A 511820-nucleotide genomic window follows, 5' to 3' on the forward strand; every position below is an offset into this window, starting at 1 on the left:
TAAAAAAGAGAGTGGGGAAAGAAGCAGAAATCACAGGCTTCCGAAGTCACTATCACTTGCTATTTGCAGACTGATTGAGTTTCTCTCTCTCTCTCCAGCCATGAAAATGCTGCGACAATCCTAAGCAAGAGCCCCCTAGATTTTGGGCAAAGAACAAACAAGGTGTTAATTGCAGCCTCGCGGAAGAAATTGCTATTGTTCCCAACAGTGGAAGGCGGCACTTTGAGAGCTGCGATGTTTTCCCTCCGAGCGCCAGATCATTTAAATCTGCATCGCGGTGGCGAACTGACAGCTCTTGGGGCTGCGACAGAGGGCTTTACGCTTTAGGAGCAAAGGGCGAAAGGAGGGAGGCGGCGGGTGGTGGAGGGGGGGGGTGAGAGGAGAGAGAGAGAGAGAGAGAGAGAGAGAGAGAGAGATCAAAGGCTGCGCTCTCGCTCTTCTCTCCCGCGCGCGCCCCCTTCTCTTCCCCAGCCTCCGAGTTTCGCTCGCAGCCAGCCACAGCCGTGTGGGAACTGAAGCTGGAAAAACCTCCCAGACGCAGAAAAAGACCGGCTTGTTGTGGGGAGGGGAGGGGGGGAGAGACGTGCTTGGGGTTGAGTAGCTGTGACGTGCGAAATCACACCGCCGCGCCGGGCCCACTTGCCGGAGCCGAGAGGGAAGCCTGCCTCGCGCACGCGCACACGGCGGAGAAAGGCGCGGAGAGGACGTCGAGCGGAGCGCGCGGTGCTTGCGCTCCCAGAGCCTGAGCTGTCGGTCGGCGGAGGGAAAGGAAGGGTGGGAGGGAGCGAGGGAAAGGAGCGAGGTGGTGGAGCCACAAACGCGCGCGGACAGCCGAGCGCGGGGCGCACTCGCCACGGGAGACAGCGCGAGGGAGTAGCGCGCGCGCGCTCATTTCCTCACACACACACACACGGGTGAGGGGGGAAAGCGCACACGCGCACACTGGAGCTCACACACATCTCCATTCTCTTTCCTTCACACAGAGAGGGGCGCGCGCGCACACACACAGACCCACACTCACCGTGGCTCGCTCTTCCCGCGCTCCCGCCGAGCTTCGCCGCCTTCCCTTCGCTCTCTCGCGGATTCCTTCCTCTCCCCTCCGCGCTCGAAGAAGCTCTTCGACATCCTCGGCCGAGGCTATAGCTTGCGAGGGAGAGATTGTACAGCCATCCCCCTCCACCTCTCCACCTCAGCCGCTGTCCTTCCCTCAGGTACTTGAGAGCCGGAGGGAGGGAGAGGAGGAGGAAGAAGAAGAAGAGGAAGGCGGCGAAAAGAGAACGAGACCAAGCCGACTGACAACAACCGCCAAGAGCCAAAGCCCGCCAACAAATCTGCAATAGGGCAGCCGGATCTCTTTGAGTTTGCTTTCTGGGCTCATCTCCTTCGCCGGGTCTGTCTCCGCTGTTGGGTTGAGACACTTTATTCCCAAGTGAAACAACACAAGAAAACCTCTGCTTTCCAGCCAAGTCCATTGCAACCCGCCCCCCGCCCTTCTTTCCTGCAGTCTCTGGTCGGGGGCTTTGGCTGCCCCCCCTTTTTATATGTGGTTGGATTTGGTGGATCTGAGGGAAGCCATCCTTTGGCCGTGCTGAGCCTCCCTCCCCCTCTCTCTGCTGCGGGTTTTTTTTTTCTCTCCCTCCCTTCCCTTCCCCTTCTCTCCCTCCCCCTCAGCAGCCCTCTTCTTCTTCTTCTTCTTCTTCGGCTTTTGGTTTTTTGAATGCGCGCTGAGGAAAATGGGCAACGGCGCTTCCGCCCGAAGGGGAACCTCTCCATGCCTGCTTTTGGGACGTGTGCCTGTGGCGGTGGGGTCTTCTTAGAGAAATAGCCTGCCTGCTTTCGGAGTGGAAGGTAAGGCTGGGGCGGGAGAGGGGAGGAGAGGGAGCTCGGGGCTGGAGGAGAGACAGGAGCCGTGGGAGGTGGGTGGGTGGGGGTGGGAGAGAGACGCGACGCACCACCTGGCGGGACCCCTCCGCGCAAGTGCTCCCTCCTCGCCCCTGGAAAAAAAGTTGGCGAAGTCTCCTCGGCGACTGGGCAAGGCATTGGCTGCCCTCCCGCTCGACCCAGGGAGGTCTAGCGCACGATCGGGGTGATTTTCTCGCAAGGAAGAGGGAAGCGGGGGATCCTGAGGTTAATAGGAAGTTTAAGGGAAGTCTCTGTGTGGGTCTTCCGTGGCGGAGCAGATCCGTGGAGTGATGGCGCCGTCTAGGTTCGATTAAACTACAGTGTCACCGAGGAGGGTGGGAAAAGACGAGGATGCTTTTCGGTGGGAAAGATTTCGACGAGCAGTCTTAGATCTTTTGGGGACAGTTTTGTTTCCCCCCTCCCCTAAAGTAGATATCACCCTTCACCTCCAAAAAACCTCCATCGGAGCCTTCTGCTTAGAAAATGAACTTCTCGTCGTTGGCATTTGCTGCATCGTCACCCAAAATCCTCTCCAGTGTACCCAAAAGAGAGCCCTGTGTAGTTGACAGAGGATCGCCTCTTTCCTGTTTCAGAAGAAAAGGAAGGAGGGCGAAAGCCAAAATGCTGTCTTTTCTTTATAGGAAGCAGCCTAGCACTGCAGACCATAGTATTTAAAAAATCTTACCTGGCTGTTCCCCCCCCGCGCGCCCCCCCCCCACACCCGTGCCCTCCTCAGACATTTATTATCTTAAACCAAATACATTCCCTTCAGATTTTGAGGCAGCTCTTCTCACACTGATGGAATTCCTAATTTAGTGCTCTACTGCTAAATTGTCTTTCAGTGCCTAGACCCTCCTGAACAATGCTGCGCACAACTGCAATGCCTGTAAAGTGCTCCAGCAACATTTGTAAAGAGTAGATGATTATTTGCAGTGTTTACCCATAGCAAGTTCACTTCGCAGCCTTGAAATGGCCTATCAAGTCTGTGGTTGTGGTTGTGTGTGTGTTTTGCAAAGAAGCCATTTGCTTGTGATGTACAGCAAAGAGAAAAAATCTAATGGTTTGGGTAATGGGGGGGGGGGGATTTCCACAACTATACCTCTACCCCTCCCGAAAGCTCTCTCTCTTTAAAACTACACATTTAAAGAGAGTCACTGCTGTCTTTCTCTTCTCAGTGTTCAGAGCCTGCAATTTATAATCTGGGAAGCACAAAATCTCTTTGAGGGAACTGAATCCTCCGATTTGTTCAGCATTACGCAATTGGGGGTGGGAGATGCCTTGTCATTCGGAGAGAAGATGAAAAAGCTAGAGAGCGGGGAGACTGTGTCAAAAACTCAGTAACTCTTTATGTTTGCCTCCAGACAAACAATGGAAGAGGTTAGTGTTGCCAACTAAAAACATTACCTCAATGTCACTTTTATCAGCTACCACTTACAAAGAGAACTAGAATTGTTAAGGGCTAAACAACTTCATAAATATTAATGCTGAAAATGGGCTATATGGCATTTATTCCGTAGGTAGTTAAATGTACCCAAGACTCACTTCCTTTAGTTACACCTGTATTAGAGAAGAGCAAGTAAAGATTGCAGGTAGAGGACTAATATAACTACTATATTTGGAAAGGGTGCTGATAAGGAGAAATGGTGACAGTAGATTTCATTAACCAACACATTTTGAAAACACAACTGTTAGCAACAGAGGGCAGGGAACAACCAGGACATATAATCCAGGTCTGCTTCAGAGGGAAGTTCTAGCACAGAAATGCCTAGCTCCATCTTGGGTGAAATATTATAGATCGACTTTGTGTATCCTAAGAGGGTATATCACACAGATATTGTAGCAGTCAGATTTCTAAATTTTAGTTCTGCTGATAGCTAGCAAAAAGTTATTGCTGTCTAACCTGCTATATTCCCTTTGAAGATAACACTTCCAATATTTCAGTGTTTCTCAATCTTGATATGTCCTCCCGAGTTTCCTTTTTAAATGAAATCTTAATATAACCAGGCATGCAGCCATATGGGAGATAGTACCCCATCTGTAGCAAATAATAATTTGTGCATTTTAAAAATCATGACTCTACTTCACCACAATTATTTCTAAAACATAATAGAAAATACATTGTGTAACAACAGCTGCTCCCAATCCCCCTCCTCTGGCAGTATATGAAAATGTTATATAGAAAGGCTCCTTAGCTTAAAACTCAATTACTGTTCCTCTTGTGATCTATCAGACAAAGACCATTGAACCCTAATTTGGGGTTGAGAGTCATGTGCTGCCAAACTGTCTATGTTTTAAGCAGGAGGAGGCATTCCAATTAATAATGTAGCAAATGTTATTTTTGAAAATTTGGATATGGAGAATTTGACAGCTAAACTGGCCACATGGTGGCACTGTTCACACAGCATCCAAAATCTCCTTGTATTATAATTCTCTTTTTAAAAGAAAAATAAAAAAGAAGGCGAAGAAGTCCTCCTTTAGAGGAAAAATATACGCACATTCTAACCGAAATATTGAAAACAGCTGGCTGAAATTTTGGAAGGACTTTAATTTTCATTGCATGAAGCATCCGACCTGCATTTTTCTTTCCTCTCCTTTCCTACAGGCCAAATGACATAGGATGAAGGCTGTTCGTAATTTGCTGATTTATATATTTTCCACCTATCTACTGGTTATGTTTGGATTTAATGCTGCCCAAGACTTCTGGTGTTCAACGCTGGTGAAGGGGGTCATTTATGGATCGTATTCTGTAAGCGAAATGTTTCCCAAAAACTTTACAAACTGCACTTGGACGCTGGAAAACCCAGATCCAACCAAATATAGTATTTACCTGAAATTTTCCAAAAAGGACTTCAGCTGCTCTAACTTTTCACTGTTGGCTTATCAGTTCGATCATTTTTCCCATGAGAAAATTAAGGATCTCTTAAAGAATAACCATTCTATAATGCAACTCTGTGATTCCAAGAATGCTTTTGTATTTCTGCAGTACGATAAGAATTTCATTCAGATTCGCCGGGTCTACCCCTTCGATTTCATAGGATTATACAAAAAGGAAGATGATCAAAAGTCTTTCTTTGAATTTTTGGTGTTGAACAAGGTGAGCCCAAGCCAGTTTGGTTGTCACGTATTATGCACTTGGCTGGAGAGCTGCTTGAAATCTGAGAATGGGAGAACAGAGTCCTGTGGGATCATGTATACAAAATGCACCTGCCCTCAGCACTTGGGAGAATGGGGGGGAGATGACCACTCCCTGGTGTTGCTCAATAATGTAGTGCTGCCCCTTAATGAGCAGACGGAAGGCTGCCTCACACAGGAGCTGCAAACCACCCAGGTCTGCAATCTCACCAGGGAAGCCAAGCGACCACCGAAGGAAGGTAGGTGCTCTTCAAGAAGGCTCAGCTGTCCTACAGCCCTTTCTTGTTTTTGATTCAACTGATATATATATATATATGTCTGTCAGAGTTGCACTCCACACCAGCTGCCTGCATGAAAGGATATCTGAAGGTCCACAGACAGTCATCCTCTGGATTCCTTCCAAGAGGGAGGATTTAATTTTTCTTATTTAATCTGATAGAAAAGTGCAGGGTTTTTTATTATTATTTCCATTAAAGAGTGCTCATATTTTATTGAGGACTTCTGGTTTTGTTTTCAGACCTGCTAAGAATAATTGTGACAGGTTGGGAAGCCAAGTTATTATCTTTCTTCTCACTGCAACCACCCAGCTACCATATGCTTATTCACCTGTGATCCTGTTGCTTTGGCTTTGCAAGGAAGATATTTCCAAAGGCATATGGGTAACCTGAACAAAGTTCCAAAGATCCAGGTTGGCCAGAATCCCAGAGGCCAAGGGTGGGGGATAATCATAAGGCACCTTGTGAGATCTGTTTCAAGGTATTCTGAAATAAGGGAGCATCCATTATGGAGCTTCAATAAGGATTTGTAAGATCAGACTTTAGGAAGCACACAAACTGGAGACATCCACATCTCTTCATGGTATTTAGAGAAGTCCACAAGGAGGCCAGCTGCTACTTTTTTAAAAAAAAATCTCTAGGCAAGAGACATTCCAGAAGAAGCCATAGTCTCAAAAAGAAATATGAATGATTTGGAGATTGCATTTTAATTAAATAACTAAGCAGCAAGCTATGTTAAGAAGCAATTCTTTAAAGAAATAGCTGGCTGACCTATGAAAGATCTTGAGACTATTATCAATACATTTCTAAGAGCCACTTAGAAATTCATTCAGGCTACAATTGTAGTTCAATGGGGCTTACACAGGAGTAAGCCCCATTGAACTCAATGGGACTTAACTTTTGAGTATAGGATTGTGCTGTCAATAACTTCTTTCTGCATGCCTGATCATGGACAGGTGCAAAAAAAGGAGAAAATGTGGATGTAGTAAAATCTTAAGGAAACAAGCACCAGGGTCAGAAAGCTACAGAGAATGATGTGAATGGAGGCAACCAAATGTAGAAACGTCATTGAACTAAGCTACAAATACAGAAAACACTTGATGTGTGTGATTAAAATTCAAAATGGTCTAGTTAGATAGGCTGACATTCCCTAACGTAGTCCCTGTGCTGGAGAAGGTTGCATTTTAATGCAGGAAATGTTTTCTCTCTCCCTGGTTCCTACATGGTCACAAAGCTCTCTGTCTATGGGGAGGCAGAGCCAAGCTCCCAGTCTCCCTAATAGAAGTTGCCTTTGTGAAGGAATGCAAAATTGACACGTTGTTCTGTGAGGATTTTCTTTAAGGGCAGCCAAGGCTGAGTGGTGTGGGAGAAGAAAAGCTGAAGCTGCTCAAACTGCTGAGCTGCCAAGGATACTCCTAAGGGATGGGGGCAGGGGGAGAGCAGCTCAACTCCCTTTAAGCTAAAGGAGGATGAAGGTTGCAGGGAGGAGATCGGGGGAAGGGGTGGCAGGGTAAAGTAGTAAGCGAGCAAGCAAGGCTTGCCGTTGATTTCCTTCAGGTCAGTGTTTCTCCATATTCAGTCTGCAGCTGGGGATAAAGACGACAAAGTGATTTTAAATTACTCAACTGCTTGTTCCTTGTAAAGATCCCATAGAAGCCCTTGTAACGGCAGGGATGGTATTTAACATCATTTAAAACTAATTAATGTCCCTTAGAAGAAGAAATCCCCCCCCCCCAAATAGTGATGCTTGAAGCTGACTATTAAGACAATTAAACCGAAGAAAGTGTCTGAGAGACATGGGAACCCATTAGCATTTGAAGACTGTAATTGTTATTGGGAGCTGTTGTGGGCTTTAACCCATTCCTGCTGGCAAGGGGGTGGGGGGTGGGGCAAGCATTTCTTCCCTCCACCCGCCCAAGTCCCCAATGACCAGCTTTGTAGAAGAGCAGCAGCTGTGGGGCAGTTTGCTGTTAACACAATTGAAGGAGGGTAGGTGGATGGATTTACAGAGCTTGCTGGTTGTGTTTGTGATGGATGCTTCAAGATAGTCCTGGGATTGATGGGAGAATATGACTAATGCCAGTGCCCAGATCCTTTGCTGGCACACAATAGAAGTTCCCACAAATGCTGGTCTTAGTGGTTTCCCCAGAAAAAGGCACAAACACTGGGGTGCAGTACTGTTTGGAATTCCATAGTGTAGAAGAGGCTGCTAAGTATAGATTATTGCTTTCTCACCTCCTTGTGTTTTATTGCTAAGAATTCCACAGAGTTAAACGTGATGTTTCTGACACCTATCCTATGGGACACAGTATGTTCACCCATGATAATCTATCAAGCTGTCATATTTAGGAGCAAGGCAAAGGGGAGCTTCCTTCAAAGTGGAGCATCTGGCAACCTAGATGCTCATACACCAGAGGAAGTCAGACCTGAATGTTCTAGGCTAGTCTGACAGCTAGCACACTTTGGCAAATTGGGGCTTATGATTCCCACAGAGCTTTGGATGGAGCAGTTATTCACTGAATGCAGAGGCCATGCAGCAAGAGCATTTATAGTGTCGTTTCTCAGCTGCTGTATTTGGGGAGCAATTAAATTTTAATTGCAAAAGAGATGCCATTCCTCTTGTTGTACGTGCTTCTCTCAACATCCATTCCAGTTAAGCCACGGGATACTTAGGAAATGAAGACATGTGTGGGTGATAATTATATTTGCCAAATACATGTTTCTACCAAAAATTTTTTTAAAAATGTAGGCGGAAATTATGACTCAGTGCTTGTGGTAATGTACCAAGCAGAATAGACAGGGACAGTAAGTGAAAACTGAATTTTATTAGCGTGTTTTAAAACATGAAAGTCATGGACCATGCAGAGAATGTATTTCACTTTAAATTTCACTTATATTTTATTTGCACTGACTCCTATTTGTCATTAATAATATTCTCATGACATTAGCAAACATATAATATTAACATAAAAATAAAGATTTCATGTTCTTTTCTAGAACATAAAATATTATTTCTATCTCTTTCACTGTAGGGAATAGGTTTTCTTTTATATGGTGTTAGATCTTGATGCAAAATACATTTTCATACTGTATTTTATCAACTATCAAATTCAACTTCTTGTGAAAAAGGTGTCTAGCTCCGTACTCTGTTTTTAAGAGTTCAAAGGAATTTGAGAACTCTACAATAAAAAATAAACATTTCAAAGAAGTAAAATCATTGCCTTAAGGTTAAGTCTACGTGTGTGTGTGTGTGTGTCGTTAATTTAGTTTATTTTCCAAAATTATGTCACATCTGTTCAACAAGATTAAAAGCAGGTAAGAAACAGCAATAAAAGCAGAAATAAACAAACATAGCTCTCATTTGCATGTAATGTTAAGTCAAACAATGGCTTAGCATGAACAAGCAAATGTGTGAGCTCCCAGATCAGAGGTTGTGGTCATTTTTGTCCTCCATGGTTGTTTTCCTGCTGCACTACACTAAACTGGGGTTTGGCCTAGTGTGTTGTGCAAAGGCGAAACCATGGTTGCAGCTTGTGATTTGTCCGAAGAGAGATAAACCTTGAATCTGGGTTCAGACAACATGCTAAGCCAAAGCACAGTTTGGTGCAGCTCAGCAGCAAAATGACTAGGGAGGGGCAGTGGTGAACATCTACTGTACTCTCCAGGAGCCCAAACACTCTAAACTATGGTTTGGTTCAGTTGATATGCTAACTGAGGCCATACTTAATCTCTTTTTTTAAAAAAAATCCACTTTACATTTCAGATTAGTAAATCAACAATATGTTTAACAAATTCATGCAGCATGTAAATACCATATATTAGTAAAACTCTGACTCTCTAGTATATGGTCCCCCCCAAAATTAGTTTGAAAGCTGCAAATCTTTCTGTGTAATAACAGGTTTCAGGTTTGTTTCTATTATGTGCTTATGATAAGAATCCAGATTGCAATTCAGCACGTTGAACACAGAGACGGATTTAGGGGAGCGAGACCAGTTTGGTTACACAGGGCGTGGAACCTCAGGACACTGCAACTATGCGATAGATGGGAAACGAGGCATAGGGGTGCCAAATTTTGCTGTTACACAGGGTGCTGCTGAAATTTGAGACCCCATTGTTGAACAGACATGCCTTACCAATGCAATATACTAGTTATTTCTATTGAAGATAGTAGAAATGGTTATTCATGGCTGGTCGAAATAGAAGCTGAATAGACCCAATATACTTCAGGTCTGGTGCTTGAAGCCATACTATGTTATTTCCCGGATTTGTAAATGGTATATACCATATTCCCCCCCTATTTTTGGGGACCACAACTAAATTTTGGGGGAAATTGCCCAGAGTTATTGAGCTTTCTTGGTGGGGTCACCACCGCCAATCGCTCTACAGCCTGCCCGCCAGTGAAAATTGCATGCATCACCGTTGCCACTAATTGTCTGCACGTTCGCTGCCCAAGCCCACCTGCACACTTGACACAACCACAGCCGATTGCACGCATGCCTTGCCACTGCCATAAATCAAAGTCCAATTGCCGCAGCCAATCGTCAGCAGGCCTTGCCGTAGCAACCAATCACACGGCCAATCACTGCTTCCAATCTCCTGCTGCCTGCTGCCACCAGTCGCCCGTCCCACCTCTACTATCCATGTATAAGACAACCCGGAATTTTTGCCTATTATTTCTAAGGAAAAAATATCATCTTATACATGGAAAAATATGGTAGGTTTTGCAAAGGCCAGGAAACTTTTTCAGTGTGGCGACTGCTGGGCAGTGACTCTTAGGCACCCTATAGGACTAATTTTATATTAATAATAATAATAATAATATTTTTTATTTATACCCCACCCTCCCCAGCCAAGGCCGGGCTCAGAGCGGCTTACAAGCAATAATAAAAAAAGATGAATGATTACAACTTAAAAACAAAAATAAAATACAACATTAAAATAATGGAACATTAAAATATTAAAATGTAGCCTCATCGCAGGAGGAGAAGGAAAAGAAAAAAGAAAGAGAGGGAGGGAGGGAATCAAATTGGCTCCAAGCCAAAGGCCAGGTGGAACAACTCTGTCTTACAGGCCCTGCGGAAAGAAATCAGATCCTGCAGGGCCCTGGTCTCATGAGGCAGAGCGTTCCACCAGGCCGGAGTCAGAGTTGAAAAGGCCCTGGCTCTGGTTGAAGCCAATCTAACTTCCTTAGGGCCTGGGACCACTAGGGTGTTGTTATTTATGGACCTTGAGGCTCTCCGTGGGGCATACCAGGAGAGGTGGTCCCGTAGGTACGAGAGTCCTAGGCTGTGAAGGGCTTTAAAGGTCAAAAGCAGCACCTTAAATCTGATCCTGTACTCCACCGGGAGCCAGTGCAGCTTGAAAAGCACTGGGTGAATATGCTCCCATGGCAGAGACCCCGTGAGGAGCCTCGCTGCAGCATTCTGTACCCGCTGGAGTTTCTGGGACAGCTTCAAGGGCAGCCCCGCGTAGAGGGCTTCTATTAAAATTTGATGCTGACTACAGCATCATTATGTAAACAAATCCAATTCTAGCTTTATTCTGTTAAAGTTGTTTAATATCACCAACATAAAAGGAGCTCTGTATTTGAAATGGTAGCTGCTTTGAACACATTTCAATTGACTTAGGGTACACAGCAAATGGATACTTGTTCAAACAAAGAGATCTGTTTGCTACTATGAAAAACTAGTTTAAAGGATAGTTACAATTTTTTTTATTTTCAGCTTTCATGACTACATTCCAACTGGAAGGCCTGTTGATGGCAAAATTTAAGAGTATTATGCTGAATGATGCACTATTGTAATTTATGTTCTGTATTTGTTATTATTTGGTTGATAATGACATTGTAGTTTATCTGTTCATTATTTGTTGAATTTGTTTCCTGCTTTTGCAACAAATGTTCTCAGGTCAACAAATGCAATAAAAATATAGTAAAGTACAATAAAACAGAAACAATAGTAACAAATATAAAAACCACACATGACAGCATCACTAAAGCATCAGTAAAAACAATAAATTAATAGCAGTTTCAACTTTTTTATTTACTTCACAAAATTTATATACTTATATTGATTGTAAAAGCAAACAAACCTCAAATTGGTTTCCAAAATATATTGCACCAGACAATACAGCTAAGCAAGTTGATGCCAAAAGTTCTCCCATTCCTCTTGCAATTGTGTAGCATGTTGTGTATTCCAGGACATAACTAATAACCCCGAGGGTTTGATAACTTTGAAGCCCTTGGGCATGCATGTAGATTCAACTATCTGGCATTAATTGTGAGATAGTTTCCCTCTTAAGGATTGGGTTAAAAAGCATGACTGAAACAAACATAGTTAATTCTATGTAAACAGCTGGATACTCTTCACTGAAGAGTAACTCCATATTGTAACTCTATATTGGAAAGAAAATGTCAATTTATTTGTGCTTTAATGCAAATTATGGTGGGAGATCGCATGGTGGAGTTAGCACTACAAGCCATGCCACAGAGCTATGACTATGGCAGAAAGTTGTGGGGGTCACTTTCTTCTTCCTTTATACATTCCTCCCCACCTCTCCCACTGACTCCAATGGGAGGAAAATTAATATTCCATCCCCAGGGATCTCATAGCTTGTGGTACTTTTCGGGAGAGGGCTTGAGGGAACAAAGTTTTGAATGCTGCTACCTGGATATGCCCTGTTTTGGCTCATGCTACTGGCTGAACATGGGACGCGGGTGGCACTGTGGGTTAAACCACAGAGCCTAGGACTTGCTGATCAGAAGGTCGGCGGTTCGAATCCTCGTGACGGGGTGAGCTCCCGTTGCTCAGTCCCTGCTCCTGCCAACCTAGCAGTTTGAAAGCACATCAAAGTGCAAGTAGATAAATAGGTACCACTCTGGCGGGAAGGTAAACGGCGTTTCCATGCGCTGCTCTGGTTCGCCAGAAGCGGCTTAGTCATGCTGGCCACATGACCCGGAAGCTGTCTGCGGACAAACGCTGGCTCCCTCGGCCAATAAAGCAAGATGAGCGCCGCAACCCCAGAGTCGGTCACGACTGGACCTAATGGTTAGGGGTCCCTTTACCTTTACCTTTACTGGCTGAACACGATCATAGTTTTGCTAGATTGGAGCTGCATTGTATTACCCTAAGAGTCAATGTTCTTAGGTATGCCAGTACATTAACTTTAATAGTTGACACACAGTAACTGAGGCACATTCACTGAGTCTTTTTTTCATGGTTAGCATCAGGGTCAGAACAAAACTGTAGATATTGTAAGATAAACGTCACGTTCAGGGTGTGTGCAAACCAACCCTCCAAAAGCAAATTTTCTTGGGTCATGAATAAGGTCTAGCTCTATGCCATGTGTTTCGTTTATTCAACGAAATCCTCTAATCCCCTTCAGTACTTCACTTTTACAGAGCATCCAAGCGAATCTAGAGAAGTGGACTTTAGCTCACAAAGGCTTATGCCACAATAAACTTGTTAAGGCATCATTCAGTCTGTGTTTTGTGCATATGTTCACAGGCCTACTCTGAGCACAGCTCTCCGTAAGTAAGAGAAGGGCAGTCATGGGGAAGGAGTTGGCAGTAGGGGAATCTTGCATATGAAACAGCACATGCAGAAGTGGGAAATGAAAGACTAGCTCATTCTCTGAGGACTTATCCACACTTACCCATTGCTCTGCTCTTTCCAGGCACCAGCCTGCACTTAGAAGCTCTCTGTTCCCCAAGCTTTTTGCAGGAAAAGCTCTGTTGGACTCCAACTCCCATCAGCCCCAGCTAGTAAAGTCAATGTTCGGGGATTATGGGAGCTGCAGTCCAAGAACAACAAGTTCCCCATGCCTCCTTCAAAGTGTGTTAGGGCTCTGTTTTCATCACTGCATATGGTTGTACTTTGAAGCTGAACTGGATGTGTTTTTTTCTCCATGTGTTGAGTGTTGTTTCTGCTGCGTTTACATAAGCAACAGATGTACTTGACTCTGAATCAAATGCTTGTTTAGCATTCATCACCCCCTTCCTCCAAAGCTTCAGATGGGATATCTCTTGTATTGTTTAAAATGTCATTTATATCCTTATCAATTTCAAAGTTAATTTAGTGGAAAGAAAGAAAGAAAGAAAGAAAGAAAGAAAGAAAGAAAGAAAGAAAGATTCCATTGGCAGTGTTCTGCTGCCAGAAGACATATATAATTAGAAGGTGAGGGGCAATATTAGGCACTTCCTTCTTTCCTGCAGCTCCCAGGAAATCTCCCAGCTGCTCTATAGGGTTTCCAAGGCTGTGGAGTAACAGAGTGACACCAATTAGGTTCCACCCACTGTTTTTACAGCAAAAAACAAATACTGTACAGTGGTACCTTGGTTTAAGAAAAGCTTAGTTTATGAACAACTTGGATTAAGAATGCTGCAAACCCAGAAGTAGGTGTTTTGGTTTGTGAACTTTACCTTGGAAGCAGAACATGTTTTGCTTCCTGTTGAGTGTGTTCCTTTTGTAAACTGAGTCCCCCGCTGCTATGGGAAAGCACGCCTTGGTTTAAGAACGCTTTGGTTTAAGAATGGATTTCCGGAATGGATTAAGTTCGTAAACCAAGGTACCACTGTAAGTAATCTGTGACATCACAGAAGCAAGTCAATCAGTATTATGTAGAGCCAGCTTCTGTTGCATCCTAGGAGAACAGGTTTCCCTCAGTTCAGAAGAGAATGTTGTGTCTGACTGTGTTCCACAGCAGCCTCACTACTGAAATTACATACATTTGTACACAGCCTAACATGGCTAGCCCACTGGTATTCACTAAAATACCATTAGTTGTTTTCACAGTTGCTATGAGGAGCAATTCTCTGTTTTGCAAGTTTGATTTTAATATGATAGTTTTTCACTGTGCAGGTTACAACAAGAGCTGAGCCAAAGATATTCCAATTCTCTTTACCACTTAAAAGTAGCAATTCCAGCCAGGCTCACAGTCCACTCTGGATAACTCCTTAATCTATCAGTCATTTTGCAGCTTTGCAGCCACTGCCCTTCCCATGCTGTTTCAGTGACATTTTCCCTGCCCCTCTGTTTCATCCTAACTTGAGTAATCTTTGTCAACCGTAGATCCTAGTCAGTGTGTCTCTTTTTCAGGATATGTAAGGAGTGAAAAGCTCCTTCTAAAGCACTGGAATATTTGCAACTGCCTACTGTTGTCAATATTATTTCAACAGTACAGTGTCAAAATTTGAATGAGCATTTCTTTGTGTTGACCAGACAAATACAGATGATATACGGAATAAGTTTAATTGTCATTACTGTAGTCCTACATTATCTTACTGAGAATAAAAAAGAGAATGAATGTTCAGTTTAATTTGCCATAAACATAAATGTTGGAATGGAACTGTTAAAATGTAGACAGCAGTATGCTGAAAAATATTACATAAATTTACTAATATGCTGCCAAGAATGCAACTGTTGAATATTTGTAATTGCATTTTTGTATCCATTCGGAAAGGATTGTCAGATTTAATAACATGGTTGTACTGTTTTTATTCTGTCTATTGCACAGATGAAAGCATGCTTTGGATCATGTGCTGGAAACCTTGCATTACAGCTAGAGATAGTAATTAGATATTTAGGAAGAAGTAATGTACTCATGCTATCTAATATCAGTCACTTTGCTATCTTTAGTTGTGTTGTTCCTTTGACTTGAGCATGTTAACAGTTGCTGCATGACTCCTTTGGGTTAGTAGTGACATCAACTGTAGAGTGTGCTTGGTTGCATTGTATTTAGGTAGGCTGGGGGAGCTTGCAGTTGACTCCTTTGAGAGAACGCAAAAGCCTTGGGAAGACTAAACAAAAAAATGGTGGTTTCATTCCGTTCCCAGTTCACACACCAGAGTTTTATAACGCACACAGAACTGCCACTAAATTCCTGGACAATTGCACATATTGAATGACAGCACAGTAATCTATAAAAAAGTATTTTTCCTTTTGTATTAAGTTTTTGAATTACTTTTCTATTCTCCCAAGTTATTTTTAATATTATCATCTAGAAATATCAGCAATGCAGTGTTCAGTGTTCAGTTTTAATTTGTACTAGAATGATCTGTTTAACATTTCAATATAGAGAAAGTAATTTATTCAGAGAAGAGTTCTTTCTTCCAAGGGAATTAATCTTTATTAAGCTTATTCAGTCATACTCCATGGGCTCTATCAAAGCATCCACATTCAAAGTTGTTGTGGCTCTTTATATCTCAAATTGAAGTTTAGCTGTTCCTCTGTAAATCTACATTACTTACAATAAACTAAAGGCCAAATTAGTATTCCACTGGGCATTATTTGTATTTACTGCTAACAGGAAATATAAAACAAGGTGGAGAAAGTCTTTGTACAAAAGAGAAAGTGCAACTGTACAAATGATGTATCTGTGACTTATGAATATACTACCAATTAAAGTTTTTGGTTATGCTTTTTTGTTCTCAATGAAAGATTTTGATGTGAAATATAATCATATTTGCATGGTGTATAAATACATTTTTCAGTTTATTCTTTTTGTTGAAGAGAGCAAAATGGAGAATAAACTTTGGCACACACAAAAAGTGCAAGCAGACAGAATGCTAAAAAAGAATTTGAGGGGAAACATTGCTAAAAATTGTAAGACAAACAAAAAGTTATTTGAGCACATTAGTAGCAGGAAACTATCTAGGGAAGTGGCTGGACCCTTGGATGACAAGGAAGTCAAAGGTGTGCTAAAGGAAAAGAAACAGGTTGTGGAGAAGCTGAATGAATTATTTGCATCTTGTCTTCACAGTGGAAGATATAATGCAGATCTCAGTGCCTGAACAAATGTTTGCGGAAAGGAGGAACTGAGGGAGAGAGTCAGTTGACAAATCTCCAGGCTCAGATGGCATCCACCTAACAATTTGCAAACAGCTCAAATGTGGGATTGCTGATTTTCTAACAAAAATATGTAACTTGTCCCAAATCAGCCTGTCCTGCATACATGAGGACATTAAAGTAGCCAATGAAACACCTATTTTTTTTTTAAAAAAAAGTGGTTCTGGGTGTGATCCTTGAAATTACAGGCAATTTAGCTTCACATCTGTTCTGGGGAAACTGATGGGAAAGTACTGTTAAAGATAAAGTAACCAAGCAGAACAAGGCTTCCTGAAGCAGAGCCAATATGGCTTCTGCAAAGGCAAGTCCTGTCTCGCAAACCTATTGGGGTGTTGTTGTTTTTTAGAGTGTCAGCAAGCATATAGACAGAGGTGATCTGGTTGACATACTGTACTTTATTTTCCAAACACTTTTGACAAGTTACCTCACCAAAGACTCCTGAGTAAGTTTAGTAGTCATGGAGTAAGAGGAGAGGTCATCTTGTGGACCAGGAATTGGTTAAGTAGCAAGAAGCAGAGAGTAAGAATAAATGGGCAGTTCTCTGAATGGAGAGATATATACAGTGGAGGCCATGCTAGGGATCATTATGAAAGGAACTGAAAATAAAACTACCAACATCATAATCAAAAATGATCCAGGAGTGACTCCCTGATGAGGAAACGTAATGCTTGGGAACGTTTAGTTTAGAGAAAAGGCAAACAAGAAGTGGTATGATAGAATTTCATAAAATTATGCATGCCATGGAGAAAGTTCTGAATACTGGAACTTTAAGTATAGATAAAAGAAAGTACTTGTTCACACAGTGCATAGTTAAACTATGGAATTTGCTCGCACAGGAGGCAGTGATGGCCACCTATTTGAATGGCTTTCAAAGAGGATTAAACGTATTCATGGAGCAAAAGGCTATTGATCTCTACAAGCCATGATGGCTATGTACTACCTCCAGTGCTGGACACAGCTTGCCTCTAAATACCAGTTGCTGGGAATCACAGGTGGGCAGAGTGCCATTGTGCTCATGCAGGCTTCTCACAGGAACCTGGACAGTCAATGTGAGATGGAAGAGATGGACCATTGGTCTGATCCAGCAGGCTTATCTTACAGTTCTTACATACATGTCACAGAACCACAACTGCTTATAGGCTTTGGGAAGCAACCCCTATGCCCACCTATCTGGGAGTAAACCCCATTGAACATAATTGGATTTATTTCTGAGTTGGAAAGTATGGGATTGCAGTGTAAAGATTCTGTTGCTTCCTTCAGTTTTCAAAGATTCTATAACAGATTTGTGTGCCCACACCCTTAGGTATACAGTAGGAAGCTTTCGCAGAATGCCCCTTGTTGCAAGTATCCCTTCTTGCATTTTATTATGACTCAGTTGGGGGCTCATATATTACCAGATATTATTGGGATAAAATTGGAAAGTTTTCTGCATATTCTGTAATTAGCCCAGGTAACCACTGCAAGGGTGGTAGAGCATCTGCTCTGTATGCAAAAGGTCATTGATTCAACCCCCAGCATTAAGCAGTAGGGCTTGGAGAAACTACTGCTTGAAACCCTGGAGAGCCACTTCCAATCAGTGCAGGTAGTACTGAGCAAGATAGACCATAGGCCTGACTTGGTACAAGGCAGCTTTCAATTTAAGGGAAAATATTTGTAGCTGTTCAACTGGCGTGCAGTTGATTTCATTCTAAATTATTTATAGATTTCTCATTGTATTGTGTGATCAATGCACAGAGTGTTTTACAATAGTGCTTAAACAACAAAGAGATGTGTGGCACCATAAAATCAACCAATTTATTGCGGCGTAAGGTTTCATAACCCAGAGCTCACCAAGAGAATAAAAAATATGTGTAGAGGCTGTTAGAATTAGAGTAATGGAGACAGCCTCAGGACCCTTATGAGGGACAAAAAATAAATAACTAAAAGACAGTGGAAGTCTATGATTAGATCACCTGTTTCTACACCATGTGTCAAAATATCTTGGGCCTGCCCTGAATTTAAGAGCCTGCTTCAGAAAAATCTAGAGTTGTGGGGTATTTATCCTTTAAAAAAAAGTTCTCCTTTCCCTAAATAATAATAAGGTTGTATAGAAGAACCCCCTAGTGGATGTTGGCATTGTTCAGTGGTGACCATATAGGTAATTAGGTTTGTTTACATCCTAACACCCATGTGTTTTGCTTTTGTGTAAAGTGAATGCTAGAAAACTTTAGGCAGTTTTATATTACAAATTTATGCTATTCTAAACATTCTTTCTATGAAACCTAGTCAGAGGAAATAAACGTGATCCTTTTTACATAAAATCATCTGCCGTAAGCCAAAATGAAGCAAAAGTCATGCTGCATGCCTGATTCTTACTGTGGAATCTCACCCTGGCTTTTCCATGCCTCCCAATAGCTTCTGGCATTGAGAGACATGATAAGAAATCACTGCTGAATCCTGCTCTGGAAATTCAAAGCAGACAAACAAAAATATTCAGAATCAGTTAAAGCTTGCAGGAAAAAGATAAGGCAGTGAAAGAGTAGGGAGGGTTTTATGCTAGCCCAAGGGGTTAAGATAATAATAAAGGCTTTCATATTAAAATATGGAGCAGAGAGGAACAACTGTGTGAGAGGAAAATAGATGAATTAATTGTGGTTTAAAAGAGAGGCTAAAGAAAAATTTAGAGCAATGGCAAAGGGGAGAAAACGGGGGGGGGACTGAAAAATGGCAGATCACCATATGGCAGTCAGCATCATAAAGTACTCAGTGATCACATGACTAAAAAATCATGTGTGTCAAGGTATAAATTGACAGGAACTCTGACAGTTGTCTGATAAGATGTTGCTGGGCCATTGGTGGAAATATCTGTATATACTTTGACAGAAAAGTTATCTTTACAGGAAATAAGATTTGCCAAAGCACACTGCAATCTGTTATTGAAAGTGTTTTCTTTTGCTAAAAATGATCAAGATATAACATGTAAAGATAAAATGTCATCTTAAATGAAACAACAGATGAAGATGTGATCAGTTTTAAGAGAAGAGTGGGTGGAATCCAGTTAGTGCCCTTCTATTCACAGAAGGCTTATTGATTCAATGAAGCATCAATCATGGAAGACAAAAGGAGGTAAGTTTTCCTCTCTCTCTCTTGCATCCCCCCCCCACCTATGAGCTCCAGAGAGTTGGGAGATGCTACAAAAGAGGGTGGAAGCAGCAGGGTGGGCTGCATGGTGAGGGGAAATTGGCAAACCCCATTTGTTGTCTTCTTCTGTTAGCAGACACAACTGCTGTATCAAAAGTCATCCTGTGAGTGCAAGGGCATCCATTGGGATTCCGCCCAATGCTCCATTTTATAAAAGATACTGCACATGAATAATCGCTGTTCTACATGTTTTCCCCCTTAATTTTGCAAGGCTGTGTAGGGAAGGCCTATGCAGGAACAGCTGTACTGAAGAAGAAAACTCTGAACTCTTGTCTGTGTTGATTTAAAAAAAAAAAGGATCATGAAAAGACTAATGACCCAGAAGAGTATTGTTGAAAGGTTTAGATGTTGCTGCTGTTCTTCAGATTTTTTGCTTGTTATGTTAGGGGAGGTAAATCCCGATTGTTTCAGCTGGTGAGCAGAAACATTTTTCATAGCAAATCTTAATTTGACTGGTTTCGTGGAGTAGCAGAAGCCACCTATGTATTGCTGATCGTTATAGAGCAGGGGTAGGGAACCTTTGGCATGCCAGGTGTTGCTGAACATTTATTTATTTATTTATTTATTTATTTATTTAATTTTGTGCACCACTTGATTTTTAAAAAAAAACAGTAAAAGACAAAACAGTAAAATCCAGGAAAAAAATCACAATGATGCTTTAAAACATGCAAAAGTTAAAATACTAGAACAGATTAGAATTGCTACAAATATCTAAGCATCTGATTAAGTTTGTTGAAATTAGTGGTGCCAACAAAAGTACAGTGCTAACTTAACTTCAACCTTGGGTGAGCTGAACCCTGCCCATTTTAAGGGAAGTAACAAGGCATAGTCCCAACGCCTAGGCCCTACCTTAAGGTGAGTAGAGAGGCCTTCCTGCCCCTCCCAGGCTTCCCCCTGGGGCAGGTGTGGCAGGTGAGCTTCCAGAACACTCCATATTCAGTCTAAGTGCCTCATGGCCCAAATGTCTCTGTCTAGTATCTGTTTCCTCCTGCTTCTTATTTGATATTTGGTCCCCTACCATCCCTTAGCTTTATCCAAATAATTACTGGTCCAGTTTTTGTAAATGGCCCTTCTGTTTTACTCTTAAGCTCTGCCTAACTGCTTGCTTGTTAATTCCCCATGATTTGTTCCATGACATACCGTGGGTTGAATCCAACTAAGAGATCTTCAGAGTAGACTCACTGAAATCAATGGCCTTGTTAGTTAAGAGACCAAGTAATTGGATTCACCCTCATGAATCTTGGCTAAAAAACCCAAACATGTTGGTCAGGTGCATGTATACATTTGTGTGCATGTATTTGTGTGCATTTGTGTAATATGTCTCATGCCTTCTGCAATATTTAGATATTTTATTAAGGAAAATGGTGTTTGCTCTTGGAATCGTTCAGATTAGAGCACATTAGACCTGAAATTATGGAGATGCAGTGTATGCAGATGCAGTCAATCATGAAACTACATTTTGCTATGATAAGCGTTTGTAAGTTGCTGCTTTTGCTGGCGTTTCCCAACTCCTCCTTCCAGTTTTCTTTATCCATGAAGCATGCTTGAAGAACTGATAAATTCGTCTGTAGAGGATTAGTAAAGAGGTGCTTATTTCTACATGATTAAAAGACGGGCATAATATGTCACCTGAAAAATTGATTAATTTGGCAATCATGCACAAGATTAATCTCACTGTACATTTACTACTACCAAAGTTTTTCAGTTCACTCTAATTTTAGAGGTACACTGTTGTATGTAACAGAAATAATTGTGGAATAGCAATGTGGGAAGAAGTTGGGAAGTGAAGCATAAAGGTATACAGAAAAACGTGTTGCCCATCATTCAATGCAATGCTACTTCCAAAGAGGAATGTATATTGATCATAACTTGGCAAGCAAAAAAAGTAGCTTTGACATGAAACATGATTGATTTAATGACCATGTATAAAATTGTAATGGTGCTACATTGTAGTATGCAGAACTCAATAATAATTTATTGTTTAAGCATAGGTTATAAAGGGGCTAAAATATGTAAAGCAAAAGCCTTAATGTCTTATCGTAAAACAATGTCTGCAATACAAGTTGTTTATATGATCCAATAAAGTACACATTTTGCAGCAAGGGAAACAAGTAATTGCATAAATAATAAATTATACAAATTGAATCAATATTTACCTTGCATAGTTCTGCCTCCAAGGTTTTCAATGAATTTGCCTTTTTGTGTTTTTTTCCTGGATTGTGGCATCAGAGAGCAGCTAGCTAGAGCCAGTAGGGGATGAAGTAGCTAGGTCAGATAAGTAGGAATATCCTTAACCAGTCTGTTCAGAAGCTTCACTAACCTATTTTCAGATTATGCATTTTAATAGAACAGTGTATTTTTTCACTAAAAAAGGCAAATCATTCAAGAAAACAGCTTGGTCAAGTAATATGATACAGCTTTGAATGCTTCAGGGGCATAACAATATAATAAATGCAATAAAATATCAGCCATCACTTAATTTTATTTAGCAGCAACCAGTGGTTCTCTAAAATTTCACCCTTGTATCCTTCCAAACTACCAAAAAATACCCTCAGACAAATTTGTAACACCCAAAGCACTAAACTTATGCGGGAGAGGCCCTTTGTATACCCTAAACAACCCCATAGAACATGAACAACTATTTCCTCCACCCAACAAACCTCACAACATTCAGAATTGATCGTCTCATCTCTGAAGAGCACAACGCTCCATCAGAACTCTGAACAGATTAATTTGTCTCTGTTACTCTTCAGTTTGAAAATACAAAAACAAAAAACCAATGGTGGGCCAAAGTACAATACTATTCTACTCATAGAACCCACCTCTCACTGCTTTTCACTTAATGGAGACTGTTTAAACCCCCTTTTAACTTCCGGAAAGGGCGGTGGCACCACAAGATCAATGTCCTTCTGTCCCAAAGGCTTACTAGCCATCTGATCAGGCATCTCATTCCCCAAAATGCCCCTCTTTCAATTTAGTTTCGTATCCAGTGACATTCCTTCTTACAGGAGATGAAAAATTATTACGTGAAGCAGAAATATGAAGTGCAAATATTAAAAGTATAAATAAATTATGTATGCATATTTATATGTAATAACATGGCAACATTATATTAGACTATATTGGCAGAAAGTCAGAAGGCATAAGACATGCATACTGGGAAATTCTCATTATGGCCTCTCTGATTGGTACTGGCAGGTGAGCTTTAGACTTAAAAAAAACACACACAAAACAAAATGATTGCAAAATTGCAGTGCATGATAATTTAATAAGTTTTCTGAGTTTGCATCTTATGCCCCACATACCCTATATTGCTGCCAGTGGAGCTTTGGCATATCTCAGTTTAGACATCAAGCAGTGCTGCCCTTACACTTTTGTCCCACTCAGGAACTTGGGATGATGCTATGCTGCATCTGGTGTGCAGTGCACAGACCCTTATTACCGCGCCAATGCAGCATTTTCAGACCACCCATTGTATTGCTCCAATAGGCATGGTTGAACCCATTGATTTCTCAGTCTGGATGTTGTGGCAGAGCAATAATTGTGCCTCATTTCTAAATTATTTTCTAGTTCATAGCATTGTGCTTCTAGGTTTTCATCAGTCAAAACTGTTTTGAACACCATGCTGTGAAGATTTTGCCAGAGGTCTTACTTCAAAATAATGATGTACCAATCTGCCCTAAATGAAAACATCCTCTTCCTTTCTTGGGGATGCAACATTGTGTGTAAGAAAGAAAGGAGCTGTTTCTTGTTTCGTTTTATTGTTGTTGTTTTTTAAAAAATATGGCCAGAAATTATTTCCTACTGCCCTTGATGTCTCTACAAATGTTACTTGTATTAAACAAACATCAGAGAAGTCTTCCACATTTGCTGATGGGTGCTGCTCATTTCTTCGGGAGCCAAATGTGCGTGTCAGAAGGCAGGGCTATGTCCCAGAGATATGATTACAGATCATGCATTTTAGAATTGCTCCTTTAGGCACATGGAGCTAGCTGTTATGTACAAGAAATGATATTTCTCTCTCTCTTCTCAATCTTTTTATAATGTGTTTTAGAAATCTATTAATTCTGTGTATGTGATGAGAACTAAAAAGGAAAAGAAAAGAAATAGCAGATAAAATAGTATTCCAATAATCTTTATAAATTATAGACTAGTCAGAATGAAAACTGCATGGCAGAGAGGCTTCAGTGCACTTTAATTTCCTCTAAAAGCATGCAAGTCAATAGCAAAATCACAGAGTCAATGAATTTTGCACACACACACACACACACACACACGAAAATCCTTTCAGCAGATAAAAGGATTATACATGACCCAGGTAAAAATAATGGAAGATTTTTGTATGTATGAATTTTAGCCATGTGCACTGATTTATGTACACCAAGAGCACAGCAGGGGGTGGGGGTTGGAATCAAGATCATCAAAGTTGGTTCTTAATTTGTGGTCTTCTGGTTTTTATTTTTGTTTTTGTTTTATTTTTTTTAAAAGTATCGTCATTTTTCCATCAGCTGAGGCCTAGTTTTTCTCAGACATGGTAATCCTGTGTCTGTGCTGTACTACTTCAGACTGGAATTCTCTGGAGTAGATTCCTCAGTACAAGTATCCCTGCCCTTAAATCTGTTCTAGAACTATGGCATTCTATGTGTTGTTGTTTAGTCGTCTTAGTCGTGTTTGACTCCCTGTGACGCCATGAACCAGTGAATGCCTTGGAAACTCTCACTTTCTTTTCAAAGCTTCTCCTTTTTTATGTCCATGGAGTTTTCTTGGCAACATACTGGAGTGGTTTGCCAGTTCCTTCTCCAGGTGGACCACATTTAGTCTAAACTCCTGTCCGTCTTGGGTGGCCCTGCACGGCATAGCTCAGAGCATCTTGGAGTTATTCAAGCCCCTTTGCCACGACAAGGCAGTGATCCATGAAGGGGATTCTATGTGTACAGACTATATATCTCAGAACCCTTCATCATATGAGCCCCTACATATAGTATTAAATGGTACAGCACAGATACAGGATTACCCCTCAGTGAGAACTAGATCTAAGGACACTTAGTTTTTCAGTCATGTGTCTCAGATACGTATATCACTGTTCATATCTATATGTACAATTTAACAACATCAGGGGTGATATTCTGCATCGTGCAATATCGTCTTCATTGACAATATCCAACTTCTCTGTCCCCTATGCTTCCTCAGATTTGCTCTACAGGGTCCTCTATTGTGCCAGTAGAGGTCCTGTTGTCCAGTAATCCCTGGATGTCATAGAATCATATAACTGTAGAGTTGGAAAGGACCCCAAGGGTCATCTAGTCCAGCCCCCTGCAATGCAGGAATCTTTCAGCCAATGTGGGGCTCAAATCCATGACCCTAAGAGTCTCACGCTCTACTGATTGAGCTATCTCCCTCATTACTCTGCATCTCTTGAATATTGTTGTTCCTTAGTGGAATGTGCTAAGTCACTATAAATCAATTCCTATGCTTTTTAAAGTACGTGAACGACTTCTTATATTTTCTACACCATTTTAAACCAGGGTATTTTTTAAAAGCAGAAGCATGATTTCACTGATATGTAATCTATATAATTTAAAATGTAAACATTTTAATAATTCTTATAAAAGCTGTTGGCAATAACCATTTTTGCTAAAAGCAGATCTAAACATCATATTCCTATCATTAACAACTTAGTTAACAGTGAGTTGTTGCTTCTTTTAAAATTCTACTGCACTCTTTCTGTTAGACACCCTAGCCACTCTTTCATACCAGCAATCAGGACTATTAAATAATGCATAAAAATAAAAATCCATAATGGGGGTTAAACACTTGCATGCATTGAGGCACTTGGTGGATTTCTAGGTTTCCCACAAAAAATATCATACACAAAACATGCCTCAGGTTTCAGAAAAAGTAAACATGGTTAAATTGTCACCTTTCTTGCACCCTCCATTCCTATACCAAGTAGTATTCAGTGGAATAGAATGCTTTGGGCTCAATAGAAATCTCAAATAAAACCGGGCAGGTGGTACATGTTCCTCTAGTCATTATGTCTCTAGGGAATGTGGCCAAATTAAAATCCAGCAACTATTGCAATTGCACCTGCATGATTAGGCACCCCAGGCAACCACTTGTGCAGCCTTATTTTAGGCCCTGCCCTACCTCAACCTGCTAACTGAATTGTGGAGAGCATAGGAAACAGAGAAAGGTATCCATCACCCCCAAATTTTTGATCCTTGGTTCACTTGCCTCAAAGCTTCTTCACAGATTCACATCTCAGTAATGGTGTGTGCAAACTCATGTTCATAGCAAGAGTGTTGAAGGGTGGGCCGATTGAATGCTGATATATAAAGAGTCCAGGGCTGAATCAGCTTTAGCTTCCTATTACATTTGCCCTTGCTCTCATTAGACAGCCACTAAGACTTCTTCAGGAAAATCCCCAGAGCTTCATACTACAGCTCTCTGCTTCCTCTTTGTCAGATTATCAGTGTTGTCGTTAATTGGGAAGCTCTGTTTAATTGGGACACCTTTTGTCCTCGTAATAGGAATTGTAGATTAACATAAGATAATGTGTTATTACTCAGTAATGCTGTACAAAGAATGGCATAGTATTCAGGTTTCCTGATCTTGGAGAAGTTACTAGGATCTTAGAGCTGCTTCAAACATTACCTGTTTGAGCTGCTTCAAACATTATGTAGGAATAAGCATGAAAGTCATTACCTTAGAGCTGCTTCAAACATTATGTAGGAATAAGCATGAAAGTCAAGAATAGATAATCACATGTCTGTTATATGTAGTATCTACATGCTGGAAAGACACAGACCTCTGAGCACATTTACATGCAGTGAAATCGATATAAACGGAATGACCTGTGACAATTTGCATAATTTTGGTATGTTTTTTTCCTACAAGCACAACATCTACGGTCCTTAATCATTCTTATTTTTGGGGGGGAGGAGTTGTATTGGAGTGGATAGTTTTTGCATTTGTGTAAATGTGTTTGGCATGTAGATGGAGGTGCCTGAAGTGGGACTGCTGTAAGCTTTCTCACATTGCAGCTGTTCATTTGGTAAAAGCAAACTGACCCATACAGACAAGAGTTGAAATAATTAATTCTGCTTCCTGCTCATTCTGCAGCATTGGAAGCTGTTCACTGAGAAGCAAAATAACAAAATTAGCATAAAGAAAACCTAAGCAACATTGAGGATGTAATCCTGTGCACAATCACTTGAACATATGCACCCCCTGAACATGGGGGAGTTATTTTTGATGCATAGGATTGGTCTGTAAATCACTTAAAAGGTGTCTCCATTAAATAGATTATGATCCTTATTAATCACACTTGTATCACTGGGTTGAAATAATTACAGGATATATCATCTTGCTTATAAAAGGACAACGTTCTATGCTATCAAGCACATTTTAATATTTCCAGTCCAAATTTAATTATTTGACACTTGCAAGAGAGGCTGTCACAATTCTGACACTTGTTTAATTGGCAGGAAGAACTGAATCCAATACATGAGATTCCCGGTGAAAAGACTGCTAGGAACCTAACTGGGTAGTGTTTGTTAAACTATTCGCTGGCTGTGCAGGTCAGTTAATTTCATGTGTAGAAATTATAGGCTAGTATATTCAACTAGAAAACCCAAGGCTGGCTGGCTGGTTGTTTGCTTTGTCAGTCCACAAGGGGACGAAATAACAGATTGCCTAAGGTACTGTAGGTTGGTATTGTTTATTTAAAATATTTATATGCTGCTCTTTACCATTTTTGATTTGACGGTGGTTTACAGAATTGAAGTTCACCTGGGAGGAATTCCCACTGAGTTCAATATGCCTTACATGTGTAATTTTACACTGCTAGCCTTGAACGCCCATTTTAACTCTCCTGTCAAACATTTCTCTCTGATCATGAGGAAGGAACTGTAAAACTGAAGTGAAGCTGGGACCTTATTTGTATATTTACTTTTCTTTAATGCAAGTGTAGACTGCCTCACCACACCAATAACAAGTATATGGTGGTCATCTATACACAATGTATACATCAGATCTCTTGCAGTGAAATCTTGTGAGCTCTACCAATTTGTCTTGAGTATATGATCAACGTTTCCTATTCCTGATGCAGATTGAGCTGTATTTATGTTTTAGGCAATCTCAAACCAATTATTATTTTTTTCTGCACTACTGTGCTACAGGGTTCTGAACTGATAGGGTGTAAATGGCTAAGTAAAATCCTTTGGTGCTAAACAAAACCGGTTGTCATTCACCGGTTATAGTCCAGCAAAGGCTATTGCATAAACTTACTGTGAAAGCTCATTTTGTTATGACCATGAGGACTCGACATTATTTTTATTTTTGAACAAAGTAGCATATTCATTTTATACTGCTTATAATTATGAGACACCAAAACTATTAAATGAGGAAAAGTTAAATTGATTTTAACTTGTCAGATGATCTTCATGAAGCTTCCCAGCATATGTGAAGTTTGTGTTTTATGGAGGGGGCTGGAAATCCCATGAATGCTTTTAAAACTAAGTGTTTTCTGTTTGATAGACTAGGGAGTATGGTTAAGCACTGGTGCAAGAGGAGAAAATGTGTTCACCCTTTAAGTTCACCCTTAAAGGGGCGTGGGTTCCTTTTCCTGAGTTGGTTAGTCTTAATTTTAAAGCATACTACTTTTTGGAGTGGAGTTCAAGTACATTACAAAATCATGATTTCTGTAACTGGATCAACACAGCTCAGAGTACAGCAATCCAAGTTGGTTTAGTGCAGAGAAAAGAAAAGAAAATGATATGTGAGGCTGTGTGTGATAAAATGGCAATTGTTTTGAAGCATTTAAAATAAAGCCATAAAATACAGTATTCCAAAAGTACCTTTAAGGGAAAGCCAAGAATAAAGGCATTCAAAAATTACCAAATAAAAAACACACACTGCAGGATAGCTGGAAATGCTTTCTAACACACACACACACACACACACACACACACACACACACATTTTGGAGAAATACATTTCACTAAAATATAGCTTGCTGGATAGCTTGCTGGATAGCTGGAGTGATAGCTTGCTGGATAGCTGGAGTGACACCCCAGAGGACAGGATCACACTTCAAAATGACCTTGACAGATTAGAGAACTGGGCCAAAACAAACAAGATGAATTTTAACAGGGAGAAATGTAAAGTATTGCACTTGGGCAAAAAAAAAATGAAAGGCACAAATACAAGATGGGTGACACCTGGCTTGAGAGCACTACATGTGAAAAGGATCTAGGAGTCTTGGTTGACCACAAACTTGACATGAGCCAACAGTGTGACGCGGCAGCTAAAAAAGCCAATGCAATTCTGGGCTGCATCAATAGGAGTATAGCATCTAGATCAAGGGAAGTAATAGTGCCACTGTATTCTGCTCTGGTCAGACCTCACCTGGAGTACTGTGTCCAGTTCCGGGCACCACAGTTCAAGAAGGACACTGACAAACTGGAACGTGTCCAGAGGAGGGCAACCAAAACGGTCAAAGGCCTGGAAACGATGCCTTATGAGGAACGGCTAAGGGAGCTGGGCATGTTTAGCCTGGAGAAAAGGAGGTTAACGGGTGATATGATAGCCATGTTCAAATATATAAAAGGATGTCACATAGAGGAGGGAGAAAGGTTGTTTTCTGCTGCTCCAGAGAAGCGGACACGGAGCAATGGATCCAAACTACAAGAAAGAAGATTCCACCTAAACATTAGGAAGAACTTCCTGACAGTAAGAGCTGTTCGACAGTGGAATTTGCTGCCAAGGAGTGTGGTGGAGTCTCCTCCTTTGGAGGTCTTTAAGCAGAGGCTTGACAACCATATGTCAGGAGTGCTCTGATGGTGTTTCCTGCTTGGCAGGGGGTTGGACTCGATGGCCCTTGTGGTCTCTTCCAACTCTATGATTCTATAATAGCTTGCTGGATAGCTGGAGTGATACTGAAACTTCTTTCCTGGAACCAGCCCTGGATACATGATGCCATAGTGTCAGGCCTGACCCAGGTCTTTGTGCTGCACCAGCAAACAGGCATAGTGAGCTGTCATTTCTTTTCCTTCTCCTCCATACCTTCTGCCCTGGGCAGTGTTGAGTTGTGGGGCTGTGGACATGGTGTTGGCTCCACCACTGTGTTAAACCGCACTACTGCCAATCAGAGGTATGGATCGTGCAGCACAGAAGATTATTCTCATGGGAAGCAAGCAGGGCAAAGTGAAGCTTTTTATATAAGATAGGGAAAGAAATAAAGCAAAGAGAAAGGGCATTCTGAGACAGAATGATGGGGAAGGGAGAAGGTTGCCAGGGAATGTAATGGAGCTTGAATGACAAAGAAGATGAGAAATGTGTGTTTCTGTGACAAGAAGAAAATGCAAAGGGATGAGAAGTTGGAGATCATGTCTTATCTTGCTGCTTCCTCTCTCTGAAGAAGACTATGAGGTTAATGCTGGTAGCAGGAAAGACGGTCCAAGGAGCAAATTATTTCAAATCAAAGAAGGCAGCTGAGGGCTGGGAGTTGCATTACACTGCATACATTTTCTGCAGATAAATTCAAGTTTAATTTTCAGCGAGATACCCTTGGATGTTTATAAGAAGATGTGAAAGCTCATTTATGTTTCATGAAATTTGTGTGTATGGGCAAAATCACATTTTTTTACATTATGATAAAATCAGGGGATGATGAAATGCATGAGGGGAATGCATAGGGGTCCATGATTATCAGGCTTTCCTAAATGTAAAACTTTTGCTATCTGTATTTCAGCTGTTGCATTTTTGGGAATAAAGTTAAAATCAGCTAAAATGTAGTATGTGTCACAGTAGCTCACTGATGAGCTCTCTGGTTCTCAGAAAAGTCATATTTCACTTATATTCTTTGAGAACAATAGAGATAAGATACAAACACTGAATCAGTACTGCCATCTGCTTCTTTAGCAGGATCTGTTGAGTTACTGGCAGTTTTCCTAAAAGACAGTTTCATTATACCTATTCATGAAGACAGTCAACATGCAAATGGTGCCCCCCCCCGAAAAACATCATTGTTATACTTGCAACATAAAAAATAATTATCTGATAGATATTTTGTGCTATGTAATCTTTAGAAATATGTGTTCTCTGAGGCCTTTCTAATTGCACATCACAGATTTTTCAACTTGCTGTTCAGTCTTCTTTCAGCTTGTGAACATCAACTGATCAAGTATCAACACACACACACACACACACACACACACACACACACACTTTGGAGAAATACATTTCACTAAAATATTTTGGGTCAGAAAAATGAAATTCTCCTGTTGTGTTATACTGTGATACACACGTGGAGTTCTAGGATAGTTAAGAGCAGATCCATAGGTGCTTTCCTTCTACCTGAAAGTGTCATTTCTTTGAAAGGGATCACTTCCATTGAAGAAAATGAGGGAATAATTATAGGCACATAAACTGCATAGGAGCCACACATTTGAACTGCTGTGTCCAGAAGTGATTGCTGTTATTTTTGTTATCATTCACTGGTTGTATACAGTGGTGCCTTTGAGGTAACAGAGAGCATTTCCACTTGATTGCACAAGTCCAGACACCCAATTTTAACCAATCTCTGCTGCCCAATGAAGCCACTCATTCCATATACCATTGTATTTCATAGAGTCTTCTAACCCTCAAGATCAGATTCCAGAAGGGACAGAGGCCTTAAGTGGATGGTGGGGAATAAATGAAAATTGGGTAGCCCACCTCATGGAAGGTAACACTCTTATTTAGAAATAGCCCCCCCCCCCCTTCTAACTAAGCTTCGTAAAAATAAGCTTTGTTTCAAATATTTCCTTTAAAAATTTTAAACTAAAACTAGGTTACTGTTACTGTTTAGGTTATAAAAGCTGCAAGAATCAATAATATTTCGCAGCAATGGGCATTATTACAATTACTAGGCTGTTCCATTCCATTAGATTCAAGCAGTGTATTTCATTTAAAAATGTAAATAAAATTGATTTTTAAGCTTTAGCTTTAGGCTTATTTTTAATTAACCGTACTACCTGCTTAAAGGAGCTGTGGCTTGAATTGTGATCAATGGCAGCTTGCTCGGTGTTTAATAAATACTTAGATGAATTTGTCTTCATTACCCTGTTGTGGAATTCTTTGAACACTAACACTAATTCTTTTAAACTGCTTACCCATTACATAAATGATCTGTCTAGATCTTCTGACCAAGAAAACATGGCTGACTGATCTTCTGGCTAAAACTTTATTTTAACCAGGGTCTTGAGTCTTCTCCCTATTTTCAAGAGATAAGAGTAAAAAAGGTGAGCTAACATGAATGAATTCAGTGTGTCAGTACACTAAAGGATGCTGTGATATCCTGCTTCACCACAACATACACCACAACTTGAAAGCAAGATACAGGCGCAAAATAAATGTTTTGATCCATAGACATGCCCACAACCGTGGGTAGGTAATGCCACAAGGAGAAGGGAGGATAATTGTCCCAAAGGCTGAGGCAAAGCAAAGCAAGGGAGGATCAGTACCTTGGAGAGGGACATTAGTGACCCTGAAGCTGGAACAGAATGTACAAGCACTGTTGTGGAGCAACTGACAGGTTTTTATAGGCCAGGCTAAGTATTTGATAAAAGGGACGTGGGTGGTGCTGTGGGTTAAACCACAGAGCCTAGGGCTTGCCGATCAGAAGGTCGGCAGTTCGAATCCCCACAACGGGGTGAGCTCCCGTTGCTTGGTCCCTGCTCCTGCCAACCTAGCAGTTCGAAAGCACATTAAAGTGCAAGTAGATAAATAAGTACCACTTCGGTGGGAAGGTAAATGGTGTTTCCGTGTGCTGCTATGGTTTGCCAGAAGCGGCTTAGTTATGCTGGCCACATGACCCGGAAGCGGTATGCCGGCTCCCTCGGCCAGTAAAGCAAGATGAGTGCTGCAACCCCGGAGTCGTCTGTGACTGGACCTAATGGTCAGGGGTCCCTTTACCTTAAGTATTTGATGGCTAGAAGTTTCACTGGCTATGTCTAGGCCCTGAGGTTTGAAGCTGTGGGGATTTCTTCTCACTGGTCTCTTGAGCCTCCAGGGAATCTGTGAACCGATCAGCAGAGCTTGGCTGCAGAGGAGTCTCTTTTGGATTCAGGGATGGAGATGCTGGCTCCAGTGACTGTGGCTCAACATGAGAGGGACAAGGCAGTACCTCAACCTCCTCCTTGGAACTGCCATCATTATGGAATTCTGCCTCTGGGGATTCCTGGTCTGCAGTCATGGCAAAAATGGCTCAAAAAGTGAATGAGTGATACTGCTTATAATTTCATAGCAACAAAGAATGCTATAACAACTCAGATATCAAGAGGCTCGTTATTTCATGAGCTTTTGATGCAATAGTCTACCCCACATAGCCAAATGCATGAACTCCTAGAGAAGTTTTAGTTCAAATAATATTTTGGATAAATTGGTTTTATGAAACTCATAGAACCAAATTAGATATGATGTGATCTTGCTGCCTGTCTGTGTCTCTGCTTTGGTTAAAAGAAGCTTGGGGAGGAGTGTGATTTGGATTGGGGCCATGTTGCTGTGGCAAAGGGAGCTAATTATATGCTTTGCATGTAAATAGTCCCATCTTCAATCCCCGGTATCTCCAGCTAAATGACACAGTAAATAAATAATGCTTTAAAATTGCTGTAATTGGGTTACAGTTTTTTGTTGTTGTTATATATTTTGTTGATTTATTATCCTTTCTATATTGGAAGTTCAGAGGTGAGTGTGGATGTTTAAGTATGCCAAAGAGTCACTATCCATTCACAAGATGGAGGTATCAGCGGACTTTGGGGGACCCTACAATTTGGAAACTGAACAGGAACATTCCATGCTGCAATATTTTGCTGCAAGCCCCAATTATGATTAGTGTTTTTAATTTACGTTTGCTGTAAGCTGCTCTGATATGGCTGAGGACCCCAGTATCTCTTGGTGCACCTCTGCAATACGAACTTACCTAGACAATTTGCTCTTCATCTGAAGCCCTTTGTTGTAAGTAATAATAATAATAATAATAATAAATAATAAATAAATAAATAAAAGTCATGATCAGGCAACATATAAATATTTTGAAGAAATAAATAAGTGATGGAAGACCATATCTGAAAACCCCAGAAAGCCACTGACAAAGTAGACAATACTGAGCCAGATGGCGCAAGTTTGATTCAAGGAGCTTGAAGTGGCCTACATAGCCCCCTCCTCCATTTTATATTCACAACAACCCTGTGAGGTAGGTTGGGCTGGAAGGTCACCCAATGATGTTCATGATAGTGAGGATTTTAACCTAATCCAACATTATCACCGCTTGCTCTTTGTAAGGTAGTATAAAGCCGATTCATAGGTCATATGCCCCCCATAATAATAATAATATTATAATAATTTAATATTTATTCCCCAGCCACTCTCGGCGACTCCCAAAAGAATATTAAAAATGCAACAAAACATCAAACATTAGAAACTTCCCTAAACAGGGCTGCCTTCAGATGTCTTCTAAAAGTCAGATTGTTGTTTATTTCCTTGACATCTGATATGAGGGTGTTCCACAGGGCGGGCTGTTTCCCCATTGTTTCCCCAACTTAAATCCCTTTTCCATGAAGCTGTGGAAGTTGTACCAATAGCTAAAAACAGCTTTGGAATTGATAATTATACTAGGGGTGAGGAAAAAGGGTTACTTCCCCTGGTCCCTCTGGCACTATGATTTCAATTGACATCATGTCCATAGGGTTATTTTTAACCAAAGAAGAAAGTGTTGGATCTCCCATAACATGTTCAGCTTGACTTTTCCTAATACTGTAATATATACCAACACACAAACACAATTTTGTTCCTTGTATCTCTGTCATTTTAAGGCAAATCTTATATAAGCAGTGTCTTCTCTAGCCAGCGGTGGCTCTCCAAGGTGCTGAGGTTCCTCCTGACCCTGCTTTCACAGAGCCTTTAATGGGAGATGCTGGGGACTGGATGAGTGACCTTCCACATTCAAAGTATGTGGTCTACCACAGAAACCTTTTTTTTTTTAATAATAAAAAAGGCGTATTTTTCTGCCGAGCCAGTAGAGAACTATTTTTTTCTTTATGAAGTTCTGTTAACTTTGCCTTTAAGTTGACCTGTTTTTATGGTCTGCAAACAAGCAAAGTTGGCTTTCATCCATAAATGAAATTTAAACTGGAATTAATATTTTAAAAGGAACTGGTTTGGAATTTAGCAAAGCTATTTATGGAAGACAAAAGGGCTGGCTGGCTTCCAGCTCACAATAAGCTCTTAGTGATTGAATGGAGAAGCCTCATAAGGAGTGTAACAAAGGCTGTTTGTTTTAAACTACGTTGTTGTAACAGCATTTCACCATTTATCTTCTAGCCTTTCCAAAGGTAGATCCTTGAATGTGTGGTAGATGACTAAATCCACACTACCATCATTTTGGAGAAAATATTGTTGCCTCTGCAAAGGTTCTTGGTGCCTTTATTACTCACTGCAGGCTGAGCCATAAGCAGGTTAGCAGGTCATTCCTTTTTTTATTATTTCAAGCTTATATGCCATGCTGTCTGCCAAATAGATGGTGCTCAAAGCAGTGTACAGTCACATTAAAACAAATACAAACAATAAAGCACAACACAACACCATTTTAAACCAGAAATTGCTTTTTAAAAAGGCAAACCATGTCAGTAAAAAATTCAGCAGAAAGAAACCATCTCCAACTACCATTAGCCTTCAAAAATACTATCTGAAAAAGGCATGGCAAGACATTAGACAGTAATACTGGGTTCAAACAACCTCATATTCAAGTATAAACTTAAGAAGACGAAGCTTACTTAATCCTTTAATCTTTTCTCTTGTCTGGCTGTAAATCTTAATTTTTATTTGAATTCACTTCCTCCGTTAAAATATATATATATATAGTAGAAGGGAAAGTTAAAATAGATGTATAATTTTCTCTCTGCCTGTCCATTTTCTTTTCTCGGTGTTTCTCATTATTCCCCCCCCCCCAACTTGAGTTTTAGGTGGACGTTATGCAAAATCAATGTTTATGTTGAGTTAACTTTGCTGAGAGAATCTATGTATAAAAACTGTATATGCCAACTTCACATACAATGAATTAAAAAGAAAAAGAAAATACAGGAATATGAGAAGTGGCACTATGTGGCTCAAGAGTCAAAGCAGAATTCACCGTAGAGTAGATGTGACTTCATGCCTTTACATGAAGCAGTGCCTCTCCCAGTGGTCTGAGGGAGTACAATGTATGCATGGGAGGAGGCCCTCTAGGCACCAGTCGATGTACATAAACATTTGGAACTGAGCCCAGTACTGAAAAAACCAAATCAGTATAGTAGAACCTGTATAGTTGCCACGTTTGACCTGTGGTTTGTCTCTGCAAAGGGTGGAGCTGTGTGTGCATTAGCTGAGGTTTCCAAACTATTTCCAAGACATTCCCATATACAGTGGTACCTCGGGTTACATACGCTTCAGGTTACATACGCTTCAGGTTACAGACTCCACTAACCCAGAAATAGTGCTTCAGGTTAAGAACTTTGCTTCAGGATGAGAACAGAAATCATGCTCCGGCGGCACGGCAGCAGCAGGAGGCCCCATTAGCTAAAGTGGTGCTTCAGGTTAAGAACAGTTTCAGGTTAAGAACGGACCTCTGGAACGAATTAAGTACTTAACCTGAGGTACCACTGTAGCTGATACGACAGTAGTTGATATGAAGGAGAAAGCATGGATGACTGAGCCCCAAAAGTAACATCTAACTCATGGCCATTTCTGCCACCTCATCACCCAGAGACATGGGGGGTTGAGGAGTGGCCCCAAGCTACAAACCTTGTGCCTAAGAGGGAATATAATCCTACCCAAAATAGGTAAAAACAAACAACCTTCTAGCCCTAGGTTGGTCCACCACCATAACTTCTGACTTGTCTGGTTGATATTTTGATTTGTTAATACTCATCCAGCCTGCAACCATAACCAAGAAAAATGCCACAATTCCTGGATTTGAAGAAAATGAAAATTAGAGGTTAGTGCCATCAGCAGATGGGTGACATCACTCCAGATTCATAAATGATCTCTTCCAGTGGTTACAAATACATCAGGGGTGGCCCCAGGGCCCCTGTGGAGGCCCCTAGGCAGTCTAAACTCCCTCCTGCCTAAGAAAGCTTGATGGTAATTTTCTTTCAAGATCAAATCAATATTATTTTGATCTGTTGTCATGGGGCCCTATTTAGTAATCTGGCCCTCGGGGTGGTTTGCATTTTGGGGGGGACCGGGGCCATATTGACCTATCTTGGGGCCAAGGGTCAAATTAGTCATGGCCAAAATGTAAAAGTAAGTATAGGCAATTCTTTCTTTCTTTTTTTGTCAGTCAGTAGTCAGTCAGTGAGTTTTATTGCACATAGCCAAAGGCTGCCGCAATGTACACAGAATTATTTGACAATTAAACGAAAAGTCTTTCTTTTTTAAAGGATACACATGGGGGAGGGGGTATTTAAAAAATGGCAGCAGAGAATCATGGCAGGTGACCTGGGAGTGGGGTAAAATATTTATTTATTCATTCAATTTATGTCTGCCTTTCTTCCGAGGGAGCCTACTTGTAGCAGACAGCAAAAAACAAAACCATTTGAACTGCAGGAAGTGTGTTCAGAAATAAACTGAGTTTGTTGAAAACTAATAGACCAACTTATAGGAGATATACCCCATTTAAAACTACTTCTGCTTGCTACCTATAAGATGTGTGGAAATGCCAGACATTTAACTCACCGGTTCATTAAAAAAAAAAAATTCAACGAAGAGTAAAACTGTTACTTAAGCATGCTCTCATTTACTTTGGTGCAAGCTTATCTAGGTTGCAAATGAGTGATAGTTTCACTGTGTGACTTAAAAACCGTTTAACTGATACCCCCAGGATATTTTATTCATTATGATATTAATAAAACTCACAGAAAAGATTTGCCAGTATAATGTGTATAAGGTTTTCTCTTCCCCTGGAGTTTTTCTCTACAAAGAAATTAGGTTTCTGATGGGCCATGATATGATTCATTAATCCAATAAATTTTTGCTTTTGCTTGAAAAGTTGCTAATGTAAAGGGCATAATTTTATTTAACCAGTAAGCTTCTACTATTGTGTTACAGCAATGTAATTGATGCAAATATTAATTAAAAAGCCGCTTCTTAAGCCAGGTATTGTTAATCAGATGCAAACTCTGCTGGACAAAAAATATGGTAGTTGAAGATTTGTAAATGGTTTTTTTTAACCAATTAAAATGTAACAAAAGCCCTAATATATTCCACATATAGCTCACTGATAAAGTTCATTTGTTGGATATACTAATTATATGTGAAATATTTCAGCTTGCTTATACTGTATGTCTCATTCACAGTGTTTTATTGCTATGAAGTTTGTAAGGAAGACACTGTGGTTTATTAGGGCTTGTGTCCTTGGTCAGGATTGTGGTTGTTGCTTTTTTAATCTGGAGTTGTTTTGAACCACCAGCATTGGGGTACTGTAGTTTTTAATCCTGAACTTTTCTGAATCAAATTCAGGGATTTGAGGTTTTGAACATGGAATATGTTATTCAAAGGCCTCACATTTTCAGAGAAATAGTCATGCGTTACTTTCAAAACATTTCTCCAGTTATTTCAGCGTCCTACCATATGTACCCAATTCACTGCCTAGGCAAAGTCCCACCATCTCATCAGATAAAATATAGGTCTTCAACCAGTGGGCCAGGACTCACAGGTAGGTCATAAGGTCTGTAGCTAAGGCTAACCAGACCAAAGGAGCATTATATGTCTTGTCTGCCCTAGGATGCATTCTTCTGGTGAGACACTCCTTTTATCAATTTCCATGAGTACTGCAGTGCGGCAGGAGAAAAGCACAAGCCTTCTTCAATAAGATACATATTTCTGATATCTCATATGCCCCACTTTCCAAAAGCTATGTCTGTAGTGAGCCAGCTCTCTATGGAGCAGGGGCATTCTGTTCGCTTTCTAGTCTATTTCAACAGCTTCCTAGACTTCTTCCAAAATGGTATATTTTTGGGGGGACTAGCTGGGTTGCCATCATGGGCACAATAAGTCATATCAGGAGTCTGGTGACTGCAGGAGGTGAGAATGACTGGAGGGAGCAGGGATGCCAAATTATCTTCATCCCACTCCTTGCAGCTTGAAATAGGGCTGGATAAGGGGAATAGTTCATTGCTGCACAGAGCACGGAATCCATTTACGGGTTGCTATGTAAAATTGGATCCCATGTTGCAAATTGGGAGTCGGATGTGAGTCTTGGACTTGGACCAGTTCAAGACCACTGAAATAAAACATATTTTATTCCCAAACTCCAAGGACAAATTTCCCTTTTGTCCTTGGGACTAGCTATGCAAGCATGTGCCTATCTGGGCCAATGTTTCTAAGCGCACTTGTGTCCTTACAACAGAAGCAATGCAGCACCCATACCTCAATATCTCTTTCAGGTAGGAAACTTCATTAGTAAAGTGGTAGCAAGGTCATTCCAAGATGTAATGCTGTCAGTCATTAGAGGATAACATCATTTCAAAATGTGAACAGAGACATCTACTGTATATTTCAGAGATGCACACTGCATAGGCAACAAAAATATAATAATGATTAACATTTTGCAGGATTAGAAGCAGGGCACATTTTCATTAAGCTTTTTCCAGAAGAGTATCATAGTTAGCCTGTTTTTTAAAAAAGGAAGAACCTCCAGCAACTTAAAGATATAACACATTTGTTTCGGCATGAAGTTTTGTAGGCAAGAACCCTGTTTTACCTATTGCATGATGTTTTTTATGTTTTCTATTTTCTATAGTTTTGGAAGCCAAAAACCCTTAAGAAGGGTTTGTGATGTTGACGATGACTCATGTAGGTACTTGAAGCTGTAGTTGTCTGGTATAAGTCTGCCTGTCATTGACTGAGTTGCTTACTTGAGTTGTTTCACTTCAGATTAAGCCAGATTCGGTGTGGCCTGTGGTCCATTGCCAACCTTATAAGTACGTAAACTAAAGTATATAATTAGTTGTCAATGAAGCCAGTATCGCTAAGAAGATTTTACATCCTTTAGAAGAAAGTAGAATGGTATCCCATTCCCACCCGCACTTCAAGCACTCACTATGTTGTAATGGTTTGTTTGCAGGCAATAGCCAGGAAGAAAGTACCAACAATTGCTAACTAGCCCCGACCATGCTTCACTTCCAAGATCAAACTGGGTGTGTTCAAGGAGTCATGGCCACGGCTGAATGTCAGATATCTTCTAATCGGGGGAGGGGAATATTAATCATCCAGATCTTGGCACAAAATGTTGACTAGCAAAACAAAATGACAAAGCAAATCGTGACATTGTCATGTGCAGAGAAGGAAGCTACTTGCAGGTGAATTTTATTTACAGAATAAGCGACTATCTTGTGGAATTCTGTCAGTGATTTATTGTTGCCAAGGTGATAACAGAGCTATTCAGCCTGTCTGCACTCCTTCATAAAGGACCAAATTTAGGAATGATGATTAATTTACATGTGCATATATGAGTGGAGCAGGTTTTACCAATTCCATTCCAGTCAATTTACCTCATGTCATTTACAAACAAGACCCTGATACACTCTAGAATGGGTGACCTGTGCATGGATAAAGGGTTACTTTCGCTGAAGAGGAGCAGGTGGCGCTGTGGTCTAAACCACTGAGCCTCTTGGGCTTGCCGATCCGAAGGTCAGCAGTTTGAATCCATGCAACGGAGTGAGCTCCCGTTGCTCTGTCCCAGCTTCTGACAACCTAGCAGTTCGAAAGCACGTCAGTGCAAGCAGATAAATAGGTACCACTCTGGCGGGAAGGTAAGCGGTGTTTCCGTGCACTTGGCTTCTGTCACGGTGTTGCATTGTGCCGGAAGTGGTTTAGTCATGCTGGCCACATGACCTGGAAAGCTGTCTGCAAACAAACGCTGGCTCCCTCAGCCTGAAGCAAGATGAACGCTGCACCCCATAATCGCCCTTAACTGGACTTAACCATCCAGGGGTCCTTTACCTTTTACCTTTTACCTTTACCTACTTTCATTGATTTTTCCTTTCCTGATTCTTGCTTTTGTCTAGCATCTGCTTCCCATTTCTCCTGCAGTTGATCTTATTGTCAGTGGCCATCCATTACACTGCAAATAATCAAGTTATGGGGTATATGTTTGTTTGTTTATTTTACTAATTTCCCCCATGTATATCAGTATATTGTTAATTCAGTCTTTGGAGAGCTGCCAAACTAATGTTTTGCTCTTTAAAATGACACATGTAAATAGCCACTATTAAGTTTTTGTGCTTTTTAAAAGGAAAGGTGGAAAAGAGGCTAGCTTCCACCATAACATTTATTATTTTTAACATAATCCTTTCTAATTTATCAAAATCTTGATGCTTTGATCAACATGTTGCAATCCCTGCACACTTATTCTCCCAAGAACCAGTATTATTATCTACTCAAAGTGATAATATGCAAAATCTGAGTGTGCGTGCGCGCGTGTGCGTGTGATGTTCAGTGCTAATGCCTCCCTTGTTCTCTTACAATGGCAATGGTGCCCATGTGAGAGGCACCAGAACTGCATTCTGGCGAGTCCTGGATGCAGAAAAAAAAAGCCCCAATGATGTTCTATAAATAAATTCAGGCATTCATGGAAAAAAACTTAATCATTCAAACTGGGGGGAAATTGGTATGCAAATACAACTATCATGTAAGAATTCATGTCATGTTTAGCCCTGAAGTAATTGCATCATGGCACTAATTCACACAGAGATTTTAAAATGTTGTTGTTAAAAATGTATCCGTTTAATACTTCAATTTCATAAATAAATATAAACAATACCTCTGGAATCAGAACTAAGAAATAGCAGGCCATAAATCTCCTTCCTGTCACTTCATCTGGGAACAGAACTACTGCTTTGAGGTGATGGCCTAATGTGAGTGAAAGAGGCCCTAATTAATTATACACGTATTAGACATGCTAATCTAAAGTAAAAGACTTGAAGAAATATCTCTGACAGCAGAGCTGGAAGGGTAAACAATTTTGGGATTAATTCAGAGGCTCATGATGCCTCTGTGACATCAGGGGCTGGAGAACTGAAGCAGAGAAGATCCAATCCAGAGGTCAGACTAAGGAAAATGATTGTTGCAACTGAAGTGTTCCCAAACTGAACAACAACAAAAATTTGCTGAGGCCCAAGTGTTTCAGAATGCAGGGTTTTCAAAGCTCTGTGTCTGTGGTGTGCTGTAGAAAATCAGAAAGCGAGGAATGTGATAATGTTCAAGGCTACGATACTGTACAGGCATCTTAAATCCCATCAAATTTCAACAGGACTTCAGTAATGTAGCTGTATGTGCAGGATTGCAGATTTAGTGTCTAATATAAAATGCATAAATAGTAACCCATATCACTGCTCATTGCTTACTCTTTCCTTGCAGAATGCCCTGGCCAGATAGGTCAGATGCACCCCCCAAATTACACAGTAATTGCTCCAACCACACACCCTCTTAACCTTTACAACCCCTAAGGAGTGTAAAGTCTGGTAAGTTGAAGCAATTGCTTCCAAAGGGGCCTTGAGACAGTATACCCTGCACTTCTCAGCTCGATCCCTCTCAGTTTCTTAGGGGAGTAAAGCCTGCACCCAGCTCCCTATCTCTACCTAATTTTCTCTGTCAACCCTAATCCTATATCTTTATAGCATGGGCCAACTGGTTTAGGCTTGTGGGGGATTTTCACCCATTCTGCAAACTGGCAGCCATGCAGCAAGATGCAACATGTCAAATTATATAACATTTATTAGAACTGACAAGGGAGAACACAAAGGGACAAAAGCAGAATACTGAAAAATAAAGGGAGCAATGTTAGCTCAAGCCTAATAAACAGGCGCCTGGTCTCCTCATGAGTAATGCAATGTAGCTAGTCAGTTGCTGGTTTCCTAATGGCCGATGATGGACAATGGGCCCTTGTGTGGTGGACAAAGGGACTGTTTTGACAGTACCTTTTTAAAGGGGTTCCAACCCATGTTGGGTTGAGTGATAGCTGGTACTCTTTCAGCCAATCACAGTTGCCAAGTGATCTGTGTGACACTTTTCCAAGAGTTGCAGAGATGGCAGACAGTCCTTGTGGGCAGGGGAAGAGGGATACTACTGATGGAAATCACCACCAGCATTTTCAGGTCTATTTACCAGACAAAACCTAACCTGTCATTGGGTGATGTACATGCCTGCTTTGCTTAGGCTAAATGGAAGTCAAGGGAGCAGGGCTTCTCTCAACAAACTGACCTGTTCCTTGCAGAAATGGTTTTAGTAGAACATGTATTTCACTCATATATCAAGGCATACCACAGAAAACTATGTCACTCATATATGCATAGAGGAATGAGCATGCAAGTGAGAACTCAGTGATACAGAATTTTGATTTAAACTGCCCATTGTACAAGGGGAATACTTTGCATGAACAAAGCAAACACACTAAGACTTACAGCAATGTTCCTGCAAAAGTTAGTTCAGGCACAAAGATCAGCCCAACGTCTTTCAATGTGGAAACAGATGTAAATAACTCATTTAGTTTCTATGCAGTCTCCTTTTTCTCCTTTAGCATTCCTTTGGCTCCCTTATCATCCAAGTGTCAAATTGGGCCCATAGCTGGTCTCCTGCTACTAATGCATTTATTATTTTTTGTTGATCTTTATGTTTTTAGCAATGTGAGCCTCAACTCACTTTTGAGAGTGAACATTCTGCTTATTTCACTTAGAGCCCACCTTTTCCTTGGAGCATCTCATGGTTCTCTATCTACCTCCCACTTTATCCTTACAACAACTCGGACATGACTGGCCCAAATTCACTCTGCATGACTGAGTATGGATTTGAACCTGGGTCTCCTATTCCACCACTCTAACTGCTCTAATGCATTTATTTATTAGTTACACAGGTCCATAAGTTATAGTTGCTTAATGTAGCTAATGAAATTAAGAAACACCCTTTCATTTGAGGTGATGAAATGCAGTACAGGATAGCACTCAGGTACCTTTAACAGTTGTATAGAAAAAGGCTTTTGGCAGATGCTGGGTTTTCGCCCTTTCTGCCCTGGCAGCCGTGTAACATGACAAGCCGCATCTACATTTTTCTTCTCCTTTTTGTGTTAGAGATCAGTTGTTGATCTAGCCAGGAGCTTCATCTCATTTGCAAAACAGCTGTTTCTCTTGATATAAACTCCTGTATGGTAACTCATGTGTGCTTAAACCCTGTCTGTTAGGCACATGACTGTCAGCATTCTGAAAATCATGTTTCATTACTGGCACAATTGCTTTCCTGCAGGAAATTAGGTTCTGGGGGTGTTTTGGTTTTTTTGCTTGCTCATCTTGAAGAACAGCATGGATGGTAGAAATATTCCATTTTAAATGGTACTCAGCCAAAAAGCAACAGATTTAATCAGTGGGTAGTGAACAGAAACTGTTTGAATTAATTGGGAAATAGGTCTCGTCTAATGGTGTTGCCACCCTTTTTTCCTGCTGAAGTCTATTACCTCTATGCTATCTGCTGCTGGTATCCCTCAGGTGAGAAGGAAAGGGGCATGCAACGGATGATCACATGCCAAGATGAGGATAATTAATCTAAACCTCACCAGAAGTAAAGCTTATGTTAGGAAACGGCAGGATGTGTAACCTCGGCACATTGGAAGATGAAACGTCTGAAACCAGACATTACAGAAAATGGATTATATGCCTTCTCAATGCTGTGCTGAGAGTGTAGTTGGATGCAAGGCTCAGAGAGGGCTAGGTATTTTCTTAATGCACCTAAAACATGCATATTGAGGGGGGAAATTGACATGAATGCAGAATGCTGAAGGTTTTTTCCCCTTCAGCTTTACATTGCTGAAATTGCTCAAGAACATTTCATCTGTGTACTAATATGACCCCCATAAAGCTGCCAAGGTCAACAAGACCCAGAATGATCTGCTGTGTAAGAACCAATCACGCAAGCTAAAACTGCCTGTAGGCTTGCTATATCTTATAATACACACATCCTTTTTTTACTTTTTACTTTTAGAAAGTGCATTCAAATGCATTTTAAAACTGCTGATTGGAAAATATCTACATTATGATGTAAGGAATTTTCCCACCTCAATTTGGACTCATTTACAATTCATACTGCCCCTCGTCTCTTCTCTTCTTAAACCCGCGATGACGCTCATACATTTTGTAAGTTTTCATGCTAACGTGTAGAAATTTAAAGCTGTAATGCATGAAATACTACCCATTTGCACAACAGGACTGACTTCCCCTTCCCTGACTTTCCTTGTAGCCCCTCCAAGTGCTCTCAACATCTTCTTTGGAAAGCTGGGGGAACTTCCAGAGCAGAGTTTTGGGGCATGTGGGGTGTGCTGGGGGTAGGAGGAGGTGATAGTCCATTGCACAAGTGGAAGTACTGTATGCTTGTGCAACATTGGATTCTGCCCACACACTCTAATATAATTCAACCTTAAGGCTAATACCAAAGTTCTCCAACCAGCATTGTTGAAGAAGTTGATTTGTAATTTATGTTGCATTTATTTCTGCTGGAAACATAACTACAGATACCACTAGAAAAAGAATACCACAAATCTACGTAGGAATGTTTTTTTTTAGAATTTGGGGCACTATCATTATGTGAAAACTAATCAACCATAAGGGAAAAAGAGGATTTGTGGTCAGGTATCATAAGTATGCTAATGATACTCAGTTCAATTTCTCTGTAACATCTGAATCTGGAGCAGCCGTGCAAACTCCGGACAGTGCCTAAGCTTGGTGGTTGACTGGATGAGGACCTACCAACTAGCTCTGAATCCTGTGGTTGAGCAGTTCCTGAGTCTGGATAATTGGTCAATTGCCTGCTTTGGACAGGGTCACAATCCCACTGAAAGCGTAGGTCCACAGTCTGGAGGAGGCCTTGGATCCATCACTGTCACTAGAAGCCCAGCTGACCACAGTGGCTAGGAGATCCTTTTAACAGTTGCAACTGGTAAGACAGCTACAGCCATTTCTAGACTATGAGAGCCTAAACACGGTCATGCATGTGTTGGTAATCATCCACTTGGATTGCTGCAATTTGGGCTGCCCACGATGTTTACCCAGAAGCTGCAGCTAGTACAAAACACAATTCCTTAGGGCAGAATTTTGCCATTTTATTATGTCACTGCTGAAAGTGTTGTATTAGCCACCTGGCTACGTTCAAGGTGTTCATACTGGTGTACAAAGTCATATACAGCTTGGGATTAGGATACCTAAAACATTGTCTCCTCCATTATATTGCTAACTTATCACAGCAAGAAAGGGCATTCTGCCGCTACCATCAAATCACATATGTCATCTCACTGTTCTGTATGATACTGGGACCTTATTTTAATTGTCTTTTTGAATGCATGCAATTGATTTTGTATATATAAAGATATATTAATGCATGCTTTTATTGTATTATGAAATCATTTTGAGATGCCTCAAGTGAAATTATTTTTATTCATGAAATAAATAAATAATAGTATTGACAGCTGATACTGAAAATGTATAATGAATAGTGGACTTCCATTTTTGTTTAGGATAATATAAGCTGTGAAGGAATAGGGCATTCAGTCGTTTTATGTTCTTTTTGGTTGCCATAAAATGGTTGTTTTTGGGTTTATAGGTTCTTCTGCAAAAGTTCATATGAAGGTTAAAGATACCCAGCAGGAAGTTCTGAACTAGAAGGTCGAAAGTTTACAAGGCAATGTTTTGCTCTTAGCAATTAAGGAGAAACTGAAACTTAACCAACGCTCTACTCTGTTCAGATTGGCTAAAAGTTTAGGAGAAGAAGTGAAAATATTGTTTGGAATGGTTAGTTGAATAGAAGAAAACTTCTAGAGATAGACACTTTAGGAGATAAAGACTTGAAGAGCTGCATGCAAGAGGAAGGTGTGAAACTCTAAGATAGTTGCAGCTCTAAAAAGAGTTAAAGAGCTTAGGGAAGTCCTCCTGCAGCAATAAGCCAGGAGAGGACCACAAAGGGGTACAGAAGCTGAATTTAGGGATCAAAATTGCTAAGTATTGGATTGGTAGGGAAACAGATTAGAATAGGTACAGCTGTATAAATTAACCTCTCGTTGTTGTTGGGTTTTTTTTAATTTTCTCTTATGGGTAGCTACTAAAACTGTGTAAGTAGTGACTGGTTGCCTTAATAAAACTGTAAGTTAAAGCTCAGGCAGCTGTTTGTTTCTTGGAAAAAGTTGGCCTGAGGTCTTGTTATTCATCTAATGCCTCAATGCCATACTATTCTGCAGGCTGGACAGCTTCACTCTAAAAGGTTAAAGCATGGACAGGCAAACTAAGGCACGGGGGCCGGATCAGGCCCAATCGCCTTCTAAATCCGGCTGGCGGACGGTCCGGGAATCAGTGTGTTTTTACATAAGTAGAATGTGTCCTTTTATTTAAAATGCATCTCTGGGTTATTTGTGGGGCATAGGAATTCATTTATTTATTTTTTCAAAAATATAGTCCAGCCCCTCCACAAGGTCTGAGAGACAGTGGACCGGCCCCCTGCTGAAAAAGTTTGCTGACCCCCTGGGTTAAAGCGTTGTTTAGTGGAGGCAACCAGGAAGCCATGGTGGTGGCAGCAAGAAGAAGCTGTAAGGTTTGGATTGGCTGGTGCGCTTGCATCCCTTTCCTCTCATGTTGCAAGCATCATGCTTTCACATAAGCTTTCACACTCACAATTAAGGTAGTTCGGAGTAAGTAGCGCAAACTAAGTAGTGCTTATCGATGCATCAATGATCAGTTCTTTCCATCCATTGTGGTGTCCAATCCATGCTTGTTTTAGGACAAATGCACACATATGTATGCAATCATAAAGTCAGGGCAAGCATTTCAGCTTGCCAGATGAAATGATCCCCTTTCCCCAATGCATTGTTTTGGGGGCTCTTCCACCACCCCCAGCCCAGTTTGAGGGGACATGGGGCAGGGTTGCAGGATCAGGGGAACACCCCATTGCACAAGTGGACATCCTTACACATTGACAGAACTAATTGGTTGAACCCTGCCTTAAAAGTTTAAGTTGCTCAAAGTGCTGCATATTATAATAGTGCAGCCTTGAGGTTTCAAAGGTTAAAAAATACGATTGCTAGATACAAGCATACCATAAAAACTTGCTGTCTTCATGCTGTACAGGATTGGGAATGAGGGACGACACATCTTATTACTACAGAAACCATAACTGGAAGTGAACTGAACCTGGAACCATTAAACTTGAAACACTTAATAGTTACAGATACGGGAGATCAAGCAAAATAATTCATGTTTCATTGGTATGAGAGAAAATGAGGGAAGATGCACCCCAATTGCAGTTCCAACTTTTCATAAGAATTTCTGAGCCTCAGTACTTCCAGCTTTAACTAGATTTAGCTCACCTGAATCCATTTCCTCAGCCACAGCCAGCCATCAGCAAAGCACCTATAAATATGTATATGTGGAACGATTATTATGTTTATTTTTCTGACATCTGACTTAAGCATTTTTTACCCAGCTGCTCTCATTTTCCTACTACCTATTGAATAAATTGAATGAATTAGGGCAAAATTCAGACTTGGCCAGAAAGAAATAAAATGTTCTTGGAGATTTTCCCTTCAGGCGAAGTGAAGGCTTGGTCAAGAGAGGAGGAAAGAAACAGAAAACGAAGTGGTAGAGAAATGGGGCAGAGCCTACAGGGAAATTACATCAAGAGAGGCAGAGAGAGAGAAAATTAGGACCTTTGCTGCCTCCAGTGGTGTGTGTGTGTGGCATGCACACATCACATGTAAGCACACATTCGTGGTTGGACACCATTGCAGTGCAGAAAATTTTACCATTTATGTGCAGAGCAAGTGAACATTTCCACATATTTGTAAGGAGAAGTGCTCCTGTCACTATATTCAGATTCAGGCTTATGCTATCTTTTGAGAGTAAGGTGGCCTCCTTTAATAATAACCTATGTATAGTGTTTGCAGATAAAGATAAAAAATATATTGAGTCCATATAGCCAACTGGTGTGTTGTTGTTGTTTAGTCATTTAGTCGTGTCCGACTCTTTGTGACCCCATGGACCAGAGCACGCCAGGCTTCCACTGTCTCCCGCAGTTTGGTCAAACTCATGCTGGTAGCTTCGAGAACACTATCCAACCATCTCGTCCTCTGTCATCCCCTTCTCCTTGTGCCCTCCATCTTTCCCAACATCAGGGTCTTTTCCAGGGAGTCTTCTCTTCTCATGAGGTGGCCAAAGTATTGGAGTCTCAGCTTCAGGATCTGTCCTTCCAGTGAGCACTCAGGGCTAATTTCCTTAAGAATGGATAGGTTTGATCTTCTTGCAGTCCATGGGACTCTCAAGAGTCTCCTCCAGCACCACAATCAAAAACATCAATTATTCAGCGATCAGCCTTCTTTATGGTCCAGCTCTCACTTCCATACATCACTACTGGGAAAACCATAGCTTTAACTATATGGACCTTTGTTGGCAAGGTGATGTCTCTGCTTTTTAAGACGCTGTCTAGGTTTGTCTAGCCATCTGGTGTATAGGGCCATAAATAGTAAATGGCCCGTGATATTACTGCTGCCCCACTAGGGGAAAAAACAGTAAGGACAGAAATGTCTTGGCTTTTTTTCCAGCCAGGTTTCATGAGGATGAGATTAAGCTTACCATTAATGCCTCTACTCCTGAATGTGCATAACAGGTTTCAGGCTTGAAGCAGGGGAAAGGATAAAGAGTGGATGCATCCCAGCCTAGATGAGTTTGTTTGGAAGATGAAGGTAGGGACAAGCACATTGCAGCTGGGTATGATCTGATCCCATACATTTGGTCAGAGACATTTGGGCATGCCAGGCTTTGGAAACTGGGTATGCCCAAATTGGGGGGGGGGGACACAACCCAAAATTGTGGGTAAAGCACAAAGTTGAGTGTATATATTGGACATGCTACGATAACATAAAATGATACTAGAGACAAATTTATGCAGCCAAATAGCAAAGTGTTACCTTTCATGACTTGGATGGATGCATCTCAGAAGGGGAGTCTTGTTTCTGTCACATACTCTTTTTCTGTGGAGGTCGCACAGTTACCTTTACTTGTTTTCCAGCCAAGCAATTTCATGCATGCATGAATGTTTAAACTTTCATACCTGGATGTGTGGCCTGTTTTCAGCCTTCCAATTTTCTTGCATATGCATACATCAATATTGTCATTGTGCAGTTTTAGACTAGGCTGCTGTGTAATGCCAAGATGGTAAAAGTGGTGCATGTTGTTAGTTGTTGTTTTAAAAAAAGTAAATTTGAGTGCATAAATCCTTAGGCAGCAGAACCTCCATGCGGGAGGAGGGGACAGAAAAGAGAATGTGAACAAGTGAGGCAAGGTCATGCTCTACAAAAGGCTTCAGGGTGTTTTGTCTTGGGAATCACTGAATTAGGCAAAACGATTTTTCTTGAAATGTCAGAAAAATCATAGGCTCGTTTTGGGAGATTTGGTTTTGCTATTGCTGCTCTGATGCCACACAAGAAACAGTGCGTGTCATTCTGAGGGCAGAATAGTCTTGCCTTCCCTGATTAGACCTCTGTGGTTTTACATGCACTGGAGAAAGGGACAGCTTTGGTTTTGGTAACTGTCCTTATGACTGGACACTTATCTTCATTACCTTGCATCCAGTGTGATTAGTTTGGATCATGTCTCTATTCGTTGGCCTCCTGGGAAAAAGGCTTTCTGTTGCCTTCAGAAAGAATAGAAATGAGAGGCAAATGTGCTCATATGTGAATCTCATTTGTTTTGGTGGCCATGTAGAAGCAGATTGTGCCCAAAGCAAGTAAAATCATAGCTTGCGATGAATACATGTGTGCTTGTTTCAAATTCTAATATCTCATCCTTCTTCAAATTAGAATGTTTTCTGATGCACTCAAAAGCATCAATAACCACAGGTTTAAAAATAAGGAAGCAAATTAAATTCCACATCTGTTAAAATAGGAATATGAGTATTTTAGTCAACCCTGACTAGCTCCTGCTTACTGAGAGGAATAAGGTTGCAGGGAGGGTGTTGTCATGCTGGCAGGAGTGCCAGATTGGCTCAGCCAATGCATTAGCACTGTACCACCCTCCCTCCCAACCTCCTGGGCAGCAGCAAAAAAACCTCAGGAGTGAGTATTGATAAGCTTCACTAGGAATCACTGAATTACCCAAAGAAAAAGGACCTTGTCAGCAACAATAAGGCCTTGCTCCTTCACCGCATTTGGTGCCCTCCTAATTAGGGCCCCTCCTAATTATGTTAAAAAGGCTCATATGGGGCCTTAAGCTTCAATAATCCTCCCGCTTCTCCTTTAACTATGTTGTCCTAAGACCTTAGTGCATAAGTGCTAATTCAACTGATGAAAAGTGCATTCGAACTTGGCAGCATTACTTGCTGTTTTTGTTATGATAGGTTCATGAATTAAATATATCACAAGCATCTTTTAAAAATGCAATTATTATTTTTCTTCTTGTTGATATTTACCAGGCATAGGCAAACTCGGCCCTCCAGATGTTTTGGGGCTACAACTCCCATCATCCCTGACCACTGGTCCTGTTAGCTAGGGATGGTGGGAGTTGTAGTCCCAAAACATCTGGAGGGCCGAGTTTGCCTATGCCTGATAGATGCCTTCCTTGGTTAGTTTTTCAGATGACCCAGGGAAATGCTTACACCTCATTATATAAACCTGCCCTGTTACTATTATGCATGGCATTAGGGAGGTGGGGTGGAGGTGCTTACCAGACCTCCCAACAGGTGAGCCACTGCTCCTTACTGGAAGGCCAATCCAACCTGATGCTCCTGCAGGTGCATTTGCAACATGCCAACTTTCCCTGCCACCTCCCAGTAAGCAGCAACAACACAACTGCCAGAAGGTCAAGTAGGCACCTCTGCCCCACCACTCTGATTTATTTATTTTAAATGTGTTTTCATTCTCTTGACTTCTAAAGACTGGTTCATAGAGTCACCTGTGATTTAAATCCAGATCTGCAGCACAGAAGAAGGAAAACCTATTGCAAACTAACACAGTTTTAGTGAGCTTCACAAACTGGATTTGAATTAATAATTTTATTATTTAGATACCAAAAAAATATATAAAAAACCAGTGTAGTTTTTAAATAAATAAATAAAACATCTCATGAACACAGCCAGTACAAAAACACCCACAGCCTTTCTATGCAGACATGAGATTTTGGGCTTATTAAACGAAGTGGAAAAACAAAGGCAAAAGCAGCGCTGTGAGGGGGAGTCTTGGAAGCATCCGGAAGAGAACTCAGGCAAATCAATTGCTTCCCACGCTCAGTCTGTTGTGTTCTGCCTTCTTACCCTATCAGAGAGAAGCAGCCCATCAGAGTTAACGAAGTAAAGAAAGCCATAAGCAGGGAAGGGAATGTTGGTGACAGTTTGGGGAGAAGGCCTAACTCATTAAAGAACCAAATGAGGAAGAATTATGTAAAGCTCTATGTTAAACTTTAAAATAACGAACAAGGAAGACTGCTTGTTCTTAAACTCTACCTAACTTAATGTTTTTGACTCATTTTTGTTACAAAACGCCGGGTCCCTATGAGTTACCACTTTGAATTGCTTGGAGTGAGATGCAGAGTACTTGCAGATGGGTGGGTTTTTACTGTGGGACTGGTGCATACTCCCCCCTTCTTTTGCAGTGTCCACACATTGTCATCAAAATGTCTCTCCAAACTCCCCACAAATTTAACAGGGATTTGCCTTTTCTGGGGTAATCAGACAAGGTGTTGTTGTTGTTGTTGTTGTTGTTGTTGTTTTTAAAGCCTGATTCTTGCATCCTGCTTGCAACATCTTAATGACCCCTTTACAGTATGAATTCCCCAACTGGAAGCCCCCATTTGGAAGCACTCCAATTACACTGTAATAGTTTTTATACCATTTTTTTCGAATTTGTTTTTTTTAACATATAAATCAGGGGTCAGCAAACTTTTTCAGCAGGGGGCTGGGCTATATTGCGGGGGGGGGGGAGAGAACAAATTCCTATGCCCCACAAACATCCCAGAGATGCGTTTTAAATAAAAGCACACATTCTACTCATGTAAAAACACCAGGCAGGCCCCACAAATAACCCAGAGATGCATTTTAAATAAAAGGACACATTCTACTCATGTAAAAACACGCTGATTCCCCGACTGTCCACAGGCCGGATTTAGAAGGTGATTGGGCCAGATCCGGCCCCCGGGCCTTAGTTTGCCTACCCATGCTTTAAATCGTGTATACATGTGTGTGTGTATACATGTACAAGTGTGTGAGTTGTTTTAGTAGAAAAGCAGTTAATAAGTGAAATCAATCAATATACCTTTCTCCTGCTGTCACTTGTGTTCTACTTCCAGCATCAGAATGACAACTTTTCCAGCCCAATCCCTATCTTTAACCCAAACATGCATCTTGAGTCCAACTTCATCATAGCTATAGATATAGATATATTACCATATATCCATATGGTACTAGTTCTGCTGCTGCCATCCACTTCAGATAGGGCTGCAAGTCAGTAATGGGTCCCAACCCACTAGTGAAAGACCAGTAGTCCAGACTGGTAAATCCACCTTGGCAAGTCTAAAGTAGGAGACTAGGGCTATGCCCAATGTTTCCAGGAACTCTTCTCATTCTGAGATTTTTCTGGTGAGCTGAGAGTTTGTTTGGACACTGGGTGAGATCCCAGTGGCTAAGAGTGAGGGAGTGTCAGAAGGAAAATAAACTGATGTTGATTTTTATATATTAGCAACTTTGTATTAATGTTACAATTTTATATGTAACTGTGTGTTTTTGTAACATTTTGTTTAAGTTGCCTGTTGTTGCTTCAGTTTTCTGTATACCACTTAGATACATATTTTAATAGATTAAACAGTATAGAAATTAAGTAATCAAATGCTTTGTTATTGTTGGCATCCTTCTGTCTCCATAGACAATGGAAGAGTATGTCATCGGTTTTAAAGTAAAACAGTTGGAGAGTTCTGGGCATACAGAGAAGACAGGAATATATGAATCCAAGCATAAAATTGGCATCTGTTCACAGAAGGAGGTGCTTTGGAGAGTTTCATCACCTGCTGTGGCTGTAGAGACCAATATGGGAGAGATATGTTTTATTGCAGGTGGGGCAGATGGAGGCAGATGCACCACGGCATTTCTTCTCTCTGTGCTCCTCCCAGTAGTCAAATAAATGTATACACATGTATATTCATGTTCCATTAAACATACAACCTGCCATCACGTTAATGTTAAATTAGTGATGTTACAAGTACATCTATTGGACTGTACTAGATGGTCTTTCAAGATGGTCTTTCTGGATGCAAACAGAGAGAAAAACATTGTTTGAAATCAGAGTTCTTCTATATAAAATGCATCAAAGATGTGCCTACTCAGGAGTAGATTAAAGGACATATAAATCTCACATTGAATGAAATTAGGATATCAATACTGGTTATACCTCTGACATACAACTCACACTATTATTCTCCTGTGATAACTCCTTTATGGAGGGCAACATTCTTCACTGTTGTTCACCATATCCTAATCCACCATTAAAAAATCCCATCCCTGCAGTACCATGGATATTATCCTAATTCAGGTGTACTACTGTTTCATGTTATATAATTAGAAAATCAGCCTTGTGGTGGTCATGTTCTTATGTTCAGAAATCATAAAGCAGCCCCCAATCTCTTGAGAAATCATATTGATGTGGCGAGATGCACTCAAGCTGGAGGTTACTTTGTAATGTAATTAGCATACTTGCTAATCCATCCCTCAGGTGTTTTTAAGGGCCAATTAGAAAAGAGAAGATTAAAAAATCAGACTAACACTTCTACTGATATAGAAGAGATCTGAAGCTTTTGAAATGGTATATAGGCATTTAAACTGTCCAACAAACATGGATCCCTCCCCCCTCCCCAATTTCTGGTTTGATTCAACCTGAAATAAAAAGCAGAAAGGAAACCTTTGATCTGAAACTTTTGATCTGCATTAGTTGCTCCCTATATAAACTTGTGATGTCCAGAAACGATTATAAATCATTTGGGCACTGAGTGCCTGTTGGCAGAATGAAAATTCATTTAGCTCACAGTGTGGCTCATTTAAAATATAGTTGTTCAACTTTTAAAGCTAAGTGCCCTGGACATTTTCAACCTTTTGCCTCATTAACTGCATGTATATTAAAATACCTCTTGATTTAACTGAGACAATAGTTATAATACCCAGGAGCAGATGAGATGTTATTCCTGCGATTGTCTCCAAAGTGATATGCAGATAGTTTAGAACTGCTGCCATATCCATTAAAGGTAGAGGGACCCCTGACCATTAGGTCCAGTCGTGGACGACTCTGGGGTTGTGGCGCTCATCTCGCTTTATTGGCCGAGGGAGCCAGCATACAGCTTCCGGGTCATGTGGCCAGCATGACTAAACCGCTTCTGGCGAACCAGATCAGCGCACGGAAACGCCGTTCACCTTACCGCCGGAGCGGTACCTATTTATCTACTTGCACTTTGACATGCTTTTGAACTGTTAGGTTGGCAGGAGCAGGGACCAAGCAACGGCAGCTCACCCCGTCGCAGAGATTTGAACTGCTGACCTTCTGATCGGCAAGTCCTGGGCTCTGTGGTTTAACCCACAGCACCACCTGCATCCCTGCCATATCCATTAGTTAATAACTAATACTGTTACTTTTGGTCACTTTGATTCCCCCCCCCCACACACCTGAATTACAATACTGCATACTGGTGATAACCTAATTTATGCTACATTATAAATGTTTATAGAGAATACAGAGTAAGAATTTTTTTACTCCTGAATATGCTGTGTTTCCAGGGACGCGGGTGGCGCTGTGGGTTAAAGCCTCAGCGCCTAGGACTTGCCGATCGAAAGGTCGGCGGTTCGAATCCCCACGGCGGGGTGCGCTCCCGTTGCTCGGTCCCAGCGCCTGCCAACCTAGCAGTTCGAAAGCACCCCCGGGTGCAAGTAGATAAATAGGGACCGCTTACTAGCGGGAAGGTAAACGGCGTTCCGTGTGCTGCGCTGGCTCGCCAGATGCAGCTTGTCACGCTGGCCACGTGACCCGGAAGTGTCTGCGGACAGCGCTGGCCCCCCGGCCTATAGAGTGAGATGGGCGCACAACCCTAGAGTCTGGCAAGACTGGCCCGTACGGGCAGGGGTACCTTTACCTTTACCTTTATGCTGTGTTTCCACCTATATAGGGTGTACTCCATCTCCTTTCATAGTGGTGTTTATTGCAAATCTTTGGAAGTAAATGTCTTATCACACTGCACTGACCTCCCTGCCACCTTTTCCATTCTCCTCTTTCCCAGTAAGTGGCAGTAACACCACTGCCAGGCTGTCCACCTGGAGTCCCAGGTGAGTGGATAATGGGGCTGTACCCCACCCAGCAAGCTGCTTCTGTTAGCAGGCTACAAACTTTCCTTGTGCACCAAATTTTCCTTGATGCTCAAAGTGTCTTTTGAACAATCGTGCACGCTGATGCTTTTCCTTTGGCAATTTCGTGTCAACCATTTGTGACATTTTGTATTACCAGACATTAATAACTGTTGCAACATTTTATATTATTAGATGTCAAATTACATCACCATGCTAACTTAGGGGGACATTCACACATTCCTAAGTTTAAACTTTTTTAAAAAAATAAATCTTAACACTGGTTTAAAGCTGAACATGCAACATTTTGGTGCACAGGGCTAAAACTGCAGGTGATTTGCCCTTCCTGATGCTGGACAGAATTTGGCTTAGCATTATAACTGTACCTGGACTCATGATAGGCTCCTCTCCAACAAACCATGAGTGGTAAGACCAGAACAAAACTTTGTTACAGCTTATGGTTTGTTTGGAGATAAACAAACTAAGAGTCATGCTTTGGATGCAGTGCTAAGCCAGCCCAAGACATAGCTTACATCCGGAGCAAATGTCGCATTCACCTTCAAATCATAGCTATAACTATGATCAAAAGGATATGTTATTAAATATGTTATTAAAATATACAGTCATACCTCATGTTACGTTTGCTTCAGGTTGAACGTTTTCAGGTTGCGTCCTGCGGCAACCAAGAAGTACCGGAAAGGGTTACTTCCAGGTTTCGCCGCTCGCGCATGCGCAGACGCGCAAAATGACATCACGTGCATACGCAGAAGCGGCGAATCGTGACCCGCAGATGCACAGATGCAGGTTGCGTTCTGCTCATGTTGTGAATGGGCCTCCAGAACGGATCCCATTCGCAACCAGAGGTACCACTGTACTTCTGTCCCCTAGCAACAATAGGAAACAGTAACATCTAAAAAAGGCACAGGTGTGTGGCTTGGGGCATTGTTTGTTGCTTAATGCAATGAACAATCCAGTCCATTTCAAGCACCAGCAGTCTCGTGGCTTTCAGTTGGGATAGAATGCAAACTGAAATTAATGGAACTTAAAAGTGCTTACCTTTAACTGAATCATCCCATGTTTTCCACTTGGTAAAAGGCTATTACTTTAATATCATGCATTTTCCTCAAAGGTAGCCTCTCATAGTCAATGTTTACAAAATGTGATAAATTATTTCACAGCTAGGGTTACAATTGCAGAAGTGCAGGTGGTGCATTAGCCACATACAGCGCAATTTATACTGTTTTGACTAATAGGCAATCTGGAAGCCATAGGTAGAGCACAATTTGTCAGAGTTCTCTAGGAGTACAATGCAAATGGCCAGGCTAAACTCGGTTTAGGTCCAGAATCTAGTTAAGTGTGTGTGTGTGTGTGTGTGTGTGTGTGTGTGTGTTTTGTCATTCAGCACTTTTGCTAAAAAAAAAGGAAGAAAGAATGACAAATGACTTTCTATTTAATTCTCATTATTGAGCAGTTTGAAAAACAACACACATGGCAGGGAGAAGGCAACGGGAAAAATATGTGAAATATTGTCTTATAATGATTAAAATTGTTTGGAAAATTCATTCAAGCTTTACACAACTCATTCGACACCATTAAGATGCCTGGATCTTAGTTGTGATTGCACACTAAGAAAGATTTCAGAGAAACACCAAGGGAATGCAGACGGTTCTGCTGGTTATTATAATGTTGGAGTTGATTTTGTGACAGAGTCCTTCAATTCCTTCAGAGAGAATAAAACATAGCACAAATTTACAAATTCTGGTACCAAATAAGTAGCATAGTGTAGATAATGCCCCATTTTTGCATATTTAGTATCTGGTATATAATTGGTAGACACTGCTATGTGTCTAATTCTAATTTTGAATGGGCCACAAAACAGGTTTTTCTAGCGGCAAGGCACGTTGATTTCAATGGAACTTACACCTGAGTAAGCATACATCAGAAGCCTGAATGTCTTGTGAGGTTTTTAGTAGTGTTAAAGAGAAGAAAGAGGTAAGAGAAAGAAAATAGTCACTGCAAACCAGTCATTTATTGGATTTTCAAGATAGGTCACTTAAAGCCTGCTTCCTAATCCATTACTGCATTAGGCTGATATTTTAGCTTTGAACCAAAGTAAATTATAAACCTTTAGAAAAGTTGTTCAGCTTCAAATAGGCTAACAGATGAAAATTGATTACAAAATGAGAACTGGATGTTAGTCCAAATCCAGGTCAGCTGAAGGTCATTTCTGCACCTAGTTGCTGCTTACTACTACATAAAATTACGTACTTTTATTGACTAAGGCTTCCTGAATTAAATACAGGCATTTATGAATCTGCTTTTTCTTGAAATTGTTTGGGTATTGTTGCTTGGGTATTCTAAGAAATGACAACAAAATCTGTGCAGTTTTGAAAGGTTCAAGCCACTGTCTCAGTTGTGTTCAATTGCATCCAAATATTGACGAAGAGTTGCTCCTCGATCTCAGGAGCAAAATTTGGTTACAATATCATAAGAGGCGTCCCAATGCATAGCGAGCAAGCAACTTTCCAAAATATATAGTAGATGCTATGGCACACTTCTCCAAGTGACTTTGTCAAGCAAAAGCATTTATTTAATTTAAATATTTATAAACCACGCTTTCATAGATAATTTAACAAGACAGTTGTTAAAGTTGTTAAAGTTAAATTAAGACGGCATGAAAACAATAATAAAATTACATTTATAAAAACATCAGTAAAAAATAGCTGGCCAAAAAAAATATATGTTTCTGAGCCTGTCTAAACAATACAGTGTTTAAAAGATGTCTAAAACAAAGCAGGAATAACTTCTGCTGAACTTCTGTTGGCAAAGTACTCTATATCCAGAGTTGTGTGAATGGCACTAACTGGGCTTTCCCACACCTGCCTTCCTACGACAATTCCTTACACATCCTGTCAGGATTATCCAGAACAATATCACTCAGGGGCATTGCAGCGGGGAGAGGAATCAGTAAAAATCAGGTGGCAGCACCTAATCTAAGGTTTAGTGAATCTGACTATAGGAATATTATGAGACTGATGGAGCCTTTGCAGGACTTAGAAGCAACTGGACTTAAGACTTGGCTGTGGACTTTAACACAGTAAGGACTTTGAAGCAAAGAATCCTTTCTGATCTCAAAGAAAGAAGCCTTCATGGAACGTGTATATAGTGTGTAACTATAGAGTGTGTGTTTTGTGTGTGCCAAGTAAAACTACTCTGCTAAAATCTGTTTTATGTTGGTGAGCTTAATTGCTTCCCTGAAGCATCTGTGAAGCATACACTGAGAACAAGATATATGGGAGGAAGAGAAACACTCTCTCAATGACAACAACTTAGGTGTCTCATCTGCCTCAGTATCTTATAAAATTCTCAGATAGACCTCTCAGTTAGGGAATGCAGCATTAATCATAAAGCAAAATACAAAAACAAACATTTTATACTCTTTTACAAACACAATAGCTTGGGTATGTTCATTAAGGGAATTGTTTATATAATGATTTAAATTGTTGTTTTTTAAGATAGTAGAATAAGACTGTGTAACTGTATAGTTGTAAGTTACACGTGGTTAAATATACTTAATTATGATTTGTAACATTCAGGAGAGTCTACCCCAGCTAAATAAGCTCTCAATAGCTTTTCCCTCTGGCCATAGTTGCCTAACCTTCACCCTAGCAAAACCACTCACAACCAGGAACAGATGCTACACTGATAATCTTCTGCCTCGGGCTCTTCCTGCTGCTTCTGGCTTCTAGGATGTTTCAGATATTTAAGGGACTACTTAATGAAATTTTGCCTCTGGTCAGACCTCTGTTTATAGGTTTGTGGTGCTGGGCTCTGCTTCACTACCACCTCACAGAACAGTTCTTTGCTCTCCCTGATGCTAATAGGAAATCAATTCATTGGTTGGTGCATCAGGAAATATAGACACCACAAAAGATAGTAGATCCTTTGTAATTAGTTTTGACTTTGGCCCAAGACAACATGAAAATGCTTCACAAGAATAATTCCCTTCCCACACTTTTTGAGACCAAATGTGGGATAGTATATAGGAATAACGCAGAAATACATTGATAATTTCAATATGGGCTTACTAAAATATACCTTGCATGCAGCTTCCCTTGCAGTTTGTCTGGAAGCTATAGTTTGTGAAGCATTTTACTGCACAATTACCAAGAGGTGTGAGATCCCACCAACCAGCAACATATCTGTTCTAATGTGTGAACTGGCATAACAATTTGATTCTATCATAATTATTGAAGACATGAAGCAAATGCAAAAATAATCTAAGTCATCGTTAAATCTTTCAATTTGAGTTGCCCGGTATGAACTCCTACTTAAATCCTGTCAGGCTTAGCAGAATGGGAGTTTAAATAAATTCCCATCAGCCCCCTCCTCTATGGCCAGTGGTCAAGGACGGTGGAAATTGTAGCCCAAAATATCTGGAAGCTGAGGAAGGCTACTTTATAGGGTTAGTAAACACATTTTAAACAGAGGACTACTAAACTCTAAATAAATAGACCCATTAACATACAAAACATCAGGAAAAACTTCCTGTATGACAGTGGAACAGACTCCCGTGAGAGGTCTGAAGGTGTCCACACCTTTCCACAGCTGCCTCTGTCCCCTCCTCTCCCAAGTCTTTCACAAGCAATCTTAGACATGTCCATCTTTGCTCCTCCTGCTTCATGCCACTCATGGTCCTGAGAGACCAGTAGGAAAGGGAGCTTGCTACAGCTCGAGGGGGAGAAACCCATGCTTCTTCACCAATTGGACTCATCTCTGCCTCTTGGCCTCCCTCGTCCCACTCTCCTGCTCCTGTTTCTGATTTTGGACTTCCCTCTGCCGCAAACTCTCCTTTCTCACCAACCCTTACTCTCTCTTCAGCTTCCAACACCTCCTCCTCCTATTCTTTTCCCTCTTCTCCTTCTGACCACTCATTGTCACCCTACCACCAATCTGCAGGCTCTGAGCCTTCTTCCCCTGGGGGTTCCCCAGCTAGTTTCTCCCACAACTCCTCTGCACCCAACCAAACACTCAACCATGAAACACCCTGAGTGGCCTTGGCTCAGCCACCGTATCTTAGCCTAACCTACCTCACAGAGTTGTTGTGAGGATGAAATGGGGAGGAGGAGAACCATGTGGACCACCTTGAGATCCTTGGAAGATAAAGGTGGTATATAAATGTAATAAATAAATAAATATTTCCTTACTATGGTAAGCAAAGGGACGCGGGTGGCGCTGTGGGTTAAACCACAGAGCTTGGACTTGCCGATCAGAAGGTTGGCGGTTCGAATCCCTGCGACGGGGTGAGCTCCCATTGTTCAGTCCCTGTTCCTGCCAACCTAGCAGTTCGAAAGCACGTCAAAGTGCAAGTAGATAAATAGGTACCTCTCCGGCGGGAGGGTAAACGGTGTTTCCTGTGTGCTGCTCTGGTTCGCCAGAAGTGGCTTAGTCATGCTGGTCACATGACCCGGAAGCTGTACACCGGCTCCCTTGGCCAATAAAGCGAGATGAGCGCCGCAACCCCAGAGTCGGTCACAGCTGGACCTAATGGTCAGGGGTCCCTTTACCTTTACCTTTATGGTAAGCAAGACACTTGTTTTGGTTATAACTCAGGGTATTTGTCTCTTAAAAGATATGTGGATCATGATCTAGACACCACTATGTACAGCTCACCTATGTTGGCGCATTCACACTGAAACAGTAAGAAACTGGCATAACACAGTAGTTAACAGGATGACTCATGAACTTGCCTCATGCTAACCACCATTGTCTCAGCTTCTGCTCTGAAACGTAAGGACAAAAATATTGACCTGATTTACAGGGCTTCTGTAATAAATATTGAAATAACTTATGTGAAACATTTGGAGGATGGTGATGATATAGCAGTAGCAGTAACAACTATCTGAGGGCTGTTCAGTCCACAGCTCAGTTACACTTAGTAAATTAACCTTAAATCTGCATAGTTACACTGGAATTATGGCTTTATAACCTGCATCATTGATATCAAAATGTTTAAAACCATTTTAGTACAATTACTAAGGTTTCATTAGGCTGTGGATCAGGCGGCAAATAACCTCACCCCTGACTCCTGAGAAGACAGATAGACAGATATATAGATAGATACCACTGTTTTATATAGTTAACAGGATATCATACAAATAAAATTTAAAATAGGCTGGAGAGTAGGTCATGAATAATTCCATTTTCTCTAAATGTAAAGTTGCTAACAAAGGAAGGAGTCTCTCCTTAGCTGAAGAAATATCAGTTAACTGAGTAAGAATTTTAAATAAGCTCTGTTCTGCTTGGTTGACAGTTCTGTTTAGTCCTGAATATCAACTAAAAGTATTCTGAAATCCCTAATTGGAGTGGGAGTCCATAGTGAAGTTATGAGCTTGGTAGGCTGAATATTTTGACAGTGGAATTCCTTAGAAAGAACAGACTGCAGCCAAATCTTCATGCAAGCAGAAGTATCTGTTTCCCCCCTCCCCATTACAGCCACCACCCCACCTCTAATGAGGTTCAGAGGACCCTTCATTAAGTACCAGGATATGAGGCAGGAAGTGCAGGGGGAAAGGTGGTTGGAGGTGGTGTGAGCAAGCAGAGCTGCTGTGGTGGGGAGCATGTGACAGGTCCTTCCCCTTACAGGGATATCCTTGTAAGAACACAATGTTACATACAACTCAAGCAACTTCTAATTCTGTTTATTTGATTGGAGTGGTTTGTCAAGAAGCTATTGTAGCATTCCAGGGATTATGTCTCCAAATGATTGATGTGTTGCAGATCATGATGTTGGTTCAGTTACAGTAGTGTCTTTCCATTGGCTATAAAATTACACCAGTGTATGGGCTCATCCAGACTTCCTTTTGTACTGTGTTTCTAGGCACAGGTCTGTGCTTTAAAGCACCATGTCTGAGCAGCTTTATTTATTTATTTGCCCTGGCACTTTCCCCAGGGAAAACTGCTCTTTACTGGCGAATTGGAGCAAACAACTATCTGTGGAAAACCCAAATTGTCATTTGTTCTAATTCAGCATTAAAGAGCAGGTATTCACAGGGAAGGTGCCAGGGCAAAAGAAAAAAGTGCTCAGATATGATGCACAGACCTGTGCTTAGAAAGCATAGAGCAAAAGCTAAGTGTGGATGAGCCCTTAATTAAGGGCATGATCTAATTAGACTGTACTTTCATGAGAGTTTCTAGTTTCCTGCTAGAAAGGAGCTACAACTCTTTGTAGCAGCAGGAAGTCTGTTTCTATCCTCCATCCCTGACGTAGTTTGCTAGGTCAGAGTTGGCAAGGTATCGTCACTTGGTTCCAGCACTTCCGTTAACCTCCCTCTCCCCCATTCCTACATTGTAGCCTTTTGGTTGCCTGAACTGACACCACCAGTAGAAGTCAATCTAGCAACTACAATCGGCATTCACTGTTGCTGTTGTGTTCAGTCCGCAAACTATACATGATTAATGACCTTTTCCTAGCACCAGGGAAGTGCACCATGCAACTGCTGAGGAGATTGTAATTCCTGATTATGTGAGTAGCCTGCAGCCACTAGGAATGCTTGGAGAATCTGGATTTGTGTGTGTGTGCGTGTTGCTTTCTCTAAATTAAATCAGCCATGGAATAGACAGACTTACGAGTGAACACATGATAAAACGAGAAACAGACTAGAAACAGACTGATTTGTACATCTTTAGTGCCCATGCCAGGATAACCATTGAGTAAGCAACAGTACACAGCACCGTGCTGGCTGTATCGCTCTCTCCCATCAATCATTGCTGAGCTTCAAAACATAAGAGTGGGAATGCTCCTCTCAATTCTATCACCAGACAGTTTTGCCCTGCTAAATGCTTCACCAGCTACCATTGGAAATAACCACTCTGAGCACATCAGTGGACAATGTCTTGCACAGTGCATGATAAGTACCCCTTTTGCAAATAGTTTAAACAACGGATATGTGGGATTTGCATTTTAAATACCGGTAATTTATAGTGAGCATCTAAAAAGTAAAAATAAAAAGATGGATAAATGGCATGACATTTTAGACTCTTTCCCCAGCCCCCACAAAACAACTAATTCATCAATAGACCCATTAATGTGTGGTCACCATTCATTATTGCTGCAATATTTTAAAATCAACTGCTAAGTTTACTCTGCAGTCTAAAAACAGATTTTTAATTAGTAAAGTTTCTTTAAACTGAAATTGTAGTAAATGTATATACATTTAAGGTTAGAACTGAATAGCCCCATAAAGTGTAAAATGGATTTTAAAAATCTGAAAAGGGTTGTAGCCAGTGAAGGTATCTGCTGGCATCATACTATGTTCAGGCATTGTTCTATCACTTGGCAAAATGCAACAGTTCTCAGTATTTAAATTTTATTGGCACTGTTATATCCATATTAGTGAAATGCTTTAGTGCTGAATGAAAGTGGTTTAAAATGGCTGCATCATGATATGGTTTTGTAAATGTGAATTTGGCCAATATAGCTACAACAGTCAGAAGGAAATAGTGCAGTTAAAAAGTATAATAAATCATTGCATTTTAATCACCACAGTACGTTAGCATAATCTTTTGCAGAAATAATGATTTCACTGCTGCTGCAAGCTTGGGGAAAAATAGGGTAGTTAAGATTCTACAGTGGTGTCTATGGAGGATTGTGCAAGAATATTAAAAATGTATTAAAACTTACATATAGAACTATGGGTTATGAGTAATAAAAAATAATCATGTTGGATATAATATCAAACCAAACAGTAATTCAACACATTTTGCCTCAATAAAAGAGCTTTCTGACTGCAGAATTACAGAGTTCATAGACTTATTTCAGATATCACTTAATGGCTGGTAGCTCAACTATGCACAATGCCTTCTTCTAATGAGCAGTGACACGTGCAAATGTCCCCATGGCACTACTAGCAGGAGAAAGTGCTCACCATGGGGAATCTAAGTTGTGCTTCTAGCATCTTAATTGCACTGGTATAGTAATTATACATCTTGTTAAAGCACAATTATTCTTGCTCTTCCTTTTCTTTGTTGACAATTTATTTCAGTGTATACTTTTGAAAAGTGATGATGATAAGATTAATAACACAGCTTCCTGCATCTTTTCTCATCAGCAGATTCCTAGAAAACAAATGTAAAACAATATTCAGGTTAGACTATTATCGGGAGGCTACATTATAGACAGAGATAAGTAAAAACTAATGAATGGGGCCTGAGGGACACTGCTCCTTTGGGGGTTTTTTAGTGTGATGAGAGCTAAAGTATGTATTTCCCTGAGGTGGAAGAGCTTTAACACGTTAGTTTAATATATGACAAGAACAGGATATGTTGTAAAGCTCAAATGGACCCCCCTCCTTCCCAAATGCTCTGCAAAATTTCCTTCAAATTCTGATGCTGAATAGTTTCCAAATGTCAACAAGTGTGTGAATATTTGGCATATGTTTGATCTTCAGCATCAGTATTTGACATTAAAAGGTTGGCAATACCAGTCAGTATCTGATATATAGCAGTCTGTATTTAACAATATTTTAAAGCTGACATTCCAGAGCAATCAACATTTAACTTTTCTCAGCATGAGTAGTGCATTCCCTTCTGGGAAATCTTCAAGGATCTACATACCAGTGATTGGTGGGACAAGAAGCAAAAATGTACAGTAAGCTATACACACCTCTCTGGCTTCCATCCAGGCAAGCAGGGATACATTCCAGTCACACAAAAACACTCAAGGAGGTTGTGAAGCAACGGTTGTGGCTGGAGAAGCAGATGACCTGGGGACAATCTCAAGAAATGGAGGGCAGGCTTGGAGGGCTGCATTTGGTCCCCAGTTTGGAGATTCCTCACTCTGCCATATAGCACGAACACCTTCCTTTGTTATTGCTGACTACAGTTCGCTTCCCCTTGACTGTCTGAACCTGACAGGGGTTGGGTTATCAAATTTTGCTCGTTCCACATGCTTTGAAATCACCCACTCTTAGTCGTCCTTGCTTCTATCAATCTGGAAGGCAAATTTCCTATGGGTAAAGCTCAAGTGCCAATATCAAGTAGCATTAGAACAGGCTCTCATAAGTATGGAAGCTACCTATTGCTTCACCATAAATGCTGGATGTTCTCTATTTCAGGTGTAATGTGGAAGTGGGGTTTAAAGGATAGCTGAAGTTCGCTTGGACTGCATGAGGCCAAATTATTCCTGGCTTCCTAACCTATTGTTTAGCATGTAAGGGCATCACATCCAAACTAGGCCTACATCCGCACACAATCAACCTTTGGGCCTTCTTTTTTCATATCAGATCTCAAATTTAATGAATTTTGGCAGAAAGCCTGGTTACAAAAAGTGTACTATTTTGTTTTATAGTATTACTTTTTAGAATGATCCACATACTTCCTTAAATTTATCAAAGGTAGGCTATACATTTAAGTAAGTAAGTAGCTGGAGTCTTGCCTTTCATTTAATCAATTTATGTCTGCAAGTGGCTGTAAAGACTCTGAGCCATACATACAGCAAAGCAGTAGACTGTAATGAAGTGCCATCTTTAAATTTAACTAAGGTTGTGCTCTTAAGAGGTTTGCGAGAAAGTAAATTCCAGGAAAATCAAAGGACTTTACAAGTGAATTTATCTAGGATGGTGAAGTCACACATGCAGAATTTTGCAAAATGAGTCTGCTCAGCATTCAGTCGGTGGCACTTGCTAGGCTATATAAGCCCACACCAAGCAGCCCCTGAAGCTGGTTGGCAAAAGCTGGTGATTAACAGAATGTCCTTCACCCAACGTGTGTCAGGGTGCTGGCCGCCATCTAAACCTCTTTACCTGCCCACACTAGATGTCAAATAATCCAAACAGCCCAATTAACAGCCTATCACAAGAAAAGGAGTGTGCAATCTGATAGGTCTACAATCACGAAGTCAATCTACGCAGCATATAATAAGAGACCGAGTAGAGTGCAAGAACCCTGATGACTGAGCCATTTTGAGGGCAAAGACCTCTGCAGCAATCCCAGGAAATTTCCATCATCACCCCACTTCACCATTCAGCTGTGCTACTAGACTGCTCATCTAAAGTTAAACAGATCACCTACCTTTGGTAACTATATTTTCACAGGGTATGTGTAAATGTGCTCTATGATTGAGAGTGCTTCCCCCCTCAAATCCTGGGTTACATACATGACAAAGATGTAACAGAAACTGATTAACAACTCATTATCAACATTAAAAACTGTTAAAAGGATTGAATTAGTAAAGGCTTTATGGTTCAAAATTTGGATATGTCCATAACTGACTCCAATCACTTTTTATACATTTTAATGATATTTTTAAAAAAATAACATTGTAATAATAATTTAATAATTTATTATTTTTACCCCGCCCATCTGGCTGGGTTTCCCCAGCCACCCTGGGCGGCTTCCATAGAAACCTATACATAGAAAATTCTAAATATTCAGTGGTTTCTTTACATAGGAAAATAATTCCCCTTTTCTCAGAAACTTTATGTGGCCTACAATCCAGCATAAGCTAAATAAAGCCTTCCTCAATTGTGAGTTTGATACTTTTCATGGTCTTCAGTTGTTGCTCTCTGTAACTCCACACCCCCCCCCCTGCTGCCAGTCACTATGATGCCAACATCATTTTGCTTTGTTTGAAGTGTTTCCAGGGTTCCAAATTCTTGCCAGTATTATGTGAATTTCTTGTGGCTTATCAGGAATCACAAAGGCCATGAGAAAGGTCGTTGCTATTATTAACTGCACACTCCAGGAAATTCCAGCAGATGGAATGTGTCATAACCTCAAATGCTTCTGAAACGCCTGAAGAATGTGGTCCACGGGACACTGGTTTTCAATGTTGGAGCATATGGATAGGAATGATAGTAACACACTGCATTTGAGACTTTCAAAAAGCTTTTGAGGAAGTCACCTCTCCAAAGGTTGTAACATGGTTCTGGATGCCACATGTTTGGGAACAACAGCCATAGCTGGTCCTGCTTGTATGCTTCCTATTGACATCTTGTTGGTCACTTTAGGAAACAGGATGTTAGACTAGAGAAATCTTTGGTGTGGTCTTTGGTAAAAACCACTCCTTAAGAAACCCTCCTTGGATTTAGAAAATCTAAGTAATTATCGGCCAATATTTACCAATCAACCCTTCCTGGGCAAGGTTCTTGAGCAGGTGGCCGCAGATCAGATCCAGGTGCTCTTAGAGGAAACCAATTTTCTAGATCCATTTCAGTTGGGGTTTAGGCCTGGTTTTCTCACAGAAACTGATTTGGTCAGTCTCTATTCCTACCTTGTTAATTCTCCTCAACTTCTTGGCAACTTTTGATAACATCAAACATCATATCCTTCTGAAGCAGCTGTTTGAGTTAGGGGTGGGCAAAGCTGCTTTGTGGTGGTTCTGATCCTACTTGGATGGTCATTTCCAGAGGGTGATGCTTGGGGAGTTCTGTTTGGCCCCCTGGAGCCTTTAATGCGGGGCTTCTGAAGGTTCAGTTTTATGCCCCATGGTATTTAAGATCTACATGATCTACATGAAAACACTGAGTGGGGTCACCTGGAGTTTTGAAGTATGTTGTCTACAATATGCTGGTGACACACAGCTCTACTTCTCCTTTACATCTACAGGTGTGGCAGTGCATGTGCTGGACCAATGGCTTGCTTCAGTAATCGACTGGATGAGAGCCAATAAACTGAAGCTCAATCCTAATGAGGCACTGTTAGTGGGCAGTTCCCGAGGCCAGATGGGTGGGAGGTTGCCTGTTCTTGAGTGCTAATTTAGTGCTGTGCAGAGGGAGTACTTGCAGAGAGAGCTCCCCCTACACCCCATTGGTTGCAATTTATTTCCATGCGTAAACATGTTAATTTCAAAGTGGTTGCAAAAGGTGATGTCTTAGATTTGGGGTGGTCAGGGAAGAACAGTGGTGCTCAGTGTTTGGTTCCTTTTTTTAGCAAACAGAGAATTGCAAAGTTTTAAGGTAAGTGAGGGATGTTTTCTCTTACTGCAACTATAATGGATAAAAAGAGAATCGTTTAAAGGACTTCTTGTGCACATTGGCAATGTGTTTGTTATCTATAGATTTAATAACATACAAGGTATTTGTGTTTAGTGGTACATAATGAAGCAATGGAAATGGCATTTAACTTCTGGATTATGAAGAGATTCCTTAACTGAGCAGTATTGTGTAATGGGGGGCAGCCTGGGAGCAAGTTGCCCTAGAGCCAAATTAGTACATTTAGCTTGCTTTAGAAGTGTTTGCATCTGGTAAAATATACATAGCACAGTATTAAACATGCAGGTAAGTTAATTGTGCACATTCTAATTAAGATAATAATCAGAGACATCTCAAAAAGGTGACAGTATGTTATTTACATATTTTAGAGCATGTTGTGATCATGGCAGGGAGACAGCTAAGATGAGTCAGTTAAGCCTATAGAATTTCCCAATTAAGGTGTCATTCCTTTTACCCCAAAACTGTCCTGTGAAGGCTGTTTGGCATGTTTTATGCATAACTGCTTCAACCCAGAGGCATTCAAAGTTTCCTTGAAAGCAACGGAGAAAGTTAATAGCAACTAACTCAAGTCCCATTCATTTCACTAGGACTAAATGCTAGCCATAAATTGATTGGGAACTGGATCTCACTGTGTGCTTCCTCTGTCTGTATATGTAATGATAAACATGCACTTAACACTATACCTGGCTTTTTAAAACTTGTTAGCACTGTTACAGCTAAAGTAAGACATGACTAAATTTTACTAAAATGTAGGGAACAAGCCCGTTGTGAATAACAAGTCTTATTGCTTTCAATGGGACTAATTTTGGACAGATTCGGAGCTTCTGTTCTGACAGCATATGAATATCACCTTTTGCATTATTGTACTGAAGATGAGGTAGTACATTTTCATTATTAGCTATGTGTATATATAGTTCAGAACTCATACAATCAAAGCTGATGGGAAAAGCATAGGTGCATTTTCATTTGTTTGAGTTATTTTATAATACTGCCAGTTTAACATGAAAAGTTCAAGGACATGCATCCCCAAGGGTGATTGTCTTATGCTTCAGTAATGGAGATTAAATTTGTGGTAGTTAGCTAGCTTTTTTTTTTCCCTTACAAAGGAACCAAAATTCATTAAAAACTAATTAGGAATGTATAGGAGGTTAATACTCCATGTTAAGCCTTATTAATGGGAGATAAGTAATTCATAAAGTATCAAAGGAGTGCAAATGTACAGATTTAAGGAGAATTATACTATGGAAAACTACCTTTAAGTGACATTAAGCATCTAGCTTACATCCATCAATAGAGTTAAAGTAAAATACTTGGCTTTAACTTATTCAACTGCTGATTCTGGATGTTTCAGGTGAGCACTTCCTTATGAAAAGAAAGGAAGAGTGGCAAAAAAGTGATATTCATTATGATTAATTGTCAGTATTCATTAAAAGAAAAAGATATAAATTATGTAAATATTGTCATGTTGTAAGATGCCTTGAGCATTGTTTTAAATATGGAAAGGCAGTATACAAATAAAATGATGGATGAATGAATGAATGAATGAAAAATAAAAAACAGCCACTGAGAGAACCTCTATTATTGACCTAATGAATGATATTGTCTATGTAAAAACACCACCATTCTCCTTTTTTCTTTTTTAAAACACATAATTGACTTCTGGTACGCTGATCCATAATGACTGCAAGCCTTCATCTTTTGATAAACTGGGGTTGCGACATTGATAACAACCAAACATTTGGGAGGGCTTGTAGCCTTCACCAACAAACCATGTTATACCCCTTGCTTTTCAGCAACAGGGACTTGGGTTTCTAATGATCAAATAAATAACATGGCTAAATTATTCCTCCTGATTTTTATGAAACATTAAACCTAAAATGAGAAGAAAAACACCCTCATAAGGCAAAGCCTCATTCATTTTTCATCTGCCTTGAATTCACAAGGAACTGCATTTTTTAATTTTATGCTCTTTAAATGACTCCTAGGTTAGCGTTTCGCTGAATGGATCCTTTGTATATTGTTAGTGATTGCCAGCTTTGGCATGGAAGTTATAACTCAAACTAAAATCTGTTTCTTTCCTAATTCCCAAATGGTGGGTCTTAATCCATAAAAAGGTCACATAAGTGCCATTTATGCTAGTCCCCAACATGCTAAAAATGAGTACTGGGATTATTACTTTTGGATCAGCCAGGTACAAAAGAGATACAGCTTAAATTAAAGAACATGGTGGCCCTGAGCACATTTTTAGCTTGGGAATTTGCTTTTAACACCAGAACTGAACTGTTTTCGAATATTTCCACACAGAAAACTCAGTCCAGGGTCACTTTCCTCATTTCATCAGCCTGATTTAATTGGAAGAAGTCATTTTGTTGTTGCTATCAATAACTGAAAATCATAAATCCATGGCAGAAGGCTACCAATGGCTTCTAGTCATGATAGCTCTATGCTCCCTCTAGGTTTGCAGACAGTATGTCTCTGAATAAGAGTTTCTGGAGATCAACAGAGACTCTCATGTCCTGCTTCTGGGCTTCTCGGGGGCATCTAGTTGGTCACTGTGGGAAATAGGATGCTGTGCTAGATAGGTATTTGGTCTGCTCTGTTGCGGCTTGCATGTTTTCAAAGAATCTTAGAGCTGGAAGGGAGCCTGCAGATCATCCTGTCCAACCCTCTGCAATGCAGGACTATGCAGCTGTCCATTATGGGGATCAAACCTGCAACCTTGGCATTATCAGCACCATGTTCTAACCAACTAAGCTATATATATATATATATATATATATATATATATATATATATATATATAATACCTCATCAGAACACGGGGAACTGTTCATGCATCTCACATATCTCATGCAGTCTGGCCCCCAGTTACAGCCTCCTCTGGTAGCAGAATGAAACATCCCCTCTCTTTCTGACTGCACATTCATTCAGATAAATTAAAATGAAACTAAAAATCCTTTCGAAGGTCAGAATTTTACTAGGTGTAGATTGCTTTGGGGCTTCTTTATTTACATGAATCTCCCCTGCACATTTTAGATGGGTTTGTGAGGAGGGAGCAGGAAACTAGTTTGGTGGTGAGGGGAATATTTCCATTCAAAGGAATTAACAGTCATGGGCTTTACTGAAGAAATTATTTTAAGGGAGTTATTCGAATCCAGAGAAAGTGAAATGGCTTGACAAGTTAAACACATAAGAAATAACAATGTCTTACATTTTAAAGTGCTTTCTATCCCAAAGGAGCTCTAAGTGCTTTACAAACTGCAGTGATGGATTATTTCATGCACCACTGAAACTCAGCTACCTTTCTAGTTAGAACACAGTCTCTGTTTAACAGAGCACAGCAACATGACACAATCACATTGAAGGAGAATTCTAAATGGTACCTGGATGCCTCTCCTTTTAGACTCTCCTGCAGTTCAACTCTGGGCATGCAGAAGAACCAGCTATGTGTACGTTACTCAGCCAGAAGCTTTTCTACCCGTTTTGTGAACCATTTGGTGGGGAACAGAAATAACTGGAGTTATACAGTTTTGATTTTGCCTCTTTATTCGGTCAACATCATCAGGGTTGAGAGTATTTCCTATGTTATTTGATAAGAAAAGGTTTGGTCAATTGACAGGTCAGTATTAGTCAAATATTGATCAGGTATCTTTGAAGCATTAGTATAGATAGAATTTTTTATTACTGCTCAGAGCAGCATTCCATTACTGCTCATCAGTTTTTGTTATTAGAACCAAATTAACTTTAACCACCAATAGGCTTGATACTTTTGCTAATGACAGAAGCAAATTAGTTAATAATTGTGAAAACATTAACTGGTTTCTTAGCACATTTAATATTGTGAATGTAAATGTGAATGATTCATTGAACAGGTCTTCTCTTTGGCTTCTATCTGAGAGCACCAGAGTCACTGAGCAAGTATGAAAAAAAAAGTACCAGTTGGAAGCATTTCTGCTATATAGGCAGTAGACTAATTGAGCCCAGCATGGTGGGCTGGATAATGGGACTAAAGGGCTCTGGAGGGCTCACAAGGGCTGACTCTGACATCCATTTTTTAAAAAAATAGTTTTGTTGTTTGCCTTCTCAGTGGTCAGCAGAGAAGCGCTAAGCAATACAACTGCAGCAGCTGCCATCCTTGTTACCCCAGATGTAATGATATTTATTTAGGCTTCTCTGCTCTGCTCTTGTCTTTTCTGTGTCCCTTAAGTATTTATTTATGCATCTACTTTGTATAGCTCCATAGCAATGAAGGATTGACCTTTGACTTTGTTTTATGTTATATATATATATATATATATATATATATATATATATATACACACACACACATTTGCAGGATGAATCAGATAATGAACCATGAATCAGATAATGCCATTGTCACTCCAATAAATAAAATTTTAAAAAATACAGTATGGTTAAAGTGAAACAATGAAAGCTGTAAAGTGTGGGGGGGTGCATTCCATTTGTGAATCACTTCCTATCTAATATCTTGAAATGGTTTCACAATAAAAGCAACAACAATAAAGACAATGACACTTCCGGGGTGGCGCCACCGGCAATGGCGGACTCCCTCTGAACTGGAGGGACTGGCTCCGCGGGAAACGGGTCTTCTCCGCTACGGCGAAGTGGGGACCCTCTCAAAATCACAGGCGGATGAAGTCTGTGACCATGGGACTTGGCAGGCACCTTTAGCGCCCCCCCAACCCGCTAAGGAACCCACTAACGGGCTCCGAAGTGAAGAGGGGGAAGTGGCGCGGTGCTGTGAGTCAATTGCTATTTCCGTGGAGCGAAGCCACATAGCTGTTGCTGGAGAGCGCTGCCTTTTTCCTGGGACAATTTGGACTCTAAAATAAGCACCCGTGAGTACTTAGAATTTGAACAATTGGATATCAAACAAAGATTCGCGAGTAGGAAAGAACCGGACTTTAAAAAATTCATTTGGATTTGGTACGGAGCAGGAAGGGCTAAACAGGAAGTCACCCTTCCGTTCTTTTGTAAACAGAATAAAGCAAAGGCAATTTAAACTAGAGCTCAGAAAATCGTCTTTAAAAGATTGGATTTCAACATTTAAAATTGTGAATTTTCTCTTTTGGGACTGTTTGAAGTGATTTTAAAGGGAAATAACTTTCCTCCGTCCTGATCCTGGAGCGGGATGTCAGGACTGACATGGGAAGTTCATTGACCAAAGACAAGTGCTTTTTGACAGATAGCTAAAAGAAGAGAAGCTTAGCGATTCCACTGCTCCCTTTCGCATTTTAAAGGAATATATAAGGACAAAGTATCTCAAAAAAGGAAATTCTGTAGCAAGAATAAATATAAGTCCTCCCCCTAGGTGGAGTTTGTGAAACTGTAACTAACTCCAGGGAATCGACAGCTGTTACAGATTAACCGTGGGAACAAGTATTTGACCTTGCAGGACAATGTACTCAGAAGCCTTGTTGTGTGTTTTTTACAAAACAAATGCTCTACTGGAAGAATTACATGAAAAGGTGAACTGGATGGTGACTTCGACTAGAAATTTTGAACAGGCAGTGGGATATTTTGACCAGACAGTGGGAAAATATGTGGAGCCCACTCAGGATTTAAACCAGAAGTGTGTTTTGATAGAACAGGAGTTTGTGACATTAAATCAGGAATGTGTTTTGACAGGACAGACCCAACAGGAGTATGATCTTTCGGATTTGACAAATGAACTTGGAAAGAGCCAGATTTGGAAAGGAAAAGTTTGGTGTGGTTTGGAAATGGGGGACTGGATTGACCCCCCTATGTTGGGATGTCTGGACTTTTCAAATATGGCAATGGGCTGCGAGATGCTTGGGACTGTGGGGGCTCTCAATTTTGGAGGGCCCTTGAAACATGCTTTTAAATACTACATGGAATGCAGTGATGAATACGGAAAAGGGTCTGATCTGTTGAGAAGGGTTAAAAACATTGTCAAGCTGGAGTTATCATGAGCAAGAGACATTGTCAAGCTGGAGTTATCACGAGCAGGAGATAAGGGAAATCACAGCTACAAATATGAAGAAGAGCCGCGGAAGGGCCATGGAAGTGACTTGAGGGCCTCGGACATAAGGTTACCAGGTTAATGGGCTAGATTGATGGGAATAAGGACTGACAAAACCCGGAACCAGGAGGAAGGGACGCTGGATAAAGATTGGATTTGTTTATATCTTTCTTTCTTTCTTTTTCATTATTAGAATGTTTTATAAAGTTGATGAATGATAGAAAAATGTTGGAAGAAATTACTCGGCTTTAGCAAAGATGCTTAAAGAATTATGAAAGAATATTATGATTATACTGAGGGACGCGGATGGCGCTGTGGGTAAAAGCCTCAGCGCCTAGGGCTTGCCGATCGAAAGGTCGGCGGTTCGAATCCCCGCGGCGCAGTGCGCTCCCGTTGTTCGGTCCCAGCGCCTGCCAACCTAGCACTTCGAAAGCACTCCCGGGTGCAAGTAGATAAATAGGGACCGCTTACTAGCGGGAAGGTAAACGGCGTTTCCGTGTACGGCTCTGGCTCACTAGAGCAGCGATGTCACGCTGGCCACGTGACCCGGAAGTGTCTCCGGACAGCGCTGGCCCCTGGCCTCTTGAGTGAGATGGGCGCACAACCCTAGAGTCTGTCAAGACTGGCCCGTACGGGCAGGGGTACCTTTACCTTTACCTTATTATGATTATAAGAAGCTGGTAAAGATAAGACTTAAGTTTTAAGTTTTAAGGTTTATTCTATTATAGAAAGATAAGATTAAAATAGTCTAGGGTAATGTAATGATAGAATTTTATAAAACATGGAAAGGAAAGGATTTGCTGGGATAATTAATAACTAGGATACAAAGAAAGGGAGGAGGAGGAGGTCTAAGAAAGAAGGTAATGACAGTTAAAGATCTGAAAATAATGAATTTGTTTTTAAATGCTTTTAAAGGTTTGGGATTTTTGTCACTTTTTTGTTTTCTTATTTTGAATTTTTTTTTCTTTTTACACGGTGGGAAGGGGTTTTCTTTTCTTTTCTTACTTTGTTAACTATTTTTACTCTTTGTATTTTCTTCTGTCCCTATTTTGTTTTGTTTTTTTCTTTTTGTAATATTTTGAAAATTTTAATAAATATCTTATTTAAAAAACAACAACAATAAAGACAATGACATTAGAAAGTTGGAAAGGACCCCGAGTGTCATCTAGTCCAACCCCCTGCAATTCAGGAATCTCAACTAGGTCATACATGACAGATGGCTACCCAGCTTTTGCTTAAAAACCTCCAAGGAAGGAGAGTTCACCAACACTCCTAATCTCATATCTAAAAAGAATTATAACATTTCAAAAACAGTTCAAAATGCTATCATGCAGCACTTTCTTCTGGGGGGGGGATGCAGGGGTACACATACCTCTAAACATTTTGTGAATCTAGGTTTGGCCTCACTGAAGGGCAGTATTTCAATATATGAGTAGGAAAATGAGAGTACCTCTAAACACTTTTTAAGAAGGGGGGGGAGCACTGCTATTATGTATAAAAAACAATTAAAATTCCATAGGTAAAAATAATTCCAGGTCTAATAGAGACGCAGATTGGTATAAATGTCTCTGCTTGAAAAAACAAGGTCTTCAGTAGGGACTGAAGAGACAATACAGAAGCTACCTATCTGATATGAACTAGGAAGGAATTCTAGGGGACAGGTGCTACCATGCTCAAGAACCAATTTTCATATCATATGGAATGGACATTTTGCAGGAGGCCCTATCCTTCAGGTGCCGTGATCAGTTGGGTATATGAGTCTTTAGTAAAAATAATAATTCTACAAACGCTCTGTGCAGCATATAAAACAAGCATTTTCAGCAAAATGATGTAGTGTAATATTTGATACGAGCTGAACACCATATTAGCACATCTGCATAGTTTATAAATGTTTTCAAAAATGCATGATAATATCCATAATGCATTAGCTATGCTCTTTTGCACTCTAGGCAGAACTATATGTAATTTTAATAAGCATATACTTGATGTGTATAGTTATACTGGTAAAGCTATTCATTATTTACTGCTATTAAATAATCGGGCTTTGTTTTACAAGGATGTTCATGATTTTGAGAAGACGTTAGTTAAGAAAAGGGAACATCATGTCACAATCTCACCCCGAGTTCTGTGATATTTGATAACTTGTTACCAATTACATTTTCATGTTTACTTGCACATTTTCCCAAAGGTTAGGGGCAAAATTGTGCATTGTCTGAACATCTTGCAAGTCCCTTTGGTGTGACTGCTTGAACGGAAGTGCTCATTTGGGTGGGCCAAGATTTATGCTTAGTTTGCATGCTATTGTCAACTTGCATTGGGGCCACGATAGATCTGATAAATTGCACATAAAAAAGAAACCTGTATGCTCGTTATAAATGAAATCAAAGTCAAGGCTCCATAGATGGTGCCCTGGTAAAGTGACTGACCCCTACCATCTGCCAAGAAATGGCAAGCAACTGGTCTGTATTCAGAGTTGAACCTGATTGATATCTGGGGACCTCAGGGATGTCTAGGGCCACAAAGTACTGGTGATGCACCTCCAGGCGTACTTCAGATTAAGCTTCTCCACCCCTGCTGAAAAGTAATTGTGGGGTTCCTGGTCTGGACTGGGACTCCATCATCCAGGGAGGGGAGGTTTGATCCCTCCTTCCTCAGATGTACCCCCCCTCCCACGCACAAAAAACTTCACACACCCCATCCAGATCAGCCTTGCACTCACACAAAAGTGTGTGTCTGCAGACTACAAATTAAATGCAGTGTGTAGTTTGACCCTGAGTTTATCTCAAGAAGTGTCTGCTGACATGCCCTGTGACAAGTTCAGAAATATGATTGATTGTGCATGGATGCTAGAACCTTGTTGGGAGAGTTTCTACTGATGTCAGAGTATAGGCCTGCACGTTTTGCCATAGGTTGCTACTGGTTCATTGTAACTACCATTACTTTTCTCCATCTTCATTGACAAGATTTCACAGTTATTTACACCGGCCGGTTTGAACTGCTGTCTGCTATCATTTATTGATTGCTGCTGCTGACAACCGGTCACAGTCTGTGGCACAGTAAATAAACACTCTGTTACATTAATAAGATTACAGTTTACGAGCTTGATGAAATTAATCAGCTAAGGGAGATTTGGTGTAAGTCCATGGGAATCAACTTTATTGTGATTTAAGCTGGCTTTTAAATATTAAAAAGTGACACTTTGCCTTCGACTTAGGAGAAATGTACGTCATCACTCTCAGGTTTCACAGTGAATGCGCCAAGCGAGTGGTCACAGGCAACCAGCAGTGGCAGTAGTACAGTCTCTTCCTTTTCCCTCAAAGGTCCCACCTCTATGACCATTGCAGTCTGCTGCAGCAGCAACTGTATTGGGCACCTAGCCATCATTATGCATCCTCCAAAACGCTGCAGACTTAATGTTATTATAGAGCATTAAAAGAGCAGGGGTGGGACAGATGGCTGCCACCCACAAAAAACAAAATCCTTGAGGGACAGATTTCCCAGCTCACTGTGCAGCACCCAGGTTCATGTGCTGTCTCTACCAAAGCCTGGTGAATAGCTGAAATGTGTTGAAGATAAGCAAGTGGTGGGGTGGGTGGGGGTCAAAGACATGTGTGTGTGCAAGTAAGGAAGATGTGATAAAATTCTGCAGCAGCCTTCTTTTTCTAGGGGTGGAGAGCTGAGGAAGAAAAACTCAGAAGGTTTCTTTGGGGCAGGGGGGGAGAGGCCTTCTGTTAAATTTTGGCTTAGCTCTAGGCAAATATTTAGATGTTTATAATTAGGGCAATATTGATTTTTCTTACTCGTGTAGAGAAGGGAGGGAGGGAGAGCTACACTCCAGCAGGCCATTTCTGTCTTCCTTAAGAATGTCACTCCCATTTCAAAGCTAGCACATTGTCATCTCATTTTAGAAGTGCCAAAACAGCCTGAACATCAGTTCTCTAATTTCTGTTGTGCAGAGTGACATGTTTGGACAACAGCTCAACAATACTTGAAGGGAAAGGGATCTGGACTTGAGGTGCCAGTGCTAAATTGCAGGAGACATCAGCAAGAACTTTCTATAAACAAACTTATGTGACCTTCACTATCAGCAGTTTGAAGGATCAGTTCATGAAAAGACATGATTACGCACCATATATATATATATAGTTTATATGACTATATTCTCCTGGCTATATACTTTCTCTTACATAAAATACTTCCCCTGATTCCTGAAGCATAAGCTATAATCTTGTTATGTAATGACTGTGTAAGGTTTTTTCTCATGCATTTTGATCTTCCCTCTGTGTGGAGCACTAATCCCATAGTTTTGCACTTATTTATTTATTATTTTATTTATTTCTACCTGCTAAAGTATCAATTTGCACTTGGGAATGATAAATGCCTTCATTTGCAAAAATTCACACTGTGGACTGTGAAATTTTCCCAATGGAGGGAATGCTATAAAAACATGTTAGTATACAGATCTATGTATCAGCATGTAGCTAATTAGAAAAAGCATATGCTTCTAGCAGTTTATAACAAATAGCAGATTTTTCTAAAGATGTACAAAAACAATTGATTAAGGATGCAAATCTGATTATGGATGAGGAAGAGTGTGCATTGTTAACTCTTTAGTGCTACTGTATCATTCTAGTATATATTAAGTTTAGTTTTCCTCCTGTGCAACATCAGTCATTTTAAAATTCAGTATATAGCTGACATTGCTCATTTCCTATTGCAGCCTTATTCCTAAAGCACTAAAATCCATGTGTGCATATTCTCTAGGATTAGGAAACTGTTCTTTCAGTGTTAATCCAAGTAAGTACAGTATGCTTTCAGGCACATTCTATATCAGTATGAATCTGGGTTATTTCTCCCCTCCCCCTTTATGTTGTCCCACTTAAACTTACTTTTGTGCAAATATATGAGAAAATGTACCTGTGAAACTTTCTCAGTAATAGGAACTCTGTGGTTTGATTCAGTTGTGGGAATTCTACTCATTCATTGTACTGTGAAATTATTTGCGTGACCTAATATCAAATGGTGTGAGCTGAGATCTTGCAGAGGCAATTGAGATGACAATGTGGGCACAAGGAGCTGGCAGGAAAAGCTTTATTAAATACCACGGGTGTAAGGCATTCCACTCCAGTTTGAAAAATAATCCAGTTTACCAAAGTTTAAGCCTCTAATTTCCAAACCCAGGCTCTTCAGGTGTAGTCTTCTGGCAAGGACAAGGCCACCATACAATCCCGCTTTCAGGCTGGCTTTCAAACTACATCCCTGGTTCATCACAGGGGGTAGAGAGGCCTGAACCTTTGCGATCACTAGTGAGACTTATTAGCTATCTACAGGCCTCACAGCCAGAAAAGACAGCATTCATGCCAGTTTAAATCCAGAGGGGGAACATAAACATCAGCATCATTGGAACTACAAACCCAAGAACTGTGCTAATTAAATACAGGACTGAAATGATGCACAAGCCATTCTCTCCAGACAAATGCTTATCACCTGAAGCCTTCCCTTCTGTGATGAATCTGTGGCAGCAGCTAGTCCCAAAGCATGCACTGGATGGCTGTCAAGTGGCTAATGCTCATGTAGCTCCTAAGACCACTGGATAATGACTTCCTGAAAGCCAGAGCATCAAATTGAATGCAGATCCACACCTTTAGCTGGCCATGCTTGCAAACATATAACATACTGAAATGGTTTGTGCACATTTGAGAGATTCCCTACTTATACAAAAGTACATTTGTTTTTAACTGATTTTTTTAAAAAAATCTGAATAAAGCACCAGACTCAAACATAAGAACTAGTCCCTGCTTGTTTACATCTCCTAGAATCCTCACAGATCATGTTCTCCTAGCTGAGATTGGATACACCTCAGACTGCTTTATCATTGAGCTATCATTCGTTTTCATCAAACTTCCTGGCTGCTGCTTCTGTTGCAGTATGTGTCTTAAAAGAGTGCGTTCCAAAAGAGGGTGTTACCATGGCCAATCACCTCTTCTCAAATGAGAACAATGGCAAGTCACTCTGGGGGATCACCCTGCTGGTCTATATACCAGATGCATTTATACAGAGCTAAAACTGGGCAAAGATTAACAGGTCATAACAATGCAGGGGGATCACTTATTGTACCAGCAAGGATTCAATTTTAATATCACCACTTGCAAAGCTTTATGTGGATCATCTCCATGACCATGCCTCTGCAATCAGCATAGAGATGCCAAGGAGTTCCACCACCATCCTGCCACATTATATACAACATGAGCCTTATTCATTACTTACAGGTGGTGAGGGTGGTGGAGGAGATAGGTTTTATGAGGTGGGAAAAGAAAAGGAATGGTAATAGAGGTTTTAATGCCCATTGCATGCATTCCCCTTCCCCATTCTTATTCTCCTCTACTATAGTATATGCTATTAGAGGTCCAGCCCACTAATTTCACACACCCCACCATTTTCCTCACCCCTGCTAGAGATACACTCAACATTATGTGGCTCAGCTTTCAACATTCCATAACAACAATAAGTCACTGAGCATATGTCCATGTTGCACTGTTTGGATGCTTTGTTGTTGGTTATTAATTGTTTTTACTTAAAAACAAATTTACTGTAATCTCACATCTCACATGTGTAATCACACATAGCTGAGTAATCTCACAAATGTGCAGAAACTACTACCTCATTTTTTAACTTTCCTATTTCATTTCCAAACTGATGGTCACGGGACCACAGTATTTAAGGGAGCAATCATTGTGACTGATAGTAGGAACCAAATAGTACTATGATTGGTTGCATGTTTCTGGAGAACAATAAACTAGAAAGGAAGAGCAGCCACCACATAGTGATCATTGTAAGAGTGATATGGTTCAAGTAAATGTCCTTCATTACATTTGCATAATGTGTGAGGTTTACTGCAACAAATAGTATAATTGTTTTTACTGTGAAGTTTCCCAGTTGATCAGATTGACATTAATCCATTGACCTAAGGGAATGCTTTTCATTGATTTCAGAGAGTGTTAAATTGGTCCTCTAATGACAGTATTAACTAAACCACCTTGGTTGAATTAGCAAAAGTAATTGAAAGGAATGGGAAAAGAACAAAACTGCGAAAACATTATCCACAATGACAATGAAAAATCTCACCTACAAAACAAATCCCGCTCCTACTAAGAACATTGAACATTCAGCATACTGCATGATCTGCTAGAGTATATTGGTGTGCATGTGTGTGTGTGTGTCAAAAATTACAAGCTTCTAATCAGAGATAAATTCTTTGTGGCTAATACATATATGTGAGATTAAAGAACTATGTACAGAGATCAAATTAAGTCAAACTTTGAAAAGGCCCTTGGGCTAGCAAGCTAATAGAATATAGTAACCCATTTAAACTTATTAAAGGAATTCGCCCAGAAAGTCAGTAGAACCTAATTTCTTTGTAGGAAAATGTAGCTCTGGAGTTGTTTGGTCTCGTTCCTCCCCCCCCCCTCCCCACACTGTACACACTTAACTGCTACGCTTAGCTAAATGAGGTTTGGCAATATTTACAAGTAAGCTTCTACCTCCTGGATTAATATGATGAAAGATTCTCATTTGACATTAGAAATTAATTTAACCAATTTAGATTTCATTATTTAGCATGCTTCGTTTTGTAGCCTAAGGCAAGAAAGCAGCTCAATATTATTTGCAATATACGTTGTAGGAAATAATCTCCATCAGCGGCACAAAACTTTTAAGAATAGAGAAGTGTAATATTTTGCTGCCTGCATTTGTCTGCCTGCCTGCCTAATCTCTTCACATATTCCACTGTTTCCAGCAAATGCAGTCAACAGGATCAGGATTAGGACTGTTGCAAGGCTGTGGCAGTGCCCTCCAAGTCTCACCTCCTCCTCATTAGCACTGGATCTTGGGCAGTTTGAAAGAGGAGTTAACTTTGCTAGCTTTGCATTAGCAAACAATATTTTTGACTGAGGTTCCAATAGGTGAGCTACTCTCACATTGGCTGTTGCACAACTCTTCACAGTGGCCCAAGTTCATGCAACATGTAAAATATCCACTATATGTGGAACGGCTAAGCGTCCATGTAAAACATTGGTGCAGAAATATAGGTGCCTCTGCTGGAAAGGAAATTCTTGGTTTATTGTGTGCTGAAAATGCCCCATCATTTTTCAGATGTGACAATTCTAGTGCCAGTAGGAGTGAAGTAAAAGTACCGTTAATTACTGTTTCAATTGTGTTGTTGCTTTTTATTTTATTGCAGCTAGTTTAGTTATTTAGAAAGGATAGGTGTATTACCTCCAGAAGACAGGTAGGGAAGGAAAGGAGGAGGAAATGGAAGAGAATGCTAAAATAAAATGTGAAAATCCTGAATAAATTATTAATAACAAGCAAGAAACGTGCTGTTAAATATCAGAAGTGCAACCGTATTGGGAATTGCTTCTGAATTGCAGGAATATATGGTATTTAAAAAGTAACCAGCTTGTTTGCATCTTTTTTTCTGTTACTGTTTCCTTGCTTTCCTTTCTTGCTGCTGTGGTTCTTTGTCACTTTTGCAACTTGCATTGTATTCCTCTGCACTGGGAGCCTCCAAACTAAATGAGGCTTGAAGCTTTCAAAGGTAGTTTGAAACTGGGTAGTTTTATTGTCAGTGTATCCAATTCTACAAGGGCCCAGTGAAAAACAGCTGCTGTCTCTCCTTCCCAAGATGCCTTTTGCTCTACCAATCTCTTATGTCACCTGGGATAGAATTAGGTTCCTCTGCAGTTCTGGCTAGCCTACAAGACAGCCTGAGAAAAACAAAATACTCTACGGGTGGTATTCAACTGAATAAATGCACAGCAGAAAAACTTCCACTTCTGCAATGGGACATTCACACATACAAACCCCCACATGCACTGTACACCATCTCCAAATCTGCTCTGGAGAGTTGGGGATGGTGACCCAGAACAGATTTAGTGGGCATGAGTAGGGATGGGAGGGGGGAAGTCCTGTTGCACAAATAGAATTCATTGCACAAACAGAAGTCATTCCACTCACACAAATTTCTGCTTAGTGCTGCACTGAATACAACCCTATCTCTCTTAATATTTCGCTGCTTGCATCAGTCACGTGTCTAAAGAGTGGCAAAACGTTGCCAGACTCCGTTGCAGTTTCCAAGTGTTGTTGCCAACACCATCTCAAACTTAGTTTATTAATGCAACTTTAATTATAAAGCAGTGCTTTATGTTTTATAACATCTCCACATCCCGAAGTTCTCCTTCATTTCAGAGCTATATCTGGAATATGAAGTGCCACTGGGAATCACATTTCAAACTTCGAGCTCAGATTCTCAAAAGGCATTGATCTCGCTCGGGTCTGTGAGTCTAGTAGAACTGTTTAAGAAACCTCTAGCCTGGTGTTTAAATATAGATTAAAGTACCTAACTTTAGACTCTCACCTTTTATAAAATGTCACTTGAATCACAAAGGATTTTCCATGAAATGGGGAACACTGCAAGAATTGTGAATATATTATTTTGTACAAGATATTAATAATTTATGGTTTATGCAAGTTTGAAGTGGGTAATGGGGTGACTTATAGCAAGGTGCCATTCCAATTCTTAAGGAGAAACCTGACAAGCTGACTTTTGGGATCCTATCTACTAGAAATGTAATCCACTATTTCTCACATAGAAATGGTCAGGAATAGTATGTGAGAGTGTGATTCTGTGGTCTCTGGGAGGGCATCCCATGAGTCATAGGATATTGAGGGCCACTCCCCAGGCAGAGAAGGATGTCCAGCCATAGAGAGAAAGGTCTGCTGCAGAGGGCCTCCATTGTCTAGTGGTGAATAAGTTCTGTTATCTATTTTTTGAGTCATTCAGCAGTTTCACGCTTAAATCTTAGTGATAATGTAGACCACTTACACAAGATGACTCTTCACATGTCAGGTGGGCAATGATTGAACAACTCTATTATTTATATATATTGAATTCAATACAATTTGTTTCTCTCCCTTGAGCCCAGGAGAGGGTTTGGTCTTCTTGTTCCAAATACACAACTCTTTCGTAGCAATGCACAAACCGTTAGTCCATAGCTTGCCTGTCTTCATAAACTCTTCTGGAGTCTGCTTGAAGTCTTCACACTCCCATGTTCTCAGTCAACCAGCCAACTCCCACCCTCGTTCTTAGACACACACACATACACTTACACTTTTAAAGGCAGTTAACAAGTTAACGAGGCAATGGTTCAGCGTTTCTGTGACCTTGATTGGAGTCACCAGCTTTGCAGCTGTTACATTACATATGTTTTCTTTTCCCCAGTACAATTTATTCTTTGTAAAATACATTTTCTGACAAGTACGGTAACAGGTTCTGCTACTGTGGCTGCCCCACCAGCAGTCCTCCGTAGGTGTTGGAAGCAAAAGGGGATTTGGGGAGCAGTTCAGCAGAAGATCCAAGTCCATTCATCTCCTAGAGAAGCCCTAGAATGGGAAGGAAATATATCTATAAAGACAGAAGAAGCTATATAAAGTAATGTTCCATCACTACCTTGATATGATTGTTAGTATTTCACTTCTCCCATTGCAAGGATCATCTGATCCTATTGTTTACTTTCTGTTCCGTGAGAAAGGAAGCCTGTCTATGTGACTTCCGTCTCTGGTACTATTGTACTTTTTATTTCTACTCTGTCTTGCAATGAGATAGGATGTCTGTATGAGGGCTGCTTCTCTCATACATGTTTGTTATGTTCTTTAATCTGTAATTAGTAGAAATAAAGTAGGTATGCCCAGATACCTCATCTCCTCATCTCCGTCTGCGCTGCCTTTACTCTGTAAAGACCGGGTGCTCACAAGAGAGCAGCTGTGAGTCCCAGAACACCAGTAACCCTTCCTGGGAATGCTACGTAGCTGTGTTCCAGTTGCCAGAGGAGGCCATGGGGCCTGCAGGAGCATTCCATTATCGATATGAATGCAGCTGACCTCAGGATGTGGCAATACCTCTGCAATAGACTCTCCCCACCCCACCCCAACACCCATAGGATTGTTCTGTTAATTCATCAGTGTCTAATTAATCATAGATTGGCATGGATTCAAAATATAACATGAGAAATGGTCTTATTTTATATTCAAACGTATTAAAATATGGTTTGGTTATCAGGCACCCTGAACCAGTGGCGGGTGGCATGGTGGCACTCACTTTACTTCCAGGCAATTGCATTGCTGCTGCTGACCAGGAGGTAGTGATTGGGCCAAGGTCACCTAGTGAGCTTCATGGCTGAGCCTGTTATGAGTGCAGTTATTGAAGTGTTTTCTGATTATTAGGTTGTGGGGGGGACATTAAAGTAAAGGAGGAAGTAGCTTTATTATTATTATTATTATTATTATTATTATTATTATTATTATTATTGAAAACCACATTTCCCTTTGGCCAGTGTATTGGATTTACAGGTAGGTAGACAGACAGGCCGGCCCAAGCCCTTTGGCTGGTATAAACTTAATTCAGGGTGGTACAAACATAATATTAAGTTTGGGGGCGGAGAGGAGTTCCTTCTCAAAGAACAGTTATTGACACAGCTCATGGTTTGGAAATAAGGCTAAGGCAGACCGTGTCTTAGGCCTGGGTAGCATGGCAACAGCAAAATCAGTGGGGGAGTGCTGCTTCTGTGATCTTGGGTTGGCATTGCATGTGAACTGGGTCACTGTCAACCTAACCGCTTACAGCCTGGCATCCACATGACTGATGCTTATGATTCAGGCTGAGCAGTTTTTAAAACAGGGGTCCCTTTATGGTTCCACTATAATGCATTTATTAACTTCTAGTTTTGTTTTGCTGTTGGGTTGTTTTTTTAACAACTTTTGTTTCCTGAAAAGATTATTATAAATGTGCTGTATTTAATAATGCATTAAAAATTGAAATGCAAAGTAAGTTTTAGGTATAATTATTGTAGTTCTGCAGCAACCTCTGGAGCATATTAAAACTTAATATATGATGTACAAAGGGACAAGATTAGCATACAGATTTTGTTCACACTAATGCTGACTAGGTTTAATCAGGTGCATAATGACTGCTCAGATGGGCTATGATCAAAAACTTCCTGTTAACTTTAATGATCTCTGAATCAGCCCTTCTGAAAAGTTAAGAGTGTTAACAGTAAGACAGATTTATATTTTTTTAAAAAAAACATCCATTCTGATATATTCACTACAGAACAAAATACCTTGTGGTTAGAAAATTATCTGGAATAATAACACTGTGATTTGTTTTGAATCTTTAATCATAATCAATCTTCGACACACATTCAGTAATTCTGGTTGTCACATATCCTATATTTTTAAAGTTCAATTTTTATAGGTTTTTGAAGATCATTTTAACAGATTCAGATTTCTCCCTTCCTCTTGAGACTGTTCATTTCCTCTTAGAGCAAGAATGGGAATTTCCCCCCTAGCCACATGGGAGGAGCAATTTTCATCCTGATCAGTGCTAGGGAGGTAAGAGTCTTCTCACACCCCATACCTATAATGTAATTAGCAGAAATTGAAGACATTGCTACGCACTACACAGGAAGCAGAAGATGTCATTTGTCCTTGAGTGTGCCCTTTGCAAGATTCAGTGAGAAAGACGCAGAGAGATGCAGGCAGACAAGGAGCTTGCAGGCTGAGATGCAAACTTCTAAAGAACATGGACTTGTTAAGAGAATGACATCCTCTTAAGAGATTGAGGGATTTAAAACACAGTTTCAGCCTGAACAGAGTATATACACCCTGTACAGGTTTATTTCTATATTACATGGTCGGGCTGACTTCCTGTCAGTCATGCATGATTTACACTTAAAAAAACCCCAACAGCTAGAATTCCATGGCCCATGTAGCTCCGATAGCTCAGTCAGTACAGCATGAAACTCTTAATCTAAGGGGTTGTGGGTTCGAGATCCATGATGGGCAAAAGATTCCTGCATTGCTGGTGATTGGACTGGATGACCCTTGTGGGTCAACTCTATGATTCTGTGATAGTCTATGTGTCTCATGTTTGTCCCATACTTGGCTATCTTAACAAATTGGGTGTAACTGCCCTTTGTGGACATAATATTAAAGGAGAGCTCACAGAGCTACCTTGCAAGCCTTCCTTCATAACCAAACTGTTAAGACACTTAACCTCAGGGTTGTGGGTTCAAGTCTCATGTTGGACAAAAGATTCCTGCATTGCAGGGGGTTGGACTAGATGAACCATACAGTTCTATGAATCTATGCATACAAGCAAACTTAATATTATACCGAGCCATTTGCTCCTTCATTTCCCCACTGCAGCCTCCTGCTCCACTGCGAGCTGAGAAATCTAGCCCTTTCTGCTGGATTCTTGAAATGGTAGGCATCGGTGCCACTTCCACCTCATGTAGAATTGTAGAGTTAGAAGGGACCACGAGGGTCATCTAGTCCAACCCCCTGCAATGCAGGAATCTTTTGCCCAACATGGGGCTCGAACACACAACCCTGAAACTAAGAATCTCATGCTCCAGCAACTGATCTATCCCAGCTATTAGATACCACTTAGCAGTCACATTTGTATATGTAGCAACAGTAACATACAAACAAAGCCAACGAAAATGAGGGTGATGCTTCCTTGATTCCTTGAGCCTAGGACTTGCCAATCAGAAGGTCGGTGGTTTGAATCCCCGCAACAGGGTGAGATCCCATTGCTCGGTCCCTGCTCCTGCCAACCTAGCAGTTCGAAAGCATGTCAATGTGCAAGTAGATAAATAGGTACCACTCCGGTGGGAAGGTAAACAGTGTTTCCATGCGCTGCTCTGGTTCGCCAGAAGCGGCTTAGTCATGCTGGCCACATGACCCGGAAGCTGTACACCGGCTCCCTCGGCCAATAAAGCGAGATGAGCACCGCAACCCTAGAGTCGGTCACAACTGGACCTAATGGTCAGGGGTCCCTTTACTATATACATAGGCTCTGCACAGAAGTTCTGATTAATGTTCCGAGGTGGGGAAAACAAGAGCATTTGTGCCCTTCCTCCTTCACACATTCATTTTACATGGATATGACAAGTAAATGGGCTAATTCAGTCTTGGTTCTGAAGTTTTCCCTGGAGAACAAGAGTATCTGAAAATCCCTTGGATGTAAGCAGAGCTATAGAATGTGGAATTGCATTACAGAAATTCCTCCAGCAGAAGTAAGAAAATATAACAAAAACACAGGAGAGCTGCTAATATTATGTTACAGACCAACATATCTGCAGGGGGATGATAAAACCAGCCTGGAAAAAAAAAATCAAGTTTCGAAGTATGCATTGGCAATGCTGGTATTAATATTTATACAGAATGCAGGATCAACACAATGCCTTGGGCAAAATTTTTGCTTATTTTAATAATGTTGTAAAGTGCTTCCTTCAAGCAAGGACAGGCACCAACCAAAAGAGACTAAATTACTTCCAAGTGTAATGTGTGTGAAAATACAGGAATGGAGCAGTTATAATGTGCTCTCAGTGCTACCTTTTTAGAAGTACTGTGGGAGTTATTAAAATGTGTGTGTAAAACTGCTTGATTTCACATGCTAAGCTTTACTACAGTATTTAAAAAATACAGAGTGGTAGGCAACTGAGTCCATCCACCAATGGAAGAAATCCACTGGTGGAACAGAGAAAGGGTGGCAGTTTTTGGTGATTTCCCACTCCTTCCCATATCCTCCCAAACCCTCATTCATAACTCTGCTCTGGAACATCCTTCAGCCTTCCAAAGCAGATTGTGATTGGGGGCAGGGGGGAATTCTGTGTAGAATAACTGGGAATGACAAAAATTGCATCACTTCCCTCTTCTGATGACAGGTTAAGTTTGCGTCCCGAGGCCCCCAAGCCCTTCCCCAGTAAATGAATTCAAACGGACACATAATTTAAATTTTTGGACAAAATTTTGGCCACAACTTTATTGATTACAAAACAAATTGTGCAGTATTGGCTTAGGCAATGGTTAGGGACTATAACTGACTCCAGCCCTCTGACTGGCAGTCTGAAAGGGTAAACACCAAATGAGCGAGCAACAACGGTGAAGATCTTTTGAAGCTCACCCCGGGGTTTCTGTTGTCCTGGAATGGCCCTAGCCCCTCAAGCGGACTTTGGATGAGATCCAGGACCCCTAGATTCCCTTACTGGAATACCCTAATTATGGAGGGGCAGGTGATGGCCACACCTCCCCTCCTGCACATTTCTATAAACTAATGCCTAACCACCAAACCTTACAAAGTTGTGACGATTGCTAAGGCGGTAGGTGAAAACCAAGTGGCCCAAGCCAATCTGCCAAATGGAAAAATTCTTACCCAGCCCCTGCTCCAAAGCAGGGGACCCAATCCAAAGCAAGGCCAATGCAGCAGCACCAAATTGGGGGGGGGGGTGTTCGGCAGCGTGAAGCAAGTGCCCCACCCACGTTGCGCTGCCACATTTATAGGACCCAGGATCACACCACCTGCCCCAATCGGCCCAAACAGCCAGGCATGATCCCAGGGCCCAACTGACAAGGCTTGGGCCACACCTAGTAACACCCATGGGGGTGGCTCAAGGGGCCCTAGCGCAACCAGGACCCTCAATTTAGGAGGATCCCATTTGTCAGCAAACACACAGCATTAAATGCTACCCATCCTATTTTACACATTTGTAGAGGTTACATGTGACAAACAATGAATTTTCATATTCAGTTGAATTTTCATATTCAGATCATGAAGAACTTAGATCAGCTACCTGGTAATAATATATTCTGTCACGTAGACAAAGCTTATTGAACCAACAGTGTTGTTCCTTTACTAGATCAGAATAATTTATATCACTGTAGGTTACAAGAATAAAATTTGGTGGGCTATGGGAGTAGTAATAGAATTAGTTGCCTAGTTCAACTGGCTACTTTTGAATGAGAGGTGTCATGACTGACAACACAATCATCTATAATCCAGTTAATCTGTAAAATTGTAATGTCTGATTGTAAACTGAATTAGTCCCTTGTATGTGTTTTGGGAGGGTGGGGATTGTTAACACATTTAAATCTGAAGGCTTCATGTTACACTTTGAATTTTGCACAGGAATCCATTAGCTGCATACACACCATACATTAAAAGCATATGACTTGCTCCAAATTATCCTGGGAACTGTATTTTGTTAAGGGTGCTGGGAATTGTAGCCCTGTGATGGACAGAACTTACTATCTGTGGTTACCTCTCATGCAAGCAGCTTCAGGCATCAACTGCACGTTGGCAGGGTGGTGGGGTTTCAAGAAGAACAAAGACTGCATCACACCTGTCATCTGATTGGCAAGTGGTCTTTTCCAGCCAACCAATACTCATGGCACATTTGTCAGGAAGTTAGTTTGACACCTTTTTGGCAGTTGAGACACCACCTGGAGGGCTCATAAATTACTTTCCACTGGACTCCCCTTATCCCAGTGTGGTGTAGTGGTTAAGTAGACTCGTAATCTGGGGAACCGGGTTCGCGTCTCTGCTCCTCCACATGCAGCTGCTTTATAAAACTTTTCCTAGTTGGTTTCCTGGATATAATTCTTACTTGTCACAGATAACAAAATTGAGTGGCTGTTTTGAAAAAATTGCTGCATATCATGCACTTGTAGCCTTCAAATAGCACATCCTGCATATGCACTGTGGAACATACACTGATACTTGATTCCTAGTTTTGATCTTGTATTGTTTTTATTGGGGGCAGGAAATGAGGAGAGGAAGTTTTTTATACTTTTGTACTGCTGAAATAAAGAAAGACACAGATGGTGAGTAACTGACCTGTTGAATTCTTGACACCCCCCCCCCCCAAAATAACAAGATTTACTTGCTTGATGCAAGTGCCAAATAGCACAAAGGGAAACATCCCTGGTTTTATATTTTATGGCTGAATCCTTGTGGTCTGTATGCCACTTTATTATGTAGCATACGTTGTGTTTGAAACTATACAACCCTGAGCAGATTCTATGCATAGTTTGTTTTTCTAAAAAGTCATGCTGTCATCAGTAATATTTCTGGGAATTAGTTTCCCATCCAATTCATTTCAGTAAAGGGGTTGCGGTGCTCATCCTGTATCATATTAATACATACATAGGTGTAAATTCAGATGGTGAAACAGTAGATTTTGGAATGAAAAATGATTTCAATCATTTCATTTTCTGTAAGGTTCAAAACAGTCCATGTTCATTAAAACCAAAAATACTTTGGGGGCAGTTAATAAAGTTCAGTCAATCATTTCTTACTAATGTTCGGTTACATTTAAGTAAAGATTCTTAGGGGTACTTCAAGACAACAAAGGGCTTCCAGTGTCTGATCCACAGTGTATAAAAGTCTCTGAGCAACACCACTGTTGAGTATTGTTAGGAACTGCAAATGCTTCAGCAAACATTAATATCTAATTAAACTAAACTAGTCCATAATGAATCTGGAGGAGTGCAAGAATAGGACCTACAAAATTAATGACAAAATTAAAGAGGTGCTTTCTCTACCCCACCTCCAGTCCAGCCTTCTTTTTATTTGTTCCTATTCTAAACACACACACACACACACAGCCCTCATCCTGGGTTCTAAAACAATACTAGCTATTACTTGCAGTCATTTTTTACAATTCCAAATAGAAATTACTATGATTATTGTGCAGGATTTACCTTTCTTTTTTTAATTACCAGTTCTCAGAGACCTTTAGTAAATTTCCTCTTTGTATGATAAAGACTACTTTGGACCATTGAAAGCTTAATGAGCTGTGTGACTTATTTTACTGGTCTAGAGGCAAATGGAAATTGCCTTAATTTGCATAAAGTAGATAGCTTTGTCGTTATCAACCCATATTTTTCACTTTTCATGCCATTTTGAATTGGTGGCTATTGTTGATTTTCATAAGATAGTTAAGGGTTCTAGCCCATGAATGATACTTAAGCATCCTCCCCCTCTCTGGGCCTCCCCCCCCATGTAATCTTTCTTTGCCATCTGTTTGTGCCTCCTGCTCAATGCTACTCCTCCATCTCACCATTCTCCCCAACCCAGCCTACAATCCTTTAAGCAAAATTTGCTCTGCTTCTCCCAAGCATTCTCATTAAGAGCATCAATCTATTTTCATGAACGATCGCTTTCTTCAATATACCCATTTGTACTTCCCAGAAACTGCATGTTTCCTAAGCCACACACTTTTCAGAATCTCCCATTCATTCTTCACCAAATCCATCTGTCTTTCCTTCCTTCCTTAATCCAGACAAAGTAAACTCCTCGTTACTCTGAATCCAATGCACTTCCACCAGTACAGGGAGCCAGGTAGAAGGCCTTTTTGGCAGTGGTGCCCTCCATGTGGAACGCCCTCCCATCGGATGTTGGGGAGATAAATAATTAAACAACTTTTATATGAAATCTGAAGGCAGCCCTGCATCAGGAAGTTTTTAATGTTTGATGTTTTACTATATATGCTGGAAGCCTCCCAAAGTGGCTGGGGAAACCCAGCCAGATGGGCAGGGTATAAACAATAAAATTAGTGAGTTAGTTAGTTAGTTAGTTAGTTAGTTACCTATTTTTCGCTCTATAAGACTACAAGACACACCTAGTTTTTGGAGGAGGAAAACAAGAAAAAAAATATTCTGAATCTCAGAAGCCAGAACAGCAAGAGGGATCGTTGCGCAGTGAAAGCAGCAATCCCTCTTGCTGTTCTGGCTTCTGTGATAGCTGTGCAGCCTGCATTCACTCCATAAGACGCACACACATTTCCACTTACTTTTTAGGAGGGAGAAAGTGAGTCTTATAGAGCAAAAAATATGGTAGTTAGTTAGTTAGTTAGTTAGTTAGTTAGTTAGTTAGTGGAAGTGTTCATGCTGTTAGCCACAACCCACATCTATCTTGTATCCATCCTGCTGTTTCTTTGGAAAAACTGTGTTTTGATGCACTTTTTCCCAAAGCAGCTTTGGTCTGTACTGAGAAAAAGAATGACCTAGCTTTTTAAGCCAGCAATGTAGTAATAATAATAACAATAACAATAATGATAATGATAATAATGATGATTATTATTATTATTTTATTTATACCCTGCCCTGAGTTTCCCCAGCCACTCTGGGCAGTTTACAGCATATATAAAAACACAGCAAAACATCAAACATTAAAAACTTCCTAATGCAAGGCTGCCTTCAGATGTCTTCTATAATCATAATAATTTTATTATTTATACCTAAGCTGCTGTAGCTAACCCCATCTTCCCCATCTTCAACATAGCACTGTGGCAATTGTTCTATTAGCACAAGTATTTTGACTAGCCAGAAGGAGCAATATCCCTCTTCTGCCTCCAAGCCCTGTTCTGGAGGTTCTCCCCACACCCACTGAGGCCAGATTGGGGGTGGGGGGATAGGATAAAGTGCTGTTGCACTAGCAGAAGTCCTTGCAGTGGCTTCTGTTGGTGGGACTCATTAGTTGAATCCAGCCCTAAAGATTTATCATGAGTGCTCTCTAATTGCACTGCAGTTTAGGGTATCTTTTGGGAACTCAAGGAGACCATCTGAATGGTCTACATTCAACAAAGTCAGCATCTTGTCTAGGGAATATGCATATTTATTGACTAACTTTTTGCTTTCTACATGCAATATTTAGCTTGATTTTCATTCTTTGGTCAGCAGTATAGTGGTCTAAATTGGGTAGGGGAACTCTTTCAGCCTGAGAGCCATATTTCCTATGGGCAACTTCAAGGGCTGTGTGCCATGGTGGGTGGGCCCAGTTGCAAAAGCAGGTGAAGCCCCCATGCCACACCAAGTCATTGTTGTGGCACCCAATGCGGGTGAATAGAACATGCTCCCCTAAATCTTCACCTGGCCTGACAAAGTGCCCAGATCTGAGCTTTCCTACCTCTGGTATAAATGAATATACACTGAAGCATTTTTTCTTAAATAATGTAAACAATAGAAAAGAACACAGCAAAAGAAGTGTCAAGTGAAGACCTCTGGGCTGAAGGATCAGCAATGATGTTAAGAATATATCCAAGTTAACTATGCAGCAGTGATTTTTAAAATTTTATTATTGTTTTGAGGAGAGTCTTAGAAATATGAACAGTATAAATGATATTCCTTTTGTTCCTTAAAAAAAAAAATCTACATACAGTGGTACCTCAGGTTACATACGCTTCGGGTTACAGACTCCGCTAACCCAGAAATAGTGCTTCAGGTTAAGAACTTTGCTGCAGGATGAGAACAGAAATCGTGCTTCAGCGGTGCAGCGGCAGCAGGAGGCCCCATTAGCTAAAGTGGTGCTTCAGGTTAAGAACAGTTTCAGGTTAAGAACGGACGTCCGGAACGAATTAAGTACTTAACCCGAGGTACCACTGTACTTTCAAAAGACCAGGAATCCGTAAGAAGTTAGGAAGATCCATAAATGTGTTCTAGTGTGAAGTAGTAATTAGTATAATGGAGAAATGCATGGCACAGACATTTGTCTGCTTTGAATGTTAGACAGGAACAAGTTATGCACGTTATAATTTGTTTCAAATAAGAGCCAATGTAGTAAAATTCTGGACTTGAACCAACAAAGTCATTCATTTCACTTCTCAGCCATGAAAACCTCACTGCCTGGCCTCTCTCAGTGGTTTGTGGTGAGGGTGAAGTAGGATAACCACATGAAGTTCTTGTGGCAAACAGTTGTGATAAACAATTGAAAGCTTTAAATATAAATTCATTAGTTGTTTCAAGCACACAGTGGAAAGAATTCTACCTATGGAACATGGCCTGTTCTGTAGGTGAAGACCTACAGAACAACCCTTTTCCATGAATATTCTTCCCTTTCCCATCATAATTATACAACTATTGGGAAGGTATATGCTGATGGAATTAAGTTATGTCTCCCCCAACTGTTAAATTTCATTGACAGATGGCCATTACAATACCTCTCTAAACAGTTCTGTTCATTCTTGCAATCCAATAATACATTCAGTATAAAGGCTTCCTTGTTTTCTGGTCTGGAGGAGAGAGAAAATTTTCAGAAGACTGCCTGGAGAGGCTTGCTAGAAGATTGATTTTTCTATCTAAAGATCATTTGAGTTAAATGGTGCAATCCACTAGGTTGGTATTTATGTAGTTTTCACCTTTTTAGAACTGTCATTTATTGCAGCAAAGAACTCTAAATGTTTCTGGGTTTAGCTCATCAATCATTTTACTTGCAGGTAGAGAGTGTAATGCGATTTTCCTAAGACTTTGTTTAGGAGATTATGCCAAATTGTTCCCTCTGGCTAAAATAATAAATAATTAGACATTGCATTGAAGGTTTATTTGACTTCCCTTTCTTCCACAAGGATTGGCTTTCAGAGTAGGTTTGATGAGATGCAATAAACTCATATTATACCCTTGTTGTTAGGAATATGAAAATATTGCCATTTTGTGAGTTCATGGCATATAGAAATAAATCTGTAGCTACAGGTACTGTATGTTGTCATGTGTTAAGATTGCAAATTAAGCATATTTAACCTTGAAGTTCTACGGAAATTAGCGGAGCTTTCTGCCAATTAATGAAGTACTCCATGGTGACGTGCCTGCCTCCTTTTATGTGTCTTTTGAGGGGCAAAAGAGACCTGATGTGGAAGGATGAGGAGAAGCAAGAAGCATCTGCTGGTGATTTTGATTATCACAACAGGAATGCAGAGGGAATTTAACCCCTTTCTCCCCTGCTGCAGACCTTTTGAGAAGCTGCTATTTGCATTGGAAGGAAATCCTGCATTGGTATCTCAAATTTAGAATACAGTGGCACCTCGGGTTACTGACGCTTCAGGTTACAGACACTTCAGGTTACAGACTCCGCTAACCCATAAATAGTACCTCGGGTTAAGAACTTTGCTTCAGGATGAGAACAGAAATTGCACGGCGGCAGTGGGAGGCCCCATTAGCTAAAGTGGTACCTCAGGTTAAGAATAGTTTCAGGTTAAGAATGGACTAAGTTAAGAATAGTTTCAGGTTAAGAATGAATTAAGTTCTTAACCTGAGGTACTACTGTATGTGGTGAAACAGATACAGGAAAGTGACTCACGTGGAAATCCCATTGGTATTGAATCATGCAATATGAAGGGAATTGTATAAAGTTCAGTTGAAAGCTGCAGTCATTTTCTTTTTTTAATTACACACCTTCCACTCACTATGCATCCAGATCCCCCTTTCCCAGTGTCTTGTGGTCATTTGAGTCAAATATCAGACATTGAAAGGTTGGTGTGTAACCATCACACAACCTGTCAATAAGAAAACAAGCTATATTTTAAGAAGAAAGGAAACTATGTTTGACCAAATATTTAAACAAAAAGTACATTCCTACATCAGTCTATCTTCACTGTATACTTTGTTGCAAAGATTGCAGTGTTAATAAACCTATTTAAGAGACATTAGAAATGTTAAAGGGAGAGTCAAACACCTTTCCCGTGTTCAGTTTCCATGGATGTTAAATTCCTGAAAGGGGTTTATACCATGTTGTGATACATATTTAGAAAGACATTGTTACTGCTTACACCACAGTTCTAAAACTCCCTCCCCTCAAAAGCCTACTTTAAAATATTTCATTTTCCAGTGCTTATAATTCAGCTGTTGCAGCAAGATGCTGACCACAGATGCAAAAATGAGGTACTTTATATCTGGATCACTGTTAGTATCATTACTGTTTGTTTTTCAGGATAATTAAAATAAGATTTAAAATGTACAAAATAAATACACAGTTTTAGAAAAGCATTGACATTGTCCTCTGGATTACTTTAAATATGCAAACAGAATATGATTTATACACATTGAACATTCATAATTGATAATATTATTATAGGATTACTGCTGTGATGTGGAAAAGTCTGGGTTTGAACAGAAAATAATTAATGGAGGCTAGAACAATTAGTGAAAGAGGTGGCCAGGTGTGCCAGAAAGATTCTTTGTCAGGAAAAACTCATTTAAATGTCCTGGATTATCCACAAAATAAGTAGGTCATCCTTGAAAGTTTGAACAAAGATGTTGTAATTTACATCTGTGTGTGCTGTTAGTAGTAGACTCAAGTCTTTTGGCTGCTTAAGGCAAATGGTCCCACCCCAAAAAAGAGAAATCATGGGAACTGTAGTTCACAACAACATAAACAAACTACAGTTATCAGAAGTCTTTGTGAGAAAACAATGTGCTTTAAATGTATGGTGGTCCAGTGATTTTCATAAATTTGAGGAACAAAAACAGCAAGAAAATCCTCCAGAGGGTTAAGCTTTGGGGACAGAGAGATTCCTAAGAACTTTCAGGGGGTAATCTTACCTTTTAAAATGAAGTGGTTAATTTGCCAAAAGAAAATAAAAAGTGACCTGCCACTGCTTCAAGCAGTAGCCTAGCTGTATTCCTGTGGCCGAATGCCTGATTGGAATAACACTGTGTCGTGATGTAATGTCATTCCCAGGGGCACCCTGAGGCTGGAGGTGGCTGCCCCCAGTCAGAAATTCTCCCTTCACTTAACCAATGAACACAAGGCAATCAAATGATTGATTATTTAATTTCTATACTGCTTAATATAGTAAACATATCTCTAAGCAGTATACAGGAAACTGAAGCAATAGCAGACAAAAACAAACAAAATATTACAAAAAATACAGTTCCATATAAAAATGTTAACATATAAAAATCAATATTATAGAGGCACCCGCCCTGTGGAACGCCCTCCCACCACCACTACCAAACTTTTAGAAGACATCTGAAGGCAGCCCTGTTTAGGGAAGCTTTTAAAGTTTAATAGGTTATTGTATTTTAGTGTTCTGTTGGAAGCTGCCCAGAGTGGCTTAATGTTTTTGTCTGCTATTGCTTCAGTTTCCTGTATACTGCTTAGAGATATGTTTACTATATTAAGCAGAGATTATTATTATTATTATTATTATTATTATTATTATTATTTTATTATATCAGTTCATTTTCCTTCTCACACACCCTCAGCCTCCAATGTTTTCACCCAAGTTCCAAACAAACTCTCAGCTCAGCCACAAAAGTCTCACAGTGACGAGAGTTCCTGGAAACAGCGGACATCACCCTAATCTGTCATGCTGCTCACAGCTGTAACCCAATCAGTTGCACTCTCCACCTGCATACCTGTACCAAATATAGAAGCTTTGTTATGTTTCCCTGGGTGTCCTAAGGATGGAAAAATCTCTTTCTTCACCCTCTGTCTTCTTCTCCTCCTCCCACAACTGCACACCAGTAATAATGCTTAGCCTTTTTATATAGCACACTTCATGCATTCCAAGCGCTTTGCATAAATCAGATCAGAAATTCTTATAGTGGCCCATGAGGAGTATTATTATTATCATTTCCAAATTGCAGATGGGGGACTGAGGGACTTGCCAGCTCGCAGCTCACACAGCTTGCCAGCCTGCTGCACCAGGTTGAATCTCTTTCCGCTTCCTCTGTAGCTATGTGTACAAGATGCATGGGCACCACTTGCAGTGAAAAAAGATAACATTGAAGTGCCATATTAAGGAAAAGAACAAAAGGGGGAGATGCCAAGCTGTTGTTCAATTCAGGAAGATACAGAATACCAAGCTAGGGGAGGGCACTAGTTCAGCTGAATAAAACAGGCGCTCGCGGGGGGAGAACCGCTTATCTCACTCAGTCGCTTTCTGCTGCTCTTGCAACTTCTTTAGTTAGAATCAGACAAATCCTAAAACCTTATGTCCAAAAGCCTTTGTGATGGGGGGTGAGGGGTGGAGAAAAGAATTTACTAAAGAACAAACAAAATGGGTCAAGCTGTTCCCTTTGATGTAAGATTTCTGGACACTACTGGGCTACTCCTGAATGGTTTTGCCTAAGAAGTTCCTTTAAATCTCTTTCTGGCTTGAGACAGAGTAGTGTGCAGATCTTTCTTTCTGTTCCCCCCCACTATCTAAATATTTTCAACAAACCTCTTACAGCTTCTTCATTTAAGATGCTTAACTCAGTAATAAGTACATTTCTAAGCTTTTAAAACTTAGGGCAATATTTGCAGGGTTGCTATTTCTAACATTACACTTTCTTTTCATGGAAAGCACTTCCTTATTTAGGTGGGGAGGAAACCTACGAAAATGATTTTGTTTTGGGGGGCATACAGTGGGAAGTCACCACTAGACATGGCTTGGTATATATATGCTAAGTGTGTTTTCACCCTGTGTGTATGCAGTGCTAAAATAAGGGAGGGTTATGGGCTTCTCAAGAGGTATCAAGCTAGCCCATCTTGGAAGCAAAATGTGAGGCTAGATGGATCTTTTGCCTGCTCAAAAAGGGTTCTAAGTATCCTCCTCTATTTTAATAAAACGTGTGTTTGGACTCATGGACTGCAAGAAGATCAAACGTATCCATTCTTAAGGAAATCAGCCCTGAGTGCTCACTGGAAGGACAGATCGTGAAGCTGAGGCTCCAATACTTTGGCCACCTCATGAGAAGAGAAGACTCCCTGGAAAAGACCCTGATGTTGGGAAATATGGAGGGCGCAAGGAGAAGGGGACGACAGAGGACGAGATGGTTGGATAGTGTTCTCGAAGCTACCAGCATGAGTCTGACCAAACTGCGGGAGGCAGTGGAAGACAGAAGTGCCTGGCGTGCTCTGGTCCATGGGGTCACGAAGAGTCGAACATGACTAAACGACTAAACAACAACAACATGTTTGGACAGTCATAGGATCATCTACCTGAAGTTTTCACATTTCACAGAAGCACTTTCAACATAGAGAAAGAAAACATAAGCAGTTCTTACTTGGGTGTCTGGCAATGTCACTATTTTGTTTTGATTTTGATCTTGTATTTTCCTTTTCTTGCAGAAAGCAACATACACTGCTGTCTAAATGCATCAACACACACTGCTATCTAAATGAGAAAGCTACCCCATAATTCTCCAGAGCAGAAACTGCAATATTTTACTTTTATAACTCGCGAGCCATGAACATTTCCTGGTATGGCTTTCCCAATATTACACTCTTGTGTAGTTGTGAAACCATCCAAGAGAACCTATCAGTTTAAAAGTGAATATGAATTTGACATGACAGCTTATAGACATAAAAGCAAATATCATTTTTGGAATTTATTTTAGCAAGGCAGCAGCTAGATCTTATTTTTAAAAAAATATATAGTAAATGATATTTGAGCATACATATAGATTTTATATATATATTGTAGATGAATGAATGGTAACTAAATTACAATCTGCCATTGTCTTTATACTAAAAGAAAACCCCACTCTTTCTACTGACAGTGCCAAATTTTGTTGGAAAATTCTACATTTAAAAATAATTGCAATCTGTTCCATCTTATCATAGAACCAGCACTTTTTTTCTGGGGGGACGCAGGGGTACGCATACCCCTAAACATTTTGTGAATCTAAGTTTGGACTCATTGAGGGGCAGTATTTCAACATGAGTAGGAAAATGAGAGTACCCCTAAACATTTTTTTGGGGGAAGCACTGCATAGGACGAGTTTTATGGTCAGTTCTTAAGTTACCACCTAAATCTGATTCCATCTCAAATATAACAGTGACATTAACAGTGAAGCTTTAATTGGCTCTGGTAGCCTGGTGTGGAGAACAATTCATCCTGGGGACACCAGAGGCTGGCAGAGCAGAGTGGAGCACCACTGCTTCCTTGGCATCCCAACATGGAGGCTACGGCTAGTAACGGAGAGGGAGAGGGAGCAGGGAGGTTAGCATAGTAAGAGCACAAATGTTCCAAATTAAAGGTCTGGAAACCCAGCCTTATGAGGGAGTTGGGTATGTTTAGCCTGGTAAAGAGGAGACAGAGAGGAGATATGCTAGTCACCTTCAAATATGTCAAGGGATGTCACATGGAAGAGGGAACAAGCTTGTTTTCTCCTGCTCTGGAGGGTAGGACCAGAACCAATGGATTCAAGTCCAATAAAGGATATTCCAACTACACATCAAGAAGAACTTTCTGACTGCAAGAACTGTTTGACAATGGAACAGACTCCCTCAGAAGGTGAAGGACTCTCCTTCATTGGAGGTTTTTAAGCAGAGGTTGGTGACCATCTGTCATGGATGCTTTAGTTGAGATTCCTGCATTGCAGGGGGTTGGAATGGTCCAAATGACCAGTTGTGGTGGTCAAAAATTAATAAATGATAAAACAACTTTTTTTGCTAGAAAATAACAAGCAATTCAATATTAAATCCCCCTTTTTTGTGTGAGAGGTAGTGCTATATATTTGACTAGCTCTATATGAGTGTGGTTTTCCTTGTGCTTTGTTGGTGGTTTAGTTAGTGGAACAGAACATTACAACAATGTAATCCCTTAGATGTAAGCTGTAAAGGCAGCTGTGTTTAAATAACTTAAACTTCATTTTTCAAAACAATAGTGGCAGATGAGATGCTTATTAAAATCAAGCTTTTATTTTACTATGAATCACAATCCGCAGTAGTTGCCTTTATCCAGTAAGAAACATTGCTTTTGACATTTCCATGGCTAGCTTTTTATATTCCTGAGCACTGCAGACTTTGTTCTTCACCATCATCTTACCACAGTGAAGTTCAGAAATCTGAAAAAAGCATGAAGAAAAAAATGTATTAATTTAATAGAAATGTGCTTCTGAGATTGGTACATCCCTGCATATATCATGTGAAACCTCCAGTTTTTGTTGTTGTTGTATGTGACATTTGAGATGTGCAGCAGGGAAAAAGAAGTGTCATCTCCCAAACAGTTGCTAGGAAACCACAATTAATAATTCTGATAACAAAATAACCTGGTAGGTTTTTACTGCTTGATGAACATTTGGAGGAGGTTTAAATGTATTTTTTTAATATTAAAAATATGTAATTTTATTATATCCACAAAAGGGAAGATTACGATATAATATTACCTTTGCATTACTAAGTAATAAATGATGGAGATAGAATCAGAGAAGACTAAAGACATGAACAAGTAGGTGGTTGGATTGTGATTCATAGAGGACTGGGTCTAAAGTTTCCATGAGCAGCAAGTGCTCTGCTTAAAGAAGGGGGGAGGCAATTTTAGCCAATTCTTCCTTCACCACACATTGTCAGAGAATGGGGGGGGGGGGACACTCTCCTGAACAGCATGGGAGCTGGTCTCAGACCTGCAGGGGGAACAGGCAAAAATCACCTTGGGCAGGAGCCTTGACTGGACTGGAGTTATTATGGCTCCTTAATAGGAATACCTGTGTTGTTGTTTTTTTATTGCATTTATATTTCAAATTCTAGATATAGTGTTTGGGGGAAAATCCTAGGAGTACACATAAAAAAACCATGCAGCATAAAGGAGCAGCTATGTAGTTGGTTCAGAACAGAATGCAAAACAGTAAATAGTCAAATAGGCCTCTCTGTTACTGGATATCTTCTATATTTTCAAACTATATTACAGACATACTTGAAGTCTCATTATAGGAGGCAGTAACAGCTACCAACTTGGATTGCTTTAAAAGAGAATTAGACAAATTCATGAAGGCTAAGGCCATCAATGGCTGCTCACTCTTCCACCACAGTCAAGAGGCATTAATGCTTCTGGATACCAGTTGCTTGAAACCACGTGAGGCAGGGGCGCCATCTTGTCCTCAGGATTGTGGGTGCCCATTACCACAACGCAGACATGCAGGTGTGTGCATGTGACGTCGCAGATCTGCATTGCAGCGGCCAGTGGTGACTCCTCTTCCTCCTGCTATCCGCAGCCCGCAATGCACTTTTTCCATGGGGAGGGGCTCATGCCTCCACATCTGAGCCCCACCCCCTGGGAAAGGGAGCCTTGCTCACAGAGCTGAACTGCTTCTCTCTCGGAAGCAGCACCACTGCCACCTGTCAGCTTTTCTCATTGACGTTGTGAGTGCCCGGCCCCCACAATTATATTCTTATGGGTGCTCAAGCACCCATTCTCCCCTGGAGTTGGCTCCTATGGCACGAGGACAGAGTGCTCTTCTGCTTGGGTTTTGTTTGTGGGTTTATGACAGGTATGGCCACTGAGAACAAGATCCTGCAACCCTGCATTTTGCCCACCCATACTTTATAGCATAGAATTTTCTGATATCTGGCTTCTCTCACTTGTAGAAGGAAGTGGAATATTCAACATTACTATTTGTTTACTTTGAGCCTGTGGTTTAGAACACTGGAAATCCAGTTATGCATACCCAAGAGAAGGTACACAAGATTGTGACTTCTTTTGTTTCAGGTTTTTTCCTCAGAGAAACATGCATATTTTATTCTCCTCTCTCCCTCCCCCCCATCTCTTCCTGTTCTCCCTAAACATACGTTTTGGAATAAGGATGTACATATGCCCCAGATTTATCTTCCACAGCCACTGGTTCCTCTGTTTCTCTTTCTTCTAGTTAGATATCAGTGACTCTTCAAGGTGAGCAGATGCTTACTTTTCTCTATATGAACAGAGGCTCCATTTGGTAATCTGGAAGAAATTTCAATAAAGGAACAACATGCAAAGTCTTCATTCAATATTAAGTTGCAAATCAGCAACAAAAACACAGGGAGCTCCAAGGCTTTTGCTATATTTGCTGGATTCAAGTGCGTGCTGGAAAACTTAGTTGCACAAACAAAATCAGTCTGGTGTTGGTGTGCAACAGACTTGACCCGCTCCCCAAAATGGACCCAAAAACTATGAGGAAAGGCACTGAACATTGTGAGATCAGAGTATCATAAAATTGTAGAATTGGAAGGGATTCCTTGGGTCATATAATCCAACCCCCACTGCAATGCAGGAATCTCAACTAAATCAACAGATCTGTTCCAGTTTTTTCCTGTGTAGATTTGGTTTTCAATGACTAAATGCTCCTGCTTTTTGCTTTTTCAAAAACTTACCATGTTGTCCATAGATAACTGAAACCTGGGAAAGTCAAAGCATTTCTGAATTATATGACAGTGGCATTTATATTAAAGCCTGTTGGGCTTCCTTCTGCATTTTGAGCAAGCTCTATGTGAGCAGACTATTTATATATATAAAGGCAGAAACTGAAAAAGAAAGAAAGAAAGCAGTGACAGTTTTGTAAAGATCCAGCCCAGAATGGAAAGGTCAGATGACTCTTATCCTGGATGTGCACAAGAAGGTTCCAGGCCTGCCTATATATATATATATATATATATATATATATATATATAAAATCTCCATCCATCCATCCATTTGCTGCTAGGTTAGCAAGCATTGTGGCCCTGCATCCTCTGAAGAATCTTTAATCTTGTTGTGATTGTGTGTCAGATTAAAGGGTTAAGAAGGTAAATCTCTTCCTGTCAGATTGCATTCTTCCCATTCACTGAAATAATTTTTCCCCCATATATTGCCTCCCCCCCTTTTTCTGGCAGACATAATGCCAAGAAACCAGACAGCGATTTGCAGTTTCATTTCGTTTTTGAAGTATGATAATTAATCCATACAAAGAATAGGAGGCATGTCTTGTTGAAATCAGCAAGATGCAAGTTAGTTGCAGTTTAAATTCTCCCATTGACTTCAATGGGACCTAAATGAAACCAGCTTTCTCTGGGTTTGGGGGCCCATTATATTTTAAGAATATAATGATCAAATAATTATGTGTAATTACATTCACTGGCATAATCTTGCTGCAGTTTTAAGATATGGTAATAAATGTGTGTATGTATAATGGATGAGAATAAATACAGTTAGGGCATCATCAGCATGGCTCTCTGCATCCTCAGATATTAGCATAAAGGATACATTTGTCCATTCGGTTGCCTAAAAATAATCACATAAATCGTAGAAATCTTTTAGTGAAACAGCTCTGTGAAGAAAAGGGCAGGGGACAGGAGTATGCATTGAAATGGAGCGTTTCAAAACTAACCAACGGGAGGCTGGTCCAAAGAGGCCGCTTTATTTTTATTTTGCTACCAGGCTTCATTTTATCACATTTAAAACTGAAGGACAGTGTCAAGTAATGTGGGAGAAGTATGAATAAGCCCTTGCCGGGGTGGGGGAGGTTATTTTAGCCAGTCAGTGTCTCCGTAATATTTGATTTCTTCTCTAAAAAGTAAATAGATATACCACCGCATCTCAGGCATGGAGTACTTCGTTTGTCTCCCTTTTTTGTAAAGCAAGGGATATAAATGTGAGGGTCCCTCCCCCTTCCTTTTACTTTCCTCACATCAGTGGATCTGTCTTGCTCTCATCACATACACACACATCCAGCCCACTTCCAATCTGCTCAAAGACTCAGCTTTCCATCTTTCCCCTTCTCCATTCTTTGTCTATTTCCTTCTTTCTTATGTACTTTCCTGCTGAATCTCCCTCTCCTAGCACCGTTGTCTCCCACTCTCTCCCATTTAGGGAATGCCAGAACGTTTACGTGAACAAAATTATACCTTCAAACTTCTAGATGCCTGCAAAGTAGGTTGGCTGGTTGTTGTTTTTTGGTAGGGGCGACAAAGTGAAATACGGAGGACTGGAATTTAAACAGCAACTTTATTAAATGAGTATGGTTTGCAGTTGGGTAATAAATCAATTGGGAAGGGGAGTCAATCATCCAACCTCAGGTAAGCTGGTGTGGATAACCAGCTCCTATCCCAATATTACTCACAAAACCACCCAGAGGGTGGTGTAACTAGGTTCACCCAACCTCTAAATACTCCTGCAAAGTTGCATAAGACCAACCACCACTCCCCCAGTATTGTATCTGGTGTCATTACCTTCCCTTCTGCTCTTCTGTCTGCTTTTAGTCACTGTGGAATAAAATACACATGATCCACCCATCCCTTAGCAGAGTAGGGCTACAGCTCAGCAAAGAGTCTGTCTCAAAATCATTTCCCCGTTTGGCCATAGCATCACATCAAAACGTTGGTGTTTGTGAGTGCAGTTTTGTTTATCAAATTGCCTTCTAGGGAAGGCCACTTGAAATGCGTAGCTGTGAAAAAAACCAGAGAGAACCCTTTGAGATTCCTTTGGCCACATAATGGCACACTTCTGTCTTCCCCCTGCTGTTTATGATCTCACGGAGCCTGATGCAAACATTTTGATCCTCTGCTGCCCACTGAAGGCCACTTCAGAAGTTACACTTCACTAATTATGTAATTGCTTAAATGTGTGCTTTACACAGCTTCGCCAGCATTGCCGTGGTATTATTATTGCCTAGGTGCTACTCTCATGTCGCAGGCAGATATATCATTACACATTACATTACATAGAATGAGTTGAACTCTAGCGGGTGTGGATTCTGTCCCACACTGCCCAGCAGAGCTGCTGATCAACAATATCAGAATAAGCTGAAAAGTTAATTCTGGTCTGATGAAATGAGGAAATTGCTTCTACATTTGGGGCCAAGCTACACTTTCTGAGTAATTCCATGTCTGTGTCCCTCCCCCCAACCCTTATTCTTTCTTTAATGCAAAGCAGCTTTCTGTGATTTTGAGGTTGAGTAGAAAACAGGGTAGGGGGCATTCAACCTTTTTCTATTAAACATTTGTATTCTCCAAATATCCCATAACCTAAGCTGCTTTTCTCCTTGTGGGGAAGAAATATATTTCATCCCTTCATTGGAGTAAGCTGGGTGAAATTTTGGGCAAGTGGCTAACAGAAAAGCGATTAATCAGACTGAATGTCTGATGCTTTGCTTAATCCCACAGCCATCGATGGCTATGTTTGGACCTTAAGAATACATTTTGTGTTTAATGGAGGTCTTCCAATCTAATTCATTGTATCAAGGGAGTGGCCAAAACCACTCGTCAGGTTTGCCCAGGTAGGGAATTAAATAAGAAAATGCAACTAATATTCAAACAAGACTATACCCTTTTATTAACTTTATTGCAGAAAAGGACAGTCACATAAGTGATGGGTACTGTGATGATCACAGGTTTCACACAGCCTTTATACCTTCCAAATACTTCATTAATTATACGTTGTCAATTCCACGTTATCTTTGACAGGACATCTTCACGGTCTGGTCAGAGTAACTGTACAAGTTAGTACAATAAACTAACCTTCGATCAGGACAATAGCAGTAAATAAAGGAAGATTACACAAAAGGTTGATCTTTAAACTAATTAAACAGACAGATCATTCATACCTGTCTCTGATATGTGTAGAAAGTACATACTTCTGCTATCAGTGAAGGCCTCTGTACTTCTCCTATAACCACATTCAAGCTAAGGACTCAGCTACATTAGTAAAAATACAGCGTTATAAATGCGTTATAACACTGTGGCACCAGATGGCACTGTGGAGCTCAAATCACAACTCAATGATATTTTCAATTATGAGCTTTACAACAGGTTTTTTTACAGATGGTTTTCAGAGCATTTCTATAGTTGTGTAGATCTAGCCTAATACTTAGCAAATTTGAATAATTTCAAAGCAACAAGCATATATGTACATGCACTGAATTATCTGAAATATTAACATCATCCAATGACCTTTATTGCTATGCATATACCTTATCTTATTGGTTCATTTGCTACCATTTGCGTGCGTGCGCACACACACACACACATATCATGCCTCTACAGTATACATGGTGCTAAATCAACAACTTTTTGCCCATTGCAGCATCAGAGCAAACATCCTCAGACCCTGTCCTGAGAAGTAGGGTTTCCCTATTCAGAATCAATACTTTTCATTGCTACTATTTCACGTGTATATGTACACATATGTATATGTACACGTATGTATACTTGGGGAACAAAAATAGGGAGTAAAGCATTTTATTCTTCACAATTGCATTGTCATGAGACTCTTTGTTGAATTATACCAGTTTTAGTATCTCTATTACCCCTGTAATACCACCGAATGGACAAAATGGCTGGATTCTACAGGATGGAATGCATCTGCACAGCTAGAAACTTGCCTGCTATTTTTATGGCAATCCTGCCCACTGTGTGAGAGACAAACATCCGTTTAAAACGTGGTTTTGCTCAGCAATGGGAATTCCTGCAGAGAGAACAGCAAACAAATCTCTTGTAGTTCTATATCATATTTGTAGTTTGTAGTTCTATATCAATTCTATATCCTCATTTGCATTTTGGCTCCAATAAATATATTTTACAATGAAATACAAATTGTGCTTGGTGAGATACTTGTCCATTTAAATTTAGCCTTGCAATATATTTTGGGGCATCTTATCTAGGCATCTAATCTTTTGATGTCCTAAAGACTATTGCAAATCTGCTTGGATTTGTTAAGATGTATTTATAGCTAACAGTGAATAAGTGTTTTTATTCAAAAGTACTATAGTGCTAGGTCATACCAAACTGTTAGGTACACGTATTTGTTCTTTTTGACCACCCTTATCCATCTGATTCTAACATCCATGTTCCTAGCTAATAGCATATAGATATTTTATTCTGTGAACTGCCCTGGGACCTCTGGGTCTAGGACGGTATAATAATAATAATAATAATAATAATAATAATAATAATAATAATAATAATATAGTTCTATATTTTATAAATATCTTGACATACTTATGCTGTAATAAGCTTTTGATGCAAAATGTAGCACAGATTTCTTTAAATAAAAGGAAGTACAGTGGTACCTCAGGTTAAGTACTTAATTCGTTCCAGAGGTCCGTACTTAACCTGAAACTGTTCTTAACCTGAACCACCACTTTAGCTAATGGGGCCTCCTGCTGCTGCCGCGCCACCGGAGCACGATTTCTGTTCTCATCCTGAAGCAAAGTTCTTAACCTGAAGCACTATTTCTGGCTTAGCGGAGTCTGTAACCTGAAGCGTATGTAACCTGAAGCGTATGTAACCCGAGGTACCACTGTATCTGCCTCTCAAAATTCAGTTGGCTCTACAAACTGAAAGCTGCTGTGATTTATTTCAACTAAGCCAAGTCACTCCACTTTATTGACATAAGCTAAATCTTTCTTTTTTCTGGTTACATCGTCTGCAGTGCAGATGAAGTGCAAGCACATTCTTCAACATTTATAGCTCACTTAATAAGAGGCCATTGTAAGCATCAGCAGACAGATCTTTGATTTGTCTCCACAGTAAAGGAAGAGGTCGTCATTGAGATCTGTTGGAGATCCAATGAGAAAATACAGCAGATTGCCATCTACCATGATTGATAAAAGTTAAATGTCTGTTCAGCACCATAATCAAGCACAGGAGGCTAGAAAGGAATTTGTGAGAGGATTGTTTAAGCAGAAGTCAGGTGATTCAGGAGTCTGCAGTTCTAAGTCTGACTACTGTGGTCTGCAGGCTGTGAAAGCTGAGGTTTATCTTTTCATAAGAACAAACAAAACTGAAAATAGCAGCAGACCTCAACCGACTCATACTTAGTTAATGGTTTTATCTCCCCAGTGAACATTCTGATCCTACGTCTAATAATGTGTTTTTTAGGGTCTGCATCTAGATAATTGGGAAATGTATGAATAGCCCAAATACTGATGAAGAGTCTGAGGTGGAACTGCCAGCAATACATGCCACAATTTGCCATGATGACTGTGTTAAAAAAATTCTGTTCTGACAAGAAGTTTGTTTCAGAGGGGGCAGAGGAAGAATTACTAGGACTTTGCTAAGTACTGTTTCAACTTGGTATATGTCCAGATTTCTCCACACTTGTGAAATGAGTTCCAGGAAGTACTTATTTCTAAAGGTTTGTTTGCAAGAGGAGGATGTGAATCCCTTGGTGTGTTATGCTTTGGTTCCTTGAGAAATTAGAGGCCCACTGAGAAATATCGCCCACAACAATTATTTCTGGCTAATCCCAAGATTGGTTACACATATCATCTTCAATCATCTTCAAAGTCTCTTCAATATAAACTTTTTGCAGTATTTTACTTTTTCTGGGTAACAGTTCTATGATTCTGCACAAGATTATACACATCATTTAGAAATTAAAGCACCGTAATGGTAAAGGTAAAGTATCCCTGACCATTAGGACCAATTGTGGACGGCTCTGGGGTTGCGGTGCTCATCTCACTTTACTGGCCGAGGGAGCCGCATACAGCTTCCAGGTCATGTGGCCAGCATGACTAAGCCACTTCTGGCGAACCAGAGCTGCACACGGAAACGCCGTTTATCTTCCTGCCGGAGCGGTACCTATTTAGTTACTTGCACTGCATGCTTTCAAACTGCTAAGTTGGCAGGAGCAGGGACCGAGCAACGGGAGATCACCCTGTCACGGGGATTCGAACTGCCAACCTTCTGATCGGCAAGCCCTATGCTCTGTGGTTTGACCCACAGCGCTACCCGCGTCCCTCCATAAAGCACCATAGAAATTGCTTATTTGAAAGTAACTTTTTCAACAGGTTCATAACATGGATCTTCCTTATTTACATTGGGTGTTGAAGCAGGGAGCCTGTATACCATTTTCAGACAATAAATTTTACTTGTTTGGTCATGAAGCATAACAATAATAAAATAATACAATATCAATACAGACTAAAGTCTACAGTATCTCTATATGCACACACAGAAAGAGTTGGTGACCTCTTTGGAATTAAACCAGTGCTTATAATCTTTTTGCTTTTCAAGATTTGTAGGATGTTCAGAGAGCCCATCTCTTTTTAATATACTGTGACTTGCTCTGAACCCGAAGGAACCCAGCTCTCGTCTGTCTTTTGTTTTATAACTGTGGCAGATCTAGATTGGTATCAAAAATCTTTTTTTAGATGCGAATGCAGGGCTTGTATTGATTCAGCACCATGTGTTGCCCTATTAATAATGTATACTCTCCCAATCTCAGCACAGTCTAAAGGAATCACAGCTTACACACCTTTCCCCCTTAGCTTATTCTTATTGTTGTTTATTGCATAGACTCAGCAATATGCCAGGCACTTTAAAGTATAGCCGAGCAAAAAGTTCCAGCTTTGATCTGTATGTGTGTCAGCCCATCCTTTGTTGTAATTTGTTCACACAAAAGTATATAACATCCTTCTTTTGAAGAAATGACAGTACTGTCGGGTTGCTGGTGTTTCAGAAAACTCAATCAATGACTCCTTCCCACAATATGGAATATGCAAGTGCACCAATTTGTGCTAAGGAGAAACGGCATTTTTCATTCAAATCTGCACAGGTAGTTGCTATTGAAACAGTATTCTTGATTCAGTCGCTGGACAATTGCTGTTCAGTTAAAGGTAAAGGGACCCCTGAGCATTAGGTCCAGTTGTAACCGATTCTGGGGTTGCGGCGCTCATCTCGCTTTATTGGCCGAGGGAGCCGGCGTACAGCTTCTGGGTCATGTGGCCAGCATGACTAAGCCACTTCTGGCGAACCAGAGCAGTGCACGGAAATGCCATTTACCTTCCCGCCGGAGTGGTACCTATTTATCTACTTGCACTTTGATGTACTTTCAAACTGCTAGGTTGGCAGGAGCAGGGACTGAGCAACAGGAGCTCACCCTGTCACAGGGATTCGAACCACCGACCTTCTGATTGGCAAGTCCTAGGCTCTGTGGTTTAACCCACAGCGCCACCCATGTCCCGCTGTTCAGTTAGGGCCTTGCAAAAAAGGTAAAGGTTCACCATGTTTCAACCAACAATCTAAAATAATGTATGCTTTAAATATATATTTATGTTGAGTTGAGATATTGTGCGAATGTCACTTATCCACCCACTGCTGCATTGGTTTCTTTCACAGAATTTGGGCATGTATCAGTTGTGATTTTCATAGCAGCTTTCTAAGCAGATCTCTGCAACCACGAGGACTAGGAATTGCCCTTTTTGTTATAAATGAAATATGTCTGCCATGTTTTGCATGAATAGTGGGTTCTATAGGCATGTGGGGGAAAGGTAAATGTGAAAGTATTGACATTTATGCATGCATATACAGCAATTCTACAGGTTTTTGGTGTGTGTTTTTAAAAAAGCATATAATAGCTCGGATATATAAATGCTCATAAACAGGTGTCACGTTACAAGTTTCGAAATGAAATAGCAAAGATAAGGTGCCAGGTGAGCCTTTATGTGTGGGATTTTGCGCCTCTGCTTTTAGGGTATCGAGAATAATATTCAGAGATTTAGCTATGTAAGTGTTCGGTCACGGAAAATTTAACACACACAAAAATCTGTGGCTATTTACATTGTAAACTATTTAAGGCTGGGAAAGCAATATAAAGCATTTGTTTCTCATTCCATCGAACTGCATGGGTGCTGATGGTGGATAATTTGCTTTCGTAATGCAAAGTTATGTTTTGGAAATGATTTCCAACTTTGGCTAGGTGTTGCTCATCTAATCCTTTAAATGCGGTGTAAAATGTTGCCGAGTTACTATTATAGATTATAGAAATACAGGCATAGTGATATCTTTTATATGAGCATGTAAGCCCTTGGGTTTCCTTACGTTAGTATTCACTTAAGAGCTGTTTCGCATTCCTTAATCCTTAACCTTACTTTCTCTCTCTCTAAAATTCTGCTGGGAACAGATATCTATCTATGCATTTTATGTTGGGTTTCATCTGCCCTCTATTGCTACATCACAACATTTATTTTTAGGAAGGAAGGAATGCATTATTCAGTGGAAACGACTGGAGAAAATTAAAAGAAAGTTGTTTTTGAACTATAGCTCAGTGATACTTTGGTTAATCTCTGCAAAAAGTAACAGTGTTATGCGTTGATGGAAGTTTATGTTTGAAGGAGAGAGGTCTCCTAAGACCTCACATGTTGCTGTGGTGTGGTTTACTTATCTCACCACTGCCCACTAGATTGTGGAGTACCCATCTCTGCACAAGGTGTGGTCTCTCACTGCTGAACCACCATGCTGCCCTTTTATTTTTCAATTGTTTTACATTTCTCTAGGTCTAAGATTCCAACTTTATATTATCATATGCAGAATCTCTTCCACATACAGTATAGCAGAGCTTTCCGAACTTTTCATGTTGGTGACACACTTCTTAGGCATGCATCATTTCGCAACACAGTATTTCAGTTTTACTGGCAAACCAGAGATTTAGCTAACCTCTTTCCAGCCCCGGGAGGAGAGTGGGGATCGTTCATGGGACATATGTACACACTGCAGCCGACATGCTAATGTGATATGTCACAACGTGCAGTTTGGAAAGCTCTGCACTATAAATTAAGAGTACCCACCGTTACTTCCAGCTGTCAACATGGAAAACCTTGCAAGACAGACACACCTTTTAAATATTTGTAGCAGCCTAGCTGCTTATATCAGCGAAGCAGATTGTCAGTTGAAGCTCAGTACAATGTATCTCTCTGGTTTCAGTTTAGAATAAAATACTGTACCAGTTTTCACCTGTTAAACAATTAATGATTTACAATCCAAATGGTGTTCACAATGTAACACAGGAGCCAACTCCTAAGGGCTGTGGGGGGCCCCCAATGTTTAAGAGCATTTCCATTAAAATGGTGTGTGCACTGCATCATGGCGTCAATTATGTGGGGCAGGGCTTACCTGGGCCCCCACAATATTTTATTCAACTTGGCAACCCTGCAATGTAATAACATTCTTACATTTGTTTTTTCCTTTGTAAAAAGTTCCTTCACAACATCCCATTTGAATTCTGCTGTCTCATAACACAAGCTACACTTTCAAATATCTAAGAAGAATGGCAAAAGTTTTGTATGCAAATTCCCCTCTGTTGAGTTTTAGTGGGGTTTTGTTTTCTTCTATTTTTAGGCAGTTAATGAATCCTAAGGATATAAGATTAAATGCAGTAACTACCTGATTCTGATTATGTTCACATAGATTCCAGCGAAACTTCTTCCCAAAGAAATGTGCATAGGACAGAAACTTAGGAGATTTGGGATAGTGTAGAGTTCTGTATATTCAAGTGTCTTACTTCAAAGCTCCTTTACAGCTTTTGAGACTACACGGAGAAATCTGTATGAAGACCATGTTGTTGTTGTTTAACCCCCTTGGCCTTAAATCAGCGACACTGTATTAAGGCATGATCATTTGAATCATGGTGTAAGCCAAAAAGCAGTTAAAACAGAACAAAATGGCCGAAATGGTTCAAATGCAATCCAGTGCTTGACTGATCTTTGCAGTACTGTCAGTGCTATGACATAGTAGAGAGAGAAAAGACACATATGCACTTTGCGGCATAGAAATAGCAAGGAAGTGGTGGAAGGTCAATATATTTCAAATTGTCCTGTGTGTGTAGTAGTAGTAGTAGTAGTAGTAATAATAATAATAATAATAATAATAATAATAATTTATTATTTGTACCCTGCCCATCTGGCTGGGTTTCCCCAGCCACTCTGGACGGCTTCCACAAAGACCAAAAATAAACTAAGATGTCACACATTAAAAACTTCCCTGAACAGGGCTGCCTTAAGATGTCTTCTGAATGTCAGGTAGTTGTTTATCTCTTTGACATCTGATGGGAGGGCGTTCCACAGGGCGGGCCACTACCGAGAAGGCCCTCTGCCTGTATAATTCTGTGTATAATTCTGTGCAAGCAGAAATTATCTTTTGTAGTGGGATGGCAACTAATATCCTGAGGGGGAAAATATCAGTTAACAAGTGCATGCCCCTTCTTTGCTCTCTCACTGAGAATGATTTTAGACATGTGCATATGAACTAATTAATTGAGACCAAGTTCTCCTTCCCTCCTCCCTCCCTTTCACCGTGCCAAGATAGCCCAGTTGGGCCCTCCGAACCAGTAGTACTTCCACTTGCACAGCCGAGACTCCACCACCTTGCTGTCACAGCTAAAAATTGACCGCTGTTTCTTTAATGCTAAAATAACTAAAGTCAGCATGAGTCAGCTGCCTACAATGACTCATCCAGCCTTTCACCAAATTGTATATATATACCTGTATATATAGAGTGGTCAATGTTAGTGTTGGGTGTGGGTTGGTTGGATGGTAGAAAGCTGGTTGCATTTGGTGTGTGTAAAAAGCTGTCAGTCGTGGTTGGAGAAGACAACTTTTTAAGAATAAAAGCAGCAATACTCTGCAAGATTACTCTTTCTCAAATACTCTTTTGTGCCAACTAAGATCTGAGGACTAGGCAAAGGAGTAAAAAGGAGGTCAGAACCTTTTCTTTTTCAAACACTGACACTTGCATGTTGGGCACTGCTGAGGGAAGGAAGTTCCTTCAGAAGAAGTGCTGCAGCTTGGTCTGGCTGGCCCTGACTGCCTTGGACATCATTGACTACACCATACTGGCCAATGCAGGGAATAATAGTGCTTGTCCGCATTTCTTTGTATTTTGATGCATAAGGCTTCACATATTAACATAATGTTATACTCAGATTGAAATTGTATACACTTACCTGTGTCCTGGCGCTGTGGGTTAAACCACAGAGCCTAGGACTTGCCGATCAGAAGGTTGGCGCTTTGAATCCCCGCAACGGGGTGAGCTACCGTTGCTCGGTCCCTGCTCCTGCCAACCTAGCAGTTCGAAAGCACATCAAAGTGCAAGTAGATAAATAGGTACCCCTCTGGTGGGAAGGTAAACGGCGTTTCCGTGTGCTGCTCTGCTTCGCCAGAAGTGGCTTAGTCATGCTGGCCACATGACCCGGAAGCTGTACGCTGGCTCCCTCAGCCAATAAAGTGAGATGAGCACCGTAACCCCAGAGTCGGCCATGACTGGACCTAATGGTCAGGGGCCCCTCTACCTTTACCTGTGTCTTGACCCAGGGTATGATCTCAAAGCACATGCAGCCACCACTAAGATGAAGCTAAGCAGGCCTGGGCCTGGTCAGTGGTTACCACACATGTGCAGGTTGTGGCTTCATGGTAAAATAAAGGTGGGATATATAATGTATGTAAGAATGCAAGGAAATTGTCGGAAACCAATGGAACTTACTTTGGACTACATCTGCCTAGGATTGGACTGTTAACTGCCCCCTCTCTCCCACATGGGTTGACATGATGTTGTGATTTAGTCATCAGGGGAAAAGGTTGCTTTTAGAGTTTCACATAAATGTTTCATTTCTGTTCTGGCTCACTGTTTGTTATTTTTTGCTGCCGATTTATATATCACATAATATTTCAGATAAAACAGCCTCTTAAAGAGGTTTTTCTTCAGGAAAGATGGTGTGTGTTCCTTTGCCCGTGCCCTGCCTTCATTTGTTGAAATCTGCAGTTGGATCATTCAATTCCCAACACTCTGGTATTTTTAGTACTGGAGGATGCAATAAAAAGGACATATATCCCAATGACTAAAGTCATTTAGTAAAAAGGGCTACAAATCCTTGAGGTCTGTGCAGTGGATAAAGATGACAACATTTCAGGCAATAGAGGCAGAATGTTAATCATGTCCTAATTGGGGAAATAGTGCTAATGTCACCTGTAACTTTTTTTTTTAGCACGGCTGATTTATTTTTTAGAAAGAAACTATCAAATGCTTGCCAGAAGCAGCCCACAGCCTCTACCAATAATTTCATTTAATTGATATGAAATAAATTCATTGAAACTGAATAGCACAATTTTTATATTAAAAAATTAATGCAATTTGAAACCTCAATAAAATCTACTTGTTCTAGGACTGGTTCCAAAAAATCAGCTTTGGCATCCTTTTAAAATACCATTGTAACACTATGCTGCTGCTTATACATATTATAATTGTGAAAATATCTCATCTCCCTCACTTCTTTTAAAAACTTTATTGCCTGCAGCATTATGTGATAGAACAATGCAAGCTATCAAAGGCAAGATAACCAACTTACTGAGGAAGTGAATTAATGCCTTCCTTCATCTGACAATAATTTTGTTGGAATTTTGTCTCAAGTGAAACCCATTGGCTTTCAGCATGTAGAATAATAAAACTCGCTTCTTTAGCCTTGAAATGACAGCAGTGGGGGTTTTATCCAGTGTTGGCTACTGCTGCTTTGGGGGTCTTCACTAGAGATGATTGTGCAACAAAAATATGACTGCAATGGACATGATTAGTCCACAAATACCAGTATTTTATTGCTTATTTCGAAGAGACTAGCAAAAACCAATAAATGTCAGCATTATCTTGCTTAGTTAGGGGAAGAAGCAAGAATCAATGTTAAAACTAATGTTGAAACATTTATTTGCACAAAATTGCTGAAGCTTTCCAGCTCGAAGCACTAGTATGTGGTGGTACAGAATTGTAAAGGTGGTTAATTCAGTCCAAGGCAAAACACAGACTGCCCCAATCCAGGGCATATACAAAGGTCCAGTTGAAATATGCTTCTTGGTAACCCGAGGATCTGTGAAATTTGGGTGGTCCATCTCACACAAGCAGATGTGCTTTCCAGTAAAGAAACACCACCATTGAACACAAACCTATGTCACCAGTGTGATTGGTGGCAAATATTAACTACGGTGACAAACAATTTAACAGAATTTGATGAAACAGAGAATGTATATATTATCTGCACTTGATCTAATTTGAATTAAAACAACTTTGCTTAAAAATTATTATTGTCTTCTGCCTCCTTCTCTCTCATCACTATCATGATTGTTACTCTGTTCTCTTTCTCTGTTGCATTTAAAATATGATAATTTTTGCATTTATGTTTTAAAATATGTACTTTGAGAGCCTATTAACAAAAAAAGAAAATACGGCAAATGGATTAGAAAAAGAATGTGTTCAGGCAGGCAACAGCATTTCTATTTGGAAAGATATGCAACATTTCATCTATTCCACAACATTCCGTGATTCTTGAATAAATGAATTCTGACTGAAGGGTCTAATAGGCATAGCTGTCAACGTTTCCCTTTTTTAAAGGGAAATTGCCTTACTCCGAATAGGATTCCTTGCAAGAAAAGGGAAAAGTTGACAGCTATGCTAATAGGGTCCAAGGCTAAGCCCATGTCTCACCCTACTTTCTCTTTAACATTGCCCTCTCTCTCTCTCTCTCTCTCTCTCTCTCTCTCTCTCTCTCTCCCCCCCCCGTGTGTGTGTGTGTGTGTGTGTGTGTGAGAGAGAGAGAGAGAGAGAGAGAGAGAGAGAGTGGAAAGTGATTCAGTTTCCTTGGTTCCTGCTTGGGAAGCCATTGTTACCAGACCACCAACTGAGTCATTGCTATCTCTAGAGCGTATAATTAAAGCATTTATGTAATTCATAAATTTTCAGGTGAGAACTTTACTCCCTCACCTCTGTTTTACATCATGTAGAACATGTTCTGCAGTAGAAAATGTATTTGGTTCAAATCCACCTCTCTTCATTCATTTCTCATAACTAGAAGTAAAACCTAAATGATATGAGGACATAGGACAAAGACAGGGAACTGCAGACCTGAGATGTTGTTGCACTCCTACTCCCATCCAGGGGTGGAGGAAGGAGTGTGTGGTAGGGGCGAGCTGCCCCAGGTGTCACCACTGAGGGGGGTGGGTTTGACAAAATGCTGGATGGCACTCACTGTGAGGCCTGCAGCGTGCCCGAGCTATGCGTTTCTCCTGGGAGAGACACGGTGGCTTGGGCACGTGCAGCCCAAACAGTCCGCCCACTGCCTCCCCCTCCACCTGTAGGGTGACTGAGTGGGGGGAGGCAGGCTGACTCCAGAGGCCCCGCGGTGCACCCCACACCTATGGGCGGCTCGCCATGCCCCTATGGGTGGCTTGCCACACCCCTGGGCGCATCTTCCCAGGCACCTGAGCAGCTTCTGCCGCTGCTGCTCCCATCGGCCCTAACGAGTGTGGCGAGTAAGTCAGGAATGATGGGAGCTGTAGTCCAGCAACATATGGAATGCTATATCCCTTAGAGCCAAACTGGATGTGATGCTAAATGCATGGTTAGCGAACACATCACTGTTTTGTTTGTATTTTATCTCCCATTAACCTCAGCCTGCACTGTCAATGGCCAGGGATTACCATTATTTTAATCCAACCACATCTGGAGAGAACCATATAGGGTTATTTTTGCTCTAGATGAGAAGAGAGTGGCTTATGAAAGTGAATTAACCAGTTTACATTTGAAATGCCACATGTAAGGTAGTATGTTTAGTCAGAATGGCAACGACATCATGTTGTCGTAAAAATTAAAGTTCCTTTTCTGTCAGCATTTTCTTTAAAAGCTCCCTTTGCCTATGATGGCCTGGGACAACTCAATAAAATGGCACATTTTCTGCTCATGAGTTGTTGTTGTTGTTTAGTCGTTTAGTCGTGTCCGACTGTTTGTGACCCCATGGACCAGAGCACGCCAGGCACTCCTGTCTCCCACTGCCTCCCGCAGTTTGTTCAAACTCATGCTGGTAGCTTCGAGAACATTATCCAACCATCTCGTCCTCTGTTGTCCCCTTCTCCTTGTGCCCTCCATCTTTCCCAACATCGGGGTCTTTTCCAGGGAGTCTTCTCTTCTCATGAGGTGGCCAAAGTATTGGAGCCTCAGCTTCACGATCTGTCCTTCCAGTGAGCACTCAGGGCTGATTTCATGAGTAAAGGAAGCAATTAGAGCAGAGGTTGCCAACCTCCTTGAGCCAGTGAGCAAAGTTGGAATTTTGAGAGAGCGTTGCCAGTCATGAAATGGCTGCTGTGTGCCTAAGGCATGACACAAAATGGCTGTTACCAGGGCTTTGTATAATGGTTCCCACATCTAAAAGAGGAGAAATTGACAGAATCACAAAAAAATTGACAAAACTATCAATAGGGGGAAAGGTGCTTGCACCAGCTTTTTGCACCTTTCCTTTCTTTAGAGCAATGCAAGGTAAGGGACCATTCCTAGCATCTAATGAAATGTGGGCATGTTTAAGCATATGTGTTCAATGCAGGAGAGGCTGAGCCAATGCAAACAGGAACTGAGCACGAAAAGCAAATACTCCTTCATGCAGTGTAGATTTCTGAGGGGATATTTACTGAGTCCTTTTGTGAGTACCCTAGGAAATAATGGGGGGTTATCGCATTGGGGACCCCTAAGTTAGGGGAACTGGGGAGGAAACTGGCCTTAGCATTAATATTAGCATTAGGCCTGTAAACAAATATTTTAATGAACCAAAGTAAGGAAGATCAAGCTCACAGTGAAGTGTTCCATCATACTAACATTTCTCTCCCTCTCCAAGCAACAAGTCTTTTCTTTCCCTGTTGCTGGAGTTTAGTCTGTAAGATTTGAAGTGGCTAATTATGATGCTTGAGGTAAAAAATATATATCTAATATTGCAGTCATGTAATATACTGATTGTGATATTGAAGGTGTAAACATCCCAAAGGCTCTGTCCTGAATAGTCCTTTCTTTTTTGCTCCTTGGAAGCTGAAAATGTGATCATGTTATTACCTTAAAGTACAGTCCGTGTTGTACAGTGTTTCACTATTCAAAATCAATGATTTCTTAGTGATAATTCCATGTTGCTTCTTTTTGCTGAAAGCTGTCCTGAACTCCTTCAGGAGGAAGGGAAGGAGGGGTGGGGGTGTAAAAAATATGCAAGATGTGAATGTACAAAGGTGGAAACATGCACACAGAGGGAAGAGGCTTTGTATATGCTTAACTGATACCTGAAACTGAGGAGGGGCTAGGTCTGGCTTGCATGGTTATGGTTTAGGAGGTGTGCCATTTATGCTAGGAGCAAAGAATAGAGAGATGGTCCAAGTGAGTCAAACTCAATTATGGGAACTCAGCTAGAGCTGGTGTGACAGGTGGTGTCATTGTGGAGGGATCCATCCGAGAGGAACTCCTTGGAAATAACAAGGGGCAGGATGACGACAAAGCCAAAAGGTATTAAAGCAGATGCAAGAAGACAAGGAGCTGTGGGATGGGAGGAGTTTATACAAGGCAAAAGTGGCAGCAGTTCTGAAGGAACAGGCCAAGTCACCTGTGGCTCGTACAAGCTGCATTTGAGGGGAGTTGAAGCAGCTCTGAGCAAACCATAGTTGCATACCACCCATGAAGATCAGAACCCTCTGCTGGGATGGGCCTGTAGCCTAGGGAGAACTCACAAAGGTCCCTATTGAATTTTTGTACACTGAACTCCCCCCGCTCCCATACACTTGCACCCCTCACAACTGTAAAAAACAGCTTCTGATCTAGTTGTGCTAGCTGCTCTTCCAAGGATAAAGCAACATACTAAGAATGCAAGTAATCCTACATGCTTCTCCACATTAGCATCACAACTCATTGCAAAACGGTGCAAGTTTTCATAAAGTTTCCTGCTGATTTGTCTCTGTAACTTGATTTTCTCTTTTGAACCTGTTTGTGGTTTTTTCAGAAAGTGAGCAATGCTGTTGGGCTTTTGCGATTTGCTTTTGCAGTTTCATTTGGAAGCCCAAAGCTTTTCCACTTCAGAAGAGATTTAGATCCTAATGCAGTAGGTATGTTTTTTTCTTTCCAAACCATGCCAATATGGTTTACAACTCAACAAAACATTTTACTTAATTGAGTCCTTCTGCTTTTATATTTCTGACCTTAGCCAGACTTAAATTCACCACTTAAACTTATAAGATTACAAGTTGCTTGAGCCATTCAATCAGCTGTAATTCTTGTTTCCAAGTAAAACACTTCAATACCATTTTACCTTGCATTTCTGTTCCTTGTCATGTGCTTGAAAAGTTAACAGGTAAGCTGCTTTTAGATGCTTTGACCTGAAAGCAAAAGAGCCTCAAATGGCAAAAGAACCTCTTTCTTGCACAGATAGGTGGGCTGAGGGGAAGCAGTTGGTCTTTGATTCCTGTTAGAAGACGGGAGAGAGTCTTTGTCCTAGTACTGTGTTTCAAGTGTACACTGGTACTTTCTTGGTGGCCATTCTTGTGTGTGCGTGTTTGTAGAATCAGTGTGTATGATCCTAACACATTTGGAATTTGGCAGATAAAATACTGCAAAGTAAATGTAATTTTTTGTTATGTAATGTTATCGCTGCCTACCTTGTAGATGGAGCTCCTATTAATGCCAAATCAGTAATGGGGGTAGAGAAGGTCAGCAAACTGCATTGTGGTGAAATGTGCATTTTAAAATATTAATGGATTAATATACTCTATTTTTACTTTTATTTTTTTAAAGATGAAACAATGCAGCCAGTTTTTATATACATTAAGGGCTACCTGATCATTGCCTCTGCAGGTGGGAGAGATTACAAAACCAGCTGTCCTACTGTAGAGAAACAACTCTCTATTTGAAGGACTGTCAGAGGACAAATGAAGAGGAGTGAGGGGCCTTGAAGTTGTCCATCAAGTTTAGATACAACAGATCATCTGGTCACAGCATATGGCTTGTTGTTGTTGTTTTCTATTTAAATTAGTCATTTCTAACTTTGCATATAATTAAATTATATTTATAAATTATAATTTAATTATATACAAATGTATAAGTTGCCATATGCACATTTTATATAAATCTGTTACCCCATCAGCTGAAATGGAAGCAGAATGAATCTAGTTTCTCAGCTATTTGACCCTATGGCAAACTCCCCAAGCACCCTCAGAGCATTCCCAGTCACCTCTTATATCAGAGGCTTAGAACCATTCTTGGTCCTAGATATTGGACTCAAGTCACAGCTCATCATAGGGAAAGACAAGGGAACAAGTTATCCCTTCCTATAATCCTTTAATGATGCTCCAAATCCTCTACAAGGACCCTGCTCTCCTGCTGTTTCTATGTGGCTTATCAAGCACAAGGAACTTCTTACTTTGGTTCTCCCAGCCCCACTCATCAGCAGCACAGGTGGGCTCAATCCCCAACAGCTGGTGTGAATGGGAAGGAAAGCAGCCTCAGTAGCTTCTCTAGCCTCCTCACATACCCAATGAAGCTTTCTCCTGTAGCCTAAGGCTTTTAGACTAGCTTTTACCTCAAATAGTTGATGGAAGCAGTTTACCTGCATGATGTGGTTCTCTTACTTCCTCCAAACTCCCCTTCAGAATCTACCTTTTCCAGGTAAGTTTTGGCATAATCTTCAAGTCTTCATGCCCAACTACAACTAAACCTACATATGTCTACAATTATGTGTACAGTGGTACCTCGGGTTACATACGCTTCACGTTACATACACTTCAGGTTACAGACTCCGCTAACCCAGAAATAGTGCTCCAGGTTAAGAACTTTGCTTCAGAATAAGAACAGAAATCATGCTCCGGTGGTGCAGCAGCAGCAGGAGGCCCCATTAGCTAAAGTGGTGCTTCAGGTTAAGAACAGTTTCAGGTTAAGTACGGACCTCTGGAACGAATTAAGTACTTAACCTGAGGTACCACTGTGTTTTCTTCCCCTGCGTAAACCAGCCCCCCTCCCCCCCTCCAGTTTCTTCTGTTTGCTTCCTTATGCTGAACTATAGGTTGTAAGCTCTCTGTACAGGACATGTCCTCTTGTGCAAAGTCCCATGCAGATTGATAGTGCTGCATACATATACAACCAATGTGTAATAAAGCATCTTCTGTCTTTCAGAGTCTTTCAATATACTACATGGCTATAATTCTGCATGGTCCTTTAATATACTACATGGCTATAATTATGCATAAAGTTCACTCTTCGGTCTTCACTATTCCATTTTTAGTAAAGGTTTGCACATTTAAGAATTGCCTGGAACAGCCATTGCAATACCATAGCTTCAGCTTGGTCTTAATTACCGTATTTTGTGAGTGTGTGCTCACAAACTTGTAAAACAGTTTTTATTAAAGATTTTCTTGTGTTACAAAATAAACAAAGGAACAAGGAGAAGTACGTATGGAATCTCCATTTTTGATTCATAGTCCTTTTCACAGTTCATTTGCATTCTGTATGAGACACTATTGTCATAGATATTATGCAGTTGTGGGGAAAGATAAGGGAGAAAAGGAGAGATAAGAGATGGGGGCAACCTTTTTTGTTCTTTTGCATAGCGTTTGTGTAGTGTATTGTGTCAGCATCACGTGAGTAGGTCCTTTATTTGTGCATTTGTTTTTATTGGCATTGCGAGAGATGAGAGGGCCCAGAGCCTGGTTGGTTGCATTAAGTTGGTTGCAGTGTGGTTTGTTTGTTTGTGTGAGAGGTGGGTTGTTGGGTCAGATTAGCCATATTGTTTCATATACTGTTTTGGGAAGATAGGCCATTTTCTTGCCAAATATCTTTTAAGAGATGCTGGTACCTCTATTGCATATGCTACCTGTTACAGTGAGTACACAGACTTAGAATAGAGATCAAAGGTCGTCTAATCCAACTTCCTGTGAATGCCAGAATACTACTACTAGAACACTGATTTAGGATTGGATGCTAGTTCCTGGGGCACACCAATGGAGAGAGTGCTGCTGCCCACATGTCTTGCTTGCAAGCTTCTCGTAGGCTTTTGAGCTTCTCAAAGGCAGCTTCCAAGAGACCACTATGAGTACAGGATGTCAGACCAGATTAGCCTTTGGTCTGATCCACATTCTTGCATTCTTTTCTTAAAAAACCTCCAGTGCAGGTGTGACTAACATGCAATCTTCCCAATGTTGTTGGGCTCCAAATTCCATCAGCCCCAACCAGCGTGACCAGTGGTCAAAGATGATGGGAGCTGCAGTCCCAAGAACATCAGAAAAGGCACAGGTTTCCCAGCCCTGCTGCAATGCAACCACATGCCTTCAAATAGAGGTTTGCCTGATTTAAAGATGGCATTTGATGCAGTGCAGATATGGAATCAAGTTACAAGAAAGGAGATTCCAACTAAATATCAGGAAGAACTTTTGGATTGTAAGAGGCGTTAGACAGTTGAACTGGCTCCCTTGGAATGTGGTGGACTCTCCTTTCATGGAGGTTTTATAGGAGAGGTTGGATAGCCAGCTGTTATGGATGCTTTAGTTGAGATTCCTTCAGGGGGTTAGACTAAATTACTCCTAGGGTCCCTCCCAACTCTACCATTTATGATTCTGTGATTCTATGATAGTAGCAAACTGTCTTCTATCACTCACCTCTTTCTATATCCTTTTATTGGTCAATGTTATTTACAAATTATTAATTTATTTGGCAGCTTGCCAAATTTTAGGTAGAGCTGCTAATCCTTTTGCTCAATCCTTTTAAAGCACAAAGTTAACATTATGAGTGATCAACAGCTCACTAGCTTTGCATGAATACTAATCACACTAGTTACAAATTATTAGATACAGACTTTTTGGGAAAGCTTACATTGATGTGCTCAGCTGTGATTTGGGTCCACAATGGTGGAATGGTCTCCTTTGACCTAGTCACCATGAGGGAACTGCAATCTAGATTTAATTAGCCATGGATATTACTTTTGAAGAAAGGGGTGGTTTGAAAAGCAGAAAGGAACCATATTCAATAAGCTGCATTGTAATTAGGTGGCAGCCTAAGAACCACTTGCAATGGTGATGTCGCCTCATCTTAATATAATTCATTCCTTTAATAAGTTGCTGTGGTCTTTAATGGTAGTGCAAATAGCCATTGATTCTCTGGCTTATATTAATAAAGTAAAGCAAAATGACTTACCTAAGGTGAATGTGTAGTGCACTGAGCAATTAAGATTCAATGACACAGCTTATTTATTTAGTAAAATATTGCTTTCTTCACTTTATGAATCAGCCTGAGCACCTGGTTGTACTACAGCAAGCTATATATGTTGTAATGTTTCCTCAATGGCCCTTTTAAGCCTCCCAGCTTCTGAGGCTTTCTGGGTTGGACTTTGCAAAGCTAGTATATGCCTGCAAGTAATCATTTGAGGAGTGGATACACCTTCTCCCCCCTCTCGATTATTCATTTTTAACTGCAAGGAATGCATGAATGCAAAACAATGACTGGGGGAAATTCTTCAGATCGAATTCGTATATTCTAAAAAGACAGCTTGCTTCTTCTGGCATATTTGATTGTAAATGTTTCTAGAAGGCACTGATAGAAAAGATTTTCAAAGTCACAAAAGTCAGAAACGCTACAATCTATTGCAAGTCATTTGCCATTAGTGTCAGCCAACCATTAAAAAAATGACCTGGACATTATACTATTATTTATTTTGAATTATCTGCCAAATGAGAAAAGCATAAGTCATTTACTTTCCAGCTTTTGATCACTGCTTTCGCTATACATGTTAACGCTTCCAGTTTTTGCACTCTACTCTCCCTGACTATTCACAAACCCATTGAGCTTTTCCTTGCCCCACTCAAAATCAATTTGAGTTTTGCCCATGTCCTACCCAGATGCAAGAGTTTTGTTTTTAAGAGTTGGAAGCCCTTTTAATGGTTGGTTTACAGTTCACATATTTGGCAATTTTCCCTATTTTAAAAATGTAGTCAGGACTGATTTTTTTAGATTTAGTTTCTTCATCTCTACTGCTTTTTGTATAAGCAGACATGTTGCGATGTCTCCTTCCAGAAGTGAAAATGGCTTCTTATAGTGCCAGTCACTATAGTGAATAGCTTGATTTTATTGGGAAATGACCAATTGCTATGATTCATGTACCTCATATAAATCTGTTAAAAGATAACAGTAAAACTTGTGTCTAAATATACATGGGGAAATCATATGAGAATTACAATATGTCTGACACTTCACTTGCTACTTCACTATTGGAAGAAGCAGCGAAAAGCAACAAGACACTTTCCAGCTTCTTGAAAAGGAATGGTTTAAAGGGGGGGGGGAACTATGTGCAGTTCCCAGTCCTTCCTTCCTACCCCAATGCATTCAGTGTGATCAAGGAACTTACTGAGTTTCCTCTGGCCATGATGCTGTATGGCATTTCTAAGGCAACTGCAAAATCAGTAGGAAATCATATTATTCCTTACACCATTAAAAAAATCCTTACACCATTAAGAGGATGTCCCTACGAATGAAGTCCATGGATGGCAAGATTCTGGAGACATGTATCAAATACAGATAGTGCCTGTAAATGTGCCACAGTGCCTTTTGAAAGCAATGTGAGAAACAGACTGGAGACATGTGTCAATATGAGATATACAATGAAAGGGTGCATCACTGACTCTTCGGAATATATTTACAGCTGTATTTTTGCAAGTTGAGGTCTTCTGGTCTGCATTTCCCCCCTCTTATAGGCTGTATAATTTCTCCAAAATGGAATCAGTCAAAGTTAAACAGCGATCAGCAAAATTGCATCCTACTGAAGCTCAAAATCAAAGAAATCCAATTTCATAATGACCATGATTCATTGCACAAAGATGTCTTGCCCATCTTCCTTTGCTTTTTTTGTTACAATGTTTGGTTTAGCCTCTGAGCTGAAAAGTGCACCTTTAACATATAAATCCTGGTTCTCATGCTGATATTGATCAAGAGGAATCAATCATTCCTGTAAGTGGGACTTGTAAAAAAATGAAAGTTTGGAATACCTGTCATAACAAAATGCTAGATATGTCAAGCTGTTCAGCTGAGTATCCTCACAGCTACTTTGTATTGCCTATTTCGTGGGTCAATTCATTCATGCTAGATTAAACTCCTCCAAATAGAGGAACCCATTGTTGTTGCCAACTGGAAGAAGTAACACGAAATGTCACCAACATCTTAAAAAGTGTTGCTTTCTGGTAGCAATTTGAACACATTTTCCGGCCACCCTGCTCTTGCAGTTCACTGCCAGAAAGCCACGTCTGCCATTATGCCCTTGCTTCCACCCAGCGGTGCCAAGCAGAAGATTTTAAAATGTTCCTGGGAACAGAGCTGTTCCTGGGAACAGAGTGCAGTCCAGAAAACATCAAGCATTAGACCCATTCAGGTGTTCAAAAAGTAATACCTGGTAGGACACTGAATTTACACTGATTTCAAGAGGATTCACGCGCAGTTGATTGCACCCATTCTAAGGCCTCTTCACAAAGCTCCGGGGCTTGAATGTTGGCAGTTCATACCTCTGTGTTAGCAGCGGCTTGCTGTTTGTTCACTTCTGTGTTAGGGCAGCTCCATGTGTGCACTACAGAACCACATACAGAGCTTTTCTAAATGTTGAAGAAGCAGGACAGACTTATGTGTTAGGGTGAGACGACTCCCTCAGGTAGCTGATTATGGGTGCCATGTAAGGACAGCAAATTTTTGATAATTTGCAGTGTTAGCCTAACCGTGTATACTCGCAAGGTTGTCATGTTGAATGAAATGGGGCTTATTCCCAGATAAGTGAGGTTAGGATTGAAGCCTTAGCTTATTATTGATGTATGTGCAGTGACCCAATTTGTCAATCCATAGGAACTATGCCCTTTAGTGGAAGGGGTGGGTGGGCATCATTTGCTGCTACACCTCAGGCAGCAAAGTTATTGGGCCAGCCCTGTGTGTAAGGTAAGGAGAGATACCTCTTTGCATACGGAACTCTTCTTGATCAACGCTAAGTCAGCTGCATTGTGAGAAGCACTGCACACGCTGACCAGTTCCCAAGCCCTGTGACGGCCAGTTGTGCATATAGATTTCTGCATGGAGTAGATTTTTGTTCATGCTGAAACAGCACAAAAACACCACTTCTCTGGCATGCCCAATGTGATCTTGAATTATACAGCGTTCTTCATGCATGGTCTTCAGCCAGTCACACCTTAAGTGTGGGCACACACACTGACATTTTACTCAAAGCTCACAGTGGAGCCTTTGCCATAAATATAATGGATACATGCAACTGCTCGCACACAAAGTTTAATGGTAGCCTAATCATTTTATTTTCTGAAAGGTTTAAGCTCCAGAATCTTCCGTGCTTGGTGTAAGAATGTTAACATTTGCTGCAGTACATAAAAAGCAAATCTAGAAAGCATGGCATTTTATTGTCCTTTCATTTTATTATTTGATTGTGCAGGTTGTATCCTGACCCATATTTAATATATCATTACCAGAGTAATCCTCCTGCAAAGGTTCCTCCCTTGTTTTCTGTTATAATAACCATATTTGTAACATGGCTGATAATAAGTAGCTGCAATCACACAGAAGGCTGCTAAATTGAATTTACTTGATAGATAGTTGGTTTTCTTTGTATAATCAAGTGCTTGATCAAAGATGCAGAAAGATAATATATATTACAGTTTTGATGTTTGATTCACAGAGAGGACTTTCAACCGCACTTCAAAAAACTCACATTAGCAACAAAGAAATTAGCAGCCAGGAGTGTTGGGGTTTCTAGCATGGATAACATGGTTAGCATTTGTTCAAAAGCTTCAAAGTCTAATTTTTAAAATTTAGTGTGTGGTGATACAGAAAACTACAGAGCAGGAAAGACAAAAAGTAAACAATATTTGCATAGCAAAAGCAAATTGACAGCTCGGTTCATAAATATTGCAAATGAGGTGAAACGTCTGCTTTAGATTCACAGCAAAATAAATAAATAAATCCTGTTTGTTTTATCTCAGTTCTTCCTTCTGATTGGGTGAACAGTGCACTTTTTACACATGAACCTTGTAAATTCTAAGAGCAAGCTAATCGGAAGTATTATAGCATACAGGCACTTCATATCTGCTGGATTATGCACTTTGGAGATGGTTAAGGATGCTCAAATGCACACTGGGTTTTTGGTTGTTGTTTTTTACATGTTCTCACATCTGGTGATTTCAGTGGAAATTTAATAGAAAATCCACACACCCTGGGTTACGGATTGTTGAATCTGATATTTTCTTATTTTGTCAACATCTCACATGATATTAAGAAGTGATATGATGCATGTACAAAGGGTGTTTCTTAAGGACTTGTAAGAATGAGAAAGGTGTTTCTCAGGCACCATGGTAGCAGCTAGGAGGCTGGGGAGCTCATTTTTTTACCCTTCTGTTTTCTTAGACATAGAAAATGTCAAACTAGTATTCCTACTTAGCTGTAGGCAAGCAAGGGCACTTTCATAGCGGGTTTGTGAGAATAAAAAAGGAGGTGAACCGTATAGTTGGCTGTGAATTCATTAAAGGAAGGTCAGGATAAAATTAAAGAAGTAACATTATTAGTTCAGTTTCCAGTTTTCAAAAATATTTTCAGTAATGCTTAAGATCTTTGTTTATGAACAAATAATGGTTTGGTTTAGTTTTCAGTTTTGTTTCAGTCTGATTCCTGAACAAAGGAACCCACATTTACAGTAATAGTGATTCTGGATCATTCAAACGTTACAGTGTAATGTTTTTGCCGTTTCTGAGTCCTAGTGCATACATTTGGAAATCCTCTAAGAAATACAGTAGGAATTTAAGGTTACACTTCCTGACCATGCCTTCAGCTTAGCTGGCACTGTTTGAATCAGTTTTGACTGAAATGAGTTTGCCTCCACAAAGCTCTGGCATTCACCTATCAAGAGAGGATCTTAGAGACAGATTTGACAACAACTTCACAGATGACTGTATTTTAAAAGGAAGAAAAAGAAAGGTTGCCTTTGTGCTCAGCTGTGATTTACAGGTATGAACAATGTCATGGCACCCACAGCAGCAATTATCCGAACTGTCAATCTGTGGCTGAGGTTAATCCATAGGGTCTAATCCAGTTCAGTTCATGATGTGTCTGTAATTATCTGTTGCACAAAATGAAAGGAAGTATTGATACCCGTAAAACAGGCATTTTCCTTGTCTTTGTGCACTTGGAGACTATTCCAGATTGCAGGCCTTTTCCTAGAGGCCTTGGGAGTTTTTGCAGTACAGTGTAAGCACTACTCTTGATCTTAAATTCATATTGATTTACTTTTCTATTACTCATTATCACTCCTGTTCCCATTCCTTGCAATAGGGCCTGTCTCCCCAGAAGATACCTTTTGACACAGCCAGAAGGATTCTGTGAATCACTAAGACATCTGCTTCACATCAAGCTGTTATTTGGGCAAACTCAATTACTTGAAAAATACTGGGTTTTGGAAAAATAAGATAACAGTCAGCAGGAGAAGTATTTCAAAGACATGTTGGGTTCTGTTCAGTGGTGGTTTTACTTCACATTTAACACTTCTGCAGATCAGGGCACCCAATTTTTGTCAATCCCTCTTATCTCATTCTCTTCCAGGGCATCCCCCAACACTTTTCCATTAATCAAAACTACCATTGAATACAACTGATAGTTATAAACTTCGAAATATATAACTAATATATTCTTTTTTTCTGGTGGGGGGCTGATGTCTCAGAAGGCGATAAAAACTTTTATTTTAGTGGTATACCCTTGATGCTAAATGTCTGGAAAACACTGGCTCATGCACTGTGGTTGCAATGAAACTTTTTTGAATAGTGGATATACATAAAGATTTGCAGCTAGGTTTATATATACAGTGGTACCTCGGGTTAAGAACTTAATTCGTTCTGGAGGTTTGTTCTTAACCTGAAACTGTTCTTAACCTGAGGTACCTGCCGCGCCGCCGCTACACGATTTCTGTTCTCATCCTGAAGCAAAGTTCTTAACCTGAAGCACTATTTCTGGGTTAGCAGAGTCTGTAACCTGAAGCGTATGTAACCTGAGGTACCACTGTATATATAGTTACCATGTTGATGTCAACTTGGTTAGATAATGGGCAGATACATTCATGGAGCATAAGCATATTTGCAGAGGAGAGTGACCAATGGTCTGGAAATATCAGGAAGCAATTTCTGACAGCAAGAGCTGTTTGACAGTGGAATGGACTCCTTCAGGAGGTGGTGGACTCTCTTTAATTGGACAGCTCTTACTGCCAGAAAGTTCTTCTAGATTTCCTTTCGTTTTTTAAAATTTTAGCTTGCCCACTCCAAACCATTTCTCTTAAGGCTCTGAACTTTAAAGAGAAGCACTGGGTTGAGTTGTTTGTTGCAGCCATCATGATCTTCATTTCCTGGGGCCCAGAGCTGTTCTGAGGGAATAAAGGTGGCAGTAACTGACTGGTTCGGGCCCTGAAAGAGATGGAAGTCATCTGCAGCTGAGCTGTGAGCAATTGGAACATATACAATGGTTCTTAAAAGCAGCTAGGAAATATTGTCAGCAGTTGGCAGCTAGGAATTGTCTACGGAGCACCAAAATATTCCCATGCAGTACTACTACACAGGGTTGCCATTTCCCTGATGCCATTTTGCCATGGGCCTGCCTAAGAAGTACACACTACAGGGCCCATCCAGACTTCGTTTTGCACTGCACTTGGTCCTATCTTTCGGGTCTGTGTCCAAGCAGTTTGGTTTTTGTCCTGCTGCTTTGCCTAGGAAAACGAGCTGTTTCCTGCTAAATCAGTACAAATGGTAAAATCAGGCTTTCTGGGATTGTTTGGTTAAGTTAAGAGATTCAGAGGCTTAAAGCTCTAATAATAAGGTTCTGCTTTATCTGTGAGCTAGACAGAATTTATCAGAACTATCAGTAGCTGTTTTTCTCTTGGAGGCCACAGATTAAGTTAAATTCCGGTTGTAAAGTAACAGTTCTAAAAAACCACACCACCCTTCACTTTTTCTTTTCTTTTCTTCTGCCTTATCCACCACGTTTCCCCATCTAAACTCATCATTTGGTGGCATATAAGCAGTCACCTTTCATTCTGTGTAACAGGTACCCTAGGGGAAGGGTCTGATAAACATGTAAGCTAGTTCATCTCATCATTGATGAGATGAATATGCAGTTAGACAGCAGACACCACCTATGTGCATCAGTTTTCAGTGTTCAGGACAGGAATTCTACCCTTAAATCTGTGAACCGGAGCATGACTTAAAGGATGCTTTAAAAAAAAGTGATAGCTCATTTTTGATAATTTTTATTTATTTATTTAATAATTAAATAAGCGGGTTCATGTTTAAAATAAACAAAGGCTGGGATTGGATCTCAAGCAAGTAATATTTACTGCTAAACACAGTGGAAGTATTATCTACAAGAGGTTTACAATGTATATTTGCATTTCATTAGTTTTAACTTCATTAGCTATTGATGTTGCAGTTGTTGAGTTATGCCCTCTTAAGCCCTTTAGTGGCAAAAAGACTGAGCACATACGAGTGGCTCTGACTTGTAGCCAAAAGTTGTAAAAAACAAATCTATTTGCTTTAAAAGCAGATATATCTGCTTTGACATGTATTATCTATTAGTTTTGTAATAATGAATGTGGTAAGGAAAGCATGAAGGAAAGGATTAAGAGAGGGGTCAAATGAAAATATATTTACACAGTTATGGATTTCTTTCCTACAGAAAGTTATTTGCATGTAGAAGAAAATGTGTTTTCTATAATGTGTGAGGCAATGTATAAGGCAAAGATTTATTTCTCCCACCTTACCCCGATTATGTAAACTGAGTGGCCTGAATTAAAAGAGAAATCAGGAGAGATGGAGGAGAGCACACCCAGGTGGTTGCAAATACGCTATTTAGCATTCATTGACATTATGCTCTGTGTCCTGAGTGCTTTCTATTATTCTGTTTTCTCAGTTGTTGGCATGCTTAAGGTGCGAGTCAAACAAGAACTTGTATTATATGCTTGCTATTGAAAACAATCATTTCCTTTTTCACCATACTGAAGTTGGGTTTTGAGGTGAGTGCGTGTGGCAACTGTACCACAACTGTGGTATTTTTTATTTTGTATAATTTTTAAATTTGATTTTAAAAAGTATAAACATACAACAAAAAACCATTCAAAATCCAAACATCGATATTACTCTGAATCTCCCAGCTTCCCCCCATACCTTCCATGACTCCCAATGATAATATTTACAATTTGCATATCAATACTTATCCACATTTTTATCCTTCTAAATTATCCATACTTTACAAGTGTGGTTAAAATCCTGCTAATGTTTTAACCTGCTTACAGTGGTCTGTATATAAATTATAAACTTTTCCCATTCTTTTTTGAAGTTCTTGATTTCTGAGCTTCCCAGTTAATTTTGCCGTTTCGGCATAATCCATCAACTTGGTTTGCCATTCTTCTCTGGTCGGGGTTATCTCTTCCTTCCGTCTCTGGGCTAAAGTATCCACGCAGCTGTTGTCACATACATAAACAGTCTTTTCTGATCCTTTGGTATCTCAGTACCTATAATTCCTAATAGAAAAGCTTCTGGTTTTTTAACAAAAGTTATTTTAAACATTTTTTTCCATTTCATTATAGGTAAGTTCCACCCTCTATTGTGTGGGTAAGGAAGTCCCACCCCTGGCCAACTCCCCTGGCAACGCCTCCCCGACTGGGATTGGTTGACTGCCCGAGGTTGGGCGGGAACCTCCAGGTATCCAGCCTGGGGTGGGGGGCGATGCCAGGCAATACTGATTGGAGCCATGTAGGATCAGGGTGCTGTGCACATCCACACAAAGTATGCCCCCCATTTGATGTGGGGAGCAGTCATTTCATTATATATCATCTACCATAAATTTTTAGTTGCTTTACACGTCCACCACATATGGTAAAAGATAACTTCTTTTTCCTTACATTTCCAGCAAGTATTTATACTTGTTCTATACATTTTTGCTAACTTAATAGGAGTCAAATACCACCGGTACATCATTTTCATATAATTTTCTTTCAGTGAGCAATATGCCATAAATTTCAAATCTGTTTTCCATAGCCTCTCCCATTCTACTATTTGCATATTATGTCCCAAATCTTTTGCCCAATGTATCATCACCGATTTGACCTGTTCGTCTTTTGTTTCCCATTCCAGGAGCAGATTATACATTTTCGACAATAATTATATATTGTTTTCTAAAACCTCTTTTTGAAGTCTTGGTAACTCATAACTAAAATCTTTCTTTTTATCTATCTTAAAAATATCATTTAATTGGCAACTGTGGTATTTTTAGGTCTTCTCCAGAAAAATGGTTAATGATGCTCTAGTAAGCCATAGATTTTCACATATTTATCATGTCCGGGAACACTTACTTTATTTATTTATTTATTTATTTATTTATTTAATGAAATTTATATCCTGCTTGATGGTAGGGGGGGAAACCCCCCAAAGCTAAAGCACAATAATCACTTAAAAAAACCAAAAACATAATTTAAAGCATATGGAAATTAAAGCTACAGTAGAATACACTAAAACAAACTAAAAGTCATTCAAACTTTCTAAACACCCAAATAGGCTTGTCTAAATAATATTGTCGCTGTATTTTTTTCCCCCAGCAAAAAAATAAAAATACAGCAAAGGCGGCTGTTAACAATTGGCCGGGAGATCCAAAGTTTTGGGGCTGCCATAGTAAAGGATCAGTTCTAACATTTTGCTGTGCTTGTAGTGGCGAATCCTTCACAAAAATAGGATATGCATGACCAGGACTTGCTGTCACCCCACTAATTGCCTCCTTCATCTGGGGATGGGATGAACTGGGGTCACCTGGGATGCCTGAGCAAGGGAGAATTTCCTCCCTTCCAGATACCCCTTGACTGAATGAAAAATAATGATATCTCCATCATTTTCCCATCTGTTGGAGGCAGGCACACAGTGAAGGGCCTCGGGTGAAGATTGCAGAGTCCAGATTGGTTCATGCGAGGAGAGGCAGTCCATGAATTATTGGGTTCCTGAGACACATAAGTCTTTGTAGGTCCAAACCAGCACTTTGAATTTGTTCTGGAAACTAATTTGTAGCCAGTGGAGCTTTGCCAGAATTTGCGTTACGTTATCAGTTTGTCCTACCCCAATTCACAATCTGACCATTGAATTTTGCAACTGCTGCAGTCTTTGAACTGTCTTCAGAGGGAACCCCACCTTTAACACATCACCTTTTCACATCACCTGAAGAGAGCTATTGCCATCCACAGTCAAAACGACTGTCTTCTAAGCACTAACATGGGTTTTATATTTATTTTTATTATTGTGTATCACTACAGGTGCTACCACATTTTATAAACTTTCCTACGAATTAAAAAATAAAACCGCTAATTTCATTTACTTGTTCGTGCAATAGTATTATAATAATGAAGCAATAAATAAATCACTTGTACTTATTTAAACATATATTTATTTAGGGTGTGTGTGTGTGTGTGTGTGTGTGTATATATGTATGTATGTATGTATGTATAACTATTTTGTAGTATTCTCTGTAAATGGTAAAAGTAATCAAAATTAATGTGATGCCTAAAAAATAGCAGCCAAAATATATTTAGTGACTAATAATCGCTGTAGATCTTCATGACATCCCTTCTTGCTGCTAGTTTTGATCTCTGCTTTTGACATCTCTGGGTGGTACTCTAGATTAGCCATGAGGTGGCAGCATTTGAGAAGAGTTGCACACATCTGAGTTTTCTACCGCCAACTGGAAAAACACTGTGGTCAAGAACAACAAACTACAGGAACCCATTTCCCCGTGATTTTATATTTGAAAAATCAGGATAGCTGGAAGAAAGGACCTCACTGAAGCCAGTTTCCTTTATGAAATGTGTTTGTTTGTTTTTTTAAAAAAAGATAAACCTTTTACAGATGTATTAGCATCCCAACATAGGGAAGTGCTTGCGATTTTTCTTCAATTTCATGCTTCTTGGGTCAGTAGGGGAGGCTCCTTTGCCTTGTCACATTTAGTTGTGACGGAGAGTGTTGCAGCAAGGTATCTATGGTCATGGCATAACATGCAGCTTCCAAATCTTTTAATATTATCATAGTTCCAGTGTTGGAATGTAGCTGTGGCGGCACTGGGAGTTTCTTTAAAAAATATACATATGCAAGAAGAAACCTGTAAATATATAAATTCCAGCTTGGAGCATAAACATAAGTAACAAAATAGGGTTTGGCCCAATTTAGCCCTCAGCTCTAAATCCACTGAAGTCGGTGTAGGACAGAATTGGGTCATAAATATCTAAATTGCATTACAACTTGGCTTAATTTATTATTTATGATGAATTGATTTTACCGCCTTAAGCAATCCAACTCTGTACTTGAAAGTAAAAAGATGTAGATAAGTTAACATGCACAGACTTATGAAGGTTAGTGTTTGTGTGTGTTGGGTGAGTGTCTCTGACAGCACTTCTCTCTCCCTTCCCCCCACCCTTCCCCTCTCTCCAAAAAAAGTCTACAGGAGAGAGCTGAGCATGCATCGCTTTCATATTGGCTGTTTCCAGTAATTGCCTATTTCACAGTAATTGCTTAGAATGTACCCATCTCAGTCGGCACATTTATACACAAAGCATATGAGAGCGCATAAATTACACTTTTTTCATAGCATGATGTGCCTGTGTTTGCTGGTTTCATCATCCTGGAGGACTGGGAGAGTGGCCAAGATGATCAAAGGTCTGGAAACTAAGCCTTATGAGGAACAGTTGAGGGAACTGGGTATGTTCAGCCTGGAAAAGAAGAGATGTGATAGTCATTGTGGCGTTTGCCTCCTAGGTGGGTCATAAGGAAAGGGTTAAATGAGTGTGATGTGATTGGCCAGTAGGAACCCAAGGGGAGGAGTTAGAGTTAGAGTGGGAGTTGGTTGGAGTCAGTTGAGAGTTGGGAGTTGGAGAAGGAAGAGGGAGGATAAGTCTGTGGGTTGGTCGAGTTGTGTTGTGAGAGAGTGAGAAGAACTGTTAGGTGGAGTCAGATAGATAGTTGGGGTAATCAGTTTGAAGTTGTTAGGAACGAATAGGTCAGTAAAGAAACTAAGATTAAGAAACTGACAAGAAAAATTAACTGAAACCTTAAACTTGTTCATGCTTATAAAAATAAACTTGATTATTAGCTAATGTTAACACCTGTCTGGACTCTGTGTGTACCCAAGAGAAACGGGTTGGTGGCAGCGGGAAAGCAATCACAGTGGTGGCACAGGGATCAATAGACCGTCAAACGTCCGGGGACCCTGTGTGATCACCACAGTCATCTTCAAACATCTAAAGGGTTGTCACATGGAAGACACAGCAAGCTTGTTTTTTCCTACTCTGGAGGCTAGGACTCAAACCAATGGATTCAAATTACAAGAAAAGAAATTATGGCTAAATGTTAGGAAGAACTTTCTGACAGTAAGAGCTGTTCAACAGTGAAATGGACTCACTTGGAAGGTGGTGGACTTTCCTCCCTTGGAGGTTTTTAAGCAGAGGTTGGATAGCCATCTGTCACTGATGCTTTAGTTGAGATTCCTGCATTGCAGGGGTTGGACTAGATGACCCTTGGGTCCCTTCCAACTCTACAATTCTATAATTCCATTACTAGTCTACGAAAGGCACAGATGGTGTGCACTGCATGAGTCACTCAAGACGGGTGTCATAAAGTTCACATATAACAGAAAGCCAAGCCATATGTTAATGTGAACGGACAAAGCTGCAGACTCTAAGAGAGGAAATCATGGTCCCTTTGCCTCTCTCTGGTCATTTTGCCTCTGTACCACACTGAGCTAAGCCATGGTTAGGCTTAGCATGTCAGCCAAACATAGACTTGGGGTTTAGCTTTCTCCCATGAGCTGTAACCAAGATTTGTACTTTGTCTGGGACAGCTATATCATTAACGTGGGTTCAGATGACATGCTAAGCCAGAACACAGCTTAGCCCAGCAGCAAAACAACTAGGAAAGAGCAAAGCTGTCACAGTCTCCTCACCAGGAGCCCTCATGTTTGCTGGTTCACATGAAGCCATAGCCTGCTTTAGCATTCAGTGTGAGCAAGGGCTACTTATTTCCTTTATTGGCCTTGGTTTAACATGTCAGAGCAGGATAGCTAAGAGCTCATATGCGGACCTGCCGGGATGCTTCTGACTGCTATTATAATATAAAATTATGGAGCCAGAAAAACATAGTTGTAAAGAATATACTGATTTGAATGTTGTCTCAGTACATATATTTGTGCTGTTTGCCACATATTACATTCTGTTATGTTCTTCTTTCTCTTTATTCGTGGCCCCAGGGAGTTATTTGCTTTTCTATCATTATACCATAAACTCACATCCTACCATGCCTACTTGATCCCATGAGTATCTTATCATTTTACTTGGATAAAACTTCCTCTTTTCCATACTTCTACTAGAAAAGGGACTCTGTTTTCAGTCTACAATCAGTCAAGAGTATTCTTATTAAGGCCTTTAGTAAATATATAGTTTTGATGGAAGCCCTTAAAAACAGATTTTGATAAGGGAATATGGTCTTGAAGAGGAATATGGCTTGGGGGTTGCAGATTCTGAACTGCATATTCATAACTAAGATCTGATAAGCTTCTTTTCTTGGATCTCATTTGGATTTGGGTGTATGGATATGAATAGGGTACCACAGATGTTCAACTCATTTTTTTCCTTTTTTTACAGTTTTGTCTATAGTTCCTTATTGCCTTCAGAAAAGCATAATACAGGGGTGTCTAACAGTTCAGCATTTCACAAGTCCCTGTAGTATGTCAAGTAAAATAAGCATATGTAGAATATTGGAAGTGTTGCTGTTTTTATTTGAATAGCATCAAAAAAGGGAAAGGTTTTTTCCCCTATTGAAATGGGAAAGTATTGGTATATAGAATTCTCAGTTTGCCATATAGTTATTGGGGATCTTCTGTATGCCTTTCTGTCAAACCACAGAAACACAAAGGCTGATCTTTGAACATGATTGCTTGAAGAGAGAAATAGAACCAGTGCATAAATAAAAGATTACAAAAGTTTCTCAGTGTAAAGACATAGGAAGAAAACATTTGAGATTAGACAAAGCAAACAGATCTAGAAATAAATCTGCCTGACAAAGGAAAGAACAATATGGGAAATAACCAATGCAAGAATATTTATTCTCACTGCATTTGGGAGCATCTGTAACATTTATTCAAAATAGCATTGATAGGGTGATTTGAAAATGGCCTTCTCCCAGTTTTAATTACTCAATAAATAATTGTGATTGTATTCCAAATGGAACAAGGGCATGGCCTGAAGACACAATATGCATCAATCTTGCTGAAGTGAAGGTCTGGATTGGATCAGTGTCTAGATAGGAAACCACTTGGGAATCCCATGTATTCTGCCTTGAATTACTTGGAAGAAAGGCATGAAATAATGGCACATGAAGCCTCTGAGAACCCCACCTTTCAAGGCCTCCTTGGTGATGAGCAGAAGGTGGTCATTCCCCCCCCCCCTTTGTAAAGTATACAAAGCTGAAGAAGGAAGTTGGAAAAGTGACTCTTTCTCACTTCAGTTCCATGTGCTTTTTAAGGCTCAGACTCATTTTGTGGGATTTTGTGAGAAGCAACCACAGCAGGCGACGCCCATTATCATTGCTCAAATGTCAGAACATGCCCATAGACCTAGAAAGGGTAACAACCCAACCCCCAAAATAAACAATGAATGTGTAAGGCATCAATGCCCGATGCAGAATATTTCATTGCCAGTGGTATATAATTCCCCACCCCATGGCAGGCCCAGGCCTCACACTCTCCTCACCTCACCAACTGAGATAGAAATAAAGGACACCACACATTCAAAATAGGATCAAATCAGACCACAACTTTATTGACTACAGATGAAGAGGTTTGGCATAGGAGGAGAAGCAGGTGCTGGGGCTGGTGCAGGCTGCGTTAAATATCCTGGGAGTGGACCTGAGGGAAGCCAAGGAGGGCCAGGCTCCAAGCTTGCCAGCCATTGGCCAATTTGCAGACAGGCTTGGATCTGAATTCCCAGCCGGCAGAGAGAGCTCAAAGATCCTTCCAGTTGACAGGGAAATCCCCAGCAGCCATGGCTCCTGGTTGGATCCGGGTGAAAGGAAGCATTGGTGGCCCACAATGCTGCCACACCAAAAGGGTAAGCAGACTTGTCCAGGCCTCTTCACTCTGCTGCTATGCCATCCTGGTGTGGTGAAGTGACATTTTAACTTCCCCTCCTCTTCTGCCCTGACTAGTAGGTGTGGTATTGGTTATGCTGGTCCATTAAGCCCCACCAGCGCTGACCCACCCATGAGGCAAGCTGAGGTAACTGCCTCTGGTGGCAGGATCCACAGGGGAAGTAGATCCCAAAGCAAAGCTGAGCAGAGATGTACTGTAGCTCTTCACTCACTCGTTCTTTCCTTGAAGGGAGGGAGGCACCATTTTTTGGTTCGCCTCAGGGATGCGGGTGGCGCTGTAGGTAAAAGCCTCAGCACCTAGGGCTTGCCGATCGAAAGGTCGGCGGTTCGAATCCCCGCGGTGGGGTGCGCTCCCGTTGCTCGGTCCCAGCGCCTGCCAACCTAGCAGTTCGAAAGCACCCCCAGGTGCAAGTAGATAAATAGGGACCGCTTACAGGCGGGAAGGTAAACGGCGTTTCCGTGTGCTGCGCTGGCTCGCCAGATGCAGCTTTGTCACGCTGGCCACATGACCCGGAAGTGTCTCCGGACAGCGCTGGCCCTCGGCCTCTTAAGTGAGATGGGCGCACAACCCTAGAGTCTGTCAAGACTGGCCCGTACGGGCAGGGGTACCTTTACCTTTACAGGTGCCAAAATGTCTTGTGCCATCCGTGAGCCCCACCTCTGCCAACCAGAGGCTTGGATTGCATCTTAACTTAAGAGATGGTGACATTTACTAAGTCACCCATTCTGCTCCCTGGGTGAGCACAGATGTAGGAAACCTGGGTTTCCAACATGGAAGCAGACTACTCTGTCTACTATATACGTTTAAGCTTTCATCTGGTTCTAATTACAGTTATCAGTGATGTGTGCATTATTATGTAGGAACATGGAATTATTTATTTGAATGGACATTTAAACTGGGGAATGGAAATATTCAGAAATAATAAGAACAGAATTAAATAGTTTTCTTGTCAACCTTCTAGCCAAAACAATTACAGTAGGGCAAGCCAATGAATATTAATGCTGATCTGTACATTAGAGGTTCCATATTTGTTTGGAAAAGGATAAGAGCATTGATGGATTTCTTATTAGACCACTTATGATGTGCCTAGTATTTTAATACGCATAAAAAGAGAAACAACAGATCAATAAATGATGTGAAACAGTTATGGCCACTGAGCAGCATCTCCCCAAAACACAAAATCTCTAGCAGAAGTTACGAGATTATCAATATGGCTTTATCCCTATTCTAGGGTGTAGCTATTTCTTTAGCTTAACAGTCTATCCATCATCTTGTCTCAAGAAACCTGGAGGTAATACAGTTGTTGTTTTGACTGGAAAGAGTCCCCCTCCCTCCTTTTGCCATAACTGGTCCATTGTGGCTTAGAGGGGTTTCTGTCTCTACAATAATTGTCAGATTTTGTATCATATTATGATGGGTTAGCTTCAGATCGCTGATATTTGCTTCATTTTTTTATTTTGCCCTCTGTGTGTATTTATGACATTCCACTTGTCACCTTTTTAAACTTGCATTTTGTGAGGTATTTTGGAGGAGGAGACAAATGGGACATGACAGAGGGAAGGGTAGAGATTTATGAAAGTATTTATTTAAGGTTTGGAAATTTCAGTGGGGGGAAAGAAAATAATTGTTTTTCTCCAATACAAAAGTGTGGTCTAAGGATGGTAATTTGGGTCTTACATATTCAACGAGCGTCTTTGTTCCTGTACATTCATTCACATGTAATGTTCAGGCCATGTACACAATAGTTCAACTGTGCAAATCAGCAGTGTGCACTCTTTCACACAAATATTTGTGTTCAGTGTGATGTGTGAACAAGCCTAATGTCACACACGTATGGGGAAAGGAATGTTCAGTGAGCTGACTGTGAACAAGGTGGAACTATCAAGATGAAACCGTTAGGATGGGACATACTGCCTCTAAAAAAATCAACAGAGATCCAAAAGTTCACACAACTACCGACATTTTTTTTATGGTTCTGCTGTTCTTTATGTTCCCTCAAATGCTGGGTCTAAGGATCAGGAGACTCTCCAGAGTGGCATTTGATGCATTAAGAAGAACTGTAGTGGAAAGGGAAATTAGCATATGCAAAGGGAGGTGGGGGTCAGTCTCAGCAATTTATGTGGCAGGAGATAAGCATACTTGGCAGTATTAATACAGCATTCATTTCAGCCAGCTGATTTATTCTATTCATATATAGGATTCTTGCTTTGTGACCTACTGTTGTTCTCATAATGCAGCATAGATTATGAAATGCCTACATGGGTAGCAGGGAAGATGCTGATACTGGGCCACCTGTGTGACTTTCCAGCAAATGTTTCTCTCCTTTTCTCATCTTTGTGAACAGCTTTCAAATGAAGCTTCATGGGAAGGGAGGGAAGACTATTTTTGTGTGTGACTCCCTTTCTGTCACCTGAGGAACTACAGAGCTGTCAGCCCCTGATAATCACCAGTAACCTGTGTTTATCTACATTACCTGGTCAATTTGAGAAAGGTCATTTTGGGTTTACTGCAAGCCATTTTTCATTTGGCTTTATTGTTTCAGCATTGATCTGAGTCACTCATTCCAGGCAGATCCTTGTTGCACAAGGTCTTCCCGGTCTACCTGTTCTTTATGTGTGAATAGAGCAGGGAAGATGGAGAACAAGGAAAAGAGGGGGTGTCCTTTACCTCCAGCAGCGAGTATATTTACTGGCGGCGAAATTGTTTGTACCCAGATGTACAAATCAAGATTTGCATGGTTTCTCTTTTCTTGATTGGAAGCATAGCAATCTAGGCCCTGCAGGAGCTTGCTCCATGATGACAGTAGGGCACAGAGCACATGGCAGAGTTTCAGAATGTATGCAAGATGCTCCTCTGGTCCTTTCTTGTAGAATGGAAGCACAGCCTGTTTTGGTGCTTTGCGCGGTACCCACCAACACACCTTCTGGGTGCAGCTTTCCTTTATGAATTCCATCAGATTGAGGAGGGGATAAGGATGAGGAGAGGCCAATGATGGACTCTTACCCCACATCTTAAGGGCCATCAGCATAGCCCTTTCTCTCTAGTGGTGAGACATGATTGTACTCACAAAACTTTATAATAAGGACTTCTATGACTTTTCAAAGGAAAGTGGGGCAAAGCTACAATGCACTTACTTATTTACAATGCACTTACAAAGCTACAATGCATTTACTAATACAGTGGTACCTCGGGTTACGAACTTAATTCGTTCCGGAGGTCCATTCTTAACCCGAAACCGTTCCTAACCTGAGGCGCACTTTCACTAATTGGGCCTCCCACTGCCGCTGCACCACCAGCGTGCGATTTCCGTTCTCATCCTGGGGCAAAGTTCTCAATCCAAGGTACTACTTCCGGGTTAGCGGAATTTGTAACCCGAAGCTTTTGTAACCCAAAGCGTTTGTAACCCAAGGTACCACTTAATAAGATGCTGCAGCTAAAAGGCATTGAACTGCTCCTTTAAGTTACATACATTGTGAGGTATTCTTAATTTTATGCTGGGTGGCCATCCCCCCCAACCTCAATTCAGATATTACAAAGCCAGAATTTATTGCATTAATCAGAGATAAGTAATACTTTCCAGATTTATTAGTACTGTTTTCTGCCTACAATATCTGCAGATGGTAGGAGAGAGATTAAGTGCTTTTTAGGCACTTCATTTTTTACTAAAAGTTTTGTGTTTGCATACACGTGGTAGTATATTGGTAAAGGTTTATTAAAGTCTGCTATGTGCTGAATATTGCATAACGATTGTCCATATTTCCACTATGAAATTAGCTGAATATTGTCTGCATTTGCCTATTGAAATTCTCAAATCAGGTTTTTACTTAAATCTGGGTGGTTGTTTATTGTTGTCAGATATTTACGGAGCATCTGTGAGTTAAGTGATGCAAACTTCAACATACAATTGGATCAGATCCACTTTCTGTTCTGCATCACCCACTGTGATCAATAATGTTGGAAAATATAAGCAGTATAGTATATGCTTCAGTGTGTATATACAGCCCCTAGTTAACGACTGTGGACTAATACTGGTCAAACCGGTGATAGTTTTGTTTATGTATTTATTTTATTTATGTAATTATTACATTTATATACCACCTTTTATCTTCCAAGGACCTCAAGGTGGTGTACATGTTTCTCCTCTTTCCCATTTCACCCCCACAACAACCCTGTGAGGTAGGTTAATCTAAGAGATGGTGGCTGGCCGAAAGCTACCCAGTAAGCTTCATGACTGAGTGGGGAGATCTGAGCCAGAGGTAATAAAATATCTGTGCCACAGTTGATATCACGCCATTCTCCATGGAACTAACACAGCCAAAAAGGCAAACAAAAACTATGTGAGAAGCTGTCTCATTACTCCTTTTTTTATACCTGCAGTACCAGACAGTGACCACTGTAGGTGAGGTTTATATACATCTCTAATGGCAGAAAACTACAAAATGTGATTCTTGGGCTTAAATGTACCTGTGTGGAAAAAGAAAACACTATTTTTCACTTTGTTGTGCCGTACACCTAACAAGAAAAACTCCATATGCTGTAATATGGAGTACTTAAATCCATCACTCCAATGATTTATGGTATCTCTTAGGTAATTATTTTATTATGCTTTCCTCTAGTTAGAGGTGTATAGCAGAGCAATGCCCAGCAATCTTTTATTCAGTCCGGTAGTTTTAAATGGCAGTAAATAAATTCTTCTGCATTTTGCATAGTTACCAATATCAGCTGTCAATTCTCTGTTCTGGCAATAAATTGTTCCTGAGAAATCACAGTGGTAACAGATCTAAGCTGATCAGCATTGTCTAGGCACAAAACAAAATATCACGCCTCTATGGAACCAAATCCATTTTTGTTTTGTGAATAAACAGTACGCATACACTTTGCACTCCCTCAATTTATGAATCGTTAACACAAACAGCAGATATTGACAAATTATCCACAGTAAATAGAAGTATGTGACAGGAAGTTTTAGATGGAATAAATATGGTTCTTTAAGCCACTCATATTTTACTGCTAAAAATAGTTTGCTTAAAAATATATACAGTAACTGACGAACCATTATAAATGTACAATGTCGAGGCAGAATGGTTTTAAATAAAAATCAGCTATGGGTTATTTTTAGCTCATTAGTTCAAAAAATTTGAGAGCCACAAGCCTTGAATTTGGACATTATTAAAGTATGTTAATTTTTAAAACAAAACTGGGATCCACTTCTGTACACATTATATTAAAGGGGAAACCTAATGTAAATTGTATTACTCTGTTTTTGCTTATTAAGTGCCTACACTCATCATGAATTAATTTATTTTTCTCCAGCGGATTCTATTTAAATAGATTTATGCACTTTTCATTTTTAGAGGAATTCACAAGGGCCAAGGCCTGTCCCCTCTCACGGGGTGGACCGCTAGCTGGGCAGGTAAGCTCTTTGGTATAGCTACCATGCCTTAGGGTGTCAGACGTGAGCTGCTCTACTCAGAAATCAGGGGCTTCCAGACCCACAAACCTGTTTCAATAGGGGGAAATGTAGCATATCCAACCTGCCTCCAAGTAAAGCTATACATAGGAGGAAAATGGTGCTTCCATTACTGAGCATGTACTTGGTATCAGCAATATGCAAAGGTACAGCAATTTTGTGGTCCCTGTCCAGCCATCTTACAATTGATTGGCAAATGATTTGGGTTTAGTTTGCAATGCATTAAATAAATCAGCAACCTATGTGGGGCAGAGGCATATTTTAAACTGGGTCAAGAAGACTTGCAGTCTTTGAATTTTTAGTTTAACACAAGTATGTTTAAAATTCATCCAGCAGAAGACAACAGGTCTGGAAAGTCAAAGTTTAAATCATGGAGAGTCTGTTGATCAAAGCTTTGCAGGTGCTGTCCATATTTTATACCTATCCATTTTGGTATTTGTACAGCTCAATGGTAGAGCATCTGCTTGCATGCAGAAGATCCCTGGTTCCATTCGCAGCATCTGGAGTTAGGCCTGGGAGAGACTCCAGCCTGACACCCTGCAGAACCATTGCCCATCCAGTGTAGACAATCTCTTGAGTGCAATATGCAAGACTTCTAGTTGTTCCACACGTCTCTTTCATCAGACTGAGTGATCTTATGAATAGTGGTGGTAGTTCAGAGAGGTAACTATGGGCTTATCCACACTTACTTTTCTTCTGTGCTTTCCAGGCATGGTCCAAGTTTTAAAGTTCCGTGTCTGAGTGCCCCCCTCCCCCCTCCAGTTTTCTCCATGAAAACCCACTCTTTAAAGCTTAATCAGAAGAAACGGCAATCCACAGAAAACCCAAATTGACGTTTGCTCCGATTGAGTGCGAAAGAGTGATTTTTTTTTTGCAGGGAAAGCTCCAGGGTAAAAAGTGCAGACCTGAGCCTAGAAAGAGTGGGGCAAAAGGTAAGTGTGGATAGCTTTATAACGTGTAGCACATTTTACAAGGGCTGAAAGCACTTCACATCCTTGCAACAGTCTTCAAAGTAGTTCTAATAATATTTCTGCTTGGGGTCTTCCTCGAGGCATCTGGCTGCCCATGCTGAGAACAGGCTCGTGGACTGGATGGGCCTTTGGCCTGACTCAGCAGGGCCATTCTTACAGTGTTCAAAAGAACAGTCCTCCCAATGCAGGGAAATAAAGAAATACTGGGCTGGTTCAGACAAAAAGCTGAATCATACTCTAGCGTTATGAGAATGAGCCTAGAGAAGCCTCAGACTCATCTGCTTCTTTTCTCCCTCTCTGGTGCAGCTAAAAAAAAAGGCCATGTGAATGTTTATTCTGTTTTAGACTAATCACAGCTTGCTGTTTCTTTGAACCCAACAAACAGTGGTCAAGCTTAACTACAATTTGTTGTAAGAATCCCATGATCCTGGATCGTTGGCCATACTGGCTGGGGCTGAAGGGAGTTGGAGTCCAACAACATCTGTCAGGCAGGCTGAAAAGAAGCTGGTTTGTTTCAACAAAGTATAGTTAAGGTTAACCACAGTTTTGTTCTGTTTTTGCTGCAGACGTCATGCTAAACTCTGGTTAATCTAAAATGGAAGATGAAGCTTCCAATTTCTTTCACGTGGCCATATGGCAGGAGGTTCATACCCATCAACTGTCCCAAATTTAGCAGGACACTCCCAGATTTACAGAAACCATCCTGACTCTTGATTTGATCCGGGAATGTCATGCTTTTGCCCTCCAGTGTCACAGCCACTGATCTCAGGGAGGAGGATGAACTGGCACTTGTTCCAAGCCTCTCCATGGCAGCTGGCTGGAGCAGAGAGGATTTCACAGCACACTCCGAGGCTGGGACTCCCCTAGGCGGCAGTGACTGCGACCCCACTGCAGCTCAAGCACAGTCCCCTCCCTCTTTCCTCTCACCCACTCGCTGCATGCTTCCTCATGCACATGGGTGTGCAGGCAGAGCAGTCATGGGAGGGGTGAAGGGAAAGGAGGGACCTAGTGTGTGTGTGCGCTCGCACACACATGTGCTCCCACTCCGAGGTGATAGCAGCAGCTGTGGCAAGCTGGGCAAAGCTCACTTCTAGACAAGTCGAGTCAGAAACTGCCTTCCCCTCCTCCTGGAGTGTGCGAGCTCCTTGACAATGCTTTCTTGGCTGCATCTGTTGTCATGATCATCAGACCCAAGTGGTGGAAGGGGCTGTGTTAGGTGCTGAGCGAGAATTGCAGGAAGGGCTGCATGTTGTTTTCTTTCCCTCTACCACCTCCAGTTTAAGTGTGAGAGTTTGGTTTCTAAGTTGTTCTTCTTTGTGAGTGGAGGCATCGGTGGCTCAGCTTTTGGTCACGCAGGTCTGGGTGGGAACAATAGAAGCCTGGGAAATGCTGAATTGTGGGTGGGCGGGTGCTTCTGAATCCTGGGGATTGCTTTGCAGCCCAAGCTATCTCTGTACCCTCACTGAATGTGTTTCCATCTCTCCACCCTTGTTGCATGCCGCTGCGTTGCTCCCCTCAGCTCTCTGTGTAAGGGGATGGCAGTGGCTTAGGTGGAAAGCAGCTGAGGTGTCAAGAAGGGAGAGGAGAGTGGTGGCAGGAATCCTAGTGCTGCTCCAGAAAAACAGTCAGATTGAGTCCTTACTGACCAACACCTCCTGTTGTGGTTTTGTTTTCAATGGGGGGGCTGTTCTGTCATCATTCCCCCATTCTCTTGCTCTCATAGGTTTGGTGTAGGGAAGTAATAAGTGGGGCCCCCCACTCCTTTCCCACACATACCTTCTGTCAGATGTTGCTCTTGGATCCTCTACCTCTAGCCTGCATGGAGGAATGTTTTCTGCCTCCCTTCCCCTTCCCCTCAACACGCTCCAACCTGACTTAATAACAACAGCGCAATGAAGAGTGTTTAAGTTCTTGTTACATTGGGGGGTGGAGAGGCTCTGTCTTTCCTCATCCCTTCAGGTTGTGACTAAGCAAAATCATAAATAATGAGCACCCCAATTTTAATTGGCAGCATGTTGGAGGGTATGGAGCATGGGTAGGCAAACTAAGGTCTGGGGGACGGATCTGGCCCAATCGCCTTCTAAATCTGGCATGTTTTTACATTAGTAGAATGTGTCCTTTTATTTAAAATGCACCTCTGGGTTATTTGTGGGGCATAGGTATTCATTCATTCCCCCCCCAAAAAAATAGTCTGGCCCCCACAAGGTCTGAGGGACAGTAGAGTGGCCCCCTGCTGAAAAAGTTTGCTGACCCCTGGTATGGAGTCTTAGAATGCTAACTATGGCTTAGCAGTTTGTGTGTACCAGGCCAAGGGCATGTCTAAGGCTGTCTATTCAAATCTCACTGCACTGAGATTTGAACTGGGAGGACATTTCGACTATCATTTCACACTCACAGGGTGGGATTGAACTAATGAGTAGAAATCCTGAATAATGACCACCACCACCACCCCAGTCCTCCCCCTGCATATACACTCTTGCAGCCAAAATTGACAATTGGGGAGAACTCCAAGTATAGCACCCAGAGGGAATATAGGGGTTTCGTTCCATCTGGTAAGCTGAAATGTTTGCCTGAGGGACCCCTTTGCTTTAGTGCAACATTGATTCCACCCACAGAAAATATAACGCCGCCCCCTGCCTCTCTGTAGCATTATTCCTGGCCGTTGGGATAACCCAACAGATACTCTTCAACAGCTGTTGAAGGGTGGTTGGAATATGTTTTCCTCTTTTTTTAGTATTTTGCTATCATACTGAGGAATTCCCCAGGGAGAATTACATGTGGGAATACATAACCTGAGAGTTCCTTTTTAATTGGAATGTATTCAGAAGCAGGAGTGAACAGTGACCTGCTTGGACATGTTTATCCTTTCAGTTCAGTTAGTTTAGCAAAGCACAGGATGAATCAAAGTGACTATCAGAATTGCCCTGTTTTCTTCATCCTTCATATTAATAATTTGGGTTTTGGGGGTTTTCACTCAGGAGAATATCCTACTGATTTTTATTATTTATTTATTTACTTATTTGCTGGAGCAGAATATGGAAGGAGGAAAAACAGAAAGAAAAAGCAGATTCTCATTTTTACTGCAGCGATCTGCAGCTTAAAATTAAGGCCCATCCTGCCATCTAGTGATGAAAAATATATATATATATATATATATATATATATATATATATATATATATATATATATACACACACACACACACACACACACCAGGCAGTTGTGGGTGTGACTAAAACACCTATTGAGAGGAAATTTAGAAAAACAACGTGAAGTAGCAGCAAATGATGCTGAACGCTCAGTGCTGTTTCACTTGGTGTGACAGAACTGTGCTAGGAAATATGGAAAAAAGGAATAATGCATTAAAAAGTGTCAAGCTTCCTGGGTCTTAAAATGAAGCTTATCTATAGAAGCAAAGCACCTTTGCTGGTTTCAGTATTAATCGTCTAATACAGCTCTTCATACTGATTATTTGCAGATCTCTCCAGACAGGCAATTTTGCATTTTGGCTTGGGAAATTTTCATATGTGCTGGTATGGGCACCCATATCAAGGAGGCAGCAATAATTTTTATACAGATTTTTATCTCCCCACCCCACCCCTGGCAATCACACCAACTAGGTGTATCACAGCACAACAGTGTTTTGGCTGAAACCAGGAGTGATGCGGAGCCCTGAAACTTATCCACAATCCAGAGAAGTACATAAATACATCCATGGGGAATCCCCATTCTTCTCCCTCAACCCTTGTGCCATTTTCAATGTGCTTTTGGGGAAATTTGATATATTTTGTATATGGCACCTCAGTGCTAAACCTGTTGGCCATGATCCAGCTCCAGTCATATGTAACTAGTAGTACATGTAATCTCAAGAAGCTCTGGAAGAGCACATTAGTGGGCCAGCCCATTTAGTTTCATCGTGACGTTGTACCAATAGGGGAACCTTTGAACTTTTATTTTCAGCACTACAGCATAGCACTACAAAGCTGTGTTCATTAAGCAGTTTTCATCAACCTAGTGCCCTCCAGATGCTTTGGGCTGCATCTTCAATCAGCCCCAAACAGCCCAGTGAATTCTTACCTACAGACTGGAGATTCAGCAGCCTGGCATTCACTGTTACTGTTTACATTATTTTTTTTAATGGTGCATTAAAATCCAGGAGGAGCCCTATGGTTGCATGCCTTCTCTCCAACACATGCATATTACAATATAGGCATTACACCTCAGTGCATCTTTAGACTGTGATTGTATGCCCACTGCCTTACCTATAAAGTCACTGGAGATCAAATATGGATTAAGTCAATGTGTGTGGTCTATTATGAAATTCTGTAAGCGCAGGGTATTTCTTGTTGCTATATATATTGTTTGGGTAAATAATCTCCCCTCAGGTGTGCACACATTTTCCCATATCATTGGTAGCACTACATTGCTGGGTACCAAACTGTAATCCTACTCAGCTGCTATCCCATGACATGAAGACATTTGTTACCATTTAGAAGCCATATTGGGTTGAGTTCTGCCTTGCTCTCTGGCCCCTGTGTGACAAAGTCCTCAGAGGTGGTTTTGGGGCAACACAACCAATTTCCATGCACAGAGCACAAAGCTGTAGGGGCATCTTCCTGCCTAGTAAGCTCTTGCTTCAGGAAGGAGGTGTAAGGGCTCTGACAGGGTCCCTGAGTCCTCCTCTCTCCTTTTCAAAGCCTTATTAGTGCTTGCCCAGCTTTGGGAAGGAGATGGGAGGGCTCTAGGACCCTGCCAGAGTTCCCACACCTCCTCCCCAAAGCCTAGCGCCTCACTTACCCTGATTTGAGAAGGCAGTATGAGGGCTGGGTAGGGGCATCGAATTTTGGCCTTGCACAGGACGCCACATTGCCAATGTCCACCCCTGAATATCTGAACCTCCTATTAGTTCTATTATTCATGCTGTCCAGTGCAATAAAGCTAGATAATCACCTAATATATTGAATTTGCAATCCTATGAACACATATGAGAGAGCAAGTTCCATTTAACTTAGTAGGACCTGTATGGACTGTGCTGTTGGAAGATCTACTATCTTTGGCGTTTGTTCAGAATATCTAAACAAGAACTTTTAAAGGTGAGGAAAATGAGCAGAAATAACAATGTCTTTCATCCAAAGTGAAGGGGATCAGGCACAGAGGGATAGGCAAGAAAGGAAGCAGTGACAACAGGGGTAGTGATAAGGAGAAAGATGGATGCCACCCACAGAGCAGGGAACCACTGAGACCATTGTTCTCAGGGGCCCTTCAGTAGCCTGGATCCAGCACAAGCTGATGGGTCTCAAATGGGTTGAACTCTCACACTTGTTTATTAATTGGAACGTATATATATTTAACCCCATAGTTACAGTATCTGTTTAATTCCAACTTTTAACTATAACTCCCAGTGAACTTTCTAATAATTGTAGTAATGCTACTACTAGTAGTAATGATAATTTTAAAAAACATTGTTTCTATACCAGGAAATGCAAACCATCGAGTAAAATTAAGATTAAATTTAGCATGGGGGGGAATGGGTTGAATATTAAACAAATAGTTTTAGAATTCATGTAAAATATATCATAAAATTCACAAATTTATTTTATTAATTAGGTTTTTAAAATAAATATTCTCCATAGGATACAAAATGTGCAGCTATTCTTAGCATGGATAATTATTACTAAAGGTAAAGGTAAAGGTAAAGGTACCCCTGCCCGTATAGGCCAGTCTTGACAGACTCTAGGGTTGTGCGCCCATCTCACTCAAGAGGCCGGGGGCCAGCGCTGTCCGCAGACACTTCCGGGTCACGTGGCCAGCGTGACGAAGCTGCATCTGGCGAGCCAGCGCAGCACACGGAAATGCCGTTTACCTTCCCGCCAGTAAGCGGTCCCTATTTATCTACTTGCACCCGGGGGTGCTTTCGAACTGCTAGGTTGGCAGGCGCTGGGACCGAGCAACGGGAGCGCACCCCGCCGCGGGGATTCGAACCGCCGACCTTTCGATCGGCAAGCCCTAGGCGCTGAGGCTTTTACCCACAGCGCCACCCACCTCCCATAATTATTACTATTTAAATAAAAAATAAAATTGAACCATGAATATTTAGGGACTTGTACAATTTTGGAAAAATGAAAACCTTTCAAGTATTAGGAGAGAAAACTCAAAATGTCTTAGGAGTGTGGGGCCTGTCACTGGGTTTATAGCAAGCCCCCCGCTCACAGAAGGGTGTCATTTGTGAGCACTGGCACAGCAAGGTGTGAGTTATACGCACAACCACCACAATTTGACCACTGCAGCCTTTATGCAAACTATCTTTGCCTTGCATATAACCTTCACATTGAGACTCCAGATTTCATCCATCAATACACAGACAAATGGAACCTGACTGTGAGCCCAATAGTGACCACTCAGCTCTCACTCTCTTCCGAGGCATTTGCATGGAGGTTGTTATATATACAAAACGGCTCATAGAAAGGAGCAGGGCTTTCTTTCAGCCGGAACTTGCCGGAACTTAGTTCTGGCATATCTCAGGTGGGCCTCATTGCTGTTCCATGAGAACAGTGAATTCTGGCACCTCCTTTTCTAGAAAAATAGCACTGGGAAGGAGCTTGGAAAAGGGGCTGTTGCAATGTGGGATTTCACATTATTAAGGACTAATGATGTCTGCTACAGTGATCTCAACCAACACAGTGGCCTTGCTCACTCCTGAGGCACTTCCCACCATGAGTGTGATTGAGGCCTACTTGTGTGTGCTGTAGGGAACTCATCTGTACATCTTGAATTTGGCGCCCTGGTGCTTATTGTGATGGCTTACCTGCCTCTGTTACTGATATAAACACACTGTGATGATGCAGGGCTGTAGGTGTCCGGGCACCCAGTCATAAGCATTTATGTACAGGCATAGCAAATCTTAGGCTCAAGCTGTTAGAGGTTAAGTGATTTGCCAAAGGCAGTGAAGAAAATTATCAGCAGAGCTGGGTTTTATTTCAAGCAGCATCTCACGATTCCCACATGGGAGTTTTTAACATAGATTTTCCCCTATTAAAATCAAAGAGAGTTCTGTTTTAGAATCAACAGCAGGGGGGAAAAGCCTTGGGCCTTCCACACGCTTTGTTAATAACTATGAGAGTTTTCTGAAGCAATGAAAGTAACAGACACAGCTGCCATTGCATCCAGCTTATCACTGAGCATTTTATGGGCCACTTCATTATGTGACATTGTCTCTGTTCTCATGAAGATATGCTTACCAGTCCATCAGGCTGAATGATGAGCAGGGAAGGTATTGATCTCCACAGGAAACACTAGCTTCTGTCATAGAACAACAACACTTAACTCAGTGGTGGTAGTTCTCTGGTGTGGTTTGCACTGATTTAAAATATTCTGAGTAAAATGTCTCCAGTCTAAATAACTGATTTTTGTCCTGCAACTGATTTTTAGTATGTGTCAAAATACTGATATGTTTCTATTTCCTATTTAAACAAGCCTCTGGTTTAAAACTCTCTCCAGACACAGAATTAAGCCTAATTATAATTTTTTATCTAGCCTAGCAAACTAAGTTGATGTTAATTGCCATGGTCTGAAGTTTTACCAGTGCCCTCTCCAGGTGGTTTTTTAATTATTTTTGTTATTTTTTGACAAACATATTGCATGAGATAGTATGTAAATTTTTGAGAAATGTCTGCACACAAGCTTTCATAAACCTTTATTCTGTCTTTAGAATTTGGAATGATGGGAGATCATACAATTAAAAGTCAGCGACCTCGATCTGTTCATGAGAAAAGGGTCCCTCAGGAACAAGCTGATGCTGCTAAATTTATGGCACAAACTGGTAATACATTAGTTACATTTTTTCTACTTACTGTGTTTAATTTTAGAAAAGCCACTGCATGTCTCCATAATCTTTTGCTGCATATTTGTCAGTTTTCTAAGCTGATACTTTTTTTAAGCCATTTCTTCTTATTTTTATTTTTGCCACCAGTTAAAGTCCATAAATAAAGTAGCCGAAAATTAGACAGATTGTTTATAAACAAACAGTGTCAAATGTGAATACTGTTAAATTTGTCCTCCTTTAAATATAAAGCAATATCTTTTTAATATAATAATGATGTTGAATGTAAACATTTAAGGAAAAGCACACAAAACAACAACACAGCTTCTTAGAAGGAAATTAAGTGTAGCCCCTATTAAGGACACATATGCCTGTTTCATTAATAAGATGCCTAGATACTCACAGAGTAGTCTCGGGGCCATATCTGTGCCCCTGGGAGTGCCTTTCCTCTCCCCACACAAGGTGCCAATTAGCATGCACAATAATAATAAAGAGGTACTGATATATGGAGCCATGAGACTTGTTTGCACTTCTCCTGGGTGGGAGCAGAGTTGGCCCATTCCCTTGATTCCTCCTCAAAGTGACTGGATAGTTACTCAATGGGAAATCAGAAAACCAGAAGTAATATACTAAAGGAAAATAAAAGAACCTCAGTGTTCAACTTATAAGATGTTCTTTGTAATGCTCCTTTAACAAGGCCCTGATTATCCAATTCTGTTGACTTGAAAATAAAAACCTGCACTTACCGTACAAACCTGTATATGCTTACTCAGAAGTAAATATGAATGGGTGGAACAAAAAGTTCCACTACCTTATTCCCAGATGAGTGAGTGTTAGGCATTGAGTGCAGCTCTCATTGGTACTTCAAAGTGTACTAGTGCATTGCATCTCAGAAGGGGATCCCAGTCATTGTCTTAGGCTGTGCATACATATTTGCACATGGTTATATCTGGATCAGATGCCAGAAAGTTTGCTAAACCAGTTGAAGCACTTGAAAACTAGCAAATGAACCTGGCCAAATACATCAATTCAAATAAAAAGTTATGCACATTGATCACTAAATGGAATTATTTACTCATAGAAGCTACACTGAAAAAGAAAAGACCAGTGTTGTTTCAGCAAGCTCGGTGCCATTTTTCTTTTGAGTGAAGCTTTCTCTCCATAATTATTTATCAACTAGGATCACTATCCTTAAACCACTTACTCCACACTGTAGTGGGATTATTCAGGGGTAAATTACAGCTATTAGTACACATGCTTCTTTATCATTAGGCCACAAACGCCCAACCACTTATTCCATGTAATTCCATGAAATAAGTGTATGTGTGATGGAGTAAATTGTATTCAGAATGCAATCAAGGAATACATTGTACCTGTTATGACAGTGTTTTGTAAGATGTAGCAAAATCTAACATCTTAATATGGAGGCCTTCATTGTATCTAAGGAGTAGGTGATGCCTTATAAGCTTCTAAGCTCTAGCTATTGTGTGGTAGGTCATATGATAATCATATCGCCTCCCACCCTTGATATCCATTGCTGGGTAATTGATGTAATCAGTGATCCCTTGTGGGGTGACTGATTATAGAAGTTGCACAAGTTCAAGTTATCAAGTGATACCTTATAGTTATCACCCAAATAGCACAGTTTCTGAACTTACCATCCATTGATTGTGCTAAATGGCACACTGTGTTTCCTGAAATGTCTTGTTCTGTACAAGATATTAAGCATGAACCCACCAATCCCCTCACCCACATTTCCCCCCAACCATAGTGCTTATAGACCCACATTAGTAAATTAGCTATGATTCCATTATGGTGCATCCTGATTTTTCAAAGTATAGGTATAGCACGCCACTATACTTCTAGAGTAGGAACACTCAAAACATTCTAGCAAAATTAAGCAAAAGACTCTTATCATGAACATCACTATCTGGAAAACTTCACCTTTAAGGGGAGCTGCTTCAATATGGTAGAATCCTACACTGCGGGGGCATGACTGTGAATAATGTGGCCACATGGGCTGGGCTGACCATTTGCATATTTCCCCATGGAATTGACATGCTCTCTCACAGTGTACTGCTTCCATGGGAAAGACCCATGTGATCAGCCCCACACAAGTGGTTTTGTACTATTCACACGTGCCCATGCAATGAGGTATCATACCACCTTGAAACAGCTCCCATGTTTTACGGGTGTGTGTGTGTGTGTGTGTGTGTGTGTAAGGATGTTAACTGAACATGGGAACAAGAGGCTGTGACCTGATACAGCACCACAAACATCTGATATAAATCACTCTCAAAAGAGGCATACATAAGGGGGCTCTCTGGATCATACCTTGAAACCCAGTTATAATGCCTAGAAAATATAAGTATGATTCAGTCAAAGTTAAGCTCTGTTAAGTCCCACTGGTTTTAAGCTAAGGGTGCGCTTTAAAATCTTCAGAGGAAATCAAGGGGCATAAGAGGATTTAACTTTGGTTTAATCAGTGGCCCATGTACAGCTGTAAATTATACATAGAATTCCAAAAGATATTTAGTCACATATCTCTTCCAGCAGCACTGGACTTTATTGACAATTCCAGCAGGTTTATTATATCAGCTTCTTCTGACCCATGCGCTTTTAGTCTGCTTCTTAGTCCCAAAGAATTACCATAGAACTGTGCCATAGTCTGCTGTAGCTCCTCTTATATATATAGATATATATGCAGTTTTGCTTTAGCATATACTTCAGTGCACTTACTTTGGTCCTAGAAAACAGTACCCTCTATCCATTGTAAAAATATGAAGAGGTGATGATTATAAGGCAAATCCTCGCTTGAAAACGCTTGCATAATACCGAGGAAACAGTGGTCCAGTTTGCATGCTATGCTAAGCCAAACTATGGCTTGCTGAGAACAAACAAGTGTGTGGATATCCAGAGCAAAAATCACAGGCACTTCACATCTTCCTTGATCCTCATGTTGCAGTGCTACCTGGCACTAAACTATGTTTTGGATCAGTGCTGCATATAACTCCAAACTAATGGTTTGTGTAGCTCCTCTCCCAAACAATGAGATGTAACCAAGGTTTCCTCTTGGTTTACCACTTTTGATGTCTTGGGGAAGACAACCCATGAGGCTTCATGTAATGCTAAGCCAAACCATGGCTTACCTATTGGCAGTGCAGCAGCAACAGGACCAGGGGAGGAGTGAAGTGGCCACAATTTTTGCTCTGGGTACTCACAATTTTGCTCGTTCTTACCAAGCCATACTTTGGTTAAGTGTTATATGTAAGCTGGGCCATTCTGTAGCTTGCATACTGCAAAATAATTTATTTTACAAAATACTGTGCGCTTTTTTCAACATAGTTACTAATATCCATCTCTTACTCTTTTTTTCATCCTAGTTTTCTTTTCCTTTTCCTTTTTGGTACTGATCATTGCGTATGTGGTTCACTGTGCGGCTTTTCTTTTCTCTTGGTTAAATTAATGTTGTATCTCCTTCAGTAGAATCATTAGGATCTTCTAACATGCATCATAGATTTACCTGTACGCATTCAGAAATTAATAAGCCTGATAAAAAATGACTTTTGGATGTGGAATTCATTTGTTTCTGTGACTCAAGATTATTCCTGGTTTATTTTCTTTTTATGTAAAGACAAATTAATAAAAAAAGAGTCTAGAAATAAAATCCTGGTTGCGTGTCATGCCATACAATTATTTCTGCAAAATGGTCGAAATTGTTCAGAATAATGGATTTGTTCTCTCCTTGAACTCGTCCTTGCCCCCTGCCAAAAAAACACACAAAAAAAATTACTAAAAATTGGGGGGGGGGGTTGGAATGTGTGTGTGCTAGGGAGTGGCAGATTGTGTGTGTCTGATAGCAGGCAATACAACATGTCCAAACATTTCGGGGTGAAATTATGCTGCATTCATGTGCTCATTTATCACTCTGATGCTCACACAGAACTTTTGCCCTTGCAGACTGTCCCCTTCACTTCACTAGAACATGGAGAGCTAGTTTTGTACATGCATCATTTGCCCCCTTCCATTGAAAGGCGCAGGGAAACCTTTGTAGGATGAGGAGATCTGTATATAAGCAGTGAAACAAATCTGTATAAGCATATCTAAAGACAAGATGACATGATCTCTGCTCCTGCAGAGATGTGGATTAATTTTGGCTTATTGTAAAACTGTCATCGTCTTGCATCTCCATGCATCTTATTTCTCTTTCAAAGTATGATCAGCAGGATGGAGGTGGGTGGGAAATACGTTGCCGAGTCATGACTAAACTAGGCAGCTGAGTGCATGGTGAAGGAAGGAGACGGTTATCATATATCACAGCAAGCACACAGCTTATTGCAAGCAGGGCATCGTGGTCATTGGTCCTAACAGCACAAGACTGCAGCATGACTGTCTGTTCCTTTCCAACCACAAGTTGTGCATTCCTCCAGATTGTCCTCTCTTTAGGCATAATGGATTGCAGAATTATAATGCAGGTAAGTGTTAAATGGATTCATGAGCTGCTCCAGTCAATAACTCATGCTTTTGCAACCCTTTTAAAATTAATTTTTAATATTTATTTATGGCCTAAATCACCCTTAGTGCTTTGAGGGAAAGTAACAATGCTTTAAGGACCGAGCCCATGAGAAAGTAAAACCATACTGCTACGTAAAACATCCCTTGTATCCTAATTTAGTACAAGGCATTAAATGTCAATTCAGAGGTCTCTGGCCCACACCTACATGCCTGCAAGCAGATTTTCCCATCCTCTTTCAAAGGAAGCAAAGAGAATTCAAAATCCTTGTTCGTGTTGGAGTTTCATTTGCATGTTGTTCCCAGACTCTCGAGGAACCATTGTAGCAAGACGAGGCACTTGTCTGGCAAGATTGTGTAGAGTTGAGGGAATGGAGCAAAGCAAGGAAAAGGTATTTAAAACAACATCATCTCCCATTCATTTCAGTCGACATGAAGCATAGGCAGTGGTTCAGCCTATAGAAAAAATTGAACCCCATGCACATCGGTGGAGCGTGCATATGCCCACCCCATTCTGCCCCCATTTTCAGGCCACTTCCAGGTCAGCAGTGACAAGTGTGTGTTTGATCAGATATCAGTCAGAGACACGTAAAATGGTCACTGCCTGTGTTGGAATTAGTTACATAAATATTCACTTGTTTGCAGCTTAAATGTGCATATAGAAATTTGAGATAAATTACTACATTTAGATTTGTCCGTAGGGTAATCAGATGCAAAGGAGGACAAAGGTCCAAGGCGTTTGATACTTGTGATAGGGAAAGAGAAAGAGATTTGATTCAGTTTGCATTTATAGGCGCACTTCACAATTTCCAAAACAATGAGCAACCAAAATGCAGCCATTCTTCAAAATTCACACTTGTCTGAATTTTGCAATGCAGTTCTCCAGCCAACTAATGTGTATGTATAACATATACCCAAACTGTGCATAAAAATAGTGAAAATAACATAAAAGCACATTATATTGGTGTAAAATGCTTTGCAAAAACATGTATGTCAGGCAAAATTCCATACATATGTGTTCATTAGGAGAAGTTTGCTGATGAATTTTCATTATGCTTTTTTAAACTGATGCAGAAGCTGAACTTCAATGTAGAACTGGGAGAAACCAAAATTGACAGGTTCTCCCATCCCTACTTATGAGGAAGAAATTGAGGTTAGGTGAAGCTTGCTTTGAACATTTGTCCTCCTCTGCATTTCAGACAACCTGCTCAGCAGTGCTTGTCACTGCCGATAATCAAAAAATGCAATACCCAGTCATAATACATGTGTTCTGTCTTTTGATTATCAAATCACAGAGACCCACACAACACTGAAAATGAAAATTTCTTACTTACTTACTTCGCCAAACCTTTATTAGGCATTACAAATATAGGCCATCATAAAACATCCATATATAATTTTGAAAAAAACATATACAAAAACAACCATGTAAAATATGTCATAATGAGGATTTTCATTGGAATTTATTCCCACTAAATAGTGCCATTCACCACTCTAAGAGATACTATTGTCAATTTCAATAATAATGAAAATTTCAATAATAAGGAAGTACTATTAAGAATAAGAAAACACTATTATTACTGAATATTTAGATTTTAACGCTAGTACACTGTCAGTAGGTCATTGTGGGATAAATGATCATTTGCATTCAGTGTATAGATTTAATTTACATAATGAGGAACAAATTGAGCACAGCTTTGACTATGGGTTCCATTTTGGCCTTTCCTTTAAGCAACCTTGACAAAAGCAAAAGCAAATGTCAGGCATGTAGGAAATTAAATAAAATTTAAAAGCCTTACTTAGGAGTTTACAAGACTGTTACTGCAGCAAGATCTTTACCATGTTTTAAACAGGTCCCAGAGTATTGAATCCAGAGGAAGTTGGCCATGCTTTAGTCCCATTGAAATAAATGGGAGAAGTCTGTCATGGATAATTTGTCATGACCTATTCTAATTATGATTTTTTAAGTGCTCCATTGATTTCAATTGATGGCTTAAATAAAATCTTAATGCTTTAAACTTGATTGTAAGTCACCTACAGAATGTTTTGTGTTAGGCAACTAGCTAACTAAACATGACTGATTTCCTCTGGATCCAAACTTTAGTCAGTATTATTAGGGCTGCAAGACAAATATCCCTTTCATATACTTTATGTATATAGGGTGGGTTAAGTAAATACGCTCAAGGCCTTCCATTTCACAGAGGAAGTGAGAATATTATTGTTGTTGTTACTATTATTATTATTTGCTTATTTATTTATTTATTTATCCCCTACATTTTTCCCAGACAGGACTCAAGGCGGCTTACATATAAAAATGAGAACTACTAAATACATAGGAAAAACCCAGCAACCATTAAAAAAAAAAACCAAAGGAAAACTATATACATACATAAAATCTATTAAAGCAAATGAGTCTTATGTTCCCTGTAACCAAATGGTCAGCAATCTGGCTGCAGCTCTTTGAGCCATTTTAGGTTTCGGAGCACATTTCAAAAGCAGCACCACATAGAGTGCAGTAATCCAAATGGGATGCAACTAAGATGTGTGCCGTTGCAGCCAAATCAGACATCTCAAGGACTAGGTGCAGCTGATGCACTAGCTTCAACTGTACAAATGCAGAAACCTGAGCATCCATGCTCAGGGTTGAGTCCAGGAGCACACCTAAACTGTCAGCCTGTATCTGTGTTAGCCCATCCAGCACAGCCTGAATCCCTATTCCCTGTGCTGCCTTCCAACTGACCAAGAGCACCTCTGTTTTGTCCGGATTAAGTTTTAATTTGTTCCCCCTTAATTAATTTGGAATGTGGGAAATCAGTATTTTTGTAACAGAGGCAATAAGAAAAATCGAACTTGTTCTTCCCAGTGTTTATCTAGTGCTTTGTGTAACTGTAAGAAGAAGAAGCCATTCTTTATTCAGAAAGCACAAACTAGGGTGAAGAAGTTTCATACTTTAAACTTTTGGAGCTTTTTCCAGTAGAAAAAGAAATGATAGATTAAAAAAGAAAAGCACATTACAACCTTCAAGTTTTTTTATTTAAAAAATGGAGGGTGGTTGGGGTTTTTTGCTGTCATCCCTCCACTTTCATTTTGATGTGATAATTATAATTCATGTGCATTCATTTGTTCTTCTGTCATCTAAAATAGATTTCTCTGTTGGTGTAGGGTCCAGAGAGCAGTGCAATTTCTAGAACAATGAAAGGCAGCGGACTAAAATGGTGAATGCCAGTAAAACCAGATCCCAGTTTCTTTGTTTTTAATGCCACATATTACATGACTCTTTTCTTTTTCAAGTGTTTATTTTTGACTCTGCTGCATATTTTTCCATAGGTGCTTTATTTTAGTGAATCTTTTATTTTAAATATAAAGTATCATTCTTATTATTTTCTAAATGATGCTTGCATGCCATTATTATTATTATTATTTTACTACAAATCTATATTAATACTCATTGCTGTATTCATGTTTGTTTATTGTCTTGGATACAGGTGAATCTGGTGTGGAAGAGTGGGCCCAGTGGAGTACATGTTCAGTTACTTGTGGTCAAGGGTCGCAGGTGCGAACCAGAACTTGTGTATCACCTTACGGGACACACTGCAGCGGCCCTTTAAGAGAATCAAGGGTTTGCAATAACACTGCCCTCTGTCCAGGTAGTGTTAGCAGCCAATCAATGAAATTGTGGATGTTATTGAACTGTTTTAATGCTAAGCACTTGAAACGCTAACTCTTTAAAGATTGTAACCAACTCACTGGGACTTTAATTTAGGACAAATGACTGCGATTATTAGTCATCTCTTAAAACTTTGTGGTGTATTCATGCTTTTGGAACTGCCAACCAGCTTTGAGAGCATATTTTCGAGTTCCAGCTTTTTAAAGCAAAAGCCTCTGCTATCACTCTTGGGGGTAATAGCCCTGTAATATTTTGCATTACCTTATCGGTTTACATGACCACAACGTTAATCCAAAGCTGAGGTAATTGAACATGAAAAAGACAGCTGGGCAACGAAAGGTTCTTGCCTCGCCTCTGCTTTGAATTGAGCTAGTCAAAATGGTCTTTTCCACCTCCAAATTCTGGAGGCAAGCAAGTTGTGTGAAGCCTTTTGCCAGATTCTATGACAACAGAGAATTCAGTGGGATGAGGGGAAGATGTTGCCTGTTATCCCCCATTTGTGGATTTGGTTTCAGGCAATTTAGGCTGCATTCACAATGCAGTTTGTTCCATTTTGAGAAAGTTTACCTAACTGTTAGTTTCCATATAGTATTTGAGCTTTCACACAACAGAAAAGCAATTTCTGGAACTATAGTGGAGCACAGTGGAACTTTAGTAGAATACAGCGCAGGCTTAACATTCATTTCCATATTATTTACAAACGAATTTTATTTTTTTTATCTGAAATCAAATAACATGGAAGCAAACTCCAAACCCTATATTCCCCTATAGTTCCAAAATAGGCTTTTACATCATGTGAAAGATCAAGTATAATGAAGAACTTAACAATTAGGGGAAAGTCATGTAAATGGAACAAGCTTCCATGTGAACACAGCCTTATAGGTTGCACCTCTGTTTTGGTTTCTTTAGACTATCCCATCTCCCCCACCCCAAAACATTCACATGTACAATCAGGGGTTTGCAGTGATCAGTAGTCTTATCATTACTACATTTCCACTTTAACAGTATAGTCTCATATTAAAAAAATAGCATCATTGAGTTCAATGGAGTGTGTAGTGGATCACACACCCTAAAAGCAGTAGAGGATACTAGTGAATTCTTTGTGATATTAACTCTGGCAACATCAAATAGTAATGTCTGCTAGCATTTCTTTCCTCAGGAAGAAGTCTCAAGGAATCCAGAGGCTCATTCTCTAGACATACCCACAACTTTTCTGCCCGGCTCTCACACAGCATATGAGAATGGCTAGATTTGCTCATGAGGGTAGAAAAATAGGGCTGGTGCAGATATAGCACTGACTCAAACCTGACCATGGCTAAGAAATGAGAAGTCACACTGGGTTGCCATATGTCCTCTTTTTTTCAGAACACGTCCACTTTTTCATGGGTATGTAAAATGAGAGTCGCCATAGTGATCCGTAGTTAAATGCAGACATTGGCAAATGTGTCCCTTTTTTGCTCTTCTAAATATGGCAACCCTATCATCTCATTTCCTCCACTCTCTAAAGGCAATTATCCCTTCTCCCTTACCATGTTTAGAGGAAGTGTTGACATCGAGCTTCACCACAGTTAATGCTAACCAGGGTGAGGATTGACCTTAACTTTTGCATAATGTTGCACTGAAATCCTGGTTAAACAGGAACTTTGGTTTGAGTTACTTATGGTTAAGTGAGTGAAGGAACTTGATCGTTGTGGTGGGACAGGGAGGGCAATATGTTCCCAACACTGGCTCCTGATCTCTTAATTATCGCCTTCCAAAAGAAAACATGCCTGAAGCTGAGCATAAATTTCTATCCCAAAGTGAAAGGCACTAGTTAAAGTAGAATATATTATCTAAGTAAGCAATTAGCTTTCATGAGAATGACTATCCATAGCTGATGGTATTACTTAGGGATGTGTTCCATATGTCTACAGATATATCACTGAATCAGAAAACTGAAGAGGGGAAGATGAATCCTAAGAACTTCAGTTTTCATTTTTAAGTGCTGCTGTTTGTGGATGAAAATTTAAATATATATAAATAGCAATTATCCAGCCAGAAAACAAGAGGAAGTTGGGGGCTTCACAATAATAGAAAAATGCTATTTTTATTCCTCACACATTTTTCTTTTTTTTATCTCCATCACTTTCTTGTCCCTGTTCACTTATCTTTTATCCGTGCCAGATACTTTTATCCCAATCTTGATACTGCAATCATTGGCAAAACATTCAAGATGACTAAGTCAGAGTTTTAACTTTACACCGCTTCCATTTATGTATAACAGAACACAAAATGCTTATTTCCTTTGCATAGAATTTGGATTCCATTTTAACAAAAAATTCACACACCTTGTTTCAGCTGAACCCTTCAGATATAATTGCAGAAGGGTTGGACCAGCATTTGTGGGTGCAGTGGGTAGAAAAGGCAAGCCTATACTGTTTTACATCAGGAGCATGTGATCCTTGATAGAGCTGGTGGAACCCTTCTTGGAATTGGCAATTGTCAACATGCTTTGATAAATGCAAACATATTTTGATAAACAGGAGTTTTCATATCTGAACGTAGTTCGAGGCATAATAATGGAGATAATTTAAGCCACTTGGTATCTGATTCAGTACTTGATAACCAGAAGTTCTGGTCATGTCATCAAGGAAAAGATAAAAATATTAAACCTGCATGGATCCCTGGTTGACCTCTGTTACACATTTTGGATATAATGTGTCTTTGGTGGATGCCAATGGAGAGAATAGCATTCAAAAATTGCTCATTATCATGATTATATGAATTAGACTCTACTAGAAATATATCAGTTATATATTATATCAAATGTGCGTATGCCAGGTGGTTCCAGGGTAGGCAGGCATAGTCCTGGCATTTCTCCACATGTTGACTTGACATCCTTCCCCTTTACTTGAACAGGGCTAACTCCTCACCCCACTTGTGATGCTTCCTCTGAAAAAACTACATACATACAAAGCCCCATTGATAGCAGACAAGCAAAACTTGCTCTAGGCATTTCGTTCATTAATATTTTACTGGAGATGAAATAATTTATAAAGGAATTTAGCCTCTTCATGTCTTAGGCTTTGACAGTGTTTGCAAATAACCTGCTATTATTGGTGTGCCTGTTCCATTTTAAAATAGATAGATATGGGTTGAAAGAGGTAAACAAAAAGGAAAAGGGTGTTTATGAGTATCTTCTTCATTGCAATTAGTATAGACATTGGACACAATCCAAAGTATTGTAGGCATACTTAGGCTTAGTTCTCACTGAGGTGCTAAAACTCAGCCTGGACTTTATAGAATAAACTGCAGGTGGTGGCAGCTCACATGATTTTGTGAATATATCACTGCACCTAGAAAAATGTCATGTCAAGGAGAGGCAACTAGGCTGGCACCCTTATCCCTGGCACCTACTTTTCCTTGTAGATGGATACAGGGGTATAGATTTCTGAGCTCTCCTCTGCACTTGGAAGGAACATAATCCATATGCAGATTTATCACCTGAATGAGAACTGAGTAATAATGTCCCATTGAAACTGTGCTTGTGTGTGTGTTTGCCTGCACACAGCTATAGAAAGGAATTCAACATCATGCTGTTATGATCTTTCTGTTAGCACAGGTACAGCAATCCTTCCCAATGCTCATCTGGGAGTTCTCCTGACCTCCCTCAAAGCCAATGGGGGGCATGCAGGGGGAGGAGAGGAAGGAAAGTCTCATTATGCTAGGAGGAATTGCTGTGCTGGTGCCTGCTAGCACAATCATTTAGTTGAATCTGGCCTGTTGATTTCAGAAACTTAGGCGTGCTTAATGTATCTTGGTTGTCCCCATTGATTTAATAGAGATGCTATCTGCATGTGAATGTATACAAATAGAAGCAAATGAAGTTTAATGTTTATGTTTCATCCTAATTTAGGAAAGTGACTGAAGCAATGGTTATTTTTTAATTTATGTAAGACTGATAAATGGGTGAAATTCTTGTTACAAAGTGCAGAAAAGTGCAACTCTATCTGAACTAAATCAAATTATGTCAGTGGTTCATGCTTTGAACTCTTACGAAAAACCTTACATGGAAATTCCACTGTTTCACATATACTTTTTTGAATCATTTGCTGCCCAGAATTTTCCTAGTCAAAACTGAGCCCTGATCAGTTTTGTCCTGTGTATAGTAAACAATCTGCATAAGAAGTTGAGTGATTGTTGGGTGTAAGTGATCATTTACTGGATCATGTCTATCCATTTACCTGATGGTAATCAATTTGTTTTGTATTTGTCAAATGATAACTAAATACATGACATAAAAACTGGCCCCATATATTGGGCTTTGTTACAATGTGTTGTTATTGAACAACACATTTACCCTACTCCAGTGGTTTACTTCAGGTCCAAGACATTCCATTGCATCTCCAAAGCTCTCTAAACATTAATGGTATCCCATTCATTCTGTGGAAGAAACAGATCTCTGCCTACATTTCCTTTGCACATGTAGACTAGCTGTCCAGTGAAATGAATGGAGCGGACAACACACACAAGAGCAACATATGTCTTGGGCCGAAGGCTGTGGTTCTAGCCATATCTGCAATCTATAAGTCCTATTCACCTATTATGATTAAGATTAAATGAAAGGTTGCAATCATAAGCCTAGCTTGCTGATCACTAATGCTGCAATGCTCTAAACTTGGATTAACTTATATTTGTGAATGCTGGAAATGCTGTTGTTGTTTTCTTCCTTCGGATGCTGGCCAAGTTATTCAAGTTACAGTTTTACTATGTTTTTAACCCACTTGGCTACTCATGTTATTTTCTTGTTAAAGCCTCTTTGCTTTATTACAGTACATGGAGTTTGGGAGGAATGGTCACCTTGGAGTTTGTGCTCATTCACATGTGGTCGAGGCCAAAGAACTAGAACAAGGTCATGTATACCTCCCCAGTATGGGGGAAGATCATGTGATGGACCTGAAACACAGCATAAGCCTTGCAATATTGCTCTTTGCCCTGGTGAGCATATATAGAATAACTGTTTGCTACTTACAAGGTTTGTTTGTTTTTCCAGTGTAGTACCTTTGTGGTCTCCATTGTTGTTTTGTGCAGCTTGAGCTTAAACTCTACAAGAAGGATGCATTCCTATAGCATTATGGGGACCCTAACAGGGCTAGTTAGAAAGAGGAAAGTAAACTTGTGTTTTCCCTAGAAAACATCTGTGCACCTTGGACATTAAAGTTGAATGCTTGGAAGTCCTCCAAGGTGTTCTCTGAGTGTGCAGCTTGATGGCTGCAAATGCCAGCCAGCCTTTTGCTGGATGCTTCTCAGTCGCCTTCCCCAAAAAACAAATGAAACCCCTCATTGTAGAGAAGGAATAGCTCCAAGGAAAAGAGGCCCCACATGCCACCATTGGCTGGAAATGATGAGCAGAGAGTCATATCTTTCTAGGAATCATACAGCTTATAGTCTGGTCCATGATTCTCCAGTGGGAAAAGGCACTCTTGTGTGTCACTTGCTGCTGGAGAGGCAGCCCACCTGGACCTTCTTTATTAAGAGTCCTTCACTAGCTTTCACTCCATCCTCCTTCTCTATAGCTAGGTTCTTTTAGGGTCTTGGAAGAGGGGCTAGTTGCAGGCTGGGGTTCAACAAAGCAGAAACATGGGTCTCGGTTCTGCTTGTGACATTTCAAGCAGGAGTGCTTGCAAAGTCAAGCATGCTTTGTTTGCATTCTCACTCCATCCTTAGAGCTGGTGCTTTAGTGTGCTCTGTTTCTTATCCCTTAACCTGGAGGTAGAAGGTGGGATCCACAGAACCATACAAGTCATTTTGTGAAGGGGTCTTCAGGCCTGTGGTTCTTAAAGAGAAGCATGGCCACATAGCAAGCCATTTTGACATGAAGGGGAATTTCTTAAACAGTACGTAGAATGCAGTGCTGGGTTGCCCAATAGACTGACTAAGCAAAGCAGGGGCACAAAAAGGGAAATATTTTTAATAAAGAATTTGAATGAAAAATAAAACTTTATTTCATTTTATGTATTAGTGTTGTTTTTATTTTAAATTACATATTGAGGGCACCATAATCTTTTAAGTGGTTGGGGCCCCTAAATATCTTAATCCTGCCTTGGTGACATGGCACAGGAGTCCACAGCTCAACGGAAAGAAATACCAACATTGAATATGTTATTGGGCTTACATTAACTAGTTCTTTGAATCCTGGCCACTAGAGATAAAATATATGAAACATGCATTGGATATATGTGCATCTAATAGTCAAATGATGTCTCAAGAGCCCTGAGTGGGACCCAGAGAACAAGGAACAGAGCTCTGCTCATGCCATGGAACTTTGTGATGCACAGGGTGGTTCACAGAACAAAAATGCAGCTGAATGAAAAAAGGACCTCATTTCATTCTCTAGATGCCACACGTTTATATGCTGAGATGCTTGAGGATGTTTGCAACAAGTTACAGAAGACAGCAGTGGGTTATTTAGTAAGAATGTGGGAATTCAACTGTTATAAGGTGCATCTGAAAACTCATCGTTCTGATATTGTCCAGTGCATAGTACCCATTGATAAATTCTATAAATGTCTGCTTTGTACTGCATGTTGGTCCATTTGTTTGAAATATTCAGCATGTTGGGGCACTGTTACCAGGGTGGAAGCAATACCACTCAAAACTTTGGACTGCCAGTATAATGCCCAGGTGATAACTATGTGGTACTTTAAGTGAAGTCTTTGACAGCTACTCCATGACTACACCTGAGTAAGAAGCATAACTACATGTACATGTTACGAGCTGCATGGCACCTACTGTTGGGACTATACTGAACATTTCTTGTGTTCAAATTCTTTTACTCCAATGATTTTCTTTCTCCCAAATTGCTACTGAAAGGAAATGGAAAAGGAAAAAGTAGTTTAAGATATACTTAGCTATGGCAGCAACAATCCCCATGATTTAGAGCAATATTAAATGATAGAGTACCATCAGAGTTACTTAGCAAGTTTAGTAGATGGAGGCAAAAGTCAAGTGTAAAGACTACAGTGCAGTTCATGGGCATCAGTAGCTAAGGAATCTTGGGTAGCCTGCTAACCATTCATTTCAACCAATTTCACAATACCTAATCATGTTTCATAAACATGTCATACTCTGTAATCATTTGTTTGGCCTGCCTCTTCCCTGTAATATCATAGTGCCGTAGAATCGAAATAGGAAGAAATTAAATTTAAGTTCATAGAATTGTAGAGTTGGAAGAGATCCAGCCACCTGCAGTGCAATTAAGTTCTGTAGGACATCTTTAGATGAGGTCACAAAATAAGCAGATTTGGTGGGTAGCCATATTTTAAGATGCTTCTCCAGTTTCCTACTCAACCAAAATGTTACTAATCCTTCATAATCATCTGCGAACAGTTATATTCCGAGACTTTGTAAGACTTTCTGAGGAAACATATATATCCACATTGAAACAGATCTTAGCACATGGTGCTATTTTCAGGATACATACACACACGCTTCCAAGGATGATAATATAAGTTAGATATGTATCATGTAACTGTCTGAATGTTATGTGTCTCCTGCAATCCTCTTGCTAGTATACCCAGTCCTATGTAAAAAGCTTTTCCTGTTATCCAAACATCTGTCCGTGCAACATTTTTGTATGTCTCCTAAACCTTAGATGAAATGAAAGATGTACAAAATGATGTTAATCTTTGTGTAAGTTCAGAGTTTTATATTGTTGCCAACGATTCACATTTGTTTTATTCTGCTCTTGAAATGTCCTTCTTTCTTCTTGCCATCAGATGCATTGAGTAATCTTTTTCCTCCTTATCATCTAAGTGACAAATTTCTTAAAATCCATGTCACTCAACACAATCCTATGCATGCTTACTTGAAAGCAAGTCTATGTCTAATACGGCTTAGTCCCTACTAAACGTGATCAGAATTGTTGTGTTAAAACATATTACAAGGGAGTATGTTGTTTCATCAATGTCCATGCTACTTTCTTAGAAGTGTAGTAAAACAAAATACAGCCTAATGTGACACTGTGTTTTGCACTGTTTCACCTAAAATAGTCTCTTCTCTTACTCTTGACCAGTATAATACAGCCATCCATCTCTCCTGACCTACCATGGCTGACACCTTTTTAAAAACAAAGCACTTGACTAAACGGATAGCTAGACTCTGAGACTTCTCACAGGGTCCTTAGGTTGCCATGCTTCAACATTAGTATCACCCTGCCAAATCTGTGCATGATCATGCTGCATCAGCATGTAGAAGGCTTCAAGTACTAGTGCCCATGGTCTAACAGGGTAGCATCAGCAAGACTCTAAGTCAGTGACAGGCAATCTTGTCACAAATCAAGCCTGAGTGTGTGAAACAATGCCACTTGACTGTACATAGGCACCTTAGGATGGTTTTTCATCTAGTCTGCTGTGATGGGGATCAAGCAGTACAATGGAGCAGGAGTAAAACCATGGTTTTGCCTTGTACTCGGGCTTGAGGCCCATCCAGATGAATGTGCTGGTTATGGCTTCCATCATGGTGCAGATTGGTTAATCATACAATAAATGCTCTGCCTAGAGAATCAGATTTGCTTTTTAAGGCTCCAGTTAGTGTGGGAGATATGACTGGTGAGGTGGAATGGTAGGGAGTAGCTGGCCATCACCAGCGAGGGTGACTAAATCAAGGGGGGGACACTTTCATCCTTAGGGGAATCAGAGAGTAGTGTCCAAGGCAAGCAGTGAATAGTGGAGGTACTGTGTGCGGCCTAGTCTGATGTTCTGCTACACTTGAGAAGGTCAAAATAGAACTCAGTGACCACATTTACCCCTCTCTTGACACACGTGCACACATCACCTCAAGTGCGCCCATTATATAGAAGAGAAGTTCAGAATATTCATCTCCCTCTTCTTCCAGCACCTGGGCTATCAGGTAACCCCTGCACAGCCTTTTGTATAATGGTTGGCGTGCTGAAAGCTATGTATAGGTTGAACAGAGGAGGGGTTCCCTTTAGCAGCCCTCTCCATGGGCACATAGGGACGCAGGTGGCGCTGTGGGTTAAACCACAGAGCCTAGGGCTTGCCAATCAGAAGGTCGTGGTTTGAATCCCTGTGACGGGGTGAGCTACTGTTGCTCAGTCCCTGCTCCTGCCAACCTAGCAGTTCGAAAGCACGTCTAAGTGCAAGTAGATAAATAGGTACCGCTCCTGCGGGAAGGTAAATGGCGTTTCCGTGCGCTGCTCTGGTTTGCCAGAAGCGGCTTAGTCATGCTGGCCACATGACCCGGAAGCTGTACGCCGGCTCCCTCGGCCAGTAAAGTGAGATGAGTGCTACAATCCCAGAGTCGGTCACGACTGGACCTAATGGTCAGGGGTCCCTTTACCTTCACCTTTTACCATGGGCACATCAATACCCGCCCCCCGGCCGAAGAATGTGTATTCCTCATTTCTGTGTACTCCTAATTATTTACTTGAATTATATTTTCCAGGATAAAGCAGGATTTTGTAACCCATAAGATTAATAACCTGCACTAAACAAACAAGAAACTGTCATGGTACCCTTGCTGGTAAAGGTAATCTGGATTTTATCTCTGTTTTGTGTGTATTGCAATAGTTGATGGACAATGGCAAGAGTGGAGCGCTTGGAGTCAGTGCTCGGTGACCTGTTCCAATGGCACACAGCAGAGGAGTCGGCAATGCACGGCAGCTGCTCATGGAGGCTCAGAGTGCAGAGGCCCATGGGCTGAAAGCAGGGAGTGTTACAATCCTGAATGTACAGGTACATAAGGTCCTCTCTAGGAGAGAGAGAAATGAAAGTTATTATGGGGAAATATTTCAGTTTGTTTAAAAATGTTAATTTTCCTTAAATAAATATTTTCCCCTTTAAAGAGGTTAGGATGGTGCACAAGATCAACCCCACAAAGTGAGTTAGACTAAGAGATAGTGGCAAGGCGCAGGCTCACTCAGTGTGCTTCATGGCTGGGTGGCAATTTCACCCCTGCTCTCCCCACTACAATATTCTAAGCACGCTTGACATTTCAGACCTTCACTCCATGGTAGCGTGACACATTCCTGCTACACCGCAGTCATAAGATATGAGACAGGGCCTTTTTGATGGTGGCTTCCTCTCTTTGGAACAAGCCTTCTGAGGAAGCTTTCCTGGTGCCAATTTTGTTATCTCTTTGGTGCAAGTGAAGACCATTTAATTGGCCCAGACTTTTTAGTACTAGGGTGTTTTTTGTTTTAGTTTTCATAGTGGCCTTTTGGCAACCCTGCAAACTGCTTTTTTAAAAAAAATAAAAAACCCGTTATATATATAAAAGAAATAAATGAAAAACAGAACTCATTAAAAATCAAGGAAATGTTTAAAGTGAAGATAGAGTAATAACCACACTTGCTGTTACTGGATACGTGTATAACAGGGGTTAGCAAACTTTTTCAGCATGGGGCCGGTCCACTGTCCCTCAGACCTTGTGGGGGGCAGGACTATATTTGGGGGGGGGGAAATGAACAAATTCTTATGCCCCAGAAATAATCCAAAGATGCATTTTAAATAAAAGCACACATTCTACTCATGTGAAAACACCAGGCAGGCCCCACAAATAATCCAGAGATGCATTTTAAATAAAAGGACACATTCCACTCATGTAAAAACATGCTGATTCCCAGACCATCCGCAGACCAGATTTAGAAGGCGATTGGGCCGCATCCAGCCCCCGGGCCTTAGCTTGCCTACCCATGATAGAAATTAAGGTTAACTTGATTTTCTGCTGTCTGCAGGGATGTAATAATGAATAATAATACTGGTAAATACTGGGGGGCGGAGTGTTAACTAGAGATTAATTGAAAATAGAAGCAGCAACTGGAGTTCGTTCAGCTTTGAAATATCTTAAAAGGAGAGTGGGAAGCCAGTTTTGAAAATTGTATTGAAAATTGAATTAATTTGACAATGATTTGTAATTATTTGGAAAATCAAGAAAAATAATTGGGGGGGGAAATGAGAAACAAATGAGTAGCTGCCTCCAAGTGTGTTACTGAAGGGGAAAGTATACATTCCTTTTGACCATTGGATCCGATGCCAAAGATGACTCTTTATAAGGAAACCATGATTCCTCTATAGATTCTGGATTTCTTACATGTTTAATTTGTTTGGAAACAATTTTCAAATAGGGGGAAAAATATTCTTGAAATATACCTGAAAGATTAAAATACTCTGCAGGATGAGCAAAAGCTGCAAATTTCAGCTATTATAAGCAGATTACAGGGATTCTTTCTTAGGCCTTTCGAAATGAATATTTGTAGTGAGATAACACAGTGCCGAGGTATTAATGAAAATCATACTGAGAAAAACATAATAGATATGAACACAAAAAGCACATTCATTAACACAAAGAAAACAGGACAAAGAAAAGTTAGGATAGCAGTTTAAATAAACACAACGTGGGATAGCTGTATAAAACATTGTGCTTTTGTGGAACCTATGAAAACATGGTTGGCATGCTCAATCCGCATTGACAGTGCTAATCTGCACATGATTATTCAGAAGTAAGCCCTATTCAGTTCAGGAAAACTTACCCCCGGGTAAGTGTGTTGCAGCCTAGTGCAGCCATCTCCTTGCTGTGGAGATTTAAGCTAATTGACTTGCTTTAATGCTACCTTTCTCTTGGGGCTTCGGATGCTGGGCTCAGAGCCCAGAAAGGAAACTCAGTAATGTTTGGGTATGTGCCAACTGTGCCCTTAACTGGGCAAAGAGGGCAATGGAAAGTACTGGGCAGTGTGACATATGTTGTTTTCTGTATAAAGAAGGTGTGCACTTTTCCTTGGGTGCAGACAAGCGACCTTCAGGTGGTTTGAACCTAAACCAGGTTGCAGCAGCTATGCTTTGAAACTCTCTGCCTATTAACATTAGGCAGGCCCCTTCACTATACAGTGGTACCTCAAAAGAATCTATTCCAGAAGTCCACTCGACTTCCAAAATGTTCAGAAACCAAAGTGTGGCTTCTGATTGACTGCAGGAAACTCCTGCAGCCAATCGGAAGCCACGGAAGCCCCTTCAGACTTTCTGGTTCCAAAGAACGTTCACAAACCGGAACACTCACTTCCGGGTTTGTGGCGTTCGGGAGCCAAAACGTCTGAGTACCAAGGCGTTCATGATCCAAGGTACGACTGTACTGTTTGAGACACCTGCTAAAAACATTTTCTTTTTTATTTCATCAAGCCGATCCAGACATATAATTTAGGTTTTTTTAAAAAAAAGTTTCCTGATTTTATCTGTGTATTATTAATCATTACTTTATATTATTTTATGTGTACACCACTTAGAGCTTTTTAAAAAATTTTTCTCAATAGGTAAATACAATTTTAAAATGACCATTAGCTAATTTTAAACAGGCGGGCTGGTCTAAGGGAATGGCTAAACCAACAGTGATATTGTGCTTGAGGGTGGGATAGGGGAAGTGTTGAATGACATATTTGGGCTTGGTTTATGTACCTTAATATTTGTGATCATGCCACTTGTTCGTATCATGACTATTGCCTTCTTCCAAGCAGCTAATGGTCAGTGGAATCACTGGGGTCACTGGAGTGGGTGTTCTAAGTCGTGTGATGGTGGCTGGGAGAAGAGGATACGAATATGCCAAGGAGCAGCTGTTACGGGGCAGCAATGTGAAGGAAGTGGAGAGGAAGTCAGACGGTGTAGTGAGCAGCGGTGCCCAGGTAAGAAGCTTATAGAGTATTGCAGCTTAGTTTGAGGTCCTAGTTGAACACGATCACGTGTAGCATTTACATTTAAGAATAAGACAACAGTTACCCAAAACCCATCAGAAACATTCCTGTGGTACTTTTTGTGGGAAGAAATGTTGGGAGTTATATGTTTGGTCAGTGTACTAATTTTGTTACCCCACACTCACTCATGAATTCAATTTTGACTTTGACACAGAAGGCCATTCTAATGATCCAAAGGCAATGAGATACACAGCCAAATTAAGTTAGAATAAATTTGAGTGGAGGTGATATAAGGGAGTGTTCTCCTATTGGGTTTGAGAGACAAAACCATGCCAGAACTGCAGTGCTACATTACAGCTTAATTCCTGAAAGCGTGATGAACATTGTTAGAAGTCATATTTGACAATCCCAAGTGAATTTTTGGTGGGTGTTTGAAAACTCGGAAATTAAATGGTGATAGCTGACAGTCACTTTAAATATGATTAGCAGCCTTCACATCTGTAGGTCTGAAAAGTGATTAAATGTACAACTGTTTGAGGGTTTTCATAAAATTCATCTGAGATGGTACACATTTACATGGGAATGCCAATCAGATTCATGGCATCCATAGGGAAAACATAGGAAGCTGCCTAATATCAGGACCCTCTAGTCAATCATGTCCACTCTAACTGCGAGTGGCTCTCTTAAGTCCTCAAGAAGAAAGGTTTTTCTGATCACCTGCTACCTGGAGATTCTCGGAACTGAAGCTGGAAGCTTCAGCATGCAAAGTATATGTTCTGTCATTAAGCAGCGGTCCTTTGCCTGTTATATATAGAATGAAAGCTATGCAAGAGAGACGCCTTAAAATAACAATAAAAACAGGCAGGACTACTATCCAGTCAAAGCACTTTTAAGTCTCATTTATTTCAATGGGAATTTAAGTATGTGTTTAAATCATCCAGTGAAATCACTTAAAAACACTTAAACATACTTAACTTTGGGTAATTTGTGTTCAGATATAATTATGGATTTTTCTTCTTCTTGGAGAAGGCAAATTTTAGTTAAATCGTCTGAAATAATAACTGGGCAAAATTAATGGGTGAATATTACTCTTTCTATCCCTGGTTTTCTGCAAACAACAAATTAAGAAGCTGTTCATCTAACTGTTATGCACCATCCAAATTATACTTTCTGAATACCCCCTTCCTTCTCATTGTGTGTATCATATACATATAAAATAAACCAGCTACTAAATCATGAACTATAAAACCACAAATATAGCAGCAAATTAACAAACAAGATTTGTTATAATTCCCGGGTAGCTGGGTAGCTTGACCTAAAGTTTTAGTACTGTTGGGCTCAACAGAGCTTTGTTTCTCTACTCCTTCTTGGTGAGTGTATATGGGAGCTTAAGGAGACAGTGCATAATAGAACAGGGCATGTGCAACTATCCATTATGGGCAATTATGGGAAATGTATTGCTTTAAGATGCTGCACATTTTTTGAACTGCAGTGGCTGTGAGAACACACACACACACAGTTCAAAAAAGTATAGGGCAAATGTGAATTGTTTCAGTAAGAAGAGCTTCAGATGAATAGCATGGAAAATATTTCTCACCGCTAGTAAATATTTCAAACATATACAATTTTCAAAGATTGCTACAAGTTACGTACATGTACTGTAAATAGTAGATGATGTTCATCAATTAAGTCTATGGTCTTGATTCAATCAAGGCCACAGTTAGGATTCTTATAGGAATTGCACATGTTATTAGCATCAGCACTTTGAGCACCTAATGGTGGAAAAGTGGAATATGACTGAATAAATAATTTAAGACTAGATGCAGACACAGTTATTATTGACATATAGCTACATAAAAGTTATAGTTGAAGAGTTTCACCTGGATGCAATCCTGTACAACTCACATTATACCAGTACCAGAAATACACTGTTGCTATAGCCATTGCCAGTGTGTACTCAGCCCAGGAAGAAAGGGGGAAAACACAACACCAAAGCACCCAGAGTAGGGATAAAAAGACACACGTGCAGCATCTCACTGCCACAGTCCATCACTCTGGGACTGAGCTGGCCATGACCCCTAAACACCTTACAGATAGACACAGCCAATTCAGAGGCATTTCTGTTACTCACCTGGCTCCCAACATATAAGAAATTGCAGAGAACTGGTCTGCAGTCAAAGGCACAGACAAGGGAGCCACGTGACACCATTCATTAAAGCAGCCACAAGCACACTTAAGAGGTTTTTGGTTCTTAAAAAAAAAAGGTAAAGGACCCCTGGATGGTTGAGTCCAGTCAAAGGCAACTATGGGGTTGCAGCACTCATCAGCTCATCAGTTTTCAGGCCGAGGGAGCTGGCGTTTGTCCACAGACAGCTTTCCGGATCATGTGGCCAGCATGACTAAACCGCTTCTGGTGCAATGGAACACCGTGACGGAAACCAGAGCACATGGAAACACCATTTACCTTCCTGCCACAGTGGTACCTATTTATCTACTTGCACTGGCATGCTTTTGAACTGCTAGGTTAGCAGGAGCTGGGACAGAGCAACAGGAGCTCAACCCATTGCAGGGATTCGAACCACCAACCTTTCGATCGGCAAACCCAAGAGGCTCAGTGGATTAGACCACAAAGCCACCCGCGTCCCTTTTTTTGTTCTAAACCCCCTAAGGGTGCAATATTGTTCTCCCTCCACCCGCCAAGGGTAGGAAGGCAGCAATGCAGCCAACAAAAACAAGAAGTAGTACAGTGGTGCCCCGCAAGACGAATGCCTCGCAAGACGGAAAACTCGCTAGACGAAAGGGTTTTCCGTTTTTTGAGCTGCTTTGCAAGACGAATTTCCCTATGGGCTTGCTTCGCAAGACAAAAACGTCTTGCAAGTTTGTTTCCTTTTTCTTAACACCGTTAATACAGTTGCGACTTGACTTCGAGGAGCAACTCATAGAACACAGTGTACATAGTAGCCTTTTTTGAGATTTTTAAAGACTTTGGTGATTTTTGAAGCTTTTCCAAAACTTCTTTTGCAGCCATTTGGTAAGTTAAGCTTTTAAAACTTTTTGGGGGGGGTTTGGATTTTGGGTTGGGGTGTTTGGAATTCAAGGACTTGGTGTTGGGGAGGGGTTTGCAAGAATCTGGAAGCTTGTTTTTTCCCCTGCATTTTTTTGATTTTCTGTGACCATTGGGCCACTCTGCTGTTTTTTTAAAAAAATTCTGGATTTGAATTTCTGTGTGCTGGGTGGCTGGGGGAACAGTTGGGGAGGGGTTTGCAAGAATCTGGAAGCTTGTTTTTTTCTGCATTTTTATGATTTTCTGTGTCCATTGGGCCACTCTGCTGTTTTTAAAAAAAAATTCTGGGTTTGAATTTTGAAATGCTCTTTACAGTATGTGTGACTTTAAAGAGCACTTAGTAAACTCTTGTTGTACCAAATTTGGCTTTGTTTGGACTTTCTTTGACCATAGGAACGCATTAATTGATTTTCAATGCATTCCTATGGGATTTCGTGCTTCGCAAGACGAAAAATTCGCTAGACGAAAAAATTCGCGGAATGAATTAATTTCGTCTTGCGAGGCACCACTGTAACAGCAATGGAACTCTGTAATGCAGTCTACAAAGCAGGCATGATCCAACCCAGGATCTTTTAATTTCAGTGATGTTTTCTGGAGGTTGAAAGCTTCTATTTACTTTTACAGTATTTTAAAAGGCATTATTCACACTTCGTTTAATTTTGAAGCAAAACAAATATGTCAAGTAAGGAACAGAGTTTGCAGAACTGCTTCTCAAATCTGGGGGGCGGGAAGAACTACCCATAATATAGAAATGTTTGTGACTAGATCATTAATGTATGCAATGGCTCGGCAGGTTTGGAGCTAACCTAAAGAAGCGGGTCCACCAACACTTTTGTTGAAGTACAGCTATGATTACTTTTTGAATTAAGAAGATTCAGTGGCGGAGATGGAAACACTGCAGTGATATGTGACACAGAATGAATGACAAGCTACGGTTCTGCAGATTCTATGGGGAAAGCTATGGCAGTAAAAGTGGAATAGGAGGGCTTTGAATGCGTGGAAGTGGCCTCAGTCAGGATCTTGCATAGCCACTATCAAGCCTGCCTCTTTCTCCACCGCTCCTCCCCATACTTGCCCTCATTACAGCCCTCAGTCACTCTTTGACTTTCTACAATACAGTGGTACCTCGGGTTACATACGCTTCAGGTTACATACGCTTCAGGTTACAGACTCCGCCAACCCAGAAATAGTACCTTGGGTTAAGAACTTTGCTTCAGGTTGAGAACAGAAATTGTGCAGCGGCGGCGCGGCAGCAGCGGGAGGCCCCATTAGCTAAAGTGGTGCTTCAGGTTAAGAACAGTTTCAGGTTAAGAACGGACCTCCGGAACAAATTAAGTACTTAACCCGAGGTACCACTGTATTGCAACAGCAGCAGGCGGGGGTGGGGGGCATAGGATGCGCATTGATAAGAGTTGCTCAGCTACCCCCTTTTAATCTTGGACCCAAATAGGCGTGAGCAGAGGCATGACTCCAAGACATCTCTGTTGCTTTGGTTTCCCGAAACTGCAGTTGAATATGCACAAATGATAGCAAGCAAAAAGAGCAAATGAAGCTTTCGCAAGCAGAAATAAGCTTGATGTATATCTCTTTGAGCCCATTTCTTCTCTTTCCTTGTATATTTTATGCTTATGCAGCAGTGAGGGAGTCAAAATATACTTCGTATCATGATTCCTATGAAATAACTGAGGGTGCTTGTCTATGCATTTGGCTGCCTAATGTCTCTCTGCAAACTTGGGTAAAAATCCAGCAGAATATATCCAATATATGCATACAGCTATGCCAGTAGTCCTGGTGTCCATGCGGAAACTTTGCTGCTCATATGCGGTTCCAGAGTCTGCCTCAATCGCAGGGTGTATTCCAGAGCACATTGCAGCCACCTGGTGCAGTCTGCAGGATATGCTTGGCTGTGTTTCTGATTATGACTATACCAAACTAGGTGAAGAAAGCAAAATATTGAAATGGAGTGCTGTCTTTCCTACAGAGTCATCTATAATATGGAGACATATCATTTGGGACATTTTTCCTCTTCTTTCAGATGAGACATTAGGCTGGCTGTGAGATTGTAGATGCAGTAATGTGCTGTTCCAATTAAGGGACAGGCTCAGTCATAAAGCTGTGTTTTTGCAAGCAGAACACCCCACATTCAAACCATGTTATTGCCAGCTAAAAAGATGGTAATGACCTCTGCCTGAGACTCCAGAGAGCTGCTGCCAGTTAGAGGAGACACAACATTAAGTTAGATGGGCAGATAGCCTGACCCTGGTATAAACCCGCTTTCTGTATTTCTAGTAATGAGTAATTTTGCACTTCTTAGTTATGCTGCGCTGTGGGTTAAACCACAGAGCCTAGGACTTGCTGATCAGAAGGTCGGCGGTTCGAATCCCCGTGATAGGGTGAGCTCCCGTTGCTCGGTCCCTGCTCCTGCCAACCTAGCAGTTTGAAAGCACGTCAAAGTGCAAGTAGATAAATAGGTATCGCTCGTGCGGGAAGGTAAACGGTGTTTCCGTGTGCTCCTCTGGTTTGCCAGAAGTGGCTTAGTCATGCTGGCCACATGGCCCAGAAGCTGTACGCCGGCTCCCTTGGCCAATAAAGTGAGATGAGCGCTGCAACCCCAGAGTCAGTCACGACAGGACCTAATGGTCAGGGGTCCCTTTACCTTTACCTTAGTTATGTGTGGCTTTGTGGTTTTTAAAATCCAAATATGCATACAGATCCCTTAACATATATCCGTTCCTGTTAGCAAAGGTGCTGGGTTCCATCCAACTTTGGGGGTGCCTTGTGCACGCTCATGTGATGTCATGTGGCAGGAGGAGGCTGTGAGGCCCACCACGACTGTGTGGAGGTCTTGAAAGGCCTGCTGGGCCCAATGCAGCCACAAGGAGACCCATAACAGGCTGCAGAATATTGAGGGTGCCCGGCCCCCTCCTTGAAAATTTCAGGGGGCCCCCTCAGCCCCTTGCCTGCCTGTTAGTGTTAGGTATGTTAATAATATGGTTTTTTTCCAAAAGCAGCATGGATAAAAGCCATACAAATATTAGTTCCAGAAAGTGCAGAAGTGTCCACCCCAAAGACCCATGGAGTGGTATTCAACTAAGTTTTACTCAGAGGAGATAAACAGGAATTAATGAACTAAACATTACCGTTCATTTCAGTGGGTCTGGTTTGAGTAGAACTTAGTTGAATACCACCCATTAGATTTAATAAACATATCTCAACACAAGTTATACCCATACCCTAGTGCTACTGTAAGAGAAGACACCAGTACAAAACCCTCCTGTGGGGAAAAGAACAGAATACTTTAGAATTATTTTTTTCTATGGCACTTAGGATGAAATGAAAACAACTCCTTTTCTTAAACATTTGCCATTAAGACATATTCTTGCTCTTCTGGCACTGTCAGCTTTCTTAAGATTTGAGAGAGCTGATGCTGAAGCATATTTAGCAACCTATTTTATGCACTTCATATTGGCATCGCTGAAACAGCTGCAAGGATATGTTTGTCAAGGCACTAACTTGTTGCCACCGGGGGTCTTGCTCATTTCCATGAAATGTGTTTTGTTTGTAACCTCATGGTAAGAATCAAATTGTTTCAAGTAGGCAGGGGTCGCCTCCAGGCTGTTACTGTTTTGTGGGAGGGATTCAGTCACCTACTGGAAATGTAGACTTGTAGATTTAAAGCAGATTCAAGTGCTGCAGTGGAATAAAAAAAAAATTCAACTTCGAAAAAACTCAGAGTTTTGTGGTTAGGAAAGTGACAGGGAAAAGCACACACAAAAAACCCCTGTGTTACGACGATTGATAGGAAGAAATATAACCTCTGTGTAAGCAAATCAGGAGCAAATGAGGATGAATGCTTAATACCTTAGAACCACCTTGCAAGCACATCAGGATGAAGACTCAGTAAGCAGGTTTCGAAAGCACATCAAAAAGTGCAAGTAGATAAATAGGTACCGCTCCGGTGGGAAGGTAAACAGCGTTTCCGTGCGCTGCTCTGGTTCGCCAGAAGCGGCTTAGTCATGCTGGCCACATGACCCGGAAGCTGTACGCCGGCTCCCTCAGCCAATAAAGTGAGATGAGCGCCGCAACCCTAGAGTCAGTCACGACTGGACCTAATGGTCAGGGGTCCCTTTACCTTTTATTGAGAAGCCAAATTACTTTCTCATATAAATATATGAACAGCAAAATAGTTGCCCAATGAACCTGTTGCAGAAGTAGGACTACACAACCATGCATGAGATACATACACACACTAATGGATGTGGTGATTGAATGTTCAAAATATTGGGTTGGGCCCAGGTGTTCTGCTATTGTTGGTGGAGGGGGAAGGGGAGGTGAGAGATGCAGATACAAGAGTTGTTTACACTGCAGTCTTAATTTAGTATTAAACCAGTTTAATTGCCCTGCTTCCCCAAGACACCCTGAAGTGATGGTTTGATGATGGTATGTTTGGATGGTGGCCTTCTCTTTGAGAGGTCCCTCTCACTCCCTCACAGAGCATTGGATAAAAACCTCAGGAGGGATAGCCACATTAGTCTGTTGCATCAACTGGCTCCAAAGCATGTGCCAGGAATGGGGAACTTTTTTCATCTCAAACACCACATTCCCCCACAAACTTTCCAGGGACTGCATACTAGTTGTGTGGGTGGAGACAAAGACACAAGTGGGGAGATCAATGCTACATTCCAGCCACACACAAGTCACAGGTTTCTACACACACACACACACACACACACACACACCCCTCTTCTATCCAAGAAAGTAAGAGGCGTTATCATAATTCAAGGACACATTCAAACATGTATGTTTGTCAAACACTCTATTCACTTTCCGCATTTTTTAAATTACAGCACCTTATGAAATATGCCCTGAAGATTATTTGATATCGATGGTCTGGAAAAGGACCCCAGCAGGGGACCTCGCATTCAATCGGTGTCCTCTTAATGCTACAGGTACTTTTATTTTGTTTGGTTTTTTTAAATCCAGCATGCATGAGTATTATTAAATAAAAGGGGTTATAACTACGTATATGAGAATTACGAAATAAGAGGGGGTTGTAGCCAAGTGCATTATAAACAGAGTAGATCTACTGCAATTAATGGATTTAATTATGTCCATTAATTTCAATAGGTCTGCTTTGAATAAATGCAACATTGGATTCAACCCACGTTTTTGAAATAAAAACATAATGTTTCTGTGACTGACTTTTCATTGTTTTCCCCAAACCCTAACTAACCATCTAGATGAAATGTGTTAAGTTGCTATATTACACGCTTAGCAGCCATGTATTAAACAGTAATGACAGTAATTGATACAGCATATAGTAGAGCCAGCTTGCTGGAAATTATGGCACCCTCTTTTCAAATTAAAGAATGCTTTAAAGGTCAAGCATTGCAGAAAAAACACGAATGGGTGCTAATTCTTCCTTGCATGAAATTGTATTTGTGTGTGTGTGCCTGAAAAGAATGTGGAATTATTCTGACTGGGCTTCTTTGGCTCTGACTGTTGTTTCTGTTCCATAAATGCCTTTCCTCTTTCTATTCTTTGTGACTCACAGGCACCACTAGCAGACGCTGCTCTCTCAGTCTTCATGGAGTGGCCTTCTGGGAACAACCTAGCTTTGCTAGATGCATATCAAATGAGTACAGACACTTGCAGCATTCAGTAGGTGCAAAGCCAGCTTTAGTACTTGCTCTATTTATTCCTTGCTAAAAACAAAAACATCGGCATTAATGGGATTAACTGTTTGCTCTCCTGTCAGATCTGCTGTTTTAAAGGACAGAAATGCTACTAAGGAGATGGAAAAAAAGATAAAAATCAAATAGACTTAATTTATTTTCCTACCACCTTTCTTTTTCTCTCTCTCTTTTTTTAAAACCGTCACAGTTCCTGTAACTGTTAGAACATTGCAGAGTTTCTGGGTTTTTCATTACTCCCTTTATAAAATGTTTATAGGGACTGGAAGGCAAAGAACATATTTAGGTTTATTGGGAAACGTGACAGTGAATAAATTAGATTTACTGGAGCTACAGTGCAACATTTTATAACTCATTCAGCACTTTAATGCCATGCTCATAAATCAGTGACACTGATGGATCTTTCTTTGTTCAAATGTTGCTCTTCGGCTGGGCACAACTACGATAGCACAAAATTACCATAGGAGATACACACACACACACACACACACACACACACACACACACACCTACCTAAAGCAGTAGCTAGCTTCACATGTTGAAGTGCTGGGTGCTTTCCAAAAGTTAATTAAAAGCCTTATAAAAATAGCATGCAAATTAATTTCCCCTGATTTATAAATGACTATTTGGACTTGTTCCTTGCAAATGTGGCATTAGTGCTTGTTGGTGCAAAAAAAAAAAAATCCATGGCGAGTAAACGTGCCCTTTAAATATCCCTGAAATATATTTTCCTGGCATATTTCTTTTTACCCTTCGTATTTGTACTGTTTCATTAACAGAAAGGTGCCCATCCTGATATGTGTTGGTCCTTTTCTTCGCCTCCAATGCATGCACACAACCAGGGGCAGTGGCAGGGATTGGCATCACTGGGCAACTGCCAAAGCCCATTCACCAACAGGAGGGCAGCTGCCAATTTCTGGAGCTCTCTGGCCCTGATGCTGCTCTTCCTTGATGAGTGAGCAAATAAACAGTAACGGGTGGCAGGAGGTGAGGGAGAAAACAGCAGTCTTTCTTTGCTTCACCCTTTTGAGCATCCGTGCAGACTGGGCTCAGAGGAAGGGGGCAAGCAAATCAGTAGTGGTCCAGAGGAAGGGGCTTGACTGAGAACAGCTTGCTCAGAGACCCCCCTGAAACTTGGAACTGACACTGTACACTGTAGTGATTTTACTTAATTTTACTTCTATGTTTTTGACTACAAAATGTAGACACTTCGCTGTTTCTTGTGAGAGCGTTAACAGATGACAATTTTGCATTTCTCTTCATTCAGTTCCCTTGGTGATCAGCCAAGGGCTGTAATGGCAAGCTACAGAATGATAGTGGAATTTGGACCATGGTGTGGAAACTCCAACAGAAAAGATACATGGCTATGGAAATTGAAAGCTAGAGGGCCTAGTAGCTACAATATGCCACCATCCCATGCTCTTCAGATGTTTATAGCCTCTTTAATATATTGCCTGTCACTACCCCATTCTCTGTCAAGAAATTATGTGTGCTTTGAGTTTCAGTCTTAATCAGATATGTTGTTTCTTAGAAGGAAATGAGGAGCATATTCACCAGCCCTGTGTCAGTTCAGTGGCTGACTAACCTGCAGGAGATGAATGGAGAATTAAATCCCATTTTGAATTCTCTGGGTATTAGGCATTTATCTATTTCCATTTAGGAAGGATTACAGGAGGAGGAGAGTTGTAATTATTATTAGTAGTAATAATGATGATACATCTTACAGTGTTTGTTTTCATTTTCATCCTACTGCAGCTTTCAAATGCAAAACTGTGGGATTTGTCTTCCAAGGCAATAAACATAGACAGATATTAGGCCTTTTGGGATGCAGCGTCCCCAGCTTCCAGGAACAAGGCCAATTCCACGTGTTCCTCCTTCATTCCTCCCCTAACATGCCACCTTCAACATGGTTGTTCTGCTTTCTTTAAACCATGGTTTCCCACTATGCCCCAAATGGGAAACTGTGGTTTAATGGTGGATCTTAGATCTTGGTTTGATCCTGCTTTAAGAACCTGCTTAGTAAACCCATCATTAAATTATAGTTCCCCATCCTGCAGTTAGATGTAATGGGGAACCATGGTTCAAAGAGGCCAGGTTCATAGCACCATAAAGAATAATTTGAGGGAAATGAGCAAGGCAATATGGGTGAGGGGAGCACATGGACCTAAGGCTCATTCCTGCCTTAATCAACTATGGCTTAGAATGCCAGGAATGTCGCATCCAAACTGGCCAATTTTGACCTAAAGGTGATACACAATTAGAAAGAAAATGGACATATCTGTGAACTCTAGATAGTCTGGAAAGGCATACAACATTTATCTTCTTGGCTATATCTCAGCCTGACATATTGGGAGCCATGAAGGTAACTCATATATATATATATATATATATATATATATATATATATATATATACACTTCTGTGCTCCTTCAAGTTCATGCCATAATTTTGCTTTCACTCTTCCCTCACATTCTTGCAAATGCCGAGATGAAATGTAATTTGATCAAAAGAACTCTGAGGTGAATAATGATTTCCTTCAGCTGCAGCTCATTAGAGCTGATTTCAATTTTTTCCAAATTATATTACAAGGGCCACATATCATCCAGTCTCTCTCTTCCTCAGCGAAATGAGTGTTCTGAAACCGAGAATGAAAGGCTTCCTCTTTCCCAATTTATTCCTTCCCCAGACAGTTTATTAAAAAGGAGTCAGCCTAAAGTTATTATTATTATTATTATTTATTTTAAATGGATTTGAATTTGGAATGATGGTCATCCTCTCTCTGCAAAGGCTCATTTATTTTTACCACTGGCTTTTGTTCCAAAATCATCTCCTTTCCACTGCCTATATTGTACTTAACCAGGGACCAACTTGTAAACTTGCAGTTGGCTAAATTCTCCTCTTAAGAAGCATCTGTAACCCTGCACGCCCCCTGGGGAGGGCTGTTGTTTGAACCCATCCTTTGTTTGCAAAAGGTCTCAGGGTCAATCCCTGATTTCACCAGGTAGGGTTCCGAAACCCTACATAAGACTCCCTGGAGAGTCACTGCCAGTTGGTTTCATCAATATTGAGCTAGATAAACCAGTGGTCTACCATGTTATACAGAAGCTTCCTGTGTTCTTACGTACTAAGACATTCCTCACCAACTGCTTCTTCTGATCTCTTCTATGTTTTTATGAGTCACTTACAGATATGTGCAAAGGGTAAAGTCTCCTCTGTTCAATACAGTTTTACTCTCTACTGGTGCAACACATATTTGCCGTAACTACTACAATTGTTCCCTGACTGCACATAAATTTTTAGCAAAACCAGACTGCAATCAAAGGATGTACCCCAATTCTTTTATATGAGAAAAGGGAAGAAATAAAAGCCATTTAAATTTTCTTGAAAAAGGGACAATCACATGAGGTCTTCCTTGTATGCTCTAGAGTGCACCATAGTTTATCTAATTCCAGGAGAGTAACTGCCATAGGCCTCATCTGCCTTATACGTTTACTAGCAGTGTCATACTATTTTAAACAGATATGGCTTTTTCCAAAGACTCCTGGGAACTGTAGCTTGTTAAGGGTGCTGAGAGTTGTTAGACGATCTCTCAAAGAGCTATAATTCTGAGCGGTTTAGCAGTCATCCCCCTTTCCCAGAGAATTGTGGCTCTGTGAGGGGAATAGAGGTCTCCTAACAACTTCCAGCACCCTTAACTACAGTTCCCATTATTCTTTTGGAGAAGCCATAGCTGCTTAAAATGGTATGCTGCTACTCTCAATTTATAATGCAGATTATGCCCATTCTGCTAGAGGAAGCCCATTCAAGGATGCCTGCTAGCATTTCCTCCCCGAAATCAGTTCTGGGTGGTTGGGAAAACCCCCATAATAGTGGGGGCAGGGAAGGGAGATATTTCCATCTGGCAAGCAAAAATGGAACAATCTCCTCAGTGCTATGTTTAATTCCACCCTTTGTTTCCTGTAGCAAAAACAAACAAAAAAACCCACACAAACCAATTGTGTTTTCAGGCCTAAAGTAGTTCTTGCTTCAATCAGTTTGTCATGCAGATAAACTACATTGGCTGGAATGACCATGCATCTTATAACGGCCTCTCTTTTGCTTTCCCTGCATTAATCATAACCAACAATTCATGGGAGACAGACTCAACATCAATTTAACCTTCATGTATATAAACATCAGGTTAGTCCTTTCCCATCATAAGGACTAGCAATATTTGTGGCAAGATTTTTTTGTTGGCAAGAGACTGGTGTAGCTTAAGCATTCAGCAAGCAGCAGCTTTAGCACATTAACACTTCCATATATTTAAACTCTTAATCTTACTGCTGCCTTTTGCTCTGCCAACAGGTCTTCAACTTAATGCAGGATCCTCGAAGAAATAGCTGCCCAAGCAAAGCATACCAAGTTTTATAAAAAGGAAATCACCAAATGAGGGGGGGGGGAAATAAGGTGCACATTAAAGGAGGTGGAAAGAAAGGCCACCCCAGGAGTAATCAGATTACATGATCATACAAATAATGTAGAGAAATTTGTGTAATTTAATTTGGTTAGTGTGGTTCTGACTGCAAGACAGTTGAGTTGTAGTTGATTTGGAGTGGTTGCTCTGGTGAGAGAAAGGGGGTATGGGGGCCAACTGATGTATGATCAAGAAACAACCTTTTGTTTACCTCAGCAGCCCTAAGGACCTGTTAATTTGATCAGGAAGCTGTCCTAGAAGAGGGGAGGTTAACCCTCTCTCCTTTCCCCCATCCCCAGATAGACCCAGCAGTTGTTATTAGCTCTGCTGAGGGGGTGGGAATTCAAGGAACTATGCTATACAGGTGTCCCCCATTTATGTGGGGGTTAAGTGTAAGTGGGAAGCCCTCTCTAAAAAGCCTATGAATGCCTGTTTCTCCCTGTCTCCAGCTGCTTCTCTCCAATCCAGACCAAAATATTTAGAGTTGAAGCACTGGGCCTGGCTGGAGGACACATAGGAAAGCAGTTGCACCAGCTGTTAGGCAGGGAGGCTGAGCAGCCTAAACAAAGCCCTGTTGCACTTTTGGGGGCCTCCTCTGCCCCCATTCACATCCTCTTTGGGCTCCAGGTCTCCTCCCATCATTTCCTGGTATGATTATATTTATTTATTTATTTATTTATTTATTTACTTCCTGGCACCACATGTATATGTGGTCATGCACCAGTTGATAGTGTGTAATTGGGTTAGGAGGAGCATGTACTCTCTAGGAAGCAGTTCCATTTGAGGAAGCATTGACTCCATCCTCCTCAAGCCATACCTCCCTGATCAAATTAGCAGGCCCCTGTGGCTGCTTTGAAGCATAGAAAAGGACATCAGATCTCACCTTGGATCAACTGTGTCATGTCTTGTTTGGTCCCAAGACATGAGGGAAACCAGCCACTGCCAACTCATTCAAACACTTCTGCCATCTGATGCAGAACAAAACCTATTGGGGTTATTTTTATTTTTAGCATGGTTACATGTTTCACAGAAAATGTGCCAAATTCACAAGTGTTGAATTCTAGCAGTAGCTGGAAAAGAAGAGTTGGGAGCACAACTAAGTACACCACAGCTTTGCCAGTCCAGCACCTCACATGTCAGGTGATGAGGGGGAAGTGGATGTGGCATTGGTAAAATGGCTTTTCAGACCAAATTAGGCCCATGGGATGGAGGATCCCCAGCACTGCTTTACGTGGCCATTCTGTGGACCAAGGCTACAAATACTTGTCCTGTACATGAGTCAGGGAGAGGTGCTTCAAGGAGACTTATGCATAGGGTGTTTGCATCTGTTGTCCACACTTCACATTTGTTGTGAAAAAATACTATGCCTCGCGCGGCATAGTCATGGAAAATGCCATGGCAGCAAGTGTGCAGTCGTCAAGGCAGCAGTTTGTCCCATCATGTATGCTGAGTGTTCCGTTATCACAAAACAGCTATTCCTAATCCTGTGCTGCAGCAGTATTTATTTATCCTGCAATAGAAGACTTTAGAGGTCAAGGGTTAGCACCCATGTACTAATGTTGTGTGTAATGAAAGGGACACAAAGAGATACAGGAGCGGAAGGAAATGCAGAAAATTCATCCTCTGGCCTCTAAAAAGTTCACACCAAGGCAATTTTTTGCAGTGAAAAATTCTGCATAAATATAACTGCTTTATACTTCCTTTCCCTCCACATTTTTCCTTTGAAAGGTGTTCAAGTAAGCCTGCATCAGGAGTCTGAGCACTTCCCAGATATGATAGATACACATTGTTCGGTTTGTCAGATGTTGCCTAGAGGACCAGGAAGTTCAATTTATGCTGTGTTGCTAGGGTAGCCAGTTGAAGAAGGCATGGCTCCTGTGCCTTTAATAGTTGTGTAGAGAGGGCATGTGAGCAGAAGCTGATTGCCATGCATGCTTCACCTGCTGAAATTCCCCCTTATATGGAACAATTAAGCTCATTTTTTTCACCTGGCCACCTTAGCTGTTGGAGAATCCCCCAAAGCCAACAGGTTCCTAAATGCCTATCGTTATTCTGCTACAGAAACAGCTTAAACAGCATGTTTTGCATTGAATTCTGATTCCTGTGTATTTTTGAGGCTTTTAGACCACCTTCTGTCTTAAATGCAGGATGATGGTAAGTTTGATTGCACTGTGATATCCTAATTCCCAGCACTAGATTTTGTTTGCAACTGTTTATCTTGCATGACACAAAAAAAGTTGTTTTGAAGTGTATGTTCTTTAGCCTTTTTCAAAAGGTTAATTCTTAAGAACTGCACTTTTATTTAGATACAGGATGAGTTGAAAGTACATCAGCTGTTCTATGCAGATGGGGGTGGGCGGGCTCAGTGGTGGTTCTTTATCAGAAGCGGCAAGAGGTAAAATGTGGGAAGGGATTATCACAGAAATGGGGTTGCAGGGAGTATGGAGCCAACTGACTGCATATTCTAGTTGCCACACATCACAGAGAAATGTTTGACTACCATTTCCACTGCTGTTAGCATCTTGTCATTTCAAGGGCATAGAAAAATTCAACAGCAAATAAACTTCAGTTACATGAGGAGTCAAGACATAAAACAAGGGCAATTTCTACGTCTTGCCCTCTGCGGCCAGCACCTCAGTTTTTTCCTGTCATGAAAGGTAGCAATAAGAATTATTTCCTGTAAAACTGAGAGTACATCACCCGAATAACTATGAAAACAAGGAATGCAATAAATTAATCAAGCATCTATGCCATTTTATATTTTGTGGAAAGGAACAATTGGAAACAAAATCGTATATCTCCATGCCACAATGCCTTTTATGTAATAGTTCGGGAATTATGATTCTATTTTTGTAGCATCCAATTAATGAATGACGCAACAAGCCATGCATAGCTTTTTAAAACTATCACGTGGATGCTGAAGAGAATAAATTGCTTGAATTTTACATTTTTGTGCTTAAAGAAACAACAACCCTGTGTTCACCTTGTGTCTTCAGTTCTGTACTCTATTAAGCTTTCTTTTTTCCCCATACTGATTGTAACAAATATGTATGGACACAATCCAGACACGTAGACAGAATTACCATAGGCTCAACAGAGCCCTGTTTTTATCCATCCTATATTGCCACCAACACATAGCCACTGAGGGAATGAGGGTGCATGTGTGTGTCTCACATACCCCCACTCAGCTTTCCCCCTCACTGTTCTTTAGGGAACAATGAACTTGCTCTGAACAGATGAGAAAAGTATCAGTGGGAATATGGTGAATGTGTACAGACTTCCCATTCCCCAATATGGCCCGTAATTCTGCCTGCATGAATATTCCTTTGCTCACATAGGGAGAGTGTCAGGGGGAGGAACTCCTCCACACCCAGGTACTATATGCCTCTGGTGAACTGAACATGAACCGATAGAATTTTAATTCTCGGCTGTAATTTGAGAAACACTGCAGCACGACAAATGTAATTCATGTTTGCAAAACAAATATCTGTAGCTAGAGATACCAATATTGAGATGAAAACCAAGTGCCATGACACAGTGTAAAAAAAACAGGGTTCATTTGAAGAATACTTGCTGTTTAAAACACAAAGACTTTATTCCCTGAATGAGAAGACCCATGCAATTTAACTGCTGGCTATAATATATCTGTCGCTCTGTGTGTGCATGCACATGTCACAAGCTTTCCGGAGACCTCATTCTCCTTTCCTTTGATTTTCCCCCCCTCTTGTCAATTTACATTACGTAAAGGCAGAGCACAAAATCTTAAAGACATGCCCCATGGTTAAGCACCAGCAGCAGCCAAATTGTTCACACAGCATTCCAGTATCAGCTGGTTTAATCGGCGACAATTGCAGTATTTAGAGAAAAGAATGAATGCTATAAAGCAAACATGGGGAGAATTTTAAGAATGAAACTATTTCCAGGGCTGAATCTACTACATTTGCTCTATCTGTCCTCACTTTCTGATGAACATTGTACCTCTTAGTGCTACAAATCCTATGCGCTTCAATTCTTCTGCTTCATTTATATTTATTTTGTACTTTTTTCCAAAATTACCTTCTCAAGGTGAAGACTTGAGAAAATATACAACAAAAATAGTAAGAACATATATGTACATAGATGTAAAAACCACAAAACCTAAGAAAGTTATGCAGCAGCAGCTAGTGGTTTCACCCAAAGCCAAGCAAAGTAGGCCGATTTATGAAACTAAGCAGTAGATATATTTCACAGGAATAATTCTATACCAAACAGAATAGAGAAATAAATTTTGTAATAATTCTACTACATGCGAAATAGAATTTTCATTTTATAGAATTATAGAATCACAGGGTTGGAAGGGAGCCCAAGGGTCATCTATTCCAACCCCTGCAATGCAAGAATCTCAACTAAAGCATCCATGACAGATGGACAGATTTTCTTGCCACATACCTGGCCGTGCTTCGTTGTTTTCCTCTATTGTTGAATTGTTGGAACACTCTGTTAGTTTTGTTTGTTATATATATAATAAAATATATTTTAAAAATCCACTACAAACAACAAAATTTACATAACAAATGCCACTCAAAGGTTTGCAGACCCACTGAAATTAAAGTAAGGTCCATTCATTTAAATGGGTTCACTCTGTGCAAGTAGAATGATTGTTGACCACAGCCCCATAGGGTGCAATCCTGTGACCCCTGGGAGGATGACATAGGAGCCATAGGATGCACCAGAGCTTCTGCTCTGGTGTGGTTGGGTGGGTGTTAATGGGTGGTGTGGGAGGGAGGCAGAACCAATGTTGGATCCCTGCCATTTTGGCAACTTTCTCAACCCTGACCCAGCCAGAGAGCCCTGACATTGTTGATGTAATTTTAATCTGTTTTAGTATTTTAACTTTTGAATGTTTTCAAGTATGATTTTGAGGTTTTTTCCTCAACTAAGTGACGTATGAATTTTATGTAATAAATAATTAAATTATTTAACCTGAAGTACCCAGATCAAATTACTAATGAACCCATAACATCCATATCAATCAGCAAAGGTTGCAAAGTAAGTATAGTTACATCATTCACAAGCCTTGTCATATTTCCTTTCAGCCTTACTGTACCCATCATCCCACTTTGGTTTTTAGTAGCTATAGTGACTGGAAAAGAAGTAGCTGTACACTGCACTTTGGGTTTCCAACTTTCACTATGTATTGTGTTTCAGCAAAAATTAGGGCACTCTGGATCCCAGATCAATGTCCACTAACTAATGAAAACCAATTTTCAATATGCACATCTATTGTGAGACAGCAGTTGAAGTACCACTTTAACAGCTCCTTTATTCCACCATCTCGTGGCTCATAAACTGCATCTTAATAAGCCTGCATGTAAGTGCACTAAAAGATGACCTTCACATAGGAAGAATAGCACTGTCGACCAGAGCAACTTTCTTCAGCAATGTAAGCCTCCCCCCCCCGCCATGTTGCTTTGTGACTTACACATTAATGTGATAACTACAAGAAGCAGAGTTGTATTCAGAATCTTAGTCAAAATATATATCAAGTAACAACTTCTCCTTTCTGCAGTTTGGAACACAACACATATTTGCCTCACTTTACAGGTCAGAGATCCAAAGGGAAGCCATCCATCTGAGCCCAGCTTATTCTTACCAAATCATTCTAATAGTACCTTCAATCTATAGCAGGGATGGCTAATTTATAGATCCAGATGTTGTCCTAGCCAATAATCAGCAATGTTGGGAGCTGTCGTCCAGCAACATCTAGAGCAACACAAGTTCCCCAGCTGTGATCTAAAGACCACTTTATGGAATGATATTGTAGTATATGGAGTATGTGAAGAATGGTTAATTTGCCATGAATATACAGACTGGCTGATAAGTGTAACAGCTGTTCAACTGATAAACTTGCAGCAGACACTCTTGTCACAGTTGATCACAAAATAAAACACACAGAGCAGGATTCAACTTATGAAGACTTCCACTTACACAATGCAGTTTCATCCCATGCCCCTGTGCCCCCTGAAATTGATACCAGGGAGGGGATCAGGAGAGCTTCCAGAACGGGGTGGGTGCGGCTGGTGATTGTTCCATCTGACAAGCCAAAACACCTGCACTGATGGAACAATCAGAAGAGTGCAGTGTTGAATTCCTCCTCTGGTTTCAAGTTCATTTCCATGCCAGATTTGAACAGATTATGGATTCCTTATGGTCAGAGCCTACAGACAAACAAACATAGAGCTCAATACTGTATAGCAATATGGAAGGATTTTTGCAAGAACCTATTTTCACAGGCAAAAAAAATTTGGTATTTGCCTTAAGTATTTACAAAACCGGTTAGGGAGAGATGGCAGTCCCCACGAGCTTGTTCTCCATCCTGCCTCTCCCTGGGCCCATTTGAGCATTCTTCCTCGAGTAAAGTATTGGGACCCTTTCTTGATAGTTGTAAGGAGTGATAAAAAGAAGTTGAAGGTGGTTGTTTAAAAAGTGATGACTGCCATTTTTTTATTTATGGAGGCTATTGTTGCATGCATCTCTCTGAAACCATTTATCTTTTATCATTTGCTCTTTAGGAGGGCATCTTTCACTTTTCATTTTTACCTATGGTACAAAAAGGTAATATGCTGGCTTTGTAACATCCTCCTGCTGCATGCTGTAATATATCTATTGACTTGGCTTAAGGAGCACCTGAAACTAATGAATTTGCACCAACTGGCAGCTAAGGAGAAAAGTGTAATAGAAGGTCCCCATAAATTCTGCATATGCATATAGTGATTCATAGATTTTGTCTTTCCATGGGAACTGGTTCCCTTTGTTCTCAACATTTACCTCTGTCAGGCTTTCACAACTGGATGACTAGGTATTTGTTTTGTATTGTTTTTAAACTCTTCTGTCTCTTCTGCAACTATTTTAAACTGCTTTTATTATATTTGGTACATTGTCTTGGGACATACATGTAAGGCAAGTAATAAATACTACTAATAATACATATAAACATACAGCTGTCAGGCATAAGAACTGTGGTAACATCAGCCACCAAACCCAGTCCCATACCCTGAAGTAGCTTCCTTTTATATTCTTCAAATGAATTAGGCCACACAATCCAAACAAACAGGAGAACAAGGAAAGAAGCAGCATATGAATGTCACCAGTAGACTGACAGGAATGGGATTTTACATCCTACAAAACCATGTGTGCAAATTAGAGTTTATTATGCCAAAATAAATTTCAACAAGCTTGGAACCTATTGGTTGCTCATCTTTAGGGATAAATTGCTCAAAAACATAGTGAGCCTGAAACAGCCACATTCTATTGTGATACTCTTTTCAGAGAGACACTCTTATCTCTAAGGCATCAAAATACAAAGGAACCTATAAATCAAGGTTTTGCCAGTGACTTGAATAGAATGTAGATTGCTCTCATAAAGTGGTTATTTATGTAGTCTGGCAATGTAATGTGTCTGAAGTTCTCATACAAAAAAAGTATATGGAAGCTAAGTATAATGACTGCAGCTGTGTGGCTTTTTGTTTTTTGTGTGTTTTTTTGATAACATGCCTCCAGATCCTCCGACTCAGTAGTTTACTCTGGCCCAGCATATTTCTTTGTGGAAAAATTAAGAAGTAGCTCTCTTACTTCCCCCCTAAATGTGTTTCATGACATCCTATGTAAAATTGACACCATGGCTAAGCTGCAAATTATTCCAGTTTCTTTAGAATATCCTCATAGCAATCTCTCAAGTTCATTTGGTGATGAGTCTGGGACTATTTAGTAAAGTAGGTTCTAATATTTATCACGCTGTTTTAACTTTCACAGATTAAAGAACATCTTGCAAAAGGACAGAGGACACTGGCAGGTGAAGGAATGTCCCAGGTGACGAAGACCCTTCTGGATTTAACTCAGAGGAAGAATTTTTATGCCGGGGATCTCTTGGTTTCTGTGGAAATTCTCAGAAATGTTACAGATACATTTAAAAGAGCAAGCTACATTCCAGCTTCTGATGGGGTCCAGGTAAGTGAATCTAGTAGTACAGCATAGCTAAGTAGCCATAGCTAAGTAAGTAGAATGTTCTTGGCATCTCCAGTTAAAATGATCTCTGGTAATATGGTGCCCTCTATCTGTTGTGGACTACAACTCCCAGCTGCCCCAGATAGCACGACCAATTGCAGGAGAGGAGAGTAGGAGAGCTCAGCTTTGGCAGTAACGTGAAATCTGTTTCTGCATTCCACGTTCTGTTTTTACGTTCACTATGTAGTGAATGGCCACTAGGATTAAAGGCATGACAGTTTTCATTATTGATGACGTGTAATATTTGATAAGAAATTGATGCTCTGTAACTGGCATACCTGCCTTCAATACAGACTTGATTGGTTGCAAAGCCAGCACAATTAATTGTTTTGTCACACTGAGCTGGAAGTGCACCACCTCCTGAACATATGTGCTGATTCAGAAAGTCTTTGTATCAGGCATTTAGGCTGCAGCAAAAGCAAACATAACAATGGCAACATCGTTAATTTGACACCGTTTATCCTAGGTACTTCACTCTGATAAAGCCACATCCTAATTAGTGTTAAAAGAGAAGACAACAAAGGCTGCTTTAACTCAACTCTACAGTCAGACCCAGACAGAGAGGATAGTAGTTTTGCTCATCCTTAAAATAAAATTAAAAAACCCACTGTGGGCAGCATGAGAAGAATTTAAGATAAGCCCCAAAGCTTCTCTTTTCCAACATTCTGTTTCCTGCAGTGGCCAATGAGATGCCAGTGGGAAGCTCACAAACAGGCACGTGAAGGCAATAGCCTTCTCACACTGCTCTTCCCTGGTGACTGGTATTCAGAGGCGTGCTGCCTCTGATCTTGCCGGTGGCACAAAGCCATCCTGAATAGTAGCCACCGAGAGCTAGCTAATCACAAGAGACATAATCTTTGTTAAGCACACCTCCTGTATCAAAACCTAAAGCAGAATGTTAAGTAGTAAGAATGGCCATGAACGCTAGTGTCTGGTGGTCCCAGGATATAACCTAAAGGCACATGAGACCACCAACTTGCTGAAATTAAGCGGGTCTGAATCTAGTCAATGTGTGCATGGGTGATTGCTTTGGAACCATATGTACACCGCCTTGGGTCTCATGATGGAAGAAAGGAAGGATATTAATTTAAGGGAATAAATAAATAAAATGACCATCCATTAAGCTACTCAGAATACATCATGCAACTGTCTGCTAGGACAATAAATTATTTTGATTAGATGATAGCCGTGTGACTTTAATTGAAGCCTATGAGGGGAAAGAACTTCATGCTGGCTAATAACTTTGAATATATGGACTGCATTTTTCTGGGTTTCCTGTACTCGGCTTCCTGTACCAAACTTTTCCTAAAAAAAAAAAAAAAACACCACAGAAATTTGCATGTCAATCCTGCACAGAATGGACATTATATTGGCTATTTTCTGTAGTTTAAGATTTTGTCTTGAACTACTGTCATTAAGAGTTAAGGCTTTTTAAGTAAGCAAGAAAGTACCTCCCCCAATACCTCCTGGATGCAAACTTTCTTTCTACAATGGCAAATAAATGACACTGCAGGGGCTAATACAGATGTGCTGGTTTGTTTAAGCATGGCTGGATGCAGGATTGCATGTTCTTTACCCACAACTCCTCAAACCCTACCTGAAGACAACTGATATCTTGATGCTGACCTTCTTGATAAACCCAGGATCTGAAACCATACAAATATGAACACATTTGCAGTGTTTCTGCAGCATCCTACTGTATCCGAAAGTCAAATGTTGAGCATGCATTTAACACTGGCCCACACTTGTGGTTTGTTTTTGTTTTTCTGACAAAGAATCTTAGAGTTGGAAGGGATCCTGAGGGTCATCTAGTCCAACCCCTGCAATGCAGGAATCTCAGCTAGAGCATCCATGACAGATGACCATCCAGCCTGTTTAAAAACCTCCAAGGAAGGAGAGTCCACCACCTCTTGTGAGAGTCTGTTCTACTGCTGAACAGCTCTTACCGTCAGAAAGTTTTCCCAAATGTTTAGTCTTAATCTCCTTTCTTGCAACATGAAGCCATTGATTCGAGTCCTACCCTCCAGAGCAGGAGAAAACAAGCATGCTCCCTCCTCCATGTGACAGCCCTTAAGATATTTGAAGATGGTTATCATATCTCTTCTCAGTCTCCTCTTTTCCAGGCTAAACATACCCAGCTCCTTCAAGCGCTCCTCATAAGGCTTAGTTTCCAGGCCCTTGATCATCTTGGTTGCCCTGCTCTGCACCCATCCCAGCTTGTCAACATCCTTCTTAAATTGTGGTGCCCAGAATTGGACACAGTATTCCAAGTGTGGTCTGACTAAAGCAGACTAGAGTGGTTCTATTACTTCCCTTGATCCGGCCACTATACTTCTGTTGATGCAGCCTAGAATAGCATTACCTATTCATGTGTCTCAGCTTGCTAAGCACCTATACTTGAGGCATAAAATGAAAAAAAGAGACAGAAAACAAATGTTGCTGTAAATTGACTCTGGCTGTAGGATGTTTCCGTCATCTGCTGCAGAACTTTCATTAATGATTCATGGAAAAGTGAAGAATTAAAGTCAACCAAGTTGCTTAGGCTCTTACCCTGCTTTTTTTTTAAAAAAATGCCTCAAATGTTCATAGAAACACAACGGCCTAGATCTTAAGTTCCCATGAGCTGAACTCTGCTCACATTCTTGCATATGGGGGGGGAGCGCTTTTTTTTTTTTTTTTTTGCAATTCTCTGTTCCTTTCTGTAGCCCCTATATCCTCTGGAAATATGTTCTGGAGGTTTTCATGTCCATCAAAACAGTGCAGGGTGGCAGCAAAGGGGCAAGAAAAAGGTCAGGGATTCTTTTTCAGCTGGAATTCGCTAGAACTCAGTTCCATTGCCATTATAAAGAACAAGGGAGGCGTTCATGGTGAGTTCTGGCACCTCTTTTTCTAGAAAAATAGCACTGAGAAAGGTGCAATGAAAATCCTCTTTCCCACTTCCACATGCAGAAAGTGCATATGAACAGAAGGGAAGCTTAAGATTGAAGCCAGAGTTAGCTACCGTATTTTTCGCCCTATAGGACGCACCTTTTCCCCTCCAAAAATGAAGGGGAAATGTGTGTGCATCCTATGGGGTGAATGCAGGCTTCAGCAAGCTATCCACAAGCCCTGCGAGCCCAGTGGGAGTTCCTGCCAGGCTCGCAAGGCTTGCGGATAGCAGCCTGTTCTGGGGGCTGGGGTCGGGGGAAGCTTGGGCTTCCCCCGCCCCAGCCCCGCGGCTGGGGGGGGATTTTTATTATTATTTCCCCCCCCAAAAAAAACTAGTGTGCCCTATAGGGCGAAAAATACGGTAGTTAGTTAGTTAGTTAGTTAGTTAGTTAGTTAGTTAGTTTCCAGTATATATATTTTCCATCATTCGTTACGAAAGTAATCACAATATTCATAATAGAATAATATTTATGAGAACATGAAATCAACAGTAAAATAATGACACAAATATGCGCATCTAAAACAATTACCTTTGATCAAACAACAAATAATCATCACAGGCCATTTTCATACTTCAGAAGGCCTAGCAGAATAAGAATCTTGTCAGCTGGTGATGAAAATTAGCTAACGTAGGTGCCAACCTAATCTCAGGAGGAAATGTGTGCTGTTAATCAAAGTTGTTGCTTTAATTCTAAATCTTTCTCTTTAAAAATTCTACACGTGCTTTAAGCATTTACATTTATTGTCCTTTAAGCAGTTAGACACACTTTTATTAATTCAGTTACAAATACAATGCATTTGCACACACGAGAGATTTTAGCTTGCAAACTTCCTGACAAGTTACTGGAAATGTTTCTTTAGTGGTATGTTATGTAGTAAATGTTATTTTAAAATTGTAGCACAGTTCTCATAAAATTGGTGTGGATGGTCTATTCACAAGTATTTTGGATAACAATCAGAAGATATTCCTTATCTGGGGCAACCATGATTTCATGGTTCTTTGATCTAATCCCGAGAAAGGTTAGATCAGTCTGGGGATCGATAACTCTCACTGTGCTTTTTGCTTTTATCATGAGCTGATGAAGGAGACCAGCGTATTGTACTGTAGTTGAGTTGTCAAGAGTGGTTCTGATTGGGATGCCTTCTGCATTTACGACAATAGTTCCAATAACTCCTTTATGTGACTGGATCCTCTTTAAAGTTTACCTCTGCCATTGCTCAGCTGGGAAGGCTCAAAGGCCTCCATTTTCTAAATATCTCAAGAGTTGTACCAAACTTCTAAGTGCCCAAGCAATGCCTCAAATTGATTTGAATAAATATCTGATAAATATTTAAGTCACAAAGCATTTGCTTTGTACCAGTCTAGTTTGTCTTAATTCTTTGCAAACAATTATAATGCATGATTAAAACATGTTCCAACTCGGGTGTTAAAAAGGAGCAACCTGAGTGGTCCACCAGCTTTTCAGGCCTGAAATTTGAGAAAGTGTCATGAAGAGAATAAAATGGTGGCCTTGATAAGTGTGGCTAGTCAAAATTTGCGGCCGCAACTAAATACCTATTTTCATGGATAGTATGGTGAGGCCGAAAGGGAAGACGCGTACCCAAAAAACTGAGTACAAGATAGAGTTTGGATCTGAGACCCAAATACCAAGCCACATATTTGACTCCACATAGCATCCCAAATCATCAGAAAGCAAAATGCGTAGGCTGGGAGATAATTCACCTATTGCCCTGCTCTTCTCACCCCACCTGCCAACCTAGCAGTTTGAAAGAATGTCAAAGTGCAAGTAGATAAATAGGTACTGCTCTGGCAGGAAGGTAAATGGCGTTTCCATGCTCTGCTCTGGTTCGCCAGAAGCAGCTTAGTCATGCTGACCACATGACCCGGAAGCTGTACGCCGGCTCCCTTGGCCAATAAAGCGAGATGAGCGCCGCAACCCCAGAGTCGGTCACGACTGGACCTAATGGTCAGGGGTCCCTTTACCTTTACCTCTCACCCCACCACACACCACTTCCTAACTTCATCTGCCCCAACTGCCTTTCCTGTCAACCCCTGCCCAACAAAGAGCTGGGGTAAAAAAGTGTGAGACTAGCAGCGCCATCCAGTGTTCCCCTGGATGGCTTTTGGCAGAATTAGATTCTCTAAGCTTGAATCTAGCCCAGAATTCATCAGATTCCAGCATATTTCTTTAGAAACAGGTCCCAGAACAACTGCTATGTTTCTAGTATATCCTGCAATGCACATTGATTACATCATGACATTAAGTTGATTCATAACACTTTGCAGTCTTTGGATATGTGCAAGGAGTTCATAAAGCTTTAAAAAAAATAAAATTATACAAAGCATGCTAAGTATTTAAGTATCTCACCATAGGGAAGGTAAACTATGTCAGCAATGGCACACATAAATGTTTGTGGGCCATGCCAGGTCTCGCATGTGTGTGGTGAGGATGCATATTTGAGGTTCAGAGATGTTGGCATTGCATGCACCAAAGTCTCTGAAGCAGCATGCACATCAGTGATGGTGTCAGTCCTTGACATGGCACAAACTTCCACAAAGGTAATCATAATAATAATAAATTTTTATTTATACCCCGCCCTTCCCGGTTTAAAATCCGGGCTCAGGGCAGCTAACAGCAAATATAAAACATTGTTTAAAATGTGACTTTAAAACAGCATAAAACAGCATAGAATACAACATAAAATGCAGCATTAATATCAATAAAATTCAAAAATTCAGGGGTCATTTTGGGGGGGGACCCCAGTCAGTAGACATTGAATGATCACCAGGGCTAACTGGTCCTACTAGGGCCAGCAAGGATGTGTGGGAATAAGAATTTAAATGTTGGGTCCCAGAAAGGGTTTCTTCATAGAAGAGGAAAGGGAAAAGGGAATAGAGGATCAGGCTAATTCAAATTGTAGGCCAGGTGGAATAGCTCTGTCTTACAGGCCCTGCGGAAGGAGATCAAGTCTGGTACAAGGACTGGTAAAGTCAAAATACAAAAGCCCACTAAACCCTTAACAATTTGCTCAGTACTTTACTGAAAAAATATTTCAGATCCATTCCCACTTGTTTGCTGTAGTTGATAAAGGCCCAGCAGAGGTAACTTTGACTCCAGCTTTTCCAGTGATAATGGATTCTTTGCCATTTGTACAGCCCAAGAATGTGAAGGGATCCTTGGAGAGCTACCACAGGTGTGCTAGATCATTGCCCTTCCTGTCTCATTAAATAGGCCACTGGGGAACTGGCCAAGCAGGTAAAGGGAGTGGTCAGTGCCTCCTTACATACAACAAGTCAGGATCCTAGTATGCCTAAAGAAGGCAGTGTTAAGATTTCTATTGAAAAATCCTTCCCTGAATCCCACCATATTGGATAATTATCAGCAGTTTCCAGCGCTGCATTTCTGGGCTAGGTTACTAGAGCATGTGGTTGAGTCCCATCTCCAGGGGTTTCGGGATGAGATGGATTATCTAGATCCATTTCACTCTAGTTTCAAGCCTGGTTGTGGGACAGAAGTGCCTTTGGTCACCTAGGTGGACGACTTGCACTAGGAATTGGACAAGGGGAGTGTGTCCCTATTGGATCTGCTGGACCTTTCAGCGGCTTTCGTTACCATCACCCACAGTATCCTCTCCATCTGATCCTTGAGCTCTCCCGAGGCCTATAAGCACACCCACACTGGATTTCCCCCATGTAGACTGTATGCAAACATTCAAGTGGAAATATCCAGAGGAGGGACAGGCAAGCCTAGTGGAATAATTCCACTGTCCACCATGAATAGTGCCTACCCACAAAGAATATTATTCAGACAGGGCCTCTCATTTAGTACCATGAGTGCCCTAAAAAGGTAAAGGGATCCCTGACCATTAGGTCCAGTCATAGCCAACTCGGGTTGCGACGCTTATCTCGCTTTACTGGCCGAGGGAGCCGGCGTACAGCTCATGTGGCCAGCATGACTAAGCCACTTCTGGCGAACCAGAGCAGCACACGGAAACGCCGTTTACCTTCCCCCCGGAGCGGTACCTATTTATCTACTTGCACTTTGATGTGTTTTCGAACTGCTAGGTTGGCAGGAGCAGGGACCGAGCAACGGGAGCTCACCCCGTCGCGGGGATTCGAACCACCAACCTTCTGATCGGCAAGTCCTAGGCTCTGTGGTTTAACCCGTAGCGCCACCCGCATCCCTAGGTGCTGCAAAATTCTTAATAGGACAGAAAACAACATCAGCATTTGAGAATATGGGGGGGGGGAGAACAATAAATGTACCACTAATTCTGTTTTTTAGAGCTTGTTGGCTTAAAATCACATTGCTTTTTAGATGTTTTGCATCGTGCTAATAAGACATTTAAAGCTAAATTAAAATCAATAAGGCTCTCTGGACATTTTTATTTTTTATTTTTTTTTATTTTTTATTTTTTTTATAAATTTTTTTATTGCTTTTTTCCAGAATCTAAATCCATCATCAATAACACAACAAAAGCGGTTTTACAGAAAGAAAAAGAAATTAAACAAGAAAAAATTCATTTTTCGAAGTCTTTTTTTTTTTTTTTTCATCATCCACTGGACTTCCCCATCTCCTCCATCCCTGCATTCTTTATAATAAATATAAACAGCAAATTAATACCTTGTTTCCTGTGTTTTTGTATTTTCATCTAATTATTCACTCTGAAATTAAAACTTTTCTCAATCATTAACTTTGTTTCTATCAACTCCGAATTTCAATACTGAAGCATATTTACCTCAAACCTTAGCAAATTTTTAACATTCATATATCTTATAATGTTTTTGTAAATAGTCCTTAAATTTTTTCCAATCCTCTTCCGCAGCCTCTTCTCCCAGGTCTCGGATTCTGCCAGTCATTTCGGCTAGTTGCATATAGTCCATCAGTTGTGTGTGCCATTCTTCCAGTGTGGGTAGCTCCTGTGCCTTCCAGTATTTAGCTATGAGAATTCTTGCTGCAGTCGTTGCATATAGAAAGAAGGTTCTGTCTTTCTTAGGTATCCTCTGGCCCACAATGCCCAAGAGGAAGGCCTCTGGTTTCTTCTGAAAGGTATACTTAAATACCTTTTTCAACTCGTTATAAATCATTTCCCAGAAGGCCTTCACCCTCGGGCATGTCCACCAGAGGTGGTAAAAAGTTCCTTCAGCCTCCTTACATTTCCAACATTTATTATCAGACAAATGGTATATCTTTGCAAGTTTGACTGGGGTCATGTACCACCTGTACATCATTTTCATAATATTTTCCTTTAAGGCACTACATGCCGTAAATTTCATACCGGTGGTCCATAACCTTTCCCAGTCCTCAAACATAATGTTGTATCCAATATCTTGTGCCCATTTTATCATGGCTGATTTGACTGTCTCATCTTGAGTATTCCATTTAAGCAGCAAGTTGTACATTCTTGAAAGCACTTTCGTCTTAGGTTCAAGTAATTCTAGTTCTAATTTTGATTTTTCCACCTGGAAACCAATTTTTTTATCTTTTTTAAAGATCTCTAAAATTTGGGCATAGTGAAACCAGTCTCGCACCTTCCCTTTCAATTTTTCAAAGCTCTGCAACCTCCAAGTGTCACCCACTCTTTCTATTATTTCACAGTATTTTGCCCAGCCACCCCCCATATTAAGTATTTTTGTGGCTTTAGCCTCCATCGGTGATAGCCACCTCGGAGTCTTGTTTTCAAATAAGTCCTTGTATTTAGTCCAGACAGAAAACAGAGATTTCCTTACAATATGGTTTTTAAACAACTTATGAGACTTTACCTTGTCGTACCACAAATATGCATGCCACCCAAAAGCATTGTTGAACCCTTCCAGATCTAGGACATCAGTGTTTTCTAGCAAAAACCAATCTTTCAGCCAGCAGAGGGATGCAGCTTCATAATACAACCTTAAGTCCGGCAGGGCAAAACCCCCTCTTTCCTTTGCATCTGTTAATATTTTAAATTTTATTCGGGGCTTTTTGCCCTGCCAGACAAACTTCATAATGTCCCTCTGCCACTTTCCAAAACATTCCACTCTGTCCACGATCTGTAGGGTCTGGAACAGAAACAGCATTTTTGGCAATACATTCATCTTTACTGCTACAATTCTTCCCAACAAGGAAAGTTTCAATCTTGACCAGATTTCTAGATCCTTTTTAATTTCAGACCAACATTTTTCATAATTATCTTTAAACAGATTCAAATTTTTCCCAGTCAAGTTGACCCCCAGGTATTTCACTTTATTAACAACGTTTAGTTCTGTTTCCTTCTGAAACCCATCTATTTCTAAAGGTGTCAAGTTTTTTGCCAAAACCTTAGTTTTTTGTTTGTTTAACTTGAATCCCGCCACCCGACCAAACTCAGAAATTAATTCCAATACTCTTTTTGTGCTGGACACCGGCTCCTGTAATGTCAAAACCAAGTCATCTGCAAAGGCCTTCAGTTTATATTGTTTTCCTCCGACCTGTATTCCTTCCACCTGCTGATCCTTCCTGATCAAATTTAGCAAAACCTCAAGGACAGAAATAAATAGCAAGGGTGATAGGGGGCACCCCTGTCGTGTTCCTTTTTCAATTTTAAACTCTTCTGTCACCACATTGTTTACTATCAATTTAGCCTTTTGTTCTGAATATATTGCATCTATGCCATTTTGGAACGCCCTTCCCACTCCCATCCCTTCCAAATTCTTCTTCATAAATTTCCAAGATATATTGTCAAAGGCCTTCTCCGCGTCTATAAATATCAAAACTGCTTTTGTGTTCAAATTTGTCTGTAGAAGTTCCAGAACGTCAACAATGTTCCTAGTATTATCTGACAAATGCCTGCCAGGGAGAAAGCCTGCTTGGTCTTTATGAATAACTCCATTTAAGACTTTTTTCAATCTATTTGCCAAAATGTCAGCAAAAATCTTGTAATCCACGTTTAGGAGTGAGATGGGACGGTAGTTCTTAAGTTGAGTCTTTTCAGATTCCAATTTTGGTATCAAAGTGATGAATGCCTCTTTCCACGATTCTGGTGCCCCCTTCCCTTCCATAATTTGATTACATACCTCCATCAATGGCTGAGTCAGGTATTCCTTCAATATCTTATAGTATTTGGAGGTAAGTCCATCTGGGCCCGGGGATTTGCCTAGTTGCATGTTCTGAATGGCATTTTCGATTTCCTGTTGGGTTATTTTATAATTCAGGTCAGTTTGTTTGTCTTGTGTTAGTTTTTGTAGGCCATAGCTTTTTAAAAATTTATTTATTTCAGTCTCCACTTGGGGTCCTTGGGAAAACAATTTTTTAAAATATCTCTGGAAACACTTTCTAATTTCCTCTGGTTTCTGAATACATTCTCCTTCAACCTCTAGATTGGTAACAAAGTTCAGTTTTTGTCTCTTTTTCAGCTGCCATGATAGCAGCTTCCCACATTTATTTGCCGATTCAAATGATCTTTGTTTCATCTGTTTGATTTTCCATTCAACTTCTTGATTTATCAGTTTTACATATTGTGCTTGATGGAATTTTATTTCTCTCAAAACTTCTTTTGATTTTGGATTTAGTCTCAACTTTTTCTCTCCGTCTTTTATCCTTTCCAAGATCTTATCCTTTTTACCGTTCCAGAGTTTTTTCTTAATAGAATTCTGCTGTATCAGAAACCCTCTCATAACAGCTTTGCTTGCGTCCCAGATTGTTTTTTTTTCCACCGAAGTGTTCAAATTTAGTTCAAAGTAGTCCTTCATCGTCTTTTGGGCCTTCTTCACTATCTCCTGGTCTCTAAACAATGCATCATTCATTCTCCATCTGAAGGATCCAGCTGGTGTAAGTCTCAAGTCCATTTTCAAGGGGTTATGGTCGGAGCAAGTTTTAGGGCAGATCTCTACTTTTTTGGTCTTGGGTGCCAGTCCTCTAGATATCCAGATTTGGTCGATTCTTGTCCAGGATAGGTGGGCCTCAGAAAAGAATGTTCCCTCTCTACCTAGGGGGTTCTTTGTCCTCCAGATATCAATCAAGTCCATATTGTCTGTGAGTTCAAAAAAAGTCTTTGGTAGTCTGCCATCTTTAGTCACGTTTTGATTTTGTGACTTATCCATGTGTGTGGAGACAACCCCATTCATATCTCCCATCAGAATGATGTTATTATAGTCCATATGGTCCAGCATTGTCTCATGCAGCTTCCCATAAAATTCAGATTTCCCCTCATTTGGTGCATAAATTCCAATTATCAAAAATTTTTCTCCTTGTGATTGTATTTCGATCGCCAAAATTCTTCCTTGTTCATCTTTGAACACAAATTTTGGTGCTAGGCTCTCCTTTGCATATATCACGACTCCCCTTTTCTTTTCTTTAGCTGATGAAATAAATTCTTGGCCTAGTCGCTTGTTTATTAGCACTCTTCTGTGGAGCCTAGTCACATGGGTTTCCTGGAGACAAATGACGTCTAGTTGTTCTTTCCTCAAAATGTGAAAAATCCTTTTCCTTTTTTCAGGGGAATTTGCCCCATGGATATTCCAACTAAAAAGCTGCAGAGACATCCTGGATCAGCTTGTTAGCCGATGGGGTTGTCTCCCTTCTCGTCTATGTCTGGAGGTGGATCTTTTGTACCAGGCGTGGGGGGTGGCCAGGTACCTGCTGTCCCTTTTCGAAGGTCCTCCCCGTGATCGTTTAGGAATTTTTCTTGCTCTTCTGCTGTTCTGATTCTCACCTTCTTCCCTTTCAAATTAAAAGATAATCCTTGGGGGAATTCCCACCTGTAAGGGATTGTGTTGTTTCTTAATAATCTTGCCAGATCCTTGTATGTAGTTCTTAAGTCCAACAATTGTTTTGGTATGTCTCTGAAGATTTCTGCTGTCTTTCCCTGTATCACCAATGGGTTTTTAAAATGTAGGCCAAGTATGTTGTCTTTTTCTTGCTTGTATCTCAATATGATCAAGCAATCCCTTGGTTTATCTTTCTTGGCCACTCTTCCCAATCTAAAAGCGGTGACGATTTTGAAGTCTTTCTCTTCTGCCAAACCCCAGAACTTGGATATTTCTGCAGTCAAAAAGCCAGCCAAATCTTCCTTTTCTAGTTCTGGAATATTTCTAATCCTAAGATTACTTTCCCGGTTTTTCAGCTCCGCCATAGACAGATAGGCCTGTTGTTCAGTGACCTGTCTACTCAGTGGTCTTACTTCCCCTCTTAATTCCTCAATCCTTTTTTTGTTTTGGTCTGCTTTCGTGTTTGCGTCCTCAGCTAATTTTCGGTTCTCTGATATAGTCTTTTCAAAATTTCCTATCGCCTGTGTGTTTTGAGCAACTTGGTCTGTCAACTTATTAATCGTTGCTGTAACCTGGTCAAATTTAGCCGCTTGTTCATCAGCTTTCTTATTTAATGCTGCCAGTTGATCCAATATTTCTTTAGAAATAGGGTCTAATCCTCCTGCAGCCATATCCTCCAAAACTGGCTGTTTAAATTGTCCTTCTTGCAGACCTGTCACAATTGGAACAGATGATCTACGTGGCTGCACAGGCAAAGTTGATTGCAATAGTTCAGTTTGTTTTGCTTTCTTGGCAGCCCTTGTTTTTCCTGCCACACTCATTCCACAACTGTCTAGGTTTCAAGGTCAAATTGTAAATCCCATGGGAAAAGCAATCATCCAGGCAAAAAGATTTCCAAAACAACCAGCAGTTCTCAGAGGTTTATATTTCCACAATCCAGCAGGGGGAGCTCCCGAAAAGTTTCCACCATTTAATTCCCAAATATGGTAAAATCCAAAATAAGGGGGGGAAACCCTCTAAATTCACTTTAAACTGCAGATGATAAAGGTTCTTTGCGAAGGTGTGAACAACAGTTCCTTTTTTGTAACTGCAAAGTAGCCCAATGTAACTTTATGTCTCTATACACAGTTGCCACAGTCTGATGTTACTTTGTATCCAGGCAGCCCGTGAGCTGGGGCTTATAACTTTATAATCCACAAAATATAGAGAGGTATAGCACAGTCTCACAATCAAATCCAAACTTGCAGGGTAAGTTCCAACTTCTTTTAAACTCCTTTCAACGCTTCCGCTTTAAAAAAACTTTGCTCAGTACTTTAAACAGGGACGGAAGACTGACTTCCTTTTTAGCGTCTCCCGCTTTCAGCCGAAATTCACCAATTTGATGTCCAAATAAAGCCTCAAATTTCTTACTCACGAGTTTGTTGTTTCCAATCAAATGTTCAAAGAAGAAAGGTCAGCGCTCATCAGCAGCAGCCGCGCGGCTTCGCTTCCGCGGAAAGAGCGATGGATTCACAGCACCGCTACCCCCTCCACGTTCCGGAGCCCCTTACGGGGTCCCTTCTGCGTATCCGAGGTCGCTCCTGGTGCCCGCCGAATCCCACGGCCACGGGCTCACTCTACCCGTGGTTTTCCTAAACGGGTCGTCGCTGTGCCGCAGCGCACGACCCTTTTCCGCGGAGCCCCTCTTCAACAACTGAAGAGGACCGCCATTGCTGTTTCGCGCCGCCTCCGGAAGTCTCTCTGGACATTTTTAACATGAAAGCCTTTCCTTGTGGCCTTTAATTAACCTTTTAGAAGTATGGACACATTTAGGGGATGTCTGTGTTAGCCTTGTAATCTTTTATGCTTCCAGAGGTGTTGGGAAGGGAATAATTATAGAAATGAAGTTATCTCTTTAGGGAGGAATATTGTAGGTTAAGCTCCTTCTCATCTCATATTCGCACTCTGTTTTATAATTTGCTATATATTACTGCTGTTCCAGTGATGCAGTGTAGGATATTAGAGGGGTGTGTTACATATTTGCTGGCAAATATATTGGGGATCTGATTCATCAGATCCCCAATGTAAATTCAATGAAGAGTTTCCCCACTGCCTTGATATTGAAGACCGGATCGAGTCTTTAGAATTGTCTTTCCCGTTTCTAATTAGTCAGTGTAGTAATTTTTGCACTTGTGAATTTTCTAATTAAGGGTTTGCTCACATTATGATGCCACTTAATGGCTTTCCAGCAATTTCAGAGAAGGGTTTTAACTCAGTTGTAGAGCACATGCAGGGCATACAGAATGTCACAGGTTCAGTCCCTGGCATCTCCAGGTATGGCTGATAATGGTCCCCTGCCTGCAATCAATGTACACAGTGCCAAGTTAGATGGAACAATGGTTTGGCATGATATACAGCAACTTCCTATAGTCTATGTTCAGGAAAGGCCTGGACTCTTTGTTACCTGTTTTAAATCACCCTATAGCCCAAATTCAACCAACATTCAACTGGCATGCATCCAGAAAGTCCATCAAAAGCTTCATTATGTGAAATCCTCACCCCAGTTCAATCCCCTCTAAGAATAAGTTATGAAGACAGGTGTTTCATATGAAATGTAATGGTAGTATATTAATAGACAATCTACAGTGTGTGGTGTGTCAGTCGCAGAAACAGGCAAGGTGAACACCGCAATGTAGTAAGAGATTTTGTTATTAAAGTTTTGGCAACAATTGATTTAGCTGCCATGATGCCATGAATATATATAATTAATGGAATTAACATTCACAAACATTAAGTATGTTTAGTCATAACTGCTGTGCAGAACTGGTTTTTGAGTAGCTTAATGTGTCTTCTGTAGAAGTAGGGTACTACAGTGGTATCTCGGGTTACATATGCTTCAGGTTACATATGCTTCAGGTTACATACGCTTCAGGTTACAGACTCCACTCACCCAGAAATAGTGCTTCAGGTCAAGAACTTTGCTTCAGGATAAGAACAGAAATTGGGCTCCGGCGGCACGGCAGCAGCAGGAGGCCCCATTAGCTAAAGTGGTGCTTCAGGTTAAGAACAGTTTCAGGTTAAGAACGGACCTCCAGAACGAATTAAGTACTTAACCCGAGGTACCACTGTGTGCACATACCAAGATTATATTGGTAGTGATGAAGTATTTAAACTCTTCTCTGCAGTAATATGCGTTATGAATGATTACTTGGAAACAAATTCCAGGGTGTTCAAAGAGAGTCAGTGATCTTTAACATGTGCTTAGGAGAGGACCTCCATTATGACATAATCTGGAGCTGCTTTCATGATGTAGTTGTGAAAGTAAAAACCTTTCCCTCACACTTATAATCAGGTGTGAAGGATCGGTGTGTGTGTGTTTGATCATATGAATTTTAACTTTAATTAGCCACTGTGCAAAGTCACTGAGTGATGTGAAAAGCTTTCCTCCCCATGTGGAGATGTAAAATATGGAAGACAGAAAGATTAGTATTTTAAATATTTATTCGCACAATGCAGAAGGGATGTGCTTCAGCCTCCAAAGAGTATTCAGGATTTGAGCACAGATTTATTTGTGGTTTGGCACTCTCACGTCACATTCGCAACAACGGGTCTAGACACAAGATGACCAGACTATGCCCTGGCTTTGGAAACTTAGATTTATTTTGACAGCTAATATTTGGAATGCCAGCATGCCATAATTTCTGAAGAACTGAGGGCTAGATTATGCATCACAAACATAGAGTTTGTGTGCTTAACTCTTCCTACATCTGCCTCCTTCCTCCCATAGTTTCTCCGTCCAGATCTTGTTAATCTGCATGGATTTCTGGGTGTATGTATGTTATGTCACAGGAAAAAATGGACCCAGGCAGCAGATGAGGAAAAAAAGAGGCAGGTGGGAGAAAGGTTTAAGACCCTTCTATCTACCACTTCCCCGCCCCCAGGAAATCATGTTTACCCCCACATTGCTTTGCAGCCATTTGGCAGAAACCCAGGTTCCCATATGTCTTGTTATGAGGGTCAGTACAACACGTGGCACCACCTTAAGCAGCCATCCTACTACTGCTCTCATCTGTCACTCCTTCACCTCTCCTCCCTTGCTTTTAAATTGTTTTGCCATTGACAATGTGGGGGTAGCATGGGGAGTCTCTCCACTTTCTGTGAGCGAGGGGGTCCTTCCTCAGTGTGAGGCATTATGGGTGAGGTGGTCCTGGAGAGTGCCTGTGCCACTGCCACTTTGTCAGGGCAACTAGAAATTCTCTTTACAGATTAGTTGGAGGTTTAAAGTTATTTTAGTATTTTTAGCTCTCTCTCTTTTTTTAATAAGCATTTCTAGCTGCTGAGGTAAAGCTAGTGAGAGCCAGTGTGGTGTAGTGGTTAAGAGCGGTAGACTCGTAATCTGGTGAACCGGGTTCGATTCCCTGCTCCTCCACATGCAGCTGCTGGGTGACCTTGGGCTAGTCACACTTCTTGAAGTCTCTCAGCCCCACTCACCTCACAGAGTGTTTGTTGTGGGGGAGGAAGGGAAAGGGGATTGTTAGCCGCTTTGAGACTCCTTCGGGTAGTGATAAAGCGGGATATCAAATCCAAACTCTTCTATTTTTCTTCTTCTTCTCCTGGTGACCTCAGCTATAAGACCTTGCCCTTAGAAAGATGCATGAGGATGAGATGGGCACTTTGCGGAACACTTTGATAGGAGTCTTTCTCAGATGGGTGGTGGTTGCAGCAGTGGCCAGCCATGATCATCATCATCATTTTTTATTTGTATGCCGCCTTTCCATAGTTAAAAAACAATGCTCAAGGTGGCTTACAGCATAACAAGATTTACCTAATTACAAAAGTCATAAACAATAAATAAACCACATAAAAAAAATACAGAACCAAATGGGAAACAATTTCCACATAAATCAAAATCTAAAACTAAGAATACAGCATTAATGTCACAGTTTAAAATGACATAGGTAAAAAATAACAGCAATTTAAACAAAAAACAAAATAAAATGGAGCCCGCTCTGCCCAGTAGCAGCAGCGGCAGCAGCGGCAGCAGTCCTTTCTAGAGTCCATCAGGCCCCGCCCTAGGCCAGGTGTTGAGTGGCAGGACTGGGGCCCTCAGGCACTGAGCAGCGGAGTAATGTCACATTAATTCGCTGTTCCCCAGCTCCCACTGCTGAGGCAGTTGTCTCATTTCACCTCATGATAGGGCCAGCCCTGTCTAGCAACATCTATTTTCATTTTGAAAAGGTGATTGGAACAGAAGGAATATAGAATGAATATATTGTGTTCACGTTTGGTTAAGCACAGTGCAAAAAACAGTACAGTTTGGCTTCTTTTTGACCTTGGATCAATCTGAAGGCCTGCATTTTAAAATGTAAATAGTAACAGGATAATTGACAGACTATGGATAAACCTGGATTACTTATAAAAAAAAAGTTATCAAAACTGAGCCCAACTTTTACAGCTAAAGATAGAAGTGGTATAAATGGATTGAAGTATTTATTGTGGTTAAAAATAGAGTTTTGAGAATAACTTGAAAGAAACCAATTGACAGAAAATGTGTTATTTAAAAGCCACCTAGTACAATCCTAGATGTGGACTGTCCAAGATGTGGTTCATGTAAATATATTCCAGTAAGCAGGCTATAGATGCTAATAACTTAAGCTCAAAAAGGTTGAGAAAAGTATCTTTTTATATTTCAGTTTCTACTTCTGACAGAAAAAAGTGTGTAATGGCATTTACAAGGCTGAAACTTTTAATTGGTTTACCGGGTAGAATAGGATTGTGCTGCATAGGTTTGGCTTATTCATTATTGGCGGGCAATGTTAATTAATGAGACAAAATTTGTGAAGAAACGATTCAGGGACACAATTGTTTGCTCTTGTAGTTAAGACCATTTTGGTACTGGTCACATAACAGGGAATGAAAGACAAAATAAGATAAATGGCCTTTCTTCAACAATGGATTGCAACTTTTGCTTAACAGATGGTAGCTTTTCTTAACACTTTAGAAAGGCCTGCATGGTTGTGATAACATGTGAACTGATTGCCATAGCTGGCAACCTCACTAGTCCATACAGTTCAATATACAAGTTTGTGTCCTTATAGCACTCCATCTGTTAAAAAAGTCATTTTAGATAAGGGGATTTTTTTTTTTAACATACTGATTTTGAAATGTATGCAATGCATTATAAACCCATACATCCGGGGGATGGGATAAATGATAAATTTGCTTCCTAGAAAATCTCTCATGTGAGCATTTCTGTTACCACAGATGCTCATATTCTATCTTTAAGGTAACTGCAGCAGCCAACAGAATTTAAAATGACCAGTGGAAACAAAATGTCCCTGATAAGTTCATTTGAGTATTGACAGAAGTATACTGGTACAGGTGAAAGCCAAAAGAAATCACAAACCCACAACTGTTATTTTTTACTTGGGCAGGGGTAGCCAACATGGTACCCTCCAGAGGTTTTAGACTCCAACTTCCATCAACCCCAACCAGCATGTCCATTAGTCAGGGATGATGGGAGTTGTAGTCCACAACGTCTGAAGAGCAGAACATGTGCTACTGCCAACAGAGGGGGACTCTCCGTTACCATGTTTCAGCTGCAAGCCTTATATAAAGTAGCATCATACATACTACAAAGTTTTTACTGCGTTGCATGCTATATATTTCTGTTATATAAGCTCATTGTCTTCTTGAATTTTCAGAACTTCTTTCAAATAGTTAGTAACCTTCTGGATGAAGAGAACAAAGAGAAATGGGAAGATGCGCAGCAGGTAAATTTGTACAGATTTACCAGTCATTTGCTGTTGGAAACTTTCCCCCTTACCTGACCTAGAGAGAATGACATTACTTGTGTGCATTATTTAAGTGGTTATTTATCATTGGATTAAAACAGGCAAATTGTTTAGAACTGAATGCTTGTCCAAACAAATAGGTTTTCAATACCCACACACACTTGGAAAAGGAAGGTGCTTGTTGGACCACATTAGAGAGAGCATTCCAAGCTTTTGGTGCACCTACCTTTCTTACAGGTGATGAGACAGAGAGCAGGGCATCTCATTGTTTGAACAGAGAGAAAGTAGTTCTTCAGCATTAAAGGTTAATGCCATGACTTTAAATTGAACTTGGCAATAAATAGATAACCAATATACATGACCTAAGTTCCCATTGTCTGTTTTGGCAGGAGATTCTGGACTTACGAAAGAAAGACCTTCAGATAGCACATAGTTAATCTTAGGAACTTTGTTTCTGCAGGACGGGTGGTGAACACTATCTTAGATGGGAATTAGACAAATTCATGGAGGTTAAGGTGATCAATAGCTATTATTCATAATGTATATATTTCAGGCATTATAGGTTCAGAGGCAGCATGCCTTTGAATTTCAGCTGTTGGGAAACAACAGTGGGAGAGGGATGCTGTGCCCTTAACCCTGCTTAGTGGGCTTCCAATAGGCAACTGATGGGCCACTGTGGGAAGCAGGATGTTAAGACTAAGTGGGCATTTCTTCTGATCCAGCAAGGCTGCTCCTATGTAGTCATGCAGTCTGTGAAAATACATTTGCCAAGAGCATCCCTGTTTTACCCCAGCGTTGATAAAAATATGTTCAAATATAATTCCAAAGAATCCGACTCCTCCTCACATTTTAAAAGCTATAGCAGCCATTCATACAAGTATGTGTACATTGTGGGTGCACATGCAGACAACCTTCACAACTGCATAAACTGCATGCATTTGAAATAGATATTCTTATTTTATCAAGCTTTGTACGGCTGCTGTTTTATTAATGCTGTTTTTGAAGCTGTTTCTTAATGTCATGGTGATGTGTGTATATTTTAACTTTTTATTCTACTTTTGCTGCAAGTTGCCCTGGATGCCCTTAACAGGTAGAAGGAAAAGGCATAAGCTTTCAGTAAATAAATAAATCCCTGCCAAAAAGTTAGGACATTTGTTCTATCAAATGGACTACGGAGCAGTATCTTTCTCAGATTCAAAGCTGCACAGTTAGTCATGTCACATCCAGGAAATCATGTCGTATCCAGGAAAGAAAATAGGACGAGACTCTCCTAGGTTTGCACATATTTAATTCAGAGTGCTTGAAAGAAAACAGAATGAGATTGCTTAGCTGGAAACAGCTCGCTTCCAACAAGTTGCTATTGTTTAGATTAGGTAAAATATTCATTGTGTATTATAAACCATACATGCATATTTTATGACCCATGAGATGATGAACTTAACATGAAGACTTTCAAAAGTCCTTCCATAGGATTAACCAGGTTAGGATGCTCTATGTGTGTTTTGGTGGGGAGGGGGATAGTCTAAAACTGCAGCACATTTTCTTGGGGTTGGGTGGGAGTGGATCAACAACTGAGCAAGAACAATTTGTACTGCTGTAGATTTTCACATGGGAAAAGGCACTTTTCTAAATTCTCCCACAGCCAGCAAAAGCAGCAAAAGCCCTGCCATGTAAAGTCAGCGTGGGAAGCCCAAAGTAGACATTTTAAATAATCATAATTATTATAATCATTTTTAATTTTTATTTACGGAAAAACGGTAACCCTCCCAGACTGCAGCAAATCATGGATAAAATAAAGAAATCAAAAGGATGCATCCCAAGGAATGCCCATCCTTTATGTTTCCTGCAAAGTTGTGCTTTGTTGGCAGTGTTGCTCAGGCCTTCGCCACGGATGCAAACAGGGGCACGCTGGCTCTGAGAGGTGTCTGGCATCATCATCATCCATGGAGAGAGGGCTTTACACTTTGCTAAAACTGCCCACCCCATGGTTGCTCTACGCAGATGGGAGAGATCAAAACTCCTCTATCTTGATGCTTGAGCACACATGGTGTACCCTAAAGGCTAAAATAAAGCTTGCCTTTTAATCACATGTCATTGATACCAATTTCAACCTGATAACAGTTTCAGATTCTGATAGTTTTGTTATGCTGGACATGCATGTGTTACATTAGTCCCACTGAGTTTGTTTGTTTTGAGGTCTTGTAGTAATTGTGTGCCTGACCTTCATTTTTTAGATCTATCCAGGCTCGATAGAACTAATGCAGGTGATTGAAGATTTTATACACATTGTTGGAATGGGGATGATGGACTTTCAGAATTCATACTTAATGACTGGAAATGTAGGTAAGAAATAGGAATTTCTTTTATCATATATACTTATATGTGATATGTTGAAAAAGTATGCATTGTATAAATACTGCTTCTCTCACACGTAGAACCTAGATCCACCCTCACTTCCAAACCTACCTTTTGCTGTTAAGCATTGTACAATATATGCGTCATATTCCTGGTGGGATCTTCTTAGAAAGTGGGTATGGTTCTTAGGAAGTAAAATCTTGCATTCTATCGGAAACCAGGTTACCACACTTTTATTCACAACAATAGATTCCGCAGCATTTCCAATCATGTTACAATGCTATGGTGGCCGCTTTGCATCGCTGAAAATAAGATATTCATCATCAAAAGTGAGAGCACTAATCTGCATAGATTTGCACATACTAATTTACAGGTATACATGAAAATTGAAAATAATTACTAGAATTAAAATTTCACCGAAGGTGAGCCCAATCCATTTCCTATTCAAGTCAGCCTCCACCTTAAAAAAACCAACACCTTACACTAATTTGCATATCACCCAAATCATTTCTTGTTAAATTAATTACAGCCCTGATGAACCAGATCTTGCTCCACACACAGTTTCTCTTAAATTAAGCCAGATCTCTTCCATTATTCAATCTTCATATCATCACCTTCCGTAAATCAAATTGAATTCAAAGTACCGTATTTTTCGTTGCATAGGATGTTCCGTCCCATAGGACGCACCTAGTTTTTTTTTGGGGGGGGGGAATAAAGGGAAAATTTTTTCCTTTATTTCCCCCCCCAAAACCAGGTTGGGTAAACCGAACCAGGTTGAGGAACAGCGGGATGACGGCGCTGCGCCTCCATGCTGTCCCCCGAGCTTGTGGGGCTGGCCGATGTGTGCCTGGCGCGTGGGGCGCTCTGCTTCAGCGTGCCCTGCCCGCCGGGCGGCAGGCTGCTATCCGAAGTGGGGAGCCCTGCAGGGAACTCCTGCAGGGCTCCCCACGCTGCGGATGTCTGCCCGGCGCGAGAGGCAGGGCTGCCTAGGCTGCGGATGTGTTCCCAAAGCGCCGGGCGTTCTGCTTTCAGCGCGCCTGGCGCTCTGGGAAGCAGGCTGCTATCCGCAGCCTAGGCAGCCCTGCGGGAACTCCCGCAGGGCTGCCTAGGCTGCGGATGTCTTCCTGAAGCCTGGAGAGCGAGAGGGGCCGGTGCGCACCGACCCCTCTCGCTCTCCCAAGCTTCAGCGAAAGCCTGCATTCGCCCCATAGGACGCACACACATTTCCCCTTCATTTTTGGAGGGGAAAAAGTGCGTCCTATAGGGCGAAAAATACGGTAAATAGAAGGCACATTGCAATTCCATTCAGAAGAAGGATTCTTACTATGAGCTGAGGGAGCTGGTGGGTGATTTGTTTGTCTTTCTCCCTATCCCAATTTCTCCCTATCCCAATTTTTTGCAAAGGCAAAATGTCAGCTGACCTGCAACACGCAAATCAGAATCTCAATGCCTGGCCCTAGAAAGAGGAAGGAGGCCATTTCCATTTATTTTTTGAAACCAGGGCCGTCTTAAGCATATCCGGCACTGTGGTGCAAAGCTTCCTCCAGCGCTCCCCCTCCCCATTTCCCAGAGTTGTCCACCTTTTTTTAGAGAGGATGGTGCTGCCAGCGAGGCTGGAGGAGGCGTGCAGCAGCTGGAGGGCAGCTCCTCCGGCAGGGAAGAGGCGGAGGCTGAACGCAGCGCCTCCCGGCTCAGCTGGCCGCGGTGGCCATGGCAGAAGGTGGCTCCGGGCGTGACGCTACATGCCGGAGGTGGGCAAGGGCAGTGAGCTGATGCCAGGAAGCGCCGCGTCCAGCCTCTGCCTCGTCCCTGGCACCCTCCAGAACTTGGCGCCCCGGCGCCCCGCGCCACTAGCCTCTATGGGTAAGAAGACCCTGCCTGAAACATTGTCCCTGAAAAGAAAGTCGAAATGATGTGGCTTTCTTTCCCAGAGCAAGCACTCAGATTTCAGTTTTGCATAGTCCATTAGTGTCTGACCAACAATTGACAGGTGGCCCATGAAAGGTGCCCCCCCAACCTGCATAGAACTGGAGAAAAATGGATATGCTTATCTAGCACATATATAACATTATCACAAAAGAAGGTGTGTCCCCCCCCCGCAAGCTAAAACACTTCACACACTGGTGCCAACCTATTTTGACATTTATAAATCAAATTGACATTATCTGAGAAATTGTAATTGGGTGGTTTCCTGTGTTTGAGCTACATTTGAAATTTTAGAATGAGGCACATTAATTTTAAAAATGTCACATAAAAGTGTCTTTTACTTAAGGGATACTCCAGCTGCTCTCTTTTCATCACAGAGCCCCAGTTTCACTTCAGTATCAATCAGTGCTTAATAATCACATCCCAGGTTGGGTGTGGCTGAATCAGTGTTCCTGCCACTGGGCTGGAATAATTTACACTCCTTACGCATGTATCCCCTAAACATTTACTGCTATGCTAAATGTAACTCTAAGGTGCTAAACCATTAGTTATGGAAATATGCATTCCTCCCCTCACAAAGTTAATAATAGGCCTGCCACTTCAGGTTTCATTTAATTTTATCTCAGCAAACAGGAAAATAAATAAATAAATCAGTTTGGAGGGAGGATAACAACAACCCTTGGCCTAATTTTATGTAGCCTTTGATGAGGAGGGCTCAAATGGGGAGAAAGAGGGAAGAAGGGAAGCTGGAGTGTATGGGGCAATGGAAGGAAGGAGTGAACCTCATTCAAGCAAAGAGTTCAGCCCTCTGGCAGCCCCCCCCCCTCAGACAGCCTGGTACATGGGGAGAAAAAGAGAGTGAGAGAGGTGGCAAAGAGCAGAGTAGGTGCCCAGATTTGGGTGCCCAGTTGGGAGTGTGCACAACATGATGTCATGACACCATGTGCAGGTGTGCTGGCACTGCAGTGGCAACTGGGCCGGGGCCCCCACCTCTGCCACGGGGCCTCTGTTGCAGCCCACACGGCCTGTGGAGATGGCACTCCGCTGCCCAACCCCCGCCGTTGCAACCAGGCCAAGGTCTCCACCACGAGGCCTCCACTGAGGCCACAGATGCACCCTGGAAGCATGGCTGTGGCCGCAGCAGGCCCCAACAGAGGCCTTGCAGTGGAAGTGGAGGCCCCAGCCCAGTCACTGCTGCCAGGGGTGAACGAAGGCTAACTGACACCCGGGGCAGGGCAAACTGCCGGCTGTGCACACGTTGCGCTGCTATGTACGACGCATGTGTGGCGTTGCTACGTACAGCGCATGCGTGCAACACCCTGCATGCATTGTACGTAGTGGTTTGCCGCTGGTGCCGCCCAAGCGCCGTATGGATGGTGGTGGTATCCTCTGCTTGCGGCTGCAGACATGAAGAGAGCATCCTCCACATGCCGCTGCGGTAGTGGCGTGATGGCTGCTCGTGCTGCCGCACCTGCAAGCACCCCGCAAGGTGCCTTCTTGTCACCCCTCCAGACATGGCACCTGAGATGCACTGCCTCCCCCCTTGTGACACCCCTGGCTGCCGCAGCACCAGAGAGCCAGCGGAGGTAAGGCAGCAGGTGGCAGACTGAGGCCAAGGAGCATGTGCATGTGCAACATGGTGGCTGGGCACCCACAGTAGAAATTTTGTGGGTGCCCAGGCATCCAGGGCACCCCAGAGATGGCACCAGTGGTACAGAGATAGAAAAGGGAGTGCTAGAATGTCAGAAAGAGAGAGGGTTGCCACAGAGAGACGGAGGGACAGGGCTGTGCCCACTTTTGGTTTTGGCTTTCTCCACTCTCAGCTCTTGCCTTGCATACTTCAGGCATGAAGATCACAACAAGATTGCAAGGCCTTCTGAACTACTGTAACCAGCCTGCACAATTGAAGGAGATCCTGTCTGGCATCCTAAGAGTAATGGTATTCAGTTATGTCCTTTATGGCCACATGCAAGCAACATTGCAGCTGTGATCAAGGGGTCTCTATCCAGTGCTGCATGGTGTGTCATAAGTGTAGCTAGCAAGTAGTCCACACCCTGGCCTACAAACAGTATTCCCACCTATTGACTGTGGGAACTGGACCTATGCTTCTCCTGGAAACAGTGTGAAAATGCTGATTGTAGGAACAAGCATATCCGTGTTGGGAAGTGGATGCAGCCAGCATGATTTGTCACAATAAATTTGCACACTTGCAGAAGCCTTTTCACAGTGGAATTTGAGCTTGGTGCAAATTGCTTCACTGTCTTTTATTAGGTGTTTGGGTTTGGTTTGGTCTTTTAAAGAAAAACAAAATAGCCTGCATATCGCAAACTGTGGATATTTCCATACATCATTGCAGCGGTGTAGCAAATGAAGAAGGCTGCCACAGCCTTTCCCTGTGTGCTCTGACAATCCTGCAGACATGAGGAGCAACTGGTTCGGGACTTAGAATGCCCTTGAATGGATGCCTGAGGTTAATAGAATCAATAAGTAGTAGCAGAATCTGAGAGGCTAAACAAAAGGAAAGGAAATGGTTATTAAAGATACTGCACCTAGCAACAAGTCCAATCATATAAAACGCTTCAGTGGTGCTAAAAGAGCAGAAGTCTGCTCTTATACCTACCAATCAGAGGTCGTTCAGGAAGAGTGAAATTGGCACTGAAAAACACTATTCATAATTTTCAGAAGGTCAGCAAAATCAATTTTGAGGCAAATACTGTTCTGAAAGTACTGATTATGACAGAATAACAAGAGGTGAGAAGCTGCATCTCTGGGCATTAAAAAAAAAATAGTGTGGGAGAAATGAGACGCCGGTTGCTTAAACAGCTGTAGCTAAAATGCTGATACACTTAACATGCATATTCACAATAATTGCCTGCAGGAATGAAGTGTGAATTTGCAGAACGTCTGAAAACTTAACAGCAAATTTATTGCTTTGTCAGTTATTTACACTTACGCTTTAAAAACAACAATTATTACTACTTTTAGAAGTAGACATGACAGAATATATGTGGCATGCTTGTGATGTAGTGGTTAGAGTGGTGGACTAGGGCCTTGGGAGACCAGAGTTCAAATCCCCATCCATCCATGCAGTTCATTGAGAGCCCTTGGGCCAATCATCATTTCTAAGCCTAAATTACCTACCTCACAGGGTTGTTGTGAGAATAAAAATGGGGAGGGGAGAACCATGTATACTATATTAAGCTCTTTGGGGCAGGGGGAGTTGGATATAAATGTGGTAGGAGCGGTAGTAATTTAATTAAAATACTTTTGTTGAGACATAGTCCAGCCAAAGCTAGGCATACACTCAGAAAACTCTCAGATGGATTGTGCTCTTAGGTACCAGAGCATTATGTGTACAATAAATGACCATTGTTTCTTTTAGGAATTGACCACAACAGTACTTGTTTCAGAGTAAGAGTTTGCTCAGAATCACAACATTTGCATTAGGAAGTTATTCTGGCTGCTTTACGAAGCTGGCAATACAGTATGTTGTGTGCATGTGTTTTGGCTTGTGTCAGGGACTGCTACTTTTTTATAAAACAAGATCAAGGGCACAGCTATGTTCAGTGAATTAATTATAGTGCCCAATTTAAATACATATCTATAAATCATTTGGAGCCCTTGCTCCGAGTGGGGTTTCATCTGGATGTGCTTATGAAGTATATACCAATAAGTATCATATTCTCTTTTCAGTGTTTATGTGTCCAGTAAGACACCAAGGATAACTAGTTTTCATTTGATCCAGAAAGATGGATCAGAATAATTTTTCTGAATCTTAGATCATACTGTTTCCATTTTGCACTGTAAAAGGAAATCAAGGCATGCGGTTCAGAAACATGTTAAAATTCCATTTTGTTTCTGTTCTTATGAAAGACAACATTATAGGATGGCACTTAAATTATTTTTACATAAGAATTACAATTTCTTCCTGCAACACATATGCAGTCAAGGCAATGCATATGCATCCTTTTCCTATAGGCAGTATTTCGTCATTGTCATTAGAATTGTTAACACTCCTTATTAGTCATGATTGCCAGGAAATAAAAAAACACCCATCAAGTGTGAAAATGGAAGGTCGATAGAGTGGAATGTTCACATTATTCTAAAATTACATGGTATATATACCAGGGTAGACTGGAGTCTGGCTTCTGCTGATATCCTGTTTGCTAGACCTGGCTTCCATACCTTCCAAAATGTCCTAGATAAAAACAGAGAATCATGGTTACATGTAAGACCCTTGTATCCCCATTAGGCTCTCTGCCTGAGTGGTGTGCTTACACACACACTTTGCCGAAGGCTATTCTCTAGCTTCTGTACATTAAAATTGACAGTGAGAGTTTGTGCTTTAAAAAAGAAAGTTGAATGGAATGTTTAATCTCCCAGTGGATCTGGTGGCACTTACTATGGAATAGCTGCAATTCAAAGACATTCAGCAACGTGTACTGTTGGGACAAGCAGTTGTGGGAGTTGAAGGGAAGCCGTGCACTGGCATTTCCTGTCTGTCTATGTGCGTGTACACGTGTGTGCATTAGAGTCAATCTGCTCCCTGCTCGAGAGATTTAATTCCTGAAGGCCAAACTTCTCCAACTAAAGCAAAACCAAGACAGAACAAAGGCAGTGATTTATCAGAGACAGGGCAACATACATGGTTTTGATGTTAAGCCACGTCCCCTGGCCAACTAAATAGGTTGGCCGGGAGTGTGACGCGGCCGGGACTCCCCTATGATGCAGGGGCACTGCCACGCCCCCGCGGTGCATGGGGAGAGCGCATGGCCTGCCCGCAACACCGTCCCACAAGGAAGTGGAGCAGCCTTACTTTCTGACATGAATGTTGAAGGGAAGCCTTTTTTCATGGGGTGCAACATACCTACAAGTACTTTGTCAAATGCAGAAACTGCAGCACTTGCATTTGCCTGAGGCTCTGGCAGGTAGATGCAAAACACAACAGGAGCCAGGAAGGAAGTAGAGAGCTCTAGCCTACTGCCGGAAGAAGGAATCCTTATATCTTGCCCCATTTCAATAGATTGTTTTCTGAACTGAGATTCCTGAATTGCAAGGGGATGAACTACATGATCCTTGAAGTCCCTTACAACTCCACAATTCTATGATCCAATTAATTCAGGTCATTTTCTGTGTCAAGAGTTGTTCTTCTCTAGTTTCTTTTCTTTTGAAACAAAGAGAAGTGAGCCTGATTATAACAGGTGTTTGCAATAATTATCCCGCTCTAGAGCAATCTCAGTCATATAATTGATTGTTCAGTTTTGTCACATAACTTCATCAAATATTTTGGTACTGGTACATCATTTCTTGCTAATGATCAGCTCATACTTCTTCCCCCCACCTCTCGTTTAATGTTTATGTGGCTGTTTCTGTACAGTCTTTTCAAAAATGTTTTCTAAGCATTTGTAGGCAACTTGTTATGCACAATGTGCAAAAAGACCCACTTCTCTCCTTGATGATCATCAAACACCCTTTAAGGATGCTTCATTGCCATGCAAGTGGAATCAGCCTCTTTTCACAGTATTGTACCATAACTCAAAGATTGAAATAATCTAGGCTTATATTGAAGGTGTAGTTTGGAGGAGGATACTGCTCGACTGCATTAAATTCCTTAACAATATCTCATATTGCTCCCAATCTGTTACTTTGGAATCAGATCAAACAGAGCTGGCCATTATCGCTCCTTTTTGCTGGGTTTGAACATCTTTCATGAATTCTTGCTGCTTGAGTGCTGCCGTTATTATTTTGTTTCCAAGGAAGTACCACTTAAATGTTTGGGGAGTTGGAGACAGAAAGCTAATTTAGAATTATTTTTAAAAAATACTCTTCAGACATTGGTCACATTGTAAACACTCATAAAACATAGCCATTGCGTGTGAGGTGAGGAGGCTTAAGAGTGGAAGGCTGAAATCTGCTCCTCTACCTTGTAATACCCTTTTCTATTAAGTAGCATTTCTATAATCAAGATGTGTTGGAGAAAGGTGACAAAATCCAATTGTGCTTTTTGATTGTCTTGCTGCAGGGGGAATGATTTATTCTGGGTAAGCAACCAGGATCATGATTTGCAAATGATATGCACATGGAAATTCTTGAAAGGCCTTTTTGTATTTGTATTCTGCCTACGTAATGATGCAGAATGGATCTAAGTATGGCATGTGAATACAACAGGCTTCCAAGGTGGTGGAGGTAGTGCCGGGGAGCTTTAATTCTTTCACTATTTCCAAATCAAATAATCATAACAGGACATACAAATCATGTTTCTACTATTATTACCAATGTTTGCAACTCAAAGAAAAATGACAATCTCTCTAAAATAAATAGCCTTGTCATTTAACATCCTGTTCAAAACAGCTACAATTGTTTCATCCAAAAGATTTATTAGCCAAAGCTCTCAAAGGGACCCACAGAAAATTAAAATGAAACGAAAAAAATATAATAAAATATGTGACATACCCACTTGCCTGGGAATAGGCCTCGTTGAAGTCAATGGGATTTAGCAGACCTTTATAGGGTTTTTGCTGTAAGACAGTAAACATTAACACAGTAAAATGGTAACATTCTAGCATGGAAATATAAAATGGACTGATCTAAAATGCTGGAACAAATGAGAATATTTTCACCTGGTTCTCAACAGAAAGCAAGGGTGGCACCAGGCAAACCTCCCTAGGAGAGAATTCTGAAGGCAGAGGACCACAGTGAAGAAGGCCCTATCTTTGGTCACCTCTCACTATATTTTAGAGGCTGGATGGGCTCAGAAAAGGGCATCAATGATTCTCAAGCCAAATTATGCATTGAGAAAATAGTTTGATGTTTGTGCATTCCACACTAAGAGAAGAAGATCAACTGTCCAATATGGGACATTAACAGCATCCCTTTGCCACAAAGGGCAATTTAAGGAACAAAGCGCAGATCTCCAGGTTGCAACCAAGCAAACTTTACAAAAGGAATGGGTCAGGGACCAAATGTTGGATTCCAATTATTGCTGACCTTTTGGTGTGCTGGGGTGGGGCTGATGGAAGTTGACATCCAACAATATCTGGACAGCTACACCCCCCTCTCCACTTTACAAGTTTGAAACCTGTTTGAATGGATCCAAACAAAATTCTTGGTGAATAAGACCATACTTGCTTTATCTCTTCATTTGTCTCTTCATTATCTCTTCATTTGTGACATGGTCACTGAGCCTAGATTTGAGAAGTTGCTCCTATGCAGCTCATCCTTGGCTTGGCATTCCTTCATATACAGAGAATAACTTCCAGCCAGAGATTTTTCTCCGAAAGGCAAGTGGTTGCTCTTTAAGAGCAAACCCAGGTCCCACAAGTGGATCCACATAGCAGACAACAACTACACATGGAGCAGTCTGTGATAATCTGACAGCTGATGAGACTGGAACAGAATAAGAAGTGTGTAAGGGACGTGGGTGGCGCTGTGGTCTAAACCACAGAGCCTAGGGCTTGCCAATCGGAAGGTCAGCGGTTCGAATCCCCATGACGGGGTGAGCTCCTGTTGCTTGGTTCCAGCTCCTGCCAACCTAGCAGTTCAAAAGCATGTCAAAGTGCAAGTAGATAAATAGGTACTGCTCTGGCGGGAAGGTAAACGGCGTTTCCGTGCGCTGCTCTGGTTCTCCAGAAGAAGCTTTGTTATGCTGGCCACATGACAAACGCCAGCTCCCTCGGCCAGTAAAGTGAGATGAGCGCCACAACCCCAGAGTCGTCTGCAACTGGACCTAACAGTCAGGGGTCCCTTTACCTTTTTATGATATAAAATATGCATGCCAAAAGCACAGGCACAGCTAGGTTTTGCTACTAGTTTTGTGTTTAAGCAACTATACATACTGAATTTTTCAACACACACATACACACAGACAGACACCATTTTGGCTCTTTAGCAAGGAAAGTTGAGGACGTAGAAATAACAATTAAGTGTTGGTACATCTGTGCCTTTTTCCCCCTAGTGTGGTCCATGGCTTGAAGTTAAACAGGCCTTGTCACACCATACCAGTACTGCAGTGATGACCGCATCTCTCTCTCTCTCCCTCTCCCCTTCTTTGCCAAACCTTTATTAGGCATTACAAGTATAGGCCATCATGAAATGGCATATAACATCCATTTATAAAATTTTAAAATATATACAAATAAACAACCATGTAAAATACATAATAACAGGGATTTTCATTAGAGTTTCTTATATATACACACATAGAGAGAGAATGCAGAAACAAGGGAGCCTAATGGTTCTTACAACTGTGCCTATTGTTTGCCACCTGTGAAAAGACATGGCAATGGAAGATTGTTGCAATGGTCTCTGTAACTTATAACTATGCAGGACCAGGTTATATTTTGAAGCTCGTCCCTGGAACCTAAGCTTAGTGAATAACTGCAGGTGCATCGGCTGTGTATGTAGATTGTGTTTGCCATTCAGTAGCTTTTTCTCAGCACAGCGTTTTGCTTCCTCAGATAATTTACCCTTTATTTTCTCTATCACCTTAACTTTAAATGGCATCTGAATAAAATGGCACCTGGCAGTCACTCTGGGCCCTTTGGAAGGGAGGATTGAATAACAATGTAATAAATGAAATGAATTTTTAAAAGTGGGGCATAGCCATCTTATCGGGCAATCCCCATTCTTGCCCTTGTTATTTCAGAGGCTGCTGTAAGGTTGTGCCTGTCTCTTTCAATCCATTAAGCTCCAAAGACCCAAGTAGCTGTCCTGCATGTGTGTGTTACAAGTCACCACCCCCTGTCCTAATACTAATGTATGACATCACTGCGGAGTTCTTTGGAGGGGGTGTTCAGGGAAATTTTCTCTTTGTGCCATTCTGCCTCTAAGCTTCAGAAAAGATTATACTTTTTGCATAATACTTTGCTGAACTATAAAGAGCCATGGTCAGGCTGTATAGAGTTCACCTAATAGAGAACATTAGTGAGAGATTAATTTTAATGACAACCACATAAGTGGTGGGGTGGGTAGGTGGAGAGATTCGCAGCATCATAAATGAATTAAGTAAATTTGCACTGGTGACATCTGGAAACATATATTGTAACTATTGGTTCTCTGACCATTTTTAGATCACTAAATCTTCCCTCAAAGCAACAATCTTAATGGCTTTGATCTTTTAATCAACTCCTGTATTTTAGATAACAAAGCTTTTATTTTCCATAATAATGTTTACTGTGCCTCTTGGAACATCCAGGTGCCTTGCTTTTTTTTTTTTTTTTTTTTGCTTTGATTTCAATGAATTTACTAGCCAGGATTTTTTGTTGGGGGGGGGGTGGGGAGAGGCACTTTGTTTAGAGATCTTACCTGTGTTTATATAAAACATTTTTCACCATATCACATGTGAGAACTTGGGTCCAGGGAAAAAATGCATATGTCTGGCTAAATGGTTTATTGAGTCCATTTCCTGCCAATCACTGTTTAGCAGTACTTTATAATGGTACGAATTATAACAATTAACCTAGTATTGTTAAGTTGTCAAAAGGCAGACTAAGCAGGTAAATATAAATACAGAAAAATAAAGCAGAAGCTGCTAGTGGGCCCCACAGCATCTCTAACAGACAAATGCAATCTGTTTTTCCAAGTTCTAGGGAATAAATCAAATAGATTTGGAGTAATAAAGCAAGCCATGGAAAGGCCTTTAGCTACATGCATAAACTAATAATTGGTACTCTGCTGGTGTTTTGTGTGCTAAACTGCATTGAGAGGCACCTTTTAAGCCTCTTAAAAAGGTACATAAATGCTGGCATTAAAAATAAAAATCTGTAAATCCTCATTTCCTGTAATATTTTAACACCTTTTAAGACTCCCCCCCCCGCAAAAAGCAACAACGAGGAGAATGGTTCAAGGGGCACAAAACTGTTTTCAACACCCACTGCATTTAGCTTAGCACTAGTAACAATTAATGAATCACAACTTGCATGTTTATCCATTCCATATGCCATCCTGGGCTACTTTGGAAGGAAGGGTTGGGGTATAAATTTAATAAATAAATAGACAGGAAACAAGGAACACTCTTGCCAGGAAACATTCACACCCATATTACAAAATGTTTATCTTACTTTTGACTGTTCTTTTTTTAAAACAACAACAATACAATGTGAATGGGGTGGGTGGTGGGAGAGAGAGCACATCACACCACAGGAGGTAAAAAGTAATACAAAATTCTTCTTAACTGCCCAGTTAAGAGGTGGCAGAATTGCAGATCCCAAAGACAAGGCAAAAGTGTAGTGTAGCTTCCAGAAAGTCTCTTCCAGGACTCTACAAAATCCATTTTTTAGTTTTTTCCTGCCCGCTTGTGTTCTCTTGGTAATTTAGAGACAGCAGACCCAAGTTAGTGTTTGAAGTTCATTCCTATAGCTACGTTGGTAGAGTATGAGACTCTTAATCTCAAGGTTGTGAGTACAAACCCCACGTTGGGTAAAATATTCCTGCATTGCAGAGGGTTGGACTAGATAACGCTCGTGGTCCCTTCCGACTCTACAGGTCTATGACTGTATAATCAAGGAAATTATACAGTATTACAGTATCTGCTCAGAAGTAAACTGCACTGACTTCAGTGGGACTTACTGACAGGTAAGTGCCTACAGCAGCAGAGGGAAATTCAAGTTACAAGAAAGGAGATTCCAACTAAGCATCAGGAGGAACATTTTGACAATAAGAGCTGATTGATAGGGGAACAGACTCCCTTGAAAGGTGGTGGACTATTTCCTAGGTTGGATGGTCATCTGCCATGGATGCTTTAATTGAGATTCCTGCATTGCGGGGTGTTGAATTAATGACTTTCGGGGTCCCTTCCAACTCTACAATTCTATTATTCTGTGTTACACCCAGCTGTTCCTAACTTTAAGCCCTTGTTTAATTGTTTTTAGTAAAAGCAGCCTTGGGCACTTGGAGCTGTCTGAGGTGCTGAAACTCTAGCAGTCTTGCTGTCACACCATCCAAAGGTTTACAAGGATTAGCTGGTGGAGAAGTAATTTTGTCCCGTACAAAACAATTCAGTAATCTGGGATTTTGATGTAGTGCTGAGTGATATGTAAGCATTTTTTTAAAAAAAATAAATTCTGTAAATGCTAATGAAGCTGAAGATAGAGACCAACATTAGTATACTCATTTTGCAGGGAATGGAACCATGACTGAGACAGGATGAATGATGCATTATTTTTTTCTGTATATGGGAGGTCTTCTTTATTTTCATGCCTTTATATCCTGCCTTTCTTTCATCATGGATCTCAAAGCAGCATGCGTTTCACCTATCCAGGCACTGACCAGACCCAGACCTGCTTAGCTTCAGCAAAGTTGTGACATTGTGACCATCTTCTGGAACCTGGTAGTGTAGTTAGTATACTGCAACCCTGAAGTGTAGTCCAGTGTTGGTTACTTTGGGTTTTTAAATAGAAATGTGGTGGCGGCTGTGAAGCTGATTGTAGCAACTGTGCAATTAATTAAGGCTGGAGCGGCTGAAGGGAGCCAGGTAAATAATTGAGGATTAGAGTAGTGAGTGGAAACACATCTGGATTCCAGGTTTACCCTCAGATGAACAGCACATCTGCCTACTTAAAGCACTTAAAACCCCTCCACTTAAACACCAGTCTTCTCATGAGGCAAGCTGGGGAAAAGTTATATGAAACTATGACATTTTGTTTCACACTTAGGTATTTGAGCATCGTTTAGCTGGCAAATGAATTGACTGTGAATCAGAAGGATAGACAGATAAATGCACTCTGTATATAAAGCTAAAAGCATCAATTTGTTAAATATTGACTTGTGAAATGATCCAGCTTCCTCTTGGCCAAATCTGCAAGAATAAATTATGAAAAGCCTACCGCAGAGTGCGGGGGGGGGGTACAATTTCAAAGCATATCATCTTGCCTCATTTTTGAAGATTTTGAAAGTGCAACCAGTCTGCATGAAAGTCAGTGTCTCCTGCATGCAACTGTGCACTTGATTTGGCCCAGGGGAAAGTCTGAGTGGGCAAGTGACCTTTGCAACAACCTGCAAGGAATGGGATTTTTTCAAACTGGGAATCCAAACCAACCTCAGCCCCATATTTGTTCTGCAGTATTATCAGTGGATTGCAATCTAGGGTGGCCATAACTCCACCCTCTCTTTGCATAGCCAAACAACTTGTTACTTTGTTCCATTTCTCTCTGAGGAGGGCAAAAAAAAGAAAGAAAAGAAACTGAGCAATCAACAAGAGTAAAAGAGATGCAGAGAAAGAACTTTAGACTTCCCACTCTCCTTCTTAGCCCTCTGCACTCCTTATTTTTCTCAACTAGTATCTCTTGCCAATGTGGTAGTTGATCAGTGGTGTCACCTCAGGGGTTTCTGTGACTCTACCACAAACAAGCACATGGGTTTTCTTTTCCCAACATCTTTGGATGCTGATTGTGCCTAGTCCTAATTGTGCTGTTTTGGGTTCTCCTTAGGGTCTGCCCCCCCCCCAAAGAAAATTTTAAGGTTGGGAGGTTGGACATTTTTATTTTTATTTTAATACTTCAGCAACTCTTTGGATGCCCCAGAGTTGAGGGTCCTTTGGAAGGAAGGATGGGATATTAATTTAATAAATAAGTCTGCTGAGACCTCCCTCTGGATACATGTACCATTCTGGATACATAATTGGCACACAGCTCTGAACATCACAAATCATGGTAATGATACTCTGTTGTTGGCTTTGGTGAGACTTTGTCCTAGTTTTAATTTAATGTTTAGTGCTGCATTATTATTTGAGGTCCCAATAGGATAGCATGACGGGGCATAATTTAATGAATACAAGGCATCTCCTTTCTATGAATATTACACATTAGTCTATCCATCTGGTGCTTTGATTATCTGCCACAAAGAATCTTGCTCTCTGGACATCTGGGTGACTGGGACGAACTGATCGTTTGTATTCCATAAAAGAAGTGAGCATATACTATGGAGGGATGCAGAATTTAAATACACTGATTTATCTTTTTATGTCTCTGAAATGGCTGTCTATTGTACATGCAAAATATGACTCAAGAAATACACTTTTAGAGGAATAATAATAATAATAATAATAATAATAATAATATGCAATAATGGTGATTCTCTGGAGGGTGGTAGACCTACAGATCTACAGGCCTCATCAACATGAGCAATAGAGTGGGTGAAAGAGAGACAAACCAGGGACATTTTGAAGAACGGGATTAAACTGCATTTATTTATTTATTTATTTATTTACTTACTTACTTAATCCGGTACTACAGCTTTTTACTCTTTTACTACAGGTTGGATCCAGACTAAATTAAAAATACTCTCAGAAATCAAAACTTCTATTTTTTAAAAAAGATATTTATTAAAGTTTTACAAAAAGAAAAAAGTTACAGAGTAAAAAAGAAGAAAGAGGAAAAATACAAAAAGTACAAAAATACATGGGGGGGGGGAATGTAAAATACAGAAAAAATAAATAGAAAATAGTTAAAAACAAATCAATCTTTTCATATCTTAGATTTCATTTACTTATTCCCCCGACCTCCTCACACCTCCCTTTTTTGTATTCCCGTTCACATGGTTAATTCAGCAAATCCTTACCCTCTTTATTTTTATCTTAATTCTATATCTCAACATATTATAACTTTATATTTTCATCCATTATCAATCCATTTTTACATATTCTTATTAACCTTGTTGCTAAGGCCGCTTCATTTCAATCCGACATCATTTTAACATTCATTAATTTTACAATGTTTCTGCAAATAGTCTTTGAATTTCTTCCAATCTTCTTCCACCGACTCTTCTCCCTGGTCTCGGATTCTGCCAGTCATTTCCGCCAGTTCCATATAGTCTATCACTTTCATCTGCCATTGTTCCAGGGTGGGTAAATCTTGTGTCTTCCAATACTTTGCGATGAGTATTCTTGCTGCTGTTGTAGCGTACATAAAGAAAGTTCTATCCTTCTTTGGTACCAATTGGCCGACCATGCCCAGGAGAAAGGCCTCTGGTTTCTTCAGGAAGGTATATTTAAATACCTTTTTCATTTCATTATAGATCATCTCCCAGAAAGCCTTAATCCTTGGGCACGTCCACCAAAGGTGAAAGAATGTACCTTCATTCTCTTTACACTTCCAACATTTATTATCAGACAAATGATAAATTTTTGCAAGCTTGACTGGTGTCATGTACCACCTGTATATCATTTTCATAATATTCTCTCTTAAGGCATTACATGCCGTGAATTTCATACCTGTGGTCCACAACTGTTCCCAGTCAGCAAACATTATGTCATGTCCAACATCTTGTGCCCATTTAATCATAGCAGATTTAACCGTTTCATCCTGCGTATTCCATTTCAACAGCAAGTTATACATTCTTGATAGTATCTTAGTTTTGGGATCTAACAGTTCTATTTCCAATTTTGATTTTTCCACCTGGAAGCCAATTTTTTTATCCATATTGTAAGCCTCCCTTATTTGATAATAATGAAGCCAGTCTCGCACTTTATCTTTTAATTTCTCAAAACTCTGCAATTTCAATTTGTCACCTTCTTGTTCCAAAATCTCCCAATATTTTGGCCATTTGGCCTCCATATTGAGTTTTTTCTGAGCCTTCGCTTCCATCGGTGATAACCAACTTGGGGTTTTATTTTCAAGTAAATCTTTGTATCTTATCCAGACATTAAACAATGCCTTCCTGACAATATGGTTTTTAAATGCTTTGTGTGCTTTAACCTTGTCATACCACAAATATGCATGCCACCCAAAAACATTATTAAAACCTTCTAAATCCAAAATGTCTGTGTTCTCAAGAAGCAACCATTCTTTCAGCCAGCAAAATGCTGCTGATTCATAATAGAGTTTAAGATCTGGCAGGGCAAATCCACCTCTTTCCTTTACATCAGTTAATATTTTAAATTTTATTCTGGGCTTCTTGCCCTGCCAGATAAATCTAGAAATATCTCTCTGCCACTTCTTGAAACAATCCATTTTGTCCAAAGAAATCAAAACTTCTAGAGGGTGGTATCTGTGTAAAAACAACGAAGAGTCTTATGGCACCTTAAAAGACTAAAAATGCAATTCTGTGCACACTTACCTGGGAGTAGGGTTTATTGAAGTCAACAGAACTTACTTCTGTGTAGACACACATTGTCTTGTGCTTTACATGTTCTACTATGTCATGCTGTGTACATACAGAGAAAGAGAGAGATCCTATTTTAACCAGGCATTGTTTTAAGTCATGTCTATGGCATGTGTGAAGCACAATATGATCCTAAGCATATTAACCCAGAAGTATTTTGAAGTCCTTCGTGATTTACATACTAGTATGTGCACTTAGGATGCAGCCTTAGTGCGTTCCACAGCACACAGAATTTGAAGAAAAGTTGTCCCTATGCAATTAAAAGTTCATTTTAAAGAGGCCATCATTAGCTCAGTGTTTGTGTGAATTGGCCTTCAGAGGACACAGCCCCATCACTCTCTCACCAGTAGGCAACATGATATAATTAAAAATAAATTTGTGTTTCACAAATGCAACTCTGTCTTAGAAGTTATGTGGCAGATTTAATTTTGCCCTCTGTACTCTTTTCCTCCAGTCCTTGAAAATGTATTGCAGAGCCCAGTTGCTCAGGGAATGTGGGAGGGGAGAAGAGAGAGGTATTTCAAACAAAGGGAGCATCTGAACTCAAATATTGTGTCTCCCTGCCCTGCAAAGAAGGATTTGCAACAAATGTCTTGGACCAGCCCTGATTTATTATGACAAAAGCTTTTATGGGTTAGAGCCTACTTTATCAGGTGCGTGAAGTATTGTTTTCAGTTGGCCGGTATTGCATACATTTTAAACTTCAGTTAAACTTTAACTTCAATTAAAGCTGTGGTTTTTTGCATCTTGAGACATTTATTTACAATCCACCCACCGTGTGTGTGTGTGTGCGCGCGCGCGCACGCGCGTGCATGCATGCATGTGTAATGCAAACACACATACTTGCCAACTGAGGAATACACCTCATCCACAAAATGTTATTCCATAATAAATTCGTCTTTAAAGTGCTGCAAGACACTTTATTATTTTTAATTTAATAGATAAAAAGAAACATTTCAGACTGTTGTTCCCTGAAGGTATGATTCATAGGACACTTATTTACTTATTTATTTGTTCGGTTGAATTGAACTATATTCCAGGTATGATAATCTTCCCCAACATTTTCCGTTGTTCCTTGTGGAGTTAGGTAACAAGATACCAAATCTGGATAATATAATCACACCCAATTTTTGTTTTAGCCTACACACTAACGGATAGTCTAAATCCCCTAATTTGAGACAAGAACATGCAGCAGATCTGAAATAACTAACATTTTAATTAAATATACCATATTTAGCTGTTTTATGTCTCTCATTTATATAGGCATTCTTGCATAACTGCTTATTGTGAACCCTTAATGCAAAGTGATTTGTCTGTTTTGTATATGCAGAACAAACCCATTACTTCTGTTCTAGCATAAATAATGAAGACTAGTTAAATCTTTATTTAGGAGCTAGGGAAAACTTGTGCTGATCTTACCCCGTGTGAAATATGAATCTTGTCCAGTTTCCCCCTTTAAACATACACTGTTTTTTTTTTCCTCATAATATTTTTATTGAACAATTTTTTATATAACAGAAACAAAACATACATGAACAAACATTCAACAATAATGAAACATAAAACAAGTACCATTTCATAACCCAATTTCTAAACCTTACTTCCTCGACCTCCTCTTACTTCCCGTTTCTGTATTCCAAGTTCTTACAGTTATTCAGCGAAATCTTACCTTATTTTGTTATAAATTTATGCTAATCACCCTTATTCTCTTTGTCGTAACCATTACTGATAGTAACCATTTGTTTTAATCCAACATCATTCTAACTGTCACCAATTTTATAGTATTTCTTTAGATAATCCTTGAACTTTTTCCATTCTTCTTCCGCCGCTTCTCTTCCCTGGTCTCGGATTCTGCTCGTCATCTCTGCCAAGCTCATATAGTCCATCACCTTCATCTGCCATTCTTCCAGTGTGGGTAGATCCTGTGTCTTCCAGTACTTTGCAATAAGTATTCTAGCTGCTGTTGTAGCATACATAAAAAAATTTGTATCTGTCTTTAACACCCCCTGGCCGACAATACCCAAGAGAAAGGCCTCTGGTTTCTTGGGGAAAGTATATTTAAATACCTTTTTCAGTTCATTATAAATCATTTCCCAGAATGCCTTAATCTTCGGGCACGTCCACCAGAGGTGAAAGAAGGTACCTTCCTTTTCTTTACATTTCCAACATTTGTTATCAGGCAAATGGTAGATCTTTGCAAGCTTGACTGGGGTTATGTACCACCTATAAATCATTTTCATTATATTTTCTCTTAAGGCGTTACACGCCGTAAACTTCAACCCGGTGGTCCACAACTTTTCCCAATCAGCAAACATGATGTTATGACCAATGTCCTGAGCCCATTTAATCATACTTGATTTTACCATTTCATCTTGTGTATTCCATTTCAGCAGCAGATCATACATTTTTGACAAATTCTTAGTACTGGAATCTAACAGTTCAGTCTCTAATTTTGATTTTTCCACCTGGAAGCCTATTTTTATGTCTAGTTTAAACACTTCATTTATTTGGTGATAATGTAGCCAATCTCTCACCTTCCCTTTTAATTTTTCAAAACTCTGCAATCTCAGTTTGTCCCCTTCCTTTTCCAAGATTTCCCAATATCTTGGCCATTTCGACTCCATATTTAGCTTTTTAACTGCCTTAGCTTCCATTGGTGATAACCATCTTGGAGTCTTATTTTCCAGCAAGTCCTTATATTTAACCCAGACATTCAACAGTGCTTTTCTGACAATATGATTTTTGAAACTTTTATGCGCTTTAACCTTGTCATACCACAAATATGCATGCCACCCAAAAATATTGTTAAATCCTTCCAAATCCAAAATGTCTGTGTTTTCAAGAAGCAGCCATTCTTTTAGCCAGCAGAAAGCTGCCGCTTCATAGTACAATTTAAAGTCTGGCAGGGCAAACCCCCCTCTTTCCTTTGAATCCGTTAATATCTTAAATTTTATTCTGGGCTTCTTGCCCTGCCAGACAAATTTAGATATATCTTTCTGCCACTTCTTGAAACAGTCCATTTTATCCATTATTTGTAATGCTTGAAACAAAAACAACATTCTTGGCAAAACATTCATTTTTATAACTGCAATTCGACCTAACAAGGAAAGCTTCAAGTTTGACCATATCTCTAGATCTTTTTTCACTTCTGTCCAAGTTTTTTCATAATTGTCTTTAAATAAATTCACATTCCTAGCTGTCATATTCACACCCAAATATTTCACTTTTTTAGCCACAGTCAACCCCGTCTCATTCTGAAACCTTTCTTTTTCAATCTGTGTTAGATTTTTCTCCAATACCTTAGTTTTTAACTTATTCAATTTAAATCCTGCCAATTGACCAAACTCTTGGATTATTTCCAAAACTCTTTTCGTGCTAGCTTCTGGCTCCTGTAATGTAAGTACCAGGTCATCTGCAAATGCTCTCAATTTGTATTGTTTGACTCCGACCTGAATCCCTTTAACCAACTGGTCCCTCCTGATCATATTAAGCAAAACCTCAAGGACCGATATAAAAAGTAATGGGGAAATAGGGCACCCCTGTCGTGTCCCTTTTTCAATCTTAAACTCTTCTGTTACAACATTATTTACAATTAATTTTGCTTTCTGTTCAGAATATATTGCACCTATACCATTTTCAAACCCTTGGCCTACCCCCATCCCCCGGAGATTCTTCAACATAAAACTCCAAGAAATATTGTCAAAGGCTTTCTCGGCATCCACAAATATCAAAACAGCCTTAGTGTTTATATTCACTTCCAACTTCTCCAAAATGTCAATTATATTCCTTACATTGTCCGACAAATGCCTTTTCGGGAGAAAGCCCGCTTGGTCCCCATGAATCTCCTCCATCAAAACTCTTTTCAGTCTCTTTGCTAAAACATCAGCAAAGATTTTGTAATCCACATTTAGTAAGGAGATGGGTCGGTAGTTCTTAAGTTGGGTCTTTTCAGTCTCTGTCTTTGGTATAAGTGTAATGTAGGCCTCTCTCCACGTATCGGGTGCCCTTTTCCCCTTCATGATCTCATTACAGACTTCCTTCAAAGGTTGTATAAGTCCTTCTTTCAAAACTTTGTAATATTTGGAAGTCAGTCCATCTGGTCCAGGTGATTTGCCCAACGTCATGTTTTGAATGGCATCTTCTATTTCCTGTATTGATATCTCCTGATTCAAAATTGTCTTGCTTTCCTGCGAAATTTTTTTCAGCCCATTTTTCTCGAGGAATTGTTGTATATCTGTTTCATTCTGCGGCCCTTGTGTATACAATTGTCTAAAGTAGTTCTGAAAACAGTTCCTAATTTCCACTGGGTTACATATGTTCTTTCCTTCCACTTCTAAGTTTGTTACCGTGTTGAGTTTTTGTCTCTTCTTTATTTGCCAAGCCAATAACTTGCCACATTTGTCTGCAGATTCAAAAGACTTCTGTCTCATTTGTTTAATTTTCCATTCTATTTCTTGATTCATCAGTTCCATATATTGTGTTTGGTACAATTTAATTTCTCTTAGAATCTCTTGCGATTTTGGCTTCAATCTTAATTTCCTTTCCCCTTCTTTTATCTTATCCAGGATTTTCTCCTTCCTCTCATTTTGCTTTCTTCTCTTTAATGTATTTTGTTGTATCAAAAACCCTCTCATCACGGCTTTGCTTGCGTCCCATACTATTCTTTTTTCTACTTTAGTCCTTAGATTAATTTCAAAATAATCTTTCAAGGTTTTTTGGGCCTTTTTACAGATCTCCTCGTCTCTAAATAAGGTGTCATTCATTCTCCATCTGAAAGAGCCAGTTGTTGTTTGCTTCATCACCATCTTTACTGCATTATGGTCGGAGAGAGTTTTTGGGCAGATTTCCACTTTCTTTATATTCGACGCCATACCGCTAGTCACCCAAATTTGGTCAATCCTAGTCCATGTCATTTTGGCTTCAGAAAAGAAGGTTCCCTCTCTCTCTAATGGGTGTTTTGTCCTCCAAATGTCGATCAAATCCATATTGTCAGTCATTTCAAAAAAGGTTTTTGGTAGTCTTCCATCTTTTGTGACTACCTGTCTTTGTGCTTTGTCCATATTTGTTGAAACTACTCCATTCATGTCTCCCATCATAATCAGTTTATAGTCCATATAATCCGTTAAAGTCTCATGCAACTTCTTAAAGAATTCTGTTTTCCCTTCATTTGGTGCATATACCCCCACTATCAGAAATTTTTCTCCTTGAAATTGAATTTCAATTGCCAAATATCTTCCTTGATCATCTTTAAAGATTTGTTTCGGCTGCAAATTTTCCTTTACGTAGATCACCACTCCTCTCTTTTTTACTTTATCTGAAGATATAAATTCTTGTCCCAGTCTCTTATTTGTTAACAATTTTCTATGTGCTCTTGTCACATGGGTCTCTTGTAAACAAATCAAATCCAAATGATCTTTCTTTAAAGCGTGAAATATATTTTTTCTTTTTCGGGGGTTGTTTAGACCATTACAGTTCCAAGTTAGAAGTTGCAAAGCCATGATGGGGTTATTTAATTCCTCCTACAGCTCCCAATTGTTGTTCGTCCTTTGTCGGTGGTTCTGCGTCTTTGTCTAATCTTGAAGGATATCCTTCTCCTGGATGGGTCTCTTTCTGTAGGTCTTCTTCGTGTTCTCCCAAGAACTTGTCTTTATCACTCACTGTTTTTATTCTTCTTTTCTTTCCTTTGTATTTAAAAGACAAGCCTTGGGGAAACTCCCACCTGAATAGTATGTAGTTCCTCTTCAGTAATGTCACCAAATCCTTATAAGGACCTCTTGCATCCAAGATACTTTTAGGGATGTCTTTAAAGATCTCAATATAAGAGTCCTCGATCCGAAGGGTTGTTTGATAATGCAGGTTCAATATTTTATCCCTCTCTTCTTTGGATCTTAGAGTTATCAAGCAGTCTCTGGGTCTATTCTTCTTCTGCCTTGTTCCCAACCTAAATGCACTCTCTATTTTGAACTCTTCTTCTTTCAAATCTTGCTTCCAAAAGTCAGAAAACTCTTTTGTCAAATAATCCACCAAGTTGTCTCCTTCTTTTTCCGGCACAAGTCTAATCCTTAGGTTTTTCTCCTTGCGTTGCATATCCTGCATAGAAAGTGTCAGTTCATACTCATCCAATTTCCTGTACACCGGTGGAAGTTTCCCTTCAACAGCAGTAGCAATTTCCTTAGCTTCTTCGGCTATCTTTCGCGTTGTAGATGAATCTTCCAATAGTTTCCCAATTGCTTCTGCATTAGAGTTCACTTTATTTCCAAGGTCAGTTATACTTTTTGTATTCAGATCAATTTTCCCAGAGATTTCTTCAATTTTCTTATTTGTTTCAGCACCTTGCTTCTTTAATTCCTCTAGAGAATCACTTATTTTTCCCAAGGCCTTTGTAAACGCATCTTCTGAAGACATTGTTTTCACTCTTGCCTTTGTTGCAGCTGCAGCTCCCGGGGCCCCTGATACAGAGGCCCTTCTTTGCATAGAAGAGTCCACTTTGTATTGTCTACCAGATCTCAAAGTTGTTTCTTGTGGATCTTCTTTCTGTTTACCATCTGCCATAACAAAGTCTTTCGTTCAAGGTCATTCCCACACTCTTAAACTGTCAACAATAAAAAGTTCTCAGGTTTTAAATTCCACTTAGTTACTGAAGCTGGCCAAATCCTCTAGAGGGCGCAAAATCAGTTTCTGAACTTTAAATTGTTCCCACACTTCCAAAAAGCGAAAGCCCTCCAAGTCCCTTACTTTGTAAAAGATCCAAATTAAAAGTGTCCTGCAAATGACTTACTATGTAGCCAAATACGATGTTTCAAGTTGAGAGTAACCAAAGTCTATATGTCAGTTACTTTCTAACCTTATTTGTATCAACCGTCCTTAGCCGGTGTCTTTCCTCCGGCAGTCCGACCCCCAGGTAGATAAGCGGCGGTAATCAGTTCAATCTCCTTTAAATTAGGCAGGAAATCCCTTTAAAATCTTCTTCCCCCCCTCCCCTGCCTTTTGGGGGGGAGTTCTTTGCTTGGTGTTGGGTTTCTTAGCTCATAAAAGCTCCTGTCAGAAGTTACAGCTTCACTGTCTTTCGCTTTAATCTTGCTGCAGGACGGTAAGCAGACTTCCTTTTTAGTACTTATCCGTCTCGGTGCCCAAATTCATTAATTTTGACGTCCAATTTGTAATGCAAACTCAATCCTACTCACGGAAAGTTGCTCTCTTTTAGTCCAAAATCTTCGGAAGAAGTCAGCGCTCTCCGCTGATGGCGACGCGGCTTCGCTTCGCAGGCTGGGTGAAAGCGACTCTCAGCACCGCTCCACGCACCCCTCCGCTGATCTATAGCCTTTAAAAAGGCTATTTCACAACGTCGGGGGGGGGGCGAAGGTGCCCGCCGAGTCTCCGGTTCACAGGCTACGCGCCTGTGACTTTTAAGGGTCTTTGCTCCGCCGTGAGCAACAAGACCCGAACCCGCGAAGCAGATCTCTCCCGGAGCTCCGGGAGAAATCCGCCATTCAGCGCTGGCGCTAACCCGGAAGCTCCAAACATACACTGTTTTGCCAATGCAGGAATATGTTATAAAATCAATAAATGTCTAGTTCATCCCTTTAATACATGCCATAAGCTGCTTCCAACCACTGCTCCCCAGTTCTTACGGAGTAAATTATCTCTGGTTTTCTGCTGGTGCTACTGTTTGGTCTTAAAAGCTATGTGCCTCCACTGCCCTGATCAGGTAATAGAGTAGAACCCTGAATCCAACTGGCTCTGATGGATCAGTCTGCTTACATGATGCCAGTCCTTTGAAAGGTAAAGTCTGAGCCCTGAACACTGATGTCTGGGTACGTACCATTCAGTCAGTGGGAGCCTGGCTGTACTGAATGCCCCCCCCCCGAAGCATGCAATTGTTTTCTGAAATGCAGAAGAGGCTGGGATTGATGTGATAAAGTGCTACCTATTGGAATTTGACTTTCCACAGTACTCTCACACAATAAAAGCATGAAAGAGCCTTAAATGTAGCCTTTCTAAAGTGATGCTATAATACATAACCGGGTTAATTTGAGATTGAGAGCCAGTTGTCAAGCAGTGTAGAACAAGATCTGTAGAACTGATACCTTAATTTGAATCCTTGCCTCTATTTGAATTACAATTTCCTTTAAAATGAAATGGGCTTATGAGAGGTTCCGTACCATAATTTTTCTGTTGTGACTGCTTTTAAAGGTGTCCCTGTTGTCTCTCTTTTGCCCCTCTCTGGGGCACTTGTAGTAAATTGGTTATGCACATCATTGCCTGTGTACAAATGGCATGAACTCTATTAGCCTTCTTGTAAAATGATTAGAAAAAGCGGTGTGCAAAAAAAACAATTATTGCTCTGGCTCGCATTAGAAATGGGGCTCTGAGCAGATTGTTTATCATCCGTATGAATGTGAATAATGGTACATAGGACTGTCGGAGGCTTAGAAGTAGCCTGAATCTTACTTGAAATAGGCAATGTTGCCATGGTATCATGCTCAGATTGTTAAAGCCACAATAACAGTGATTTCTATATAACAAAGGCATTATTATTTTTTTAAAAATGGAGGGGGTGAGTAAACAAAATTTCAGCTTACCCTTTTCAGCTCAGGCCTGCTGTTAATTGTGCTATTTTCCACTCTTGTCACAATGATAACAGATAAGTGGATGAGTACTCTCATTAAAAACTAATATTCCATATTTGCATTTGGAACTATGGCGTGCCGGTATGTGTTTACGTGTTTAATTTTACTGTAATAGCATGTTGGGTTTTGCAAATTTAACAGCACAATCCTATGCATGTTTTCTCAGAAGAAAGACCCCAGTGTTCAATAGAACTTACTCACTGGTAAGTTGTGTTCAGGACTTTAGTACATCCTAAATATAGTTACTACATAAAGTTCCCCATTCAATACAATTTCCAGGTTCCGGTGGAATGCTAAACTATAATTTGTTTACCTCAACTCTGTTTCATTTGTACATCCATACCTGACCAGGTTTACTAACCACAGCTTGTTGGGGATCAGCAAACCCAGAATATAAAGAATGTGTTGACGTTGTATTGAATGTATTGAAGTTGTTTCATAAATATCACCTTACACTTTACACTAACTAGTTTGTTGTTGTATTCAGTCTTGGGAACCTGGTTTGGGTCACCTGGCTGCAGAGGTATGAGGGGAAAGCACCTTGAAAATGAAATAATGCAGCTAAAACACTTTTACTGGTGCCTTCATAGACCTTGACCACCCTCCTATCTCTGTGTGACAACATGCTCTTTCCCCACCCTTCCATCTGCCCTGTTGAATTATGCCTTTTCAGCCTGGCTAGGTTTTTTTTGGGGGGGGGATTAAAGGGTGCATTCTACTTTCACTTATATCTAATGATGATACATGTTAAATGCACACCTTCGCTCTCTTAGCAAACCATATCAAGAGCTCAACTGATGCAACTGCAAAGCTGCTTGCTCACCAAACAGAATTAATTTTGTAATAAAGAAAGCTGTCTCTACTGAGAGATTGGATACAGATGGAGTAAGGCAATTTCTGGGTTGGGCAAGTGAAGGTTCTTAGGACTGTGGGTGCTGGTGTCAGTTCTGTTTGTGTGTGTCGAGAAAGGTTAAGGGTTGTACGGATGAACAGATAATTTGAATGCCATGTGAGTTGAGAATCCTGTTTTTCACTGCTTTTGATGGGGGTGGGGGTGGGGGGATGTGAAGGGGTCTTAGCCTTTCCACATGAAGAGGCATTTGAGTTTGCAAGGAATATATGGGGAAAGTGCTTGTAGGAGGCTTGAATCATTGAAGCCAAGGATGGTTGCAAGTGACTGGCTGGGAAACCCAGCCAGAAGGGCGGGGCATAAATAATAAATAATTAAATTATTATTATATGACTGAGCTGTCAGAGAGGCCTTGGGGATTTTTGCTTCATTTTTGGGGGTTTTGTTTTGTTTTGTTTTGCTGAGGTGCAGTTCTGCTTCCAATTCCTGCTGTTGGCCAATAGAAAGAAAACTGGTGGCACAGTGGTGCTCTTACTAGCTTTTGGGCAGTGCAACTGGCTTGGAATAGCAGTCAGAGTTTCACAGAGGAGGCAGAGGTAAAGGAAATCAATATTAGTGGGGCTGGTGCAAGACATTAGCCCACCTGAGCTGCGTGGTAGCTCTGCCACTTCTCCTGTCTGCATCACTCTGGGACTCAGAGCAAGGCATTCTGGATGGTGTGGCCCAGGAAAGCACCTGCACTGCTGTTGCCTTGATAAGCTGGTTGGAAATTCTGCTTAAAATTAATTTAAAGTTCATCTGTTGATTAACTTTAAGCAACTTCCATCTGCTGTAGAGGCTGTTTGGGATTTACACCAGCATATAAGCAGGCATAAAATTGCACTGTAAATAAAATTAAAAATAAGTAAAATTGTTCTTTTAAAATTTTATTTTAGTTTTAAAAGATTTTTTTTTACTCTTATCCCCCTGCCTTGGAGTGCTTTGTGGAGTAGCGGGGCTTCCATCGCGCCCACAGCCTTCCTGGGGCAGAAGAAGGAAGTACAGACAAAACACTTTGTTGGTCTTGGCTGATTGAACCCTGCTCCACCCAAGCCGAATCACCCAGCCCCTCTGCCTGATGTAAAGCTAGTAAGAGAAAAACAACAAAAGCCACCACCGTCACCACCAAATATGACAACAGCATTAAGCAGTTGCAAAAACTATATAGTACAGTGGTACCTCAGGTTACAGATGCTTCAGGTTACAGACTCTGCTAACCCAGAAATAGTACCTCGGGTTAAGAACTTTGCCTCAGGATGAGAACAGAAATCCTGCTCTGGCGGCACGGCGGCAGCGGGAGGCCCCATTAGCTAAAGTGGTCCTTCAGGTTAAGAACAGTTTCAGGTTAAGAACAGACCTCCAGAACAAATTAAGTTCTTAACACGAGGTACCACTGCACTGCCAAAAGCAGGTTTAAAATACTAGATAATGAAACTACATTAATATCAGTTTTACAAAGCGTGACAAACCAAACATGATGTGCCTGGCACTGAAAAGAGATCAAAGTAGGCACCTAGCGGGCCTCTCTGTTCAGCAAAATAATAATGATAATGATAAATCCTACAACTGTTATCAGTGAGCCAGTGGAGTTGGGGAGGGGAAACCTCGAAGTTATCTCCCACTGTGCCATGAATGTACTCTGCATAACTCCATGCTGGTGCTGTATAAATAAGAATAAATAATAATTTTGGGCAATTAACAATCCATCAGTTTCTCACTTCCCCATTTGTAAATTGGACATATCAGTTACCTGCCTCAAAGGGTCGTTGTGAAGGTAAATTTAAAAAAAAGTTTCCATGGAACTTCGCTCACCAAATGTGCTGTGCAAGAGAGTAATAAAACAGTAATAATTACATTTCACAGTGAGGAGTAATGGGAAATGGCTTGTGAGCTGCTGGTTGCTGGTTTTTTTTGCTTTGTGCAGAAAAAGGCTACAGACTGCTAATATGTCAATCTACTTAATGGGGCTTGTTTTCAAATCTTATTAGGCCTGTGCAAGGGATATCGGCATTGTTATTGCTTCATTAGCCTGGTTCCAGAAGTTATATCTCCCCAAGCAATTCGCAACATCCTCTCCCTAGTTCTGTCATTTTTAATCAGTTCAGAATATGCTCTGAAGACAGAGCTCCGCTATGTCCTTCCATGTGAGTTTCAGGGCAGGAGCCAACAGAGAGAATAATCCCTGCTAAGATATTGAACCTGGCTGACAAGCGAGAGAATCAAGGCCACAACATCCATCCACAGACTATTAGTCACGTATAAGCTTGTCTTCTTCATGGTTCATATCCTTATAAGGCTGCAATGCTATGCACACTTACCTGTGAGTCCGTCCCATTGCATTTGATGGTGCTCACTTCAGAGTAAACATGTACACTGCACACATTATTTTTAATTATTATTTGAAATATAACCCTCTAAAACGTTTTATTAACCCCTTTTTCCTCATAGTCAAAATTTACTAGTGTGATCTTTTCTCAGTGCTACTGCCGTGAAGGTTAAAGCAAGTGTTCTTTTGATTCCCCTCCCCCTTCTTTTATTCTTTTTCTTAATAGTGGCCAGCATTCAGAAGCTTCCTGCAGCATCTGTCCTCACAGACATCAATTTCCCCATGAAAGGAAGGAAAGGAATGGTCGACTGGGCACGAAACTCAGAAGATAGGGTTGTCATTCCAAAAAACATCTTCACCCCTATGTCAACAGGTAAAAACTAAAAGAGCGCTTGTCCTTATATTTTCTTAGGAGAAGACAGAGGTTGGGCCTATCACTTTACAGAAGCTTTGTAATAACCTCCCATTTTAAAGTACACAGAGATCATTATTCTCTTCTGCATACAGTGGTACCTTGGTTCTCAAAGTTAATCCATTTCAGAAGTCCGTTCGACTCCTGAAAGTGTTCGAAAACCAAGGCGCAGCTTCCAATTGGCTGCCGGAGCTTCCTGCACTCAAACAGAAACCATGTTGGATGTTCAGCTTCCGAAAAACGTTTGCAAATCAGAACACTTACTTCTGGTTTTGTAGCGTTTGGGAGCCAATTTGTTCAGGAGCCAAGCCATTCGAGAACCAAGTTACACTGTACATACATTACATAAATGAGGGACAGCTGGGAGGACAGGAGGTGAGGAGAGGGCTCTTATGAGACCCATGGTTATCCCTTTTCCACACACAGACTTGCCTTACATTGCTATAGTATAGTGCATGCATCTAAAAATGTGTTGTATGAATGCAAATAAATATTGGCATCATGCAGGTATACTTGACAGGCAACTGAGATTCACTGTGGCTTCCTGTTGAGTACACCCTTTGTGCCAAAACCAGGCTTCTTGTTGCATAATGTGTGAAACACCTTCCATTTGGGGGTGGGTGTTAGTGTAGAGACTGGCTCCTACAGTGACTTTCCTAAGGCAATATGCATTGGTTTGATATTTCAGAATTAGAATACAATAGCCCAATTGCTGCTGTGGAAGTCTGTCCTCTTCAGTGTTAAAGTGGATGGGGGAAGTCCTCTAAAAATAACTCCTATGGATCTTTCATAATCAGGGCAGAATATATCATGAAATGCTGGTAAGGTTTAGCGGCCAATGATGAATCTCACAAAACAGCCAGCCTTCTGAGTGCTTTAAATCTTGTGAGATGTTCCAATTGTAGAGACCTTTCCCTCCCCGCACCCTAATATATCATATTACATTTTTATGACAGCATACTTGGAAATATATTTCACATTGTGATGATGATTTCTTTAAAGATAGAACTTCTTCCACAATGATAAATACCCTTTCACGTACCCATATGCTGACTATCTTGGAAAGGCAAGAAATTTAACGTACACATTGTTTTCCCTCTCTTCCCCACTTTCATTTTAGATCTAGATGAATCCACCGTATTTGTGCTTGGAGCAGTACTATACAAAAATTTAGAACTGATTTTACCCACCTTAAGGTATGTGTTGTGACTAGGAGACAGCATGATTTATATTACTTCAAAAATACGCATCTGGGATATATTGAGTTGAAAACTGACAGCAATTGCCATGGGTTTTTATGCAGTACAAGACTTTCCCCCTCAGTAGAGTAGGGATGGACAACTTGGCCTGGGGCCTAGATCAGATTATTTTCCTGCCTTCCCATCTCACCAGCTGAACTCTGTCCTGCCTGCTTCTCCACTCCTCTCTGGAATCAGCCCTAGTTTGAGAGTTAGAGAAATTCTAAGGAAGGGGTAAAAGAAACATGGAGATGCAAAAGACACTGGACCATCTAAAGCCAGGGATGGGGGATCTTTTCTGACCAGTGGGTCAGATCCTTATCTCCTCACCTGTTGGTGGGCCAAATTTGACAGGTGGGTGGGGCTTCCCACTTGTCAATCAGCTGATACTATGCTTTGAAGTCCCAGTTGGGAGGGGAGAAGGGGAAAGCTGTCCTTTGAAGGACAGATCTTCCTCCCATTCTAATCAAAAGGGGGGGGGGAGATACCTTTTGGAAACACCAACTACCTTGGGGGAAAGTCCCTTGAATGCTGCACAAGTGGTGCACAATCGGCTGGTTGACAGATGGACATGGTTTAGGAAAAATGGTATCGTGGGCCACCTTGGACTCCCAGGGAACTCACAATTGGCTCCTTGGCTGGAGGTTCCCCACCTCTGATCTAAAGGAAGTGGAGTGATCTGAGATGGAGACAAGGGAGCTTCTGTGGCAATGCAGGAGAAGGCAGCAGCAGCAGCAGCAGGTGAGAGGAGGAAGGCAGGCCTTGGGTACTGAGCAAAATTACCGTATTTTTTGCTCTATAAGACTCACTTTTTCCCTCCTAAAAAGTAAGGGGAAACGTGTGTGCGTCTTATGGAGCGACTGCAGGCTGCGCAGCTATCACAGAAGCCGGAACAGCAAGAGGGATTGCTGCTTTCACTGCACAGCGATCCCTCTTGATGTTCTGGCTTCTGAGATTCAGAATATTTTTTTTCCTTGTTTTCCTCCTCCAAAAACTAGGTGCGTCTTGTGGTCTGGTGCGTCTTATAGAGCAAAAAATACAGTACCTACTTAGCCCATAAATGGAAAAAGGAGCCATAGGTGGTTTGGACTTCCCCCAATGCTGCATAAACTCTGCAACTTTTAATTGCACTTTTATCTGATCTTTCTTTTTGAACTTTGTACTGCTATTGTTTAGTGTTTTGTTCATTTTTGTAAACTGCCCATAATTCTAAAATAAGGCAGCATACACATGTTTTGAATATAGATAAGTCCTTCACCATCATGACTGCTTTCAGAAGCACAATTCTATTTAGAAATTCGATTAGAGGCTGTCCTGGATTTGAAGCTTGAAATCAATGTGATATGCTGCCTTTATTTAGCCCTCACTGAGACATAACCTCTGCCCTCCATCTCCTTTCCTGTGGAAAAAAGACTTCCCTGACTTTAATTGATAGTTTCCCTACATGCAGAACTGTGGAATTAGATATTATCAAACACTTTTCTGTCTGGACAGTTGGGAGGCCCTTCCTCACACCTCTGTGCATTTCTCTTCAACAAGACAAATTTAGAGGAATTTTGATAATACTGAAGCATGGCACAATTTGTACCTATCACTGCATCACTGATCTCGCAGGTTCTGTTTTCGCAATCAGTATAGGCTTTCTTCCTGTTTAACATAAGTTTCATGCCAGAAGTGTCTTCAGGCATTTCACAAACTCATAAACAATAAGTGGAGGCTCATTAAACATAAACTCTTCCAGAATAACTGAAACGCCGGTCTTTATTTAAAAACAGTCTGAGACTCAGCACGACTGGGTTTCATACATTAAGTACAATGATGAAGGGGCCAGATTCATAATAATGTTAGATTCAAAGTGGGCTCAGTTAGATAACTGTACTCAGTCATGAGGTTTGACATGGCACATAAGCAGCTCCATTGATGGAAATGGAACAAAACTGATGGAATGCTTGAAAAGCTAACCGAACCATTTTATGTCCAGCGTGATATATATAAGGGGGAATATGTATGTATTGTAATCCAATCTGCTTTTCTGCTCTGCTATTTATTGCATGCTTTTGAGTCACTTTCCAAGTCACTTCCAGCACACAGAGATTTAGGTGCAGCACTTCATAATACGAATGGTTGTTTCACAACTGCCTCTGCATATGGCATTGACAATATGCCTTTTACCATTAAAAATGTCTTTACTACAGATGTTTGACTTTCTCAAGGGAGTATAGAACACTAATTTACAGTGTTGTTGAAAAGAGAGGAAACTCGTTCAGAGTCGGATAACCACGATATTTATTCCCAGTGATTCTGCAGAGAGAGAATATTAAAATATATTCCTGTGCTTAGTAGATTTTGTCTTGCGTTTCTCAGCAGTTGATTGTCTGCAATAAGTACATGCAGTAGGAGTGCTTCATTGCACGGTAGCAGAAATGTGAACTGGAAATATGAGGGCTTTTAAAAGAGAAAAGCAAAAACCAAATGCTGCAGCATGTCATTCATTCCATTAACATAACATGGCATATGCTGTCCCTCTTTGACTAAAATGAATGGAGAAGATCTTGAAGGGCAGGAAGCTCCAAAGAGCACCTACCCCCGCAATGAGTCTCTGGACTGAGTTGCTGTGTTTATTATTATTATTATTATTATTATTATTATTATTCATTTTTGTAAGATTTTACCACTTTCTCCAAAATGGGTTTTTTTCCCTTCTGTTTAGCTTTGCATCTTAAACCCCAATTTCTCCTGCATCTTTTATCCATCTCAGACATAACAGAAAATTTTCCAGCTGGTGAAGGGATTTGCTAAATATTTGTCAGATGGATATTTTGGGGGGAGTGGGGGTAATTAATCTGTGAATGCCGCCAAAGTAGGAAACATCATCGGTCCAACTGATGATTTAAGTAGGAGCTGCACATTCCTGTCTCCTTTTAAAGGTTTAGTAAAATATAGGACAGATGAATGTTTCAGTGCTACTATACAAACTTATACAGCCATGAATAAAGGAATTTTGGACTTTGCATGAAAATATAAGCAGGAGATGAAGGGGATAACTATACCCCGTCATCCTGCAGGAACTGATACTTGGTGTATGTACTGCTTTCAGACACACAGTATATCATGATACGCACTGCATTGTAATAAGTTTTGTGGGAAATGCTGTGCTAATTTTTGAAATAACCAGCACAGACAACAGAGTACTTTAGTTAGGAGTAGGTGAGTGTAGCTGAGTAGGCTCCCCCAGTCTTAAATGTCCATTGTAAGGCACAGACACCAGGGCAAGCCACATGTCATCTGGGGCTCAGGGCCAAAAGCATAAGCCAAAAATCCATTTTTTCCCCTCATTGAGCCTTCACATAGATAACATAGTCAGAGTACTTCCAAGAGTTTCTAACGTTGCTTCTAGAATCGAACCATGAACAGTTCTGTTTGCAATTTCTCTCCCTCTTCTTACATTTACTCACTTTTACATTGATGAAACGCTGCAAAATAAATAAATAAATGAAACAAGCAACCCTGGCATCCATGTATGCGCTTCTGTGCATTAGGCAAACACTCCACAAAGGGACTGTGCAACTGTATATATGCAGCCACATAAAAATGCTTCCCCCACCCCCCCAGTGTTTCTCAATTTGCAGGTATGCGCTGGTAGGTGTAAGGGGGGGGGGACAAACGGGAGAGGGCCAAAAGCTGTAAAACAGTTCTTTGCACCACATTCAGAAATAAGTAATGAAACAATGGCAAATTGCTAACATAATGGTTGGGTGGTTTAGAACACCAAAATACAGATAAGAAAAATTACAGTACCATCTGTATCAAAATAATTAGCGTTAGAGCCCCCTGAAGTGGAATTCTACTAAATGTATTCTCCTACAGACAGAAGGAAAAGGAAGCATTCTTTGCCAGTTCCCCCTCTTACCACCACCCCCATTGGATCTGAACCCTTTTGTTCGTGGAAGAGCAGATCTGGATTGAACCCATTACATTACATTTTTCTTTGGTGATGGGTTTTTGGGGCTTTTTTGTAAGCTTGCATCCCACAACGGCAATACTTTTTGCTCCCACCCTTCACCACTGATATCTGAAGTGGTGACCCTGAGTAGCTTCTGCCTCAAAACACCCTTCAGAATCAACTGGAAAGAAAATGACAAAGGGCCAAAATGCGAGGCAATGCTTCTTTAAAACAGGACAGCTTATTAAGGCTGCTGTCATCAAAATACATTTTACGCAAGAATACCTTTAAAACAAATGAGGCTGTTTTGGTGGAAGTAGTTTGATGATTGTCACCTGGGGGACCAATCTGAGGACCGAGAAACTGATATAAACTCTCCACATGATTTTGGTGGGCATGAGGTCAAGTCCTCCTGGCCTCATAAATGAGAATCCCAGAGGAAAATCATGGGGCCTCACCAGCGTAAGTGATCTGTGAATTGAAACCCTTGGGTATCTTTCGAACGATCTCGTTGTTCATTCATATATGGAATGAAATGGGTTTTAAGTCTCTCTGGTTATAGATCAGAAAAATTGATTCTGAGGAAACTCATTGCTGTCATCCATCTTAACTTTTTCAGTTAGCAGTCAGCAAAACAGCCAGGCCAGAACTTTGCAAGAAATATGTTTTGTTTTGTGTAAAACAAGCCTACTGAGTTCACCTTGAGATAAATGAATTTACAGCCATTTAAAGACCTGCCTGAAGGTTTGTGTTGTCAATCTGTCTCTTTAATCAATGAATCATACTTAAGGAATGGCTCTTGGATCAGCATGAGGGCTTTCTTTAATTCTTCACCAGGTCTAAGAACAGGGGGAATTGTATTTACAATAAATGGCATGTAGGGATATTAATTTAAATTCTCATCTAGTCATATTCTCTCTTTGCTTGATTGCATCATATTGAGGTTTTAATAAATGTTGTGTTTTTTAACTGTTCTTTTTCAGAAATTATACAGTTGTAAATTCCAAAATCATTGTGGTGACCATAAGGCCTGAGCCCAAAACATCCGATTCCTTTCTAGAGATAGAGTTAGCTCATTTGGCTAATGTAAGTATTGATGTAGTGAATGTTCATTATTATTATACAACTCATTATTTATACTCTTTTATAAAAAACAAAGAATGTATTGAAATAACTGTTTTGTCAAATTCTTAATCAACCCATTAGATTTATCTATTTTTTCCCTTTTGTTGGAGTTGCTGCTTTTATATTGCAACTTTAATTCATACTGAAATCAATGCTTTACCTTACTGCAGTCCCATAAGGTGTTGTTAACCTTTTGTCTCCCAGATGTTGGTGGGCTATAACTCCCACCATCCTTAACCATTGTCTATGCTGCCTTGGGCTGGTGAAAGGTAGGAGTCCAACAATATCTGGAGGGTCAGAGAATAGCCACATCCTTGATATAATAGAGCAGCCACCCCTATAGTAAAACTAGATCCATTGCACAGATCTCACAATTTCCCGAGTTAATTGTGTGTCTCTAAAGGGGACGCGGGTGGCACTGTGGTGTAAACCACTGAGCCTAGGACTTGCCGATCGGAAGGTTGGCGGTTCTAATCCATGTGACAGGGTGAGATCCTGTTGCTCAGTCCCAGCTCCTGCCAACCTAGCAGTTCTAAAGCACGTCAAAGTGCAAGTAGATAAACAGGTACTGCTCCGGCGGGAAGGTAAACGGCGTTTCTGTGCGCTGCTCTGGTTTCACCAGAAGCGGCTTAGTCATGCTGGCCACATGACCTGGAAAATCTGTCTGCGGACAAACGCCGTCTCCCTCAGCCAGTAAAGCGAGATGAGCGCCGCAACTCCAGAGTCGTTCATGACGACTTAACTGTCAGGGGTCCTTTACCTTTACCTTCTAAAGCAGCAGAGTTTAATTCAATCGCAAGTAAATAGAAACTGCCTTGTTTGAGCACTTGATTTCCCTAGGCTATGTTCTACTGCTAAACCATACTAACATTTCAATGTATATATTTGACTTTGTAAGGATTTGTGTGAATCCTTGGCTTCACCTGTATAATGTGATATATATTGATATTGGGTGGTTAGACATCATCAAAGTATCATGTGATTTTGAGGTAGGAAGATGACTACCTTTCTCATAGCTTTTTCAGCTGGTGTATGGCAGGGTTGGTATTCTCATGGCCACCCTACAGATGGTATTGGGCTACAACTCTCATGATCTCTATTGGCTGCACTAGTTTGGTTGATGGAGCCACACAGTACCTACCCTTATGCATGGAATCACTGAAATTGGCAAGACAAATTCCCAGGGTTGGTGCATGCCCCTTTCCACAACACGCATAATGTAACATGTTATGCACACACTCCACCCACAAGACTATACTCAAGTAAACTTAGTAAGATAGATACTTTCCCGACAAACTTTTAAGTTTTGAGGGAGAATAATCCTTTGGACTGGGCCCACATGCATGCACGCCTCCATATGGAATGCTCATGTCACATGTGATCAGGGCCGTCTTTACCCAGGGGTGTAAGGGGTGCAGGGCACCCGGGCGCTGAATTCTGGGGGGCACCAGATGTATACCTACTGTATACTGGTCTCTCTTGATTGGTGGCAGTGAAAATCAATGGAGCGAAATTCCCTGCCCCCCTCCTCTGTTGCTCTGCTACTCCATAGCGTCAAATTTTCCCGACGTGTCAGGAAAGAAAAGCAGTTTCTTCCACTCCGTCATTGTTTAAAAATGGTCAACAACTTTGGATTCCACCCTCCCAAAATAAGCTCAACAATTTTAAATTTGGGGGTGGATCTTTGCACCCTGGTGGCGCATATGCTAAAGACGGCCCTGCATGTGATAAAGACGGCCCTGCATTAGATGCAAAAGAGAAGAGGTGCACTCTCCTCCTTTTCCATGGGAATTGGGTCATTGCCTGATAAGGACCTGAACTGGCCCCATGTATTATTTATTTTGTGCTTTTAAAACTTGAGGAAGCTTCCAACTTGATTTCCAGTGTAGAGCCTACGCTTGCTGAGAGGTCCAAAAATCCCTTTTCCTATATGCAGACAGATTTCTTTTCATGTTCAGAAATGTATACATCTGAGAGCCTTGCTGAATACTTTACACTTTCTCACATTTGTATAGTGTAGTAAACAAACATGTTTGACAGGACTTTCTTAACAGAATTCTGAACACAAAAAAGTGCTAGAAGCATTCACAAATTTCAGTTACAGATAGGCCTCCTTACTATATCAGTAACTACAGACATAGATCCAATGCAGATGAGCATGTGAAGTCAAAGCATTCAAAGCGATTTTCTTATTCACTGTACTATAGTGCCTAATGTAGTATACTCAATATATTGTGCAATACAGAATATGTTTTACCATCTACCCAGCAATGCCAGTGGGAATCTGCATCCCACATATTTCAGGCCACTAGCTGAATGACTCTCGCGTCAAATAAAATCTTTATTGTTGTGTTCAATGACTAGTACCAAAGAATCAAAATAGGAAACGCATAAAACACATTATCCAGCTGTGTATAATAGCAAAATCTGGAATGAAATAAAATAAGGTAGATAAAAAAACACACACACACAAAGAGAAAATAAACTCCAAGAAGGGAAATTACAGAGTGGCTGGGATCAGATCCTGGTGGGATTTATTTGCTGTAGGTAGACCACACTGATGGATACATGGTTTGAAGAGGAGTTGAAGGACATAAAATACATCTAATCATCCTGGCAGCTCTAATAAGAAATGTTCAATAAAGGTTTTATGCAAGTCATGTAAAAGGAGCTGTGCAGGAGGATATGGGTCACCTACTTGACCTCTCTAGAGTCTATGGGGCAACTGCATGTGTGGGAGTGAGTGTTTGTGTATCTTCCCTACAGGACTGCTGAAGGGATGGCATTTAAGCATGCCAGCATGAATGCTATGAATTGCTTTCAGACCAAGAGTTCAGAAAGATAGTTGGCTGGTTTGTCAGTCTGGAGCGCTCCATCAGTTAGAGCATCATTGCAGGTTGAGCCTAGATTGTGTTGGTGCTCAACATCTAAGATACGTTCATTGTTGGAGAACCATTCTGACCTTCTCACATCCAGTAGGCATGAGGGAAATCAAGGGAAATCTGCATAGCTAGAGTTTTTCTAGCTATACAGTAGGGACTGCTTCAATACAGATTGCTTCTCAGCTCAAAAGCAGCACACCAGCTTGTGGCTTTGCAGTTAAACTTACAAAGCTCCAAGTCTTCTGATACCAGAAGTCCTCACTAAGGGATAAGGACTTCGTTGTTAAAAAGAAGAATTTGAGTTCTTATTATGATCCATTTATCAGTTTATTTGTGGTCACTTTACATCTAAATACCATGGATGTGAAATTTAATTGCAAACCATCTGTAGACAATCATGTGATGATTGCATTTCACAGTTTTGCCACTCTGGGATTCTCTTCCCATAGCAAATCACAAAAATGCATATGCATGACTGACAGACACGCATCTAGATGCAAGTTACTTAAAATGTTGAGATTTCGTGACATACAGAAGCAGCTTTTATACCTGAAAAGCATACTAGTTCTAGAAACCTAATATATGTAGTACAAAGAACAGAGTCTAGGAAGCTATATGTTGAACCTAAAAAAAAGGTCCAAAAAAGCCTCAATATATATTTTGAAAAAGTATTTAGGGAAATCCTACAGGAAGGCATCTTTCTTTTTGGTTTAAATTGTATCCATATGGGCTCATTAGCCATGGCTAATTTAAAAAGTTACATGCACAACCCAACCGATATTAAGCACTTTTAGATTTGATTGAATTCAATAGGAGAGATTTAACCACATGCTAAACTGGGACGCAGGTGGCGCTGTGGATTAAATCACAGAGCCTAGGACTTGCCGATCAGAAGGTCGGCAGTTCAAATCCCCGTGACGGGGTGAGCTCCCATTGCTCGATCCCAGCTCCTGCCAACCTAGCAGTTCGAAAGCACGTCAAAGTGCAAGTAGATAAATAGGTACCGCTCCAGCAGGAAGGTAAACGGCGTTTCCGTGAGCTGCTCTGGTTCACCAGAAGCGGCTTCGTCATGCTGGCCACATGACCCGGAAGCTGTATGCCAGCTCCCTCGGCCAATAAAGCGAGACGTGCACCACAACCCCAGAGTCGGTCACGACTGGACCTAATGGTCAGGGGTCCCTTTACCTTTACCTAAACTGTCCCACTGAAAACAATGAGACTTAGAAGGGCTTAACTTTGGTTGGGTTGTGCCTAAGAATATGTGAATCTGCATTCAGTATACAGTGGTACCTTGGGTTACAAATAATTCAGGTTACAGACTACGCTAACCCGGAAGTAGTACCTCGGGTTAAGAACTTTACCTCAGGATGAGAACAGAAATCGCATGGCGGTGGCAGTGAGAGGCCCCTATTAGCTAAAGTGGTACCCTCAGGTTAAGAACAGTTTCAGGTTAAGAACGGACCTCCGGAACGAATTCAGTTCTTAACCAGAGGTACCACTGTATGCATTTTTGTACACATTCCCAAGCTGGAGAGCTGCACTGTAAAATTCAGAGAAGTGCAAATTTTGAAGGATAACTATGTTTTGGCTCTCATACTGCTATGGAAAGTGTAAATTAGGTAGTGCAAATTTGTTTAAGTTTCTCCCCTATCTGTAGCTTTGCCATAAAACCAGTTAGTGGATTGGACTCTAAGGGTTAACTGTAAGCAAAGGGGAATGGGGCAGCATGTGGAAAAGGTTGTAGTGACTTTGGTCACCATGTTGAGATAAGAAGAAAGAATCAGAATAGTGTCACTAAACTGTATCAGTGTAGGAATCAACAGATAAACTCCATATAAGTAATTAAAAAATGGCCAATAGCATCAAGGCCATGGGAAGGTTAAACGAATGTCTTTGAAAGCCATTTTTAGAAACCTTTTTTCAGCTTGTTTATTTTATTGTTCTTTTCAGTAATCTACTGACATAGCGTTTGCCTCTTGCCAGTTCTTTAAAATGTTTATTAGCTTGATTCTGGCAGCAGAAAATGCAGGGCATTGATTGTCATTTGGCTTTGTCTACCTTTCTGTAACAGGATATTAATGACTACCATATTAACACAGGGCCAGGAAGTGCTGACAAGGCAGGAAAGCAATAGTCTTGTCAATAACATCCTGGAAGAGGTGTCGTTTTCTTTTGGCTCTGTTTGAATCCAAAATCTCCATTTTCTTCAGACAGCAGGTCGGATTCAGTCCCTTGAGTGAACTCAATAGTAAAGGGGTGAGAGACTTCATATAGGAAAAGTAAATCCATTCAGGAATCATTGCCTAATATCTGCCAGAATCTATGTAAGAAATACCATCTTTAATGGAGTCTCAAAGCACTGACATCTCTGGGACTCAATGCGTTGAACTTTATTGGGGTCTTTTCTCAAGTGATACTACAACACTCTTTGAATATTCCACATTTGTTGGTTTGCTCTCTGTGAGCTTGTTCATATGTTACCTTAGCAGCATAGTTGCTGCTCCCCCCAAAACCATTCTACACTTTCCTCAATTTATGAAGTTTGGTAATCACATGAGACAGGTTGATCAACACTACAAGCTAAGATGTGGTCGTGGAATTGTGATGCCCCATTATTCTCTCTCTTACATGTGTGTGCACACACACACACACTTTTTCTTCATCATGAATTACCAGGGCAACATGTGATGTGAAACCAGCAATCATGCCCTTTGCATAACACTTTACTCATGAACATGAATTTACGAACATACAAACCACGCCTCTGCTGAAATGTTAATAAATGAAAATCTGTTCTTAACTTGGAAAACATCTAACACTAGCAGAATAATATCTACAGGTAAGAATGGGGAATAGCAACAGAGCAACATCATGAACTGCGTTGAGAGTATTTTCCCCATTCCATTCCTTTATTGTTTCTTTGGTTCACTCTGCCCTGCGTTTCTGTCCTGAACCCCTGGCCTACTTGGGAGCAAGTCAGTATGTCAAGTACCCAGTCCAGCATCAATCAACATGTCCAAAGTACAAACAAAGCACAGTCCCACGGAGATCCTTAAGCATCCAAACTGAGGTCCATCAGCATGGGCAGTTGAGCAGACCCAGCACCTCACCTCTGATGCCCTTTTGTACTTTGCATGTTGACTGCAACATCTGGGCTTGATGAAGCACGAGACCCTCACCTGTTCCAAGCCTACTCCAGCTGAGGAATCACAACCCTCCTCCCAGAGCTGGCGAGCCCCATGTGGCCAGCTAGGGAGCTGGGCTGTAGGTTCTTGCCTGCCTCAGCATCCCAGAGCACCCCACCCACTGCTTCCTACGCTTCACTTCAGAGCCTACAATGTTCATGGAGACACAGGGCAATGACCCCCACCCCCTGGTCATCCACCATCACCTTGTGAGTACTTCCTACACCAACCTCTCCTTCCTCATTCCCAGTTTGCCCTGGTATGTTCTAGTCTCGGCTACTTCCTTTGCCAGGATCCTCTTCCCCCTCCCTGTTGTCCTGCCAGTTTATGACAATTACACTCCTCCTGAATTCTAGTGTAACTGGGTGAATTTCTAAAACTATCTCTGGATATGGAGCACATGCACAGTTTGCCATAGCTTTCAGAGCATCAGTATCTTTGGTTCCTATGCATTAGGTGTGCATTGATGAAACAATGTGTCTACAAAAATAAATCTTGATGGAAACATGCCACATCAGGGTTACTTTTCTTCTTCTTTTTGGCAGCATTTGATGATGCACAGTGTGGGGAAAGATGCAAATGAACTGAAGGGCACTGAAGTTATGAAAATAATGTACCGTGCTTTGTACAAAATTCAGAAACGAAAAAAGATAGTTTCTCATACTTCAGAGGCAAAACTAGGTATCTTAAAACTCAAAGGGAGGAATTCAGGGTTCTGCTAAAACAAACATTCCCTCAGTGCATGCATTTATGCTTGCCTAATGGAGCAACCTCCCCTTTCCCAGCGTGTAGTTCTAGGTATCTCTCCAATACCCCGGAGCCATTTGCAGGGGAAATGGGGAGAAGGCTCCATTGCACTAGCAGGAGGCCTTGCACTGGCTCCCACTAGCAGAAGTATTTAGTTGAATCCAGCCACCAATTCAGTTGAGGGAATTTTCAGAAGCCCTCCACAGATTCACAAATACCATCACTGGATTGAAATTGTCCACTTCAGTGGACTTGGCTGTATAAATTGGGGAGGGGGGCTCAAGTGAGCTATGGCTATACAGGTGTTCTTGGACTAAACTTCCACCATTCCTGACTAGTAGCCACGTTGACTGTGGCTGATGAAAGTTGGGAGTCCAACAAGATCTGGAGGACTGCAGGTTCCCAACCCGTAATGTAAATGTCTGAGATTGAGATCTTGTTATGTCTTTGTGTAATAGGATTTTGTTGTTATTGCTGCATAAAGGAGAGGAAGATAAAAACATTAGTTGAAAATGCCATTGCTAATTAATCAGTATCTTTGCCCCCGCCCCACTTGCTATCTTAATGATTTTCTTTTTTCTCCTTTGCCATAATTTACCTGAATTTAAGAATAGATAGTAATTTTTCTAATTAAAATGTCTTCATTCGGCACAATTTGTCTTTGAACTTTGTACTCTACTTAATAAGGTGAAGATAATTTTGTTTCATCCATAGACATTGAATGTTCTGTATTAACAGCTCACAAAGCACTCATGTTCATGCCACCAATTAAACGGGCTAATTATTTAATTAAATTACTGAATAAGAAATAAAATCCTGACTTTCTTTATTCAATTACTCTTTTCTCGTGTTACATGAATAACAGCTCAATGTTATTCAATGTATGATTTGTTAAACAATTTCTTTATTGCTTAATTTAATCACTATGATCAGATGAATGTCGGAGACTTAAGATGTTTTTCAAAAACTGCAACTTCAGTGAGAATTGGGTATAACAGACATAATACTTGAGTGACGGGCTCCCAGTATGAAAGGATGCTAGTCATAACCTGTCTGCCAGACCTATGGACTTGATCAAAAGATGACTGCCATGGACTGATCAGCCACATTACACTTCTGCACCAAGTCGTTCATCTTCCACATCTAGAAACAACTCTAGTCACTATTCTGCTATACCTATCCCTTTAGAGGCAGATAGGAGTGTGAGGAATGGAAACTCTGTAGTATGTCAGGCATAATACTAAACCGCGGTTCACCAGCACCGCCTTCTGGAAACAGACTTCTCGAAAGGAATGGAAGCACAATGAGGCAGTGTACCCATCACCTAATCTGGGCAGCCTATATGGAAGGATACCATCCTGGGTAGAGTCAAAAGCAAGCTTGCCCTTTCCCTGTTCTTCTCCCAGCATAGGTCATCCATCATGGTGACCATATTGCCAAAGCCATTTCTGTGCTAAAATCAAGACAGAAACGGAACATAATGTGTGTGGACTACCGCAACAGGGAGAACCCAGCTTAGTTTGACATCCTGACTTCCTCTCAAGTCAGACAGAAGTTGCTGTGGCTGAGATAGCAGTAGTTTGCCTACTGCAGCCTGGAGAGTTCATGACAGAAGTAGGCTTTGAACCAGGAATATCCTTGTTGGCATGCTACGGTAGAGATGTCAGGCTTGAATTCAGAACCTTTTCCCAGACAGGTGAGCTGCATAATCAAAACTGATCATGCCAACCATCTGTTAGGAGATTCAGCACTAATTGCAGGATGCATGCTACCCAGGGCAAGATGCAGTTGTGTGTTGTTTTTTAATTCATGCAATACTCTTTTGCCCATCCTGGAGGGAATTTGGATGCAGAGGCCTTTCTGGAAATGAACTATGGTATTTTACATTTATCTTTCATTAGTCCAATCGGAAAGCTATATTTCATGCTCTACAGGACACTTCTTATGCTCGGTTGTCAAAACCATATACAAATATAGCATCAGAAGGCTGATATTTAAAACAAAAAGCCTGGAAAAGTGAGGGGGGAAGAGGAACTATTTATTTACTTATTCATTCATTTATTCATTTAACTTGTTAGTTGCTTAATAGTAACAGTCTCTAGATGACTTATGACAAATTTAAAACAGAAGTTTTAAACAGCCATAGACCATTGTAGGATTAAAAAAACCTTTCAAAAGTAAAGAAAGCAAAAATGTTCTCAACTATTTAGAAAGTCACCAGCAAATAAGCTATAGCAACCAAGTCATCATGTTCCATAAACTGCCTGAGATAATAGTTTTCACCTGGTACCAAAAAATGCATTAGTGTCAGTGCTAGACAGACCTTACAGAACACTCCACAGACAGGAGACTACCACTATCGCCCTGTCCTTTGTTGCCCCTCTCTGAAGCACAGACCTCCCCACACATATTTCTGGCTGAAACCTCAAACTAATCAGCAGCCTGTTAGGGTACATATCCTGCTTGAATTTGCCGGAGTGGAACTGCCACAAAAGATTGTATATGATCTGTTTCATTATCTATGCTGTTTGGACATAAGATGGCTGATCCAGAGGCAGGCATTTAAAGAGGAGGTTTTCAGTAATTTCCAGACACCAGGAATAAAGTTTCCAAATCAATAAAGAAAGCGAAGTAGCAAAATCTAAGGGAAAGTTGCATCTTTTTTGCACTTTTTCAGCAGTCTAGGTCAAAATGACCTGGTCTGCAGCCAAATAAGAAATGCTGTTTATGGAGTTGTTTACATACAGTTCCCCAAGTACTTTTTCTGCTAGTGTTTATAATGAGAGCAGCCAAACCAGGCTCATTTCATGCCAGCCAGTAGATATCCCCTATTTCTATCAGTCTTTTTGTTATTATTATTATTTTTAAAAAGCTGAGTTTTGCAATCAATCAATCTCCTTGTGTAGAAAAAGTGCATCGTATACATGGATCAGAATGCAACATCGTTAACGAAACATAGTGGGAGATACTTTAGGATAAAACTGTCTAGACATTGTTAGGTGTCAAAATGGCTCTTAGGACCTATGGTGATGTGATTTTATAGCGTCACTCAAAAGTCTTGCCACATTCTCCACAAGGTCCTTACTACAATTGTTCAGCAGATAAGACACCCTGGAAGAGTCAGTGCAATAAATCCCCTCCTTCAATAAGGGGGCCAAATACTTACATATTTTTGCATTAAATGGGCAATAAAATAAAACATGTGTGATGAATTTGACCTGTTTTAGTGCCACAAGGGCAGCATCTTTCAGAGAGTGGGATTTTTAAGAATCTACCTAAGTTTTGCAATCAAATATTAATGTTTTATTACAATGTGAGCTGTTATGGAGACAAGAGGAAGCACCAATTAGCAGTTGCAAAATATAAATGCTGCAGCATGTGCAAATTGCATCTGTAGGTCTCAGGACACGATTGGGTGTAGCTAGTTTGCCCAATATATAATTGGACCATTAATAGTTTGACAACACCAGCCTTTGACATATGAGTTATTCAACTAGAAAAGAACATGTGCTGCTTCTCTTAGCATTCTGGTCTTCCACATTCCTACAAAGTGATGATGGGTGGGTGATGGGATCCGTTGATTCACAAGGATTGTGAAATGATTGCCTTTGCAAAGCAAATCTTCCTTTTTAAAAATTCAGGGTTGAGGATGTTTTTTCCATTTAAAATTCTGTACATTTGGTCATAACCATTCGTTATCTCTGTCAGCAAAGAACAAATTTTGATGGGTGATTGTTATTTGTTTCAGGGCACATTGAATCCCTATTGTGCACTATGGGATGATTCAAAAATGTAAGTAACAGATGTTTATTGCTATTACTTGGGATTTAATATTCCAGATCACATCAGAATGTTTATGTATCCAGTAGATAAAAAGGCATGATTATGAGGCACTAGGAACTAAATACATAACAGCGCTGATATGCTGCATAGCTAATTTCAATGTTTTTGCTTTAGATATTCATACTAAAATATTAGAAATCATGCACATTTGTGTGCTGTCATGTGTCATAGTATAGATCTGTTAGAAATCACTATACCCATGTGGTTGTGGCAGTGCCTAGATGTGCATGGAAATTTTTACAGGAACACATGATTTCAAGATGATGCCTGAGGATTAAATGCCTGTCTCTGCTTTCGTTACTGGAGAGTTGGTTGCTGGGCAACATATTGAGTACAGTGTCGACTTTTAAAATAAGAATATCTAATACTTCCTGTGGTTGATGTAATGGATTCCAGTTACTGATTTCAAAACTGATAGCTTAAAATATATTTATTACTAGATTCTCTCCAGTTTGTCAAATAAACAATTAGGAGATAAGGTTTCCTGTACTACTGTAAAGAAAATGCAAATGAATACTTCAAGTGTTATAGAGATGTTTGTGTGTGCTTTTCTGTGTGCATAGTTTGGATTCATGGTAGCAATTAGTGGTAGCTCTCTTTCAACCATCACTAAATATCATAGGCTGATCAATCTTTTTCTCACTAAAATCAATGAATGTACCAAGGCTTCAGTCCTAAGCACACTTACTAATGAGTGCTTACCGATTGTAGACAGTGGGACATACTCATATTTCTGAGTACCCATGCATAGGATTATGATGCAAGGGTGCAATCCTATGTACCCTTACCTAGATGTAAGCTCCACTGAATGCAGTGGGGCTTCAAGTAAACAAGCACAAAATTGAATTGTAAGAAGTTCAGTGTTGAAGGCTACATCTTTATTAATTGTCCTGTGTACAGAGAAACATTTTTGCACATTTTTTTCTCCTTGTAGGCATTTCTGTATGTATATTAGGAAACTATGCTGCTTTACTACCAGTTGAATGACTTTAACCTCTACTCGTCCCCTTTTTAACCAGTGTGGTCTTGAATGGTTTGACAGTATGAGTTTCTGCGATAGTCCTGCAAGCCTCTTTTCAGAAGTAGCTTCTGAGAGACAACTAAGTCCTAAAAATGACTCAGGATTTGCAATTCTCTCCATCACTTGTTTGCTGCAGATTTTATATAGTGCAATAACACACACACACACATATAAATGTGCAAATATATTTATTTGACTATGCAACAATACATTTGTTACTACAGAGATGGTTTTGTAACGCCTATGTTTCAGAGGTCTACTGTATTCCCAATGCCCTCCTAATCAGTAACTGGGCACGTGTGTAGGGGCAGACTTTGGAAGTCTTTGGTAAGATGGTACCCTGAGCGAGGCCAAAATTTGGTGCCCCCAAATGGATCTTCGCTGTTATGGATCTTAACAATGTTGGGGCCCCTTGGCTTGGCACCCGACATTACTGATTTTCATTATGTTTCTCTGCAGAACCTCCCCAGAAGAGGTTACAACTGTAGCGTAGGTGCTGAGTCCCTGGGGCCCTGAATGCCCTGGCTCCCACAACATTTTAAATGAGGGGACCGGTGTGGCACAGCCACGTGTGCAAATTATGTCAGCATGCCAGAGGGTGCGATGATGTCAGCACACACACGCTGGGGGGTATGATGACATAATACATGCTAGGGGTGTGATGACATAGCATGCATGGCCCGGTGATGGCTCGCGGCCCCGGACACCCGCGGTCAGAGGGGCCAGCCAGCCCCACTGAACCCTAGTATTGTTCATGTGACTTCATTATCTTCATTTGAGAGAGAGTGAGTGAGCACTGAGCTGAGCTGGAAGAGCCCGATGTTGTCAGAGGTGAAGAGGCTGTTTTATTTGCTGCCAGTACATTTCAGTACGAGCCTGCAGTTTTTGGCTAGTCTTTGTTCAACTGGATGGATACACACACACACACACACACACACACACACACACACGAATGAAACTTGATGTGTCTCTTGTAATGTGTACATGTACCTATCATTTGGAGAGCAAAGAGTCTCATGGTGTTCCACCTTCAAAACTAACAAGGTGCTACAGAATTATTGGGGCCTTTTATCACAAGCGATTCATAAACCACCTTTCTGTCAGAAAAAGCAACTTCATGCTGCTATTTTGGGTGCTACAGAAAGCCACTGATTCTGAAGAAGCATTTCAGCATTTTAGTATGTACTTGGTAGTAGTTAGTACAATTGCCAGCTGTGCTCATCTACATTTAAAACATACTCGGGGATTCAGAAAGAAAAGACAATGATTAAGGGTGCCTCTAGGCTGTCAGTATTTTGCAGGAGTGATTCAGTCGCATGCCAGGACTTAAGGTTCATGTATTTAAAGAAGATCAAAACACTATGTTAACCTAGTGGAACAAATCCACTTTAAAAAATAAAAAATGGGACTTTTTGCAGGTTTGAAATCCTTTAAAAAGTGTGAAATGAATGAGCGACTAACAGGAAGACATGCAAACAGCCCGCAGGAAAGTCAATGCATGCAGGATAAATGCTCATAGTCATATAGCTATCCCACAAACAAATCAGAAGGAAAGCTCAATAAAGACCAGATATTATGTAGCCTCTGTGTAAGTTTTGTGCAAGCAAACCAGGGTGAATGCTCAATCAGTAGACCCCCTGGAAGAGCCACAATAGCTCGCTCCTGCATATAGACCTATGCTGCTGTAAAAGAAAGAGGGCCTAGAGCAGAGCTTGTATAATTTAGCTCTATTTTGTAGCCACCCCCTGCAGTGCAGTGGGCTCTTGTGCAGGCTGGCTCCATCTCTCCTCCCCTCTCCTCCTTCCTTTGCCCGTGCAGAGCACGGCTGTGTTTCAGTAACATATTTTAGGAATCCCTGAAAATGACATAAAATAACTTATGCTAGGAAAAGGTTCCAAATTTCAGGCAAGGAAATATTTCACTGGGAGTTTTAAAAATGGCTCTCCTTGAAGCTGCTTAAAGCTTTTCAATAACCGGGGGGGGGGGGGTCCAGCAGGAGATGCATTAGTCATCCTGGAGTAGGTGGGACCATAAAAGATTGATGCTAAGTACCATTTGTTACGCTTCTGTAATTTATCAAATGGCTTTTGCAACTGCATGCTGCTTATGCATTTTATGGAGCTGGTGCTTTTTTCTCCAGCCTCAGAGCTTAAGCTCATCACCCACAAGAGGTCAGAAAAGTGTTCTTTTTTCCCACCTTTCATTTTGCTATCACTTTTTTCTCTAAACTTCTTGGGGGGATAGGGGAGAATGTAAGGACATAATGTTAACTGAGGTTGTTTTATGATTCATTACTATTCCCCCCCTCAGCAGTGATTTATGATGGAGTATTTTACTCTATTTGATTATGTTATGGAATTTGTATTCTGATACCGTAGGCTTTGAATTAGAGTGACAGCTCCTAGTGTGCTAGCATGGAAGTATACTTAGGCTATATAAATCTAAATAAAATGTGCAGCGTCGTGCCATTGAACAGATGCATAATAGTAAGGCTGAATTTTTTCCCCCTCCAGGTCTCTATCACCCTCTGTTTATACTTACATTCCATTCTATAACATCAAATTTTCCACATGTGGCAGGTTGAGAGTCTTGTTCCACTGTTTATAAATCACACAAAGCTGGGATGTCCTCACAGCCTTCAAAAATGAATGGCATTTTGCTTCGGTTGTTTTGCAGTTTATATTTGGCAGTCCTTTTGGTACCGATCCAGCAAGAGAGTGGACTGTTTCTAGTCAGGAGTTCTTGCTTATTCACTGCTGACTCTGGGAAACTGCAGAAAGCTTTAACTGAAACTGGTCCTCATTTCATTGCATTGCGTAAGATCACCATGAGCAGAAGAATCAATAGCCATATCCTGGGCCATGCATTCATGCGCCCAGTTTGCACGCCACTTTAAACTACAGTTAAGCTTAACTATGGTTTAAAGGTGGACCATGCAACGTGCTGGTGCACGGAAAGAAAATCGCAGCCTGCCGCACAATCAAGGACCCAAGCTGTGTTTTAGCCTGAATCATTTTGCCTGAATCCAGGCTCATGGTTTGTCTCTCCCGAAACAAACCGTGAACTGTAACCAAGGCTTGCATTTGGTTTATCACTCATGGTTTGTGTTGAGGAGACAAACTATGAGCCCAAGTTCAGACATAACACTTAAGTCGTGGCTCATCTCCTGGTAGCATGGCAACAGCAGAGTGGGAGAAAAATGAGACAGCTGCATTTTTTTCTCCCTGTGCGCCAGCATCCTGCTTCTTCACCTTTAAGCCATATTTAAGCTTAACTATGGTTTAAATCAGGGCTAACCAACATAGTGCCCTCCAAATATTGTTGAACTACATCTCCCATTAGCCCCACCATAGCCAATGATGGGAGTTGTAGACCAGCAACATGTGGAGGGCACCATGGTTTAAAGAGACATTCAACTGAAGCCGTTACAACACATTACAACACCAGTGTGTTTTCTGCTATTCTCACATGTTGTTAATGGATCCACTGGAAAATGGGGAATATGTTTTTGAGAAGCTATTTACTGGTGAATATTTATCCATGGTACGTTTTAGGATACATTTCAGGGCCAAAGTAGACATGAATGCAACTGACATGCACATTTTTATGTAAATAGCCATCAGCTGGAAAACTGAGCAGCCTCAAAACCATAGCGACCGGGAACTTAAACTATTTCTCCAATGCATATTTGTCTTGCTCAGATCAATTTTTCCTCAATGTTCATGAAATTTCACACAGATTGATATTCCAAAACACCAGTATTCTGGACAGAGCAGGGACTGTTTTCACGACCAATTTTATAATAACACATGAAGCTTATTGTGATGAGAATCTGAACAGCCTAGCCCACTTAAACCTTTCTTCCTCAAATTGGTAGGCATTTCATCACCAAAACAAAAACAAAAAAAACACCTAGCTGAAAGCATTAAGCGGATTGGCCTTGTTGCCAAGCAGATTCCGGCTTTTATTAATGGTAATCTTAGTGAATTGGATGTTTGAGTTAAGCAGTCACAGTGTTCCTCATTCTGCTTGCAAACTGCTGTAGTAACATACAAACAAACACAAAGAGAACAGTAGCAACAGCAGTTTGCTGCCTGTGAAGCAGTTGCTCCAGCTGTTCCTTTTTGTCTTCTGGGGTATTTGACTTGCATACAGGACACATGCACCCTATGGCTTGGTTTCCTTGTACTGTGAATCATCACACTTTCTTCCTGCTTCTTTGCCCTGCTGAGATCCAGCTTTGCCATGGAAGCATATTTGATGGTAGCAAGATGAAATAACCTTACAAGTAACTCCTGTCTTTCACCATGATTTTGGTCCTTGCCACTGCTATCTGCTGGTCCAAGTGTGTAAAATGAATGCAAACACTATTATAGAAGATGTCTGACCTTAAGGATCTGCTTTAGCTAAAATGGCACAACATGATTTATGCTGTGGCCACGAAAACAGCTGCCAAGTCTTTAAGTTATGAAGCTGTGATCCAGCAACTAAAGCCCCCCCCCCTTCTTCAAGAAAGGAACATCACAGATTTCAGGAGTGGGGAGGCAAAGAGATATTAACATTTGGGTGGAAGGCTCTAGGGGCAGCAAGATCCAAACACCCATTCAAGGCTACATTGCTAAAACAAAACAAAACCCCATTGTGTTTGGATAATCAGTTATTTATTTATTTATTTATTTATTTATTTATTTATTTATTTAGTGTACCACCCTTCATCCGAAGATCTAAGAGTGGTTCACAACTAAATAAAAACACAAAATACATAATAAAAGCAAGAACAAAAACAAAACAATAACTCCCCCTCCCACAAACATATTTAAAAGGTGTGCTAGTATGCTTTTATCCTAATAACTGTAGCAATGTTTTCAACCTAGTACTTACTTTTTTGTTTCCTTTTGGCATGCCAGAGGTACAAATCCCATTCATTCATGCCTACTACACAAGGACATGCATTTGCTTACAACAATGATCACTCAGTGTGTAGCAAGTGCAAGGTGGCCAAATATATAGTCATATTGGTCTACAGAGGATAGACACATGTTCTAAAACACAGTGGAGTGACTATGTGGTCCAAGGTCAAGATGAGTGTGGCAGTACTCATTTAAAATCCCAATGGACTCCTGCTGGTAGATGGAGCATGTTCATCACTTGTCAAATTCTTTCCTCTCTCCTTGTAACATTTACTTAGATGTTCCTGTTTTATTTCTCTATACCTGCCAGCAGCAGCCAGTAATGTGGGGCATTGAGGTTACACAGGTAATCCTAGATGAGGCGGGATGGAGGAGAACTTGGCATTGGACTGCCATTTCCATTGACATGTATATTTCTGTGCTGTTGCTGAAACCCAAAGAATCAGACCCCTGAATAAACAAAGTTATTTGTATTGTTTGTCCCAAGGACAAAGCTAGTTTTTGTCTGGAGATGGTTACCTTAGAAACAAACACGCCATCTTTTGGTAACCCATTTATTCTCATAATTGGAGCTCCTTCAGAGCAACAGTTTTTTCATGGTGTCACTAAGTTAAAAAGTTTGAGCAGTGTAAGGTTCATTTAGCATATTACAGCTTCTGAGCAAGGCACGACTGTCTCCATCAACTTTCTTCTTCTTCTTCTTCTTCTTCTTTGGCGATCACTCTTAGCCGAGTAAGATTGTCTTCCATAAACACAGTTTTAACAGTGAGTCCGTAAGTGACTGTAGAGGCCAGTTCTGGATCCACATGTCCTTCCACGTCCTTCCTCTCCATCAACACACTGCTGACAAAACTACTCACAGTGGCTTTTGATGAGTCTACAGAGCATCCAAGCCACACTGAACCCATCAGGAAAACAGGGTAAAAAAAACACACACCCAAAAACTGAAATCTCAGCTATTGCCTTCCTAAAGCAGAAGTGTATTTATTGATCTGTTTCCTTACATTTGTATTCCATCTTCCTTCCATCATGGAACCCAGGGTGGCTTGCATGTGGTTCCCAGGCAGTCACTCGCCCAAGCACTGACTGGACCCAAACCTGCTTTGGTGATGCATTCGCTTCATGCACCTTCAGTTGATGCTCTGGAGTAAATAGGACCTGTTGTTGTTTTGGGACAACCTTAAAATTAGACACAAATAGAAACCTGAGCACTAAGAATTTCTTCTTAAATATTTTAGCAATCTTTTACCCATACCATTTTGTGCAAGTTGAATATCTAGTGAATAGCAGTAAATCGGTAAGTAATTGGACAAAGGACACTTTTCTCTCTCTTTTTAATGCCTTGCACATTTCCAAACAGGTTTATGTTTTTGTCTCAAGGGTCAGTCAACAGGGGGATTAACCATTAACCATAATTCTAAACCCATAATTTTCTCTCCCCCCCCCCAGTCAAATAAGGTTTATTGGTTTTCATGTAAATACAAGAACAACATATAACTACCGTAACTTGTCCAGTGGTACATTAAGTTTTGTTTGCAGTACACAGTACATGAGCAATATGTTTATTTATGCATTATCAATTCAAGTATCCTCTCCCATAATTTTGTGTTACTGCTGGACATTTTTCAACTCAGGAAATAAGAGAAAGCAACTGGTGATGGCTTGTGTTCCACAATTAAATCTGATTTCTTCTAGAAAGTACAAGTTGTTAGGCTTTGTGTTAGAGAAAAGTTTTAAAATAAATTGACAGGTCCTTCTATTCTGAATTTCTGCCTTTTGCCCTGTAGCTTAATTTACCACTACCACTCCCATCTGTTATGTCCATTTGTTCCTTACACTGTATCGCCTCCCCACTCACAAAAAGATTCTGAACTCTTTGAAATACAAGTATTGCAATTTGAATTAATCAAAGTTACATTTTGCTCATTTGCATAATTTATTCAGAGCATGGTAAATTGGTTGCGAGGTGTGGGTGTGTTTTTTGTACAGGATGTGATTTTTCTTTTTGCATAACAGAACTGCCAGACCCTTGAAAAACAAAACAAAAAGGCTACATGTGGTCCTGGAATAGCTTCTCCTCCTACTATCAGTTTTCAACTTCTTTAACCCAGCCTTTCGTGAATGGTCGTGACCACATCTCAGGAACTGCTTTATTCCATTTCAGTCATGTTTGGCCAAATTTGCAAAAACGAAAGCTCTGTGGCACTTTAAAGGCTACATCCTTTCTCACTATTTGATAGCTGGGGCAGGGATGTGGGGTGAGATTAAGGAAACAACATGACTTAGTCAGGAGCACCCTCCTTATAAATAATGAAATTTGCAAATTTCCTTTCTGCTTATGTGCACCAATAACTTGGTTCTCTCACTCTCATTCAGCCCTTCAGGTCCTGACCTGAAAATGCAGAAAGGGCAAACCGGCTCTCATGCTGACTAATATTTAGAGTTTGCACATTTTAATACAGCTGGAAACCTGAATTCTGTACCTCTGCTTCGTGACAAAAGAGCAACCAATATATTTTGGAGGTGTAAATTTTGAAGAAGACTTGTGTTTGCAAGTCACTACAATGAAGACCAGTTTAAAAGTTACTTAGGTTATGTTTAGTCCACCCTAATCTGATGAGTCTGGCAGTGCTTTTGCAAGGTAGATCTTAGAAGTTTTATTGTTTTCAGTAGGGGATATATTTATGTTTGAGTCTCCCATTAAGATTGGTACCTTTTAAATACCCAATCCTATGTATGTTTACTGATAGTAAATTTAACAAATCTTATTCCTAAATACATGGTTGTAGCATGGCCGTCCAGATGTTTTGGAACTACAACTCCCATCATCCCTAGCTAACAGGACCGGTGGTCAGGGATGATGGGAATTGTAGTCTCAAAACATCTGGAGGGCTGAGTTTGCCTATGCCTGCTTTACAATATTTTGCTTTTAAATAGTGTGTTTGTAATGCTGGGTTGTATGCCAGTGTTGCAATTTTGCTTCTTTATCTGTATCACGTGTGAAGCTGACAGTAATCAAATGCGTAAGAAAGAAAAAGAATGCAGATAAGTTGGTTCACTTGAAATCTTGAATGAAAATATAAGAGACAGGATTATCAAACATGTTCATAAATGATTTATGAGTAAGTGGAATGGTGCACGATTTTGCACTGCAGTGTGTTTGTTAATTTTACACTTCATTGCATGCCATCACAACATGGACAAGGTTTCAACTAACATGCATATTTTAAGAAGCACAGAGAAGTCAAGAAAGTTTATTTTCTTTGAAATGAGCCCCGGACCAGCAAGGTGCTTATTATTTACATAAAAAAATACATCATGCTGTTTTGCAAAATTAACATATCCACATATCAGGATCTGTTGCGCCTACCTGATTGCAGAGTGGGAGTAAGTTTGGCAAAAATTAAGATGATTCATTCGCATAAAATCCTAGCACTACATCGCAAGATTGCCTAAAATGGATATGGTATGTTAGCCCTTCGTGATGGTGGTACTGTTGTACACCTACTATTGAGGATAATGCTGTCATGAAAGTCTGACCTGCCCTAACATGTCCCTCTAAGATAGGCAGGTTTTCCTGTCTTCCATCATGTCCAAGCAGAGAGGTCACTTCTCCCTTTCACCAAGTCTGAACACAAAAACTGAGGAAAGCTTGTTGCTTAGCAAGGAAGATGGACAAATTTGACAGCCCCATCTCTCAACTTCCCAAATGAGTTTGGCTAACCTAAGATACCAAATTCTAAAAGATTTGCCCAGTCCTGTCCTCTCACACCCCACACATAGGTATGTTGAAGACCAGGGGAGATGTGATAATGAGACCAGATGGGCTATGCCATTGCTGGCTATCCCCCATGGAAGGGCAGGACCTCAGCAGCCTGAAAGCATCAGCCTTGTGCTAGCTGAACAGTGGGAGCTGGGAAGCTGGGCAGAATGTAAGCCAGCATCCACTTTTGACTTGCTTCTGCAACAGAAAATCAGCACCACTTGCCCTTCCACGGGACAAAGTAGGACACGTTGGCCACTTTTAGGAATTTTCCCCAATGGCCCAAACTGGCTATGGGAGTTCAGTTGAATCTGGACTTCTCTGAAGGTGGTGGACACTGCTTCACTTGAGATTTTTCAACAGAGATTGGATGGCCATCTGTCAGGGATTCTTTAACTGTAATTCCTGCATTGCAGGGAGTTGGGCTAGAATGACCCTTGGGTTCTTCCCAACTCTGCAGTTCTATTATTCTATAGGCGTGTTGATTTAAAATGTGTACTTTGCCCTACTGTTGCAACCCAATTACTCAGGGTATCTTACAAAATAAATAAAAAGAAAGAAAGAAAGAAAGAAAGAAAGAAAGAAAGAAAGAAAGAAAGAAAGAATTAACCCTACAGAATAGGTCTCACCTAGGAGTGGAGAGAATTCTGCTAAAGGGGTAGCATAATTGTAATGGGAATTGGGGGTTGCTCGTGCGTAAGTTGCCGCCACTCTCGGCGAGGTTGCCTGGATAAACCTTCCCCTGGCTGGACAGCCCTGATTCCGTGTCTGTCTCAGTCACTGGCAGAATCCGTCAGTGGGCGTTTCCTGAACTTCTTCCAACATAAAAGTTCCTTGACGGATAGTCTCCGCCTAGCCTCCCTGCGCGGAAGTCTTCTGCGCAGGGTGGGTGTGGGCAGTGGAGGACCCGTACTCTCCTCGCTAGTCTCTGGTGAAGAGTCCTGGAGCCAACTCTCCGAAGCCTGCCTCTGCCCGCCTTTTTCCCTGGTGTAACGCTGATTTCCTTCCCCGGTAGCTGAGTCCCCTCCTTTCCTGCTGGGACCTTCTCCGGCATCGCTTGGGAGCCCTTCCTCCACTCCTGGCTGCGATGGCAGTTCCCTGACAATAATATTTGGTGATTCAGCAGGCCCTCTGAGGCGTTGGTTAGCTGGTGAAGGAGGATTCCGTAGGCCAACATCTCGCAGGGGGGAGAGAATGGAACCATGTTGATGCCTGTTGTACTCCTGCTTAGTGCCAAAGGGCTCAGGGGGTGGGGATGTGACAAGGATGTGAATCCCTCAAGACATCATAGGGGGTGTTGCTATGAGAAGACATCCTCAGAGCCTGGAGGGATCCTAAATCCTCTGGCTGCATAGGGCATTAATATGAAGGCCATCTGCACAGATCCAAGTAATTCACTGCACTAGAAGTTGTGAGTCACCACTAAGTAAATGACTTATAACACTGCTGATTTTGTTATAAAGCATATGAAGCTTGTTCTGAGACAAAATGTCTCACAATGCCCTTAGAGCTGATGTACTAGCCACTTGGTTAACCCACAACTACATAATTGTCCCAAACTAGAACTGGTTTTTTCTGTGCTTCACTTGAAAATTCAAGAAATCACCATTGGGTTGGGACTGAATTTGACGTGTCCATGTTCACTGGAGTATCCCATACTTTAGCATGAATACGTTGCAGTTATTTGGACGACTAACAGTTTCAAGATTATGTTTTAGATTTTAAAATACTGCACAAGTGGTTTCCGTCAGAATTGCATCAAGTTATTTACAAACGGTGTGCTTTGATGATTCCAAGCATCCAAATAGTTAGAGAAACATAGGTGTTGCTGTAGCAATTTTAAAATCCTTCAATAAATACACCCATAAATGTGTGTGTGTGTGTGTGTGTGTGTGTGTGATAGAGAGGGGGGGGGAACCATACATAAGAAAGGGACACACTGGGGCTAGACATAGATTAAATATCAATGTGACTGATGGCTATTCTTTTTTGTTGTTGTACTGGTAGAACAGTCTCTTAACATAGCCATGGTGGTATCTGTTATATACAATACACACAGATATATATGGGTGGGTGGATAGCTAGCTAGCTAAATAGGTAGGTAATATGTGTGTGTATGTGTGTTTACACATAATATAGTATAGCAGGGTGGGGGAATTGTGCAATCCATTTACCAAACAGAATGGTTTTATTAAATTCAGTGTGACTACCTCAGGCAGATGGGTTTAAAACAAAACAAAATAAAACACCATTACATTTTTTGGCACAGGTGGACTAGGTAATCTGGAGTCGTCTGAGAAGCCACGGCTCATTCTAGTCTTCATTTCTGAATTTTTCCACATTCCATTCCATAGCCAGACAAAAATATCACCCAAAGGTATCCAGACTGAGAACTAGCTCTCTCGCTCTCAAATGTGCTTCTGCCTGCCTATTTGTTGGAAGACTTGGACAGGTGGGCACTGTCAGAGAGGGAATCCCTTGTGCACATTCTGAGGCAACACAGTCCCACAAGAGGTTTATATCACATGCATTTCCAGAAATTTGAATTGACTGTGCTGGGATTTAAAGGAAAAATAGGTGTGGTCCATGTGCAGTGCCCATGCTGATGGGAGAGATGAGTGTGGATCTGCCATGTGAAGTGTACTGTGCTTCACCTGATAAGCAGGCCAAAGACAGAAGTGGTAGACTGGTGGGACTGAGAAACACCTGGGATCAGCAATGCGAGTGCAGATATTCTCAGAACACGTGAACACCTCAGCTTTGTAAAAGCCTTAACTCTGAGGTTGCACTCCAGAGACCAGAATAGAGAAACAAGCCAGCAGCAACAGCCTGAGTAAATGCATCCCTCAAGATCAGCTAGCTTCCATCTTCTGAAGGCAGAGTAAATGTATTCCTCAAGATCAGCTGGCTTCCATCTGCTGGAGACATTGCTAGCTAAAGTGCTGCACTGCCTAGCCCTAGGACATCTGAGGTATCTTGAATAAAGACATGGAGTTTAGTCCCTCTTACTATCTTTTGTCTAAATCAACAACCTCTTGGACTGTGATAGCCAATGTAGTGTCCTCCAGATGTTGTTGGACTAGAGCTCTCATCTGCCCCCAACTAGCATGGTCAATGGTCTGGGATAATGGGAATTTGGAGGACACCACAATGGCTACCCCTCCCCTAGGAACTCTCTTCGTAGTTTAAGTATTGGTAACAGTTTGGGACTACGGCCTCCAATGATTAGGGGATGAATCAAGGAGTCATTTCTCAGAAGACAGAGGCCTCACAGTATACTCTTTTGCCTATCAATGTGACAAAGTATGCATAATATTTTAAACAGGAAGACAAATGCAAAACTTTCAAAGCAATGCCTTGAGGACATGCATTCTTGTTTTGTTAGTTTCATCTGACCAAATATTGAAATAAAATGCATTCAATTTGGCTTTTTATCTTACCACAATTAAATGAATATTTCATTTTATATGAGGTTACTCTGTGGCTCAGCTTTATGATGTACTGCACTGCATCTAGTCTATGACTACGCTGCCTTCCAGAAGAAATAGATAAAATTTGCATTTAATTCCCACCCCTCCCTTTTAAATCATTTCACATTCTCTATGCAGGTTAGACTGATTGAATTCCTTTTGAAAGATAAATACTAGAAGCCAAGATTATGTCCTCTAGTGTTAGACAAAAGGAATATATTCATAGGAATATGAGCTTAAGCTCCCCACCCCACCCCTTAAAAAAACCATTAAAATAGCTTGCAAGAAAAATAAGAAATAAAATTCTGATTTATTATCCCCTTATAGACAGAGTATTTTCTTTAGGTTAGTAAAGACAAAGTTCATACTACTTACTACATTTGTAAGATCTTTTATTAAGCTCATGCGGGATGGTCATATTTAGTAAGACTAATACAAAAATATACTGGGATTTAAGCATATTTAAATGGAAAGTATTAGTGTCAAATGAGCATCATCAGGCTAAGAGATTTCACTATAAAGGCTCCCTCTTGAATAACCACCAGATTATGGATGAATAGGTTTTATATTTTAAAAAAATACAGCTGAAAGTATCACATTGTTGTGATGATTTTTTAAAAGAAATGTTATTGTGTTCCCTCATAACATTAACTAGGATTTGAATATATTTTGCTCTTGGCTAATTAGGAGAAAGCAATATGTACATAAACACTTGAAGTGATGGTGCTGGAGAATATGTTCCAATCCATTCTATTATTCTTCAGTAATGGATTAAAAAAAAATACACTGCGAATCTGAATCCCATGTGCCGCAGTTACTGCTGCAAACATGATATACACTTCTACTTATTGCAAAGCACAGTCCACAAAGCACTGCATTTTAGCAGAAGCTTATGTTGAAGCTATATCCCATCAACGGCTTTGAAATGGTTGGCCTTATGACCCCATTGTGCTAGGAGACAAAAGTAGATGGCACTTTTGCATATCTTAAGCTGAGACTCTCAGGTCAACCTAATAGGGGACCAATCCTAAACTGTTCAAATAAGGAAAGGGGGGTGACATCAAATGGATTACTCAGTTACTATACTGAGCCTAAATGAAGCCTTTTCATGATATACAGCAATGCACAAAATGCTCACCTTTGAAGTCCCAGAATTATACTTTGATATCTCAAAAGTATCCAAAAGTCCTTCAGCGTGCCAGTTAGCAATGCAATAAATAGCATGCCTTCTGTTAGCCTAGCACTTTTAAGCAGAAATTGGCTGCTGAAGAAATTGGTCAACTACATATAGCCCTGACTTATAAAGGAAACGTTTGCCTTTACATCAAAGATAGCTCAATATAGTAATTCTTTATTAAGGTTTTGAGATGCAGTCCGGATTTATTGTGGCTCACATGGAGAATACTTGAAATTGCCTCCGTGTGGCAGCAGCTGCAAGCTGTCTGCACTGTCTCATCAGATTCAAATCCAGTCCCCACCCAGTTTGTCCATGGGCCATCACTGAAATCGCTTCTGCTTCTCACATTATGGCTGACAATGAAGGGTTATTGAAATAGTCACAGCATGATAGCCCTTCCTCCTTGCATTAAGGAGTTTCAAGTAGGTTGATTCAGTTTGAGGACTGGCCCTCATGTACCTTCTCTCCTTGTTAGTATCCAGCTTTTCTGGAGGTCCGTTCTTAACCTGAAACTGTTCTTAACCTGAAGCACCACTTTAGCTAATGGGGCCTCCCACTGCTGCCGCGCCGCTGTTGCACGATTAATGTTGTCATCCTGAAGCAAAGTTCTTAACCCGAGGTACTATTTCTAGGTTAGCGGAATCTGTAACCTCAAGCGTATGTAACCCGAGGTACCACTGTACACATGAATGGCTTGCTTTGTGGAGAGGCAGACTGAGTTCTATATTATAGTCACATTGTAAGAAGAGTCGTATTAATTTGGCTTAACCTGTAGTACCAAACCATGATTTGGAGTTACATTAGCTTCTGTCTTAAAATTCCCTCTTCTCATCACATGCTCCGTGTTTCTCCCTGTCTCAGTAAATCAGTTTGCCATTTTGCCTAAATTGACCACAGAGGTGCCAAGTATACTGTGTGTGGATTGGCCCCCTGGTGTACCTGCAAAAGAGGAAACAAATTTTGAATAAAAAATGAATTTTTCTGCCATATGCAAATTTCCAGGTGGGACAGAGTGCCCCAAATAAATTGGGGGCCACACACCAGTAAAAAAAAAGATATGCCAGACAGAATGGTATCAGGTGATGCTTTTTCCACAATTGCACTTCCATACATGAAAAGGCTTAATCCATTGAACTGATGGCAGCTCTCCCTGAATGCCCAACCCTAAACCCATGCAAAGAATTCATGTTTCAAGCTACTGTAGGTATTTCATCCATTGAGATTAGGCTGGCCATACTACATTCTGTGCAAGATCCCCCTGATGGTGGGGCGAGGAGGGTGTCAAAAGAGATTTAAGAGTTACAGCAGCAAAGGTTCAGACACCCATTCTGGGACAAGTTCATGACTGAACAGTATATCCTAAAACCGTTTATTGGGATTATTTATTTATACTGCCTAATAAGTACAGCAATGTTAACAGCACAGGTCCAAGCCCAACTGGATTGTTTGTTAAAGCACCAAGCTGGGGTTCAGCTGAATCTGGTGGTCAGTCCCACACCTCTAGTAAGCACCACTATTGATTTCAAAGACATTTCATGGACAACAGCAATATAAGGTGTTAAAACTTCCATAGTAGGAAATTGGTCTTCCTTTTTTTGTGTGTCTGGCACATTATACACAAACATATGGTTGTTTTTTGGAAGATGTTTGCCTGAAAGACAGCTTATATCTTCTGGATTTGTACTAAATAAGCAATTCACAAATTACTCACTTCGGGTATGCTTAACCTATACTATTCTTAAATGTGGATTGGAAGTCCTAGCATTTTGGAGCTTTATTTTAATAAAACTCTTGATGCAACAGGCTTTTGACAAACTGGGGAAACTGAGAGCATGAAGTACGAAGTGTGAGAATTCATACAACACAACATACACCTTGCTTCTTTTCTGTCAAAGCAGGTGGGGGAACCTTGGGCCTGGGAAACCAAATGCACGACACACTCAAGGGCCAATGAACCTCTGCCCAGACCATGCCGCCTCTCCCTAGGCCACACTTCTCACTGGCCCAGCTCCACTCCCTCCTTAATTCTTTTGAATATTCTTGAAGTTTGATTACAACAATAAATAAAGTGCATGGCAGGGATTTTGTTACTGGGAACATAAGGAGAGCTCTCCTGGCTCAACCAGCCTATCCAGTCCAACATTCTGTTTTCTCCAGCGGCCAGCCTGTTGCCTATGGGAAGCCAACAAGCAGGGCATGAGGAAAATAGCTTTCTCGGTCTCCTGCTGTTGTTCCCCAGAGAGTGATATTCACAGGCATGCCGCCTCTGTTACTAGAGGCAATACACAGTCATCATGACTTGTAGCCACTAATAGCCTTAATCTCTGAATTTGTGCAGGATACTAAGAAGAGGTAGAAAAGCCAAGAACTTGTGTATAACTCTCTCTCTCTCTCTCTCTCTCTCTCTCTCTCTCACTCACACACACACACAGAGAGAGAGAGAGAGAGAGAGAGAGAGAGAGAGGGTGGGTGGGTGGGAGAAGGGGCTCTGTTTTCTTGGAAACTAATAAAAAAGAAAGATATAAGATTTACATTCAGCAATTCCAAGCACCATTATGGGTTTCCACCACCTGTTCACTCTGCTGCTTGATAGAATAGAATATACAGTTAGTCACAATAGATCAGATAGCAAGCATTCTCAACATAAAAGGAGATAAAATTAAAGAACAGATTGCTTTCTTTTAAAAATGTACTTTTCTGTGCTGTTGCATCAAGCTTGCTGTATCAGAGGGGGAAACCTGCCGCATTAAACAAATAAATATCCAATTCCTCCTTTATATTGTAGGCTGCCAGTAGTGTCTCTTTAACAATCACTCTTTCTTCCTAGTTTGTAATTGTTTATCTAAGAAGGGTTAGGTCACATGCAACCTTTCATTTCCTCTGAGCTTTACTGTGGTATCTCAATTTTCTATCTGGGTCATCTGGAGCCAATAGAAAACATAAAAAGCAAAGTGAGGCAGTGCTACAGCCAGGATTAGCACAACAAAATAGAAATATCTCCTATGTCTCAGCATTTATTTTAGCCTCTAGAACCATATTGTGCTGCTCAGAGCTAAACCCTGCTTGTTAGAATTCATTTTAGAATTTCAAGAACTATATCATTTGAGTGCAGAAAATGGAGATTGTTCCTATTGTTTCAACATATAGTTTGGCAGAATGAGACCTGTTTACTTGCATCACCCTTCTGGGGGGTGGGGAATCAGAAGATTATTTTTTGCATGTTGCTGTCTTGTTATTGTTTAAATTATTTAAATAGGAACAAAGAGGAACATGGTCTTTTTTCCCTTGCCCCTTGCCATCGTCCCCTAACCCAAATCTGAACCAGGTCAGAAAATAAAAAAGGGGGAGAACAAAGAGGGAAACTGAGAAAGTTTGTTGCATGTTTAAGTCTCATATAGGTCTAGGAACACAAATAATGAGTTTGATCCGAAGGTTTCCCTCTGCATGAAGAACATATCTTCCACTCATGGAAGGGCTCGTTGATTGCAGCTTACCTAGGTCCCCACAGATCTGGAGCTCTGTCTGTTTATACATCACACTTTAACACTGCACGAGAAAAGTGAAGATAAATCCAAATTTGTTCTTCCTCCATTGTTTGCAAGAGCTTGCAGAAGCTGTGGCATAAGGTGAAGCTCAACATCTTTCTATAGCACCTGTTTCTTACAGCACTCCATGAACTTGGGCACATGGGGTGATATCTGACATCAGACATACTTAGAGTTGACCCATGGAAATCAATGCACTTCAGCCTGTTAATTTTAATGGGCATGACTTGGTTGGATAGCACCCATGGTTTTTTGCAAGTGCTTGCAGAACACTAGGAGGCAACTATTTTCCATCTGCTCCTGGTTCTTTGCCTACACCACAAGTGTGATTCTGCTCATGTCCTGTTTGTGGAATTCCCTAGTGCAACTAGCTGGACACTGAGAGAACAGGATGCTGGACTAGGTATGCATTGGTCTGATCCAGCAGAGCTTTTCTTATAGTCTTACGCTAACCCTGGACTCAGCTAGATTGGTAAAGAAGAAGTGATTTATATGCATTGTATATGCGATATAACACTGTGCCAGCAGATGTCTCTGTGAAGTCCCATTTTCCCCTACCAGATTTACAATGCGTTTAACGGAAACGCTTCTTTGGTGTGTCTAGATCCAGCCCCTATGGAATTTAGCACATTTTTTAAAAAATCAGCTTTTTATTGTGAGATCAAGAGGGTTCAGGTCTTGGTGTGAGGGTTATGGTCAGCTCTCCAATATTATAACATTGACCACTATTCTATGTCATCTTCCTGCTCTGCATTATCAGGAAGGTAGGCAAGGTTCTGCATCTTCTGGTTACCTGAGAAACTTCACATGGCCTCAGTTTCCACTTTTGTAAAAATTTCTTTCTCCTGCTGACAGAAAAATTAGAGCTAAAACTGTTAACATTTGCCAGATTGATGTTGTGTGCTCCCTGTTACAGAGTAGAAATGGTAGCAAATAGGAAAATAGAACACTATCAATCGGTTTGCATGACAACAGTTGTAACGAGAATGGAAAGTGGTCAGATATTAATTCAGTTTCCCTGCAATCTGAAAACTGCAGTCTTGTAGGCCTCTGCAAATTTCCTTCCTGGGATTCGACAGAGCTGTCAAATTGTGTTTAAAGTGATGTAAGACTCTGCATTCCAGACTACTAACATGCAAATAGATCCAATCTCTGGCTTGAAGGATAGATACCTAGGAAGTACAAAGTCTTTTACAGCAGCCCTTTATGTGTTCTTCTCAACAGTGTTGTTTCTCCTGGGCCTCAATACCTGTCAGAACAAGTGTGCTCCATTTATCAGTTTATATGGGCAAAGAATCAATCAGGCTAAATATTCCAACTTTACAGCTCCCTTGTCATATTTTCTTAATAATGAGTTGGCCTGAAATTTGTGAAGCAGAAAATTCAGCCTCATTTTGCCTAGTGACAAAAGCAAAGGAGACCACCCTTTTCTGATTTATTAATAACAATTGCATCTCAATATTTCTAATAGCCTCTTAAATCATCTCCAAAAGCTAGAAAGCTCACCAAGTAACGATCCAGCTGTCTCTCTTAATATTCTGAAAGATATAAATTCAACTAGAATGAAGTGGCTTGTGTCACTTTTTTCTCCTTCTCAAGCCTGAAGAAACTGCCATTTTTATGTGTTTGTATATTAAAACTAATTTAACAGGGCCGATAACGGTCACAGTTTACTCTGGAACTTATTAAGCTGCAAGAATTGTGCGTGTGGATTACCGATGTCAGCAGACAGTGCTACATAACAAGAGTTAATTAACAGTTAAACAGCATTATCACAAGTCTATATTATAACAAGAGTTTACTGTATTGTGACACAGATATTAAAAGCCTGCTCTTCTGTGTTAATATTTGAGTAATTTCACATTTTCCCAGTTCTGTGATAATTTTGAAAAGAAAAGATGTTGGCCATCCTCATTTCAGGCATCCTTTAATTCTTATATCCCTGCAGCATGCAGGAGACGGCATCTTCAGTTTAGCACTATATCACATTTTTCTCCTTGTATTAAATGTTATGCATTCTTTCCAGGCGGATATCATTTTAGATTGAATCATGTACTGTAATAAGCAAAATATGTTGAAATCCCAAACAACTACAAGAGCAGCAAAAGGACAATCAATATTATTTAGAACGTAGTAGTTAGTGTGCATTTTTTTAAAAGGATCAAGCCCCAAACCTTTATTCTGCTGTCTGCTAGATACCGGTAAGTCAGTATGTGTGAGATGTGCTGTGAATGAAGACTGTAAATTGTGGAACAAGAAGTCCTTTGACTGAAGATGTTGCTACATCTGTGAACTTGTGAAATGGTCATGTACATCCCATGACAGGCTTCCTCAACCACGGCCCTCCAGATGTTTTTGGCCTACAACTCCCATGATCCCTTGCTAGCAGGACCAGTGGTCAGGGATGATGGAAATTGTAGTCTCAAAACATCTGGAGGGCCGAGGTTGAGGAAGCCTGACCTATGATATTTAACCCCCACCTTGATCTATATTATAATGATTATACTAACCTACCTTGCGGGGATTGTTGTAAGTATTAGGGAAGACAATGTTTTCAAGTACTTTCAAGTATGCGCTATAGAAATGCTAAGAATTAATATTGTGCATTTGTACCTTCCATTGCCACACCATTCTGTCTTCTGTCAGCAATATTTTAGCATTGTTCAATTGTTTCAAATGGACAGAGGGAAAAAAGTGAGCTAAAAATTGAAGTGGCAGTCATAGGCTTAGATCCAAAGATAAATTAATTAAAGGAATTAATTCTGGCGGAGGAAGTGGGGAGTGGTGGGTGCGGCCCGCCCTGGTGCGGCCCGCCCTGGTGACATCGCTGCCCCACCCCCCTGGGATGCTCACCACGGACAGCGCCCCCTGGGGCGCTCACTCCGCCCCTGGGTGCACAGCATGTGTGCCACTCTGGGTGCTGGAGCAGCTAGCTTTGCCTCTGCTTCTCCCCCCTACAGGCCCCTAAACAAGCTGCCTTAGTGTGTAGGTAGGTAGGTAGGTAGGTAGGTAGGTAGGTAGGTAGGCAGGCAGGTAGGTAGATAAAGGTAAAGGGACCCCTGACCATTAGGTCCAGTTGTGGCTGACTCTGGGGTTGTGGCACTCATCTTGCTTTATTGGCTGAGGGAGCTGGCGTTTGTCCGCAGACAGCTTCCGGGTCATGTGGCCAGCATGACTAAGCCACTTCTGGCAAACCAGAGCAGCGCCAGGAAACACCGTTTACCTTCCCCCCAGAGCGGTACCTATTTATCTACTTGCACTTTTACGTGCTTTCGAACTGCTAGGTTGGCAGGCGCAGGGACCGAGCAACGGGAGTTCACCCCGTCACAGGGATTCGAACCGCCGACCTTCTGATCGGCAAGTCCTAGGCTCTGTGGTTTAACCCACAGCGCCACCCGCGTCCCTAGATAGATAGATAGATAGATAGAGTATATATATAGTATATTAGACCAAAGATTCATATAGTTCATATCACATACCTCACAAGTGACCTGGAAAAACCGGAACATCTCGTTTTTTTCTCATGAGAAGAAAGTGGCCATTTTGGGTATTGTGATTTCACACCTGGTTTTTGCCTTTGGTGTGTTGGAGCTTACGGTATCGTCTACACGGACTGGAAATGGCTCCCCAAGGTTTCAGACAATGCTCTTTTCCAGTAGATGCCAGGGATTGAACCTAGGTCCTTCAGGCATTGCAAAGCAGGTGCTCTATCACTGAGCTATGGCCTTTCCCTAATAAATCTCTCATGATAAGAAGAGGCCTGCTGGATTGAGCCAATGGCCCGTCTATTTCAGCATTCTGTTCTTACAGTGGCCAACCATATGCCTGTAAGAAACGAGCAAGCAGAACCTGAGCACAGAAGCACTCTCCCCTCTGTGACTTCCAGAAACATTACTGCCTGCCACCCAACTATGGAGGCGGAACATATAGCCATCACGGTTAGTAGCCAGTGGTAGCTGTATCCCCCATTAATTTTTCCAAACCCTTTTTTAAAGCCGCCCAGGTTGGTGGCCATGACTGCCTCCTGCAGAAGCAAGTACCATAGTTTAACAACCATAGTGTTGTGTGAAGAAGTACTTTCTTTTATCCATCCTCAATCTTCCAACCTTCAGCTTCATTGGATGCCCACTTGTGTTACAAAAGAGGTAAAAACAATTTCTCTGTCATCTTTCTCCATGCCATTGTTAAAAAATAAAACCATTCAATAAAACGTCTACAGAGCTTTAAAAAATAATAATATGGATGGTACAAGGGGAAATATCAAGGTGTTTGTTTATCCTCAAATTCTTATTATTATTCTTATTATGATTAAAGACCATTTTACTGCAACTTTGTACTTCAACATTGACAAGAATGGCAGGACCTCCATTCTAGCTTTATTTGCAACAGCAAGAAACAAAAAGAAACTGAGAATGGCCTTGATTTTAATGTGCGCTCCAAAGGAGGAAAGAAGCCTTTCAGTCCCTGATACTTATTTGTACTGTGCAGCATTCCATATTCATAATATTTCAGACTGGTTAATCTTGAGGGAAGTGAACAAATATATAGGTTGAAGGATTTTCAAGCATCTTTTGAAGTCTGGTTAAAATATAAAAATAATCTTTCTCCTGGACACTCATCTTGCACATATAACTAACAAATAAAACAAAGAGAAATACTCAGAATTGGGGAAATAACGAACTTCGTGCTCTCTGCAAGACTTTGTGCACTCTGCAAAACTCTGGAAGTCTAATAACACAGAGGTTGTTTCACTCAAATAACTGATCAATGATAAGGGCAGGGAAGCCAGAGTAGCTGCTGAACTGGGTGTTCTGAAAGGGGGCAGCATAAAATGTGGGTTAGAACTCGGAGCACAAGGGCTGATGGATAAGTATGAGCAGCCACTGTGGGTGTGAGGGAAAGGCAGGAGCATTAAGAAAAGTGCATGTGGAGATAATACCAAAAGAAGTGAGGGATTTGGGAGGTTGAGGGCTCAACTAAAAGCTTCAGATCCAGAGAAAGGTTAAGAGGATCCTAGCCTGTGACTGAAGAGATTGCAGGAGAATAGATTAAGATGTGAACGAGAGGTTTTGTTTAGTTTAACATGGCCTCTGCAGGAAGCCAGGAATTTGTGTTCAAAAATAAACCTTGTAGGAGAGGTCTAATGATGAGAGTTCACAGCTTTTCTCTGACAGAAGAAAACTTGCTGTATTCAGAGGGTCTTAATTTCTAAAGTTACTAATAATATGTTCCCAGCTACTCCTCAGATTTAAATATTTTCACATACATAGAGTTTAATAAGAATATCTGAAAGTATTTTTTAAAAATCTAACAAAAACCAAAGTAATATATATAACTGAGAGGGAAGAGTAGAATTTATAAATTACTTAGTTAAAGAAGTTAAATAGTTAAATAACTGAGTTAAAGAAGGAAAAGAGAAAATCCCGCCCAAAAACTGGGAGAAAGACGGATATCAATATACCTGAAAGGGTGTGGGAAATAGATGGAAAGTAAAATATGTATACTGTTATCTATGAATTTGAAAGAGAACTATTATAAAATCTTACACCAATGTGACCACCTGTAAATTGAAGCACATGCAAAAGTTCCCCCATGATAAGTTTTGGAGATGGGGGAAACTGCATGCAGGTTACCTTCATATTTTCTGGAAATGCCATAATATTCAAACATTTGAGTGTTTAGTACTGAGAGACCTCAAAGAATAACAGGTTATAAATTACCAATGGAACCTATCAATACACTCTTAAACTATTTGGAATGATACTCTGAAGCTGTGCATATTGAAATAGTTCCTTTTCTCCCTTCCGCAAATGGTCAGTATTGGGGGGTTAATAATTCCACCATCTCCATCTAAATGTTTTGGGTTTCTTCTTTTCTTTTTCTTTTCTTTTCTTTTCTTTTCCCTTACCTTACCTTTTGGGGGGATTTAGAACATAGTTGTTATGTATAAACTAAGGTATTACACCCACACAAGAGAAAGTATAATGCATGAGAATAAGTTTGTAGAGCAGTGGGCGGTTTTTATATCCTTTTGGAATAAAAGTTTGAGGAAATTAAACTTTTTATTTATTTATTTATTCTTTTTCTTTATTTCCTTTGGTTTAAAATGATAGGTGTTCTTTTACCCCTTATCCTTTTAATCTCAGGATAAGATGAATTATTACTTAATCATTTTTCTATGTACAGGTGTTTTTCTCTGCCAGGAAACTGCAAAATCTAATTACATTGTACATTGCTTGGGTGGTGACAGCAACCCTAGTTATCTGCATGCTTACTAACACTAGTGAGCAGTAGGTTCCCCTTTGGGAGGAAGGGTGGGATATAAATTAAATTATTAATAAAATTATTTTTTTATTTGTTTGTTTGAACCTCAGCATACACATCCAGCCTATAGAGTGCGAGTAAAATAACCTTTATTTCACTTTTCCCCTATTGTGAAAGTATTCATCTGAGGCATCAGATTACATAGATTCAAGGAAACAGAGGAAACGTATGACACAAGCAATGGGTGGGATCCATTATGACCAGCCAGGCCCAGATCTCTCTTGCACAACACCAAGCTAATAGAGCAGGGTGGGGGAACCTGTGGCTCTCCCGATTTTGCTGGACTACAGTTCCCTTCCTTCCCAGCCACCATAACCAATAGTCAGGATTGGTGGGAATTGTGGTTAAGTGACATTTGGGTAGCCACAAGTTCTTTAACCCTGTAATAGAGGCTGTTGTTTTTGGGGGAGGGGCCAGAGTGCTATACCTATGTTGGATAGACATAGTTTTTTCAGCAGATGTGGGATTTCTGCTGCCACTTTCAGAACCCCCTGTGAGCATAGTCCTGATGAATCAGTCAGCATGTCTCATGACAGATTGCTTGCCTTTAACCAAGCAAGGTAATAGGTGAGACAAGTGCAAGCATTAAAAGTTTAATATATTAAAGTGGTCCCCCCCCACCTCGTTCTTGGTATATTGGTTTACAATTTTTCTTCAGTTTTTTCTCTCTCTAGGAAATTATGCAATTCAATTCTAGGTAGGCAGCTTCAATGTCCCTCACAACCCTCATCTTCTGTTTCATGAGGCAAAACTGCACAACTACAAAATTGGCATCAGGGTACCTTAAAACAAAAAGTAGGTCCATTATCAAATATTGTGAACAAAAAACCCCCACCACTACCTCATCCTGAGCTCTATCGGGGTGAAGGCGGTCCAATCTGATTGCAAGGCGCCGACCCATTAGTAGTTCAGCGGGGCTCCGGCCAGTCGTTGAGCTGGGGGTGCTGTGCTGTGCTAGAAGGAATGTGGCAAGGCGGTACTCCCAATCCCCTTGCGTCATGCGGCGAAGGGTGTCCTTGATGGTCCGCACCATGCGTTCTGCTTGGCCATTGGTGGCAGGGTGGAATGGCGCTGAACGGATGTGGCGGATGGCGTTCTGCGCTGTGAAGGTTTGGAATTCTCCTGACGTAAAATGCAGTCCCGTTGTCTGAGACGAGAGTGTCAGGGAGCCCGTGGGTTGCAAACAGCCTGCGTACTACCCGGATGGCTGCGGACGTAGATGTGGACGGTACCAGTGCAACTTCCATCCATTTGGTGTAGGAGTCCACCACTATGAAGAATGTTTTCCCCTGAAAGGGGCCAGCGAAGTCCACATGCAGGCGTGACCATGGTGCTCGGGCGGACTCCCAGGACTGGACTGGGGCCCTTGGGGGATCTGGGCGGGATTCTTGGCAGGCCTGGCAGTGTTTGACCCAGGCCTCTCCGTCGATCCCCGGCCACCACACGTAACTCTTGGCAAGGGCCTTCATTCTTACTACCCCTGGGTGTGTCTCGTGTAGGGCTGTGAGGACCCTTTTGCGGAGGGGCTGGGGAACAACAACCCTGCTTCCCCATAACAGGCACCCCTTGTGGGCCAACAGTTCATGTTTGCGGGTTGTGTAGCCGGCGAATTCTGGCCCGGGGCTGCTGCTGGGCCATCCCCTCCACACCCAGTCCAGGACCCGGGAGATGACCCTATCTTTCTTGGAATGGTGTGCAACTTCTTGTGCCTGAATGGGGCGGTCGGGAAGCAGCTCCAGGCTCATAACCACTTGTGCAGGTGCTGGGTCGGGGCCTGTTTCCGGTAGTGGTAGCCTGCTGAGGGCGTCCGCATGGCCCATCGCCTTCCCAGGGCGGTGAATCAGTGCATACTGGTAGCTGGCAAGGAAAATTGACCACCTGAGGACGCGAGGAGACAGCACTTGGGGGTTCTGCTTTTCGGGGGCAAACAAGCCAAGCAACGGCTTGTGGTCAGTCGCCACGGTGAAGGGCCACCCGTACAAGAAATCATGGAATTTTTTTACTCCCTTCACGATTGCCAGACCCTCCTTGTCGATTTGCGAGTAGTTCCGCTCGGTTGCGTCCACCATAAATCCCAGAAAGTCCACCTGAGGCACTCCTAGTAGACATTTTTCCCGCTTCACCTTGAGACGCGCCGTCTGGAAACGGTGCAGAACGGTGCGGAGGCGGTCCTCAAACTCCTCTGGTGTGGGCCTGGCAATCAACACATCATCGAAGAAGGGGGTGACGCCAGGAATCCCTTTAAGGAGAGAGTCCATTAAATTCTGGAATATGCCTGGTGACACGCTGACACCGAATTGCAGCCGCTTTACCCTGAACACACCTCTGTGCGTCACAATCGTCTGTGCCTCTGCTGTGGCCTCATCTACTGGCAGCTGTTGATATGCTTGGGCCAAGTCCAGCTTGCCAAAAATTTTCGACCCAGCCAGGGTGGCAAGGACATGGCTGACCACTGGTACTGGGTATGCATGGGCCGTGAGGGCCTTGTTTATGGTACATTTCAAACGTCTCCTCTCCACAGACGCTGAAGAATATTGCCCTCTTCTTGGCGTCTTCTTCATTGGTGACCCCTTTGGCTTCTAGGAGGAAGGTGAAACGGGAGGCGTACGCTTCCCAGTCTCCAGATGCTGGGTTGAACGGCGAGAAGCTGCTGTCGGTTGCCATTCTGAGTTCCTTGTGTCCCGGAGCTGAAGCCTGGATACACGGTGCGAGGCAGCGGTGCGGCAGGTGGTGGTGCTGCGGTGCTGTGTGTGGCAGTCAGCTCAGCGGGATCCCACCTTCGTCGCCAGTGAAATATACTCAGAGTCGCAAAGTGATTTCATGCTCTTTATTCAGCTCATAGTGGTGAGGAGGAATTGTCTGGTCCTAGAACAATGCAGCGGCATGATTGGGTGGTTCCTGCCAACCAATCATATCGCTGCATTGTTCTAGGACCAATCAGACTGCTGCATTCTGAATCCTATTGTTCTAGGACCAATCAGACTGCTGCCTTTTGGATCCTATTGTTCTAGGACCAATCAGACTGCTGCAGTTTGGATCCTATTCAGCTCAGTACATAACAATTTATCTTGAGATAAATGTTTTATTTTTACAGCATCTACGAAACATAATTTACCAGTTTAGGAAATTTCACACAGGACTCCTAGGGCAGGAGTTGGGAACCATTTTTCAGCCAGAGGACCATATTTCGTCTTGGGCTGCTTTCCAATGAATGCTTGCCAGTGGTGGACAGGAACAGAGGCAAAGTGGGTAGAGCAATGAATGTGACTCATACCTTTCTACAATATAGGATGGGTACGTCCAACTATGCAAACGTCAAGACCCAACCTACCACATCTCTCTTGTCTTCCATTCAGCCAAGCAAGAGGCATTATCACAGCTTAGGGACACATTCCAGCCCTGTCAAAGCACTCAGATTCTGCCCCGTCACCATTCTGCCCTCTTCTGGGTCCCAAAGGACCCACACAACAGACATTTGGACACACCTAAAATGGTTACTGTCTTTATGCATGGATATTTTATAACCATGCTGAACTGCAGGTGAACTGACTTGTAATTCTTTTGTATGGTATTTAGTTCACCAGCTTCTTTTTATTTATTTTATTTTAATGTAGGCCTTCTATGAAATATTAAGACTTACACATAGCAGATTCAAAGATCTGCAGAAATGGAAAACATTTTGCATCCTCAATCCTTTTTTTAAAAAATTCATCTGTTTAAGACAGATGGAAATACGAAACATTTTCCCCCCTATCAGCAAAAGCTGAGATAAGCAATTTTCTTTTAAAGTTATGTCAATTTTTCTGGTGACTTTATTTACATTTTCTAGTCCAGTCCTAAGTTCCATGATGACTTGGAGGTGCACACTGTGAAATCAAAAGAGAACTGAAGTACTAGGGAACAGGTCATAGCTCAGTGGTACAGAATATGCTTTCCCTGCACAAGGTCTCAGTCTGATTATCTGGCATTTCCCTTCAAAGGGATTGTGTGGGGGACGGTGAAAAAGACTGCTGCCTGAGATTTTGGAGAGCCTCTGCTAGTGAGTCAGAACAGACAATAGCAAATTAGATGGTTCAACAGTCTGACCATAGGTAGCTTCCTATGGTCAGGCTGCTGATCCATCTAATTTGCTATTGTCTATTCAGTCTGTGTGCACTGGGCCAGACTGACCATACTCTACATGTGTGTGTACGTGCAGGGCTAGTAATCCGTGTGAATCTGTCTCTATAATGATTTCAGTAGCAAATGATCTGATTTCCTCCCCACGCCACATCCACCTCAGAACTACTGGCTCTGAAGAAATGCACATTGGTGGCAGCAGATTCGTGGTACATTCAGATGACCAAGCCACATTTGAAATAGGAACAGGCTCTTGAAGGTGGATGCACAACACCCCACCTTTTGAAATCCTTCCAAACTCTTGGTTTTTAGTGAGACCTTTACTGGTATTCAGGGACGCGGGTGGCGCTGTGGGTTAAACCACTGAGCTAGGACTTGCTAATCAGAAGGTCGGCTGTTTGAATCCCCGTGACGGGGTGAGCTCCCGTTGCTTGGTCCCAGCTCCTGCCAACCTAGCAGTTCGAAAGCACATCAAAGTGCAAGTAGATAAATAGGTACCACTCCGGCGGGAAGGTAAACGGCGTTTCCGTGCGCTGCTCTGGTTCGCCAGAAGCGGCTTAGTCATGCTGGCCACATGACCCGGAAGCTGTACGCCGGCTCCCTCGGCCAATAAAGCGAGATGGGCGCCGCAACCCCAGAGTTGGTCACGACTGGACCTAATGGTCAGGGGTCCCATTACCTTTACCTTTTACTGGTATTCACTAGAACTCACTGTTTTTACAGCCGCAGATGATGCATTGTGGATTTAACCAATGGATGGAATCAGTAGATCTCTTCCCAAGTTAGTGGTTTAAACTAAATCCCTACAAAGAAACGTGGCTCAACTTGGAAATAAGAGAGGGATGCTTACTTAACACTGGCAGAGATTTCACTGATACCACCTAATTAAATCTAGTGAAACGGGTTCCCTTTTCAGATTCAAGGCATGCAAAATAATTACTCTGGTTTTTTTGGCTATGATGTTTTACTGCCTGTCTCAATGCATTATTGAGTCTACAATGCATTGCCGGAAGTCCAGGAAACGAAGTGTAGTCTTTAATTTTTCATTCTTGGGTTGATTACAAAAGAAAGCTCAAAATAAGGTACCTTGGAACAAGAGCTGGTATTTCTGTGGAATTTGTCTTCATCTTAAAACAACAACAACAACCACCTTGTGTTTACCTTGTTGAGTTTGCCAGCATACAGGGAACTCAGTACTTTGGCTTTCTAAAATTGCAGTTGTAAAGTAAACAAAGGCTGTCACAGTTTTGCTTGATGATGAAGCCTCTGATGCTGCTTCCTTTTATGACCTCCTTAAGGGAAGAGTTAGCACACAAGGTCATATTATAAGTCTTGATTGGCATTTCAGAACCCAAAGGCAAGGAAGGCTTCAGTCTAGCAGCCACAAAAGTACAGTATCTGGCTATGAGGCTGGCTCCACTAAGAGATGTGCTGGTAATTGTGATGTGGCCTGTGGGAGAGTTTCAGGGTCAAGTCTGCTGCAGGACTGCCCAGGATGTATTGTCCTTCTTTACTTACCCTTGAACATTAGAATTGTAAACTTTGTCATGCAAAGAGGATGTGCACAGATCTTCTCCTTTCATCAATCTTCATGTGAAGCAAGGATATCTTTTTCACTGTTCATTTTCAGTACATTAGCTCATACCTGTTCTGACGTTGCAGATTGCCTCAATATTCCTGGATAGTTCAGGGGTTGCAATGATGTCTGAGGTCTTCTAGGATCTCATTCTGTGATCCGTAATGTTATTATAATTGGGAGCTTTTATAATGCCTTTCAGATTGACATATAATAAGATAGTAAAACACAAGCAATAGTCCACTGGGCACAATCTAGAAAACATTATTATTTAAACGCTTAGTTTAATAGGACAGGAGTAAGCAACAAAAAGCTCATGGACTGCATTCCCCACACGACTGCTAGGTGACAACTCGCAGAATTCCCCCCCACACCTTTTTTCTTTTGAGGGAAGAATGAAATGGCCAGATTAAGTCATGGTGGCTGGATATAATTTCCCCTAACCTAGGATATAATTTACCCCTAACCAAGGATATAATTTACCCCTAACCAAGTGCTAACGATAGCACAGAAGCCATTTCTTTGGGGCATCTGCCTACATGGTGAGAATGCTTTTAAAAAATTGTTACACTTTTTTCATTAAGGTTGCAGGCTTTTACACATTTTTCTGGGAGCGTTGAACTCAATGAGTGTTTACCTCTGTGTATGTGTGCCTAGCCTGCAGTGAAAATAGATTTGTATCCCACCCCTTGACTTTAAAATAAAATCCTCACCGCAACTTACCAACAAGATTTTAAAACAGTCAACAAAGTTAAAAATCAACAAAAACCTTAATAAAACAGCAGAAAACAGTGCAACAAAACATGAAACAATAAGCACAGCAAAAGCTCCTAATAGCAAATAAAAGGGATCTTAAATCCCACTGAAAGCAAGAAAAAATAGGGCAGACTTCACCTGGAACATAAGCGAAAGCAAGGATGGTGCCAAATGAAGATGTCTAGCTGTGTTCATCCTTTGCCTCCCATACAAGAAGTGTAAGGAGTGTGTGCCTTTCTCAGGCATATTTAAATGCCACTTCTATCTTTCAGAACCAATCAAATGAACGACGTTTGCTTTTAAAGCCAAGGGCTTGCAGGATCTACTTTTTTTTTACTAGAATCCCAACACCCACCAAATGGAGCCAGGTCCCAAATAAATGATTAGCCCAGAAATTTGTTTTGAGTACCAAAATTGAACCAAACTCACAATCTTTCCACATAAAAATCTATTCTTTATGTCCACCCCACACTTGCTTCATTTCAGCAGTATAGTTTAAGTTGCAGGGGATTCATTTTGTTGTTGCCATTGTTAAATAATTTGGAGCCAAATATCCTTGCTGATCTATTTCAAATCACCCAAACTTGCAGTACACCCCAGTCTACCTTCTGCTTATCCCTGGATTAAGCCATTTTAATTCACCCAGGCTTTTGGAATGGTTATGTCAGCGGCAATCGGCCTTACAGTTTTACAATCTCGATCTTTTATTTGCATGAAGGTTGTTGCTTTTATTGTATTGCACTTGGTATGACTAATTTTTATTTATGCTTATTGCACACTCTCCAAGAATCGGTGCAGATGGAAGGTTGTCTAGAAATATTTTAGGTGCATACATAATGTTTCTAATGGAGTGTCTTTGGAGGATCTGGGTATTCTATTGAATATACTTCAAATAGATATGATATAACCACCAGTTAGTAAAAGTTTATATTAACTTTATATTGATTGTGCTCCACTAAGCCGGGAATTGAATTTTCCTATATTTGTGGTTGGGTGAAGAAATGTTCTTCTTGTCTTCAATCCCCAGAGGTTGAGAATTCAAGGGGACAGTTTAGTGTAGATAAATTCTTACCGCTTTTGTGGGTAAGGGATATTTATTTATTTTTTAAAATATTAATAACATTCCCTCTATCAAATTGCAAGAATGCATTAAAAAAATTACATAAATAAAACAAGAATGGAAGACAACAACAACGCAGAGTGGCTGATACCCCTATTATTTCACAGTGAACAGTTTCATAAGCGCCAGAGAAAATAGCTAAGTCTTAACCTAACGCTGAAACTGAGCTGAAGCTGGCACTAGACAGACTTCAGAGGGGAAGGTATTCCATTCAAGAAGCTACTGCAGAAAATGAAAGAGAACCCCTCGGATATCTTGTCTCCACTGCCACTGCCTCTTTTCCCTGGGAAAACCCATTCTTTACCTTTGAATCAGAGCAGCTGTCAATCAGGTTTTCCATGAAATGACGTTTGCTCTGATTCAGTGGTAAAGAGATGGGTTTTCCCAGGAAAAGTGGCAGGGCAAATGGAAAACCAGTAGGACCCCTGCCTTATAAAGCACGGAATAAGTGGAAAACTGATCTGACCCATGCTTTCTAGGCATGGGATAAGTGAAGGGTGGACAAGCATAGAGATGTGATCCTAAAGGTCTTTGTTCACCACTGCAGAAACGTCTGCAGACCTTGTCTTACCGACCTTGGACTTCAGGTTAAGAACAGTTTCAGGTTAAGAACAGTCCTCCAAAACGAATTAAGTACGTAACCAGAGGTACCACTGTACAGATTGCGTACCATTCTCTATTTACAGTGGCAAACCAGGCCAGTGGATTTTGCTATTTAAAGATTTGGTGCAAATGGAGCATTGATCATTATTATACAGTCAAAACAATCAACATCGTCCTTGCAGCTAATGTCACAGACAGCAATGTCAGCCAGCCCAAATATCCCATCTGGAAACCAAATACATTATAGACCCAGAGGCAGCAATAAATTCCCTTATTGGAGTAGAGTTGCTGGCAGTGGAATTTGCAGTGGGACAACAACTTAAGTTGCATGGAGTAGGGAATGCAATATCAAAAAAGAAACAATAGCTTCAGCATGATGTATCCTTCATCCTTATTAAGCATATCAAAACAACTATTAAAAGCTGGGTGCATCTCTGATGTAAACAAACTGACACATGCCCTTATAATGCCTTGCCTCTCCACCTGGTGATTGCAGCTTGCATTGGGCTTTTTAGATAGATAGATAGATAGATAGATAGATAGATAGATGATAGAGATAGATAGATCAAACCCCGAAACAAGGTAAAACCAGCCCAGCCTTAGTCATGACACAGGCCTAGGGACAGAAATGGCTGTGCGCTTTTGGTTGGGAAAAGTTTCAGCCAAGATGAGACTAAGCAGCGTTATCAAAGGCACAGTTAACACTAGACCATCTATTACAGAAAGGTATGTATGCAAATAGTGTGAGTACATGAGTATTGTGTATAAATAGAGTGCACCTTTGTGTGTATACATTGAATGTGCTCAGGAATAGAACGAGAGTGAATTAACTTGCACAGGGGCTGTGGGATTCTGCACACTGGCTGCACCCCCCTCCCTAACACTGGCTCCTCTTCGGACCTTTGCACATTTCTCCCAAAGCCTGAAGGGGGCTTCAGTTGCATTCGGCTACATGAGAAGTCTCCCTGTGACCAGGGACCCTTTGCAATCAAGGTTCTCAGTCATAGGAGTGCTTCTAAGCATGTCTAGCAGAATGTGGTTAGGTGAACCCTTCAGACCTTGTGATAAAAGTCCAGTGGTCAAAAGTGGAGGTGGCTGGGATGCAGATGTGGAGCGGCAGCAGCAGCATGCGCAGCCCTGCGAGCCATACACAAGTTGTTTAACCCCAGTGGATAATGCCTGAGTAGGGCTGATGTCCCTCTGTGACTGAAGCAGCATTGAGGGAGTGAAAAACAGTGGGCACCAAAGCAGTATTTTTCAAATAAAGCCGCATAAACACGGTGAATTCGCTTGGGTTTCCACATGTTCATTTTTATTATAAAATGATGCGCATCACATCAGAACACACAGACGTTTTACTTCTTGGCGACATTTGTTTAAATGTAATGACTTGCATTTAAATAAAATGGTCTTTCATGAAAGCCTGTCATTTTTAAGTGAGGGGAAAATGTATTATGCAAGAGGCATGCTGATAATGTATTGCAATCTTAGGAATGGCATTAATATACAGTAACTGTACTAAAAGAATTGCTTCCAAAGTCCCTGTTTTAGTTGGCAGTGAAGAAGGAGGGTGTGCATGGGAAGGGGGAGGGGAATGCAGGAATCCCAGTCCCTGACTTAAAGGCAGCATTTCTACCTTCCTAACATGTTTTAAGGCACCCATGCTATAAAAGCGTAACTCTAGAAGCAATGCGATACTGTTTCTCAAACGACAAGCATAAACATAGCTACAGAAAATCACAACGCAGCTAGTGAATTTTTGTAAGGGAAATAAAGAATCAATGCTCCTCAGTATGGGTGACTTCCACATCTATGGATTGGGAGAGGTTCTGCTTTAGACATATTTCAGCCTCTCTCATCAGAAGCAAAATCTCATCAGTAGCAAAATATCAAAACAAAACAAAAACGTTTGCCACAGCTAGGGATGTAAAAATAGATACACCGCATATAATAGCTTATTGTCAAAACCAGTTGGTCATTGCAGAGCAATTTTTTTAAATCAATATTACTTTTCTACCAAAAAACAGCAGTGAGTAATCCCTGCCTAATTTCTTTGAAAATAGGATTGCAGGCAGGGAGGGAGGGTGATTAACAACATAATCCAATATCTACTCAAAAGTAAATTCCACCGATTTTCAGTCAATCCCAACCATGCTTACTCAAAAGTAACTCCTGTTGAAATCAGTGGGGTTTATACCTGGGGAAATGGTATTAGGATTGCTGTTTTACTTCCAGAAAAGTGAGTATAGGCTGCTAGGAAAGACCAGATTCCAAACAAACTATGAACTGGACAAATAAAGTTCCCTTTTCAGCAGGTGAGGGAAGGTTGAACTTATAAGAATATAACAAGAGCCTGCTGGACCAGGCCAATGGCCAACAGCTCACCTGGTCCAGCGTTCTGTACTGACAGTGGCCAACCAGATGCTTATGGGAAGCCCACAAACAGCATCCAAGAACAAGAGCACTCTGCCCTCCTGTGGTTATCAGCAACTGGTGTTAAGAAGCAGAATTCCCTAACAGTAGAGGGAATTGATCTGGAAAGAAAGATTGTATCAAAGCATGTTGTGTGGTCCATATAAGGAATGCATTCTACTCTGAGACAAAATTCAGTGACTAGTATTCATGTTGGCTACATACAAACTTCAGTTTGTATGTGAAATAACGGGGAGGGGGGAGGCATTTTCCTCATGTCTTACTCATAGGCTTCCCATAGATATCTGGTTGAATCAGCCTTTAGTCTGATTCAAAAGGGCTCTTCCTATGTTCTTAAACTAGGGTGGCACATTTCTTGAAAAACCTCTGCCATGCAAACCACATCCTCGGAATGATGTTGCAGAAGTGCATGCCGCCTACTTCCTCAGGGCAGCAGCTCAGAAGATCAGGCCACATCAATTTTGCCAATGCATATTCTCGTTTCCCTACTCATATTGAAATAGTGCCTTTCAATGAGGCCAAACTTGGATTCACAAAATGTTCAGGGGTATGCATACCCCTGCATCCCCCCTGAAAAAAGCACTGGTCAGTCATGTTTGAGAGACAATGGAGTACATCTCAGGGGTGAAGTCAAACTGCTGTGCTAGCAGCACCGATGTGACCTTCCAATGTGTGCAAGCCTGGGCAGTGTGTGTGGAGGTCTTGGGCTGCCTCCCTCTTGGCCTCACTGATGTAGTTTGAAGGAAAGCAGAGCAGTACGTTTTGCACCAGCTTGGCTGCAGGAAGGAGTTTCTGGAAGGAGGCGTTCAAGGCGCCACCCAACCATCTTAGGGACTTCACTCCAGATTTGTCTCAAGTTTACTCCTTAGCCTTTCCTTCTCCCAAGGATATCCTGCAAAGCAGTGAAGGTTTAGGATCAGAATTTTCCTTGTTCTATATGGGAATGCTGACAGGCCCCATCTGACCCTCACTTCCCTCTACAACTTGTGCAGAAACTGCCTTGTTGAACCCACTGTTCTTGTCTGGAGACCAATCCACTGGAGCCTGTTTTCGCATGCAGGGAAAGTCCATAATTCAGCAAGGGTTAGAGACCCATCAGCTACCTTCACCTGGTTTAGCTGGCCAGTCAAAGCCATTCCCAGCTTGTATTTGCTGTCACATGCTGACATCTTCTAGGAACCACAGGTGAGAGCTGAGTGCAGGGTGGGGACCAAAGGTGGACAAACTACCCCACAAGAGCATGACATGCCCCCACAAGAGGTACTACTGCTCCCCTAACACCCCATACACATATACATACATAAATACATGATAAATGTATATACATATATACGTATATACATATACAACATGGGAGTGTTGGTGTATTATGTGCTAATTGTTTTGGAAATTTAGCAGTTACAGGTAATCTCAAAATTTAGAGGATGGAATTATTTTAGATGCCTTCTTCCAAAAACATAATTTTTAATCAAATGTGACTTTTAAACCGATTCGAGAGAGAGAAAACAATATTGGGAAGAAAGCTGCTCCATTAAGTAGCAGAAGAAGAAGAAATAAATAATTGCTCTTTGCAGCTGAGATGCTGACCTCATTTTACAAATGTGTTCAAATTAAATTTGGATACCAGTGCTCAAAATACTTTGTTGGCAAGCCCTAGGGGTCAGATTCATAGCAGTACTGCAGCTGAAAAAGAGAAAAGTCTGTAAAACATATTTTCAGCCAGTTAAGGTGCATGTAATACAGATGTACCTGATTATGTCTGGATGAAATATGTTCTAGGTTCTTGCATATTTACTTGCCTATAGCCACTGCTAATTGGTTTTGAAAAGACTTGGTTCACTGAAGAAAATCAGAATGTTGTATTTTTTTAAAAGCTTCAAAATCTTACATTTGAAAATTACATTTTCAGCCAACATGCATCCTATATATATATGGAATGGGATTAAAGGTAAAGGTAAAGGTACCCCTGCCCGTACGGGCCAGTCGTGTCCGACTCTAGGGTTGTGTGCCCATCTCACTTAAGAGGCCGGGGGCCAGCGCTGTCCGCAGACGCTTCCGGGTCACGTGGCCAGCGTGACAAGCTGCATCTGGCGAGCCAGAGCAGTACACGGAACGCCGTTTACCTTCCCGCTATAAAGCGGTCCCTATTTATCTACTTGCACCTGGGGGTGCTTTCGAACTGCTAGGTTGGCAGGCGCTGGGACCGAGCAATGGGAGCGCACCCCGCCGCGGGGATTCGAACCGCCGACCTGATGATCGGCAAGTCCTAGGTGCTGAGGTTTTACCCACAGCGCCACCCGCGTCCCTGTGGAATGGGATTAGATATGAGCAAATCAGTCAGTTTCTAGTCCATGTCAACTTCACATGTGCTCCTTTTAAGTCTGTTTGGTCCCGATTCTCCCTGAATCTTATAATATTTTTTTAAAAAAAAATTCCATACCAAGGTTGTATTTCAATATGTATATCATCTAAATGTATGCATCTCTAAATGTATTTTATCCTAAAATGTTGTTTTTATATGCATTTTGGTGCTTTTTTCAGCCAAGAACTGTGTCACAAAATTTATAGAAGTATGAAATCTGATAATTGTTCCAAACTGTATTAGTTCAGAGGGTGTGAACTGAGTCAACTCTCTTAATAACTGTGGACCAAACAAAATTCTCCTCCAGCACTAGGTGGCATGGATAGTGTTTACTCACAAGGAGCTGAATAGGATTGCAGGCTTAAATTTCCTACCTCAATGTTCACATAATTGTAGACAACAGGGTTTGTTATTTTTTTTAAAAAAAAACCCCTCATTGTGCAGTTTAGATTACTTTTTGAATGCAACTGCAAAATTAATGGATGTGTGGAATAATGCATACATAATATATTTGGGGTTTCTATGCAGCAATTGGTTCACTGTCCTTTCAGATCTTCAATTGCATATTATAATTGGCATTATTTGTGATCGTGCTCACGGAAAAAATGAGATTAAAAGACTCTACAGAAATAATAAACAACGTACAAGGTTGAGAGGAGGCATTGAAAGGGATGGCTCAGAGATGATTGCCAAGACAGGAAGTTATTTAATATATCTGTTAATGACCTCAAAAAGAACATAAACAGCATATTAATGATTTTTTACCTTAGGTAATAGCTGATTGCTGTGAAGTATGATCAATAATAGAATGTGGCCAAAAGAAATTGGAAATGCAGAGGAAAAATTAGACTCAGTTCACAATATCTAAGGCTGAACACCTATAGGGAAATACACTTCCATGGCCAGAAGAGGGGCAGTGGGACTTCCTTCCCCGAGAAGCAGCTGGGCTGCTTGCAGGTGCAGCTGCATCCCCATAAGGAGCTATATCTGTGAAGTGCAATAAAGCGAAGTATGCCTGCAGTCCTAAGTATCTGCAACCTTGGGGAAGTGGGGGAATCAGTGGAGTAGCAATGTGTGGTTTTAGCCTAGATCAAATTATTCCGGTTGCTGCTCCATGCACAATGGCAAGTTCATAGATTTATTTCCTCAAACCACAGCTCCAGAGAGCCAGGAGATGTTTTTGCTATCAAGAGGCAAAGTACTCCTTGTATGGCATAGTTGAAACTGGGTGTTTGTCTGGTTTTGAATACTTCCAATGAGCCATTTGTTTCAGACAGAGCTGCCATTGTTTCTTCTTCTCCTGTTACCAAAAGTCTCCTTACTGCAATAGATAGTCCATAGGTTCTTTCTTTCCAGGCCTCTTTTTCACTGTCATATCAGGGGAGACAGAGAAGCAACGTTGTTATACCACCTACACAACTAAGTGTGCTTCCATCTTCTTTGGGTCTGGACCCAGAGGCTAATGCAACGTTGGAGTGGTGGTAGTGGTGGAAGTACAGTGGTACCTCGGGTTAAGAACTTAATTCGTTCTGGAGGTCCGTTCTTAACCTGAAACTGTTCTTAACCTGAGGTACCACTTTAGCTAATGGGGCCTCCCGCTGCCGCGATTCCTGTTCTCGTCCTGAGGTAAAGAGCTTAACCCGAGGTACTACTTCCAGGTTAGCAGAGTCTGTAACCTGAAGCATCTGTAACCTGAAGTGTCTGTAACCCGAGGTACCACTGTAGTGGCAGTTGTTGTAGTATTTATTTATTGTTAGATGCTTAATAGAAACAGAAAATAAAGTATCTATGCAATTTCTAAAACACACACACACAACCCTATGTATCCACACAAAGATGAAGATTCCTTTGCTTAAAAAAGGAGCCACCACTTAGCCATTGTCGATAATAAGAAACTATAGTGATGTTATGAGAGCTCGAGTATATCCAAAATAAATGTGCTTACAATAGGTTGCCTTTTGCAATTTAATCTTTTAGTATATCCAGGAGTCAAACCATTCAACCTTGCTGATAATCTTGTTTCCACAAAACATGAAATGGCACATTTGCTGCTACTATATGAGATCTGTTAAATTTGCTAGCAGAAAATGGTAATTTAAAACCTGACATGTGGGATGATGTTATTTGGGGCTTGCCGAAGATTGAGGACATTGAAAAGGCACCTCTGTGCACATGTTGCCATTGCAGTGGTCTGTCATGATTACAGTGACCGCAGTGATAACAAATGTCTTGCTGAAAGAAGACAGATTAGAATGGGGGATGCAAAACTCAGATGGACCCACGAAGGAGACTGTTTTCAGCGAAGGACACAGGTGCATGCATGTAATTGTCCGCAGGCAAATATTTTTTGTAGGTAAAAATAATAAATAAATAATAATGTTGGGTGTCAAAGAGAAAAGACATCACGCTCTCCAAGAGACAATACTGCCCAAGGCCACTTTCTGAGGAGCTATTCTTAGAATGATATACAAAACTTGCCTTAAAGTTTTTTGAGGAAGGTAAGTTTACCCTGAGAAAACCATAACAAAACAGGGGATGGGAGTTCTTGGGGGCTTGGTTATTCCTGAGGGTATATCATATCATATCAACACAAAAAGGGGGGAGGGGGTATTTGGTATGTGGCCTGTGCTGATACATTGCTGTAATTATTATGGGGATTGAATACATAGTCACAACAACAGAGTGAACAGCTTGCTTTATAACAATTTAAATCTTGAATTTATCCAAGCATGATAATCTGAACAGTGTTGCTGTAAATCTCTTTTGACTTCCTCCAGGCCTGGTCTTGCATAGAATGTAGGGTTGGCAGCCTAAGAGGAATTGATGAAAGACCTCATGTGATATAACTGGATGTATAACGGAGTTCTTTGCATTGTTTAGGGTTAGCATTGGGTTTTCTAAGCCTATTGGGTGAAATGCAATGTAGTGCAATGAGTCTACTTGCACTGGGGGATGGTTTTCCTTCTACTCCCCCAAGTGCTGTTCTGAGGGTTCTCCTGACCATCCCAAGGAGATTTGAGGAGGGCACAGTGGGGTGGGGAAGGAAAGGGTTATTGTGCTAGTGGAACTTGTTGCACTGGCTTCTACTAGTGCGACAACTTAGCTGAATCTCTGGCCCACTGAGTACTCTCCAGGAGGTTTTGGGAAATGTACATATCTCAAATGCATTTTGTGTATTCTCCAACCAGTATCACATTCTCCACAGCTACTGTGGTGCTGCCCCACCACACAGTCATCCAGCCTTCCATCATCGGTGTTGCTCAGGTTTCCTAGATCTGAATTCATCAGCACAGGCTATCAAGATTGGGCTGCTCAGATGTACTCACAGAACTTATCCAGAACTTCCACCTATGCATTAGCACAGTCCCAACATCACCCCAGCGCTGCCCTAACCAAGCATCATACATGTAAGCTGAGGCAATAGAGGTGTTGGGAGGTAGTGATCTGCCACATTGGCTGCTACTGCCTTCATCCCTTGACTCATTGAGAGGTGAGCCCACAGGCCACATGCAGCCTATTGTTGACATGGGATCCCCTCCTTCAGATCAGCTGAGGAACAGCAGAAAGAAAGTGTTGCTTCAGTCTCCATTTATCTGTTGCTCAGTTTCCCTCTGCTATGAGTGGTGCATATAGGTGGTTGTGGAGGTGAAGGGAGGTTTTGTACAAAATCCTCTATAGATTTGCACATTCCCCAAGGCCTGTTGGAGTGTATGTGCTTAGTCAAAAGTATGTTGCCAAGACTATATTATATCAAGCCGCATTAGATATTTAAGCAAGTCCAGTAGACTCTAGGCCAAGCTGAGTCATTCTTGGATCATGCACTTAGGGGCATGCTTATCAGTCTTCATCAGTCAACCTAATGCTGGTCTCTAAAAGGGAAGCTAACATTTTCGAAGGCAGAAACTGGATAAATAAAATATATCTCACTTCAGCTGAGAGATAATGCATCACTTTCTGGATCTGTGCCTGCTTGAGTTTTCCATCCATTAACCTTTATAAAGTTTCACATCCAAACAGTGCCTGTCCATCTGAGTCTATCACAACAGCCCAGTTCTAAATTTGCGTCTACATTGTCTAGTAACTGGTTCTGTAGGGAGAGGAAGAGAAAGTTCAAAGTCTGTTGTTTCTCTATTCTCCACATTTCATCTCTGTGTTTCCTTCCCACCAAGGGAAGATATGCTTCTTTCATTTGACTCCAGATAGTCTTCCTCCTTCTGTACACCATCATTTGATACTACTACTGCTCCTCTTCAGCAATAATCTTAACTGCCAGCGATAACTTGTACCGTGGTACCTCGGGTTACATACGCTTCAGGTTACATACGCTTCAGGTTACATATGCTTCAGGTTACACACTCCACTAAGCCAGAAATAGTGCTTCAGGTTAAGAACTTTGCTTCAGGATAAGAACAGAAATTGGGCTCCGGCGGCACGGCAGCAGCAGGAGGCCACATTAGCTAAAGTGGTGCTTCAGGTTAAGAACAGTTTCGGGTTAAGTACGGACCTCTGGAACGAATTAAGTACTTAACTCGAGGTACCACTGTATCTGTCTCCAACAAGGGACTAATTATTTCAGCAGTATGGGCTTGTTTTCATGTTGGCTAGAAACTGCTACATAATAATAGGAAGTCTATGTGGCCACCTTCACTTCTGCACCTTAGCAAAAGAAAAAAGAAAAATCTATGCTCCGTGGATTTAAGTTACTAAAAACGTTTAACTTATTTTACTTCTGATTTCTCACCTTAGTTCTTTTCATCCTAAAATTATAAGGCCTTATCATGGAATACCCAATAAAACACTCTGTTTTTATTTCGGTTCCTTCATCTGTGCTTCCATTCCGAGCAATTCCACTTACCGAAAGTGATTACACCCTGAGTTATAAATGAAGCAGCTTCAGGCAATTTTTCATTCCATTTATACAATGCCACAACCAACATAACCAAGTAAAAGTAAAGTCTTAGGGAAACATAAATAACATACATAAACACAGATTAGCTATTTATTGCTGTTATACTTGATAGGTGTTTTGTTATCTATTCGGTGATTGGAAGGAAGGGGAAGAAAGAAAGTTTACCTCTAATCCCATGTCACTGAAACCATCACTTTCACTTAAAAAAACCAAACACCCTTATCTTTCATTTTCCAGAGAGACCCTTTCAAATCTGTGACACCACTGCAGGGGCCTGAAAATAATATGACTTAAAAAAAACATAAAGCACTGGACAGAATGTGCTGTGGGATAGAAGGACATAAATGTAATTCCTTTCTCCCAATACTGCTTTAAGATGTTTCTTTGTTCTTTTTGCTTTTGAACTGTGGCTCTGAAAAAATATATTTGAAGGACACACATGACCAACCTCACTGTGATGAAGGCACTGCCCTGAGATCTGCAGAAGTGAAACAGTTAGTCTGAAAAGTGTGTCAAGTGAATGAACTACCAGCAGATATTATTCAATGCACCCAGGCTGAGATATTAAGCTCACTCATGAGATTGAAGATAAAAATAGTTTCAAAACATTTTATGAAAGCTTTTGCTAAAGCACATCCCTTGCTTGTAAGCATTTATGCTGAGCAATCTCCCTCCCCCCTTTCTTCATCTGGCATATCATTATTTTTAACATGAATTCAGGCTAATGATTGTGTAGAACAGTTGTGCTTCTATACATACTTGCACCCAACAGTTGGAAAATACTATCAAGACAATGGAAGCATGTTGACTCTGAAATAGGCTTCATTTATTTAAGTGTAGCTAAGAATACACACACACACAAACACAAATTGCAGGCCACAAGTGTTGCAATTCATACCACCACCACCACCACCCCACTGATTTGAGCAATTTTCTTGGCTGCCTACAAACAGGGAATTCAAGTCTAAAATTCACCATGGGTGGTATTCAGCTACCATTTTGAACTACCATAAATTCAGTGTTGGCTTGGGTACAGAACATTGCCATAACCAAGTCAACTGTACACCTCATATGGTTAATGTTTTATCAGGATGCATCAGAACATTTCAAATTCTACAAACCTTGGGTTAGATTCAGACTTGCCAGTCTTCAAAAGGAAAGGTTTCTTCCACTGGCCCAAATGAGTGAGATCTAGCAGATTCTCCCCAATGGAGGAGAGAGATGTGATTTCTGCTGGCTTCCTTGTCCCACTGAACTCCCAGTGCTGCCTCTCACATTTTTCCAGAGAGCAGCTTTTCCATGGATGCAGGGACTGCAGGGAGGAGGACTTGGCACTCCACCCCCACCCCCACATATCCAGCAGAAGAATCTCCTGGGTGGAATTTTGCTCATGGGAAGTCTGGCTCCAATCCATTAACATTAGGGGTGGGGGGAGAGAGTTTCAGTTACATCTTAAATGTGTGACTGTCATATGTGTTCCAAACAATGGGTCTCAGTAAACATGGCTTTGAATGGCTAAACAAAGATTTTGGTCTGCTGTGCGACACAGAAGTCTGCATCAATCCTGCTGAGAGAAATTTAGTGACCAGGAATTGCTGCTTGAGTCTTCTTTTACTATGCAAGTTTTACAAAGCATCTTTCTCATAGGAATATTATGGCTCCAGAATCATCTTTTGGTTCACCTTGTATTTAGAAACATGCTCTGCTTGAAAGACAAGCACTAATGCCAGCTATTTTCTGCCATGACTTGCAGCAGTAGAAGCAAGACTCATTCAGCATTAAAGAGCTTTTTGTGGTATGAAGTCATATAGCACTAATGATTTTCTCTCTTAGTTGTTGTGGAGGGTGGTGCTTGGGTATTGGGAGGAAAAGATTGCACCTTTTTAGCTTATCATCAGAGCATGACGACTGTGTGTGTGCCACTGATTGCCGTTAAAGTAGGTCACTGTTGTCAGGATCTTCAGCAGCTTGTTTCCAAAATTAGAAAAAAAATGGTTAAGAGTTCTGCCCAGTTATTCTACATCAGCCTGCCCCCAGCCTCATGCCCTTCAGATGTTGCCAGTCTTTCTCACCATCAGCCCCATCCAGCGTGATCAGTGGTCAGAAATGGAGTCCAGCAAGATCTGGAGGGCACCAGATTTGAGAAGGATCTTACGCATTATTTCAGAAAGTGAACAGTTTGTGTTAAAGTGATGGAACAAATGAGGTTCTTTCTCAACCAGTAAGGCCAAATTCACAGAAACAGACTGGTTTTGTTTTTTCTATTGTCCATGTAACTCCATTTGTTTACAGAACCAACGAAGTAGAACATACTCTATGGGGTGGACTACTTCTCTGGTGTAGAATCATAAAATCGTAAAATTGTGGAGTTGGAAGGGACCACAAGGGTCATCTAGCCCAACCTCCTGCAATGCAGATATCTTTTGCCCAAAACGGGTCTCAAACCCAGGACCCTGAGATTAAGAGTCACATGTATTTATTAATTTGTTTGCAACATTTCTATACTGCTCATTAACACTTCTCTGAACCATTCAAAAAGTTAATTCAGTTCACTCTTGTGTCCAAGCACTGATTAGAGCATCCACCTGGAATTAATGAAAAAGGGAGATAGAGCTAGGTGCCTTCTGTGTATTGATGACACCTTGGTGTGCATCTAAGCAACAACCTGTTAAACAACCTGAGGGAATAAATAGAGTCCTGTGGAATCCCATAGTATAGCTACCAAGGCACCAAGCAATAATACTCGTAATATTGGTATTAGTATTGGTAGTAATTTGGGGGTGACATATCCAAGCTCTGCCTATGCAACCAGTGTCAAATATACATGGGCCTCAACTTCATGATAAATTCTCCAGGTATTTTCTGGGGAATCAACTATGCAGTTGAGGTCTTTACACATTTGATTTTATGCACAGAGGTTGAGTTTGGACATATTGTCCCCATGTATTGTGGGGGTAGGGAGGATGGTTACACCCCCTTCTGTTCTTCATAGTGAACTAGGCCACCCAAGAATATCATTGTTGTATTACTGAGAAAGAGCATTCAATAAGCTCCAGTTAGTGATAATGTGGTGGCTCCTCATCTGATACTGGTAGGTTGGGCAGATCATGTAAGACCAGTACTTTCAATCACTGAACTAGCTTCTGAGGACCATCTACAAAGTTCTAAATGGCCCTGGTCCTGCATACCTTTAGCTAAACTCTCATCTTGTAAACATTTTTAAGGCTGAAATCCTTTCAACATGTGAGTTTAATGGGACATACTTCTGAGCAGACATGTGTAGGATTGTACTGTAAGAATGGCTAAGATCTCTGTTAAGTGTATCCTCTGTGCACTGGAATACAAATCAACGAGTATTGTGCTGGTCTCACAATTATGGAACTCCTTTCCAAGAGACATACTTCTACCAGAGCCCAATTATGCAGATTCCTCCCCTCCGATGCTGCAACATGTTTTTGTATATGAAGGTTTATAAGATGAATGAAAGCTGTGAGATACATATCTTGAATTAGTTTTTAATTGGGATATTCATTTTGAATGCTGGTTTTTTAATGTATTCTAAATTGCTAATTATTAAAATTGTTTCTTTCTTTTTTTCAACTATATGCCATACCGAGGGGTTTTGTTGTTGTTGTTGTGTTGTTTTACAAATAGGCTGGGTGGAAATGTAATATATAAGTAAATAAATGAGGCATAGTATATGGAAATCTGACTTGAAAACGATCTGTGTAGGCAGTGTTACATTTCCCCCTCAGTGTTAATAAGTAGTTCTTAGCTTGCAAGCACAGATTGTCTCTGTGGACAACAGAAATCCAGTGTCAAATTGTACCTGTCTTTTGTGTATGGATAAATACGCGCAACACCCACCTACTGCACCATTTGTTCATAACATATCTGCATCAGGCAGAGCAGCAGCTCAGGACGGAAATGGAACCTCCTTCATAGACATGTTGGAGCTTACGGTAGATGACAATATGTTCTTCCACACCATTCCGTTAAAATATCAAAGGGTTGGTGTAACATTTTGTTCTTTTTGGTGCATTTCCCCCCCAGCAGTGCATGTTTTCTCATTATCGGTATCTAGTTTGATATGGGAACTGCTGCTAGGAAGAAATAGTGGACTTTGCGGATTACAACCTTTGTCATTGAAGAAACTCCTGTAATTAATATGCTGATAATTTTGGGAGTTTGCTATCAGCATCAGAATTAACTTATTTGCCTTAAAAATCAACAAAAACATTGTGCCATGGGGTTTTTATGGCAAGTCCCTGCTTGATGGGATGCAGTGACCATTTTTCTATCTCTCCTTCTCTCTCACAGTGGAAGAAATAAATACTTGTTTCTGGGTTTTGAAAACTGAACATACACTGCACATGAAAGAGTAGACAGCTTACATAAGTCAGTCAATTTGGGCATATGTATGTATTTTAGTTTTCTGCTGGATTTTTATTCCCTTCAATATATATATTATTGGTGTCCTATTGTGAGTCACTTTGGGAGGGCTTAGGCCTTGAAAAGTGAGACATATTTATCTAGATCACCTCTATAAGTATCCTGCAGGAGTTATGGAATCACATATCAGAAATTTAGGTTTGCTCAATTAGAGTGCATTAAAGTGTTCTGGCACAATGACAGTCCCTCCAAGTGTCCCTATTTTTCAGGGACAGTCCTGGAAGCTATCCTGGTTTTTTATTTGATCCTGGAATGTCCCACTTTTCCTTAGGAAGTCCCTATTTTCATCAGGGAAATGTCAGAGGGTAAAGAGATGTGACCCCCGAGCCAAGGAACTAAGTATCTATACAGTGGTACCTCGGGTTAAGAACTTAATTCGTTCTGGAGGTCCGTTCTTAACCTGAAACTGTTCTTAACCTGAAGCACCACTTTAGCTAATGGGGCCTCCCGCTGCTGCACGATTTCTGTTCTCATCCTGAAGCAAAGTTCTTAACCTGAGATACTATTTCTGGGTTAGTGGAGTCTGTAACCTGAAGCGTCTGTAACCCAAGGTACCACTGTACAACCTTTAGAAGGCATCCCTGTATAGGGAAGTTTTTAATGTTTAATGTTTTATTATGTTTTTATATTTGTTGGAAGCCACCCAGAGTGGTAGTTGCTGGAAGCTACTCAGTTAGATGAGTGGGGTATAAATACTAAAACTGTTGATTTTGTTATGGAATAGGACATCCCTATTTACATTGGAGAAATGTTGGAGGGTATGCAATGAATCCTCTTAAAAGAAAAGGAAATGATTTTTTTGCAGTTAGAATGGTGAAATGCACTGAAAACAGTTGATTGCCAGGAAACAGTTGATTGCCAGGAAACATATATAATCTTTGTGCAAGCAATTCATGATGAACACTCACTGCTGGATAGAAAATTGCCACTGTCCATGCATCTCATGAAGTAGGAACCTGCCATAAAGAATGCTCAATAAAGAACAGGCAGCCGCTGCTCAATTCAAAAGTTAATTAAGATCAACAGAGTGATCTTATAGTTTCCTTGGGTGTGTCCCATTCAATAGAGCCTTAGTGCAAGTGGAAGGTACTGCTGGCCATGCAAGCAGGGCCTGCCTTCTGCACTGATACCTTGTTTGCTGCAGCTTCCACCCTGTATGCCACATTGATTGCCTTTCCCTAAGGCCCTAAGATGCTAGACAGCTTCTTAAAAAGTAGAGACATCACCTTGCCGACAAAAGTCCGTATAGTTAAAGCTAATGTTTTGTGCTCTGAGCCCCAAAACCCATCCCTCATGGAAATAAAAGCACAGTGGAGACAGAATTTAGTTTAAATGTTAATGGGAAATTTTGGCCACAACTTTATTGAATACACAAATGTGACTGGTATTGACTTAGGCACTGGTATTAAAACAATATCTGGCTCCTGCCCCACACCCTGCAGGAAGCCTGTAAGGGTAAACAACCAGCAGGGGGATCTCTGTCAGTGTATATTGACTGGTGCTCACCCCTGGGGTTCCTGGGGGCCCTGGCATGGCCCTAGTCCCTCTCCGGGCTTTGGACGAGATCCAGACCCCCGGATTCCTTTAAATGAATACCCTATTCATTGGAGGGGCAGGTGATGGCTGCACCTCCTCTCCCCACATTCCCCTAAACCAATGCCTAACCGCCAAACCTTACAAAGTTGTCTGCATCCTTGAGCAATGTGTATTTTGAACTGACTGTCATGCTGGTTTTTGGCTTATGTATTGATAGAAGTTTTCAAATTCAGGGCTTCTTTTATTATGTTTCATACAAGCTCTTAACAACACAAAATAACCATGTAGCAATTAGGGATCTGGACAATATGGTGTGATGAGTTATTTTCTGTCCTTCCTAACCTACAGCACATACCCATAACTGCAGGATGCAATTTCTTTTAAGTGCCAGAGGAGGACGTCGGTTTTTCTAAGTGGACTCTGTCTCCTGTGGCCACTTTGTTCCTTCCACTAAGGTTGATTTAGTCCATAGACACTCTCACCTCCAGGTTATTGATTTCGGCTGACATTTGATTCAACCTGTTAGCAGTTCTCAGAATCATCTAAAAGAATGGGAAGAAAGAAATAACCTCTCCATTAACTTCCACTTCAGCGTATGATGGCCACAGGTGGAGTTTACAAAAAGCTTATTGCAGCAGGGAAACACTCTGATAAGAAAACTATTCCTTGCAATAGTTCCACACATCTATAGATTTGATGTTGGAACCTAGGAATGTGTGGTGTTTGTTTTTTCTATCCTTACTTGCAGTCAAAAGCTGGGCATTTGATGTTGACTTCTAAAAACTTATAGTTCTGGAACTTCAGGATTTTGTTTTATTCAGCCTTGGCAAAGTAGATTTAGCAACAGGTTTCTTGCAAATTGTGCAAGTTGTTTAAATGGCTTTTCATCAATAATAATAATAATAATAATAATAATTCAAGAGAATTTATGCAGCCACATATTTCCGTTAGGCGTAAGCCACATCTTCCAAGAAGAAACAAAATATTATATCTACACTATGGGTGCAATTCAATAAATTCCGCAACTGGCTTTTTCTTTTGGTCTTATTGAAATAAATGAGACTTCAGACTAAGCCCCATGCCAATGCTTTCAGTGAGACTTAGGGAGCAATCCAAACCCAAGAGCCACCAGGATCATAGATGCATAGAATTATAGAGTTGGAAGGAACCCTCATAAAAGGTACATAATTACAAGTGCACAGAGTAAGATAAGACACAAAAAAGAAGAGAAAGAAATAGCACCCGTTTAGAAAACAAAACAGAACCAAACAAAAAAAACCAAAACTCATTGCAAATATTTACCGTAAGTGACCAGAAAGAAATGGCAGAACTGTGCAGGACTGCTGTATGCAAACATCCTGAAAAGATCAAGTAAATACATGCGCAATCTGGTTCCAGTCACAGTTACTCATGTGCCAATTCCAGCAATATTTACCTATGAACAAGACCCTGTTCCTTCAGCGAGGCTTAATCTTAAGTAAATGTGTACAGGATTTCAGCCGGAGCCTAATTCTGGTACATACATGGCTATCACTCTTGATTCTGGGGCTCTAACATCGTGTCAAGTGACATTGTAGATTTTGCTTTATAGTTTAGCAACACAGTAGCTCCTAAAACCTTTGTAATACTTAAGTTTCATCACACGGGAATAATATGCACTAAATTCTACATTACATCCTTTATGTCAAGGGTGGTAGTGTATTATTCCACAGGCAAAAGTGTGAAGATGCTGCACCACCTTTCCTTTAGAAAGGTTGTAAAGGTGCAAAATGAAGTCTAGCAGCAAGCTTAATGGCAAGGGAGTGTTACTGACAATGGATCACAACAGATGAAACCACCCATATTGACTGTCAAGGTAGATGAAGATAGAGGTCAGGAGAGTGAATTAGTACATGGCGTGAATAACTAGACCAGATAGAACATGTTTAAACTAAGATGCACTCCTGCATTCAGGTTGCTGTTCTTCCACTGACTGGGGATTTAAGCTGTGTGAGAATGCAGCCTAAATCAATAGTTTGAAAAATGTAAATTGAATAACCGACAAATAGCTAGATTTTCATGTACTTTTCAAAGCCAAGAACACTTGTGTAAGTAAGATTTACAAATGCATGAAATGCTGCAGCATTCCTCATCTCACACCGAAAACCAAAAATATTTTGGGGGAAAGGCTAGGAAAATAAATGTGGCAATGATTCATTTATTTTATGACCTCAGTTGCTTCTGTTGTCCACACTGCAACATTTCATTGCAAGTCTCACTTGTCATTCCTTGTTTCTTAACTTCTCCAGGCATTGTGGGAGAGAGATTATACTAGAGGCTTTTTTCTGGGGTAATCTCAGGCCAGCATATTTCACTTATTGCCCAAAGGTTTATTTACTTCTGATGTTAAAGTACACATGTATTGAGGTGGTACTCCTGCTGCTTTTTGAAGCAAACTGCAGCTTATTAGCTGTATTCTGGAATCTTGTAGCATTTATACCAATATCACTTGCCTGGAGGATATTATTATACTGAGCTATCTAGGCCTTTTTAGCATGTATTGTATTGTCCTTTTCACTGTGAGACTGTGGGAAGTATACACAGGGGCTTACCAGATACCAGCACTATGCTTCTAAAGAGATACTGCAAGAAACATTATAGGCATCTTTGTGTTTTCAGACCGTTTTGCCAGCTAAAATTTGCAAGATGGGTCACTTTTGCAATGTGACTGATAAGGTCCTAGTATAAAGGAGCAACATGGTATATCACTTTCAGCACCTTTTGCAGGCATTAGTGGACAAGGAACTAGTAACATTTTTCAAATAGGGTACCTGGGAGAAAGCAAATGTTAAGAGGAATGTTGAAAAACATGATGATGGAAAGAACAAAAGAGCAGATCGCAGTATGGTTCATATGCACATGGTTACTTTTTCCACCCTTGATTCACCACTTGCCATGGTCTCAGACTGGATTACAATAAAGCTAGGCTTGGTTTTCCCCAAACACAAATTAAATACATGCTATAGGAAAGGTTAGGTGTCATGGCTGTGGTAGGATTTGAACCCAGATCGCCAGTGTCCAAAATTAACACACTACCATTCTGATAGAAGATTATCCTTATAAAGCAAATATAATTTGTTATCAAGGTCTATCTGTTCATCGTATATTGGTAGCATCCTGTTTGGGTAGTGCTTTACATTTGCATGAGTTGATAACATGTACAGCCTCTCTTATGTCTAGCAAATCTTCCCCACTGCTGTTAACTCCCGCTGTCTTTTCACAGGTAAAGATTTTCACATAGGAGGTCTTAAGGGTGGGGATGGGATGTTTTGACCCTCTTTGAAAAATAGGTTTGAAGGGACCCTGACACTGACTGTAGCTCTTTTCACTCCAGCTACAATTAATATATGGAAATCAAGGACAAATTGATATAGTAGGTATCTATTATTATGTCCACCACCAAGGGAAGATGATGGAGAGCAGTATCCCAGCGTTCTGGAATAGACTGCAGGCTTAAGATAAAGCAAGGTTAGGACCACAGTTAGAAGTCCTACAACTGAGGGAGGAAAAGCAAGTTGTCTTAGTCTTCTTGGAGCAACCGGTAGTGTTTCATAGCAGATAGCCAAGATGAAAGCCCCACCCTGGCCAGTAAAGACAGATTGCTTTTTCTGCAGCAGTTGGCTTCTTCTAGGCCTCAGAGTTCCAAGCTTCAGAAACATATTTGGGGAAGGCTCCTCAGGTCCTTTCTGATCCTCCACTGTTAGCAAATCCACATGGGAGAGACGAGGGAGTGTATTCATCTCCTTTCTCCTCTTCCTCTGAGCTACTGTTGTGGAAGGATTCTACATCTGAGGATAACTGGTCCAGGCTCATGACACCAGGTTATATCCATCAGTGGGACCATTGATCCAATCCAGCAGTGCTGTTCTTGTGTTCTTAGGATTGATTGTGACATCATTGCCATCTTTCTTCATCTAAAATTGGAAAGGGCTTGGTACTGGAATTCCATCCCCCCAATATCTACACTAGTCTAACAATCTTTAAAATCTGCTGAAACCTACCTAATCTTTCATGTATTTTCCCTTTGTGAAAAACAGTTCCTTCGTGTGCTTCCCCCTTCCCTTTGACTTGGTATTTCATCTTTTCTTCGTAACATCATTCATCCTCCATCCCCTACTTAAGTGCCATGTGAATTATGGATTTTAATTCTATAGGTAGGGAAGGTAGCAGCTTCATTAGCCAGTGCGCCACCTCTAGTTACTATTGATGCTGGATAAATATTATGTAGTATCTCCATTACTACTATTAGCTGCTCAGGAGTAGTAACTGGATCCATTTTGGATACCTTTGAAAGCCTTGAAAAATGCATGCTGTTTTCCATTTCTTATTTTGCATCTCTGGCTTATTTTTCCCCCTGAGATCCTAAAGCACTTTGAAAAGTTTCCCTTGGGACCCCTACATTCATGCTGCTCTCTGTGGTTGGATATATATTCTGTGCTCTGATCTGCCACCTGTAATTATTTTCTGATTTTGCCCTTGGTCAGATGTGGTCAATGGAAAGCAAAGGGTAACCTTGTGTTTGGGTTTAAATTCCTCATGTTATGCTTAGTCTGCCAGTAATGGGTCATGAGTCCATCTCTGGAGTGGCACTTTGCCATAGGCAGTTGTGTTTTAGCAAGAAATCCTGCATGTGGCACAGGGCAGATCAATGCAAGGCGAGCAAGAGTGATAGGAAGAATTAACACCCATGTCATTATGGATGCACCAGATATAAATTTTGCCTGCTTTTTAAGACCTATTTGTCGTCTCAAAGGCATGCTCAATTATTGAGGAAGGCCATAACAGAATCTAAGTGGCAGGAATGAGAACCCATCATTCTGATAGTCCCATTAACCCCCTGCACTCCTGTGACTAAAAATTCATAATGTGAAAACCGAGCCTAGAACTTCATATGCATTGTGAAATGCTCTTCAAGAGAACCACAAATATAACTTATAAGAAGGGAATAGGGCAGAGCTTTCCAAACTTTGTGTTACGACACAATAGGGTGTCAGCTACAGTGTGAAGATGTGTTGTGTGAACACTCCCCATGCTCCTCACGGGGTTGGAAATGGGTTAGTTTAACCTCCAGGCTTGTAAAACTGAATTGCTATTTCATAAAACGATGCATGTCTAAAAAGTGTGTTACCACCATGGAAAGCTCTGGAATAGGGTGCTAGCTCTCAATTTCTAGTCTGGTCCATATTTTGCAAATGATAAATGATGGAAAATTTCTACAATCCAAACCTTCACATTAGTTTGGCAAGCAAATGTTGCAGATGTGGCAGAAGGAATATTATGAGATAATTTTAGAGCATCAATATGCTTTCCCCTAGAATATTAATGTAAGGCTGCATTGATAAACCAGGTTGTCTAGGGAACACATGTGCCGATTAGAAAGCAAGGCCAGAGTGTGGCACTGGCAAGAATGGTTTCATGGGTGGCTGGGGGAATGAAGCGTCACAGGGCTTAATTTGCAAAAAAACAGAGGTGGTGGTATGGCTAAACAGCTTGGAGCTAGAAGCTTTGTCTGCCGATGCTACATATCCAAGTATTCTTTTTGCTGGTGAGGGAATAGCACTCTGCCCATGTGCAGATAACCCATGTTTATAATATCCTCCAGGGTTGTATCCTGGCATGAATCCCAGGTTCCATAGCTAAGCACAGGTGGAACTTCACTCAAGCCAAATACTCAATCTCCTAATTCTTTTGTAAAAATTGTGGGGAAGAAGAGCCCCAAAGCAAATGGAGCCCAGGTGCTGTTATATTGAAATAACCTATTTCCTCATGTCATTGTCCTTGTCTAAATTGCCCTCAAAGCTTCTATGCAGATTGGGGAAACAGTCTGAGATGCAGCAGATATGCAGCACCAATCTAATTGGGATCCTCCTCCCACATCACAGCTAGGAAACACAATAATAAATCTTTATACTTCACATCTAGATTGGTCTTCAGGCTCAAACAATGTTACAAAATATATACTTCTTGTGAATTGAGCCTTAATAACAGGCAACATCTTTCCTAAAATCTCTTGCACGGAGTCTTCTGCCTACCTAGGAGTCACTAGATGAACAAAAAGACCAGACACAATGTTGTCGTTCTTTGCATTACGAAATTATAACATAGCTAAACTTCACTGAGGAATCCTCATTCTCTGTCTACATGGTGAAGCTGAGTAGTATCGGTGGGGATTCTGGAAAGACATTCCCATGGGAGCACCAGAGAGAGAGAGAGATCTGTTTTCATATGTATCATTCAGCTTTCCATGCTATCCATTACGCTTAATGCGATTGGGGAAGGACAGCTGGAGAAAGGGGCAAAGTAAATTTGCTAGACTTGGGGCCAACTCAGTAAGGCTGCAACAGCTAACCCATCACTGCTGATGCTGAACAAGCAGTTGAGGGGCACTTATTGAGAAACAAGTGGTCCAGGGAAATGTTTATGTATGAGATTCACTTTTTAAATGCAAGGCAGATGGTGATGCTATACCATGGAGGGGGTGGATGTACTGCGGTTGGTAAACAGACTGTAAACTGCACTGAGTCCTGAGAGCTAACTTCAGACAATTCAGGACCTCAGCCTGAAATCAGAAGTTCAGGATTATACAGAAGATAGGTAAATTGATATGCATTGAAATGTACTCTGTGAGCACCAATATAGATTGTTTCTGCCGCAGCAAAGAAAGTTACTGGACCCTTTAATTTATATATAAATCCCATAAAAAAACACTTGGGTTTGCTGTGTTAGTTCAAGGACTCTTCAAGGAATTTAACTTTCTTCCATACACCCAGAAAGTAAAAGATGACACTAAATGCTCAAGTGAATACAAGAGGTGGGAGGGGCTCTTGTTATGCTTTGCTAGTAGTTCCCTCACCAAAGCACCACTGGTTTTTTTTAATGTATTTTTATTAAAGATTTTCTTGGTTTACAAAAGTATGTGCAATCTCTCTCTCTCTTTTTTCAAGTAACATTTTTTACAGATCAGTTTCATTTGTTGAGACATTAGGAAGAAAAGGGGGAAGAGGTGGAGGGGGGAAAGGTGAGTGGGGGTGGGTGGCGGTGTTTCTATTTTACTTAATATATGTGGGGTTTTGTGTCAGCATCGCTTGTGCAGGTTCTCTGCTATTCACTTGTGTTCCTTTGGTGGTGAGAGAGGTTGGGGTTTACCTATGGCAAAGCACCACTGTTTATGATGCTTTGGGACCCAGAGACCAGGTTGGAAAAGAGACCGTTTGGTTCCAGATGGGCAAGGCTATGAGGGGTGACTAAATACTGCAAAACCTTATCAAACAAACAAACAAATACAAGTGGTGGGGGCCCTGAAACTAGATTACGGTAACAAAATCAACTAGGCCAAAGCAAAATGAAGTACACACACCCTGGAACCTACAAATGTCCCCCCCGCCTTTTGCATCTTACTTCAGAAAAAACCAGCAAATTATAAATATCATTTTTATATAGGGAAGGTTAGCTGTGATTTTATAATGGCCCAGTGTGTAAATGTGAAATGGGCTTTAACTGAGTTCCATATCAAATTTGTTCTTAATGTGCATCCTTTATTTAGAGTATTTAAGACTGCAATTAGCCCTTGTCTTCCTCTGCAAATTTACTATTTGTGTAAATAACACTAACATCTGTTTCTATACAGCCATTTTGCAGTAGGTTGATGGATGGCTTTGCCCTTGAAGCCAACAATGGGAGAAGAATTGCAAAGTATAATTGAATCAGAAGCACTCTGCTGCCATACTTTCTCATTCAGTTGTAGGGAAAGGGGGCATGACATCAACTCAAGCTTCTTGTGGGTGCTGAACGTCGTCATGGGAATGCTCCAAGAAGTTGGCTTTCAAAATGTGTCTTAAGGAGCCCTCATGTTCTTCTGTGGCTTTTCAAGAGCTGATCATTGAGAAGATCATAGAATTGTGGAGCTGGAAGGTACCCCTAAGGGTCATATAGTCCAACCCTCTATAATGCAGGAATCTCATCTTTGAATAGGAGCTGCCTGATATTGATCCAGCTAGCTCAGTATTGTCAGCACGGGCTGGCAGTGTCTTCTCCAGGGTGTCAGGCAGGGAGTCTTTTCCCAGCCCTACTTTGAGATGTTGTTGGGGATTGAACCATGGAGGCAGAATGTAGCCATCATGGTTAGTAGCCACATAGCCTTATCCTTCATGAATTTGTCTAATCCTCTTCAAAAGCTATCCAAGTTGGTGGTTATCACTGCCTCCTGTGGGAGCGTGTGCCATTGTTTAACTGTGCGCAGTGTGAAGAAGTACTTTCTTTTATCTTCCAATGTCCAGCTTCACTGGATGTCCAGCTTATGAAAGAGGCAAATCTTTCTCTGCCCTCTTTCTTCATGAACATGTATGCTTTTATACACGTCTATTATGCCACAGCTTACTTCCTGTTTCTCTAAACAACCAAACCCCAATTGCTGCAGCTTTTCCTTATAGGGCAGCGGCTCTGTCTACTTGATCATTTTGGTTTCCTTTTCTGAGCATGGTTTCCCAATGGGACCTCACCACAAACATTAATGGTTTTGCATCATCACATGCAGTGTTATGTGTAAGAGTAGAAGGTGTGCCCATGTTTGGCATACTCTCTTATTGAGAATAGGAAGGCTCGTCTGTGTTTAGTGTTGTGGTGGAGAACAGGTTGAGAGCTCTGCACTCCTTATCCAGCCATGTATATGCACAATTCACAACAAGCCATATTATTCATTTATTGAATTTATTTCCCACCCTTCCTCCCAAAGGAGCCCAGGCAATATTAGGTTTGTTTTCTTATGTGCCTTATTAATGTCATGCTCACGGGTCTCTTCATGCCTCAAGGCCCTAATTTATCAAGCACTCTGCAAATATACCAGGCAGTCCAGATCCTAAACTGCTTATGATAAAAAAATAGCTTGACAAGAGTACAAATATGAACTATTAAAATTACTCCAGAGTTGAAAGAGTGCTCCATCTGGACCATATGTGAGATAAAAATCACCAAGAACCAATTTATCACCACTCAAATCATGCGGCATCCACTGAAATGACAAAAAAAGTGGAGCTTGTCAGTTCACAAGTGTGTGATTTAGAGTTTGCTATCATTAAACAGCACTAAAAAGGTCTGCTGTCAAAGAAAAATGCAAAGTTATGCATTAGAAGCACGACAACAGAAACAGCTGCCTTCTGGATTAGCTTAGGACTAGTTGTGACACACACACACACACACACACACATATATATACACACACATACATATATATATACAGTACACACATGTTGTTGTTGTTGTCATTGTTGTTTAGTCGTTTAGTCGTGTCCGACTCTTCGTGACCCCATGGACCAGAGCACGCCAAGCACTCCTGTCTTCCACTGCCTCCCGCAGTTTGGTCAAACTCATGTTGGTAGCTTCTAGAACACTGTCCAACCATCTCGTCCTTTGTTGTCCCCTTCTCCTTCTGCCCTCAATCTTTCCCAACATCAGGGTACATATACATATATACATACACATGACATACATACATACAACCAACCACAAAGGCTTGTATAAAAGTGACCTGTGTAACATGAGTAGGTTTACATTCTTCTCCAGAATCATTTCTGAATTGGCCCCTGATTGGTGGACAAAATTGTGCCATACAAGCTTTTCAGGACATTGCCGTTTTTGAGCTTGGGGTGACATAATACTTTGAGCAATAATCAAAGCTTCATAAAAATGCCTGACCATTTATTAAAACTCCTAATTTCATCATTCATCTGGGACTCTAGAGCTGAGGTGTGAGACAGCTGCCTGCACATTAAGTAGAAAGACAAAGCTGATGTTTATGCTTCGGGGAAGGAGAAAAAACATTTTTGGCTAATATATTTATAGGTGTTTTCCACAGAGTAGAAATCTCATGAGTCATTGCCATGCTGTTAAATACAATTTTCTTCAAAGGGAGTGAATAGCAGCACATCTAAGAAATAACTCTGGCATACAGAGCATTTCTTGATTTGGTGAGAGCAAGCTAACATGAAAGATAAGCAGGCAACACAGTGGCCTACCTTAGAAAAATCAGAGATCAACATCTTAATTTTAGAGCAAAGGGATCCGCTCACCTGCCCTTCCCTCTTTACACCCTGAGTCAAACCTGGATAACAATACCCTACGCACATCTCAAAGCCAGTTCCAATTTAACTTGATTTAGTAGATGTATTTCATGGAAACCACTGTGAATCCTCTGTCCCACCACAAAGATGCTCAGAGAAGCTTGGCCTCACCACGAATCAGTTAGATGATTACACTGGAAAGCATCATGTTTGAATAAATCAACTTAAATTTGTTTTTCTCATTTAGGCTATGGTCTAAATGCCTTAACCCAATCTTGACTATCACTTCAAGGCTGCACCATAAACAGAAATTCATACCACAACAGCTGCATTGGCCACCTGTTGCAGTGGGGCAGAGCCATCTAGCTGCTTCATTCCTGCATGCAAAATTTACAAACCCTTCGTCCTACATCTTGTTACAGTATTTTCCCTAGCACAAACATCTTTTGGTGCAACAGAGGAAAATTGCCTTTAAAAACCCACTTGTGTTAGCAGCAGATTTGTTGCTGGCTGCAACACTTTTTATGAGAGGGGCCTAACTCCTTAAATCTCATCTGACTTTGCAGATACCGAAGCAACAATTTTGCCAGGAAAATGTTGAACGTAGATCAGGGAGAGAGTCAAGAGCTGAACACGCAAGGGTTCAAAGTGTGTAGAGGGGCAAGGGTGCACACAAACCTTCCCCAGTTGCCCCATGTGTAACAGCACTTCTCAGACTTTCATTCATAGAGAAACAAAGGCCTGAAGAGGGTCCTTCTCAACATTCAACTGGGTGCAGTCAAAAAATATTTGTACGTTGGGGGATCCTGATAATGCAGAATTATGGACTCTTAGCAGATGTTTCTAATCACATTCAGAGGAAAGTAGTTAGAAGCCTCCTTCTTACTTTTGCATTAAATACACAAAGGTTGGGGAAAGGATTCCTGGTGCCCTCACCCCACTAAATAACCTTGGTGATTTGCCTCCCTTACCTTAGGTCAAGCTAAATGCCTGGAAAGAGTTTCATTTGCTCTGTCCATATCAAAAGTTCAGGGGAATATAGTTGTGACAATGGGTTTCTGTCATTGGTATATTCTGAATATATGTGTGCATGTGGACTTTACCCTCTATATATATTTTAAAGAAGCCTAGAGCACGACCAACTTTTCTTAAGACAACTTTTCCAAATAAAATTAGAAAAAGGAACACACTGACCTTGCAGATACGTTTTTGCTTTAAAAGGCAGAGATTTAATAAAAGGAGGGGGAGGTGTCTTCAAAGCTCCATTTAGATGCATTTCCCACATTTAGTGTCTGAGAACTCTGGGTGCAGAGCAACACCCACAGAGGTCTGACAGAATCATTTGCTTCCTTGCTAAGTTGCTACTGTGCTGGGTAGTATGCTGCACTGCAGTCTCTCAGAAACTTTCCCACGCCTCCATAAGATTATCAAACAGAAGGTCCAAAAGACGTGAACAAGTACCGAGGATACAATGAGCTGCTGGATTCATCTAAGTGAGATGTGGTATAACCTCTGCTTTCTGTGAGATGCTTTGTTGCATCAAATTGTGCCTTTGTTGCATCAAATGGTGCTGTTTGTTTCATTTTGCAATTTGAAGATTCCCCCCACCTACCCCAGAGGTACGTGGCCGCAGAATATAAGAATCGCATTGGTAACTGAAACTTCACAATTGCATCCCTGAAGCCCCGCCTTGAAAAAGCCCAACGTAGAAGCATCTCAAATAAAACTCAAATTCCAACATACACATAAAATCCTTTAAACTTAACTGTTTCCTACTTCTTCCCTTCTCTGATTGTATTTTTCTTCACCCTACTTGCCAATGACTCTTCCCACTCTCTCACACATCTGTACCTCAGAAGCAGCTCATTAAAAAGCACCAGAGGGGGAAGATGGGTGAGGGGGCAGGCAGCTCTCCTCCTCCTAGGATATGGACCCTGGCAGATGCCCATGTATACCAATGACTTTGGTGGGGTCGACATGCATGTCTGAAATAACAGCATAATGACCCTGTAAAGCCAATGTAACACCAGGTCTTGTGTCAGAAGTCTTACAAGTGGAACAACTCACCCTGTGCCCTAACTTATTTGCTGGTGCAGTGATTCAGGACTTGGCTCTCAGGTCACTTTTAATTTATTTTTATCCCTGCCTTTGGGCCCAAAGGGGCCTCAAGGCAGTTCATGTTCGCTTGCACTCATGTCCCCCTATTAATCACAGTGGGACTACACTAGGCATTTGAACTGTCCCAACCTTTGGGGATTTCTGCAAGCTCATACTTTATGTTCTCTGGGCATCCAAGAACCCCGTGAGATAGATCTCAAGAGAAAACGATAAAAATGTTTCGAACGACCTAAATACACTGTCCCTGTAAAAGTTCTTTCTATATACATTTTGTTTAAAATGTCAGACCTAAAAATTTTGATTCCACACAGCCTTGCAAGGCTGGAAGCTTCACTATGTGTCTAAAAAGAGCACTGAGAATTTTCCTTTTGCACAGTTCCTTCTTCAGTCTCTGCAGGACTCTCCAGGGCAGGACTTCAAAGCAGTGACATTTTTAGGTACAGGATGGTGAAATGCTCAGGCTGGAAACTTGTCCATTCAAGCCTTTGTGGAGACATCACTCTGCAGGGACTTCTTCTGGGTATATATATCTCAAATATTTTCTTATTTATTTCCTTCATTTTTTTCCAAGTGAAAGCTTCCTTTCATTGTTACAGCATAAAACCAACATAAAACAAGTCAGTCTAATATAAGCTGTGTTGACCATTACCTTAAAAGTGTTATAAAAGCATGATAGACAATGTTGACACAGCTATTTTAGTTTCAGAAACTTTCAAGTTCACATCAGAAGCTCTGTTGCCAGATCATGCCTACTTTGCTGTCCCTAGCTCCATCTTTTTCTAATAGTTGCTAAGCTGGCAGTGGGTTCTAACCAGGACAATAATGACTGACAGCTAAGGCTGACTGCCATCCTTGATTGGCCCAGAAAATGGAGATTGCCACCCTAATTGCCCTGAGCTGTGAAAGTCTGGGACTCTCAAAAGCCAATCTCCCTCAAGTTCTAATGCAATCAGGACAACACCCTGCTACTCAATCACTAGCAATACCAAGAGCTCTGCTTTCATCTGCAGGCTTACATCTAGCACCAAATACAACCATTGAGTGCCTCTCTTTTGAGAAAGTAGTCTGGCCATCTCCACCTCTTTTGTTCCCCTGGAAAACCCCTTTCATTAGATACCCTTCTATCACTGTCTTGGTACTTCCTCTTTGGGGAGAATGGTCCTGCTGGAACCCACCTTGTCTACATCTCTCCTCCCCTCTCTCTTCTTTGATGTAAATGTTTCCTTCCTTTGGCACAACCCCTTGGTCCTGATACCTTCATTCTGTAACTAAGGCAGAGCAGGGACCTGTTTATTTGCAGGAAATAGCACTTGGGGAAGGGGTGGGGATAGCAAAAATGTGGGGGAGATAACAACATGGGATTGAAAGGGTTAAAGCCTCCCTTTGCATACAGAAGGTCCCAGGTACAATTCCCAGCATTTCCAAGTAAGGTTTAGAATTTTCCCTGCCCGAAACCCTGGAGAGTTGCCACCAGTCCATGTAGAATACTGAGCTAGACTGATAAAGGGCTCTGACACAGTATAAGACAGTCTCTTATGTCCACAGTACTGCAGTTGGCATCAGAACTCCCTTGTGGGAAAAGAAGATGGTGGAGAGTTATTGAGCATGTGCTTTGTGAGAAATATTCAAGGGCTTCACATAAAATGTTGCTTTGTACCTTAGAATCATCTATTTAAACATTTGATAGGTGGCAAAGCAGGGAAGGATCAGACTGTCCATTCCAAGTTTGTAAGGAGGCAGGTGCCTAGTTCTACACAAGCAAACTCACTCTTCACACCTGTAAGAGCACCCATGTATTTTGCATAGTTAAGAACCAGGTTTAAAGTTTTGGAGGGCAGAATCATATTTTTGTATGAATTTAGCCTTCGGGCAGCATGGTGTAGATGATTTCTGAATATAAACGGGTACAGTTCTGCTTCTATGCCATTTCTTAAACCCACTACTGGAAATACAACAAATATTTAACAGTACAATAGCTTTCCCTTTTGGGGTCGGGGGGGTGGGAATACAAACACTTGACAATGCAGCACTTTGTGAAAGCAAGCAATTCTACCATATCTGTCTGGAGGTATTAACAGAAAGCTGCAGAGCCGAGCTGCTACGGTGGCCTAATTTAGGATTCATGGAAATCAATAAGAATTTGACTTCTACGTGAGCTGAATGAACAACTAACATTTCTGATAAACTCCCTCTCCCAATTAATGAAATCTTTTCCTTGCAGTGATTAAACTGTTACTAGAATGCTATAAAACCCCAGAGCCTGTTTAGAGTTCTTCTCTGGATCGGGCCCCAAAGTTCAGTCCCAGACTAAGGACACACTAAAGAAAGTACTGTTTTTTACACAATGCATAGTTAGTCAATGGAATTTGCTACTACAATGTGGACATGTCCACCAACTTGAATAGTTTTAAAGGGGGATTAGACAAACATCTGGAGGCTATCCTTGAGTACTAGCCAGGATGACTATTTGTTGTCTCCAAACTCTACCGATTGCTGGAGTTCATAAGTGAGGAGAGGGCTCATACACTCATGTCATACCTGTGTGCTTCCCATATGCATCTGGTTGATCAAAGCAGTCAGCCCTGAACCTGAGTGGCACTGTGGGTTAAACCACAGAGCCTAGGATTTGCCGATCAGAAGGTCGGCAGTTCGAATCCCCGCAACGGGGTGAGCTCCCGTTGTTCGGTCCCTACTCCTGCCAACCTAGCAGTTCAAAAGCACATCAAAGTGCAAACAGATAAATAGGTACCGCTCCGGCGGGAAGGTAAACGGTGTTTCTGTGTGCTGCTCTGGTTCACCAAAAGCGGCTTAGTCATGCTGGCCACATGACCCGGAAGCTGTACGCTGGCTCCCTCGGCTAATAAAGCGAGATGAGCGCCGCAACCCCAGAGTCGGTCACGACTGGACCCAATGGTCAGGGGTCCCTTTACCTTTACCTATAATAGGGAAAGACTTTCAGAGAGCAGGAAAGAAAAGGGTTTCCTTTTTTCCTTTCCTGCTTCCTGAAACATCCCCTTGCCTCACAAGCCCTGAATATGGGCAATCCTGTTCGGGACGGGATTATACTACTACATTTTCTTGCAGGTCTCCATTTGTTGTTGCTGTTGTTGTTTTCAAATTAACTCTCCCCTTTCACAATCTCACTACTTGTTATTCATCCCCCCCCCCCTTTTAGATCAAGATGGTGGGCTTCCCCCACTTATTTGCCACATTGACATCCTGCCTTTCACCCAGAAGGCAGTGTGCATGGTTCTCCTCCTCCCCATTTGATCCTCACAACAACCCTCTGAGGTAGGCTAGCCTGAAGAATAGTCACTGGCCTAAGGTCACCCAATTAACTTTATGGCTCAATGGGGATTTGAACCCTGTTTTCCCACATCCTAGTCCAACATCTTATCAATTGCACCACATTGGCTCAAGTCCTCTCCTTCATCTTTGTCCTCCTCCACTTAACATGTTCTATTGCAGCACTGTCCTCTTCAGCAGTCATTCCTTCAGAGGGTGAGAGGGCTCCCAAGGTCATATGTGACAAGGGAGTATAGGCTGGGTAGCACAAACTCTGTGAAACTTCATCAGCATCTCTGAAAGTGCTGGCAACTATCTCCATCTTTACCTGAGCTACCTCCCTGTGAGCAGACTTGCCATTATTCATCTCAGAGGATGATCGTTCTCTTACCTTTCCTCAGAGAAAGTGGGAATGTTATCATTCTTGTTAATTCATGTCCTTGAGGGCAGCCTCCCACCACAGGTGTTCATTGAAACCATGCTTCTTTCTGGACAACAGGAATATGTGGGTTAGGCTCCCTGAGATGCATTCCTTATAATTTATCCCTCTATATAACTTACGGTTTTTAGTTCTGTTTTACAGGCATGCAATCTAGTTGATGTGCGCTAGTTTGTTTTTATAGGCCTGTTATGGCCTATAATGGATTTTTGTTTTCTGGTGTGTGAGCATGTTTTGTGATTTTGGGTTTGCTGCCATGTTTCTTTGGTAAGAATCCTCTGATTTTTGCAGTCAGTTTTGGAGAAGTGACTTGTCCTTAATCATCAGGTGGCGGCACCACCTAGCTAGGTAGGAGGGCATGTCTCAGAGATGTTGACTCCCCTCTGCCTTCCTCAATAACTATTCTATATTCATCATTATTGAGTACTCTGGAAAATTTATTCAGGATAATAAACTCCATATATTAAGTAATCCAAATATAATTCCAAAGAAAGTAACCTAATATAAATTAATTGCATTCTGCATTTTTATGGCACTCTCACAAACCACTATGTATCAGGAGAATGCAGGAGAATGTCAATTGCTTGCACAACAAGAAAGAACGCACAGAGGCTGATCCCCATTGAAGTGTAGACTTTTTACATGTTCAGTTTTACTGCACAAACCTAAGTATGGGTATTGTTATGTTTTTAATGTTTTGGGGGGAACTGCCCAGAGTGGCTGGGGCAACCCAGTCAGATGGGCAGCATATAAATAATAAAATTGTTGTTGTTGTTGCTGTTGTTGTTAGAAGTTAGCTCCAGTCTTGTTGAAAAGTAAACTCCAAGTTGTGTTGGAACAAATGGCCCAAACAGATGCAATGCGCGATATCTGTGATTGAATCTTCTAATATGTTGTCTTTACTTCAGCATAGCCGAAAGACTGCCAATTTGACCAGAAAGCAATGCTGGGAGTGGTGTTAGGGCTTCCACCCAAATGCACTTTCTCTGCTCTAAACCACCCCACAATGCTGTATTGTGAAAGTAGAAGATAGAGGAAAACAACATTCAAATGAGGTGACCCTCATCCAGCTGCCTAAGACAGATGTAAGCTTTATTAATTTGCTCAACATACTTCTAATTTGATATGCTGGGACAGAAATGTCCTTCCAAAGTATCCAGACCAGCACAATATTTATTTTTGGTCCTAGGATAAGTTACAGGCATCACTCCTGATGAAGATTTTATCAAACTGCATTGGACAACTTAATAAAAATTCATTTATTCTTTACACCTGTTTGAGGATCACCTCCTTTTTTCTTTTATTTGCCTTTTGAAAACTAGAGGCTTGGTGCTAGTATCTGCATTTCTCCACATGGGTCTAACAGGAGGTTTGGGAGTAGATGTAGATCATGGAAATGGTTTTGAAGAGAGTAATAACCCTCCTACCCCAGTACTGTTTCCCTGATCAAATTAGCAGCTGTGAGGGGGATGGCAGCCAGGAGATCTGATCAGAGACCTTCCTGTTGCGTCTGTTTCGACCCTAAAGCCAAAACTTGATGTGACACTGATCATGCTGTTGTCATTTGGTGATTATCATAGCATCTTAAGCAGTTAGACCTGTGCAAATGTTAAATACAGAGCCATTTAGCAGTGTAATGGATTTCTTTCTCGCAGCACTGAATACATTGTTGCACAGTCCTTTGATGGATGTTTTGAACTAAATGTAGCAGTTGATAGTCAAAAAAATTGGCAGATTTAGGGTATTCCACAGAGATGAAGGAGCTTTCAAATATAGCCATTCATATCCTTCTCAGTCTGTCACTGAGCACTTCAATCAACGGGTTGTGGGTTTGTTTCCTTGCTCCAGCTGTAGCTCTTTTTTTCGTCTTCTTTTGGTGTAGCGTGAAGGATCATAAAGGATCATAAAAGAGTTGCAAACATCCAGTCAGAATCCTTCTCAGGTGGCAGGGGAAAGGAATTCACTGATCAGCATATCTTGATCAGTTAAAGACTGCTATGTGACTTATTTTCCATCATGATCTTCAAGAACAATCTTTTGAATGCATTGAGTTTACAAGTCCACTCCACTCCACAAGCACATGTAGAAAGTCAACTTCACAAATGTGGGAATTTCTTATCCTGGAGACACCCCCAAGATAGAGCCTCAATACTTTCTAGAAGCACATTCTTTAAACTTGGTGTTGATGGGCTAGATGAGGCACTCCTAGTTGGAAACAGCATTTTAGTATTATATAGCTCAATTGATACTTGATTTATGGCTTTGGCTGATTCTCTTTAGTGTTGATATCCATGTCATGCACTTAAATTATTTTATAATTCTAATTAATATGTGATTAGTCTAAATCAGTGTTTCCCAAATTTACCTCTCTGGCTGGTTTTGGACTTCAACTCCCATTATCCTTAGCTAGCAGAGCCAGTGGTCAGGGATGATGGGAACTGCAGTTCAAAAACAGTTGGAGATCCAAGTTTGGGAAAACACTGGTCTAAATCTTGCACCTACCCATTGCAGCTACATTTCTACCTTGTGTTGCAGAGGAATAAACCAGGGATTCATAATGCAAAGACCTCATACCATTGGCTTTGTTGGAGACTCTTAAGGAAATGGGGAAAGAATCATGCTTACTATTTTGTATTAATATTTAGTTGTTTTACTAGTATTAGTATGTTAATACCATGTTTTTGTTGGGACTGGTTCTGAGAACTATAAACAAGTGTCTGAGGTTTTTGTAGGAAGTTGTCTTATACCAAATCAAGTTGATGGTCCATTCAGCTCAGCATAGTCTACTCAGGGTTTCCCAAACTTGGGTCTCTAGCTGTTTTTGGACTACAATTCCCATCATCCCTGACTACTGGGGTCATGGGAGTTGTACTCCAAAAACAGCTGGAGTCCCAAGTTTAGGAAACCCTGGACTACATTGAGGGGCAGCAGCTTTCTATGGTTCATAGCAGGGGTCTTTCCCAGGTACACCAAGTGATGCTGCAGATTGAACCATTGAACCTGAGATGTGGAAGGCAGATGCTTTACCATTGAGCTACAGCTCTTTTAAACAAACCAACAAACAATAGAAGTGATTATGCTCAGGAGCATCATTCAGTCGTTCCTACAGCAGAAACCAGGAATGAGAAATGAGTGCAGCATACCACAGCAGGCTGGGGAAGCAGGCCACAGATCTACTGAGCAAGCACCTTTCATAAGTTTGGTATTAAGAGAGCAGGGACCCAAACAGGTGAGCATCTAAATACAAAACTCTGTTGAAGACGAGTTATGCTCACAACAGTAAGGCCCCCTTCTGCAGATCTTTCCCTCGCTGCACCCCAGCCTCTTCTTGATATGATGAGCTTAGAGATGTTCATTTTTGCTTTTAGTAGTGTCTTTGTTGATTGGTTTGTTTTGCTCTTGTTTTCGGTCCGAATTGCCGAGGCATCAACAAGTTTTTCTGGTGGTCCCTGCTTCAGTTTATGTTGCCTCATACAAATCCTATATCAGCTCGGCCAAGCTCTGAATTGCTCCAAAGCACCCTGATTTGGCTCAGGATTCACTGAAACTGCTGTGCACTCCTACTTCATATGCCATGGAAGTATGGAGCGCCCAGGCTATGGGGAGAAGGAAGATCCTGTGTACAGAAAGTCTTTGATAAAGTATATGGATATGAAATACATTGTCCTTTCTGTCCTCAGTGTTTTTGCATATGCCTATTTATTGCTTATTCTGCACCCCAACTGTCCAAGGCTACATGTAAAAGATTAGTGGCTTGCCCACGCTGCCAAAGTTTATAGTGACCCTATGTAGCATTTTTAAATATCCCTGTCATTTAAGGAAAAATTAACAGCAGCAGCAGTCTTTCACCAATCATTGGCAAACACACAATTTTTAATTTCCAGGAAGAGTTTTTGATGTTTCTATTTTAGGCCTGTGGCAATAAGCACTTTAATAAGGCAGCACATGACTAGAGGCCATGGTACACGTTGGGAGAAAATCACAAAAAAACCTATAATCTATAATCTATAGATTAAAAGCAAGAGTGGGTAGACTTCAGGCTTGAAGGATCTACCCTGGACCTTATCCAACGAAGCAGTTCCATTAGCACAAGAACTTTAATTTGTGCAACAGAACTCCCCCTTCCTTTCGTCTCTTTCCATGCCTGCTCCCCAAATCAGTGCCAAAGGGTTGGGGGGAACCCGGAACAGATCTAGGGAGTACACATGAGAGCATGCAGGGAGAAGAGAGAGACAGGAAGTTCCATTGTGCAGCCAGAAGTCCTTGCACTAGTGGAACTATTTCATTGGATATGAGCCCTTCTTTTTCTTTCATAAAACCCTGAAATCTACCAAACGGAGCCAGGGGCAAAATAGTGTTAGAGGCAACACAGAATCAAGGAAAAGAGTGCTTCCAAGCACATGCTTAGCCCCATCCAGTTCAGGACAGAACTCTCGATCTGGTCAGACAGAAGCACACTTCTGGTTTTCCCACCATTCTGCTCTTTTCATCTCAGCAACTTTTTTGTTCTTCTTATTGTTAAACAGCTGAGAGTCATAAGCCCTGCTGATCTGCACCAAATCACTCAGTGATCTAATGGTACATCACCATCTGCCTTCTACCCACCACTGGATTAAAACATCTGAAATGTCCCTAAATTCATAGGTGAATTTGCAAAGGAGATAAAATATAGATTCTCAACTCAGCGTGTTCTCAGTAAAGCGTGCTTTTTCAAGCATCCAAACAGTGCAATCCTCAAGACAATGGCACTGCTTTGGTTTGAGGGATTTAGTCAAAACAGCTTAACATCACAACCCTATCTATGCCTATTCAGAAGCATAGATTATGTGTGTATTATCTATGTAGCATTGATAATTATATTATATTATATTATTCTATGTAGACTGCCTAGATTTTTTGTGAATATAAGTGAATATAAGATTGCAGTCTAAGGCACAAATTCCATACTGTACACTATTAGCTTAAACCCCATTGAGTGGAATTCAATGTAGGGGACATGCACATAGAGGGAATGAGATCCACTCATGCAGTGGGACTTTCCCCCCTCTCCTACCCAGAGCCATAGCTAGGTGATCTTGCGCCCTTGGCAGAACCGTCCAGATTGTTCTCCATGGACAAAATAGCTCATATTTCTGCCTCTCCTCCAACCCCCCCATTCAATTCTCCCCCTATTTAAAACCATTTCTTATGAGGCAATAATTGATATATTTACAGTGGTACCTTGGGTTACATACGCTTCAGGTTACATACGCTTCAGGTTACAGACTCCACTAACCCAGAAATATTGCCTCAGGTTAAGAACTTTGCTTCAGGATGAGAACAGAAATTGTGCTCCAGCGGTGCGGCAGCAGCTGGAGGACCCATTAGCTAAAGTGGTGCTTCAGGTTAAGAACAGTTTCAGGTTAAGAACGGACCTCCAGAACAAATTAAATACTTAACCTCAGGTACCACTGTATATTTATGGACATATTTTTCAGCCAATTTTTTTTTGGGGGGGGATTGCCTGCACCCCTGGTGGGGGTCCACCTCACAACCCCCTAGCTACGGCCTTGCTCCTCCCCCATGTGCCCCCTAAGCCTGTTCTGAGGGGGGTCCCCATAACCCCCATAGCAGATTTAAGGGGCACGCAGTGCATGTGGAGAAGAAGGGAGAAGTCCCATTTAATGAGTGGACAGTTCTGCGCACACAACAGCTTAGTTTAATCACACCCATTGTCTTCAGTAGGATGCCAGTAGTGTGTACAGGACTGCAGCCTTAATGTGAATTAGATATCCCATAACTTTAGCGTCTTTGTAGATTCATAGCCTTGGGTCCTAATTTTTCATTCCATTAATGGTAGGAGCTTCCATTCACAAAAGGAGACAACTGTCTCTGCACCTCTGTTGTGGCCAGCTTAAGCTATAGTCTCCCAGTTCAAACATTGCAGGAGACCATGGCTTAAAGAACCAGGAAATAGCTGAAGCCAAATGCATGAAGGGACAAGAGAAAGGGAAAGTCAAGGAAATATAGTAACAAAACTCACTTCCAGTCCAGTAAACCATTTGTTTATTGGCCCAAGATGTCTGAATCCTGATATCTCCTGTGGAACACAAATGTGCTTTTTGTGTGTGACCTTGGTGTCATAATTGCTGGGATCCACAGTTTGGCACCAGTGGGTCTCAGTATCTGTCATCGGCCTCATAATGTCTTTGAACCAGGCAAAATGTATACAGTTTATCTCTGGAATGAATGAAGATAGAAAAATGGCCAAATTATAGTTCAGATTGTGCTCTCCCCCTACAGCGTCAATCACTTCCTTTCCAGTGTTCCATGTCAATACTAAATACACACCTCATGAATTTTACATAAGTCCAGGGGGAAATATCTACCTATTTAATACAGAATAGAAGGCAGCAAAGCTGGTATGAAGATCTTGTTTGGCTGTCCAGGCATTATAACTGAGCTACTGCAATACATAGCACATGCTCATTACTTTAGTGTTACTGTGATAAATCCTGTGGAGTTGAGTTTCTTTTCCTAAGGTTTATTTCCTGAGCAGCTTCAAATCTCATTGGGTTAAAATTTGGTTTCTAGCCCAGATACACATTTGTTTTGCAAAAATAATATTTAAATGGGATTAATTTTTGATTTAGAGATCAGGGAGAGAAAATCTCAGGGCTTTTTGTTTTTGTTTTATTGGCAAACGTACACATCCAGAGGGTGTTTAGTTACATTAACCAAAATGCTGAAATCCTCCTATATACTTGAGAAGGGAAAATATAATTGCTAATCTGTCTGATTTCATCTGCAGTCCATAATCCAAACTGTACAGATTCAATGGGTATTTGAATGGCAGAATATTTTTTTGCTCTATAAGACTCACTTTTTCCCTCCTAAAAAGTAAGGGGAAATGTGTGTGCTTCTTATGGAGCGAATGCAGGCTGCGCAGCTATCCCGAAGCCAGAACAGCAAGAGGGATTGCTGCTTTCACTGCACAGCGATCCCTCTTGCTGTTCTGGCTTCTGAGATTCAGAATATTTTTTTTCTTGTTTTCCTCCTCCAAAAACTAAGTGTGTCTTGTGGTCTGGTGCGTCTTATAGAGCGAAAAATACAGTCTATCCATATTCTCATATTTGTTCATTTCATATATTCAGTATTTTCCCCGCTTGTTTAAATGAAGCATAAGAAAGATGCTAATCAAATGAGTCACTTGGGAGTTTAAAATGCATTGATATGAACTTTTCAGAGAAAATGTTATTAGCTGCTTTGGCCTGAAGGAGGAATATGAAGATTCCCCTTACACAAATTCCCTTGCAACTGGTTGTGAGATTCAACTCAGTGACCATGATTCAACATAGAGTTAGGCCTGTTTGAGTTTATTGATTTCAGTGGGCTTCAGCACACCCTAAGCTCTTCACTGAACTGTGTACCAAGGATGGGGAACCTGTGGCCATCTAGGTGTTGCTGGACTACCAACTCCCATCATCCCTGACTATTGGCCATACTGACTGGGGCTGATGGGAGTTGAAGTCCCATAAAGTCTGGAGGATCAGAGGGACCTCTCCCATCCCTGCTCTACCCTATAGCAATGGTGTGCACTGGAAAAGTAAAGGATGTGAAATGACTGAGGTTTTGAATCTGTTTCCAATATTCTGACTAGCTGAATTCTAGTAAGGAGAACAAAGGTTCTCTTTCTGACTAAAGGAGTGATGTAAGAGTACCGTCCTGAGGCAAGATCCTGGCCTGCCCTTTCCAAAGACAGATTGAAAGAAAGCACTTTTCTCAACAAGGCATCTTCCTTCCACATTTACACATAGCGTCTGGCCAAGTGGTGTTTGATGTGAAAATCAAAGATGGCGTAATTGTTTCTCTAAATGTGGTGTTAAAGAGAAATATTTTGTGGTCAGTCTTCCTGTACATAAATTTCCATAACTATCTGACAATAGTGGGAGTTTTCTGCACCATCCTGCATCACTAAAGTAAGCCCATAGCACATAAGAGTAGGCTTTATATCCTGTAAGGACACTGGTGTGCAATTACTCAGTTAATTAGTAACTGGAATCAGGAGTCACCAATGTGAGTAAGGGAATAACAATCCACTCAGTAATAAACAAATCCTTTTTTTCTTATATTGGCAAGGATTCATCAGAGGAGAATAATGTGGTAATTGGTGTACATTATGTGATAAGTGCATTGCTACATGAATAGTATTTTACAGTAGTACCCTGGCACATTCTCAGTAATCATTATTTTTAATTATACAAAATAGCACTGCAGTTAATATGACATTTGCACCATATATTTCAACAAGACTTAAGACTCATGCATGGGCATGCTATCTACAAAATGTGGCTGCAAGTGCATCATGTGTGGCCTGATCATAACTCTGTGATCAATTTTGGCACTGCCATCTTTGTGCATGATTCTTGCTGCACAAAGATGCTCAAAGGTAACGTTTTAAAGCACCAGGTCTCATCTCAATCTAAAATGTGGGTCCTGAATGGGGCTGAATTATTGTTTCAAGTGCAGACTTAGCCCAACAGGGGAGTGCATAACCAGCATGTAAACTCAAATAAATAAAAATAAAAAGTAACATTTGACAAAAGGATGGAGCTGAATGAGCACTCCAGTACTGGGGATTTGGAGAAGGGGAGTGCTCAGTCACTGAGTAACCGAAGAATTAAATATGCTCATACTCAGAATCTTATTTATTTTGTCATTGTATGTAAACTCTGTCTTTCAGGGCATTGCATGTTTTTACTCTTCTGTTTATTAATAATTTTACTGTATTGCTTTGTTGTTGGCTTGTGATAACACAGGCTGTCAAATTGCTAATGAATAGACCAGAAATAGGAGTAGGATGAGCAACCTTGAGGAATGCAGTGTTTTCTCCTGCACAATATACAGTACATCCAGTGCTAGGTGACTGCAATATCTCCAAAAGAGAAGGTTAATCTCAAAAGAAGATGCTGTGATTATGTACGATGAATGGGAAATAACTTGGCATTCATTTTGCTAAAACCTCATCATATAGATAGGCAGTCCTGGGACTCAAAGTCCTCATAAACAGGGATCATTTTCAAATATTCATATATTGAATATATTATCGGACATAAGGAAATACATTTATATGCCATCCTCTGCCTCTAAGGTAGTTCACAACAATAAAAACGCAATTCTGAAACAATTAAAATTGTATCAGGATGATGCTAGAGTCACAGAAGTCGCCCTAGCTGAGAATTGTTCTGAAACAGGTCAACCTGGGCAAATAAATTTAGCTAAAGTATTTTTAATTTTTAACTTGACATAGAACCAGCAAGTAATATTGGTAGGTGTGCCACTTTATAACTATTACACAAAAACACATACACCTTGCTTTATAACAATACAACCTTATAACAAAAGAAGGAATAACTAGGAAAACATTCCCAATAGGAAACAGGATATTGTCCTCTTTATCAATAACTTAAGTGGTTCAAAGGCTAAATCCTAGGTCCAAATAAGCAAGCAGAGTTGCCCTGATAAAAGGGTGAGACACATGCTATCACATGTTGTTACATCTTTGTACAGCAAATAAATGTTCAGCAAATACAGCATCCTGTGTGATGCTCTGCAATGAGACCAATATGACATACTGCTGTGGCAGGCTGTTCCCCATAAACCAACAAGGGGCATTCCTTCAGGGCAGCAGCTCTGCCTCTCTTGTAAAAGCTGATGGCTCCAGCTGGGAGCATTGAGTATTTGCTGCTGCTTTTGTGGTTTGAGGTCAGAGTTACAAGCCTGAGCCAGTGACTCAGTAGAGGAATCTCAGGGAAGTTCAAAGAACAAAAGGAAGCATGATTGGATAGGGTTTTTTTTGGGGGGGGGGAATAGGAAGGAGGACAAGTCTGGTACCATTATTGTGGCCAGATATATTGAAAGTTTCAAACATATTGTGGTGACAGCTAAATAACCATGCCTAAGAAATAAATTGTGCCTTCTTCAAATCAAACAGAATTCAAGTGTTGTGGCATTAAAATAATTTAATTTTGACACAGTTTATTTGGGATATATATGAATAGCAAACCTTTAAAGTTAACTGCTTTCTAATTCATAGCTTTCCCCAAGGAATTTAAAATTAAACTTTTGTGGTGGTGCTGAGAATTCTCCATGGTAGAATGCCACTCACCACACAAAATACATTTCCCAAGATTCCATTTAAGGAATATAAACAGATTTAAGCACAAGCCCCAGAAGTACCAATATACAGTTGCATTATCTTGACTCAGACAGGGGCATGCAGGGGCAGTTCCTAACTCACCGAGTGTTTGAGACCCCATGGCTGTCCTCACCTGGTTTAGCCAGCCAGTCAAAGCTGTTCCCAGGGTGTTGCTGCTGTCTCATGCTGACAGCTTCTAGAAGCCACAAGTGAGAGCTGAGTGCAGGGTGGGGACCAAAGATTGACAAACTACCTCAGAAGGAGCACGACGTGTCCCCCGCCAGAGGTATGACCCCCTCCCCTAATATCCCATACACCCCTCTAAATAAATACACAAGAATATACTCCCCATACACAAATGTATGTTGTGAACAATGAAGCTGTGGAATAAATTTAACTAGTCACATTATTATGCAGCCTTGATTTATTATCCTTATTCTGTCAATTCTCTGGCATAACTTTCTGCAAGTTTTCATGACTGCTGTTTCATTTTCCTTTTTTTTTTTGAAAAGCCAGACCTGCCAATAAGATTTTGTTACCCTTCTCCAAGTGTGGCGCTCAAAACCATATTCATGAGAGATGAACTTTTGACAATATTGAACCCTGCTCTGTGTCAGTCTTAACACCAGGCATTCCCATAAGGCAAATAAGGAAAGCATGTCAGTAAGATACTCAGGAGACAGTTTGCAAAAATCATGGTTGTTTGGCTTGGATCCAAAGTAGAGCAAGTTTTAGTCCACTCAGTCAATGGGTTTTATTCTCTCCCCTTCTGGAAACAACATAGAGATGCTGGTATTACCATTTGTTCATCAGTCTTGGGTGTCATCTACACTGAGTTGCAAAGCATTTCACATGGGAGTCTTTCCCACCTGTACTTGGAAATGTCAATTACTGAACGTGACTCCAGAAGCAAACTAGGTCACCTATGCGTTAATATCTTCAAATGAAGTCCCTGTGGATAGCAAAAAAGAGATGGAGTAAGCCCATGAAGTATAATGGCCACAACTTGTAAAACATGCACATTCAAATTATAAACCAATAAGACAGAATAAATTTTGGAGGGTATGTGTGCAGGGAGATAATTTAGGTTCTTATCATTCCACCCACTGCAGGAAGGGGTAAGTTCTGCTTGAATTCATTCCCCATGCTCACTAATACCTTCAAAGCTCATTTAAGGCCTCTCTCCCTCCATTGCATTGTCCAGAGTACAAACAGAAATGCCCATGGGTCAATTCACAGTTCAGTATGAGCTCAATAGGTGGACTTAGGCAAACCTCTTTGAATCAGCCATGCATGTTAATACTGGCCCACTTTTCGGGAAATTACTGACACAATGGTGTATAAATATTCAATATTTGCTTTTCTTTCTGAATCCCATGGGTCAAAATTGCACTTCTGTGTTTGGTAGAGCAGCACACATGGTAGAGCAGTTCTTCATAGTAAATAAATATAAATGGCACATCCTTCACATTTCAGCTAGCTTAGGTTCAATGTGCAGCTTGCCTTTGCAGCATGCTTGCTTGCTTGCTGCAAAGCCGTTTCCCCAAGGCTGGATTTCATGTTTCAGTAGAAGCATGTCGAAGTTCCTTAATCTGCACTACATTGCTTGCCTTGATCTCATGAGTATCTCCCATGCTACAACCACACCTCCATCAAGGCCTCTGATGCTGGCATTGGAAGTAACTGCATGGCATTCTAGACAACTAGGTGGAGTGGTTCTGATGACATGAGGCATGGGATTCAGCCCCAGGAGAGGTGATTTTTCAAAGGCAGTCTGGCTGCAAAAGTAACTTGCAGAGTAGCTCAGATGAAGACAGTGTCCAAAGGGCTGCATTGTAAACTCTGTACAGTCAGTAGGGCTTCTCGGTCTCCTCTGTCCCTCTCTGCCATCAGACAAGCCAGCCTCAGACCTCAGGAAAATTGTAGTTGTGGAATTCGAGTTAGCATACTGGAGAAGAAGAAGAAGAAGAAAAAGAAAACAGAAGTCTACAACATGCAGGCAAAACTTTGTGTTTGCCCAAAGGGGCTTTGGGGGTTAGGGGCAAAGAGTCTTACATTATCTAAGCCTAATGGCTGTGTGAGCCAATTTACCTGTTCTTAGAAGGCCGAGAAAATCTCACTCTGCTCTCCAGCTTGTAGTGTTACTGCAAACCTAGGAGTTGGATATAAGTGGTGTAATTTAGAAACAAACTGAGGGTTGTGACAAGGTATGGTGGCAATCAAGCGAGCCAGTCCAGCTGCACTAATCAACTCCGGGAAATGGTAGCTTTCATGAGACCCACCTCTCAGGCAGCTGCCCTATCCTTTCCATGGCCAGTTCACCCCTGAGTGTATTAAACGTCTCTGAGAATGGATAATAACACTGCCTTTATGTGTTAAGCCACGTCAGTTTCCCTTAAGCTCCCATCTTCTTTAATATTTAATCACCCCTGATAAATGTATTTCATTTGGGCTTTAACAGCGTGTCACAACAAGACAAGATTCAGAGGGATGAATAAATTGAGTAGGTGAGGTTAATCAGTAGCAGGTAGATTCCAGTGTGTGTGTGTGTGTGTGTGTGTGTGTGTGTGTGTGGAAATTAGACAATATATACCAATTATATTTGCCTGTGTGAATTACAACATAAATACTAATTTTTCACACACACACAATTTAAAGGAAAATAGTCCTGGAGTTTTTAGGCGTTTGTGAGTTTGAAGGCTACAGCTGGCCTGGACAGGGTACCGAAGGAGATCCTGAATAGCGCAGTTTGGGGGGACTCTCTTCACCCCCGCCCCCGTCTTTTGCTTTGTTTATGACTCGGCTCCGAAGCCATTTGTAGTGCCAACTATTGAGCTCGCGGGGTGTGGAAGGCAAGTGGCGCCTGGTGGGATAGGAAGGTGCGCGCTTCGGAGCACAAATGGCCGGGGCTCCAGAGTCCGCGCTCGCAGTCATCGCCGCGAACAGACGTGGGAAAGCCAGAGCAGGAGGGCTGGTTCAAAGGGAGTTGAGAGGAGGAGGAATTTGAAGGTGAAAGCGCTCTTCCCCTCCCTCTCCTTCTCTCGCCACCTCCTCCTCCCCCTTGTTTTTAAGTGCCTTGGGGATGGAATTGACAGCACTCGCTGTTGCTGGCAGGAGACTTCCTGGCATCCGTGCACAGATAGCTTAGGCAATACATGAATCCCTGCATACGAAGCCTGGTTCTGGAAACCGGGGGGGAGGGGGCGAGAGAGCTTGTGCGAAGGCATGTGAGGGGGAAGAAAACGACACCCGCCTGTTCCAATTCGCAAAACACTAAATGCGTGAAAACTGGTTTGAGTCCGAAGAAGCCGAGCAGTTCTCCTTGAGGAGAGACCCTGTAACCCCTTTGATTCACATGGAAAAACAAGGCGATTCTCTCTTCCCACCCACCACCCACCCCTACTCCCGCCTTGCTCTTTTTCTCCGCACAAGGAAAACGCGGGTTGATACCATTTTATTGTTCTACCGGGGAGGATTAGAGAAGAAGCTTTTGTACTTTTTAAATTGCTAATCAAATCAAGGGTGGCGTTTTCTTCTTTTTTTTCTTGAGCCCCCCCCCCCCTTTAACAACAGGGTGGTGGTGGATAAAGCCCCAGCAAACGATCTTTTCGCGCTTGTGTGTCCCGTGCCCCCCCCTCCCCGCCTCCGCCACACACCCACCAGCACCATGGAAAGGAAAAGGAGGGAGGGAAGCAGGGCGAGTTGGACGGAGGGATGTCTGGAGGGCGAACTGGTGTCTCTTGAACGATGCGCTGCCCTGCTGAAATCCACCCCTGCGCTGGAGCTCAGGCGAAAAAGGGAAGAGTTGGAGAAGGAATCAGCCGCTGCCGCCCGTTTCCAGGGTGAAATCCGCAAGGCTGAGCTTTAAAACCCACAAGGAGAACAAAATAGCTACACCACCTACGAAATCCTAGCCAGAAAAAAAAGAAGACCCAGAATTGGCCAATCTAACCAGTGTTAATCAGACAGATATTACAGAGCCATCTGCATTTAAATTACACACACACACACACACACGCACGGAAGACAGGGAGCGAGGTAATAGCTTCACAAAAACGTGGCAGAGTTGGTATGAAAGACGGGGGGTGGGGGAACCACAAGGGTCTTTTGTTTTATTTCCCCCCGCTATGAGTTTTCGCAGTGATCTGAGCAGTTGGGAAAGCGGCGGGCAGCGGGGAAGGCTTCCGCTTCTACGGCGAGCCGAGAGAGCTCTTACAGAGCCCTTTCAGCACCAAGAGCTCTGGACAGCTCACTGCGCGCCGCCGAGCTGCCTGCTTGCCTTCTGTCCCCCTCCCTCGCCGCCTCTCTCGCCCCCCTCCCCGCATTACTGTACAGCTGGAGATGCATCTAAATTAAGTCCTATTCAACAACAAGTAGATCTCTTCTGTCCGGGAACCACACTAGACTCTGCTCTCAATTAAACTGCATTTTCTCTTCAAGGAATTGACCGTCAGCCGTAATTATCCCGATTTTCTTTCTCTCTCTCTTTCTCTCTCCCTCCCTCTTTCTCTGTCTCCCTCCCTCTCTCTTCTTGCAGGAACGACTCTTTGGGAACCTGGTCCACCCAGGGATGTAAAACTGTGCTTACCGATGCATCCCATACGAAATGCTTATGTGATCGTCTCTCTACCTTCGCCATTTTGGCTCAGCAACCTAGAGAAATAGTAAGTAACAAAGGACGGGGAAAAGAAGAAGAAAAAAGCCCTGAGTTTAATGCAATGACTGGGAGGGTTTTTGGTGTGGTTTTTTATGTGTCCAGCATTAACTCATATGAGAAATTGTATCAGCGTTGCAGGTCTGGAAAAGACTGGCTTTTCTCTTATCTATTAGCAGTTCTTAGTTTTTGGGAACGAATTGCTGGTTTTGCCTTATAACTAAATGCTAGTCAGTTTCAGGTGCTGAGGTACTCCTGTTTTCTTAGAGAAAACTTAGCAACTGTAATGTAATGTAATGTAATACAGTCCTGGGTTTTCTTTTTTTAAAAAAAGAAGGGAAAAAGAATATACAAGGTTTTTTTATTGTTGCTGGTAGAAGCAGGAACCTAGCTACACTAGTTAAACAGATTGCAGTTCTGCATTGGGCATTACAAGGAATCTATGCTGTCTGTTGATATCTTGTAAAATAGATCCTCTAGTATGAATGCAATGAGGAAGATTGAGAAATAGGAACTCAACAGTATTAATGCCTATAAAATAGGTTGGGGTTTGTTTTTTGTTTTTTTGGTTTTAAAGAGCAAGCACCTTGAAGCTTTAAGGGGAAAAGATTTTCAGTGTGTGGCCAAGGTTCTTCTCAGCAGTAAACTAGAAGTGTTTGGCAGAAATAAACTTAAAAACCTGGATAAGATATACAGTTTGCCTCACCTCGGTTACAAATTGTATCTTGATAAAATGCAATTTATACTAGAGCCTTGAGGCTTTTCAGCAGCACACTGCTAAATCAAGCAGCAGATCACTGCAAACTTCCTGGTCTAATTGTTTTGAATGTGTACATTTTGAAACAAAACAAAACCAAATAAACCAGTGTAAATGCTTGTGTGTAGGGCAAAGGTGGGGTGTTGGGGGTAATTTCATAGCTCAAAAAAAAAAAAAGATTTTTCTGCCTCAAGGTCATTTATACTTCAGCTCCTATAAATATTAAACATTAGAAGTGCTATTGTTTCAGAGGTCCAGATCTTACAAATGATGCATACGTTTTGTTCTCTTTTTTTCTTAAATTGGTACTCTCTTAGCTGCTAAGAGACAGAAAGAAAATGAATGCTGGCTTTAAGGCAAAGTTACTGTAGAGTTAGAAAGTTTGATCTTGTATTTTGGATAAGAAATTAGTTGGCATTACATTTGTCAGAATAAATCACATAATTTGTTTAGAACATTGCTATCCAAATACGTTTGCCTTTCAAGGAGGAAAGCCGTTTTTACTTGTTTAGTTTTTTCCCCTCAAAGCAAAACCTAGAGAGATTTTTAATGCAAATTAATGTTATGGGTGCTCATCAGACTGTTGGCTTTCCCTATTCTCTCTTTTAACAAAATTCTATGTATTTATTTTCATGAGATAAAATAGACTACTGAGGATATCATCAAAGACCAGTGGGGTTACTGTCTTGGTATTCTGTAAATACCCAGGCCTCGGATACTTTAGGAGCTAGGACAGAGGCTGAAGTAGAGAGATGTGGTTACTTGTTGGCAATGCTATTTAGATGATGTGGTTAATCACTACATCAGATATCCATCTCTCCTGTTTTGGTTTTGTGCTTTAGTTACTGGAACATGGTTTTATCTGATAGATGTTTGTTATGACCCACAGATCATGGAATCATCTGGTGCTCCCTCAGTAACCCTTATAGTAGGCAGTGGCCTTTCATGCTTGGCTTTGATCACCCTAGCAGTTGTCTATGCAGCACTATGGAGGTATGTAATTGAATCGTGTGGGTTTATAGAAATGTGCAATTATTCAGAACTGAGGGGTCACTGAAGAAGGGTTTCTATTAATCTAGGAAAAACAAGATCGCTACTGCGGAAGAGTTGTAACGTATTAATAAGTCTGATTAGGTTGACACGGTTTCTGTTCAAGCTTGGCCTGGTGGTGATCAAATGCCCTATTGTCTCTTCCTATTCAGCATTCATGGTATCTGCTATTATTATCACCATTTCTTCTCAACACTGGGGAGCCACATTCAGAGCTCCACCACCATCAAGGGTTTCCCCTTTCAATTCACTGGAGAAGAGTGTGTGGACCTGCCATTTCAGTTGAGAATCCCACATATGGGATACATTAAGGACTGTCTCTCCCCCATATGGACAACCCCAGGCCCTGTACTTGACATTTGAGGCCCTTCTCAAGAGGTTTGGAGGGTGGCAGCACAAGAAGAGGCCTTTTCTGTAGTAGCTCCCCATCTGTGGAATGCTCTCCCAAAATAGGCTTGCCTGGTGCCATCTTTACATATCTTTAGGTACCAGGGGAAAGCATTCCTTTTTACCCAGGCCTTCAGCCATTAAATAATGTATGGCCTGTTGAAGGTGGTGAGGGAAGGATTGTTATTAAGTTTGTTTTGTTATTATGCTGTCTATTATTATGCTTTGTATTATGCTTTCATTATTATGCTCTGTAAAATATGTTTTAAACATTGTACATCACCCTGGGATCTTTTGACAAAGGGCAGTATATAAATCAAATAAATAAATTGTAAATAAATAAGATGAAAAGAGCTCTGGGTTGAAGTGATAGCCCTTCATTGTAATCACACTTCTAATCAGTGATTTCTCTTTAAAATGAGAAGTTAGATGATATCTACTCCAGGATCCTGGCCTTATGACACAAACAAATGCTGCTTTTGCTTGCTTTATCACTCAGGCTTTTGGTCTCAAAGGTTCCTCAGTAATTTCTGACCTGAGGCAACTTCACACATTCGATTTTGCCTTAACACAATGTTCCTTGAGTGTCCCCATGTGAACATTAGTACAGTGAACGTCCCGCACAAACTGAGATTTCCTGTAGTGATTTCCACATGCCCAGCTCTATTTGATGAGATCCAAGACATGCTCTGTGTGAGAGATGGGGAAATCTGTGGCCTTCCAGATGTTGGATTCCAATTCCCATCCAAGTCTCAGCACAGCCAATGGCCAGAGATTGTGGGAGCTGTCATCCAACAAAATCTGGATGGTCGCACATTCCTTATCACAGCTCTTATGCGAACGCATCCTCATGGATCATCTTGAAGATTGACTGTGTGAGCTGCCCATAGATCACATTCACAAAGGAAAGCCATGGAGAAATTCCAACTGAAGCTGCTGCAGTTTAGAAGTAGGGGGGATGAATCTGTCTGTGAGTTGTAAAATGACAGTGAATTATGATTACAGCTCATCCTTTCCCAAGTGGACACTTCTTGAAATTATTATTTTTAAAATAGTTTTAAAAGAACATTGTAGTACTAACTGATGCTTTATCAGTACTATTTATTGCTACATGACACTGATGAAACAAATAAATGATTAAATCCACATAAAAACCATAGGTGAATACTCTCATAGTTACACATTTATCTAAATCAGAGCCTTCCAAACTTTTCATGCTTGTGACACACTTTTTAAGAAATGTATCATTCTGTGACAATGTAGCAAACTGGAGGTTAAACTAACCCCTTTTCAGCCCCAGGAGGAGCGCTGGGAGCATTTGCGTGACACACTTACACCCTGCAGTTGACACATTAATGTGTCGCGATACACAGTTTGGAAAGCTCTGGTCTAAATGAACACAGTGAGCCTCGCAGCATCATGGTGGGGAAACATGAAGGCTAATACATCACTGTCCTCACACCTAATTATTTGGCAGAGCTGGCCCAGTGCATTGTGGGATTACTTTTCTAGCACTTGATGGAGTCTAAAACTAGGGAAGCCTAGAGTTAGTATCAGTCTCTAAATGATAAACTTGGTGCTGTCTATAACCATGAATGTTACACCCAACTGAGGTTGTTTGTTTCCAAAATGAGTGGAAATGTGACGCACCCCAGTCTTTACTAAAAGTAGTAATGCACAAACAGCAACAACAACAAAATGGAGCAAAGCCTGAATTATTTGAATCCTTGGATAGCATGTGGGATTCTTACCTACAGTGAGTTTTCTTTAGTACAGGGAAGGACATATATCTGAGGAGTCCACTTTGTTTTAAGGGCAGGATCCCAATAGGTGGCAGGGATTTGGGCCACACAAACCAATACTTTCTTCTTCTTTTAACTTTCTAAAAATTAATTCTGAAGATAGGAACAAACATGCATACTTTCATGTATGGTACAATCATGTTTTACTTCCTAACCATAAAGGCTTTACGGTAGGGTGACCAAATGCAAAATAGGACAAGGCTTCCCCACCTTTAATAGTTCTGCAGAAGAGGACATTGCAACAGCTTAACTTGCATAGCAAGCTACAACAGCTGAAATTTCGTATCCTGCACATCTATTGCAGGTGTGGGAATCCTGCCATCTTTTGCATCTGTCTGCCTTACTTCACAATTATGGGGCACATGCACTCAGGCATACCCCCAGGTGTCTTACATGAAACTGAAAGAGAGATGTAACATTAAAGAGTGGAATGGCTCTCTCTCACACACTATTAGTTATTTATGAATGAAAGTATGCTCAGGCTCTCACAACACTTTGATTAAAAACCAGGAGGAGTAACAATGGGCAGATAAAATTGCTTTGGAGAACAGATTTGTACCATGGGCTGCCAGCAGAACATTCCCGACTTAATGCAAAGCAAACCACTAGAAACCCCAACATATTTCTAGTTGATCCACAACCCAGTTGAGTAGAAGAATTTGGATTGCTATCAGAGTCCATAGAGATGTGCTTAAATATTTTCAGCACAACTGGGTTGTACATCACACTGATAATTTAACACAGGAATATCTCAAGGCAACATTTTTTCACTGGCAAGGACAGATGAAAGTATCAGGGTTTGGGGCAACAAATTATTTGGTTTCCTATTCCTGTGAAATTATTCCTATGACTTAAAAAAAAAGACTTTACAAGTTTGCTTACTTAGCTCTATTTTTTGTTAGAAGTGAAATGGACTTGTGTTGATCATATGATGTTCAGTTCCCTAGTGCAACAATAAAATTAGATCACATGGGGTAGTATTCAACTAAGATTTACTCAGGGTAAGCCCATTGAAATTAATAAACATGACTAAGTTAGGTTCATTAATTTCAGTGGGTCTACTCTAAGTAAAACTTAAGTTGGCTAGTACTCATAATGCTTTCATAATTTACTGAAGTGGACTAATGTCCATGCACCCTTCAAAAAAGTTTTCTCAATGCAAAACTAGTATTCTTCATTATGCAAGGCTGGTGTGGTGTTTGCCTGTTTTTGCTGCAGTTGGGAAAGGGGTTCAGCAAAGAACAGGGGGAGGCATCTTGTGCAGCAGAGCCAATAATTGAAAGATGGCTACTTTTTGGTAGATACTACTTGATCCTGAACCATAATATTTTGCTCTGAATGATTCTCTGTATCAAACAGCATGCAAAAGTGTATATAATATATACAAAATTTGAACTTTCACACACTAAAAAAGTTTCCTAAATTACTGGCAAAGCAACTATTGGCAGTGGTGTGTATGTGGAACTAACTGTCAACTTAATGCATTATTTGGCAGTAGCATAAATTATCTGTATTCTAGCTTCTATACACAAGCTATTTTGTAAGTATAACCTAGCATCATAATTAATGAGTGGATTAAACTTATATGCTCAAATATTCCTATCACACAATAAGCAGTGGGTGTCTTATTGAAATGAGTGGCAGCTGAGCAAAAGCAATAATTTTAGTAGGACTTCTGTAAATCATTTCCCAGGGGGTTGCAGCCAGTCATAAGCAGCTATATTGCTCTAGAACTAGGTGGTGCAAGCTGCTAATTTCAAAATGCTGTATCATAAGCATCAAGGGCTATGAACTCCAATTGCCAGCACACATGTAGCAAATCTCTTGGCATTGTTGGAGCATTATGGAGTACTTGTTTTTTTCTTATGCAATGCTGTTATTAATAATAAAAAATAATGATTTTAAAAGTTCTCTTCAGACCTTCAGACAGAAGGCATTTTATTTTTCAGAAGTGCTATTTAAAACTTTAAAAAATGTCAGATTTAATGTTTTATTTTTAATTTTTTTAAAATTACAATATTGGTATGCAATGTACTTAGATAGCCTTTTGTTGTGTGTCTTTCTTTGGACAGATACATCAGATCTGAGAGGTCAATAATTCTAATTAATTTCTGCCTGTCTATTATCTCATCAAATATTCTTATACTGGTTGGACAAACGCAGACACATAATAAGGTATGAATAAACTACATTTATATTATAATTGCATTCTGTTTTTGTATAGCTGAATACATTTGCTCTCTTTTTTTGTCCAAAAAAATGTGTTTTTTTAAAAAAATTGCATATAAGAGCCAAATAAATTATTCAACATGTTGCCTATGTTGCCAAAGAACACCCCCCCCTTCAAACTTTCTTTTGATAACCTTCCCTCTCAATAATTAGCATTTTGTGTAGCAAAGCTGTGTAAATTTCAGACATGATACATCAAAAACACAGATTCTGGCTCAAATTGGTGTTGTGATGGGATTGTATTTTTGTCATTTTTGGTAGCATACTGACATTCACTGGGAGGTATGAAAATAGTTATAGCACAATTTTATTTTTATTACTCAGAACTAAGCTCCATTGAGTTTAGTGGAACTTACTCCCAAGTAAATAGCACAAAAGATTTCAGCCTTAAGGTATTATTCTTGAAGATTTGAACAGACCTATATGCCATGTGAGTGCTATAAAAACTCTGATTTAGCTGGTGATAACTGTTGTGTTCTGCATATCCATTGCTTACCTTCTCTTTAGAGCGTGACTTCTTTTCTGCCTATATTTGTGTATTGATATTGGGACATGACTGTCAGGCATCATTCAGCCTAGTTGAAATACATGAGGTTATTCCGTGATCCTTTCAAACTGATCCTAAACCCAGTACACAGCAGTTCCATTCAAACCAATGTCACTTACTTTCCTGTATTGGTTTTGGGTCATATTACCTATTAGCTTCAATCCATTTACCTTTGTACTGTCTTGTGGATCAAGATGATATTCAGTCATGTGGAAGTATAACTAATATGTGGATCATGGCTAGGCATTTGTGCAGGCAACAAATGAAAATTGCAGTAGGAGTACATTGGCTTTCTCGGTTAAGGCAAATTGGTGTTTTAAGATATGCACATGTGTTTGGTGCATGGATTCTGTACTCTATGGTCTTCCTGTTCTAAATTCTATGAGGGATTCCTGGCCTCGTTAATATTTCCAGATGCTGGTAAATTGATTAGTTGGAGAGAGGGAGAGAGAGAGAGAGAGAGAGAGAGAGAGAGAGAGAGGTCTGATCTCTAAAACCTGCTGCCCCAGCAAATGTATAATTAGAAGGGCATATCTAGCACTGTGTCACTCCAATATTGTTAGTGTAAATGTGTTGCAAGGGTTCTGTGTTGCAGTGGATGATCCACGACAAATGTTTAGGATTGTGGGATGAAGCTGAAGAGCTAATATCAGCATTTTGCCTTTAAGTGCATCTGGGCCAGATTGATGTTGAATATATGTATGTGTGATACTTTAAAAACAGCTGCTACTCGTTTTAGCCATTTTCTAACCAATCCATCAAAATCAATGAGTATTCTACCACTGATTTCAGTTAGATGTTCTTATTGTTCTCAAGAAGGGGAAAGCAAATAGACCTCAAAAGTTTTGACTTTACAGCTATGGGTATCATAAAACTGTGCCTCTTTAGGCTACCATGGTATTCCATTATTCCTGCACCTCATGTCATAGGGTGGGTTATTAGATTACACTTAATCATGCATTCAAGTGGTAGTGCAGTGTGGAATTAACTCAAGCAACTACCACAGCAGCAGCAGCAGCTGTGCACAAAGCATGGCAAAAAGCTGAAAACTGGGTGAGTTTCCTCCTCCCATCTTTTACTGCTCACTCAGATAGATTGTTCATGTGAGGTCTTAAATATAATTCATGAATTAGCATTCGTATCTGAAATGACACCTATAGCTCCCTATACAGAGCGACACACACACACACACAGAGAGAGAGAGAGAGAGAGAGAGAGAGAGAGAGAGAGAGAGAGAGAATAAAAGAGATGAGCCTTCTCCTATGTTGTGTGATCCCACACTGTTGGAAACTCCCTGTCCTTCTCCCTTTGTATGTGTGTGAAGATTCCCATCATCCTTCCAGCAGGAGGAAAGTGTGTGCATAGAAAAGGGGTGTGTACATCTTGATCTATTCAGATTATTGGCATTTCCAACTAAATGTATCAGCTATCAGTGAGAAAATGCTCACTATATCACTTCTGAAAAGGTATTTTGAGATTTAATGCCCTGTCTTGTTTAAGTGCTTCTGGATTTCCTCCCCACCCCCAAAATGAAATCAAAGCAAATTTACAACCCAGCTTTGTTCTAGCTTAAAAACGATTTTGCAAAAGGTTCCCAACCCCTAGTCTATATCATCTCTCAGTCCATAGATACGAATTGCTGAGAAAGTATATTATATGAATTGAGGACAGAGTAAGGAATTCTGTGCCAAAATGTGTCTTCATTAATTACTAGCAAAATTTAATTTTAACACTTTTGTTTACTGCCTAGCTAATATATTTTGATACCAGCTCAGACTTGCATTTTGTGCAATCTCATGTGTTTAATGCTAAATTCCCATGTATGGACACAATTCAGCAAAGCTTTGTGCTGCTTTGATGGAGGTCACATATTGCCATACCTTTCTGATTAAAATTGGTGGATATGACAGTTCAAAATGCAGGTGTGAAGCCAGGTCTGTGCTTATATTCCTCCTGCATGATTTATTTGTTCATGCACATGAAGATATTTAAGCTTGGAACTAGCATGTCTCCAAAGTTGTCTGTAAATCTGTAGTGTCCAATACAGGTTGAGGGTGAATTACTATAACCAGATTCTTATTTGAGATTCCAGTTTGTGGGTTTTGTACTCTGATTCAGTATTTCACAGAACAATAATACTTATTGGGGATTTTTGAAAGGGAGATATAACCCTGCTCTTTCCACTCAAAACAGGTTTAAGGCCATGTTCAAAATATTATCTTCTTATAGGACCCCCATGGCAACCTCTTGCATTTCTCTTCCTACGCATTTCAGCTGCTGAGTGCCTTTTTCACATCCACCCAGTTATGAAGCCACACCCCCATTCTTCAGACCCTTTCGTGCCCCTGCTTTCATTTTCAACCACATTCCCATGCCTCCTAATCCCTCCTTTCTTGCAACCCCCTCTGCACTCTCATTTTTACCTTCAGCCTCTTTTTTCCTCCACTCTCCTCCTTACTTTTCTTAACTCTCCCTTGAACACATACCACTCTCATTTCCATGCCCTGTCCTCTCTCCCTTTGTGCACACATGCCCCATTATCAACTTCACCCCCTTTTTCTACCTCCTCTTTTTTCAACTCCCCTGTGCACACAGACCACTCCACTTTTCCATGCCTCCTCCTCTCTGTGCATGCCCTCTTGGCTCACACCAACCCTTGCTGATATATGTTTCTGTATCTTTAAGATCAGTAGAATCTTAAGAGCAAGGCTGTCAGCTAGCTTGTTCAGTTAGAGAAGGTTAAGTTCAGTTGATGGGTGTTGTATATATGTGGGTGCTCACTTGTTAATAAAACCTCTCTAAATTGCTACACAGAATCTGGAACTTTATGTTGAAAGCAACAAATGGTAGCAGGAGTGAACTACATTCTTGGAAGTTATGGGATACTTAAGAGCTCCACATTCTATATCTCTCTCACTTGAGAGAGCTGAGTAATAGAAGAAGGAGAAGTTTAAAACAGCCATTTTATTTCCTTTTTGTGTTCGTCCGTCTCCTTCTCACTGTACTCAAATAATGGTAGAAGTTTAAGTAAAGTGGGGGTGGAAGGATACTGATTTCAAACAATGGCAGAGGTTTGAATAATGCAGGGATATAATGACACTGAGGGGTTATTTTTCAAGAAAACAGACCAGTTTAACAAGGAGATGGATAGATCACAGAAGCAAACACCAAAAAGCTAACACAACAAAGCCTCCCCAAATTCCCTTGATGTACTCAACCATTGTTTTACTTCCCTCCTCAGTATCACCCCCTGCTCACTCTACCCAAACTTCTGCTATTGCTTAAAATCACCAGTTTTTCCCTCTCAGTTTTCTCCAGCTCTGCTTTGTTCAACCCTCTGCTGCTGCATAAAACTGCCATTTTCCTATGTGTCTCTCTATCTTCTGTTTTCTCTTTTGCTCCCTCTCCCACCCCCACCATGCAAATTCAGGATTGTGATGTGGCACTACAAATTTTCCAGTGGGGGTTGCACAATGACAGCATTGCATTTTTATGTATATAGGAAGAGTGGTTTGGTGTAGATGTAAGAAAACCACATTAAAATCCCTGTTCAGTGACTAAGTCTTAACTGTATGTACCATATGTCCTTGGATGAAGAAGAACTGGTGATACAAATGTGGCAAATGGCTAAATAATAACCCTACCTTTTGACAATATTCCATCGAAGACCAAGGATTAACACTAACATTTGTTGTTTACATTTACCTTAGAAAATGTATCACTCCAAAAAATATAAAACATGCAATTAGTGGTTTACAGAAAAGCAGTCTCTCTTGTTATAGTGTTGACATGACCACAAGCCTTTGAAGGCAAAGAGACCAGTTAAGCAACAAACCCCTGCCAAGTATTTGAACTGGCTCTTCTAACTACAGTTAACTGGCTGCTGCTTCTGTCGCCTTGCTACTGAAGACACAGTGACAATACATAAGTCTCCTGGGTTGTTGTTGTTCTTTGGACAAGCACAAGATCTACAGCTTCTGGGTTATTGAGCACCTGTCTGCTGCCACAGATGGTGGCAAGATAAACTGGCCTCTTGTACTGCACCCTGGCATTAGGGCAACCAGTTCTGTAGTCTCAGCAGTAGCATTGTGATTGGCTCCCTTCTTCAAAGCAACTCCTTAATGCAAATTCATGCAATACTCTCTTAATTTATGTCAGCAGCCTCACTGTCCTTGGGCACATATAACTCACATAGATAAAGACCAGGCAGCTGTTGTTCGTCTAGGGTGGCCATGTGCCCTACTTTACAGAGAACAGCCCTCTGTTTGATAAAGAAGCATCAGAAGGGAGAGCAGGGACTTGGAGGTTGCCCATCAAGAGTTAGCAGCACCTTGATAGTAGACTAAGCAGGAACATATGTCACCTGGTCACCGTTTACCTAATTATGGTGAGATGCGTTGTATCTAAATTATAACTATCCTTTCTAAATTTGCATCGGTGCATATAAACTAGTGTGTGCACATTTTATGTACGTGTGTGTCCCCTTTTTTGGGTGATCAGCCTCTATTGGTCTACAGCAGCTTTTGCCAACCTGGTATCTATCCTCCACCATCAGCCCCAGCCAGCATGGCTGTGCTGGCTGGGGCTGTTGGGAGTTAGTCCAAAACATCTGGAGGCACCAGGATGGTGAAGGTTTGTCTACAGCCATTCCCATGATTGTATTACCTTTAGTGAGAGCCACATTAATTGCTGTGATGCATTATGTTCATAACTGCCCGCTTCATACCTTGCATTCATTTCTTGAATTATTACATGAGCCAGACCATAGAAAATCAGCAGAGCCTCTACTAGGCAATAAGCCTTTCATGATAGCAGATCTCCAAACCCAATAAAAGCATGTGTTCAAAATCCAAAGGCATTTGTCTTGATGGTGAACGTTTAAGAGAAACATAGAAACAAACAAATACCTAATTGCCCTTTATTATTAAATAGAATAAAACATCAAACCAGGTTGTTTTAAATACCGTATTTTTCGCTCTATAGGACGCACTTTTCCCCCTTCAAAAATGAAGGGGAAATGTGTGTGCGTCCTATGGAGCGAAGACGCCATAGCCCCGCGACCCTCCCCTGGCTGGAGAGGTGACGCGCAGCTATGGCAGGAGCCTCTATAGCTGCGCGCCACCTCTCCAGCCGGGAGAGAGCGTGCGGGGCTAAAGAAGCCATAGCCCCGCGACCCTCTCCCAGCTGGAGAAGTGACGTGTGACTATGGCAGCAGCCTCTCCGCTGCGCCTTTCTGCTCCCTGACCTCTTTGGGGCTGGTGGTGGGCTTCCCCCCCGCCAGCCCCAAAGAGCAGGTCGAAAGGAACCTTCCAAGGTAGCCGCCTAAATGCACCTTAAATGGCACCTTGTTTTAGAGCGGGAAAACAAGAGGGGGAAAATTCTCCCACTCTCTGCGCAGCGCCTCCTGCAGCTTCGCTGAAGGGGCGCTGGGCAGAGAGCGGAAGAATTTTTTTTCCTTGTTCTCCCCCCTCTAAAACAAGGTGCGTCCTATTGTCCGGTGCATCCTATGGTGCAAAAAATACGGTATACTAGAGTTGAATACAATAACTAATATGCATGAGGAACATGCAGATTAACTGTTCTTGCCAGCCAGCTGAAAGTGCCCACAGAATATGTTGTTATCTTAGGAGGTCTGCAAGAAAATAGGATGAAATCATTGCAGTGGAATAGTTTAAGATGATATTAAACACCAGTTCTTATAAATTAGGTCTTATGACTATGTCTCTGTTAGCTTTATACAATTCCCCTGTATGAATTAAGAGGAGATAGCAGTTTCAAGGACTTCAGAAGATTGTGCTTTTGCCTTGTTAAATTACCTCTTGTCTTCTTCAGTAGAAATGGGGTTAAGCTGTATCTGTGCCACAGGAAGAAGAAGCTTAAGCTTGTATAGTTGGGATCCTACAAAACCACCTTGAATTCTTCAAAGCTGAAGTACTTTCTAAAAATTTCAAATGCACATAGCTTGCAGAGAGACATTCCACCCCCACTTCCTGGTCTGTGAACTAGTATTTAAGTATAAAGCTTCAGAAGTGTAGGTCACATAGCTTTTTAGCTCTTTTGAAAAGATGGACAGTGGGGGGGGGATAGGTTATGGGGTACAGGGAAATTTAGATATGTGAAGATCTAGACCAGAGCGGCCCAACTTTTCATACCAAGTGTACTTTGACACAGAACCCGTGGGCTGCACGGAGGAGGGGGAGCAAGGCCAAAATCTGATGCCCCCAACCTTCGTGCTGTCTGCCGAAAGATGGGTAAGGAGGCGCCAGGCTTTCCCAAAAGTGAGAAGGAGGTGGAAGGACTCTAGGACCCTGTCAAAGCCCTCATGCCTCCTTCTCAAAGCCCAGTACCTCATTTTCCTGGCTTTGGGAAGGCAGCAAGAAGGCTGGGGGGCGTCGAATGTTTCCAGGGGCCACCAAAAAAAGACACTGAGGGCCGCATGCGGACCTCGTGTTGCAGCACCCTGATCTAGCCCCTTCTTTGCTGCAGTTGCTGCTCAGCATTGCAGCCACTTCCTACCCACTACTCTCTGCCGGCCTCTCATACCGTCTTAGGTGCTTTCTTATTTCCTCTCCTCTCTTTCGCTGCTCCTTGCACTGCATTAAAAGCTGCCTCTGGAGTTCCCTTGAGTTTCATAGCTTCCAGAAAAGTGTGCTGCATGGTTCTTTAGATTGTGGCCTATATCACATAACTCTTTCCATATTATTACCTACTTGCTGTTGCTCTCCATGCCACCAAGAGAAATTGCTGCATTTTGTCACTCTGGACCTTGCTGCTTGCTACTATAAATTGTTTGATTATGTTCCAGCTTTAACACAATTGTAGGCTTTCCCCTACTGAGACTGTGATTGGTATCCGCCTGAATAACTTGTATGTGTACACACACACACACACACACACACACACACACACACTTTCATTTTATTCATATTCTGAAACTGCCTTTTTCAGCTTCATTAGCAATGGCAATGTAAATGAAAGAAAACACTTTACCTATTTTCCTTGTAAAGACAAGAAGCCTGCACCCTTTGCAAAAATGCATCAAGGCAGATGGAGGCAGCTAATTATGTCACACCTTCCCTCCTTCTTGGTGTGCATATGCTTCAGTCTACTGGTATGTCCTGCTGCCTTAGAGGAGTTTGCACAACGCATGATCCTTTAAGGCAGAATGCAAGGTAGCTTTTCACAAGACAGGCAGAATACCCTATCAAATGAGAGCATCACATTTGTTATGCTCTACTTAAGGCTTTTCAGGGAGGGGAAATCCATACACCATGCTCCTAGAGGTCATCTCATTTACTACTGTGAAGCAATGCCCCAAAGTAGCTGTTTCTGGCAAGCAAAAAAAGTGGGGCAGGCTTGACTGAACAGGGAACGGACTTGCTTGCATTTAAAAGGGGCCCAAATTTGACATGACAACAATCCATTGCTGGCTCCTTTTTTACATTCCTGTATGTTGCTCCGCCAATACAAACTTCATGTTGCCTTAGCATAGGGGTATAGGAAACTGCCTTACACCTTTGGTTTTGCTATCTAAGAATCATATCCACTGCTGGCAGCAGTTCTCCAGGGTTTCAGGTAGGAGCTCTACTTGGAGATGCCAGTGACTGAACCTTGGATCCTTCACACGCAAAACATTTGCCATGCCACTGAGCTACAGCCATCCCTTACCTGTCTCATTATCTGAGTGTAGAGTGAAGCTTTCAACAATGTCCAATCTACCTAGAGGTCAGCTGGCAGCTACCATGGTGATTTTTCCCTGTAGGCAAAAAGCGGGTGATGGAGATAGGTGACATACCTAAATATTTGTTGCACTTCTGCAAACCTCAGGTCTGCTGATGCTCCCCTATAATGTGGCTGCTACCACTTTGGCTGTATCAGAATTAGAATATAAGATGATCTACAGCATTTAGGTGACCTAGCTGAGACACCCCTGTGGTGAGCTGCAGTGAGCCCTTGAAAGCATCACTGCAACAGGGAAAGTGTATAATTTGAGGCACTTTGCTGCAATTTACTCCTGTAGGATTCAGAGTCCTGTCTGAACTATTTCAATGACATCATGACATGCTGTTCTGAAAATGGAATTGGTTGCTGTGCATTCTCTTAGGCCTATTTTTAATTGTTTTTCTCCTCTGGAAATCACCCCACACCACAGCCATGAAGAGCAACAACACGTCCCTTTGAAAGCACCTGTTGCAATAGTTCCAGGCAATCTGTTGATGACTCAAGGAAGCTATTCCTGGTGTGACACTATTCCCCCTTCCTATGCTTTTACATTTGGTTGTATTCCAGCTCAAATGGCAAAAGCTGCAACTGAGCAAATGAACAAACCCTGATGTGTTAAAAAGAAAGAAAAAAGTTCCTGCCCTTTGTGTTTGGTAGAGGTGGCAACATGGGCCACTATCACTATTTTCAGGTTGCAAATTCAGATTGCACAGTTAAAGTTGCTTTGGAGGTAGTCTGGACCAAAAATCTGCTTCCACACAAAGCTGGACCGTTTGTGATATCGAAGGTGATATGAAAATGCACTAGAAAGTATGGCACAACACTTGCTTGGCACAATGTCATCCAGCCTTCCTGTAAACAAATCAGAATGGATGCTCAGTAAATAGCCAACATCATCTGACCTCCCTGTGAACAAATCAGAATGAATATTCAATAAAGAGATCACTGGAAGTTAACCCTGGGATTCTAAAGACTTGTTCAGGCATTGTGCCTCCCATCCATACCAACAGTAGTCATTGTTCTTGAGTGTACACTTATGTGCAGAAATGTGTGTGTGTGTGTGTGTGTGTGTGTGTGTGTGTGTGTGTGTGTGTAGGGTCACCAGTTGGTTAGAATTTCTGTAAGTATGGCAGCTGAGGAAGAAGAGCTACAGTCATGCAAGCTGATGTTCACCAGTAACTGTGATAGCTTGGGTTCACATATTTTTGCTGTCCTTTTATTAATTAATTTATTTTACTCAGAAGCATATATTCAGCCAGTCATCCCTCTTACACACAAGAAATACAGTGTCTGAGCTGGTGCTAAGTAGGGGTAGCTATGGCAAACAAGGATCCTTAAAAGCAAATACCTTTCTGATTTGACAGTATCTGAAATAATCATTCTAGTAATGGCCAACCATTTATTTGGCAATCCAGCTCCATGAGAGAAGAGTTTTGTTTAACAGGGAAGTGATGGCCATTTGTCCTCCGTTCTTGACAAACCATGACAGTTCACATATCACATAGGCGTGAGTAAAAGCACTTGCAGGGAAACAGGTTTTAAAAATTGGTTCCTTGATAATAAATCTCTGAAAGCAATTCATTCTCCTGAGTGCTAAAACATGTTAAAAATGACACAATCCTTTTGAAGGCTAGTTCTGATTCTGAATGGCACAAAAAATGCGCATTTTGCACAGCAAGGTTATTGAGTGCTGTCAATACCTTTCCAGCTTCCTCTAGTTGTGTGCCTATATATCTTTGTGAATGCATGAAGAGCTTTGGCATGTAGAACTTCGGTGTTATTTTGTGATCTTCCTGCTCAGCAGCATTTTCTTATCCTCGTTGAGTCAATTAGAATTTCTACCTATGGGATAACGGAGGGCAATTAGATATGTGAAGATAACATTCCTTTCTATAACAAACCTTCATGCTCTTTTGTTTTCCGAGACTCAGTCTGATAAATCCTGCATCTTGCCACCATTACACATAGTAAGTCTTAAACACTTCCGTATTTCAGCCATATTGGCAGAGATTTGCTCATAAATAGTTTTAAGTAAAAAAAAGAAGTCTGGAAGGATAGAGCATAGAAATTTTGACAGCTTTGTGTGTTTTGTATCCATGCCAGTACGGCAACGGGTTCTGTTAGGTTTCACCGCTGTGCTATCTCTTGCAGTTCTTTTTATGCCTGCATTTGTATAGGAGCAGTGGCTGAAAATTATTTCTAAATACTTGTTAATGGAGTTGTCACACTGAGGAAGATATGTGAGTGGTCTAGAGCATTATTCAGGTCTTAACAGTGGCCAGTACCAGCTGCTTTCGGGGAAGTTGGCAGCAAGTAGTTCTGGGATTATCACCGCCTGTGTTTGCAGAGTTTTGTTTAATGGCTAGGTTTGATGATGTGTTTCCACCACCGGATACCAGATGGGGGCAATTGTCAACTGCAATGTGGTTTCATCTTTGCGGATAGTAGTAGTAGTAAAGGAACATAGGAAGTTATCTTATATTAGGTTAGACCAATGTTTCCCAAACTTGGGTCTTCAGCTGGTTTTGGACTACAGTTCCCCTCATCCCTGACCACTGGTCCTGCTAGCTAGGGATGATGGGAGTTGTAGTCCAAAAACAGCTAGAGACCCAAGTTTGGGAAACCCTGGGTTGGTCTTCTCTGACTAGCAGCATCTATCCGGGTCTCAGGTCAAGTTTTCCCCATCACCTGTTGTAATCATCAGATGGTGTTTGGGGGAGGGGGTTGGGGAGAGAACACCAGGCATACACAGTTATACCGGTTTGTCGTGTAAGTAGGACCACAATTATAGACAAACACCTAGGGCTTATTTCTTCCTTTTCCATGGTTGTGGTTGTCGGTATTATGACAAAGAAGGATACAGCAGGCAAATAATGAAGTCCCATTGTGCTGTTCTCAGTATGTGACTGTCCAAAGAAAAACTGCATACGGAAAAGCTGCAAAATGTTAAGAAGCATTAACTTTTCCAGTAATCACGGCCTTGTTAACAAACGTAGCAGGCAGATTGTTCAGATCCCCGTAGGGAAACTTTAATTTAATTCAATTTTTTAATAAATAAATAAATAAATAAATAAATAGCCCTCAAGCTGTTTAGCCTGATAGAATTTCTGTAGTGTCGGAAAGTTCAGACTAGTGAGTTTTTAAGCTAGGGTAAAGAACACATTCAAAGAGCTCTCCTCTGATTAAAACTGAAGTGTCCCTGGCATAAGAAGTCCAGCAGCTGGATGGCGACACAATTGAGTTTGACACAAAATTGTGAAACGACAGCAAGCAGTTATATAATCTGGCTTTGAAAAGAACAACTGCATATAATTTGAAGTGGGTTTTATTTTTCTACAGTATGATGATTAAATCTCCAAACATACTGCATTTAATAATTTCTCAAAGCGCTGGGGTCTGAGTAATGCTCCCAAGCTTAATGTACAGTAAGGTGAAAGCACAGAATCAAAATGTTGTCTTTTAACAATCTTCACTGAGCCCTCTGAGGGATGACTAAACCCAGCAAGTCAGGAAACACACTGCTCATTGAATCTCGAGTTCTAAGAAGATGGGATTCATTTAAATCTGTTGTTCTTTGCACTGAGATTTCATGTATTTCGTATTTCAGAAGGTTCTCAAGTGTCTGCCTTTGGCTGCCTATCCTCTTATGCCATGTCAGTCAGAATTCAGTCTTAAGTGTTACCAATTTAATTGCTGCTATAAAAAGCCACATTTTGGTGCAGCTAATGAATGGAAGTAGATAAAGAATACTAGTATGTGTCACTCACTGAGCCAAGGGATCCCAGCAATGGGACATAGTTTGAGTAGAACAGTTCCATTTTTACTACATGCATCTTCACTTCAGTCATCACATAGGCAAGATTTTATACTAGAGATGGGTAAAATGTGGTTCCAGGGCCCTTAGCCAAATTTCATGCAGGTGACAAGGGGAAAGAGGAAGGTTAGGATCATCATCCCCCCTCATTCCTCTCTTTGTCTCTCCGTCTCTGCCTCTTTCCAGTTGTCTCCAGACTTTTAATATATTGTGGGAGGAATTCAACTGCATACTAGAAATTTAGATTTGCAGAATTAAAGTAGGTTGAAGTGTTATGCTATTCTATCACAATGAATCTGCTTCTGGGGGGCGGATTACCTTTTGCCGTTAGGAAAGTGATGGGGAATGCACTAAAAGCTGTGAGATAAATGATTGGTTAACAGGACATCCATAGAACCACTCCACAAGTAAATCACGATGACTGTTTGTTGTTGTATAACCACACACCCCAGAATGAATGCTCGTTAAAGAGCAGGCATAGTCTATCTACTCCAAAAGCTTTGTGTAGGCAACTCAGAATGGATGAACAATAAAGAAGTCATCTGGAAGAGCCCCCCCCCCACGTTCTGAAGAGAGGAAGAGAGAGAAATGGTTATCATCTTAAGAAAGAAACAAAGAGAAGGGGTGGATGAGAAGTGGCTCTACCCCCACTAATTGTGCTGCACCCAAGGAGACTTCCTTCCTGAATCCCAGATCCCAAGCACTCTGCCAGCTGCTACCCTGCCCCATTTTGCATAGACAAAAAAACCCCTTACATTGAGGAAGGTGGATGGCATAGCAGGTGGCAAAGGGCAGCGCTCTGATGAAGAAGGAAGAGGGCTTATGGACCTTTCTTGCTTCAGGCAAAAGAATCTGTTGGGTTTTTGTAGTTTGTTTAAAAAAATAAAATGAGAATTCCTTGGATGCCTAGATCCAGGTTTCGGGCAAACACTCTTTGGTGAAAGAGAGATCCCCAGCAAAGATTTGAATTCACAAAACATGCAGCAAATTAATGTATGGAAATATAGGTTGTTAGACCTTTAAAATACCCCCTTCTAAGTTCCTTCCAAAGTTACACACTTCCCCTTAGCATAGAAAGAGACCACGTTTGGTAAGTTTAAAATGGTTTACTCTTCAAAGGTCAGGTTCATGTGTTTTTCCATGCAACAGCAAGAAAAGACAGGCGATATAACTTAGGTTCAAAAATGGCAAGGGTTTATAAATTATTTCTATAGAAACACAAAGACAGCTTGCTAAAGTCATGTGGTCTGAGCTTGGTGTGACTAGCTTCAACGTCTTTCCTTTGCAGGTTCACATGGTGGAAGAAAAAATAACAAAGAGTTTGGTAACACTCCCTCCCAAGGTGAGGGGGTGTGACCTAGTTAAGCCTGGCAGGACAGCTTACTCTATGGTCTTAACCTCTTCGTGTATTAATTAGGCTTAACCATATTGGTTATATGAGGCTGGATATCTCCCACAGAATACGCTCATGTCTTTTGTCACTGGGGACTGAATGATAGAGAGAAATGATGCTGTCAGCATCACTTCCTTGAAGGAGAGGCTCCTACCCTACTTCTGCAAGGTGGATTTTTTTTCCCATGGGTGAGGGGAAAGGAGTGACCGGTGGTAGGCAAATTGTATTAACTGGGCCTTTTGTTCCTCAAGAGGTTTCAGACATTTGATAGAAATGTTTGAAGGGACCAAATGATTTTCAAAGAGAGCAATAGGCCGCTTGCCCAACCTAGTCTATGGATAATTTCTTTGCTTGATGGAGGAGGAGTGTGTGGAATGCATTGCTATGTTGTCAAGGCAACCAGGCAATGCTCCTTATCTTGTCCTGCTGTGCTGCAAGGGTGAATTTGTTGCCCACCCTTGTAGCACAACATAACAAGACAGGCAGTACATCACTGCATTGCCAAGGCAACTGGTTGATGCTCCCCCTTTCACTGAGATATGCTGTGAGGGCAGGCAATGAAACAGTCCTCAAAGCAGAGCCTGGAAAGATAATGAGCATCAACCAGTTGCCTTGACAACATGGGATATGTTCTTTCCCCCCACCATCATGAAAATTATTTTTTGTTTGCTCTCTGCAACTAAGCTATGTTGGCAAATCTAATTGGCTATCTTGTGCCATGACATAATCTCACTCACTATGTGGTTCCTAATTGGTTGGGATAACATAGTGCGAAATAAGAAAATAGCTCTGGAAAAGCAAGAGAGGAGGGAAACAATCTAGTTGCACACAGCCACAAAAAAGGGGGGGGGAGAAAATGCTTCCTTTTTTTCCAGGTGACACTGTACAACCTCCTGAAAAAATCATTTTTTGCCCTGATTTTTTTTACAGGTGAAAATTGTGTGTAGCATTGAAAAACACATTGCAGAAGGCTGCCATTAGGTAGAAGTTCCACACCACAATGAATATAACTCAGTGTCTATATAAACATATTCCACACAGATTTTTTAAAATGCATAATGAATTAATAACTCATTCCATAAATATCTGAATTCCATCTTTGTGTTCATTAGCCAGCAGTCATTAAACCATTTTTCCATTGCTTATATATGAATAAAACATGCATTTTTTTAAAAGGCAAGGGAATTCTAAGGCACTAAAGATGAGAAGCTTTAAAAGCAGCTATGTGACTTCCGTAAATAAACACCCCTGTTCAGCAGGGAACAAGCTTGTCCTTTTGATATAGGGAATATTGGAATGATGATTTAGAAAAGGGTTCCTATCCCAGCCCCTTACATGGTTTTTTTCTGGAATGACATCATAGACCTGCCAAGTGTATAGGTTTTTACAAATTATAACTTGTCTGTGCCCTTTTCACATTACCTTTAGCAGCACAGCTTCTTTATGCATTGCCCAGTAAAACTGGAAATCTGTGGCCACATGGGAAGAGCCAGCACTGTGACCCCTTTCCATGCTGGTGTTACCATTGATGGTAAGAGGAGCAATGCTGGCATGGGAAGACACCAAGGGGCGGACTCAGAGCCAGCCCAAGACGTTTCGGCGTTTGGGGGGGAAGTGAAGAGTGAATGGGGAATGGGGTTGGAGGGGAATAAAGATCTACATTGGGATCAATGGGGGGTAGGGGATCAACTGAACCTTATCCAACAGTTGAATTGGAGATTGTAAACCATCATGGGGTGGGAGGGGGCTCACTCTGAATCATGCCCAGGAGACCCCAGAGGGCAGCCCCCTCCATTTCCTCCCTAGGGGTGGGAGGAGACTAGCAGTGTCTCCTAACAGCATGGGGGAGACAGCTGAAGAGGAGGCAGATTCAACCCCCAAGGAGCACGCCACAGCTGTTGCTGCCTGCATGGCAAGAGCAACAAGCAATGCATTCCTTGGGGGCCGGATCTGTGGCCCCTGTTGATCCTGCTGCCTGAGGCGGTCACCCCACCTTGCCTCATGGGTGTGCCAGCCCTGTGTGGAATCCTCCCCTGTGACCACACATTTCCAACACTGCTGAGCATGGAGACCCTTGCCAAATCACAGGCACTTCATGCAACTAAAGTTAAGGTCAGAAGAGCAGTTTTAATCACGTGATACCATCCAGAACCCGTGTAAGTTAGTGTACATGAAGTCAAGTCCAACACAGTTAATCTGAAAGACTTTGTTTTTAGTGGATGTAGTTTGGTGATTAACCACATCCCTGTCTTAATCCCACTGTATGTTGGGAGTTTAATCAAATAACATTTAATCCGCTTATATACCCTTCGGTTGATTTTAGTGACTTGAAACTGCAGATCATGTTCAGCACCATCTTGGCCCACCCATCAATATGCAGCAAGTTGCATTTCTTTCTGCAAATTTAAAATCTGATGGAGTTTATTTTTAGAGCCTCATCATGCATGGCAAGGCATAGAAAAGTCTGATACAGGCAACTGCAGAGTTGGCCTCATATGGTGACTGGGTTCGGGGTGGGGAGTGTCACACATTTACAATTTGATTGCACTACTTAGATGAGTGTGTGGCATCCTAGGGCCAAGCTACACCTTGTGTAGAAGGAGGTCTACAATTTGTGCTTAATGAAATGCAGATACCTGGGTTGCCAATTTGATTGGAGCAGTGCAGTAAGAATACTTAACCCTTTCCTTAGGCTATTTTGCTTATCATCATTGTGTAAACCCCTGCCCTTTTAACCACCACCACCTTGCTATTTGCCCCACAGGGAGCAAAATAAATAATCTTACATTTTTTCTTCTCTGGAAGGATTTTAATTGGGAATGTGGCAAGTAGAAAGGTGTTAAACATACTCCCTTGCTGCATCTGATAAAGTGGGAAGGGTTCCACAGTTGCATTTAATTAAAAAGAGAAAGGTTTGGAGATCCAGTATGGATCTCCTGCATAAAGTGTAGCTTGGGCCCCCGGACTGTCTTTATAACTAGCATAAACTCTCATAATCAAGGGCTGATAACTGCATGGAACTTAAAAGTGCAACTTGCAGAGAGAACAATTCACTAGGGACTGATACTTTTCACATTTAAGTCGCCAGGTTTAAATCTTCTGAACTGCAGCCTTTTATCTGTGCAGAAAGAGCAGGGGGGGCATCACTCTGTGGTTCATTGCAGCCCTTTCCTGGTGCATTAAGTCATGGCTTAGTATTTGCATATGGTCACTAAGCGACTGGCCAAGCAGAACACAGCCCTGCAGTGATTAATAGAAGCCCACTAGGATCTCAATAAAATTTCCCCATTTTGCCTCTTGGCTCAGGTTGTAAAAAGCATTGGGGAGTGGCAGACAGGCACTTTGTGGGCCACAATTCATGGTTGGTGGATTGTGCTGGCTTGGTAGGTCAGACGTTGTACTAGCCTCTAAGAAACCCATTAAATATATGTTAAAGAGAAGAATCTGCCCTTATTTGATTGGAAAACCTTGAATTTATCACAATATTTATATTGCCAGGATGAAGAGACAAGAAATCACATTTGGAATGGCTAGTAATTTATTTTACTACTTGAAATAATTATGAGTGTTTCATTGTCTTTCTCTCTTATCATTATTTAAAGTTTCTTTTTCTCCCCTAATGGTCAATTTCACACGTTCCTCTTTTATAGGCTGGGAAGAATAGCAAATCAAAAAATAAATCCCTATTAGAGCATTATTGTAGCTTAGATGGTACTATTAGAGATTTCTGAAAGGTGCAAAATGAAGCAGAGAATAGCAAAATGGACAATTATAGATGCTCATGAAAATATATTTTTATATTACTTCTCCTGAGTTCTTTTTGATGGATTTTGCAATAACAGTACTCTGCTGCAACAAATCCTTTCGTACCTGCGCTGGGTCGATACAGGATTTTGTTTCAATGGCTTGTTCAGAGATTTCAACATTGGTTTAGAAAAGCCTAACTTCAGATTCACTACTTGGAGATGGCCATATAGATTCAAGAAAGCTCCCTCGTTCTCCACATGCTGCTCCCCTAACCACTTTGACAGCTACTTTCTCTTTTGCTCACACTCATTTGTTTAAACCATATGTCTTTTCCAACAAAGTTCTAACATAGAAAGGCAACCCCATTCACACAAAAAATGCAGTTGTTGAGGAAGCTTAGAGATTTGAAATGCACTTTGTCAAGAACCCTGGAATGCCAGCTAGTTTGAATTAGTCCTTCTGCCAACTGGTTTCTATACCCAAGGCTAACAATGCATGGATTCATTTCATACTTTCATTATGAATAAATGTAAGAGCATAAAAATTACCTTACTAGATTATATTAGACCAAGTGTCCAGCTAAGTCGGCATTCTGCGTCCAGAAGCCCGCTATTGTTTGGTAGTGAATGTGAAATTGTCATCACTTCCACTTCACATTGTATTTTTTTTAATGATCTTTTGCAAACCACATAGAGATTTAAAGTGGTACACAAGCTAAATAAATAAATTGTGGCCAGATATGTCTTTGTGTAAACATGGCATTCCTACATTGCTTGTTGTAAAATTGTTGTTGGCAATTGAGGGGCAGCCCTTAATTGAGTAAGGAAGCCCTTACTCTTCTTCTTCTTCTTTGACAATCACTTGTAGACGAGTAAGATTGTCTTCCATAAACACAGTTTTAGCAGTGAGTCTGTAAGTGACTATGGAGGCCAATTCTACAGTGTGGACATAGAGTTGATCACAGTGTGGATTTGCCAAGCGTGCCTTCCTCTTAGCACATTTCTCCTTTTTGTCCTGAGTTTGAGCATCTTCAAAGTCCATGGCACCTTTGGTAAAGGCTGTTCTCCTACTGAAGCACTCACAGGCCAGTGTTTCCCAGTTGTCGGTGTTTATACTACATTTTTTAAGATTTACCTTGAGAGAGTGCCCTTAATGGAGGGTGTTACAACATAGTGAAGGAGACACCAGAACCACTAGTTCAGCAATGTGCGGGAGAATGACTACTGAGTGGCTAACATGGGCATGATCTCAATGGCCCGGAATGGGCTCTGCTTGCCACCCAGCTTGTATGTCTTTGGTGGGAAGCTGACAGTAAAAGAAAACATATATGTGTATTTCAGCATGATGAAAGAAAGCATAAAAGGTAGGGAGAACTGCTTTTTTTTAAAGGGTAGATATATTTGGTTAAAATAAAAGAATAAGGAACAGCCTTGTTCCAATTCAGGATAATGATGATCCATCCACCAACTCTGAGTGGTTTCCCAGATTCCTATAACTAGAGATACCTAGGACCTTCTGCATACATAGGAAGTGCTCTGCTTCAAATAACAATAGAGATTTTTGTGGCAGAGCTGGCAGCATAATTTGTCAATGTCTAACACGCTGTCATGTGTGACAAGGTCTCACACAACACCTGGCCTGAGTGCCAGAAATAGTTTAGAAATAGTTGCCAGTACAGAAGCTAATGAAATCCTATACCTAGCAAGTCAGGGGTATGAGCAAGAGTCACCCTTATAAGGAGAAATATTGGTCTGTTCCTCTCAATTTCTCAGAGTCTGGATACAGGAGCAATGGCAGCCAATTCAGCACTGCCAGAGCTTCTATCAACCACAGGACAGCCCTGAGATTAGATGTTGGCGTGCCGTTAAGTCACTACATGTAATTTTTAATTCTGTAATTGTTAATAGTCTGCAGCAGACAGTGCAGTGGGGCTGTGCAATGTACCTGATCTCCTTCCTGACCAGTGGATGCTGAGGAGGAAGGGTGAGGCGGCATCAAGGTCAACCCACTGCAAACACACTGGTGGGAGCAGCAAGTTGACCCTGCACCATGCTGCCCTCCGCACCTTCCCCTCTCCATCCTGGCCTGCAGCAGTGACTCAACCATGCTTACCTGCAGCCAGGTAAGCATTGTAGCCCCAATGCATCACCTACTACCAATGGCTATATATCTTACAAAGCATGCAGATGTGAAGAGAACTTAACGCATGGAATTGTTAATAACTGTTAGTTGTATTTTTTTAAAAAAGAAAACTACTAAAAGCTAAGCTAATATGCAACCGCCAGTGGCGTTTGCCCAACCTAAATGATCTTCCTGACTTCTGTGCTGCAGATACATGATGAATGCACAGTGGGTTAAGCTGTTTGAGAATCACATTAACCCTGAGCACTGGATCACCTTCAGCCACTCCTGTCGCTTCTGGAAAAAAGCTTCCATGTGTTCTGACAAGCCTACATTGCCACTGGTGCAAGGAAGAGAACAAATTGTTTTGGTTTCCTGCCGCTCTCTCTGCAGTGCTCCTTCATGTTGAGGCTCTCTGGCTCAGGGGTGGCTTCATTCATTCATTTACCACTCAACAGTCCAGGGCAGGCAGGGAGGGGAACTGGTATGCATGGATTTAGCTCTTATGCATACAAATCCACGTCTGTAGCACATTTTCATTCCTTTGCAGCGATGCTCGTAAGATGGCTTGCTATTGATTAAATAACCTTGAGTTGTTTTCAGTGGCGTGGTATTTTTAAGTGTATTACCACAATGTACTGGACTGCTGAAACACACTGTGAATGTGTGTGAAGAGCATAATGTGTTGCTTTTTTAAAAAAAAACACAACTACAACAGTCAGTGGTATTTCAGTTCTTGTCTAAAGTTTCCCAGCAGGCGCAATCCACTCTAGTCACCACATAAGTTGAAGGGCAAGAGTCTGTAACAGAAGAGATCCAGCCACATTCCTTTAAATTGTCTACCTTTAATATTTGAGCAGAAAAAAGTGATTTGCACTGTAAATCTATTTTAAAAGTATCTAATTGTCTTAAAGCATGGTGTTTCCCAGTGATTGCCCTTCTCTCATTCTTATCCAGCTTTCTACATCCATCTTCTATCTCTGTCGTTTATTTCACAACGTAATCCCAATATGGTTTTCATCGTTTGCTGTTCCGTTCCTCCTTCTTCTGCTTGTACATTTCCCAAACTATTATCAACCCAACTTTTTAAGGTGTTTTTTAAATAAATATTATTCTATCAACCATGACTTGCCCCTCCCCCCTTTCCAGTTTGGCTTCTCTTTCTTTTCATTCTCACACCTTTTCTTACTCCACCTTTCCCTTTTTCAACTTCCTTCCACCTTCCACCTCATACACTAACATTCCTCTCAAAGGACAGACTTTCAATAGCAATGAATTGCACATGTCCTCACACTGATTGACTTCTCCATCAGCTGAAGTGCAGCAGCATGAACCACTCCTTATGGCTTAGCTCATGGTGGATGGGAACTTCCAACAGTGTTAGTCATGAAAAAATATTGAAGCAGATGACTGAAGAAAAACTTAGCTCTGTTGCAAAAGAAAGGCTTCCATTGACTCTTTTCTATTGAAATTATATTAATATGTTTTAAAATGTGTGCCTTTTCTCAAAGAATTATGTAAATGTGGATTTTGATTTATTTAAACTACCAAGAACTGTGCTACAATATTTAGAAAAGTGGGGGTGGGGAAACAGTAGATAGCTAAATTTTGATCTGCACTGTAGCCTGAGAAGCATGAATCAGGTCATTTTGGATGGGAATTCGCAAATGTCAAATTCCTGAAGCACTTCTCTGTATTTTTTTATTTTATTCACAACATAATTCCAAAATGGCTTTTATATCCCTGTTTGTGCCAGGTCCCCCTACCCTGTGTCCTCGAGTTGTAGCACAATAACTTTTCCCCACACACAAAATCCTTATTAGTTAAGACAGTCTTCTTCTTATCCCCTTCAATAGGCAGGTAGGCCATTGCAAAGAAAATAACTTGGGAAGATGTGTGAATCATGTTTCCCTTTTTTTCGAAGGAACCTCAGATCATTGAATACACGCTTCTGTTTAATCAGTAAAACTGACTAAGAGTAACTCTTGTGTTTATCAGATTATAGGACATTTTATTGATTACTTGTTAAAATGAAGTTATACTTTAATTACTTTGCAATGTTGCCTTTGCTTCTCATTCAGTTAATCCTTTTTTCACCGGATTGTTATCTTCAACCGTTTTAAAGTCACTGTAATTAAAAAAGCAAAAAGCAAAAAGCAAAAGAAATTGATCGAGCAGCTGAATAAATCAACAGATTGGGCATTGTGATGAGGCCATATGGGAAAAGAAGTCCTCCAGGCTAAACTCAAGCTTTCGGGGTTCAGGGCCGGCCCACTCTTGAGGCAAGGTGGTGCAGTCACCTTGAGCATTGGAATCCTGCAGGGTAGTGGCCCACAGGCATCCCACCCTTGCTGCTGCCGCCACGCAATCCCAGTAAGCGAGGCTTTGGCATGGAGGAGCAGCCTTGCGGGGGACACCTTCCCATTTTGCCTCAGACTGCCCCTGGTGCTGTTAGAAGTTAGGAACATCATACTGGAAATTTCACTTGTTCATGAACAGAGTCTGCTGGTTCAGGTCAAATGTTCATCAAGCCAAGCATCCTCTTCTCAGAGTGGCCCATGGGAAGTCCTCAAGCAGAACCCGAGCACAAGGGCACTCTCCCACCCCTGCAGTTTCTAGCAACTTGTTATTCAAAGTAACATAAGAAACTGCCTTAGACTGAGTCTGGCCATTGGTCCATCTATCTGGGTATTGTCTGCACTGACTGACAGCAGCTCTCTGGGTTTTCAGGCAGGGAATCTTTGCTAGCCCTACCTGGAGACACCAGGGATTCATCCAGCGACCTTTCTGCAGGCAGTGCAGATGCTCTACACTGAGCTACAATCTTTCCCCAGAAAGAGAAGAATGCATACTACTTGCAACAGTGGATGTATAACAAGGCCATTGTGGCTTGTAGCCACCGAGAGAGCAGTGTGCTTCATGTAGATATTGTTATGCACCCCACCGTTCTTTGCCCGGTTTTTCAATGAAATTTGCCCGTAAGAGGAATTTTTTTAGACAGGTCATTCAAAGTCCTCTTCAAAAACAGGAGGTGGGTCCCCACTTTCTTGCATAACATTTGATTGCAGTAACACCCTTTGGTGTAAGTGAGTCCATGGAACAAAGCAGTGAAAGATATGCTCTCTCATCAGCTGAACAGTTCCTTTGCACCGCTCTGCTGACGGACAGAAACCATACCCCTTTTAAGTGGCTGATTAAGCACCTGGTTTGTGGCTGCTTTGCATCACTGGAGCAACTCGGAAACAGCCCAAGCGTAGTACAGGATTTGGCCTCCTGGGCTGATATTCAGTAGCTGCCTGCTTGGATGCTGGTGAAACAGTTGCTTTCTCATCGCTTTCAGACATCTCTCTCAAGAAATGAGATGTAGAAGGAGGACTTCAGGGTTTCCAGAACCAGGGTAGGAGTGGCGTTATTTAGGGCTATGTTTTCAAAGCCTTGCTTGGGGCTCTAAATTGTGAGATCTGCCTGGTTGTAATGGGAGTAACATGAAATCAAATATTGCTGTGATCTTCAAATGAAAAGTGTTTTCTGAATAGCGTAAGAGAAAAATAATGGGGGAGAGAGCCTAGAGACTCACATAAATGTTAATGGGACAGAGGCAACTGATCCTACAGATGTACCCCTTAGCATGAAGTACTTCAGGCAGAACATCAGAAAGCGACACTTCTGCATACTTTTAGATGATACCATAAAAGATTAATCACAACAGATGGAGCATAAAAACCGAGTTTGTATTTGTCATGGTGTTGGTTAGTTAACTAGAGGCTCAGTTTCTGCATTATACATAGTGGCCCCTCTCCAATTTGGTGACTTCTAGTGCATGTGTGCATGAAAGAGAGTCTTTTTGTTGTATATATCCAATTATTTTGGACAGTAAAGCAAGAAATGCAGGTTCCACACCTCAGAGCTCTTGTGTTTAAATCACGCTAACCTTGCTATGTGTTACATATACAACATGTTGCCTGCTTTCCAGTGCACTCTGTTTGTAGGTTTCTTGCTCACGTGAGATCTCAGGTCCATGTGGTCAAGACAGTATAAGCAAAGAAAGAAAATCGTATAACTGAATGAATATTGAAACCCAGCCAATATATCCAGCAACCAAACTGCTTTGGTTCATTTATCTTCCTGTTGGGGGGCGTTGGGGGATGCAGAGTCAAGACAATATTTTTATATTAAATAGTTGTGACATTATAACTGGCTGAATTTATTGTTCTTTCTATTACACTTTTCTCTGTGCAGTCACAGTTCTGACAAGGCTCCCCTGGTTGAAAGCAGTTGAGGCAGGGCAGCTTGATTTGCCTGCAGTCTCCTAAGGCATTGTGGGTATTCCAATCATGTTTCAAGGAGCAATGACAGGTTTATTCCTCAGAGCAATTGTGCCCTTTGTTCCTTGGGCCTCTAAAGCCCTGGAACCAGGCAGGAAATCTATTATTGGAATGGAAACTTTGCATTGATTTGCTGTGAAACATGAATCTGATTTAACTTTGCAGATCTTCAATTATAACCCTTAGTTACTATATGTTAACAAAAGCTCAGGTGTCACAGAGGATCATAGGGCTGTTTGGCTTATGAATCTGGCTTGTTTCAATAAGCCATAGTTACGACGAAGCATATCCCTGAAACGTGATCAATTGAAAGCAGAAACAATCTTCTGATCATCTCACAGCTGTACTGGGCAGGGGAAGAGTAACACATAACACCAATCCTGGTCTGACTGCACTGGCTACCAATTAGTTTCTGGGTCCAATTCAAAGCGCTGGTTTTGACCTATGAAGCTTTAAACGGCTCAGAACTGCAATACCTCAAGGACCACCTCTCCCCATATGAACCAGCCCAAGCCCTGCAATCATAATCTGAAGCTGTTCTTCAAGTGCCCACTCCACAAGAGGTCTGGAGGGTGGCAACACAAGAACAAGCCTTTTCTGTGCTAGCTTCCCATTTACGGATTGCTCTCCCCAGGGAGGCCCACCTGCTGCCGTCATTATAAACAGACCTTTAGCCTTTTATCTGTGGCATTTTAGAAGTGTTTGGGATGTTTGTAATGTAGCTTTCTTCCCCCCTCCCTCCGGTTTTAATGTATCTAGAAGGGGGTGTTGATTATTGTTTTGGGTTGCCTTGGGCAAGATAAAGCAACTAACAAATTTAATAAATAATAAAGCATAATAATGAGCCAAGACTTGCTGTGTGTAACACTAAATGATGATTTAATACAGGGGTGTCTGCCCTGTGGCCCTACAGATGTTGTTGAACTCTGACTACCATAAGTCCCAGCCAGCATAGCTAATAGATAGCAAGGATTACGGACACTGGAGCTAAACAACATCAGATTGCTCCTCATTTGCCACCCCTTGTTGTTGTTTAGTCGTTTAGTCGTGTCCGACTCCTCGTGACCCCATGGACCAGAGCACGCCAGGCACCTCTGTCCTCCACTACCTCCCGCAGTTTGGTCAGACTCAAGTTTGTGGCTTCGAGAACACTATCCAACCATCTCATCCTCTGTCGCCCCCTTCTCCTTGTGCCCTCCATCTTTCCCAGCATCAGTGTCTTCTCCAGGGAGTCTTCTCTTCTCATGAGGTGGCCAAAGTACTGGAGCCTCAGCTTCACGATCTGTCCTTCCAGTGAGCACTCAGGGCTGATTTCATTAAGAACGGATGCGTTTGATCTTCTGGCAGTCCATGGGACTCTCAAGAGTCTTCTCCAGCACCATAATTCAAAAGCATCAATTCTTCGGCGATCAGCCTTCTTTATGGTCCAGCTCTCACTTCCATACATCACTACTGGGAAAACCATGGCTTTAACTATACGGACCTTTGTTGGCAAGGTGACGTCTCTACTTCTCAAGATGCTGTCTAGGCCTGTCATTGCCCTTCTCCCAAGAAGCAGGCGTCTTTTAATTTCGTGGCTGCTGTCACCATCTGCAGTGATCATGGAGCCCAAGAAAGTAAAATCTCTCACTGCCTCCATTTCTTCCCCTTCTATTTGCCAGGAGGTGATGGGACCAGTGGCCATGATCTTTGTTTTTTTGATGTTGAGCCTCAGACCATATTTTGCGCTCTCCTCTTTCACCCTCATTAAAAGGTTCTTTAATTCCTCCTCACTTTCTGCCATCAAGGTTGTGTCATCTGCATATCTGAGGTTGTTGATATTTCTTCCGGCAATCTTAATTCCAGTTTGGGATTCATCCAGCCCAGCCTTTCGCATGATGTATTCTGCGTATAAATTAAATAAGCAGGGAGACAAAATACAGCCTTGTCGTACGCCTTTCCCAATTTTGAACCAATCAGTTGTTCCATATCCAGTTCTAACTGTAGCTTCTTGTCCCACATAGAGGGACAATTTGCCACCCCTAGTTTAGCATTATGTCTGAACACAGGCACTAGCTTGAATACATTTTCCATGCCATTTTGCCTTTAAGATAAAAGTACTGTTTTGTTGCTCTTTTAACCAGTGCCTTGGTAATGATATTTAACATTTCATTGAGGATTTTTACTGAGGAAGCAAGAGGCTAATAATTGGCTGAATGGGGTTACACAATTATGAGTTAATAGTTAAATAGTTATCCATTGTCTGGATAAGTTCCGGTAATCTTGTGAAACAGGAAATAATAAAGACAGTGGTTAAATCCTGAACATATTCAGCAAGAATGAACATACTAGACTTCTGTCTCTTCAAGATATCCTGGTGAAATTTTGAGGTGCAGGGGGGAGTACTTACCTGTTGTTATTGTTACTTACCTTTTGATTTGTGAGGCACAATGCTGTTTTGGTCATTCCTTATTGTACCAATGCCCCTCTGGTACTTTTTCTCTGTATTTATTTTTTTTAATCACTGAGTCCAGTGGGATAAGTGTTACTTCTAGGTAAATGTGTGTATAATTGTCACCTGAAGCCACAGAAACCATACATTCCATTATTATGTAGGCGTCTAAGGATCCTCAGTCCTATATCAGGGTGTGCAATTATTGGTAGGTAAAAGCAGGTGACCCTGGCACTGTCCAAAAATATATACCTCACTTCAATCGGGATTATTAAAAACAACAACTAACTTCTCACTTGCCACACTTTTAAAAACCAATATTAAACCCCTCCTATGTCACAATTTTGCTATGTTCCCCTCCACTTCGTGAAGGATGTACTTTATGGCAGACTTACCCAACCTGCTGCCCTCCCAATTATGTTTGGCTACAACTGACATCAGCCCTGGCCACTGGGAGTTGTAGTCTAACAACATCTGGAGGGCTTCGGGCTGAGAAGTCTGCTTTATCGATGTCCTGTCCCCACTGTGCTGGTGGCTGCAGCTCTTCTTGCCACACTGCCAGTTTTCTTCTTGTTGAAATGATTGAAGGCTCTACGAGCAATGCTTAGTGAATTGTTACCTGTACTTCCAGGGTGTATGTTACACACACACACACACACACACACACTTTTCTCAAGGTGTCAAGCAGCACTTCATTTAATAAGACGAAGGCAGCTGTGTTATTATTAACATCTTCAATGTTCTATTTCCTTTTCAACTTCCCCCTCTTCTCATATATTGATTTTCTCCTCTTCCCTTATTGCCATGGGTTGCACTTTTCTTTCTTTCTTTCTTTCTTTCTTTCTCTCTCTCTCTCTCTCTCTCTCTCTTTCTTTCTTTCTTCCTTCCTTCCTTCCTTCCTTCCTTCCTTCTCTCTCTCTCTCTCTCTCTCTCTCTCTCTCTCTCTCTCGCACACACATCTTCTCTCTCTCACTCGCTCTCTCTCGCACACACATCTTCTCTCTCTCACTCGGTCTCTCTCGCACACACACACACTCACACACAGAGACACACACAACACAGGATGAAAAAGAAATAGATGGAGGAAACAGCATGTAATTCTGTAGGTCATCCTTGTGCCTCAGGGTGCAAAGAGTCCCATAAATAGCCAAGAATTGGTTATGGGCTATACGATTAAGCTGATGAAAGAAGTAATCATTTTCATAGAGCACATAATGTGAAAATTCACCTTTTTTCTTATCAGCGCCATCTCAACATTACGACATTTACATCAGATTTTTTTTAATAAAAAAAATGGTGATGAATTAGTTATAAGCATATGATATGCAGGTTTCTCCTCTTGGGCTGATATTTTGAAATGAGGCTCCCGGCAGTGAAATCGTCTCAAGGGATTAGTTTTAGATTATCCTGAATTTTCTAACTAGGGCTTTTTAACCCCCTCTCTCATAGCAAATGCAGTCACCAACTAGGTAAGTTAGCTGTGCTGAGAAGACATTGTTTTATTATCACGCTAGTAGCAGAACACATAGACACCTTCAGTTTTCAGGACCAATCTAGATGCAGCATTTGTCATGCTGTTTAGCCTTGCAAATATCTGTATATATAGTTAGTGGTCTATGCCCCACTTTGCACATCACAATAAATAAATATCATTGGTTATAGCTTGTAGTTAGTGAGGAGATAGTTTAACCACAAGTCCCAATTCAAATGACATGCTGAGCCAAACCATAGCTTGGCTTGGTGCAGCAGCAAAAAGAACCAGGGGCAGACCTACCAGCCCAGGAGAACCATATGGAAGTCTTTATATGTGCTCTCATTTTTTTTTACCGGTAATATCAGCTACAGCAGTTCAGTTCAGCCATCAGAATAATCAGCTGTTTGCCTCCTGAGTTGTATATTGTATCATCCAGCGTGTGTTTTCCCCAGCTTCCGCATCTTCTCATGCATTATGCGTTTAACTGACACCCGCACTGATGAAGTGTCAGCTTTTTGTTTTAGCAAACAAAATATTTTCCAGCAGCATTGCTTGTGCCCAGCTTCCCTTTGTTTGTGTGTTTATAATCATGCTAATAATGATGAATCAGTTCCCACAACAGCTGAGAATAAATAACATCTGCATACGCCAGGTCTGCAATATCAAAACACAGAAACACCGCATGTTCGTCATTTAAAATACCACTCTTTTTATCATCTGTCATATAATTGCGTAGCTGAGAGACAAATAACCCATCCATTTAAACCCTGTTTTGTGCAGTTCAAAGGAATAAGGCAATCCGTAATGATCTGGATGTTAATGCCATACTGCCAGGCTGCATGAGAAAAGATAGACCTAATGACACCATATGAGGCAAAGGAGACTGAAGGAAGAGACTGTTAACATACTAAGGGTTGGTTAGTGCTTGCCTAGTCATCTGTGACAGGACTGATGCTCTTTTAGGTGAAATCGATAGGAGGTTCAATCTGCCTATTCCCCTCTTTCCACTCCCAGATGATCAGGAGGATAACCAATCATCTGATGGGGGCATCACACACCAAATGGGGTTTCCTAGTTCCAGGAACCTTCTTGTGCAGTGCTTGTTTGCTTTTGTACTTTGTCCAGCTAAGGAAACAAATTCAGAGGAGTGCTTTCTAGTTATCTTTATAAGTCCGTTTTGGAGTACTGTGCTGCCAATGCAGCGAAAACAATGCGGGAGGCAGCAGTTACGAGTTATCGGTCTCTGTAGCCACAGCAGGCGCTGTGATTCTCCAGCGGTTTGACTTCGCCCCTGGAGGTGTGCCCCATTGTCTCTCGAGACAGATGGAGGCCAACAGCAGCACTTGCTTTTCATTTCTCTTGCCAGCTGAAAAGGCTTAGCACAAAAATTTCACATGCTAATCATATTGCACCACCACCAGTGTGGTGGTGAGAGCCAGTGTGGTGTAGTGGTTAAGAGCGGTAGTCACATAATCTGGGGAACCGGGTTCGCGTCTCCGCTCCTCCACATGCAGCTGCTGGGTGACCTTGGGCCAGTCACACTTCTTTGAAGTCTCTCAGCCCCACTTACCTCACAGAGTGTTTGTTGTGGGGGAGGAAGGGAAAGGAGATTGTTAGCCGCTTTGAGACTCCTGAAGGGGAGTGAAAGGCGGGATATCAAATCCAAACTCTTCTTCTTCTTCCTCACCCCAGTTATAATGTGATGCACTGAGCATTGTGCCATTACCTCAAGCTATGATGTTGTTCTAGGGAAGCACAGATGCTACACATGTGACGTAGGCAGAACTGGCAGTGCAAATATTTAAGGTCAGAGCGCAAGTTGGCACCTGACCTTAACTCCTCAAAGGCTGAGATGGGGATCTCAGGAAGTTGGTCTTTCCCATCATCTCCTGCCAGATCCTTTTAACTGGAGCGGTCAGAGACTGAACCTTGGGCCTTCCATCTGCAACCAATGTGCTTTGCCACTGAGTGGTAACTTCTCTCCACCTGAACTGCTCTACCAATAAGGGCCCAGACTTAACATTGCCAATAGCAATGAAGGAGCAGAGGGGGCCTTCCTAGGCAGACAAAATGCAACCTGTCATAAAAGGCCCAGTCAGTCAGTGTGATTTCACCGCAACGCCATCCATCAGCCTCTTTATGTGTTCGACTAATCACTTGGTATAGTAAAAATTAATTAATGGATTAAGTATTTTGTCAGAGGCTAAATGTCTTTTGCTTTGAAAGCAAAATCTCCTCAGGATTTATCCGGCAGTAGGAGACCATTATCCTGTGACAACATTATAATCCACTGAAATTATCTATGTATTACCATGAATGTTAATGTGCATTTCATTTTGGTAATAACTGGTGTAAATTTATTCCTTTGGCTCATGTTCGGAAATGTTCACTGACAGCACTTTTCAGCAATACCCGTTTCTGTTTAAAAATTAGAGAAGTGTTTTATTTTGTTTAGTCTGGGCTGGATGTGGCCTGCCAACCCACACAGCTTTACCTAAAGATCTGACTGAGAGATAGTGCTCTGTTCCACAGAGCTCAAGGACAGACTTAGTATTTTATTCCCTGGCCCCACAGGAGATAAAAGACCCCTCTGGCTGTCTTTTAGATAGGATCTCTAAAGAGCAGTGGGGGGAGGGGATATTTTATCTCTGATTTCAGCACAAAGGACCACAGTGCTGAGATTGGGAGATAAAAAATCCCTCTCACTGCCCGCTAGGTAGGATTTTTGGAGTGAAAAGTGTAAAGTTAATTCCACATGGTGGACAGTTAAGCTCCTCTTTGTAAACCAGGGTTTCCCAAACTTGGGTCTCCAGTTGTTTTTGGATTACAGTTCCCATCATCCCTGACCACTGGTCCTGCTGACTAGGGATGATGGGAGTTGTAGTCCAACAGCACATGGAGATCCAAATTTGGGAAACCCTGCTGTTGGGTGAGGTGAGCACGGCAACATGTCAGCCATGACTTTTGGTGTGGCTCTCAAAGCCAGCCCAAATTGTAGAACCCCTGCTATATCAGGATTGCCCTTTCTTAGCTGAAATCTTTTCTCAATAGGTCTAATTATTAAGTTCAGTTCTCTTCTCCACTTCAGAAAACAAGTAATCAGGAAAGAGGATACAGTGATTTTGAGCTCAAGTAAGTTAGCATCCGTTTCAGCGGCAGAGCTAACTACAGCGCTCCCCCCCTTTTTTTGTATTTGCCAGCTGTTATTACCAATCTATCTATTGCCTTCAATAAACGAAGCAATAAGAGTCACTCAAGTATCAAAGTACCATCAGCGGTAAAATGGAAGCGTGTGACTCATGCCAGCACCGTTGAGCTGGGTTGCTGACTTGCATTTCTATCAGTTTTACTGGGCATTTTGCCACTAGGAACAAACAAAAACATTGGTTTTATTTTGAATAAATATGGCATATTAGTAGAGAATGTTTTTTTAAAAAAAAATATTTGTGCTGCTCTCCCCTAGTAATAAGAATAGATTCCTCTGGATTAGATTCTTAGACACAGCAATGAAAAAGACACCAACTATCTTCAGGATGATGCTTGTGGCTGGTAATTAGATGAGAAAGAGTGAACCAAAGCCATTAGATGCTAAATGGCATTTAGAATAAACATTTTGTTGATTAGGAACCAAACGAGATTGGTTTCCTAGCCTGATTCAAACTCCTCCATATAATTCTCTCTATTTGGAGGTTACCTATTCTGGAGTCAAATTTAATTAAAACATTAAAAAAAAAACTAGGGGAAAAACTGCATTTCTATTTCAAGCCTTCTCTGAAGGATTGGCTACTGCACTCTGAAATATTAAATCCTTGTTTTTAAAAAGGGCAAGAGGCCATCCTTAGCCTTCTGGGAATGTAGCTTGTTGAGGCTGTCATAATAATCCAGTCAGGTTTGAAATCATCTGTCAGTGCCCAGACTCCATCACTTCTTCATTGTGTATGACAACCCAAGATGCTTATTAGCAGAGAGAATTGCATCATAATTCAGCATAGGAGCTGGCCAGGCCCCAGACATCTTCAAATTTGAGAAATGTTTTGCGTTTATATTGCCGGGCCATTTCAAATGTTTTGGCTCCTCAGCCAGCACACTGATAAAACCCCCAAGTGGAGTGCCCTTTCAGGTTTGTAATAGCTCATCCAGATCTGCTAATGAGGAAACAAAGAGTACTTTGACAGGTATTAACTAGTGTCTGAATGTGGTCCTTGCCTTCCATTGTATCTGAAGCTGTATCCCAGATATGATAGATATACTGTTAGAGCAAAAATGAATGCCCATAAATTTAAGATTGAAGCACATTCCGAATGGTTCTTGAAAGTTTCATCCAACCTTCCATCTGTCGTCGTTGTTTTCCTGCTTACAACCTGCGAATCCCTACCCTTTGTTTCTGTCTTGCTGCTCAGCTATGCCTGATTTTGCAGCCCTAAACAAGTGGAGGTGGTGTTATCTCCAACTGTTACCACTTCTGTTGAACTCAGTTTGTGTCTTTTTCTCTTTTTTAAGGAGTTTGGTTGATTTATGAGCTCAAACAAAGCATTTGTGTGAATTCTTATTTTGCATAATTGCTTATAACCACCTGGGAGAATCTGGGTTTCCAAACGGCAAGATGCCCAGTACACTGAGGTATTGAGGCAACCAGGAGATAAAATGTAGGACCGTGAACATTTTTCTTCTCTGCATGAGGGGACAGTGCCTGAGTGCATTCATGAGTCTGTTGCTTCTCTTCCTCTGCTCTGCTTCAGTGGGTACACATGGAAGTTGTGCACCTGAACTTTCCAGGGGCCGGGTGATCTATATGCACCTCCCACATCACTGTCCAGACCTCCCTCTCTGCACTGCCAAAGTTACTCAAGATCCAAATCTTGAGAGGGAACACCAGTGAGAGGCGAACAAAACCCAGTATCTCCAAGAATGTCCTGGTGGTCCGCTTCTCTGTGCACATGAGGTGCCAGGGGGATAAACAGGGCTTTATAGATTCCTTCACATGTGAATATTGAACCTCACATGGGGGAGAATTATATCCAGGTCACGAAATGCTTTTATTTTTCTTACAACGTGTGAATTTAAAGCAATATGGCTGCAATCCTATGCACATGTACTTGGGAGTGAACCGCAGAGTGTGGTCTGAAGACACCTGAGGCCACATCTTGCTGAAGCAAAGCAATTCTGGGTCTGGAAGGGGAACCACATATATGCCTCTTAGGGTTCCCTGCCAGGAGAAAGATGGGATGTACGTACCAAAAAATAAAAGTAATCAACATAGTGGGGCTTAAAGGTAAAGGTAAAGGGACCCCTGACCATTAGGTCCAGTCGTGGCCGACTCTGGGGTTGCGGCATTCATCTCGCTTTATTGGCCAAGGGAGCCAGCGTACAGCTTCCAGGTCATGTGGCCAGCATGACTAAGCCACTTCTGGTGAACCAGAGTGGTGCACGGAAACGCCGTTTACCTTCCCGCCGGAGCGGTACCTATTTATCTACTTGCACTTTGACATGCTTTGGAACTGCTAGGTTGGCAGGAGCAGGGACCAAGCAATGGGAGCTCACCCCATCGCGGGGATTCGAACCGCCAACCTTCTGATCAGCAAGTCCTAGGCTCTGTGGTTTAACCCACAGCGCCACCCACGTCCCTATAGTGGGGCTTACATCTGAGCAAACATGTATAGGATTTGGCTGCATAATTGTCTATAATTACATCAACGTTATAGGTCTTCACAAAGGAGAGTAAATTATGGGAGTCCCTTGCTAGTGACCTACCCCAAAGCCCAACAGAAGACCCTCTTGTTCGCAGACAGTTGGGAACACTCCATATCCCCAGTGATGCAAGTAGGGGAAGATTGGTTGCTGAGAAAGAAAGGATGGTTAAAGTTGCCTTGTTCTTTGTTTAATCATTGTGCTTGAGAAATTAATTTTTTTTTGGCATTCGTTCAGTTAGTCTGTCAAAGTTGTTCTGTATTGATGGAATAAAATGGCTAATACAAGTAAAGCTAAAAGGATAAGGTGGTGGGGTGGAATAACAAAGGAGAATCTATTTTAAACACATTTGCTGCAGTATTATTTTTTTTAAGATGTCTTTTATCATAAAGGCAAAGTAAGAACTGGAAAATTAGAGCTAATTTAACATAAAGAAGAGTACAAGCAAATGTGTAAAATCTAATTTAAGAGATAACATTGATCAGTGGAACTAGAATTAAGCATTGCAGAAAATCAAAGGATGTTGAGAGTTGCAGTTTGTTTTCCTATGAATAACACATTCCAGAGGTTTCGGTTGTTGTTTTTAAAGAGTAATATATTTTAACTGAATAGCATTCACCAACCTAATTTCCCCCTCCTCCACCCACCATTCTTTCCATTCTGTTTTTTTTAATGGAAATCATGTGGTTTCAACAGTATTCCCAAGTTACAAGTAGCAAAATTTCTTTAATTCAAAAATCTTCAAAATGAGGCATTTGGATTGTGAAACCAGCATCCCTTCACTATAAAGCTCATTTACTTAATTGAGCTTGTGCCAGCGGAGTACTTTTTAAGGATCTGAGCATGAGAGACTTAGGTGGCCACCACCCATATGTACTTGAAGGCTGCTTAATTAGTTAGTGCACTAAATTTCCCTTTGGACCTGTTATCATCTCAATCATCCTTCATCTTGTCTGATTTCATTCTTCCCAAGCTGCCATTGAGAGTGCTAATGTCAAGGATAGAATAAGGACAATTTTGCAATATGTCGTGGCAGCTCTGTGCCTAGAAATCTGCACCCCTCCCCTCTCATATTTAACCTAATTTTCTCCCCTGTAACTTAAGCTTCTCCTTCGGTCCTCCTTGGCTAATGAGAACAATTGATCCCTGTTGTTTCAGTATGAAAGACCAGCACTGCTTGGCTTATCATCTAAGTTTAATTGGTTGGGTACTGGCACCTTAATTCCATTTGTACTGTGTCAGCAACTGCGAAAAGTAGTAAACTACTGAAATTCACACCGGTGCCTTTGCTAAGTGCTTTGTAACGCCTCTGACAACTTTTGTGGCAGTGACATAGAACTATTCAAAGTGTGAGGGAGGAGGGCTCGTTTTTTGCTTTTCTTTTTAATTAGGGATTTGCCAAGTACATTGTGAACTTCCAGGGTTAATATTTCTTTACTATGAAAAATGTAGCACAAATTATTTGAAACAGAAAATGCTTTCCTTTCCTTTCTCATTTAGGACAACTGTGCTAAATGAGTACATGGCCTTTCCTTGCAGAAAAATTCTGTTTGTAGGGGAATTGCCAGGTTGTGTGTAAGCAATGCCAGCCCCAAATTTTGAGAGGCCCTTGCCCAAGAGACCCAAAATGGGACCCCTGTATCTGACTTGATCTGCTCCCTCCTCACCATTAGTAAGCAGTGCACTATTTGCGTTCTCTTTCCCTTTGGGCCCAGTCTGCACAGTTGCCCAGGCATACCACATGGCAGGTGGAGGGTACTGTTTCACCTCCTCACTCTTGCCATTGCCTGTATATACTTCAAGGGGGCAGTTTCAGCAAGGAGGAGGAGAGCCAGGAAGCTCCAGATATCATCAGCAGGTATCTTGTAGGTATGTGGGCCTTTGAAAAGTGCCTGACAATGCTGTCCCTGTGTATAAGACATAGAGTTAGGGTTGCATGGAATAAGTTTATAGAAGGAAGTGTCTTTAGCCTCAAGAGGATATGCCAAAGTTTCTGCACTGAATTCCTAGGATGTATTCCATCATCTCAAAAAGATATTGACCGCATTCAGAAACAAACCTTGTGCACGTTCACTCTAAAATTAGGCCTACACATCTTGTAATCTACCAAACGTAGGTCAAAAGTATTGTGACAGCCAGCCCCCACCCCACACTACAATTCTCTAGGCTCCATTCGTGGTCAGTGCTGGGTTGTATTCAGCTTATCCCAGGTTTCCCATACCTGGCGCCATCCATATGTTTTGGACTGCGCCCACTGAGAATTGTAGTCCAAAATGTATGGAGAGCACCAGGTTGGGAAAGGCTTGTTTAGCTAGCCACAGGTTGTGCAGAACTACCCTAAACCCATGCTTGGAAAGTGATTGGCCTTGTTCACACAACACAGTTTGGGGGGCTCAGAGGTGTATAAAAATGTCACCATTGTATTCAGTGGAGGGTCACCAGAATTGTCACTGTCTAACCAATTGCCTTTGTCTACCAGTTGCTGGTAAAAGGGACACGGGTGGCGCTGTGGGTTAAACCACAGAGCCTAGGACTTACTGATCAGAAGGTCGGTGGTTCGAATCCCCACGACGGGGTGAGCTCCCGTTACTCGGTCCCTGCTCCTGCCAACCTAGCAGTTTGAAAGCATGTCAAAGTCTCTGGCGGGAAGGTAAACGGTGTTTCCGTGCACTGCTCTGGTTCGCCATAAGCGGTTTAGTCATGCTGGCCACATGACCCGGAAGCTGTACACCGGCTCCCTCGGCCAATAAAGTGAGATGAGTGTCGCAACCCCAGAGTCAGCCATGACTGGACCTAATGGTCAGGGGTCCCTTTACCCTTTACCTTTACCAGTTGCTGGGGATCACTGGTAAGAAGAGTCATGTTCTGCTCACATCCTGCTTTGAGGGCTTTCCATCTAGATGACCAGTATGAAAACCAGCTGCTGCACAAGATGGGGCTTTGACCTGATCCAACAGGGCTCTTTCTTATGCATTCCCTGTGCATATTGACAGTGGAACAAATCACAAGGCTCTTTGGATGATGGCCAGTGTGCCAGTGTTATTTTGCTGTATATATAATTTCAAGAATTGTGTTACATTTACTCTTTAAAACCGTCCAAGACAAATAGAATGCAGCAGAGAGAAAAGGAAGAGGGTGGGGGAAGGAAAAAGCTATAGCACTCAAGAGTTGTACAAAGGTTTAGAGAGCCACCTGCCCCAGCTTCCTGATGTGGCATTATTATATTTTGAACTTAAGTCAGTGTGTTGATCTAAATGTGCAGATAGGTGACATTTTGAACAAACTGGTGATACTCTGCATGGTTCTCTTATTTCCATTTGGGTAGTTTTCTCATTCCTGCTGAGGCTTTGTACAATGGTTGCCTTGACTACCACAGAAATCAAAATAACTTCAAAGATCAGCAAAACCATCTTCACGGTGTGCCAGTTTGCCTCTCGTTACAATACCCTAAGCTTTTTTATATTTTATTTTAAGGGGTCCTAACACCTCCTGATTCTTCCTGCTGGCTCCGGTACTGTTGTGTAGTAGTAATAATAATAGTAGTAGTAGTAGGCTTAACGAAAGCATTGTGGCAGGAGGGAGAGAGGATTTGCTTCAGTTCCTGGTAAGGCACTTTCAAGGAGGCTCTGCCCTGGCTGGAAATGAGCCAGGAATATTTGTCTTCCATTTCCAGGGCTGCTGGTGGCATCTCACCACCAGCTTGGCCTGCAGTGGCACAAATCCACAGGTCATTTTACATTGGATGCATGCCCAGCGTGTGATCAGTCCACTAGACAAGAGTCAGCATACACTGAATGAGTACCCAGTTGGCTTGCGCAGCATCGAGCCAGATTTTAGAAGCACAACATGTGCTGGTGAGACAGAAAGAGAGTAATTTGCCAGGGCTGCTGAGTTCCAGGTGCCCATATGGTGACCGGAGCCAGGGACTGCTTGTCCGATAATGAAACGGCACCTACCTGGAATGGCTTAATAATGCCGAAGTAGCTGAGGAAGGTTGTGTCGTGCAGCTCTTCAAGCAGCACACTCTGAGAAAAATAAAACCACAGAGACTTTCCCTCTCCTCTGTTCTCCCAAAGCCTCAGAGAAGCTTCACGCCTCCTCAAAGTCTCCATGTCAAGGAAGAGCCATGCAGAATTCTCACTAAGTGGCTTTCTCGGGAAGCATCAGATGTGGTTCTGAGGACACCAAGCCCTGGGATTCCTCCTGGCCTCCCTTGCCATTTCACAGGCCCTGTTAAGTGCTCAGTTGCTGCTGAGCATATCTCCATCTGCTTAATCACTGGCAATGTTTGAGCATCTCTTCTACACTAGAGTGCTCCCAGCCCTGTTATGAATGACAGGAAACCTTGATGATGATGATGATGATGATGATGATGATTATTATTATTATTATTTTGGCCAGGGAAGGGGGTAGCCTTAGAATGGAAAGCAAGCTCCTTTTGCTTTTTAAACTTCTGTCTCTTTATCTGGATCCATCACTGGCAAACCACATTGTGGTCTGCCATTTCTCGTTTTCCAATTTTCCCACAGTGACTGACACGAGGCAGTGATACATGCCAAGAGTGTGGTGCAGCATTTTGACTTTGCCAGAATACATTCCGGCTTTCTTTAGGGGCTAGCGAGCTCGCTACAAATCTGCAAAAAACCCTTGAATTTCCTTAATTAAAGGTTTCATCTTCGGCATCCGAGTGATTTGTGAGTCAGAGCAAGGAAACTTGTAAGGCAGTGCTGAAATGGTTCTGCCAATGCAGGTTGCAAGGATCAATTGATTAGCTGAGCAGAGTGTCATCAGCATAAGAGCACAGGGAGGGGAGAGAGAATGGAAAATCATTCTATACATAGTGATATCAACCAAAGATAATAGAGTACAGTATGGGTGGAAAACAAACGTGCTGCCACCCAACTCGATGCAAAATGAAATAGCCAAGTACCACAACTTAAGATTTGTGCTTAGCAGCTAAGAATAGCAATGTTAATTACACATAGAAGGGAGAGAGGTAGGTAAAATTGCAGCCTCATCCAGATGTTGCCACAGCACTACTTCTAAAATAATTAGTAACAAGGATTTACCATAAAGCTGTCATGGTGTTAACACCTTGAAGGATGGGGAACCATTTATCTCCTGAAATGATATGCTTGTCATGCATCAGGAAGGGCATATTAATGAGGAAAGGAATCGTGGGTGGAGTGGGGTGAATAATGGCATATTTAAAGAGACGAGGAATTAAAATCAATGACGAGAGGCACCAAAAAAAACAACAAATGAGTCATTTATTAGGCAGTGACAGATTTAGCTGAGCACCTACTGAAAATTCTGCCCTCATTGGGACATGTGCTTCAGGCCTAAATATTGAGGTCTGTAAGCTTAGCAGCTTGACACAACTGTTGAGATAATGTACAAAGCAAACCACTCAGAATTGTTCCGAAGCCCTGTGGCCTAGACTTCATTTGAAATCTCATTTTTCCACTGGGAGAAGACAATACTGAAATTAAACTGCTATTACAGCATCGCCCTAATTTATAGCATCATTGATTAATAACGCAAATGTATTGAATGTTGCTGGAACGACTGGCTGTGTAGCTAGCAGAGAAGGAGAAATTGTTCCTTCCTCAAGGAGACTGCAGTCTAAACAAGAAGCCGCCAGCCAAATTGGGCATGATTTAAAGTTCTAAATTAGAAGTCATGGATATTTAAATGTGTTCTCTCTTTTTAGTAAATCCTCAGTGAAAGGCCAGCTTACAAGAAACACATATCCTCCTAGTGCAATGATCGCAAGGACTTTATTAGGGGGCACAAATCATGCTTCCTCATTGAGCATGAATCTCTTACCTATACATACATGCATATGTAAGCAGCCATATCTCTCCAAATAAGCACCAAAAACCCTAAAAGAGAAGCAAATATCTACTCCTACACAACTTTTCAACGATAGGCATTTATCTATAATTTGGAGGTAAAATGAAAGCTGGCACGGAGCTCTACAGCAATATGACTTTGAGGAACACTGAATTTCACTTTGCAATGCAGAGAAACACAGTCAAGGCTGCATCAGAAATGGCTGCTTCTAAGAACCAAGTAAGAACCCTGCTGGATCAGACCAAAGGCCTATGTAGTCCAGCTTCTTCTACCCAACTCCAATAAAACAGGTGCCTCTGGGAAGCCTACCAGCAAGACATGAGAGGAATAACCTCCTCCTGCTGTTGTTCCCCAGCAGATGGTATTCAGAGCCACACCGCCTCCAAACCTACAAGCAGAATATGGCAATCAGGACTCGTAACCTTGTCATCCATGATAACTTCCAGATGCTGCTGCATAATCCACCTTGCCTCTGACACTGGGCAACCCACATTTGTCTCCTGCAGGCCCTAGCACAGGTGCCAAGCCCCACCCATCTCGATTCACCTATACACACACTGGTTAGCTTTGCTGCCTGTGTATGAATGGTTGATGGGATATGAGCATTCTGTATAAGCCACTCCCAATGCAGCAATGATTGGAAGGAAATCACTACGGCTTATGGGTGTGCGAGGGGGCCAAATATTCCATAGGTGATGGAAACTGGTGCTAGGAGGATGGCAGCTTATGATACTTGGATTTAAAATTGGAAACACTCTTTGAAACAGATCACTAGTGCCACAGTCTAAGGAAATCTGCTTTAAAATGGGGAGAGTGCAAAGGAGGAGATTTTTCTTCCCAGGTGTTCCGAAGTGCACAACATTGCATGGGTGGGACAATCTACCATCTCTTTGTTTGCATGATAGCCCACTCCACTCCCACCTGTTTTTCTCCCCATCAGACGTGTGTGTGTGTGTGTGCGTGCGCGCGCGCGTGCCTGCCTGCCTGCCTGTGCCTGTGTGTGTCTGCATGTGGGTGAGTGGTTCCAGTGTGTTGTCTGAATGCACATAAGGCCACCACCCTGCTGAAGCTAAGCAGGTCTGTGACAGGTCAGTGCCTGGATGGCAGATCTAGAAGAAAGGTAGGGTATAATCTAATGAAATAAAAGAAAGAGTGTGATGGGTTGTAGACTTGGGGGCGCATGGATGATGCAAATAACCCTGCTCTAGCCACACCCACTGGCACAGCTGTAAAACTCTGACAAATTCAATCCAAGCATGCAAATTCAGAAGGAAGGAGATCCTGTGTATAGGATATGCACAAAGATTATTTCTATATGGGCCATGGAAAAATTAAATAAAATGTTAGGAATCTTTGCCAGGAAGACTTTTTCCTGCTGATTCCATCTGCCTTATAATGCCTATGCAGTTGCCTTTAAGGCCTCTTTAGCAGGCATTCACACTTCCTTAAGAACCATTAACACATGGCTGGAACATTTCCCTTGCTTCATTCATTGTGTTAAAATTAAAGGAATGCCGTTGAGGAACATGGCATGGTTATTTCTTTTAACAGTAAGCAGATGAGTTTAAAAAACAACAACATATGTACATAATTTTCTAAGTAAATGGACAGTAATTTTGGTGGAGACCCTTAACATGATAAAGAAATGAAAGTCTCTGGAGAGTTGGTATGGGCCTTTGCAGATGTTTGTGTGGTGTGAAACTTACCGTATTGCAATAAAACTATGTACTGTATGATCATAATATTGTAGAATTGTAAGGGACCCCAAGGGTCATTTAGTTCAACGCCCTGCAGTGATTGGGCCTTTTGGGCTGGATACAATCCCCTCCCTTTTGTTGTGAGTGCTTCTGTGTGCTTGGAGGGGCGTGTCTATGCATGTGTAGAAGACATAGGAGCCAACTCCTAGGGGCTGTGGGGGCTTTGGCCCCCCACAATAAAAAAATTAAGGGACCAGGCCCCCACAAAGTTCATGGGCATTCCCATTCAAGTGGTGTGTGTGCACTGCATCATGGGATCGATTATGTGAGGCGGGGGCTTACCTGGGCCCCCACAATATTTTATTCAAGTTGGCACCCCTGCTAGAAGGTGCTTCTAATGAATCTGGCAGCACCTCATGCTGCTTTGTGGGGTTCTGTTCCAGAAGGTTTCTGAGCTTCAGAACATGGGGCTGCTATTGCTAGAAAGAGGGAGTGAGAAACAACCTCACACGAGTATGGCCTCAACTCAGTGTGGTGGTGTGGTAGTTGTGGTTGTTGTGTTCTTAATTTAGCCATCCTCTGAAACATGTACTAGGAGAACCAGTTGTCCTGAATTACTGCCAATTAATAATATAAAAATTAACAAAAAAGGAAAGAATTACTGCCATTACTTATATCTGTTTGAGTTAGCTTGTGTTAATGCTCTGTTGAGTGAGACTTGAACTCCAGTTTCTAAAAATTTCTCTTCCCCTCCAAAAAAACCCCACTCCTATTTTTCTGTCTGGGCACTTCAGAATTTCTTTAAAATTACCTATTTTATGAGAAGTAAACATGCTTTTTTGGGGGGGTGGGGGATTGCATGTGTTTCTTCTTTCCATTATACATTTCTCAAACACTCTCCAGTTTCACACCTGCCTATATTTACTGTAGAAAAAGAAAGGCATAGGAGACTTTACCTCAGAACATCTCCCCATGAGCTTTAATTGAAGTACGGGAGGCATGGCTGCCTGGCTACTAAGCACCTTAGGTTGGTGCACTTGCTTATTTTGTTTGTTTCTTTTACCTTTAAAAACAATCATTCCACAACGATTTATTTAAAAGCAAATGGGCTTCTCATAAAAACACCCCCCCATGACCAGCTGTCAGGCATGCAGTAGGAATCTTCTCCACCTTCCCATGTGTACAGGAAAGCACAGCAGAGGAAGCCAGGGGGTTTTCAGGAAGAGTGGGGACCCAGGAAGGCTGCAGACTACCAAAGAGATTATTTGCACTCGCAAACATCCCTTGGCCATCTAAAAAGCACAGTCTGCACAACAAAACAGCTGCACCCCACCTTTGAGAATTCCGTTGAAATTTTCTTTCCCTCGTTTGTTGATAGAAAGTGGTTACAAGGGGGGTGGGAGCATAATTTTTCAGCACAGCAAACTTTTCAGCATATCAATTGTAAGGTCAGGGTAAGAGTGCCTCCGTGTCATGAGTTACTGAAATGTTCCCCACTGGTGGGACATTTTTAATGTCCAGCATGGCTCCTTTCGTTCTCTTAAACAGGGACTATCCTGTTGTAAACTGCTGAAGGACATTTCTAGCAGGTGATACGGCTTTCTGCAGAGCAGAGATAACATGGGAAAGTCAGAATACCTGCAGTGGGAATACACTGAAGACTGCATGCTCCATCCAGCCAGACAGTTGCTGGTATTAAATAATTTCTTGTTTCAGCTGCTCTCCCACTGATCTCATATGCAGTGTGCATTTCCTAGGGAAAGGTGCCTGTTTCTTCTTTATTTAGAGGATTCTGATATGGAACTGTAAAGTGGATGGGTTTAAATCAATACACTATTTTAATCCTATACCATGGCAGGCTGCCATGTAATAAAACCAGATTGCTGCTGCTTCAACTTATTTTAATCACTAATAGTGAGAAATGGAATTGCTGCTGATTTTCCCTTTCCAGCCATCATTTTGATTAGCAGGGAAACGCCCTCAAAATTGCAACAGTTTCTGTTCATAAGATCTAATATGAAATCTGAATTGATATTGGCGCATGTGGGATGGAAGTATACTGTGGTAAATGCCAATTAATGCAGATGCCCCCCCAAATACCTGCAGTATCTGTATAGGAGGAGTGGGTGGGCATGCACACTTTGATGAGGAAATGCTCATCTATTCCAAACACACATAAGACTTGCACCTGGCATTTAGTCAGAAGAGAGGAGCGGGAGGTATATGTTTAGTGTGGATGCAATGTCCTGTATCTAAATAAATACCCAGCATCAAACAAGGGTCACCTAAAACATTTCTCAGTCCTGATCATTTCAACATTTCAATGGGAAATGAAACTGCTTTGCTTTGGCAAGATCCTGCTCAGTGATACCAATCTTACCAGTTTTAGGTGTATTTGTTTTGTTTTGTTTCTTTTGAAAGATGACTCTTCCTCACCAGTCCACTTTGTAATTTGTAAGGATTTAGATGATGATGATGATGATGATGATGATGATGATGATTTCTAATGTTCTGTAGCTGGAATTTTGAAGATATGAAAGTTAGCAGTGAGATAGATAAAATGTGTATCTGCAAATGAGTTCCTGGGCAGAAAATCAAACCATTTAAGGAGCTTTGCACATTCATTTGCTCTTGCAGGTGTTAATTGTGCCCTTGGCGTTATTCTTCAGTTCTTGGGCCATTGGGCTCCAAGATGTATTTATCTCTCATACAAAGGACAAAACCACCCAATTCCAAAACGACCAGACTTGGGTCTGCAGGACTAGAAACAACCTATGGAAATATTTTGGTTCTAAACTCTAATTTGTGTTGCATTTACATTACGTGATTGTTAATGCAATCGTCTATCTACCTGTGAATATTGCAGGCCAGCAGACTTTTATTAAATTAAACCAGGCTATGGCACATGTCCAATATGTGATTGCCAGTCATCTATAGCCCTAATATTTAATTATGAAGCTTTGTTATAAAAATGCCTGTAGCCTTGTCAAGGGCATTTCTCTTCATTTTCCATTTTATCTTTGAAGGAAAAGGGAAAAAAGGCTTTACGTGCTTCTGAAGGACTCTTGAAAACATTCTGGAACTGCTAGAGTCAGAAAGGGTAGCATCCTCTGAAAAACAATTCACATCCTAATTCAGCTTGGCAAGGATGGAGAGCCATTCAGGGGCTTTCTTCCCTTCTGGACAACTCTTCAGGAACCACATGCCAGTAGCGAGTATGACCGAAGCCAAACATTGGCAAAGCAACAAATGTGAAACAGCTTAGTTTCTCAACACACTCAGGCATAGTCTATCCTCCATACAGGCAAGCAAGAAGCACTGAATGTGCAAGAGCACATTCCAGCCAGGCAAAAGCCCTCAAGGAGAATGCAGAGCAGAACCAGTACAGGGAAGTGGGCTGGGGAGAGAGGGTGTGGCTTAGAGGGCCACATTTGGTTCTGGGCCCTGAACTCCTCCCATTTACACAGGCCTAATTGGATGAAGAGTTACAACACCTGTGCTTCTCCAATTTTTTAATATATTTTTTTGAAAGCCAAAATCCTTCTGATCCAAGATGGGGAGCAGAAGCTTGTATTTATGGTTGCATTCAACAAAGTAATTTTGTTGTGTGCCAGGACTTCTGCCTGTGCAGTGGGATGTTCTGTTCATCTTCTCTCTGTGCACCCCACCCCATCTGCTCCAGAGGTTGGGTGAAACCCCAGAACATATTTTGGAAGCACAGCGAGAGGGAGAGGAAGTCCCATTGCACGGGCAGAAGCCCTTGCGCTAACAGGACTGCTTTCTTGGAGACAACCCTTAATTCCATCATTCCCCACTAAACAGATTTTTGGTAAAATGTTTTATTCTATCATCTATCTATCTATCATCTATCTATCTATCTATCTATCTATCATCTATTTTTAAAAGGCAACATGTGGCACGCCTAGGCTGCTCAGTGCATATTTGGTTGGATCAAAGACTCTGTGCATATGGCGTTGAATTTACCAAAGACAAACATCATAGAATCATAGAATTGTAGAGTTGGAAGGGACTATGAGAGTCATCTGGTCCAACCCTATGATGCAGGAATCTTTTGCCCAACATTGGGCTTCAACACATGACCTTGAGATTAAGTGTCTCATGGCTGAGCTACCTTGGGTTAGCTCAGTATGGTGAAGCAGTAAAAAGGACCTGGGATGAGCAGCCAAGTGGTTGCGAGCTCTGCTACAGGAGTCTGCACATTCACGTGGTCTTGCTAAGCCATAGTTTGGTTTACCATGCCATGTGAACCAGGCCATCTTGACAAATCCTAACTATAAGCTACGTACAATTGCAAACAATTTTCACTTCTTCTTTCTAGCTTCTCCAATTGTCACTAGCTATCGTAACATTAACACGTTGTGTAAGTTTGTTTTGCCTTGGAAGGGTGTGCATTTATCTTGTCTAAATATTTGTTCAACATAGGAGGCACTGATGGTCATGTTGTTTTCTAAAGTTGCAATTAATAAAATGTCAACTTTGTGGACTTTGGCAGAACTATTTTCTAAGGCAGTATTACTTCTCCGACCCATTTGTTCCAATAGGAGCTTTTCTCCCCAATACAAATTTCAAGCATGGGGGCTGGAGAGGACCAGTTTAGATCAGGACCACAATGCAGCAAAATGATAAACTCTCTTCCTCTCCTACACTAGGCTTCTGATCTGGATTTGGATCCCACCATGGCAAGAAAAAAAACTGGCATTCACGGGCAGGCTGTGAGATTAACATTGCTTGCAGTTAGACCCTAAGCATCATTCAGCTCCAAGTGCTGCAAGCTGTGCAGACTGCATTAGGTGCTTCCTTCCAAGGGAGAAAAAGCATGTTTAATATTCAGCTTTTCTTTACTGTATACATATTTTTATTTTTGTTGTGGAACTTGTATGCTGCTTGTATGCACAAGCTCTCAAGAGTGGCAAACAAATTGTAGAAGAAAATTAAAAACACATTTTCTATAATAACTATCCAAATACCTACAGATATTCCAGAGCCCACTCAAAGGAAGGCCAAGGAGGGAATATTTTCCAAAAGAAACATTTGGAAAGGAATTACTTGTGCCAGAGTTTGTGGGATAAATCCCCACTACTGCCGCCCAATCTGTCTTAAATGGTCTGAGAAAACTGGCACAGCTACAGAGCTGTTCTGCATGAACGCGAGAAGCCATTCATCGAACGGTGATTGAAAATGCCACCATCTCTACATGAAGCAACATGCTAAGAAACTGAACAAACTGGTCTTTGCCTGTTCTGCAGAGGTGTTGGCAGTTAAAAGTAATCTTTGGGAACAGAAACCCAAAGGGAACAAAGGACCCAAGCAGGGATTACTTGAGTTTCCCAAAAGCTGCACTGATGTTACTTCACAGTCTGAAGTGTGGAAGAGAGAACATGTTGCTCACATTAAATCCCTCTCCAACTGAATGCCTTTTAGCCAAGGGTGATCTAGAACTATCAGTGCTAAAATATGTAGGTATATATTTTTTATTTTTTTATATGGTAAAATATAAATTGAGGAATGTTGGAGAGTGGGATGTGGAACTTTCTTCAGGCAAAGCATGTGCTCTACCACTGAGACACGGTTCCTCCCTTGTCTCTGTGGCAGCAGTTCTGGGGGTGGGGCATTGAAGGAGCAGCCACAGAATCACAGCGCAGAAGGAGCTGCCTGTGTGTCACTGTGAATGCTGGGTGTGTTTCTTTGTTAAATGAACAGTTTTGTAATACCCCTTAAAATAAGGTTACCAGACGTCCCCGTTTCCCGGGGACAGTCCCCGGATTTACAAATCAGTCCCCTGACAAAATCCATTGATGTTGAAAAGTGTCCCTAGATTCATTGAAAAAAATCTGGTAACCTTACCTTAAAATAGCCACGGTTTTAACCCCTTTCTATTCGCTTTCATGCTTAATAGGGCTTTGGAGGATCCAAATAAATTTTGTGCTACCATGAGTTGAAATAACAAATTAACAAGAAATATATAAACAAATTCCTTATGTTATCTTTTTGTTGAATATCATGGGAGTTTGGCTCAAACTACTACAGTGGTACCTTGGGTTAAGAACTTAATTCGTTCTGGAAGTCGGTTCTTAACCTGAAACTGTTCTTAACCTGACGTACCACTTTAGCTAATGGGGCCTCGTGCTGCTGCTGCACCACCGCTGCACAATTTCTGTTCTCATCCTGAAGCAAAGTTCTTAACCTGAGGTAATATTTCTAGGTTAGCGGAGTCTGTAACCTGAAGCATATGTAACCTGAAGCGCATGTAACCCGAGGTACCACTGTATTCTAAAATCAGTGGAGAATTTTCAAATGGTTGGATTTAGCAACAACACTAATCAAAAAAAGATGAATCAAAGAACTTAAAAAATAATAATCCAGGGATGTGGGAAAGTGGAGATTTTAAGAATTGGTTTGGATTGCCAGTATTTGTTGTTTATATATCTGAAGTGTGCAGCAGCTTTCTCTTCCCTTCCCTTCCCTTCCCTTCTCTTCCCTCCCTCTTCGCCTCTTGTGACTGCATTTCCTAGAAGCATGAAAAAAAAACAGAATAATTTGCTACCTGACACAGACATCTGTCTTCAAAGGCAAATTGTTTATTAAAGAGAGGAGAAGCAGGTTACTCAGATATTCATGCAAGTTAAACATTGAAAGCTCAATTAAGTCTTCCAGAGACAGAGATTGCATTGAAGAACAGGAGAAGTAATGCAAATTGCAGCGACTGAAAAACTGAAGCCAATATCTTTCTCCTTGTGGTGTCTGTGGGATAAGAGTACCCAAAGACCACTTCACTGTCAAGTTACCTTGAAACAATGACAGTGTGAGCATCCCCATCTCCACCCCCCTCTCTTCCAGTCAAGGAAACTGACATGCCATATCAGAACTGTGCTAGATATAACCGCCCAGCAAGCAGAATCCAAAAGCATCAGAAATGCTTACCTTAGAACAATGGCTACCCAAAAATGGTCTCAAACTACATAGACACTGAACCAAGCATTGACAATTCCTCTATTCTTGGGTGGCACTATGTTCTCCAGAAAGTGGTGCTGGAGATAGAAAACCATCTTAAAAACCATTCCAATACAAATGCAGACTGCAGAAGGTCTCAGCTTAAAAAGGCTTGTTGAAAGATAAGGGTCTTCAGTAGGCACCAAAAAGACAACAGAAATGGAACCTGTCTATAAAATTCAAGGGAAGGGAATTCCAAAGGAATCTATTCAATTTATGCCTGATCCTTCTTCCTGAAGGGGCCCAGGGCAGCAAACAACAAAATAGCAAAACAATACAATTAAAATCATTTTAAAACTCCTAAGACACTTTAAAGCAGTAATGCCCTTACAGCTATTAAGTTCCAGCTTGCCAGGGTCAGTATATTTCAGCTGTCAAATGCTTGGGTGAACAGGGATGTTTTTAAAATTCCTCCTGAATGTTAATAAGGCATCCCTACCCGCTGGGGCCACTGGTAGACTTTGCCACACTAACTGACTTCCATATGGATGGGTCAGGATTTACAATAAAGTTGGTGCCATCTGGCATTAAGGGCTTCACACTTGTAGAGCACAGATGCTCAGGCATAGTCAGGGCATCATTTAGAGAATTCACGGCAAGATGCCACATTAAAATGTGGGCTCTCGTTCTCTCTTTTACACCTTTAAGATCATTTCCCACCTTCTCCTCATGAGAAAAACTGAGGGGAAGAATTTCACTACTCCTTGTTTACAATTGGATTAAGGCCACCAGGAGCCAGATAAAACTGTTTCACGAGTGCACTAAAAAAGAGCAATGGGAAAAAAACAAAGCCCTATAAATTGCCCAGGTCCCAATATAGCCGTACTGGGGAAAGCCGAAGGAGGTCAAAGACAGTCACTTAACATTATTTCAACACTTACTTACTTACTTACTTACTTACTTACTTACTTACTTACTGTACTTATATAGCCTGCATAAGAACTTACACTCCATTACTGAAGATTGACTCACGGAGAGACAATTTGAGACTGATAAACTCTGAGAATATATCCGAGTACAGTGGTACCTCGGGTTAAATACTTAATTTGGTCCGGAGGTCCGTACTTAACCTGAAACTGTTCTTAATCTGAAGCACCACTTTAGCTAATGGGGCCTCCTGCTGCTGCCGCGCCGCCGGAGCACGATTTCTGTTCTCATCCTGAAGCAAAGTTCTTAACCTGAAGCACTTTTTCTGGGTTAGCGGAGTCTGTAACCTGAAGCATATGTAACCTGAAGCATATGTAACCTGAGGTACCACTGTATGAAATTTATATAAACTTCATTTAATGAAAGTGAAATAAGTTTCATACTCATAAATATTCTCACAGAGGTTATCAGCATCAAATTGGGTTTCCTTGAGTCTGTTTCTTTATCTTTATTGCACCCCTTCCTCCAAGGAGCTCAGGGCAGTATACATCATTCTCATTCCCATTTTATCTTCATCACAACCCTGTGAAGTAGGTTAAGTTGAGAGATAGTGACAGGTCCAAAGTGGGGATGAAAATCTTAGAATGGGGGTGGAGTCTTTCACTTCCACTGGTCTCGCTCAGATTTATTTTATTTTATTTGTAAATAATTCGTAAAATTTGATGTTGCAGTTATTTTATTTCTAGTGGATTTTGTTATTCATGCTTTGTTATAACATCTCTTCTTGTAATTGGAACCTGTGGGGAAAACGCACATCAGTGGCATCTGCCCAATGAATAGCCCAGAATACTTTTAACGAGCGTTACTGTCACTCAAGGCTTTACTGACCTCAATAGGCCAGAGCACCCATTACCAACTTTGGTTGGTGCACGAACTATGGCAATTCCTGGACAAGAGTAGCCTTTCCACCATGGTCCATACATTGGTAACTTTGTGTTCTTCATTAGTGCACTGTACTTGGGGCAACTCTTGTGCACGGCTCAGAAACTGCAGCTAGTGAAAAATACATTTGCTAAAGTGCTTAGTGGGATTCACACATATCACATGGTTGTTGAAAGATTGGTTACCTATTAGCCAAGTTCAAGGTTTCATGTATTACGTGAGCCTTAAAACTTCCCTGTCTTGTGCATGAGATTCCTGGCATTTTAAAAACACACACACATACACAATCAACTTACAGCTTTTGTAGAAAACAAAACAAAACCAAAGTGTTCCATTTTCAAGATACTGCAGTACTAGATAGAAGATTATTATATTGCCAGATTACTTATCTTCAACGGGACACGGGTGGCGCTGTGGGTTAAACCACAGAGCCTAGGACTTGCTGATCAGAAGGTCGGCGGTTCGAATCCCCGCGATGGGGTGAGCTCCCGTTGCTCAGTCCCTGCTCCTGCCAACCTAGCAGTTTGAAAGCACATCAAAGTGCAAGTAGATAAACAGGTACCGCTCCGGCGGGAAGGTAAACGCTGTTTCCGTGTGCTGCTCTGGTTCACCAGAAGCGGCTTAGTCATGCTGGCCACATGACCCAGAAGCTGTACGCCGGCTCCCTTGGCCAATAAAGCGAGATGAGCGCCGCAACCCCAGAGTTGGCCACGACTTGACCTAATGGTCAGGGATCCCTTTACCTTTACCTACTTATCTTGAACATCTAAATCTTAGGTTCTGGATCCAGTTGGGATACTCCTCATCTTCCATGTACATCAGGAATGGGGAACCTGTGGCTCTCCAGATGTTATTGGACTACAACTTCCATCAGCTCAAGCTAGCATGACCAAGGTCCAGGGTTTATGGGGATTGCAGTTTAGCAACCTCTGGTGGGATGGAGGTGGCACTGTGGTCTAAACCACTGAGCCTTGGGCTTGCCAATCAAAAGGTTGGCGGTTCGAATCCCCATGACGGGGTGAGCTCCCATTGCTCGGTCCCTGCTCCTGCCAACCTAGCATTTCAAAAACATGTCAAAGTGCAAGTAGATTAATAGGTACTGCTCCGGTGGGAAGTTAAAGGCATTTCCGTGCGCTGCTCTGGTGTTGGTGTTCCGTTGCGCCAGAAGCGGCTTAGTCATGCTGACCACATGACCCAGAAAAACGCCGGCTACCTCGCCCTGTAAAACTAGATGAGCACCGAAAAGCCACTTCCGGCCTGCCCAGGAGGTGGGGTTGCGGGCTTCATGCCCACCCCACGTGAGCGGGGGCTGGTTTCAGCCCCAGCGAGAGCAGGGGAATCCCAGCCACGTCATCAACCCAGCCAGCCAATCGGGTGGCTGGGGGGGCGTGGCCTGCCCTATTTAGGGCCGGCGTGGCCAGGGCTCGCCCTCTTTTGCCGGCTAGCCCCCAGAAGCGGCTTAGTCATGCTGACCACATGACCCGGAAAAACGCCGGCTACCTCGGCCTGTAAAACTAGATGAGCACCGCAACCCCAGATTCATTCATGACTGGACTTAAGTATCAGGTGTTCCTTTACCTTTACCTTTACCTAACCTCTGGTAGGCCACAACTTTCTAGGTTCTGCTCTACATCATTTGAAAGAACAGAAATACAAACTGCTAAAGGCTACTTCTACATGGCACATAGTAACCCAATGCCAGCTATTAATATTAATTTTATACCACTTTCACTGTGCACAAAGTGCTTTCATTTTAGAATTATTCGCCATCACATCCAGCTTCATATAAATTATGTGAGGGAGGTCATTATATTCCATTACTTCAGAGTGCTGAGAGATCATCTTTTTTGAAAAATCCAAGCCAACCATTGTAACTCTTATTCAAACCTGTACTGTGCAGGTATTCACATTCCATGTGTGTGGAAATAGAACATTTTGACTAAATTAAAGAGACCAATTTTCTCCATAACTATATATGTCTTTATTTCTCTCCTTATATCAGTGTAGTGAGTGTGTACTTTTCTCAACATGATCAGTGTTCTGTTCACACAGAATAGGTTTCCTTGGTGATCTTTCAGTTAAGGATTCTGCATTGGCAAGAGCTCTCTTGCCGCAAAACTCTGCAATATAAAAATACTCTTAAAAATTTACAAAATCTGCCATGGAAGGCAAATAATAACTGTGCAAAATGAATTCCTAATATTTATGCCCCAGCTACAGCATGTAACCACAGGTATCCTCTGAATTTCTGTGCTTCCACTGTCATAATATTCCTGGTAGTGACTTGCAATCTCATACATACTAAACATGTTTTTACCATACAACCCATAAGCAAGGTTTTTTCATGAATTCTGCCCCCACCTCATCCGGTGTCCATCCATTTCTGTGCTATATATTAGTAGTTGCACGTATTGTCAATGCAGGAGCATCAATCCACCAAGTTGCACCAGCATAGTATAATCGTTCAGCAAGTGACATCAAATGATGCCCTAGACTCTCCACTCACTGTTAGCATGTTGATTCAACAGAGCTTATTAAGTCTCAAGCATGACTAAGACCTTTTAAAAACACCACAGAGTAAAAGGAAATTAGGCTATTTCCAGTCGCTGTTGTGTATTCGTTCATTTTATGACATTTTATGACAATGAGCTTTGACAATGAGCATTCATCCTGAATTTGCTTGTGCAGTGCTTATACATTAAGAATTTGCTCATCCCCCAAACTTTTCAGCACATTTCCCCATCACTTTCTTAATCAGAAAACGGCTATGTGTTTTGTAACTGAAAAAGGTCATGCAAGACTATACAGACTAGAGGTGACCACTGTCTGACAATGACATTGAGTATCTTTATCACCAACTCCTGCACTGCAGCCCTAACGCATGCGCTGAATGCTGTTTATTAGATTTACATCCTGCTTTGCACCTAGAATCCTCAAAGTGACCAGCAACATTTATGAACAGTCCCATTAACCATCTGACAAGTTAAACAAAAGCCCTCCAGAACGAAGAATATTTAGTTCTTGTATAGTTTCCAAAAGGCTTTCTAGAACCTTCAGAATAGGACACTGCTCCTGGAGAGGATTTTCATGATTGGACACTACATACCGTCCAGGGGAGATGCTGTCCCAAGGTCCCACCCTCCAGGAGATGCATAAAACAGGAATTTATCTCCAGAAATTTCCCTTTCTGCTGAACTTAAGGAAGGGGAGCAGATCCTGAGATGATCCCACAGCAGGCATGCCATGGTGTGTTAGCTTAAACTATATACAACAGCATACAACAGCATAAGAAGAGGCTGCTGGATCAGGCCAATGAGCCTTCTGGTCCAGATCCTGTTCTCACACTTGCTGGCCAACTAGATGCCTGTGGGAAAACCCACAAGTGGGATCCAAGCACAATCACATTCTTGACAGTGAGCTCCAGAGCCTATGTAACAGGGTTCACTTAATCCAGAATTGGATTTCTCTCCCGCATACCAACACACACTTCTATTGTTCATAAGAAAACCAAATGTAATTTTTTTTTTTTAATATTTTTATTAAACAATTTTTATAATCATACAAGCAAAACATACATAAACAAACAAGAAACAAAAACAAAACATAAACAAACAAACAAAAAGAAAACAAGTACCATTTCATATCCTAATTTCTTAGACCTTTCTTCTTCGACTTCCTCATGCCTCCCATTTCTGTATTCCAAATTCTAATCAATTGCTCAGCAAATCTTCCCTTATTTTACTATAAATTTTAGCTAATCATCCTTATTCTCCTTGTCTTAACCATTACTAATAGTAACCATTTACTTTAGTCCAACATCATTCTAACTGTCATTAATTTTATAATATTTCTCTAGATAGTCCTTGAACTTTTTCCATTCTTCTTCCGCTGCTTCTCTTCCCTGGTTTCGGATTCTGCTCGTCATTTCTGCCAAACCCATGTAGTCCATCACCTTCATCTGCCATTCTTCCAGAGTGGGTAGATCTTGTGTCTTCCAGTACTTTGCAATGAGTATTCTTGCTGCTGTTGTAGCATACATAAAGAAAGTTATATCTGTCTTTGACACCCCCTGGCCGACAATACCCAAGAGAAAGGGCTCTGGTTTCTTGGGAAAAGTATATTTAAATACCTTTTTAAGTTCATTATAGATCATTTCCCAGAATGCCTTAATCTTCGGGCACGTCCACCAAAGGTGAAAAAATGTACCTTCCTTTTCTTTACATTTCCAACATTTATTGTCAGGCAAATGGTAAATCTTTGCAAGCTTGACTGGGGTTATGTACCACCTATATATCATTTTCATAATATTTTCTCTTAAGGCATTACATGCCGTAAACTTCATCCCGGTGGTCCACAACTTTTCCCAATCAGCAAACAAAATATTATGACCAATGTCCTGAGCCCATTTAATCATAGCTGATTTAACCGTTTCATCTTGTGTATTCCATTTCAGCAGCAAATTATACATTTTTGACAAATTCTTAGTACTGGATTCTAACAGTTCGATCTCTAATTTTGATTTTTCCACCTGGAAGCCAGTTTTACTATCCAATTTAAACACTTCATTTATTTGGTGATAATGCAGCCAATCTCTCACCTTCCCTTTTAGTTTTTCAAAACTCTGCAATCTCCATTTATCCCCTTCCTTTTCCAAGATTTCCCAATACCTTGGCCACTTCGGTTCCATGTTTAACTTTTTAACTGCCTTTGCTTCCATTGGCGACAACCACCTTGGGGTTTTATTTTCCAGCAAATCTTTATATCTGACCCAAACATTTAGTAGTGCTTTTCTGACAATATGGTTTTTAAAACTTTTATGTGCTTTAACCTTGTCATACCACAAATATGCATGCCACCCAAAAATATTGTTAAAACCTTCCAAGTCCAAAATGTCTGTGTTTTCAAGAAGCAGCCAATCTTTTAGCCAGCAGAAAGCTGCCGCTTCATAATACAATTTAAAGTCTGGCAGGGCAAACCCCCCTCTTTCTTTTGAATCCGTTAATATCTTAAATTTAATTCTGGGCTTCTTGCCCTGCCAGACAAATTTAGATATATCTTTCTGCCACTTCTTGAAACAGTCCATTTTATCCATTATTTGTAATGCTTGAAATAAGAACAACATTCTTGGCAATACATTCATTTTTATAACTGCAATTCGACCTAACAAGGAAAGCTTCAAGTTTGACCACCAAATGTAATTTTAAATTTACTTAGGGAGGGGAATAAAACACACACACACACATTTAGGCTAAAGTCCTGTACCCATCTACCTATGAATAAGCCTCACTGCAGTCAATGGGACTTATTTCTGAGTGGGCAGTAAAATAATTGCACTGTTAATCATCTGAATTTAAGTGTTATCTTCTGCAACTTGCATTTGCTCTAAACGCTGAATTCTTTTTTGTCCATCATAAACTTAGTAGCTCAAGTATACTTACATGGTTGGGATTTTTGTTTCCTTGGTTGGATTTCAAAACCATCTTTTCATGTGGACAATCTTGTATACTGCAATATTTTACCCAGTCAAGGGGAGGAGGCGAGCAACCTGAATGGGATGATTGGATAGCATGCTGAAGCTGTTAAATATAAGGATGAATGGTAATAGAGTTTGATTCCACAACTACCTACTGTGGTTGCTTCTGAAGATCAATATGCATGCTATAACTTTCCTCTCTTCTATTCTCCCCTGTCTGTTCCTGTAACTGAAAATAATCCAGTTAGTAGGTTTAGTGCATAGTATGTTTTTCCCTGCCTGTCACTGCCGGCATTCGCAGGTACACCGTGTTGAGCCTAAATTTTTAATCACCGAAGTCAATAACACGTTTGTCCCTGATTTCATGGGGATTAAAATAGCATGCTTTTTAGAAATTGCCATGCTAAACATTCTGCATAGACTTGAAGCCTGATTCTCAAACCACTATACATTGCAGTTCTCATTACACCTTCAGATCATATGCTCACCAGCCCTGAAACTAATGGTTTGGATTTTAAACTACAGGCTAAGTTCTGATGGCTCAAAGCGGCTTCTCTACCCACCCCACAATGGCCCCACATGCTGTGACCCCCAGGCGCTCCTTGAAAAGCTGCTTCTGAGGGTGGCAGGGGGACTCCAGATCAACACATACCTCCCAAGTGCCCCAGAAAAAAAGGGACATCCCATTTTTTTACGCAAGATCGCAGGGGCCATTTGGGGTGCCACAACCTTGCATGCTCTCACACTGTGCTCTCGTCCCCCCCAAAAGTGCAGAAAAGTCCCCCCAAAAGTGCAAAAGCGCTGGTCACAAGACTTGTCTCAGAGTGCATCCCAGTTTGGGGCTTGAAAAAGTTAGACGGTATGTCATGCGATGCAGTACTGAGGGGGGAGATACAGGAGGGAGGTTATCAGCAGAAAATGGTGACCTCTCCCATTGTGTAATGCAGTGGGCTTCTAGAATTCAAGCCATGAAGTCTAAACTCTGAGAAGTTATTTGAGGATTGCCATGGTGTGAGCTTTGCTACCTAAAACTTCAGTCCACTGATTGTAAGAAGTTGCTGTATACTGAGTCAGAACCTTTATTCTGCCTGACTCTGTAATGTCTTCACTAACAGGCAGTGGCTTTCACATAGGAGGTATTTCCAATCTTACCTGGAGACATCAGAGATTGAACAGGGAAGTTTCTGCATGAAACAAAGATGCTCTAAAATGAAGCAACATCCGTTTATCTTTTCACTTAAAGCAACTCTGTGGTTTCATTATGACTTGTAATACTGTTCACCAACAAAATATTATGGAAAGCATTTTGATAGCTCTGCTATTTCTTTTGTTTAAAACAAAAACAGAGACTTGTGCCACTCTAAAGGCCCAAAACATTTATTATGGGACAGATATGGTTTTTGTGCTTAGCTGCAGTCATCTGGGATCCAGAGCAAACTTGTGCTGTTTGATGGATATATCATTCAGTTTGCATAAATGATTTGTATATATTTTGAAGTATTTTAGTAATCTTTACCTTCACCTTTATGCTGTTTCTATTTATCATTTTGTGATTAGGAATAATTCTGCTCTCTTTCTGTGTTGTGACAAGGCAACTTCTTAACACCAGTATAGCAGGCAGGTACATCAGTTTATATACTTAAGATCAGGAAGTCAAGTAGCACTTTATGATTGAATTGGATTAGATGCTGATTTGAGATCACAGAAAATGAAGCATTTGAAAAATGAGCTTGAAACCCACCCCCACCCTCAGTATAAGTGCCTAAATTGCCAAATCCACTTTTGTCTCTGCATACATAAACACTGGCAGCAAAATCCTTCCCCACATAAGTGCCTGTCGCCTGCATACAGAGTTGGGAAGAGAGAAGAAAGACTATAATTGTGGGACACTGGCAGTCAAAATATCTAACAGTTAGAAAGTCTAGGGGCAAACAACCACAGAACTGTACTGCTAGATAGGCAGACTCATACCATAGTACAGGGGTATCTCTGGTTACGAACTTAATTCGTTCTGGCGGTCCGTTCTTAACCTGAGGTACCACTTTAGCTAATGGGGCCTCCTGCTGCCGCCACACCATCGCTGCGCGATTCCTGTTCTCGTCCCGAGGTAAAGTTCTTAACCCGAGGTACTACTTCCAGGTTAGCAGGGTCTGTAACCCGAGATGTTTGTCACCCAAGGTACCACTGTAATGCAATTGGTAGAGAGAGAGCTCTGTGCGATGTCATTTCCTCTGTTTACTGTAGCGGAGAAAACCAATACATTTAATCCTTCCTGCCACCTCTCTCTCCCCCCCTCCCAAGTCTCCAGTGCAGACAGGTGCATAGCTGTCAACTTTCCCCCTTTTTTAAGGGAAATTCCCTTATTCCAAATAGGATTCCTCGCAAGAAAAGGGAAAAGTTGACAGCTATGGGCAGGTGTCTGTCTGCACTGTCCTTGAGCACAGACTCCATTTTTGTAATCAACTAAGTATCTTGAAACCTAGAACTATTTTTACCTGCCTAGTTCTGCAGCGTTTGCTGTGATCCAATGCAATACTGTTAAGTAAGCAAAGGCTATTTTTAAGTTTCCTTTTTAAGTTGTCGTCTGATTGTTTGTTAAGAGGGGTTTAAAAAGGGGGGAATCCAGCTCCCTTTCATGAGCTGGAGTTGCTCAGAAAAGGAAAGGCTTCACAGCCTCGTTCCAAAGCTTATATTTTTGTTGCTAAGGATGGAAATTTAATGCTCTGCTTAACCCACACACATGGGAGACTGGAGGGATAAATTGTATTTAGTATATCCTCTCCTAGCCATCAACAACCCATCCCACACTAATAACTTAATAATTTTAAATGTTCATTTGTCTGTTGCAAACAACTGTTTGCTGCCAGGAAATGTAACCTGTGCAGTGTATCCCTTTAAATTACCAGTGTTACTTTGATGCTAGAGTGCTACTATGTCATTTGATATTATATTATGAAATCTCCAGTATCTAGGGCTCTGTAGTGAATGCAAAGCAGGGACATGATGGATCATAATTTACTTCCAATAGGAAAGTCAAGCTCACTTATATGAGCCATTGTGTCAAGTTTAATTAAGTGGTACAGTGTCAGATGAGAGCCTTCTATCGATGGCTTCAAAGAGCCTCTCAGATGGTAGAAACCGACATGCATGGAGGGAGGGGGATAACCCAGATAACGGTGTAGTTTTTTTACATTGTGTAAACCACACTTCAAAATATATAGAGATATGGCAGCTGAATATATAAAGAGGTTTTCCATGGGTTGAAATTATTTGCAGTTTGCAGTGAAATCTCCATAAAGCAAGGAGCTTAGCCCTTTCCCCCTTTGGAGTTCAAATGTACACTTGTAATTTGTCGGGGGGGGGGGGGAGATACTATTAGGATTGTTGGTTTGCACTGGTTCTATTTGAAAGCTGAAGAGTGCTCTACAGCTGTTGTGTCATGCATGTTTTGTAAGGTTTCGTAGCCAAAAGGAACACAAAACGCAACCTCCTTTTCTGCATTTCTTACTCAAACTAAACATGGATGGTTAGCAGAACTAGCATATGTCTGAAAGATGTCCAGGCTATGTCCACACTGGGGTGTTGCCGTATTCATGGGTTTGTGCATTTTTAGCCACACATGAGCACTATCAGTTTTATGCCTCCAAAGTCTCTCTGTGTGTTTCCTGTCCACACTAGTGGGCAGTGCTTGATGAGATGCATTTGCGCTGAGCACTGTTCTCTCCTAACCTCAATTAGTACTTCTGCATGCACCATAAGTTCTGGAAACCTGAGGTGTGTTGTACACATGCATGCAGGTACTCGTTTTACCTGTGCTCACACACATTTTCTCATATACCGTATTTTTCGCCCTATAGGACGCACTTTTTCCCCTGCAAAAATGAAGGGGAAATGTGTGTGCGTCCTATGGGGCGAATGCAGGCTTTCGCTGAAGCCTGCAGAGCGAGAGGGGTCGGTGCGCACCGACCCCTTTCGCTCTCCAGGCTTCGCAGACCTCTCCGCAAGCAGCGGGAGCACTCCCGCTGCTTGCGGAGAGTTGCCTGCATGAGCTCAGCGCGTCCAAGCTTCGCGGACCTCTCAGCAAGCAGCGAGAGCCAGCGCTGGGCTCCCATGGCTTGCAGAGAGCTGCCTGTTTGGGGGCTGGGGTCGGGGGAAGCTCGGGCCTCCCCTGCCCCAGCCCCGCGCCTGGGGGGGAAATAATTTTTTTCACTTTATTTCTCCCCAAAAACTAGGTGCGCCTTATGGGACGGTGCGTCCTATAGGGCGAAAAATACGGTATATATATATATATATGTATATATATATATATATATATATATATATATATATATATATATGAATGAAATACAAGTTTTCTTATATACCAGATTTGACCGTAAGTGCAGCCAACATTTTTTAAAATAAATGTGTTGCTTCAAGGCAGGAAAGGATTTGGAGTCACTCACACAGGAGGCTGTTACTTCCTTTCTTCTCCTTTTCCAGCCTCCTGCGCTTACAAGGGCATTAAAAATGTAATACTGCTGTTTAGAACAAGAGCAGGGCTATGCAAAAGAGCTGCTTTAAAAATACAAATACTACAAGTGGTGGAAAAAGGCAGGTGGTATTATTACCTTTGGGCTAATAGAAACAAAATGGAAGCAGGGAATGTGTTGATAAATGTGGCCCAGAGAAATGCCATCATACGCTTTTTGGTTTTTTAAAGAGACCTACCCACTCAATGTGCGTCAATGAATTCCTAATTGGGGAATGTGCTATCTTGTACTGCATTTTCTTCCCTCATTAAATTATTTGAGGATCAGAAACATCCGAATTTAGAAGGGGTGGGAATTGTGGGCTGCTTTTTGGACAAGGAAGACATTATGTGGACGCTGCTCTTCCCCCAAAATAGAGACACAAGCAGCTTCAAATCCACATTAAACTCCACTGTAGACAAAATCCTTGTCCCCCAATGGGCTGTCTTTTAACATGCAAGGAGTTTGTGATGGGAGGCAGCATTCAGGCAAATTATTCCTGCACATATGTGTTGGAATTCTTGCACACAAGTGCACACCAGGTAGACACTATTTTCCTGTCCTAATTCACACACTTGTGTAATGCAGGGATTATAAATTGTACTGTACTTTATTTTCCTGTTCCTTTTGTTATCTGGGCAGTGTACTTTCAATGTTCCCTATGATGACAGCATGACCACTGTTCCTTCCAACTGGGGGGACAAGGAAACTGCTTGGAGACATGGATGGTTTACAAAGAGGCCAGTCTCGGCTCCAAACAGAAGACACTCCTTCCCACACATGATTAGTGTACATTAATGCATGTAGTCAGACATTTTATCCTTTTCTGGTATAAAAGCTGAGTTTGTTGCATAGTAGAAGTCAAACTGTTGAAATTTTATCAGTCCTTTGATTAACTGACTATCACTGAGTTTTAAATACAACCATTCTCTCTTTTGCTCTGTCTGCAGGGGATCTGTACCACGACCACAGCATTTTTACATTTCTTCTTCTTAGCTTCATTTTGTTGGGTTTTGACGGAAGCGTGGCAGTCTTACATGGCTGTTACTGGAAAAATTAGGACACGACTCATAAGGAAACGCTTTTTATGCCTTGGATGGGGTGAGTTCATATGACTCAGCTAAGATGTTTTTCAGCTTAATGTTTCATGCACGGATAACCTTTGGAACATGAATGCATGTTTCAATAATCCTGACAGGTAGTAGATTGCACGGTTTCTAAACCGAATATTAGTACTGGGAGATTTTCTATAGAATTGCAAGCAGGAATATAATTTAATTCTATTGATCTGCTTCAAGATATGGCTGGTGATGAATGTCTCATTGATTATGAGAGTTTATCACACCATAACTTACAGCCTTTAGCAGATTCTCAGTAAAGCACGGTAATAACAAAAACACAAGCAATGTTTTATTTTATTTTATTTTAAAGACCTTTACTGAAATACATCACAGCTCAGTGTGGTTTCTTTGTTGTATACTATGTCAAATGTACTGGTCACTTAGCAACATAAAAATGATGCATGCTGGGATGGAAGCTGAAAAGTTGACAAGCTCCTGGTAGGTGAAGTGGGCATTAACATTACATGCTGGTGAAAAGGTTCCCCCCCCCCATGAAATCAATCTCTATAGGTTAATATAGTAAGCTGTGGTTTTTCACATCCCATAAGAAGAAGCATGCATTGTGGCTCACAGGAATAACGATTGGTGGATAAATTCTAAAAGAGTAGCCCATATTTCAGCAAAAACCACAAAGGCACTGTGGCACCTTAGAGACTTGACAAATATGTTGTGGCAACAGCCATTAAATGTGTAGGGAAGTAATCATACAATCACAGAATTGTAGAGTTGGAAGGGATCACGAGGATCATCTAGTCCAACCCCTCTGCAATTCAGGAATCTTTCACCCAATGGAGGACTCAGACCCGTGACCCTGAGATTAAGAGTCTCATGCTCTGTCCAAACTTTTTCCAAACAGGGCCAGATTTGATGAAGTGAAGGGCCGTGGGGGCCGACCAAAGTTGTTAAGCTTTGTTTTTAGGATTTTACCCCAGGAAATAAACTGCCATAGGGGCCGGATTAGGCCGCCAAAGCGGACTTTGGACATGCCTGACACTAAGCTAATCACTGGGGGTTTCTCTTACAGGTCTACCAGCACTGGTGGTGGCTATATCAATAGGTTTTACCAAGACAAAAGGATACGGAACCAGTAACTAGTAAGTCACTCCATAATAATAAACGTTTTCAATGACTGCCAGCTCCTCCATCCCTGTTTATCGTACAACCTGCTTTTGGGTATTTTTACTGTTCTGTGCTGACATGGAAGTTGTTTAAAGGTGAATAATAAGTGCACTGGTTAACAATGGGCAGGCCCAGTTTAGGAGAAATGTGGCAGAAAGCTACCAAAGGATAGCAAATTGCTATCTATTGAATGGGGGAATTGTCTTCCATCTTGTCAGAGCACTACAGAAGTACCTGACCCTGGGACTTCTTCCTTAGTGTGCCTGTTCTGGCCTCTTCCTTCAGTTGTTTCTAGCAAACAGCCTCTTACTCAAATTTGGATTTACCATCCCCTTTCTTCCCAGAGCTTACTATGATTAATAAGAGTTCGGCAAAGGAGGCATGGTGTGCCCATATCCACTCCTATTCATTTATCTCTCCCTGAACAACTATTCTGCAGGATTTGATATGGAAAAGGAAATGAGATTCAGTAGTGGCAGGGTAGGGAATGCCAGTGAGTAGGAAACAGGTGGCTTAGGAATATAGTGCACGATCATTGAGATGTTTTGGACTGCAATTCCCATCAACCCCAGCAAACAGAGCTATGCTGGCCGGGGCTGATGAGAGTTACAGACAAAAACATTTGGAGGGCAACAGTTTTGGGAAAGCTGCCTTGAAGCAGCTGTTACTTCACCATTCCTTTTGCAAACGCTGGGCAAATGAGCTAAAGTTCCCAGAGCACGGAGGGCATTCAACAGCTCTCTAGAGCAGAGCTTTCCAAACTGTGTGTCGCAACACATTAGATGGGTCATGTGAACGCTCCTCACACTCCTCCTAGGGCTGGAAAGGGGTTAGTTCAACCTCCAGTTTGCTAGTAAAACCAAATTACTGTGTTGCGAAATAATGCATATCTAAAAAGTGTGTTACCAACATGAAAAATTTGGAAAGCTCTGCTCTAAAGGCACTTAGAATTTAGATGGATTAAGAGCGCCTTATTTTGAGAGAGTGCTACATGTATTCCATTAAAATCATTACATCTTATTAGGAGCTTTAGATGAGTGACTTGGTGTCTACTTCATGAAGTATTTTCAATAGAAAAGCAAGACATCAATGAAGCATTAACAGAAAAATACTTAAATTGTGTCATTCAGTCTGTGAAAAAATACTTGGAAGATGCTTTGAATGCGACAAAGTGTGAGAAATTAGCATTAGAATTGTAAGTTGAACAGTATTAAAATGAGCTATTTTAGCATTTAACACACACACACATAAAAAAAGAGTTTCCTTGAAGGTAGATTTCCTTTTTGCTATGGTGCCGTAACTTGAAAACTGCTGAATGAAAAATGCTAAATATTCAGTACTGGCAGAAACACTTTTTTAAGGACAGTTTATTTGAAATGTTTAGCAAGCATGAAACACAATATCTTCTCAGACATATTCTTCCACACAGAAGTAAACTAGGTTTCATATTTCTTAAGTAATACACAATATATTACAGCTATATATGCTCTGTCCTTGTAGTAGAACAGCAAGTACAGGTTGCATTCTGCAGGGTTGGATACATTGCAGACTGCAGCTAAATAGTCTTGGAAATGGCTAGTTTTCAGACTTCCTGATTTATTGGGGTGTGTTGGCCTACATGTGCAATAAATCTCTGTTTTCTGTTTGTTGTGAAAGTGTTGGAAGTGCAACAGGGATCATTCCATTTGAACATAAGGATTACTTCTGTTATTAAAGTCTTCTAGCCAAGAGGGGGAGTTGTTGCTTGTAACTAAGCAGATACTTAGTGAAATAGCATGTCTTCTGGTTAGCTGTGTAGATATGAGAGAATTGTTCCTCTGTAAATTTGGTTGAATGTCACCCTGCTATAAACAAGGCCTAAAATAAGAGAGACAAAATCTATGTTTATTTCTCCTCATATAATTAGAATTTCTTTTCTCTCCTGTCTGTGTTATTTAAGTGACTTTGCTAACAGAAAGTATCTTAAACATTTTGATAATTCCAAGACTGAGGCCCCACAATCAGTAGACAGATATATAGACAGACAAATAATAAACCTTATTAATTTTTATTAGTTCTTTTCTAATGTTATTTCCAGTTGCTGGCTCTCTCTCGAAGGAGGACTTCTCTATGCTTTTGTTGGACCTGCAGCCGCTGTTGTCTTGGTAAACATTAAAATCACCTATTTTAAGTAACCATGGTAACATAATCACTGACTGGCTAGTATGTTAAGAGTTCTAAATTCTGATATGGAAGTTATGAATGCAAACTTATTTTGCATATACTTTCAGTAGCTCAAATGCACAGATGATTAAAGGGCGGTTGTCCCTCTTAACACATGTTAAATTTGTGCACTTGTATTTATAAAAGGGATGTATGTGTGCCAATGAGTGGTGTGGCCTGTACAGAGGGGGCGTGGGCTGAGGAGATTTCCGAGAAGCAAATAGAGAGCTTTGGGGGTGCATTTGGCCCCCAGCTAACAAGTTCACCATCCCTGAATTTTGCCCCATGTTTGATTACTGTTGATTATTCTCAACAATTGAACTTTAAGGAATACAAAATCAAACTTTTCTCAGCCTGCAGTCCCAGTATGGCTGTGTTAACACAAATTCTTTTGGGACTTCTTGTATGGTTTCTCAGGGCAAGGGGAGAGTAGAATCACCTTGTAGTGAAATTCAGAAAAAGCAAGGAGAGAGCATGCAAACTTACATTCTCTCCTCCTTCATTCCTTCAAATTAATAAGCTCTAGTGAAAGTATGAGGGGAAAATTAATTTAAGAAGCTTACAATCACCTACTTGCTTAATACTCACTCCTTCCCCCAGTGCACAAAAACAGAAAACGCTGACTGTGTGTCTATTGATCCTCTGAATATTCTGAATGCAGATCTGCCTCCAATCTTACTAATCCTTTGAAGTGAATTGACTTTGAGCCGAAACTACCTTATATTTAGGCTCTGAAGCACTTTGAAGCCTCAAAGAATCTATATCTCTGCCTGGTTTTGTTTTTTTGTAACTAACACAGTGCAGAAGGAACAAGCCATCGTATCTGAAACATTTCAGTAATACAAGCAAAAGAAAACAATGTCACTTTTCATAATTGCCTTCTTGTCAGAAATGCATATTTTCCCATCAACTTTGGCTGTATGCCTTAAAAATGATAGCAGTCAAAAAAACTAATCTAGGTCATTTGAATGTCATCAGCATCAACCTGCCTGATCAAACTACTTGCCTGTGTCTTCCAATTAATATCAGCCCCTTCCTTTTAAACTCAGACAAGGTTGTGGAAGCACTCCTGTAGTCTAGAGAGGGGGTGGCGAGAGAGAGAGACCCTCCAGACAATCTATTCATTGAGCACTTGTCCTAATTCAGTTGCACAAAGGTTGTTTGGTGACTGCTGCTTATTGTTCTGATTTGTTTGTGGGAAAGTTATATGACAGTGATAGTTAATTCTAATTTGTTCGTGCAGACTTCCCATCTATCAGTTGTTATCCCACACTTTTTAGTGCATTTCTCCATCACTTTCCTTACCGCAAAAAGTCTCTTATATCACAAACCTAAATGCCTAGTCTAATCCTTTCTGCAAAATAGTGATTGGAGGTGACCATAGAAACAGATGTGGAGTTGGATTCTGTGTTGTGCAGAGCAGATGTCGGTGAAGTGGATAAGCCCATTCGCAAGAGAGTGGAAGTGATTTTGTTTTCTAAGTCCCCCTTACCTCTGCAGCTCCAAAAATCAGCTCTGGATGGCAGGGATCCTACACCGCAATGTCTGAAAAGGGACTGGAACCTGCAAAAAAGGAGGAGGAATCGGGGGGGGGACACACTACCTTTTTCCTCTAGGTGGGAGCTTCAGTAGAATCACAGTTCCCTCTACCAAAGGAGCCCTTCCATTCATAGTGGGGCACCTCTGAATCTGATGCATTTATATAAGATATAAGAAGTGGTGCATACCAGCAAAACTATTCCCTTTCACCAGGAATGCCCTGCATTTCCCTTTTTCTCCCCCCCTAGAATGCCATCCATTTCCCTTTGCCTGTGCTGCACTACACTTATTATCTTCCCCCCTGCCCTGTCCTTAATTCAGTATCACTTAAAGGGGTGACTGTTTGTGTTTTCGTCTGTTTGTTTTATATTTAACAGGTCAACATGGTGATTGGCATTCTGGTGTTTAATAAACTTGTTTCCAGAGATGGAATCCTAGATAAAAAACTCAAACACAGAGCGGGGTAAGCAGAAGTTGGGTTCTTTCCCCCCAGGCCTACTGAAAATCTGTTACTTATTTTCAGTTATTTATTTTGTCTCTATGTATATATTATGTTTACCAAATGTCTATTTATTTGATTGCACTTTGAATCTTTTTTTTTCATAGTTTAACAAGCTGTCTAACCAATTTTATTCATCTCCAAAACTGAGGAAATGTGATTGAGCAACAGTAAAATAATAAAACACAAGTACAGTGGTATTAAGTCAGTCAAAAGCCTGAATAATGATTATGCATGTCAAACTCATTGGCTTTCTAAAATATTGGCTTTGTACAGAATGGAGACGCAGACTTATGTAATGCTCTTTAGTTAGAATGTTCCCCTAAAAGATTTCCCAAGGTAATTCCTAAGATAAAATGGGTGGTAGGCGGACCATTTGCTTGCTTGCATATGTAATACACCACAATAAAGTATCAGAATATAACACCAGGCAAACAAAATATTACTTTGCTAATGGTTAAGGTTTTCTATAAATTGATCCCCTTTTTTGTCTGCGAGAGGAGATTCTTTGCATTGAGTGGGTTCTGTCCATGCAATTGTGAGGCATTTCCTTTCAGACAGGGCCTGGGAGCCTGAGTCCATGAAAAAGCTGGATTCCTGCCAATCTGTTGTTGCTTATCTATTCATTTTCTCTACCCATCCTTTACCATAAGGTCCCATGGCAGGTAACAGCAATTTCAAAATACAATATTAAAATCAATTAAGAGAGTAGTTTAAGCCCTAAAATATATACATCTCAGGTGTCAGACACACCACTCAGATAAGAGAATTCCACAACTTAGGGGCTGTCCAGAAGAGGGTCTGGGTGCTAGATTCTGTTACCCCTGCTCTCCCTTCTCCACCAAACAGCTGATCATCAATATTTCAGCTTCTTTTATTCAGGCAAGCATACATTCTCTTAGATCAGGGTTCATTGATTCAGTGGGGAAGATCTAAACATGGGCTTAACTCTCCCAGTGAGACTTACATGTGCTTAACTCTGACTAGATCCTACTCCATGATATTTCATTATTGATTGTTAATGCTCTATTTAATCTTGATAAGATTACATCCTTTGAAGAATATTGAATTAGCATGATAAGACTGCTCTGTTAACCAAAGCTGTTCTTCAATAGCTGTTTCTCACAGGCAGACTATACCATGACTTGTTGACACGTGATTTGGTCCCACTTACATCCCCTCAAAAATACCAATATGTATGTATATATCCATTAGTTGAATCAGATAAAGGAGGTTCTAGTCCATGCAAATTTGCCAATCTTAAGACACCACAGGTTTTGATTGCTGGAGTTATCCTCTAGATAAGGCTATGTGAATCAGCAGCCATAAAGCAGCTGTTGCCAATTTCACATTGCAAAATCGGTGTCAAGGGGTTCTATGCATTTTCATTCAAGGAATGTAACAAACGGTTATGGACTATTATAACATACCTTAAGGTGGTAAGATCCAGTCTCATAATGCTTTCACATAATCATCTCTTTAAGATTGCTTGATCCAAGTTTCAGAAACAAGCAATTCTTTGCAGCACAGTTCTCAACATTTTTTTTTTAAAAATGTTCACTTAGAATACTTGTACGCCACTTTACAGCTTCAAGAGGCCAAAAATTCTCCAAATAAAAATCACTCTTTACTCCGGTACAGGAACAGAAATTGCATGATGTCTGTATGGAACCCAGAATTATTCCTACAGTGAGGTGTATCTGACAAAGTCATACTCAGAGTGGAATAAAAAAATCATGGAATCATAGAATTGTAGAGTTGGAAGGGATCCTGAGGTTCATCTAGCCCAACCCCCTGGCAATGCAGGAATCTCAACTAAAGTATCCATGACAGATGGCCACCCAACTTTTGCTTAAAAATGTAGGATAGTCCAGTGAAGGGAGTCCATTGCACTATCAAACAACTCTTACAGTTAAAAAGTTCTTCCTAATGTTTAGTTGGAGTGTCCTTTCTTTTAACCTGAAGACATTGGTTCAGGTCATACCCTCCAGAGCAGGAGAAAACAAGCTTGCTCCATCTCACATGTGACAGCCCTTTAGATAATTTGACAACAGCTATCATATCCTGTCAGCCTCTTTTTTTCCAAGCTAAATATATCCATCACCCTCAACTGTTCCTCATAAAGCTTGGTTTCCAGACCCACAGTTTTGAATCTTCCCAGCAAATGCTGACTCTGAGCTAAGGCTAACCTCCATTCTCAGGGACTATGTTATCTCCCAGACAATTTTAAATTATTTTTATTGTGTATTTGATTTTTCTTGTATGCTGTTTTATGGGCCTTTCACCAAAAAGCAACATGAAAAAAACACATTAACATAACATTCTCATTTCCAAGAACCTGTTTGTGCAAAATAAAATGAAACATCAACATAGTTATATAGATTTTTGTGTTTATATGGATTTTGGCTACAGTATTTACATCTATATTTTTGACAGAATGTAAAACAAAAAACAAAAACTGAGCTCCATCTCTCAAGCAAGCTGATCCCTCTTGCCATATTCCTCAAAATAGCTGAGCCATTACACCAAGAGTCCTTAGCCTTTTGGATTCTGGGAACGCATTTGAAAATCTAAGAAACTGTTATTGGCACCAAAATAATCTGGTGATGAGCAAAACTACCAACACTACCACAACCAAGGAACGCTCCAAAGGCCTACACACATTGCAAAACAAATGAAATGGAGAAAGCGGCAGGCAACAGCTTCCCTTGAAATTGGCAAAACACCTCTCAGCCAAACAAAATACAAGGATGCAAAACACACACATGCACCAAATAAACAGGAAAACCAAAAACGCACAGGGAAACAAAGCAGATAAAACACCCCTACTTGGGACCCTGAGGCATTTTGAGGAGAAGGAGATAAGAGGACAGAGTGACTGCAAGCCTGCAGTTCCCTGTCCAGCCAGCTCAATACTACCCAAAGTTAATAAAAAGCGTGAAGCATCCTGCAATTTTAAAAATAAAAAATGGAAGGAGCAGCAGGGCCTTGCAAAAGTCCAAGGGGTGTCTGAGGCTGCCATGGTGCCCACATCCATCACATTAGGGACCCCAGGACTCAAGGTGGTCACTCTATTTTTTTTATCTATTGCTTATTCCAATAGTAAATTCCATTTTATAGGATGAGTTGTTTGGTACATGTAAGCTTTCACAGGCAGATGGTGTGAGGGGGTGGGGTGAGTAATAAGATTTTTCTCTTCATTTTATAAAAATCCAGGGTGACAGCCAATATTACACGAGCAGACTTCACTTGCACAGCAAGACTCCTCCTTCCTCTCCTTTTGCCCCGAATCCTCCTGCGCCCTGCCCCATATCTAATCTGCAGGTTCTGAAAACCTTCCTGAGAATATTGGGGGGGGGGCATATGTAGAGCTGCAGCAGGGAGCAGAATCCATTTTGCCAATGGAGTCTATTCTGCTGTTGGACAGACACCCATGGATTTCATCTGCAGCAATTTCTGCCAGTCAATGAAAACCGTTCCACTACATATTACTTTTTGCATTTAATACACTTAATAAAGTAATGCATCACTCTCTTAATCAAAGAAGAAAAAACATACACAATGAAGTTTACTACAGTGAAATAATGTGATCATAAAATATTGTATAACTAATAAAACATATCCGTAAAATGATAAAAACATTATTGAGTGACCCTGCACCAGCTACTCTCTCTCAGATCTATTTCACAGAGATATTGCAAATTATAAAACAGGGAGAGGGAGAACCAAACAGGCCACCTTTAGCTCCTTGGATAGAAATGTAAACATAAAGTAAAAATAATCATTACAGTAGGAGAATAATTGAAAACTGGCATCAGCAGTCAGGGAAACACTTGGGGAAACATGCCTGTTTTTAATGAGCAATGGAAGCGCATCACTGCGGGTGCCTGCCATATTTCAGAGGTAACCTGGTCTGGAGCTGTTAGGACTTCAGATGTTAATAGCAGGACCTTAAGCCTAGCTTGATAGCTAACTGGCAGCCAGCCTGTACTTAGATGGCACTGAAACTGTTAGGATGGATGAAAGGCTGGAAATAGCCAGGCAATTCAGTTGTTATAATTTATGGGGCAAGAAAACTGAACCAGTTGTTCGATGTTGTGATACAGTGTGTTGTACAAACAAACAAACATATACTGTACACACATTTATTAACCTTAATGCTTGTGTACTGTGTTTTATTAAAATGTTGTTTTTCAAGCCTGAAATAATACTTTCATTAAATTCCATACATTTCAAACCCTGTATCCAGACCAGCCTCTGGCAAAAATTTAGAGTAAGCTAAGAAGGAGTTTATTCTATCTTGTTTTAAAGCTCCTTCAACCTTTCATCCAATGTCATAGTGCACATTGACTGAGCCATCTTAGTGTGTGGTCATTTTCCAACTTCGTTCACCTCTTAATTAATTAGAGGTACGCACACGCTGCCCTGGCAATTTGTCTTTCTCTTGCATTCTGAGCGAATAAATGATCATGAGCATATTGGTCTTCTTAAAGGTCTGAATAGAGGGATCTCACCTTGTGTGTCCTACACTAGCACGTGCTTGTTTACTTCAGTGTTATTAAGTGACATTTATCTCTGGACACTAGGGGCCTTAAAAAAAAAGACTTAAATGAATGAACTAGGCCTTGCATGAAATGAAACTTCCCTCCCCCAAATAACATTACTTTTTAATTTAAAAAATGTAAAACAATGTATGATTCAAATAGAGCTTTGTAAATTCTGAATAAGTCTACCTGCTATTTTATTTTCTTGCATGACATCATATTTAAAAAGCTAAATTTCAGTCGCGACTTTTTTGGTGACAAAAAATTCAATATTTTGTTCTTTTTTGTGGGTGTTCTGTTTGTTTGCAGTCAGATGAGTGAGCCTCATAGCGGTTTGACGCTCAAATGTGCCAAGTGTGGAGTAGTTTCAACAACAGCTTTGTCAGCCACCACCGCCAGTAATGCCATGTTAGTCCTAATCATTTACATCTTCTTGTTACAAATCTTATAGAGTGCATGTGGGGGGCGGGGTTGCTACAGTGATGAAAAACTATGATAACTAATGCTGAATATAGTTAATTTAAAGGAAAAGAAATGGCAACCACACTTTTTAATTCAACTGGAGTAACATGTAGAAAATAAAATATCAATCTTTATAGATCTCTAAATATTTGTCATTGGTCTTCACATTAACTAACAAGTTGCCACCCTTAAATATGTTATCTATACATTTGCATATATATGTGAAGAGAGGGTTGTATTGTCCACTCATGGTTCTACAACGTCACTGTTGTTGCTCTTTTCCTTCCTCTTTGTCACTCTCTAGGGCATCCCTTTGGAGTTCCTGTGTTGTGTTGCCTCTCCTGGCTCTGACTTGGATGTCTGCAGTTCTGGCGATGACTGACAAGAGATCGATATTATTTCAGATACTCTTTGCTGTGTTTGATTCATTGCAGGGCTTCGTCATTGTCATGGTCCACTGCATTCTCCGAAGGGAGGTAAGGAAACCACTTCCCGATGGCATTTGTCATGTGCCACTGTGAAATTTTACAGCAATACCAAATGCTCCACAGAAATTCAGTTGTATATCAAGGAAAAATCTGGGATCAAAAGCAGGGCAATTGAGCAATGTTCTTTTGTGACAAACAGATGTGACAGCCTATTGAGGAAAAAAGCCACCATGCATAGCTACAAAGAACCAGTGGACTGAATGAAAAGTCAAAGTGGAGATTGGGCAGAGCTAAAGTCAAGAGAAACCTGATTGATTTCAGATGCAAATGTAGCAAAAAAAGAAAAAAAAGCCCAATAGCCCAACAAATTGAAGGTTTCCTTTTCTGCCTTTTTCCATCTCCAAGAGGTCTTCTGTGACTCTGACATTTACAACCTTTTGGTATTTCAACCAACAATAGCAAATGGCTTCAGAATCTGGATCAGACCATTTGGTAATCACAAGATCCTTCCCCACTTGAGTTCCTTCCAGCTCCCATATAACATGCATCTGTACCGCTTGTGCAGAGCAGAATCCTTGAGCATGAGCCATCTGAAATCCGAGATCCTCGTAATGGATCTGTCCTGGAAACCTTATGTGATTAAACCAATGCTAATAAAATATTACACTGAAAGGCTTACCTAAGAGTTTGACTCACCATCAAAGATGGTTATCTAAAGAAACATGGATTTCATAATGCATTTTTAAACTGTAGACTGGAAAATAGTCCATTTCCTCTCATTCTCGGCAACAGACATTTTAGGATATGAAAACAGAGAAACATATATAGGTGTGGTGAATAAATGAACTGGCAACTTCAGTTTCTATAAAAAGTTTCAAATGATATCAGTGCCGACGTGAAAGCAGCTGTAGTTGGAGTTTTTTATATGTCTTAGAATGTGTCTTACTAAATCTCATCACGCTGTCCAGAAGAATTCTCCGTAATTACTTGAGTCTGCTTCAAGGGATGCTCTAGGACTGGAAAAAACCCAGGGAGGTTTTCAGATACAATCTGAAGTTTCTCACAATGTTGATTTCAAAATGTTGCACAGTAAACCCACAAAATGAAGACAAGCACCACCAACCAAGTCCATTACAGTGGTACCTTGGGTTACAGACGCTTCAGGTTACAGACTCCTCTAACCCAGAAACAGTACCTCGGGTTAAGAACTTTGCTTCAGGATGAGAATAGAAATCATGCGGCGGAGGTGCGGTGGCAGCAGGAGGCCCCATTAGCTAAAGTGGTACCTCAGGTTAAGACAGTTTCAGGTTAAGAATGGACCTTCAGAACAAATTAAGTTCTTAACCCAGGGTACCTCTTCTTCTTCTTCTTCTTCTTCTTCTTCTTCTTCTTCTTCTTCTTCTTCTTAATTTGTACCTCCCCCATCCGACTGGGTTGCCCCAGCCACTTTGGGCAGCTTCCAGAATATATAAAAACACAGTAAAACCTTAAACCTTAAAAAACTTCCCTATACAGGGCTGCCTTCAGATGCTTCATAAATGTTATATAATTACTCATCTCCCTGACATATGATGGGAGGGTATTCCACAGGGTGGGCGCAACTACCGAGAAGGCCTTCTGCCTGGTTCCCTCTATCTTCACTTCTCACAGTGTGGAAACTACCAGAAGGCCCTTGGTGCTGAATGATGGGGGTGGAGACACTCCTTCAGGGGTACTGGGCCGAGGCTGTTTAAAGCTTTAAAGGTCAGCACCAACACTTTGAATTGTGCTCAGAAATGTACTGGGAGCCAATGTAGGTCTTTCAGGACCGGTGTTATATGGTCTTGGCGGCTGCTCCCAGTCACCAGTCTAGCCACTGCATTCTGGATTAATTATACTTTCTGAGTCACCTTCAAAGGTAGAACGCACTGCAGTAGTCCAAGCAGGAAATAACCAGTGCATGTGCCACCGACATCTGGACGGCTGGGAGTCCTCCACACCTGATGTAAATGATAGCATGGCTACTATCTCAAGTAGGCAGAAGTAGACATTATTCATATTTCAGTACAAGTGTAAAATGACCACAATTCAGCAATTTGTTAAACATGTTTTATTGAGATAGGTGATAGATATGGTGTGTGTGTGTGTGTGTGTGTGTGTGTGTGTTCAGATCCTAATTTGAATTATGTCAAAACCTAAAGATTGGCAATAAAGTGAGAAAAAAAACTTATTTATTTTCTCCTTTTCCTGTGTTCTTAATTATTGGGACATATATCTGTATCTGTATCTTTTTAACCCATGCCTAGCATTTAAAGCTATACTACCACCCCATATCTAAACTGCAGAGACTAAAAATAAAAAATAAAAATAGAGGACACGTGAGGAGAGAGGGCAAGTTATAAGAGCTTTGAATTGGTTACTGTTGCTAAGGAAACCACTTCCTTGGTACCCGCACGTTCAGCACATCTGTCTCTCTTGCTGTGTCTGGCTCTGAGAGAAGCTTGCAGCTTCATGTCAGAGGGTAAGATAAAAACCTGAAGAAACTGCTTTAAAAGAATATACCTTGAGCACTGAATATCAGAAAAGCCAGAGGAGCTACAGAGAAGAATTTAATAGGATCTCACATTCAATTGTTTTGCAGCGTGCTCAAATAATGGAGATCACCCACAGGATGGTAGCCATCATTTGCTTGCTCTTGGCATTTGGCAAAAGCTAGCAAACAAACAGTACCAGTCTGAAGTGTTCTCCATCTGGCTGGCCTTACAAAGCATGCATTAAATTAATCACCGGGTTTGCAGCGTTGGGGGTGCTCTTGGGCCTATCAGTGGTTACACATGCCATTTGTGTCTCCTGACATCTGAGGTATGGGCAGGGAGGCACATGCTTGTGTGCTGTGCATTAACCCAATGGTGGTACCATTTTATGTATTTGCTTCAGTCCTGTCAACTGTACTGCATCATCCAAAGATGGCATCCTAAACACTACTCTGTGACAACTGAAGCATTGCTATTATTGCTTTTTAATAATTTTGTCTATATTTTAAAGAGGTGTGCTGAATTCTTGGCATCTTTCACCAGGTTCAAGATGCGTTTAGATGCCGTTTAAGAAACTGCCAGGATCCAATCAATGCAGATTCTTCAAGTTCATTTCCTAATGGACACGCTCAAATCATGGTTAGTTTTTATTGCTCCTTGCCTGTTATTTCCAGTTGGCTCTTGTGGGCAAAATGAACATTTCAATAGTGTACAGGGTTTGGTTGTTAAAGGTGCCCCACAAGCATAAGTTTGCCTTCATTATTCCATTTGTTTAATTATATTTCGTAAATAGAACGCCTTCTCTCTTTTGAAATCCAGCTGGCACCGGTATTGGTTGGATTTCAGCATCAGCTAAAAAAAATATTTCTTTAGCCATGCTTTTAGTGATGTGGGGTCTTGATGTATTTAGTCACTGACTGGTATATGGAGGAGGAGTTGTAATATATATTCGCTTTATATTGTTCTAATGTTTATTGTATCTGTCAGATTATCATTTTGATTTTATATTTATTTATTACATTTATTTCTGACCTTGCCACCAAGGAGCTCAGTGTGGTGTATATAGTTCTCCTCACAACAACCCTGTGAGGTAGGTTAGGCTAAGAGTGAGTCACTAACCCAACGTCAGCCCGTGAGCTTCATGGCCAAGTGAGGATTTGAACCCTGGTCTCCCAGGTCCTTGTCCAACACTCTAGCTTCTATGTCAATGAAGATGGAATGGGAATAAAGACACACACACACACACACACACACACACAAATATACAGTACAAAATACACACTTATACATACACTATGAACACCTTTTCTCACTCATATAGTCTAGTTGCCACTTTTCCTGCATGGAATTATAATTTCTGAGAAAGAATGCTAGGGTCATGTAGGGTTAAAAATAGTAATAAAACATAACTATTTGCATAAAAGGTAAAGGTAAAGGTACCCCTGCCCGTACGGGCCAGTCTTGCCAGACTCTAGGGTTGTGCACTCATCTCACTCTATGGGCCGGGAGCCAGCACTGTCCGCAGACACTTCCGGGTCACGTGGCCAGCGTGACAAGCTGCATCTGGCGAGCCAGTGCAGCACACGGAACGCCGTTTACCTTCCCGCTGGTAAGCGGTCCCTATTTATCTACTTGCACCCGGGGGTGCTTTCGAACTGCTAGGTTGGCAGGCCCTGGGACCGAACGACAGGAGCGCACCCTGCCACGGGAATTCGAACCGCCGACCATGCGATCGGCAAGTCCTAGGCGCTGAGGTTTTACCCACAGCGCCACCCGCGTCCCAACTATTTGCATAGTGCATTTCAAATGTTCAGAAGTGCTTCGTGTACATTATCGCAGTAATCCTCACAACAGGCACCTAAGAAGGGTAAGACGCAACAGAATACGGAGCAGACTCTGCTGCTTCAGAGACACAGGGCTAGAACCAATGAGCAGAACTTGCAAGAGAGCAGACTTTGGCTCGATGATAGGGAAAATTATCTAATGGTAAGAGCTGTTTTAAGAGTGGTACAGGCTGCCTTGGGAGATGGTTGCCTCTCCTCCACCGGAGGTGTTTAAGCAGCGGCTGTAGAGCCATCTGTCAAGGATGCTGTCATTGCAAGATTCCTGCACTGAGAGAGGTGACCTCCAAGGTACCTTCCAACTCTAAAATTATATGATATATGAGTCTATAGAACAATATTATACTTCCCTTATTGCAGCCTAGGGGGGTGAGAGTGGGTTTCTTAAGGCAAGCTCGTGCCAGAGGTAAAATTGCTAGTTCAGATGCTGGCCATTATGCTATACCATAACCGTTTTTGAAATGGTAGTGACTTTGGCAGAATTCACTTATCCTTCTATCCTGCCTTTCTCAGAAGCTCGATGTGGAATTTGGGAATTACACTGTGATTGATGCAAGGGACTAGAAGAAATGAGTATACAGATGGTCTTCTGCATAGTCATCTGAATGGCATATGGCAGAAAGGAACTTAGTGAATCCCAGCAGCTCCCTTAGAATTCCACACTAATACTAGGGAAATTGCTTTAACTAAGCTCTGCATAATAGCCCACTGCATGTACACACAGCAAATGCGCAGTAGAACACTTGGAGCACTCTGGAAGGCTCTTCTTGCAAAGAGCAAATTAATGCCCTTGAAAATGTTACAAAACGGTAGCTGTGAAATGTTCAGCTGTATATTTATGTGTACTGTGTTAAGTGTGGAAGTGGTTTTTTTTTAATGTGGAAACTCATCAAAGCCACCTGCCTCAACAGAAAGCTTGGAAGCTTTATAGAGCTGATTCTTTTCATTATGCAAATATAGGATTGCAGGGAGATATTTAAGTAAGAGTTTTCCTGTGGCATACTCAACAGCAGCATGCCTTCTTCTGAATTCTTTAATTTGGACTAAAATATTCCTTGATGTATCCCTACACTTGATGTAAATAGAGCCATCAGTCCAAGGGGCTACATTGTTGAAATGATGATTAAGTGAAGTTAGCCCATTGTTGAGTTTGAGAACACACTAGCACAGAAAGTCCAGGATCCAACGTAGCAGTGTGGCAATCATTCAATCTGTCCAATGATTTTTTGCTTGCACAAGAGAAATTTTTTTCCCTCTCCCTTGTCCAACATGCCCCTAGATTTGTTATAGGGGTTTCCCTAAACCTCTAGAGCAGTGGTTCGCAATTAGCTAAGTACTGCAGGCCCCCGGTTTTTCAAATGCCAAACCCAGAACACCCTACTTTGAAAATTTTGATATCTTTATGGTAGCTTTTGTTATATGAATGGTGCCACGGATGTTGATGAGTGGCAATGCTTGTCTTAATAAACTTTTATTTGTTATTGTTACAGACAGATTTTGAAAAAGATGTGGACATTGCCTGTCGATCAGGTAAGGCTATCAGATCACCATGTGAATGTAGGAAGATCAGATAAAAATTTACTTTGTTAGTGTAACTGAAGTGTCAGATATGCATTTAGACAAGACTTTTTCTACCAAAAAGACCATTTTACCAATATGGAGGTAGAAATTGCTTTACAGGATATAAATATTTGGTGCCATGGCCAGAATGTATTTTGCTATGCACCAGGAATATGACAAAATGTGCAAGACAGTGCAGGCACAGCGTTCTGAAAATTCAGTCTCTAGTAATCTTCATGAGTGTGGCCAAAGAAGCCAGGGTACAGGAAGAGGCTAATAAATGTCTAATCCTTATGTGCAACAGGCTTGAGAAACAGCTCCTTGTAAGCTGTTGAGTCTGCACGCACCAGAGCTCTTGCATCTGCAAGCATTCACTGGACTGGGGTAATTATATACAGCCAGACTATCATGTAAGAAGCCTTTGAAAAGCTGCTTGTAATAGGAATAGCAATTAAGCAAGCATACACAACCTTACTATCGGCCCCCCTCCCCAAAAAAACATGTTCTCTAAATATACAATTAATACTATACCAGATTAAAGTGCATTTATCGTTCTTCTGAATTAAATGCAAATTGCCATCAATGAATTCAAAAAAAATCTGAATTTTAAATGGTTCAGAGTTTCTTTCTGATTGTGCTAGCTAAAAAAGGGTTCATGATCAGCAGTTTGCTTTGGCAACTGCAAACAAAATGTTGTTTAAGAGCGCTTAAGAACGGGAATGGGATATTCCTCGGTTCTAATCCTGGGTTCTGCTGTGCCACCAAATAGTCATCAGGCTACAGATTTTTTCAGTCACTGGGTTCATTCCAATTCTAGTCCTACTCAAGAGTAGATCCATTGAAATTAATGGACCTAACTAAACCATTGCATTAATTTCAATGGGTCTACTCTGCATAGGACTAGTACGGGATATGGTAAAATGTCCTAGAGTAACACTGGAAACAGTACATTAACGCTAGCTATGCACCATGATGCCTGTTTAGAACTGCATTGCCTCATCTGAATATAATCAGTTGTCATAATGCCTTTATCATCCTTCCTTAGTACTTTAATGGTCCTGTGATTTTTAGGTGTGGCCTTTAAGAACATGAGCACTCAGGTCAGCTCCCTAATGACAGGGGGAATGTGGTATTGCTCTCCAGAGCATTCATGATTAGAAACTGAACAAGAAAAAGATGCCTTGCAGAAGAAGATAGGGCAGACATGACTGGACTTTGCCTTGAAAAAATAAGACATTAATTTATTTTTTAAAATAAATGAGAGTCTTAATAAGAAGTGTGTGCTTAGAAATAGTGTAATGACCACTTTAACATTTGCTAAAATGTATTTTCTCATTTTCTGTTAAGTACTGCATTGTTAGGAGATTTGAATTGACCTTGCCTCTTCCATATGTATCCTTGCTTCAAGGCCAATATTGCAAGGCCAATATTGATTGAAAGTGGAAAAGCAATCACATCTGTCTTAATTAAAAAGGCTGTCTTGATGTATATTACCTGGATAGTGTGACATGTGTTATAATATCTGGGCGTGTGTTATCCAAAACAGAAACAATTGTAAATTGTCCCCTTCACATTCATCAGATTAATACTAATTTGGTTAGCAGAGAAGGGGTGATAACCCTCTTCCTCAGCTGAACTGCACAGATCAGCTAAGAAAGGAGGTCTGAGTGCCTGTGTGGGTATCTTCTGGGTGCATGCAAGCCTGTGTGCAAGAGTGCAGGGTGGCTACACCCACTTTGGGCCATGTCCCCCACTGGTACACAGCCCATGAGGGTTAGCGTAGGGTGAATGCAGTCCCCGGGCCAAGAAAAAACAGCCACTCCTGCCCTAAATTAAATGGGGATGATGACATATTTGCAACCAGAGTGAGAACTCTACCTGCAGGACCTTTTGAAAACTTGTGGCCCTGCTCTCTCATTCACAGTTCTCCATAAGGATATTGGACCCTGCAGAGCAGCTACAATAACAGGAACCCTTTCTAGAATTTCACTGAACGATGACGAAGAGGAGAAACCTGCCAACCCCGAAGGAATGAGCTACTCAACGTTGCCTGGGAATATAATTTCTAAAGTTATCATTCAGCAGTCTGGAGGCATGCATATGCCCATGAGCATGAGTGAGCTGGCCAATCAGTGTCTGAAAAAAGACAACACAGAGCTGCGGCGGACTGTGTATTTATGTACTGATGACAACCTGAGAGGTGCAGATATGGACATAGTCCACCCTCAGGACCGAATGATGGAGAGTGACTATATAGTCATGCCCAGAGGCTCAGTGAATGCACAGACATCTCTAAAGGATGACAGCAAATTGAATCTAGGCATGGAGACCTTGCCTCATGAAAGGCTATTGCACTACAAAGTTAATCCTGAGTTTAGTATGAACCCCAATGTAATGGACCAGTTCAGTATGAATTTAGATCAACACCTCCCTACCCAGGAACACATGCAGAACTTGCCTTTTGAACCTCGCACAGCAGTAAAGAATTTCATGGCTTCAGAGATGGATGATAGCACAGGACTAGCAAGAAGTGAAACCGGATCAACCATATCAATGAGTTCTCTGGAGGTCAGTCATATAAAAACTTAAGTGTATGCATCGTGCTGTTCTAGGTGTGTTGGATGTAGGTAGCTGTGGGTCTCTGACCCCCTTCACATACACAGCAATAGCAGCAGCAGCAGCAGCAACAGCAGCATGGAAGTTACTTCCCCATGGTACAATCTTATAGTAGTGAGGAGTACTGGTGAGTATCAAAGTTCCATTAGTACAGGCTTCCTCTACCTGGGCCCTCCAGATGTTTTGAGACTGCAATTCCCATCATCCCTGACCACTGGTCCTGCTAGCTGGGGATCATGGGAGTTGTAGGCCAAAAATAACAGGAGGGCTGAGGTTGAGGAAGCCTGCATGAGTAGTACTCATCATTCACTAATTCAGTGAGAAAGACTGACACAATCATGCACACCTACATGGGTTACTGATTATACACATTCATGGATAATAAATTTGGCAGTGGCTACAAGTTATAATGACGGTATGCTATCCTCCAGTTCAGAGGCACTGTGTTTCTCAGTTACCAGTTGGTGAGGAACAACTTGGGTGAGGGGCTATTGCACTCATGTCCTGTTTGTGGACCACCCTGACCTCTGTGAAAAAGAGAATACTGGAATGATGAGCCTTTGGTCTCCTCCAGGAGCCCCCTCTTGCTCTTATGATTTGATTCTCTAGAGAGCAGTGACATCAGCTTGCACCATGAGGCAGTGACTTCCATACTGTTATATGTGTGTTTGTGTATAGGGGACTTTTGCTTACTGATTGAATGGTGTGGTTCGGGGTGCAATGAATATTCCACTTGTTTGTTTTCTTAACATTTATATTCCACCTTTTTTCCATCATGGAAGAAAGTGTGGTATACATGAGGTTCCCAGGCAGGTTCCCATCCAGACCAGACGCAGACATCCTTAGCAAGGTGGTTGCCTCACTTGCCTTCAAACCATACCCTGGGGTGCATTTTCACCAGCCATACATCACCATGTCTGTGCTGTGCTTATGTCACAATACTGAAAATGAGCAGGACTAGCTAGCCTCGTGTATGCTTAGACATGCAAAGGAAGGTAGGGCATGTATGATCCTCAGTGATAGGGTAGATCCAAAGGCAGGGACAGCGGGTGTTCCCAAGCCCAAGAGCTTTGACCAAGTAGGACTTTGGAAGGAAGAGAAGGCAGCACCAGGCTTGGGAAGAGTGGTTCTAGGAACAAGTTGGGAAGTACGCCTATATGATTGCTCTCAGAAAATGTACTTAGTTCAGATGTACAAAACTATCCAGTGCTGAAGCCCCAACCTATTTAATAAAACTCTTCTTCCTGTTCCCCCAATGTAACCAAGGTACATTTTTAAGCTGCTTTTGCAGGAGTAAGCAGGAACTTTGGCACAGTTTTCCTGGGTTTTACCTTTGCTTTTTATCTTAAAAACATAATGGGATGGTTGAGTGCTGTGTGTTCTCCAGACCTTTGCCATCTTAGCAACTATAAACAGACAAGGTAGAAGTTGAGAGATGAACTGGAGGCTCTCTGGAGACAGAACTCTTTCCCTGCCTGCTGTTTCTCTACTCCAAAAAGGAAGGGTTTTAAAAATGCATTTGAAGGGCACACATGTATTTCAAACCTCCGCTTTGGAGTGATTTGTAATGCAGAAATGGGGATGTTGGAAGGGTTAGGGCACTGCTTTATCCCTCCCCTGCTTCTCAAAAAAACACATTCAAACCCGTTTTTCTTAGTCACCATCAGGACTCCAACTTACCCATTTTAGCAAAATGTGTAGTTAGCCACTTGTTTGGTTTTAATGCATCATAATCGGCTGTGCTGACTGGAATCCTCCAGTTGTTTATATCTCTTTTATGAGAGAAGGGCCGTGATGTTGCATGGGTAGAGATTTTGTGTTGAAAGGTTTGGGCAAGCACTAAGACTCAGGATATGACATTAGGGGGAGTAGATGTGCCACAAGACAAGACCTTTGTGACAGATCAGGAGGGAGAGTGATGTTGGATGTTCCTTGGGAGAAAATAGAAGAAGCTGGATTGCCTATAAGTGGGCTTATTAACTACATATGTTTTTGGCTTCATTGTCATTTTCAATTATTATTACTACTACTTTCAAATGTATAAAATATCAAGAGGGACGGGTGGTTCTTTCTATTTTATGGAAAAAAAGTTTACTGCCAAATTCTTCTCACACTGGAATTAAATGGCAGATTTTGGGATCTACTTTCACACTGGAATATCTGCGATACATGCAAAATTTATGTTTAGATTTATTAATCTAAAATATTTGGATACAACAGCTTAAGGAAACAATACAGTGGTACCTTGGTTCTCAAACTTAATCCGTTCCAAAAGTCCGTTCCAAAACCAAAGCGTTTCCAAACCAAGGCGCACTTTCCCTTAGAAAGTAATGCAAAATGGATTAATCCGTTCCAGACTTTTAAAAACAACCCCTAAAACAGCAATTTAACATGAATTTTATGACGAGACCATTAATGCATAAAATGAAAGCAATAAACAATGTACTACAGACACACAATAAATCAATCAGTAGCTGAACTGGGTTCCACACAGTCACAAAAACAAAAAACAAAAAATAAATAGCAAAAACAGACAGACTTAAGTGTAACACCCAAATTGGAAGTGTGGCACTCAAAATGAGCATGTTCGGCTTCCGAAAAAAATTCACAAACTGGAACACTTACTTCCGTGTTTGCAGTGTTTGGGTTCCAAGTTGTTTGAATACTAAGGCATTTGAGAACCAAGGTATCACCGTATATCAAAGCAAGGTAAAGTAACAGGGCATCACAATACGTAAACACACTAGCAAAACACAAACAGTAATAAGCAGGAGCCAGATAATCTCAAGGACTGCTATGTCAATAGCCCACAAAAGCCTGAGTGAATAAATGAACTTTCATGAGGTAGCCAAATGTCAAGATAGTTAATACCTGCCTTTTTCAAGGGTGTGCAGAGAGAAAAGGTTTTACACACTGAATGCTACAATGGAATAGACTTCCCCCTGGTTTCCACTAAATGTACTTTGGCAGGTTGTGGCACAACTAGAAGAGATCATTGCAAGATCTTAATAGCTGGGCAGGTCTATATGGCTGAAGGCATTCCTTCAGATAAGCAGGTCCCAAGCTGTTCAGAGCTCTAAAGTTGAACCGCAAAACCATAAACCTGGCCAGTGCAGGGCTTGCATCACCACACCTGATTGATTTGTAACAAAGAAATAGAGCTGGGTGTCATTTGCATATTGAAAATCACTCAGAAATCTCAGTTGGATGGCTACCTGAGAATTTGGCCAATATCACTTCATTGCAATAAGAATTGTTTATTTTTACACTTACCGTATTTTTTGCACCATAGCACTCACTTTTTTCCTCCTAGAAAGTAAGGGGAAATGTCTGTGCGTGTTATGGAGGGAATGCCTACGGGTGGCATGCCTACAGATTTTCCTCCTCTAACAACTATGTGCGTGTTATGGTCGGGTGCGTGTTATAGAGCGAAAAATACGGTATATCCTACCTTTCCTCCAGAACAACCCTGAGATGAAGGATAAGGATGAAAGAATGGTGACTAGCCCAAAATCACATAATAAGTTTCATGGCTTCATGAGGACTTGAACCCTGGTCACCAAGTCTTAGCCCAACTCTCCAACCACTACACCATAGTGGCTGTCAAAGCCGTGTCATCATATAATCTATGTGGCTATAGACTGATCTGTCATATTTATGGAATTGTCCCTCTCCAGTACATGTGTCAGAGACAGAAAGGAATTCCCTTCCATTAAGCAGAAGCTACCATTGAACATGCCATTGAGCAGATGACAGGAAGATGTGTTCCCCAATGTTCAGACTAATCATAACCTCTGCTATCATGATAGCTTTCTGCATAATTTACATTGCCATTTTATCATTACTTCCATGTAATTAATTAGTCATGTCAGTAAAGGGCACTTGTGTGATTTGTGGCCTCTGCTCATCAATTTTAAAATCTAAAAATGCAATACCAAAGATTGTTGGATGCATAATAAAAGAGAGGAAAGATTGCCAAGGTAATAAAGGGAATTGTTTAACTAGGAAATTACTTACCAAACTACCATAATACAAATAGTCCTTCTAGTTCCCATTTCCAGTGGGGACTCTGATCAACTCCTGACTTTTCTGGGTGTAGTTTATCCTCAGAATATTTTTTCACTCCAACAGGCAGAACACTGATAATGATGGAGCAATCAAATATTACTTTCCAACAGAAATTTGGTGGGTTGTTAGTGGCTCCTCTTTGATCGTGTATTTTTACTGCTAGCATCAAATGGACCTTGCAGAATTGCAACTATTGCAGAACATATAGGCCCATTGCTGTAACTGTACTCACATGCTGAAGGAAAGGAACACTTATATGAGTCATTTGAAACTAATATCCATCCTTTTCTGGGAAATCACTGGGTTGAATCCAAAGAACCTTTGGCAAAAGGAAAATAGGCATTAGTGCTGTTCTGCAATCACTGGTGGAAGAGTTTGCTCAGTCCTATAATAAGTAGGTCCTATAACAATTCTTATCCTTTTGCAAAAGCTCACGCAGTGCTCCAGTGCAAGGTGTAAAATAGCATTTCTATGAGTTTTACAGTTGATATATGCAAAGGGGGGAGCCAATGTTAGTCATACTCAGAGCAGACCATGTGAAATCAATAGACAAGTTACTAGAACATTTTGATTTAAGTGAGTCTACTCTGTTATTTACTCTATATTTCACCCTGCCTTCCAAAGGAGCCAAATATATCAATAATACAAATAAAACTTTTAAAAAACCTGTTAAAAACATATTTTTTTTAAAGTATGACTAACATTGGATCGTACTTCAGTAGTGGTTGGGTTGTATCATCTTCTCGGGGGGCATGCCAGTCAGGAAGCTAGACAAAACATTGCTGTCTCTGTTAAAGAAGACTAGAACAATAACCTGAAACTCCTGATGCCACTCAGAGTGCCATCTAGTATCTAAACTAGAGAAAGCGCCTGTTGCCTATGGCCAATGGCCCACCTAGTCCAGTATCCTGTTCTCCTGCCAGACACCTGCAAGCAGGACCTGAGCACAAGAGCACTCTCTCCTCCTGTGATTTCCAATAACTGGTATTCAGAAGCATTGCTGTCTTCAACTGTGGAGGCAGAACATAGCCATCATGGCTGGTAGCCTTTGATAGCCCTCTCCTACATGAATCTTTCCAGCTACTCATCTCTAAATCTTAAAGCCTTCTGGATTATTTGATTTGAGTAGTACCATCACTGTCAGTCTTAAAAGATAGCTTTGGCAGAGCCTCAGTAGAGGAACTTGTTTTTTTAGGTCCCAGTTGTGCATCTTGCTGATCGTACCTTGTCAGGAATAAGATGGAGCTATAGTCAGTTTCTGTTACGTATTCTGCGTTCAGTTTCAACAGAATATGATCTGCGTGTTTCCTTTCCCACCACCCCATATAGTAGCTACAGCCTGCCCTGTCTTTTCTCCATTAAATTTCGTATGAACTCTTTCACCTGACTTTAAGATTATGTACACTTTAGTAGTTTAAGAGGCAGCAAGCTAATTTGCACACTGTTGTACACACCAGAGGAGGGGTAGAGATGTCTTCACCCAATGTGCATTACCTGTTTGGTTTCCCCCCTCCTTGCAGCCCATGCCTACTCCTGTTCATGAAGCTGTCACCTGTCAATATACACTATCATCTGCCCATTCACATTGGCTTTCTTAAATATATACACATCTCAGCTTAATTGCAAAGTGAATGTGGCTTACATTTTCCTTGTGTATTGAAGCCTGGTCCACAGGTCAAAAAGAAGTCACACCAAGAGCAATGCTCATCACACACATTTCGCCGAACCTGGGATCAAGTCATGCCATGATGACAGCATGCAGGCATTTTGCAGTTTTATATCCAAATGTGTCTATATTTTGGGAGTAGTATACTATATTATTCTTAAGCCACAATGCACTTAAGAGCTTCTTCCTTCTGCCACGCCATCACAACTGTGGTGTGTGTTAGTTTGCTTTCACAAACCTACTCTCATCCAGCCATTTCCTGTCTTGACAGACTGAAGTTGGTTCAACTTCCTTGGCTTCAAAGGAAATCTCTTGGAGTGCACTCCTTCAGTTCAAAGTGTTTGGTTTTCCTGACAAAATCATTTTGCATCCTTTTGAACTGGGTTGTGCTTTGAAAGAATACGCCCAGACAACTGTTCTCATTTAAAGGAAATTACTTTGAAAGGGAGATGCAGCTTCCCAGGTGTCTCGACTCACAGATGAAGGGCGGGAGAGTCTGGGAGAAGGTGGAGATCTTTGCAAGCCACCTCCGAATTAAGCTCAACTCTGTCTTCTAATGATGTGGGGAAATGCAAACACACACACACAAAGGAAGCAGATCTTCGCCTCTCTGTCTTTTCAGAAATGTATCAAACATAAACATCCTCAGGGAGAAGGAACAGTTCATTCTCTCAAGAAATGTGGCGTAAACAAACCCCCGAGCAAAACTGCACTATGTTAATTAAGGTTGTGCTCAAGCACACACACTTACTTGGAAGTATGTTTCATTAAATCAACAGCATTTTCAGGATGTGTTCTGTTAATGAGGTATTACAAAGAAAAGAAAATAAGGTAGAACTTCCACATATGCAAGCCAGGGGGTGCTGAAACAGTAAGGTGGTGGAGGAGCACATCAAGCCCTTCTTGCCTGCCACACTTATTTATATCTTTATTGAATTTATATACAACCTTTACTCCCAACGACTGCAAGGTGATACACATAGTTCTCCTCCCATAGTCTCCTCACAACAACATTGTTGAGATCGTTTAGGCTGAAAGTGAGTAACTGACCCAAGATTTGAACCCTGATCTCACAGGTCCTAGTCCAACACTCTAACCACTACACCACAGTGGTGCCTTGCATGAACTGCTGATAATACAGAGGCTTGGTTCCTTTGATTCTTCCTGCTCAAAAAGGTAAAGCAAAAGCTCTGAGAACCGGGCCTTGTACAATGAGACTCAGAGGGCCTAGTTCACAATTGACTCACACCACTCCACTATCGTGCTGTTTCAACACACACCCATGGAAAACCTACAGTGCCAGAATAGCACTGGGGTCATTTTATGAACAATTTACACTGCAAGAGTGAGATCTGACGTCCCAGCAACAGCAATGGAAGGGGATAAAATAAAAAGTACGGCTCACATCCTGAAATATAATATATATCTTCTAGATTCTGTGTAAAAAGAGCTATCAAAGAATGGCTCTTAGAAAGGAATAGTGTGAAAGCAACTTTTGTGCGAGCCCAAAATTTGATAAAGGCTGATATTTACATGCAGAAATTCCAGATTAATTTTGTGAATGTTCAAGAACTGATTTTCTGACTCTCAACTTTCGCTCTAGCATAGACCCAAACGAAAAGCTTGAGTCATTGTTTAGAAGAGATATGTTAAAGTAAATAGGTATGTCACTCATATGTCACCCAGAACAGTTCTGAACTGATGCACCCCATATATATTTCTGATATATAGTAACTCGATATAATAAATCTGCTCGGTATGTTTCAGCACTCAAGTGAATAACTGCATGTATAATATTTTTATTCATACAAAATCATTCTTCTATGACTAGCCCATAATTGTGACTAATAGCCTGCAAATCTTATATCCAGCCCTCTTAAGCCTAACTTCTGAAGTAGAGAGATCCTCATAAAATGATATTTAAGTTGGGGTGGGGGTGGAGAAGGGGGGAAACAAGCAAGTAATCTTTTCAACTGCACTTTTAAATCTCTAAAACAAGCAAAAAAGGGGGCTTCACTTTTTGCATTTCATTTTGCAGAGAGAAAATGAAATCTTGTCCTGGGCTGGGATCTTGGATGTCAAGTTTAATCTGAGAGTGAATTATAAATCACCGATAATAGGGATTTGTATTAATGGAAACATGGGTACAAGCTTCACCATAATATTATATCTCTTGTTTCAATTATAGCCTGCACTGCATAATGTATCTTGAGTGATATCTTATGTAATTAATCAGGTGGCCGATTATAATAAGGAATACAGCAGGCATTCACCCTGTCTCACCGAAGGAGAGGGTTTGCATTAGTCATTGGGTGGGAGCCGTTCCCTCCTTGCTGCCAGCAGCTTAGTGCAGGTTGCTGCATGAAAATTATCCTTCAGCGCTATTCTATTTTTGTCCTCCAGTGAGCAGAGTTCAAAGTTGTTCTGGAATTATACAGCGAAAGCTCTACATGGTTAGTTCAAAGCTAAATTGACTTAAAATGAATTATTGCTGCAGTCTTCCTCTCCCTAGGTTTTTTACTCTCTTTCTTTCTTATGCTTTCTGTATAGGATGAGGCTTTGTACCTATAATGTGGATTTCATCACTGTCATATAACCATGAAAATAAGCGAGATGGAAAAGGTGCTACTGGGTCATCATTTCCTGTCAATGCAGGAGTGTGAATAGATTACATTCGCCCCCTCGCCCTCTCTCAAACCTCTTGCCCAATGCAGTGCCCACATTAATTTGTTCTACAGTCAATGTAACTAATGGAAAATTTTTGTTCTGGCATTCAACCTAGATACACTTTTCTTAATTTCGGCCCATTGTTCTTAATGAACAGCTTCTCAAGCAACAACCACCCTAATATATGCCTAATTAATTGGTATTTATTTACTTCTAATAACTCCCCCAGACTCAGAACAGTAGTTTATCCAACCTGGATGGCTTTTAAACTTACTTTTACCTGTTGTAAAAAACTTCTTTGTTTATTTGTTTGTTTGTTGGGTATTATCTTGCCATTCAGCCTTTCACAAAACCCCCAGCTCTCACCTTTACTTTTTGACAGGGCTGGGGAACCTGTGAACTTTCGGATGTTGCTGAACTACAACTCCCATCATCCCTGCCCATTGGCCACACCGGAGTCCAGCAAGCTTTAGAGATCCACAAGTTTCCCAACCCTCCCTTTGGAGATTACTCAGTATGCATTACTGCCACAGACTTATTCAGTCACCAGGTTTTGTTGGGGGAGGGGCAATGATCTCATCAACTATAATATGGGACATGAACCACCTATGTTTAGGTCCTGTGTTGATTCCAGGGAGAGAGTAATAATAAACGAATGAATGAGTAATTGAGGGTCAGAGGGATATAAATGTACTTGACTATAATTGGATTTTGCTCGTCGTTATTTGTCAAAGGGCACTTACTAGGAGACAATTTTGTATACGGTGATTGATCTCCATGTACGAAAAAAGCACATAGCAGGAAAGTATAATGTGGTGTGTAGGGATGCATGGGTCAGGTTGCAGTTAAAGGTAAACCTACTTAATTTGCAATTTCCAAAACAATGCACCTACCCAAACAGCAATCCTTCAAAATTTGGCCTTCTCTAAATTTTGCAGTGCCAGGTAATATGAATAAAAATGCATATACCAAGATAATGTGTGCATTATATTAGGGGGAATTGCTTTGCAAAAAAAGTATGTATATTAGAAGAAATCTGAGTTAAAATGCTGATAATACCTTATGAGAACTTTTTTTTAAACTCACAAACTAGTGTGGAAATGTGGAGAACAGAACGTTAAAATTGGAAAAATGAGAAACTCAGAGAAACCAACATTGACAAATTCACCCAACCATTGCTGTCACAAAGAGCTGTCCAGTCAGATTATTTATCAAGTACAGCAAAAAGCGGAACAATAGGAAACACTGTTGGGTACATTTCAATCCTTACAGTACACAGAACATTTTTTAATATGTGAAAACAGCCCTAAGACTACATGCAGTTTCTCTCTTTGCTAATTGATATAACATTTTAGCCTGCTATTTTAATACATGACACCTATTTTGTAAGCTTGTCTGGTTGCTTACTAGAACAATGGGTGGTTGTGAACGGGGTCAATGGAAGGTGTCAGCTTCGCTGTGCCACAGTCCAATACCATTACGTACTGCGAAAACGATGGCATTCACAAACAATAGGTTCTGAGTTGCACAGTTTATGCAAGATCCATTTCCTTTAGAAACAGAAGTCACCAAAAAGTATTTTAAGCGCATCGGTGCACAATATGAAAAGAGGTACCAGATTCTTGAAGTGACAGATTGCCACCCCACCACTCCATACGCACATTTCACAAGTGACATTACGCAGAGTATATCAGAAATAGTGCAAAAAGGTTGGCTCCAACATCTCCCTGCATTGACCTGTTTGTCATTTGTTTTGTTCTTCCAGCACAATAGATATCTTACTTTCTTGGGAAAGTAGCATAACATCATAATAACATCAGATCATCATCATGATACCACATAACTTGTAGGAAGTAGTTCAGCATGTTAAAGTATTTCATATGCAATCGCTCTATAAAGTTATTTGCTTTTTTAAAAAATGAAGCCTTGACTCTGGCACTGGAAAACAGCTGAATGCTATCACAGTCATTGTTTCCTGGGACACTGTATGGAAAAGAAATGGCTACCCCAATGGACTTCGCATGGGGACAGCCATTTAGTTCTCTGTCCAATGACCCTATCAGTAAAACTGATGAAATGCCATCATTCTCCGCTGTATCCCAGGGCAGACGTGAGGCTTCAATTTGTGCAGAGCTTTCAGCTTTTTGATTGAGTAAAAAAGACCATCCCCCTAGCAGCCTGGCCATCTATAGTAAGATATATCCTACCTCTCATCTAAAAAGAATTGGACACACTCTATTTATTTTGAACTGAGTTTGTGGCAGGGGGATGATACTATGGAGTGAAATGGGTAATTATTAATTGAAGGAAATTTGATTTTGAACTGGATCCATCTGTGTGGGTGCTCCGCTAACTACTTGGGTTTGAGGTAATCTGGAGGAGGGCTACAAATTGATTTATGAATTTATTTGAAGTAGACATTGTTATTACTGTTTTGATTTATGACCTACACTTCACCCTAAGGTCCCAAGGCAGGTCACACCAATGTAAAATACAATACTGAAAACAAATTGCAACCAAAAGTATAGGGTGGGTCCTAAGAAATATACATCTCAAGTGTCAAAGGGCAGGGTTAAGAGGAGCACCTTCAGGATATCATGAAAATATAAATTTCTCAACTTTACCAGAAGCCTTAAGCAGACCCCTTAAGCAGGTGTTGTGTGGGCACTCAAGACTAATTGCCCAGTTATGTACTTACATACACAATGCCACTGTATTTGTGTCACTCATTAGCAGAAAAACGGAGAGAGTGCAAAATGGATTCTAACCACTTCGTTTTTCATTTCCTGAAGTGCCGACTTCAGCAGACCACATCCATCCATTTTTTAATAACAGCTATCAAGCCAATGAGCAAAAACAAATTTACTGTCACCTGATGGTTTTTAAATGACAATTTTAACGACCTAATTAGTTGTCGAATCATCTATTTTCTCTCTGTGGTCATAGAGGCAGATCTGCTGTATCTGACATTCTGATTTAAGAGGATATCCTAACCCCTATAAAATTACTGTTTTGTAAAACCACGTTTAAGGTTTCTTGTTTAAACCTTTGGCTTTTTATTTTTGTACAGTAAGTGTTCTAAGCAATATTTAAACAGCCTCTTTAGTTACTGGGGGGGAAAGAAACCTAATGCATTGCTTTTCGAATCATCTCTTTTCTATCATGAGGGCTGCAATCCTATACCCACTTTCCTGGGAATAAGCCCTACTGAACTCTGTGAACATTCTGTGCACATTCACTTAAAAGTAAACCCAAATGAAGTGGTTCACTACTGTGTAAACATGCATAAGGTCAGTCTGTAAGCTCTTAACTTTCTGGCTGCAAAATCAGTAGAAAATATAGCAACACCTTAATTCTCTTTAAATTGCCTTCACTGAAATCAGTGGGGTTGCAAAAATGAAAGCATTGTTCGCAGTTGCCTTCTAACAGCTGGGATAGCCATGCCTTTCGGAGACTTTAGTGATCCCACTTTTCAAAAAGCAACTTTTTATCCCCCCCCCCCGGCGCCTTTGGTATAAACTGAAGCAAAGAGTTATCACCACACTTAAATGGCCTTTTAGACAGTACATGCTTTTTAGTTACAGTGATATAGAGCCAGACCTACCATTGGGCAAAGGGAGGCAATTGCCTTTGGTGGCAGATGCTGGTTGTTCTTCCTTAGACCACCACCCACCTCCATTTCCCTCTGTTGCAGGGTAGCAACATATAGCCTACATGGCATGTTATCTAGTGTAAGATACACACACACACACACACACGTACGTATATGCGCACCTGGAAGCAGATGGTTGCCTGCCCTTCTAGTGCCTGACACATTTAAATCTGGATTGTTTTGGGCCCACCATTGTCTACCAGAACACATTTTCCTGCCAGGCTCTACTCAAAATCCCACCCACCCACACAGAGGAATGTGCCTCCCCATTCCAGGAGTAGTTGCTTGGTGCTTGACCTCACTATGGATAATCTTGGTTGCCATATTTGGGGCCAGGGAGGACTAATTGCCCTCATCTGAAGGTTTTGCCTTCCTCATAGCAGTTGCCACAACTTGGATGGGTTAGACATTGGGTAAAGCCTTACTCATGTTCGGAGGAGAGGTTGTTAGCCTCTGTCTTCTGCTGCGAGCAAATGGAGTATCCCATTAAAGGGATCCAGGAGGAGGTGCTTCTGTCTAGATGCCCAGGAGGGGGCTACAGCCATAGTACTCCCCAAGTAGACACATACTTGATGTTTGTCATAGGTCCTCCTCATCCCTGCATCGACTGCCATAAAACATTCAGTAAGTGGGCTGGCTGATATAGGATATACCCAATACCTAGGTCAAATCCCCTTACTTCTGTAATCAATAAAGTTGTGGCCTTATTTGATCCAAATGAATGTTGTCATGTGTGGTTCAATAATCTCAGGTGAAGCAGCAGTTTCACAGCGGTTTGGCACACAAGAAGATCATCAAGCTCATGACAGATAGCTAGTGGCATCCTCAAATATTCTTAGCTTTTTTAAAAAAAACAACCAGCAAGTTTTTTATTATCATTTACAAAACCCAGTTTAAGGAGGATCTCAGTTTTCACTTCTGTAAGTAACCAGTTACTACTGCAAACTTTGGAGCAGTAGTTGTGCAGAAGGATGGTGATTTAAAACAAAAACTGCAAGTTCACATGATGAGCTAGTGAAATCTGTTTGAAGATGAAACTGAAAAATATTTCATAAGGTGAATCTCTGTTGTCATGTTAATATTCAGTTAAGAAATGTGTGCCGTTTCTTAATGTGAAAACTTCAAATTAATATGCACTTGTGTTTTTTTGTTTTGTTTCCCTCACTTAATCCTTAATAGAGAAGAAAATCACGCTATTCTGACCTCGACTTTGAAGTAAGTTTTCTTGCATTATTTCAGCTGTATTTGATTTAAAGCAATGTGAATGTGAAGTGTTTATCTTAATAAATATTTTGACAGCTTTTATAGAGACAGCTTTTGCTAAACTTCGTTTTTTGAAAGCTATGCTAGAGTTGTCCCTTTTCAATGTATCATAAATCTTCACTTTTTAAAGTATTTCCAAAGCTCCACTTTCACAGTCCATTTTAACTTGGATGAATGGAATTTTCCCCCTATTTTAAATATCTAGACAATATTCTGTGACTCCCTCCCTTCTTGAGGATTATGGCTTTCCCTGTGAGAGAAGAGGACTAGGGCTTATTTACATATGTTGATCTATTTAAACGTTTTGCACAGCAAGAGCCTCGTTGCTGAATTTTGAGATTGAGCTGGATAAAAGAAACTCTAGCTAGCAGTCAGGGCAACCAGCCAGAACAGTCAAGGGAAAAAAAAGGTCATCAAGCTCTCTTGCATGCTGAGCTAGGCTGTTGTCAGCCAGAGAAATGGCCAGATAGCATCACCCATTCCATATTTAACAATCTGGACTGAAGCCTGTATAGGTACTTCCAGAGAAATCTGTAACTCTGTGCTGTACACATGACAATATTCCCAGGTCTTTATGGCCTCTGAAACTCTGGGGGTATGCTGTGAACATGCAGAGAGGCAATTGTACATAGTGAGTGGGAATCAGGCCTGCAACTGAATTAGGTAATGAGGCATGGAGAGAAATGAAACATACTTATATGAAGCTGCTGTCTACCAAATCAGACCAGATCTCTGTGGTCACAGCCTTGCTATGAGAGCTTTAAGCTGAAGAGGCCATTTCCTGCAGCTCCAGCTTTCTGTTTTCTGAGACACTGTCACTTATCATCTACTGTTCTAGATCTTCTAAGCACTTGATTTTGGAGTTTCAGGTCCATTTAGGTTATTATAAATGGGATATCTAAATATTAAAACTGATTGTTTTTGGAAAGCCTGGGCTTGATTATTCAGTCGATGGAGATATGGGTGCTGTATAAAATCTCCACTGATTAAGATTATTTAATCCTAAACACAATTGTTATCCAGAGGGTCGAGCGGGGGGGGGGGGGGAGAGTTAAAAGTCATTAATGAAATGTATAGGATTAGTACCTAACACTCTGATCATAACCCCACTACTTGAATATGAGTGCCACCCGTTTCAGTGGAAGATGCTTTCAAGAAATGTGTTTAGAATTGAGCAGTGCCTCTGTATACTCAGAGCAGAATGTCCCTCGTCTATTCAGTGGAATATTAATGATTTGTGGAATCTTGCTTTATGCATAAGCTTCCTGTTCACGCAAGTTAACTATCTGATATAATTAATTATGTGTTCCTCTTGTGAAGCTGAAGCTTCACCATGTTTGCATAGCCAATATACACTTAGGACCACTTTATCATTGCCTGAGAAGCATGTAGTAACTGTAATTTGAAAAATAATCCATATTAATGTGAATGGGCGCAGAGCATTATAAAGCACAAGATATGCAGTGAACAGCCTTCTTGCATTTGAGAGAAGAATCTGATTTACCATTAGCACATACCTGATAAAAATGCTATTAAAAGAAAAGCCTAATGTTTCGTGAACTGTTCCTTATAAAAAAACACCTCTAATCTAAAAAGCCTACATTGTCATAGGGACACAGAGCACTCCCTTATACTGAGTCAGATCAACTAGTCCAGGGGTTCCCAAACTGTGGCCCATGGACTACATCTGATCTGCAAGCTTCATTCAGGTGGTCTGCAGCATTATCCTCATTAAATAGTCATATTAAATGTTAATTGTATTGTTATTGCTTCCTTACTGAAACTATAATGCAATAAAACACAATGTAAGTTCTATAGAATGCAAACTGTAATACAATAAAATACAATGTGATAATAATGGAAGCAATATATACAATTAAAAACCATACAGCATTTGTAGCACGGTGCAATGCAGTTACTACAGTGGTCCACCAAGACCACCAGCAATTTTCAAGTGGCCCAGGAGGTAGAGGAAAGGTATTCAAACTATGGCACTAGTCCATCTAGTTCAGTACTGTCTATATTGACAAGCAAGCAGCAGCTCTCTAAAGTTCCAGACAGGAAGTATCTCCCAGCCCCACCTGGAGATTCAAGGGATTGAACCTGGTACCTTTCTGTATGCAAGGCAGGTGCTCTACTGATGAGCTTCAGCATTTCCCAAGTAGCATCATTAGGAAGCTGTTGTTAATTCAAAGGAGCACCATAGTATGCCTATGAAAAACAGACAGTAATCTCAACCCACACCAATAACTGCAGTACAAGATTTTGATTGCAGAATGATTTTTTTCACTCGCAGAGTGAGGCTCCAATCCTACCCCATTTACCAGGGAGTAAGCAGGTGGCGCTGTGGGTTAAACCACAGAGCCTAGGACTTGCCGATCAGAAGGTCAGCAGTTCGAATCCCTGTGACGGGGTGAGCTCCCGTTGCTCGGTCCCAGCTCCTGCCAACCTAGCAGTTCGAAAGCACAAAGTGCAAGCAGATAAATAGGTACCGCTCCAGCGGGAAGGTAAACGGCGTTTCCGTGTGCTGCTCTGGTTCGCCAGAAGCGGCTTTGTCATGCTGGCCACATGACCCGGAAGCTGCCTGCGGACAAACGCCGGCTCCCTCGGCCAATAAAGTGAGATGAGCGCCGCAACCCCAGAGTCGGTCACGACTGGACCTAATGGTCAGGGGTCCCTTTACCTTTACCTTTAAGCACTGCTGAATTCACTGGGATCTTAAGAGTAGATATGGTTACGATTGCAGCTAAAACTTTCATATTACAAGCAGACAGACAGTGATTACCTCCCCCCCCAAAAAAAATTGATATTAACAACATAATGTCACATTTGATTAATAATAATTTATATGATTAGTTTTAAGAATGTGTCTGTAATGTATTGCTGAGCTTGAAATATCTCTAACCATTAGAAACCCTGCCTGGCCATGCTTCATGTCAGTCAGCACTTGTGCCCTTGTAGCATTAGGTGCCACTTAGACAGCCACTGAACATCTATAAAGGAACCAAAGACAACTATCTTTTTTCCATATATATATTTTCCTTTGGCTAGTGAATGCCTAGCAGCAGCAAGATCAATGAGTCACTGGCTCAGGAATCTGAATTCAACAGTTAAAGGTTCTCCCTGGCAACTGACAAAAGCTTTCCAGCTGCCTCAAAATCCAGGCTGCAAACTTGCTGCAGGGCGAACTATTATAAAGCTGCTCAGGTTGCTGCTATCTTAGCCCCACTGTGTGTGTGTGGAAAAATGGCCAGGAAACTCTGTTGTCTCTGCAAGTGGGAGATCTAATAAAAGCAGAAATTCATATAAGGATCATTTACCCACACACTTTGATTTGCTTATTGCTGTCTTCCCACCCACCCCCCTTCAATCATCAGCCACACTAACTTCCCTTTGTGGTGGTTAAATTTTTAAAATGCCAGAGATTCTAACTCTGTAAGTGCTCTGAAGAAGGTAGACATTCTGCAGGTGCAGCTTCTCCTGACACAGTGGTGTAGTGAAGGGGAAAGTGGCACATGTGGAAGAATGCCGTGCCCTAGATGTTCTTTAGAGGGAAGAAATTATGCCCCCTTCAGAATGTCATCACCTTAGAACATTAACTTCCATGGGGTAGAGGAGAAATTTGATTCAGTTTGCAATTGAAAGCGAATCCAGTTTGCAGTTTCCAAACCAGCATGCGAACTGAAACCTGATCATAAAATCATAGAGTTGGAAATGACCCTAAGGGTCATCTAAGTCCAGCCCCCTGCAATGCGTGAATCTCAACTACAGCATCCAAGACAGATGGCCATCCTTTGAAATTCACCCTTCTGCAGCCACATAAGGGGTAAAGTAAAGGTAAAGGGACCCCTGACCATTAGGTCCAGTTGTGACCGACTCTGGGGTTGCGGCGCTCATCTCGCTTTATTGGCCGAGGGAGCCGGCGTACAACTTCCGGGTCATGTGGCCAGCATGACTAAGCCGCTTCTGGCGAACCAGAGCAGCGCACGGAAACGCCGTTTACCTTCCCGCCGGAGCAGTACCTATTTATCTACTTGCACTTTGACATGCTTTTGAACTGCTAGGTTGGCAGGAGCTGGGATCGAGCAACGGGAGCTCACCCCACCACGGGGATTCGAACCGCCAACCTTCTGATCAGCAAGTCCTAGGCTCTGTGGTTTAACCCACAGTGCCACCCACGTCCCCACATAAAGGGTACAAAAATGCATATTTTAGGGTAAAATGTGCATGAAAATGCTTATATTCGTGAATGAAAATGTAGAATACATTATATAGGGGGAGCATAAATATTAGGGAATACAGGCTTTGCAAAAGTGTGTACATTAGACAAAACTACATACCCATCTGTATTATTAGGAGAAAATTGCACTAAAATGCTGGAGAATTCTCGCAAGGGTTTTTTAAAGAATCATAAAGCGATGTGGAGAATAGAACTTAAAACTTGGGGTGGGGGGGATGAAAAACAGAGAGAAACCAAACTTGACAGATTAGCCCGTCCCTACTTCCCACACTGCTGATTCAGAGTGCAAGGGAAAGAACGGCAGAGGAGAAGGCAGATACAAAAGTGTGAACCAGGATAAAACGGCGCTTGCTATTACATAACGAAAAACAAGCTCAGGTCAAGGAAGTGGGGAGGAGAAGAACACTCAATGCAATTCTACTCTGTACTTCTTGAAAATGTAACCACATGTCAGGGGTGGGGAACCCTTTGCAGCCTGAGGGCCATATTAACTCATGAGCAACCTTACCAGAGCCACATGTCAGTATTGGGTCAGACCAGAGGGAAAAGTAGGCAAGGCAACTGATTCCTACCTTTTGTAACAGTAGGCGACTTTCCACTCATGTAAAATTAAGAGGCTTGCACCTTCTCACACCCACGCCCTTTCATCCAAGTAAGCATAAGTGCAAAAGCATCTTCTTGTCACTTTCCACCAGATTTTCAGGGGCAGACGTTAAGCTAACCAGCCTGTAACTTTCAGGTTCCGTCCTGGTTCCCTTTCTAAAAATTGGTGTTACCTTGGCACAGCTCCAGTCCTCAGGCATGGAAGCTGATCTGAGGAACAAGTTACACATCCTTGTTAGAAGATCATATTAGAGCTCTTAAAGAACTCTCAGGTAGATGCCATCCAGAAACAGTGATTTGTCAGTTTCTATTTTGTCTGCTAGGCCTAGATCTATCATCAACCCTATTTGCCTCAGTTTTTCAGACTCCCTTCCTGCAAAAACACTCAAAGAGGGTGCAGAGCAGGGCTGGGACCTAGGGAGTGCCCAAGGAACCGGCTATAGATAGGCACAGAGGGTTGTATTTGGCCCTTCAGCTAGCCATTCCCCATCTCTGGGCTTTACAACTGAGGTGAGGAGGGGAGAATGAAATTAAGCCTGCTTGTCTCACCTCTTCATCGCCACACATAAATGGGCTCTTCTACACAGAATCTGTGCACGTGCAACATTGGAAGGCAGGCCTGTGGGCTCAATTGTTTTCCTCCAATAACTGCCATCTGCACATGAAATGGAGAAAAGATGCAGGTTCGGTCTGCAGCATTTCAAGTTTGGACTCACAGGTCCTGATTATTCTGCGGATTTTGGCTATGTGTCGTCATCCCCTGCCCCACCGCCCAAAAGATATTTTTCCAGGCATCCACTTAATGAATCTTTATAGCGAGTAGGAAGCTATGACGCATTAACAACTAAATCAACCTACCTTAAAGGCAATTAAAACTTTTTTTTTTAAAGTATATAAGGAGAAATTATATAATCACCATACTGAGCAAATACTGTGACTCATAACTATGCCATTTAGAAAGTCAGATATTCAGCTTGGTTCTCTTTCTTCGAGAATTTTTCTCTATGGCAACTGATTTGAAGACATCCTTCCTATCACTGAAGAGAGCAGATTTTAGCATCTGATAAATACAGATGATGCCTTGCACGTCTAAAACATTCTGTTCTCCTTTATCTGTCATCCTGTTACATATTTTTTAAATTGTCTGACAAAGTGATTGCAAGGATGTGTGTACATTTTGCCAAGCTCACCAACTGTTGCTCCTCTTGTTGTTGAAGCGGGAGTACCACAGGTGCCCCTTCAGTATGGAAAGGCACACACATATATATATTGGCTGGATCCTAAGATGGTCAGGAAGCGTGCATAAAGGAAATTTCTCATACCTCCCACCCTGTCCCACCCTTGAAGAGCCTCTCCAGTAGTTCAAGCTCCCCTCCTGAACAATGTGGGATGGGGCACAATGGAGGGCCAATGTGGGAGGTGGGAATCTCTCAAAATCAAGCTTTTGTTCTACATAAGTAAGTTCCCAAAAGGAAAGTTCTTTCTCTTTGCAGTCCCCCACAGCCCATTCCACACTGTCTCTCCAGAGAGGACTCTGCGGATTGCTTTCTTGTCAGAGCTTGTGCAGTGAGGAGGCAAGAAGCCCAGTCCCACTCAGGCTTGAATCCATGTGCTATATGCAAATCATGCATGAGTAGGACTTCGGAGTAGATGAATCTGTTAATTTTGTTTTCTCTCAGCTTCTAGTTTTCCCAGTATTAAATTCAGTTCTCTACATTTCCACAACAATGTGCAATTTTTAATTAAAAGAAAAAGCCTCATGAAAATGAACCAGCATTTTAGTGTGGATTTTTTATAATAAACGCTTTTCTTTATGCTGTTGTGGCTAATATTCACATTTTTGCAAGCAGTTCCTCCTAATATAGTGTATTTTTGTATGCTGTGTTCTAAAATATATGCATTATGCACACTTTTCCCCACTATGTGCATTTTTGTACCTGCTGGTTGAAAAACCACAACACAAAATTTGGAGAAGTTAACATTTTGAAGGATAGTTGGCTTTGGCTTTCATTACGCATATTGGTTGGAGAAGTGCAAATTAGGCAGTTCTCATTAAAATGCAAACAAAACTGAATTTTTCTTACAGCACAATCTTACCCACATTTACTCACAGAAAGACTCAGAATTCAGGGGAGAGCACTACTTCCTAATAAGTGAATTTAAGATTGTAGCCACTGTTCCACAATCCTGTTATCTTTGGAAGTGGAACCAGTTATATGTGTAGGGTCAAGTTTGCTACCTGGCATTACTAACAGTAAGATTAATACATTGGAAACCCAGGAAATCACTTATGTGAGACTTCCTTCATAAATCTAGGTCTACAATCTCTTAGGAGAATTATGTTTCGCAAGAAGAATCTCACTGAATCCTGCAGAACCCCACAATTCTTTAGAGGTTAATTGGTTTATAATTGCTTGCTATGTTCTCATGCCCACATTGTGAATCATGTTGCCATTGCTTGAGGCATCAGAAATCTAATCTCAGATTCAGATTTCTTCTGATAACCTTGATCCTAAACTGATTTATACCGGAGCAGGACTCAGATCCAGACTTTGCCATGCTTTGAGTAGACCCAGTGAAATCCATGGGTGCTGGCCATGATTATGTCCCATTTTTCTTAATGTGTGTACCCTAAGAATAACAGAGATGCAGCCTAGGATAAGAGTGGTCTAGAGGGGCACATTTAGCTTCCAAGCCTGAGGCTGCCAATCCCTGATCTATGAGACTTTGGAACCTTTAATGCTCAACCTATTAAAAAAACGAGTCTCCCCTGGGGTTGTGTTGACATTTTCAACACTTAAGGCTCATCCACACTTTCTTTTGTGTTGCATTTCTAGGCAAAGGTCTGGACTTTCTAGCCCCATGTCCAAGAAGGTGTGTGTATCCCAGCACTTTCCCTGGGGAAACTCGTGTTTTACTGCTGAAACACAACAAACAGCAATCAGGGTTTCTGTGGATTGCTGTTTGCTCCAATTCAGCAGTAAAACGGGTTTTCCTGGGGAAAGCACCAGGACAAAAAAAATGAACTGTTCGGACATGGACTAGGAAAGCCTGAACCTATATGTAGAAAGCATACAGCAAAGGTAAGTGTGGGTGAGCCCTTACTTCTAAAAACACACAAAAAACTGGCTTTAATTAACAAGCAATGTAGCCTGTTCTTAGTGATAGCTGCTATATTCATAGCACTTATGTGGTAGCACAAAGGAATTTGGTAGTGGTTTGGGCAACTCAGTAAAGGGAAGGAGAAAAGGCAACGCTCTGTATCTGGGAAGTATATTACAAAGATCAAATAGGAGACGGTGCAATTAATTTTGAGTTCATTGTGTCTATAGGAAAGAGACAGCCCAGCCCAGCCAAATTCAATTTGCTTTATTAAGTTGGATGAAATAATGGTTCTTTTAAAACTGTGCCATGATTCATTATAAAGTATTAAGCAATTATATTCTATTTCGCAGAAGGTCATGCATACGAGGAAGAGGCACATGGAATTGTTTCAGGAATTAAATCAGAAATTTCAGACACTAGACAGATTTCGAGATGTACCAAAATCAGGCAGTATGGTAAGTATACTATTTTATTTTATTTTATTTTGCTATCCTCTTATGTACTTTTAATCTGTCACCATTTAAGTATTGAGAAAGTTGTGAATTTAAGGTAGGATCATCTCAAAATGAGATCTTATTATTCTCTTTCAGTGAGAGTTGCCTAATAAGTAGAAAGCCCTCTAGCAGCTAGAACAGGGATGGGAAACTTCAGGCTCAGGGGCCAGGTGTGTCTCTTTAGGCAGACCACCCCATACTCCAAGCCATGCTCCCCATCGGTACCCTTCCACTACTACTTGAGTACTTTTGCTAAGCTTGACTGTGTCCTTGAACTGTGTCCATGAACCTCTGGCTTCCTGGATGAAGAATGTGTATGTGTATGTCTGGGGGTGGGAGAAGCCCTCTGACTTTTATATGGCAAAAGTGTAGCTTACTGTACAAAGGTAAGAATTACATCCATTATTCTATCCATTTTTGTCTATGGCTCCATCCACAACTGGCACACCACCCTCAGAAATGAAATGCAGCCCTTGAGCTGGAAAAGGTTCCCCATTCCTGGGCTAGGGCCATGAGGGTGTGGAAAACAAGAGTTCAAATCCCCTGCTCAGCTGCAAATTTTACTGGAGAGTCTTGGACAAGCTTAAAGCACTTACTCAGCTTTTATGTGGGTGAGATCAACTTCATGTATGGTGCCCTGAGTTTCTTGGGTCAAATGTGCGATACATAAATAATATCCAGTTCTTTCACTTCTGTCATGTTTCATTGTGACAGAAATTGAGAACTTGCCTGGGAGACAGCCATGCAGTTCTCTGCATGGAGTAAGCAAAACCTCAAAGCGTTCCCTCTCCCATTACTCCTTTTCTTACTTTTCAGGGACTTGCACTTCTCAGATGATTAAATGCACAAATAGCTTTAAAGGGCTGCAGCCTAAGTAACATAGTAACATCAACTCCCAAATGCATAAAAAAATCATTGCAATCAAATATTCGTATTATATGTTATTGGATGTAAAACAATTGCCTTAATAATGAATATGTATTGAATATTCACCATCAGCATTCACAGAAGACCATTTTTTAATAATTGTATATATTATTCCCTCATAAAATAGTTTAGAATTACAATTTGGAGTTATAACAAAAACATTAAATTGAACCTGAAGTTCGCCAAAGCCTTCCAACATCATATCTCTAGGCTGTTAATTTAAGACCAGCTGTGGTGATGTGCCTTTATGGTAGTGTTAAAAATAAAGGTTCAATATATAAAAACAGGCTATATTTCAGGGTTTACTAGCAAGTGCTTTATTAGCTTCTGTGTAAACTTGAAAAGGACGTCGTGTTAGAAGAAAAATATTCAGGATTAGTAAGGCCCATTGTTTGTTTGCTTCTCTGATATGAGAGCTTCTTTATAATGAGAAGCTCACACATTTCGTGCCACTATCAGAATTTTATCTGGCTTTCATTATTTTCGCAAGCTCTCTTCTTGCTCCCAGAGAAGGAATGGTGATATATCTACTTAGAATTTTAAGGCCATGTACAGAATTGAGTAGATATTATTATTATTATTATTATTATTATTATTATTATTATTATTATTATTTGGGATCAGATGACTAGTTGTTAAAAGATTTCCCACTTTGCTGCCAATTTTGAAGAGAATTTATGGAAACTAGCTCGTTTCAGTCCTAAAAAAAAATCTTTAAATATTAAATATCAGCTTAATCCCTTTGCTCCTATATCAGATCAGCCAAGGCAATGAAAAGTGACATAGACTACACATCCGGCAGGAACTAAGCTTTGATGAGTCTCCGAGGAAAAGAATCATCTAACTGTTGGGCAACCACCAATAATGGTTCCCTATATTTACCCTCATCATATATTCTTGGCATGCAGCTACAATGAACAAGACAAGTATCCTTAATTAATCTTAGATACTGTGATGGGGCTGAGGCAAGGAAAGGCTGCTGAGGGCCTTAAAAAGTCAAAAGCCAGCACTGGATAGAGATGTTTCTCATCTGGGAGTTTGGATTACACTTAGCCTCAAGTTGTCACATGCTGTATTTGAGGGACACTTACAGTGGCTATGACGAGCCTTTAAATCCCACTTTGCAATTGAGAGGAGAGCTTTCCAATTGAGAGGAGGGCCCACCACTAACCCAAACACACAGTCAGTTTCCAAGGAGGCTGTAAAACGGGCAGCTAATCCAATTTGGTGGGAAGTGCTCCTTGTCAAGTTAATTCCTGCTCACCTTTCTAGGAAATTGCAAGTAAATATATAGCTGTCAGAGATGGTCAGCAAACCTTTGCTTCACTCAGTTCCAACCCTGCTACTGGGAGTTTGTTGGCAGATCTGCTGGCAAGCCTTTCAGTGTGCTGATTGCGCGTAAAAAAGGATGAGAAAACTGGCTGAATTTTGGCCAGTCTGGCACCCTTCAAAGCCATTTTATCTCTCTTGATGTTTGCTTTTACATGTGATCTCTTGAAAGATCAAATCGGCAAAGAGGAAGTTTTTAAAAGTTGTTTCTCTCTCTCTCTCTCTCTCTCTCTCTCTCTCTCTCTCTCTCTCTCTCCCCCACACCCGCAGGAAAATCCAACAGCAGCCAGCAAGGCTCCCTGGGACACTTTCAAAAACACAAGTGACTACCCACATTATACCACAATAAATGTATTAGATACAGAGGCAAAAGATGCTTTAGAACTAAGACCATCAGAATGGGAGAAGTGTCTGAACTTGCCTCTAGATGTACAAGAAGGTGATTTTCAAACGGAGGTTTAACGAAAGAGAAAACAAACTGAAGCGAAAGCGAGATATAGAACAATTTTGTTTGCACTGACACTCAAGAGACTTGGGAAGCCTGACACGCCAATCTGAACATTGTGGCTGAGGCGTGTCAGCACCTTCATGTGCCAAATGTCAGTGGTTTCTTTTCGTACAATATATTCCCACTAGCAAAACTAGTGGAGAGCCCAGGTGTACAATTCTTACCATCGTGTCTTGTAAGTACCCGTGGAATGGATTTGTAAGGTAAATCTTTATAGATAAACCTCAAGCAACGGTTCATGTTGTAACAGCTTCATCTGGTTTAGTTTTCAAAAAACTTCACCATGAAGCACTATGTATATATTTATGCAGTTTTTAAAGTTTATAACAGTCTGTTTGGCCATTACTACACTTTTTACTTTATAATATAAAAAAGCAAAGTTTTGTCGTCATTAAATGAATGTCTGTTGAGCTACATTCTTCATTGCTTTAAATGCAATAAAGTAATAATCTCACTTTTATATGAATAATATATTTCACATCTTTATTATTGCAGTTTTCTCTGGAAAGCTCAGAGTAGCTTCTCCTGCTGCAGCTGTGTATAAAATATTTAAAATGTTGTATGGTGTAAATAAACTTTTGTCTACATATCAGTATTTTCAGTGCATTTTATTTTGGATTTGTTTATCGGAAATTTGCATATTTATAAAGTTTTCTTAAACAAAACAGAAGCTGAAAATGTATTCAGAATTTTAATAGCATACTGTTATTACTCCTTTGAGACTAATGATTTCTCAAATGTAATAATAGGTTTGCGTGGCTGTTCTATTTTTCTACTCTACGGAGGCAACACACAATGTAAATTGGCCTTGTAAGAGCATTGCCAAATTAGTTCTACTATATGCAGGTCTTAAGCTTTTTTATTTAGCTGCAGAAAGACAACGTTTTAGACAAATACTGTTCAACAAGCAGAACTTGAGGGAAATGCTTCTCTGGCTCTTACTGCCACCACCATACAGTGTAGTTTTGTTATAATTTCTTACTATTACTCTTATTATCAAGATTTATTACCTCCTTCGGTACTGAGGTACATAGCATGACTCTCTGCAAGAAAAATTAAATAATATATTCCATAAAAGATTCAGTGCCTAAGACGACAGCAAATCTTCAATCGGAACTAAGATTTTTTTAACCCAGTATTTTGTATCAATGAATAGTATGTAAAGAAGCCAATACTGAATAAATATATTAGTAAACTGGTCTGCATGGTACAATAAAACATGCTGATACATGGGAAATGTAAATCTGTCCGCCCAATTACATAGCTTAAAACACCTGCCATTCTGCAAGATGTTCTCCATGCTTTTATAGCTTAATTGGACTGAGAAATACCCACCTCTATAAGTATTGTAAGAATGCTGCTTGGCTTTGTCTCATGACTAAAAGATTAGTATTGTTTGATTACAACTGTTGCCAGAAGCCAAATGTAAGTCAACAGCAGGAATTCAGCCAGAATTCAGTTCCGGAACCTCTCAGATGGGTCCCAGCACCTCGCCATTGCCATTCTAAGAGAAGGAGGGAGGTGTTTATAGTAAGTTCCGGCACCTCATTTTCAAGAAAAATTCCGTAACTTTGCGGGGGGGGGGTAGCATCGTCTAGGAACTCTGAACAAAAGCAGAAACAGGCACTCCAATTGCCATAGCTGGTGACTCAGACAGAGTAATTCCTATGGTTGAAGCACAATCATCAGCATAGAAAGTGCATAAATTGGTCCAGCAAAGGTACCAGATAGGCCTGGTTTATATTCATTCACCTCTTGAATATTGTAACATCCAGTGATTGCCTGGGATGGAGGCTATGATAGACATAGTACCACCTAAGCTTCCCTGTCATGTTGCACGCATTGCTTTTCAGTGGAGCAACTCATGCACTGAGATGCCGCTCTTCCAAAGGATGTGCAGGCCAAAATTCAGTTACAATCCCATGATACACAGTTGCTCCAAACGGTTTGTGCATAGAAGTATATGGATGTAGCCAATGCAAAGTTCAAAAATTAGGGTTCTCCCCAGTTCCCAAAATGCCATGGAGGTGAATTATCCCACCATGCTCCCACCTGGGTGACGCCCCTTTCCGTTGCTGCCCTGCACCTGGCGATTGCTGCCACAGCAGCATCAACTCGCAGGACTGCAACCGCGTGGCACTGTAGGCGTCTCGTAATGCCATCATTGTCAATGCTGGACGGGTCCAGCCCTCAAGCCATGGATTGCCGATGAAGTAGCTTGCTAACCTCTTTGCTAATCATTTAATATGCTGGCTTTTCCTCTTGAAATATTATAATAATGCACTCATAATACAATCAGCACTTGCAGGGCTTTCTAAAAGCATGTCAGATTACAGAGCTCTCAATTATTTATTTGGCTGGCTTAGTGTTAAACCAGAAAATGTACTGTCCTCAGGGACGCAAGCATGTTTGCTAAGAGTGTTTGCTGCTGCTGTTTTTCACATGGAGCAATGCAGGATAAATCAGGCTTGGAAGGGGGGAATGGAAAAGTACTGTGTTTTATGAGTAGTTGTATGTGAGGGACGCGGGTGGCACTGTGGGTTAAACCACAGAGCCTAGGACTTGCCAATCAAAAGGTCAGCGGTTTGAATCCCCACAACAGGGTGAGCTCCCATTGCTCGGTCCCAGCTCCTGCCAACCTAGCAGTTCAAAAGCACAAAGTGCAAGCAGATAAATAGGTACCGCTCCAGCGGGAAGGTAAACGGCGTTTCCGTGTGCTGCTCTGGTTCACCATGACCCAGAAGCTCCCTCAGCCAATAAAGCGAGATGAGCGCCGCAACCCCAGAGTTAGCCACGACTGGACCTAATGGTCAGGGGTCCCTTTACCTTTACATGCTGTACTCCCTTTCAAATGGTAGTGGGACAATCCAACCAGGAGGCATGTATGTGTGGAGGCAGATATTTGCATGTATGCCCCTTGCTGGATAAGAACTGCCTGCACAGCAGCTGGAGCTGGGTAGACATAGCGGTGCCACTATACAGTAACATGAGTACCAATCAAAAAAATTTTTTGCAAGAAGTGGGGGTACAATGTATTTCTCGCCCCTACCATCTTCTTCCTCCTGGGGACTGCTCTCTAGTGAGGTGCCAATCCAGTGCTCTGTGCCTGCTCAACTGGGCCACTTACGTATGTTTTCAATTTTATTTGTACTTCAATTAAATCTTGTTTTCAACAAAAATGAGAATTATCTATTACTTTAAATGGGCTTGTATTTTATGTGATTTTTTTTTGGTTACTCATTATATAGTGTAACAACAGCTGACCTTGCTAAATATTCCAGACTGCATACATACCATACATTTAAAGCACACTCCAAGAATTCTGAGAACTGTAGTATACTCATCGCAGAGCTACTATTACCAACACCCTTGACAAATTAGAGTTTTCATTGGGCGGGGGCTGTTTTAAATACATGAGATGCATGCAGCTTTGGAAACTTGCTTAAAACCTTTTTCAATGAGCCTACTCAGATGTATAATTTAGCTACCTATATTGGTTTTGTAAAAGTTTTACCGATTTTATCTGTGTTTCAATTATTATTATTTTTATGTATATGTTTTATGATTCTGTGGATTTTAGCTGTGCTTCATCTACAGTTTTATTATGTACACTGCTTGGAGAGCTCTGTGATTAAGTGGTTTATAAATCTTCTAAATAATTTAATATAAAGTGACATGCTTTCTATTGCTCTGTAGTCCTGCACTGGAACTGTGTTTGCGAGAGCTAAACTGGATGAAATATTAAGCCAGCTAAGCACAATGTCTAAAACATCTCTTGCTACACTTGGAAAAATTGCACGCGCCCAATATGCACCAAGTGGCTCCTTCTGTGCACAAGAACTTGAGAGCATATGTGAAGCCTTCCCACAACAGTGAAGATGTGACACTCCTTGCAGAACTGCTCCATGGGTGCGCTAGGGATATCATGGATCACTGTCCCTGCACCAAGTCCTCAGTATTTGTTTCTATCACAGTTAGTCAAAGGGTTACTTATAATTGCTCCAGGACCAGAGAATATCAGGGTTCATAGTTGGTATCCTTGCTTTAGCATCTGGAATGTTTTCCACCATCCTGGGTGGTAGCGTGCCATGCTGGCAACAGATTGCAGGCTTCATTTGTTCCACCCACTGTTAGTTCTGTACAATAAGTCATGTTCTGTACCCCCTTTCCACCAGAACTAGGGTTGATCGCTTAAATAGATGGAATTCTAAAATGCTTAACTCCACTGATTTTGTACCCCCATTTTCTCCAACTCCCACATCCACTTCACATAATTAATGCCTGGTGGCATCTCTGTTTTCTAAGATGGTTGTTAACAATGCTATTTTTCTCTTAAAAAGCACCTCCCTCGTTCTCTTATAATGGCAATGGCGCCCACCCGAGAGGTGCCAGAACTGAGTTCCGGTGAGTTCTGGCTGGAAAAAAAGCTCTGGTTGTTAATGAGTTCTGTTGAAATTATATTGCAACTGCCATCACAACATAGCTAAAGTTCCGGTGGGTCATTGTGCACATAGCTGCACATGGCTGCAGATGTTACAAATACGAAGGTAGCAAAAAGCTACCTGAAGAATATCCTTCTACATCATTTTTATTTCCCAGGTAGACACCTGCTTCTTAATCAGATAGTCTCCCCTGATGCAACAATTACTGCTTTCATCTTCACGGAAATAATGTACTACTGGAAGATAAGGGTACAGTCCATTTTGGGCACAGTTGTCTCCAATAAATGTGGCACTTCTTTCTACATTCCACTGCTCTTTTGCCTGTAAATATTTTAGGTCATCATACCTGCATTCTCGGTAAAATTGTTTTGTTTTGCTTTTTCCACAATCCAGTGCTTAAATCTTTATAAGGTGATACCATGTTTGTGTATTTTTCCAGGACAATTCAACAGCTCTTTCTCTTTCTGGAGAAGTAAATACATTTCATCAGTGTCTCTCTTAAAAATGAATGATTGGCTCAGTAAATAAAATTCTGCTTTTGACAAGAGATACCGAAGCAACAGCTCACTTCTATGATCTACTGCCCCGTATGGAGGAAGTGGTGCTTTTGAAGGTGTGACTATCACTTGAAGGGAACACTCTTGCACCAAGTAAAGAGTAGAGGAAGGAGTTTCAATCAATAAAATGTATGACTGCCATTTGTTAAATAAAGCTGTGAAGTAGCTGAAGATGTCAAGAGTACATACATCATCCTCAGTGTTGCATTACAAGCTTCTTTCCCCTCCCCATAGCTGTTATGTGAACATAAATCTCTATTCACGGTCTAATTCTGTCTGGATTGTGGAGTCACAATTCTAAGTTAGCATACATAACAGTATTTAAACAGTATTAAACTTTAGGCTGTTCTGCTTCGCTTCTTGTTCTTCCAAGTGTCCTTATTTTCCTAGATTTACAGAAGCCATCCTGGTTTTCAATTTGATCCCAGAATGTCCCGCTTTTCCTTAGGATGCCCCTATTTTCATCGGAAAAATGTTGGAGGGTATAGAGTTATCCAACCCTTGAGCCATCTGAAGGCAGCCCTTAATAGGGAAGGTTTTTAAAAATATTTAATGTTTTTATACATGTTGGAAGCCATCCAAAGCGGCTGGGGCAACCCAATCAGATGGTGGGATATTATTATTATTATTATTATTATTATTATTATTATATTTAATTTCCAATCAGTACAAACACCAAACTAAAAAAACACGTACAACAAAAAACCATAACAACAATAACACAAATTGACAACACAGATTTAGATACCGTAATATCCCTATGCCTACTCCTTGTTTATCACCACTCTCTCCCCTCTCTATTTCCCACTGTTATCCACCTTGTCACTTATATATTCGTTCCAAATTTCTTCATATTTATCCATTCTTATTTTGCATTGACAAGCAATTCTTTCGTACGTAGACAGATTAGCTACATTATTATTATTGTTATTATTGAATAGGACATCCCTATGTTTATCAGAGAAATGCTGAAGGGTATAGAGATCACATTTTATATATATATATATATATATATATATATATATATATATATATATATATCCCCCACTTTACTGCTCCCATTCCAGCAGATTCAAACCACAACTTGCTTTCAGTTCATACCAAATGTGTGCTAAATTTGTTAAAGACAAATGTGAAGGCCTTGCTGCTGTTTGCTGCGCCTCTGTGACTTGTTCTGTAGCACCCTGCTTGTGGTTAACGCTTAGCTGGAATGAAATATTCAACGCAGCAATAGAGAAATTAAAATAATAATTTATTTGTCAGACAAATAAATGAGAGACACAGTGGTATATGGTTACCAAAGCTCTGCCCCCTCCAGCCCTGATGGCCAGCACTTATATTTCCTCAGCCCAGCCCCCTTGCTCCTCCTTTGGCTGCCTCTGTCCAATCAGCCTGGTTGAAATTCCTATTGGCTGTTTGCTAGAACCAATCATAAAAGATACACCCATTTCCTATTACCTTTTATGGGAGACAAAGAGCTATATTTCCTTCTATCTATAAATGGCATACAAGTAGCCATCTATCTTACATTTGCCTCAACAAGGCACCTTAATTACCAGATCACCTCTTGCCCTTCTTGCCCTATTGCCCTCCAAAACAGATGGTTAATGGTTTTAAATTTTTATCTTAAACAGAGATCAGAGATCTTGGGTTCACATTCTCACACACCATCAATGAAATAAGAATCTAACATAAGAATCTAACATTTCTTACTTTCTAAATCCTTTGCATAATTACATTTAAGCCAACAAATCTTATACATAACATATATAGATTTTTAGAAGCAAAGGCCTTTTCAAAGTAAAAAGGAACTTAGTAAAAAAACACTTTCCAAAAGCAATCCCTTAAATTTACACCCTCCTTTCAAGCCAGCTGCTGTTTCTATTAGCTCTTGCCCTTTAACCTTAGGAAATTATGGCTCAAGTCTTAATGGGAGGCACCTAGTATTATTTTCTGTTAAACAATAAATCCTACTATTTACCAACTCTTAATTGTGTTTTTGCAGCTTGATTGTATTCTGTAATATGTATGGTCAGTATGACCTTTTGCTCCTAGCCTGTAATTTTCTTTTACAACTTTGAGAATTTTGGCTCCTGCTATAAATAAATCAGGGGGGCCTTTGTCCAGGAGGATAAACATCTGCCAAAGCCAGCTGGTCTTCTGCCTGGCATAAAAACATCTTTAAGCTCATTTTTAAAATACAGGCCTTGATCAGATGCCTCAGTTCAAAGTGGAGGTTATGATATGATCCCCTGAAAATTGACTGTTTTATGGAAAGAGCGTTGAGTAAAAACGTGTCATTGTCAACAATGAGCAGGCACTGAAATAGGCAGGGGGTTTTCTTCTGCAATTGCTTAATTCAACCCCATATTGCACATTGTTTGCTTCCCGTTACCTTTTCATGTTTGTGTCTGTTTCTGGCTGGAAAACATTTTGGCCATGCGGTATGATATTTCATTTTGTGAGCAGAGAAAAGTAAACAATAAAAAAATATGTGAAGTCCTTGTATCAATGTAAGTAAAAGGGTAAGCCAACAGTCAGCAAGAGAAACTTAATGATACAGAGGGAAGGCACAGGTTAAGGGAACAACTACCAGGAAGCGATTTTGCACAGAAAGCAGAGCAGGAGGGTCGGAGAGAGAAGATAAAGAAAGCTTGTTTAAATAGAGTTATTTGCTTGATGATACTCTAACCAGATGACCCTCGTGGTTCCTTCCAACTCTGCAGTTCTGTGATTCTATTATTCTAACACTATTTGAAACAGTCCTTTATTAAAGAGGAGACCATGGAAGTAAAATTTAGTTCACTGATGGCTTTGCCTGGCTTAGATATTACCACTGCCCACCGTCTATGAATCAGGAGTCTGAGCGGTAGATACTAATACATTAAAATCACAATATTTTCTAATAAAAGGAACTTTGTTGTTTTTAAGTAATTTAATTGTGCCAACAACTCCCTTCTCTGAAATGAATCTCTGATGGATTCTTAATTTTTGTTTGTTTTAAATAAAGTTCTACAATTTCTTTCTTGTGAGTTTTCCTGCAATGATATTAAGAACATCAAATGTCTACTAGGGCCAATTTCCCCCCAGCTTTTTATTTCCATTTTTTCCTCTGCTTTACTTTTTAGTTTGACTAAATGATTAGTAAAGCCTGTTTATGTTTAAAGCAAAAAAAAAAAGTAGAGCTACAAGACACATTTGGGGAGCGTGATTAGTAGCCTAAATCAAAAGTTATCATATAATTTTTTTTGTTTGCAACGACAATCTAAAAATAAAGCAAAGAATATAAACAAAACATATGAATAAAAAAACCCTTGGAAATTTACTCAATCCCCACAACTTAGCGTTAACACCATTATAGTCATTTTTTATATCATCAAAACAAGAGTTTGAAGTTGTCCTGAACATTAGCTAAATCAAGTGCTTGTTAAACTTATATTATATTCGCTCCTCTGAGACCATTCCCCATCCTGCACTTCTGTTATCCTAAACATTTGCTGGAAAGAAATCTGGGAAGGTTTTTCACAGAATTAGGAATGCCTCTATTCCTTCTCTGCTTGTCATATTTTAAGCGGTGTTATGCTGGTGTCTGTGTGTGTGTGTGTGTGTGTGTGTGTGTGTGTGTGGTACCATTTAGCTTTTGAGAGAGAGAACAAAGAGAACAAACATCCATTTTAGGATGCTAATTTTACCTTCCCCTGAGAGACATTTAAAAATGTGCATTCTAGTTAACACAAGGTTTATCATTCCATTTGCAGGCACAGAGACTCAGTTTAATAAGGATCATCACTTCCATAAAGAACTCGACTAAGAGAAAAGGGATAGAGATTCCCGGTTACATCTCATTACTGCTCATCTTCAGTCACAGAGTGAAATGGAGTAGACGCACCAGAAATAATTACATTTCTTGACACCACCATTCCCAGTAAACCCTGCTGCTGGGGAGTACTGGATTTCACTCTCCTTATCACAGGGTAATAGTAAACAATGGTAAACAATTTGTGTCCTGTGCACACAAATATGTTCTTGCAGGAAATCTGTTGATTGTAGAGGCTGCATATGAGCGGGATATTAATTGGACTTGCTCACTAGGAACAGTTGTTAATTAAATGCTAATGAGGCATTGCCATTTGCACAGAGTTCCAGTAATAAGCTTGCAAGTGCAGGAGCTGCCTCATCTCATAAAACGTCTCCTTTCTGTTCTTCATTCGTTCTCTCAGAACTTAGTTAAATTGGGTTCAAAGAAACTTATTCCCAGGTGAGTGTGTACAGGATTGCAGCCTTAGGCATACAGCACTGCACACATTTTAGCTGCTCAGGCTGGCTGACTGACTGCAACCCCATCTGAAGGAAGGGGAACTTGGTCTCAGTTGCAACCACAGCGGCTGTAGCTTGACTAAATGGCTGTAATGCTCTCGGCATAAGGCTGCCTTTAAAAAAATCTGTCCAAAAATTTTAGCTAGTGACAAATTTAGCAGCCAGAATGTGGGGGGGGGGGGCTAGGAAATTTGTTCATGTCAAGGCATTCTGCATCTGTTCCATTGGTTACCCAAATTGTATCCAAGCTCAATATAACTAACCTTTATAGCTTGATATAGTTTGATACCATGTTACTTGGGGGACGCGGGTGGTTACTAGGGCTTGCCGATCGAAAGGTCGGCGGTTCGAATCCCCGCGGCGGGGTGCGCTCCCGTTGCTCGGTCCCAGCGCCTGCCAACCTAGCAGTTCGAAAGCACCCCCGGGTGCAAGTAGATAAATAGGGACCGCTTACTGGTGGGAAGGTAAACGGCATTTCCGTGTGCTGCGCTGGCTTGCCAGATGCAGCTTTGTCACGCTGGCCACGTGACCCGGAAGTGTCTCCGGACAGCGCTGGCCCCCGGCCTCTTAAGTGAGATGGACGCACAACCCTAGAGTCCGTCAAGACTGGCCCGTACGGGCAGGGGTACCTTTACCTTTTTATGTTACTTGGAGGATCTTCTTCAAGAGGGTTGGATAAGCTTTTTCCAGCTTTAGGACTGCATTCAACCTAGGTCAACTATCTAGAGACCACATGCTGGTGGAAGGCATGGCCCCTACACGCTCTCCAGCATACGCCACACCCAGACAGCCATTATACAGGTTACCACACCAGTCATCAAATGATTGATCTGATGGGTGGGAAAGGCAATATTAATCCACATCATGGTGCTGGGGATGAAAAATTCCACTTGTCTCTGTGTGCTTGCCCCCCACCCCCAGCAGGGGCACTGTTGAGACAAAACTGAGTCAGGGGCTGCCACAAGGAAAGGTTTGGTGGATCATTTTTAAGCTCAGGTAGTTTCCATAGGCCAATATGCTTGCTGCATATTGACTATGTTTCCTTCCTCAACCACCTTGGCATCAGTTGAAATCTCCATACAATTTTGGTCCTGCAGTAAGCTTTTCCAGCATATACAATTGGTACCGCATCAGTGGAAAGCTTGCCCATAATGAGCTTATTACGATTTATGTGAACGAAACATACATTTCTCATCTGCATCCAACCACGGATTTATAAGCTCCTTTTGTCATGCAGGAAAAGGGTTACTTCCACTAATGGTAGCTGTCCAAGTAAAACATGCCTCAATTTCAGAGTTGTCTCCTGGTCTCTAAGGTGATAACTTCAGAAACCGAATCCAATTCCATTGTGGAAGTTTTAGGCATGAAAGGTCAGAAACCTACTGCTTTTGGTGAAACTCTTAAAAAGCTACAAAGGCTCCAATACTTGCTCAAAACAATTTTCTTTCCTTCACCCACATGATATTATATACATTGGCTGTATGAAATGAAATCTGGGCAGTAGACTCATTTTACTGTGGTGCACAAACGATCCCTTTAGCACATGAGAAATAAGAGTAGGGGTTTTTTTTAAGCTGGGAGGCAGGGAAATGACAGCTGCTGGCAGCTCATGCCTGGGAATCACCACTCCCCAAAACCCCATGTGCAGTGGACTTTGCTTGTTCCGTTGATATCAGGGCCAGTCCACCCATGGGGCAAAGTGAGGAAAGTGCCTCAGACGGCAGGATCCACAGGGGCAGCAGATTCTGATGTGTATCTGTATTGCCCCCTAGTTCCTGATGTAGACCCTCACTCACCCCCCTCTTCCCTTGTGAGGAGGGGGGTGGGCGCCATTTTGTGATTTGCTTCAGGTGCCACAATGTGTTGGGACTGTTACACAAGTAGAGGGGAAAGGCCTCATTAGTTACAGTGGTTTACATAAGTCCCCAGTGTGCTAGATCTCTATGTGGTAGGGTCCAGGATGAAAACTCAGCCTCACATTTACACACACACACACACACACACAGAGAGAGAGAGAGAGAGAGAGAGAGAGAGAGAGAGAGAGAGAGAGATCTGGAAGTGACATAGGTCTACATTTAGTTCCTCAGATGCCCCATTTGTGTGGAACTCATAGACACATGTTGTGTTTCCTATAGGGGAAATACTGCATACAAATGTTAAGACTCACTCCTATACCTGACTTAGCATGTTTAGATCCTAAATACTAGGGACCTGATCCATCATTTTATTCTGCCTTTGAGACTGTAAACTGTCCTGAGAATGCCAATGTGGTAACGGTGCAGGATAGAGCTAAATCATAAACAAAACCTGGCCCCAAGCAGTCAGGTCTGTTGACCTTGACCTCCCAGTACATGGTAAAAATGGTATACATGAACACACTACTTTAAAAAAAAAAATGGAGGGGGGCGTAAAGGAACAAGCTATGCTTTTGTAGTCAGCCATCCCCAGCTCCGCTGGAGGCCCTGTCAAAGCTGAGAGAAAGCAAGTCTTGTTTTCCAGTTCCGGCACAACTGGCTTCCATTGCCAGCTACTGGAACAGTAATCAGATATCATTTGTGCAGATCTTCATTGCCTATTGTCTATTATGAACTAAATACACCTACACAAGGGCAGGTTTGTAAAAGGAAATGAAAATTATAAATCATCTACTCTTGTTCTAAAGACAGACAAATAATTCTCAAATAGTTGATGAGGTACATAAAAACAATGTTGTTTTGAATGGGCTGGGCATAACACAGCCAGCATATTTTCCTAGTGTAGACAACTTTTGCAGTTGTCAGACGCTAACCATCTGCTGGATCACACCTGTTCAAAGAAACAAAGCCCGCTTGTTTATTACGTTGGTATCTCATTCTTCCTTTTGGAAGCTCATAGCATTTTGCATGGAACCCCTAAGCAGTCTCCCATCCAGGTCACAAGTTGTTGAATTCTGACAATGCATCATATATCCTTCTTATGTGGTCTGCTGCCCTGTGAGGAACCTCTACATTTTGATGTAGTTCAACAGCACCACCTAGAGTATTTGGGGATTATAGGTTACCCACCCACCCCTCACTGTGAAGTAGCAAGAAGCATACCCAAGTCTTTAAATAAGTGTCCAGGAATTAAGCTCTTTTCACAATAGCAAAATAGGTCTGAATTGGCTGGGCCTTTTAAATTGTGAGTTAAGAGTTAGTAAGGAGGTAGAACTAGCCTCTTTGTAATTTTGTGGTAGGCCAAAGTGACCACTAACGTCTGAAATAGGGCTTATTTTGTAACCGGGCCTCAGATTGCCATAAATGTGTGATGCTCAGCCTTGGTCTTCCTGAAAACAGATGAGGAGTCCTCAGTTGCTCTTGTTAGGAGAGCTTGCAGCATGGGCAACTTACAGTTTAAGGAGTTCAAAGGCTTCATTCATGCAGGATCTATTTACAAGGTGGGTAGAGATGAAAGAGAAATGGCTGACATCTTGTCTCAACAAGTTGGGAAAGAATAACAGAAAAATGGCTCAGCTTTCAGGGGTGGAGTTGACTTAGGCAGAGAGGCTATAAGCAAGTGTTGGCTAGATTGCTAGACAAACAGTGCTTGTGTGGTTTAAAGTAACACATGCATTAACTAGAAGCTCAGAAGAAGGAAAGGTATTTGCTTTTCTCCAACAGCTCCCTCTAAGCATCTCTATTCTTCAACAAACTCTGCATATGCTTTGAAACCCAAGAAGCCTGAGAAGAGATGCAAATGAAAATAATTCACACAGCAATATCAGAATGATTAGGTTTCTCGTGCCACATTCCCTTTCTTAAACAGATGATCATTCCGTCCTCTGATAATTTAATAGTATTGCACACATTCAACCTTCAGTGAATGCCACTTTTTGGTAGTACTAAAAGCAATACAAATGTTTATTTTGCTACTTCCATTAATGTGCCTAGCCAGGCTGAATTAGCCAATCTCTCAGTCTCAGTGCCTCATCCACATTAGATAGATAATAGGTGCGGAAGTGAATCTGGCCAGAGGGCTGAATCCAGAGCTGGACCACCATCCTGTCAATTAACTGGCACCCTATCACAGCAGGTAATATAAAGTTCAAGCCATGGGAGCAGGCACAGGCTAAGCTCAGAAAGAAACCTCTGCTGGTGCCATCTGTTGTTGTACAGCTTACAATGTAAGGATTACTGAAATGGTGCTGAAACTAGAATACTCTAATAATTCCATTTCAGGGTTCAACAGTGCAAGCCTATGCATGCCTACACAGAAGTAAATTCTATTGAGCTCTGCAGGGCTTATTCACAGGTAAGTGGGCCAAGGATGGCAGACTGAGGCTGCAGCTCAAGCCCAAAATGTTACTATCTGCTACAGCTACACGATAGCATTTGTTTAAAAAAGACAAAACACGGACAGTGGCCCACCTGCTGTTTTAAGGCCAGCTTGGCTTGCACTCAAGTTACAAGGGCCAGTTCAGGGTATGCGGCCAATCTGTGAACAGGCTCCTTTTGCCATCCTAGCAGATTGGCATAAGTACGGTGGCTTGTATAATCTGTGCATGAAGCGGCGTCATTGGGAGACCATACGTTGTGAAATCATTCTCTCCTTAGGGCTTTTCTTTTCCTTCTTTAATGCACACAGATTTTAAAAACAATCTGTGCCAAACAAGGAGAATGGATTCAGAAATGCAGACTCGCCATCCAAAACAGCATGAGGCTTGTTTTTGATTGTCTTAAACAGAGTGGATTGGTGGATGGTCCAGGGAGCCAAGCAAATCATGTTTCCTACTTGCTTTTGTCTCTTCACAGGGAAGCATTGGGGAAGTGGCCAAAACTAGCTTGTTAAGTTCTGCCAAATCTGACAATGAATCAGCGAGCTCTGTGTGAAAATCTGTCCCACGGCCTGCTGCTGGCTGCTGAATACCAAGAACAGGTAAATTGATTATGGACACGGCCATCACTACATGAGAAAAAAGCTGTTCTATTCCATAAAACATTGCTATTTTAAAATATATGGGTACTCAGTTAGCAGGGACTGAATGAGAGCTGGTTAACATATGCATGTGCTTCATTCAATGACTGCATGCATGTGAGGGAAGCAGTGGCATAGTGTGGGTTGCCAGTGCCTCGGGCTTTGCAGAAGGGGGGTAAGAGGGAGGGAAATGGACAGAGTACACATGCTGCCAAACAGTATCTGCGTCACCCAGGAAATCACAGCCGCAGAGATGAGAAAAGAAGAGTTGTATTGAGGCAGCACCGGGTGTTGAAATTTTGCGCTCCCTAGCAATATTGCACCCAAGGTAACTGCCCCTATGCCCACCCATTCTACACCATTGGAAAGAAGGGCCATAGCCCAGTAGCAGAGCCCTATGCACAAGGTCTCAAGGTTCAGCTCCTGCTATCTCCTGCTACAAAGGGACCTCAGGTATAAAAGCCCAACACTGTATTTAAGCAAACTGAATGCGGCATTGAAACTAATGTGCAACCTCAATTTTCAGAACCGTGAAACCAAAAAAGTATTTGCTGGCAAATGTAAATATGCCATCAAATCTAATGTGCACCCTAATTTTCGTGACATAATTTGGCCAAAAAAGGTACACATTACATTCAGGTAAATATGGTATCTTGGAGAGCTCCTGCCACCGATGGTAGACCAAGGGTTGCCAACATCACACTCATGGGTATCAATGGGCCCATTGGTAGCTCCAGTGACAGATATAAAAGCTCTCTGTAAATATCCCTTTTAAAAAGCCACAGTGCTATTTGCTTTTCCTGCTCAGTTCCAGTTTGCACTGGCTCAGTTCCTCTGTGTTGAACTCACCCTCTGAAACATGCTCAGATTACATTGGGTGCCAATATTCAACACCCACCCTCCCTTCTGTTCTGCGGTGCAAAGAGCTTAACCGATGATGGTGTCTTTTCCCCCACTGATGGGACAAAAGAAGTGATACATTTCTCAATATTGAATTATAACAGGACAAATAGAATTATATATTGCTCAAAATTGGTCTGCTTGTCTCATTAGCCCTTTTCACGTGTTCAAAGAACATCTGGGGTGGGGCGGCGGGGGAATCAGGTTGTGTATGCAATCCCAGCTTCCAACATTTGTGCATTTATCTGAAGGTCTAAAAAGAGCTTATATGTTACAGTTGCAAATTCATAGACATCAGGGATAATGTCTACGGCAGGGTTCCCAATCGCAGAGAGATGCTCTTAGTGTATACAACTATTCATAACTTCAGATGAACACAGTGAAATTGGGAAGCTCTTACTGAGCTTTTCCTCCATCACACATGATGCAGAATCTCACTCACACTCATTCAGAATAGACTTTCTGAACAAGGAATAAATATTTGTGTTGCTCTGTCACCAGAGTAATTCAACTAAAATCCTAAGCTCTATGTAGATGTTAGCAGCTTCTGTGTTCAGCAAAATGGGAACAAGGGGACCAGGACGCAGTTCTCAACATTTTTGTTGAACCTCACAGGAACAAACAAACATTGAAATGCCAGGCTTGGGTAAATTCTGGGCCATTACAGATTGTTAGTGCCCCAAACATTAAAGGCATTGTTCATGCTATAGTCGCTGCACGAATACCACGTGCCCTGTGGAAACATCGTGGAGAAGGGCATCAGATGAGGAGGCGTGGGGTGAGATCAGGGAGTTGGAGGAGACAGAACTGAGGGAAGGTCCTAGGGGGTTGGGGTATGGGAGTTCAGGACCTCAGGAGGAGTCTGACCCCAGGGAGGGCACCAGCGGCTTGGGAGGCAGATACTTGAATTCAGAGGAAGGGCTGAGCAGGATTTCAGGAGATTGACCCACCGCCAGTTACCCCCAAGTGCAGGGCCACAACCAGTTGAGATGACTCAGGCACCTTTTCCCAACAGTGAAGAACTGTCCCATTCTGAAGAGGCATGTGGGAATGAGCCCAACACTGAGCCAGCTCCTTAAACTCTTCCTTCATTTCCAAGGAGGCAGAGGTGCAGTGCACACACACACCATTTGAATGGGAATGCCCATCAGCTTTGTGGGGGCCAGGCCCCCTCAAATATTTTACTATGGGGGCCAAAGCCCCCACAGCCCCTAGGAGTTGGTTACTATGGTAGGAAACCAGAGTTGAAATCCCCTTTCAGCCATGAAGCTCATACTGGGTCAGGCTAACCTAACGTCACAGGATTGTTGTGAGGGTAAAACGGGGAGGCAGAAACCAATGTACATCACCTTGAGCTCTTTGGAGGTAAGGTGGGATATGAACATAATAACAAACAAAATTGTCCATGTGGCAGGGTCCAAATAGAAAACCAGCAGCAACAAGCCGCAAAGCAGAATATACTGTATTAATTTGAATGTAATGCACACCTTTTCTGGCCAAATTACATCGCAAAAATTAGGGTGCGCATTATATTCGATGGCGCATTAGGTCTACGTAAATATGACAAACTGCATAAGCCCTTTAAAAAATGAAAGATTACAGAATTTTTACATCACTGACCCTACATAGTGAATAATACACTGAAGCACAAGGGGAAATAAGTTATTAAGCAAAAGCTCATTGCTAGAACAAAGGGCCGTCTTTAATACATTCTTTTTCTTTCCAGCCTATAATAGTAATATGCTGCAACCAAAATAGCTGCGGGTAAAAAAAATAAACAATTGTGCTGTTCATTTTCAGCCTCACCAATTAAAATTTGCCCTCACTAATTAAAATTAGTCCCCACTGGTTAATCAATGAAAGCTTTAGTTAATTAATCTACCGATTAAACTGGCAGCCCTAATTAAGAAACGAGTATAATATGGATGGCTGAAATATTGTAGGAATGCGGGTGCAGAGAGGATACATGATGCCAAATCAAACTTCCGGATGCGTAAGCGAGGGCAATGATTCTCACATGACCAAATGCTTATGCCCTTGTGCATATGTGTGGATTTGTACATTTGTAAATATACTGCATGCAAATATATGGGAACACTGGACCCTATGGCAGGAGCGACGTGTGAGTTGAGAGCTCTGTCTCCCAACACCTTATTAAAAACCTTAAACGTGAGGACTCAACCATCTCAGGACCACTACACTGGCTACAGTGGGTGTTTAAACTCTTCCTCTCTGTCATACTTTCATTCAGGGGATGGTGGGGAAACAAGTACTGGCATTGCGGCTCCCAAATATTTTGTCTCCCTGTTCTTAACAGGTCCTCTGTCACAGTCTAACACAGCCTCAGATCTTCAGCCATACCCAGCTAAGAGAAGAAGGTGGGAGAAATATTATTTCTTGGAGGAGACATTTTTTGAACTAATAATAATTTATTTATACCTAGCCCATCTGGCTGGGTTTCCCCAGCCAACAAAGCATACCGAAGTGAAATAAAATGATTTGGGTTTTAGGTACAAGCTTACAACAAAAGTGTAGGTATTTGAAGGTGAAAGCGAAATGTTTAAATTTGATATTCAGAGGGGAGGGAAGTAATTTATTCTATAATGGATCCCTTGATCAACCTTCATAAAGCTAATGAAAATGGTCTGTTTCCAATTAAGGAGTTTAATTCGGCATGAGCCTGAAATTTCACCTGCTTAAGAGAAACTGTACAAGCAATTCCTTGTGGTCCAAAGGAATGCTGTAGTAACCAATTCTAGTGATTGATGCTACATGGGATTTACTATCTTTTAAAGTGTTTGGCTTCCAATAATTTATGTTTAAAGCTCAGGTGCTTTATTCTTTCATAGCTGAGCTCCGATTAGACTGAGGGTGAAATAAGCAACAACATAAATAAATACACTGGGACATTCACTATGGCTATCAGTAAGTCTCACCCAGGGATTCTCTCTCAGCTTCCCATTTGTTTGGACCATTCCATTGACCAATGACAACACTTCCTTTATAGAACAGATGCCAGCACTCAAGCCTGCCAGGGACTCACACTCTATGAATTGGAAATTCTGCCCTCCTAATTTTAGCTATTGAGGCCAGGGAAGTGGGTGAGGCTGAGGAAATTTAGCAGTGGGGAAACTGCCAAGATTCAGGCTTATTGGAACATCAGTTCCAGTTTCCTAATTCCAGGTGGATGGGAATAAACTAATGTTGAGGAGGGAAATGCACTTTGTACATGCCCAGAGGCACTTTTGCTTGATTTAGGGCTGGACTCTGGCCTTCAAAGTATGTCATACAGGTGAACCAGAATCCCTTTTAGAGCTGTGGAAGGAAGATACTGCATTGTTGTGGGCCTGTGTTGAAACAACGATGGCTCACTGTTTGGGGTTTGAACCAAAGGATCTACCGCCAAGTTGTCAGACCCGTCTTTTGTTGGGGAACCTGAATGGGCTATGAAATCCAGCAGGGTAGGTGGCATTCCTCCCCACTCTCCACCCCAGTTTAGGAAGATGCAGGCTAGGTCTGTGATCATCTGTAAAAAGGAACCCAAGAGAAGTTGCCGTTTGATGGGACAGAGTGGCAGGCAGGGCAAGAGCTGTCAGAATATGAAGCCATCTTAGGATGCTGCCCATCTTGGGGCACTTCCTTTTGAAGAAAGCTGAAGTAGGGCAATGGATATGCTGTAGGTAGGAAGGTGTTAAGTAGTATTCCTCCACCTACACTCACCTTTTGAGCCAACGTCTAATTCTGTCTCTAGGGAACCACATTCAGCTAAGCACTGCTGAGGAAGTGGCATGTGCATAACAGTATAAATGCGCTCAGGGAATTGGAAACTGTCTAGCATGAGCTAAGGAGTGGTTCCTATGCCCGGAAAGAGCAGGGGGAAAAGCTAAGTGTGGATAAGCCCTTAAACTACTTTTACTCTTGTTTTCCATTATGCAGAGAAAGTTACATATGCTTGCATGCTTGTAAAGCTATTAACTTCCCATGGATTGTGACACTGCCTTCACCCTTCAGCTCTTGACCCAGTCTACAAGCACAGGCCATTATGGGCCCATCTCCCTTCTTGCTTTATCAAAGAAGCAAAACTCAACTTGCCTCCTGTAAAAATAAGGTGAACACATTTATAGAAAGATTTACTGCTTGCAGAACTTTATTTAGGAACACAAAGGTACATACCCTAATTAGCATGCCCCTGAACTCACAAGGTAAGGAAGGAGGGAGGGAGAGAGGGAGAAAAGCATGGCCATCTATTGCAATGCTGAGAATAACCTTTGAAAATGCTATCTAATCTTCAGACTATTGAAATAACTTCAATTTGTTTGGTGTGGAATAAGGACACATTCAATCATGTGTGCTAGGACCTTTGCAGGACTCTTAGGAAGATTTGCAGATGTAATATAATGAAAACAAGTCCTGTGAAAAACTGTGGCTTAAATCTTCTCAGGAAGGGACCTTTCCACCTCAATTTGCTATTTTCAAATAGATTCAAATTAGATGGTTCATGCAGCACTTATGGTGGGATGGAAGGAGACACAAATGTTCTCCTAGGGAGCCAAATAAATGAGAGCAGACGAACACCACCACTTTTTCAACTTATGTTCCCAAGCAGAATTAAATAGGAAGGTTGTTTATTATAGGAAACCAGCAAACCAATGGTTTACTGGTCCAGCAACATAAACTGGTGCTCTGGAATCTCAAAAGCCAATAAGCTCCAGACCTGCCTTCCTTGCAATGCTTTCTCCTGATTATGCCTATCTTGTCCATGTCATCTGCCCAGCCAACAGGACAATGCTTTTTAAATGAAAAGTTGATCACTCTGGTTTCAAAGTCAATGTATTAGTGAGTCAAATGAGGACAGGAGAGACCCATGCTCATACCCCCAGACACAAAGTTCAATGAATGACTTTAGCCCCCACTTCTCCCATAGACTAGCCTGCCTTGCAGATAAAATAGGGGAGGAAACCCATGCATGCTTCCCTGAGTTTCTTGGAGGAAGGGTGGGATAAAAATGCAATTTGTAATCCTAATTTCAGCAAACTTTTTAAAAATTATAATAATGATAGTTATGATGATGAAGCTATTAAGGTAATGGAAGTCTCCCATTCATCTAAGTTTAACGAGGAATAAATAATCTGCAATGTATTTACCAAACTAAATAAAGCAAAATACTGGCTAGAGTGAAGTGATTTTGCCAATGGCTTTTCATTAAGTCCTTTCAAAACAAAACAACAGAGGATGATGATCTTCAACAATATAATATGCAAAGACAATACACCTGAGAAAAAGCAAACTTGCTATGTTAGCAGAGGAGGTGGGCTGTTAATGGGTTTTTTTCACCAACTCAAATGAGTAGCCAGAGGATCTGAAGTCATTTTGACTGGTCAGGCTGTAAAATGTCAAAATATGTGTGACCTGAAGATCATGATTTATTTATTTTTAAAAGCCTTCTATTCGCAAGTTTTCATTGCCTTGCAATAAAATAATTAAAATCTCCCACAATATCAAGAAGCGATTGAAATAAATGAAAAACAGTGAAAGTACAATCCTGGAGTCACTAAATAAATAACCACCTTTCGTCAGATTTGTTGACCTACAGAGCTAAGTGGGTGTATAATAAATGTAAACACATTTTTTTCAGGACACCCTTTCAGTAGCCTGAAAAATACCCTCAAACAACTCACACTGGAAAACATGGGCTCCCAAATCCATGTTTGATCAATGTAGGGGTGAGGAAAAGGGTGATAACAAAGGAGAATCAGTAAACAACCCAACCACTATTTCCCACTGTATTTATCATAATGGTGGGCATTTTGCTAGTTTTTGCATAAAGCTGTTACCAAAAGAGACCTTGAGAGTCCCATTGTATCAAACTGAAAACCACACCAAATTGTCTTTATTATGCATGACACATTGCAGGCCCAGGTGCAGCAGAACGTAACAGGGAAAGTGTTGTAAAATGGAAGGGGGGAATTAGAGGTAGAAATTTACATAGCAACAGATTATTAAATCCACATAAATAAACCATATGGAGGTGCACCATCTATAATTCTATCAGTTCAAACCGAATGTGCAAGTCTGAGGAAAGGGGCAGGAGAGAGGTTGGGCAAGGAGTGATATACCACACATGGAACTCTGCAAAGACCTCATAGTGCTTAATAGCTGGAGGATCTAAGAGGAAATAGCTAGGCTAGAGAGTTTGAGACAAAAGGCAAAGTAGCTAAAAGCAGCAGCCTGCAAGGAGGAACTTGAGGGGGAAATGAGCTGTGGAACCAAGAAAAAAACCCCATAGAGCTCAAATAGTGTTGCAAGGTGCTGAATCCAGGCCCACAACACAGGAATTGTACCAGTTATGGCTTCATCAGTCAGTAAGCATTGTGACCTGACATCTCTAAAAAGATAGTATAGCCCAAGAAAGAATGCATGATGAGAAGGGAGGGGAGGTTGCCTAAATTTCATGTATGGATTTGCAACTAAGCAACCAATTTCTTTGACTGCAGGCTTTTAGCAGTGAAACAAACTTCCACACATTGTTGCTACTGGGACTAATGGGAGCAAGATGGCAAAGCACTGCACTTAAACGTAATGCACATAAGTGATACCCCACTCCCTGTCTCATTGACACCCCCAGAAAAGCACCAAAATGACTTGCTATTGCAGAAAGGAGCAAAATATAAAGATATGCGAGAAAGGGAAAGCCAAAAGGCGTGTTGTATGTTGCACTTCATTTAGGCAGGCAGGCTCTGAACTTCAGAGCCAATGGTATACAGCAACCACTTTACGAAAGGAGAATTTGCAGGTAGCTCCAAGCCACATTCAACATTAATTTCAGCAGCAGAGCATTCATTTCCTCTCAAGGCTGCCTGCGTTAAACACAAACGAAGCCTCTTTATTGAACCAGAATAGATCAACACACCATATCCTGCAAGCCAGACAGAAAGGAGAATTATCACTCCAAAGGGTCGTTAATAAAGAAGTGAATTATCTTTAGAACATATTCATAGTTTAGCATCATCCCTCTGTTCTGTGAGTAAATATACCCTAATGCATCTTTTGAAAAGTGATGTCTCCCTGCGCTGCTCTGTTGCACTATTTATAATCACGCCTTCTTCCTGTGGTGCATTCTCGAAATGGCCCTCAACAAGCACCAAGTCACTTAAGAGTCTGACTTATTTATGGCTCTGGAGCTCTAACGAGAACAGGAACAGACATTTCATTCTTGTAATTTGAATGATCAGCAATTTAACAACATCCTGGAGGTCAAGTTCTCCCCTGGTTTTCTGCACAGGTATGCCTGCCACCACCCCTCTTTCCCCCTCTTGTTGAATGTGACTTGCATCTCTCGCATGAGTGACCTGAAACTATTAGCTCCACAGGTACCTTTCTGCAGCATGTCCATTCTCTCTGCGTGGAAGACTGTGGCCTCGATTGCACTGGGTGGCCTTGGGAGCGCAGGAGTGATAGCGAGATGATCATCCTCTGCCTTACATCGGTAAACTGCATTTAATGACCTTCGGATTTCTTCAGCTCTATTCTTCAATTTATTTTAAAAAGAAAAGGGGGGGAATCACTCAACTCCACTCATTCCCATTCTACAGAAAACATAGAAACAGCAACTGGCAATCTCCACAGCTGTATTAATTAATTAACTAATTGATCAAATCATCAGTGTAGGCTGAAGGCAAGGCACCACATGCGAACAGACGCAGAATGAAGGCAGTTATGCCTTTCCCAGACATCCTGGGAAAACACAGAACTGCAGGTCAGCTTCTTACCCTAACCACACAATCCTACTCAGTAATCTTCTCTGGGTTCAAGAGAATTTACTTCCAGGTTGCATTGTGCACAGGGCCTTAGCTTTCTTGAGTACAGTGGTACCTCGGGTTAAGTACTTAATTCGTTCCGGAGGTCCGTTCTTAACTTGAAACTGTTCTTAACCTGAGGTACCACTTCAGCTAATGGGGCCTCCTGCTGCCGCCACGCTGCCGGAGCACAACTTCTGTTCTCATCCTGAAGCAAAGTTCTTAACCTGAAGCACTATTTCTGGGTTAGTGGAGTCTGTAACCTGAAGCGTATGTAACCTGAAGCGTATGTAACTCAAGGTACCACTGTACAGAATACACATGCACCACACCAGGAGTAGCCAATGTGGTGCTGCCCTCTGGATGTTGTAGACTACCATAATCTCTGACCATGCTGATAGGGGCTGATGGGAATTGTAGTCCAACAGCATATGGAGGGCACTATGTTGGCTATCCTGGTCTACACTGATGGGCAGCGGTTTTCAGGCAGGAGTCTTCCAGCCCTGCCTGAGCTGGAATTGCACTTGGTACAGTTTGCATGCAGAACGTGTCCTTTACCACTGGCCTATGGTCCTTTCCCAACAACAGCAATGGCTGCACAATTGTACCAACAAGTAACAAATATGATTATAATGTGTGAGTCTTTCAAACATGCTCTCTCTCTCCCTGTGACTATATAAAGGGGAAATCAAATTTCTCGTGTACCTTCCTGGCATAGGATTTAAGTAATTTAAAGGCTTCCTTTAGAAGAGGTCTAAATCTTCTAGAAGGCTTGGCAAAGCTAGGTGTCCAATTAGCTGAGAAACAGACACAGCACTGAGGAAATGTCTCTTTTTAAAAAAGAAAAAGAAAAAGCGGCCACTCAACTTTGGTAGTTCTTTGTTGATGAAAAATGAATGTGATACTCATTGTAAATGGATTCAGATTGAGTTAAACAACCCCCTATTACTCTAGAAAGATAGCTGAGCTTTTAAAAAAGAGCAGTTGCCTAACTTAATAAAATAAAAGATAGCAGGAGCAGACTGGACAGTAATTAATTAAATTACAAACTATTGCTCAGGTAACCATCTGGGATGAATCCAACAGAGCTAACACCATGTATCAGTATCTTAGCAACTGACAATCTGAAAAAGTCTCTGTGTTTTGCAGTTAAAAGCCCTTACTTATAGTATGGTGTTACCAAAGTGCTCCGCCTTGCTGTCATTTTAATTCTGCCCCTAAACACCTTAACTTCTAAAGTTTTTATGTGATTATGACTGCGCCAAGCAAGGGCTTGTGCATGCACAGCAGAGGGAATAAGCAATGGTGTGCACTGGCTATCCTCATAAACGTTAAGTTGGATTACCTTTGGAAGCTGTGAGGATTTGGGATATATGCAAATGACTTACATTTCACCCAATTCCTTTTGCACAGGTGTGCTATTTGGTCATTTAAGAGCTTTGGCAAGACCAAAATATCATTCAAAGAAGGACCATCCCTACCGGGACTGTAATGAATAGTCGTTCGTGTTGGTAAATGTTGAGATGCCAGCACCAAGGGTTTGCCCACAAAGCTTCAGTAGTAAGCCTTGAAAATGACATTATCCTCTTAGATTTCCTCTTCAATTCTGTACACAGTGCCCAAATGTGCTGTGGTAGGAATGCTTAAAATCCTCAAGCTCATTCCCCTTTTCTTTAGATCGCTCTCCTTTTGTTCTATGTAACTTATCCTATAAGGAAACAGAGTTATTTCCCTTCCTCATGAGACCTCACTAGGAACTTCCTATCCCTACCTCCTATAGCCATGGGATCCTTGCCTATTCCCTGTATTTGCTATTGTATTCAGTTTTAGTAAAAAACAGAGGGAGCAGATACATACACATAGCTTTATAGTCTTCTTTTCTATGCAATTTTATTTTTCACCGATTAGGAAGGTTCAGGGAGAATCTACCTTTGATTCCCCGTAACAACCCTCTACAGAAACAAAAAGCAGCCCACAGCCTGGTTTTGCAGATGAGTGGCAAGGTGTGCTCAAGGAGGAAAAGGAGACTACACAGAAGCTGAATGAATTGTTTGCATTTGTCTTCAACAGCAGAGGATATAAGGTAGATTCCCAGAGCTTGAATGAATGTTTGCAGCAGGGGAGCCAGAGGAACTGAGGCACAGAGTGATGATGAGATACAAAGTCCTAGGCCTAATAGACAGAATAAAATATGACAAATCACCAACCTTGAATGGCATCCACCATGAGAGTTCTCAAAGAACTGAAATGTGAAATTGTTGATCTAGCAACAATATGTAACTAGTCCCAAAGATACTGGAATATTGGAAAGTGGCCAACATAATACCATTTTTATTAAAGGGAGTCAAGGCAGTCGGGGAGGGAGATACTGTTTGGTCACCTGACTTTATGGTGATGTCATTTGATTGAGAGGTGGCTGGCTTCCCACCAGTCAAAATGGCCTGTGGTGTGCTGGGGAGCTCCAGACCCAGGCTCCCAGCCAGATCATGTCCTCCACTCATCATTTATAACAGTAAAATGGGAGGGACAATCTAAACTTGCATGAGCACAACAACAACAACAAAGCGCAATTAATTAAGAAAAAATGGATATTTTCATAACAATTAACACAGAAACTAGTGCTAAACCATATTCTGCTAGATTTTCGGAAGTGGCTTCTACGTTGAGAGAAAGCTCAAATAAACTGTGGAGATTGGGGAAATGAAATAAACTGTTATCTGAATGCAGCCTTACTCTCAGATACTCCCACTGAGTTCAGGGGGACTTTATCCCAGGTTAAGTAGGTATAGAATTGCAGTCTAAAAATTGCCACGAATCCCACCCCTCCCCCAGGTCCGTTATGAGTTACGCAATGTTCCAAAAGTATATATCTTAAAACTTTGCTGGCAGATGATATAACTTTTAATATATTTATAACAGGAATTGAAATATGCAAGGGAGAGTTCTGGCACAAGTCTACAAAGGCATAATCGTTTTAATGCACGATACAAAGCTGCTTTTTGCAACAAAACAGACAATCACTGGGTGGGTGTTAAATGATGAGCGCAGGATAGCATTAGGATGAAAGCAAGGTGTTTTGTTCTCTCAGACATGTCACTTTCTCAGAGAAATCCAAGTTAGAATTTTACTTTAGCAGATAAGAGCAATGCGGCATGTCACTTAATTGTTCCCAGCTTTTACCTGTAGACATATCCTCCCTCTCTTAGTGTGGCTCAGCTATTTGTGCTGGGGGTTCCAGCACTCCCCCTGCTCCTATTTATGTACAATTTAAAATCTGCCCTTAACACAGGAGCAACCCCTTCTTCCTTGGAACCATAGAATGGTTCATTATAGCATTCTGCAGCTCACGGGAGGCAAAGAAGTGCTTTCTATCAGTTGAATGAATAACAAGCAACATTTCCTACCTAGGATGATCAGAGGCTGATGTGAAATGCAGAAAATTGCTCACATGGAAGATGCAATGAAAGTCATAATAAAAGTTTGTGAGTGGGAAAATAAGTTTGTAAGATGGAATTATAAAACAACCTTCATTTTGAGCAAATTATAAGGAGCAGACATTTCTCTTCGGCTTCTACCCATGATATCCCTATGCACATATCTTACTCATGTATGCAGAATTGGTGACAAAAATATGATTGTTAGTTTAGGTGTGATTCTTGTATCTGTTGGTGCATGGGGGGAAATATATAATATAGTATGGGAAATTTCCTGGATGCCAAGATCCAGGTTTGGGGCAAGTACTCTTTGGTGAGAGAACCCCAGCAGAGATTTAAAATCACAAAACGTGCAGCAAAGTAAAGTGTGGAAATATAGGCTGTTATGCCTTTAAAATATGTCATTCCATAGTTCCTCTCTTCCCCTAGCACAGAAAAAGACCACACATTTGGCAAGTTTAAAATGGTTTACTTACAAACATCCCAATGGTTGGATTCATGTGCTTCCGAAAGTTGCAAAGGCAGTAAAACTTGGCTTAGTTACAAACTGATGAAAGTGCCTAAATTTTTGGTACAGGAACTCAAGAGTGGCTTGTGAGAGCCGTGCAGTCTGAGCTGGAGCAACCAATCAAACCTCTTGCCAAACTGAGCTTCTCAGGTAGACTGAGGGGAAATGGGCATTAATATGCCTGGCAGGACTGCTTACTCTATGGTATTAACTCCTTAATTAAACTTACACATGTAGATTACGGAAGCTTATCCAGAAGGGAATGCGGCCCTTCAACTAAAAAGGTTCACCACCCCTTTGTTTGTTTATTTGTTAAATTTGTATACCGCCCTATACCTGCAGGGCCCATTATTTGGCATGCATTACTCTGTACAACACCATGTAGAGTGATGGCATTATTCTAAAATTATAAATATTCCCAGCCCACCCCACCCAAAAAAAGATTGCTTGGAAGAAGTGTATGTGTTAACCTACATTAATTTTCCAGAATCTGGGGCTCTCCATAAATATGTTTTGGACCGTTTGGTTGGGACTGATGAGAGTTGTAGTCCAAACCCCCTGAAGGGCACCAGTATGGGGATGCCTTGCCAGGGGAGCTAAAACAAAACCACCATAGTAGAAAACTAAAATTTGATGGTTTCTTTCACTTGACAGTGACCTCTAGTGAGAACTGAGGCTCATTGTACTTTGTACATGCCAACATATCCAAAGAAACTGGGGTTGCTTGATCCAGATTGCAAAAAGGACTCCTATACCAATTAAAACTGAGGGACAGGGAGTGGCAACAGGGGAGATAGGACTTGATAATATTCCTTCTTCTGTATGGCTCTTAAATGCATAGGAGCCTTCTCTAGGACTGGCACAAAAAAGCCAAACAGAAATGCCATCACAGTCTGAATGACCTGTGTTTCAAAGCGACATGTCAGAATGTAACACAGATGAGGAGCACACACCCATTTTAAATCTCAATCGGATGTGCCAAGTCAAAATAACAGGCTGTTTGAAAGTGGAGATGGCCTCGGTTTCAAATCCCATTGTCATCTGCTTCTGCCACTGGGCAGACTGAATAGCAGGCAAGAGAGGCAACCTCATCAGGCCTTTGCTAAGAGATGCTGTTACTGCCAATAAACCATCTGCTATGTAACCAAATAACTTATCAACATTTAGATAGATTCCAATTACAATGCATGCAACAGTACTGTGGAGAGTGAGGAGTCAATCTTCATAGCAGGGATCATCAGCCTTCCAGAGGCAACAAAGAAAAGCCTCAGCTCCTTCCCCAAACTACAATTCACAGGGTAAACCATAACATTTGATTGAAAACAGATGCAGCTAGAGATACATCTAAGCCTGAACACAGAGCAAAACTATGGATTTCCAAAACTTTGTGCTGTGAGCTTAAGAGAACTGCTAGTGTGGTGTGGAAAATAAATTAGTTTTGAAAATGAAGAAGTTTATTTTGTTGGATTCCCCCCTAAAAAAACCAATAATAATAATAATAATAAAGCCTACAGAGGATGTTGTCCACTGTCTCTCTCATCTCTTTATAATTCACTGCTCTGCCTTTCCTCCTTCCAATCAGTGTCTGCTGAGGGCGGGTAATTTTGTCGCATCTCTGCATCAGGCTGGATCACTCCATCACTCCCAATGCAGAGAGACAGCAGAATTAACTACCTTCAGTGGAGGCGCACCCACAATAGTGACTCACGCAGAATCACAGAGGAGCAAGGACTGCCAGTCAGCCCAGAGAATATTAAACTGTTTCATCTTCTAACAGATGAATTGTGGCAGCTGTTTTGCAGTTAAAACACTTAACTGACTCCGTGCGGCAGGGGAGGGGGGGAAACCTTCTTACTCCTTGGTCCTCTCTAGGAACATGCAACAACAGATCTCTTTATTCCACAAACCAAATCTCTAACTAAAAAATAGTGTGGGAAGGAACCATTTTAAAACTGAATAATCTTCTATGGCTTAGTTCAGAAACCATAGCTTGGCAGGAACTGGCGAGTGTGCTGGTGGGTTCCCAGAGAGGAGAGCACAGCCACTGTGGCTCCTCCCATGTTCCTCCTGGTGCCACACTTCCTAAGACAATGTCATAGCTTGGCTTCACGGATCATCAAAACCCAAGCTCCATTGTTTGTCTGCTCTAGGCAAATCACAAGCCATAAACCAAGAACAGACCTTGGTTACAGATTGTGTCATGTCTGGAGCAAAACAAACCACAAATCAAGCTTCTTAGAACAGTGGTCGCAATCTCGTCTCCAGGAATCTGCATGTTCATGCTAAGCCATGGTCTGGCTTATGATTGTGTGCAAACCAGGTCTATATTTCCCTAGCTTTAATTAAAGGTGGTCCAGCATGCCATCTTCCTATTCTTTCTTGTGGGCTCCCTAAAAGACACTCCTAGCTACAACTTTATGCAGCTTTGCAAATGGAATATAGCCACTGACATACATGAATCAGACAGCAATCAGACATGTGCATTCAGGAAAAACCAATAAGCTTTTTGCAAACCATTCATACATATTAAGAAAATACATTTCTATAGCCACCTTCTGACATGGTTTTTAAGAGCGGAAGTTACATGTGAAGCAGTAACCTTGCCAAGTATCGGTTTGAGGGAATTTCATACTGACTTTATTACCAAGGTTTCCAAGCAATCCAGCGCTGCAAGGACATTGCTTCAGGCATTCAACAGCACAAGACTGTTTGTGAAGGTCATTCTGGAACCCAGGGTCCCAGTACCATATCCAGAGGACAGCTGACCACACTGTACACAAAGCGAGGAGGGAGGGGAGCACAACATGCATCCCAGGAATTGGAAGGTGCTTTTCCTCCATCCCCTTTCAAAATCTCTGCATGTACTGCACAGTGTGTCATTCCCATCTGGCAAATGGGTCTTTGGAAAACCAGACTGCGCTGAAGCACCCAACATCTGAAATGGGAGAGGGCGCTAGACATTATCTGACAGAAAAGCTGAAGCAATACAACAATTCCCTGCTATTTAATTTGTCTAGACGTGTCGTAAAGCTCCCTTAATTATCACCCACATTCTGGCTAAAAGTTACCCCCAATCCAGCATCGCACAAGAGTAGTTCAGCCAGTTTCGTCTAGTACTGTATCTAATATGAAGTTGTTCCACATTTGTCTTTTGTGTCCCATATGAGAATAGAGAGACAAGATAAAGCGTAAGGGGCGGAGTGACATTTACTTCAGAGCATGCACCCATCTGGCTAGAGCTCCTAAAAATCTGTGTTTTATTGTGACCTGGCTGCAATGCATTGTATTACTCAACTGCAGAAAGCTTCTTTTATTAAGCTGTTTTTCACATCAGGTTCCCTAGGATGTTTTGTGCAATTCTGTGCTACTCCAGGTGAAAAGGGGAATCAGTTTTAAAACCATCTTTAGTTTGTCATACAGCATTGTGAGTTTACAGTGCTTCTTGTCCAGCTTTCCTTCCTTTTCAGGGCACTCAAAGCCACTCAAGAGGGTGATAGAATGAAGTTTTTGATACATTAGGCCCCTAAGAAAGTAGGGCAACAGCATTTTCCAGAGGTGCCCTGCAAGCTGAATGGCAGCTGGGGCCACTTGCTTGTTCATCTCAACAGCAAGGTTTGGGTACAATATTAATACTAGATAAGGAATCTCTCCTGTGTGACCAATCTGGTGCTTAAGCTTTCCTTTTATAGGCAAAGTAAAATGGAAACCATCTGAGCCAAGGTGTTAAAAAACACACACTACTAACACAGCGGTTGCAGAACTTGCTGTCCCTGGCAACAATTGTTCAGCTTCCTTCAACTGTAAAACGGAATAAAGACATGTACCACAAGCTTCTTTATATATTATATAAAGAAATGTATTATATAAAGGAGAATGGGAAAACACTTCTACTCTTGAAGGGCTATCTATTCATTAAAATAAATAAAAATGCCTTGAGTTAGACACTCTCTGCAATACAATTTACTGACCACAGAGGCTGTTGATAATCCACAAACCCCTGAAATGCTCTAAGATAGACCATACTACCCAGCAAACAGCCCTGGTTTATCAACTCCACCAACCGCCTCAGGAAGGAGTCCTCCTTCCTGTTTTCTCCTACATCATATAGAAATGATGTGATATACAGAAGTATACAAGCTTGTACAGAAGCGATATATAAGAGGTGGTTATGCAGAAACATGTATACAAATATATCCTTAACGAGTTAACCTTTTCCCAACTGCTGCATAAGGACAACAGTTTTATTTAAAAGACTGTAAGTATACGTTTGGAATTGCCCTCACACTATAAATACAAGAGCAGCTCTCCCCCCGCCCCCCATGTCCTTATTTGAGTTCCTAAGAAATGTATATAATAAAAACGAATACTCAGTCGCTGCCTAAACAGAGACTTCTACGGGAAAGCATGCTTTTAACAAATGCTATTGTGATTGGCTATGGTTAAAAAGGAGGTGGCCACTCAAAATTATACATAAGCCTTAACTTTTGTTAAGCCACACATTTAAAAGTTTCTTTCCATCGTTTGGTTCCTACCTGCTCTGCTGGAGGGAAAATGTTCTCCATGTTGTAGATGCCTCAGCCTCTGGCCCCTAATCTCCCCCAGAGCAGCTGTGCTGGTTTCTATCTCTGGTGCCTAATCGGAGGCAGGTGGCAGCAACCCTAATGAGGGCTGGTAGGGAGGAAGGTGAAAAAGTGGGACTTCCAGGTCACAAAAACAAAACCTTCTTCTTGTTAAAAGGGGGAGACCACCTACTTCCTTTCTCTGAGCCAGAAGATTGAAAAGACTGTGATCTGGCAGCCCACCTCCTCCTATGAATTCCAACTGTATCAGACATTATTCCTCTCCCATCTCCTTCGCCTGGGGTCCAGGTAGGAACTCTACCTCCTGTATTATCCCCTTGTAGCACAACAGGCTTCATGAACATGGAGAAGGGCAGGGTTTGGGAAGTTCTGTGTTCAATACTATGATCCAAGCCACCCCTTGTTGTACAGCCATGCTGTGAGATCCTGGCACGCATCCCAGAGCAAGATTTGAACCCAAGCCTCCCATGTCAGGCCCGAATGTATTAGCCATTAGGCCACATGTTATCATTGATGGGCAGAGCCCACAGGGCTTATGGGCAGAGCCCACAGGTTTTGACCAGCCTTTGCAGCCAGAAAAAATGGACACTTGTCGTGAGCCTGTCCACACACATCCCCAGCAGAGAGGGGTTGCTTGGTTTCAACACTGTGTTCAAAAACCAAAGTGTCTAGGTTTTTGCCCTGTTCCCCAGCTCTGAAGTGGAGAGAGGGCTGGTTCTAGCCCTGTTGCACTGAGCCTCAGAGACACTTCGAACGCTGCTAGGCCTTGCTTTCCAAGTGACTTGGTGTTGCACCACATTCCCCAAATATGGAGGCAGGAAGAGGATCTCTCTGGTGTTTCCCTCTCTGGTGTTTCCCATATACTTGCAAAGGGTCAGCTGATGAGGGTACTTGTAGATCTTTGATTTGGGCCATTGCAGTGTAGGTGTTGCCCTATTAAGAATGAGGCAAGTTATCAGCAAAAACATTCTTGAACTGATAGCTCAAGAGTGCACATATTTAGTTACAGCCAGATAGTTGCTTTGTATCTGCGTTTTTGCAGAAGGAGAGTGAATCTGATTTCCTGTTGGACCTTGAACTGTGTTACAGAGCAAGGAAGTTGTCTACATTTCCTTAAACTGCAATGGCTTATGAACATAACCAATTCTCTTAATGGTTAAGTTGCACTGATGTCAAAACGGTCCTGACGATGTATGTTTATATAAGGGAATTCTGGCTTTGTCTGCTTTGTCATAAGCAGGCTTGCTCTGAAAGTGTTTTGAGGCCTCAAAAGCAGAATTCTGATTTTAATGAGCAAAATACATGAGATTAAACCCTCCCCTCCCCATCTGCATCGGTATTGCATTAAATACCACCTTGTTGGTGCAAAACAGAGTTCACCAGATAACAAGACTCCCAAGCTTACGCAAATCACATTCAGCTGCACGCTACGTTGCCAAAGAGTAGACCAGTTCACACAACTCTTTTGTCATGGTGAAATGTGTCCACTGGTGATGTTCAAGTCACATTATTGCCTCATCCTGCACCCTGCTCAAACCCTGAGACACTCATAACATGTTTAGAAAATTTGTGAGGTACACCTATGCGCTGATACGAATCAGTCCTCAGTCATGACTCCCTCATTTAATGTGATAAACCTAAGCTGTTCCAGTTTGCAGTATCAGTGTTGCTAAGCAACACTCTCTACCTACTCAGTATTGCCTTTTTAATTTTTATTTTATTTAGAAGAGGCAGAATTTTTTGCCACACTTGTGCTTCAAAATCCTTGCAAGATCAGAATAAAATAGTGTTATGTCTAGGGGATTCGTGGGGTTTTGGAGTAGTATTTCGTATACTGCGGATACCATCCCTTTGCCGTGTCCCTTTGTTGTTAGGAAGAGGTTTTCGAAGATTGTCAGGGGCCTAGTTGTGGTTGATTTTACTACTGGGTTGTTTAAGAGGGCATGTTTCTATGTTGAGGATTCCCCATCCTCCCTCTGAGGAGGGGAGGTGCAGATATTTGGGGCTTACTCTTGTTTTTTTGTGTGAGAAGATGAATAAGTGTAGTTTTTTCTGCCATTTTCGAAGTTGGGTTGGGGGGATCCAGATTGGGAGGGTTTGGAATAGGTAGGTTAGTTTTGGGAGAGTGATCATTTTGATCATGGCTATTTTGTATGAAAGAGTGAAGTTCGTGTTGTTCCATCTCTTTAGGTCCTTGTTAATTTGCCACCACATGGGGTTGTAGTTGTGGAGGTATAATTTATTGAGGTTTCTGGTTATTTGTACCCCTAGGTATCTGAACTTGGTGTAGCAAAGTTTTATCTTGGTGACATTAGCTAGTTCTTTTTGGGTGTGAGGAGGGGTGTTGAAGCACATAGCTTCTGACTTTGCAAAATTTACCTGTAGGCCCGATACCATTGCAAATGTGTTGAGTTCTCTGATTAGGGAGGTTGCTGTGTTTATGGGGTCTGGTGTTGTGACTATTAGGTCATCTGCAAAGAGCCCTAACTTGAAGGTTTTGCCTTTTATTTCCACTCCCTTGATGTCTGGGGCTGCTCAGATTCGGATTGCTAAAGGTTCTAGTACTCCAAAACCCCACGAACCCCCTAGACGTAATCAAAAAAACAATGGGAAGATGACATAGGCTATGAGATCTACTCAGTGGGCCAGAATGTGGTCTAAATCCCCCCCCCTTAAATCCATATCAACGAGAAGGAGAGAACTCACTCTGAAACTCATCTACAGGTGGTATCTAACACCAAGGAAATTAGCACTAATACGCCCAGGAAGCACACCAAAATGCTGGAGAGGGTGCACCTCCACAAGCACAAACATATACATGTGGTGGGAATGCCCCAAAATCCAACTATTTTGGACAACAGCCATACAAGAAATATGTAAAATAACTAAGCAAGTATTAGAAATCACCCCAGAACTGCCCTTACTAAACATATTCAGAATAAAATAGTGTTCCACTAAAGGGCTTGAACAGCCAAATACCAGCCAAGTCCAAAAGATAGTCACATTTGTCCATATATATTGTTTGAATATTGAACATGTACAAAATCTGGGGCAGGTTACATACCCAGGTCTATTTCATACATAGCATTTTCCCCATGTGGACATGAATTCCATCATAGGTGAACATTGTACTGGTGTCTATGAGCCACAATAGATATGATGTGGCAGATCTAGTTCATTTATCTCTGACAATTAAGAAAATGATGATGATTCAGATCATGGAGGGCCCAAATCTGATTAGGCATGTGCTGCTGGGACAGGAGGAACCAATTCTACCCCACCCCAAATCCCCACTCCTCTCTCTCTCTTTCTTTCTCTCTCTCTCTCACCCTTATTAAAATCTGTTATTTGCTTCATAGGCAACTAACAGGTTTGATGAAAAAGCAATTTGAACAAGGAAGGTGGAACACTGGGAAAGAATCCTCAGGACCAAAGTTCCAGTCCAACTCGCCCCCGCTCCAAATACATGGCTGCTCTAAGTGTCTGTGTCTATATATAGCTATGTCTATAGATATATCTATTACAGGTGCATGAGATCCTAAGCACGGGTATCCAGTCCCATGCCATATCTAGTCAAGCCCCATATATTCCCACAATTACAGATGTTCGAAACCCACACACATCCTGTAGCAGCAGCAACTGCTCATCATTTTTCCTTTTTGTACACAGCATACTTATTCCTTTTTCTATGGAGATTGTGTTACACACACACATTCACATGCCAGGTATGATCTAGCCCATAGTCCTATATACTGTGATTTGCTTTGAATACAGATTTTCATCTTAGTGTTTTCTTTTTCTTTTTTTCTTTTTTTGGCCAAGTGACTGGAGGGGAAGAATTAAAACCAGTGTTAGTGGGAAGCCAGAGAAAGAGTGGGAATATTAATGTTCTAATTACAAGAGAAGAATTTAATATGCTCAGTGAAGCCTGTCTGCAGCAAATCAGTCCTTGGGAGGGGAATAAAGAGTGGCTGCGGTAACCTGAGATATTTCTCCCTGCCTCTCTTCTCTCAGTGGTTGTGTTGTGGTGTGTTTTTTATGTGGAAGAAATCATTTGTAGGAAAGGAGGTATTTCAATTATAAGGTGCTATTCTTAATGAAGAAAAGGTGGTCTTGCTGGGAAGGGCTAAGGGTTGGAAGGCTTGGGAAATCATCTTTCAAAAACTCTCCTGGGCAAATGCAATTGAAATGGACACATACTTTATTCCCACAGCATGTTTAGAAGGCATGTGGTGTATTAACAGGTATAACCAGTGCATAAACAAGAGATGGGAACCCTGTGTAACGCAAGCTGCCTTGAGTTCCATGCAATAATATTCAGATATTAGTGAAATTAAAATACAAAAAGGGGGGTGCATTTCCCTCCCCCAAAGGATGGTTCATGCACCTTTTGACATCTAATCCTAAGACTATAACAATTTTTTCTAATGATCCTGGAGTACTGACTAATTAGTTGGAGGCTCGGTGTCAGCATTTGAGTTGTTGGGGCCCACATGCCACACGATGACTCACAAAGGCTAATAGTGGCATCCCATGTCTCTCTGTATTTTTTTTCCCTGAGCTTTTAAACTTTTTCATGACCTGCAGCTGAGAAGAGAAAGGGTTGAGCTGGGTAGCTACAGGCTTCAACCTCTTCATTTACCCACCATATCTCTAGGTCCCCTTCTTGACATAGCAATGATACGTTGGTTCTCACAGGCACTGTGTAAAAAACAAAGATGGTAGCAGCTGCCCATATTAGAACCTCTTCTTTTGTTGGTGCCCAAATAAGTTTTTTTAAAATGCTGGTGCCTGTAGTGGTGGTGATGGTGAGGAAGCAGCCAGCTGCTAGGTTGGTGCTAGCGGTGTTGGGGGACTCACCCTGATTGACTGCTTTATATTGGTTCCTAACCCCCGAGTCATCCGCGACTGGACCTAATGGTCAAGGGTACCTTTGTTGTTGTTTAGTCGTTTAGTCACGTCCGACTCTTCATGACCCCATGGACCAGAGCACGCCAGGCACTCCTGTCTTCCACTGTCTCTTGCAGTTTGGTCAAACTCATGCTGGTAGCTTCGAGAACACCGTCCAACCATCTCGTCCTCTGTCGTCCCCTTCTCCTTGTGCCCTCAATCTTTCCCAACATCAGGGTCTTTTCCAGGGAGTCTTCTCTTCTCATGAGGTGGCCAAAGTATTGGAGCCTCAGCTTCACGACCTGTCCTTCCAGTGAGCACTCAGGGCTGATTTCCTTAAGAATGGATGCGTTTGATCTTCTTGCACTCCATGGGACTCTCAAGAGTCTCCTCCAGCACCATAATTCAAAAGCAGCATTTCTTCAGCGATCAGTGTGCAAAACGTGTCATATCTGTCTGGAAGAGTGATTGCACAATGTAAGGACCACAACTGAGCAGGGGTAGGCGTGGGAAAGCTCTCCTATATCCAAGTTCGCTATCAGGGAAGGTTGTAGCATTTCAGACTTTGTAGTTTAGAGAAAAGACAAGCAAGAGGTGACATGATAGAAGTTTATAAAACTCTGCACAGCACGGAAGAAGTGGATAGAGAAATGCATTTCTGTCTCAGAACCCTAGAACTTAGACACCCAATGAAGCTAAAGGTTGGAACATTCAAGATGTAAAGTACTTTTTCACACAGCACAAAGTTAAACTATGGAACTCACTCCCACAGGAGGTAGTGAGGAGGACCACCAACTCAGATGGCTGATTGGACAAATTCATGGAGGATAAGACCTATCCATGGCTACTAGTCGCGATGGCTATTCTCTGACTCCATGGTCGGACGCAGCAATATTTCTGAATACCAGTTGCTGGAAACTGCAGGAGGATAGAGGGCTCCTGTGCTTGGGTTCTACTTGTGGGTCTCCCAGAGGTATCCCATAGGGTGACCATTGACACTGGACTAGGTGGGTTATTGGCCTGATCCTGCAGGCTCTCCTTACCAATTCCACCAGCTAATATGAGGAAGGCACAGCAGGCGATTGAAAAATGATTCAGCAGAGCAGCTCACACTGGCTCACGTGTTATAATGATTTCTCCTTACATGTGACTTTACAGATCAAAACCAGCACTGAAATAAAACAGAGGCTGAATTATCTTTCCTCCTTGCACGTATCAGGAGATGAGCTGCCACATTCTGCGCTAACAGGAACTTCTTAATAACATGCAACAGCAGCTGAACGTATAAGTACCTATGCTGTAACTGACTTGCCTACTCAGAAGTAAATCCTACTGAATTCAGTGAGACTTACTCCCAGGTAAGTGAGGTTAGCATTGCAGCCTAAAACCCTCTGGCTTGCCTTTTCTTTTATATGACACTTTCTTAATCCACAATCATCCTTAGAACACTTGAAATTAAGGTTTGGAGCACACCTGGAGAAAACTGACCACCTTCAGGCAGTGTGTGCATCTCCCCAACCTGAACAGAATTTGCATTAAACTACTTTTTTTTTTACTCCTGATGTTATTTTTTTAAAAAAATGAGGGGTTTAATTAACAAGATTTGTTGCTAGGAACAGTCCCCAGCTGAAATCTTCAAAGCAGAGTTCCTCTGTTCACAACAAAATTAAAGGTATATACGGCATTTAGTTGTCTATCTCCAAATTAAGGAAGTTAAGGGAAATCTGTGCAAAAATCATATTAGACAGGTAGACTCCTATGTTTTTAAAGCTCCTGGTTACTTTCCAAAACCAATTTTTATCCAATTGGAAAGGAAAAAACGGTGGGGGAAGGTGTCTAGAAAATTGATTTTGGCAAAGTCATCTTACTCAGACACACACACACACAATCTCTGACTGAAGTGCCATAGGCATCCATGCTGTTCTGTTGTACAAGCTGAAGAGGTGGCTCATCCGTCTGAGCTTCTGAAGAGCTTCTTAGCTAATGGCAGATACTTAATAAGCATTGATATCCACTTGATATTGCAAGAACCTGGACCTGCAGGAAACCTCCCTCTTGCCACGATGGGGGTTAAAAGAATCCATTCTGTAGTTTATTAAATAATAAAGGGTTTGCATTTCAGGGTTTGGTGATCAAGAAGCCCTCATAATAAGCTCACTTATAGTGTGTGCTTGCTTTTTGGCAAGTGGCTGATCGTAGGAGTCTAAAGGGTAAAGAAGGAATAGGATTATTATTTTAAAAAACAAAACAAGCATACACACATTGTTCCCTCCTCTGAAAAATGAAATGGCAAACACCACAAAAATGATGGAGAACGTTCTGCAATGTGGCTCCCTGTCCCCCACACCCCAGGGAGTGAGAAGAAGAAACACATTAAGAAATTTTCTCTGGCAAAAAAAGCATTCTGGGTTTTATTTTTATTTTTGGCTCTGCTCTAATGAAAAACCTCCTTGGGTATCCCCAGCCCTCCCTGTTGAAGCACACCTACCTGCCATGTAAGGCTTTGAAATAGGAAAGAAAACTTGAACTGTGCTCATAAATTCACTGGAAGCCAGTAGGCCACTTCTACTTTGAGTGACACACAAAGAAAAACTCAGATTGTGGGGTGGCTAAGTGGGGAGCGATTAGAAGGAAGGAGACTGAAAACTGAGTTTAAAAGTTACTGCTACCTATCTATCTATTGACGCACGGTAACACAATTTCTGTTTTGCTCAGTGGTTTAGCCAATAAATTGCCCTGGTCACCTTGCAATAGATGGCAATGCTTTTTGTTGTTGTTTAGTCGTTTAGTCGTGTCCGACTCTTCGTGACCCCATGGACCAGAGCACGCCAGGCACTTCTGTCCTCCACTGCCTCCCGCAGTTTGATCAAACTCATGCTGGTAGCTTCAAGAACACCATCCAACCATCTCATCCTCTGTCGTCCCCTTCTCCTTGTGCCCTCCATCTTCCCCAACATCAGGGTCTTTTCCAGGGAGTCTTCTCTTCTCATGAGGTGGCCAAAGTATTGGAGCCTCAGCTTCACGATCTGTCCTTCCAGTGAGCACTCAGGGCTGATTTCCTTAAGAATGGATACGTTTGCTCTTCTTGCAGTCCATGGGACTCTCAAGAGTCTCCTCCAGCACCATAATTCAAAAGCATCAATTCTTCGGCGATCAGCCTTCTTTATGGTCCAGCTCTCACTTCCATACATCACTACTGGGAAAACCATAGCTTTAACTATACGGACCTTTGTTGGCAAGGTGATGTCTCTACTTTTTAAGATGCTGTCTAGGTTTGTCATTGCTTTTCTCCCAAGAAGCAGGCGTCTTTTAATTTCGTGACTGCTGTCACCATCTGCAGTGATCATGGAGCCCAAGAAAGTAAAATCTCTTACTGCCTCCATTTCTTCCCCTTCTATTTGCCAGGAGGTGATGGGACCAGTGGCCATGATCTTCGTTTTTTTGATGTTGAGCTTCAGACCATATTTTGCGCTCTCCTCTTTCACCCTCAATAAAAGGTTCTTTAATTCCTCCTCACTTTCTGCCATCAAGGTTGTGTCATCTGCATATCTGAGGTTGTTGATATTTCTTCCGGCAATCTTAATTCCGGCTTCGGATTCATCCAGCCCAGCCTTTCGCATGATGAATTCTGCATACAAGTTAAATAAGCAGGGAGACATTATACAGCCTTGTCGTACTCCTTTCCCAATTTTGAACCAATCAGTTGTTCCATATCCAGTTCTAACTGTAGCTTCTTGTCCCACATAGAGATTTCTCAGGAGACAGATGAGGTGATCAGGCACTCCCATTTCTTTAAGAACTTGCCATAGTTTGCTGTGGTCGACACAGTCAAAGGCAATGCTTTGGGTTGGCCCAAATACAGGGAAATGAAAAAAGTCTCATGTAAAGAGTTGTCCAGTTACCCCAAATGTACATATCACTTCCGTACAACCAGCCCCATCATCTGGCATCCTCACATGCGTCACCTGACTTTTTTTTAAATTCCCTTCATTTGCTTCTAGGTCTAGCTTGCTATTTATTAATCACTGTTGCCCATATATTAAAGGAGACTGCAGGGTACTTGGGATTCAGCTCATTGAGTAGCAATTAACTGAGCTTGACTTCAGCCATAAACTTTTACCTCCAAGTCCTGCTTTGATATATGTATCAACAAGTCCAGGAGACTGAAGCTCAATTTCAGATTCATGATTGAACCAACAGGAGCGAAGCTTTGCTATTTATAAGCCTTTCAAATAGAGAGAGAGAGAGCCTCTCTTAGTCTTTGAAACTTACTGCTTGCTTTTAAAAGCCAGGTTAACCTAACACTCCATACTGCATGTTAATGATTCATACATCATTAAAATTTCAGATTTTTTTTAAAAAAAACAGTAAAATGAAATTCAAATCACTAAATCTTCTATAATTTGGGTGTGGTGAATAGGAGGATGGATTCTGATTAAAAAGTTAATGCATCACCTTTATGCAAGCTTAATATTCTGTCCAACTGCTCAGTACTCTGTACCATTTAAATTAAAAACTGAGATATACTCTTATCAGTGCAAGTCTAATACAGAGTCACTGTCTCAACTGAAAAAAGGGAAGAAATTGGACAAATACCATAGAGATGTGGTCTTCAAAGCTGTTGGAAACAGAAAGTAACTTCTTGATCACAGCACATCAACTGTGAACTCTCTTCCAAGGGAAGATTTGCTTGGGAACTTCTTCGTTATCTCTTAAGCGCTGAGCAGAGTCTATCTGGTAGTTAATTTTTAATTGTTCTCTCCTGCTGTTTTACCATTCAGGCTATATTTGAGCTGGTTGCTAGAGTGCCTTCTAGCATTGCTCTTCTTTCTGCTGCTGCTTTGTATTGCTAGCAGGTTGTATTGTCTGGGTTGGGCGAGATAAACTTCCTCCAGGGAAGGAACTACCTTTCAGAGAGCTGCTCTCTGAAGGTACCCTTCTCTGGGTACAGTGCTATGGTGATGTTTTGTTAATGGTGCCTTGAACGCTACGAAATAAATAACAAGTGCAGCAGTAATCAGATTGTCAACTGAAGTGATGGAGCAATGGAGATATACAAATACATAGAAGAAAAGAAGGTCCTATGTGTTCTTCCTAGAACTGAGGCCTGGGGGGTGGTATAAGAAATATATAATTTATTGCACCACATATCCTGTACCAACTACAAGAATGCTATTGAAATATTATAGGGATAGAAATGGAAGTGATGTTTCCTTATTAAATAATATGGAACTGATCTGGGCCCTACTATACTTTATTCAATTACGCCACCCCCTCCATCCCTCCCGCAAAATCATTTAAATAATCATGGATTTCTTGGTTGATGAAATAGCATTTTAGGTGCATTCATACATAAATCTGTTCCAAGCAGTTACTTCTGGTGGGTTGTCAAGGGGTGGTGGTAGAAATAGGATGCTTTTGAATACAAGGAGACAAAACCATCTCAGACTATAGTGACCTTGAAAGAAGAGCACACTGAGCTCCTGTCATATATGAGCGTGTGAAAAGAACAAAATGTAACATTAACGAAAGGGCATTCATTTCACTGCATTGCTAAGATAAATGTCTGCCAACCGTGTGCCGATATTTGTTTGCTACCCACAGCTTTATTCTTTGATTGGTATTTTGACTCTCAAATCTTTTCATCGTTTTATGAGTATGTTTGAAAAATTCAATACGATAAGTATCTTTCACATCATCTAGAGAGATGTGCGTGGGATCTTCTGCCACATTACAAGAAGGGGCCGGGCGTAATTTGCACCATGAGGAGGGAGCAAGGCAAGCCATCCAACCACATCAACAACTCTTTCGAGTTAACTGCATTGATGCTGCTATTTAGCTCTGGCTGCCTCCATTTAAACAACCCTTTAACCCTCTGGATTTTAATTGATCCAATCTACTCCCTATACAGGGAAGCGGGTGGCGCTGTGGGTTAAACCACAGAGCCTAGGACTTGCCGATCAGAAGGTCGGCGGTTCGAATCCCCGTGATGGGGTGAGCTCCCGTTGTTCGGTCCCTGCTCCTGCCAACCTAGCAGTTCAAAAGCACGTCAAAGTGCAAGTAGATAAATAGGTACCACTCCGGTGGGAAGGTAAACGGCGTTTCCGTGCGCTGCTTTGGTTCGCCAGAAGCAGCTTAGTCATGCTGGCCACATGACCCGGAAGCTGTACTCTCAGCCAGTAAAGCAAGATGAGCGCCGCAACCCCAGAGTCGGTCATGACTGGATCTAATGATCAGGGGTCCCTTTACCTTTACCTTACTCCTTATACTGGGTAGAGTAGTATGGGATGTAAGCATGGGATTAATAATAAGAGCTCAGACCAGATATCTCCCAGACAACCACACTTTTACTTAAGGTTTTAGTAAGATAGCAAGTTAAAACCGTTTTTGAGATTTTTTTTTTTTTTAGAAAACACATGTTTTGCCATTTGGATAGCTACCCACAAGAGCACATAAAAAATAAACACAGGTAATACACCTAGTTGCACTTTTCTTTTCCTTTTTTGCTGTACACATTTTACTCCAGTCTTTTTCTTTTTCTTTCGACAAAGTAATAACCATAAATAAATAAGAATAAAAATGTGTACCCCACCACTGAGACCATTCCATTGTCACTATCCAGCCTCCCATAATTTCAACACCTCTTGCGATGGTTTGACCTCTTTCCGTTTTAACAGTACAAATTCTACAAACACCTTCCATATCTCCTCAAAATCATTTCTCCTGCATATTCCCCATCTTACCTTAATGGCACATGTTAATTTATCATTAATAGCTATATCCCACACCTCTTTATACCATTCATCCATTTTATATTCTGCTTGCCCCTGTCACTTCTTAGCTATGATAATTCGTACAGTTGTCAGTAAATTTGTCAGCAAGTCCTTCCATAGCCTGTGGACCTTCCACCCCATCGTAAATTGATAACAATGCTACCTCTGAACTTTTGGTCAGCTTTAACCCAGTGATTTCTGTTATCTCCTTAAACACCCTTTGCAAAAAAAAAAAATGTACATATTTACACCCCAGTTGCACCTGTTCTAGAGTGTTTTCACAACCAAGACAGTACTTACCAATTTGCATCCCTCACTGTCTGGTTCAAACCAGATCCCCACCCCCTGAAATTTGCCTCTGGACCACAAACAGCCCGTGTAATGGTGGGATAGAGCTGAGGAGCTGCCTCCCCAGCATTGGCATTGCCACAGCATACCTGGATGGAGCTGGGTCAGGGCAGGGTGCAGGTGAGGTCAAGGGATGTGCAGGCATGCTTGCAGCACCAGACTGGCAACCACATAGCCCCAACCTTACTGCTGCCCAGCTCGCCCCCCAGGACACAGGAAGTGTCATGTAGGCACCTCTGCCCTACCACACAAGATGTTACTGCTTTGAACGCCCCCCCCAAACATCTCACCATGCTTGAATTATTGGTGGAGGGGGAGAGCTGTGACACTGAGTGCCCTTTAATGTAATTCACATGAACTTTTCCCAAAACATGGCCACTACCAAAGTCTTCTAAAGGCAGTAGATAAAATGGCCAGCACAGAAAAAGGTAATGAAATAGTACCCCTCTGGCTTTCTTGAAATTTGAGCCCTGAAGCCACATCCGCCACTACAAAGATGTTATGTCTGACTTCATTCCATTGTGTGTCCAAGCAGATCATTCTATTATTTGCCCAAGTAGATGGGAAGAAAGGCTGGGCAGGAAGGACAAAGAAAAGACTATCTCCATCTGGCTGTGTATTGTATTATCATGCTGAGAGCCTCTTTCTGCATCAGTTTGCACTTAAAGGAGGGGAAAAAGCCAACATGAAAATTCATTTTCATGCATGTTTCTCCTAACTTACATATTTTTGTATGCAATTTCACCTAAGAGACATGTTTTTGCAAGTTGTTTTGTCTAATATACACATTCCGTATGTTTTTATTATTATTGGAGAACTGCACTAACCAAACAAAATTGGAAAATGGCCACATTGTTTTGTATGAGAAGTGTAAACTTGGTAAGTTTGTATTAAAATGCATACTGCATTGACTTTCTCAGCCATCTCTTAATTAGCAGGATGTATTCCTAGTCCTTGCCTTACAGCACCTGCACCTTTAAATTGTTATTCATCCAGAACTCAATGTGGTCATGTCTTGCTTAGGTAGACCCTAACCAGAGCCTGCATTCAGTGCCAGGGCTCAGTTCAGAAAGGAATTTTGGCTTTTAAAAGAGTTCAGATAGTTCTCCCTTCATCCTTGCATAGTTGCAACTATTCTGTGCACACCTGGTATCAGGGCAAGATATCCATGACAAAGAGCACATTTTCAAAGAAAGTTTCATAAGATGAATCAAACAATGAATGTACTCAGAGGATGGGGCAGAGATTTAGAAAAACCCTTGGCCAGTGCTACTTAAGTAAACGTGGGCAAAATTTATAATATATGAAAATTATATTTAGTTTTCTGTCATTCCGAGTAGCTTTCAGAATTACACACAAATTTTGATGGTATCACAAATTATTAGAACACTGAATTTTTCACAAAACTTTCCTTCATCAAGATAACCTAAGCATACCAATTGTATGCTCAGACTCTGCGTTTATGTAATCACTACAGTCTGCAATCAACTACATGCATAACCATCTGCAGGTAGGAAAGGGCTCTCTTTTCATAAATAAAATCAACACAGCAGTTAGTTTGTTTTGGGGCTTTTTTACTCATACTAAAGCACATAGCTGCCATTCATTAGAATACTGCATGCGTTAGAAGCATAGCCGATATTTATATAACAACTAACAGACAGATTATGCACCAACAAAAGCTTCTGTATGGCACACATGATCATATTAAACTGCAACCCTAAATACTGTTCCTAGGGAGTGAACCCCATGGAACACAGTCGGCCTTCCCTCTGAGTAAGCAAGCATACATCAGATTGTGATGCACATGAAAGGAGTTGCTTTCCTTTCCAAAAGCTACACAGGAGTGCATTGGCGGCCTCCAATGTGAACTGGCAAACCCCGCTGAAGATCTAACGTGTTGCTTTACTGCATTGCTTCCACTTGGCTACACCAGTCAGCTCAGGTTTGAGTAAAATCATTGACTGGACTGCACAAATAACACATTGACCTGAATTTTCCCAATGCCTTTTTGGTACTCCCGTAGCCCGGAGCAAAACATTAATGTTTAGGTACAGGGGGGAAAGCTTTTTTAAATGGGTTGGCTGCCATGTCTAACATTTTTCCAAGTTTCTGTGCAATTGCCTTGGTTTTTCCAAAAAGACAGGCGGGTAAATGGATACAAATATACCCAGAACTGCTGAAAATATATCACACAACTCAGTGCAGAAAAAGTTTGGCTTTATAACGCTGCATAGCAGATCTCAAAATATTTTTTCCTTTTTTAAAAATCTAGATCAAAGCTGTCAGAACAAGATTCTTGATAGCTGCTTTAATAAATAGCCAAAAGATGGATTGACTGACATGTTTTTAAAGAAGCAGGTATGAATCACTCTGTCACAGGGCCAGTTCATGTGTGTCCCACTGTCAAAATTTTACATGCATCAAGGAATTAAGAAAATAACACATATATGAGAGCATGCAGGCCCAACCTGCAAATTTGTTCTTACAGAGTGCATGGGATGGACATTGGTGTATACAAGACTTCTATATCTCATGGCACATTGAGTTTGCACACAGAAAATCGCAACTGAACTAGTCCCAGCTGGAATGATAATACCTTTGTCCCATTTGCTCATCCATCCATGCCCAGTCACAGACAACCAATTGGTTTGAATTCTAATAATACATTGGACAACATGTGGTTCCTCTTTGTCCTTAGCGTCTCTCATCCAGGCAAGTAAAATCATGCCATGCATTTATTTGTGTGGATTCAATTGTTATTTGTGCTGCAAGATTTTTGCCTACTCATGAAAGGCTGTTCTAAACACTATCGAGTAGGTGTAGGTGTCTGCAGTGATGGGAAGAGGCCTTTGCACATTCAAATTCCATGTGACTTAGAACCCTGAGGCAACTGCCTCAGGCGGCAGGATCCACAGGGGCAGTAGATCTGGCCTCCAAGGAATGCAATGCCCACTGCTGCTGCTGTAGTGGCAGCAACAGCGGCGGCACACTCCTCAGAGGCCGGATCTGCCCCCACAATGCCTCCTCTACAGCAGTCTCTTGGCAAATAGGAGGTGCTGCTGGCCTCCTCCCGTCCTTGTTCCTGATGTAATCTTTATTCCCCCCTTGTTTCTGATGTAGATCTTCACTCGCTCCTTCTTCCCTTGTGGGGATAGTTGGAGGCGCCATTTTGTGGTTAGCCTCAGGTGCCATAATGCCTTGGGTCAGCCCCGACCCCAGTCATGCAGGTTTTCAAGTCATATGGAAGCCTTTGTGTGTATATGAAAGCTCCTCCCTTGCAGTTATTTGCAACGCACCAGGGGAGGAAGGGCTCCTCTGCATGCATAATACTGTACTTGTTGTGTGCTAGCAGACATATCTTCTGAAGAGGGATTACACAGAAACTGTTTATACAAGCTTGCATGCAAGATCTGGGAAGTGTGGAGTGGCTGAAAGTAGACAGGACAAGAGGATATAGGAGAAAGGAGGGGTTTTATCTTATTATGCAGATGAGAATGGATATATGGAGGAGGAAGCCTTTGCCCAAGGCCACACAGAAATGCAAATGTCCCAAGGCCCATGCCTCATCAAAAATGTATGAATCCTTTCTATAGTACACCAAAGTATCCCCAAACCTTTTGCAAACGTAACTATCTTGTAAAAATAACTGCCAGGCACAGCAAAATGAACCCACAAAACAACACTTCAGGGGCTGAAAAGCAGAAGAGAATGTTAAGTGCTATTCATCGAGTAGTAGAAGGTGTGTCAGTTGAGCATGTTCACAAGATCACCCAATAAAGATAAACATATTCAGCAGAAGGAGGGGAGCTGAATCCAGAGTTGGCAAAGTAGAGAGTACTGCTTCAGTCTGTTGAAGACAAATGGCCATTTCTAATGCTTGCCTATGTAATATTGCTCTGCAAGTTGAGCCCCTAGAAAACCGACCACTGAAACTCCACACTGCATTGCCTTTCTCATGGCAGAGAGTTTTTAATGTAGGGCATTCCGTTTCCATCAGAATTCTCTGATGTTCCTAAAGTAGCCTGAATGAATAACCTATCAGCAACTAATAAAAACCATTTAATGAGCCTAATCTTACTGGGTTAAGTCCAGAGTGCGGCTTCAGCGGACAGACGGACCTTGTTATGTTCACAGAAGGGGCTTTTATCCAGCAGAGACTTCCACTGGAGGAACAAGGAGGGGGCAATTTCCAGTGGTTCTCCCTTATACCCATTTTTTGTAACTCCCACACTGTCCTGTAGCATTACCTAACCCTCCTGGGAAGCCTTTTCTTTAATAGCATAGAGGGGCTGCAGCAGGAAGGAGGAATCAGAGAAAATTGCCACACACACCCCTCGCTCAGGGGAGAGGGAAGCCGGTGGCTCCAATAACAGAACTGCTACCAAGGTGCGGTCAAGGCCTAGTCAGAAGGGTGGCCAGTTACGCATTGCCTAAAAAAAGATCTGTGTTACCCCCAAAAAAACCCTGAGGCACCAATTTGCATATGGTAACTTATATGTATAGGTACAAATTTAGAAGTAATTACTATAATTTAAATAGAAACACAATATCTCTCACCACAGTTGGGAAGACGCCAGGTGACCGATGTGCTTGCTCAATCTGCTGCTAACTGTTGATCAACAGCTTGAAGGCTCCTGCTGTACTTCTAGATGGTTCTTTATAGTTAAACCTTGCTTGGGCCTTATCTTCATTATGCATTTAAAGCAGCATCATAGCACTTTAACAGCCATGGCTTCCTTCAAAGAATCCCAGGAGAGGCAGTGCTGAGTGTTGTTTAGTAGGCCTCTCATTTCCCTCAGAGAGCTACAGAGTTCCCTGGGAAGAGGGATTGGTTGTTAAACCTCAGCTTCTGCAAAGTTATTGTGTCATGCATGTTCAGACTATGCACTCTTTAATCTACCATTTCTGGTAAACTATCCCCATGAAGAAAGAGTATAAAAATATCGTGAATGGTGAGATGTACTATTAATTACCTCACAACATGTTTTATCTCTTATGTCTCTTCTCAGGATAATTTGGAACCATATATTTTCCCTTCAAGTATTTTTTCCTTTCTTTTTTAAAGAAAATGGTAGTAAAAAGAAACTGAACTCTTGTGAACAACTGCAACAAAGTAATTAAAAGTATTAGGGGAAACACTGATATAATATGAGGTTAGAATGTTTACAGATCTTCAGATTACAAATTTGCTTCAAGTGCCCTAGGGCAGCCTTTCTCAACTTGGAGTCTCCAGGTGTTGTTGGGCTGCAGTTCCCATCCCTGAACACTGGTCCAGCCAGCTAGGGATGATGGGGAATAAACTAGGCCAGTCCTGCTATTAGGCAGAGTCAGTTGCCTCAGGCAGTCAGTTTTTAGTGTCATAAAAGGGCAGTAAATTGTTAGTTATTTAATGTAATACTATTGTTTTCTGTTTTGTTTTTTTACTGCCAGGAAAGGAGAGAAGCACTTGTGGCATTTGCTGCCTCAGGTGTCAGAAAATAACTTGACCGGCCTTGGGTACTTGGCTTCCAAAGGGAGTGTGTCATGGGCTACCCCATTTCAGGCAGCAAAATGTATTGGGCCAGCCCTGGGGGTAGAAGAAAGAAGCCAGAGTTCTACCAAATGAAGTCAGTGGACTGCCCACATTTGATGCAAAGTGAGATGTGACAGTTTTGAGGCAGCTCAGCTAGGCCTACCCTGGGAAGAATGTTAGCAGTACCCGCATTCCCAAAGATGGCAGATCTCAGTACAAAACTCAGCACCCTCTTCCCATTTATTGCGGAAGTTTTGCTTTCCTGTAAGGAAAAAGAATAATAGATTGTCATTACTGAGGAGATATAACTCTCCTTTATTTTCCTTGGAAGAGCAACCACAATAACTCACCCAAGAATAGTTATCTTCCAGTAAATATCTAACTCAAGCAGGGTGGTGGTGATGACAAACGATATGAATCTAGCAAAGCAATGTTATAAAGATCAATATTTCCAACCACTTGAGGGGTGTATGTCTCTGTGCATATCTCTCAGCACGCACCCCATCCCCTCCCAAGTAAAAAAGAATATTTCAAACGTATTCTGCAGCTTCAGACACTTTTGTTAATGGTAAGCAAAGAAATGCTACTTTAGTTCACTGAGCAAAGAGCTAACTAGAATGCTGTGAGCACAAATTTTAATCTGGGACAAAGTCTCAAACATTACAGTATATAATGGGCACATTTTGCATGGCTGGATTTTCCCCTAAGAGATGAGGAATGGGGTGCTTGCTATTGCTGGGTTTAGGAAAGATGGTAACGAAAACGAAAAAGTGGTTGCATGCTACTGTTTGTCAGGGAGGAGGCAGTTGTCTTCTACCTAGGCAATAACAGTATTAGTGAGAGAGTCAAACATTAATCCATGTGTAGTGTTTTCATGTCTGAGATGGCAGTTTGCCTGGAGGAATTACCCTGTAATTGTTGTCTGTGGTATCAACTGAAAATTTAGATCAATCAGTGATAAGGCGTAGGAAACACCGGTATCAGAAATATTCCCTTGCAACTTGGCACCAGACTTGAATGTATAGCTTTCTCAGTGTAAGGCTGCAAGGAATAATTCACAAGGGAAATCAATAATATTTTAAGAAATTGCCTAATACCTGCAGCAACTTTAGTAGAATTGTGCTTGCCGACAATGTCTTTCCTGTTCTGTGAACAAATACCTCAGAGAAAAATTCCTGGCTTGTCTCCCAATCCTACATCTAGTAGCTTATTTTCAAAGCGACTTCAGTGTTGAGTCCAGAAGAAATTGCACCTTTCCCTGCTGCCATGTTCACAAGCAGATACACACACACACACACACACACACACAAACAAACATAAGAAGAGCATCATTCTGTTCAACAAGATACCTGTGAGAAACCTGCAAGCAGGATTTGAGCACTCTCCCTTTCTATAGCTTCCAGGAACTGGTATTCAGAAGTATTGCTGACTCCAGCTGTGGAGGCAGAGCTTAGCCATCATGGCTGGTAGCTGTCGATAGACCTCTCCTCCCTAAATTTGTCTAACCCTCTTTTAAAGCCATCTAAGTTGGAGGCCATCCCTGCTGCTGCCTCAGAGAGAGAAGGAGAAACTCTGTTTTATTCCAGACATTAAAACAGGGCTTACATCAATAACTGCATAATTAACATCGCTAATGAACAGAAATTCTGCTTTCTCACACAAAGAGAGGGGATAGATAACATCCCCTGGAAGTTAGACTTAGACCAATTCTTTCTCTTTTTTTAGACATATGTTCCTAAAGGATCTTGAAATCCCATCCCAAAATTGAATTGACCTATTGCTGCAGCATGTTAATTTACAACTGAATATAGCGATAGGGGCATATCTCTATATTGAGGTCAAAAGGGTTGTTCCGAAATGAAAGCATACTCTTGGGCCATCATTATGGGAATTTATGATAATAGCTAATTAGTACCAGCCTGGAAATTAGCATTTGTTGCCCCCACGAGTGGGGAAAACCAGTGTATGTTCTGAAATTCAAAGGGACTGTCTGAATTCATCCATGGGCGTGCTGGGAGCTCACATATTTGTTTTATTTATTCCCTGCCTTACACCTTAAACAAGAATGAGATTTGGGGTTTTGCTACTTCAGAATGCGGAACGTGGTCAGAGAAAGTCATCGTAAAGAAAACTCCCAATGTTAACTAAGTCAGCACATGGAGAGGACCACTACCATGTCAGAGATGAGGGGCAAGGTTTACCTTATTGTCACTGGATATCATTGACTTCATCTACCCAGAGTTCTGTCTCTTGGCCTGGTGCTAGAAGCCCTAGGTCCACATGTTGCTCATGTGTAAGGCACTCACAGTTTGAAACAGAGGTGGGGGGCCACACACGTGCTCCTCTGCCAGGGCTACCCTCACCCTGTGCTGTGCATAGCCATCTATGGAGGAACCCTTTATATGTGAGCTTCTCTTCACATGCAGGGGCATCCACATGATCAGGATACCCACACGGCTGCATGGCACCCCAGCTACAATTAGCCCAGGAATGTGGTGTTGGCAGCCCCGTTACTGCTTCAAACTGTGCTTTACACATGAGTGATGCGTAAATATAGCTGGAGCGTGATGGATTTGGGACTTAAGAGAATGGGAATGTGGCTGAATGTCAGGAACTGGTTATCCTGGATGTGGATAGCACATGTATGTTTGTGTTATTGCCCTGCCTCCAGTTGGGATGAATCCTATGCATCAGGAGAAACTGCAAAAGTACATTTTGTGATGCTTCAAAGCCAGCAAAGTGTGTTGCCACTAAGTTCCACCCAGAGTAGACTCATTGAAATTAATCACTTTGTCATGTCCAGTAACGGCAACTCTAAGTAGGACTAGCATAGGATACCTACCCAGTATCTTCTGGTGGACACTGTCTTATATGGGTGAGCCCTGGTTGCTTTATCTAGTTACAGAGGGCAGTGGTACTTTGATCAGCTTAGGTTTTTGATAGCTGCTGTTTTAATTTCCTGTAAGGTCTCTGGTAGTGGGCAAACATGAAGCTTGTGGAAACTACTTTGGGTTTTTTCCTTGACCTCCCCCCCCAAAAAAATGTCCCCCAGCTGGGGCCAGGAGGAAGAGAGTAGCTTAGAAAGCAGGATACACGTATACTCTGGGGTGGCTTGATCTAATTTTAAGTGTATCTCAGCCCAGGACTTTGTTTTCAGAATGAGGACTCAGGCAACCATTCTTTGATACAATAATCCATTCTAGGTGGGTGGCTATTCCAATTCTGTCTGGTCTGTGAGGATACACAGGCATCTGACTGGACACTGCTGGAGACGAATGTTGCTCTGTATGGGATGTTTTTATCTTTCTCGTCCAGACTGAGGAAAAGCAATTCATATATTCTGATGTGCTGCCTAAATTAACAGGAGAAAAGGCAATTGAAACACACTCGGCAGCGTCTATGTTTGTCAATAACCACATAACAAGTATATTAGTTGTAATTCCTCAGCTTTCATCCTGAAATTGATAACTCTGTCAGAACAAGTAAGTAAATTAAAGTACAGCATTCACTTATTATATGTCTAGCTCTTAGCCAGAAGAGTCCTTTACAACCCTCACAACATTCATCTTCAAAATGAAACTGTGAGGCAGGCCATTTGAAAAACACTCATTTTGCACAGAGAATTAACGTGAAAACCAGTGATTTGGGGTTTGAGAAGACACTTACCCAGTGGTGCAGCAGTAAAGTCTGGCATGCAGGAGTTCATGACGACATAACCCCATGACCACTCATCCAATGAGAGCTCAAAAATGGCAGGCAGCTGTGTTGGTTCTTGTAGAATAACTTCCAAAGAGCAGCATTAGTCGCGTAATACCCAATTTATTGTCTAATAACAGTCAAAAAACAGTGAGCTGGCAAGGATGGTGGAGTGGTTCACACATTGGACTTCAGCTGGGGAGACCTGGGTCCACATCCGTGATCACCTGGGGTGTCGCCCCCCCCCCGGTGACTTTGGGCTAGTCACTGAGCCTAGCCTATCTTAGCAAAGGATCCTGTGCCAGGACAGATCTGTCCTCCAGCCCACCCACACCCAGTTAAAACTCCTCCAACAGATGTCATAATTGCTTCTGCTGTGAATAAAGTACCAGAGGTACACTTCCCCACATTTGTGGGGCAGGGGGATCACAGCAGTCCATCATCCATCGTTGGTGGAAAGGACCAATACTCCTCTAGCATTGAGGAATGAGGTGGCAAAATAGGCATACAACTGAACAGCCATGAAGGAAAACTAGAAAGCTTGCCACATTAGCTATTGTTCTCTGGATGAAGAATGCAGTGCTTCAAAGTGTAGTCGGATAATTCTTACCACTCACATATACATTATTATAAATAATCCATGGCTATGCCCCTGTTTTCTGGAGAAGACCACAGCCAACATGTCAGATTTCAATGATAAATGGGGTTTATGGCTGCACCGGTCACTGAGAGTCAGAAGCTTTCTGTCAAAAAAGTTAGGTGATATGAGATCCCGTCTACAGCTGGACCTTACCTCCAGACCCATTAAAGTCATCACCATGCATCATAAATTCACTTTTACTTGCAATCCTACTGTAGTGCTTTGAAGCCCTGCCAGGAAAGGTTCTTGACTAGAAAGCAACTCTAAGCGAAGTCACACAGCCTGGATTACGAAAAAGGATTTGTAAAGCTTCTTCCCAGATCCCGAACGCCATCTTCTTTCAGTCACAACATGAACATGTTCTTTGTCCAGTCCTGTGTGAATCATCAACGGAAGCCAATTTCAGAACAGCAATTTGGTTTGATTTCTGTAAATGTAGGCAGATCTACGAAAATCCATGTGAATTCATCACCATGGTAACTGCTTCGGTGGCTCTCTCTCTTTTAAATTGATCAGAGGTCACTAGCTAACTTATTGAGAGCGGGGTTGTTAGGATGATGATGATGATGATTAAATGTCCATACACACCCCTTCATAACTTTGAATATAGCAACATTTCTAAGAGCTTAGACCTAGCCCAAAATAAAAAGGTGGAAGGAAAGCCGGTATGAAGATTTTAAAGTATGCAACACTCTATTGCCTTAACGGAGCAATCTTAGGGGAAGGAGTGGCAGTAGGCAAAGTGCAAAATCCAAAGCTTTGTTGGAGTGTGGTGTAGTGGTTAAGAGCGGTAGACTCGTAATCTAGTGAACCGGGTTCGCATCTCCGCTCCTCCACATGCAGCTGCTGGGTGACCTTGGGCTAGTCACACTTCTCTGAAGTCTCTCAGCCCCACTCACCTCACAGAGTGTTTGTTGTGGGGGAGGAAGGGAAAGGAGAATGTTAGCCGCTTTGAGACTCCTTCGGGTAGTGATAAAGTGGGATATCAAATCCAAACTACTACTACTACTACTACTACTACTACTACTACTACTACTACTACTCTTCTTCTTCTTCTTCTTCTTCTTCTTATGCCAGCTGAGTGGAAGGTAGGGTGGATGTGTTTTCTCCTTAAACTGCTCCCTCCCATTTTTCTGCCTTAAAAAGTCCTTTCTGTTATGCCCAGTTGGAAAGAAAATGTGTGTGCCAGTTCTGTTCCAAAGGCAAATCCAAAACTTCCCCTCACCCACTGCCCCCCTGAATGCATCTTTTTTGCCCTTTCTGCTGTCAAAGTGCTGGTGGCTAAGAGTTCCACACTTGCAGCAAAGAGGCCTCCACTGGTAGACTTTCTGCTCCATAAAATCCAGCTCCTGGGCAGACTTCCTAGAGACAGCCTTCCCAGTGCACTCTAGATCGCAGAACGCTCAGGTTGAATCATTTATGGAGATGCCAATTTGAAAAATGTTTGCATAACCTGCTTCAGTTTGTCTTGAAATGTATATTTAAGAGTTTGTGCTTTTGCAGCTGAAGTTGTGCATAAGAGCCCTATTCAGGCATTAAAATGCAATGTTCAGAAGACTCAAGAGGGATCCGTGTGGATGAGTGTGTTAGCTCTCTCTCTCTAACACACACACACACACACACACTCTACATACACACACACACTTCCCATCACATGGACTAATGGAACTGCACAAAGTGGGGAGCCCCCTGTATCCTTAAAGGCTCTTCACACAATTTTGAAACCTGATTTCCAGGGTTAGGAGACCCTCCAAAGTAAATTTGATTTATTATGCAAACTATCCAAGTGAAAAAGCAATGAAGTACCGAGAGAGAGAATAATGTAAGTGCCGCCTAAATACGGCTGAAATCATTATTATGCATTTAGCATTTGTCAGTGATACATATTATAAACAAACAGGAGTAACAGTTAAATGTTACAAAATAGAATGCACTTCAATGGTGGCTAGAAAATGGCATGCCATGCAATGTGAAATTTAGGGTGTCTTGTACCAGGGGTGGCTAACCTGTACCCTCCAGATGCTGTTGAAGTAGAACTCCAAGCTCCCCAGACCACTGGCCATGCTGGCTGGGGCTGGTGGCGAATGAGCATTCAACAACATCTGGAGAACCAAAAGTTGGCCTCCCTGATCCTATATATATAATAATGTGTAGCTGTACTGTGGCTGAGATATATATATGTTCTGCATATAAGCAATTGCCTTGGAGTTTGGTTTCTCCACTCATTATGCTGCATAGGAAGCCAGTTTGGAAATGAGAGGAGCTTTCAAAAATAGTTTGTGATTATCAAACCCCTGCCTTTCTAGGGGGGAGAAACAACTGACCACACCTAAAGTACCTTTTTGTACCTCAGAAAAGCAGCACATGCCCATTGAGAAATTAATTTTAAGTACAGGGAAGTGTACATCATTAAGACAATGTGCAGCGTGTACTGAAGTGCATTGAAAGATCATGAATTAAAATCAGTTTGTCTTTAAATTGCATCGCACCCCTTAGTTAAAGTCTGGTGAACTGAGAGCCCCGCAACCTTGTATTGATCCAGTTGGCATTTATGATGGTGAGATACACAATACCATGATGGCAAGAAGCACAAAGTGTTTTGCACAGTCATATTTCCAGACTATCACACTGCCTCACTTTAGGCTCTGCAGAACTTCGTAAGATGTTTGTTTTGTGAGTCTTGTTTTTTCAGTGAGTACAGTGCCCTAGAGTTGCTGGCACATTTACCCCATACAATTAATTTGTAGGCAGGCCTAAGAGAGAGGTCACATGGAAAGATTAAATAATTATGAACAGGACTGTATCCAATACACCACAGTGACCAGTTCTGACTCATTTTCACGTTTTGCCTCATTCCCCTCGATGTCTTCATAGTATTAGGACAAGGATGGGACAACCTGTGGGCTCCATAACCACCATATATTTGAAGCATCCCCCCCCCCAAAAAAGAATTCTGGGACCTACAGTTTACCCATAACAGAGGTACAATTCCCAGCACGCTTAACAAGCAACAGTTCCCAGAGTTCTTTGGAGGGGGTGCTTTAAGTTTATTTAGTGTATGCAGCCTAATTCTGCAGTGACAGATTGAATTTGAAACACTTTCTGAAAAGGTGGGAGTCATTTCAATCCTGCCTTCTCTCCCCTAGATGGAGCTCTGAAGTCATATTTAGAGAACAGGGTATTTCATTGGCTGCATTCGTTTTATCTTCCCACACTGTTATTTAGGATCTCACCCTTCATCGAGAGCAAGAACAAACCACCATCTTGGCCGCAGCCCAATTTTATTTTCTTACATGGAGAATCTAACTTGTGTAAGGTGACTAGCTGCAAGCAAACTGATTCCATTCTTTGGTGGAATTGCAGGGACACCTTTTCTAATTGGCTACAAAAATTGTACAAATGTACAAGTATTATTGATTGAGCTAAATCTTTGCCATTAAAATTTGCATGGGTGGAAATATTTTAAAAAGGGAAATCTATTATTTCTATAATTTCTAAATTCTGCAGGCCTAGATCCTAAGATAGAAGTTGCAGGTGGCAAGTTAACCTAACAGCCTCTCTCTGCAGGATTTGGCCAAGGGCTGACTTCTGCCCAGTGCCGGACAGAGTGCTGGGGTCTGCTGGGAAGGGGCAAATCACCCAAAATAGGAAAACCCTCTGCCTAATTTTGGACGATGTCCTGTTAACTATATCACCAGGTGAGACATAACTCAAATCTTTTTAGTTTATGTTTTTATCCCCCCCTCTGCCCGTGCTTATGGTTTTTGGCGTTTAGAACATCCTAACATTATGCCTCAATTCTGCCCTGGAGGGATTTTTGCCACTGAATGAAATTAAAGAAAATGCTCTGTTGAATCAAACATTCTTTCTACAAATATATAAAACTAGTTTAAAGGACTGCAAGAACTATTGCTTCCATCTGGACACTCTGATGTGTTTTTGTTTCACTTTGCAAAGAAAATGGGTTGTATTCAGATTGACCTCAGGACTGCCGCTTCAAATTTAGAGTTAAGAGCCTGAAGCTCAATCTTTTCCTGCTCATTCAAATTGGTTTCAAACAGTCGTTGCCCCTAAAGCAAACAATGTACTTGGAGCCTTGTGGGCAATACTTGCAAGCTGACCTTATGCCTATCCATGCTAGTAAGAGGCAGCTGGGAAAGAGGGTCATTTAGTGGCTATATGCATCCAAGGAAATTCAGAAGCCTATTTGCAGATACTTTGCTCCTCTTCAAAAAAGCAACAACAAACTATCCTGGACGTAGATGCCATAGTAAGTTTTTGGAGGACTGAAAAACACTGAGGACTGCAGTGGCTCTCCTCCAGTTCCACAGGGCTATTTATTTTCTGGACCCTCACACCAATCTGACTTTTGACCCAATTATGGCACTCTTACAGCCTTAGTTGACAAGACTTTGCCTAGAGATTGATAGGGTAATTGCACACCATTGATCTCATTAGATCGTCAGCGCCATTTATCATGAAGTATTGAAGATTGACAGAGATTTGTGGATCTGCTCCAGAACAATGCTGCTCATTTCCGGCATAAAGGTCAGACAGACAGATATGGCAGGCAAATTGTTCATCATCTCCCCTGGGATC

The 511820-nt window shown here is 41.2% G+C and overlaps 2 protein-coding genes across 6 annotated transcripts; one reads left to right on the plus strand and one right to left on the minus strand.

Moving 5' to 3' along the window:
- The first annotated feature begins 591 nt into the window (after nt 1-591).
- On the plus strand, nt 592-454482 carry ADGRB3 (adhesion G protein-coupled receptor B3). Of its 5 annotated transcripts, none has more exons than XM_053381170.1 (32): nt 592-1848; nt 4505-5273; nt 154996-155106; nt 163104-163265; nt 168098-168262; nt 172855-173019; nt 175791-175955; nt 183876-183977; nt 184583-184689; nt 196966-197160; nt 215554-215622; nt 217878-217986; nt 247092-247238; nt 248398-248473; nt 253442-253544; nt 264146-264189; nt 342967-343093; nt 344730-344833; nt 349152-349254; nt 409878-410028; nt 411073-411142; nt 413245-413311; nt 415286-415371; nt 420261-420359; nt 420718-420889; nt 423898-423993; nt 426686-426725; nt 428680-429323; nt 438155-438286; nt 442604-442639; nt 450986-451090; nt 452814-453626. In XM_053381170.1, exons 2-32 carry the CDS (start codon nt 4520-4522, stop codon nt 452835-452837), a joined length of 4530 nt encoding a protein of 1509 aa, XP_053237145.1. In that variant the 5' UTR covers nt 592-1848; nt 4505-4519; the 3' UTR covers nt 452838-453626. The 5 variants fall into 5 exon arrangements, with proteins under 5 accessions (XP_053237145.1, XP_053237142.1, XP_053237141.1 ...); XM_053381166.1 differs by lacking the exon at nt 452814-453626 and adding an exon at nt 453656-454482 and having other exon boundaries at nt 596-1848; XM_053381167.1 differs by lacking the exons at nt 420261-420359; nt 452814-453626 and adding an exon at nt 453656-454482 and having other exon boundaries at nt 593-1848.
- LOC128410597 (dynein light chain roadblock-type 2-like) lies at nt 201023-201344 on the minus strand (the record flags this gene model as incomplete). The annotated part of the gene is made up of 1 exon (XM_053382059.1): nt 201023-201344. A coding segment is annotated over one exon (270 nt), but the record flags the coding sequence as incomplete, so codon positions are not given.
- Nucleotides 454483-511820: the final 57338 nt, after the last annotated feature.

This window comes from Podarcis raffonei, chromosome 3 (assembly GCF_027172205.1).
Source record: "Podarcis raffonei isolate rPodRaf1 chromosome 3, rPodRaf1.pri, whole genome shotgun sequence".
NCBI lineage: Eukaryota > Metazoa > Chordata > Lepidosauria > Squamata > Lacertidae > Podarcis > Podarcis raffonei.

Bases quoted from the DNA above. Each gene is read 5' to 3' on its own strand.
- ADGRB3 (XM_053381166.1), top strand. From the start codon at position 4,520: ATGAAGGCTGTTCGTAATTTGCTGATTTATATATTTTCCACCTATCTA. The intron at 5,274-154,995 runs GTAGGTGCTCTT...TTCTGTCTTTAG, and splicing joins CAAGCGACCACCGAAGGAAG to AATTTGGAATGATGGGAGAT. The intron at 410,029-411,072 runs GTGAGTTCATAT...TTTCTCTTACAG, and splicing joins CTTTTTATGCCTTGGATGGG to GTCTACCAGCACTGGTGGTG.